We start from the raw sequence: 576,716 nt of genomic DNA, 5'->3' as shown, positions 1-576,716 counted from the left end.
CTTTCTGGCTTCCCATTCAGCTTTCCTACCCTTTTCTTCCATTTCGTCTGTTCTATTGGACAAAAAATGCCAAAATTGCCTACCTCTCGCAAAACGGCTGATTAGCATATCAAAATATGTTATTTTGGATTCCACTCAATCTGTTCTTGAAAGCCTGGAAATTGGCATATCCAGTCAATTAAACCATTTGTTCCTAGCTCTTACAAGGAAAACACCACAGGCTTCTTTGTACAATATTTTATTGGCATCTTCTGAAAAAAAAACAAATGTTCTCCTTTTTGGTTATTTTCTCTCACCCCCCTACAGCAAACTAGGATTCCTGCGTGGCGTTACGGCCGCCTACATGTGGGAAAAAAGGGGCCAACTTTGTCCGAGATATCTCATGTAACAAAGAAGTTACAAGGGATTGAATGGCGACATACCGAAATCACCAAAAAAGGCCTTGGCACTGGGGGGAAATACTCATGGCAGTTAAGGGGTTAAGACGGTAAAGCCCCAGAGGAGATATCATTTGTAAAATAGCTCAGTTAGTTAATTCTCCAAACGCAGATTGTGCACAGGAATATGTAACACCTGTGTTCAGCACCTGCCTTAATCTTCTGGTGGGATAATAGGCAGAGTGAATGCATTCAGCTTCCGGAGCAACACAGCATTTTCCAGGTCAATTGGTTCAGAAAAAGTGGTGGAAAACACTATTACTGTTGCTTTTTCTAATTGGCCAGATTTTCATGCATTTTCTGGGTGGAGTTCGCGAGCCGAGTGGACACACCAGGGCCCCCTGTATTTCCCGCTCCACCAGACAAATGCGGCCTTACTGCCAGCATGGATTCTCATGCTGGAAATAAGGAAAGGGATTCCTCTGGGATCTGCTTGGAAATGAAACCTGGTAATAGGGGGCGGAGTCCAGAGGAAGCCATTGTCAATTCCACCAGCAATCGCTAATTGCGTGAGGTTTTTACACTCTTCCAAAGTATAAAAGCAATGTGATTTCACCTGCCTTTTACGCTAAAATCTTCCATTTTGTGGCGGAAAAGTAAAATTGTGCACCAATGGAAGTGGTCCACTCCATGAAGTTTACTTTGCGCCTTGATGCTTGGGGGTTTTGCGTGATGCTACACATGTAATAAATAAATAAATAAATACATTTAACATGACCCCAGATAAATGCCAATTCGTGATCAGAATGAGTGAGTATGGCATGTCGCTGGGGGTGTCCTGTGCTTCTTGAGTGCATTGGCAAATTCCCTTAATTGCCATCTCGCGTTAAGCAGGTGCTGAAACCCATCAGTGTGGATTGCGCAATAATAAGTCGACAGAGGTATTTCAAATGGCCAATTTCGCTCTTTGGGTGACATTGTCAAAGTGGGACAATGTTGCCCAGCATGTGCCACTTTCTCTGCAGAGTAAATTGTGGCCACCCCGAGGAAGAAGTGTGAAAAACCCACAAGGGCACTATGCCCTGCTCTTTCTGTGTGTGTCTTCCCCACAGGGCGTCAGATGCCGACTCAGACATGGGTACGTCTCAGGTGGCAAGCCTGTACCCTAGTTAATGTGGCAAAGGATTCCAGACTTCTGAGGCTGATAACATTAGTAGCATTGAGTTACATGCTACCTGACAGTTATGCGTGATAAAGTTGCAAAGCAGAGCTGTTAGTGGGCTAAAGCAGGAGGCAATGTCTGCCCACCCTCAAATGGTACGTACAACCAAAAGTAATAGGCCCCTCCCCCCATCATGGCTGTAGGGGCCAGGCTCCAAAACAGGGCAAGAATGCCCTCCAATCATCCATGCCCACGAGTAGGGTACACCTCGTGCTCCAGGAACCCTGTTGAGCAACCTCTGTGCTTTCCAGGTGATACTAACGTTATTTAAAGCCAGAAGTCTAAAAGGTAATCGCTTAATTGCAGCTGGAAATTAGCTCCTGGCGTGATCAAAATGTCTTAACCAAGTGTGACATGATCCCCTTCCTTTAGAAGCAATATGTGTGCTCTCGCGTTTCTTCATCCACTGAATTACTGTTAGAAACAAAGGCAAGAGTTGTGTCTCTTGTGTAGGCATTAGGAAGGCAGTTGCTAGCCTCTGGCATAATATGCCCATGTTCTTCCAATATTGGCTAGCTGTTGCCCTCTTATGGCCAGGTAGAACCATCATGGCAGTGACTGGCAAATGCCTTTCCCCTGCAGACAGAAAAGCAGAAATAAGAGGCCAATTCAAGACACGGAACAAATAGAAGTTAAAACAGACTGCAGGTGCCTTTGCTGTGTTAGGGAGAATATGTTGGGTGTTCAAGCAAGGAGGTATGTATTAAGCAAGCAAGCAGTGAGACAAGGGAAAGGCAAAGAAAGGCCAGAGGGTCACTTTGAATAATGTAACAGGGCAGGGGACCCATGCTCTGCCGTCCTAGTAACATATGAGAGAATCAAATAGATCAGGCTTTGCAGCAAATCTTAAACGAGAAAGGAACAGTCTAGCTCTGCATTCAGAATAACAAAGGCAAAGGAAGGCTAGGCTCTGAAGCCAGCAAGAGATGGAACAAGAGGGACCAGACTCATCGTGAGAGGCTGGCCCGGCCCTCGCAGGGGTAGTAGAGGGGCAGCCCACATAGCGGGCTGCCCCTCTGGCCACCCCCTGGGTCCATATACACCCCACCTACTAGGCATCCCCCAGGTCCGACACATCTGGCCGCGGACCTGCGAGTGCGTATAAGGGGGTGGGCTTGCGATCGCTCATCCTCCTTGTTTGGAGTACCACCCGCCCCCGGAGGACAGTCAAAGCAGCAACATCACACACTTGGTCCCTCTACTCCCATAACAGGGCTTACACAGAGGAAAAAACAAGATTTCCTCTTTCTTTGAAACCCCCATCTTTCCATTCCAAGAGACACACACGTCTCCTTGCCCCACACAAAAAAGTAGCAACTTGCAGTTGGTAGAAAAGGCTTCAACTCCTTTATTTGGCAGGAGTCCACTTACAGGTGATCTGCTTCTTAACGAGCTGGCATCCTAGCTGTGGCCCGCTGGAAGTAATTGTTATTTCCTCTCTCTTACCATGAGCTCATAGTTAGATGAAACATCCAGAAATGCAACATACAAAGACATGTTCTTTGCTGCTGCATCCTTGAATTTTCTTCTGTTTTCTTTTCTTCTTTTCTCGTGTTTTATACAGTGATATTTGTAATTTAATACGTACTACTATTTTAATTCTAATTTTGTGAAAAGTCGAGTGAGTTCTTTGACTAAAACACAATAAATAAATAAATAAATAAATAAAGCAAAGTCCCTGAGATGTCCCCTGTCCCCCCCAGATTTGATGTGTCTCCTACGCCCCTGGGGATGTGTCAGACAATCAAATACCGACCAGGAAGATCAAGGGAAGGTGTGGCTGATAAAATATCTCGCCATTGCCGGCGTATGTCCTATCATAGCAATGAGTACATTATTAGCCTTGCGTCCACCCACCAATGGTTACATATTCTTGCTCGAGGATGGAGCACTCCTGACTCTGTTCCAGTTTCGTCGAGTCTTACAAATTGCATTGGAAAAGGGCAACTTAGCACAGAGCAAATACACCACCCATTCATTTCGCATAGGGGCAGCGGCAACGCATAGGGGCAGCCCCACCGGCGCTATCCAGCGGCTGGGCAGATGGTCTTTGGATAGGTTCAGGCTTTATGTTTGCACTGGTGTATGAGTTTTCAGTCTACATTAGCTAGCTGGGGGATGGCTGAACAGGGTCTGCTTTAGCCTGTACAACGGCAGATCCTATCACAAGGGTCTATAGGGTGTGGGGGGGCCAACAACACGGGGCCATTTCTAGCGCAGTGTACTCGTCATCCCATACAAACGGCAGGTCTTGCCATGGGGGTCTGGGGTAGTGGAGGGGCGCAAACCTAGGGGAGGGCATATTTATTTACAAAACTAAGTCAATGAAGTACGCCGGAATGTGCGCTTTTTTGGGCAACGTCCTGGCTCCGATGGGGACGAAGATCCTCCTCCAAATAATGAGTGGAACGCTGATCCATTTGGACAGTGTCATAATGGAGGTCGAAATAACTTGGTCAGAGTTTATTCCACACAGTTCTGGAAGGAGGCCGGGCAATAGAAATATCAAGGAGACGGGTCAACTCGGAATTGGGAAGGTTCTTCGGAGGTGTGGGCATGAGATGGATTCCCCACCCTCTTGATAATCTGGCTACTTTGCCAATGACCGTGTCCACCTGTCCGATGTTGGCACCTTGTTTCCATTCATGGGTATCCATGACATGTTGGAATATGTTGATTGTTGATGACATCTTTACATTAATGCCTGCATCTGCATTATTTTGGGCCTGAATTGGTGGTGTATGTAAGGGCAGGCTGCAGGTGGCGGGAGACTCTTCGATGTCAGCATCAACCTACGAGTCGTGGCGGAGCTCTGGAGTGCATCCATGAAAAGTGTGCTGGTTGAGACCACAAGGGTTCAGCGCAGCCAAGAGTTAGAGCATGGCACCCCGGGGGAATAAGACCTCAGTCATGGCCACAGGGCAATGCAATGTTTAGGGGGCACATATGGAGGGGAATTAGGAACTGCAACAAGTGGGGCTAAGCTGGCAGACAATAGGTAGGTATGCACTCTGAAATGGGCGAGGGCCAAAAAAGAAAAGGGGAAGAAGGGCAGGAAGGGAGGGAGTTTTGAGTCCGAGATTTTAGCAAGGGAGCTCCGTACTCAAGCAGCTGATCTTAGGGCCGTTTGCCCGGGTGACCCGATGAGGAGGCAAAGTGTTTCTTCACTGGCACAGCCAGGATGCCAGTGCAGAGCAGTATCCTGTCACTGTAATGTCATGTACTTGGAGCTCCTGTAAGTTACCGCTTGCCAAATAAGGCAAACCGCAAGCTTATCTCTCCCACACACCAATTGTGTCTAGAGTTTATGTCTGGATAAAGTGTTAGGGTTTGGGGAGGGGGTGTCTGGTGGGGTGTTGCGGGTTTAGGGAGGGAGCTGCGGTTACGTCACCTGAAGCAGGATATGGGTTGCATATTTCCTAAACCTTCTTGAGGAGGGAAACTTGGGTTGGTGTGGGTTATCCCCCGGTGCTCAAACACCATCTGGGGACTGGATGGGACCCCAGTGCCTAAACACTTGCTGGGGGGATGGAAATGCCCCTCCACTCTTCCCGGGCTGTCAGGACCCTGGCCCTCCATACACTGCCCCCAATGTTCAGCCCTGCGGACCTCCTACAGGTTTGCAGCCTCAGTCCAGAACCCTGGAGGGCCCATCTCCACGCGATCTTCCATGCCGGCGCTTGCCTCCCCACTCCATGCTATGTGAGTCCTGCGCCCGGTGGATGTGCAGGTATTCACTAATCCAGAGTGGCTGACTCTGATTTGAAAATTCTGCATATTGCGCAACTGCTTCGGAGGACTGTACTTTCCCTTTAAAACAAAAGAAGTGCAGCTGCTTGCTAGCACTGCCTCCTACTGAGCAATTTGAGTACTACTTACCTATTGAAAGTACGACCTTGCTGAGAAGTACTGGTACTCACCCCTTCAAACAAAAGAAGTAGATGAGCTGACTCAGAGTCCTGCCTCCTACTGTATAGTTCTGGCATCACTTGCCTAATGAAAGTGTTGCACCACTGCGAAGAAGCAGTGGTACTATGACGTATGCTGTATAAAAGACAAATAACATACTGCGCAAATAACATAACATACTTCGCATGTGCTGATCTACCTCTGATCAACCGGGACTGCAACTCACTTCTCCAAGAACTCAACACCACCTTCACAACTAACATCAACCGCCAGGCCCCTGTGAAAGAATGCACGCTTAAGTCTAAACCTTCCACATCTTGGTACACTCAAGAACTCAACTACAACAAACAAACCATCAGAAAAAAAGACAAGACTTGGCAAAAATCCTCTAGCACATCCAGCCTCGCCCTGCTCATGGAACTCAATGCTACTCGCAGACTACTGACCACCACGGCCAAGGCCACCTACTACCAAAACGCCATGGCCAACAATGAAAGCAGAGCTCTCTCAAAAGCCATCAAGCACTGCATCAACCCTCTGTCCACCCCAATCGTACTGCTCCCATAAGAAAATCCACTGCCATCAACAAGATTAGCATGATCTGCCAACACAGACACCAACGGTTCAACTGACAGCACACTACACATCCCACCTCGCACAACCACAACTATCTAGACAATTTTCAAGACACTCACTCTAGATGACCTCACTGCTATTATTGCATCCCTCATGGCCACATTGCATGCGCCTGACATCCTCCCTGCCTCTGTACTCAAAACCCTTCCAACTGAAGCATTCCTCCCTTAGCGGACAATCATTAACAGCTCCCTAACTCAAGGCACTGTCCCCTCGACCGTCATGACCGGACGAAACCTCCAGCTTCTCAAGAAACCCACACTTGACCCGGACTACCCCAGCAACTACCAGCCATCCCCCATCTTTCCTTCCTAGGTAAGATACTGAGAAAACAGTAGTCATGCAACTTTTCAAACACATCGAAGCCAACAACCTCTTTCAGCCCTACCAATCTGGCTTGAGACCGAGATGCAGCACAGAAACAGCTATCATCAAGGCGATCGACAACACCCTAAAATCCTTGATAATGGCCACCTTTGCCTCCTGGTTCTCCTTGACCTCTTGGGCAGTATTTGACCCAGTAGATCACCAGACACTCACTGACAATCTACATCGCTGCATGAGGATCAGCGAGATCGTCCTCGGCTGGTTCAAATCATACCTTGCTAATCGTCACCAGTTTGTACAAATGGATTGCTTCAGATCACCAACTCTACCCATCACCTGTGGAGTCCTGCAAGGATCCATCCTCTCACCGTGAAATTCAATCTTTACAAGGGACAGCTTGGAACTCTCCAAGCCCCACACAACAGCCACATCCACCAATATGCAGATGGCACGCAGCTCTACCTCAAGCTATACTCCATCGCAAACGACCCCAGGCTTAAGGCCTGCCTCTCAGTTATCCAGTCGTGGATGTCCAGTGCTTATCTGAAGCTCCGGTTGCTGACCAACAACACCAAACATCCGGACATCCAGACCTGGCTTTCTGCTATGAACCACAAGGGCTTCACACCTTTCATTGGTCCAGTCTCTAGGAATCATATTACTGGGCACTTTTTCAAAAGGAGGGGCAATCACTGTTTAAAATGCTCTCAGCCTTTACTCTATGCCTGGTCCTACATATTTACCGTGAGTTCTGCCGAGTCTTAGTAAAACTTGGCCATTTATTGGTTCTGTCTACCTCTGCTCATGATTATCCAGTCTCTATAATCCTGGCTGTTTTTGCTATTATTACTGGCATTCTTGCCTAAAGCCACTACCCTGCATCTGCTCGTCCTGCTGACAGAATCCCTGGTGTCCAATTTACAGAGAACTCACCGACGTGAGTCTTCAGCCCTCCATTGTTACTGGCAGCTGTAAAGCAAATGAAGGCAAGCTGTTATTGTTCCTAGTGGATAGGTGGTGTAATGGATTTTTTATATTAATGCAATGTTTACAGTTTGTTTAGTTTATGGGGTGATAGACTGGGAATGCAGAATGTGAGCTTGAAGTCAGAAACATGAAAAATAAATGTTGATAATCCTAATTTGCCGACCCCGTTCTGGCTTTCCATACTGAGCATACACATATAAGTTGGTATGGATGGATGGGTAAATAAGTGAACGTGAGAAAAAAGGGAACAAATAGATGTGCTCAAAAGGGAGGTGGGAATGAAAGGGGGGCAGGTGGAGAGGTACTGGCAGAGGGGGATGTTAAAGGGATGAACCACATTTAATTAAAAAAATGAAGAAGATTGTGGAAAAAAGAAAATTGAAACAGGTTGCCCAATTTTTAGGGAGGCTGGAAAATTGGCTATTTTCTGACATACAACCGGCATTTGTACGCTTGAATCTGCCTCCCATAAATACAACCTTAAATCAACAAAGACAGAGTGGTTGTCTTTAGGCTGTAATTTACTAATTGTGACTAATGACACACTCATACCTCGAACTTCCTAAATCCTGCTCCATACTGCAGATGAGATGGGTGGATCCCCACCACACTACGCTCCATTGTTCCAAGTGTGCATTTGCTGCCCCTATTTAATGGCTCTCACTTTTATATCTTTCACTCATTCCAAACTCCCTCCCATCCCCATTACAGCCCCGGGAGAATGGCAACATTTCATATAAGTCACAGGAGTAGCAGAAGTGGCATCACAAAATCTTTGCATCAATATCAATAAAGGATATTACATAACATGGACTTTCAGCACCCCCCTCCCTCCCAACACCTCTGCCCATGTGACCCATTGACAGGGCATTGTTATGTTATGTTATTTGCCATTTATATAGCATTCTATATATCATTGGTATGACCTCAAAGCGCTGGTAGGTTGAACGCCCTCTGGGACCGTAGTCCTGGTCAGTAGAGAGAGTAGGGTGTCATAGGGTGCTTGGGTGCACCGGTTATGTGTGCAGCTGTTGTATTTGCATCCTAGCATTTAGGTGTGGTGTTATTGATGTCGGTTGAATGTGTACAGTCTTGAGGGTGGACACCAGGACTGGGTTCTTGCTGCATTAGGCCTGTAGGACGCTTATATATGCAACTAGGCTGGTTTCGAATGGGGTATAGCTGCGTTTTATTAGAGACATGAGGTGTTCATGGGGTGATGTACGTATGTGAGCAGCTAGGCGAAATTGATCGAGGGGTATAGCTGCATTTTAATTGTGTGATGGTGTAGAGGAGAGAGTAAGCATAGTGATATGGGATGGGAGTGACTGCCTGGGATTATGAACAGATGTTTGGAAACGGGAGCAGAGCCTGTTTCACAAGTGTGGGACAAGCAGAAACACAGTAATATCTCAGGGGTACTTTTTAGATGTAAAACAGGCTAGTAGGAGCAATTTCAAAGTTTGAGGTACAGGCAGAATAAATCAAAGTAATATATTGGGGGTAATTCTAGATGCAAAACAGGCTAACAGTAGCAATAAGTGTGGGTCGAGCAGAAACACAGAAATATCATTGGTGAAACATTCAATATATTCACACTTTCTACAGATCCATCATCTGAATCACGGGAGTTACAAAGCAGACAACAGCGACTACATGCAACAACATGGAGGTAGTGGTCGCTATTCCTAGCTACCTTTTAAAATTATCTTTGTTCTGGGGGCTGAGTTCATACTCTTTGATCGCCTGGTTTGTTAAATGCCTTAGATTCTTCCTGTAACCCCTAACCTGGTTAGATTGTTTTGATATCCCCTTAGAAACACAAATGGAGTTAAACACTTAAGGCCCGATTCTCAAAGGTATTTTTCTGAGTTGCGCAAGAAACTAGAATGTTTTGCACAAGAAAATATAATGTGCACTATCCACAAAAGTGAAAAACTCAGCGATACACACGGGAAGAGAAAGGGAGAAAAAAAAGAACGCAAAAGGTGCACAGAGTAAACTGGGAGAAGGCAGACCCACGCAAAGCAGCAGAATTAGTCATGCATGAACGAAGCCATGTAATGGAAGAAACACTAGCCAGAACATTGAAGTAAATGAAAAAAGGTGTGAGCAACTAATTTTCACCAAAAAAGTGCGCACAGCAAGGGGTAATTAGCACACAGTTTTGGCATTGCAGCCCCACCCTGGTTCTTGTGGACTGACAGATCAGGCCCTGGCAGAGGTGTTGCTGGGGGGGGCTCAGGGGTCTACAGCCTCGCGTCTTTTGGTTGTATCCCATATAGAAGCTCAGGTGCTACAACCAAAATGCTACCTAGCCCCCAGTCCCGCCAGTCCTGACATTAGCTTAGCCCCTGATCTTTTCCAGACCTAGCAACACCCCTAGGCCCTGGATAGGGAGGAGTTACTGCCCTGCCCGGTTGCCCTGACATGACATTGGCAAAAGCATCCAGGAAGTGCTTCAGTTACTTATTTTGGGAGAGGAAGTCATAAAACTCCAAGCCAAAAGCTTCAGAAGACATTCAGTCTTTTTGGGAGTCGAAATATCTTCATGTTTAACATTTTGGGTGTAAAGGCTTCCATGCCAATTGTTAGGTAAAAAAAAAAGGCAAGAAGAAGAATTCCTACGAATTCTTCCTTTCAAGTCTGAGAACAAAAGGGACGACAGACTATGAAATACATTTGTAAATGTCCCAATGTGGCCACAAGAAGTTCTGAGAAGGACTACAGGAGATGTTCAAAGGAAAATATAATCGGGGGCGCTCGAGAGCCCGTGCAAGATGGGCGCAGGGTTATCGAGCTCCGGTGAATATAGATTTCTACAAAGCAATGTCCAATCGCCTGGCGCTACTGCTTGAGGCGGTATCTGCCGAAGCCCATACTGATGGTCATTTGCCACGATCGTGCTTGCCGGCAACATCGTCATCTTTCATAAGAAGGGTCGTGATCCGGAAGATTGCAGGTCGTATCGCCCGATCTCCCTGATCAACGCAGACGCCAAGATTCTGGCCAAATGCCTAGCGCAAAGGATAGAAAAGATCCTTCTGCAGCTTATCCACAGGGACCAAACCAGGTTTATTCATGGCCGACATTCAACAGATAATGTAAGATGGCTGCTACACATCATAGCCGGATAAGGAGATCCGGGTGAAGTAATCCTAACAATCGATGCTGAAAAAGCATTCAATAAAGTTAGATGGGACTTTATGTTCTGAGTACTGGCGATATAGGGTTTCCCATTGACGTTCCTGGAACTAGTCAGGCTGTTATATACAATCCCCACTGGGATCAAAGTAATAGACCTATACAATGGAGAATCCCCCATCGGCTTTCAAGAAGCCAGCCAGCTACTCCAATTACAAGAGATGGGCTGGCTGCGATATTGCACTTTACTCACAGTGATGCGCTTGACCACAACAGTACAAATGCTGCAAGCCAATCCGACAGCCGGGGAACTTGAGATGGAACAGAAAGTAACTTCTTTCACACGCCTGCGTGTGTTTTACACTATCTATATTCCTAACAATATCAAGCGTAGCCAAACACTTGCGTTGTAATGGTCCAAAAACATGGGAACCCCATTCGACTTAGGGGATATTTACAACTACTTTGACGCCATGTCTGCAACATCATACAACATCCGCATTAGAGAGATTCAATTCAAACTGATCCAAAGATTATATTTTACACCTAGCAAACTCCACAGGATGGGCCTTATACAGACACCCGAATGCTGGCAACACTGCGGGGGTCTGGGTACAATGGGACACATCCTATGGGCCTGTCTGAAGCACAAGCCATACAGCGCAATGGTTCACAAGCACCTCACTCGGTCTCGCAGAGTCACTACAGACCTAGCCCCCGACGCAATCTTATTTGATACTGGACGCGAGGACTGGCATAATGACCGTATGGCTAGGAAACCTTTACACATACTACTTTTTTCAGCTCACAAACTCTTGATCCCTCACTGGAAGGTGGACACAGCCCCTACTAAATAGGCCTGGCTAACCCTTCTGACCAAGATGTGCTCGCTAGAGTGCTCAGTTCTCAAATGTCGGACCAACCCTGCACAGGCAATCCACTTCATGGCACTGGTGGATGCCTATGTTTAAAGTACGTATGGGATATCGCCAAGCGAGAAGGGGTGGTCTTTACTACACTTGGGCTGGGCCATGGGGAAGCAAATTCAAAGTAGGTACACTATAGGCAGGCATGATAGCCGGGAGAAAGAGAAGACAATACAGGGGACTACTCTGCTTTGCCTCAATGTATCATCCCTTATCGCCCATTATTATTCTACTTTGTCTCACTGCACCTCACCCTGTCCAAGCTAACTCTGCTCGGTCAACGTCAATGGCCTCTACCATAACAGGAGTTACTTCTACTTCTGCACATGCTTTCAGCCCAAGACTATCTCATCACAAGAACCTGAGATCACCATGATTGGCTAAGAGGGAGCACCGGACTATCAAACCACAAATCACTCTAGCTCTTTTCTGAACCAATGGAAGGCTCAATACAACTATGAATATCCTCTTAATACGGACTAAAGAGACTCCTATATAATGTTACCTACAAATTGATGCCTATTGATCTATATGAACGATTGATGCACCGCAAAATTACAAACATGTGCAAGGTTGTGGGGGAAGTCAAGTTGTTTGTTGGGGATGGATGAGGGGATGGGGGCTGCAGGGGGATGGGATGTCGAGAATGCTCGTTACTTGTATCTTCCTTTCAACCAGGCCCAACACAAGGTCGTATTATCTGTTATTTATGGTTTGAAAACACTTAATAAAAAAGATGTTTTAAAAAAATGAAATATAATCAGCATGTTTAAGAATTCTTTGGGGACACTGGAACCCATATTTTAAATGATGTGCAGTCTTTGACTCTCAGGTCTCTGGTTCTGGACGTTTTTAGACTTTTACTAGACTTAAAAATGTCCATGAGGGGTTGCTGCCCACTGCAATTCTGTCCGTCTGATGGTTCATTTGGTGGAGCATTTGGCATCCAGCAAGTCATATTTGTACAGATCGCGTGCAGCTAATCTCCTTTAAATGCACCATGTAGTCTTTCCCATCGAGAAGCACTGATTTGGTGATGGAAGTTCAAATGGGCATTTGGTGGTGGCTCATCTGCTCCAGTTTCTACACTGTAGTCCAACCCTTGGCACTGGATATTCATGTACATATGCTCGTGCTGTGGCTTCCCGAACAGGCTGAGCAGTTCCTGGAGTCTGGTTATCATCCTTCGTTGTCTGGAATGGTGGTTTCAGTTCTCTGGGTAAGTCCTCTCATGCAGCAGTGTCAGTTTGGATGACCTCTCTATCCTCTTCTTCCCCCTCGAGGGCTAGATGGCATATTGCTTGTTATGTTATGTTAATTTAATTTATTTAGCACACGTACACCTATAGGCATCATGGCGCTGATCGCGTGCAAGGTGAGTAATATGTCCAGGCTTTAGCGGCCACCACCGAGGAATCACGCCCACCCGTCCGCAACCGTCTGAACCAGGGGACCACTACAGGAAGAGCTGACTGGGAGCGGAGAGAGCGAGAAGGCACATAATGCAAGAATTTCTACTCTGCCCCCAGGCCACAAAAGGCACAGTGGACAATACACATGGATTTAAAAGCAATCCGGTTTTCAATGGGGGGCCAATGAAAGTGCCTCACCAGCGGAGACATGTGGGCTACAAAAGAGGGGTGAAGGATGGCTCTGGCCGCAGCGTTCTGAAGTAGCTGTAGCCTCTTTTACGCCAGATAAAGTGAGTTACAATAATCCACCCCACTGAGCACCAATGCTGCTACAACCGCAGTCTGATACTGTACAGGAATAAAAGGGAGAACCTTCTGCAGAATACGGAGCTTAAAATGGCCAGTTTTACAAACCGCCGCCACCTGTTCGTCCATGGCAAGAGAGGCGGAAATCCTGACACCTAAATTCCTAACAGACGACACAGGCGTGGGTAGAGGGCCAAAAGATGTAGTCCAGTAATCCGCAGTTCAGAACAGAAGAGGAGAGGTAGTACCAACCACGAGCACCTCGGTTTTACTGCCGTTTAGCTTTAACCAATTTCTCTACATCCAACCCCCCAGTTCCTTAAGGCACTTCCTATACCGGATAGCTGAGTGAGATTGCGTGAGGTCCAGATGGACCAGGATTTGAGTATCGTCAGCATATGACTAATAACGAAACCCATGAGACATGATAAGAAGCAGGAGAGGCCTGATATAGACATTGAACATAATAGGGGACAGTGCCGAACCCTGAGGGACACCACAACAAAGAGAAACAGGGCTGGAACGAAATGGAAGGAGATAAACTGACTGGGAACGATCGGCCAGAAAGGCTACAAACCAGTCAAGGACCTGGCCTGACAAACCAGTGGGCGAGAGACGGGAGATCAGGGTGGAATGATCGACCGTGTCAAAAGCAGCTAAGAGATCTAATAACACAACTGCTCTGACACCACCCTGATCCACCAACCGCACTAGGTCGTCCAGCACCAAGTTCAAAACTGATTCAGTGCCTCTCCTAGGCCGAAACCCAGACTGAAATGAATCAAAGTAACAAGAAGATTCCAAAAAAGTGGACAACAGAGGGGAGACCAATGCTTCCAAAACCTTCATCAGGAAAGGCAAAAGCAAAATGGGTTGATAATTTGCCACATTTCTGGGTCCAAAGACGGCTTCTTTAGCAAAGGGATCACCAGAGCATGCTTAAGTGAGGGCGGAATCACCCCACTCATAAATGAAGTATTAACTGCAGCAGTAATATGAGCGATAAGATCACTGGAAGCATCCTTCAGAAGAGCCAGGGGAATGGCATCCGTAGGGAGGCTGATTTGACGTGCTGAATAGCCTCCAATACATTGGAGTCAGAAAAAACTGGAAACGAGGACCACAACCCATTTGCAGGAAGGAGTCCTACACTGGCCGTATCAAAAGATGACTGTGGCCTCCCACCATTTATGTTATCATGAATAGTCGAGATTTTTGTCAGAAACAAAGAGGAAAGAGAGTAGCACAATTCCTGTGAGGGCGGTACCTGGGCACACACTTTCTCAGGAGTAGATAGGGATTGAACAAGGTCAAAGAGAGCCTTCTGTTTGTTAAGGGCTCCTTCTACCTTGCAACTAAAAAACACTTTTTTTGCTTTAACAACTGCTTTGTGATAGGCAGTAAGAGAGTGGCGAAAGATAGCCTTAGCTTCACATGAATAGCTAGCCCGCCATGTTCTCTCTGCCTGTCTACATTGCAGCTTTCCCATTCCAAGTTCCTCCGAAAACCAGGGCTCCGAAGAGCCGCTCCTCTGTTTACATAATCTGAGAGGAGTCAGCAGATCAGCAGTAGCTAAAAATGAAGCATCCAGTGTGGCCAGGGTGCAATTAGCAGCCTGACCACAGGGTGTTTGTAAAGAAATGCATAGTGCGGAGTTGGACACCCTAAACCAGCTGTGCTTAAGTATAGCAGGTTTCACAAGAGGAGGAGGTAGAACCTTTAGGTCAGGGGTGCACAACTAATTTTGACAGAGGGCCGAAAGTACCTTACACGAGGGCTATAGTGGGCCGAAAAGTAAATGTGGGCGGGGCGGTAGGCGGGGCGTGGCAGGAGGCTTTTTCAACCCCCAATTTATATTAAACACATGGAAAAAGAATATGTTTTTGAGGGGTAACGATTTTTATTGCATCTCAAACTTACATTTTGTACTACACATTTTCCATTGTTATAGCCCCACAACGCAGGCCTTTGGTCGCCCCAGCCACCCTCACTAGAAATAAAAAGAACATTACGACAGAAAAACTACTCCCCCTTATCCTTCCCACACTAAATAACGCTCCTGACACTTGCTCAGACCCCACCAACCTAGCCGACATGTATAACCAGTCACTACTTGCAGCCATCAACTCTATCGCCCCGCTCAAACTGAGGAAACCCAAACAACGAGCACACCTTAACTCGTGGTTTACTCCCCAGTTTAGAGTGTTACGCAAAGAGAAACACACAGCAGAGTCACACTGGAGAAGTCACCACTCCGACGCCCACAAGGACAGTCTTCTGATAGCCGCCCTTAACTATAAAGAAGCTGTACATCAGGCAAAAAAAGATTCTTATAATAACCGCATTATGTCAGCCCAGTCCAATACTAAGGAACTCTTTAATATCCTTAAGGAACTCGAGACACCTGCAGCCCCCCCTGACTCTTGCTCCAAAGACAACACTTGGTGCACCAATATTCAGTCAGCACTCATGGGTAAAATTGCTACCCTCCAATCTAAAATCATGGACAAACAGAAATCCCTACAGCTTGACCAACCACTGACCACACCTACACTTAATACACATTTAACATATCCGCATAAACCTTTCTCCTTCTCCCCACTCACTACTCTCGAAGTAGAAAACATCATAAACAATTTAAAACCTTCCAATTGCCAAGGCGACCCCTGTCCAGCACCTATTATCAAGGAAGCATCTCATGAGCTAGCCCCGTTCATTACAGCATTCATAAATGCTTCTTTCAAGACGGGTATTGTCCCCGACAACCTAAAGGATGCATGGGTTATCCCACTCCTCAAAAAAACCTCCCTTGACCCTAGTATCTCAACTAACTTCAGACCTATCATTACAGTCCCATTCCTGCTCAAGATCCTGGACCGCGCAGCCTACCTGCAGATTCAGGATTACCTCGAACTAAACAATCTCCTGGGCTTAAGACAATCAGGGTTCCGCCCTAAACATGGCACGGAGTCAGCTCTGATCGACTTGAAAACTCAGATGGAGTCACTGAAGGACAATGGGAAGCTAGCTCTTCTCCTTCTCCTCGATCTCTCCGCGGCTTTTGATCTGGTCAACCACCAAATACTCTGCCAGCATCTCAAATCCGCAGCCCACTTCTCTGACTCTGCCAATGCCTGGATCCACTCATTCCTGAGCAATAGATCCACGAGGGTCTTCTCACCACTGGCATCAGCGGATCCCTCCCCTATTCACTGTGGCATTCTTTCAAGGCTCGTGTGTATCCCCTACGTTGTATAACGTATTCACCAAGCCCCTCTTTGATGTGCTTGACTATCTGGGTGTCTCCTACACTTACTACGCGGACGACACCCAGATACTCATGCCTATCACAGGAGACTACACAGCTGACACCAAAGCCCTTAACGATGTTTACTCAGTCATCCAGACCTGGATGGCACAGCACGAACTTTGCCTTAACGATGATAAGACTGAGCTCTTACTTTTAGGATCAAATCATCGGCTCAATAAACTAGACCAAACCTACAAGTCCTTCATTATTGACGGCTATAAAGTCTCCAAAGATACTAAGACGCTAGGGGTCTATCTTGACTCCTCACTTTCTCTGAACAGACAAATAAATGCAGTTAGGTCAGCTTCGGCCTATACCTGCAAACTTATCACTGCCTGTAGACCCTTCCTAAACTCCACCAACTGTATCACACTCGCCAGAACTCTTGTTGTGGCCAAAATCGACTACTGTAGTGCTCTCTACCTAGGGATCAGTCAGTCTAACCTTAATAAATTGCAAACTGTACAAAATAATGCCTTAAGGGCAGCCTTAAACATCCCAAGACGCTCTCATATCTCCTCCGTCAGATCAGACTTACGCTGGCTCCCGGTAAAACAGAGAATTGCCCTGAAAACCCTAGCTTTGACTCATAAATGTCTGATCAACAACGCCCCACCTTACCTGTCCGCTCGCTTCTCACGCCACACCTCCACTCGACCTACCAGAGCAGCCCAAACTCACAGCCTCATCGTGCCTAGATGCAAACTCCAAAAAGCTGGTGGGGTGAGCTTCCCCGTCCTGGCCTCTAACTCTGGAACACCTTGCCCACACCTATCAGAATTGAACCATCATTCCACTCCTTCAAGAACAATGCTAAAACATGGCTGCTCTCCCAAGACTCATGAGACCTTGACACAGTCCAGACTCCATGTGGGGTACAGGACTGAATATACATTTTCTCTCTGCTCTGTCCCTGTATTATACGCTGTTAATGGTACCCTTCGGTACATGTATATATGCTGTATATTTTTGTAACTTCTGTAACTACTGCTTTTTGTAACATGTTTAAGAGTATGCGCCCGGTTGCCCCTGGGCCTGTTTTTTTGTGCTTTATGAATAAAATAAAATCAAATCAAATCAAATAATTTATTTCGATTTAATTATTGTATATCGTCTGTTTAATTAAATTATATATATTTTATTAACCCTTGATTGGACATTCCGTTATTTTGGACTGCTATAGTTTGCTGTTTGGGTTGCCCAAGAGGAGTTTGGCCTTCGTTGAGTCAGGTTTCCTCAAAAAAGCAAAGGATGTACATCTCCTAACTGTGCCTGTTTTAGCTTTATTATTGGGTTTACTCTTGGAGTGCAACACTATGCCCCAGGTCCCCCACCCCCAACCAAACACTATGCCCCCTGGCCCCCTCACCCACCAACCATACACTATGCCCCATGGCTCCCAGCCCCAACCAAACACTATGCCCCCTGGCACCCTCACCCACCAACCATACACTATGCCCCATGGCTCCCACCCCCAACCAAACACTATCCCCCATGGCTCCAACCCCCAATTAAACACTATGCTCCATGGCCCCCTCACCCCCAACCAAACACTATGCCCCATGGCCCCCTCACCCACAACCAAACACTATGCCCCATGCCCATGTCCCCTACCCCCAACCAAACCCTGTATCCCATGGCCCCCTCATCCCTAACCAAACAATATGCCCCATGCCCCCCTCACCCCCAACCAAACACTATGCCCCATGTCCATGTCCCCCACCCCCAACCAAACACTATGCCCCATGACCCTCTCACTCCCAACCAAACACTATGCCCCATGTCCCTCACCCCCAACCAAACACTATGCCCCATGTCCCTCACCCCTAACCAAATGCTATGCCCCATGGCTCCCACCCCCAACCAAACACTATGCCCCATGGCCCCCTCACCCCCAACCAAACACTATGACCCATGGCCCCCTCACCCCAAACCAAACACTATGCCCCATGGCTCCAACACCCCTAACCAAACACTATGCCCCATGGCTCCCACACCCCCAACCAAACACTATGCCCCATGGCACCCACACCCCCAACCAAACACTATGCCCCATGGCCCCCTCACCCCCAACCAAACACTATGCCCCATGGCCCCCTCACCCCAACCAAACACTATGCCCCATGGCCCCCTCACCCCCAACCAAACACTATGCCCCATGTCCCTCACCCCCAACCAAACACTATGCCCCATGGCTCCCACCCCCAACCAAACACTATGCCTCATGGCCGCCTCACCCCCAACCAAACACTATGCTCCATGGCCCCCTCACCCCCAACCAAACACTATGCCCCATGTCCCCCTCGCCCCCAACCAAACACTATGCCCCAAACACACTCTCAAGCATGCACCCATACAGACCCGAACCCCCCACCCCCAACTCAGCACACACACTCTCAAGCATCAAGCATGCACCCATACAAACCCGAACCTCCACCCCCAACTCAACACACAAACTCTCAAGCATGCACCCATACAGACCCGAACCCCCACCCCCCAACTCAGCACACACACTCTCAAGCATGCACCCATACAGACCCGAACCCCTCCCACCCTCAACTCAGCACATACACTCTCAAGCATGCACCCATACAGACCCAATCCCCCCACCCCCAACTCAGCACACACACTCTCAAGCATCAAGCATGCACCCATACAAACCCGAACCCCCACCCCCAACTCAGCACACACACTCTCAAGCATGCACCCATACAGACCCAAACCCCCCACCCCCGAACTCAGCACACACACTCTTAAGCATGCAACCATACAGACCCAAACCCCCCACCCCCCAACTCAGCACACACATTCTCAAGCATGCACCCATACAGACCAAACCCCCCACCCCCAGCTCAGCACACACACTCTCAAGCATGTACCCAAACAGACCCAAACCCCCCACCCCCCAACTCAGCACACACTCTCAAGCATGCACCCATACAAACCTGAAGCCCCAACTCAGCACACACACTCTCAAGCATGCACCTATACAGACCCCCACCCCCCAACTCAGCACACACACTCTCAAGCATGCACCCATATAGACCCAACCCCCACCCCCCAACTCAGCACACACACTCTCAAGCATTCACCCATACAGACCCAAAGCCCCCACCCCCCCAACTCAGCACACACTCTCAAGCATGCACCCATACAGACCCAAACCCCCACCCCCCCAACTCAGCACACACATTCTCAAGCATGCACCCATACAGACCCAAACCCCCCACCCCCATCTCAACATACACAACACAAACACTAAAACAAACATTCATACACATCCGACACCCCCCCACCCCCTCCTCTCAACATACACAACACAAACACTCAAAAACAACATTCATACACATCCGACACCCGCCACCCCATCTCAACTTACACAACACAACACAAACACTCAAAAACAAACATTCATACACATCCGACACCCCCCCACCCCCCAACTCAACATACACAACACACTCAAAAACAACAAACATTCATACACATCTGACACCCTCCCACCCCCCCATCGCAACATACACAACACAAACATTCAAAAACAAACATTCATGCACATCCGACACCCCCCCAACCTCCCATCTCAACATACACAACACAAACACTCAAAAACAAACATTCATACACATCCGACACCCCCCACCCCCCCCCCATCACAACATACACAACACAAACATTCAAAAACAAACATTCATGCACATCCGACGGCCCCCCCAGCCCCCCATCTCAACATACACAACACAAACACTCAGAAACAAACATTCATACACATCCGACACCCCCCCCCATCTCAACATACACAACACAAACATACAGCAGAACAGACCCGACACACAAACACAAACAAACAGACCACTTACGTGCTGGAAGGCAGGTAAGCTGGAACGCTGACGAGGTAAGTGGAGTGGTACTACGGCTGGCGTGGCCAGCAAGGCTGAAATGCCTTCCGGCATCAAGCCTTATTGGCCACGCCAGCCGTAGTGCTGGCCCTCCATTGGTGCAGCACACACGCACTACGTGGCTCGTAGGAGCGATGTGGTGTGTGTGTGCTGAGCCAATGACGGCCAGTGTTTTGTCTTGCCCGGAAGACAACAAAGACTTTCCTAATGGAGGGCGGCCGATGTTGCTTGCGGGCCGCCCTCCATTAGGAAAGTGTTTGTGCCTCGCGGGCCAGACAAAACAGCATGGCGGGCCGCAACTGGCCCGCGGGCCGTATGTTGTGCACCCATGCTTTAGAGGGATGGAAAAAGGTACTAGGAAATGGTCAGACCACATTACGGGACTTGGAGAAGCTATAGTAATCCAACCTCCGGGGTAAAAACCAGATCAAGAATATTGCCCCATTGATGTGTAGGCTCAGCAACCCACTGAGGGAGTCCTAAATCTAACATCAGGGTTATAAAATTAGCTTCCTGTCCCGCCGTGGCAGGGTTTACCGGGAGATTAAAATCACCCACAATAATCAGTTGGTGCAGTTCGTCAGTTGGTATTGTTGAACTTATCTACCTGTGTTTGAGTTTGGTTTACTTACGTTACAAGTGTTTGTATAATGCAATAGGGGCCTGCGTTCTGTTATTTGTTTGTTTTGAACAAAATATGAAATGGGAGGGAAGAGTGTGGTGTATCCCTTTAAGAGACTGTGTCCAGCAGTCACGTGTGTTGGAGGGGGAGACCCGGTCAGGTAACAGCTACCATGTCCGTGTCCTCATTACTCGCTCCAGGCCTAACCTGGACCAGGCATCACATTAAACACATGTCCCCTACTTTCGCTCACACAGTTCTAGGAATATGTTATGGTCAGTGATAAAAATTACTAGGTAAAATAGACATCTGTTTTAAGAGTTAAAATATATATTTTAATTGCCTAAAACGGGAAGGCCTTTTTTACTCTCTAAAATAGTTTAACTCCCAAATTAATACAATAGGGAGTAAAATACTCCCAATCTAAAATCTTAGCTGGCGCCCTATATGAGCAGAGCGTCCCGGCACGACATGAGAATATTGAATGACGGCATGAGGCAAGAATTAATGTGGAGGAAATGCGGTGGCATGTTCCATGCTCCCCGCAGGGTGAGGATTTCCTGGGAACGGTTAGAACACTGCGGCTGCTGCTCATAAAACAGGAATGACGGAAATGACTCAATCTAGGCTGGCATCAAAGGGAAAAAGGTGCACTGCGCCCATTGCCACTGTGACGGGGAGGAAGTTGCACTACTGGACGCAGGCCCGGTGCCAGGATTACTTCCGGGTGTGTGTCCCTTCCGCAGCCGTATCCCCTGGGACCCTAGGCTTGTGCCAAGGCCTATCCCCAGTGGGTGTCCGCAGATCCATTGCAGATAATTCTCCTCAGTTCGCAGGGCCTGGCCGGGCGCCAGCGCCGATGCTATTATCAGAACTGTAATCATTAACTTTCATTTGATTAATACCATGGTTTCTGGTCACGTGGTGCGTAGCAGAACATCAGAGAGCTGGAGAGGAACAGCGCAGTGGCGTTCGGCGATCTCCACCCTCCACAAGCGTCATAGCTGCCCTGGACTCGCCAGTTCCCTCCAGGGGCGTGCGTCTTCCCTCGCCTACTCCCTGCTGCCCTCACTGCCTGTTTTCCTTTTGATCGTTTGTTATCCATTCAGAATATTCTCCATTCAACTGTCGCTTTCACATTGTTCCCCATAGCTTATTCGACAGTTACCGTCTTCCCTCTCCCTCCCTGTCCACTCTGTTCTCTTTTTCTCGGCCCTGTCAGCTCCCTAAACCACTTGCTGCCATTATCTGCAGCAAAGTCTGGCACCTGCACAGACCTACTCGTCACATTTTCTACATGAAGGGCTACCACCCACAGTGCCACTTATGAAGCCGAAACGACTGAACTAGGAGTACAGATAATCGGGAGATTGGATGTGAATGGGTTTCCCATCCATTCAGAGTTCATGGCCATGCTTTTCACTACCTGCCCCTCCCTAAGTGAACCACACCCTCCTTGGATCTCTTTGAGCTAGCTCTGTTGTGCATTAGCAGCAACGTTTTGGGCTTTTGTGGGAGCTGCCATTTTTATTTTCAAGCAGTCATCTAAAAGGCGTGGCTTAATTGCAGCTGTAAAGCAGCTCCTTTTTTAATAAAAAAAAAACACTAACCAAATATGCCTTCAGCCACTTCATGCCTAAGCAATGTGTGTCTTCACATCTGGTTCTTTCACTGTATTTCAGTTAAAACTAGCTTTGACAAAGCCAATGGTTTTGACTCTTTTAGGCATTAGCTATGCATTTACAAGGCACTGCCATCATATGTTCATTTACAAGCTGGTGCCATTCTATAACAAGACTGGAGGCGAGCATTATGCTTCATCTTCATTTATTTCTACTCTTCAGCAGTTCAACAAAACATATATAAAACCATGAAAAGTGTAGAACAGAACTTTTCTCTTTTCAAAACTACAATATCCATGAGTCTCTGTAGTCCATGCCCTTTCCACCAGTCACAACCCACTTCCTGTGCTTGGGCTCCTCCTCTTCTTTTACTGCTCTTCAAGGAACTAGTAGCGGACGTTCCCAGAGTCCTCCCCGAAGGAGAGTGACTGCTCACAGACCCAGTTGGGTCGTGTCATCCTCTGAGAGTGAGAGGGACACTCCCGCTAGTCGTGTGCAAGATATCAGGAGCCGCTGGGCATGCCAGGAATTTCGGCGCAGGCTGTTCAGTTTATCGCGGAGTCCTGGGCTCCATCCACTAGGAGGAGCTACGACGCAGCTTGGGCAAAGTGGACAAGCCTGGTACAAGAACAGAAGTGTTCATCCCGTTTCAGCACCTGTAGTGGAAATACTGAATTTCCTGGCGCACTTATTGCAGAACGGGAAAGCTTTCCGGACAATAGGAGTATACAGATCAGCCATATCAGCAGGGCATATGCCAATAGAAGGGGTACCGGCAGGGGAGCATCCCGCATTAGTGAGGCTCATTAGAGGAGCGAGATTCAGAGTGCCGCCAGGGCCCAAATATAGTACAACATGGGACATGACGACGGTATTGCGATTATTATCAGACTGGCCATCAGATAAATACCTTTCTCTTAAACAGCTATCAGGTAAACTAGCTATGTTATTATGTCTGATTTCATGCAAATGAGTGTCAGACGTTAGAGCGCTAGAAATTAACAGACGGTCCTTCGGTCCGGAAGGAGTCACATTCTCCATAGCCAGGAGGACCAAGACAGGCACCTCCACAGTGCATTATCCTTATTTTCCAAACAATTCGAAATGGTGCGTTGCACGGTGTATTAAAGAATACGAGAATAGAACAGCAGAGAATAGAGCAGTGAATTCTACTCAGTTATTAATAGCGCGCAGGAAGCCTTACCACGCAGTGGCATCAGCTACCATAGCTAGATGGGTCAAAGAGGTCATGCAGGCAGCAGGTGTGGATGTGGACACGTATGGAGCTCATTCAGTGAGAGGAGCAATGGCATCGTCAGCCGCAAGAGCGGGAGTGCCTTTGAGTGAAATAATGCTAGCAGCAGACTGGTCAAGCGATCGTACTTTTAAAGAGTTTTACTTTAAGCCAGCAGAGGGTTTGGCTGGTGCTGTGCTGGGGAAGTTTTGAACAAGCATAATGCTCGCCTCCAGTCTTGTCATAGAATGAAGATTACCCCTGCTAGCTGCGCAGGGAGTATTCATTCTATTAAAGACTAAGGAGGCGAGCATTAAATTCCCACCCGAGTACTGTAATGTATATAAATGTTGATGCATTATATGAGTGAGGACATTACATACACACCACCCTAAGATCCCTTATTATGTTTTCATAGGGGAAGATCAGAAGAACAGCTGAAGGCAGTGTCGTAGCTGAAGGTATCAAGAGTCCGGGAGAGCACCGGCAGTTGAGTTTAAAGTGCAGAAGACCCTCCGCACCGTTGGCGAGGATCAGTTAAAGAACATGAGTGACTGTCAGAGCGAGTAAAAGCAGAGGAGGAAGCCCAAGCACAGGAAGTGGGTTGTGACTGGTGGAAAGGGCATGGTCTACAGAGACTCATGGATATTGTAGTTTTGAAAAGAGAAAAGTTCTATTCTACACTTTTCATGGTTTTATATATGTTTTGAACTGCTGAAGAGTAGAAATAAATGAAGATGAAGCATAATGCTTGCCTCCTTAGTCTTTAATAGAATTAATACTCCCTGCGCAGCTAGCAGGGGTAATCTTCATTGTACGGCCAGGTTATACCATTATGGCAGGGACTGGCAAATGCGTATCCCATGCCTATCGCCTAAGAGTTTCGGGTCCTATGGAATATTTGTGATAGTACATTAAAAGGACTGCATGGGTTAAATAACCAAGTTTTACCACATGCTGTACTTTCTATGTATCCCCATGCAATACATATCCCATCCAATATCAACTTGTAATTAAGTAGTACTTTCAAAAAAGGAGATATTCAAATTAAGAATTCCAGAATTCTAAAATGGCCAGTCTGTTCTATAACTTTTTCCCCTTATATGTGGCATGCAAATAAGTTGTCATATGCCACAATATGGTTTTCAACAGCGAACCCTCTTAAGGCCATGGCGTGAGTGTCTTATTAGTCGTGCCTCAGACCCACTCCGAATGATATTTACTTATCTTTGTTGTGTATCTCGGCAATGTCCTACACAGATGTAAAAGAGGAGTGTCCCCCATAATGACGAGTACATTTTGACCCTCAATACTTACCCGTTCTTTTATTCAGTTCTTAATTTTTGTATCAAATATACCACACCGATCAATTGGCACAGGCACCATCAATCACTGTTTATAATCCCAAAAAGAAATATTTTAACTGCTTACTATTTTATTTAAAAATCTATGCAATGATATTCTGTTTGCTCCTTCGTTTACACTTTCAATCAAGTTTCGTTATCTTTCTCTTTTACTATTAGTATTTTAAGAGTCTCTTCTGCATTCATATATTAATCTCCTTACATTTTTACCCTCCTGATTGATGTAAATCTCATGGTCCAAATGTTCACCAATCTCCTTTTATTTTTTTACTATCGTTTTATATTTATCAGTCTAAACACAACAACAGCTTTACATTGACATTCTTATAACCCCACACATGTGCACTTTTTAAAATTTTACTGCATACGCTTGCTTTACTTTTTTAGTAAATGTACTCCTTCTCTGTTTCATTGCATTTTGGAGTTTGAGACTCACTCTTCTGTGGGCCCCGCCTCAGGAATCCTTAACACCCCTATTTGCAGTCTTTACTTTAGTGCGTACCCTTCTGCCCCCTTGGATTCAGGAATCGAGGTATCTACTTCTTCTCTTTACAATCTCCCCAAAAAATCCTGATATTTTTTATGCATATTATTTACAACACAATCCATCCCCCTATTTTTGCCACCTTGGTTGTTCTACTTACCTCTGTGACTCAGCTTGAGTACCTCACCATTGACTCTCCCTCAACCGACCAGTTCGCCTTCCATCCACGGGCCACCTCTATGGACCATACAGGAATTTCATCAAAGGGGCACTTGCCAACCAAATCTTCTTGCACATGACTCTGCACGCCAATCTCCACAGGAAGATCTGCAGTCTTCTGGGTAATGGTGTGAGCAGCCAAGTGTCCGGGGGTCTGGATCTGGCCTAGGTCAGAAGACCGTAACCATCCGCACTGCTACATAATTGTGCTCCAGCACCTTGAAGTGTCTTTTGTGCTAGATGGAATTACAAATGATAATATCAGACCAAATAATTGGACAGACTCAAGGAATATGGCAAAGTACTACTTTATTCTCATTCAATAAAGCAGGGAGAACTGACCGGCATCAGACTGATGCATGCACACTCACACAGTAGCTTGATTACATAGAGGTCTTATTCTCCAATATGTGTCATTTATGACATCATTCTGCGTGACAAATTATAAAACTTATTGAGGGAACATATCTACATATAGAACATCTATGAATTAATACTTAATTGGCTGCCCCTTGTTTGTAGGACATGCCTTGAACTACCTCTAAATACGTATAGTACTGATTATAGCAGACAAAATGGCAGTGGATTGGTCTATGCAACCTTGTTTATTAGATTACCCCTTAAACCCCCTGATTGGTTGCGTGCTATCCCAACCTTGGGATTTCAGTTCCTTAGTAGCATGTATGTGAAACAAAATTTAGGTGTTTGAATTCCATCAGACTACTCCCCGTTTTCCCAATTAGTCCATCATCTCTCATCGGTCGGCCATAAGTGAAAGGCTTCCGTCTGTAGTTGACCTTGCAGCCTGCTGAATGTCCAGGAACATTCAAGGGAGTGTAAGCACACAATTATCTTCATCTGAGGCTCTAATGAATAGCCCTTGTCTTTGACTTCTGAGTCACATGTGAAGAGACCACAAATTCACCCATTTCAGCCTCTTAGTGTTATTTGATTCAATTATGCAGGGTGATGTTGCTCCTCTTGGCCTCTCGAGAATTGCTCACTCTACCTTACATAGACTTCATACACTTTTAATTGTCCAACACTTTGGCCGTTGCAGATGTTTTATTCTTCTTTAATCTAAGAGAAATGTGTCCTTTGTTCATAGCTCATCCTGGTTTACTCCCTTTGTGCCTTAAAAAAGCATCCTTAATCCTAGGCCAACATAGCCTTCGTGTTGTTCTGCACGCACACCAAGCTTTCCACCCTCTCCTGATTCTGCACCCTTGGTCTGTCTCTGAGGTAGCTTGGTTGAATTCAACATGAGCCAGTGTCCATTTTCCTATCATGGGCATCCTTACCACGCTATATATTCCTCTATAGCAAGCCTCTATATGTTTCCTTTCTACCTTGCGTTACTGCGTATTTACAATTATTGACCCGTAAGTTACTGAATCTTCTTTGGATCCACGATTACTTTAGCCTTAGGTACATATATTCCATGGTGCTTCAGTTACATTGTTACTTCTTAAGTATTTTCATATTGTTTCAACATAGGTTTATTTATCTTCTTCATGACATCACTCTGCCTTCGTCAGATTTCACTTTAACGTCCCATGATATCCATAGGTACGTGCTGACATCCTTCCATGCGACATCCTTCCACACTTTCAGTGTGAGGGTACATTCTGTATGGCTGTCTGAGTGCATAACGTCTCTCATACACTTGATGCGGTATAGGAACAATACAGGGGATCCCATTTACTGCTTGTCTTGTAATATTCCAATATGACGGTGTTGAGGGGGCAGGAACAAGTGAAAAAGCATCCAACTGCTCCTCTACACCTATAACATTGATGGGTAAGTATAAAAGGTGTGCACCTTTAAAGTCTAATAATATGTAACAAAACATGTCCTGCATAGCAGAATGTCAAGGTAAGATGTGAGATAGAAGCCCAAAGAATTAAAGTATGTAGGTTGCAAAGAAGGCAAAAGGAAGATGAATTGAGGGAGATGAGAAGAGAAGAAGAAATGAACAGGAGTAGCAGATTAAAAGATGGTGAGATAGAATATTTATGCCATAGGAGCATAGTGCTGATTGATGCACAAGAATGATTGGAGGAAGAGAGAGGGTCAAAACAGCCCCGTAGGGTGGTGAAAGGAATGCTGAGATCAGCATGGGCTGATGGGCAGGACTAAGAAGATATGGCGCAAAGACTTGGGAATTTGTACAGGCAAATAAAGGATAAAGACGGGCATAAAACCCAAGAGAACAGAGAGGGATCTCTATTAAGGGGAACTGAAGGTAGGAGAGATGACGTCATGACAGACGAGTATGGAGCGTTGTATTTAAACAGGTTAGATCTCGATGATGCGGCGAGGGATTACAGCCATACGAGTTGGGTCATGATGATGTTAGACGAAGAAAGAGAGGAGGATGAGAGGGCCCGAAGAAAGGGCGCATGCAGATTTTTAAGAGAATCAAGTGTATACAAAGGGGTAAAATGGTCAGACCTAGAGGGCCATAAAGAAAAAACACCAGAACTGACACTATATACTGAGCGACCGCAAGCATGATCGTGCAGTACAGGGGATATATCCCTCCATATGTAAACAGATTAAGATTACTACCAGGAAGTAGACAAACAGCAAATCTAACCCCGCCTGGAATGTAGGCAAATATGATTATGGACCGGAATTTTCACAATTTCCATTATTGGAGAAGGGGGGAGGACGACCACAATGTATACCATGGTGACAGATGGATAAAGACAAATTAAGATGTAAATTGCAGAGTTTGACTCCTGGTGTGGGAAAATTGATTTTTGAGTTCGAGAGAACGACATCTGGAATGGCGCTAGCTATAGGTTACGTAAAAGGCTTGCTAACAGCTATCATAAGGGAGAGAGCTGGCAACATTTGGAAATGAGCAGGATACGCAGGTGTGACTGGGCAAAACACGACACATGATGGAGCGCCATTTACTAATTGCAGAGCAGACATCCGGGTTCTCAGAGTGCAATACTCTGATACACCAGACATGGGGGTGCGATTATGACTAGGAAAATCGGGAGGATGAAGACCCTGTTGCTTATATTCAAGACAGATTACGTCAGGAGATTTGTGAACCTTGGGCTAAAACGGTAGCATTATTTTACCACATTTTGTGTCAAGGGCTGCCCGAACTAGTGCCACAGCAATTGAAGAAACAGGTGGAAATGGAAGCAAAACCATGGCCGGAAATACAATTGACAATTATGCATCACCGTCGATTAATAAAGGAGAAGAATAAAAAGAAAGCTTAGAATAGAAAGCAGGAGGAAGCAAAGTTAGTCCAGAAGAAGTTGTCAAAAATAGCCATAGAGGGAGCGGTATTGACGAGTAATGAAGGAGGGGTGACACAATAGATGCAGTCAGGGTGGCAAAATAACACAGGGTATCCCACACATCAGAGTGGGTACAACTTTTGGCCAAGGGGAAGAGGGAATGGGCCTGGAGGAGTCGGACAAGGTGGATTTCAAAACCCTCAGGGAAGAGGAGGATTTAATGGCAGACATCTGCAACAATGCTGAAATTGCGGAAGAATAGGACACCTAGCTAGGATAAGCAGAAGCAAAGGAGCAATGCAATAGAATTGGCAAGCTCCAAGAGGTGGGATGGGTTATGCTCCACAATATAATACAGAACAACAGGAATATTATGCCCAAGATCATACACAGGCTCAGACCTATGTGTTGCAAACCCAACAAATGCAGAAGCAGAGGAGCCATGCAACAGAATTGGCAAACTCCCAAGAGGGGGGATGGGTTATGCTCCACAATATAATACAGAACAACAGGAATATTATTCCCAAGATCACACACAGGCTCAGACCTATTGTCATGATGCCTACCCCCGGAGCATCAGGCCAGGCCCAGCACCCCCGGAAGCAGGCATCATGCCCTCGGGTAAAAGCCCAGCGGCCCCTTATAGGGACTCTTTGGACTCAGTCCTGGCGCCTTTGGCGCCAGGCTCATGTTGGACATCAGTCCTGGCGCCATAGGCGCCAGGCTCATAAAGGGAGGTGTTTTGTGCACTTACCTGATGCAGACCATGCTGCACGTTTCAGGCCTCCCTGAGACCTGAAAGGGACTATTTTTTCATAGGGACTATTTTTTCACTCGGGCGTGGCCAGGGAAGGATACGTACCTAGTTGGGGAAGGATACATACCTGGGACTTCTTTGGAGGCTATTTAAGCCACGCCCAGACAGCAGCTCATGCTTCGCATTGTTCTGCTTCCTGCAGCTTAACGCTCACCGTGTCTGCTCCTGCTCCTGCACTACAGCCACGCCCGTCTTGAACCTGGAAGACCTGCAAGGAAGGAAGAGAAGAGAAAGGTGAAAACCAAGGATTATTTCAAGCTTCTTACCTGCATCCGGAATCTTCTCGCCAGCATCCCTGAAGGAAGACTTCAATTTAAAAGCATCGCGTTGCTCGCTGCAGTGCCACGCTTCACTCACCTGTCCTTTCCTCGAGACATCTCCCGGCTCCATCGCGGCTGTCAGCATTGGACGCCACATCTCTGCACCTAGGGGAGAGAGGAAGAAACAAAAGGTGAGCAGAAGGACACACAGAAGGAAAGCCTGATTAACAGCCATAATACTTACCGGCTTTTCTTCCACATTTCGGGTCGGCGCCGCCCCGTTGGCAGGTACTGTACCCCGGCCCCTATGGGGAAAGGACTAGAGACATTTCAGAGGAATGATAAGGACATCTAGAGGGATCGCCCTCATTACTACTCACCTCGGCAGGTTAACCCCTCGACGCATCGCCTTCATTCTGCACCTGAAATAAAGGACAGATCACAGGTGAGAAAGACAGTATAAAGGGGGCCTCACTTGAACTTTGAACTTTCATACTTACGGCGCATCGCTCAGGAAAGTCAAGTGGATTTTGCCAGCGCCATTCTGAAAACCAGTGAAGTAACTGGACGAACGCGCGCCCCTGCACCAGAAGCAGGATGGAGAGTTCAACCTTCCAAACCATAAGGTGAGCTTAAACCGGGTTTGGAGGAATAGAGAGGAACAGAGGGGGGAAAGGGGGAGCTAGCACACCATTCTGCAGACTGTTAATCCCCTTTCTCATCTGCAGAAGGATATTCCTACGGGACAAGGAAGCACGATTTGGAGGTCCTGTCCAATCGGTGTTCCGGGTCCTGCGCATCACGCTAGAAGAGGCCGCAGTAATCCAGACTAGATCAGCCCCCCCATGGGAACCAGGTGGGCGTTACAGAACGCGAAGCCTCCCTACAAATTCCCACCCAGGCGCTATGGAAACTTCTGAGACTGACCAACTGGCCCAACTACTGGGGGAATTACGGGCCGAGGTACACGCCGCTCGTCAAGAGACTAATGCCCTCAGAAGAGAAGTGATTGTAACAAGGGAAAGGACTGATGACCTGGCTAGACAGCTTTTGCAAGGTCAAGCTGGACAAACTCCTTTACCCGGTTCCGGGGGGAACCCCACTCCTGTGCTTTCCAGTAACCCTGTGCTGATTAATCTACCTGCAAACATGCCGCTGGCCCCACCCGAACTCTTTGCTGGGGACCCCAAATGATTCGCCGTATTCATGAATCAGTGTCGTTTGCACTTCCTATGCAGACCCGGGGCCTTCCCTAATGATCAGACCAAGGTAGCCTTTGTGTTGTCATATCTCAGCGGCTGTGCTGCCGATTGGTCAGTCCCACTGGTAACTCAAGATGACCCGATTCTTCGTGATTTTCAAGGATTTCAAACAAGCATGGAAAGGTTATTTGCTCGACATTCCCAGGGACAGGCTCTGGATGACAAACTTCTATCTCTGCGACAGGGCAATCAAGACCTTCTATCCTACATTGCAACCTTCAATAGACTAATTGTGGAAACTGGTTGGCCAGAGGATAAAAGAATCACGTTATTCTATCGAGGTCTACGCGGAGAACTTAAAGATGTCCTGGCACAAGTTGTAAATCCGCCCTAAGAATGCACTGAATATATAGACTTAGTGGTCCAGTTGGATCACAGCTGCAAAACAGAAAAGCAGATCGGTCCAAGTTTGAAACCCGGGTGTGGGCCAAAACCCACGCTAACCCCAAGGGGGCTGATGCCTCGGAGCCTATGCAAATCGGAGGAGTTAAATGACCCCTAACTCAAAAAGAACGGGAAAGAAGACGACAGATGCAATTCTGCCTTTATTGTGGGTCCTCAGGACACTTTCTACGAGATTGCCCGGTTAAGCCGCCCAAGAAGGTGGTAGGAGCCGCTGATAAAATCCATGGAAACTCTGTATCGGGAAACGACCACGCCTGGCAAGCGTAGGGGTCCGCTTGCCGAGCTTGAAAACTAACTCTCAGACCTCGCATTTCATTGTGCCAATGGTCCTCATAGATCCGGAACAGCCAAAACGGTTGCATGCTATAAAGGCATACATCGATAGCGGGGCTATAGGAAACTATGTGGATCGAGAATTGGTCTCTAGGATAAACCTCCCTCTGCGTCCTAAAACCAGCAAAGATGTCATCACCACTGTAGATGGAACCGAAATTGCCTCTGGACCGGTAACACATTCCACAGCTGAGGTGACACTTGTAGGTCCGGATGGCCATCGGGAGGCAGTTGTGTTTGATGTGATCAAGGCTCCACAGTTTCAGCTTATTCTCTGAGTCCCTTCGTTAGAGACACATAATCCTCGAATTGATTGGCGAGCGAAGAGAATAACCTTCCCGGATTGTGCACAAACCTGCTACCCAGAAAATCCAAAGATTAATCTAGCATCAGTAACCTCTGTCCCCGTGCAACTACCTCCAGAGTACCAAGACTTTCAGGACGTCTTCCAAAAGGAACAGGCCAACACGTTACCTCCCCACAGATCGTACGATTGCCAAATCGATCTGGTGCCCGGTGCACAACCCCCTTGTAGCAGGATTTATGCCCTTACTGAACCTGAGAATCTGCATTTGAGACAATATTTAGATCAATACCTCGCCAATGGTTTCATTCGCCCGTCAAAGTCCCCGGCATCTTCAGCTTTGTTCTTCATGCCTAAAAAAGAGGGCGACCTTAGGACTTGTATCGATTACCGTGCATTGAACCAGATAACTGTTAAAAATCATTACCCTCTGCCTCTGATCCCTGAACTCCTTGACCAGGTGAAGGACGCTTGCGTATACACCAAGTTAGATCTCCGGGGGGCTTATCATTTGGTACGAGTAAAAGAAGGCGACGAATGGAAAACGGCCTTCCGTACAAAATATGGACTATTCAAATACCAGGTGATGCCTTTCGGGTTGTGCAACGCGCCTGCTGCCTTCCAATTCTTCATGAATGATGTCCTTCGGGAACTCGTCGATGTCTGTGTTATCGTGTATATCGATGACATTCTTGTGTACTCCTCTTCGGAATCTGATCACAGAAAACATGTCAGGGCCGTCCTAGAGAAACTGCGCCAGCACAAACTGTTTGCCAAGCTGGAAAAATGTGTTTTCCATACCACCGAGGTTGAGTTTCTCGGATTCATCCTGACACCTAAAGGGGTCCGAATGGATTCACGGAAAGTTGATGCCATCCTCAAATGGCCATCACCTAGTTCAGTGAAAGGTGTCCAAAGCATGCTTGGTTTTGCCAACTTTTATCGCAGGTTTATCCCGGAGTTTTCACGTGTGGTGCAACCCATCACTGCACTCTTGCGAAAAAATAAACATTTTAAATGGACCGAGGAAGCCAAACAGGCCTTTCAGGAGTTGAAAGCTAAGTTCACGTCCGCACCTATTTTGAAGCACCCGCGTCCTGATCTCCCATATATAGTCAAAACCGACGCGTCCAGCTTAGCCATGGGAGCTGTCCTGTCTCAGAGAGACCCTGAAACCAACCAACTGCACCCCGTAGCATTTTGGTCCAGAAAGTTCTCACCGCCGGAGATAAATTATGCGATTACCGATAAGGAACTATTAGCCATTAAGTCCGCCTTTAAGGCTTGGCGGCATTATCTCCTCGGCGCCCGGCATACCATCACCGTGATCACTCATCACCGAAATTTACAATATTTAAAAACTGCCAAGGCCCAATCGTCTCGACAGCTCCGATGGGCTTTGTTCTTTGCTGAGTTCGATTTTGTAATCACCTACCGCCCCGGTTCTAAGAATGGTAAGGCGGACGCTCTATCCCGAATTGGAATGGAAGAAAGAGACACAAACTCAGAACCTGTGCCGATAATTCCCGAACAAAGAAATTTGGGAATAACCACTTTACAAACCCTTGAAGACATTCAAGCACGAGTAAAACAAGTCCTGGACTCTTCAGCCTTGCAGGATTGGATCAAAAAGGGGTCTAACTTTTAGGTCAAGGATGGCTTACCTTACTTCCAAGGACGCTTATTTTTGCCAGAAAAGGAATTGCAAGAACTGGTTATTTCCCATCATCATGACACCCTGATGGAAGGACATCCTGGCATTGCCAAAACGGAGGAAAAGGTTAGACGACAATTCTGGTGGCCTTCCTGGCGAAAGGATATTAAATCTTTCGTGATGTCCTGTGGAGTTTGTGCCCAAAACAAAGGTCAAAAGACAAGACCCGCCGGTCTTCTTCAGCCCTTAGACATTCCACCAGCACCTTGGCACACCCTGTCACTAGATTTTATCACGGACCTGCCCTCTTGTAATGGTTACAATACTATTCTGGTCGTGGTGGATTTATTTTCCAAAATGGCCCACTTTATTCCGTTAAAAGGATTACCTTCAGCCTTTGTTCTTGCCAAGGAATTCCTCGAGAATATCATCCGTTTGCATGGATTCCCGTCCATACTAGTCTCCGATCGGGGAAGCCAGTTTATTTCTCATTTTTGGAAAAAGTGTTGTCAGCTGGCACAAATCGACGTAAGACTCTCGACCAGCCACCACCCACAGACCGATGGTCAGACGGAGAGAACGAACCAGACCCTTGAACAATTTCTACGATGTATGTTGCACCAATCGGAGGGTAATTGGAAGGATATTCTGTGGGTGGCTGAATATGCTTATAATAACTCAATACACTCTGGAACGGGTCAAAGCCCCTTTTTTACCCTATATGGACATCACCCTCGTACTTCAGACTTGGACTCACCTTCGAGCCTTGAAATGCCAGCAGTGGATCATTTGCATTCTACGATAACTCAAGCCTTCAAGGATGCAACTTCACATTTGCAACATGCGAAAGAGAAATACAAAAAGAATGTGGATCTACATCGAAAGGAGGCGCCTCCGTACCAAATTGGGGACCAAGTATGGTTGGCTACCAAACACTTATCGCTCAAGGGACCTCGAACTTTTAATCCAAGGTATTTAGGCCCTTACTCAATCAAAGCTATAATTAACCCAGTAGCAGTCAAGCTCGATCTACCAGCCAACATGCGGATTCACCCCATTTTTCATGTGTCACTTTTGAAACCAGTACAACCAGGAACCAGATTAATAAAGCCACCAGACCCAATCCTGATAGATGGAGAGCCAGAATCCGAAGTAAAGAACATTTTGGATTCCAAAATCTTAAAATCAAAGCTTTTCTATCTAATTGATTGGAAAGGGTACGGGCCTCAGGAAAGGTCTTGGGAACCCAGTGATCATGTACATGCACCTCGGCTGGTAAAAAGGTTCCATCGGAATTTCCCAAACAAACCGAAACCTCCAGAAGGAACGACCTTGGCCTACCCCCGGAGTATCAGGCCAGGCCCAGCACCCCCGGAAGCAGGCATCATGCCCTCGGGTAAAAGCCCAGCGGCCCCTTATTGGGACTCTTTGGACTCAGTCCTGGCGCCTTTGGCGCCAGGCTCATGTTGGACATCAGTCCTGGCGCCATAGGCGCCAGGCTCATAAAGGGAGGTGTTTTGTGCACTTACCTGATGCAGACCATGCTGCACGTTTCAGGCCTCCCTGAGACCTGAAAGGGACTATTTTTTCATAGGGACTATTTTTTCACTCGGGCGTGGCCAGGGAAGGATACATACCTAGTTGGGGAAGGATACATACCTGGGACTTCTTTGGAGGCTATTTAAGCCACGCCCAGACAGCAGCTCATGCTTCGCGTTGTTCTGCTTCCTGCAGCTTAACGCTCACCGTGTCTGCTCCTGCTCCTGCACTACAGCCACGCCCGTCTTGAACCTGGAAGACCTGCAAGGAAGGAAGAAAAGAGAAAGGTGAAAACCAAGGATTATTTCAAGCTTCTTACCTGCATCCGGAATCTTCTCGCCAGCATCCCTGAAGGAAGACTTCAATTTAAAAGCATTGCGTTGCTCGCTGCAGCGCCACGTTTCACTCACCTGCCCTGTCCTCGAGACATCTCCCGGCTCCATCGCGGCTGTCAGCATTGGACGCCACATCTCTGCACCTAGGGGAGAGAGGAAGAAACAAAAGGTGAGCAGAAGGACACACAGAAGGAAAGCCTGATTAACAGCCATAATACTTACCGGCTTTTCTTCCACATTTCGGGTCGGCGCCGCCCTGTTGGCAGGTACCGTACCCCGGCCCCTATGGGGAAAGGACTAGAGACATTTCAGAGGAATGATAAGGACATCTAGAGGGATCGCCCTCATTACTACTCACCTCGGCAGGTTAACCCCTCGACGCATCGCCTTCATTCTGCACCTGAAATAAAGGACAGATCACAGGTGAGAAAGACAGTATAAAGGGGGCCTCACTTGAACTTTGAACTTTCATACTTACGGCGCATCGCTCAGGAAAGTCAAGTGGATTTTGCCAGCGCCATTCTGAAAACCAGTGAAGTAACTGGACGAACGCGCCCCTGCACCAGAAGCAGGATGGAGAGTTCAACCTTCCAAACCATAAGGTGAGCTTAAACCGGGTTTGGAGGAATAGAGAGGAACGGAGGGGGGGAAGGGGGAGCTAGCACACCATTCTGCAGACTGTTAATCCCCTTTCTCATCTGCAGAAGGATATTCCTACGGGCCAAGGAAGCATGATTTGGAGGTCCTGTCCAATCGGTGTTCCGGGTCCTGCGCATCACGCTAGAAGAGGCCGCAGTAATACAGACTAGATCAGCGCCCCCGTGGGAACCAGGTAGGCGTTACACCTATGCATTGCAAACCCAACAAATGTAGCTACTGCCGCTGCAAATGCAAGTACCACAAGGGCAACCACAGCAAGTACCCATGCAAGTACAACAGGTACAAACGCAGCAAGCATAGACACAGCAGGCTATGGCACCAGAATGGAACATGACCCCAGAAGCTAAACAAGCCCCGCACCCAAATTAGGGAGTCTGATTGTGATAGGAGGAAATCCTTTCACACGTACAGGGTATGAATTTATGTCCACAATAGGATAGCCCACAGAGTGACCTGATGTGTTCAGTACTATCTGTGACACCAGATCACCAAGAGGAACCAAGTGTCAGGGTATCGATAGGAGGCAAGACATTTTCATTTCTCATAGTCACTGGAGCCACTTGTTCCTGTATCCGTGAGGGAAAACACCCAATGTCAAGTACTGCCATGAATGCTCAGGGATTCTCTGTGACGATATCTTTTATTGATGAAGGAATCGTGTCTACTCCAGGGATACATTATATGATTGTGGGAGAGTCTATATTAGCCTTTACAGGCCAGAAGACATTACACAGAGTTCCTTTAGATCCAGAGATATTTTTCTATGGAGTGACTATCTTATTATCATGGTTACCCAGATTGGTAGATAACATATTCAAAATACCTGATGAATTCTTGTTTAGACCAGAGATTCCCATGGACGATGAGGAAGGGCAGATTATCCCCTTAGAGTTAGGAGTAGCAGTGGTCAGAAAAGAAGGGGTGATGCTTCATGGGACAGATGATGAAGGAAGAGGATGGAGAACAGTGATAGCCCTCAGTGAAGGATATATGCTGACAGATTTGCAGATGAGGAACTGTTCAGAGATGACTACTCTGACGATGAATTTGTGTTTTGTATGTGTTTTTTATAAATCTCACTGATTGGATTAAAGTAGAGAAAATAGAAATACTGCAGAGAATGGCGTTAGTAAAAAGAAGACCGTCATTCTTCCAGGAAGACCCCATATGATGTGGGTCTATTAAAAGGGATAGGGATAGGTGCAGTTAAAATTAAACTAAAACCAGGAGCCCTTTTGCCACGAGCAAAGCAATATCCCATGTCCAGAGAGGTGGATTAAGGTATATTTTAGAGCATTTGCGCTTTAATGAATCAAGGCATATTAGTGCCATCGGCTTCATCATGTAACACAGCTGTGTACCCCGTGAGGAAATCAAAGGGGGGGTCGTGGGGATTTAGAAAGGATTTTAACCCCCTAAACAATATAGTTGAAGTTGAGTTTCCTTTAGTTCCAAATCCTGCAACAATACTGTGCAACATCCCAGCTAAAGCTAAATACTTCACAGTTATAGATTTTAAAAAAGCATTCTTTGCGATTCCTCTTCATGAAGACTCACAAGATTTGACTTCCTTTTCCTATAAAACGATCCACCTGAAACATACCCGTTTGCCCCAGGGGTACTGTGAGTCCCCTTCAATCTTTAACAGAGTACTCCAGATGGACCTGGGTAATGTCCAACTTGAAAGTGCAATAATCCAGTACATGGATGACATTTTGGTGTGCAGTACGACAGAAGAAATATGTAGAGAAGAGTCGGTTAAACTCATGACTATACTCTCAGAGAAAGGATACAAGATAAATAAAGAGAATTTACAATACTCTCAGGAAGAAGTCTTGTACATATGACAGTTGATCCCTCATGAAGGGAGAAAAGTGGCACCCGAAAGAGCAGAAGCATTCATGAAAACCGTAGCGCCTAATACAGTGAGGGAAATGTAACAATTTCTAAGCTCATGTAACTACTGCAGGGTCTGGGATTTCGATTACAGTACATATATTTGACCACTTTTAAAAGGACTTAAAGACGCACTGGTGGACAAAAGCCCAATAACATGGACAGATGAGATGACTGAAGGAATTGAACAATTAAAAAAGGCAATTAGTACAGCCCCTGTGTTGGGGATCCCAGATTATAATGAAGAATTGTATTATTTTCTCATTCAAATATAGAAGTTATGACTGCAGTCCTCACACAGAAAACGACATTAGGACATGGACACAAACCATTGTCTTATTATAGTGGGATGTCAGATCCAGTTATGAAGGGACACTATGTCTGCGAGCAATCTTTAGCTGCTGCTGCATTCGCAATTGAAAAGGCTTCAAGCATAACAATGGGGTGTCCAATAACCTTATTCTTAGAGCATGCATTATTCGCAATTTTAGAGAAACCCAAAAGTACATTGACCACTTCAAGAGTGTCTGAGTATGAGGTGATTATTGCCAACCCTGCGATCAAAATTGTTAGATGTGAGAAAGTAAATCCTGGAGCGTTTATAGCACAACTAGTAGGAGAAAATGATTATGTACATAATTGAACATATACTGAATGTTATAATGATATTCCCCAGGCTAGAGAAAATTCCCTCTGGAGGGGGGGGGAGTTGTTTTTTATTGATGTTCTTCAAGAATTAACCAGACAACTTGGGAAAGGCATACTGGATCAGCAGTAATAAAGCTGAATCAAGAAGTTGAATTTGAGGTAGTTACGAGTATGAGACTGTCTTCGAATTAGTCAGCACAGGATGCAGAATTCGTGGCACTCACTGAAGTGCTGCAGAGATTTGAGGATGAGATAGTGATGCTGTACTCTGTCTCTGCCTATGTGACGTTAACTCTACGCGCAGGTTTGTCACTATGAAACAGGAGGGGCTTCCTCGACGTGGACGGCACTCCAGTGCAACATGCAGCCCAATTGGATAGGGTTATGGGTGTGGACAGGTGTGGGGTGTGTGAGGTTTTGGGGTCTGAAAATAGACCATTTTGTAAATGAGCTGTTTGAACTGATAGTTCTCCTATTAGGTGTTACACATACCTTTTCTTCTGCTTATCACCCACAGGCAAATGGCATCTGTGAGAGATTAAACAGATTATTAAAGGAAAGAATAGTGAACTTCAAAATAACCTTAAAAAAGGGGTGGCTACATTGCCTGCCCCTTTGCGTATATGCCCTGAGAAATCAGCCTGGCTCAGATTATCATCTAACTCCTTTTGAGTTGGTGACTGGATGATGTATGAGAACTCCACTTGCTCCTCCAACTAGGGCAGGAACTAATGCCCACAGTGTAGCGAATGCATTAAGTGATGAGATGCATGATTACCTAACAACAATGACTGCAATGTATTTCTTTCATATCTCAAGAGATCAAGAAGAGAAGGTAGGGCTAAAAAAGAAGCGATAAGGACAATCAACCACTTGAAATAGAAGAATTGCTATAGCCCCCAGGATTGTATCCAGGTGACCAGGTGCTGGTGCGCAAATTCGTATGCACCTTGAGTACGCCTTGCTTTGAGGGACCACTTGAAGTGGAAGAAGTTAGCTCCACTACCATGAAATTAAGGGTACGGAGAGCGTGGCTGCATCTACACGACATAAAACCATATAAAGGCAAAACACTGACCCCTCCTGCAACTGACTACAGTGAAGCAATAGAAGTAGCTCCACGCATGCTGACTCGTTCGATGGCCAGAAGCAAGAAGGATAAAGAGAATATTGAGCATATCAGTCCTTTAGATTAGGGATTGACATTTTTCAAAAATCGATAAGGAGAAAACAGACTTTACAGCTATCCCGGAAACCTTTTTAGATAAGATAAAAGAAACAATGAGAGAAGAATACAGAGTTTGAAGAGAAAAAAAGAGTATCGTTCATCGTGTATGCTACATATCACAGTGATAATATACACACTCCTGTATGCTATTTTTCCTGCATATTACATTTTTATCCAGTCCTGATCTGAAGAGGAGTAAACATTATTACATTTTTCGGAGATCCCAAGAATAATTGTAGTGTTTGGAGAGTCATGCTTGTAATTATATTACAATTTCTGATATAAAAGTGATTGAAAAAGGTATAACAAATTTGCATGTTAAAGTAAACACCATGGGAGGTTTTCAGAAATTCACTACAATCCAGGGGTTTTCATGGAATATTGATGGTGATATAATTTGGTATTATGATTTGTGTTTTTCTCCTTCTTATTATGGTATTCAGAAATGTCATAAATGGTAAAGCAGATATGGAGGGTGTCAATGAGACATCTATTACTGTACCAGATAGAGCTGTAGATAGCCTGTTTTACAATATAACTAGCAGTCTATTTCAATTTAAAAGGGATGTTGAGGAGAACCATGAAGATATAAATACGTATCTTGACAATTCGGTCCATTTAAAGAATAACCTATGATATCAGCACATGAAAGAGGTGGGAGAAAGAACGTCAGACGAAAGCTGTTATGTTTGTTCCCTAATACTGTATGCCATGAATGCAGCAAGAACATTTATTGCAAGAGAAATGTCTACACATGATGCAAAATGCCTCAGTCATCCAGCAGCATGCACAACCACAGGACAATTTGAGAGGAAATGGGCTATGTTACGATGGCGATCAAAATTAGCATTCCCATATGAATATACCTATGTGAAAACAAGAAAGATGGTAAATGGATGTATCCATCCCAGATTGGAGCACAAATAAAGGTTGTCCAGGTGAGGAAGCATAATTGCTCGGACACAACTGAAAAACCAGGAGAACCAAGATGCGGAGAGAGACATCAGCTAGTGATATATGGACGTGTTTTCACAAGTACCGGATGGGAAGAAGGACTATTGGCGTGCCCTGCACCCTTATTGAAGAAAGACTCGGCAAGCAGAGTGCAGATAGTAAGTGACAAATGCCTGGAATCATGGGCTAAGTACTTGAAGGTACTGACATGGGTCGACAACGAAGCAGGACCAGTATTCATAATACCACTAAGGAATGCAACAACATGTTTCAAGTATGATGGCCTGATTCTGGTTGGAAAACACAAAGGATGTGGACAAATAATTGAAGTCCCAGGAAAGAATGAAGGAACTGCAGTGTTAATGCATCGATATTGGGCCTGTGGATACAGAGTTCACATGCAGTTATCTAAGAATTGAATTATATGTTCTATAGTAATGATGCATGTTCCTGCATTGGTGATTCCCCAAAGTGATCTCCATATTGATGAATTTATAAAAATGAATGAACACTAGAGGGAAAACAGACTGCCCAAACTCCTCCGGCTGAAGAGAGAGAATTATTTCTTAGCAAAATCACTTGAGGCCTATGAAAATATTCCAGATGAGCATAAACTGTTCAGCAAGACGGCAATGATAATGACAGCTATATTTTTGCCAGGACTTCAAGCTGCAGCAAACGCCAAGTGGCTGCAGATTACAACATGGGAGCTACAGCAAACAATCAATGCAACAATAAAAGGATTTAATGCTATCAATTGAGTGCCATCAGGCTGATGGCCCTCCAGAACAGATATGTCCTAGACCTGATTACAGCAATGGAAGGAGGCGTGTGCACCAGGATTGGGCCTTCTTGCTGTATATTCACACCATCTCATGATGGAGAAAATTGAACCCTGACAGAGGCAATAACTATGCTGACGACCCTGCATATGAAAATGGAGGATAAAGCTGATGAGACAGCAGGAGATGATTGTTTTTCATCTTTATTGTTGTGGATTCCATCGTGGCTGGTAAATGCTTTTAAGATACTTCGAGCAATACTAGTGTTGGTGTTGCTAGGATTCTGTCTCATAATGGTCATCTTGGGACAAGGCCAGAAGACAACCAAAAACGCTATCAGGATGAGGATCATAATTGATATGGACTCTGGAACTGGTAAGCAGATGCAAAATGAGGGAAGTACCCAGAGAATATAAAGAAAAGTTCCCTTGCACCTCCGGGAACCAGGTTCTGCTACCCGAAGGATCATAAAAAATATGTAGGATGTTGTATATTCTGTCCACCATCTGGAGAGTGCTGCCACATGACCTGAAGTGTGGATGAACATATAAAGAATGCAGGTCACCTGAGGGGGTGACAAAGATTTGGATTCCCAAGAAAGGATCATATGAAGAAATGATAAAGGAGAATGAAAAAGAGAATGAAGAGAAGATGACGACAAATGATGAAGAGAAGATGAAGACAATAGAAGAAGAGAATATGGTTGAAAATTCGACCAGAGGGGGGTGTAGAGGAGCAGGTGGATGCTTTCTCACTGTTTCCCACCCCTCACTGCCGTCTTATTGGAATCGTAGAAGAAGAGCAGTCAGTGGGATCCCCTGTATTGTTCCTATCCCACATCAAGTGTATGAGAGATGTTATTCACTTAGACAGCCATACAGAATGTACCTACACACTAAAAGTGTGCAAGGATGTTGCATGGAAGGATGTCAGCACATATTTATGGTCATCATGGAACGTTAAAGTGAAATCTGACGAGGGCAAAGTGATGTCATGAAGAAGATCTATAAACCTATGTAAAAACGATATAAAAATACTTAAGAAGTAACAATATAACTGAAGCGCCAAGAGAAATATGTACCTACGACTAAAATAATCGTGGATACAAAGAAGATTAAGTAACTTACTTGTCAATAATTGTAAATACGCAGTAATGCAAGGTAGGAAGGAAACAAATAAAGGCTTGCTATAGAGGAATATATAACATAGCAAGGATGGCCATGGTAGGAACATGGATGCTGGCTCTTGTCGAATTCAACCAAGCTACCTCAGAGAGAAACCAAGATGGCAGAATCAGGAGAGGCTGGAAAGCTCAGTGGGCAGAACAACAGAAAGCTATGTTGGCCTAGGATCAAGGATGCTATTTTAAGGAATAATTGCAATGAACAAAGGGAGTTAACCAGGATAAGCTAAGAATTAAGGGCACATTTCTCTTAAATTAAAGAAGAAGAAAACACCTGAAACGGCTAAAGTGTTTGACAATTAAAAGTGTGTGAGGTCTAGGGGTAGAGTGAGCAAGTCTCCAGAGACCAAGAGGAGCAACAGAACCCTGCACAATTGAATCAAATAACACTAAATAAGAGGCTGAAATTGACAAATGTGTGGTCTCTTCAGATGAGACTCAGAAGTCGAAGACCAGGGCTATTCATTAGAGCCTCAGATGAAGGTAGTGGTGGGATCACACTCCCTTGAATGTTCTAGGACAGTGAGCAGGCTGCAAGGTCAACTACAGATGGAAGAATTTGGCTTATGGTCGACCGATGAGAGATGATGGACTAATTGGGAAAACGGGGAGTAGTGGGACGGGATTCAAACACCTAAGTTTCTTTTCACGTACATGCTTCTAAAGAGCCGAAAGTCCAAGGTTGTGATAGCATGCAAACCAATCAGTGGGTCGAAGGGGCAACCTAACATACAATGTTGCATAGACCAATCCACTGCCATTTTGTCCGCTATAATCAGTACTATACTTATTTAGAGGTAGTTCAAGGCGTGTCCTACAGACAAGAGGCAGCCAATAATGTATTAACTTGTATATGTTCTATATGTAGATATGTTCCCTTAACCAATCCCTTTCCTCAATAGGTTTATAATTTGCCACATAGAATGACATCATAGATGACGCATATTGAGGTATAAGACCTCTATGTAATCAAGCTACTGTGTGAGTGTGCATTCATCAGTCCAATGTCTGTCATTTCTCCCTGCTTTATTAAATGAGAATTAAGTAGTACTTTGCCATATTTATTGAGTCTGTCCGATTATTTGGTTCTGAGATCATTATTTGTAATTCCATCTTGCACAAAAGACTCTTCAAGGTGCTAGAGCACATAGGACAATCTATTCTCTTGATAAATCCTTATTTGTCATGTGCACTTTCTTTAATTAGGAGAGACAAGTTGAATACAATTTGTATATTTCACTGTAGGATATGTTCACTTCTTGTGACATTACCTCCCATTACATATATCAGAAGCCCCCCACTTTTTATTTAAAGACCGAAGCCCTTTGGTATGAGCGGACTGGCTGGCTGTGGCAGTACCCAGAAATTCCAGCTGTTGGATTAGCATAACATATATGCTGGTGGCTTAAGCATGACCAACAAGGGGACTGGACTTTGAAAGTCACAGGCCCCCAGTAACCCAGTGCAAGAGGTGGCTAGCGTTGGTGGGTAACAAAGCACTTTCCCATGGGAGTGTGTTATATGACTGTCATGCACTTACCCAATGCCCCGTCCCAGTCCCGCTTTCACTCTACTGTGGTCCCCGGAGGGCTCTGCCGACCCAGTTTACTGCGGTGCTGTTGGCGGTTACCATGGCGACTAGCCGCCACAGCCCGGCGACGACAACCAACTTGCCCACAACGCAGGAATAGACCAATCACATGATCACGGGCTAGTCACGTGACACTGGTACCCTGCAGCCTGGGAACTGTTATGGTGTGTGGCTTATTCCTTGTTCATGTTTCCTGCATCGCATCCTTGAATTCTGGTCTTTTTGAACCCCGGACTACCTTATTATATTCCCTTACAGATTATCCTTGGATTTGGTGAACTTGGTTTTTGCTTTTTCTAATTTTGGTCTTCTTGAACTCTGGGTTGCCCACTCGCGTTGCCTTACAGATTGCCCTTGGATTTGTTGAACTTGGCTTTTTTAGTTTTTAGTATTTTGGACTACTGGATCTCAGACTGTTTTTCCCTGGAACTCTTGTGGATTATCCTGCTGTTTTTTGGTATTTCTGACCTACTTGGGAACATTGCTCTTTAGCCTGGATTTGACCATTCCTGCCTCCGTTGAGAATTGGATTGAAACTTTCTCGACTCCCCATCTTCCAAGCATATCTCATTTGCCTACTGGTGTGTTCCCGTGCCACCTTAAGAAAATGGTTAAAGATAACTATAAGAGAGCAGCCAATACCAACCGAGATGTATGTCTTATCACACAGGCCAAACCCAAAAACAAAAGACTGATATGTGTCACCACGTTCAGTCCAATAAGTAATGCCATCAAGAAAATAGTTCATAAAAACTAGCACCTGGTCAAACAGCAGGGGTCACTAGCACAAAAACCCATGCTCGCATTTAAGAGAAATAGCAGTCTGCGACAGAAACTGGCACATACATACACAGACAAACCAAGTGACCAAACTGTTCTAAATCAATGGGGGCTTCCCCCATTACAGGCCACTATAAATGTGGCAAGTGTGTAGCATGCAGATTTACAGAGACCACACATTGTTTTGAGCATGGACACATCAAGTGGGAGCTGAGGCACCACACAAATTGTCAAACTAAAAATGCCATCTGTATCATCAAGTGTCCATAAAATCTGATCTATATGGGCAAACCCATCTGCCCCGTCAAACAGTGCAGATCCGAACATAGGTCATGTATCAGAAATAAGGTTAGTGATAAACCTTTGGTGCAACACTATTCTAGGATGGGCCACACAGACCAAGATTTCCAGTAGTTCATTCTACAAACAATAAAACCACAGTCACGAAGTAGCAATCTGGCAGCTCAGCTGTAACTGAACAGAAATTGATCTATCGTCTAAATACAGTCAACCAAGGACTAAATATTTCTGTAGAATGGAATAACCTCATCTGCACATGAAGGGGTCATTTATCTGGATCCCAGGGCTGTCCTCTGCAGACATCATAACCTGATGGATCTTATCTCACTTGACCCCCCCAGAGGGCTACCTCCCTGGGTCTGTTAGAGTATACGTATATGACTGGCCAGGGTGGCACATTTCCTTCAATTCAACATTCAGCGATAAGGCAGTTGTTTTGTGCCCTTCACAATTTTAAGCGCAGTTGCCAGTTTAGGCCAACATCACTAGGGTCGTCCTTGTAGGCACCCGGAGTAGACACATAACTTGTACAGATTTAACAGATTTCTTACATTCACTGACCCTTTAGTGCAGGCAGAACAGCCCAGAGAGTGTCTTTTACAGCAGCAAACAAGGCCCGCGCCTCCCCGCGGGAGCAGGCACATAGCCCTGTTTCTATGTTTACACATTCTCCACAGCTGGCATTTAATCGCGCTGTCATGGGTGTTCTGTTTAGACGCCCAGAGAAAATGCCACGCGTTGCGGTGCAGGGAGCATCTATACACAGGTAAGAGCTGCACAAGTAGCACTTAGTGCCTGTGTGTCCGGTTTTTTCCATAAACATCAGATACAGTCAATCGTGACTGGTGAACACTACTCCATGCCCACAGGGGTTTTGACCATTAGTAAAGTAGCGCTCATGGGAGTGTTATAGGCTGCTACCAACATCTATAGATATATGCAGCCGACGGAGGGATGTTTTAGCCGACACAGTTCCCTCCGCCATTCCTAGCACTTACAAGCAGGAGACCTAATAAACAAGAGCGCTCAGAATACAGATGTTGCATGTTTAATGATAGGTTTACATGGTTCAGATTAGGGTAAGCGCCCTGTGAGGTGTTCTTACTTTTTAAATAGGAAAGAGAACAGGCTTAAAGCAGTCCGTTTTCTCCTCCAACAAATTAAAAGAACCTGGCATACATGGAAGCCTAAACCAATGCAGAACAAATAACAAGAGACTGCATTGTGTCCTACATAGGCAGGACAACTAAGACAGCTACCGTTAGTGGTTAGCAGAATTATTTTACACAGTTCTCATTGTATCACATTAACGAGATATATATTATCGGACCCTAACAATCACGGGTCTCTCCTTTACAGGCTTCTGTTGGTTACCAGGGGTGGGCCATCTTGAACTTTACAAGGATGACAGAGACTTTCCAAAAAGCACATAGTAAGTACAATGCAATTAGACCATCTGCAGTTTAATTGCAGATAGTCTCACTAGATACACCTAGTGTACAGAACATTAATTGCCACCTGTTCTGCACCTTGTTGCCCACAGATAGGCACGTTTTGAAGTGATTCAGTCACCTGAATATTCTGGAGAAATCCCAAAGTCCTGAGCTTGAATGCAGAATCGATCCCTAGAGGTAAATCCGGGATGTGTACACATTTATTGATTATAAGCATGAGTAAATATGCTCTAGCATATAATTACCAAGTGGGGACATGTCATGATCTCTGCTTCCAAAAGATCAGGACTTGCCCGACTCCCTTGGAAGCAGACCCATAACCCCGGTTCCGAGTGCCAGCCAGTCCCAAATGGGACCTTTTGGACCCTGTCCTGGCGCCAGTGGCACCAGGCTCATAAAGATGCCCAGTCCCAGCGCTGGAAGCGCCGGGCTCATAATGCTTGGGTGGACTTACCTGCAGCAGACCATGCTGCTTACTTACCTGCCAGTTGAACCCCTGATCCTCTTCTGTTTGGGACTACTTTTCCTGTTGGGTGGGGCAGGAGCCACTCCCTAGGTTCAGAACACTGGAACTCTTCTGGAAAGCAGGAACTCTTTTCTTACCTAGGCGTGGCTGTGGAAGGAGACACCTAAGCACTACAGGAGGCTATTTAAACCACACCCGATGGATGAATCTTGCTTTGCGTTATTCTGCATTCTCTGCAGCAAAACGCTCATCGTGTCTTCTGCTTCTGATCCTGGGCCTAAGGGAACAAAGGCTTACCATCCTGGAATCCAGTCTTCAGCAGCACCTGTAAAGACAAAGAAAGAACAGGTTAGCACTACGGTCTTCAGTGGCAGGGCATCTCTTACCTGGTCCATCGGCTGTCACCAACGCCTCGCGCTGCATTCCGGCATCTGAAAGACAAAGGCTTACCTACTCTTCGCATGCTCCGGAGGTCTTCGCACTGCATTCCGGCATCTGAAAGACAAAAGCTTACCAGCTCTTCACACGCTCCGGAGGCCTTCGGCGCTGCATCCCGCTTCTGAAAGACAAAAGAAGGTGCGTTTAAAGACATTGGGCAACTTTATTACTCACGTGCAATTACTCCTTCCCACGCCGAATCCAGTGGGTATTCCAGCACCCTTCAGCTTCTCTAAAGCTCCGAACTTGTACCTGCAAGATAAAAGGGACAGTTAGTGCGCATCGTGAAGCAGGCTACAAGCGCTTACTTACGTGCTTCCAGGCGCTTCTATTCCTCACGCGGGTTCGATCCTCAACTCTCATCAGCCCGCCATCCGCCATCGCCGGAACCCTGCAAAACAAGAGATATCATTAGAAAAGACTTTTAAGACATTTGAAGTGCCCAGAACTTACCGTTCGTGCAGTTAACGACGGACAGCAGTCCTCTGAGGTCAAGAGGCCTGCACCCTTATCCAGTGAAGAAACTGGTTACGGCACCCTGCCCCGAGGCAGATGGAGAGCTCGGCGTTCACTTACCTAAGGTGAGGGTGTTAACCTTTGGGGTTCTACAGGAGAAGAGAAAGGGAAGAGGAGAGAGGCACCCAATAACCCCAGTTCATTAATCCCATATTTTCTATCTGCAGACATCTTACTCTTCGAGTCAGACATACAGTGCACAGAGGTCCAGCCCAAAGAGCCAATCGCGTGTTACACATCACCTTTGAAGATACGGCATTCACCCAGTCAAGACCGGCGCCTCTGCGGGAATCAGGTGAGCGTTACAGAACGCAAAGCCCATCGCAAAACTCCCACCCAGGCGCTATGGAAACCTCGGATACCGACCAGCTAGCCCAGTTACTTGGGGAACTAAGAGCAGAAGTGCATGCAGCCCGTCAGGAAACGAATGCTCTAAGAAGGGAACTGATTATTTCCAAGGAGCGAACAGACGATCTCGCTAGACAATTGCTACAGTCACAAGCCGGACAAACTCTGTTACCCGCATCAGGGGCAAATCTTCCTTCAACATCCTCTACGAACCCAGTGCAGATCAACCTACCTGGGAATGTACCTCTGGCTCCGCCCGAACGATTTTCTGGTGACCCAAAGAGGTTTGCAGTATTTATTAATCAGTGCCGGTTGCACTTCTTATGCCGGCCAGCAGCCTTTCCAACTGATCAAGCTAAGGTAGCTTTCGTGCTTTCGTACCTTAGTGGCAATGCGGCAGACTGGTCGATCCCTCTAGTTAATCAAGATGATCCGGTTCTCCATGATTTTCAAGCTTTTCAGCTCAGTATGGAAAAACTGTTTGCAAGACATTCACAGGGGCAGGCCTTGGACAATGAGCTCCTTTCATTGCGACATGGTAATCAAGACCTTTTGGCTTATATTGCGTCTTTCAACAGACTGATAGTGGAAACTCGATGGCCTGAGGACAAAAGGATTACGCTGTTTTATAGAGATCTACGTGGAGAGCTCAAAGATGTGTTAGCCCAAGTAGTGAATCCCCCGCAAGACTGTTCGGACTATATTGACTTAGTCGTTCAAATTGACCACAGACTGCAGAACAGGAAGGCCGATCGTTCCAAGTTTGATGCTCGAGTATTTTCCAAACCACCAACTCCTACCAAAGGAGTAGACTCCGGGGAACCCATGCAAATAGGGGGCCTGAAAGGACCACTAACACAAAAGGAGCGGGAAAGGAGAAAACAGCTGCAATTATGCCTCTATTGCGGAAACTCGGGGCACTTTCTTCGAGACTGTCCGGTGAAACCAGCCAAGAAGGCAGTAGGAGCTGCAGTTACCAGGGTCACAAACTCTGAGCAGGGAAACGCCCTCGCCCGACAAGAATAGAGGTCCTCTTGCCGAGCGTTAAAACCAGTTCCGTGACCTCGCATTTCATGATACCTATGGTCCTCATTAGCCCTGAACATCCGGATCGATTACATGTGATTGAAGCTTACGTCGACAGCAGTGCCATCGGCAATTATGTGGATCATGAAATGGTTTTGAGGATGAATCTGACTCTTTGTCGAAAGGCTGTAAAGGACGTCATTACTACGGTGGATGGTACGGAGATAGCCTCCGGACCAGTAACGCATACCACCCAAGAAGTGACGCTAGTAAGTCAAGATGGACACCATGAGAAGATCGTGTTCGATGTGATCAAGGCCCCTCAGTTCCAGATTATTCTAGGAATTCCTTGGTTAGAGAAGCACAATCCTCAGATCGATTGGCGAGCAAGAACGGTTCAGTTTCCAGAATGTGTCTCTACTTGTCACCCTCGACCTGGTGTTGCACTGGCAGCAATTTCCTCAGAGGCTCCCCAGTTACCTCCTGAATACCTAGAATTCCAAGATGTTTTCCGGAAGGATCAGGCTAACTCTCTACCTCCTCATAGGTCTTATGACTGCCAGATAGACCTGATACCTGGATCTACTCCTCCTTGTAGTAGAATTTATGCCCTCACCGAGCCTGAGAATCTTCACCTCTGACAATACCTGGATCAATACCTAGCGAATGGGTTTATCCGTCCTTCCAAGTCCCCTGCTTCCTCAGCTTTGTTCTTCGTTCCAAAAAAAGAAGGGGACCTTAGAACTTGTATAGATTATCGCGCCCTGAACCAGATCACCGTTAAGAATAGATATCCGTTACCTTTGATCCCTGAACTCCTGGACCAAGTCAGAAAAGCATGCATATATACAAAGCTGGATCTGAGAGGAGCCTACCACTTGGTACGAGTAAAAGAGGGCGATGAATGGAAGACGGCCTTCCGCACCAAGTATGGGCTATTTGAATATCAGGTCATGCCCTTCGGACTTTGCAATGCCCCGGCCGCCTTTCAATATTTTATGAACGATGTCCTCAGAGAGCTCATAGATGTGTGTGTTGTTGTTTACATTGACGACATCCTCGTTTATTCTTCATCGGAAACTGAACATCGGAAACACGTGAAAATGGTCCTCGAGAGATTGCGTCAACACAAACTTTTCGCTAAGTTGGAAAAATGTGTTTTCAACGTGACTGAAGTTGAATTCTTGGGATTCATATTATCACCTAGCGGAGTGCGTATGGATTCAAAGAAGGTCGATGCAATTCTCAAATGGCCATCGCCATCCTCCGTAAAAGGTGTTCAAAGCATGTTAGGCTTCACTAACTTTTACCGCAGGTTTATCCCCGAATTCTCTCGAATAGTCCAGCCCATCACCGCCTTGTTAAAGAAAAACAAACGTTTTGAATGGTCTACCGAGGCGGAACAAGCTTTCCAGAATTTGACGACTAGATTTATCGCTGCACCGATCTTAAAACATCCTCGCCCAGAACTCCCCTACATCGTTGAAACTGATGCTTCGAGCCTTGCCATGGGGGGCAGTTCTATCACAAAAGGATCCAGTAACCAATCAGTTGCATCCCTTGGCATTTTGGTCCCGCAAATTCTCTCCTCCTGAAATCAATTACACTATTACTGATAAGGAACTTCTAGCTATCAAGTCCGCCTTTAAGGCTTGGCGGCATTATCTTCTGGGGGCCCGACACACCGTTACTGTGATTACAGATCACGGAAACCTGCAATATTTGAAAACCGCAAAAGCTCAATCCTCTAGGCAACTCCGTTGGGCACTATTCTTTGCCGAGTTTGACTTCATAATTACCTATCGACCTGGTACAAAAAACGGTAAAGCTGATGCCCTTTCTCGGATGGGAGTGGAAGAACATTTGATCAATCCTAAACCTGTACCTATCATTCCCGAACAAAGAATTCTAGGTGTAATCGCCACACAATCCATAGAGGAAGTTAAGGATAAAGCCAGGCTACTAGTAACTCCAGCAGACATACAGAATTGGCATCTGCAGGGAAAGGACTTTACGGTGAAGGACAACCTATTATATTTCCAAGAACGGTTATACCTGCCCAGCACAGATTTACAGAAAAAGGTAATCTCCTGTTATCACGATTCTTTAATGGAAGGACATCCCGGTATGACCAAGACCTCGGAAAAGATCAAGCGCTACTTCTGGTGGCCGTCTTGGAAGAAAGATATCACTTTATAATGTCCTGTGGAGTATGCGCCCAAAACAAGAGTCAAAAGGAAAAACCAGCCGGCCTCTTACGCCCTATTGACATCCCGCCTCGCCCTTGGCATACGCTTTCTATGGACTTCATCACCGATCTACCTCCATGCTCCGGATACAATACGATCCTAGTAATCGTGGACCTATTCTCCAAGATGGCGCATTTCATTCCACTCAAAGGCTTACCAACAGCAGCAACTCTGGCCCGAGAATTTCTCGAAAACATCGTCCGACTGCACGATTTTCCTTCAGTTCTAATTTCGGATCGAGGTAGTCAATTTATTTCTCATTTTTGGCAAAGTTGCTGTCGGTCGGCTCAAATTGATGTGAGACTTTCGACCAGCCACCACCCTCAAACCGACGGACAAACCGAGAGGACCAATCAAACTCTGGAACAGTATTTGCGCTGCATGCTACAACAAACTGAAAAAACTTGGAAAGATATCCTTTGGATAGCCGAATATGCCTACAATAACTCTGTCCACTCGGGAACTGGGAAGACCCCGTTTTTTCTTTTATACGGTAGTCACCCTCGAACCTCGGAGTTGGATCCACTCCAAGATCTTGGAACACCAGCAGTAGACCACCTGCATTCTACAATCACCCAAGCCTTTAAGGAAGCCGTTTCTCACCTTCAAAGGGCTAAAGAACAATACAAGAAAGGAGCAGACCAACATCGGAAGGAAGCCCCCCAATATCAAGTAGGAGATCAAGTCTGGTTATCCACCAAATATCTACCTCTGAAAGGACCACGCACATTCAACCCAAGATACCTTGGTCCCTATTCCATCACTACCATAGTAAATCCAGTAGCGGTCAAGTTGGACTTGCCCCCTCACATGAAGATACATCCGGTCTTCCACGTCTCTCTATTAAAACCCGTGCAACCTCAAACCCGACTAACTACATCTCCAAAACCTATTCTAGTTGATGGAGAACTCGAGTTTGAAGTCAAAAGCATCCTGGATTCCAAGATCTCCAAATCTAAACTATTTTACCTGATTGACTGGAAAGGCTACGGTCCCCAAGAAAGATCCTGGGAACCTGCAGAATATGTCCACGCGCCTCGTCTAATCAAAAGATTTCATCGAACATTTCCTAACAAGCCCAAATCCCCGGAGAAGCCCGGTTTGGGAGGGGCCTTGAGGGGGGGTGCTGTCATGATCTCTGCTTCCAAAAGATCAGGACTTGCCCGACTCCCTTGGAAGCAGACCCATAACCCCGGTTCCGAGTGCCAGCCAGTCCCAATTGGGACCTTTTGGACCCTGTCCTGGCGCCAGTGGCACCAGGCTCATAAAGATGCCCAGTCCCAGCGCTGGAAGCGCCGGGCTCATAATGCTTGGGTGGACTTACCTGCAGCAGACCATGCTGCTTACTTACCTGCCAGTTGAACCCCTGATCCTCTTCTGTTTGGGACTACTTTTCCTGTTGGGTGGGGCAGGAGCCACTCCCTAGGTTCAGAACACTGGAACTCTTCTGGAAAGCAGGAACTCTTTTCTTACCTAGGCGTGGCTGTGGAAGGAGAAACCTAAGCACTACAGGAGGCTATTTAAACCACACCCGATGGATGAATCTTGCTTTGCGTTATTCTGCATTCTCTGCAGCAGAACGCTCATCGTGTCTTCTGCTTCTGATCCTGGGCCTAAGGGAACAAAGGCTTACCATCCTGGAATCCAGTCTTCAGCAGCACCTGTAAAGACAAAGAAAGAACAGGTTAGCACTACGGTCTTCAGTGGCAGCGCATCTCTTACCTGGTCCATCGGCTGTCACCAACGCCTCGCGCTGCATTCCGGCATCTGAAAGACAAAGGCTTACCTACTCTTCGCATGCTCCGGAGGTCTTCGCACTGCATTCTGGCATCTGAAACACAAAAGCTTACCAGCTCTTCGCACGCTCCGGAGGCCTTCGGCGCTGCATCCCGCATCTGAAAGACAAAAGAAGGTGCATTTAAAGACATTGGGCAACTTTATTACTCACGTGCCATTACTCCTTCCCACGCCGAATCCAGTGGGTATTCCAGCACCCTTCAGCTTCTCTAAAGCTCCGAACTTGTACCTGCAAGATAAAAGGGACAGTTAGTGCGCATCGTGAAGCAGGCTACAAGCGCTTACTTACGTGCTTCCAGGCGCTTCTATTCCTCACGCGGGTTCGATCATCAACTCTCATCAGCCCGCCATCCGCCATCGCCGGAACCCTGCAAAACAAGAGATATCATTAAATAAAGACTTTTAAGACATTTGAAGTGCCCAGAACTTACCGTTCGTGCAGTTAACGACGGACAGCAGTCCTCTGAGGTCAAGAGGCCTGCACCCTTATCCAGTGAAGAAACTGGTTACGGCACCCTGCCCCGAGGCAGATGGAGAGCTCGGCGTTCACTTACCTAAGGTGAGGGTGTTAACCTTTGGGGTTCTACAGGAGAAGAGAAAGGGAAGAGGAGAGAGGCACCCAATAACCCCAGTTCATTAATCCCATATTTTCTATCTGCAGACATCTTACTCTTCGAGTCAGACATACAGTGCACAGAGGTCCAGCCTAAAGAGCCAACCGTGTGTTACACATCACCTTTGAAGATACGGCATTCACCCAGTCAAGACCGGCGCCTCTGCGGGAATCAGGTGAGCGTTACAATACAGAACCATGGTGGTAATAGGACTGTTTTATTTTTGTAGATGAGGCACCAACACAAAAAGGTGTAGAAGTGGGGCACAGCGAGGCACCCGTTTTGTCCTGAAGAAGGATGGAGACATCAAAGGGCCACAGTACAAAGGCCTTCACATTACAGCTGAAACATGTGTCAACAGCACTTTTGTAACAAAAAGACACATCTGTAGACATATGGGTATATGAGAATTGGCAAATTACTGTCACTAAGCCTTTGATTTATATAATCCAGCATAGAAGAGTTGCATTGAATGAGAAGTGTGAATGAGGTTGCGAATGAGTACGCCTAATCAAATAGGTTGAATGGAGTTGGGGCAACTATTTTTACTATGTGTTTGGTATGAAGATATTTGCTTAATTTTGATATTACCACATTTTTCATGAATTTTGTATAAATGTTTATTTTGTAACAAACCCTGGTTATAAGTATCTATAATCAGTTCTGTCCACCACTTTTGGTCTTGGTCAATTGTTTTGTTTAAACTCTTGTGGATTATCCTGCTGTTTTTGGTATTTCCGGACCTACTTGGGAACATTGCTCTTTGGCCCACATTTGACTATACCTGCCTCCCTTGAGAACTGGATTGAAACTTTCTCGACTCTCCATCCTTCAGGCATATCTCATTTGCCTTCTGGTGTGTCACTGTGCGAACAGGCTGTACTGTCCTCGCCTCTTCCTCGTGGCATCTACGTAGTCCCATTGCAGGTACTCTGCTTGTCTTAGTGGGGTAACTGAGGGGCGGGGGGGGAATGAGGTGGGACAGACTGTGTCATTGCCTTGAACTCTGTTCTATTTACTGTTTCCTTTACAGCTGCCGAGGACCTAACCAAGCCGATCCTGTTCTACCTTTAGTCTCATTGACGGGTTAGGAGGTGTATTCACTCTTCCTGGCTGGCACATGGGGAGAAAGGCCATGATTCAACTGGGACATTAAGTCGTGCCAACGACCTTTCTGAGTCAGCAGGTCTGACCCAAAAAGCTTATAATGGCCCTGTGCCGGGCTATCACTAATGTTCTGGCACACTCTAAGCTGACCAGACCCCAAAAGTAGTCCAGCAAAGAAGCAAACATTTGGATGAAAGAGGTGTTGTTAGGGGGGTCTGGGGAGGCTATAGCCCCAGGTCTTTTGGTTGTGGTCCCGGATAGCAGCTCAGAGGCTACACCCAAAAGACTAGCTACCCCCAAATCCTGAAAGTCCCAGCATTAGTGTAGCCCCAGATCTCTTCCAGACCTAGAAACACCCCTGAAGACTCCTACATTTTCAGGGCTCTTCCATATCAAACTCTCTCCCACTCCTCCTCGAGCCTGACCATCTGATGTTCATGGAGGTCTGAATACACACGTGTTTGGATCAATCGACAGCTGCTTATGGATCCCTCAGTACACGTCCTCAAGCATTTTACCTTTCTACAACCCACCTGAAAACCCCTTGTGCTTTGAAACCCCCACTCGCAGCTTTCCAACCCCCAGGTGGCAAACAGCATATTTCAAAGAAAGTTATAAATTGAAGGGCATGTGCTATTTGGGTGATCAGGTAGTGGTCTAACAAGCACCAATACAATGGCACAGGCAGAGCACTGAGCTATCCATTACCAGGACCTGCAGTGTTCTAGAGAAGGTCTAACTGCTCACTTCCTGTACCCAGTAATGCAGTTTTCTGAAGGGTTTCCTTCCAGTAGTTGGGGGTCTTTGGATGAATCCTCAACACTGCATCTCGGGAGTGATCAAAGGGCACCATCCTGTAAGCCTTGGTGCTTTCTGTTAAAAGAAACTCGACTATGGCAAATCCCTGGGGTCATGGGCTATTAACTCCAGCTTAGTGAGACCTCTCCCAGTGATGTTTCAGAGGTAAACCTTAGGATGTCACGGTACACATTTAGTTTGCCAAACAACTGCCACCTGATCTTTCCGTAGCAATGCAACAATATTTCAAACTATCACAAACTCCATTTCGTCCTTAGCCCTGCTTTAGATGTGACTAATCTATAATGTTTAAAATCTGCTTCCCCTTTAGCCCTCATCTCGACTAAGTCCCTTTTCTATTTTATTATTTAAAGCACAGACCTAGAGCAGCAGAGCACTGTACAAGGTTTGGGTAGCCAGCAGTAAGATTGGAATCTTTTAATAGTAGCACAGTACTGTGAGTTGCGTTCTGTGTGTCCATTGGGAGTAGTCCATGGTCAGGTGGTGTTAAAAAAGCCACATTTTGAGAGATTTACCAAATTGGAGAAATGTGGGGGCATTCTGAGTCAATACTGGGATTGAGTTCCAAAGGGCCGGTGCGTGACACGAGAAGGATTGTTTGTAGTTCGTCTCTTTGCTGACTAATTGTGATTCAAGCCAGTTGGTTGATTTGCTGAGCAAGGAGGGTGTGCAGGCCTTGCCCATTTTTAAAGGTGACTGCTGACAACATATTTACCAGTGCTTTTTGTAAAATGTTGCATGTCGCGATAAGCACACATCATATTTGGTGCAATGCTGCCAAGCAGGCAAAGTATGTTTGCAATAAATGGAAAATAAGATTCTAACATCCCCATACTAGCCAGCAAGGTCTACTATCATGCAAATGGTACTCGCCCTTCATAAAAACTACTGGCCAATGCTAGTGGGCTAGTAGATTTTGCAAGCCCTGGTGTGCCACCAGATTTGTGGAATTTAGCTGCAAGGTACGCTGGTGTGCTACTCTTTATAGATTCATTGATTCATTCATTTTGTCATTTGTATAGCACCTTTCACCATAATTATGGTCCCAATGCGCTGTTGGTTGAATGACCACGGAAGGACCAGAGTCCAAATTTGGGAGAATCGGGAGGTGCTATTATGCGTGTGTGCATTTCAGCCATTAATGTTATGTGAGGGTGGCCAAGACTTTGCTAGTCACCCATGTCTGAATGGCGTGTGGATGGACACAGCGCAGGTAAACTATGAACAAAACAGGGGTGGGTTGAGTTTATGGAGACAAAGAATTATGTGAGAAGCTACGGTTCGAATTTTTGTCATTAAAGGTATCTTCATTCTCATTGTAGAGGTGTTGTGCAATAGTGTTTGTGTTGTATGTGAGTGCAGGGTGTGTGGAATGAGCCTCTGCCTTCCGCTACGTTACGAAGGTGCAGTGTACGAGGGGAGAAAATGGGTTATCTGTACAAACAACAATGCTTACATCCTGGGTTCCGTCTATGTACAAAGAGCAGTGCTACATATCACAGGCGAAATAAGTGCTAAATTAATACATAATACCCTCTGAGAGGATCTTAGAGGGAAAAAGTGCCATCCCTAGTTCTTTCTATTGCGAACAAGACCCCCCCTTTCATGTTTACTTACAGCGGCATGGCCCACCCTCATGTGCTTTAGAGTAACATGCAGTGCCTACTATGAAAGAGGGATCCGATGTACCCTATTGTCCTCCTCCTGGAAGATATGAGTGTTTTCATAAGGTGCAATTTAAGTGTGATGCATTGCCCACCCTCCGAGCCCATAGGAGTTCAATATCCAGCCCACTGTCAGAATTCTTATCATGTGCCAGTTACTGCAATACCTTTTTGAGTCCTCCGTATGGGGTTGGGGGCGACCAAATTGGGGATGATACATGCAGTCTTGAACCGTATTCCTGGCTTTGGAATATAGCCAATGTAGTTTTCGTAGGTCAGGGGTGATTCTGTCCCTTTTTCACTGCTCTTCAGACTAAAGTCTGGAGACCCATAGCGGGCCGCAATGTACCGACTCTTAGACAAACCTCAGGGATGAAAGACCACAATAGTGGTGATTGGCACAGTATACAAGCTGAGGACTATAACATAACAAACACGGTCACTTAAAGACCATAACAGTCCTGGACCTCCTTCCTTTATTACGACTTGTCATTAAGGTCATAGGTAAATGTAATAACAATTAGACACCATGTATACGTCAACCTCCACCCCTGACGTGACATTCTCAGGGCTGAAAAATTGATGGAGGCAAAGTCTGCAAGACAGTCTATAGGCGAGGCCAACACCAATGGCCTCCCAGGATGGATCAGACCCCAGGCACAAGAAAACAAATAAGCCGACCCAAGAGCTATCCACTATAAGCTCAAAATCCAATGGTGGATGTGACTTCTCCGTACAATCTGAGTTCCAGTCTTGAGACAGGCTGAAGCTCACAGTGTGCCCTGGTCGCCTTTCGTGGCCTGATTTCGACATTTTGCCACAAAAGCTTTCCAATGCCTCAAGTGCAGATTTCATTTTACAGCTCATGTTAACGAAGTATTTTAGAAGTTATTTAAATGGATGGCCTTTCAAAATGTTGAGTTCGATGCTGAATATACGAGGCCACTGATAGATACATTTACAATAAACTAATTTGCACGTTTCTGATACGTTATCATATTAACCACAAAGAGCGAGTAAACGCCTCCGCTCTTTCTTGTGACGTGTGTAGGTGATATATTTTTATTTGAGGGTTGCCTCTTGTTGGGTAAATGGCTCATGTCAATCAACTTCTGTGTTATTAACATTACCACTAGAGTCACAATGAGGCATTTCATCCCACGGAAGCGGGATGTAACCGCTGTTATCCACACCCAAGGTATGGGCCTGCAGTGAATCTGACGGGCCATAAGGAGCGTAAGGGACGATAACACCAGTTACACTCCTCACCCTCCAGGGCTGAAATCCCAATATTATATGAAAAAATCACAATAACACAAAGAAAAACAAAGGAAAACAGTTGGAGACCTTAAAAGTGAACATGGCCCAGATGGAATGAAGGCTGAGGAAAAGACTGAGCATTCAAGATGAATGTTTGAAGTGAAACATCTGACTTTGAAACAGTTTTTAAATCACTCTGCTGACCCAATTTTTACAATGGCCCAACAACATTCCAATGTTATAATTATGCTTCATAGAGATGGTCCCAGTGACGTATTGCGCCTAATGGACCCTGAACGCCGAGCTAAAGGCCCAAGTGCAGCAAGGGTGTTCAATTATCAGTGTCCCTCCCCAAGAGTAAATGTAGTGTCCCCTAATCAATTTGGTACACAAAGGATTTACGACCCATATCTGGTAGATCAAATAGAAGGGCCATCATTCTGGGAGGCGCTAGCGTCTTAAATCTTGGTTCATGTTTTGGAACTCTAGGACCTCCGCCTCCCTTACCAAGAATGACCTTTGTGCTAGGCCGCAGCCCCTCGCCTAATCAGCCAGAAACATATTTCCTGCCTAATTGTTCAAAGGCCTAGCTGATGTGGGTGTACGTGTGTGTTTCCCGCCGCGCGAGGGCATCAAAATGTAATGGTCAGAGAGAGGATGAGGCCTTGTTGTTCTGTGTTTTCAACATGGCCTGTGAGAATTATATATATATATATATATATATATATATATATATATATATATATATATATATATATACACAGACACTAGCAAAAAATGTTGTTAAAGGAAAGAAATGGTTAATTTGCACTAGCAGAAACCTATGCAATTCAATGGACAAACGTTGTTACAGGGTTAAACCGAAACTCCCCCCGAAATTTGCAAGTTAAGGTAAGCTAAGCAACCATAACTCGCGCCACCAGTGGCACTGCAAGGACTAACACCCATGACATCAAAGATGCCATCACAAATCTCATTCAAATCTACGGCCTTCGGCCATGCACCCAACACTCTAGGTCTTGGCCACACCCACCACAACTTAACCGAGCCATTCAGGCCACCATGTACGCATGTGCCAGAAATAAGAAAGGCAACATAACCTCTAGCACTTCCACCCAACTGCCGCACCACAATGCAGGGATACAAGTACACATGTTCCACTTACTGTAACGTACAAACATATTGCTGTATTTTGCACCGCAAACCACTTGCTATCACAATGCGTTGTAAGTATGGAACCCTAGGAGCACATTCCGCACAACATTGGGCCTGCTCTCCAACCCTGTACTACGTGCATACAAGCAATGCTGAGTTGCAAACTGCAGCACTTACTAATCTTTCGCAATGCACACTACGGAACCACGTATAAAAAGCAGTAGCACCATACTGTCATCCATATGTACAATGCAGTATGACCTCCATATGACCTGCAGGACTGGTCACTGGAACATCTCCACCCACTCACCTACAACTGTAGGTTGTTCTGCGAATCACCACACCCATACACCCACTCGTAAAACAACAATGTGCCACCTACTTTAAACGTGTGGACATAACTTTTCAGGCAGTGGACATACCTCTCCTAGGGAGGCATCCATGCATCGAGGGGACTACAGACTTACCTCTCACAGCACACCATAGTGCACGCTATGGTCAAATGGTATTGTCTTGTGCAATGCACTCCCCCTTTCCAAATGTGCCTGCCGCCACTAATCACATCAACCCATCGCACCTGCAGCTGCCACGCCATACCTAAGGCTCCCTGCAATCACCACACAAGTTTGTTGTTTCTTCAGATAACCGCACATTGCCATACTGTGCGCCCATACCGCTGGCACACCACCCTCTTCCTCTCATAACATTTCCAACATGAAGCGCCTCTCACTAGGGCCCCCTTTCCATACCTTCTTCCCACCACCTGCTGCTGTGCACTATGTTCTTCAGGCCCTTTCGCCGCCGCATTGTCCTCCCATACAACATGCCGCCTCCATAGCAAAGTTTTCTGACACATCCCGTCACCGCCCACTGCAGTACATTCAAAATTTTGCCCACGCAGTGACCAGCAAAAATGGGACGCTGGAGCAGAGCCATATATTACCACTTTTAGTGGGCACAATGCTACATACAAGAGGCCCAGCCACGCATTCTATCTCTTCCAACCTTGCCGCATATGCCACAACACTATCCTCGATACATCATGGCGGCGTTTCCCTAAAACTTTGACACACAGCACGCTTCCCTTCAGCCAACCACCAGCTGCGTCCACTCTTCGCCGACATCATGCTGTACCGTGCACCAATCACTCTTCGGTCTGCGGAGCGAACAGGAAACTGGGTCCTCTCTGCCGCCCCAGATATCACTAATTTTTAGAGACGTACTTTTAAGTTCCTTGCTACAAAACTACTGCTCACATTTCCACCAAACCCACAAAAGCACGCTTTCTGACCAAAGCCCCCACTGCTGCTGCAAATGTGGTGAAAATCCATCCAGCCGTTCGGGCTATAGCCGCGCGCAAAGTTTTTCCCCATTCAGTCTATGGGGAAAAAAATGTTGGGACCCCCCCATAACTTTGCCCCCCCTGCACGAAACCTCACCCAACATCGCGAAAACATTTTTGGTGAGGATTCCTCCAGGGGGGAGTGAAGTTATAAGCTGCCGAAAAAGTGCTCTTCCTATGAGTTTAGCAAGTTAACCATAACTACACAGCTGCTACTGTGGGTCGTGTAATATGTTATGCATCTTACGTCATTCTATTGCAAAACCTACTGGTTTGTTCCCCCCCTATGTGAGTCTCTGCTCCCACCAGTTAGTGCTGCCAGTAAAGCACACTTATCTCCCCCACACCGCCCTGCACCTATTCTCCATGGTTTCATATATTTTTTGCAATCATCTAGGAGAGGCGACAATCTGCATATGCATCCCAACAAATTCAATTGAGGCAATGCTAGACGGCAATAACTGATTTGTTTGTATGTATATTACTAAGATTTCAAATGTAGGCGCAATGTACACAGCAATCTAATTTCCTTGCAGCTTGCCAATTCTCTGTCTCCTGGAGCAACAACACCTCTCAACTCAGTCCACTAACTATTGGTGTTCCACAAGGCTCTGACTTATATCCGCTCCTCTTTACACTCTACACTCTACAGTTATGCTCTTGAGGCACTAATCTCCTCATTTGGGTACTCGTACCAACTCTTCGCGGACAACACCCAAATCTTCTTCTCTTTTCCTGAACTCTCCTCTGATCTCTCTATCAAAATGTCCAACTGTCTTTCTGCCATTAAATATTGGATGGATTTGCACTCTCTGATGTTAAACTCTATCAAAACAGAGGTACTCTTCTTCCCTGCCAAAAGATCTCTCATCTTTTCCTCTGCCTAGCCAGTTCCCACCAGACACTCTCCCCAACTCTTTCAGCTAGAACTCTCATTGTCATCTATGACCCTTCTCACACCTTCTCTACTTTCACCTCTAAAACTGGAACAGCTTCTCGCTTCGACCTCCTAAATGTTATGAAATTCCGGCACCTCCTTCCTTTAAACACTGCCAAGCGCCTCTTAACCACTCTTGTCTTCTCTAAACTGGACTATTGTGCAAGTATCCTATTTGGTCTCCCCAACTATGCTTTCTGTCCTCTCGACAAGATCATTAACTTTGCTACCAGGACTCTCTTTAAACTCCCTCACTTCACACCTACTTCCTCATACTCACCAGGCTAGGTGGCTGATGATGCAAAACAAGGCCAGATTTAAAATCTTCTAGTTCACAAATCTATCCACTGTAAGGCACCACTGTATCTATCCTCCTCTATCCAGCACTACAAGCCTTCTCGTAATCTCTGCTCTGCCTTCTCGGCTACCCTTGTGGCTCCCCCGCCTACCCTGTGCTTCCTCTCGCTTCCGCTCTTTCTCTCTTGTTACTCCACATGCATGGAATTCTCTTCCCGTGAACATCCGAGAAACAGTCCACATGGATTTGTTCAAAACCAGACTAAAAGCCTACCTCCTTGCCTCCGATTTACCCTCTTAACCTGCCTCTCATCTGCCTGCTAACTAACATTTATCTCTTGCATCGAACTTGCCTCTGTCTCTCACTTCATCTGCCTCTATTTTAGCACTTCACCCATCATGGTCAATGGTCATGTCCCTAGCACAGCTGGCCGTACCGCCTACCTGCACTTAAAAATGTCCACTGTTGGTTGTCCTTAATCTATGTATGTCCACTTATGTATTGTCCCCGGTGACTGTTCCATTTACTCCCCCCACAATCTGGTCAGTATGCCCCTCAAACTCACCCCATTGTAAGAAGCTCATTGCTTCCTGTCAAATCTGACTTCTTATTTATTGTACGTTCTTTTGTGATCAAAAGAGCATGGGTCCTCCTGTATATAAATAAATAAATAAATCTTCGCTGGTTTCAACAATTAATACGAATCCTCAATAGACACCTTGCAGAATGTTCGACCATCTGGGGTCCCAAGAAGAGGTTTGTAGAGGAGCAGATGGATATGTTATCCCTAGCTCCCGCCCCCTCACCTCCGTCATACTGGAACAGTAGGAGAAGAGCCCTATGTGGAACACCAGGTATCATCCCAATACTGCATCAAGGGTTTGAGAGGCGATATGCACTCAGACAACCGTATCAAATGTACCCTTGCACTGAGTGGGTGGAAGGATGTATGCACACACATTAGACATGATAGAGCTATAAGTGAAATCTGACAAGAGCAGAGTGATGTCATAGAGGAAAGATACTGAGACTCACTGAAACGATATACAAATACTCAAAGAGTAAAGATGTAACTGAAGTAACAAGAGAAACATGTAATCGATTATGAAGAAACTGTATATGCAAAGACGATAAAGTAACCTGCTGATTAATAAATGTATATAGGCAGAAATGCAAGGTAGATGAGACATACAGAAGCTTGCTGCAGAGGAAAGCATAACATGGCTAGAGCAGCCATGATGGAAAGATGGACGTCGGACTTGTATTAAAAAATTCAAGCTACCTCAGAGACAGAGCAGGGCTGCAGAGTCAGGAGATGCTGGAAAAACAGCTTTGTGTGAGGAACAAAGAGGAGTCCATTGGCTTGGGATCAAGGATGCTATTTCAAGGAATAATTGCAAGGCACAAGGAGAGTCAAAAGGATAATCCATGTACGTAAGGCATATTTCTCTTAGAGTAGGCAAAGGAGAAAACATCTGCACGAGCCAAGTATAGACAATCAAAGATGCGGAAAACGTATGTAAGATGGAGCGAGCAAGTCTCCAGAGGCCAAGAAGTGTAATGACACCCAGTACAATTGAATAAAATAGCAGTAAATAATAGGTTGAATTGGACACATTTGTGGTCTCCTCAGACGTGATTCAGAAGCTGAAAACAAGGGCTATTCATTAAGCCCAAAACAAAGATAAAAGTGTGCATACACTCCCTTGAATGTCCCAGAACAGAGAGCAGGCTTCGAAGTCAACTACAAAGGAGAAGCTGTGGCTTGGGGCCTGACTGATGAGAGATGATGGACTAATTGGGAAAGTGGGGAGCAGTCTGATGTTGCTTGCGGCACCTGAATTTCGTTTTGCTTACTTGCTGCTAACGAGCCGAAAGTCCAAGGTTGGGAAAGCATGCCAGCCAATCAGAGAGTCTATGGTGCAACATGCTATACAATGTTGCAAAGACCAACCCGCTGCCATTCTTTCCTATATAATCAGTATTATACGTATTTAGAGGTAGTTGGAGGCGTGCCCACCAGATAAGGGGCAACCAATGAAGTCATCAACGCCTATGTATACTATAGGTACATATGTTCCCCTAACCAATCCCTACCCTCAATAGGTTTTTAGTTTGCCACGCAAGATGACGTCATAAATTACACACATCAAGGTATGAAACCTTTGTATCATCACAATCGGTTGCCAGCCTGTGGATTTCTGCCCGTTATTCGCCAGCTTGCCCTACTTCATGTTATGTTAAGAATAAAGTAGTACTTTGCCATATTCTTTCAGTCTGTCCTGTTATTTGGGTCTGAGATCCTTATGGGTAATTCCATCTAGCACATGAGGTGCTTCAAGGTGCAAGTGCACAGGTTCCCATTTGGCTGATGTCTTCTTTATACCATCCCCCACCGTGTCCATTATTGAAGACCTGTGTTTTGCCTTCGATTTTTGAATCAATCTTTGTTTCTAATGCATATTGCTCAGTATATTTGCTGTTGGTTAACTTTGAAAAAGCATGTAATCTAAATGTACTCGAAATAATGAAAATGAAGCACGTATACCTATGCCTGTCATCCAAATATTTGAAGGCTTCTCTGTCAAATCGAAAACCAACGGCCCACAACTGCAGAACCCACGCATCCTGAGAAATCTATGTATTGCGTGCAAGAATTGTGTTCATTAGAAATTTGAAAGGAACTGGATATTCAGTGTCTTTTTATGTCATACTATTATCTGGAAAGAGCAAACATTCTTTTTATTTGTGTTTTTTTTTTAATTGTCCGGAGCAACTGTATAGTTATAAAGCATTTATTAATCCTTTATGAGTCAATGGTTTGTCATACTAGAGCACAATTTGTAAATCGTATATTTCGGTCGTGGAGTTAAGAGGTTCTGGGTCCTCATAAGTTAGATCACTTGCAAATAATCACAAATGCTGGGGAGACCCCCCCACTGCACTTTCAAACTGATCATCTTAGTTTTTTTTCAGATTGTTGATAAATACAATCTAGAATTGACATTGGGCCTTATAGAAAATATCTTTTTTTTTTTTGTAAATTTGGTTTTATTAGTTTTACAAATACAAGTTATGCAGGAAAAGTATACAATAGGTACACAATTAAGAATTTCACTATAATAAAGCAAACCCTCCGAATCCCTTGTGTTTTGCGTCCATCACATGTAAGCTTTCTGCGTGCATAATGTTTGCGCAACATCATAACTTTTTCCCCCTTCCCAATCCCCACACTCCTCCTCCATGGTCAGAGCCTTTATCACAGATCATGCAGCATTCATCGTACAACAATCGGAATCAGAGTTTATTGTCGGGTTCACGTTATTCGTAAGAGTGTCTGTCGAAGAGTTCAACTTCAACGTCATTTAGTTTGTTCCTTGCTCCTCCGCCATCAGAGTAAGGGCTGTGTTACGGGACAGACCGTCTGGTAGATTTATGCTTTTGTATTCCATCCACAAGGTCTCAGTCTGTGAGAGTTTACCATGCAGCGATGCTGTTATGTGTTCCATTATACAAATGTTGGTGGATACATGGATCCATTCATTTTTCTTGGGGCTTGTGGGAGCCTTCCACCTCATAACCAGTGTTGCCCTAGCAGCCAGGAGCAGTTGCGGGGCTATGTCTTTGATCTTGACCCAGTCGTCTTCAGCTTTCTCGAAGCCGAACAGTATGAGGTAGGGCGTGGATGTTCTGGCAATGCCATCAACCTCTTTGATCCAGCCTAGAACTTCTGACCAAAATACCTGTATCCGGGGACATCCCCACCACATGTGCCAGTAGTCTGCCCTCTGTCCGCATCCACGCCAGCAGTCCGGACTTGCGGTCTGAAACATTTTGGATAATCTGACGGGGTCATACTGCCATCTGTGTAATAATTTGATTGCATGTAGTTTGTACTGATTTGAAATGGATATCCGTGTTGGCATACGGTGTCCCAAAGTTCGGGTGTGAACTGTTCAGCGAAATCTTTTTCCCATCTGTTTTTTAGTGCGTCAGTGTTCACACCTTCTCCTTCTATCAATACCCTGTACATATCTGATATTAGCCCCTTCATTACAGTTCTTGAGTCCAGTATTTTCTCAAAGGGGGTGAGTTCTCTCATCAGTTTGGGTCTCCACATGGTTCTTGTCAAAACCCCTTTGAGTTGTAGATATTGAAATGTGGATAATGAGCCTATTCCCAGGGCCTCGGTCAGCTCAGGGAGTGAAATAAAGGCGTCTTTCCTTTGTAGTTGGCCTACTCTCTCTAAGCCCGCCTCGTACCAGCTTTGGTACCTTCCTACATCCGGAATGTGGTCGTTGATTCCTGGGGACCATAAATGGCTCAAGGGGCTCGGCCAGGTGGTAATGCCCTGCATATTCGTGCCATGCGTCCAGATGTCCCAGATGGTCATAAGTATCGGGTGATCTTTGAGTTTTCGACATATCCGTTTCTTGGGTGTCCAGAGCCATTCAGATACTGTGGCCAGCGAAAAGTAATGGTTATCCATATTGACCCACTGGATGTTTGTCTGGTCGCGCAGGTGTGGGATCAATACTCTTGAGTTGTGAGGCTTCATAGTATTTTTGGAGGTTGGGCAGACCAACCCCTCCCTTGTCTTTGGGAAGTATTAAAGTCTTATATGGGATTCTCGCTTTCTTCCCCTGCCATAGAAAGTGGAGCATGGCCTTTTTGATTTCAGTAAAGAAGCTTTTCGGAATCCTAACGGGTAATCTCTGGAAGGGGTATAAGAAGCGGGGAAGTGATACCATCTTTATTGCGTTTAGCCGACCTAGCCAGGAGATTGTGAGTTTATCCCACCTCGTTAAATCTAGTTTGAATTGTTTCAGTAGGGGGGGAAAGTTAACTTCAAATAGGTCCTCTAAATTTCTCGTTATTTGTATCCCCAGATATTGCAGTTTTGAATGCTCAATATGTAGGCCGAGTGAGGAAAATTTGATGGTGTTGTCATCCTCTTGGCCCTGTAGAGGAAAGAGTGTCGACTTTGTTCTGTTTACTTTAAACCCAGAGAGTTTGCCGTATTCCTCTATTAAGGATAGAGCTCGGGGGACGGAAGAGGAGGGGTTTGTGATATGAAGGAGGATGTCGTCAGCATAGAGGGCAATTTTATATTCCGTTGTCCCCAGTCGGATACTCTCGAGCGTGGGGTCCGCTCTCATCGTTATTGCCAGGGGCTCAAGAGAGAGGGCAAAGAGAATCGCCGAGAGGGGGCACCACTGTCGGGTCCCACGTTGGAGATTAAACCACTGTGAGTATTCACCATTCACAAATATAGATGCTTTGGGGTCGGTATACACCGCATGTATTGCTTGTCTGAATTTATCACCCAATCCCACCTTTCGTAGTACCGCCTTTAGGAACCCCCACTCCACCCTGTCGAAAGCCTTTTCTGCATCAACAGAGATTAAGATCGGGTCATTCTCCATATGCTGGGACGCGTGGATTAGGTGGAGGGTTTTCCGGATTGTGTCTGCCCCCTGTCTTACTAATATGAACCCAACTTGATCAGAGTGTATGAGTTGTGGGACAAGGGATTCGAGTCTCGCCGCCAAAACTCTAGTATAAATCTTTGCATCGAGGTTGAGTAGCGAGATGGGGCGATATGAGGTGGAATTCGTGGGGTCCCTCCCAGCCTCGGGGATGACAGTAATCAGTGCCCTGGTGAAAGAGTCCAGGGGTTTCCCTGTTTCCATTATGTCATTGAAGAGGAGTGTCAGAAAGGGAGTTAATATGGGCATGAAAGTTTTATAAAAGCCAGCTGTATAGCCGTCTTCGCCCGGGGACTTGCCCAAAGTCAGCCTCTTTATAGCAGCCTGGACCTCCAGTTCCGTGGTTGGCGATTCTAGGGATTCGGCATCTGTGCCAGGAATGCAGGGTACATCTATTGAGGACAGGTATGACTCAATCTCTGATGGCCCTATGTCCACGTCGGAGGAGTATAATGTTTCATAAAAAATGGCAAAGCATTCTGGAATAGTGGTGTGGGCGTATGGTGTAGGGGAGGAATCGTCTTTAATCACTATTACTTTACGGTCAGCTCTTTGTTCACGCAGCCTGGCAGCAAGAATTGCATCAGCCTTATCGCCTTTTTCGTAAAATTTCTGTTTTAACATTCTTAGTTTGCGCACAACCTGTTCATACTCCAGGAGTTTCAATTTGCTTCTTTTTTCTTTGGCCCTATTCATTTTCTGCGGGTCTAATTCTTCATCCACTTTGGATTTGCTTTCTAACTGGCAGATTTCGGCTCATAGCCTTTGTTCAATGAGGGCACGTTCCCTCTTTTTCGATGCGCCTTCCCTTATCAGAATCCCTCTCCAGGTAGCCTTCCCAGCCTCCCACACCGTTTGTCTGGACACTTCACCATTGTCGTTCGCTTTGAAAAATTTGGAGATCTCTGTCTCCATTTTTGTTCTGAAGACAACATCTCTCCAGAGGCTCTCATTATAACGCCATTTTCCATTGTTTTTTGGCAAATCAGCCCACTGGATGTCCGTGAGGACCATGTCATGGTCAGACCAGGCGATCGGTATTATCTGTGCTTGTGATATCACCTCGGAGAGCTCCCTGGAGAGATATATATAATCAATACGGGTGAACGTATTGTGGGGAGCTGAATAGAAGGTGTAGCCCAGTTCTTCCGGATTGGCGGACCCTCCATGCATCTATCATATTGTACAGTTCCATCATTTGAGCCAGCTCGGAGAGTTCGGGCCTGTCTTGGTGCACCATATCGGGGTTTCCAGGTTTGCGATCTTTCGCCGGATTCGCCCATTGGTTGAAATCCCCTCCCAAGATAATGTGCCCTGTGGCTTCAAGTAGTATTTTAGGGATTGTTCTGGAAAGAAATCTAGATTGGGCTGTGTTTGGGGAATAAAGAGTAGCAATGGTGACACTCAGCTTACCCAACTGACCGTTCACCAGCATTGCACGTCCTTCTACATCCGACCATGTCTTGGTTAGTGTGAAGCCTGTACCTTTCTTGATGAGGATTCCCACCCCTCCCCTCCTGAACGGGCCCGACCCCCAAAACTCGAACCCAACACGTTTCCCCAGTCTTTCTTGAGCTCTTGTGATGCTGTTTGTTCTGTTTAATGTCTTTATTAGTTGCTCCTATTTATGCCCGCAATAATGTCTCTCTTCTGTTTTCTTCCCTTAGATGAGAATGCGGCCTCAATGCAGCTGTGAGACGCGAGACGCTGCTGGATGGAAGATGGATGCTACCGCAATCTTCGACAGCAGGTAAGTGATGGTTTAAGGAAAAGCGCAAAGTATGGCGAAGTTTTACCTTAAACTGATTGTTTTTTCGATGTCTAACCTTGTCTTATGTTTTTCCTTGCAGGCGGTGCTGTCGACGATGGAGCGTGTCGTACTGCGGTGCCTAAAATTAATATTTCGGCATTCCAGAAAGTGTAAAAATGAATACTTGGTTCACCGAAGAGATGTACAGGTAAGAACAGCTTCCCCCAGTTGGTAAGTATGCAGGCAGGAAGCAGGATGTCCAGGAAGCAGGATCTTCAAAGGTAAGTCGGACCTCAGGCGACGGTGAGCGTTACGCTGCTTGCAAGTGCAGAATAACGCGAAGCGTCTTTCTTAAGGATCAGGGCATCTTATATAGCTGAGATTGTGGGCACGCCCATTAGGGCCGGCTTACCAGCCACACCCTGCCACTCCTAGAGAGTGAGCACGTGAGAAGGCAATCCATTAGCAGCAACACCCAAGAATACACTTGGGGCTGCTTAATGGATGGAATGTTCAAGGTTAATGCATCCTGCTTAATGGATGGAATGTTCACGATTAATGCATCTGAAGTGCTATGGACATAATAAAAGCTTTTTGCGCAGTGTGTTTTGGTGAGCCTTTGTCTGCCCGGGCACTTTCCTTTGCTGCTGCAGCTTTTGGAATCTGCTGAAGTCTGTCCTCTCTTGCCACTACTTCCAGGAGGAAGTAGTACAAAATACCCAGCCTACGCGGAGCGCGCATGTGTTTTGGTGTTTCGGTTTGAGGGGGTGAGGGGCCCTGGAAATGGAAAATACGGAAAGAACACTTCCTAAACACGGCCTGAAACCAGGCATTGGCTGTGACCACCCTCCCCCTCCCCACACTAGGCTGCAAATGCATCACTGGAATTATGCATTTGCTGCTAAATCTCTAGACCTAACGACTCCATTGGCTGTAAGTACAAGACTAAACACAAACATAAAACATTGGAAATGTAAGCGACACTGCAGATACTCACGCCGAGCATGACAAAATAAGTACATATGCCACCACTGAGACGTGTTCTGAGAAATGCGCGAAGTGAAGCGACGCCACACACCCCCCAATTTCAACACCATTACATCAGCCTTTGTTAGCCCATCTTTCACCTTCCAGAATGCCCCTATCACATTCAATACTTCTCACCCCCCCCAACTGCCGCAACCCACTGCAGGCATTCCTACCATTGCTTCAGGCGGGCCCATGCGGTCTGCGGCGTTGCCTCGGTCGGGGCTGGCGGCGCGGGGGTGCTGTTACTGTGGAGGCGGTCTTCTATCTGGTGAGGGGGATGCGGGGTCGGCTCCGGGTCCCGGGCGCCGTGGGCTGGTTGGGGGGGCTGGCCTGGGTGGTTTGCTGGGGGACCTGGGGGCTTGTGGCTGCATGTGCGGGACTGCGGCTGTGGATGTCTGCTGTGAGCGCCCAGTTCTGCCGCCTCAGAACGCTGCTTCTGCCGCCTCTGAGTTTGGGTCTGATTCACCGAAGAACGAAGGGAAAGAGGCAAGATGTGGAACGGAGTCCAGAATGGAGTCCGGTGATCTCTCACCTCCGATTTCCACTGTCTCTTCTGTCGAGATTCTTGCTGTACAGGATTTAGAATATGGAGCTGTGTCTGCGCATTGCCTGAGCCATGCTAGTCTATCAACTTCATCAGATAAAACCTCTACTGACTTTCGGACTGCTGTCGTACCAAAACTGAAGGTACTAGCATGGCGCGCACACACGACGAGAGGGTCAAATTGAGATGCCAGACCGGACTTAAAATTAAGTGAAACATCAATGGCAGGAAGGAGCATCCTTGTTTGCCCACCTACCGTAACAACAAATAGTGCCCAATCTGTTTCTGTGTCTGGCACCGGCAAAAGCCATATTACAATGGAAGATGATGTCTTTTGCCCCTCTGACACATCACCCCACGTATCAAAAAGAGGGTGTCCCTCACTCCCAAATAACAACAACAGAAGAGACTTGCTAGAAGTCGTGAACAAAATCTTGAATGGCATTGCTCAAATTAACAAAACATGTAATTTTTCTCCTAAACGAGCCATTACAGCCCCCGACCAGGAAATAAACTGGATGCCTCCTGTGTGCAATATTGAAAGTCAAGCTGGTGCAGGTTACAACTTTATTTGATACCTCAACTCAGAGTCAGAAAAATGCACCGATCGACTCAAGCCAGACTGTCTCTCTTGCCTCACCGCCTTTAACTTGTTCCCAAGCCCGAGGATCCCATCGGCTGGACAAGCCCCAACTGTCGCAAAAAAATCCTAGAGGAGCTAATCAAGTGCTTTCTTGCAACGGAGCCGACAGTGACACCTATGACTGCAGCCTTACCTCCTCTGGGACTTGCTTATCTGTCTCCTCAATTATAGAGCGAGAATTTCCAAAAGTCAGAAGATCAAAAGTGACACTGCATAAAAAAGATCATAGATCAGATTACAAGGGTAACGAGCAACCTAGTAAAGATCTTCAATCGGTTCTGATGTCATCTACGGCAATCACGATGGCCCCCTTCTTAAAGCTCTATGAGCAAATGAATGACAATGTGAAGGATTTGACAACTTTAGTGGCGCTAATGAACTCAAAGTTAATCAACATGGAAAAAGACTACAATACAGCGCAAAAGGAGAATGGGGTCTTAAAAACAAAAATGGACCTTTCATTGCAAATACTTACAGACCAAAAAGAGATCAAAAGACTAGACAAAAAATTACTGGCAGAGATTGCTAGGGAAGCCCTAAACCTGCTAAAACATTGATCAGCGCTGACTCAGGAGACCCACGATTGTGTTGGGAAAGAGACTCGGGGCTCGCATAAAAGGATCAACTCGTGACCGCTAAATGAAGCTTCTGTTTCTACATCTGCTAGTAGCTACTACAATGAAAACTGGGCCTCGGACCCTCATCCCTCCACAGGGCCCATTGGGACGGCTAAGAAGCCCTTAGTTTCACCAGCTGACCAACAAATTTTATCGGCAAGCTTTGACCGTTCAGAACATAGGCCAACGAATGGACCTAAGAGTAATTTTGTTGTCCTAGGACAAGACGACTCAAACGATCAAGGTTTAAACTGGGCCAAACCAACGGCCCAGCAGGCTAAATCAGGTTCTTGTCCGGATAACGGCACTGAAGAGTCAACTAAAAGTCTGAACTCTGCCAGTGTCCTGGAAAGCAGCAAAGGCGACAGTAATCTAGCGGTGTTGGACCCGCAAAATCCTTCTACATTGGCTCTGATAATAGATGTGGGCTCTTGACGTGCGCCTCTGGGGATCCTAAAATCAAAGACAGCTTAGCCTCAAACCCAAATATTTGACATATTTAAAGGAAACACTTCTCGGAAATCAGCACTAAATGGAACCAAATCAAGGCAAATGAAAAAAATGAAAAATCAGAGAGCAAAAAAATGCAGCAATACCTCAAGGACATTTCTTCGCAATCGCAAAACTGTTAATGTCACTGTCAACAATAACAACATAGAGGAAATATGTCCAGTAAAGGCAAAAGACCCCTCGTCCGCCCCTTCAACTAACCGGACAGTAGAGCCCGCAGGTCCACTGGCTCTCGCTGATGGGTCCTCCTGTAATCTTATGGATCTCTCTGTATACGAAGAGCTAGAGGCTAATGAGGAAGCCTCCGAGAGGGAAGAAGGGGATAAGGTTGCCGCTAACCTACCCCAACAGCTACAAACAAAGCAAATGATGTGGCGCCCACCTAAATACCAGCCGGTGTTTCCAGAATTTGTACCCTAACTGAAAAAATGGCTAAGAAAGATGAACTCTTGGTCGTGCCCTTAAGTCCCATCTTCTAAACGCTGGATGATAGGCGCAAAGTCCTTGCTGAAGCACGGATATTGCCTAATTCACTGACGGAATAAAAGCCAGACCCAAAGGTTGATATGCGGCCAAACTACACTCTTAACGAAAAAATCCTTGATGGCATCGAAAACAACAAGGTGCTCAAAAATTTGCCCGGAACGGATAACAATCACGCATCAAGCTCATTTTCCAGCACTGATCAAAAGGGATGGCAACCAGTAAGTAAGATCGAAAGAAGCTCCAGACACAGACTCCAGATGTCTCACAGAGTGCGGCTTGAACGCATCGAAACCTGCGATAAACGTATTCTTAACCGCACCAATGTACTATGCTTATTTCAACATGTGCCCACGCTCAGAACGATTCGATCTGACGATATCAAGATTGTTGAATTCATAAAAGAAGATCAAAAAGACAAAATGATTCTACACTTCAGATCTAGAATCGTTCTGAACATTGTTCTAGATGCCGCCTATGCACTCATGTCCATGGGCTTTGACACTGCGGAAGTGTTAGAGAAACCTGACACAGACTCCAAAAAACTAACCACGATAACCATTCGTGGAAACTGCTACAGACTAAAAGAATCTCAGGAGTAGAGCTAAATCAGAGCACTGACAAGACTAGAGACCGCCAACCTCAACACTGCCTTGGCATGGAGATTATGATGAATGGCAGCTGTACCAGAGGTGACACCTTGGGGCAATCATCTAAAGATGACAACATCAAAATCACAATTAAAGGAGCCTGTCCACCGAGAACAACGTGTCCCGATTTGACGACGACAAAAAATCAAAGCAGAGACCCAAAGGATTGGTGCTGGCTGGCTGAAGCCCTCTGCAGACAAACCCGACAGTAACGCCAGGTAATTATGGAGCCCCCGGCGCTGAAGATTGGATCCTGGAACACCAGGGGCTTCTCACACTTATTTAAAGAACCCTGGTTGGTTGAGCTTGACGTGATCTGTCTCCAGGAAACCTCGATGTCCACTAGCCCAACTTCTGATATCTACGAAATGGCATTTTATCCGGCTCTTAAAAAATCCAGAAGAAGTCCTATGGCAGGCCTTTTAACATTGTCGCATTGTTAACTCAACGAATCCATCAGCCTTCATACAGGTGACAACGATCGCCACAGCCAGGACCCTAACCGCCAACGTGAGCCACTTTCATATCTTCAACATATATTGGAACCATCTCCAAGCGGGGACTTCTAGCTTTATAGACCAAGTCGCGTCTCTAATTGACGAATCTGAAGGCGCGCCTCAACCTGCGCTGATGGCGAACATGGTATCAGAAGCAGGGTGGACCACCCACTTTACGAACCTGTACAGCAAAAAAGGAAAATGTTGTACCATACAACATCATCTTTAACTAAATGGAATCTTGCATTCCCTAAGGATGACATACTGCAGATCATCAAGAATGTCAATGCCTCAAGGGCACCTGGACCAGATGGTCTAACCAATTTCACCCCTAAAGCAAAACCCCGAACTATGGGCAAAGTTATGTAAAGAGCTCTTCACTAGAATCTGCAGCAGGTGTGCCACACCAAATTCATGGAAGAAAGCAATCATTGTCCCCATTTTAAAAAAAAGGAGATCGCCTGGAGCCAAAGAATTACCACCCGATAGAGCTCCTGGATGTGCTGGGGAAAGTATACGCCACGATGCTGCAACAGAAACTATGACAATGGATTCTTGATAGTGATCACATAGATGTAAAACAGACGGGTTTTGTAAAAGGGGTCGGATGTGGCTTAAACCTTCTGTTGTTAATCCTGTTAAAAATAGAGGCTATAAGATCAGGGAGAAAGGTTTACCTAGCCCTGATAGACTTCTCTCAGGCCTTTGACTCCATTGATCGTGAGCTACTCTGGACTAAAATGATGAACTGGGGCAGTCCCGAGAGCCTATTAGCCGCCATCAAAGAAATCCACTCTGCCACTAACGGAGGAAATAAACACCTTCTGTGGTGTAAAACAAGGGTGTCCACTTGCAGCGATAATTTTCAATCTGTTTTTATCAGACATTGGCATTGCAAACAACGAGACCCAATCTTTTTCTCCAAAAATAAATGGCTCGGAGTTCAGTTGGATGCTGTATGCGGATGATTTGATTCTGTTGGACACCACGCCAATCGGCCTTAAGCACAAAATGAACGCCGTAAAATGCTACGTGGAAGCCGATGGCCTGCTCATTAACAACACAAAGAGCGAAATCCTGATGCTACAAAATCTTCAATCAGGCTGCCAACGAAAGTCCAACAAATTCAGATGGCATTTGGGAAGTGTGAAACTAGGTACAGTGGAGTCCACTAGATATCTCGGTATGCAGATCAGCGCAAACATCAATGATGGCCCTTGGATGGAGACAACAAAAATAAAATGCCGACAGTTTGCATGCCAAGCTACGATCCTTAACAAAAAATATGGGAAGTTCTCACCAAAACCGGTGCAAACCTTCCATCAACAAAAGGTGGTCCCAGCTCTTATGTACAGAGGTGAAAATGCCTTGGGATGCCCAGAAGAATTCTGGTGAATTCTAGAACACATATTTTGGATACAAATACTCCATTTACCCAACAGCATCTCAACAGCCTGCTTGCGATATGAGCTGGGTCTCATCTCTATCAAAGCCCGAATCACCTGGAACACCCTGGCCCTGTTTAGGAAAACTATCCTGACTGGGGTTGCACCGCAATTCAGAATTTTAAATAAACCTGGTAGCGCTAATCCCGATTGCTTACTATCCTTATGGACCAAAAAATGTGAAGAGTTGTTAATCATGTACGTAACCAATATAAAAACGCTTCAGGAGAATCCCGAACTGGTGAAAAAAAAGATCTGGGAACAGACTGGATCCTGACTAGCGAAGCACGCAGAGTGGATAAAACAATGAAAGACGCTCCGAGTGAAGCTAGAGCCTTCAACAGTCTACAAAACTACGTAGAACTATTTCCTGACAACATGAAGAGGACTACTTACATGCGATTCCGCCTAAACTTAATAAGAACTAAGGATCGGACAAAGAACTGGGCGGGAATGGATAAGTCAAACATAGTATGCGGATTCTGCGACGCCTGTGACGAAACAACTAAGCATCTTCTTCTATTCTGCCCCTTTTTTGAACTCCAAAGAAAAAATTGCTTTGGACACATGCTGGAAGGTCATGCAACGAGGAATGTGGAAGAATGGTGGCAGGCGATGTTCTTGGGTGCCAGCACAAAACTGAGCATTGGCTAACCCTGTTTTTGGATGAGATGGAAGAACGTCTTGAGGCAACAGTTACCGAGGCCTAAAGTTGACAGTTTGGTGTGCAGTCATACATTTGGCCTCACCTTGTAAAAGCCACCTTCCCTCGCCAAAGCTACTTTGGATACGCAGAATACACTCCTGTGAAACATATGGATTACTTTTCATTGCTTTATGTAACTAGCGTGGCAATAACAGATTTGGTTATGTTGTATTTTAAAGGCTTATATAAGCCAATAAAATTTTTAAAAAAATGTTTAAAAGCTTTTTGGTGTTAAATGGATGTTCTTGTTTACTTTAGTTCATGAGCCTGGCGCCAAATGCGCCAGGACAGTGTCCACCCAGGTCTCCTGTGGATGCTACCCCTGCATGTCTGTGCCCCTGCCTTCATTACCATGACAATATGCCAGTGTACCACATAATCACACTTATGTTTGGTTTTACCATAAAAAGTCCATGACACACAAAGAATGTATGGCCAAACTGGAGCCACCAATTTAAACCAGTCTAGCCACATAATAGCATCATGTTTACCCTTGATGCAAAGTAAACAATGTCTTGCCACATTAAGATAGTATATGCAGTCTGGATATACTGTCTTAAAGGCATGGTCTAGTAAAAAATGTTATTGTCCCTACGGGTCGGCCATGTTTTTTTAAGCCTAAGTGGCTCGATTTTAGAAAACTTTCCTATGGACCTTACCCGAGTTTTCGTCCATTAAACGCACGCGAAAACAAGCACCAGGGAGCTGCCATTTTCTGATAATCCTATCATTTCCCCCATCGCCCTGGCTGACCTGCTTTTGCGGCACTAAATCAAATCCCCTGCCCTTGAGCCTGTCATCAGCAGACTCGTAGCGCCCATTTCCCAACGCCAAAGCACGTCTTGTGTCAACATTCGCTGCGCTTCAGCTAATGACGTGTCGCCATGGAAATGGCAGGACGCCTCTTTCCTCAATAAGTATAAACAGACCGTTTCAAAACACACAGCAGCAGATTTTCGATTCCATTCCTCTCTCTGTGTTACTTTGAGTATTCTGTGACTCGTTTCAGTGCTCTGGTCAGCTACCTTCGCCGCTTGTAGCCCGTGTGAACAGATACCAGTACCACCGCTATAAATTATTTTAGTTTGTTTAACACACAATGGCTACAATAATGCCCTACATGTACGAGCCCGAGTATACCGAGGAGGAACTACTGGAAAGGGAAGCATGCGAAAACGATGGGGATTCGGACGGCAGTTGGCAGGACGAATCAACAGATGAAGAGCCTGGGCCTAGTCGCATGGACAGCGTCTCCACCTGGTGCACATGCAATCGGTGCGAGCTAATGCCAACTGAGGACGAGAACTGCTGCTGCCGAGAAAACTCGGGATGCCTGGCCTACATTTCGGAAGGCGAGCCACGACCGCAATGCATCACCGAGCTGCCAGACTTCAGGGCAGCCTGCCTCACATGGGCCGTGTTGAGAATAATGATGGTGCTTATGCACGAACTTCGCGCAACTGTTCGTCCTCGTAATCCGAGTAACGAGTAAGTATACTCTGCTTGTCATGCCACTCCTATTTCATGTTCTTCTACTATATCCAAAATGACACCTACATATCATTGTAACGCATTTAAGTCGTTCAATAGTGTGCATTGTTTAGATAGCATTTGTCCGTGCAGAATGCCATTAGTTACAAGAATTGTCATTGACAACAAAAGTTTATTAAACTTATCTTGGTCATTTAAAAACAGTTTGTTTCATTCCTTTTCACAGGTGGTACAGGCTGGTGGCTTATCGTTCCTTTACATGGTGGCTCCACGGGAGGCTTGGACACCGCGTTCGAAGAGTGATACCCGCCTGTGCCGTTCGTGCCATTAGAGAAACGTTCCCGAGTGACAGCGGTCAGTACAGGGGATTTTCTCTCGCTGTGCTGCAACCTGACCTGTATAATCTTTAAAGTCTTGTATTTTTGTGTCATGAAAATAAGATACAAAATAAAACACCACATATATTTTAACAACGGTTGTTTCGATTTTTTAAATGAATCAAGTGTGTCTCCATTCAAGGATGGACGTCAGACGTCTGTGCTCCGAATGGGTGAAGGTCTGGTCGCTCTGAAGCAGGGTGGTCACTATCTATCTAAGCTAACATAACATATTCTCGATAATGCATGCACTAAATAACACTTGTTCAAAGTCTTTATAAAAGTCACACATATATCTATACTAACAATTACCATTGGATTATACAGGCCTTAGGGTCTTGACCACTATAATACACCGGTTGAAGTGTGGGTCTGTGCTCACAAGAATCTCCGGTATGTGGCATTTGTTATTGATAAGCAACGATATACTATCATTGATATAAAGGTGATATACTATATATTGATGTAAAGGTGGTTCGCGCCAGTGGATGAGCGCTGGCATGGGGGGCTGTCAGGGGCGCGAAAGGCCAAGGTGCCAAACTACATGTACACTTCAAAAGGTATCCCACGCCAAGGGGCCATCGGTCACATGGCCTCCTCAGACCCTTTGTCTCCAGCCAGGCCTCTCCTTGAAGCAGGCCGCCCCCCTGCAATCCACATAAGTGCGTCTCCATTCAGCAGTCTTCCTATGCCTTATCTGCACGCCCCAGGCCCATCCATCCCATCCACCCTCTATCAAAGGCGGTTCGCGCCAGTGGATGCGCGCTGTCAGGGGCGCGAAAGGCCAAGGTGCCAAACTACAGGTACACTTCAAAAGGTATCCCACGCCAAGGGGCCATCGGTCACATGGCCTCCTCAGACCCCGTGTCTCAAGCCAGGCCTCCCCTTGAAGCAGGCCGCCCCCCTGCAATCCACATAAGTGTGTCTCCATTCAGCAGTCTTCCTGTGCCTTACCTGCACGCCCCAGGCCCATCCATCCCACCCCCCTCTATCAAAGGCGGTTTGCGCCAGTGGATGAGCGCTGGCATGGGGGGCTGTCAGGAGCGCGAAAGGCCAAGGTGCCAAAGTACATGTACACTTCAAAAGGTATCCCACGCCAAGGGGCCATCGGTCACATGGCCTCCTCAGACCCCGTGTTTCCAGGCAGGCCTCCAATTGAAGCAGGCCGTCCCCCTGCAATCCACATAAGTGTGTCTCCATTCAGCAGTCTTCCTGTGCCTTATCTGCACGCCCCAGGCCCATCCATCCCACCCCCCTCTATCAAAGGCGGTTCGCGCCAGTGGATGAGCGCTGGCATGGGGGGCTGACAGGAGCGCGAAAGGCCAAGGTGCCAAAGTACATGTACACTTCAAAAGGTATCCCACGCCAAGGGGCCACCGGTCACATGGCCTCCTCAGACCCTGTGTCTCCAGCCAGGCCTCCCCTTGAAGCAGGCCGCCCCCCTAAAACCACGACATACATACGTCATTCATTCACAAACACACCCCTGTTTCTAATACTTTATAAACCACTTGATATGTCTCATGAGAACATCTTTGTGCTTTGCAAGTCAACTCCTGAACGTGTTACCTGGCAACCACTGAGATCTACGCTAATCTGCTCGTCGTCGTGCTATCCGTGAACTTCTGTGACCGCTTAGAGCAAACCCATCAGTGCGCTACCTGTGGCCACCCACCTATTCTCCTGCAACATACTGCTCTGCTTGCTGAATCCAACTGTTTGTTGGTCAAGGTAAGGCCATGTATCCTAGTCATATTTTGCAGATTTTTAAATTTCTATCTATTTGCGAGTTGAGTACACAATAGTGCTATGTTCATTGGTCTCATTGCTATTGACTTGAGTTTCCATTGCTATGCTATCAATAAATCTATTTATTTTCATCTGTGTCTATTGTCATCGAATTGCATCCTTCGGGGGTCCAGTCTATAATGTAAGCATGTTTCCTTCTCGTGCAAGACAGAACATCCAAGGGACGAGTCACATGTTCAGATTTTAGTCACATCATTTATACATTTCTGCAACTTATGCAAATACTAAGCCACACATAATGAACTGGTATAGTTCCTGCGACCAAAACAAACCTTGCATTGATCATTGTATGATTGATTTACTTTTGTATCAAATCTTTATTCTTGAAGATTGTATAATAATGTTGATATTTACTTTTCAGATTTATAAACAATGCCTGCCTGTTCGATTAGCGGTTGCCCTTCGAAGACCCATGCGAAATCTGAAGGCACTAAAATCCATGTATTCCCGAAAACTGTTGATCGAATAAGAGAATGGGTCAGACATTGCGTATATCCACTGGATGAGCTGGAAAGTAGAGTCCAACAAGTCTTACAGGACAAGAGGGCTGATCGATACCGCATCTGCAGCCGGCACTTTTCCTTGGACATGTACACAACATCTTGGGTAACAAAGAAGAATAAACGGCGAACGACACGGAAATTGCTCGAAAATGCTATTCCCACTCTATTCGTCCACATTCCGCCACCGGTGAGTCAAGTGTCCGGATTTAGCTTTAGGCCTTGCGGTAGTGTGTAGGTATCCGAACGGATTAATTGATATTGTAGGTGTTCTAATAATTTCGATATTGATATGAGTGTATAGTTTTTTGAATAATGACATTTATCAATATATTCTTTTTCGATTTCATAACCCACAAACGCAATGTATATATATGGGAACAGGGAACTGTGCTGTATTGAGCATTTTTCAAGTATTCTGTCGCCTTAAATGGCTATTATTAATATTGGCATTTCATTATCAATCATTAATTTACCTTTACAACTTCTTGACTATCCCTTGAATCTGAAGCATGAACATTCTACATCCTTGACGTGGTTGCAGTTATCAACCACTTCTAGCGCGTATCAGGTAATCTTACTAGGCTAATCCGCTACAGACTTGTTTTATGCATGTCAAGTAATAGTTTTATTTTATCGTGTAATTATTTTACATAATGTTTGGTTAGTGCTTTCCAATTGATATACACCTTAGTTATCGTCCACTGGTGTTTGTTTTCAGTTATAATTAGTGTTATCCATACTAATGCAAGTACTGTCTTTCAGGGAGATGCTGAAGCGTCCGCCACATCTACAACATTTCTAGATGTTCTTCACCAGCAGGAGGTATGGATACTGACAGCTCCATCGAGCGTCATCATCAGAGCTGGAATTCTTGTCGTTTGATTGTTCTACACAATGTTTCATTCGTGGTTAGCCGTTGATATGTACCTGTGCTGTCGACCCCAGGTGTGTGTTATGTTTTCACTATTGTAATCCTCACTAATGCAAGTACTATGTTTCAGGCAGTTGATGGAGCGTCAACCCCTGCACTTGATGCAGAGCCTGACATTCAAGTATTTCCAGGGGAAGTGGAAGCGGGACCATGCGTATATGAATCGGCGCAACAGCTTTTGGAAGTGCGCACTACATTTGCAACATCCATAGATATTCTCCAGCAGCACGAGGTATGGATAATGACAGCTCCATCATGCGTGATCATATAACGTGATTCCATTTGCTATACTTTCTTCCCTATTAACTCAAGTGCTGTGTTTCAGGGAGACGACAAAGCTTCCACTACAATCACAACATCCAATTTAGATGATGCAGATGTAAATAAATCGGAGAAATAAGTCGATGAAATGGGATCATATTTAGATTTTCCTTGATTCTTTTGGACAATGCATCATTTGCGGTTATCTCTTTATATGTACCTGTGCGTTCGACCCCAAGTGTGTGTTATGTTTCTAATATTGAAAACCATACTAATCCAAGTACTGTGTTTCAGGGAGACGACGGAGCTTCCACCACAATCACAACATCTCATTTAGATGATGCAGATGTAAAGGAATCGGAGAAATAAGTCGATGAAATGTGATCATATTTAGATTTTCCTTGATTCTTTTGGACAATGCATCATTTGTGGTTATCTCTTTATATGTACCTGTGCATTCGACCCCAAGTGTGTGTTATGTTTCCAATATTGAAAACCATACTAATCCAAGTACTGTGTTTCAGGGAGACGACGGAGCTTCCACCACAATCACAACATCTCATTTAGATGATGCAGATGTAAAGGAATCGGAGAAATAAGTCGAGGAAATGTGATCATATTTAGATTTTCCTTGATTCTTTTGGACAATGCATCATTTGTGGTTATCTCTTTATATGTACCTGTGCCGTCGACCCCAAGTGTGTGTTGTGTTTCCAATATTGAAAAGCATACTAATGCAAGTACTGTGTTTCAGGGATATGCGGATGCCTCCTCTCCAATACAACCATTCATGGCAGTCCATGCAGAGCCAGAGGTATGGATACTGACAGCTCCATCGAAATAGATCATCACTGGTCGAATACTTGTCGTTTGATTGTTGCACACAATGTTTAAATCGTGTTTGGCTATTGAGATGTACCCGTGTGTTCGTCCTCACGTGTGTTTTATGCTAACAATATTTTGATACATAATAATGAAAGTACTATGTTTCAGGGAGACGATGGAGCCTCATTCCGTGCTGTCTATGCGGATACAGAAAATATAGTTGTTGCAGCGCAAGAGGAAGGGAGGACATGCAGAAACGAATCGGAGCTACAGCATGCAGATGTTGAAGGTCGAGTCAAAAAAGTTGCAAAGAAAAAAAAACAAAAAAAGGTTAGTTACAAACAGTTCATAACTTTAAAAAAATGTTTGTGCTGGGGACTATTTTATGTTTTTTTCCAGTCAATTGTACTACACTTTATCTTGTGTTTAAACTGAACATCCCTTTTCCAATCTCTCCTCCAGTTACCCGTGGGTGTCAGAACTATACATACACAGACAGTGAAGCGAATGAGAGATGTGGCTTGCCAGACCGTGTACACTATGGAGGAACTATTAATTGAGGCGAGGCGTGTTCAGGCTCGAGATGCTCATGTCCAATGGCCAGAACATGAATTAATTGTGTTTGGAGACTACAGCAAAGTTGCATTGGACCATAGCTACAGTGCGACCGCACCACCACAAGAAGATGTTATTGAATGTATTGAAGATAGCTCTGAAGTAGTTGCAGATCAATTCACACAATCTACACCCGCCAAAAATTTGCCACCAAAAAACCTGTCGACATTGTTGTGTTATCCCATCAATGTTGAAGTAATAGATGTCGAAATGACAGAGAATGAACCAGCCGCAGCATCCATAGACGCATCAGAACTTGATATCAGCGATATTACTTTCCAATGTGTTGAAATCTCCACAACGTCACAGGCCGAAGCAACGTTGACGCAGGATGACAGTCTAATGAAAGAGAGCAAATACATTGTATTCGACAGTTGTTTGATGGAAATTATAAGTATGCTGAAATGTGTGCATTCCATTAGAGGGAAAGTATGTGGGAAGCCATTGATTAATGTGACTCGTCAAATAAAAGGCAGTAACGTCAAAATAAATGCCGCCTGTAGATTAAATCATAGGTTCTCATGGTCTGCACAACCGATGCTGGGGAAACTGCTAGCAGGCAATCTACTGTGTGCAGCTGCATCACTTTTTAGTGGCTCCAGTTTTAGAAAGTTAGAGGCTTTCTTTCAGTTTGTGGGACTCCATTTCATTTCTCAAGCGCTGTACTACATATACCAACGTGATTATCTGTTTCCGGCCATTAGTGATGCTTGGAAAATTGAACAATTGTCTCCAGCAAGTACATTCGAAGGCAAACGATTCAGGCTAGCCGGCGATGGACAGTGCGACAGCCCTGGATTTTCTGCCAAGTACTGCACCTACCACTTTCAGGACATGGATAGTAAGAAAATTGTGAGTTTGGTGGTCGTGCAGGTAACACAATGTACATCGTCAGTGGCCATGGAGAAACTAGGATTTATAAAATCAGTGGAATATCTACAATCAAGGGGAATGCACATCGACCTTAAAGCCACGGATAGACACGTTTCAATTGCCAAGACAATGAGAGAGCTGTTCCCACATATTAAACATCAATTTGACGTATGGCATCTTGCTAAATCAATCAATAAGAAAATCTCGGCAGCAGGGAAAAAAAAAGATTTTGAAAGTATTTTGCAGTGGTCCCATTCTATCACCAACCATCTTTGGTGGAGCTCGAAAACTTGTGAAGGGTCAGTGGAAATACTACTTGAAAAATGGCGGTCACTGATGCACCACTGCACCAACGTTCACCGCTGGACAGCAAATCAACATTTCCACCAATGTGAACATGGCCCTTTGTCCCCAGAGGAGGCACGGAAGAAGAAGTGGTTGATTCCATCTTCACCAACACACAAAGCCATTGAGAAGATTGTTTTCGACAAAACTCTATCAAGAGATTTGGGAGGACTGACAGAATTCTGTCACACAGGAGATTTGGAGGTGTTCCACAATATGTGCCTAAAGTACAAGCCAAAGCGCTTGCATTTTAGCTTTCGGGGCATGAAACATCGCACTCTACTAGCGGTCTTGGCCCATAACAGCAATGTCGGACGTGAACAATCTAGGACTAGGGGTAAAGTAAGGATGCCTCGCTACACTAAGGTGTTTTCAAAACGAAGTAAGCAATGGGTGATCAAACCAGTCTATGATGAAATGCAGTTCGACTTTGTGAAAGGCCTTATTGTTGCTGTGTTAGAGAAGCACAGATATGGAATTTTGGACGTTTCTGTGCAGAGCAGTGATCCATTGCCACCAAACATTGCGACTGTGCACCCGAAGCACAGCTGATTGTGAAATACAAATCCCGGTTTAAATAATTGCAATACGATTGTCTTTTTGTAAATAAATGTTATTGTACAGTGTACCTGTAACCCTAATCCCTACCTTCACCATCATGGGTGGCGAACAAGCTGGGTGTCATCTTTGAATTCTCTCTATTCACCTCATATATGTGTATGTATATATTTTTCTCGTGTCTCATCTCATGTAAATGTAAATGCTGCGCACTGTTAACGGAGGGGAGGCTTGCGTATTGCAAATAATAAAACAAACAAACAAACAATAAATCTCACTTTTAACTCAACTCCTGTGGTACTTTATACTTTCCCTGACCTTCCGCCAAAAATTAAATGTCTCAATTTGGGCTGCAAAGCTCGCAGACAACGGGGACAAAATTGGGGCACTTAGAACGCGCCAGCCAAGCGGGCCGTGGCATTTGGGAGAGAAGCCAGTTCGCATTTGCACATTGAGGCGCACTACATAGACGGATTCTAAACTTCAAGTTCTCACAGATGCCTATACTACGTGATGTTGCAAATAAAGAATGCGAAGGACAGCGGCTTTGATTTTCAGCTCGCGCCCAGATGAGGCCCACAAGTCGCACTGGAAGTATAAGGGTCTATTGTTTTTTGACCTTGAGACAGGGACCATGCCGAAAGAACTACATTTGAAGGGGTTGCGCAATAACGTAAGAGACGATAAGGCAGAAAATTCAGAAACTAGACCGAGTTTCATTTTAGTTCAGTATACGAAAAATCGTTGTCAAGAGCACGGTCCATTTTACAGACTGCATTACGAAGAGACACAATGGAAATTTCAAATATAATGTAAGTAAATCTTTACACGCTTTTATACCGGAATGAAGATTTAATGAATGATGCATGAATAAATGAATGAATGAAGAGGAGGAAAAGCAAGGAAAACGTGTTCGTAGTGTGCACATGGGCATGCAGGTCCACTGGTCTCACCGATCTCGGTCCTTGGCCCAGCCACTTTTCCCTGCACTGCCTACCTGCACTACGGGACTGTCTCTGTATCCTTCAGCCCCTTCTCCCGGCATTTACCTTGCACTTGCCACCAGCTGGCCCTATTATTTAATTTGTATTCAACTAACCATGTACAGCACTTTTCCCCCCCACCCCCCCCTTCCCCATGCGTGATCAGAAAGACACCTGGCCTAGTAGGATCGTTGTCTGTCTGCCCTTGTTCCCCACCTGCCTCGTCGCGCCTAGAAACACTTGAGTATAGGCGCATTACAAATGCCATATCATATATCATATCATTCCTCACGCATGTAGACTAACTGTCGTTTTTCATTGTGTGTTGGCCTCGATTTATTACGTTACTTTTCGCATTGATTTTACAGCCGAACATACTCCATTGAACTATCCTTGCAAGCAAATAGTTTCTGATCGGCTGTAATAAATAAAATAAGTAATATTAATGAAGATCGGCTGGCGAGACTAATTATAATTTTTTTGTTTTCATAACATGTATTTGCCCCCCTTCTGCTACTGCCATCGGTTTGAGACACCAGCAGATGGCTTTTACAGTAGACACCTGCAGCTTCGTGTGAACAACTGGAGCACACTGACAATTTTATGGGACGATCGCCAAGGGCCCACATGCCCTTACGCTGTACTAGTGGCTAGAAGCAACATATCAACCTTTACGATGGACTAGTGCCTAGTTAATGGAACAGCCTTGCGGTTCACCGTGCTTCCAAAGTGCTTCTTTTAACGAAAAGCAAAACCCTGTGTACCATGGCGGATACAGATAAAAGAAAATAAATGGCTTTCGGAGTTCATATGGCAATTGCTGAATATTCTCTAAACATTTAATGTAAAATAAATGTACTTTACCAAATGTACCGTGTTGCTGTTTGATTTTAAAGTACAGTTTCATATTCCGAATTGTGGCACGCTGTGTTGTGAGATGGTCTGTGTTGGTTTCCGGGTTCTGTGTGGAGTCGCGTAGAAGACGACTGGGCGCGTTTGCCTACGCAGCACAGTAACGTCACAGAGAGAGGCGGGGAATATGAATGTTTGGATAATGTCAGGCTCAGGGGCGGGGGAATTGATTTAGTGCCGCAAAAGCAGGTCAGCCAGGGCTATGGGGGAAATGATAGGATTATCAGAAAATGGCGGCTCCCTGGTGCTTGTTTTCGCGTGCGTTTAATGGACGAAAACTCGGGTAAGGTCCATATGAAAGTTTTCTAAAATCGAGCCACTTAAGCTTAAAAAAACATGGCCGACCCGTAGGGACAATAAACATGTTTACTAGACCATGCCTTTAATGTGGCATGGTAATTTTTTACTTGGCATCAAGGGTAAAGCAAACATGATAAGTGTTATTATGGGCTACACTGGCCTACATCCGTTTTTTGGTGAAATGAAGGAGAGAAAGTGCATTGGCTACAGTTCCTGTCTTTTTCTGGCTTCCAGGTTTGTCTGTGTCTGCCTGTATTTACCCGTTTGGATCTGCAGTGTGGGATCACTCACTCTCTATCTGGCCCTCATGTCTCTGTGCCTATTTTTTTTTAACTTTTAGTAGATAAATGTGAGGTTGTAGTCTTGCTTCAGTAGTCTGTAACATTTTATAGTGTTCTGTGTCTCTAGCTGGGTTTGCCAGTAGATTATATTATGTTCCTTAGTCTTGGGATGGGTAAGTTTGTTTTCTGACTTTCTGCCTGTTCTGCTATGTTGGTGCTTGCTTCGTGGTTTGCTTTAAAATGATAGGGAAGGCTTCCCACTGCTCACAGAGCAGAAATCTCCCTACTGGCTTTCTGCAAAAACCTAAAAACTTCTCTCTTTAACTAACACCCCCCTCTGCCTCACAACTGTTGCTTATGACTGTATGTTGTGTTATGTGCCACTGTAAATATTACCTTTTTGTATGATCTGTAACTATGTGCTCTCCTGTAAAAAAACATCACTTTGCCTCCGCCGTCTCACTGTTCTGCGAATCACTGCCATGTATGTACTTGTCACTGTAAATAAGCTTTTGTACGATCTGTAACTAAGTCCTTTCCAGTAACAAGTGCCACAATGCCTTCGGGCTGTTGCGCGCTATACAAAAACAAATAAATAAATAAATAGGACCGAACATGGCTTTCTTTAAGACGTGTACAGAACATCATGGATGTATGTTTTATTGCCTATTAGTGGAGGGTACCACTACGTGTTTCTTAAGTATCTTCAGCAGTAGAGCCAGTCCATTCTTCTGTTGGAGTATTGTATCTCTTGACAGGGTATTCTTTGTTCTGAGCTGGTCCCCATATAAGAGCATTGGCTTAATTATGGAGTCAAATACTGGTACGCGAGATTTACGGACGGATAGAGTCTAGGCAGATGGATTTTATGGCACAATCCGTTTTTATAGCACACCAACGTACCTGGCAGCTAAGCTCCATGTAATTGATGGCACGTGCTTGGTGCGCACCAAATTGACCAACCAGCGCAAATCACAACTATTCTGCAAAGAGAGAACCCACGAAAACGTCTTCTGTTTTGGCTTAATGCACAAAAACCCAGACTCGTTTAAAAGTGGAAAAGGTTGCTTTAATGTGACAGGCCAAAGCTTACAATCAAACGCTTAACTGGCTCCATGGCCTAACAAACTAAAGGAATATTTTAACCACCACTTAAATAAATTAAACATTTTCATTTTCCCCCAACAATTAAATAATTAAATAAGCCAATTCCTCCCTAATGATCCTTTGGATCCTACCGTCTCCTTGCCCCTTTTCCAGGCGTCCCGCTTTCTCCCAGGGGCCATGCCCCTCCAGGCTCAATACCTGTTCCCCCGGGGTGACCTGCTTGTGCAAACAGCGCCAACCCATCCTTTCCCGTGTCATTCCCCCATTGTGCTTCCCTCCCCCCACATCAAAAGGGGCCATGCCCCCGGCGCCCGACCCACTTCAACACCCTTCAAACTTCCCTCTACACCAAACTCCCCCTTCCTATGACCTGCAGCCAGCCTGACCTGCCACATCAGCAACATATATTACACACACTTTCACAATGCCCTGACCTGTCACACAAAACTACCAACCCTACCTTCCTAACAGACCCCAAAACTCATGAACCCGCCATGTCATCTAAAAAAAACCCTGCATAATCCCATGAACAATGCCCCCCCCCATATTACATAACCAGACACTACCCTAACGAAATTGAAAGGGGTGGGAGGGCGGGACAATCATCAAGTCCTAACCATCGCCTGCCACCCGAACCTTCCCTGAGCCCTTAAATACCCCCCCAGGAGGCGCTCTGCCCCCACGGCCACTCGCTGGCCATGTGCATCGCCAAAAACTCCCCGGGGGGAAACGCTTCGCGTTCCCCCCATGGCCCCTCTTTTGGCTTAATGCACAAAAACCCAGACTCGTTTAAAAGTGGAAAAGGTCGCTTTAATGTGACAGGCCAAAGCTTACAATCAAACGCTTAACTGGCTCCATGGCCTAACAAACTAAAGGAATATTTTAACCACCACTTAAATAAATTAAACATTTTCATTTTCCCCCAACAATTAAATAATTAAATAACCCAATTCCTCCCTAATGATCCCTTGGATCCTACCGTCTCCTTGCAACTTTTCCAGGCGTCCCGCTTTCTCCCAGGGGCCATGCCCCTCCAGGCTCAATACCTGTTCCCCCGGGGTGACCTGCTTGTGCAAACAGCGCCACCCCATCCTTTCCCGTGTCATTCCCCCATTGTGCTTCCCTCCCCCCACATCAAAAGGGGCCATGCCCCCCCGGCACCAGAAAAACCCTCCCCCGAGGAGTTCTTTCTGCCCCACCCCCCCCAAACTTTTCTACCTCAAACTTTTTACCCAGTCTCCCAGCCCAGAAACTAAGAAGACCCACCCGTATCCCTTCACCAGATCATTTTCCCCAGTAAAACGAATCCCCCCCCATCTGTAGGCCCATAGCTTTCCCTCACCCCAGCCAACATAGGAAGCAACTAATCCCAGCCCAGCCCCCCAAACCCGGACATCTTACCACAACATCTTTATAGTTGCACCCCGGTTGCCTGCCAACAACCCTTTTCTAAGCTTCTTTCCCCGCCCACTTAACCCTAGAATGTCCCAAAAACCAGATTTTTGACATCTGACCGGACCTCTTAGCAGCATCTGAAAAAGAAATTACAAAATCAATTACAAATCAACAACATCCTAATAAATGCAACACCTTGCTACCTACTGAAAGAATTCTATAAAGACCTTCCGTTTGCCCCGGTCCCCGACATACCCTTTGTATCTCCCTTACTCCCAGCGTCCCAACCTTTTCACCTACTCCTCTTAATAGCCCAGCCTGCTACTTTCAGATGCTGCACCCCTCCTGAATCAATGAGTTCCAACCTCCTAACCTTTCCCACACCACTAGTAACACCTCCTCAGTACCCTATCCTCTCTGGCCATCTCCTAACCTTCTCCGCACACACCTCAGGTCTTCTCATACCGTCCCCCAATATTTCGCCCCTTTCCCTAACCTTTATACCATACACCTAAACCCACTTAGACCCCCTCTTTCCTCTAAACTATTACCCCCTTGCTCCCCCTTTGCCCCCCCACCTTCCTACACCTTATTAGTATTGGCCCTGCGTTGCCCCCCCCCTGCACCAGGGGCCCACGTGCACCCCGTCCATGCAGGCCCTTTGCTTTATTGCTCCTCCCGCCCCTGCACCAGGGGCCAAACCTGCACCCCCGTCCATGCAGTCCCTTCCTTATCACTCATTTCCAAGATCCTCGCGTCCATTACCACCTGTTTCCCCCTGCACCAGGGGCCCTAGTGCACCCCCGTCCATGCAGGCCCCCTTTTCTTCCTTACTCCTCTCCACCGCTGCACCAGGGGCCAAACCTGTGCCCCCGTCCATACAGTCCATTCCACATAAATTCCTCTTCCAGCATCCTGCTTCATTGCTCCACGTCTTTCCCCCAGCTGCACCAGGGGCCCTAGTGCACCCCCGTCCATGCAGACCCAGCTCATCACTTCCCCTAGCTGCACCAGAGGTGCTCCCGCACCTCCGTCCATGCAACCTGAAGCTTACTCACCTTGTCGTGCGGCAAGCGTGAGAGCTTCGCCACCGTTGTCCATGCCCTCTAAACGACGGCCACCGCCCCTTAACAATTTCCACAGTTACATCCCCCCTGCGGCCCTCCCCTACCTACGCTTCTTCCTCCTCACCCATCTCCTACCCCCTTTAAGTCACCCCCAAAAACCTTTCAACAAACCTTGTGCCCCCCTCCTTTTACGTTAAACTGAGCCCGAACCACCAGCCCGCCCCAATTTACCTGGCCTGCGGTCCTTCCCCCCCACCTCCTTGCCCCGCTCCTCGCCCTGCCCCACTGTCCCCTGCCTGAAAACAATCTGTAACTGGATGCCGACCCGCACACTTGCTGCACTCGTGTTTAAATTTGCACATCCACCTCGTGCAGCCTTCTTTATTGAACGCCCAACATGCTGTCGAAGGCTGTCCTCCGCCCCCTCCCCCCGCCACCTCATGGGCGGGGCGACCAAGAAAGGGCCGGTAAGGCACAGGCAGCCCACTTGCTGTGTGCAATGTCGGGGCAGGCCTCGTTGGGGCCATCCATTGCAGCCAAAGATCCATATCTATCTCCCCCCAGACCGCCTGACTGTCCTCTGCCATTCTCGCTCTTAATTCCTCATCATACCTTCCCCAGGCAAAGCCCCCAAAACTCGTAAAAGCCTTCCTTATTACATCCATATATTTAAGCAGGGCCACGCAACGCTCCGGGAATTTTTCGCAATACACACTGGCATAAATGATAAACGCCGACGTCCAATTCTCAATGGTCACCGGGACCCTCGGGCGAGAAGCCAGTTCCCTCTCTTCCTCCCTAGACCCTTCCTTCGCTCTCACCTCCCTATGCAGCAATTTGAAAACCTCCACAAATTCCCCTGCCTGGATCTTCTCCCTGGTCGCCGCCATTAAATGCGCCCCCAATGGTTTTGTTATCCCCATGTATGGCAATTTCTTCTCCTTTCCCTTTACTTCCACCTCTTTATCTTTTCCCACCTGCACCTCAAGCCCCAATGGCTCCACCGCTTTGTCCGTTTGAACCTCCACTGAGCAAATGTTCTTTTCAACCCCTTCGGCTCCAATGGCCTGCCTCCCCACCTCCTTCATCACACCTTGAAAACCACCCCGTTCATTCCCCAACCTCCTATTTGTAACCCCTCTCTGCCATGCAGCTGACCAATCCCTTTCCCGCTCACCTCTTTCAACGCCTGCCACCTGCGGCCTGGCATCCACACCGTTGCTACTCCTCTCCATTCTTAGAGGGCTCCTGCTGCGGGGACAAAACATGTCAGCACAATCACCCAGCCAATAGTTCCCTTGACTCCTTTCACCCCGACCGCCCTGCACTTCCCTTTCCCTATCCCACCTTGCACTCCTTCTCTCATCCACCCTTTCCCTTTCCGCCCTGTAATCTTCAAATTCCCATTGCCCCCAGTATTCCTCCCCACCAACTTCATCACCCCTTAAATACCATTGAGGATGCGAGCTCCTGCTCGAGATGATTTGCTGTTTTTCTCGCGAGTCCGGGGCGTACGCCCCGCCACTCCCCTGACGTCTTCCCGGCGGGGTTGTGGGAACCTCTGCCTGGTCCTCTTCTCTTGGGCGAGGCGTTCCGACCTCCACCCTGAAATCCTCGTTGCTAGGGGCCGTGCTGCACCCTCCAGGCTCTCTTTGTGTTGACCGAGGAGGGGCCGTACCCAAACTCTCACCCTCCATCTGTACAGCGGGGGCTGCGCAGCGCCCTCCGCCCCCACTCCTATCCGGGGGGGCCGTTCCGCGCCCCGCCCTACCCTCCTCACTTGACGGGGACCTCTCCCTCCTTCTCCCCCCTGCGCTCTTCTGCAGGTATTTGCCCCCTCTTCCCCGACCCTCCCGCCTGCACCCCACCCCTGCCCCCACTGGTGGTCCCTAACTTCCCGCGCGTTCCCCTCTTCCCTAGCGCTATCATACCCTTCCTCCCTCCCTGGCCGCCCCCCCCGACCTGCTCAAACCCCCATCCGCCCTCTTGTCTATTTCCCTCCTCATCTTCCTGCCCCTGGATTCCCAACTCTCCCCTCTCCCTGCCGTAGGGGTGCAAGCCACCACCGCCGCCAGGGCACCGTCCGCCGCCGCTCTACGTTGCGGCCGGCCCCCACCACACTCCTCCTCGCCCGTAACTTCCCCCACCGCCCCTTCCAATTGGGCTTTAGTCGCCCTGCTAATTATTTCCAGGGCCTTCTTCAAGGCCCCCGCATCCACCCGCCCCTTCTTGCTTGCCCTCCGGCCTGCCATTGTGCACACTAATCCGCGTGTGCCCAGAAATATACCCCCTAAAATTGCACTAATTACTCTATGCCCCCGAGCCGGCACCTACCCGTGGACTAGCCCCCCTTTGCCCTGAGAACCCTCACAAACCTTAACACTAAATTAACCGCCCCCCAGAACCACAAAACACACCTTGTGTGATACCCTGTAAAATAACCTCCCTAATACTGCCAATTAATAAAAGGAAAAAAAATTTCCCAACTAACCTTCCCAAATAGTTTTTTTTTTTTTTTTTTACACTATCTGCTTCCTTTCTGCTAAAATGCAAAATATAAAATTCGTATATTTTTTTTTTTATTATTTTTCAAACCTAAAGAACTAAAATTTCCTCTTCAAACCCCCCCCCCCCCCTCTCTACCCTGGTCAAAAAAACCCAAGAGGGAGCCCTCCCAAACACTATAACCAAGCACTACTAGAGCTTGCTACACGGCAGAGAACACTGCCACCTGGCGGTGCCACAACAACACCGCACTCCCCACACACACGAGGGACACGGCCCCTTTAAATGCGCTGCCCAGCCCCCTTTTGTACGTGCGCTGATACGCGCCAACCGTACCCAGCTCCAGCGCCCGTCAAGAAGCGTGGAAAATTCCCCCCGAGGAGCCGCGGAAAAGCCGCTGAAGCTCCGCTCCCCCCCAGGCCCTAACGTCCACACGCACAGCGGGCCGGTGAAGGGATGACCACTTCCCTCCCAATCCCCGCCGAAAACCACGGAGCCCCCTCGCCCCCCGCTCACGGGATACCCTCGGTGTGAAACAGAAGCCCGAAGACACGGTAAGAAGTGAGGGGTGTCTTATGTACGGCACCCCTCCTACACACGCTAAAAACACAGAAAACGAAATTATTCTCTTTTTTTTTTTTATATAAGACCTACCCGCCCTCCTCCTATACGATTCCCCTACCTTACCTACGCTATCCTGACAACGAAGTCCCAGCTAACTCAGGGAAGGCTCGGGAGCAGGCGACAGGACCGAACGACAATCATCAAGTCCTAACCGTCGCCTGCCTCCCGAACCTTCCCTGAGCCCTTAAATACCCCCCCAGGAGGCGCTCTGCCCCCACGGCCACTCGCTGGCCATGTGCATCGCCAAAAACTCCCCGGGGGGAAACGCTTCGCGTTCCTCCCGGGGCCCCCTTGTCATGCACCCACCCTCTACAACTCCATCCCAGTATCAACTTAAAAACGCCCCCACAGTTCTCCCGTTTCGAAAATCCCTCAGAACGTGGCTTTTTCAACAGCACTTGACCATGGACTAATCCCAATGAACGCACAGAACGCAACTCTCCGTACTGCACTACTGTTAAAAGCTGTCAGCCCAAACGCAGGCTACCCAAACCTTGTACAGCGCTCCACTGCTCTCGTGCTATGTCCTCGCTTTAAACAATAAAATAAAAAATGCATGCAAGACATTTCCTGAGACTTTTAAAAAGATTCCGAGGTATGCATACGCCATTGCATGCTCTCCGGTTGCCTTATTACAGTAGCAATGTTGTTGTTTGCAGTCGATTCAAGCTTTTTTTTGGAAGGTCATTAATTACATTTTAGGGACTCTTGGTTGCGGGGGCGTCGGCAGGCGGCTCGTGGACAGGTGTTTCAGGGAAGGGCCGGCGCTGCAGTGGGGATCTCGACGCGCGCTGAGGGTGTCCTCCCTCCCTCCCTCCCTGCCTGCCACCCTCCTTCCCTGCCACTTGTTACATTTCCAGCAGCAGTCGAAGCTGGCAGCGTCTGCAGAGCAGGAAGAGCCCGGGCATGGCTGTCAGGGGCTGGCCTTAGAAAGCCTCTCCCCGGGGCTGCAGGAGGGTCAGGTGCGTCAGGGGGCTGCCGGGCCCCTTTAAGGCACGGGGACCAGTCCCGGCTTGCCCAGCTTCCTGCAAGGCTAGAGTCTCAGGAGCGGCTGCAAGTGTGGCTCTGGGGCTGGGCTGAGCCGCGCTCCTGAGAGCAGGTGGGGGCTGGGCGGAGAGGGGGCACCGTGAATTGAGAGGGAAAAAGGCAGAAGGGGAGGAGAGCTCAGGAGAAAAGGGCTGGGCACAGGACAGGAGGAGAGGGCGAAGGATTGAGCGAAGACCTGAGCTCAGGGAGGGCGAGGGACGAGCCTGCGGGGAAGGAATGTGCAGGAGGGACGGGGGAAGGAGCCAGAGGTGACCCGCGGAGAGGAGGGAAGGGAGGAAGCAGGGCACGAGAGAGTGGCACGTTGGAACAGGGGGAAAGTGGGGATAGCACAGGAAGAGAGAGAGAGCAGTGGCAGGGAAGAGGTCCTAAGTAAGAGTCAACAAGAGGAAAGGTAACCTGCCTAAAGGAGGGAGCGGAGTGAGAAAGAAAAAGGTTGGAGCCACAGGCAGCGAAAGGGACCCGCGGGGGAAAGCGAGAAGCAGGGAGAGCGTCCAGTGGTAGGGAGGGAGACAGACCCACCACCAGCCCAAGGTAGCGAGGCCATGTCCTCCCGCAGCCGCCGGTCTCCGGGGTCCCCCTCGGCCCTCCTGCTGCTGCTGCCTTTGCTCTCCGGCTGCTGCGCCTCCAACCTGGACTGGAGGTTCCCGGTGGTGAAGGAGGGCCCGACCCCCGGCAGCTTCTTTGGCTTCTCGGTGGCCCTGCACCAGCAGACTGTAGGGAAGAGCCGATACCTGTAAGTACCAAGGGGGTATTGGGGTAACTCGCAGAGTACGGGGGTGGGGGAGACTCCTGTAAGTAAGCACAAGTAATACGTACGTATATTGAGTACACCAGTGGACGGGGATACTGTAATGTTTGACCTTGTTTATATGTGACTGCATTGAGCGCCGAGTACACCGGGTATTGGGGACTATGTACCCCTAAGGCTGCTTAGGGGTACATAGTCAGGATTGCAAGCGGCTGGGTTCCTGTGTCGGGTGATATGGTCATATGATGTGTTTTCTTTCTTCACCGAGTATAACAGGGGTGGGGATACCGGTGCGTACTGGGACTTGGGAGTGTCCAGGGTACTATGGACCTGGGTACCTGCGAGTAATCAAGGGCTACACGGATACTCGCGAGTGTCTAATATTAGGCGCGTGATAGCATGCCATTGATTGTGGGGGTGTCTGTGAGATGCAGTTCTGGCAGTGGTGGGGTGTAAGCCTGTGTGTGAGTACCGAGCATACCCTCGCCTGTAGAGTAGGTCATTGCCCAGTGAACTGCCTCAGACTATAGCGCACACCTTTGATAGGCAGGTAACTGAGTTCTGAGGATTGGTGTTGCCAATGCTGTGAGTACTGAGTTTACCACTGACCAGGACTGGAGCCTTGGGAACCCTGTGAGTATCGAGTAAACCCTTTGGGGGAGTGACAGCTGTGAGCACTGCGTACACAAAGGGTGGAGGCAGATAAGTTAAGTTGGTGCTTGGGCTCTTGACTTGAAGAACGTTAAGAGTTTTTTTTCTTCACCTGGGTGGGAGTGAGCCTGGAAAGTGACACCAGGGGCCGCCTTGCCCCCCCCCACCCCCAGTACGCTTGCTCTACATGCACAGTACTTGACACGTCAGTTTTTCCCGCCGGGAGCCAACAGCGAGCTTTTGCGGCCTGCGGCACATGATTACATTTTCTGAGGCCTACAACGTATTTAAGTTCCAGTGTGGGCCTAAACCGAAGTCTGCTGTGAGGACCTCCAAGGATGGGAAGTGATAATGGCAAGTATACCCTTCTGCATCAGAGGTATACAGCGGGCGATTGTATTGCCTTCACAAGTCAGGACAGCACTGCCGATAAAGTTCACAGCTGAAGTACACACAGCCCTAGATTGAAGACAAAGATGGCTCTCCCTGGTTAGGGGGCCAGGATGGAATCGGTACTGTGAGTATGCAGAGTGTAGGGGTCTAAGCAATATGGAGTACTGGGACACTGCAGCATTGAGTAGCAAGGTCTAGAGGGGAACCAGGAAATCCAGCAGCGGAAGGCCTGGACTGGAATGTACCAGTGTGGGCAGATCAGATACTCTCTGTGTACCAGAAACGCAGGGGTGTGGGTATTAGCAAGTACAACACATGAAGGGAGCAAGCCCAGTCAATCCTGCTATGACTTCACTTCTGATGCATTCTACATTCAAGGGAACACTGGGCATGATGTGGGTGTGGACGGTTTAGTTTGCGGTAAGAGTTATGATAACCGCACTTCTGCACTGCTGGAAGATTAACAGTGAGTTGTGGGGATAGAGGAGATCCACCAGAAACTAACACAAGATTGGGATAACACACTCAACAAACTTGCGAGTACCAACACTGATGATACCCGTGGGAACACACATGAAACAATACAGTAGACAACTGAGGCGACTTGAAACTTGAGAGTTTCTGTGGCAGGAACTGTGCATGTGTCACCCCGGGCTAAATACTGCAAGTACCGAGAAGAGTGTTAATTATACTCGTGAATACCAACACGGGAGGTTGAAATATATTGCTAGAGGCATGGAATTCAAGGCTAGGTACATACTGTGGCAAAGCTTATTCTGCAAGCTCTAATACAAGCACTGTTTCCTTCAAGAGTATCTGCTGTTTTTGATTGGAGGAGATTGACAGGGAAGTACTGATAGCAAATTGAAAGTGGGGCAGGTTTGCCTACAATGACATACACATGTTCAGTGTGGAAAGTAACTACCCATGTGAATAGTGGTGGTTGCCACAATATTTCTTTTAGTGAAAACAAAAGATTTGTGTCCTGAAGAAGTCTCAAGAAATGATAATAGAGCGAAACAACTTGATTCACTAGCACCAGTGATCATTATGATTGTAATGTAATGATCCATTAGTGTTGTAGCTGGTGTAAAAAGAGTAGCCGTGCCCCGTATATAATGTGCTATAAAACAAATGTAATGAAATGCAATTATTTACCCTCACTCCTGTGACTTAAGTGTGTGATAAGGTATTGTAAGCAATGCTTTCGCTTATGCAGATGAAGGTTTTTGAAGTGCTGATTTCACATTGGACTTGTTTTTCAGGGTTTCCTTGACACATACTTTTGGGGGATTTCCATAAATGCACCCATTCTTGCACTTTCACGTGCTGTGCTCACTAAGTATGTGATGCAGGTGAAGTCAATTTGCGTATCACATGTTGATCCCCGCCTCGGAGCGCTTTACAAACGCGCTTTCCTTCCTTGGTGGAGGATCAGACTTTTGACATAAAATGCTCTACGAGGTACCCTCTTTATGTGCGCCTTTTTTTCAAATGGCTTTTTTACTAATGTTTTTTTTGCTCTTTTTTTCCCCGGGAAAATGAGGCTCAGTGGGGGTGCAATGAGCACCTTTGCACTTTTTTGTTATTCCGCACTGAAGTCGATTGATGGTGAAATCCCACTGTACAGCTGGAGAGGATGCATATACTGTACACAGAGTAACCTAGCATGCTTGCCACAAACTGCTGATTGCGGGATGCTAGGCCTCAAGGCACCTGGGATTCTAAGTTTGGGAAATGTGGAATATTGGGGGCCCTGGGGGCTAAGTGCTCCATGGCAATGTGAGAGCTCTACTCACGGCCCTAGTTACCTCAGCCACTAGCCATGTGCCTTAAGCTCCTTACACTGTCTACCCATGTAACCCAGGTGTTTCACGCTTTCTATCAGCGTAGTCCACTTTACAGCATGCTTATTAGCAATGCAACCCAAGTTACTTCATCCTGCCCGTCCAAGTATCCCAATTTACCCCCACACTATCAGTATAACCCATGTTATCACATACCGTGTAACCCAAGTTACCCCGCACTCTATATTGGTATCACCCAAGTTACTTCCTACAGCATATATCGCAAATTACTTAATTCTTCCTGTCCATGTCTCAAAACTTACCAGACAGTGGGCCTAGGGTTATCCAACTCCAGGCCTCGAGGGCCGGATCCATGTCAGATTTTCAGAATCCCCCTCATTAATATTCATGAGACAAATTTGCATACAGTGATTTTAAATGTATGCAACTATTTCCTCATGAATATTAATGGAGGATATCCTGAAAACCCATCAGGTTTCCGGCCCTCGAGGACTGGAGTTAGACAAGTGTAAACCAGGCTACTTCATACTGCCTGTCCATGAAACCCACGTTTTCACATCCTTTCTATCAGTGTAACCCTGGTCACCACACACTCTCCTTCGGTGTCACGCAAGTTACCTCATAGTGCCTATCCATGCCTCCCAATTTCCTGCACACTCTCCGTCAGTGTAAACCTGGTTACCGCACACAGCCTATCCTTGTAACCCAGGTAACCTCATGGGGACAGGCAATGTAACCGCGATACTGCCCATGTGCCCCATGCCCCTCACAATGCCTCTCTACCCATATACCTCTAGCGACCTCATGGTCTTCCTATGCGTCCCAGGCATTTTACACATTCCGTCCGCATGCCTCCCGCTACAGCACTTCTTCTTCTTCTTCTTCTTCTTCTTCTTCTTCTTCTTCTTCTTCTTCTTCTTCTTCTTCTTCTTCTTCTTCTTCTTCTTCTTCTTCTTCTTCTTCTTCTTCTTCTTCTTCTTCTTCTTCTTCTTCTTCTTCTTCTTCTTCTTCTTCTTCTTCTTCTTCTTCTTCTTCTTCTTCTTCTTCTTCTTCTTCTTCTTCTTCTTCTTCTTCTTCTTCCCAATCTTTAAATTCGAATTCGATTGAAAACGATTTATACACTGCTAAACACGTGCATATAACTCTTGTGGACTCTGCGCTGCGGCATGTGGGAGGCGTGGAACTGTGCTTCAATCCTTTCATTGAAAAAATGGGGATTCCATCTATGTGGAAAATGAAACGGGGAACACCTGGGGTAAGTGGTGAATTAATGTTCTAGTATAATGTTTTATATAGAGCAGCTGTTAAAATGTTCTGCGCTTCGTAGTAGGGTTAGTGGCCTCTGGCTGAGGCAGGTTTTTGCAGTATGTTAAGCTTCATAGGGGTTGGTTGACCTCATGGCACAAGGCGGTTAGCCTTTGGGTCTTCCACGACTCTTGGTTGTCAATGTTAAGGTGACTTTGTCCGTTTGTGCATATATGGCAGGGGTTTCAATTGAGCAGGCTGGGTGTCGGCGATGATGCAAATATTTCCATTTTGTACATATTTTGGGAGAGCACAGGGTCGCCAGGCTTAGAGTCTTCTGTGATTCCTGGGTGTCAGTGTTCATGGGAGTTTGACATATACATTATCTGGGAGTGGTTTCGATGGCAGAGGATGGTCAGGCTTTGAACCACCAGTGTTCATGGGAGTTTGTGCCTTATCTGGGGTGGTTTCAATGGCAGAGGATGGTCGGGCTTAGATTCTTCTGTGACTCCTGGGTGTCAGTGTCGATGGGAGTTTGTGCCTATCTGGGGGTGGTTTCAATGGCAGAGGATGGTCAGGCTTAGAGTCTTCTGTGACTCCTGGGTGTCAGTGTTAATGGGAGTTTGCCTGTTCCTACATTACCTGGGAGTGGTGTTGGTGGCATACGGTGGTCAGCCTTTGTTGAGACTTCTGAAACTCCTATATGCCAATGTTGATGGAGGCGGCGCGTTTCATTGCCACCATCCCAGATCGCATTCATAAAATCTGAGCTTTTCATTTTGGAATTAATTGGACCTTAGACTGATGGATTGGCTCAGTGCACCTGTGTTTGCAGCCCACGCATGTCCAAGGCGGCCGTTTTGGCGTCTGTGGTGCAATTCTGCCTGGTGCACCATATCCGCCTTTGAGCTGGCGCCGGTGGATTGGATCAGCCAAGCGCCAGCGCGCGGGCGGGAGCCCTGCCAGTTCTTGGCAGTCCAGGTGAGCGCAGGCAGGCTCGTGCTCTTGTTAGCCACGTGCAGGGACATAACACGTGCCAGAGCAGATGCGAGAGTGCTCGCTAGGGTGATTTCCATAGCACTACCTGGGCTGGCCGGCAGGGAGAAGCAAGTCGATATCATTCGTCTAGCTAGTCACTAGGCTCTGGGAATCTGGGAACTCTGTGTGAAAGAGCTCCTTTGTCTGGGGAGGGTAAGAGAGGTATTATGGGGTTGTGGGTGAGGTGGTATAGCCTAGGAGACACTCTCTCCTCTTAACTTCTGCCGACTCCTTTTCATCTACAAACTAAGGCCCGGTACAGTGGCAATTTTGAGCAGTGCGAAAGCCTTGTAACATAACATACCATAACACGAGATAACATAACATACCATACATGGCATGAGATAGCGACATAACACAGCATGAGATAACATAAGATGAGGTAATATAACACACGGTGAGATGTTGTTGGGATCCGTGGGACTTGGAGAGGGAGTGTTGTTTATACGTGGAGTTCTCGGGGAATTTCTCTCCATAGGTTTGTGTACTGGCGGGCAGTGGACATGTGGTCTCTGGGGTCTGGAGACCGCCACTTTCAGATCCTGGCTCCTCCTCGCCAATGTTCTTCCACTCCATTGCCTTGGGGGGCTCTGATCTAGGAAGCATTCCTGCCATTCCTGGCTGAATAGAGTTCCAGCGCAACCTGCCCCTCCGTGCCCCCGCCCCCTCCCTCCTTTGCACAGCCTGCCACCCCTCCCTTCTCTTGCGTGGCGTTGCAAAGCTGCAAGAGCTGGCAGAGCTGTCTTGCTCCCCCACTAGCCAATGTTTTTCTTTCTCCATAAATTCATCATGTACATACAAAGAAAATGGGGTCCTACTGCATCACCTGCCCCCAGGTGTTCTGTGCAGTGCCTTTAGTGGCACGACAAAGCGAGCCGGGGCTCATCAAGGGGGTGTGGCCTAACAGTGGGGGGTCACCTGTTGGCTCATTAGGCCACGGCCCCTTGACGAGCCCCGGCTTAAACGGCTAGAAACACTTGTGTATAGGCGCCTTATAAATGCCATATCATACAGGCACGCCCACCAGGCAGCCCTTTGTAGAGAGCTGATCTCTGCATCTATTACCTAAAAGGGTGCCTGGCGGGGAACAGCAGTCTCACCATTTCAGCCGCCCCTCACCCGGTATTTGACGAGGGGTTGAAGCACCATTAAGGCTGAAAGGGTAGTTTCAGGCTTAGGAAATAAAGGCCTCTGCTTCCAGCGGCCTCTCCTTTTCTTCTACAATGGTGGCACTGGCCAACAAGCATCTCCTTGATTAAAGGGATGCCTTGCAGGTGCCAGCGCCACCATTATAGAGAAAAGGCATTTTTGTTCTGATATTGATATTTTATTTGTAACGCGCTCATACACATGTGTTTCAGAGCACTTGAGCGATAGCTTCAGGCTTTAGAACAAAAGCCTTGTCCTGTAGCGGCCGGGGCTCCCAGGGTACTTTAGGGGGCCTCAGCAGGGCCTCAACTCAGACTCAGATTTCTGAGCTTGTCGGGGGTCAGCTCTGGCTAGCACTGGCCCACTTCCCTGGTTCTTTGGGTCCTTCCGCCACCTCATTTTCTCCCAGCAGGACTGGCATCTTTTGTAAACCTGTTAGTTCTAGCCAGCTGTGACTGGTAAAGGCACCGTCTCAGAAGCAGCACCTTTTTGTGTAAGTTGGGTGAGGGGAGCAAAATCAGAAAAATCATTTAGCAGAACACGTTATACGTGCACGCGCTTTGTGAACAATTTGTGGGGCATGGTATCATTCCCTCCCAAGTAAGTTCCCGGTAAAATGGAGCTGCAAATGGCACGTTTCCATGTACATTGGGTGGAGGTGTTACATTTTGTAGTGGTTTCAATGCATCAGTAAACTTTGACACCCTCGCTTTCTCAGAGCGAGAAATGGTCTGCCCGCTGGCAATCCAGGGTAACCGGAAGTTGGCATATGAACCCCTGCACAGGTGCTGGTCTCAATGTGAAGGAGGGTGGGTTGCAAATCATGGAGCAGAAATTGGGGAGCAGAAATTACAGGAGGTAGATATTTTCTCGTTTACTATATGTAATGGCATCAATGCACCCACCCCACCTCCATCCTTCCTGTCCTCCTATTTCCAATGCATGGGTGCCAAATTTAAATTTTTGCTATGGGGCAGAAATCTCCACACTGAGTGAAGTGAGGGAGCCGAAACCCCTTCCAGGCCCAACACTTGACAGCATTTAAAAAAACAACAACTTTATTTTAGGTCTTTTAAACAAAGTAACAAACAGGCCTTACATAGGCCCTAGCGAAAACCCTCTCCAACCCCTTTCCCACCCCCTCCCCTTCACCTCAATATAGCCCGGAACACAGTCATGTGGACATCATCATCTTCATGCATTGTTGACAATGTCTACTTGACCTGGATTGCTTTGAGACTCAGCGGTCGGGGATGAGGTCTGAGATGTGGTTATGTCTGCAGTGGAGATCAGATATGCAATAAATGGGCTCCAGATGTCTGGGGGACGAGCGTGCAAAGGTAGGGACTTTATAAAGTTTGTTTGTACGTCTTGGCAGTAAGTCACGTCGACCAGCCATCTTTGCAGATTTGGAGGTGGTCCGTGCCCCAAGTTGATAGTGATCCTTCTTCGGGCCAGGACCAGTTGTAAACTTGCTAGCTTATGTCCGCAGGTGGGTAAGTGTCTGGTTAGGCCCAAAAGTGCGAGAGTGGGATCCAGGTATAATTGGACATCTATGATTGCTGAGATTTTCTCGAGTACCAGGCTCCAGAATTGGGAGATGTACGAGCAGGACCAAGCTAGATGCAAAAAGTCCGCATTTGGGGCACCAAATCGTTTGCAAGTTGCCGAGATTGGCGAGCGTTGTGAGTGGAATTTCGCCGGAGTGTAATACACCTGGTGCAGGTAATTGAAGTGCATTTGTTTGCATCTTGTGTTGAGGGATACCTTCTGGGTTTGCCGCAGAATGTAGGCCCAATCCTCGCCAGCAATCGTGGACCCAAGGGCTTTCTTCCATCTTCTTCTGGGGTTTGAAAGTGAGGGTGCTGTGTCGGCTAGGAGTGATTTGTATCCAGAGGTCAAAGTGGGCGGGAGCGGTAGGGAGCAGTGCTCCTATACTTTTAATTTTTAAGTTTCACTGTTCCTATACTTTTCTTTTAAAAATAAACTATTCTGGAATGGTTTAGTTTTAAAATAAAAGTATAGGAAGAAGTTGAAGCTTGCACTTCAGTGCACTGCACTGAACATTCCCATGAAGAGCACGTGTGTTTGTTTGGGGGTTTGGATTGTGTGTTGGAGGGGGTGTGGCGATGGGGTTTGTGAGAAGCGGGGGCAGGCCAGTGGGGAACATAGTTCCACTACTTCTTTTCGTACACTTCGACCACTGTTTGTATATCCCCGATACCAGTCATCCCTCGCCTTGAGATTGTATTACCCCATGTTAAAGTGACGAGATTGGTTTGAAGAGCGTGACGTAGCCTGAAGTATATGAACGTCTCTAGGGCATTATTGTTCCCTCTATCTCGGGCTTGTTGCCGGGTTAGGAACATGCCTTCAACGAAGAGGTTGCTTAGTGTCTTTATTTGTAGATTGTCAATCCATTGTCGATATATCTGCTCAGCGGTTAGGGGCATTCCTGGTATGAATTTCACCTCGTTGAGGGGGGGAGAACCTGGATTGAATGCCACTTTTCTGTGCGATCTTCTTCCAGATGGCGTATGTGGTAAGGACAATGTTTACTGTGGAATGTGGCACTTGAAGCTGGCCAAAAATGATGGCTCTAAAGAGATGAGGAGTTGCCAGAGCCCTTTCGACCTGGACATGGGGCCTGATGAAGTGTGTAGCGTACCAGTGAGTTAGGAATTGCGCTTGTGCTGCCCAATAGTAGCGTTCCACGTCAGGGAGTGCGAGGCTGCCTTTTGCCATGGATTGTATGAGCGTAGTGTGAGTAGCCACCTTGCCAGCCCACATTAGATCGAGTATCAGACTTTTGATGTGATGGAGAAATTGTTACGGTAGTAGCAGTGGGATGTTCGAGAATAAGTATAATAACTTGGGATGAATGACCATCTTAACCAGGGAGACATGTCCCCACTGTGTGAGCGGAAAGAGTTTCCATCTGTTTACTTTACTTTGTATTGTTTCCACAGTTTATTCGTTATTATCGTGCATAATATCGTGGTGGGATCTGGACAGAAGGATACCTAAGTATCTGATTTTCAATTGTTGCCACTGAAACCCGTAGTCATCCGTGAATTCCTTGGTATTGTCAGTCATGGGAAAAATGACCGACTTTGCATGGTTAATTTTTAAACCCGAGAAGTTGCCGAATTTGATTACCTAGCGCATGACTGGGTTCAGATTTTCTGTATGGTCACGTAGGAAGAGGGCTACATCATCTGCATACAGGGATATTATTAGTTTGTGGGGTCCCAGAGAGAGGCCTCTGTCTAGGTGACAGGACCGAAGATCAGGTGCAAGAGGTTCCATTACTAGAGCGAACGGTGTTGCTGATACTTGTCTAGTTCCCCTCCATAGTTTTATGTCTGCTGATTGTGTATTTCCCAGGATGATATTGGATCAAGGGTGTTTGTAATGAGCTCAAGCAGTCAGTCTTCTGGAAGAAGTTCGGATGCAAACCCAATCCTCTGAGCTCTGGAAGGATATTTCAAGGAAGAATCAATGGAATCTGAGAACCAAGGGCGGATATTTGTTCAAGGATAATGCTCTAGTCATCCCTACACAGAAATTACAACAAAGGATAATAAACCTCTGCCATGATACCCTTCACTCCGGACATCGTGGCATCACCAACACCCTCCGTCTTATACAAAGACAATTTTGGTGGCCTAGAATGAAGACTGACGCACAACTGTACATCCGAGCCTGTTCTATCTGTAGTTAAAACAAACACGATAACAAGAGACCGGCGGGTCTCCTACTGCAACCTACACTACCAACAAGGCCATGGGAATTCATCGCTACAGACTTCATTGTGGAATTGCCACCTTCCAGGGGATACACGACTATCGTGGTCAACATTGACTTGTTCACTGATATGGCTCATTTTACACCCCTGTATAAACTAGCATCCTCATCAGAACTCGCTGGAATCTTCCTGGAATACATTTTCCGCCTTCCATGGACTTCTTTCCAAGATCATATCAGACCGAGGACCCCAATACGTCTCACAATTCTGGAAACATCTCTGTCGCATTCTAGGAATTCAACGCGCTCTCTCATCAGGTTATCATCCACAAACCAACGGAGCTACGGAACGTGTAAACCAGACCCTGGAACAATACCTTTGTTGTTTCGCCACCAAGGTGCAGGATGACTAGTCGCTCCCAATACCTGTGGCTGAATTTGCCTACAACAATTCCAATCACTCAGCAGTTAAGACCAGCCCCTTTTATTGCAGTCAAGGATTCCATCCATCAGTTTTACCCTCTGTTCTTCCACATCCCACACCAGTGCCTACCGTCGACTCCTGGATTGAAACACTCCTCAACATACACAAGGAAGCCAAAGAACACTTGGAGAAGGCCAGAATACATACTAAGCGATATGCAGATACCAAAAGAAGACCAGGGCCTTCTTATGCAGTTGGTGATCAAGTCTGGTTGTCCTCGAAACTACTACCCCGACATTTACAGCCAAACAAATTGGCCCCCCGGTACTATGGTCCATTTTCCATCAAGGAAATCATAAATCCAGTCTCATACCGGCTCAAGCTACCTGACTCCTGGAAGAAAATTCACCCAGTTTTTCACATTTCTTTATTAAAACCCTACATCCGATCCTCCCGGAAATCCTGCAGACCCACTCCTGTGGTGGTGGACGACCAACTGGAATATGAAGTGTCCCGAATATGCGACTCCAAGTATAAACGGGTTCAGCTTCAATACTTGGTTGAATGGAAAGGATATCCTCCTAGTGAAAGAACCTTGGAACCAATTTCTAATCTGAATACCCCTCGATTGCTCAGAAGATGCCATCTCATACACCCAGGCAATCCTGGTGGAACAGGTTTTCTGCTGTCATGACCCACAGAATGCGCCCCTTTTGGACTTTATGGTCCTTATCACAACGGGGCTTGAACTCCTTGGTACTTCCAACATGGCCGTCTAATGTGAAACGCCTTCCTCGGTCTTCACGTCGGACGTAGCGTAATCTACAAATAGACCACGCCCCCGCGGCCCCGCGCCTCTCAAGTAGCAAGTAGCGACTAGACATGTGCTCCGTAGTTCACTGAACTGTTATCCTGGTTCCTGGACCTTCTAATTCTATTCCCTTACCCCTCTTCCTTCTTCCTGGACCCGTGTGCCGTGCTTGTGCACCTTCTTCGTTTCCTGGATCCCCAGAGTATCTGAATCCCGGAACTTTGAACGCACGCTGGAGCCAGAAGAGGCTCGCGCGGGCATATACAAGACCAGGTCCGTGCGTAAGAAGACACCATCCCAAGAAATCCTGCAAGGATCGCTTTCAGGTGAGAAAGGGGCAATTCTGTGACATAGTGTCTATTATTAGGGCCTAAGGAGAACGGCGTGCCTGAGCATAGCGGGGTGTCAGGCCGGGTTCCTCCTCGCTCATTCTCTCCTGGGTGGTCTCGGATTGATATCTGCAGGCCTGCAGCCGACTCGATCCAGGAAGGAGTTGACATCTATTGGTGAGGTAAAGAATTGTGCTTTCCCGTCGTGTTGAATGTGCAGTTTGGCCACAAACATCATGGAGTAGAGTAGTTGGTTCACTTGCAACCTGCGTCTCACTCCTGCGAATGATCTTCTTTGGGCTTGAACTGCAGGTGAAAAGTCTGGGTACATCTGAATATTGTCGCCGTTGTAGTGGAGCTCACCTCTATCTCTGGCCAGACATAAGATGGTGTCTCGATCTTTTTAATTAAGAAGCCTGACGACGATCGGTCTCGGTGGGGTGCCGGGGATGGGCCGAGTAGCGGGAATCCTGTGGGCTCTTTCAACCACAAACAGTTGTGAGAATGAGGATGCTCCGAACAGTTCTTTGCAAATGTCTTCCACCAGGTTGTCCATCTTTTTTGGGTTGTGTTGCTCCCTGACCCCGACCAGCCTGATGTTATTGCGTCAAGAGCCTCCCTCGAAATCTTTGTTTTTGGCGGTTACTGCTTTAATTTGCCCCTCTAGTGTAGAGACTCTCACTTTGAGTGACATGGAATTCTCATCGAGGTCTGAGACCTGTTGTTCCACCGTGTCGAGCCTTTCCTCGTGTTTATCGAGGCAGTGTTGCAATTGGTCAGCTTTGGAGGACAGGGTGTCCAATTTGTTGTCAAGATTGCTGATACCTACTTTCAGGTCAAGTAGGATCTCTTTTATATCAGTGTTTAGGGATGGTTCTTCTTCATCTGCTACGCTGCTGGGGGACTCTGGTCGGTCGTTGGGTTTGGGGGTTTTGGCCGTTGTCACCGCCTCAAAGTTAAGTTTCCGCTGGGATTTGTCGGTCTTCCCCCATGTTGAGCGGTTTGCATTCACTGTGGGAGCGTCGGCGATGATATGGTGTGCCACTGGCGGTTAGCTTATATGACAGTCTCTGAAAGTGTTGATTTTGGGGTATAGTATTGGTTCCAGGAGTCGTGTATAGGGTTACGCCTGAGCTAGGGTGTGTTGCCGTGACTGTGTCCGTGGGGCGGCTCAGAAACCTTTGTTTGTTGGCAGGGTAGCCAGGAGGAGTCCAGACAATGTTGGTATGGCGTGGACCACTGGGTGCAGTGGGTCTGCTGGAGGAGGGTGCAGGAGCGGCTGGGGAAGGAGAGTCTGCCTGATGATGTTGAACGTAGTCTCTGGGTGGGATCTCCGTCGGTTGGGATTGCAGCAGTCAAGATTGGGAGGGGGTTGTTGCAGGCAGGTGTCTAGTGAGGCAGGAGAGGGAGACTGGGGCGCTTTTCCCCACAGTCTGAGCTGCTTATATGTTTCTTGGGGAGCTGGTCGCTGCATATCTCTGGTGGGCGCCAAGTGTTGTCTAATCGGGCTATCACTCCGCGACGTGTTCTCGCCTCGCTGTCCTGAACCCCAAACGACTTGTGGTCTGTGGGCTCTGGGCTCTGCATGGCACAGCTGTCGAACATCCCTTAATTGCTAGGGACCCCCGTTGGGTTTTTGCCCACCTGGAAGTTGGGAGGGCTGGCTTGTGTTCAAAGGTTCCTAGTTTGCTGGGGTTGGTGCACCATCTGGGGCAGAGTTTGTGGGCCCGGACCCTAAGATGGCATTGGGTCGCCGAGTTCTGCATGACTGCACTAGATGGGGCTTGCAGGGCGTTGCTCGGCTGATCTGCGTGTGCCACCGTGCTGGATGAGCAGCTGCACCCTCCCCACGGGGGTCAGTAGCCTGCGACGACCGTGCATCTGGTGTTGAGATGGGAAGGAAGGAAGGTGTGTAGTCGTGGGGGCAGCTTGCCTCACCTGATTCTCATTATGTGTCTGGGTGCGCCAGAGGTGGCAGGTCCCATGGGCCGTGTCGCTGTCGGCTCATGGTCTTCTCTGCTCTGCCTGCGTTTACTGCTGTGTGTGTGCCGCCCAGGATTCGAGTAGTCTGCTACTCTTCTGTGGGTCCCGCGTGGGGCGTGGGCCAGTCCCAGGCAGACTGGATAGGCCTGACACCGGCTTTGTCAGCGCGGGCTTCACTGCAGCGATTAACTGGTCCACCTGTGTCTGGCTACCCGTATTCGGGGAGTTTGCGGTCCGAGTCAGCTCCGTCTCATTGGAGCCCGCTGGTGGTGTCAGGTCCCTGGGGTACTGGTCGAGGGCTCGGGCCGCCTCGGCCGCTCTCCAGGTCTATGTCAGGGCTATCGCTCTGGAGCTGTGAGTCGCTGTATCACTCCGCCTTCAGTCTGAAGCAGCCCGCGGCCGGCTATGCCTGCTTTGAGCCCCTTGGGTCTGGGCTTCTGGAGGGGTTCCCGCTTATCTCGTTTTTGCCGTTCGTTCTCCTACAGCTTAGCTACAGTCGTTCACAGGAATAGGTGGGTTCACACACTGTAAAGGACCAAGAACAGGATTTATACGGGGAGCCTCGCCAGAGCTCACAGTGGAGCCGCATCTTGGATGGCCCTCTAGCACCCTCCCTTTTAACAGCATATTAAGCAGGAAGAACTGGAATAAAGACTATGGGCCTCATTACGAGGAGGGCAGAAAGGGTTTAACCGGCGCCAGTAAAGGTGTCGGAGCTGTTAACCCCGTACCGCCCTATTACGAGGTCCCCTCACGGGACCCGCTCTGGTCGTCTGGTTTTACCAGACGTCCTTTGCGGGTCCCGCGAGGGGGGGAAAAGAAATGCTATCAACGGGCCTGTCATTAACGGGCCCGTTGTTAGCATGCTCCCCATTCCCATTGAGCCCTATGGGGCTCAGATGGGAATGGGGATTAAGTTTTACCGGGTCCAAGAAAAGGGCAATTACCGGGTCTGCCTAGGTCGGCATGACCCGGTAATTGCCCATTTCATGGACCCGATAAAAATTATTTTCCGGTGGCAGTTACCGCCAGGGTCCTAATGAGGCCCAATGGGTCTGATTCTTGGAATATATGTCTCAAGAACTAATGGCAATGAGAAAAACGCAGACGATGCAATTTGTTTTCTTCATTTACGTAGTTTTAGAATTGCACAGCTCGCCTTATTCTCAAAGGTGAAACCACGCGTTCCTTGGGGCTGGTGTCATCGCAAGAAAAGATAGACTGGCCAGCCCCACTCCATACCAACACTATTGTATGACAGGTACGTGTGATGTCTTAGGCCTTAAAACCTAAACCCATGTTTTGGGGATGGAAATGCCAGTGTGACCGCCGCGGTTTAAGCTCACCTCAAGAAAAATGTGAGACAGAGTCACAAATGACTATGCCATGATTTGCGCATCCCACGGCACCTGTTCCCAACAGGCATAGGGGAATGGGACACATTTTGGCACATTTGAAAACCCCTCCTGTTTGTGAATTCGGGATGCACTTATAAATGTGCCGAAATTTGCTGACTTGTGCAAAGCAGTCAAAAAGGGCATCTGAATGAGCGCGTCTAATGTTTGTAGTTTTACATGCACTTTGTGAAACTCTTACTTGAAAGTCTAGTGCCCAGAACTCGAATATTGCTCATTTTAGCAGTCCCAAGCAAGCAATCAGTCGCATTCGTCTTTTCTCCAGACACTCCCTCTGCATGTTCCAAAGGTCTGGTGCTAGCCTCCACCCCGCCCCGGAAAACGTTATCTCCACGTGTGTAACCAACCAGTCCTAGCAGGCTAGCTGCAGGTTTGCAGCTCAGGCAAGCTTTGGCATAGAATGTAGCATTTCAAAAGCATGAGCTTTAATGTAGTCTAAAGCAGTGCTTCTGGGGCACATGTCGAGGGACCACGCGGTTAAATGGCCAGTGGTGAAGGCAGCTTTTGGTGCCGGGGAGGATAGCTCCTAAAGGGGCACCAAGAATCTAAACGATTCATGGGTGAGCCTTCATGGGGTGGGGAATGTTGTCAGTGGGGTGGCCTACATTTTTCCTTAAATTCATGCAAGCGACTGAACGTAGCACGGGGGCCCAAAAGAGTTAAGGGGTGGTCAGTTGGGGTTTTCCCCCTCGAGATGTTTTTTTTTTTAATAATGTGCTGAAATGATGCATTTTGCAGCACAATTTTTAAGAAAATGGGATGAAAAGCCATACAGTTTATAATTGTTTCTCTATGGAAACATGAAAACTATCCAGTAAATTTCATGATTCATGGGCAGCCATGCCGGGTGAATATTTTGAAAGGCGAGGTCTAAATATTTACTCAAATTAGCTGGAGCGACTGCGCGTGGAGAGTCAGCCCTGAATAAATAAGGGGGGGGACATTTTTTTAAATATTCTACTACTACAATGGTGTAATTTGTGGCACAATTTTTCTAAAAATCGGGTAAAAGGCCACACAATGTACAGTTGGTTCTCAAAAGTAACTAACACATGAACATATCCAGTAAATGCCATGTCACCAACAGCACACTACATAGGAGCACTCTATACATTTCCACGAGACTGCAGTGCAACCTCTCTATGCCAGTAATGGTCACTTTAAGTCGCATGCATGAAGCTGCTGCCACAACCTATCTATGCCAGTAATGGTCACTTTAAGTCGCATGCATGAAGCTGCAGCCACAACCTATCTATGCCAGTAATGGTCACTTTAAATCCTATGCATGATATGAATGGCAGCAGTACCACATTTTCTGTGAAACCGAAAGCGGGTTACCGCACCTGCGCACTGCTTCTCATCCATCCCATCAAAGAAGCACTATCGGGGTAAACGGAGGGATGGTGTGTACTTTTCTATTTTCTTCTTCTGGCAGAGAAACTGTCATTATTTCCAAGAAAAGGAATCATCTGGCAGCTGTCACCTTGCAATGGAGTGGCGCAGAGCCCAGCCCCGCCCTGCCAGGATCTTTCTTATGGCCAGGGTCGAACTGGGCAATAAAGTTGGCTCGGGCACCAATGAAAAAGTGGCCGACCGTTGCAAATTTCAATGTGTTCCTTTCGTAACAGACCGTTTGGTAAAATGTGTGGCAAGGAGAGCAGGCTACAGAATATTTGTTCAGTAGCACTGTTCTAAACGACAAGCTGCACAGTATAGTCACTTATCAGACTGGCCCACTTTGCCCAAAAACACTGGCCCACACTAGCAGGTTAGGCCAGCACTTCGGCACTGCCATATTACCCCGAGCCGGTTTATGGCTATGTCTGGCAAGAGCTCCAGTTCTTCTGCAGGATGTGGGACTGCCATTCCTGCAAAATGCAGGATGGTTGACCACCCTTTGAATGTTACTTTGTGCTGGGTCCAGGAGGTGGGGGTTTAATTAGTGATTACAGAAGTTGGGATATTGAACCTAAATTACACTGAAGACTGCACAGAATGAATGGTAGAAAAATGCCTTTGACCGAGTCGATCAGTGAAAGGGGTGCTGCAATTCTTCATTGTACTGTTGCAAAATGAAATCCGGGCATTTGCACATCATATGTAACGTGGCCGCTGGTTTTTCTATGGCTTCCAGAGCTGTCTGGCTTTCGTGGCTCTAGGGTTGTCCAACTCCAGGCTTCAGGGGCCGGAAACTTGATGGGTTTCCAGGATATCCCTCATTAATATTCATGAGCAAAAAATGTGCATACATTTAGAATCATTGTATGTAAATTTATCTCATGAATATTAATGAGTCTAGCACAAGTTGAAATATTGTCTGTTGGTAAGATACCCCAGTGAGTTAAGCGCTCGCCGGATGCATCTGTGTCCATCCTGCAAGATGCAGGTTCAGATATAGCAAGGCTTACTCATAAATGGAATGCCATTAAATGGGCCTGTTACAATGCACAGAAGCGGGTGACATCTGGCATGAAGGCCTACATTGAAAGGTGATATTATTATTATGATGCTCGGTCATTGCTTATGAATAGTGTTTCTAGCCCTCTTCGCAACCCTGTACGCTTCAACTTCTTTTGTGCCCCTTATTTCTTTTTGCTTGTGGTTTTTCTTTTCTCCTGCACAGAGACCTCTGCTTTAAAGCGCCTTACTTTAAAATCAGTCTTGCCCAAGTAAGCATGCAATTTCATGCATTAATCTTCTACATTCAACAGAAAGCAGCAACTACACAGTTCTGCTCTGCATGAATTACTGGGCGCATCCGGGTGCATTACCAAGGACCCGGAGCAACCCTTCACAGAATAATAGGTATGTCCTTTATGTCAGGGTCATGTCCAAGTTGATAAGGTATTACTCCTGAAAAAGGGCTTCACGCATCACTACTGTAGAGAAATGGTGCGATTACGAATCACGTACTGTTAGGCCATTTTGTACTATTTCAACTTTATGGCATAATATGTCCATTGCCACTTTTCCTGGAGGGTGTTTATGGCCTTGGTAAGAACGCCCCGATTCGCTTAAAGTGATTCACACGTAGACAGCATGCTGGGGCTGGGACCTCATCCTTTAAATGCACATTTGTATTTGTATGTATTTGAAGAACATGGATGTCAATTTCGATCAGAAACGATTTACAATAACACATTCACAGGGGGCGGAGGCATTACTCGGGTGACTGGACAATAGCACAAAGATGAGAAGAAGCTGCGAGCCAGTTTATGAGGGTGTAAAAAAGTGGGTCATATGCCAGGGACAAAACTAAATCAACAGAAAAAATATTTAAGAATCAGTTGACTTACAAAGGTAACATTAACCTAGTGGGGGTAAATGCTAAGAGGAGGAATACTGTGTAAATATATAAGATAATTACTTTATCACGCAGAACTGGGGGGAAGTGGTGGGGTCAGGTGGGGAGGATGGGGTGCGTCTCCTTTGGCAAATAAGTACATTTTCAGCTTTGTCTAGAGGGTGGAGGAGTATAGAGGGCAAGGAGTAGGTATGAGCAGTACTCGAGTTTGTTGAGCATGAAGGTGGAGAGGATGTAAATATGTATTTAATGCTGAGAAGGTTAATACAACCAGCTGAGCTAGTGATAGTGATCAATTGTTGCAGTTTGAGGTCTCTATCAAAGAGGACCCTGAGGTTGGAGACTGGGGCAAGGGAGCAAGACAGTCAGGCAGGAACGAGATAGAGGGGAGGGGAGGAAAGGCATTGGAAGATGGGAGAAGGAGGACCTCTGTTTGTATGCAGTTGAGCATTCGGCAGCAGAGAGCCATCCAGTGACGAACTGCTAAACCGTTCAGAGAAAGCGGGCGTTAAGGAGGCAAAAGAGAAAAGATTTATGTCATCAGCAAAGAGGTCAGAGTGAAAGCCAAAGGACAAAATAAGCCAGTGCAGAGCAGGGGTATTGAGGGTGAAGAGCCGAGGTCTGAGGACTGATCCTTACGGGACGCCAACAGGGGGAAGGATAGGGGATCAGAGGTTTGCGAGTTCCAGTAGATTTTTAAGGTGTAACTTTCCAGGTAGGAGATGATCCAGACAAGAGCAGATTTGCAAAACCCACAGTCCTGGAATGTGAGGAGGGGAGAAGGGTGGCTGACTGTTTTAAAAGCGACAGAGAGATCCAAAAGGATGGGTATAGAAGAGAGTTTAGGGTGCTGAGCATCAGAGAGTTGCATGAGCTAAAGGCTCAGTGGCCTGATTACCACAGAAACCAGATTGAAGAGCAATTCAAAGGCCATTTTGGTCAAGGTACTTAGTGATCTGGTTGAAGACCACCGACTTCAGGAATTTTGACTATGTGGAAGGAGGGAAACTGGGTGATATTTCACAGGGATGTTTGGGTCAGCAGAGGGTTGCTTCAAAACGGATAGGACAGTTGCAGATTTGAAGGAGGCAGGGGAGGCAGGGGAGGCAGGGGAGGCAGAGAAGGGAGAGAGAGAGAGAGAGAGAGAGAGAGAGAGAGAGAGAGAGAGAGAGAGAGAGAGAGAGAGAGAGACTGACTACGCTTTTACCTTTTGAGGAGTAAATGGGTCATTGGGAGAGCAAGATGGATTGGTGCTTATTCAATAAGTAGCGTGTCAGGGGGAGAGCTGTAGGAGCATCACAAATTGAAGACATTTATAGAGGAATCGTAGTGAGCAAAATCACTACCAGAAGGGGAGTAGGCGATAGAAATTGGCTTGGGAGTTGAGAGCAAAGCTTGGAAGGTAGGTGAACGTCTGCTTTGGTGATAGCAAAGGAAGGGGATTGGGATGGTGAAGTAGTAGGATTTGTCAGTCCAGCACAGAGATGACGGCTTCAAGGGCATTTTTGTAGGCTAAGAGTAGGGTTGGGTCCCATTATTTGTGTCGTAGGTCACAGAGCATATTTGTCTTAAGGGTCAGGATCTCTGATGCGATCCCTGGGTGAGGATGGGCACGGGAAGGTGCGACTGTGCGTGCAGATAATGCTGGTCAAAGTCAGTCATACATGCCAAATGAATGTCGGAGAAGTCATGATCCATGCAAGGGCCACACATTCCAGTTGCAAGCTACTAGCCAGTCAAAATAAATCACTCGCCACCTCAATTCTATACATGCACAGAGCACACCTTTTCCTACTCGACAAGAGTGAAATATCACTAGCCAAAGGCTAGTGGTGAGTGGACATTTTGCACCCTGGTCAATTGAAGGGGCAGGCAGAAGTGAGAGGGACCAGAGAGACGTTGTCACATCATCAAGGTAAAGGGCTAGAGAGTCCTGCTTGACCATGCTCTCGGTCATTGAAGAGCAGAGAAGAGAAGGGGAGGAGAGAGTTCAGGGGCCAATATGCCAAAGTGAACGATGGAGTGATCAGATAAGCTTGATGTCAAGTCTTATTTTTTCTACAACATGGTTTGTTTTTCCATTTGCAGGGCCCATTCGCTGCAATACATGAAAGCTGTGCACGTTGATCTTTTCATCCCACAGAGGGCTTCCCCAAGGCGAGGCCGGTCTCTCCTGACCAGCACCCCCTGTTTCACTCTCTTCCCCTCTGTGAATGAGTCTGCTGTCCTGTTGTTTTCTTTGGCCGTAGGGTTGCTTTGCAAGTGCATTTCCTTAATTACCGCACATTTCCTCCTCGCCCTGCCACTTTAATGAACGTTTCGTGGCAGCGCTGTGCGCCAGACACAGTCAAAAGCTTTTTGGAAGTCCACCATGCAAGCAAATGCATTTCCTTTGTGGTTTCTGGGAGCACACTTGTCTATTAGTATATAAGACCTGCTGTCCTGAGGTTAGGAAGACCCTATTTGGCCCCTATGAAAAATGATTCTCTTCTGTTCGGATTAATGTCGTTTAGCTATCGTGCATAATATGCCATGTAAAGCACCATGTGTCAATGCCTTATTGTAAGTAATGTTTTGCATGTAACTTGTATGCACGTACCATGTAACTAAGTTGTCGTCTTCCAACAACGCTTCGATGCCCTCGGGCTGTTTGCGTGCTTTATGCATTTAAATAAATAAATAATTGTCTTCTCCCAGAAGCCCTTTCGTATCGTGCAACATTTACATCTTGTTATTTCACCCAAGACTCTTACAGTGTTCGGGCACCAGCAGCTTGCGACATAGGAGCTACTATTTTCTTCATTTTGTCTCACGGAGGAGGACGTCCCTAAACGAGCGTGATGAGGCTTTTCCTTGGGCCTGATCACAGAACTCTGCCATCAAATGGTGCGTAGTGATATGCACAAATCCAGCATCTTGCTGAGGTTTGCTAACATTTTCATGACCTGCTGACACAACCTGTAACTCGATGGGCATGGGGGCCACAAGAAAAGAGGTGGGATAGGCAAAGAAAATCCCTGGATGCAGAATAGTAGAAGAAGGAAAATGTATGGAGAGAACAAGCAGGTCATGGTTGGGAGCAAATATTTGACCAGGGACCTCAATCCAGCCCTCAGAAGCCCAAACTACACTGTGTTTTAGATAAAACACTCACTACGTAAAATACACGTATTCACATTGAGTATTCAAATGTATTTTGTGTGACTATCCGGAAAACATGGAGTGGATTTGGTCCTTGAGGACTGGATTTGGAGACAACTGGATTAGCCATTGCAGAATTATGCAGTAATCCACAACTGCCCATTATGTACATTGTTGCCTCTGACCCTGTCCCAGAACTTTGTACCATGGACTGCTAGGCAACGAAGTGGGCTACAGGAAGAAATGTTCCTTGTTCTGTGAGTCAGGGACTACAAATAGGGAGTATATTTGAATCTGCAAACTAACCACGTGTTGGTACTCTAAAGAGTGATATGTAATATAGTCTTCTGCAAAGAAGAAAAGCACTGGATTCTGCAAACCATCATTGCAGTGCTATTTGCAGATCGCCAATGCCTTGGAATCTCCAGACAGGAACTGGCCTTAGATTCTGCATATTGTTAATGTACTGGGATCTATAAAATGGGATTGGACTTGGATCTGCAAGCTACAAATGTAGCGGTATGTGCAAACTCCAAAAGTACTGGTATTTTTATAAAATGCACTGTATTGCGATCTGAAGCCTAGAAGCATTCGTATTGTATGAATGGAGTGTACTGGGATTGTATATATGGAGTGTACTGGGATTTTGTAAATGGGAGGTGTATTTGCAAAATGAGCCCCGTGGGAGGATACTGGGACTCTGTAAATTGGGGTATACTGCGACTGTTCTCACTGTGGTCACAGTGAGGCTTCACAAACTGGAGGCACACTGGCATACCGGGACTGTGGAAACTAGCAGAGCATTAAACTCTGTGAACTGGGACATGGGGTTTGAGAGATTACTGAGATTGTGAGGATTATATGGTCTCCACAGGCAAACAGTCAAGTTGCAATCTACTAGCAAGCCATAAAAAAGTCACTTGCCATCTCTATTCTATGCATAAAAACAGCACACCATTTCTTACTCACCAAGAGTCCGATATCACTAGCCATTAGCTAGTGGCGAGTGCACATTTTTCACCCTGGATTTTCTTTATGTGGCCATTAGCACCCTGGTTACCAAAGTGGTAACCCGAGGTGTTAAAAAAGAAGGCATCTTCATTCATTCAAGGGGACGCAGCGCGTGTCCCGTTCAATGAATGAAAATACTGTCCCAAAATGGCTGCCATGGATATGGAAGGCGGATCTCCATACGGCGTGCCTCTTCCATTTCCATGGTAGCCACGGATCGGGAAGAGAAGCATGACAGCAAGGGCAGAAGGGCCGTTGACGCCGAAGAAAACAGGTAAGTGGGGCGGAGGGTGGAGGCAACATTAATAAATGTAACATAGAGGAGGGTATGGTGCTGCGGGCAGGGGCAAAACAACCTCCAGGTTCAATGGATCACGGGCTGAGATAAGCGTTATCAGCCCGCGATCCAAGGAACCTGATTGGCTGCTCCCCCCCACCCCAGTTGCTAATCTGTACTAATCTTGATGAATGTTCATTAAAAAACTGGCAGTGTTTTATGTGGATTCAATTTAATGAAATTCATAAACATTTGCAGCATTTTAATTGTTTTTCGCGAGCTAAAAAGTTAATACTGTTTCTGGGTGTTTCTTTTGGTGCACAAATACCCTTTAATTGGTAAACAGTTGAATTACTTCCTGCAGGAAAATCACTCCTTGTTTGGGACAAGTTCGATGTTTATGTTTTCCAAGGCAATTAAAATGCATTAATGGTGATCGGTACATATTTCTGACAGAGAATTTTATTTTAAAGCATTGAACGATACATCCATGTTAGAATCTAATCATAACAGCCATGATAGTCCACTTAATCATAAGAGAAATATTGAAGCAGTAGTATAACCACACTGCATGGTCACACCTGATGCCACCGCCTCCTTTAGATTGATGCATTCAATTAGACACCATAGAAAGAAGACAGCACAAGACTAAACGAGAAGTGGTGAACGACACACCGGGCTAATGGGAGGGCAGGACCGTGAGCAGCAGCAAGGTGCGCAGACTAAGAGAGAACACCTCGTTTTCTTTGCAGTAAAATGGGGATGTGTTTATGGCCCATAGAAGGAAGATAGCTTCTGATTGGCGGGCGTGAAGGCCATGGGAAAAGGTGCATTCAGAATGGCTTTGTCTGGGCTGGGGTCGGGCATGTCTGTGGTCCGAGCCGAGGGTCAGCTCTGCTGTCAGAGACCAGAGCCTGCGTGATCGGTGTGAAGCGAGGGGATACCGGGGGGCTTTTCTATTTTAATTAGTAGAGAAATATATACGTTCCCTGTTTCTAAATTTGTTTTGCTGTGATGCAAATCTAGCACATTTCTTTTCCAAAGACATTTCTGAAACATTATTCCATTGAAAGGAAAACTGTTTTGGCAAACTGTGTTGGGAATATAGCATGAATAAAAAGACAAGATTTGTTTAAAAAGCAACAAAATATGCGCACTTGGTCAATGGCGGGATAGCTACAGGAGTAAACCATTGATGTGAGGGCCGCCTGCACTTCGCAAGTTCCAGCCTCGCGTCAAGATCAACTCAGCCTTTCACCCACCCAGAGTAGATAAATCAAGTACCAAATGATAGTGGGATAATAATAACACCTGCAATTACAGTGCATAAAAGCTACGGGAGAGTAGCATGATGCGTTATTTGAGAACACATTATTATTATTAAAACATGAGTTAAATGTTTTGTGTACAATAAAGATGAATTCAAGTGTATTTAAATGTAATGAAAATAGAGGCAAAAAAACTTTTTGGAATGAAAAGATGATCAACTATGGTAGTTGGGCATGATTGTTTTAAAGAGTAAAATTGTAGATCAAGAAAACTGGAAACCATATTGTGGTGATTTATCAAAAGTTAAATAGTTGTGTTCAGAGCCACCGCGGGAACCGAAGAACAATAAAGGGAAGTAACAAACATGTTTCCTGGCACTTTCATGAGACGCTGTCAAATACACTATAGCAGGACACAAAATGTGCCCTCTTCCCTAGCCCCTGGCTATGGAGATTTGATTCTTGGCGAATAAGAAATGCTGTGTTCTTTTTATGCATAGAATTGAGATGGCAAGTGACTGTTTATGGATAGCAAATAGCTTGCCACTTGAATTTTTGCCCCTGCTCTGTAGCAGATTGGCTGAGGAGTAGCCAATGGGTACCAATGGATACCAACTCTGCACTTATACATGTTTAGAAAAAAATCAAAATAGTTTTGTGCCATAGAGTAGTTCTTAAAGTCAACCTATGGGGAAGTGCCCACCAGGCAAATTCAGAATAAATAGTTATCAGGACCTCTTGTATATCGCTGTATCGTATCAAGACCATTTTTTAATTAAAGTTATCGCCTGCTTTAGAATGTTCAGTTAGATAGCTCATTTATTAAGCATGCCAGCGCCTCCAGATAGTTTACTCTGCGCGTGCCTATTAAATGCTCTTACTTACGGCTCATGGGAGCACTCGCATTTCACAATTTCGAATCCGCGCAGTGCCAACTCAGCTCTTCATCTTTCTGAGGTTACCAAATTGAGTACCATAAAATTGGGTAACTATACCAACCATTACAGTGTTTAGAAGCTTGGGGAATCTGGCATGAAGTGCTATATAAAAACTTGATATAATAATAATATTGCTATCGCTAGTGGTTATGGTTGATGGTTCATAATAACATGTATGTAAATCGGGTCTGTAGTGAGATTTTGTTTGTCGTCTCCTTGAAGAGGACATGGAGTATTAACACACCGGCCACATTCAATTGTTTTTGTTAATTGTAAAGTTATTCAAGTGTACCAGGGGACCTCCACCAAAAAGTAATTCCAGGGTTTAAAAGTAGCCCAGAATAGGCGCGTACACCAAGCAAGAAGTAATGCTAATTTATTGGACCCAAACAGCTGGGAAGCACGGTTCAGACAGCCCAGCGGAACTGAACTGAATGAAGGGAGCTGTTGACGCTGCCCATTGCGGCTGAACATTTTATACATAGTTTGCCAAATTACCGTACAACATTTTAGTTATATATTTAAGGCAGGTTACAAGAGCAGATTGGTAGGACTACGTCAATCTCCTGTATCCAGATGTAAGTTGAATGCTCCTAATTGGGCGGTACACCTTTTGGCCACAGTTGAATTAACACCCCTCGGGAAGTCACATACCTTCTCACATCCCCCTTCAATTACGTGATTAGGCTGATCTGTCAAACACACTTGTTTGTCACTGGTTGGCAATGTCCAATGTACAAAATAGCTTGAGATGGCAAGGAGCGAGATATTCACACCGAGTTGGAGCAATGGTGTGCCCTGCGGAAATCAGGAAGGACACTGTAAAATGTTGCACCCTAGGAACACCGAAACCCATCACCACTGATTGGCTCCTCGTCCTATGCCCCATAGCCCCCCACCCCAACGATCTGGCCCCCGGGCTCCTTTCTCACACCTTGCTGCAGAAACTATACCACACCATGGCTGGAGTTTAATTAACAGCATTTAATTTCTATTTCTCTGCCAATTCGCCTCGTGCACCCAGGTGCCTAGTTCATTGGCCTTGAATGTATCTCTCACAGTGACATCTCTGTGGCTGCGTTCTCCTGGGAACCTTCAGCCGTGCAACATTCCAACACACTTTTGCTGCTGAATGTTCAAGAAATACATACTGCTTGCCACACAAGGGACCTGCAGCTCTTTGCTTATGAGCTGTCTGCGAGAAATGCTTTCCTAACGTGGGCCTACAGACAAAATGGCTTCTCTAGTGTTCACACATTACTAGAAAGCCCCCCTACAACATCTTGCTCCCCCACCAGGTACCCATTATATACAACTACCCCGTACTACGCCCAAAGCACGCACCGCTCATTGCGTTCCACCATGGGACTTCTCGTGCTGCGCCTGCTTCTTTGTCACATCATGCAAGCAGTGCTGCGTTCAGTGACATCCCCACACCCCACATCACTCTTGACGTCACCACGTTACTTGCGCAACTGGTATGTGTGTCCCCCTTGGCAGCATTAAATCTGGACCTTTACAACGTTAGCAACCCCAGGTTTTGAATGCCTCCTAGCAGAAAAACGCTGCTATAGAGAAGAGAAAGGGTTTTAAGAAGCAGAATAGCGGGTTGGCTTGGCAACGGACAATGCTATAGTCAAGCAGTGGTTGCATCAGGTGTCCGGTCAAAGGTTCAACACCAAAAGGATCGACTGACCAAAGGGTCGAGGTAATAGGACCGAAAACCAAAGGGTTGAATTATTTGTTTTTAATATATTTTTTATTTGGTTTTCGTATAGTAAAGAAAAGTGTTTTTTGCACCAAAAACAGGGGTTTGTGGGGGGACCCCCCCCCCCAAAAAATAAAATAAAAATAAAAATTCGACCCTTTGGTTTTCGGTCCTTTTGATTCGACCCTTTGGTCATTCGATCCTTTGTATTTGAACATTTGACCTAGAACCGTTGCATCACAGATTTATTTTCTTTTTTTGTGTCCTGCCTCTCATCGTGCTTTCTGCTGCCATCTTCTCACATGCAAAACACATCAGAAGACGCACCTCGTTCTAGTTTCTCAACAAAATAAGTCTCTTACTCTAGTCCTTGTCCTAGTCCCATGCTCTAGTCCAATTTCCAGATCCCAGGCCTTAGTCCCTCATCCTAGTTCTGTGTCCTAGTCCTTATCTCTTCTCCCTAGTTTTTCACCCTAATCTCTCATCCCTGGCCCTCCTAACATTTTATCCTAACCTCTCTGCTTTGTCTCCCATCCTAGACCCAGTCTTTTGTCCTAGTCCCATTCTATCATCCTAATCTCTTTTTCTTTCCTAGTCTCAACCTAGTTCTAGTGCTAGTCCCCCAATCTAGTCTGTCATCCTCATCCTAATCGCTCACCCTAGTTCCTCATTTTAGTCCCTAGTCCTTGTCCTAGCACCTCTTCCTCATTTTAGTACTAGTCCCATGTCATAATCCTAGTCTTTCATTATTGGAGTCCTTGTCCCTCATGCAAATCTCTCACGCCTGCATCCTATTTCCTTGTCCAAACCTTAGTTCCTCAACCTAGCCATAATCTATCATCCTAGTCCATCGACCCAGTATCTCATCCTAATCCCTCAGCATAGTCCCCATCATAGTCCGAGCCCATTATTGTCTTGTCAGATCCCTCATTGTCCTCCTAGTCTCTCGGCCGCTGTTTAGTCAAATGGTCGACCGACAAAGGGTCGACAGTCAAAAGGTCGACACAATTTGGTCGACAGGTCAAATGATCGAATTTTTTTTAGTTATATATATTTTTTTTAGGTTTTCGTTTAGGGAAAAAAAGTTGTTTTTAACAAAAAAAAGGGGGGTTGGGGAGGGGACCACGCCAAAAAAAAAAAATGTGAAAAAACAAAAAAATAGAATTCGATCATTTCACCTGTCGACCTTTTGGTGTCGATCATTTGACCTGTCGACCCTTTAGATTCGATCATTTGACCTACAACCCTCTCGGACTAGGATGAGGAGTAGGCCATGTTTACATTCTTGTCCTTCTTCCTCCTTCTTGTCCTTCATCCTCCTCACTGGCCCCAGCCCCTCATCCTAGTCACCCACTACGCTCTTATCCTTGTACTTCTCTCTAGTCACTCACTCTCTTCATAGTCTCTCGTACCTAGCCTCTCATTTGAATCTCTCCTAGTCCCTCAACCAATGGCCATCATCCATGGCCCTCATTCTAGTTCCTCAACCGAGTGCTACTCTCTCATCCCTAGCCTAGTTTCTAGTCCCTCAACATAGTCCTAATCTTTAATCCTTGCCGCTTGTCTTAATCCCAATGTTTCATCCTAGTCTGAGTCCAAGTGTCCCTCTTAGTTCTAGTCAGACTCTCAGTCGCAGTCTCTCAGGCACAGTCACTGCCCCCCTCTTTCCATCTCTCTCTCTCGTCTCCCATCTGTATTGCTTAATGTAGCTTTTGCTTTTTTCCGCCCTTTTTGTCTTAATCTCTTCTATTTGTGCTCTCTTTCCTGCCATTTCACTGGGGAGTGTGTTGCCACCAGGGTTGGAAATGGCGCTAGAGAATGCAAATGTTACATCTATACACTGCTCATGTATGATAAGAGTGACGTGTGGTCTTGTGTTGTCAGGCCCGTTGGTAGCAGAGATGCTGTGAGAAGGACTGTCCCTCACTGATTCCTATGAGCCCTGCAGTAACAAGGGCGACAAAGGGAACAGAAAGGGCCAAGCCCCAGATAGGGAAAAACCCCAAATGAAGGCGAAAAAACCCTAGGAAAGGTGTTTCCAATAAGGCCGGATGAAATCTTGAATCTCTGATGTTGGTTCTGAATATATAACAGTTAGAGTAAGGATCCGTAGCTAATGGCCGTAGCTAGTGTTCCCTCCTCAGTACGTACAGCGGCCGCAGTGTCAGAGTACCACTGCATAGAAATTAAGTCACACAATGCTGGATTTAAGATGCGGCAGCCGCGGGTGGCATTAGGCAGCTGCGGGAGAATGGTGTCAACTCGCTGGTAATACAGTCCGGCAGCTGCGGGTGGCAGAAGGCAGCCACGGGAGAAAAGTGTCCAAAAGCGCTGGAAAGAAGGTGCGGCATCTGGGGGTGGTAGAAGGCAGCCACAGGAAATTAATTTGAGGTCCAGAATGAGGCAGAGTTGCTTGCTGCAGGTAGCCAGGGTTAGGGGGAGTGAACCCCCGGATAGGACAAAAAGTAGTAGGAAAGAAAGTGAAGAAGGAAGAGAGAAGAAAAGAGGAGAGTGCTAATAAGCACGGAGGGTTTGTGCACGGGGTCACAAATGGAATACTGGAAGCAAGGAATGACTTGGCAGCACGGGTGTAGCGAATTCAGCATAAGCTCTAGGAAGTAAGAAGCAGTGTTGCCAACTCCTCAGTAAGAAAAGTAGCTATTGGCCGTCCAAAAAGTAGCTATAAGTAGCTGTGACGTCATTACCTAATTTGCATAATTCACCAGGTGCATGATGGGTGATTGCCGAGGGCATGGTTGTTATAGCCTCCCATTGAGCCCCCCCCCTTTTTTGTAATAAAAGTCCGAAAGCACAGATGCAAACTCATTACATCCATATTCATACATGGACATGCAAATGCAGTAGTATTTTGGTTGTTAGTTCTGTTGTAGCTTCTTAAACGTGTACTGCCATTTTTAATATGCTAGTATTTTATAATCCAGCTATTCTACATATGTAAACACATTGTCACAATATTGCATTAGTTTGACAAGTCTAGAGAAATATATTTATTATTAAACAAAGAAAAACTTAGCAGACAAATCTATGAATGCAGAGTAAGTTCTCCTATTGGTCAGAGCGGGAAAGCCTTCAAGATAAGCCGAAGCAATCACAAGCAGCCATTGCACACATGCACGGCCATATAACCAGTGTTGCCAGCAAGACGACTTTCTCTGTATTTAGCGAGAAAGCACAGCCCCACTTTTTTCTATTGGTTTGGAAACTTGTGTAAATGACACAAGTCTCCAAACCAATAGAAAAAAGTAGCTAGATTTCTCGCTAGCCGCTTTTTCCAAAAAAAAGTCGCCAGGGGGCTGTGCTTTCTCGCTAAATATAGCAAGAAAGTCTCCAAGTTGGCAACACTGGTAAAAAGCAACGCGTTATAGAAATGCAAAGGATGCTTCCGACTCTTGGGCGCCATCTTGGAATAAACTAGAGAGTTATCTGAGGAAACACACAACGTACCAACTCAGCGTCATCTTGGATATCCTAACATGCCATAAGGATGTCTTTTCCTCCACTTGTGCCATACGGACCAGGTATTCGAGGTGGTCCGAACCGCAAAAAATATTAAAGGTTACATGGAGTGGACACCAAAAGAATAAAATGGGATGTAAACTACACGTATTTCACTTTCTCTTCCTGAAACAACCTCCCCCCAAGCCTGCACGTGGAGCAGTTGATGATAGTTCTATATTTGCAGTTGGGGGGGCGGGGCTTCACTTGGTTGGAGGGTTCGAAGTATGCATGGAACCAATGCTCCGTCAGTAAACTTGAAACGTGCAGGCAAGTATTGCAGAGAGCAGCGTCAGTTGTCCAGAGGTAAATGGTAAGGCATGGATGCTGCTGAATTGCTCTCAGCCAGAAATGGGCATTGGACCATCACGCCATAGGATATTCAACACAACAGTTCTAACTGGCATGTTTATGTGCATTTTAAGGCCCTCTTAGCTTGGGCGTGGCTGGTTAACTGGTGCTGGGACTTGGCAGAGCATAATACTGTGATCTTGTTGTAATCGTTAGTTGTCAAGCATTAGATTAGATGCCCTGTTCTGTTGGCCATAGGTTATGGTCCTTGGAGATATGTTTTACCATCATTTATGATCCCATGCTGGATGGTACAAAGATCAAAGGCATTTTATTGAGCCTCTGTAGTGAGCTGTGTGAGCTGCAGGCTTCTTTCCTCAGTTGCCAATGTAAGTTATTAACAGTATTTATTCAGCTAGCAGATGCCAACCACTCAGGTTGTACTGCTGGTTGATGACCGGCCTTACAGCTTTCGTGTTGTTTGAGCTGAGCCTGTTTTTATGGAACCATCACAAAGTCAGGCCTAAAATGATAAATGCAATGCACAACTGCAAAAGTGAACTATTGACTTTGCCAATGCTTGTTTGTTTTTGCAAGGGTCTTTAAACTCTCATTGAGGCCCTCTATTTTCCCAGTATTCTCTGTGTTTAGGATTTACAAGAACCCTCAAATTATTGTAAAACGATTTACATTCTGAAACCAAGCCAATAGTTCAGGGACTTTTCGGTGCTTTTTCTCAGGTGTGTTCTTCATTTCTTTTGCTCTCTATCGTCTCCATCCCCTGCCTTTACTAAGCTCTTTACCACTACTGTGACGAAGCAACTTCCGGGGCACCAGTGGTCCAGGGATGAATATTGGTTTCTAAAACCATCAATCAGCCCCACACCTCTAGTACACCAGAAGGGATCCAAACAGATTGGAAACACAAGCAAATTATAAACCTCCTTTTCCAATTTTGTTAACGTGAACGGAATGGCAGGTTTATCTCTGCAAGGTCGTGGATCGTTGGTTAGTTGCAACACAACGAAAATACAATTATTAACCAATGATAAAAGGGACTGTACAGTCATGGTTGTATAAAAATATACTCGTTATTATTATCACAACAGGCAGTTCTAGGACACCACAAAATACAACCCACCCTGTAAAGGAATGAAGAGGACAGACAGTTTCAAAGAAGGAAAAGTGTTGCACTCTGGATACTGACAGGAGCGGAGTCGGTAAAGTAATTATTCACAATAGTTCAAGGATACTTGGTTTCAGCACAGACGGAGCAATGGGTTGTAAAATGTCACTAGGGGCCTACAAAGATGGACTGGGGGACAGAACCATAATGTTCCTTGTGCTTGTAGAAGTTCTTGGTGCTCGACAGTGTAGAGTCGGTATCGGGGCGCTTTGCAGCTTCTGTGACAGAGTTCAAGACGGGAAGCCAGCTGCGGGTATCAGGCGGCAGGTAGTTAGGCGAGTGAGGCTGGACAGATGGCTGGAGACTGGCCTACAAAGCAGCTCAGGGTCAGAAATCATTGTCTTAGTTCTGGTCGGCGGGTCTGAACCACTGGTCGGGCGTCCCGGACGGCATGAGCGATTGCGGCGCAACAGTCAGCGGTGCAGTCAGTTGCCGCTTGAGGGGCTCGACTGGCTTGAAAATGTCCTTTAAGGCAGATGCTGGTTGATTCTGGTTGATGCACTCCTCCTAGCTTCTTCACTGGGCTTGTGTCGTCCTTTAAGGCAGACAGCCCAAAGCTGAGGAGAGTGTTGCAGGCTACGTCCTGGTCCTTGGTTTGGTTCAGAGACTCTATGGCACTTCCCACCTAGGAAGCTTGCTTGCAGAGCCTTTCAGGGCACGCTGTGTGCTGGCTGGGTACTGGTTCTGGAGTTGCTGGAGGGTCCTCTGGATTCAGTATCTCCCTCTGTTCCCTGGGAGATGTTTAGAGGAGGGATCCTGCTTCCCTCTTTGGAAATCTTGGACTTCCTTGACTGGTGGAAGCTGTAAGGCACACTGTACCTTCAGCCAGGGACCATTGCTGAGTTCTTGTTACTCCTTGCAAAGTCTTCAGATGATCTCCCCAAAAGAGGGGCTGGACTCTCTTTTAAAGCCAACTGGCCCCCATTGATTGGTGTAAGCCAAGCCTACCTTAATGAACCAATCCTGGGTCTCCGCCACCAATCTCCTGTATGCATGAGGTCATAAGCAGAGTGCTTTGAAACATAAAAGGTAAAGGAGTGAAAACATGTAATACTAAGTCCCACCCATCTTCCTGTCTGTTGTGGATCAAAGGGTATCTCTAGTTAATTGAGCTCTCTGTGGTTCCTGATCAAAGCAGCAGGCCTCCTTTGAAGCTGCGGCGGGATCAGACTTTTTGGTCTCCGCCAAACCACATGCTCGTACCTTCTGAATGGGGTGCCCCTGTGGGGATGACTACTGTAAATACATAGTCCCAGACATGACTCATCACTGCCCTTGATACTGGGAGGCAGGAGGGAGCTGGCTTCAGGTTGACACAGTGCATATAAAAGGTTGTTGGGGTTTTCCTGTCCTTTGTTAGTCCTGCAACCAGGCCTCCTGTGGGCTTGTTTGAATTAACTCTGATTAGTATCCGAGGCTGCCACCACCAGCTAACAAAGGAAAGGGCGCATCCATGGAGCCTTTGTTAGTTAATTATGCTGGCAATGGCGGGAGAAAAGGTTTTGCCCTCCCCTTCCGAGATGCCTTGATGGACACTTGGTTGTCATATTCCAACTAAATTGAACAGGGGTGACGTTGCCTGTAGGCTGTGTCCACCCATAGTACACAGGTCTATGTGTATGTTGTGCGGTGAGCATATGAAAATGTGTGCGGATTAGCCCCACACATTTACCTGAGGCTGCTCTACCATCATTCAATTCCATTTAAAATTAAAAATAATCCCAGTTAAGCGCCGGATGGTCGAATTCCTCACATGCCCCCCAGCCTCAACAGGTGAACCACCACCCTATTGAGGGTCTGGTTCATCATCAAGGCGAAAGTACCAGCTGAGGCCATCTGCATTTCCATTCTGGGAGCCTGGCTTTGGCTGGATGTCCATATCTAATCCCTGTAACAATATGGCCCAACGCAAAAGCGTAGGGTTCTCCCCTTGCATGGCCATTAACCATCGAAGAGGCCAGTGGTGTGCCTGGATCGTAAAATGCGACTTGAAGATGTAGGGTTTCAGCTTCTTTAAGGTCCACACGACCGTGTAAGCCTCTTTTTCAATGACAGTCCAGTTCCTTTCCCTTTTTTTCAATCGCCTGCTTATGTAGGCGACAGGTTATAGTTCAGCTGAGCCAGCAGTGCTCCAATCCCAAAATCACAGGCGTCTTTCTGGATAATGAACTCCTGACCATAGTCTGTCACTTTCAGGACTGGGCCCCTGCACAATCCATCCTTTAAATCCTGAAAGAAGGTTTGACAGACGGGGTCTTAAGTTACCTTCTTCGGCATCTTCTTGGAAGTTCCATCATTCAGGGGCATTGCAATGGTCCATACTCCTTGATGAACGACCAGTAGTACCCGGTGAGACCGAGAAAGGCTCTCACTTGCGTCTGTGTGGTGGGGATGTCCCAATCCTTCACAGCCTGTACCTTTGCTTTGAGAGGTTGTTTCTTACCACCACCGACCAGGTGAACTAGGTAAGTCACTGTGCCCTGCGCTATCTGGCACTTCGTGGCCTTGATAGTCAGACCTGTATTCTGCAGCGCCAGAAGCACTTGTTTCAGGTGGGATAAGTGATCCTCCCAGTTGTGGCTGAACACAGCAATGTAGTCTAAATAGGTGACGCTGAAGTTTTCCAGACCAGACAAAATCTGCAGAACCATCTGCTGAAAAGTGCCAGGGACATTCTTCAATCCAAGGGCATCACAGTGAACGGATAATGTCCTTCTGGGGTTGTGAATGCTGACTTCTCCCTCACTCCATCTGTCAAGCTGACCTGCCAGTACCCTGCCGTGAGGTCAAAGGCATGCACTTGGCAGCACCAAACTTGTCAATGAGCTCATCTGCCCGAGGAATAGGGTGAGCATCTTTCTTTGTGACCGAATTGAGCCCCTGTAGTCCACACAAGCGAACTTGAGTCTTTTTTTTTCTTTCAACATTTATATTGTATTTGTTTTTTAACAGGAAAATAATCGACATCAGCATTAGCAAATCATAATACAGCACAGTTCACTCTTTGCATAGCATAGCGCTCTGACTATTCGGGGATTAGGGGAGCGGGGGCGTCCCTCCTGGGGGCGGTGCGATCCCTGTGTGACGACAGTTCTTTGTCTCAAGCCAACGGGTGATGTGATTGGGGGCCTATGTGTAAGTCCGGGGAAGCTTTCTGCATAGTCCATGAAGGGGGCCCATATGTTCATTTTCCCCAGTTGGCCATGTATCTTTCCTTTACTTCTGGGTTTGATTTTTCCAGGAGTTTGTAGAGGGTGGAGGTTTTTACCTTCGGAGGCGATGTTGTTTATGTGATCTCTAGGTGAATTTGAGTCTTTACACCACTGGTCTTTTTAGGGACCAATATCACTGGGCTAGCCCACGGCTGTGGTGGGATGGCTATCACTCCTAGGCACAGCATCTTGGACACGCCCTCCTTGATGGAGTCCCTGACCTTATCGGACATCCAGTTACTCCTACTCTTCACCGGCTTACTGTCTCCAGTGTCCACATCATGGGTGCACCAATCTACGCAACCTCTAGTCCGAGAAAACGGACCGGCAAACAATTCCAATAAACAGCAATAGTCTGTCAGTTGCTGTTCTGACAGGTCAGTTGAAAGATTGACACCTTCAAAGGACCAATCTGTGACTTCAGTGTGCAGGAGGTCTGGGAGGAGATCAGTCTCCTCCTCAGTCTCTCCATCCGTCAATATTGCCATGACCAACTCATCATGGCTATAATGGGGTTTTAGTCGGTTGGCGTGAAAGACCCAGCACATCTGTTTTGGTCCTTTCACGTCAATTAGATAATTCACCTCACTGACTTTTTCCAGCACAGAGTAAGGCCCAGTCCACTTGTCCTGAAGGGTACTGGGTTTGACAGGCTCCATAATCCACACCCACTGGTCTGGAGAATAGACCGTCACTGTGGCCTTCTGGTCGTGCCAGTGCTTCATCGGCTCCTGACTGGCCTTATTTCTCGTTGACTTGTACTTTCCTATTCTAGACCGAAGGCCGAGTACATAGTCAAACATATCTTGTGTAGGGGATGAGGGGTTGCTCTCCCACCCCTCTTTCACTAGATTGAGGGGACCTCGTACAGGTGTCCAAACAGAAGCTCAAAGGGGCTAAACCCTACTCCGTTCTGTGGCACCTCCTGTTAGGCGAACAGAAGTCATGGCAGGAGAATATCCCATTTTCTCCTCAAGTGCTCTTCCAAGCCACCTATCATGCCTTTCAGGATCTTCTTGAACCATTCAACAAGCCCATTTGTTTGTGGATGGAAGGATGTAGAGAACCCGTAGATGACTCCACACTCTTGCCACATAGACTTTATATATGCTGATGTGAAGTTTGATCCCCTGTCAGAAACAACTTCCTTGGGGAATCCGACATGGGAGAATATCCCAATCAGAGCCTTTGCAACCACAGGGTCTTTGATGCTCCTCAGAGGGACAGCCTCGGGGTACCTTGTGACGTGGTCTACCACCACTAAGATGTATCTAATCCTTGAGCTGGTTTGAGGATCCAAAGGACCCACAATATTAATGCCTGTTCTCTCGAAAGGCTGCCCCACCATGGGTAATGGAATTAAGGTGGCCTTTGTGGCACCATCTGACTTGCCAGAAGCTTGACAAGTCGGTTAGGACTGGACAAATTCCTTAACCTTTATGCCGAACTGCGGCCAGTAAAAGTGTGCAGGCAACCAGTCTGCTGTCTTAGTCACTCCCAGGTAACCTGCTAAAGGAATTTGGTGAGCGAAATCCAAAAGGAATTTTCTGTGGCACTGGGGAATCACCAACATTCTGGTGCCCTCCCCCTCAGGGTCTTTTGGCTCACTGTACAGGAGTCCATCCCCCCCACTAAACTCTGAACAGTCCAGGGGCCTCACCATTAGCCTGCTCCTCTGCCTGCTTCCGCAGACCTGTCAGAGTGGGACACTGTTTCTGGGCTGTGAAGAAGTCAGTCTGATCTGGGCCCCTGGCTGATGCAAACTCATCCAGCTTGGGCATGCCCTTCAGATCTGCGCCCAACTGGTCCTTCACTTCAGGTTCCTGCACTGCACCAGGCAGCCCTGAAGTCACTGAATCCCCTGCTACCAAGGTAGAGTCCTCAGTGCCTACTAGCCCCTATCCCACGGGAGTAGGCGACTCAGCAGTCTGTGGATCTGGACTAGGGGCTACCGGCCACGCCGTTCTTTTCAACAAGCCGTCTGGAAGCACTCCAAGCCCTAAGGCTCTGACGGTGTTCAGTATGGCGGTCTCTTTGGACCTCAATCGTGTGGCTGCTTCAACCATCTTGGGATTAGGAAAACCATTACTCAACAGACATACGACAGGGATGGAGTCTTTCACTGCTACACAGGGCTGGGTCGTCTGACCTTGCCATCTGAACTCTAATATTGCCAAAGGGCACTTTCTCTTTCCGTCAAACCCACTGACGCTACAATCAGGCCCATCAATATGGCCTGGATGTACCCACTGCCGGGTGACAGCAGTGACGCTAGCCGTGGTGTCTCGGACCGCAGGAGTTTTGTGTCCATTAATATAGACATGTTCTAAATAGAGTTGAGCATTATTGGGAACTGGGATATTCTCCTCTGGAGACTCGGTACCGTTCGCACTGAGTGTAACCAATCCACATTCGGCCGCTCCTTGGCGTAGTGGGAAGTCCTGGTCTAGGATGCCCACACTAATGATGGCCTCTTCCATGAGTCCAATATTCACTATGGCTTGCTTGCGTCAGCCCTTGCAAGCAGGATCCCCTTTCCTATACCCAGCTCCTTACACGCGAAACAACCTTTGGGTGGTGAGAACACAAGTGTTCCAGTGTTAGGGGTGCCTGCCCTCTTCTTTTCAGTGTGTACAGCTGAACTAAAGTTTTCGGATTTCCCTTCATTCTTTTGGGGACCAGACTTCGAACAGGAGTGGGTTGGACCTTTGTCCTTCCCATCCTTGTTTACTTTTCTGCTTGAAGATTTCTTTTCCAGTTTGGGTGTGCTCGCCTGAGCCTTTTCCTGGACTCGAGTACCCACAAACCTGTCGGCAGCCTTTGCAAGCTCCATAGGGTCTGTAATAGTCTTGTCCACAAGATGCTGTTGTAGGTCAACCTCACATTTCTTTAATACATGCTCACAGACAATCAACTTGTGCATCCTTTTAAATGTGTCAACTTTGTTACCAGCCACCCCCTGCTCAGAAATTTCAACAAGTATTTGCATGCTTCAAATGTCTGCCCACTTTTCTTTCCGAGCTCTCTGAAGCTCTTGAGATACTGTTCTGGGGTTTTACAGACCATCCTTAAGCGAGCACCTCCATGCTTTCATAAATGGGTCTTTCCTCAGGAGTTAACTGAAGAATTGCATCAGTTCCTGGTGTCGGTAAGCGACCCATCGGGGCTGCACCCCACAGTACCTCGTCCATCTCCTGTAGCTGTAAAGCAAACTCAAGAGTTTAAAACCAGTCAAAAATATCCTTCCCCACCTCATAAGCCTGCACTAAGACTTTGGAGATGTGCCGCTGTGGCTTATCCCGGGCACTCTGGTTTGAGCCACCACTGCGGCTTTCACTAGAGGTAGCTCTGTTGGCCTTCTTCTCTTCAAGTGCCAGCTTGCGCAGCTCTATGGCGACCCTGTACCTTTCTTTGGTGACCTTGTCCTGCTGTTTCTGTTCCTCTAGCACTAGTCGCCTATCCTCGAGCAGGAGCTTTCCAGCCACTACCTCATTAACAGCTGGAGCAATTACTAGGCCAGTTAGAGACTGTGCTCAGGCCTGGGACCTGCGGGATGCCGCACTAGCCCCTGACCTCCTTGACACTTTAGAGTGTTGAGAAACCATGCTTGCCCCTGTGAGGGATGGTTGGCGAGAAACACTACTCATGCTGTCTTCCTCGTCATCTTCTACTTCCCCCTCCGGAAGACCTTTTTTCGTTCGGGTACACAGGGCCTAGCCCGCCCCCAGGGATCTTCTCCTCAATTGCCCTTGCTTCTACCCAAGCTTGGAGGCTGGTCGACAACTCAGGTTTATTAACCCAAGTGCTGTGAGGAAGTCCCCTCTCTTGACATAGGACGCGCAGGACACCCTTGTTCATGTCTTTCACAGTCTTTATGTCAAGATCCATGATTATTACAAATACCTAGCAGTGTCTTACCGTTGCCTGCAACAGTACATTTATCAATGGGTGACTAAGCTGTGCGCAAGGCTCCAACTAGATCCGACCGCGGTAGCAGTTCCAGAATCGAACACAATCCGAGTCAATCCTAGAGCTAAAAATATCGAGGGGCTGCCCAAATAGTGATCTTATTTGAAAACCTCAACATTTATACCGCATTAACTTGAAGAAAACCGTAAAAATATTAAGGTTCGCACAGAACGGATTTTTGTGAACAACACAAGATCTTTTCTAAAAAATTGAGACCACACCTCCTGATGAGCCACTATACTATTAAGTGGTGAAACACGTGTAGAGGTTTGTAAATGAAGTGAGGAAATCATAATAATTGGAGCGCCATTCTAGGTGTTTTGGAATTTCTTTTTCTTCTTAGATCCGACCGCCTGCCACCAATCTGATTAATCAATTTCCGGGCACCAGTGGTCATTCATTAAATTGCACTTAATCTCCCCAGTACGTTGATACGTTTTATGAATGAAGGGTTTGCTAAAGAGGGTCCATAAAGCAGCACTGCACTTGCCATGCATAACACGTTGCAGTAGTTCCTTAGAGCAGCACTGCACTTGCCATGCATAACACGTTGCTGTAGTTCCTTAGAGCAGCACTGCACTTGCCATGCATAACACGTTGCAGTAGTTCCTTAGAGCAGCACTGCACTTGCCATGCATAACACGTTGCTGTAGTTCCTTAGAGCAGCACTGCACTTGCCATGCATAACACGTTACAGTAGTTCCTTAGAGCAGCACTGCACTTGCCATGCATAACACGTTGCTGTAGTTCCTTAGAGCAGCACTGCACTTGCCATGCATAACACGTTGCAGTAGTTCCTTAGAGCAGCACTGCACTTGCCATGCATAACACGTTGCAGTAGTTCCTTAGAGCAGCACTGCACTTGCCATGCATAACACGTTGCTGTAGTTCCTTAGAGCAGCACTGCACTTGCCATGCATAACACGTTGCAGTAGTTCCTTAGAGCAGCACTGCACTTGCCATGCATAACACGTTGCAGTAGTTCCTTAGAGCAGCACTGCACTTGCCATGCATAACACGTTGCTGTAGTTCCTTAGAGCAGCACTGCACTTGCCATGCATAACACGTTGCAGTAGTTCCTTAGAGCAGCACTGCACTTGCCATGCATAACACTTTGCTGTAGTTCCTTAGAGCAGCACTGCACTTGCCATGCATAACACTTTGCTGTAGATGCACACACCAGTACTGTTCTTGCCATGCCATTTTTTTCCAGTGAATTGGTTTATTCATTTAAACCTTGCACAATACTTTTAATACACATTGTAAAATACACACAAATACATTAATTAGTTGCTCCCATAATTATTATTATTATTATGGTATTTGTTGAGCACGGACCGAGAAGCAACGGAGCGCTTTACAGAGGAAAACACCAATAAAGATACATAACGGAGCACTTTATAGAGGTGTACAAATTACAGATGCATAAAGGAGCACCTATCGGTGGTAACAGCTGAATAGATATACAGCGGGGGTAAGATAAAGAGGGGCACAGAGGAGGGGTACAGCTGTACCGGGTGGCGGGGAGGAGAGGGGTGACGTGCTGGCCTAGTTGTTGAGGAGGAGAGACTCCTTGAAGGGGTGGGTCTTGAGTTCTTTTCTGAATTGTAGGAGTGTGGGGGTGAGTCTAATGCTGATGGGGCGGAGGTTCCGTAGTCTTGGGGCATAGGCAGAGAAGGCTTGTTTTCGGGTCCTTTCCTTTTTGCATTTAAAACATATAAATACTGTGTATTAACCATCTTATCCTCATTATTCTTCTATAGTCAACTATCTCCTGCCATTCTAAAGTGCCTGTGCTTTCGTCAAACCTGTGTGACCAAAAGACACGCTTATGGGAGAAAGTTCAGGGGTAACGTGCTCGCTTTGGAAGCAAGAAAAAACTGAGCAACACAAGTTCGATCCCCGGTCCGCGCTTAGAAACCTCTGGGTATTAAGCGCTCTATAAATAACCTGTCATATCGTACACATCTCACACACACATTTAAGGCGGGATCTTCTGCATTCACAGGTCTGGAGTAAGGTCAAAAGAACATTTTTGCAAAGCCCTTGACATTCATGGAACACACTTGAAGAGGGGACATTATAATTCCCATATTCGCCAGTAAAGCTACTGAAACAATCTTAAATCCCCCTGGGGGCACGCGCCTGCTTCCACAGTGCGCCACCAAAGGAAAGGAAAGTTGCCTACGTTCCTTGGTATCCATTGCAAATATTCCTGGGAAAATGACTCCAACAATAATGTTGCCATGGCGATCATATCCTCCGAGGAATAGATCCACACTACAGATGTTGAGTATGACAACTGTCTTCTCCTCCACCCCCCACCCCATTGCCCCTCCGAGTATGTTGGGCCCAGAGTTCGAATGGTACATTTGGATGTGATTTACAAGGCGATAATGACACCTAAAAGCTGTATGGTTGGGATATTGTTCCAATTGCGATATTACGGGAGTCTGCATTATTGCTGGCAATATTTTCGTAGGGGGTCTGATTTTCCTTGAAACTGTACATGTACTCCTTTCTTTGATGTTCTTTGTGGATTGGTAAATGCCGCGCGCTAGATAAGTATTTTCAGTGAAATGGAAGAAAGGAGCATGCTCCCAAAAGGAGTCATGGTCATAGAAATGAGACGGTCTAAAAAGTCATGAAATGCTGACAGTTTAGGTGCCATTAGACTTGTTATTATCACACATGAAATGCAATTGCCAAAGTAACTTGATGTTGTGAAAAACTGATGTTAAATTGCTCCTTTAGCAGGAATTAAGAGTTCAGCCCCAGCTCGCAGGAAAGAGGAAAGTTCGTACGTGGCAATTACAAGATATAATAACATTCTAGATCCGATGAGCATCTTTAGGGAATCCGTGGATGTGTACCGTGCAGGCTCAGATCCATCAAGACTTTGACAAGTCTTCTCCCTGGGCCTTCAGAGCTTGCTTTGAGTTTTCCGTTGAATATTGGGGCATTTATCGATTGGGCCCTGTCAAATTGTTCAATTAAAATGGGCCCCCACACCTTTGCCCCCTCTCCCCTCTGATGAAGAAAGCTGAATAGCTTTTTATAAGTAGGAGGAGGGGTTGAGGGGTTCAGCTCCCACACTGGGTGTCTTTCTTTGTCCTTCTATGCATGACATGTCATGACATGAAGGGTTATTTATAAGACGCTTAATACCCAGAGGTTTCTAAGCGCGGACCCGGGGATCGAACCTGTGGTGCTCCATGTCGTCTTGTTTTCAAGGCGAACCCGTTGCCCTGAGCTATCCTCCCAAAACGAGCAGAGCCTAATAAATCTTTCTCAGGATAATCTGCAGCAGCTCGCCCCCTCCTTGCATTGCTTTAGCTGGGATGTTGCCACAGAATGAAGGTGCAAGGTGGGGATTAATGTATGCACATGTTCCCTAAAGAAGCATCAGTCTTAAAGAACTGACGGCTGTGTAATCTTAAATGTATACTTGCCGGTCCAACACAGACCTCCTTTAAAAGGTATTTAATTATCACAGACCTGCTTTGCCGATCTTTCAGCTCTTTGGTGTGGGGCAGCAGGGTTCGACGTTGAGATTCAATGAGCAGGAGCTGAACCAGCTCTTGGGTGTCAGGCCTCAGCCTGTATGCAGGAGCTACCGCAGGGGAACCAGGAGCTACCAGTGATGCTCCTTTAACTCTTTGTTTGGTAGGCACTGGATGGCCCTAGGAGCCAAAAGTAGGCCCTGGGAGCGGTTGGTTTCAAGCTAACCAGGCACTACTATGCAAGAAGCAGGAGCTAGATACCTCCCAGCTCCCCTCTTTCGAACCCTGGGCAGTGAAAATAACTGGAGATTAATGAAACTCCAGGTTGGTGCCATGTTATCCACCCTCAATGGGAAGAATCAGGAGTTTGCATTTGGAAACATCTCCATCACACTCTGTGCGTAGAGATGAGCTCCAAAAATTATAAAGAAAAAAAAAGAAAAAAATACTTACATCAAAATCATCGTAAAATGGTTTCGTTGTAAAAGTGTCATAAAGTACAGTTATGCAAAGTCTTCGTTATCCAGAACCCTTGGAGAATCAAAGGTGCTGGAAATCCAACTATGCCGGATAATAGAATGCCAGACTTCCAGGTGGGAAAGTGTCTGGAAACAGAACAATTCTGGTTAACAAAGCATCCTGGTCATCTGCTTTATTTACCGGCATGCTACTATCTGGAATACTCTGTCATCCAGACTATTTCCTCTTAGCTTTCTGGCACTTTGTCCTCCAGAATTGCTATACTAATGGCGTTGAGAGGCAGTGGAGTAACTGTTGAAAATGTTCAGGGAAGGGACACGGTATCTAAATGAAAGGGGTTCCTGCCTAATGAGTGGGACAAAATGGTCCCCTCACCCGCACCCGCCCAAATTAAACACATTTTGATAGGCCCAATTTAATAGAGTGCCGGATAACAAAACGTTTTCTATAGTTCTACAAAATCCAGGTTTTGATACCTTTTACTGAATGACTGGTAACATCAAGCAGAGATGGAACAATGCATTAGGTTTTGAAGTTCCATAGATTTCTTCATCAGAGGGTGCAGAGTGAAATGATTGGCAAAGCAACACCCACACCTGCTGGTCAGTTCATTGTCAAAGAAAAAGAAAGGTGCATTTTCAGTTTCACCTCCAGTGGCTGGAGGGACAGTATTCATGGAGTGCAGGCCTGGAATGTCAGCCTTATCTAAAGCACCCCCAAAACTACTTGAGGCAGGGAATAATACAAGCATTTTCACTGAAAACATTCCACATTTCTAGCTCATAGGTGCATTTTATGAAAACAAACCTTATTCATGTGGGTCCAGTTAATTTCCTACAATTAATGATGTTCTTTTAGAAACATATTGAAGTGAAAATTAAAAAGACCCATTTGGAAAGCTTTAAAAAGACAGAATTCGAAAGCAGGGCATGTTTTGCATTTTCTCTGCAGAGTCTTAAAGTGTGTGTTTTTACAGCCTCTTTGCAGTGTCAGGACTGCATAGTGATTTCCAATGCAGCTGATAAAGGTTACTGGCTGGTGTACAATGTGAAACTCCAAAATGTGCTCCCAAGCTTCAACTGGTGCAGTCTCCAGCGTTACCCCGGTATGCCCCAAGCTTCACAATGGCAAATAGATCATGGTGCAATGCTCACTGTTATGGCAGTATGCCTTGTGGTTGACAATGTGTGCCAACCATTTAAACGTATACATTCGTTGGCGATGCCCTTTGCCGCACCCATGATGGGTTCTGGATTGTAGCGACCAGCAGAGGTTAGCAGGAGGTGGTGCTAGAGGGATGTTTCTGTGTTTTTGATGTGATTTCCTTGCTAGTCCTGGGCTCAAAATGGCCGTCATAAAACCTAGATCTGTGACAGACCCCTAAAAAGCTCTTTGTGTGTTTAATGCACAGGTGTTGTTCACAACATATTTCGTGCAATAGGAAGCTCCTGGCATCCCTGTTGCGGAGGACGAAGCATGTGCAGCCCCTGGCAGGTTGAAAGAGGATGATGGCCAATGCTGCCTGCTGCATGAGCCTGGCATCTCACAGGTGCCCTGCAGTGAATGTTTGCAGGTTGCGCTGCAGGGCCCCCTGCAGTTCTGCAGGCACCCCGCACCAGACCCACCCAGTTTACTAGATTGAGGCCCACCCAGACAGGTTCCATGTAAATGTCTCCTGACAAAAATGTCGCTGTTTTTTGCGGAGCAGTTATTGCATTGAGCATGCGGGGGACACCCCTGCAACCCCCAATTTTTTCATTTTTTACAAGGGGAGCAGGGGACAGCCCCGCAACCCGTCCCCATAAATAATGTCATCATATATAATTTTGCCAATTGCTTTTCCCAGCGACTTTATGTATGGGGACACTATGTACGGGGACATTATTACCTGATGCCCCCAGACATAACACATTGATCTAAGTCAGGGGTGAGCGGCTCATCCAATCCTGGTAATTGCTTTTCATTTGAATGGCTATAGGGCTTGATCCATAATGGAGAACGCAGAGCTGCAGGTACCACAATGAAGCAGACAGAAGAGCTGTTTGAGCTGCTCCCATCTGCTGTGCTGTGGGCCTAGTGAAGAGACAGCGCCTCTCTGGAGACAGTGCCTGTGCATTCCATGTTAACATTACGTGACAGTAATTAATTTATCCAGTGTAGAATCTTCCCACCTAAACCGCACTCTGTGTTCAGCAACACCCCTGGGGCTCAGGGTTTGTCAGTAGGAGTTGGCAGGTTCGTGGTGGGTGTGCTGGTGGTAGAACCGTGCTGCACGCTTCTGGCACGATGCATGTTGCTGCCTCCCTGTGTGCCCCAGGCTCTCTGACGCCCCCTGCCTCTGCCAGGCCGTTGCCTTACTATTTGCCCGAGTCTCAATACGGACCCCTGCATCCCTCAATGCAGGGGTCCGTATTGAGGGATGCGCTACCCCACCATATTGAGGGTCGCGCTACCCCACCTTGGCCAGCTGGTTTATCGTCGGGCGCCCCCGCCATGGCTCTCTGCTTCTTTGCCTGCCTCAACTCACCCCACTCCCGACCTCTCATCTCCAGACTCAGTCATTGGCTGCAAGTCCACTCTCACCCCTTGCCAGAGGCGCACTATGGTCCAGTATTCATGGCTCCATTGGAGTTAACAGAGTCTCACACCTGGGAATCAACGTATTCCATTCAAAATGACCTTTTGATCAAAACCGTCCAATCATCAATTGTGACCTCGAACTATAGGGCCGATACTTTGAATAATCTACTACGGGTGTGCACAGCATAAGGTCTGCGGGCCAAATGGCCCTTCAGGAAATCATGTACGGCCCTCCAAGTCACCTGAGTTTAATGAAGTGTGCCTGGCCTAAAGTCACTTTATCTTTGCATCCCGATACCTGCAGTTTCACTTCTATTTAAAACATGGTTTCAGTCCCACAATGAAAATAAATCAAATTATTAATACCATTATAAGGCACTTTATCACACAGGATACAATCAAAAATAGAGCAGTACATTAAAATGGACACCTCAAAACCCCATGCTTTATTGATTTTCTTTACCTCAAATTCATGCACCGACGCCCTACCACCCGCTCATCAACATAGACAGTCCGGCCCACTGTATGCTACTTGTGTACATTCAGCCCTCTGGCTAAATCACTTGTGCTCCCCTGCTCTACTAGATCTGTGGTCCTTGCCCCATAACATCTGCGTGAGGTTCTCACTGTGAAAACCTCCCTCGTCGAGCCTGCAACCTGAGGCTCTAATAGAAATGCTGGACTATGTCTCCCGGGATCACTCACTGTTGCCTCTGCTGGTCTGATGGGAGTTGTAATCCAAAATATCTGAAGAGCCAAAGGTTATATACATCCCTTAGCTTAGCACTTTATTGATAGCCCCTTCATATTAATTAGTGTATACTGCTTATGAAATACAGATGGATCTGAATTAGATCCAACAGTGTCTGATAGGTTGCTTTTAGATATATATTTTCTAGATTTTTTCTATGTTGATATACATTTATATGTATTTTATGATGTTACTGTGTGAATGACATTTTTTTTTAAATTCTATTATGATGTTTTTGATATACAATAAAATATGATGTTATATTTGTTCATCTGACTGAGCCTCTTTTCCCTCCGCACCCATCTCCATCAATTAGCAAATAAATAATTGTTGTAGTTACCCATGTGACCCCATGCCTTGTTGTTCTATATACATCCCGGCCCTAGTAGCATTTTACTTTGTTGTACTTAGTATTTCGTTTCTTTCAACGTCGCAGAACCAGGTGTAGTCCTTATTGGTTTGTTGTGGTTCGTTGTTTCCTCGCAGGTTGCTGCTGCCACTGATTTGTGGACATTTTAGTCTCCCCGGGGTCTTTCGTCTCTTTTTGTCGCATGTGTAGTGCTTTGAATTGGAAGGATTCCTCGCGGCTTGCTTTCTCGGAGGTGTATATTGAATTTTTAAAGCATGCGTTTCCGCGTCAAGCTGGCGCAGGTGTGCTTCTGGTTGTGCGTGGTATGGTTGTGGGCGGCGTTCAGCTTGACGTCAGCATTGTGTTTTCAGAACAGGTGGTTCTAGTACCCGTGAGTGGGTTCCCAGATATCACTGCGTGGAGGAAGAGCATTCTTTGGACTACACAGTACACTGTTCGCATCCAGAGCCGGACAGCCGGCCCTTGAGGGTAAATGGCGACGTCGGGCTTGATTTTATGTCCATGTGCCCTCGGTTACCGTAGTTCTGCAGTTTCTTCAGCTCTGTGGCAGTCCACCTCTTTTGGAGCACAACATGACTAGAACATCGTTCATGTTTGTATCCTTTAGCAGGGATCCTGGGTAGGAGTGTGAGCCTTGAGGGGTAGAGATGTGGCCCAGCAAACCTTGTTTTGCTAGAGTGGCGTTTCGTGGATGCACGTCGCCCATACCCCCCAAGTTGGGGAAGCCGTTTGCCCGTGTCTGCAATTCGTCCCAGTGCACTGATTAAACGAGCAGTGGGAGTTACAAGAAGCGTTGAGACGTCGTCCTTGGCTCAGCAGGGCAGCCCGAGCCATGAAAGGGCCCACAGCGGTACATATGATGGTACTGTACAATGGTGTTACTCAGTGCTTTAAGTGGGCCGGGGCCGGGCCCCGGCAGTCTCCAAAAAGTGAGGCTGAGCCGGGGCCCTGCCGGGCCCCCCAGCCCCACCACGCCATGGCAGGACGCATTATCCCGACGCGGCCGCAGCCGCAACGAGAGATGCGCCCGCCAGTTAAACGTCAGGCAAGCTGACAGAAGTGCCAGCCAGCCACAGCGTCGCTGTGACTGGCTGGCACTTCCGTCAGTCTCTGTAACTTTCTCTGATGACCCCTCATCTGAGGGGCCATCAGAGGAAGCTACAGTCCCTTAGTTCCCCTCCCCAGGTCACTGACCCTCAGCGAACCCGCGGGCTCCATGATCTAATATGTAGATTAGATCACGGAGCCCGCGGGTTCGCAGAGAGTGAAAGACGCCTCGGGGTCAGTGCTCTGAGCAGAGATCACTGAGCCCGAGGCGCCTTTCTCCTTTGGCAAGGCTTTATAAAAGATGCCTTCAACTGTGTACGTTTAAGCCATCTTTTATACACGTAGAAATATTTCTATGTTTATAACAGATGGCTTGAATCGTACACAATTCAAAGCAACTTTTATAAAGCTTTGTCGACGGACAAAGCCACCTTGGGTTTTGTCCGTCCTCAACGCTTTATAAAAGATGCCTACGTTTCAAGACGTCTTTTATAAACATAGACATATGTTACAAATGTCTATGTCTATAAAAGGCAGCTTGAATAGTACACAAACCATAGTAAGGTAAGCACACAAGTGTGTGTAACTTACTATGGTGTGTGCACTTTCAAGCCACCTTTTATAAACATAGAAATATGAAACATTGCTATGAATATAAAAGAAGGCTTGAAAAATGCACAAACCACAGTAGTACGCAAACAAATATATAAATGCTCAAATACATTTATATATTTGTTTGCGCACCTTACTATGATTTGTGCACTTTTAGGCCACGCCCACAATGGAGGCCACGCCTCCAAACGAGGGCCCCCCCTCAATTTCTTACCCCACTTAAAGCACTGGTGTTACTATTAGGGTGAGTATTGTGAAGTGTGAAATGAGCACCACGCCCGGCCTGCATTACATGCTCAGATAGATTGCATGAAAGAATGACTGTGTCAGACATTTTTTTCCTCAAATTGGTGGGCATTCTTAATGTTTCCAAAATTCACTTTGATTATATGCAAAGAAGACACCATACGACGTTCAGGGGCAACCTGTCCAGTTGGCGGCCTCCCTTTGGCCTTACTTTGTCCCTGTGAGTCATTGCTAGGTGGCTGCTGAGCGTTGCCTGCCCCCTTTCTTCCGTAACTGGGCGCCCAGCAGTCTGCTGCCCCTTTTGTTCTTTTCCCGAAACCCACTGCATGGGTGTTGGTGGCAAGGGGAAATGGGCCACATGTCAGCCCCTTCCTATTATTATGTAGGCTGCCTCCCTTCCTGCCTGCCTAAACACAGGCTTATGTACCTGGGCCTGTTACCTCGCAGGCCTGGTCCCTCTCGGGTCCCAGGGCATAAGCCTGGAATTTGCATAAAGCGAGGGTAGATATCACCCCTCCCACTGCACACAGCGTGTTATGGCCAAATAATGCCAGGACGAAGGATCAGTGGCAAAGAATTGTCTGTAGGATTTATTATTCCAGACGTAAGAGACCATAGCAAAACACTGGGGAAATCAGTCATGATGTGCTTTTGGGGCATCAGGTGAGCAGGGGACCAGATGCTGCTAACTCCAGAGATGGGCCAACTCGAGGCTGATCCATGCCGCCACACCTGAGGGGTATACGGCCACTGATGTTCCTCCCCAAAAGGACATTATAAGCATCCCTTTTCTGCCAGTGTCCAATAAATGTTTCTTGTGAATATGTCCATGCCCTCCATTGATAGGTGGACCCCATCCTGATGGAACAAATCCCGGTTGCTTAGGGCTATTGCCCTATGCTTGATAAATGTGAGCCCTGAGACCCTCTTGGGTGTCCTCCAACCGTCTGCTTTCTCTTGCCACAAAAGAGTGGCCCACAATCCAAGCTGACATGAAAGAGGTCTGTGGGGAGAAAGGCCAGTGTTAAATTAATTCTTACCTGGTGTATTTCTTATAAGCCCCAGACTTCCAGCCCCCAATTCCTTTGATTGCTTTCTCTTCCATTCCTCCCATCCAATCTGAGGTTGCTGCCCCAGTTCGAAAAGAATGAGAGCCAAACTCAGCGGGGCCCTAGCCTACTACCCTGATTTTCTTTTAAGGACAGTTTCCAATTGGAAGGTGCTGAGAGCCTTGCCATGTTTGTGCCTTAACAGTTGCCCGCTTGGTTGTGGCTGTAAGCGGAGGAATGCTCTGGTAGTGCAAATGGGGCGGTATCTCTTGTTGTCTACGCAGTACAAATTAATTATTCTCCGTTACCTAGCTGATCTGTTTTGGGTCTACTTAGCCTAATGGCCGTGCATTCTTTGCCCAAATGAATGTCGGGTAGTGCTAAACCTTCCTCATATAGAGTGTTTTTCGCCACCATTTTGTTGATCCTAAATGCCCCGAAGTAATTTAATGTGTAGGCTGCCCTGAATGGAGCTGTCTCATATGTGTAATCACATACTTTGTGCAAGATGTCAATTCGATTTTTTTTAGCTTCTCAAAGTTTAAAGGGATGCCTTGTGTTTTTCTTAACTCCCTCCAATTTGGCCCAGCCTTTTAAGTCATACCGTGTCAGAGAACTGTGTGTGGGGTCAACCCCCCCACTAATTTACTATAATAATAAACCGCTGCCACATGAGATGATACCCAAGCTTTTCCTTATTTTGTTTGAATGACCGTTCAAGAAATATACCTGTGGGTGCACCCGTGCCTTGGGTGCAATTAAATGCAATTTTTGGGCCTTGTTCCACTCTTCCCTTTGTCTGGTGTGTAGGTTCTCACTTGTCCTCTACCAATATGGACGGTCAGCAACTCAGGTTTAACCTTAGTGCTGTGGGGAAGGTCCCCTCTCTTGAGGTAAGACGTGCAGGACATCCTTGGTCATGCCTTTTATAGTCTCCATTTCAAGCTCCATGACTATTACTATTACCTAGCAGTGACTAAATGTTGCCTGCAACAGTACTTTTATTGTTGTGTGACTAAGCTGTGCGCAAGGCTCCAACTGATTCAACCGCTTGCCACCAATGTGATGAATTAACTTCCGGGGCACCAGTGGTCCAGGGATGCATATCGGTTTCTATACCATCAATCAACCCCACACCTCTAGTACACCAGAAGCGATCCATACAGTTTGGAATACAAGTGAATTATAAGACAGCCTTGTCAAATTTTTGGTAACATGGACGGAATGGCAGGTTTATCTCCGCAAGGTCGTGGATCGTTGGTTAGTTGCAACACAGCAAAAATAGAATTATTGCCCAGTGATTAAAGGGACTACCCAGTCAAGGTTGTATACAAATATCTACTTTATTATTACTACTTCAGGAAGGAAAGGGATGCACTCTAGATACTGACAGGAGGGTAGTTGATAAAGTAATCAGTCTTACTGTTCAAGATTATTTGATTTCAGCACCAAGGGCGAAAAGGGTTGTAACTGTCTCTAGGGGCCTTCAGAGAAGGACCAGGGGGGCAGAACCACAATGTACCTGGTGCTGAAGAAGTTCTTGGTGCTCGACAGCGTTGAGGCGGTTCCAGGGCGCTTTGCAGCCCTCGAGACAGAGTTAGTGTCAGGAGATAGCTGCGGGTACCAGGCATTAGTCAGTTCGGCAAGCGAGGCTGGACAGACATCTGCAGGCTATCCGGTGTGGTGGCTCGAAGCCAAGAAGAATCGTTGTCTCTGTGCTGGTTGGCAGATCTGGAATGTTGATCGAGGCGTCTCGGATGGCTCCGTTGACTGCAGCGTGACAACAATAAGCAGTGCAGCCGGATGCGGTTCGAGGACTTGACTGTCTCGAAAATGTCCGTCAAAGATGGACACTGGTTGATGCTTGTGTGGCACTCCTCCACGCTTCTTCGAAGGGTTCGTGTCCTTTCAAGGCAGACAGCCCAAAGCTCAGGAGACAGTTTGCAGACAACGGCCTTGTCCTTAGTTCAGATAATCTCTGGCACTTCCCACCAAGGAAGCTTGCTGGCAGAACCTAGCAGGGCACGCTGTGTGCTGGCTGGGTACCGGTTCTGGAGCTGCTTAATGGGTCCTCTAAGTCCGGTATCTCGCTGTGTTCTCTGGGAGATGTTTAGGGAGGGATCTTGCTTCCCTCTTGGAACTCCCGCTGGCCTTCCTTCACTGGCGGAAGATGTAAGGTAGACTTTCCCTTCAGCTCGGGTCCAAATGAGTCCTTCTTACGCCTTTTGAAGTCTTCAGATCTGCTAGGTGAGGAGTTCAGCACTCTTTTAAAGACGAATGGGCCCCAGTGATTGGTGCAGGCTAAGCCATCTTTAATGAACCAATCCTGGGTCCCCATCAACAATCTTCCGTTATGCATGAGGTCAGGATCAGAGTGCTCTGCAACAGAACAGACAAGGGGCGGACTTAAGTCCCACCCACCTCCCTGTCTGGTGTAGATCAAAGTGCCTCTCTGGTTAACTGAGCACTCTGTGACTCTTGATTAAAGCGTAGGATTCCCTTGAAGTGTGTGCTGGGAGCAGACTTCCTTTCTCCCCCAAACCACATACTTCTCCCCTCTGAAAGGGTTCAGCTATGCAGGAGTTTGCCTATGGTAAATAGTGGACCCAGACATGCATTTCACTGCCTTTAATACTGAGGGGTGTGACACATTGCATACATATCTCGTCCAGTGCCGCACATTTCACTCACAGCCCACCGCACACACGCAGTTCCTTTTCTTTTTTCTTCAAACTCGCATTTCCCTGTCCTTGAATAGAGATTGCTCCAGGCCACGAGGGACACCCTACTCCACTTCCGGGGTTTGAGTTTGCCTTAGTTTTACTTCAGACAATTGTATTCGCGTGAAGTGGCCCAACACCACAACTCCCGGTTCGTGGTGTGGTTCCGGACATGGGGGTCATCCCTCCTGAGAAACACCTCACCAGGCCTCTCTACACCTCCCTCTTTCCTCGGCCCCCTCCTTCCTCGCATTTCACAGTGTCTCGCCACACTCTGCTCGCGGACAGCTGTTAACGGCGGCTCCTCCCCCAGGAGTTTGGCATTCCAGGGATGTGCGCGTGAGATCCTCCAAGATGCCTGGAACGAGGCAGCCCCTGGGCAGTGATGAGGGACGGCGGTGGGAGCTCACACTGGCCTTATACCCATTCCACAGTGTACTTACTTTGGCAATATTTGTGTAACTTCGCATGGCAACAAAGTACCATCTACTGTATTTCCCTGCGAATACATCTCTGGGAGGGGGAGGGAAGCCAGTGGACTTATTGCAGTACTGGCCTTGAATTCTAAAGAGGGCCAGTGGGGTGCAGGACCCTCCGTGATGCACTGGGAACCAAAAACAAAGTGCGGAAAGCAGCCCCCATTACACTCGGTGCAGTGAGCGAGCCCCACTACCTAAACTGGTGATCTGGAGGGGTTCTCCTTCCTACATACAGTGAATACAAAGCCATTTAGATCACAGTTCAGGATCCCAGAATGCACCTGGATCTCCCGTGATCACGTTTCAAATCGTTTTAGTAGAGTCTGGTCAGGCCTTTCATGCGCACGCGTGGGTGTCTGGGTTCTGCACTGGGGATAGATAGCCAGTGGCATCCAACGCTCGGAATATAGCAATTCCACTTGATGTCAGATATGTTTAGGATCTGGTCCTTCCCAGTGGCGCTGCCCGGCGCTCTATGAAGGACTCACGCCCTCAAAAAGAAATGGCGGGTTGGGGCGGCGCAGGGAAGGGGGGATTGATAGCGGAGCAGAAGCACATGGAAGAAGAACTGGAATTGGAAAAACCGAAGGAAGAGTGCCCAGAACAAAGATGTATACGGCAACGAGGAGCTCTGGATACAGGGACAGGGAGGAGAAATGAAGAAGCTCAGAAAAGGAGGTGGACAAAGGGAAATGGGTAGCTCAGGGATGGAGATGGAGAAAGGGGAATGGGTAGTTCAGGGATGGAAATGAAGAAAGGGGGATGGGTAGTTCAGGGATGGAGAAAGAGAAGTGGGTAGCTCGAGGAAGGAGATAAAGAAAGAGAATGGGTAGCTTGGTGATGGAGAAAGTGAAATAGGTAGCTCAGGGATGGAAATGAAGAAAGGGGAATGGGTAGTTCAGGGATGGAGAAAGAGAAGTGGGTAGCTCGAGGAAGGAGATAAAGAAAGAGAATGGGTAGCTTGGTGATGGAGAAAGTAAAATGGGTAACTCGGGGATGGAGACAGGGGAGTGGGTAGCTCAGGGATGGAGATGGAGAAAGGGAAGTCGGTAGCTCAGGGATGGAGATGGAGACAGAGGTGGGTAGCTCAGGGTTGGAGATGGAGAAAGTGAAATGGGTAGCTCAGGGATCGAAATGAAGAAAGGGAAATGGGTAGCTCAGGGATGGAAATGAAGAAAGGGAAATGGGTAGTTCAGGGGTGGAGAAAGAGAAGTGGGTAGCTCAGGGATGAAGGAATAGTGGTGGGTAGCTCTGGAATGGAGAGCGTGAAAAGGAGAATAAGCTCAGAAAAGGAGGCAGAGAAGGAGAAGTGGGTAGCTCAGGGATGGAGATGGAGACAGGTGGGTAGCTCAGGGATGGAGATGGAGAAAGTGAAATGGGTAGCTCAGGGATCGAAATGAAGAAAGGGAAATGGGTAGCTCAGGGATGGAAATTAAGAAAGGGAAATGGGTAGTTCAGGGGTGGAGAAAGAGAAGTGGGTAGCTCAGGGATGAAGGAATAGTGGTGGGTAGCTCTGGAATGGAGAGCGTGAAAAGGAGAATACGCTCAGAAAAGGAGGCAGAGAAGGAGAAGTGGGTAGCTCAGGGATGGAGATGGTGAAAGAGGGTAGCCCTGGACTGGAGTGGGAGAAAGGCTGTTCAGGCAAGGAGAGGGCAGCTCCTCATCAATAGCAGATTAGATTCTTTTTGGAGACCCATGACCGGTGGGTGCAGCCATCACCGCTGTCTCCCACAGGTGCCCTGCACAGGGTGGCTATGTTTTAAAGTGAGAGGCAGGGTTTAGGTATTAGTTTTATGGCAACTCCACCACCTGCAGCCTGAACAGCCCATTTTAGCTGCCAAACCCAGCGGCCTACTGATGATCCCACGCATGCGCCAGCACCTGCAGGCGTCCTTGACTGGGAGGCCCTGGTTATCTTCAGTGCCTGGATTGTGCGCCTAGATTGCTGCACAGTAAGACTATGAACAAACAATCTAAAGATGTAGCCACAATCGGCACAACATTTACTGCCAGGGCCACCTCCTGGCCCCTATTGCAACAATGAAGCTTCCAGTGCTCCAGATAAGATTTTGAAGTGGGAGTATTTTACTCCCTCTTTTTGAAAGTTGGGAGTAAAATTATTTCTTAGGGTGTAAAAGCATGAGTCTCTTTCCCAATGGGAGAAATTTTTTTTTATAAACGAGTACAAATATGTTCAATTGCAAAAACAGAAATATTTTTGTGAGTAATACTTCTTTGCACCAAGTTTTTCATGTGCACTAAAATGTATCTTTTTGACCTCCATAGTTCTAGTGATTTCTTCCTGTGCTACTACACGAACTACTGGTGCAAACACGTCCATGGATCTGTCTGGGTGAAGGCAGGGGCACAAGCTTCTCTATGTCCATTTGCCATTTTTTTTATTGGGAGTACTTTTACACCCTATTTACATTTTTTGGGAGTATTTGCCTATTTTAGGGAGTAACAATGGCCGATACACCCCTTATCTGTAGGGCTGGTAGCTCCACCTTCCCCACCCTCCCAAACTGTAAAAATATTCATGTTCAAAAGTTTTTTTTGGGGGTGGGGCAAATGCTGCAAGCACAGATCTCTCTACCCACACACCTCCCAGTCTAAAAGAGAAAATCCCTCCCTGCATCCTATATAGGCAGCCCACCACTGACCGTACTCACTGCTGCTGTAGTCTTGGCAGTACTGAACGCAGCTTTTAAGTGTACTGGGGTTATAATCACTGGGAGCTGTTTAGCTCTTGGTTGCTGCTGAGGAGAGCATGGTTTAATTGCCATCAACAGCTTGGAGAACCTACTTGTGTTTCTCTAGGCCAGCTGGTGCGGTGCGATATTGTTTTGCATAAGTAAAATACTTCGTGATCCTTTACTTCGACAAAAGTAGTTTGTGGAGAGGTGAATGTGAGGGGCTGGGTTGGGAGGGGGTAGAGGAGCCTGTGGGGGGTCACCCCCATTTAACATAAAAAAGGAAAAACGAAAAAACATTAGCAAAGTCGGTTTGTCTAAGTTGCACAAAAATGTTACTTGAGCAAAACAACGCAGAACCGCTGCTGCCATATAAACATGCCTACGTGACATTAAGTCTGTGTGTTTTTTAATTTGCATGAATGTGCGCTAGGAAACTTAGCAAGACATTTTAGGCATTATGGACCATGTGCAGGGCTTTAAGAGGGCAGGGGCTAGCTGAGGCAGAGCCCGAGCAGGTTAAGAAATATAGTTCTGAGACAGGGCCCTGCTGGGGCTCCCTCTTGTCCCTTGGCAGTGCCGCCCGCTAGAGCCCAGGGCTTTTTTACTAAAGCCTGAAGCTCTCACTCATGTGGGAGAGTTTCAGGCATTGGGGGGGGGGGGCGATCGAGAAGCCTTTTTTCCAAAATGGGGGAGACATCACCAGAGTTGCCCGTGTGCTGGCATCACCTTATGAAGAAAAGGTGAGTCCGCTACAAACGGAGCCTTTTTTTCCGAAAGCCTTGGTTTCCAGCGGCCTCACCTTTTCAGCTTTAATGGTCATAGCTAAATAAATGCCTGGCGCGGGACAGCACCACCATTAAGGCTGAAAAGGCGTGGCGCTGTCCCCTGCTAAGCATCCCTTTTGTAAAAAGATGCAGAAATGAGCACTCAGGAGGGTGCTGATCTCTGCAAAGGGCTGCTATGTGGGCTGTCTATAACCCATTGAGCCAGAGCTCGTTAAGGGGTGTGACCTAACGGGGCAGGTGACACCCCTTTAGGACACGCCCCTTAATGAGCCCCGGCTTGTTTTCTTTTGCCGCTTAAGACACTGGTCGTGTGTAATAGGCAGATAATCTGCTTTATATGTAACGTAGACGTGCAGGTGCAGCGCGCTATGGCCTAGCGCCTTCTTGATCTCCATAAGTAGCACCTACTTGCTGAGTGGTTTATGTTTTATGTATTAAGTTGTTCACTTGTACAGCGCTTTGGTGTAAAGCGATTTATAAATCAATAAATACAAATACAAATATACTGGAGCTGCTTTTGTCTCTTGCTCATCAAATCTTTATTTTGATCCCAGGTGTTGGTGACGAGGGGGGGCAGTGATTGAACATGTATTACCCCTCTTTGGTACATCAATGAAGTGGGTTGGGGGCAAGCACCTTACTCGTTGCTTCACTGACCGCCAGGCAGAACTGCAGAGAAGCTGTAGTTCGCCTTTCAGATTGGGTGGGGCTCCCACATTTTACAATGCAGGAAGCTACTTTTAGCTCCTGCTCACCCTCCGAGGGTCTGCAGCCTCTGGGTCTCCGGATGCTTTGGACCAAAACTCCCATTAAACCCATGATATGATATGTCATTTTTAACGCGCCTGTGGTTCTAGGCGCGAACCCATCATCATTGCTTATCTTGGCTGGTGAAGGTGGGAGTTGTAGTCCAAAACATCTGGCGAGCCAAAGGTCGCAAAACCCCAGAGGGTTCGAAATTAAGATTTCATGAGCAGGAGCTAAAACTAGCTTCTGGGTATCAGGCATCCCCTAATAGGCAGGAGCAACACCTAAAGAACCAGGAGCAGGCACATAACATGCTGAAAATCCAACTTTTACGTGATAGGATTATGAAATGATAGGTTATTTATATTATATACACATTATACAATATATATATGTTCGCCCAATCTCCATCACTCCCTTCCTGGGCAAGCTCCTGGAGAAACTGGCCTTCTCCCATCTTAATCTCCACAACAAATCTGTTGGTTGTCTTCATGACCATCAGTCTAGCTTCAGGGCTGCCAGAAGCACGGAAACTGCTCTCCTGAACATCCGCGAAGACCTCTCCAACCTTGACTCAAACACCCCATGTGTCCTCATCCTGCTTGATCTCTCTTCTGCCTTTGACACGGTCAACCATGCCATCCTTCTCAAGCGTCTCCGTGATAAACTGAGTATCACTGGACAGGCTCTGGCGTGGCTGACTTCTTTCCTCTCCCATCGACCCTCCCAGGTCCAACTTGGGTCCTTCCTCTTCAATGTCTTTTTCTCTACCTGTGGTGTCCCCCAGGGGTCTAACCTCTCTCCCTGGCTTTTAAACCAATACCTGGCACTCCTTGCCCACTGCATCGCCGCTCTGTGCCCCAACTTTCAGTGTTATGTGGATGATACCAAGCTCATTTTCAGGCTACCCTCGGCCGCCTCCTCTCCTTCCCTCATCTCTGACTGTCTGTCTGCTATCCAGGAGTGGTATGCCGCCAATGACCTCTGCCTTAATGCCAGTAAGACTGAGATTCTACTCATCGGCGCACCCACTCCCTCCTTCCCTGCAGCTCTCTGGCTGGCCTCTCTTGGCCCTCTTCCTGCCCCCACCTGCAGGGCTAAAAACCTCGGGGTCGTCTTCGACTCCACACTCTCCGTCTCTCCTCACATCTCTGACGTCTCTTAAGAAGTCACACTGCCAGCTGCACCTCCTCGGAGGTATTCTTCCTTTCCTCTCCTTCCCCCCAGAAGCTCACCGTTTCCAGAGCCCTGGTTCTTTCTAGGCTGGACTATTGCAACAGTGTCTATCTTAATCTGCCTGCCTCTACTCTCCGCCCTCTGCAATTTATCCAAAACAGGACTGCGAGACTTGTTCTTGGCCTCAAGGTCAGGGATCGTATCTCTCCAGGACTGAAATCTCTGCACTGGCTCCCAGTGGCTGCAAGGATTAAGTTCAAAACCCTCTGCATTGTCCACGAGGCCTTCTGGGACCTGGGGCCGCAATACCTTCAACTCTCTCTTCCCAGATACCTTCCTTCTTGGGCTCTTCTCTCATCTGCCTCCAACTCCCTCAGGGTCAGTCGCTTCTCCAAGCAACGAGTTGGTGGTCGATCCCTCTCTTCAGCAGGGGCCTCCCTCTGAAACAGCCTTCCTGCCTCCCTGAAACTTGAGGAGAACCATCTCCGGTTCTGGAAACACCTCAAAACCTTCCTCTTTGCTTCTGCTTTCTCTGCCTCTCTTCCCTGCTGAAATTCCTGGCTAAAACTTCACTGGTTACCTGGCCACCCTTTCTGATCCTGGGGCCAGGACTGGCTTTTTCACACCTGCCCTGCCCTCCTGGCACTCCTCGCACCTGGGGACTGTTTTCTGTATCCCTACAGTCCCCCTACCAGCACTTATTTCTGCTCTTACTGTGCACTTGCCACCATATGGCCGCTTTATTTATTTTATCTTATTTATTCTTCTTTCCCATGTACTGCTTTTTCCCCTCTCCCTTCCCCCAGGCACTTCCCCTTTCCCCCTACCCCATGCAGTTGCAGGATCTGAATGACACCTGGCCTAGTATGATCGTTGTCTGTCTTCCCACTGTTTTCCCCCCCTTCCCTCGTCGCGCCTTGAAACACTTGTGTATAGGCGCGTTATAAATGCCATATCATATCATAACGCGCTTAATACCTAGAGGTTTCTAAGCACGGTCCTGGGGATCGAACCTGTGGTTCTCCATGTCGTCTCGCTTCCGAGGCGAGCACGTTGCCCCTGAGCTATCCTCCCGAGACTGTATCTCGAGAAGTTTGCATCTCTGTATCCCAAGATGCAAACTTAAACATTTGTCCATTATATACAACTGATTATTCTTTAAATGTCTTCTAGATGTCTCTAATGGTTAGTTATACACATGCCCACACACAAAGTTAATACCACATAGGTATGATTGCATGGCACCCATTTGCCTCATGAGCCAAGATGTGCTCCTGGTAGCTGTTGGTGCCAAGCTAATCAGGCTCTCCCGGGCTAGTGGCAGGAGCTACATAGCTCCCAGCTCCTGGCAATTTCAAACACTTCCCCCAGTAGAGGCAATACGTTTATTGGGGCGACCATTTATATTTAACATTCAATTTCTGTAGCTAACTCGCACTGTGTCTCCCGCTTCTGAGAAGTGAGTGGGAGGGACTAAGCACGTGATGGGTTTATCTGTAAATTGCAAAATGTATCTCCTTTTGGGAGTGGAATTGGTGGGGATGTAAAAGTGGGAGAGAGGATTCACTGGGCCCTAAAGCTTCCTGCCCACTCATGGATCTGAAACTCACTCAGGAGGGCAAGCAGGGGTTCACATCCTACGGCCATCCCATCTATGGGCTAGCTGCAGAGAATTCTCACTGCGCTACTAACTTGGTGCTAACTGTAATGGTGGCATAACTTTGGAGTGGAGAGGTGGGGATGGGGTACTCCAGGAAGACTGGGGATACTCCAGTCTTGCTCAGTTCCGTTCACTCATCAGTGTGGGCAGGCAAATTGAACTGACAGGGATGGGTAGCGCCAGTGGGCACAAGAAACAAGAACCAGGACTGTTTCTACACCCCAAGATTTAGAATTAGGAGGGGCAACGTGAGGCCGTCTTGAGAGGAGTAGGGTCGATCCTTCCTGCACAGTAGACAAATCTGAAAGCTGTGCCCAGAAACTGAACGATGCATGCCACAGCCTCCTGGCAGTCCGGGCCAGCTGAAGATGTGTCGGGGCTCCCCGGGGCCCATTTCAACATGATGCTTGGGGTTCCCCTGGCCTACAGCTTCAGGAAAAAAAAACAGAAGCACCCATGTGATGATGAGACTATAATGGAGACATAACAGACTGCAGCAAGGGGGTTAATAGCTGCACATTATCACGGGACAGGCAGCCAGCAATGGGCAGGGATGGGGAGGTTAATCGCCTTTTGTCAGCGAGGTGCTAATGCAGTTGAAACCAGAGTAAAAAGGCAACAAAGTGACAAGGACGCTGCTAGATTCTGGAAAGCCTGACTGAGGTGACTGCCTGAGGACACAATACAATAATCACGTTTAATGCCTGGAAGACGTATTTTGCTTTGTCCTAAGAATGCCAATATGGGGGGTGCTCCCTGTGAGCCCGAGACTCAGGGCCATTTCAATTAAACATTTTGAAAGGCCGCAACACCGTCCCTGCCGACACTGGCCCTCGCCTAGTGAGCCAGCAACTTCACTCTTAACAGGCGCTGGCGACCAGAGTCTGAATTCTGAGAAGTTGCTGTGGAGATTTGTCTGCGTTGGAGTGAGGATGGACCAACCAATGGCCTTCCGAGGACTCCCCGTCTGACGTGTCCGCCATCTCTGCAGAAACATGAATCAATTTATGGTCCGCATAATTACTGTAATGTCGGCCACACGCTGCCAAGTTCCCAGAAGACGAGCCGTTTTCTCCAGGGAGTCAGAACGGGGGGAGGAGGCGGGGTTGGACCTCTCTCGTGATTGTATCAGCAATTCCGTCTGTAGTGCACCAACAGCCACTTGCTCTTGATAGGCCTGGCTCTCGGGGCCTGCTGCGTGAAATAATAAGTTAACATTATGCGCCATACTTCGATGAAAGGTGCTCTTAGTTCATAACTGAATGGAATGGGCGCCGAGAACGCGGCTGCTTCCCACCACCCCCCCCCTTCCACACCCAGGAACAGCCAATTGTGTGAAAGTCCCCATATGTTACAATGGGATTTTTTTTTTCTTTTTCATGCAGGAGCTGGAGCAGGTTGGGGCGGTGCGTAAAGTCCGCAAACAGATCCCCCAGCCGCTCTGTGCAGAAAAGGCATGTGCGTCTCCAGCCGCACTAAATGTTAATGCATGTTATGCCTGTACAGGGGCACGTCGGCGGACACGCAGTTACTGGGAAGCCCCCAGTCTACCCTGCACTGCCTCAGGGCTGACCGCGCATTTAGGGGCTGTAAATATAACCCCTACAGTCCCCTGCCTCCTTGCACTTACCCAGAGCCGCGTTGCCCTGGCTGCACTTTCTCAGAGCAAATGCTGCTCTGATTGCACTTCCCCTTTCCTCTCCCTGACCCCCCCCCACCCTGCACTTTGCACTTGCATGATCTGAATGACAAGGCCTAGTAAGATCGTTTGTCTGTAGCATCTGTACTTCTATGAAAGATACAGCTGCTTGTCTATGCTGTCAACATTCTGTGCCCTGGAGTGTGTCATGGACACTTACTACAACACGGAGAATCCGAACGCTGATTGAAATAACAGCAGTGAGCCGCGGCGGCTCGACTTACTCCCTCCTTCCCATATTTCATATATGTAAATATACTGAATTAGCAATAAAGATAGTATAGTCCCCAATTGGCCTGTGTCCTCATCCTTCCCATTCGCAGACAGAACATTGTCTTGTCCTCCCTACCTTATCTTGTAGCGCCTTGAAACACTTGTGTATAGGCGTGTTATAAATGATATATCTTATCATAGAACATAATTTGCCTAAAAACATGTATGCAACTCGAGGAATTTTTTCTAGAAAAAGTATTTTCTTTGAGAGAGGAGAATAATATTTTATTGCTTCTGTTTGTTTGGCCTCTAAAAATGAAATGTATCTCAGAAAGTTTGAATTGTAGAGGGCAATTTTTTGAGACGGGGGGGCAAGAGAAAATTGGTTGAAGATCCAGAGTGGAAATTTTCACAGACACTTGTTCGACTACGACAGGCTCTAATTTCCAGCCTACAGACTTCTTGAGCAGAAAAATGCCGAAAGGAACTCCCAGAAAATCACAAGTAACCTTTCTCTGGCTAGATGCAGGGATGTGGCGAGGGGCTGGCCTCTCTGATTTTTCGACGTGGTAATTGGACCGACAATAGAAGTCTATAAGGCCCAGGGTATTTCAACCTCGACAAATGGGCCCAAAATCTGGGGGTGTGGCAATATAGGCTCTCACGAAATCATTGGGAACGAGTCTATTAAAAAGCTTTTGTGTCTTACATCAATGCCCCCACCTGGATCTGGGCTTCATGAGTAGTTTTTATTGCATTACGATAAAGAGCCTCCTCAATTGGAACACGATATGGACAATGTATAGGAGATCCCCCGATTGGCAGATTGCCCTGATGGAATCTTGTTAAGAGGATGCTTAGAGATATGGGAATGTTAATCTGTAACAGGGTTCTGTGGCTCTGTGTGTGTGTTTTGACTGATTCCCACGATCCCTTGTCGTGGAGTATGCTGGCTAGACTGATGGGCTTTGGCAGTCCAAAACATCTACAGAGCCAATAGTTGCAGACTTCTGTTTCAGAGGATAGGCCAACCTAGATCCGCTTAGTTTTTGGAGAACTGGATGGTGTCTTGCAAGCTGATTGGCCTATTGGAACCGAATCCTGAGATTAAAGATTCCATTCATTTTGAAACTTATATGGAAATGGTTATTCCACAATTCTCCAGTACCCTGCATGTACAATTACAGCTGGGCATCCTGCTGCTTGCTGCCTTTACATCTCATTAGAGCAAGGAGGATGAAGCTGATAGCTCTTACAACATCAAAGTAGATGAAGGACATGTTTTGGTCCTGTGTCCCTTCTATAGAAAACCAAAAAAGCTTTGGTTGCTTCCTACCTTAATAGAAAATAAGACCCGGCTATCTGGACACCATGGTTTGCCCTGCTTATATGCAACCTAACAGCTGTTTCATACGCGATGGTAGGGGTTGCCAAATATCAGGGTTGGGCATGGGACATGAGACTAAGCCAAAAGGACTCTAGCGCCTCTGCAGTTGCGTATGGGTAGCCAAATATCAGGGTTGGGCATGGGACATGAGACTATGCTAAAAGGACTCTAGCGCCTCTGCAGTTGCGTCGGGGTAGCCAAATATCAGGGTTGGACATGAGACTATGCTAAAAGGACTCTAGCGCCCCCGCAGTTGCGTCGGGGTAGCCAAATATCAGGGTTGGGCATGGGACATGAGACTATGCTAAAAGGACTCTAGCGCCTCTGTAGTTGCGTATGGGTAGCCAAATATCAGGGTTGGGCATGGGACATGAGACTATGCTAAAAGGACTCTAGCGCCTCCGCAGTTGCGTCGGGGTAGCCAAATATCGGGGTTGGGCATGGGACATGAGACTATGCTAAAAGGACTCTAGCGCCCCCGCAGTTGCGTAGGGGTAGCCAAATATCAGGGTTGGGCATGGGACATGAGACTAAGCCAAAAGGACTCTAGCGCCTCTGCAGTTGCGTATGGGTAGCCAAATATCAGGGTTGGGCATGGGACATGAGACTAAGCCAAAAGGACTCTAGCGCCTCCGCAGTTGCGTATGGGTAGCCAAATATCGGGTTTGGGCATGGGACATGAGACTATGCTAAAAGGACTCTAGCGCCCCCGCAGTTGCGTAGGGATAGCCAAATATCAGGGCTGGGCATGGGACATGAGACTAAGCCAAAAGGACTCTAGCGCCTCCGCGGTTGCGTCGGGGTAGCCAAATATCAGGGTTGGGCATGGGACATGAGACTATGCTAAAAGGACTCTAGTGCCCCCGCAGTTGCGTAGGGGTAGCCAAATATCAGGGTTGGGCATGGGACATGAGACTATGCTAAAAGGACTCTAGCGCCCCCGCAGTTGCGTAGGGGTAGCCAAATATCAGGGTTGGGCATGGGACATGAGACTATGCTAAAAGGACTCTAGCGCCCCCGCAGTTGCGTAGGGGTAGCCAAATATCAGGGTTGGGCATGGGACATGAGACTATGCTAAAAGGACTCTAGCGCCTCTGCAGTTGCATAGGGGCAGCCAAATATCAGGGTTGGGCATGGGACATGAGACTAAGCCAAAAGGACTCTAGCGCCTCTGCAGTTGCGTATGGGTAGCCAAATATCAGGGTTGGGCATGGGACATGAGACTAAGCCAAAAGGACTCTAGCGCCTCCGCAGTTGCGTATGGGTAGCCAAATATCAGGGTTGGGCATGGGACATAAGACTATGCTAAAAGGACTCTAGCGCCTTTGCAGTTGCGTCGGGGTAGCCAAATATCAGGGTTGGGCATGAGACTATGCTAAAAGGACTCTAGCGCCCCCGCAGTTGCGTATGGGTAGCCAAATATCAGGGTTGGGCATGGGACATGAGACTATGCTAAAAGGACTCTAGCGCCTCCGCAGTTGCGTCGGGGTAGCCAAATATCGGGGTTGGGCATGGGACATGAGACTATGCTAAAAGGACTCTAGCGCCTCTGTAGTTGCGTATGGGTAGCCAAATATCAGGGTTGGGCATGGGACATGAGACTATGCTAAAAGGACTCTAGCGCCTCCGCAGTTGCGTCGGGGTAGCCAAATATCGGGGTTGGGCATGGGACATGAGACTATGCTAAAAGGACTCTAGCGCCCCCGCAGTTGCGTAGGGGTAGCCAAATATCAGGGTTGGGCATGGGACATGAGACTATGCTAAAAGGACTCTAGCGCCTCCGCAGTTGCGTCGGGGTAGCCAAATATCGGGGTTGGGCATGGGACATGAGACTATGCTAAAAGGACTCTAGCGCCCCCGCAGTTGCGTAGGGGTAGCCAAATATCAGGGTTGGGCATGGGACATGAGACTAAGCCAAAAGGACTCTAGCGCCTCTGCAGTTGCGTATGGGTAGCCAAATATCAGGGTTGGGCATGGGACATGAGACTAAGCCAAAAGGACTCTAGCGCCTCCGCAGTTGCGTATGGGTAGCCAAATATCGGGTTTGGGCATGGGACATGAGACTATGCTAAAAGGACTCTAGCGCCCCCGCAGTTGCGTAGGGATAGCCAAATATCAGGGCTGGGCATGGGACATGAGACTAAGCCAAAAGGACTCTAGCGCCTCCGCGGTTGCGTCGGGGTAGCCAAATATCAGGGTTGGGCATGGGACATGAGACTATGCTAAAAGGACTCTAGTGCCCCCGCAGTTGCGTAGGGGTAGCCAAATATCAGGGTTGGGCATGGGACATGAGACTATGCTAAAAGGACTCTAGCGCCCCCGCAGTTGCGTAGGGGTAGCCAAATATCAGGGTTGGGCATGGGACATGAGACTATGCTAAAAGGACTCTAGCGCCCCCGCAGTTGCGTAGGGGTAGCCAAATATCAGGGTTGGGCATGGGACATGAGACTATGCTAAAAGGACTCTAGCGCCTCTGCAGTTGCATAGGGGCAGCCAAATATCAGGGTTGGGCATGGGACATGAGACTAAGCCAAAAGGACTCTAGCGCCTCCGCAGTTGCGTATGGGTAGCCAAATGTCAGGGTTGGGCATGGGACATAAGACTATGCTAAAAGGACTCTAGCGCCTTTGCAGTTGCGTCGGGGTAGCCAAATATCAGGGTTGGGCATGGGACATGAGACTATGCTAAAAGGACTCTAGCGCCCCCGCAGTTGCGTATGGGTAGCCAAATATCAGGGTTGGGCATGGGACATAAGACTATGATAAAAGGACTCTAGCGCCTCTGCAGTTGCGTAGGGGTAGCCAAATATCAGGGTTGGACATGAGACTATGATAAAAGGACTCTAGCGCCTCTGCGGTTGTTTGTGGATCTCTGACTGTGTTCAAATTCTCATTTTCAACATTTCTAATGTATTGTGATGTATGATTTTTCACTTCTTTTATGTACGTAGGGACGATGTTAGTGGCTTGTTATGGGAAGTGTTTGATTTTTGTAGAGTTGCATATTTGTAAAGGAGTCAGGAATGACATAGCTGGAGGGCATGTGCAGGATTAAGGCCTGTGTTCACTTGCCAGTGGGCAGCACATTGTTTAAAGCACCAAGCATTGTATTACTAGCACATTAAATTATTCTCCTGTTTTTATATAGTAACATTATTTGAATGAAGTGCTTGGAACACTTGGATCCTTTTTTTAGTGGCTTTATATAATTTATGTAGGATGGCTTTGTTGACTGTTCGGGATGATATGTTGGATGTATATTTAATTGTAATATTTTGTATTTAATCAGCTGTGTTATTGTATGTAATTGTTTGATGGATGTATAAGCCCTCCACACCTGATCCTTGATGTTGAGGCCCTATAAGGGGGAATGTCCACCTCTTGTGTAAGGCCTGAAAGAAAAGATGTGGACCACCTTCATTTAACTCCATCAATAATAATGGTGTCTTTTAAACAGCATAGTAGGATTGTATAGGCGACAGTGTCAAGGCCGGTGTAGGAACGATGGGAATGATGGGCCGCCCTCTCTGGCCAGGAGAGGTTCTGCTCCGGAAGAGGGCTCTTAAAACCACATTGATCGCACGTAGTCCAGGTTAGAGACATTTTGTTGGTAGATCCTTTTGGCAATAAGGAGGATACTAGAAAGGGATATTACCCCACTTAGCAATGTAAGATGCTTTCTTCAGAATTTTCTATAAATACAGGAAACCCATTATGCGTGAATAGTATCCCTCTGCCAAATAAAAGGCACCTTTAACTGCCCCATGTCTTGATTTGAAACTAGTCAGAAGATCCTCTTAACAGTTTATAGGAAATCCAGAATATTTGTTAGCGTATGTATCATGTGGTGTCTTAAACGGATATTCTTGCTGCAAATGTATAAGTTATTGTAAAAAATTACTTCTGTAAATTTTATGTAGAAAGTATTTGAAACCAGCTCTTTTCAGAGGCTTGTGACATCACTGGCTTGTGAAAGAGTTACCAGTTAAATCTATTGTATTGGGGACCATATCCGGTCATATTTTCGAATGACCATTATGTTGAAAACATTTTACTGAAAAAATCTTTTTAGCATTTTTTTTAAATGTTTTTTTTTGGGTTTCATTAGTAAAATAAAAGTGTAAATAACAGAACAGGGGCTTGGGGGGAACCCCCCATTTTAAAAATAAAATTAAAAAACCATTCGAAAAAAATGTATCGACAAATTTGGTGCCGAGAAAATGGCATTCAAAAATATGGGTTTCGGAAATATCACTATAAATCATTGGGGACATCCTTCATCTCTGTTAGGTTCTGTTGGCTAATTGCGTAAAAGGCAACAGAAAAATCGGAGATTTACAGAAAGAGTTGAGAAAAACTGCATTTTTGCTCTATGGATCTGGCGATGGCTGCGGACCTACTACTTCATGGACAACAGTCCTTTTTAAATCTTATGTCCTGAAGAAGTGTCACGCGCAAAACATGTGTAGACATTGATTCCTATGGAGAAATACAGCTTTATCAGAAAATACATTGTTCTTCTAAAACAAAAAGTATGCAAATAAATAGAAGACTGAAAAATAATTCCACAGCGTTCTGGTTGGTTTTCAATATTCTACAAGTCAAAGATGTGTAGACTTTTGATTTTATGTGCCTAGTGATTTTAGAGATAACATGTGCTCTTTAAAATGACAAGCTTTATTTATTTTCTTTTAAATCGGAATGCAATGACTTTTCTCTCGTTCAGCGAGTGACCTTTATTGTTGCACATGTCAGCTACAGCCAGAACCTTCTATTTTGCCCTAGTACCTTGTTGTGAGTTTTGTTGTGTAATTGACAACCCCAATTTGTATTTTATTTTGACTGCATTGCCCCTGTATCTTTTTTTTTTAAGTATGGTGTAAAATTTGAGGTCAGTTACCCTCTTTTATTTATCTTGTGTCGCAGTACTAAACGTAGTTCTCTTTCTGAGATTGTCTGATTTTGGGAAACAGACAATTATTTTTTATTTATTCCAAATTTGGTTATTTTGTCAAACGGCTTTCATGAGTACATCCACAATTGATTTGCTACAGGTGCAAGTAAAACATTTTAGCTTCCGAGTAAATGGTGAAAACATGTTACTAAATTAAATTTGGTTTCATTTTGTTGTACTTAAATAAGAAGGCTCGCTTTGTGAAGTGGGTATGTTAATGTAGGCCTGGTTGAACTCGGTTCTAACATGAGTATGCATTGGGTGTAGTGTAAATCAAACGGTTTCTCTATACGAAAGCAAAATAATTTTTCCATGTTTTAGCTTTCACTTTGGAGCGTTTAGGTGGATGTTGGTTGTTATGTTGAAGGTGCATTGGAAAAAGATACTATCGGAGAGGGAGTGTTGAAAGATATCTTGCTGGGATATTGCATTGTTTATCTTGAATGCAAAGAAATCCTGTCTGCTGTGTCATTGAGATCATGCAAGTGCAACAGCGCAAAGTGCAGGGGGGAAGCTAGAGGGGGAAGTGGGAAGTGCAATTAGGTCAGCATTTGCTCTGAGAAAGTGCGGCTTTGGGTAAGTGCAAGGAGGCAGGGGACTGTAGTGGTTACGGTTACAGCTCCTAAGTGCATGGTAGGCTCTTTCCTGTCTCTTGGGAAATAAGAATAATGGAAATGCAGTCAATAACAGTAGATATTGCCCGACACCCAGTAGCTGCTTTTAGCTTCCTCTCTTTTAATCATTCTTTTGATTTCAGCTAAAATATGCTGCATTTGGTAGTTAGCATGTTCCGTGACAGGGTGGGGAAACTAATGCGCAGTCCTGCCTTCTCATCTGTCTCTGTGCTGCATGAATCTGGCTGAGACTAGTCCTCCATTTAAGCATCACCATTCAGAAAACCAAAGGATGCACTTGGAGACACAATACTGTTGCTAGCACCAGTGGAGCTGGTCAGAGCACAAGTGCACGTGGCATGTCCCCCAACAACAACAGGCAAACCAACAAAAATTAAATGGGCGGGGGATTTCTAACCGACTCGAAAAGAGAGGCTAATCATGCTGGGAGATTTGGGGTGCAGGGGTGGAAAAAGCTTGAAAACTAAAAGGGAGACTGGGACCATGCAGGAAGATTTGGGTAGTAAATAATCGGAAACACTCAAGGTTGATGAGGGTGAACCATGGGAGATGCCAACATCCAGTGCTAAAACCAAACCAACAGGTGATGGCTGGAAGGTTTAGAATGAATTTTAACCATGGGGACGGCTCTGGGAAACTCTCCAGACCATTGTTTTTCAGCCTGTCAACCCATTACAGAAGGGGAAAGATCATATGCAAATCAGGGCTGGTTGCACCCCAAAAGGGGCATTCCAGCCCGAACTGCTTGGTTACATCCCTTCTGCACGAGGCCACAAGCATCCCCAGACATGTCTTGGTCTCATTGGGCGTCATCAGTGAGGAGTAGCTTGGGTCAGTAGGCACAGCATGTTCTGGACCCACGTCTGGGCATACCCATCCCACTTGGGGTGACCACACCCAAACCAAAAGATGATGACTGGAAGGTTTAGAATGAATGTTCACCATGGGCACAGCCCTGGGCAACCCTCCAGCCCATCGTTTTTCAGTCTGCCACGCGACTACAGATTGGGAAAGTCCAGTGCAAGGCATTTCTAGCATTGATGAGATGACCGGGCAGAGTCATAGCAACCTCCAGAACTAGGAGCTAAACACAAAATCAGAAGCACCTCCAATGCTTTGAGCAGCACGGGCCAAAAATGGGCAGAACACTGGCACCTCCTAAGGAGTCTGGTGGTAGTGGTAAAAGGGTTACTTGGAAAACCCTGCATGTTTTACCGCCCCACCTGTATTCGGATTTGGGAACCAAGTACATTTCCTGCTTGCATGCAGAGGTAAAAAAGGCAGCAATTGGTAATGTTTGGTGGTATTACCTGCCATTCCCCCATGGAATCCAATGGGACTCCAGACAAGGAAGAAATCCTAACTCTAAACCAGGCGGTAATTGGTATTTACCACCTGCAGTAACAGTAATTGAGTTTGGCGGGATTAACGGAGGTAATACCGCCAAACTCATAATGAGGCCCCAAATGTTAGGCTACTTTCCGGAACCAGCTATCTTCCCGACAGATAAGTTGTGCAAAGGGAGTGGAGCTGTCGCGTGTACTATGCACACTAAAGTACACACATTTCTGGGGTAGCTTTGGAAAGACAACGGGCATGGCATGACAGCATCCATTTCTGGCTGCTTGGCTTGAACCCTCCCGCCATTAGAACCGTGTATGAATTCTTACATTGGATACACAAATACCGCAGCTGCAGAGATCTTTGTTTTTTTTAAAGCAAATACCATTAACCCATTTTACCTCTTGTTGCCAACAGCAACGTACCCAGCCAGTGTTTGTTGATCTCTGGTTGCACGATAGCGAATGTTGGTTTGGAGTATCTGATGGTGCCTGGTAGTGTTTGGGTGTCTCAAAAAGTGCATTGTTTTTGGGCAGCTAATTGGGTCCACTGCACACTGTGTGTACATGATGTTTGGCCGAGTATCTTGATCTTTGATAGTGTCTCTGATTTTAGCATTGCTTAGTCCCGCTCAGTCCCTGGTGTTTGATTGCGGCCATCGTCCTTTGCTGTCGAATAATATTTATTGATCCTTTTTTTGTTGCTATGGTTTGCTGCTCCCTAGAAGCGGTTGGTGGCCTTTGCTTAAATGACATTGGGTCTCATTAGGACTCCGGCGCTAAACCATGGTGCTATTAGCACCATGGTCCATGCCGGAGTCCGCCATGGCGGAATGGGGAATTACCACCCCATTCCGAGGTTGGCAGGGCGGTAATTCCCCCTTCCTCCATGGCCCTTCCCCATTCCCAGTTTTACCCCATAGGGCTCAATGGGAATGGGGGAAGGCCCTAATAACGGTACCGCAAATTGTGGCACCGTAATTAGCACCAAGGTCCCTTTGCGGGTCGCTACTTTAACGGCTGGTAAAACTAGCCATTAAGGTCGGGTCCTGCAAAGGGACCTCGTAATTAGGCGCTAGGTGTTTAACGGCGCCGCAGCCTTTTACGGTGCCGTTAAACACTTAGCGCCTGGGTCATAATGAGGCCCAATCTCTTTTGGTCTGTGTGTGCTTGATTGTTTCTTTTGGTCTGTGCATGTTTGTTTGTACGTTATATGTGTTGTTAAATGTGTGGTTTTTAGGCTTCAGGTAGTGCAGAATGAGGATAGCTTATGCTGTCTACGCATGTTTGTTTTTAAGGTTATGTTTGTTCTTTCAGTGGTTTTCAGGCTTCAGTGAGTGCACAACGAGTTTATGTTGGTCTGTGCATGTTTGTTTGTATGTTATATTTGTTCTAGTCTATGCATGTTTGTTTCTAGGGTGTCTTTGTTCTTTCATGGTTTTTAGGCTTCAGTGAGTGCACAACGAGGATAGCTTATGTTGGTCTGTGCATGTTTGTTTCTATGTTATGTTTGTTCTTTCAGTGTTTTTAGGCTTCAATGAATGCAGAATGAGGCTGTCCACTAACTAGCTCGTGAAGCTGAATCTGAATTACCGCCCATTTCTTCCATTACTCTCACTTTTTTGGTTGTCAGTAACCAGGCAAGTAAAGTTCCAGACTTTGTGTTTCACGCAATGTGCTTCTCATGCTCTTCAGCCCATCCTTTATAGTTTTGTCATCCAACTTTTGAAACTCTTAATCAGAGGTGCGCACAGAAGGCAATCACTGTATCTGCATTAAGGCCACCAAGCCCTGGCTGTTTCTATTACATCCGTCCCTTTTCTTCTGTCAGTACACCTCCCCCCACGCCCATAATGCCAAGACATTGCTTTTTAGGGCAAATGTAATAAAATGCTTTAAGTATACTACAACCATTACATTAGGTCTTTAAGTATCTGATAGTGTGTTGAGTTCAGGGTTTGGCCACAAATGACTGACACTCCAGTGAACTGTTAACTTATTTACTTAAGTTTAGGTACACCAAATACAGTTCTTAGAGTCAGGTAAGTAAAAGGGGACATAGGACACTCACCGGCATCCTCTCTCAGGGCTTACATCCTTGCAACTAACAAACCTGGAACTCACTCATAGATAAACATTCTAAGCCCTGCATTCCATCTCAAGATTCTAGTCACTTGCACCAGATGAATGCAAAGTTAATCACAACACATCTTTCCCCTATAGGGACAACAACAAGAACAGTAAAGTATCGGTGGCAAGATCAATATTTCATCAAAAGATTTGTCCAGTAAAGTCCCACCTGAAAAACAAAAGATTATTCAAAGCATTTCATATATAACCACAACCAACTCCAAAAGGTTTAGACCCTGTCACCACTTCAAAATCTATTAACATTAACATCAATGTCCATCTGTGGATTAAAATTAAAAGTCCACCTGTGGAGAGAACATATTAACCTGCCTACATAGAACAGCTAATGATGAACACTGTTATCAACTTAATAACTCTAATGAAGATTTAATAAACACTCAAAACCTTAATATCTTATCTCACTCACACATCACCGCACACATGTCTACCAACATATGCCAAAACAATGGCACCAAATCCTAGGAACAACATTTCCCTTGTAAACTGTTATCTCAACACCTTTGGCACCACACCCTAGGAACCATCCGTTCCCTTACAAACTGTGCCCACACTATTCATGCAACATATAAACACTATAACGTTGACCTTATACCTGAATCAACAACCACACCATTCCCCACACACATACCATATAGGACAACTGAGCATTGAACATGGTAACCAAGTAAAAGAAATGCCCCATCAATGTCCAAAATTCAAGCCTGCAGGGCCCATACTGATAATGTGTCTGTGGGAAAATGTATGGTTAAAGAACCATTTCCCAAAAACACTTGCTTTGACACTCATCCAAACATCACACGTGTGTCAAAGCAAAAACTAAACAGTGCGCACCAACTTTTAAGCCTTAATATCCACATGTTGAAAGAATTTTTTTTTTAAACATTCTTGTTAGACATTCTATATCCTTAACACTATAGTAGTTTTCACTACTCATTCACTTCACTAAAGTGCCTTATCCAACAGAGGCCTGACATTCAGCCATGGTAAGCTGTGTAGCAGTTCAGTGCACATTAAAACTAAATGCAGGATTGCTTTCTAACATTGTTTGCAAAAATCTATTAACATCAAAAGTCCATCCATGCATAAAAATGTCAAAAGTCCTCCTGTGGAGGGAAATATGTTAAACTACATAACTCAATTAAAGAGAGAGACGTGTACCTACAACATCACTCTAATAAACTAATATATATCAGCTCTAGTATCTCAACTCTAATCGCCAGCACCTCTGCATTCTCTCCTACTTCACCATTGCATAGAGAGTAACGGAGGAACACAGAGCTCCCATCCCCATCAAACTTCATAACTGAGTCAGGCCTCCCGCTGCAGCACTCATGCCGAACTCCAGGACTCCACTCAAGCCAACCGCAGCAACCTTCGGTTCCAGTCAAAGGTAAGCGCTGACATCGGATAACTTTGTCAGTGATCTCAGCTGCCTTCACTATGACCAATAGCTTGTAGCCTTGGCGCAACAGATGTTTGCACAGTCCATGGGCCCCAGGCCCCTCCTAGATCCATTAACAACTTCCAACTCTTCTGAATGTTTGTACAGTCTCAATTCTCTTAAATGCTTTATGAGAGACTGCCACCTTGAACTTCCCCATGCCAATGAATGAATGAACCTTGCTGCTCCAATGAACTTCACAGCTCCTTCTAATAACCATAAGTCTCACAGAGCCCACTGCACTTTACAGCAGACCGTTGTACCTTTCAACACTAGAACTTCTTGTCCCCACTGCCCTTTGCAGCACACCCTTGTCACTGAAGTGCCTCTTCACTCCCTATGCAGTGCCTCTTCACTGCCCCGTGCAGCACTTCACTGCCCTCGCAGCGCCTCACCTCTTCATTGCACCATGCAGCACTTCACAGCCTCTGCAGCGACCACTCACTGCCTCTTGCAGTGCCTCATGACTGCCTCATGCAGCACCTCTTCACTGCCTCACGCAGCACCTCTTCACTGCTTAACGCAGCACCTCACTGCCCCTGCAGCGCGTCTTCACTGCCTGTTGCAGCACCTCACTGCCCTTGCAGCACTTCTTCATGCAGCGCCTCACTGCCTCTGTAGCATCTCACTGCCCCTAGCAGCGCTTCACTGTCTCTGCAGTGCCTCTTCACTGCCTGTTGCAGCGCCTAACTGCCCTCGCAGCACCTCTTCATGCAGCGCCTCACTGCCTCTGCAACATCTCATTGCCCATTGTAGCGCCTCACTGCCCTGGCAGAACCTCTCCACTGCCTCATGCAGCACCTTTACATCCATAGCTGCTCTGTTATTCCAGTGCCTTCGTAGCGCCTCTGTCTGGGCCTTTCTTGCCCCCTCTGCCTCTGTAGCACCTCCGTCTGGACCTCAATTGCCCTCACTGCACTTGCAGTGCCTCACAACCATCCAGCGCTCTTACCTGAGAGAGGATCACTTCTCAGAGGGGGGGGGGGGGGCGGTGGGTGTCTCCCTTTGGTGCTGTCCCCCCAGCACAGCCAGATCCCATCCTCGTCGCCAGTGTTGAGTTCAGGGTTTGGCCACAAATGACTGACACTCCAGTGAACTGTTAACTTATTTACTTAAGTTTAGGTACACCAAATACAGTTCTTAGAGTCAGGTAAGTAAAAGGGGACATAGGACACCCACCGGCATCCTCTCTCAGGGCTTACATCCTTGCAACTAACAAACCTGGAACTCACTCATAGATAAACATTCTAAGCCCTGCATTCCATCTCAAGATTCTAGTCACTTGCACCAGATGAATGCAAAGTTAATCACAACATAGTGTTGTTTGGGTTTATGTCTGCTCGTGTCTGTTGTACTTTGGGTGTCTGTTAGCATCCAATGGGCTGTGTGTCTTATATTGTTTGTTGGTAATGGTTTTTCTAATAATATCATCACACACACACTCCATTGGCCTTTGTGTTTGTTAGATTCCATTAGGCCCTAGTGAAGGTTGGTCTCTGGAGACCCGATGCGACCTAGGATTTCCCAGTGTGACGAATCAAGGGGCTGAGTCACTTTCCCTAAGGGGGAGCACCATCCTGTGAGGCTAGGGAGGCAAGCCCGCTATGTAACTTTCCCCATAGGGGTGGTGGTAAGTGGGACCACACAGGATTAGCCTTCCCTCTTGGGGATAAAGACTCCCTTTTCGATTGAGGAACTCCATTCTCATCATCCTCAAACACTCAATACAACCCTATCAGTTTACAGACGAGACTCCTCTTATATGTGCTATTGTGATGTAATAACAGAAGGAAAGTATCAGCCTGGTACTGTGAACAGTAAGAACATAGCAGTGATGAAGAATGCCTGTCTGTCAATCCATTAGACAAAGAAACCTAATAGAGTTATGAAGAACACAACTCCAACACAAAGGAAGGACTATTCTGAGAAACTGGGGAAGCCCCAGTGTTGTGGGATAAAATGGGAGGAACAAGTGAACCAGGGAGAGAGACCTGGGAGTTCAAACTAGCTGGCAGAGGGAAGCTGGTAACTCGGGCGGGAAAACGCTGGTTTGTGAGTCGGCAAACTGAAGGAGAGAAGCAGTGCCTGGCCAGAACAGCATACCGAGAGATTGTTCAGAAAATGGTAGTCCCGGTAGGGTGACAGAGAGCCCCAACCTTGATGTGTCTAGAGTGCAGCACTCAGAGAACGGACCACAACGGGTCTGCCAAACTGGAGACAATCCCAGGAGGGAACAGAGCTTGAAAGGTGTTGGCAGGAAAGGGGAGAGACTGGAGAACCCTGATATTGCCAATACCACACAAAGACACCGTAGTGTGTCACTGGAGAGAATGAAAGAAGGCAGAAAATCTGTCCTGACCAACAACGAAACAATAGAAAGAAAGAAAGAATGCTGACCCGGTGATGCAGCCCCGTTATACCCAAGGTGAAGAGGAGAGCGGGAGACCTGGGGAACGGCATGCGAAAGTTAAATGGGACATCCATATCAGGGAATGCTGGAAAAGCGACTATAAAGATTGGAGCAATCGTCCTAGTGAATGGCAAAGTTATAAGAGTGAGAATCATTCAGGGATGCCTCATGCTCGTCCCAGTGAATGGAAAAAGTATAAGAAGAGTGAGAACCAGAACAGATGTGTTTGGTCTACAGAGGAGAGAAGGGTTGTGAGGTACAGCAGATACTCAGAGACGCAATTAAGAATTAGTGAAAGCCCAGAAAGAACTCTGGAATGTCAGGAAAGCCAATAGACAAGGGCCTGGAAAAGCCCCTTGGGAGAACTTGAGGACATGTTACAAGAGATAGCCAAGGACTATCTGAAAATCCCATATTGTGGAGAACTGTGCTGAAAAGTAACCCAGGAGAAGGGAGTCACACCTCTGGCCTTTCTGTTGTTTAGTAATAGTGGTAGAGTCTGCCTAGGTTAGTTTTGTGACAGAGGACCGACCTTTGATTACAGACTTCGCTATTGATGACGAGCAGCCTAGTTTAGTTGAGTTAGGTAGGAAAACCTTTAGGATAGGGAAAGTTAGGCCGCTTCTTTATTATTTTATAATCAACCTTGTTGAATATGGTGCCCATTTGTCTGCCTCCTCCTTCTGACATACCACACCAGGCATTGGTGTCCTGGTATTGGTGTCATTGGGCTTAATAGTGTCTTTCGGTCTTTGTCTCTGTTGGTCTTTTTGTTTATGGCAGATTTAATTCGTCCTTAGTGAAGGTGGAGTTCTGTGGACCTGATGTGACCTTTGATTCCCTAGGTAGTAGCCTCCAGGTATTGGTGATAGTGTGCCTAATAGTGTCTGTTGGTCATATTGAGTCTTAAATTGTATGTCTTTGCTAGTGATTGGTTAGCCGCTAGTTTCCTCTGCACTTTAGGATGTGTGTTGCGACTCACAACACACAACCTAAAGTGCAGAAGATCGTGTGACTGTGTCTCTACATTTATTTAATGTACTTTAATGTGTGTGTCTGGTAGGTAACAGGGGTCTTTAGTGAAGGTTTGCTCGCTAGCCTTACAGATCCTTTTATTCCCAGAGTATTCGTTTCCTGCCATTGGTCTCGGTGTGCCTCATAGTCTGTTGGTCGCAAGGCCCAGACTGGACTACTGTAATGCTTTGTATGTAGGCACCAATAAATACATCACTGACAAAATCCAAAGGTTGCAAAACAACGTCCAAAGAGCAGCCTTAAATATCCCCAAGAGAGAGTGCATCTCCAAATTCAGAAGAGATGTCCATTGGTTAAAAATAAACGACAGGATCCTTCTTAAAACAGCTTCACTTACATCCAAGTGCCTGAACAACATAGCACCACCATATCTCTCAGAAAGCAAATTAACAGGAGAACCTCAACACGCCCAATCAGATCTGCCAATGCCCACCTCCTAGAGATTCCTAGATTCAAACAAACCACAGCTGGTGGCTCCAGCTTCCCGGTCAAAGCAGCCTTTCCTGGAATGCACTCCCTGCAGAACTGAACAACCTTACCCTAAATTCAGACGTAACATGCTAAACTGGTTACGTAAAAACGACCGCTAACACCCCCCCACCTCACTAGGACTGTACCCTATACTGGCTACCCTCTCTCTGCTCCACTTCTATCTTGCCTCATGGTAGTTTTGACCCACTGTACCTGTTACCCTCTGTACTACCTGACGGCACTATGCAATATTCGACCCAAAGCACATCGCCTTCATTGCAACCTGTAAGTGGTAGCAAGCTATATCTCTGCATGTCGACCACATTCACTGTAGCTGTTACCAACTGTACTACTTCACTACATTATGTAACATGTGACCTTTAGTTCCACGCCTTCACTGTAACCTTTAAGTGGTAGCAAGCTATATCTCTGTATGTCTGTACCCATTGCATATGCTGTAACTAAGCTTTAAGTATACTTGTTCTGTTGCGCCCAGATACCTAAGGGTTCGGTGCGCATTACCAAATAAATAAACAAACAAGGTGTCCGATAGTATTCGTCACTCATTGGGTGTCTGAAAGTGTATTTTGGTCCGTGATGGCTGTTTCTGCCACTCTTCCTCCCCTCTGTAAGTGCGTAATATTCGCCCTGTTTTTTACATTGAGCGGGGAGCCTTGCAGAGATTTGCCCACAGCAGGCCCTCCGGTTTCCTCGCGTGTGGGAAGTGTATGTACCGTACAGCAGGCCCTCCGGTTTCCTCACGTGTGCAAGTGTATGTACCATACAGCTGCATCACAGTGCTTCTAGATCTTTCTTGCTCCACTGCCGCTCTCGCGCTGCTGCCCATTGTATTCTCTAGCCTGAGATCAGTTGCCACGCGCCTGCCCATAATTCTCTTTGTCTCGGGATCCCTGGCTCTGCCTCTGCCTGTGTTCGTCTACAGACTGTGGTCACTAACCGCATACATCTCTGGCCGTGCCTGGAGTCCAGGTCTGTCTGTGCATGTTGCAGTCTCCAGCCTGTGGTCTTTATTCTGACTGGGCCATTATTGGACTGGGTCTTGGCATTTTCTGCTGTGTCTGGGACATTTTGCATTGCTTTGTGTTTTCAGTTGGCTGTCCAGGTGGGTTGTACACCTTTTTGCTCAGCGTTTCACAAGTTATTCCAAAATTATGTTCTCGTTTGCTGCCGTGCACTGTGGGTTCCAGCCGGTTGTTTGTGAGTTCCAGTCTCTGGTGTGTGGGTCTCACTCCAAGATCTCTGGGTCTCTGTCTCTGCTGTTTTGGTCGGGAAGCTCTCATCTTCTGATGCATGTCCTCTTTGACCATCTCTGGCACCTAGCGCATTCTCTGGCGGTACGATGTCCTTTCATCGTGGGATGAAATGATGTGTCTTTCTCCGTGGATAGTTGTACGAGAAAACCCATCACATTTATTAGGGGGGGGGGGTTAGAAATATATATATATATATATATATATATATATATATATATGGTGTGGGTGTTCGGGAATAGATACAAAATTAAAGGTGATGGAGGGTTGGAGGGGGGAACCCCCCTGCAAAATAATTTTAAAAAAGTCGATGGGCCTCACTACAAATCAGGCGGTCCGGAAATAACGGTGGCGGTAAACCCGCCGCCACCGTTGTTTCCGGACCGCCTGATCCCGACACCTGCAGGCGGGAGGTGATGTTCCCGCCAGGTTTGACCTGGTGGGTTTAACACCGCCCGCCTGCAGGCGGACGAGGAAACACCGGCAGCATTATGAGATGCTGCCGGTGTTCCCATGATCCCCATTCCCATCGAGTCCCATAGGACTCAATGGGAATGGGGATTAACACCATTCCGCCTCCGTGATTCCCGGAAAACCGGGGTTGTAATGCCCCGGTAATTCCGGGAATCACGGAGGCGGAATGGTAATACGAGTCCGGCGGTAACCAGGCGGTTTTACCGCCTCGGTTACCGCCGGACTCGTAATGAGGCCCGATGAGTTTTCTCGTAGAAATATCCGCTGAGAAAAACCCAGCAACATCGCATCCTGTGATGACCTGCATGCCACTCGGCACCTGGCATGTGGTTCTCAGGATCTGATATGAAGGGACATTTAGTGATCAGAGGGCGTTCAACCTAAAGCACCTTGGGACCATACCAATAAGGCGCTATACAAATGATGATCATGGACACGTTCATGGTAAGGTTCAGCTTTTAGGAGCCACTGAAAGCGCTGTCTGTAAGCCAAAGCCATGTGGTCATGGGAAGTGTAGATGGGATGCGACGAGGGGCAAATAGCCAGTGGATGCTGTTTGGTTGTTTACCCACCCATTGACTGCCCATGCCAGGCTAACCCCTGGGACCATTCCCATCCAGTACCTGCCCCTCCCTGCCCAAAACATATTCACCTGGGATCTTTTTGAGCTAGCCGCTTGCTCTATGAGCAGGCTTTTGAAAGAGAATAGCTCAATTTCAGCTATGAACCAGCTCCTGGTGTAATAAAAAGGGCATAACCAAGTGTGCCATCAGTTATTTGATTTAAAAGCAGTAGGTCTGTCCTTGCATCTGTTCCTTGCACCAAATTAGTGTTAAAAACAATCTATAGGCATTATCTGAGTATGTGCTTGGCACATCAATAATATGCCAACGTACGAATACCATTTGCCAGCTGTTGCCATTTTATGGGCAGCTAGTAAATGCCATTTTGGCAAAACCTGGCCAGCTCGAACACATGCCTACACAAAAAGCTAAAGCTGTCAACTTTGCCAATGCTGGTTTAGAATTGTCTGTACTAAAGATTAGAAAGCAGCAGGTGGTGGCGCATAGTTCTGCCCGCTGGGGGTACTTTTGTTTAATGTATGTGAACGGTCGGTACTTTCAGAAGGGACGATGCATGTTTTCAGGCCGTGTCAGGGGTGTCAGCGTTCCAGTGCAGTCATGGCCCTTGAGCCATGCTTCCATGGGGGTCCATGTCTTTATGTCTGTGCTGCACTTCCAAAAGCAGTGCTCGGAATGATGCTCAGCGTAGCCATGGCAGTCCTTCAAGTGTTTCTGAGATGCTGAGGGCCTGATTCACAGACGCGTTTTATAATTGGTTAATCCCATTGAAAAACGCTATGTGAATCGGGCCCTGAATGTGGTTCTTGGTTTTTCTTTCCTGGCATGATCAATAATCTCCTCGTGACCTTGACATAGGTACTCCCTGCTTCTTAATCTTTTATTTTCCAGCCGTGAGACGCCATTTTTGTTGTTGATGTGCAGGTCCTATAATCAGTTTATGTAGACATTATGATGTATCCTGAGTCAGGTAAAGGACAAGGAGCAGGAACCAGACTGACCCAGGTAAGTTGCAAATGAAACATGGATGCTTTATTCTTCTTAGTTACAGGTTGCAGCATAGAGGTGGGAAAGAAGGTACATTGCATCTACTCTGGTCCCTTCCATAAGGCTGAGTCCCCAACTGACATCCTTGGAACCCCCAGGCCCCCAGCACTCCACATTCCACACATTCTCAGAGGCCTCACCGTGCACACAGTCAGACTCGTACATTCAAGATACAACACATTGTCCCCTCATTCATTTACTCATCTCCCTAGGCATGACTTGCTCACTCCATCCCCCTCCTGCATTCTCTCTGCCTACATGCACCCCTTTTCCCATCAAACTCTCATGCCCTATGTCCCTCGTTGCCTGTATCGCCCTAACCTCCCCCACCCCCACACCACCTCTTCATCTCTCTCACTCTATACCTAATGAGACTCCAAGGCATGTGAAATCTGTTTTTGGCAGGCGAAAGCCCATTAAAGTCTATGGAGGAGCTTGCCATAAATAGGAATTGAGCCCAGGGCAGGCGAGTTGGAAGGTGTGTCACTCTGTCCGTGGTTGGTTCGCTTTCTGTTATTAAGTAGGTTACACTTTTTTTTTTTTTTTGTAACGAAAGCACATCAGAAGTGTGTTCCTCCCATTCCATTTACATTTTGCAAAGCAGTGGCTTTGACCCAAAGTCTCCCAGATTTTGGACACTGCGATGTGCAGTCCTCAGGCCCTCTTTGCAGAGCTGGAGGACATCATCCTTTTCGCAGAACTTCCTGTGCCGGAGATATATTTTGGTCCCACCGGCATGCTTTTTTATTTATTTATTTTTTAACCCAACAGCTCCTGTTCCTTCTCTTTTTGGATTGCACCCCAGAAATTGCCCTGTCACTCCAATGCCCTAGGTGCCACTTTGGGACAGCAGGACCTTAGTCCACTGGCAGAAGTGTGCCAAAAAAAGTAGTGGCACTATAACTCCCCCTGGGCACGGGCGGGAGCAAGCAAGGTGCAACACATGATTCAAGGAGTTGCGCAGGTTGACGGGCACCAGAGGGTGGAACAGGTAAAATTAAGTCCTCGGTTTAGTTTTCATCAATTTCCCCTCAGTCGGCGAGTCAGTTGGAACCTTTATACATGGCCTTGTGAAATCAGTCGTCTCTAGTCGCTGATCTTAACTCTGCTGGAACCCGTGCTTCATACCTACCTGAACAGCAGATGCTTCAACAGCGGCCTGCCACTAGAGACACGTTTGATGTCCTGCATAACATTTGGTCATTGATTACAAAGCTTGTAACCCAAGACAAAAAATCTTTCATCTCTCCTGGCCTAACAGAGTCTGAGGGATGACTAGACTGTGGTCCTGAAATATCCCCCAGGAGTGCATAACATTAGTGTAAGTGATGATTAGCTATGGCTCCTACTATAACTACACACTAGTCCAGTGGCGTGCAGGGGCAAATCCCATATAGCCACCTAAAGTTAAAATTCAACTCTCTGGAAATGGCCTGAATCTTTATCAACTGTAACATGTAGGTTTAGGTCTACTTGATCGAAAATATTTGACCTTTTCCTTTTTGACCGAAATAATTGGGAATTTTTCTAAAATCCGGAGGGAGACGCCCCCGCAGTCCTCCTGCCCACCTTTACATATTCCCTTACCGCACACTGTATTTTTTTAATTTAATTTGACTGAATTTCCCCTAAAAAACAATTTAAAAAAGAAATTTAAAAAATAATTGAATAAATTTAAAAAATAAAATCGGCAAAATTGAAAAAGGTCAAACCTGAGATTAAAACTGGACATGCTTTCCAAAAAACAGGGCGAAATGGGGTGTTGCAATAGATAATTTCTTAGTTTTAGTAGAACCTCTTCCAGCTTCCGATAGTTAAGATGGATGGCGAGACAGAGAGTTCATCCAGGCTGAGATGTCATTCAGGCTTTGTGAAGGTGCAGCGGCACAGATTTCAGTTTAGCTGCAACTGCTGTAGGGTGGTAGAACGAAGAGGAATATTTTAACTTCAAAAACAAGCGTTACGAAATGGTAAAAATGTTTGCAAAAAGTGGTAGATTTAGTGAACCTCGAGGGAGCGCCCCTTAATTTATGCACAGGGATTAAATGAAAGGGGACAAGAAACTCAGTTAAAAATAAAAAGTTTAATGATCCTTGTGTGAACAGCCTGCCACCTTTTTAACACTGTGTCTTGGAAACAGATATACCCTAAGACATTAAGTGGTGATTATTACATTAACTATTTTTATTTTATTAGTTTAAATACATTTTAAAATCAATACCTAGACCAATAAAGTGCAATAGTGCATTCACAAACAAATGCATATTACTATACAGTCACATGTCACTAAATGAAAAGAAAACATACAGGTTATTGTTTTCACTGTAGCACCAATCTTCGAGGAGCAATAGTAACATGTATGCAAAGAAACAAGTAAATATACTCTTCTGTATTATATAACACTATAGACTCTTGTTCAGCTATGTACTAGTTGTCCATCTCGACCCAAAAAGTCGTAGATCTGTTAACAATAAAAATAAAAGTAATGGTACTCCGTTCCCGATAGCTCCTGCTCACTTCAACCACTGCCTAAGACTGTTTAGGATGAAATGACCGGAAAATAGAATGATGTATGGTGTAAAAAAATAAAGATATGCAAAGTCTTAGGGCTCCTTCCAAACACTTCATTTCCTTTGTCACTTGACCCAGACATGCAGTGTAGATAATGTATTTGTGCTGTGACTTGCATGGGAAGGGGTCGCAGGACTATGCAAAACGGCTACAGATTTGTTGTGTGTTTCTGTCGGACTCCTGACGTTCCCAAGATCCCTGCCAAGGGCACTCCTGGATAGCGTTCTACTCTCATCCCAAAACAGTTACTATGGTTCTTGAAGGAAACCAAAGTCATCGTAATTAATCAACTCCGGCCTCAACACTTGTCTACATAAACAATGTTTTGTAAAGTGTACAGCTCTCATTGGTAGGACTGCACAGTGCCCTGTACCAGTCTCTGCACAGCGCAGGTACTCTCAACAGGCAGGAGTTTGGTGCCTCTATGGTGCTTTGGATTAGGCCTGGGCGATGATCGATAGATCAATATAGTTTCAAAATCGATATAAAGGGAGACAATATCATTACCATCGTGATACATACAAATATATTTCTCAACTAGGAAGAGGAAACCTGTATTTGCACTTTATTTTGATCAATGTCGTATAAATAAAGGTGTTTGTAACATCTCACGTGTAGTTGACGGCTTACAACTGAGCATGTAACCCACATAGATCACATCGAGATATGGATCATATATTGGCATTCAGCCCAAAAATGTCAAGATATGAGTTCTGGTCCATATCAGCCAGCCCTACTTTGGATGCATATTCTGTTGGAGTGGTGACTCTCAGGTTTAAGGCGATCTCAGAGGGGTGCGTGGAGATGGTCCTGCAACCTTGTCACTGCAGCTAGATTGTGCTCAGGGAGGCTTTGAGGCGAGTTGCGTATCTGGTGACCGGCTCGGTGTGTGCCATGGCTCTGGCATTGGGTTCCTCACATCTCACATGTTTGTCAGGCAATTTCTGTCTATCGCCGTTCAACCAGAGTATGGGCATGAGAGCGTGTTGCTTAGATTTAGGTATAACTGTGGGTTGTGCGTGGGAGACTGGTGCCCGACATGCTGTCTGCAATGAGGGTGTGTAATATCGCTGTGCATTTGGAGACATACATGCTTTCTTAATATTGCATGCCCATCTGTCCTCTTAGCGCTGGCTGTTCTAGTAATTTGGGCCTGCTACACTGCTTTTGCATTGGCTTACCCTGGATAGGTGGTTACAGCTGCACAGGTTTGGTGCACTGAAAGTGTTTCCGTGCACAGGTGCCCAAGATGTTAACAGTTTCACGGTTAGATAAGGAATGACCGACCTCCTTAATTAAGTTTGTCAATTTTTTAATATACTTTTACAAAATCTCTGTAGAGACATACAGGGTGCAAAATGTCAAATGTACTTGTACTCCAAGATATGCCACCCAGATCTCATGTGATCCTGCACTCTTTCCAAAACATGCCACCCAGATGTCATGTGATCCTGCACTCTTTCCAAAACATGCCATCCAGATCTCATGTGATCCTGCACTCTTTCCAAGACATGCTTCCCAGATCTCCTGTGATCCTGCACTCTTTCCAAGACATGCTTCCCAGATCTCCTGTGATCCTGCACTCTTTCCAAGACATGCTTCCCAGATCTCCTGTGATCCTGCACTCTTTCCAAAACATGCTTCCCAGATCTCATGTGATCCTGCACTCTTTCCAAAACATGCCACCCAGATGTCATGTGATCCTGCACTCTTTCCAAAACATGCCATCCAGATCTCATGTGATCCTGCACTCTTTCCAAGACATGCTTCCCAGATCTCCTGTGATCCTGCACTCTTTCCAAGACATGCTTCCCAGATCTCCTGTGATACTGCACTCTTTCCAAGACAAGAATCCCAGATCTCTGGTAATTCTGTACTCTTTCCAAGACATGCTTCCCAGATCTCCTGTGATCCTGCACTCTTTCCAAGACATGCTTCCCAGATCTCCTGTGATACTGCACTCTTTCCAAGACAAGACTCCCAGATCTCCGGTAATTCTGCACTCTTTCCAAGACATGCTTCCCAGATCTCCTGTGATCCTGCACTCTTTCCAAGACATGCTTCCCAGATCTCATGTGATCCTGCACTCTTTCCAAGACATGCTTCCCAGATCTCCTGTGAGCCTGCACTCTTTTCAAGACATGCCCCCCAGACCTCCTGTGGTTGAGTGTGTTAGGCAGACTCATATGCAGTACCCTTTGGGAACACCACACACAATTAAGACTACAAGTGACAGTACACATTCACCTTTGGTACAAGCCTGTACTACACAGAATCTATCGGGTGCGGTGTAGTGTATTAAGATTGGGATTCTTCAATGCTTGATAATAATGAAATGTTTTATAACGGATGTGTAAGTAAATGTATATTCTTTTACTCAGAAACCTTGAGTCAGTGCTTGTTTGAACCATATTAATTGCTGTCCTTTGTGTAACTATTGGTACTGCTCACTTTACTCTTGAGAGAAGTCTGGCTGCTTAGCCATGCCTCCTAGATCTCCTGATTCAGCAATCCTCCTCAGCCATGGCATCCAGACCTCCTGAGACACTGCACCCTCTCCTGAATGAGTGTCACTTTTGAGAGTCATGGGTCCTCGCAAGTCCCCCACTAGCCCTAGGCGGTAACAAAGCCAACCTGAAGTCTCCCGTGCACGCACTGCACTTGGGGCAACAGCTTAAACAAACGTTGTGGCTGTGTTATTTGTTGACATGGAAGGGACAAAAGGGGAGGTGATCACGTGCCGCAGCTTGTTGAAAGGTTGCCTTGCCACATTAAAGGCGCAGAAGGAGAGGCAGTGCACACAAAGAATGCTAGCTAATGCAGCCCTCCTCCACTGCGGAGCTGCCCAAATGGCCTTGAATGAATCGAGATTGTGGGCTGGTTGGAGAAGCCATGCTACACCCTGACCAGAAAGCAATTGCAAAATACTAAAAAAGAAACGCCCTGGTTGATGAAAAGTGTTGATAGTAGAACTCCTTCGATCTTGAAAGGGCGCTGCGTGGGTAGTCCCCGTTAAAGAAAGTTTGTACATGGCTGGATTTATTCTGCTGTCCATTTAAAAGGCGATGTGCTTTAAAATAATCTATTCTCCCACCAGAAGACGTTTGCTCACAGAAAGGAAAATCTATGAAAGAGAGCGCGACTCTGCGTTTCCAGGGCATTTGTACTGCTGCTGGGAGGCCGCTCCGTGAAATACGGAAACAAGTGCGGTTCCTGCTGTGGGTCACTTGCTGAAGCCACCGCAGGGCCACGCTCAGCAGCGCCCGACCAATTGCAGTGCAATTGAATCATTTCGTGCACTTGCACTGGAAGAAATGCCTTTCAGGCCTAGTGCGCTAGTTTTTTGTTAGATCATCCGGAAACTGCAAGGCCTAAGAATGACACCTGTATTCCCTTGCTCCCTTCCCGCCTTGAAGCGCTTTGAAGCACTCCACTTGTGTATAAGCGCCGATAAACAATGGCATGCCTGGTAAGTGAGAATCACAGCGGGTGGGAAGTAAGCAATGTGTAGATGAGAGCTCATTTCCAGATCTATTAAATAAATACAATCTTTCTGAATGAAACCGGCCTTTCGGTACAAGTGCTGTCACTTCAGAACACAAAAGTAACATTTAAAGTGCCCCCACCCCCCTTTTCGTTTGTGGTGGCATCTCCCGTGCAATACCAAAAATGGGTCACTGCAGTCATTCTGAGTGCGAGACATTAGAAATGACTCTTATTCCCTGGTCACGTCATATCCCTCCTTCAGTCCACGCCAAGCTCTCTGTAGACCATGACCACCCCTTTTTAGGCCACGCCCCTTGTTACAGCTGCCCCTCCCCCCCACATTGATTTCTGACCCCACTTACATCACTGCTATTCTGGTTCACACACAGCTATACCAGAGCTAGCAAGTTTCCCTGGCCAATGCTTGAGAAGAGCAGGCCAGTTTTCCTGAATTTCAAATGGGAAAGAATATAGCAACTCCCAGATCTAAAAGGAAAAAAAAACAGGATTGGGTTGCCTTCTCACACACGGCCTCAGGAAACTTGATAGCTCTGCTATGTAGGCAGAGATCACGCATACTTGTAATCGGCAGGCAGGTTAGTGTACAGGTGGGCGAGGCCTGGGCCGGCCCGGGCTCCAACGGGGGCTCCAGGATGAACCTCCTTACGGGCCGGTACTCCGGATGCCACGGGCCCCCATGGCTGCCCAGTGCAAAAAAAAAGAAATTGCCACGTCCTTCCATTGTGCTTGCACCATTTTTCATATTTGACCATTTCTTTCCAGTTTGCCTGCACCGCGCTGGCAAAAGGGAAAGAAGTGCCCATATATAAAAAAAAAAATAATAATAAATGCACCCCTTATGGTGGATCGGCAGCGCCGCGTTTAATGTTTTTCCTTTTTCTGGGGAAGCCAGGAATTTCATGGGCTCGACCCATGGTGGGCTCCTAGAGCCAGGCCTAAACCCCAGGCTCGGCCCTGGTTCGGCCCTACCCCATGAAATCCCTGGGTCCCCCAGCTCTAGGTTAGTACAGACAGCCCTACACACGCAGGGTATTAACAGAAGTTGAACTACACCATAGTTGCCAACATTGTCTATTCCAATCTGTAGGTGCTGGTCCAGTCCCGTTGTATTTCTCTGCATTTTGGGACTTGTAGTTCTGATTGTGACACTTTAAAGCTCACACTACAAGTCCCAGAATGGAGCTTAACTACGGCTGTATAAGCATGTACAGTGGTGGAAATAGAAAAAAGTTGGAGGGGGATCAGCCGGGGTGGGGGTGGAGTTTGGCGAAAGGGAGGCACTGTCGAGGAGGCGGGGCTTAAAGGAGGCAGAGCTGGCTGTTGACCTCCGATCAAAGGGAATGTCCAAAATAATAGTTTAAAACAGCAATATCAAACATTCTGACACAAGTCATGAATAGCCATGTGCAACTGTGGGCCACTTTTGCATTGGAGCAGAGACATTTTGTGCCCCAGTCCGACCCTGGCGCCAGTATGCAGTCGCATAACATTTGCCCACAGCATCACTCACAAAGCACACTTTTACTCCGTGCACGAACATAAACAAGACAAATTACACAGGGTCACCAGAGTCAGCACATATTAAAATCCGGCCTCTAAAAATGCATCGCATCACATAATATATAACGTATCTGTTGTGCTGCCTTTTTAGAGGTCAGATTTTAATGTGTGCTGGCTCAGTGTGTCTCTCTGGTGTTTGTTTTCAGTTGGTTATACAGATAAGTATAACCAACTAAGAATAAACAACAGAGAGACAAAGGAAACGGGTGCACAATGAAAATGAAAGCACCCGAGGGGAGAGTCCAAAATAACAGTGTGCACAGTCTGCTTGCACCGTGGGGCAGATTAGACTCCGAGCCCACCAAGGTGGGAGCTCAGACATCTAATCTGCCCTGTGCGAGCACTGTGCACAGAGTACAGTGCAGATTGGATCAGGGCTCGGCAAGGAGCTGTTCTGACCCCCCCTAGCCGCCCACCCCCACCGTCGCGTGCACTCGCTCTTCTTTTTTGTTAAGTAACCCAGCGCAGAGCATGGGTTTGGGGGCTGAATCTGGCCGGATCCCGAGATCCGGCTACACATCTGGTTCCGGATCTCGGATCCGGCCCAATGACCAGCGCAGATTGGAATGGATCATGCTGGCGACTATGAGTCACGCCGTGGTGCAAGCCTCACACCTGCTGCACGGGCAGGGTGCACCCAGATCTACACATATAGACCAACCCTCCTACTGCATTGAAAGCCAACAGAGGGGACGCATTTTTGCTGGAGGACGCAGAAGGCATTTTAGGAAGGAGGGTTCCACTTGAAATCTGTGGAGGTATGCGGCTTGGTGGGGGAGGCGAGGGTGATGACACACAGGCTGAGGCTACAGCTGCGCTCAGGTTGCAGGAGGCCTGTGAATGTGTGCTCCCGGGGCATGCAGGCTCACGCGGCCGCGCCCAGCAGCCGCCGCCGCCGCACTTCCCTTCCCTGCAGTAGCCTGCGGAAGCCGCGCCCGCAGGCGCAGGTGAGGCCCTGCTGGCAGCCTCCGCCTATCCCGACTCTCAATGTACGTCCACGGCGCACTACTAGGAAACAATTTGGTGCGTTCGCTCCTTTACTCCCCTTTCCAATACTCCCTTCCTTTCAACCCTTCTCGAACCACTCTCTCTCTCCCCAGAGTCCTGGTCCTTCAGCACAGGACGGCGTTCGTTGCCCCCTGGTTCCACTTTTCCGTGCATGCATGCCAATATTATCAATTCCATTCAGGAGACCATAGGCCAATCCTGGTTTTAACTTTGCATTCTGGACCTCGTAGTCCTGAGTTTGAAATGGGGCAATGCATGACTCCAGGCCCCGTTATACAACCTTTAAACCAGGACTGCATTCGAGTCTGTGGAATGGAGCAGACCAATGTTGCCATGTATTCTGTACAGCTGTCTTCCTGAATGGTCTATTCCACAGTAACATTCCCAGTCCTGTCTCTCCAATCTCACTCGGTTTCATCACAACACGTCTTCAACGTCTCAGTTCCTCCTGCAACATGTATACCAACATGCCCCATTTCAGTCAAGAATTGAAGCTCTAGTCCTGGTTTTAACTTTGCATTCTGGGACGTGAAGTCCTAGTTTTCCCTCTTATAAACCTAGTCCACACGTCTCAGAATGCAAAGTTAAAATAGGGCTGGACTATAATTTCCTGAATGGAAAGGGCCATCTGTGCCAAGGGTCGAACTGGGGGAAAAAATGCCTAGCCAACTATAAAAAAAATTAGCAACACCAACACATTGCAATTCAGGATCGTTCAAAGGATTTGAGTAGTTTTGGAAATAAATAACCGGGATAGGCCAGAAACATAAAAGTAGGACTAGAACCCCAAACCCATTGAAACCCTCCTCTCTCCCCCACCTCCCTATGAGATCAAACATTAAAATAAAGATCTCCAGCCCTTCTCATATATAAAAGCTGCAGGGTTGCAGAATTATATAACACTAGCGCAAAACAGGGACGTCTGGTCACCCTACCACAGTGCTCCCTCCAACTAGCCCACACTCGTACATGCCAATAATATCCATTCCCTCTCAGTGAGTCCAGTCCTGGTTTTCACTTGAGACTTGTAGTTCTGGGTTTATTACAAATGCGAAATCCAAGACTTAACAGTCCCAGAATGCAAAGTTGAAACCAGCACTTGACTTGCATCTCCCGAATGGAATAGATAATGTTGGCAGGTATGAGCACGCTCTTTTTGGCCTGGCTCGTTAGCCATTTAGGCCAGTCCGATCCTCGGAATCGCCCAAAAAGACAGATTAAATAAGACGGAATGGGAGATTTGGCTGAATTTCGGACATTCAAAAATACAGAGCGGCCATAAAGTTTGTCCAAATCCCCCATTCGGTGTCGGGGGCTGCAGGGCTATCCCCCGCACTCTTGCTCACTATATTGTGAGTCTGTATTGCGGGGGAGTCCCCTGCAGCTGGACCCGAAAAAAGTAAAACAAAAGTAAAAAAAGGAAAGGACCCTGCAGCGCCTGTTCCCAATCACAGACAGGCGTTGCAGGGACACAGCGAGTCAGCAGCACACCACAAAGTGTGCCACCACAGGGAAAGTATGGGGGTGCGGGGTCGAGTGGGGTCGGGGGCCATTTCGCACAGATTTCAGGGGAGAAAAAAACCAAAGGTCATTTCAGAAAAATAATCTTCGGTCTTTTCTCCCTCAAACATTTCCATCACTGACTTTCAACTCCGATCCCGATCCGTGGCATCTACCCCAGCATCAACTTGCTTCCTCCTCAGTCCCCTATATATCATACTTAACATGACCCATTCTAATCTGTAGGTGCTTATCCAGTCCGAGTTTTATAATGGGAAAAGTGGAACTACAAATCCCAGAATGCAAAGAAAAAAAACCCAGGACTGGATAAGCACCTACAGATTTGAATGGGTCATGTTGGCAAGTATGCATATATTATCAGCTTCTTTCTCTCGTTCTGTCTCCCATCCTACTTCCCCGTCTTCCTCCAGTCCAGCGCTGATCTCTCCCATCTCCCTCGTTATATCCTGGATCTTCCCCTTCCCTCGCAAACCCTTTACCCCTCTGCTTCTACAGACGCCCCTCTCTCCCATCCCTGCCACCCTCCTCGACCGACCGTGCTCTTCATCTTTCCCTCTCCCTCTTTGATCTGCTAAATTCTCACCCCGTCTCTCTCCTCTCAAGCTCTCTGTCACCCGGTCCTACCTTATTCTTTTATATATTTTACTCAGCAGCTGAAATTGTTTTTCACCCCCCTCCCCATCCAAACGCACTCGGATGTTCTTATCTGCCCCACTGCACTGGTTTCTGCAGGTTCTGGCAGAACCTGCTTCAGGTGTGCAGTTACAGGGAATAGACCCCGCACCCACCAACATCCCTTCTGCAGCCTGAAAGCCTACACCAGAGAGACAACGAAAACACTTGAATTCTCAGCTCTCTCCATGCGTACACTGCATTCCAGAGCCACAAGAATGGCATTTTGTATATAGCGCTTCATGCCATATCCCTCCTGCTTCTAAGCACTGTAATAATAAAACACTCAACTCATTGATGCTGCATTTTTTTGTCCAGGCATAATGAAGGGCTCAGTCGGATCGGAGCTTTGAAGCCAGTGCCTAAGTGTTGAGCTCTTTCACTGGCCCGCGCACGCGCAGAGCTCCAAAGCTACTTAGGCTGACAAACCAGTCTGGATCCTCTTCAGTGTGGACCCTTTCATGTGTGTACAGAGTTCCAGAGCTTCTGATCTGTGCAAGGCCTCTTTGTCCACAGAAGGCCGGGTCCTTTGGTCTATCCACAGAATCGCAGTGTGTTCAATAATTTAACCAAATCCTAGACTTATGCGTCTTTACACAGACTACCATCTGATCCCTGCACAAAATCCCCGCTCTTCCGGCATGCACGCAGAATGCCTGATCTTCCACTCGGTACATAGAATCACAGCGGATACAGAACAGAATCCCAGCGCTTCCGACATGCACACAGAATGCTTGATTTTCCACTTGGTACACAGAATCACAGCGGATACAGAACAGAATCCCAGCGCTTCCGACATGCACACAGAATGCTTGATCTTCCACTCGGTACACAGAATCACAGCGGATACAGAACAGAATCCCGGCGCTTCCGACATGCACACAGAACACCAAACCTTTGAATCTGTACCCAGAATACCGCCCAATCCCTGCGCAGGATCCCAGATTTTCCGGCATGTACTCGGTCTCAAAACTTCGCTCTGAAAGATTGAGGGCCCTGAGCGATATAGAAGGGCTCCTGCTTTACCCGCAGCCAGCCTCCGCACTGTCAGATGTTGAGGGCAGCAGGTAGGTAGGCACAGCAATACCAGTCGGCAGTTCCAGTGTGAGCCAACAGAGGAGTGAACCCACCACCCTCTGCTGAGATTGAAAAACCAAACTAGTTCCCGTGTGTACCGATCCCCACATAGCTCAGAGGGACAGGGATTTGCAGTCCATCATCTGCCCCCATATTTGGAGGTAGGCAACGTATTCTGGGATGCAATCAAATTCAGCTGTGCTTGTTGGGATTTCATTGCACTTTCCATTGCTAACAGTATCTGAATTGTTCCTCCACATACGGCTCGTACGACTATTCAAGAATCAAAATTAAAGGGATGTTCCGAGACTTTTTTTTTATTGTTCCTACGGTTCGGCCATGTGTTTTTAAGCATAAATCGGTAGATCGTAGAAAACTTTCCTATGGACCTTACCCGACTTTTCGTCCATTAACGCACTCAAAATCAGCCGCCATTTTGTGATAATCCTATCACTTGCCGCATCGCCCTGGCTGACCTGCTTCTGCGGCACTAAATCAAATCCCCCGCCCCTGAGCCTGTCATCAGCAGACTCGTACCGCCCATTTCCCAACGCCAAAGCACGTCTCGTGTCAACAATCGCTGCGCCTCAGCTAATGAAGTGTCGCCATTGAAATGGCAGGACGCCTCTTTCCTCAATAAGTATAAACAGACCGTTTCACAACACACAGCAGCAGATTTTCGATTATATTCCTCTCTCTGTGTTACTTTGAGTATTCTGTGACTCGTTTCTGTGCTCTGGTCCGCTACCTTCGCCGCTTCTAGGCCTTGTGAACACCTGTACCATCTCTGTAAATTATTTTACTTTCTTTACCACACAATGGCTACAATAATGCCGTATATGTACGAGCCCGAGTACACCGAGGAGGAACTACTGGAAAGGCAAGCACGCGAAAACGATGGGGATTCGGACGGCAGTTGGGAGGACCAGTCAACGGATGAAGAGCCTGGACCATGTCGCATGGACGGCGTCGCCACCTGGTGCACGTGCAATCGGTGCGAGCTAATGCCAACTGAGGAGGAGAACTGCTGCTGCCGTGAAAATTCCGGGTGCTTGGCCTACATTTCGGAAGGCGAGCCAAGTCCGCAATGCATCACCGAGCTGCCAGAGTTCAGGGAAGCCTGCCTCTCACAGACCGTGTTGAGGATGATGATGGTGCTTATGCACGAACTTCGCGGCACTGTTCGTCCGCGTAATCCGAGTAACGAGTAAGTATACTCTGGTTGTGATGTCAGTGATGCCACTTGGTTCCATATTGTGCATTTTCTAGATAGAATTTTTTTCAAAGCAGAATTACATTTTTTACCTGAATCGACATTGATAAGAAAGTTTTGTCATTTTAATACAGTTTGCATCTTTCTTTTTCACAGGTGGTACAGGCTGGTGGCCTATCCTTGCTTCACTTGGTGGCTTCACGGGAGGCTCGGACACCGCGTTCGGAGAGTAATACCTGCCTGTGCGGTACTTGCCATTAGACAACATTTCCCCAGCGACAGTGGACAATACCGCGGATTTTCCCTGGATGTGCTGCAACCGGAACTTTGCAATGTGTAATGTTTATTATTTATGTTCAATTGAAATTAAGATCTAAAATAAAACCCAACATATATTTTAACAATGGTTGTTACCACACCACTTTGTTCAAGCGTTGGCAATAAAAGGCCGTTTGATTTTATTGATACAAAACATGGTTATAGGTAAATAATCAATATGGTTGATCATAATAAATCATCCTTTTGGGCACCGGGTACAGAGATGACCCCCTCTGGCCCGTGCCGCCTTGCCACCACAGGCCAGCCTGCTGCTGACTAACTGCCTAGGCATCCAGGGTCTCCAGGGTGAACTGCACCCATATATTCTCCTGGGAGGGTGAGGTATTTATAAACTCACCCCCCTGCCTTCCATGTACTAGATCCTGCAGCCTGCCTCTTACATGCAGTTAGATGGCCTGTGTTGTGAGCTGATCTGTGTTGGTTTCTGGGTTCTGTGTGGAGTCGCGTAGAAGACGCCTGGGCGCGTTTGCCTACGCAGCACAGTCAAGTCACGGATAGAGGCGGGGAATATGAATGTTTTGATAAAGTCTGTTTCAGGGGCGGGGGATATGATTTAGTGCCGCAAACGCAGGTGAGCCAGGTCGATGGGGGGGGAAATGATAGGATTATCACAAAATGGCGGCTGATTTCGAGTTTGTTAATGGACGAAAAGTCGGGTAAGGTCCATAGGAAAGTTTTCTACGATCTACCGATTTATGCTTAAAAACACATGGCCGAACCGTAGGAACAATAAAAAAAAAGTCCCGGAACATCCCTTTAAGCTTTGATAAGATTAACTGCCAAGGAGACCCATGCCCGGCCCAAAATATTAAAGATGCTGCTAGAGATCTATCACTCTTCATCTCGAAGATAATTAACACATCCTTTTCCACCGGTACTATCCTTAGCAACCTCAAGGAGTCCTGAGTACTCCCACTCCTCAAAAAACAATCCCTGGACTCCATACCCACAAACTATAGACCCATCACCACAGTTCCTTTCCTGCTCAAAATCTTAGACAGGATAGCATACCTCCAAATACAGCAGTATCTAGAACAAAACCATCTCTTAGGAGTCCGTCAGTCTGGCTTCAGGCCCCAACACAGGACAGAGACAGCGCTGATAGACCTCAAGGCCCAAATCGCTGCACTCAGGAACAATAGGAAAACCGCCCTGTTACTATTACTTGACATCTCGGCGGCGTTCGATTTGGTAGACCACAAAGTCTGCTGTAACCACTTGGATTCAGCTGTGCACTTCTCACAAGAAGCAATTGGCTGGATACAATCCTTCCAAAATAATAGGACCATGCATGTCTTTTCTCCTTCAGCATCTGCTGACCTCATCCCCATTACCTGTGGGGTGCCACAGGGCTCATGCGTCTCCCCTACCATGTACAATATATTCACTAAGCCCCTTTTCGATGATCTCAATGGTCTTGGTATCACCTACACTAACTAGGCAGATGATGCCCAAATCCTCATACCGCTGACGGGAGATTATGAAAAGGATTTGGCCTTGGTGAATAGAGTGTACCTCATGATCCAGGCATGGATGGCCACCCATGGTCTGTCTGAATGTGACAAAACCGAGATCATAATCCTCGGCACCACCTTCAACCTTAATAAACTCGGTCATAAATACACCAGCTTTAACATCGATGGCAGCATCATCAAAGTTGCCAAAGAAGTTAAAACATAAGGTCTCTACTTAGACTCCACCCTAGCATTCACCAAACAGGTCATTTCCATGGCCTCCGCCACTGCTTACACCTGTAAACTAATTAGAGCTACCAAGCCTTTCCTTTCCACGCACAGTTGCATCACCTTGGCCAGAGGCCTAATTCTATCGAAACTGGACTATTGCAACACCCTATATCTGGGAGCCAAGAAGTATACCATCAATAAAATCCAGATTCTCCAAAACAATTACCTGAGAGCAGCGCTGGGTATAGCAAAGAAAATATCATATTTCTGAGACAAGGAGAATGAATAACTGGCTCACCACCGAGGACAAAATTCTACTAAAAACGGCCTCACTTGCACATAAGTGTCTAAACAATGCCGCCCCACGCTATCTTATAGAAATATTTAAGTCAATCATCCAACAAGAATTACCAACTCTAATACTCTGATGGTACCTAGGCTTAAACTTTCTAAACCTGGAGGATGTAGCTTCCCAGTTAAAGCAGCTCCGCTGTGGAATTCCCTACCCCCTGTCATAAGGTCAGACCAAACATAACCACACTTCAGACACAACATCAATTGGATTAAAGAAAATGACTGCTAAAATACTGGGCGCCCCCGTCGACTCCATTCTACTACAATGTCGCTTCTTCGCAACATGCTGCCTGATAGCTCATCCTTATCTCCCCTGTACATATTTCCTAAAATCTGCTACCTGTGTCGGCATCTGTCTTTATATAATATCTAAATGTTCTCTTTCTCTTTGACCTGCTGACTTTTCTGGAATTGTGGACTTTATCCTTATTGTATATACTTGTACAGCACTGTAACCTAAGCAGAATATTTTCTTGTCTCTTTCTGCGCCCTGATACCCTTGGGTCTGGGGTACATTATAAATAATAAAACAAACAAACATTGGCAAGATGCTAAAAGCAGCTCCTGCATATCTAGCATTGACCATTGCCCAGGAGCTACCACACAGCGTTCCGCAAATCTAACTTCCACATAAGATGCAGACTTCACATTTGCTTATTTCCCATTTCCCCTTATGGTTGAAATGACATATAGATGTGTCATAATGCTTATTTAAATGCAAAGTGTAACGGTTTATTGAGAAGCCACCCTCAACACAGGAAGTTCCTTCCCTCCTCAATCAAGGTGTCAAACAATGAACGGTTTAATGCTAGTTCTTTAGTCAGCACGATCTCAGCCATATATTATGACCCTTGTATCCCTCCCCCTGAGCTACCAATGAGCCAGGAACTAGGCCAGTGTACAGGAAATGTGTGTGTGTGTGTGTGTATATATATATATATATATATATTTCTATTTTTTATTTTATTATCATAGTTAATAGAAATCACACTAAACTACTCACACCACCTTCTTTTGGCCACAATTAACTTCTTGTTATGTAAATAAATCATAACAATGGGTTGGGAAAATTCAAATCACAATGATTTACTTTATATAAATTTCAGTTCAAGGAATACTGTGCACTGGTCAATCGACAAAATCAGTTACAGATGCAATGCTGTGCAATTTCGATTTTCCTGCGCGCTTCAAAGGCTAGCAGTTTTGTGTATAAATTTGGACAAATGCATATGGCAATTATGATTTCACCCACACTTTTTCTTTAAAATAAACGCAGAGTGATTTAGTAGTGTTTTTCAGAACCCCCTTACTTTGGTCTGTGTCGGGGAAGTCTGACAGAAAAATTGGTATGATTTAAGAATTTGGGATTTCAGACCAGCCTCCACTTAAATGCCTGTGTTGGGAAGACAGACAGCAACAAATGCGGATAGGTTGAGAATTTTGTTTTTCAGACCCTCTCCACTAAAAGGCCTGTGTTAGGGAAGCTGTCAGTTTAGAGATGTTATTAGTTTAGGGACAAAGACGCCCCTCTTCCTAAAAAAATCGGGGTCAACAGGAAAATTAGGATCACCCAATGAAATTACAGTCTATAGTTTTCAGCGCACATCGGGAAGGAGCTTTGTTAATTTCGAATTTTAACAAAAATCACACCATGGTGTTTTACCAAGGGAATTAATTAAATTAATATTTTTTAAGTTAAATAGGCTAAGGATCTCCACTACTCTGCTCACCTCTGCCTGCTAAAAAGGGAAAGGATTTAAGGACAGCAGATACCCCCCCCCCACGCCCACACCTTTTGGTTGCAAAGGGTTCAATTCTACGTACGTAGAAAACCTCTGTTTAAAGTACAGTAAAGCCAGCTGTATGTCAGGAACCTCTGGAAGGACAAGGCAGGGGACTGGTCACTCCACTCTCAAGGATATTCCCCAGCTCTTCACCATAGAGTCCAGTCAGCTTGCTTAGTCCTCCCTAGCAATAGACAACTCCACCAGATGCAATCTCCATTGGTTAGTCCTTGCACTGTCAGATAGTAAGTTTCAGCAGCTCTGTCCCTCCTCATAGTGCATCCATCGGATAGAGCCGCAATCACACCATCAAGTTTACAATCATGGGGAGTGCCCTGCAAGAATTCTCACAAATTGGATTGGACAGTTACCCTTCTTTCTCTTCCCAAATCCCTCACTAAGGATTGCTTTAGGAGTCTGGAGAAGACATATGGCAGCTTCCATTTGCAATCCCCATTTGGTCTCATGTCAAAACTTTGGCAAAAACTAGTTATGTGTCAAAAACTTTGATTTACTTATAACTGCCATAATATTTATATTTTCTGATTCAATTAATCAGAGGGAATTCAACAAAACAGCCGGTTCCACACCATGTTGCATGGCTGTTTGGCAATTTCCCACCATTTTTACAAAAAGCATAATTGTTAGGACCATGCAATTTATTCCCCACATATCTAATTCGGGACATTTTCAGATCAGCCAGAAACCCATTTTAGATGGCCATTATAGTGCCCTGAGTCGCATGTGGATGAATTTTATATCACCAAAATCATTAGAAATTATCAAAAAAATGTTTAACATGTAATCAGTGCGACCTGTGGTTGCTGAGAAAAAAAGGTAGAAGCTATAATAGTCCTTTTAAAATTAATAGCAAATCGTTGGGATATGCAAATAGGAGGCCTCCTGCCTCCAGCATCATTTGCCTCTCTAGGCCAGTGTTTGCATTAGTCTTTGTTGTTTGAGGTGTAGTGTGCGGATCGTAAATGGGGGATGCATTTGCTACACAGAAATCCCTCATTGCAGACATCTGGCATCCTGTCTTCTTATCTGAAGGGGACCACCTGTTGATCTGAAAAGCTTCTATTTTCCTGTATACTTTTCTTTCCAGAGTTCAGCCTTGATTATAGCCCTCGTGTTCACACCTCCTCCCTACATTCTGGACATACACCAGCCAGAGCATATGACCTGATCAGAGCTGCCCTTAGAGAAAGCAGGTCTAGGGAAACTTGATTTAGCAGGACACACTTTATTGCAGTTGTAAATAACTGGGGGGGATGTAAAAGCCAGGCTTGCAGTGGGGAAATTCTTTCTGAAGTTTCCCCACCATCAAGCCAAAAGGGACTGCTTTGGGCCTAAATGAAATCTTCATGTGACCCATGTTTTTTCCCTTGTTGCCTGTATTTTTCATGTGAAGCATAGTATGCATTATATCTTGTTTACACGCACCATATTTTTTCACTGACATCTTTGTTGGCAGGGGATCATTTTTCTCATGTCTTGCTTTAACTTGCAAACACACACATGCAAAGCTGTTTTGTTGTCGGTGTTTAAAAATCCTGTTTTTCATGTGAAAGGCACATTTCAATATCTTCTGCCTTTGTGAATTGAAACACAGAGTTTCCTTTGTGAATGACAGGTAGGCCTTTTTCACATGGCTCTTCAGTTCCGTTGGTTTGGGGGCCTTTGATTACACCCCACAACAGCGTTAAATTCACATAGGTATGTCTGGGCTTGGGCGCCAAAAGTAGCTCCTTGTAGCTGTTGGTGCCAAGCTTACCAGGATCTTCTAGATTACAAGCAGGAGCTAAACGGATCCCCTCAATTTTGAACCCTGCTATTTCTGCGCAACTGTATTTAGAAAAATAATAGTGAGACTTTTTCAGTAATCAATCTGATTCGATGTCCCCTCAAGTAAATGAACGGGGAATATGGTTTGTGTGTTTAGCTGGAGTTTATACTGTATCACTAGTTTATGTAATCTTGTGCTGGTTAATCAATCATCAATCATTCAGATTAGCATTATTAGCTTCCTGAGCTAAGCTTGCATTTTTGTTTTGCTGAACGTTTCATTCAATTGCACTGGAGGCACCAAAGTGTATATCTCCACGAGGGTCAAAGAGATGGGCTTTATGTTGTCCCCAACGACATGGAGTCCACTGGTAACCTTAGTCAAAAGGCTGTGAGGCAAGTTCAAATCCTGCACGTTTTTGGTGGTGATGCCCTTCGTTGCACCAACAAAATCAGTATGTAATGGCATGCATCCATTTGTACAGCTCCTTACAAGAAAGGGTGGCCAAGCATTTGGGGATGAGACCGGAGTGGCTGGGCCACAGGTGAGGAGATTTCTAATATATTGCGGTTTGATGACACTTAGGGCCTGATTCACAGAAGCATTTTATAATGGTGCAATCCCATAGAATTCACAACAAGAAAGTTACCAGAAGTAACTTATTCCTTCTGGTGACATCTTTGTGAACCAAATGGTCTTGCTCGAGGAGTGAGTCAACACTAAATTGGAGTTACTGCTTGTAGCCACATTGTGATTAAGCCTCCTGGTGTATTGACTTTCCATTGGACCAGCAGCTCTGATTTCGCGTTGGTGTGGGCGGGCTCCACATTTTTGAACCATGACCTGCAAACGGCCAAAAGCCCTGTAAAATGATTTAGCTTATGAAATGTGCAACCGTCAATACATTATTTGGGTTTGTACATTATAACTAATCCCATTATGCTAAGTGCCTCTGAAGTTGCATTGCAATCTATAAATCCTCATTATCCACCCTGGATTTCTCAATGCCGTCCGACGATACCGCCAGGCCTAATGCCTTTTCCTTGTTCTGGGAAAGCAAGATCTTTTATGTCAGAGGTGCACTGTCAAGACCATGATATTCTCAACTTCGTCAAGACGTCCTCAGTTTATACAACTGTCTTATGAGAGGCTTCCATTTTGAGGCTAAGGCCATGGCCATGTGCCTATTACTCAGGGGAGTTGCTAGGTCTGGAAAAGACCCGGGACTATGCTGATGTCGGAACTGTTGGGACTGGGGGCTAGCTAGCCTTTTGGCTGTAGCTCCTGAGATTCTATCCGGGGCTACAACCAAAAGATCAGGGGCTATAGCCCCCTTAGCCCCCTCTAGCAACGCCCCTGCATAAGAAGCGGTGCTTCCAGCAAAGAAGAAAAGGATTGAATGGTCAAGCCACTGTGGGGGGATCGGGAGGGGGAAAGAGAACGAGGGACCAGTAAGGAGAGAAAGAGGATGCAGAGCAGAGCATGGCAGCCGAGTTTTCCAGTTCCATGCGTGACACCTTGAGCCAGTTCTGGAAACCTGGCAGCAATGGCAGAGGGAAGAAGGCAACATGTTACGCTCTGTTTGCTGTTGTTGCTTATGCCATAAAGTCTTCTACCAATCACTGCACGGGAATAGAAAAGGAAGGTGGGTGAAGGGGACTCCAGGGCATGCACCTGACAATGATGTGTTAATGGGGGCTGCGCTGCACAGTATGCATGTTATGTTATTTAATGTATAACACACACCAGTGGCCCGAAGGCATAAGGGTGTACACAGAACATACAACCAAACAGCACAACAATATAGGCCTCAAAAATGGCTCCAAGACCGTGATCATAAAGCAATGCTTGATATCAAACACTATCCTGGCTGCCAAGTTCTCACTTGCATGGGCTGACACCCCGAGCCAGTTCTGACTTTTACTATTACACGTTGAGGCTTGTAGTTTCATTTGTCCCATTGTAAGTAGGAGCCTGCAAGTTCCAGCAAGCAATGGGAAACACCAGGACTCGTTCCAGGTAACACGCATGGAACTGGGAAACTTGGCAGCTAGAATCATGTTTGCTTCTCCGGGGTGCCCATTTCTTTGTGATTTGGGCCCCTATAGTTAGGCCGAAGCATGGATCTTTATTTGCACAAGCTGCCAGCCAAGTTACTAGTCTGGTACTAGGGGCAAGAGTGTGCATTGGTTGTGCCACCTGAATGCTGTTGCAAGTCCACGAGGCCAATCTTATGCAATATTTCCAGCAGCTAAAAGTTCCATCCTGCAATTCCGGAACAAGACTCCTTATGTTTGGCTTTCGCTGGCCTAGCTTCTCAGACTTTTCCCTGATGAGCTATCATGTAAGGCCCCATTGTTGAGGTAAGTACCGAATGCGCTCCGTGGAAAGTATTGAGTCCTGCAGGGTTACTGTTCATGAAGGCAGCCTCTTTTCCATTGCATTGTCTCCACTGATACTTGGCTTTCTGAGTTCCACTGGTTGGCGCTACACCAAGTGATTGCAGTAGTTTACAGCCTACTGTTCCATGGGATGTCCCTACATGGAAGGACATTGTTCCCTTGAGAGAGTGGGATATGGATGTTCGCATATATGGTCATGGCTAATGCCTGCCTTTGAGAGTGAGAATTGCTAGAATCTGGTATGGCCTGTTTGTGAATGGCATATGGAATTCAAGCCTGGAACACACTTGGGAAAAGCCTGGGAAAGTTGAATGTGGCTGCCCCCTGTGATTAGGCCGCTGTCCAATGTTTGAATGAATTAATCTCCGTAATTAGGAGTTGTTACCCACTCAGTCACCAATTTCCTACAAAACGTGAGGATCTGCATCCTTTGTTGAACATGCGGACGAGACCTGAAGAAGGCAGCTGCCTAATGAACAGCAACAAGGACACTCGGCTCTTCCCTACCTTCTCCAAAGATCTGTTCAGTATCGTTGCACACCGGTCTTCTGCTGTCCAGGGGAAAACCAGTGCTCCCTTCCCTTGGCTTACTGGTCACTGGCAAGTCACAAGCTCTCAAGGATACCCTTCTCCCAGGAAAACCTTATTTCCCTGACCTTACATGGACATGACCGTTGATGTACTTCCAAGTAAATGATCCAAAGGGCAGTGGTTGCTACTCAGAGCTAAGCATATGCGGCAACCCAAAGAAACCCAACGGTTATGCCAAGAGTACATCTGCTACCCGAGATGCCTCGGCTGGAAACCCAACGTGATGAATCAACCTCCGGACACCAGTGGTCCATGGATGAATATTGCTTTCTAAACCATCAATCAGCCCCACACCTCTGGTACACCAGAAGGGATCCAAACAGATTGGAAACACAAGCAAATGATACACCTCCTTGTCCACTTTTGATAACGTGGACGGAAAGGCAGGTTTATCTCTGCAAGGTTGTGGATCGTTGGTTAGTTGCAACACAGCAAAAATACAATTACCCAATGATAAAAAGGGACTATCCAGTCATGGTTGTACGAAAATATATACTTTTGTTCTAGCACTACAAAATTCAACCCACCCTGTAAAGGAATACAGAGGACAGACAGTTTCAATAAGGAAAGGGGATGCACTCTGGATACTGACAGGAGGGTAGCCAGTAAAGTAATGGATCACAATAGTTCAAGGATACTTGGTTTCAGCACAAAGGGAGCACTGTGTCGTAAAAGATGTAAATAGGGGCGTTCGGAGAAGGACCAGTGGGACAGAATCACAATGTACCTTGTGCTTGTAGAAATTCCTGGTGCTCGACAGTGTAGAGTCGGTTTCAGGGCACTTTGTAGCTTCTGCAACAGAGTTCAAGACGGGAGACAGCTGCGGCTATCAGGCGGCAGGTAGTTCGGTGAGCAAGGCTGTACGGACGCTGCGGGCTGGCCTACACGGCTGTTCAGGGTCAGGAATTGTTGTCTCAGTGCTGGTTGGTCGGTCTGAAACACTGGTTGAGGCGTCTCGGACGGTGTGAGCGACTCCGGCGTAACAACAGTCAGCAGGGGCTCGACTGGCTCGAAATTGTCCTTTAAGGTGACTGGGTGTCAGTGGATGCTTGTTGATGCACTCCTCCTAGCTTCTTCACTGGGCTTGTGTCATCCTTTAAGGCGGATGGCCCAAAAAGGAGGAGAGTGTTGCAGGCAACTGCCTTGTCCTTGGTTTGCTTCAGAGACTTTCTGGCACTTTCCACCTAGGAAGCTTTCTGCAGAGCCTAGCAGAGCACGTTGTGTGCTGGCTGAGTACCGGTTCTGGAGCTGCTGGAGGGTCCTCTGGATTCAGTAACTCTCTCTGTTCCCTGGGAGACGTTTAGGGCAGGGATCTTGCTTCCCTCTTTGTAAATCCTGGCCTTCCTTCACTGGCAGAAGCTGCAAGGCAGACTGTACCTTGAGCCAGGGTCCAAATTAGTTCTTCTTGTTACCCCTTGCAAAGTCTTCAGATGATCTGCCCAAAAGAGGGGCTCATCCCTCTTTTAAAGCCAAATAGGCCACAGTGATTGGTGTAGGCTATGTCTACCTTAATGAACCAATCCTGCGTCTCCACCAACAATCTCCTGTATGCATGAGGTCATAACCAGAGTGCTTTGCAATAGAAAAGGTAAAGGGGTGAAAACATTTAATACTAAGTATCTTCCTGTCTGTTGTGGATTAAAGTGTCTCTCTGGTTAATTGAGATAGCTGTGGTTCCTGATTTAAAGCAGCAGGTTTCCCTTGAAGCTGTGGCAATACCAGACATTTGGTCGCCCCCAAACCATATACCTGTACCTTCTAAATGGGGTTCCCTTGCGGGGATGACTACTGTAAATACATAGTCCCAGACATGACCGGTCAATGCCCTTGATACTGAGAGGTGGGAGCTAGCTTCCGGTTGACACAGTGCGTATCTAAGGTTGTTGGGTTTTCCTGTCTCTTTTGTTAAACTCTGCAGCCAGGCTCCATGTGGACATGTTTGAAGTATACTCTATTAGTATGTAAATTATGTGATTTGCAGCCACCATCTGCGGTGCTTACACAAAAGGACAGAGTTGGTCCATGGAGTCTTTGATAGTTAATTAGGCTGACCATGTCAGGAGTAAGGTTTTGCCTTCCCCCTTCCGTGATGCCTTGGTGTACACTTGGCTGTCATATTCCAACTAAATATGACCAGCGGGATGGCGCCTGTAGGCTGTGTCCACCCAGAGTAAACAGGCCTATGTGTATGAGGTGCGGTGAGCATAGGAACATGTGTGTGGATTAGCCCCAAACATTTTCCGGAGGTTGATCTACTATCTTTCAGTTTCATTTAAAATTTCCCAAAAGCCCAGGCGAGCACACACCCACCGTGTGGTGGGTGGTCGAATTCTTCACAACCACCATGGGGCAGTAGCCCCTGAACAGGACAGCTGCCCCTTCTACCATCTCCACGATTTTTTATTTTTGGAACGGCGATCCACAGTAGTGTCATGTATTTTTACTTAAAATCATGTTAAAGGGCAGTGAGTGAACTGCTCACATGCTATGTAATTGCCATGCTTACTGCTATGAAATTGTTTATACACACCCCCACACGGCCTGCTTTAGCCGTGCGGCTCCTTTTTAAAAAGTGGCATCCATTTGCACACTTGAATGTGTGAGCTATGTAATGCCCTGGCCCAGTTTATTTAAAAAGTATATTTCATGAAATGCTCCATTTTATTTCACTTTAGAAGTCTGCAATGTCATGGTGAGCAGCTGGTAATGTTTTTGAATGATCGAGGATCGGGCACTCTCCGTATCTAGGAACTCAGCGGAAGTAAGTCGTGTAGCTTTTTCACAATGAAAGTAAAGGCTACCATTACAAGCCTATTAGGCAGGAAGATCTGGTCAATGATTGTTTACTGTTGGTCCCTTTTAATGCATATTAGCTGAAAAAGATATCCGCTCGTGGAGACTAATAGACCATAGACATTAATAAGACTGAACATTATATGGACTGCTTTCTAAAAACCCACATTGAAACTAATTGGACAGTTGAAACATATCAGCTGCTTTTAACCCCTCCCCCAAACTAACTAATGGGCATAGAGGTAAATGGAAGTGCAGCTTGTTCCTACTCCAGACATTTAAACTAATGGGGGCCTTACAGATTAACAAAGGTGAATATTTTTCCTGGTGGGAGGAGACTTCAGAAAAGAGAGTCAGTATTGGCTGGTAGATGTAATGTGATGTCATGAGGCTTCCCAAAATCCTGTAATAAAGAGCGGATTTGGGAGGAGAGAAGCTGATGGTCCGAGACACTAAGCACTCGGGACTATATCTGGGGCTGAGCTGAAATGGAAGGGTCTAGAAAACAGATCACCAGCTGCCCAACTGCACCTTTTCTTCACACAGCTTTGTATTTCTGGGATTTGCTCATGTTTTTAATTCTGCAATAGTTTTGAAGCTTGAATTGGACTTTGAAGGCCATACATTTTAGTGTGTAAATTGTTCCATGCCCTTGGGTAGGGAGTGACTGACTTTTGCCAGCTATCCTCGTAACTATTCACTGGCGTTTGCGATGCAGCGAGGCAATTTGTGGCACAGGTTTGGGCCTTTGCTGCTGCGGTACTGCTTCTCTTATATGTACATTTGGTGGATCGGAGAGGGGGATCCAGTAGGTTGGTGGATCGGAGAGGGGGATCCAGTAGGTGGGTGGATCACCGTGAAATGATTGAAAAAATATGAACTACTGAGAAATTACCAATTTTTGTGATCGCATTCCTTTTTAATAATGCGGGGGGAGATCCCTGCACTCTCCCTCACTTCCCCCTACCTTAACCTAGCCCCTATCAAACCCCCATCTATTTTTAATAAAAATGAACACAAATCCCTAACGAATTCGACCAAATAAAATTGTAATTTCTCATTAGTTATTTTTGTATACGATCATTTCTGCAGGTGGATTACTGCAATTTGTAACCTGTCATTTCTTTTTTTTACCATGGCCAAATTATTTTTTTTACATTTATTTTTATTTTATAAGCCATTTGGTTTTGATCTGTTTGCACTTGCTTGAATAGCTCAACATGACTCGGCCTTCCAAACTAACGTGGCTACATTTGCTAGTTTTCCCATGGCATGCTTTAGATGGCCATGCACATTGCTATTGGCTGTGGCTGTGAAGGCATTTATTTGTGGTTCCTATTTTATGACTATACAAGGCAAGTATAAATGCCTGTTCTAGTGAGAAAGCTGCATAGAGGATTCATGAAATGTAATGCTGATCATTTAAACAAGGGTCATAAGAACTGTACCTTGGGAGTTAAGCTGGTAAGCTCATGACCAGTTTGCTGACTAGTAGTAAGGCTCTCGAGTGCACAAGAGCAGGGGGTTCTCTTGCCATACGTGCAGGTGGGACTTTTAAATGGCCCATAGAGTGGTGATTAGGCTCTGACAAGTGGGTTATGATGAAAATCATGTCAGCAGTCCTCTGCTTGAAGATTCTTTCTTTCCACACTGGACCAATTGCTGGACATCCAGAGCACAGGAACCACTGCCCTTGACCTCTTACCTTGAGAGGACCTAAGTATGCACTGCCAGCCATTGGAAATTGCCAAAGATACATGAACTGTGTGGGTCCAAATACGTGGATAGCCTTTGAAAAGGCACCCAAATGTTTTCCAATACAAAACCCTGGGGACTGTAATTCACTGAAAGAAAAGAAAATCCACACTTTGGTGTGCTTGCTTACAAAAACATAGATCTTTATTTTAATATCAATGAAAGGTGTTTCTCTAATGTGGGCGGCATCCGGACCAGTATCCCGTGCAGCCATTCGGAAGCCGATCCGTCTCCCATTAACTCAAATGAAAGACTGATCCAGTAGATCTCCTCCTGTACACTCAAGGTCAGCTTTTAACCCAATGGTACGGGTTGCCTTTTTAATATTGTGGTAGACCCCAACAAGAAGTGGCAAGTCTTAAGAATTCTCCTCAGAACTTTCTGAACCTGAATTACTGTATCAACACATTTACCTACCTTTAACAGGAGATAATGTATATTTTCATAATAGCTCTGTGTGGACATTCCTTTCTGTAGTATTACCCTGTATTCTTATCTACTCATCTGCCTAAAAGCCATCCTTGATTCTTTGATCACAGCTACCAGTAGTCATTGTTGTGGTGTTTTTGTTTTGCCTCTGGTTTATGTCCTACTTTGTTCACAACCTCCCTTTCAGTGAGTAGGGTGTGCAGTCCTCAGCGCAGGCCTGGCGGCCTAAGTCTTTTGTTCATAGTTTAGTTTGAGCATCACGTGTGGAGACGCCTCTGGAGGGTTTGCACCCCACAATAAGATTACAACACTGGTGGGCATTCTACAGTTTATGACCAGTTCACTGTCAGACCATACTCTATGGCAGTGGGAATTTGGATGTCTTTACACCGTGTGAGAAACCTGAGGGCAGTCTCACCAGTAGTCCCTGTAGGTCCGTTGTACAGGTGGTCAGGGAAGGGCCATCACTCTTGGATCCCAGCCATGGGGCCGAACAAGCGAGGGGCGGGAGGGTCAACTGGGCAGGGTTCCTTGGGGATGGCGGGGAGAGCGCCCGAGGGCGAGATATAGTATCCTCCCCTTTTCCTTCATGGGATATTGCCACCCAAGTCCCATCCTACCCCAGCACATTCCCTTAAGAAAGGGAAAAAGAAAACATCACGGGAGACAAACCCTTTCACAATAACTGATACAAACCTTGTCTCTCTTTCTTGTAAGCCCAGAGGATATGCTATGAGCTCACCTTTTTCCATCCAGTCATCCCTCTCTTATAAGGTCCCAAAACTAAGGGATTTAGCATCAGCCTCCCGGTGTCATCACCATAACCTGAACAAACGAAGTCGGAACACACCACCCATTTCCCTTATTAGACCCCACAATATTAATTCTTCAAAATATCAAGTGCTGAGACGAAGAAGAGGGAGCCAAGAGCAACCCTGCACTCTCAGTGCACATCCAGACGCGAATGCCGGTGAGTTTCAAGGGCTGAATGAAACCCGGCATGCGTCTATTCTAAAGATACACTGCGAGGGCATAGTCGCATGCGGCAGGCTGCTAAATTGTACAAGTGTGAAACTGAAGGAGAGCGCCTGGCCGGTAATGGAAAGCAACATAATCTTGTAATAGGGCCGAATCTCCCAAAACCGCTGAGCGAAAAAGCTGCCGAGGGAAGCTAGCGAAGTGGGAGCAAAAGCCGGCGAAAAATATACGAACGCTGTGGAAGTCGGAAATGGGCAGAGAAGCCTAGCAAAGTGTGGGTCTGACGAGAGGGGTCCGAAGATGGAATAAAGAGAGCGATAAAAACTGTAGAAAGACTGAAGAGCCTGAATCATTAATAGGGCCAGAGAAGTGTGCATGATTATACAAGATCAAGTTGTCAAAGTGAAAGAAGAAGCTGAGGGCAGCACTCGGGTGACTGGTTGCGTGAACTGTAATGGGGGGACCGTGTGGTCTAAAACTGCGCCTAGACCAGGAAGCCCTAATATATCAGGAAAAACCCTAAGCCCAACGTGATGCCAAGGATAAAAGAGCCACTGGTTACGCAACCTGTTATGGGTAGACTGTGCAGTCTAAAACTGTGCCATGACCAGTAGGGGGCTCCACCGGAAGAGTTGTAGGGTGAGAACTTTGTTCTGTGAGCAAGAACTGTATTGAGCGTGGGGAAGGGAACCCTGAGCCTTGAATGAATACAACAAGACTGTTTCTTTTGTACTTTGGATAACTGCATACCTCATGAATTCGTACCTGAAGTTTAAGGATGGGAGCCTGAACGTCTTATGAACCTTTTTTTGGAAATGAACTTTTGCCAGTAAACCGTGTGTGTATTATAACCAGAAACTATACCCCAGAGGGTACGAACGTTGCAAGATCCTATTATTTGAACAGTATCCTGACTTGGGAAAGGGAGCTAGCCAGTGCTCCGAACTTCGTTTTTCACTTCTTTAGTTGCACCATCCCTTAACTATAGTTTTCTCTTAGTTGGGAGGGCAAGCATAGGGCTGGACACAGACTTTTTTGATTTGGACACACTGACTTTGACGATCCTTCTTTTATTTAGGCTGGGCAATCCTGCCATAGTGATATGACTAGATAGGCATTTCACCCACCCCGATTCATTGAATAAAGGTTTTGAAACTGTGTCACCTGTGTCTGTGTCTCTCGATACCATGACTATCTCACGACCATCGCACACTGGCGGGCATACTGCAGTTCATGACCAGGTCCCTGTCAGACCCTACTCTATGGCAGTGGGTGTTTGGGTGTATTTACATGTCACACACTGGTGAGCTTTCTGTAGTTTATGACCAATTCACTGTGAGACCCTGCTTTGTCAGTGGGTGTTTGGGTGACCTTACACTGTCCCACTGCAGGGGCGTCTGCAGCTTTTTCTGCCATCTCACAGTTTCTCCCAGTAAGATTTTAGTCTTTTGTTCATTATTTCGATTTTCCAAAGGCTCTGAAGCAATGATTGTGGAAGAAAATGGTGTGGCACTGTGGTTACAGCTTCATGGCCTTATCTGTGTCTCCGGTCTACCTGTCTGTCCGCAGTGGCTGGGAGCTATTGGGTCATTGATTGTTTGTGTATAGAGCAGTGGTATCCAAACATTATGTTGAGCACCTCCCAGCATCCTCCTCCCAGGTAAAAATATGATTGCAGGGCCAACCCAAATGCAGGAGGTGTTTCTATTTTCCATTAAAACGCAGTCACTGTACTTCTCTTTTAAAGAGCCTCACCTCCCCCGGGGACATTCCTTGGTCCTCTCTGGAGGGTTCAGGTAGGGTCCTTCTGGGGACTGTAACTATCAGGAGCTATTATGCAAGAGTTTAGCCCTTATCATATTGTGCTATGCTTTGCTTCAGACTCCCAGTGAGTTGTATCTTTATATTGTTGCTCTGATTGTCAGAACACTCTGGTCCTAGGCGCAGGAGCGACGCAGTACCAACCACCCCCACTATGGTCGTGGAGCCTGCAAGTCGAAGCTTACGCAGGCTACCCGGACCAGAGCAGGGAAGGAGGGTTAGGGTCTCGTTGATTGGATAGGTTGGGGGATTTTAGGGAAACCGGATTGAGGCTTGGGTAGAGGTTGTGGATAGGACGGGGAATGGAAGGGTTGATTGTTGCACACTTTGGATTGTACTTGGTACCAAGTAGTTATTTTGCACACCACCTCCACATAGTCAGACTTAGGCCCCCTCACAGCTCAATAACGTACAAGTCTAAACCATGCACCTAACTCTGTCCACAACTAATTAGCATTTCTTGGCATGCAAACTTAGCTCTGGGTTTCAGTGTCCTGTCCGTGATGAAGCCGTCAAGTCTTGTGGCAGGTCCGTAGCGTTCAGTGCTGGTCCAAGAAGCTAAAAGAAATAACACAAGTTAGGGTGTTGCCTCTGCATTCCCATAACCTTCTCATTCATTCCTCACACGCACAAACACACAACATTCTAATTGCCACCCGGGCTCAAATCGCGGGCTTTAGAGTGTGCCAAAGTTTGCCACTCTTTGGGGCTTTTCCACTTGTTCCAGATGTGGAAAGAACGCCAATGTTACTTCCCACAGGGGTCTTCCTTCAGACCGCCGCGGTAACTTTTGCCCATGTGTTTTCGCCTCCCGTGTGCCGAGTTTTCCCAGGTTCCAGGAGGCGGGAACACACGGTGCGGTTCGGTTCCCCACTACGAATGCTAGCGCGGGTAGAGACGCGCCTAGGACACGCCCACTTATCTTTGCTGTAGGCGCAGGGGCTAGGAGTTTTGCGGGCTAAAGCCCCCTGCGCTTCTCCCCCGATCCCTCTGATTCCCCAAGATGGGTTAAAGACTTATCTTGCAGGAGCGAGGGGCCGAACTGCTTTTCCGGCGGGGCGGGGCCCCTCGCGACTGATTCTGGAGGAGCTGGGCTTTGCACGTCCTCTCCTTCCGAAGTCTCAAGCGCAAGCCCCGTGCCTCGGGGCTTGCGCATGCGCGTTGATGTGCCACACCCTGCTGGACTCCTGATTGGCTCGTGGCGCCCCCGAGCATGCTGGGAGTTGTAGGCAGGAGACTGCTTCTGCTGGGAGCTGTAGTTTTTGAAGGCTGCTTTTCTGCAAAAGGGGCACAGCAGCCTTTTAAATGGGTACAGCTTTCTGGATCCAACTTGTACGTGCATCACAGCCCCCACCATGCCCCTCTGCACCCTTTGTCTTGGTTTGGTCTTGGCTTTGGCCCTGACAGCACTCCCCCTCCCACGGAAGGTAGGCCCTCCGGGTTTATCTGGATAATTCTTGTGGAAAGTGCGCAACAATCTTGGAGCATGAACGTGATGTGAGGGCTCCCACGAGCGCTCTTCAGGTCCATACCCCACCCAGTCCACTAAATAATACAATTGGCCGTTCGTGCTCTTTTTGGAGTTCAAAATTGCACGTACCTCATATTCAGGTTCCCCGTGAACAATTATCGGGGTTTTTTTTTTAACGGGAGTTCCATGCGGGGCAGGTTTTAGTAGGGACGTGTGGAATGTGGGATGAATTTTCATTTGGGAGGGTAATTCCAATCGAATTGCAACTGGATTCACGATCTGTACAATCGGGAATGGGCCTAAGTAGCGGGGCTGTAATTTCCGGGGACCATCCAATCGAATATTGCGGGTGGAAAGCCACACCTTGTCACCCACACGATAGGGAGGACTGGCACGGCGGTTTTTGTCTGCATAATACTTATAAGAGTTTTTTGCTCTAACGAGATTACCTTGTACCTCCTTCCAAACTTGCTCAATTTCTATCCGTTGTCCCGCTAGTGTGGGCAATTCCACTTCTAAGGATGGGACAGCTACGGGAAGAATACGTGGATGTCGTCCATAAAGACAGTAAAAGGGAGTCTTTTTGGTGGACGTGTGTAAGGCATTATTGTAGGCTAGTTCAGCTAACCAAGTATGCTGGACCCAAGTGTTTTCCCTGCTTGTAGCAAAGCAACGCAAGTATTGCTCGAGCCCTTGATTTACACGCTCGGTTTGGCCGTCAGTCTCGGGATGATACCCGGATGACAAATGGACTTCCATCCCAACGATCCTACAGAACTCACGCCAAAATCGTGAAATGAATTGTGGGCCTCTGTCGGTGATAACATGGTGTGGAAGCCCGTGTAGGCGAATGACGTTTTGCAGGAAGAGTTCTGCAATTGCACTAGCGGTTGGGACTCCCTTGCAAGGAACAAAATGGGCCATTTTTGAAAAGGTATCTACTACAACCAATATTGACGTGTAACCCTGTATCGGCGGGAGATCCACAATGAGGTCCATGGTTACAGTATGCCATGGTACGTCTGGAGTTGGTAAAGGACGCAGAAGGCCTGCAGGTCTTTGGTGACTGGCCTTATTGCGGGCACAGGTGTCACACTTCAATATGTGTTGCTGAACATCTTGTCGCCACTTCGGCCACCAGAAGTATCTAGCCACCAGCTCTTGTGTTTTTGACCTTCCCGGATGACCTACAAGGGATGAATCATGACACCATAACATGGCCTTTTCCCGGAGTGCCGCAGTAGGCAAATACAGAGCATGAGCGTGGTAGGGAAGCCCTGCAAGAACTACATTCCGAGGGTCCTGTTTGCACCAATGGTGTAGTTCTTGCATAGAGAATTCTTTCTGAATTCCTTCAAAGAAATCAGAGGTCGCCCCAATAATATGAGCGGGAGGAATTATTGATTGGGGCGTGGGGTTCGCCTCTCGAACTGTCGGCTCGGGATAGCGTGACAAGATGTCAGCTTTCTGGTTGCTGTTTCCGGGCCTATATGTGATGATAAAGTCGAACTCCGCGAAATACATGGCCCAACGCAGCTGACGTGGACTCCGGGTCTTGGCGGTTTTGATAAATTGTAGGTTTCGATGGTCCGTGATTACTGTTATCGTATGACGTGCACCCATCAGATAATGCCGCCATTCGCTAAATGCTGCTTTTATTGCCAGCAGTTCTCGATCTGCGATGATATAATTCACCTCGGCTGGCAGCAGCTTTCTAGAATAATAGGCCACCGGATGTAACAAACCCGTCATTGGATCCCTTTGGGACAGAACGGCCCCCAAAGCATAACTGGAGGCGTCCGTTTCAACCACAAATGGTCTGGACAAGTTTGGGTGTTTTAGTACCGGAGCGTCAGTGAAGGCCTTTTTGAGCCGATTAAAACCCTGTTCGGCTGAGGCATCCCAAACAAACGGGCAACCCTTACGAAGAAGCTTCGTGATTGGAGTAACCAATGCTGAAAAGTTCTTAACAAAGCGTCTGTAAAAATTCGCAAATCCTAGAAAGGATTGTATATCCTTCACATTAGCAGGGGATGCCCAATCTAAAATTGCCTGCACCTTTTTGGTATCCATTTGAACGCCGGTTGGAGTTAGGAAATAACCTAAGAACTCCACAGTGGTACAGTGAAACTCGCACTTTTCTAGCTTTGCGTAAAGATGATGTTCTCGCAATCTTTGCAACACCGCACGTACATGTCGGACATGTTCCTGGAGACTACTGGAATAGATGAGGATGTCGTCAATGTACACAACAGCACATACATCTAAATATTCCCGAAGTACCTCATCCAGGAAATGTTGAAAGGCGGCGGGGGCGTTACAGAGGCCGAATGGCATGACCTGATATTCATACAATCCGAACTTGGTTCGGAAGGCGGTCTTCCACTCGTCTCCTTCACGTACCCGTACCAAGTGGTATGCGCCTCGAAGGTCCAACTTGGTATAGATGACCGCATCTCTGACTTGGTCTAGAAGTACTGGGATTAGAGGGAGCGGATAACGGTTTTTAATGGTTATCCGGTTCACTCCGCGGTAATCAATACAAGTCCGGAGCTCCCCAGACTTCTTCGGTACGAAGAACAGAGGTGACGAAACCGGAGAATTAGAGTGCCGAATAAAACCACTCTTGAGGTTTGATGCTATGTATTCCCGGAGGTGGTCATTCTCAGCCTCGGTCAAAGCGTAGATGCGGCTGCATGGCAATACCGCTCCTGGCTCCAGGTCTATCCGGCAATCGAAGGGCCGGTGTGGAGGTAAAGACTCAGCGGCCTGTTTATTAAACACATCCGCAAAGTCGGCATACTCTTGGGGCAGATCTTCAGGACGTACCTCTGGTTGACTGTTAGCAATGCAGACGGAGCGTATGTCCGGCAAAGCCTTTTTTAAGCAATGTTCTTTGCAATATGGAGAATTCAGGTCTATCGATCCTGAGGTCCATTGAATGTGAGGGTCATGCTTCTTTAACCATGGCAAACCTAGGATAAGCCCAAATTGCGGGGCGGCAATAATGTCAAAGGCAATCTTTTCTGTATGCCCATCTCCACACCGAAGGATTATAACACAGGTACTATGGGTAACAGGACCTGAACTAAGGGGGGTACCGTCAACTGCATGTACCAGTTCTGAAGCAGGTTTACATTGCACCGGAATTCCTAAAGTACCCACAAACTGGGCATCGATGAAATTACCAGTTGCACCCGAGTCGATTAGTAGTGTAACCTGTTTCCTCTTAGTCAAGAACTCTAAGCAACCCTTCTGAGTGATATAGGGGCCATGATTCGAATAGCCTGCAACTGGGGCCCTGCTGACTAGGCTCGGCCGGGTGACCCCCACTACCGACGAGCCAAGGCGTTTCCCTGGGTTTTTGGTTTGGCGGGGCATTCGCGAACGAAATGCCCAGCCTTACCGCAATACATACAGACCCCGTCTTTTCTTCTCTGCTCTTTCTCTTCTTTTGTTAGGGGGCCCCGGATGGAGCCGATTTGCATCGGCTCATCCCCCTCAGATTTGTCCACCGTCCCACGAGATCCTTTAAACTGGTCTAACCGTGGTACAGGACGAGATTCTCCTCTTCTCTTGTCGCCTCGCCTTTCCGCCAAGCGGTGGTCAAGACGCAAGGCTAAGTTGATCATATCCGAACACTCTCTTGGCTGTGGATCAACCTGAGCTATAAGATCTTTTAACTCGTCTTTTAACCCCTGATAAAATAGGGACATCCTCTTTTCTCTGGGCCATTCGGCTTCTGCTACTAGCCGGTTGAACTGCGTGACATAAGTCACCAGTTCCCTATTGCCTTGCCTTAAACTCAGCAGTTCCCGATCCTTGCAGAGGGTGGCTGCCTGTCGGTTAAAGATCTTCTCAAATTCCCCTAGAAACTCATCCCAGTCATACAGGACAGCATCGTCCTTTTGAACCAAAGGATTCGCCCAAGAGGCGGCGTCCCCTGTAAGGTACGATATCACGAAGGCTGTACGTGCTTGAGCAGACCGAAAGGCTGATGCCTTGGTGAGAAAGTGGAGACGACATTGGGTCAAAAACGTAGAGAATCTTTGCGGGTCCCCTGCATATCTCTCTGGAGGTGCAAGGGGAACTATGGCTTCCGGGGTTACATGTACCTGTACCGGGGTAGACGGTTGACCAGGTAAGGGCGATGCTTGGGCAGCTAGATTCCGCACCTGCGCGGACAAAGTTGCATATTCTTGCCTGGATGCGGCTAACTCCCCTTGCAAATCCTGCAAGGCTTTAGCAATCTCTTCCATGACTTGTTGTGAGGGTTGGCTGTGTCGCTCAGGCGCCTGGAAAATACGTGGGCTTGCGCTTCTGTCAGAACACTCTGGTCCTAGGCGCAGGAGCGACGCAGTACCAACCACCCCCACTATGGTCGTGGAGCCTGCAAGTCGAAGCTTACGCAGGCTACCCGGACCAGAGCAGGGAAGGAGGGTTAGGGTCTCGTTGATTGGATAGGTTGGGGGATTTTAGGGAAACCGGATTGAGGCTTGGGTAGAGGTTGTGGATAGGACGGGGAATGGAAGGGTTGATTGTTGCACACTTTGGATTGTACTTGGTACCAAGTAGTTATTTTGCACACCACCTCCACATAGTCAGACTTAGGCCCCCTCACAGCTCAATAACGTACAAGTCTAAACCATGCACCTAACTCTGTCCACAACTAATTAGCATTTCTTGGCATGCAAACTTAGCTCTGGGTTTCAGTGTCCTGTCCGTGATGAAGCCGTCAAGTCTTGTGGCAGGTCCGTAGCGTTCAGTGCTGGTCCAAGAAGCTAAAAGAAATAACACAAGTTAGGGTGTTGCCTCTGCATTCCCATAACCTTCTCATTCATTCCTCACACGCACAAACACACAACATTCTAATTGCCACCCGGGCTCAAATCGCGGGCTTTAGAGTGTGCCAAAGTTTGCCACTCTTTGGGGCTTTTCCACTTGTTCCAGATGTGGAAAGAACGCCAATGTTACTTCCCACAGGGGTCTTCCTTCAGACCGCCGCGGTAACTTTTGCCCATGTGTTTTCGCCTCCCGTGTGCCGAGTTTTCCCAGGTTCCAGGAGGCGGGAACACACGGTGCGGTTCGGTTCCCCACTACGAATGCTAGCGCGGGTAGAGACGCGCCTAGGACACGCCCACTTATCTTTGCTGTAGGCGCAGGGGCTAGGAGTTTTGCGGGCTAAAGCCCCCTGCGCTTCTCCCCCGATCCCTCTGATTCCCCAAGATGGGTTAAAGACTTATCTTGCAGGAGCGAGGGGCCGAACTGCTTTTCCGGCGGGGCGGGGCCCCTCGCGACTGATTCTGGAGGAGCTGGGCTTTGCACGTCCTCTCCTTCCGAAGTCTCAAGCGCAAGCCCCGTGCCTCGGGGCTTGCGCATGCGCGTTGATGTGCCACACCCTGCTGGACTCCTGATTGGCTCGTGGCGCCCCCGAGCATGCTGGGAGTTGTAGGCAGGAGACTGCTTCTGCTGGGAGCTGTAGTTTTTGAAGGCTGCTTTTCTGCAAAAGGGGCACAGCAGCCTTTTAAATGGGTACAGCTTTCTGGATCCAACTTGTACGTGCATCACAGCCCCCACCATGCCCCTCTGCACCCTTTGTCTTGGTTTGGTCTTGGCTTTGGCCCTGACACTGATAACGTTTCTCTTATTTATAGTTTGCTTTTTGTTCATCATCTCTTGGGTGGGTGTTGAGCTTTTTTAACTGATTGGATTTAATGTCCATGTATATTAGTGTGTAGAATTTACTGTCTCAAGTTTCTTTATGGCTATACAGCAAGCATGCTGGAACCTGTATTTTGCCCTAATAATTTTGACATGTTGCTACGTTATATTATGTTAGTAGGCGTTGATACTTCACCACATCACTAATGTAATAGTTTCAGAGCACTGAGGCTTGTCCTTGGATTGGAGTACTGGCCACTGTAAGGGCGTGGAAGAAGTAAGCGGACACAAAAGGTGGCATGGTTATTGCTATGCACAATTAGTTGTAAAATGAAACGCTCCCTATCCCTATATTCTAAGAGGGGTTTCCCTGCCTCAAACTACTGCTGAAGGATCTGTCAGAATGTCTGTCGAAATCAAACTCCACCACCCTGTAACACAACCTACTTCTATCCTTTAGACTACAACTAAAGATGAATCCAACAAAAAGTTCTTTCTGCAAGAGAATTAGTCCCTTTTTCTGGTATTCGGTTAATGTCCCAAAATGTTCTTTTACCAAAAGGATGCCAGGGGCAATGACTCCCTTCCCCCGGCTTATTGTTCCAACAAAACCTTTGTACAACTCAGCCTTTGGGACCAGGAGAAGGATTACCATCTCTCCTGGTATTGGTCTGCACGCTCCAATGTAGTTAACAACAAAGCCAGAGGGAATGACACCCTTCCCCTGGTGTCTCTTGAGTATAATCAAAAGGCTTCAGTTTCCTCACCAGGAGAATGACTCCTGTCTTTTGGTGTTTGAGAGTTCTTTTGCGTATCTTTCAACTGGATGTTTATTTTGCCACTCTGTCGCAGTATTAGCAAAGTCCCAAATGCTTCTCAGGGATTTATTGGACTTTTCCCTGCCACTGTGAAGAGTATGCTTTCCTCGTATGCTCAGTTCGCTTATGTTGGGGTCCCAGACCCTTCTCTGGTGGTCAGTGGGCTTATTGCTGCTACTGCGACAAGGAAGTTCTCAGATGCTCTATCTACCCTTCCCATAAGTTTGATCGTTACTACTGGACCAGCGGAGAGCCGCTCAAGCCTGCCTCTCTTTCACCCGTGTGTCCACTTTGGGTCTCTTGTACCTCCCGTTACTTTCTTTGGGACTTCGGTACACCACTTGGACTTCCTGGGGTTGGGGGTCGTCACTCCGGCTCTTCAGGCTTCTCTCCTCTGCTTATGCAGCAGCCTGGGGGCTCTGCTTTCTGCTGTACTGCTCGGTCCTCTCTTCCTGCTTCGTGTTCATGTACGCTCTAGCTTAACTGACAGAAAACTCCCTCAGTGACTCGCTGGCGTCCTCCGCTCTTTGGGATCCCTGGTCTGCCAACAGGATTTGAAACTCCCGCTCTGAATGGTTTCCACAACTATTGACTCTTCTGGCTTGTCTCGGCCAGTTCTTTAGTCCATCGTCTCTTCTCATAAATTGTTGCTAGTCCCGCCCTGGCAAATTGTCAGAGCCCTTTGTTTCTTTTGACACTTTGATCTTCTTACCTCTTCGGGGTCACCTCATACCAGTACTTGCAGAGTCAGTGTTCTTCATGTTTTCTGTGCTCTTTTTCATCCTAGTACTTTCTGTATCCCAAGAGCTACAATAATACATTGGTCTACTCTCAAGGAAGTAGCTTGGAAGGGAGGGGGAAGGTTAGGGAAGATTGGGGTGTGATGCTGTTCAACGGGCTATACCCTAGATGGCCATCCTTGTCCCCAGAAAGGGAGTCCCTCCGCATGAGGTGCTCTCGCATTAAACCACCCCCAGGGGGGACTATTGGGTAGCAGCCCCACCTCCCTAGCCTCACGGAAAATGGCTCCCCCTTGGGAAGAAGTGACGATACGTGGCGAATCGTCACAGCATGGCGATGGGCAAATCAGGAAATCTATGCTACAAACAAGTCGAGGGAGGGATGCAGTCGGGGAGAATGTTTTGTGATGGCATGGGTGTGTGCCAGTCCTGTTCATGCTTCCAAAAGGGAGGTGACAGATATGTCCTAAAGTGTTGTGAAAAATTGGTTGTTTCCAGGGCAGACTTTGCGATTTGGTACACAATGCAATGTTGGGTGCATGAGGGGCCTGAGCAATGCACGGGCAGACATGGACATTCACTGCACTAGCATTATTTTATATGGTGTATTTGTATGTATTATTTCATGGTCTAGTTTGCATTCCTATGCCATTCCTTTGCATGATAAAAAGGTTAATAAAGTAATACATACATTAGTTCATACATAGGCAGGGATCAAAATTAAGATCGAACAATCAGGAGCTAAAAGCAGCTCCTGGGTATCCAGCATTATCCATCGACCAGGAGCTACCACTGGTGAACAAGGAGCTAGAACATAGCGTTCCACAAATCTAACTTCCACATAAGATTCAAACACATCATTGTGTCCCTTATTTATGACTCCTAATGCTTCAATTGTCATATAGATGATTCCTAATGTTTATTTATAGATTGTCCCAAACACACAGTTAAATACACATAGGTGTTCTGCATCAGATGGCCTGGGGAGCAAAGCGTAGCTTGTGTTGTCGAGCTAACCAGGCTCTTCTAGGCTACAACCAAAAAAGTGATGGGTGGAAGGTTTTGAATAAATCTGAACCACTGTCATTGCTCTAGGCAACCTTCCACACCACTGTTTTTTAGTTCCTTACCACCATTGAAAAATGGGTACAGCCATAGGAAAATCAGCTAGGTACTGCCACAAATGGTAGTAGCCCATCACGAACTTCTAGGCCAGGTCCCCTCTCTGCAGAGAAACACAAGCAACCTCAGACATTTTTCGGCCTTGTTGGTCCTCCTCAGTGAGGTGCACCTTGGTTTCCTATGGTGCAGCGAGCAAGGGACCCACCTTTTCTAGGCTACAAACAGGAGCTAAATAGCTCCCAAGCTCCCTACAATTTTGATCCCTGGAATAGGTATTAGTAAAGCGTGTTTCTTTAGTTCTGCTCTGCATGCATTATTTGGTGCATTTCTGTGGCTATTATTGGCCTGTTTATCGAATAAAAGGTGCATATTTTCTGTTTCGTTTGTACCACACACAATCTCGATTATGAGAAGGTCCCACAACTACAATAGGGGAACTGGTTCATGGTGCAGCAAGATACCAGTGAAAAGTTCAAGTGACACAGTGCTGTTTCTTGGAGGGCTTTCAAGGCTAGTGTGAACATTACAGGCAGATGTGCGTAGTGACTACTAGTTACCTGTAGTCTATCTCTATATCGGTCCCATAGAGGTGGGCCTCAAGCCTGGGCGAGTTACGGAGCTCCCTGGAGGGATGAGCATCAACCCTTTGCTCAGGGGAATACTTGTCCCTGCCAACACATTGAGCCGTGATGATGTCATACAGCGCGGTCCTGTGGCGGCATAATTGCGCCAGCTGTCTTTCCCTTTGGAATGCCTTTTGCAAGATGCCAGGCCTTTTGGCCAGTGGGTGCTAGTGAAGATTCACCTACTCTCATCACTTCTCCCCAGATGGGAGACCCTTTCCATGAGGTTAGGGAGGTGAGGCCGCTACCCAATATTTCCCCTAGGGGTGGTTCAGTGTCGGATAACCTCACGGAGAGGGACTCCTCTCCTCGGGACAAGGACGGCCACCTGGGGTATGGCCCGGTAAACACCATTGCACCAACACATACTCTAGCTCCTCTTTCCTCTGCTACCCTCTTTCTAGACAGTAGACCCATGTACTATTATAATACAGAAGACCATCGTGTGACCACAAGTACCATGACGAAGAAGAACAGGGGAAGCATGAAGATCACTAATTATAGAAGCACTGGTGTGCAGTGTTCCGGCATAGGCATGAGTATTTGGGACTTATACAATGGGTGGAATTCGAACTTGCTACATTATATAAAAACGGAAAATGGACTAGCTAATGTGAGTGTGTAGCTCGTCCGGAATGGGAGTTTCAAACACGTTTGACAAACTCAAGGAAGGAGAGTACAGAGGACACTAGCAGTTGGCCGCGTGAGCTCCTGGGCCGGACCGGGCCTGTGAATCCGGCCAGAGGAGGAAAATCTCCACAAATCTCCACCTGCCAGTAGAAGGCAGCCTGAAGATCCTGCAGAAGCAAGGTGGAAGACCGCTGTCCCTGGAAGCCCGAGCAACGCACCAACACCCAAATCAAGTTAACGGGTGGTGCAGTTGACCGAGAGGGGACGCGGCGGCGCAAGTAAAGCAGACTAAGGCTAACTCCCCACAACCCCTTGGTAACCACAGTGCCCAGGGGACACAGAAAGGCACCGCATGTGGCGCACCTCCTCTTCCTTGTCCCAGTGGCCTTGCCAATTAACCCACTGATCACCAGAGAAGGGTCGAGGATCCCCCCTTCCATCAAGAATATTCCATCTGAGGAATTCTTCCTCGTCCCAGTGCCATACCAATAAGCCCACTGATCACCAGGGAAGGGTGGAGGACCCCTATAATCAAGACTACTGCAACTGAGGAATTCTTCCTCGTCCCACTGAGCACGTCAATAAGCCAACTGACCCTCAGGGAAGGTTTGAGGAACCCAACCAAGTCCAGATAAGCAACAGAGGAGACAGTCTTCATCATAGTACCAGGGATAACTCCTCGATTTATAAGAGAAGGGTCAAGGGCTCCAATGTTAAACAAAATTAACATCTGAGGAAATCTGTCTCGTGCCAGTGACAACCCCAAAACCACTCACCATCAGATAAGGATCGAGGACCCCAAAAGTAAGGAACTGAGTCAAGGAGGAAATCTTCCTCAATCTAGTGGGGAGGCGAAGCCGGCTAAACGCAATAGAAAGGTCTGGGACCCTGGTGAAGGAAGTGTGAGAAGGGTCTTGAACCCAGACAAAGAAAGCACCCAGAAGAATGACTGTGTAACATACCAGGTGAACCAGAGGGCTTCTGAGGAATAGAGCCATTCCCCCCTGCTCCCATAAAGGGATGTGGAAGTCCATACCCAATCCGATATATTTACTTTGTGTGAGGAACTTTCGGATATCAAGATATCCCATCAGGGGAAGAGTCATTCCCCCTGGTCTTTGGAACTTTTGTGGAATAAAGCTATCAACATCAGTGGAAGGGAGTCATTCCTCCTGGCTTGAGAGCTTTTGGGCTATTTTTCAAGGAGAACTCTCGGCATCGACCAGGAGAAGGGAGTCATTCCCCGGCGGGAGAACCTTTGTGTAATTAAATATCCTTAGCTGTAGAGGGCAAGGCCTACAGATTTTGACACAGGACGGTGACTATTTGTTTGACCGGCGTTCTGACACCCTTCAGTTTTGGTTGAGGCAGGGAAACCCCTCATAGTGAAAGGTTTAGACAGGTTTTTCTTTAACAGCTCCATAAATATTTGTGAAAACATGCCACCCCCATGTCAGCCTCTCTCTCCTGCACCCTTACAGTGCTGCACGCACAGTTTTTACAATCCACTTCTCTTAAAACAAGTGATGACTCTGTGGTGAGAAAACAGTTGCCATATCTAAATGAGGGGTAGACAGTACCATTTGGTGCACCCAAGGCTCCTGCCTCAGTGGCTTAGCTCTCTTTTGGCTGCCCACTACGGGGCTCCTTTTCGAGTCCCAGTGTAATTCACGGCAGTGACATGGCACTTCCACGGCCGCCTTCCTCCCCCGCCGATGAATTTAGGCCATTTGCACGGCAGAGTGCAAAAGTGCAGGGCAAAGGCGGCATACTACATGGTCCTGTGCCCTGCACTTTTGCATTCTGCCATGTAAATGAAGTAAACGTGTTTATAATGGATCCCTATGGAATCCGTCCTTAAGCTGGCAGAATCTATAGGTGTCCCCAACGTTTGCGCCCGCGTGAAAATGCATATGGGGTGGAAATCCTGGAGTATTTTTATGGGGAGAGGAAGGGAGCGTCAGAAACGTAAGTTGTCTTCCGCCTCTCCTCTCCGTCATACAAATGCAGGAAACTGGAGTATAGCATAAGCAAAATGTGCAGAAAGCCTTTGCGCAAGGCGTTTTACTCATTTTACTTGCGCTACTCCCCATTGAAAATTAGCCCCAATGGGTCAATGCAGAGCACTGTGGAATTCAATAAATTCACCATTGGCAAGTCCGCGTGTGGCGGCATGGAATCGGCGAGGCAGATGATGATGATGGCTTTGCCTTGACCCCCGTGAATATTCGCCTAGTCCTATCTCAGGATTCAGTCCTCTCTCATGGTGTGCCGCCATCTTGTTGACAGCTGAAAACACAGGTTTTCAGTCGGGGATTTTCTCCTGAAGACTTGCCCCCTGATTATACAATGGGGGATGAATAGTGGCTTTATAACCCCGCGTGTGCATTTGCTAATTGTCCACGTTTCTCTGTGTACAGATGGAATTTGGGGTGGGAGGCGGTGCGGACTGTCCTGTCAAGGGGCTTCCCGGGTTCTCTGCACAATACTTGCTACAACAACAAAGCCTCGCCTTCACCAGGCAAGGACAAGAAGCCCTTGGGTAACAGAGATTAGACTCGAACACGGGGCCTTGGGCTAAAGACAATGTCTAGGCACAGACGGGATTTAAGCAATTCGAGGCAGCTGACCAAGGCGTGGCAATAAAACCCTAAGGACGCGAACTAAGCAGAGAGAAGGCACCAGAGTGGCACTTTATCGGTAGCACTTTACCGTAAATCTTTGCTCCAGTCCTGACAGGTGAGGTCATCTCTAATACCTGGAGGTGCATGCACTAAAGAGGAATTGCGACAAAAGGAAGAGCTGGTAACTGCAGAGAGGGGCACACCTGGGTAGAAGTGGCCACTGCTGCATAGATATGATATGAGAGTTCAGTTCTCACTAAAGCAATCTCAAGGTATCCAGCTCCTGTGGCAGGGGTCTGCAACCCTTTGCTCTCCGGATGATTTGTACTACGACTCCCATGGTCCCTTCTCATTGACTAAGTGGCTAAGTCTGTTGGGAGTTGTGGACCAAAACATCCGGAGAGACAACATTGTAGATCCCTGTCCCATACGCTTTGTTGGACGCACACACATGGGGAAGTTATACTCGACCAAGCCCAATGGCGCCATGTGGAACACTACGATTCTCTCCCTTTCTCGTGTCTAGGGTCGGTGCCATTAGGCCGTCTCGGACTTAATATTTAGTTTTTTTTCCCGGATGTGTGGTCCAAGTGTCTTCCCCTGTGTGCTTGTCTAGTCTCTGCCCCGATGCCTCTAATGGAGGCCCTGCCTCTGTGCCCCAGTGCGCTCTCTGTGCCCCAGTGCGCTCTCTGTGCCCCAGGGGCCTGTCTCTGCCCCAGGGGCCTGCGCGCTCACTGCTGACCGAGGCAGTGCATTCTCTAGTACCAGCTGCTTCTGCTGCCCAGGCTTGCTGCGTCTTATCAACACATTCCTCGCTGTGAGCTGGAGGAGAACATGGGAGAAGGCGGGGCGCCCTGCATTCCAAGCTTCTGTCTCTCCCACAGCATGAAAATAAACACCCCCGTCAAACAGCATGGACGGGCCCGCCCCCACACAACGTTCTGGGGAAGGTTTTAAATGGTGGTGTGCGATGTTAATATATATTTTCCACCGAATGGTGCCAATGAGTGTACCCAGGACGATTGGGTAAGATGTTTCCCCAAAAGTTTTAAACAAGCATTGGCAATGCCAGTAGTTTGGGTTTTTGTATGGGCATGGGAAAGGCATTTGCCAGGTACAGCTGTAGTGGTATTAACTGGCCACTGATGGTGGCAGGTGCAAAATCGTGCGAGTACCAGGCCATCTAATAGCAGTGCCTGGAAAATGCCTAATACTTGAGTAAGTAGAGGGGCTTTGCATGCTGTGCCTTTTTGGGCATGGAGTTTTACATGCCTTGGCTCACCAGGACACTGTGGGACACTCAAAGTCTGCCATAAGCACTTTGCGCACAAGCCTAGAGTTTTGGTAACCATAACATGATATGATGTGGCATTTATAAGGCGCCTGTACACAAGTGTTTGAGGAAACCAAAAAATTGGGAGTTTTTTGGGGGGGTTGCATTTCAGGGAGCTTTTTGAAAACTTAGCAACCCATCTCAAATGTTGCGGGGGGCCTAGGGAAGTAAGCGTAAGGGCTTTGCCGCATGTGTTTTCTTGGGCATGGTGTAAACCTGCCCAGGCTCACCATGCAGTGAGTCATTTCCAGACATATCCCCCTTGCGCAGAGAACACCTCCCCTCCAGCTATCTCTCCTCTTGGCGCTGCATTCCATAGAATATCGTTGGGTACTAAGATACATTCGGTCCAACTGCACTAATAGCCCCTCTACCTTTTCTCTCTCATGCCTTCCTGTGCATCTTATCCATCCCTCGCCCTCATCCCAACTATCCACCCAACTTTGCTTCTTGCTACTACTACTGAATGTCCCATCATACTCCTTGTTTGCCTCTATGACGGGCAAAGTGCTTTAAAGCCATAAACTATGGTAGGAGGTGCTATACAAATGCAAGATAGAATTGCTGTGCCGCCAACCCCCTTGTCTCCTTTCTTCTTCCCGCCTGCCAGCCGCCGCCGCACGGATTGCTACTCCATCCACTGCCGTATTGCTGCGACTTACTCATCAATGTCGCTTAGGTTTCAGCAAACTTTGTGCTGCATCGTCCGAATGCCGCATTGGGACGTGTGCACCGTCTACTTGACTTTATTCTTGCCTCAGCATCTTGCAGACTCTGCATACTTCGTCTTGCTACCTGCCTCTTCCCCTCCCCTCCCTCCCTTTCTTTGCTGTCCTCCATGCATTACCCAGGTTGTGTTCCTCGTACTTGTGTATTTTTCTGTGCACTGATTTACGGTCCCTGCTAACTTACTCCTGCCTCTTTGGTGCTTCTGGATTACCTATTGTTTTTGCATTGCTGCAGCCCGTGCTCCATGATGTAGGCCTTCCTCCACCCCTCCCCTACATTCGGGTTAGCACCTGCACGCTCTGAATTGTGTATGGCCTTGTATGAGCGTTTTTCCTTCCCCTCACCTCTACCGGCACCCCCCTTTTTTCCCTACATTCATGTTTTAGCACTTGCACATTCCAAATCTTCTCACCACCTAGTCAGAATGTTTTGTTTCTCCCCGCCTACTCCCACTCCTGCACTTCACCCCCTCTCCCTTCCCCTCACGCTATGGAACTTGGACGTTCTGTAAACTCAAGACCTTTTTAAGATCGTTTTTGTTTTTGCCCTCTCCCTCTTCCCCACCCCCCTTGCCTTGATGTGCCTTGAAACTCAATTCTACTGTATAGTGTGCATTACAAATAACCAATAAATAAAAATAACATAACTTCTACACAAGCCAAAACTGTTGGCATTGCTAATGCTTGTTTTTAACAGGACTTCAGTTAAGGACGCGCATAGTGCTTATAAATCGAGTGGTTAAAGGCAGACCTGGTTAAGACATTTGTATTACACCCGTAGTATGTTTACAGCTCTAACTAAGTCATTAAGGGGCCGATTCATGGAACAAACGTGCGCCGAAAATCTACGCGCAAGTAGGCGCAAGCAGGCGCAAGCAGGCGCAAGCGGAAAAAAACAGGCGCACGCGCACGCGCGCGATTCATGGAAGTCCCTGCGCGTGTTCACCGCGCGATGTGCGCCAAACCCGTGCATGGCGCACAAGTCACTGCAACATCGCGAAAGGCGTGCGCGACGGTGCGCGACGCGCACAGTGAAAGCGCACAACCTCAGCGCACACAGCAGAAAGTGGGCGGGACATGGGGCGTAACGCGCGGAATGGGGAACAACACGCGAAAATAAGGGCGTAACTGGGGATGCACTGCACGGAAGCAGAGGTAACGCCCACACGCACACGAACCACACGTATTCATGGAATGGAATAGGGCAAACCCACGCACAGCCAAAGCCGCGCACAAGCTGAAACACGTCCGCCACACGAAGGCAAGCGGTAGAGTCCCAGCGCATCAAAAAAGTGGCGCCGCGGGAAGTAAAATACGCGATTGAGCGGGGTACGTGTATTCCGGGGGTGCGCGGGAAGTTACACACGCGAATGAGCGGGCTACGTGTATTCCGGGGGTGCGCGGGAAGTGACACACGCGATTGAGCGGGGTACGTGTATTTCGGGGGTGTGCGGGAAGTTCCACACGCGATTTGGCCGGGTACGTGGATATCAGGGGTGCGCGGGAAGTTCCACACGCGATTTGGCCGGGTACGTGGATTTCGGGGGTGCGCGGGAAGTTCCACACGCGATTTGGCCGGGTACGTGTATTTCGGGGGTGCGCGGGAAGTTCCACACGCGATTTGGCCGGGTACGTGGATATCAGGGGTGCGCGGGAAGTTCCACACGCGATTTGGCCGGGTACGTGGATTTCATGGGTGCGCAGGAAGTTCCACACGCGATTGAGCGGGGTACGTGTATTTCGGGGGTGCGCGGGAAGTTCCACACGCGATTTGGCCGGGTACGTGGATTTCAGGGGTGCGCGGGAAGTTCCACACGCGATTTGGCCGGGTACGTGGATATCAGGGGTGCGCGGGAAGTTCCACACGCGATTTGGCCGGGTACGTGGATTTCAGGGGTGCGCGGGAAGTTCCACACGCGATTGAGCGGGGTACGTGTATTTCGGGGGTGCGCGGGAAGTTCCACACGCGATTTGGCCGGGTACGTGGATATCAGGGGTGCGCGGGAAGTTCCACACGCGATTGAGCGGGGTACGTGTATTTCGGGGGTGCGCGGGAAGTGACACACGCGATTTGGCCGGGTACGTGGATTTCAGGGGTGCGCGGGAAGTTCCACACGCGATTGAGCGGGGTACGTGTATTTCGGGGGTGCGCGGGAAGTTCCACACGCGATTTGGCCGGGTACGTGGATTTCAGGGGTGCGCGGGAAGTTCCACACGCGATTGAGCGGGGTACGTGTATTTCGGGGGTGCGCGGGAAGTGACACACGCGATTTGGCCGGGTACGTGGATTTCAGGGGTGCGCGGGAAGTTCCACACGCGATTGAGCGGGGTACGTGTATTTCGGGGGTGCGCGGGAAGTTCCACACGCGATTCGGCCTGGTACGTGGATATCAGGGGTGCGCGGGAAGTTCCACACGCGATTTGGCCGGGTACGTGGATATCAGGGGTGCGCGGGAAGTTCCACACGCGATTTGGCCGGGTACGTGGATTTCAGGGGTGCGCGGGAAGTTCCACACGCGATTGAGCGGGGTACGTGTATTTCGGGGGTGCGCGGGAAGTTCCACACGCGATTTGGCCGGGTACGTGGATATCAGGGGTGCGCGGGAAGTTCCACACGCGATTGAGCGGGGTACGTGTATTTCGGGGGTGCGCGGGAAGTTCCACACGCGATTTGGCCGGGTACGTGGATATCAGGGTGCGCGGGAAGTTCCACACGCGATTTGGCCGGGTACGTGGATTTCAGGGGTGCGCGGGAAGTTCCACACGCGATTGAGCGGGGTACGTGTATTTCGGGGGTGCGCGGGAAGTTCCACACGCGATTTGGCCGGGTACGTGGATTTCAGGGGTGCGCGGGAAGTTCCACACGCGATTGAGCGGGGTACGTGTATTTCGGGGGTGCGCGGGAAGTGACACACGCGATTTGGCCGGGTACGTGGATTTCAGGGGTGCGCGGGAAGTTCCACACGCGATTGAGCGGGGTACGTGTATTTCGGGGGTGCGCGGGAAGTTCCACACGCGATTTGGCCGGGTACGTGGATTTCAGGGGTGCGCGGGAAGTTCCACACGCGATTGAGCGGGGTACGTGTATTTCGGGGGTGCGCGGGAAGTTCCACACGCGATTTGGCCGGGTACGTGGATTTCAGGGGTGCGCGGGAAGTTCCACACGCGATTGAGCGGGGTACGTGTATTTCGGGGGTGCGCGGGAAGTGACACACGCGATTTGGCCGGGTACGTGGATTTCAGGGGTGCGCGGGAAGTTCCACACGCGATTGAGCGGGGTACGTGTATTTCGGGGGTGCGCGGGAAGTTCCACACGCGATTCGGCCTGGTACGTGGATATCAGGGGTGCGCGGGAAGTTCCACACGCGATTTGGCCGGGTACGTGGATTTCAGGGGTGCGCGGGAAGTTCCACACGCGATTTGGCCGGGTACGTGGATTTCAGGGGTGCGCGGGAAGTTCCACACGCGATTGAGCGGGGTACGTGTATTTCGGGGGTGCGCGGGAAGTGACACACGCGATTTGGCCGGGTACGTGGATATCAGGGGTGCGCGGGAAGTTCCACACGCGATTGAGCGGGGTACGTGTATTTCGGGGGTGCGCGGGGAGCAGCACACCCTCTACAGTGTACCCTCTACACCCTCCACGGCCCCTGCAGGTGGCTCACACCACAGGGGCCTACCCAGCACATGTCCTGCAGGCACCCCATCCACCATGGCCATGCCCACCAGCCAACCCACATATCAACTAGCACTACTGCCCACCAACGCATGTCCCCCTGCACCCCCAGCCACCAGGGGCAGCCTCCAGCAGGCCCCCACCCATGTCTCCCCCCACCCCCCAGCAGTGCAGGGGCAGCCTCAAACAGGCCCCCACTCATGTCCCCCTGCACCCCCACCCCCTAGCATCCAGGGGCACCCTCCACCAGGCCCCCACTCATGTCTCCCACCCCCCAGCACTGTGGGGCACCTGCCAGCAGGCCCCCACCCATGTCTCCCACCACCCCCACCCCCCCAGCATCCAGGGGCACCCTCCACCAGGCCCCCACTCATGTCTCCCCCCACCCCCACCCCCCAGCAGTGCAGGGGCAGCCTCAAACAGGCCCCCACTCATGTCTCCCACCACCCCCACCCCCCCAGCATCCAGGGGCACCCTCCACCAGGCCCCCACACATGTCTCCCAGCACACCCACCCCCCCAGCATCCAGGGGCACCCTCCACCAGGCCCCCACACATGTCTCCCAGCACACCCACCCCCCAGCATCCAGGGGCACCCTCCACCAGGCCCCCACACATGTCTCCCACCACCCCCACCCCCCCAGCATCCAGGGGCACCCTCCACCAGGCCCCCACTCATGTCTCCCACCACCCCCACCCCCCCAGCATCCAGGGGCACCCTCCACCAGGCCCCCACACATGTCTCCCAGCACCCCCACCCCCTAGCATCCAGGGGCACCCTCCACCAGGCCCCCACTCATGTCTCCCACCACCCCCACCCCCCAGCCACCAGGGGCACCCTCCACCAGGCCCCCACTCATGTCTCCCCCCACCCCCACCCCCCAGCAGTGCAGGGGCAGCCTCAAACAGGCCCCCACTCATGTCCCCCTGCACCCCCACCCCCTAGCATCCAGGGGCACCCTCCACCAGGCCCCCACTCATGTCTCCCACCCCCCAGCACTGTGGGGCACCTGCCAGCAGGCCCCCACCCATGTCTCCCACCACCCCCACCCCCCCAGCATCCAGGGGCACCCTCCACCTGGCACCCACTCATGTCTCCCATCACCCCCACTCCCCAGCAGTGCAGGGCACCCTCCACCAGGCCCCCACTCATGTCTCCCACCACCCCCACCCCCCAGCCACCAGGGGCACCCTCCACCAGGCCCCCACTCATGTCTCCCCCCACCCCCACCCCCCAGCAGTGCAGGGGCAGCCTCAAACAGGCCCCCACTCATGTCCCCCTGCACCCCCACCCCCTAGCATCCAGGGGCACCCTCCACCAGGCCCCCACTCATGTCTCCCACCCCCCAGCACTGTGGGGCACCTGCCAGCAGGCCCCCACCCATGTCCAACTCATGTTCCCCACCCAACATGTCATCACAGTCCAGATCCCTGGTCTCTATGGTCAGCCCCCAAATGCAAAACACCCACCCGAGTATTGCATCCACCCACTCATATTCTGCAATTACATCACAGAACACCAATTGCAAGTTCCAAAACAAACACATGTCCCTCACATACACCCAATGGGTGTCAGTGAATCTCAAAACACATAACATGAAATGCATGAAAACAATGAGACACCACACATTGAAGTGCAACAAATAAATAATGTATTAAAGGAAAGATGAATAGAAACAAAAATGAAGAAACTGAAATGTGAATGGAAAAAAATGAAAAGAAGCATGTCCGTCCAAAAAAAAGAAAAAATCAAAGAATATAGAAATCCAAAGTAATGTACTACAAAGTCAATGTCCACCAAACAAAATCCAATGTGAAAAAAAAACATAAGCCATTGATCCATGGATAATTCAAAAAAAAAAATATGTCCAAGTCCACAACTATGTACAAAGCAAGAAGCCAGGGTCCATCATCCCAACAAAATAAAGGAAACCTAACTAACTACACTAACTAATAAAAAAAACTATATACAAAAATGTGGCCAATGTCCAAAAGGTCCAAATGAAATAAAAACAAAAATGAAACTTAACACTACCTACATAACTATGTACAAGGGCAGCGGGCTAGTTCCACGGCTCACTTCTGGATGTGCCGGGCCAGGGCATCATCGAACTCCTCCTCTATGTCCCGGAGGCGGTCCACCTCCATGGCCCCGAGGGTCCGCAGGGCCGTCGACGTGTCCACCTCCAAAGCCCTGCGGATTGCCTCGAGGCACTCGACCCGCCTCAGGGCCCTCTGCATGGAGTTCTCCGCCCTGACCATTGAGAGCCGTGCCTCTTCCGCCCGCTGCCGCTCCGCATCTATGGCGTGGCCCAACCGCTGCCACACGGAAGACACTTTTTGTCCTGGGTCCTCCTGCCCTCCGGCCGATGCCTGCCCCTCCGATGTCGAAGGCCCCGAGCCTTCATGGCTCCCACCATGGAGCTGCTGCTGCTGTGCCTCTGCCCCTGCACTGCCTCCTGCTGCCTGCACATCCTCCGCCGGCTGGGGTGCAGTCGTTGACGTGGCCACCCCTGCTGGACGTCCGACTCCCGACTGTGGCAGGGATGCCTCCTCCACCAGCCTGGCCGCACCGTCAGAGGCAGCTCCACAGGGCACCCAGGTGACTGATGGGTGGGAAGATGGCACAGAGGACGACTGGCGCGTAGGGGGTCCAGCTGAGGAGGGGGTCGTGGCAAGCCCCATCAGACGGAGGAATCCGGCCTGGGTGACCTGTCCCAGCAGGCTGACGTGGTCAACGAGCCATTCGAGATGACCTGCAGTCTCTTCATGAAAAGACTGCAGGTCGCCTCGCATGGCCCGTTGACGCAACGCCACTCCAGCCAGGACAGGCTCAACCCGGGCCTGGATAGCCACGTCCGCAGGCAGGGGAAGGCCAGTTGACGTCAGCTCATCCCCTGCCTGAAAACTGGTCTGGACATGGGCATCCCTGCTGGTGCAAGATGATGCAGGGACAGGATCAGAGACAGGATTGCACACAGGCACCTCCGCGGCGGCCTGTGCTGCCTCCTGTCCCTGGTCCTGCACTGCACCACTAGCACCAGTGGGATCCCCACCCCCAGACCCCGTCTCCGGTGCTTGCACGGCCTCCTCCTCCACCAAACCCCCCACCAACCTGGATGACTCTGTGCCATCTTCCCCCGTTGGGCCCTGTGGGGTCCCAGCTGCCCCTTCTGCTGCCGAGGAGTCCAACTGCAACCTCCGCCTCTTGGACCTCCCCCCGGCAGCTGCGGCCTGGGACGCGGCACCGGACTCCTCACTCCCCGACGAGATGACAACCTGGGAGGGGAGCCGGGCCTTGCGTCTCCGGCTGGCGGTCGGATCCCCGCCGCTGTGCTCCACAGCACCTTCTCCGCCCTCTTCATCAGTTGACGCTGCAGACAGGGAGAAACAAAACACAGGCATCAGGGCACTGTACAATGTACACATACACACATGACAGTTGTACATGAGTGGCATTGGCAAACCTCTGACATGTCATCACAATCCCCAACACACATGTCATTACAACTTGCACACACGAGCCATACCACAGCCATGTTGCAACTGCCAACACCATCCATACACATACAACAGCATCAGCAGGCAAAGGTGAGCCAGACATCACATGCAACACAGGAAGTGCACCACACATGTACACACACCACCACACTTGCATGCATGTGTACACCTCTGCTAAGTGTCGCAGTGTTCAGACGGGCATCCATGTCACATCTGCCAATCAGGCTTCCACATACCGCTGTCACATGCATCCATGTTGCATCACTGTTGCACCCTTGTCAAATACACACACATGCACATGTACACAGCGCTGATACAATCAGCTGAAAACAACATACATGCGTGACATCACGGACATGTCTACTCACATACACATTCATACAGACTTGTGTGCCCACACAACTGCATTTGGCATGCAAGCCCACACACACAGGCACCATCCATGTCTCACACATTACAGCCCTCGCATGTGTCAGCCCCACGGCCCTGTACACCCGCACCCATATTCGACCCCATACAAACAGATGTGCAACCTGCACACTACTGAACAATCACCACACGCACTGCTCACAATCAGGATGCATGTACACTCACCGCTCGACTCCAGACGGGTCTGCCTCTCAAGGACCTGGACGTGGAGCGCTGGGGATATGTGTTCCAGGACCCTCATCTGTTCTTCCGACAAGTGGCCCCGGCGCCCCTTGGCATCCGCTGCCTTCAAGAGGCGCCGGGCCTTGGTCAGGGTCCTGGACCTGAAGTCCTCCCAGCGCTTCTTGACATGTTGGAAGTCGCGGACTGCCACCCCCTCCGCGTTGATGGCAGTCACGATGTCAGTCCAGATCCGAGTCCGTCCTTCCTTGTCGGCGCGGCAACTTCCGAAGAGGGCATCATACTGGCCCAGGACTTGCTCCACCAGGACACCAACTTCGGTGGCACTGAAGCTGGTGCCCCTCTGCCTCTCTGGCCGGGGGTTGTCAGTGGTCACAGATGGAGTTGGCCCCGACATGACAACCCCAGAGGCAGGAGTGGGTGGGCAACTGGGTCCTGGGGCTGGGCTGTGGAGCGATGGAATCCCAGTCGGGAGTCTTTGGTTCCAGCAGGGGTGGTCACACCAACAGCACCCCTGGCTGATGTGCAGGCAGCAAATGGCAGGGCACGTGGGCAGCAGGCAGTCAGGCAGCAGCAGATGGCAGGTGGGAGCGTGCTCGGGGCTCTGGGGGGCAGTAGTTCGGCCTTCTGGGCAGGAGCGTGGTCTTCCGTGTGCTTACGCGTGGCCAGCTTGATACGGAGTGATTAGGCACGTGAAAATTCTGCACGTCAGCGTGTAATTCGAGGAAAGGCCCTTAGCGCGTAAGCGCGTCTGCACGCATACGCATTTTCATTGGACCAAAGGCCCTCAGCGCGTGAGCGCGTCTGTGACGTGACGTGCGAGGGAGTATCCCTCATTGCACGTGATGACAGTACACACGTGGATCCCAACCAATCGCGTGTGAAAGTTCACGGGACCCCGAAACACACGTACCCCGGCAAATCGCGTGTGGAACTTCCCGCGCACCCCGAAACACGTACCCCGGCCAATCGCGTGTGGAACTTCCCGCGCACCCCGAAACACGTACCCCGGCCAATCGCGTGTGGAACTTCCCGCGCACCCCGAAACACGTACCCCGGCCAATCGCGTGTGGAACTTCCCGCGCACCCCGAAACACACGTACCCAGGCCAATCGCGTGTGGAACTTCCCGCGCACCCCGAAACACACGTACCCAGGCCAATCGCGTGTGGAACTTCCCGCGCACCCCGAAACACACGTACCTAGGCCAATCGCGTGTGGAACTACCCGCGCACCCCGAAACACACGTACCCAGGCCAATCGCGTGTACGCCCGCTCCCCTCCGATCACACGCGATGACACCAGAATACGGGAAACCAACGATTCCGCCCACACGGAGGCGTCCCGCGCACAGCATGAAAGTGCGCGCAAACAACAAACGCGTAAATACAGCGACGATGAATGCCCCATTTGTTGCTGCAGTGATTGTGGGACACCGCAGGAGGAGGAGAATAGCCAGGCCACGCATTTTTGCACCACGGACAGGCCTTTTTGGGATGCCTGACGACCAGGTCTACGGCAGGTATAGGTTTCCACCCCATATCATCCTAGACCTGGTCAGGGAGTGGGAAGATGACCTCACATCCCCCACCCTTTGCTCCCAAGCATTGAGCCCCTTGGAGAAGCTGCTCAATGTCTTGCATTTCTTGGCCACTGGGTCGTTTCAGCGGACCACTGCCATAGTGGGGGGGGTCTCACAGGCCACGCAGTCACGCTGCCTACACCAGGTACTGGCAATCATGACAGCGCGCCCCTCAGTCCGCAGGCACATATACATGCCCAGAACACCCGCAGAAAGGCAGGCCGTTGTCCTGGATTTTTTCAGGGTGGCACACTTCCCCAAAGTGCTCGGTGCCATAGATTGCACCCATGTGGCCCTACGTCCACCTAGGGCCACTGAGCACATATACCGAAACCGCAAGCACTGGCATTCCATCAATGTACAGGTGGTATGCGATGCAAAGGGAATCATCACCTCTGTGTATGCAAACTACCCTGGCTCCACCCATGACAGTTTCATATACAGAATGTCCGCCCTGAGCCGGGCCCTGGAAGCTGGGCAGCATGGCGACACATGGCTCCTAGGTGGGTACAAATGCCCTTGCACATGCATGCAAGTCACACACAGACAAATATACCAACCCCAATAATCTGAACAATTATCACCTCCCCAGGGGACAGTGCCTACCCTCTGAGCAACCACATGATGACGCCAATCCGGAACCCCACCACACCACCCCAGGTAAGATACAACGCTGCCCATATTGCAACCAGGGGCATAGTGGAGCGCACATTCGGAGTGCTCAAGTCACGTTTCCGCTCCCTTGACCGCTCTGGTGGGCAACTACTCTATGCACCAGCAGTTGTGTGCAGGATCATTGTGGCAGCATGTGTCCTGCACAATGTTGCAACACGGCAGGGCGTCCCGGTGGACATGGTGGTGCCCCCACATCCCCAACCACAGGCACAGGCGCTGGCCATGGGAGGGGACAGGGCACGTGGCGAGGTAGCCCGGACCCAGCTTGTGGCCACATTTTTCACCTAAACTCCCACCCCTGCGGAGTGCACACAGGCCTGGCACATACCAGGTGACAATCGATGATGACAAAGTGACAGTCAACTGTCACAACCCTACCACCCTGAGATAGTTGCCATGGAAGTGCCACATCGTCTGCATCCCTAGCTACTTAAACACAAGCTATCCTGTGCAACCAAAATGCACACATATGACATGTGACATGACATGAGCCATACACAAGTATTACAAGGCACAATGAGGCAGGGGGGGGGGGGAACAAGGGAACACAGAGAATGGTACTACTAGGCCAGGTGTCATTGTGATTGTGCAAGTGCAGGGGTAGGGGGAAGGGAAAAGTGCAAGGGTGGGGGGGAGTCCAGTACAGGGGAAGTAGGCCAAACAATTATACATAGGTCGCCTGGTGGCAACTGCTAAGGTAAGTGCAGACGAGTGCTGGGAAGGGAGGGCTGTAGGGATAGAGAGACAGTACTGCAGTGCAGGGGTTGCCAGGGTGGCAGTGCAAGTGGACAGTGGCTGGCCCAGGGACCGAGGTTGGTGAGAGTGGCCCAGTTGCAGCTCATGTGCAGTTCCAGTGAATAATTCTGCAAGGGAGAGGCAGAGAGTAAGCAGAAGCAAAGAGGAAGGTCTTGAGGTGCTTCCTGAACTGGAGATGGTTCCCCTCAAGTTCAAGTCAGGAAGTCTGTTTGAGGGGGAGGGCCCTGCTGCGGAGAGAAACCTACCCCCAGCTAGTTGCTCTGAGAAGCGGATGACCTGGACATGCAAGGTGTGCATCACACACACCTGCAAAACAGGCCATGGCCATCACTGTCATGACAGTCAAACCCTCCCAAACATCAACATGACATGGCAAGCAATACCCATACACCCACCCAGTAACGATAAGGTACACATTTCCATGTCCTAAATGTACAGTGGCATCGGACAATGATGCCTGACCCGGAATCCGATGAAATGACAGACCAACAAAATGTCCCACCAAAAATTAGTCGATTCCAAATGCATTACAACAGTCGTAGACGTAACATCACAATGAATGCCTGGCTATATGCACATGATGCATTGCAAAATGAACACCGCAGCTCATGTGTGCAATGTCCTACTCCTGCATCACACTGCTCAGCGCACAGCACAGTGAACAGCCATTGTGTGTGATGCACACCCTGAGCATCACATCTAAGTGACAGACTACATCAAACATCAAATTAGGCATGTACTCGAACCATAATCGGTCACAGAACATGTGCTGGCGGGACACAGTGGCCACCAGAAGGCAAACAGTGTACACGTGGATATGCAAGGGTGGGAGTACATGGAGTGCATCCGAGTGCAAGTGTGTGGTTCTGCAAGGACATGCACTCCACATATGCATGTGCACTCAAGTGACCATCAGTGTTCCCTACACATCACATGTGAACATCCACCATGTGTACACCCCAGCATGTCAAACCACTACTATCCCCTCGCACCTGAAAGGAAAACACAACACATGAACAGGCATTGATCAGCAGAACACAACATGTACATAGGACAACAACATTACAATGTCAGAGTTCCCATCACACTGCAGGGCAACGCAACTATCAACAACAACCCCCCCCCCTCGCAAATGACCATGACCCACTGAACAACTGCACCTGGGTCATGGAGCCTCCAACCCTCATTCCCACCTGGCCACAGGATCACCTTTACCCTTCGTGTCCATCTCCCACCTTGTGTGTAAAGAGATGCCTGAACCCTCAGAATCCACACTCATTTCCAAATTCACATAATCCAAGGCATGAAAAGGAACCCAAACACCCTCCAGTAGATGACTTGACATAGCAGTACGTCTCAAAGGCCAAGTACTACCACAATGATGCAACAACCAAGGTAGCACAGCAAAACAATGTCACGACTGGATGTGAGACATGTGTGGTACATGACATAGGATGATGCACCATGAATGGATGTGTACTGTCACAGATCCCCTGTACAGGCGCTGGAGTCTCATGAAACAACCACCCACACCATGTCCCGGGTGCCTGCAAGGTCAAACTCACACAGGCCCCTGAGATCCTGGTGGGGAAAGAGGTTCAGGGATATGCAGTCTGGACAGGTGTAGACACACTGGATGACTGGAATGCGTGGCAGGTGAGGGGAGCAGGAATGACACATGAAACCAGGGAATGCACGAAAATGTACAACCTGCATGAACACATGCACAATACAAACAAACTTGGACATCATTGTCATGGCCTTCTGTAGTCCAGGCTCAGGAGTGGTACGAACCAACCACCCCCTCTAGGGTTTTGGCGCCTGCAAGTTCGGGGCTTACACAGGCATCCGCAACCCCAGTGGGGAAAGAGGGTCAGGGAACATTGCTTGGATAGGCATGGGAAGCAGGAACACCGGGTAGAGGGTACAGGTTTCGAAATTGCATAGGATCAAGGGTGATTAGGGTAAAAAACATACCAAATAGGACCACACATACATCCATGCATCAGTACACTCCCCAGCAAGCCTATGCAGGGCAGTTTGTAAGAAAATACAACAAGACACTTAGCTCTGGTTTTGAGTGCTGGCCTCCTGCCTGCGCACTCTCAGGTCCAGTTACAGGAGCACTGCAATGCTGCAAAGAGAGACACAGTCAGCAACCAGTACATGCCAATTGCACAAAAACACAACACAAAACATGCCCCATAACAACATACACCTCTACAAACAGAAAATCTGTGCTCCATGCTTCGTACCCATATATAATATCAACCCTGTGACGGGTCATTCACAGTCAATGCAGTAAGTCAGCCGCTGGTGGGTGCGTGGCAAATGGAACACCAATGTGTCACAATGCACACAACATGCAATGTTCCCTGGGTAAGCAGACAGACCCATATGGCAAGCCATGACTACAGATCAAGTTGCGTACCACCATGACCAAAAGAAAGTTGCCAGTGCATTTATCATGAAGTACGTGGAATAGACATGCACTGCACCCGAGTATGTCCCTTGCTGTATGTCCCTGTGAGCTGCCCCTTTCCATGTCTTGGAAGGCTACATGGTTGATACAAGTGCCTCAATGAACCCTGGTGTACTGCAGGGTATGTGCCACTGCCCCCGCATGTGTCCCAGACAACCCTACTATCAACAGCCATCAGTCCACAAACACATCTGAGCTGCATTCTGTGCTTCAACACCAATATTTGTCTAAGCTCACCCTCAGTGCTGTGACTAAGCCTGCACGTGCAACTCGCCTGGTGCAAGCTTTGCTGTCTCGTGGCCCCCCTGTGATGCTCACCTTGCCTGGAGTTGCTTGGAACATGTCAGCAGTTCTAGGATGTGGGTCTGCAATCACTGTGGCTCTGCTTGTGCACACATGTGCATGTGGGCACCAACAAACGGGTCAGGAATTAGGTCGTCCAATGGGCCATGTCTGCTGGCAAAGGTGCTCTGATGCCTCATCCCCCTGCAGAAAGTGCATGAAACACATGATTAATGCATCAAAGTGATCTGTGTGTGTCTCATCAGGCATCTCATTACTTGACCATGTCAGAGAGTCACATCACAAATCACACCATCAGTCCGTCTTTCACCTCCAAAGTGTGGAACACTAACTACAGCATGATTTGCAACAAGCACGTGTACAGGAAAGATATGAAACATAATACACAATGCATAGCAATCAATGTCCACATTAATCATGACACGCCCCATCTAGCAAAAGCTGAACAGTGGACAATTACACCTAAATCATCCCCACTAGGGGTGTCAACACAAGTCAAAAAGCACCAGACATGCCACAGATATGACAGTCCAAAGCCCTTGTGTAAAATTCTGTTACACCGAACCATCCTTGCGAGCCCATGGATAAGGGAGGCAGGAGTGGCATATGTGAGTCAAGGAACCCAAGCAGCAAACACATACACAAGACAACCATGAAGGGCCCAGCTGGAACAGACAGTGGATGCCTTCAAAAACCACAAGGCACCGCACTGTCACATGTAAGCACAATAGACTACAAATTTTAAACTAACTCAACTATTAACTAATTACACTAACTAAGGAAAACCTACATTACCTATTTAAACTAACTATCAAACAGAAACTTAACTAACTAAACTAAATGAAAAATCAAAAATGGCCACATACGACCCGGGGGGGAGGGGAGGCACCCAGGAGGGGGGAGGTACAGGGTGCTGCTCAACATCCACATGCGATGATGCTGAGCCAAAAAAAAATACCTCCATGGGCTCAACGCCTTCACAGCACGACCTATGTGGGAGATAGATGGTCGTCCGAGTCTGGCTCATCCTGGAAAGGAGGACATGGCACAGTAGCCTGGCCACGCCTAGCCGCAGCTTGCCCCTCGTCGGCAGCAAGTCTGCCGGACAGGTGAGCCTGGTTCTGTGTGGCGATGTTACATAGGTCTGCATGCAGGACCTCACGTGATACACGTGCTTCCTCTTGCAAGGTAGCACGTGTAACACGGAGTTCCTCCTGCAAGGCCTGGCTGGACAACCGCTGCACCTCCCGGCAAGCCTGTAGCTCAGCCGAGATGGTGCGCTCAAGCTGTGCAAACCTCTCCTCTGCCCGCTGCCTCTGGGACATCATAAGGACACCCAGAGTGGATCTGAGGGAGGCATACTCCTCCCTCAGGGCATCCATGTGCGCCTCTGCGTGAGCAGCAATTGCTTGACGCAGAGACGACATTTCAGCCTGGCGTGCCCTGTCTGAGGCCGCCATGCCCAGCCTGAGCGAGCGGGCCGTGGACCGTGCCGCCTGCTGCTGGAGTAGCACCTGCCGAGCAGGGGGGAGCACAGATCGGGCCACACGCTCCATGCTGTCAGCGATGTTCTCCATTGCTGCCCCCTGACGTTCTGAATTGGCAGTCATGTCTTGCTTCCACTCAGTATACAGCGGTTGCGCGCGGCGACCGCGTTGCCGGGCTTGACCCCTGCGGGACCCAAGGACCGGGGGTCCTCGCTGTGTTGGCACCGCCTGCGGCTGCACGACTACATGCCCCCGTCGACGTGATGTCCCAGGCACATCAGTGACTGGTGTGGAGGGTGACCCTGCGTCCCGATCCACCACGGGCGGAGGAACCAAGACTGTCTGATCCCTCAGTGCAGGGGTCGCAGACAGAGGAGTGTCCACATCAGAATCACTCACCCCTGACACATGGACTTGATGGTCATCCAACTCAACATGGACGTCAGAGTCGTCATCAAGGCTGGACTCATAGACAGCCAGAGACAGGATGGACTGCAGCACTTGGGGGTTTTCGTGGCCTACCACCCCACGACCCCCACTAGTGCCGGGTTGATGTGGTCTTACCAACCCTGTGTCTGGCATGACAACACCATCCTCTGCATCCATTGCGTCATCACCTGAAAAATAGAGAGGAAAGGGTCAGTACACATGTCAGAAGCACACAACACACACACACACACCGACAGCAAAGGCATCTGGCAGACATGTGACACACAACATATGACCATGCATGCATGCTGGGTCTACTTAGAATAGCTTCTGTGATCAGACCTGTTGAAAGGTGGCAGTTTGCATGGAAGTGGGTCTATGCAGTGCAGAAAATGTGTACGCCACTCACTACCTACATGTACAAGCACTCCATGGTGTGTGCCAGGAAATGTGAAGGCAGTGCAATGTCAAAATCAGACATCACGTGCATTGTGTATTCAATGTGTACCATGTCTAGAAGGCAAGCACCCCTCCACCCCAGTACCAAAGCAGGGATGCCTAGCATGGTATCAAAAGGCTGAGCATACACCTGTGTATTGACAAGCAGTGTTGACTGGCATCAACAGCTTAATGTGATTTCAATTACAACACTGCAAATGATGCTGGGACAGTGGGCAGGACACATGATGGAAGATCCGGAGGCCGGCCACGTGTGTAGAAGACACGACAGGAGTTGGACAGAGTCATTGGCCATTGAACAGGCTGAGGCCTGTGAGCCACACAGATTGTCAGAGCCTAAACATGTGTGCAACGCAGGACTGAGCCACAGTTGACATGGGGAGGCCGATAATATGGCAGGCAATGTATGTAACCAAGGACTCATATTACAGTGATCATCCAGTCAAGGACACATAGGGGCATGTGTGCAATGCACATGGAGCATTAATGGGCACTCATGTCCCTGCGGGACATCTGAGCCATGCACAGTACAAGTGGGATGCCCTGCATCGAGTACTAAGGCTGTACCACACGGCATATGTCTGGCAGTTTCTAAGCTGGAAGTTAGCATCTACACAGGACACATGAACATGAAACTACACATTGGCAAGAATGTAGCAGACCAGTGCAAAGGTGGAACTGGGGTGCAGAGTGGCGGTGGAGGGGCAAGGGGGCATGGCCACATGGAGTCCCGCATGCAGGCAGAGGAGACATGCATGACGGTGGCATTGCATTACTTACACATCAGAACCATGTACAGGTCACATGTAGCAGCAATCATGCACAACACATCCCACATGTGAAACACACACGTCCTCAACAACTACGCATCAACACTCACTGGACTGGGCATCAAAGTCCAGCATCTCTCCCACACCTTCGACCAATTCTGGTGGTATGAACTCCGCAACGAGAGCCTCATGCGGAGTGAGTTCTTCCTCCTCTGGTGCAGGCCCACCGCCAGTCACCAGAGTCAAGTTGTAATTTGAGGCACGCTTGGCCTTAGTGCTGCGCTTGATGTCATTCCAGCGCTTTTTGCACTCCTGCGCCGTGCGCACCTCATGGCCGAATGAACTGACATGTTCCGCCACATGCTTCCAGTGGGTGTCACGTTGGGCAGCCGTAGTCTGACTATTGGCACCCACTAGCATGTCACGGCTGTGTCCCCGCACGTAGTCCACGAGGAAGTCCAGTTCCTGCTTACAGAAAGGCTTCTTCCTCGACGTGCAGGAGGTCGTGGCTGTGTGTGGGGTCCCAGCCTGTGCTGCAGATGCAACCTTCCTCCTCTTGGACTGTGGCGCAGACCCTGGCTGGCTAATGCCGCCCTGACCAGTATGGCCAGTGGGTTGGGTGGATTGAGCCGAGGGAGTGGCAGGTGGAGGGATGACCAAAGGCCTGACTTGTGTCAGTGGCAGCTGGGTGCCCACTAATGGACCCTGCCCAGCAACATCAGCTGTGGCAGGGTCATTGACCGCAACGGTCCTGGTTGGCAGACTCACAACCGGGGTGCTGTTGGGTGCATCTGCCCCTGCACTTGCCAACACCCGGCTGTTCGGGGCAGCAGATGACATGACTGCCCCAGGGACACGTGTCTTGGTCTGAGCAGCCCGGCCTGCCCCAATGGTTTCCCCCCTGGCCTGTTGGAGATCTACCAAGGGCTCTTCAAGTGCCAACGCAGCCTGCGCTGGCAGACCCTGAGCCTGGGTGGCGGTGTCCACAACTGCACCTGCAGCTACCGCTACCCTTGGGCCCGTGGCAGTCGATGTAACGGACTGCCGGGTCATACGGGTGCCAGTGCCAGATGCAGGAGCTGCATCCCCCTGAACCACAGGGGGTGGTGGCATGGCTGCACCGACACATGGCACAACATTGTGCTCAAGTGGCGCACCCCTGCCTCTTCCCCCTCTGTGGCTGCCCTGGACACCCTGGAGTCCCCCTACTCCCTGGTCACCACGGCCACGTCCCCGACCACGCCCGCCACGAGGAGGACGCCCAGCTGAGGCGCCCCTCACCTTTGGTAGCCTCCCTACCATGGCACAGATGTTATAGTGCTGGCACAGATGGAGTGGTGCCAATGGGAGGTGTACAGCACAATTGACCTGGGCAATTGGGGTGAAGGGGGTGGGAAGCAAGATGTTAACAGCCCCCCTGCACCTGCAAGGCTGTATGTGACCCCGGTGATGTGTTGACGGGTCACGCAACGCTCAGGCACCCCAAAACTGCAGTAAAACCGTGCACGCAACCCTGCAGCCTACGTGCGTGGATTAAACCTCCCGCAGTACGCGGTGGCACCCAGTAACACGTATAACGCGTACGCGTGGGACACGCAGGCTACGATGACATCGAAAATGGGTGCGATACACAGGGGCACCCGCAGTGGGAAAAGGAGCGTTTGCGACTCACCGTCTGACTAGCGCGATGCAGAAAAACACGCGTAGCCAATACCCCCGCCAAAAGAAGAGATACGTCCTTGAGAGCTGTGAAGTAGATGGCGCGCGAAACAACTGGAAGCAGCAACACACGTCGGTCTCCACGATAGGCACGTACAGCGAACTGCTGGGCCCGCTCACCTTTAACCCGTGCTGAGGGAAAACGCACGCGCGCGTCAAGTCACATGCGGACGTGCACTTTTTCACGTTTGATTACGCGCATTACACGCGGACGTGCAGTTTTTCACGCGCGCACGCTTATGCATGGGCCCTTTCCTCCTATTACACGCGGACGTGCAGTTTTTCACGCGCGCTTACGCGCATTACACGCAGCGTGCAGATTTTTCACGTGCCTACTCACTCCGTATGAAGCTGGCCACGCGAAAACGCACGGAAGACCACGCTCCTGCCCAGAAGGACACTTCACTGGCCCCCAGTGCCCCAAGCAGCCTCCCACATGCCATCTGCTGCTGCCTGCCTGCCTGCCTGCTGCCACCGTGCCCTGCCATTTGGTGCCTGCACATCAGCCATCTGCAGGGGTCCAGTTGCTGTGTCCACCCCTGCTGGTACAGAAGAGTCCCGACTCAAATGACATCGCTCCACAGCCCAGCCCCAGGACCCAGTTGGTCACCCACTCCTGCCCCTGGGGTTGCCATGTGGAGCACAACCACATCTGACACCAGTTGCAACCCCCGGCCAGAGGGGCAGAGGGGCAGAGGGGCACCAGCTTCACTGCCACCGAAGTTGGTGTCCTGGTGGAGCAAGTCCTGGGGCAGTATGATGCCCTCTTCGGATCGTCCCGCGCCAAGAGGGAAGGATGGGAGAGGACGCGGAGGGGGTGGCAACCCGCACCATCCAGAAGGTCAAGAAGCGCTGGGAGGACTTGAGGTCAAGGACCCTCATGAAGGCCCGGCGCCTTGTGGAGGGGGGCCGGGGCCGCATGAGTTCCATCCAGTTGAGGGTCCTGGAACGCATACACCCAGCGCTCCACGCCCAGGTCCTTGAGAGGGAGACCCGTCTGGAGTTGAGCGGTAAGTGGCCAAGCATTGCTGTGTGAGACAGGGCATGTTGCAGTGTGCTGGTTGTCTGATACCTGCCTGTATGTGTGACATAGGCCATGTACGCATGTATGTGTGCAGGGACATCATGGTAATGCATGTGCGACCTGTAATGTGTGAACCGCATGGTTGTTGCATGTGTTTGAATGTGACATGGGGAGCCCTGTGCAGATTGCACACATGACAGCATGGAAGTCTCTGTTCCTGGACATGGGTGGGGGCCTGGTGGAGGCTGCCCCTGGTGGCTGGGGGGGGGTGGTGCTGGGAGACATGGGTGGGGGCCTGGTGGAGGGTGCCCCTGGTGGCTGGGGGGTGGGGGTGCTGGGAGACATGGGTGGGGGCCTGGTGGAGGATGCCCCTGGTGGCTGGGGGGTGGGGGTGCTGGGAGACATGGGTGGGGGCCTGGTGGAGGCTGCCCCTGGTGGCTGGGGGGTGGGGGTGCTGGGAGACATGGGTGGGGGCCTGGTGGAGGCTGCCCCTGGTGGCTGGGGGGTGGGGGTGCTGGGAGACATGGGTGGGGGCCTGGCGGAGGCTGCCCCTGGTGGCTGGGGGGTGGTGGTGCTGGGAGACATGGGTGGGGGCCTGGTGGAGGATGCCCCTGGTGGCTGGGGGGGGGTGGTGCTGGGAGACATGGGTGGGGGCCTGGTGGAGGGTGCCCCTGGTGGCTGGGGGGTGGGGGTGCTGGGAGACATGGGTGGGGGCCTGGTGGAGGATGCCCCTGGTGGCTGGGGGGTGGGGGTGCTGGGAGACATGGGTGGGGGCCTGGTGGAGGCTGCCCCTGGTGGCTGGGGGGTGGGGGTGCTGGGAGACATGGGTGGGGGCCTGGTGGAGGCTGCCCCTGGTGGCTGGGGGGGTGGGGGTGCTGGGAGACATGAGTCGGACATGGGTGGGGGCCTGGTGGAGGCTGCCCCTGGTGGCTGGGGGGTGGGTGTGCTGGGAGACATGGGTGGGGGCCTGGTGGAGGCTGCCCCTGGTGGCTGGGGGGTGGGGGTGCTGGGAGACATGGGTGGGTGCCAGGTGGAGGGTGCCCCTGGTGGCTGGGGGGGTGGGGGTGCTGGGAGACATGAGTCGGACATGGGTGGGGGCCTGGTGGAGGCTGCCCCTGGTGGCTGGGGGGTGGGGGTGCTGGGAGACATGGGTGGGGGCCTGGTGGAGGCTGCCCCTGGTGGCTGGGGGGTGGGTGTGCTGGGAGACATGGGTGGGGGCCTGGTGGAGGCTGCCCCTGGTGGCTGGGGGGTGGGGGTGCTGGGAGACATGGGTGGGGGCCTGGTGGAGGCTGCCCCTGGTGGCTGGGGGGTGGGGGTGCTGGGAGACATGGGTGGGGGCCTGGTGGAGGCTGCCCCTGGTGGCTGGGGGGTGGTGGTGCTGGGAGACATGGGTGGGGGCCTGGTGGAGGATGCCCCTGGTGGCTGGGGGGGGGTGGTGCTGGGAGACATGGGTGGGGGCCTGGTGGAGGGTGCCCCTGGTGGCTGGGGGGTGGGGGTGCTGGGAGACATGGGTGGGGGCCTGGTGGAGGATGCCCCTGGTGGCTGGGGGGTGGGGGTGCTGGGAGACATGGGTGGGGGCCTGGTGGAGGCTGCCCCTGGTGGCTGGGGGGTGGGGGTGCTGGGAGACATGGGTGGGGGCCTGGTGGAGGCTGCCCCTGGTGGCTGGGGGGGTGGGGGTGCTGGGAGACATGAGTCGGACATGGGTGGGGGCCTGGTGGAGGCTGCCCCTGGTGGCTGGGGGGTGGGTGTGCTGGGAGACATGGGGGGGGGCCTGGTGGAGGCTGCCCCTGGTGGCTGGGGGGTGGGGGTGCTGGGAGACATGGGTGGGTGCCAGGTGGAGGGTGCCCCTGGTGGCTGGGGGGGTGGGGGTGCTGGGAGACATGAGTCGGACATGGGTGGGGGCCTGGTGGAGGCTGCCCCTGGTGGCTGGGGGGTGGTGGTGCTGGGAGACATGGGTGGGGGCCTGGTGGAGGCTGCCCCTGGTGGCTGGGGGGTGGGGGTGCTGGGAGACATGAGTCGGACATGGGTGGGGGCCTGGTGGAGGCTGCCCCTGGTGGCTGGGGGGTGGGTGTGCTGGGAGACATGGGTGGGGGCCTGGTGGAGGGTGCCCCTGGTGGCTGGGGGGGTGGGGGTGGTGGGAGACATGAGTCGGACATGGGTGGGGGCCTGGTGGAGGCTGCCCCTGGTGGCTGGGGGGTGGGTGTGCTGGGAGACATGGGTGGGGGCCTGGTGGAGGGTGCCCCTGGATGCTAGGGGGTGGGGGTGCAGGGGGACATGGGTGGGGGCCTGGTGGAGGCTGCCCCTGGTGGCTGGGGGGTGGGGGTGCTGGGAGACATGGGTGGGGGCCTGGTGGAGGCTGCCCCTGGTGGCTGGGGGGTGGGGGTGCTGGGAGACATGGGTGGGTGCCAGGTGGAGGGTGCCCCTGGATGCTAGGGGGTGGGGGTGCAGGGGGACATATGTGTGGGGGCCTGGTGGAGGCTGCCCCTGGTGGCTGGGGGGTGGGGGTGGTGGGAGACATGTGTGGGGGCCTGGTGGAGGCTGCCCCTGGTGGCTGGGGGGTGGTGGTGCTGGGAGACATGGGTGGGGGCCTGGTGGAGGATGCCCCTGGTGGCTGGGGGGTGGTGGTGCTGGGAGACATGGGTGGGGGCCTGGTGGAGGCTGCCCCTGGTGGCTGGGGGGTGGTGGTGCTGGGAGACATGGGTGGGGGCCTGGTGGAGGCTGCCCCTGGTGGCTGGGGGGTGGGGGTGCTGGGAGACATGGGTGGGGGCCTGGTGGAGGCTGCCCCTGGTGGCTGGGGGGGTGGGGGTGCTGGGAGACATGAGTGGGGGCCTGCTGGGGGGTGGGGGTGCAAGGGGACATGTGGCTTGGCTGGGGGGCATGCCCATGGTGGATGGGCTGCCTGCGGGACATGACCAGGGGTGCAGGGTAGTCCCCTGTGGTGTGGGCTGCCTGCAGAGGTCGTGGAGGGGGTAGAGGGGAGACCTGGGAGGACCCACACTGGCAATTCACCTCTTCAACTTCCCGCACACCTACGTAATACACTGCCCCACTCGCACAGGCCCAATCGCGTGTAGAATTTCTCGCGCACCCCTGAAATCCACGTACCCAGGCCAATCGCGTGTAGATTTTCTCGCGCACCCCTGTAATACACGTACCCAGGCTAATCGCGTGTAGAATTTCTCGCGCACCCCTGAAATCCACGTACCCAGGCCAATCGCGTGTAGATTTTCTCGCGCACCCCTGAAATCCACGTACCCAGGCCAATCGCGTGTAGAATTTCTCGCGCACCCCTGAAATCCACGTACCCAGGCCAATCGCGTGTAGAATTTCTCGCGCACCCCTGAAATCCACGTACCCAGGCCAATCGCGTGTAGATTTTCTCGCGCACCCCTGAAATCCACGTACCCAGGCCAATCGCGTGTAGAATTTCTCGCGCACCCCTGAAATCCACGTAGCCAGGCCAATCGCGTGTAGAATTTCTCGCGCACCCCTGAAATCCACGTACCCAGGCCAATCGCGTGTAGAATTTCTCGCGCACCCCTGAAATCCACGTACCCAGGCCAATCGCGTGTAGATTTTCTCGCGCACCCCTGTAATACACGTACCCAGGCCAATCGCGTGTAGAATTTCTCGCGCACCCCTGAAATCCACGTACCCAGGCCAATCGCGTGTAGATTTTCTCGCGCACCCCTGAAATCCACGTACCCAGGCCAATCGCGTGTAGATTTTCTCGCGCACCCCTGTAATACACGTACCCAGGCTAATCGCGTGTAGAATTTCTCGCGCACCCCTGAAATCCACGTACCCAGGCCAATCGCGTGTAGATTTTCTCGCGCACCCCTGTAATACACGTACCCAGGCCTATCGCGTGTGGGGACTCCCGCACACCCCTGAAATACACGCTCCCCGCACTGCGTTTGCTGCTGCCCTTTGCGCTGGATTGGGGATTTTGATGGCTTTTTCCTGCGCAAGGGGCGTTCTTGGGGGCGTAACTGACGCTGCTGCAGGGTCGCTGCGCCACTCTGCGCCACGGCTGGTTGTGGATGTTGGAATCCATGAATACGCTGTGCGCCTGAATGTGTTTCGGCGCACGCGGCTGGCGCAGCCTACCGCACGCGCACACTGTGCGCCAGCCGCGTGCGCCACTTGTGCGCCGAATTCTATGAATTGGCCCCTAAGTCTCAGGAGACTGCTTTGAAAAAACACTGGCAGGCACTTTGGTAAGCCTTGATTAAACCAAGCTCAAAGAGTTCCCCTGAGTAGGTGTTTTGGGCAGGGAGGGACAGGAATTGGGTGCGAATGACCATAGGGATTAGTGTTGCCATGGGCAGTCAATGGGTGGGCCAATAGCTGAACACCACCTGCAAGCTGCGTGTCCCTCCTCGTATGCCATTTCTGCCTATCTGTGCTCTAATGCCAGAGTTTCGGCTTATCACCACCTAAGTAAAAAGAAAATTAGTCAAACCTGCACATTTTAAAGAGGAGAAATTTCAGAGAAATAGAATATAAACTAGTGTTGTAAAATGAATAGCGCTGACAGCCCACACATGCTCCTGGGCTAATATGAATCCTTTCTGGCATTTCACTTGACAGCCCCCTTTCCTCCAAGGCCTTCCAGAACCATTCCCCTTAAAATGGGGAGATAAGATCTCAGCGTGGGGAGTTCAAATGTCCTTGGCATGCTTTACTTAGTAGGAGTTAACTTACAAGTGCTACATATCATGCCCCGGTCTCAGGATTCTGCAGCCTTGGGCCTGGCATCCTAACTCCCCCACGCCTCACCCCGCTAGGACACGAGATGGGGGGGGGGAGAGGCAGGGGCTCTACACGTCTAAACTCCTACTCGTCCCTCTCTACCCACCAACCTTTTTCATCACAACTTCTACAGTTTTCTTAGTCTATTAGTTGGCAGAGACACCTGTAGGGCAAAACTATTGCATTAGAATAAAGATGGAGAGAAATGGCATAGGAGGGGGGGCACAAAACTTGAAGGTGTCTGACCATGGCCAAGCTAATCCCTATGGCCATTCCCACCCAGTTCCTGCATCTCCCCACCCAAAACACCTCCTCATAGGAACTCTTTCAGCTTGCTTTCATCAAGCTTTACCATCAAATTTTGCACTGGAAGTGCCTGCCAGTGTTTTCTCAAAGCAGTCTGCTGGGAGCAAATTACTTAATTGGAGCTATAACCCAGCCACTGGTGTCATAAAAATGCCTAAAGCAGGTCTGCCATCAGCCACTCAATTTATAAGCACTCTGCGTGTCCATCTGTGGCACCCTGTTAACACGCATTCGCAATGCCAACAGTTTTGTCTTGTGTAAAAGTATTAGGCGTTTGCCAGGCACTGCTGTTAGATGCACAGGTACTTGCACCATTTTTCGCCTGCTGCCATCAATGGCCAGTTAATGCCACTACAGCAGTGCCCGGCAAGTGCCTTTCCCATGCCTACACAAAAACCGAAACTGTTGGCGTTGCCAATGCTTGTTCTACACTCTTTCCCTCCCATTGTGTATCATTTGTTTCTATTAAACAGTAGGCAATTGCTAAGAACTTTAGTTTTCTTTAGGTAAAGGACTTGGGGGCTGTTGCTTGCAATATGGAAAAGAGAGAGAGAGAGAGAGAGAGAGAGAGAGAGAGAGAGAGAGAGAGAGAGAGAGAGAGAGATTCTCCGTCAACTCTTTGGGGTCCTAAGTAACGGCACCAGCTGCTTAGAATTCCACGCCTTATGCTATCCATAAAAGAAAAGGGGTGCACGTGGGACCGGATTGAGAAGAGGCCACAGAAGACCTCCCCATTGCAATGCATCTGTACATGAGCAAGGTGCTTCCAAGCAGGGGTGGACTGGGAACCAAAAGGTGCCCTGGAAATCATGTTCAACGTGGCCCCATATTACACATTTACAGCGAGCCTCACCCCTTTACTATGAGCAAGTGTGGAAATCAAATGGGTTACTACACACAAGAGGCCCAGCAGGAAATCTCCAGAGTTCCCTAGAGGCCAGTCCACCCCTGGCGCAGGCTGTTCATATTTTACTCATTAGTTCCTCTGTCCCGTGCAACAACAGTCCATTTGTTTAAATGCCCTACTTTTGGACTGAGCCCTTTTTGAGTTCTGGGTTGGCATTCCCAGGATTATTATTCTGGGATGTGACCTGGGCTAGAATAGAAATGCCCAGGCAATTAAGCCTACAAATCTTACAGGATGGCCAAAGCTCGCTTTCGTGCCCCTAATACACCCAGCATCGCACCCTTTTTTATCGTGTAATACTCCAAACCCGCCTAACGCCGCCTTCTTTACGTTCCTTACATATTTTGGACTACCCTGCATGCATTCTAAAACTAAGCCCCCGCCCCCTGCTGCATGCCCTCACCCTGCCTGCAGCTCCCCTGCCTGCTTTTCCCATCCTCTTGCCGACCCTCGTTCATGCTCTTTCTTCCAGCAGACTAAGGGCTGATGGTTCCAGCGAGGGGCACAAGGCTAAGCTTCATGGACAGGAATACACGCTTTGAAAGTGTTGATACGATGGTGATAATACAAACGCGCAGTAACTAAATGTCACCTGGCCTGCGAGAGCCCTGCTGTTAGCTAGATTTGGGGTCGGCTCTGAGTGTTTCCTACCGGAGATGTTTCGGGATAGGTTGAACTCAGGGCGCGTTCAGGCACTTACAAGAAATAGCAGTGGTACAGGTACTGGAAAGCTGCAATCTAGTGTTCTAATAGGCTTTTGCAGGCATGAGGCCTACCAGGGGGGGATTTTCTTTTCTGCCTCTTACTACCCGTTTGGTTCAGTTGCTTTTGTGCTGTCAGCACTAGGGTTGAGAATTAACAAGGGGGGTCCTGGGAGTCCCTCTGCCAGACAATAGTCTTGGTTGCGATAGACTTACCCAGAGTCTTTAGCTCACTATCCCCCTTGTTAATTTGCATATTTAAGTAACTTTGGGTCTCACCCTAAGTTACTAGGGGAATCCAGACGTGGACCCCTTGCTCACTATTCTTAAAGAGGCATAGATCCACCCTACTGATGAGGTCCAACCAGACCGAAACATGTGTCTGGGGTTTCTGTTGGTACTCTTGTTCAGAGAAGAATTGCCTAGCATTTCGGTGCTGGACTCCCCCAGGGCAGGACAAAGACTGATATGTTCGGGATATTTCTTCTCTGTGAAGAGCTAAAGACTCTGGGTAAGTCTCTCGTAACCAGGACTAATGTCTGGCAGAGGGACTCCCAGGACCCCCCTTGTTAATTGGCACTAGGGTTGAGGACATATAACACTCAACAGTGGTGTGGGTGGGTCTAATGGGTCTGCTTGGCCATTGTGCCTCACTCCTTTTCTCACAATTGTCTTTGCCTTTTGTCTTCTATTGCTCTTTTATTCTGAGATTAATTGAATATGAGATTCCTACAGGCCAGACAGAGCCGGTCCCCCACCCCCTCGCCTAGAGCATGCATTTCAAACATCTCCTGCTCACCCACAGAATTGGCTGCACTTTTCTCTCCTCCCAGAGCCTGGTCTGCAAGCTGACCTCATAAAACATGGGCTTTTGACACCCTCCGCCCCTTCTAACAAACATGCATGCTCTGTAATTTCCCCCCTTTCTCGGATCATTGACTGTAAACCTCGCCTCCTCTCCAACCGAATGGTGCGTACTTTACTCTTCTCCTACATCATGGTGCACAAGCCTGTGAGACTCCCTAAACCTAGCACCTCTCATTGAATATGGGCCTTGACTCCGCCCCTTCTAACAAACATGCATGGTCTGTAATTCCCCTCCTTCAGGGGTGATGCTAGTTCTGGAAAAGATCTGGGGCTACGCTAATGTCAAGACTGTCGGGACGCGGGGCTAGCTAGCCTTTCGGTTGTAGCCCCTGTACTTCTATCCGGGTGTACAACTAAAAGACCTCGGGCAATGCCGCCTCAGGCCACCCCCTAGCAACGCCTCTGCCCCGCCTTCTCAGAGTATTGACTGTAAACCTTGCATCCTCTCCCACCGAATGGTCTGTAGATCTTTCTGGAAGCCTTGCCTGTATCGCTCTCTTCCCACCAGGGACATTGAGTATAGAGTTCTCTCGCTCTCCCAGTTCGTGGCCCACAACTACATAGTGCTACATGCAGCACTGCATCTACAATAGTGACATTCTAGGGGGCTCCCTAGAGCACCCCCAGAAGGATATCTGCAGGGGACACCGAGCGGCCTAGTCCTGGCCAAATACATGTAAACTCTGGCCCCATTGCAAGAGCAGGGTGCCAAAATGGCACTTGGCTGAAAGCCCAGTCATTGCTTTGGTCTTGCCGGCCTGTGCAGTGTATAGGATATAGACCATCGGTAGCATTCGAGTTTGCTATTTTGCCCGAGATGGAGAGAGCTGAACCTCGTTATCTCTCTCCGATTAGAAGCCGTCCTTACTTAGGGCAGTGGTATTGAAACCTTTTTATGCTGAGATCATTTTTAAGAGCCTCAACCCGCCCATCACCCCCCACCCCCTCTCAACCCCCAAAAACCTTTCGTACTCCCCTAGGAGGGCCAGTTTGAAGACCACTGATTAAGGGAAAGGGGGATGTGTGTGCCTGGCAGTTCCTCTGCTGCCAACTCCTCACGCCTGTGCACGGAGCTCTGCAGGTAAATGTGTAGACCAGTGGTATTCAAACTTTTTCATACCGAGCCCCCACCTTGAGTAAAACTATTGTTTACTAGGGGGCTTAAACGATGTCCAGGGAGGACCCTAGGCTCTTCAAAATATAAGCACATGGCCTACGGCTTATATTCCTCTATTAAAAACAGTAATCTTAATCCCTTTTTAAAGAGCATCCCCCCCTTAGACATCCTTCGGGCCACCCTAAGGTGGGCCATTTCCCCCTGCCCTGTTTATCTCTGCATTCTTTGGGGAAAGTGCGTAGACTCAACATCTTACCTGGAACCTTTCAGTCACGCTCGCTGCTGAACCTTAAACTCGCTGTCAGGCACCTATCAGCCTCACTGCGCCCCCACACAAAATGTCTCTCCCCCACCTCCCCACCCCACCGTCTACGCTGAGGGTTCTTTTGAGAGACGATGCAGTTTATAGTGTGCACAGTTCATAGTGAGTGCGCACAAGCAAAGCAACTTGCATGACATCTTGTTGCCTCCTTCCACACCATGCCCCCTCTTTCCGACTTTTGTGGCACAACTCGTTGAAGTATCATTTTACTTTCATAAGCACTATACACGCATCCTATCAAATCTATCATTTGGTGCCTCCTTCCCCCACCTTCCCTTTGCTCCTTCCCTGCCTCTGATCTTCTGGCATAAGGGTTATATAAGCAACCCACAAAGCATCATGTCGCCTCCTTTACTCTCTTCCCCGCTCCACCTCACCTCACCTTCCCCCACAGCACTTTGAAGCAGATCTTACATGGCATATTGCCAGCGCGATAGGGTGATGTTTGTTATTTTGGATTGACTCATTGATAATCCATACAACCAATTGCCAAACTTGATTGACTATCGGCAGAGGTCTGCAACCTGTGGCTCTACAGATGTTTTGGACTGCAACTCCCATGAACCTTCACCATTGACTACAGTAGGGAAGGGGGTGTGGGGGTGTGTGGGGATGTGTGTGTGTGTGTGTGTGTGTGTCTACAGTTCACAAACAATGTATAAGCACACATATTCTAGGATGGTATTATTTATTACCGATAGTACTTGGTTCTGTGATTGATGGTCATAGACTGGTCATCGGGCTCAGACTGGCCTACAGGGCGATGCCCGAAGTGCAGGCCATGCATGCTAATATGGGCCATTTGTATTGGTCAAATTGGCATTGTTTTTTCACCAAAGTACTCCAGTCTGTTTAGTTATTTCACTATGTGCCTGGTGGTTCCGATCACTGTTACTGAACACATATTCTTTAAATTGTATCGCTTGCAGCACATTTTACAGATAACTAGTGCCCTCAACAGCCTGTCGTGAAATAAACAAATTGGCATTGCCATTGGCTACTGCAGGACACTTTTTCATAGGTGCCCCAGTCTGTCCCCATTCAGTTAACAACCATCCATGTTGGCGTGCCCTCTTTTTGATGCCCATGCCCTCCTGTTTTTTTCTTTCTGTTTCTGCCCTTGTCTTTATTTCTATATATGTGCTAATATTGACGGCAACAACACTTATCTATGGCTGTCATCCTCCCGGCAAGACACAAGGTCCAACATGTCACACATTGGTTTTCTTCATAATGTGAGATCTCCTAGCAGTGGCACAATACGCCAACTTCTAGAAAAGCAGGGACACTGAGACCACGAAGGTTGTGATTTGGCACAGTATAATTGATTTTTATTATAACATAGCCTGCCTTCGTTTAATCATTACATGTTGACTGACACATGTGAGTTTTGCCACTTGGAATCTTGCTACTGTGAAATTTTGCCACACTTGCATTTTGCCACCTTGAGTTTTCCCAATGTGCGTTTTTTTTTCACACTTTCTGCCACTTTTTTTTTAACCGCTTAGAATTCTACCACTCGTACATTTTCCCACTCTGAGATTTGCCACTGTGAGGTTTTGCCACTTAGAAACATTGGCACTTTGGCATTTTGCCACTTTTCATTCTGCCAATGTGAACCACGTGAGATTCTGTTACTTTAAACTTAGTCGCTGTGGGCTTCCTAACCGTGATTTTTTTAACCACTGTGAGGCACTATCCTTCTGAATTTGTCACTGTGAGACTCTGCACTTTTGGTAACTAGCTGTTGTTGGTCTCTAACTCCGAATCCTGCCACTGTGGGACTTTCTTAATTTTGATTCGGACCACTCTGCAACTCAATCACTCTGAATTATTACCACTGTGAGTTTCTGCCACTTCGAACTTCTTAGCTGATGAGTTTTTACCTTGACATTTTTCCATCAAGAACTCTCTGATTTGGGCCCTGCAGTCTCTGAAGAGAGCCCTCAGGGGCAGCCCTGGGCTCAATCCCATCCTCCAGAGATTCTGATTAGCAAATCACACCCATCCAGGGGTGGACTGGCCTGTAGGGAACTCTATGGATTTCCCAGTAAGTCGCTGCACCCTGGGCTTCCTTTGTGTGGCAATCTATTTTATTTCCACCTTTTTTCATAGGGAAAGGGTTGGGCTTGCCGGAAATGTGTATTTTGGGGTCACTACTTTGAACATTATTTCCAAGGCTCTTTGGTTCCTAGTCCACTTATGCACCCATCCCACTAGGCTAGTACCTACCATTCATACAGCCCCAATAGCCAACCGCTCCAAAATAAGAGGTTTCAATTGGCGCACCAGAAACTTCTTGATTCGCCCGGTTGGCAACACCATCTTTACTCCCGCTTGCCCAACTCCCACCCAAGCATTCAAGAGAACAACTAGAAACACCCTAAATCTTTCGCTTATCTATCACCCCTACCCTCACCAATAGATGTACTCCCTCCCCCTCACGTTATCCAGCAACTCAGACAGGACCACCGTACAGAATCTCTGAGCCCTACGCACCCTTCCCTGATAATCACTCAACCTCCTCCTTCTCACACCCAATCAATCCACAATGCACACCCGACAAGCAATCCTCTTTCAGCAAACCTACTCTCACCCGCTTCCGGAATGCAAGCTCCCTCGATGATCATTCACCTCCACCACATTGCACCTCTTTCCCACCATTGATATTCACACAACTTGAGCACAAATCTTACACCCCCCCCTTATAACCTCTTGACTACGCCTCAACTCCCTTGCCCCGGCCAACTTCTCACAATACCATCCTCCCTATGGGCATTCACTGTGCTCCCAGGGCAACCCCGCCTCCTACCGAATCCCCCCTCTTCCTTAAGCTTCACTCCCTCTCCACCTCCTACCCTAACCCATTCTCCTCCCCTTGCCCCACCTGCCCAAAACCCTATCACCTTCACCCCTCACAACACCATCTACAACTTCCAATCAGAACATGCCACCTCTTCTAACAGCATACTCCACCTCCCATTCAAGAAGGATCTCCTCCACACATCTCGTACTACCTCCCTAGAATCCTCACAAGCACCACAGGCTGTCACGTCTCAGTTAATTCCTGAGTCATTCCATGCACCCTTAACTCCTAGCTCCTTTGCAGAATCCACCTGTCCCCACTTGATCCCAACCTCCCCAGATGACCCCCCTCCCAGCACTTCACTGATCAGCATCCACCCCTTGAAGGCTGTCAATCTAGCTCACTCCCACTCGCCAGGACCACCCCACCAGAAATCACATTCCCACTCACTCCTACTAACATTACCCTCCCATCTGCACCATGGCCACCCTAATTAGACCCTCGCAGTGCATCACTGAGCACCTTGCAATCAATTCTTGCCTCCACTCCCCTCTCAGCCGACCCACCAACTCTTACTCAAACCCCCTAGCTCCATCAATGAACCAGAAGGAATAGACACCTTGCTTCCCGTTCCATACCTATCGAGCAAAACTTCCCCCTCCTAGACATAGTAAACACGCACACACACGTACACTCTCCCCCACACCTCCACACCCAATGAAATACATACTCATCCTGCTGAATAGCCCCGTTTGCCTGCATTACAAGCAATTGAACCCCTGCACCAGCAGTAGAAAGACCACAACCCCCCCACTAACATTACAGACTCTCCCTCTTCAGGCATACGGTGTTGCACTGCGTCACTCCCTCTCTCACCTATATCTTCATCCCCCCAAGCCACAGTACCAATGAACCTCCTGCCCTCTCCAACTACCCTACCGTTGCCCACACAACCACCAATACTGCGTTGGGCATCTACCTCCTCTCACTCCGCATCAAGACTAGTGCCTCCGTTTGTGGACAACCTATCTCCACATCAAACTCCCACCCATCACCTAATCCCCCCAACTCGCCATGCCACATCACCAATCAGCCTCCCGACCTAGGCTCCCACCCTGTCATTCCATTCACAACCCAACACCACATCAACCATCTCCTTCCTCTGCATCTAGCCAACCCCCTCCCTCCAGAGACACCCTCGGACATCACCAAGGTCCCCCTTCCAAAATCTATCCCCATGCCTCAAACAAACGATTAAAAAGACTCCTGAATTGCATTCTCATCAATGCCAGAACTTTCACAAAAAATCATTATAATATATATGACCTAACCTCAGCAGAGTGCCCCAACACCCTTTTCATCACTGAAACCTGTCTCTCCCAAGATTTCCTCCCGATTCTACATGAAGCCTTCCCACTGGGCTACAAACTAATTTTCCAAAACCGGGCCAGTAGGGCAGGCGGCATTGCCAACTTCCACAAAGCCACTCTTTCCGCCTTGTACATTGACAACATGCCCCGTAACCCAGACTGTAAATCCCTCTTGGTCAAATGCCTTCAACATTTGGTTTGACATGCCCCTGAACTGATTCAATACTGGGCAACCTGGAAACATTGCAGCTAAGACAACTAGTCTCTCTGCTGGTCACACCTGTAAGGAGTCAGACATGCGAGACGGACACATAGGTGGAGTTTTCTCACAATTCGCCATTTATTAAACAATAAAGGGTGAGACAAAAGCCTAATTTTCCCTAACCTAACAAGAATTTCCCTACCTAACAAACTAAGACTAAAGGAAAATGACCTAGGGCCTCTTTTCGAGGTTGGCGGTAACCCGCTGGTGCTGCCAACCCCATAACACTGAATCTGGCGCCTGACTTCCCGTTGCCACCGGGACATTACAAGTCCCGGCGGCACGGGAAGTCAGGCGCCGGATTTTGTAAGTCCCCATTCTCATAGAGTCCCATAGGACTCCATGGGAGTGGGGAGACGGAAGCACCGGTACCGTTGCTAACGTGCTTCCGTGACGACTCTGCCTACCGGGGGCGATGGGCTCGGCATGGTCAGACCTGTTGGGCGCAGCGGCCCTGGCAGGCAGACTCGTAGTTTGGTGGTCCGGAAACAAGGGTGCCGGTAATCATTTTCCTTGTTTTAATATCCTTCTTTGGGAAAATGATATCCCCTTTGTTATATATTTGTCCCTCGTTGGATTTGGTAATACTGGTTATAATGTTTTCTTATTGGGTCTTTCCTTTCATGTAAATCATAGTTACTTTGTTTTGTTATTGCCTCCTTTTGGCTTGGGTATTATGTGTTAAAATATTCTTCTGCTCGATCTCTCCCTTCATGGAAATTGCCTTCATTTTGCTTTGCTTTAAAGGTTCGGTATTCAAAAAGTGCATTTCTGCCCAGCAGTCTACATCAGAGCGCCCCGGGGCTACCTATATTAGGCCAACTTTTTGGTATTTCCTGGTGTCGCCTCCAGACCCACTGCTTATGTCTCTTTGCTCATCGGGACTTCCCTCTCGTGTGACCGCTTCAGTCAGCTTCCTGTTGCTCGCGCTGTCTAGGAATGGAGCGCACACTGCTCCACATGCGCTTCGGTGTAATCTTCACACAAGTGAGATGCAGGCCACGGACAGCGTGTCTCTCACGGCGTCCACTGTTGGCAAAGCAGCGCCAACCTCTGCTTTCTCCCACTGCTTCTGCTGCTTCCTCCTCATGGCCTGACCTTTATATGTTTTAAGGTCCTGCTCAGATGTTAGTCACTACAACCACTAGACCTCACACCTCAGTCTGGTAACACTGGACCCCTCTTCCTTGTCTCAGGACTAAGAGGGACTTTAAGTTGTTTCAGTATCTTTTAATTCACTTGCTATATGAGATTTATGTGATGTATATTTAGGGTAAGATTTTAAGGGAATTTTGGGTTTTCTCTTGGATTTATAATCTGAACACCTGGGAGGATCATTATTACAAAAATAGTAATATTAAGTCCTTGACACTTGCATACATCAATTCCATGTTTACAAAGAGGATTCTTATATTTAGGACCTTGGGAAAGTTTGAAAGGGGATGCACTACTGTGACATCACGCCATTAAATATTTAGGCATTAGCAAAATCTCATCCACAGAAAAGGATGAATACAGTGTTTCCCCTGACAGAGTCTCCACATTCCCCTGACAGTCTTCTCCTCCCATGGGACCCCCCCCCCCCGCTCCCACCCCCAGGGTTAGGATAAGGTAGCGTCTGCCTTTCCCTGGGCAAATGGGAGGAGACTTTAGGCTGTGATTCTGTGATGGGTCCACAGGATTCATCATACATCCTAGATGCAATCTTCGGATCACCCAACCACCTCACCACACTACCACCACGTCCGCTTATATTCCACCATCTTTTTTGCCCTACCAACTGTGGGCTCTCCCACCCCTCTGACCACTAACACAGTCCCTCCTATGGAAGGAAATTAAAGTGACTCCTGACCTGGCAGAGATGCTACTTGCCTCACAGATCACTCTCTTCCTCTGTCTGGGTCAGGTCACCATCCCTAACTTCGATCTCTGACTTTCCGAAGCCCCTTACTCCATTTCGCCCATCAGATCCTTCTCAAACAGAAAATGCCATTCCTCCAGATGATTCACTCCAGCCCACGAAAAACATTGAACCATATCCTGGAGTGGCGATGGCATGCAAACCCATTCTCATCCAACAGACTTGCCTATGCCTCCAAGCTCAAACTTTACTGCACAGACGTGTGCGTAGCCAAGAAAATCCTGTTACTGGAACAGACTCTCTAAAGCCCCACACTCTACTAGGTAACTCTTTAAGATCATTTCTGAATTCAACGCCTCTGCATGCTCCACCAACTCACCCCGCCACACCCAATCCTTTTGTGACTCTCTCAGATCACTTCCACAACAAAGCCCTAGAGAGGCACACTTCTATCCTCTGTACAATCTTGCCCCCCGACTTCCTCGTCCCCCAAAACAGAACCACCTTCTACTATCCCAGTTTTTTCCTCCATCTCCCTCCTCCCCCCGAGGATTTCTCAAACTACCTTCATTTAGCTGGCCATCTGGCTCCCCAGGAGACCGCTGCTACCCCCCTCTGCTATAAGAAATCTTGAGGTCTACCTGTGCTGGCAATCAAGCACAATGCATCATCCACTCATTACTCTCTTCCGGTATCTTCCCTGCAAAATGTAAGACCTTGTTCATCAAGCCCCTCCTCGACAATACCGCACTCAACCCTCTTGACACGACCAACTACAGAACCATCTAGAATAACTGCTATACAGCCAAATTAGCTGAGTGGCTTACTCGCAACTATGCCTCTTCTCAGAATCCAACAAGATGCTAGACACTCAAGACTGCTCAATCAGGCTTCGGATGACGATGAAAAGAATCCTGCCTAGTCTCCCTGTGGGACAATCTTAAGAGACACCGACTCAGATGGTTGCACTGACCTTAACCTGATCGACCTCTTGGCAGTGTTTGACACCATATACTACGCCATCCTCACCAAGAGACTACACACTCTAAGCATCAGGGATATAGTTTTAAAATGAATATCCTCCTTACTCTCCAACAGCTCTCAAATCATACACTTGCCTCTGTTCTCCTCGGCCTCTCTCTGTCCGCTACAGAGTGCTGCAACTTGCCTCTCTCTCCCCTCTCCTCTTTAACCTCTACCTGAGCCCGCTGCCCATCCTCATTCGATCTCAGGGTGTATCATGCTACAACTACACTGACGACACCCAACTCATCTTCAAAATCTCAACTAGCCCTTCCTCTACATTTGCCAATCTCATAACCTGCCTCTCTGAGATTGAATGCTGGATGGCGGCCAATCACCTCAAAACCGAGATCATGCTATGTGGGAAAACCACCCTCTTCATTCAACCCGCCCCTTAGCCCCCCCCTCCCAAAGCCCACTGTACTCCACCTAAATCACAGAAAAACACCTTAGTTGCAGTATGGACTCGGATTTCACTCTGTCATGTCACATCAACTCTGTGACTATGCCAACGCACTATTTCTAGGTGCTCCCGCCTCACAGCTAAGAAAACTTGGAGTGCAAAACGCTGCCTCAAGACTTCTCCTAGCTTTAGGTCCCTGAGAGCACAGCTCACCTGCCCTCCAAGTTCTCCACTGGCTTCCGGTCAGTTGGCGAGCTTCCTTCATTGCGATGTGTAGTATATCACCCATCAAGCCTTTTAGAACAAAAGACCTGTGATGAATCGTGAGAACTTGTTACTTTTTCCTATGAGGGAGCCCCCCCTATGAGGCTAGGAATGGTGACACCCTCCATAGGGGTTGAGGCAGGTGGGACTCGCCCTTTGGGAACAAGCACTCCCGTTCGCATGAAGAACTCTCTGAGGCTTTCCACATGATGACGTATATGGACTTGTATGATACACCAGAGCGTTATCAGTTTCATGAAGATAAAGTGAACCAATATCATCACCAAAAAGAAACTGAGGATATCTCTTTAAATCAGACTCTCCAATGGACTGTGCCGAGGGGGCTAATAAGGGATGATATGCCAGAGAACAAATGAGAGAGGGCGAAGAGCCGAGAGAGAGATGAATGCCGAAAGAACCAGGGAAAGCCCCCTGTACGTAAGAAAACTGAAGGCGGCAGTTCTTTCGTAGAATGTGGAGCCCGAGTAAGCCAAAGCAGCTCCCACACACAGAGCGAGAAACACTGGAAGACAGGCATGTCAGAGCGAATGAAATCGAAATCTGGTGGGAGAAAGGGCTCTGTGGTGGCGTGACCACAAAGCAGTTGTTGTGGGCAGTCGTCCTGTACAACAACGCTGACACCACCAGTGGGAAGAAATAACTCTAGATCCCAGTCATGACTCCAGTGACATTTAGAAGACGATAGCGAGGCACAGAAGAAGGAGACGCAGTGGAAAGTATGCCACAAAGCTACAAACGCAAATGAAATAAAATCCGATGTCCACCAGGTACCGGCACTGTTGCCACTGAACAACCCATATCCCGATGGTAAAAAGGAGAATATAAGAGGAAAAAACACTTTCAAAATACAGTCTTCTGACAGCAAGAAGATAAACCTCAAACAAGAAGCAACACTTTGGGAAAGGGTGAATTATAACTGGAAATTGAGTATTCAGAGTATGCGAGAGGAGAACAATATACTAGGGGACCCGTAACTCTACAAGAGGGAGAAGAAACTTGAATCGGACTGAGATAATTAGAAAGAGAAATAGAAAAAGGAATCTACCAGTCCCTTAAGGGAGCTAACAAAAGACTATTTGCATTTGGTCTGAGTGGAACAGAAGGATCAAAAGGGGGTCCCTGTGAAGAACACAGTAACCAGGAGAAAGGAGTCTTTCTCCTGGTCTTAGTTATATTAGTTGTAGGGTCAGATAGGTTAGATTTGGACAGTGGATGGATTTGTTTTGGACATTCACACTGACTGTCGAGCCCCTTAGTTAGTAAAATAGGTACGGGATACCCCACACTCATATGTAAAGATAGGCCTTATTTTACTTTAAATAGACCTCACAGTAAAAATGTATTTGCCGCGTCTGCCTCCTTCTGATCCACCAGACCCGAATACCTGCGGCAAAAATGTGCTTGCTACAGGCCACATGGAAACCCTAGATCTAGCTCAGCACTCAAACGTGTCATTCCAGTGAACAAATCAATTCATATGGGGGTCTCCGTCTTCTCAATACAATCACCCACAATTTGGAAGTCTCTCCCAGTCTCTCTTCGATACACTGCATCGAAATACACCTTGCATTCAGGAAAGCACTCAAAACCTGGTTCCTCCTTTCTGCACCCTTGCATACGGAATCCATTTGCATGTGTGCTCAGACTGCGGCATCCCGAAGGGTGTTCATCCACCACAGCACTTCGAGACCATACCGATGGCAGCAGGCCATACAAATATCAGATAACATCTCTCTAGCAAGTTGTTTCATTCACATTTGGCGGAGATTCTGCCGAGGCTCTCTGGTCCATTAGAACCATGAAGGTCCTTCTAGCTAGGATTCTAGACCCATCCATGGTAAGCAACGGTAGCCAAGCCAAGACCAGTTACCCGAGCTGCTTCATACATGTTACTGTGTTCAGAAGTTGTAAGCAAGCTTCTGTGTTTGTTCGACATACGCAAGCATTGTGAGATTCAACACGTTTGCGAGCTTGGTCCTAGCTGAAAAACACACATGATTTAAAATGTGTCCACACCACTGTCTGAAGTGCAACTAAGTGGTAACTAAGTCTGCCATCGTGCTGCTTGAAAGCAGGTGTTTGCAGTGCATTGTGAGTTGTGCAAAATGTGAAAAGGGCATTTTAACAGGTTTGAGCTATGATGAAAAGCACATTTGAATAATAAGTTTCACCGTAGTGTTTTTTTCATGTTATAGTCTCCCACATTACAATTGTGACTTTTGCTGTATTTTCAAATTGTGTGGCAAAGAATGCAGGCACATTACTAGATGAATCATGCCGCACAAATGACATGAAAAGGGCCATAGGCTTCTTTGCCACCAGTAGTGGTTTGACGAACAAGTGTTATATACCTCTCACACCATGAAGATTCTTGCCCACGCCCGATGCCGGCCAGCACTGGGTACTGTAGCTCCTGGAGACGCAGGGCAACTGGTTCACTTGTCCATGCGCCCCAATCAATGAATTATTGATCTGCCGCGCCCTATGTTGATATGAGTACAGGGGCCGTGGGCATCTCTGGCACAGAAGACCTGCCCACGGAAGTTTTACGCTAGAAAGCTGCAGATTAAGGTAATTCGTGGGCATAGTTTACATTGTGTAAACACAATTGGATGAATCAATGAGAAATGACCGAGGGGGGTGGTTCATGCTGTAAACATATCAACGGAACTTGAGAGCAGAAAAATGCCTGCCGGCGGCAGTGTTTAGTGGGTGTAGGAGGTTTCCAACACCCGTACCAGACACTGAGGCATTTTTTTTTCTTACTTTTTTTTTGCAGGCTCATGGAATTCCTGCCTCCACTTCGGTTTGGCAATAGCCGAAAGAAAGGAGGTGACGCGGTCAACTCGGGGTGGTCTCTGCATACCGGCGGTTGCTATCACTCTGATGGCCTCTGTGGGCGGAGATAGCCTAGTCTCACTCAATGAGTGAAAGTCTCACACATGGGCCCTCAGTCTCACCTTCTGGCTGCGGAGCTGGTCTTTTTGACGGTTTTGAAATGTAATGGCAAATGCACTGGCCGCAGCAATCCCATTAAGGCCCTCATATGGGGGCGGATAACGTTATGGGGGTATTAAATAAGTGAGTGCGAGGGGGAGGTCTAAGGGGAGTGGACGGTTTTCCACTGGATGAATAAGCAATCATTGTCAATGCCAACAGTTTGGGCTTTTGTAGGGCATGGGAAAGGCATTTGCTAGGCGCCGCCGTAGTGATATTCGCTGGCCTTCGATGGTGGCAGGTGCAAGATGGTGCAGGGACCTGGGCATACACGATCACTGCAAGACAACATTCCCAAACAGACGCAGAGTAAGCCCATTACCGACATCGCTCCTAAAAAGTCCCTTCTTTCGCACGCCGAGGAACAGACGCCAAAACCTAAAATCTAGATGCAAAGTTCCGACACGTCGGAAATGCAACAACTGAAGTTAAAACCCATCCCCAAAACGCTTCTTACAACTAAACCGTCAAAATCTTTAGGTATTTCGAGAACCTTAATAAGCCACGTCACAGGAGAAACATTACAGATCCTCCAAGACCACTTCAAATGAGGCTTTGTATCATGGGAAACATGCCTATTACCCAGAACCGTCTCCCTCGGGGTCACTCCCATTTCCAAAATCCCCTGAGTGGACAATTGAAAAAAATTGAAAAAGTCATGAACGAATTTCATGTTTTGTGGATTTCATGGATAGACACCTAGAATAATTCTTACACCCCCAGGGTGGTGGAGAACCACAAGAAGTGGAGAACAACCTGGAAAAGTACAAAGGTTAGACACCTCAAAACCATGTACTTCCTTCCTCAAGTCAACCTACACTTAGTCAGAGTCAAGACACTTCAGAAGACCCAGACATGAACCCCACACATCAAGGTGATCAGTACTTACACGACGACCAATACACCCAAGACCAATTTTATGACAATGATGACCCAGATATATACATATTGCCATCTTCAGAGGACCAAGACCAGCCAACTGCTGATTTCCCAATAGATAATCAGATGCAGTATAATGAACTGCTAATTAAAGCAGCCCAACACTTTAAATTGATACACAAGAAGCCTTCCAAGATACAGACTTCGTGGATGACATTTTGGGAGATAAGAAAGTAGTAACAGTTTATTCCCTTACTCCAATCCGTGCTAAAACAAATCCAACGGTCTCTACTTACACCTGCATTAACCAGGGAAGTTAATCCTCAAATTGAAAATGTTTTGAAACCTGCTCCGTCAGGTAACCGTGCGCAAGGCAATGCGCCTGCTTGGGATGATGGCTTCCAGTATTCATCTTGTTCCACATGCACAGCTGTGCATGCGTCTGATGCAAGAGTGGCTAGCGAAACAATGGTCTCACCAAGCGGTCAGTGGGATGTTCTAGTGGTCGTTTCGCAAACCTTAGTACAAGCTGTATGCTGGTGAACACAAGAGAACATGTTAAAAGGGAATCCTTTTTGCAAACCCACCAGCGCGGGCAAAGCTCACAGCAGGCGCGCCTCTCTCAGGATGGTTAGTTCATTACCTTCATCACGCTGCACACGATGTGTGGGCACAGACACCAAGAAACCACATCAACCTACTAGAACTACTAGCAGTCTTCAAAGCCCCACAAGCATTCCATCAACACTTATCCAGCGGTAGCGAGTCATTTTATTGCACACATTACAGCGTGGTACATAACAGTGCGTACAATGAAAAACAGACAAGATTAAATAAATATATAAAGGGAAGTGTGGTGAGGGGTTAAAATGGGTCGGGATGAGGTTGGGGTGGTGTTATAAGGGTAGACAATCTAGGGGGTTGGGGGAAAGGGAGTGCCCAAATATATTTTTTTCTTTTAAATGGTGTTTTTCAGTGTTTTGCCCGCAATTAAATGTACCACTCTGTAATTGTGGTCGGTAATCACATATAACCCACTTCCACTTAGTAGGGCAGACAGTTCTAATACTCACAGACAGTACCACTGCCATGTTCTATCTCAACAAACAGGGCAGGACACAGGCTCTAAGTCTGTCTAGGTTATCCCAAAAGATTTGGGAGTGGGCTCTGAAATGCAACATTAACCTAGTCACAACATATTCCAGGGAACACAATTCACTAGCAGACACTCAGAGCAAAAGTCCACAGCTACCCCCAGAACGCGAGGGGGAAATTCACATGGATATTTTAAACAATATCTTCACCCAATGGGGGCACCCACCTCTAGATCTATTTGCCACAAAGTAAAATGCATAATGGCCAGATTTCACATCCAACCAAGATCCAAGGGGAACGCCCTGTGGATGTTGGTCAGGGAAATTTGCTTAGGCTTTTCTACCAACACCACTCATCAACAAAATAGTGCACACGATGACCCAGGAACACATCACTCTAATAGTAATAGCTCCCATATGGGCTGGACAACCATGGTTTCCACACATACTCAAACTAGCCTTGTGCAAACCAATCAAGCTTTCATGCCCATACAACATGCTGTCCCGACACAAGGGGACGACATTCCATCCATACCCTCAGACTCCGAACTTGGCAGCTGGGCTCCTGAAGTGATAGAGTTTGGACATTTAAACCTTCCACAAAGGTGTATGGACATTCCAAAGAAGCACGGAAGCCTAACGCACAACACTGTCATTTTAACTAACAAGTGGAAAAGGTCTGACATTTGGTGCAAATCATGCAATATCAATCCAATTGACTGTTCTCCTTCGCAAATAGTTCACCATATGCTTTATCTTCTTGACCAAGGTCTAGTCTTTAATTCTCTCAAAGTACATTTAGCGGCACTGTCTGCTTACACTACATCTCAAAACAAAGTATCGTGGTGGAAGGTACCAGTAATCGCAGCAATCATGGAAGGGGTTAAAAGACGATATCCTCCCATTTCAAATCCACAGCCTGGTTGGGACCTCAATGTTGTATTCACAAAACTCATGGTTCCGCCTTTTGAACCTACAAATTCAGCAGAAAAAAGTTCCCATACTCTAAATGTAAGGAGGGTTGTCCTTTGTTTCCATAGCAATTGGCAGAGATGGCGATCATGCCCTAAGAAAGATATCACAAGGTGGATTGTCAAATGCATCCAGCTTTGCTACTCACTGTCAAAAAAGACTTACCTTTTACACCAAAGGCCCCATCGAGGCACAGGGGCTACTTTAGCATTCAATACAAATGCTCCTTTAGATGCAATTTGAAAAGCTGCTACTTGGAGTTCCATTCATACCTTCATTACTGCTTAGACACACACTCTAAAGTATGTTCACAGGTGGGACAAGCAGTATTAACACATCTATTTACTGCTGGACCTTCACATAACCCACCTCCATCTCAAGGTACTGCCCTCTAATCTATGCATAGCATGTGATTCTAAGCAGTTCCACAAGCCACAGAAGGCATACATTACTCACGTAATCGTATTTCTGATGCTTATATCTGCTTAGATTCATATGTGCCCCCCCTTCCTCCCCTCCTGTAGTTCTATGCGCATCAATGTTTTTCTTTCTCTTTCTACTTTATCTTTCTTGTACTCACGCAAACACTTCATGTACCCTCTTGTCAGAAACAAAACAATCTGAGGGACTTTGATGTGTGAAGGTCTATGGGTACAATAGACATCACACAAGGGATAGTATTACAAACACACCCAGTCGACGCCCCTTTTTTCGAATTTTAAAAACAAGTCATGCAATACTCTGCCACTCCCACTAGATTTTGGTCTATGCATATCATGTGAATCTAAGCAGATACAAGCTTCAGAAATATGATTATGGTTAGTAATGTAATATATATATATATATATAATAGTGTACAAGGCCAAGTGAAAGTTTTGATTAACACTGTGGGACCACTATATATCCTACACCTACAGCTCCCTCTAGCGGTGACAACAGGCGAAGCTACTGCATCGGACAAACCTACAGGGACAAACATACATCTGGCTTTTTATAATATTGTTAGAAATTATACTGAAAAAACTTTAGTTAAGCTGATCAGATTTAATGCAACGAAACCCTTGAAATTCAGCAGAGGTGGGAAGTGATGATCATCTTAACTTGGTGACTCGAGCGTTTTACATACAACACATATACAGACAATATCACCCAACCAGAGTTGGTACTGATTTATCGACCTCAGAAAGATGAAAGGCTGAGTTGGCCTGGTCGGCTGTGGCCACTGTACATGCTCCACCTATAGGTTTCCTTGGGGCCCACTAGTCATGGCCTTTGCAAGGCATAAATTAGTTTTCAAAAATTGATTAGCAGAATGTGCTAATTAAAATATTTTTGATTAGCAAATAAACATATTGGATTAGCAATTTTGTACTCCTATTTTAAATGTCACCCAAAGTTAGTTTTACCCCAAGACAAACAATTAGCAAGAATACAGCATTTCTATTTACCTCTCAAGTAATACTTTAGTGCAATGAGTGTCTGTAAAATGTAAAGGTTCACTGCATGAATGGACCACATAAATAGATCTGATTTAAAAAAAAGCTCTGGTTTTTTTCAGTTCAAGGCTCTATGCAGCTGGGTCATGCAGCAGTCAGTGGTGCATAGTGCAGTGTCCATCAAATTGTCAACAAGACTTTAATAAAGATGCAATTGTGAGTGAGTCATTTTTATTTTATTATCAAGTTTCATTTAGCCAGTGTTCTGGCATTTAACAGTCACAAGCAACTTCCCAAGATGAAGACAGCAGCTACAAGGAGTTTGTGACAAATTGGGGGCATTAGTTATCTTATTCTGCAGAACCAAATGTCCAGATGCCAGTCTCTTGGTCTGCCCAGGTCAGTGAGGCCCTGTTGCAGCACCTACCAGTTACTAGTGCCGTAAAGTCGCATGCATCTGCGAGACAAATGGGCCCAGCAAGTTAACATACCCATCGATTTTTGGTCTGGCCTATTGCAAGTCAACAAAAAGTGAGATGATTTAAAAGATCAAAATAAATAATCTAAAGAGGGAGTGCCATCAGACATCTAAAAGCCAATAGAAAAATCATTAGGGTGCCCGAGAGGTCGGAAATCTCTTCTCTAAACCTATGGCACACAGGCACCACATTTTGTGACTCTGTGGCATTGTGGGAAGTATTGAGTGGCAAGTTAGCAGCAAATTGTGCAATTTAATGCCCATCAGGGCACCAACATTGCCGAAGGATAAATAATGCACATTTCTATTCTTGCCAGCACACTGGTGTGGCTGGGTTGGGTCAAATGATTTGCCCAGGATCACACAGTTTGGTTAAGCAGTGAAGCCAGAATTTGCCAGCAATTTAAGCAACTTGCCACATACCTTCCAAGCTCTAATTAGTACACATTTGTTTTGGTTCAAGAACTACAAATGGTTGTTTATTTACAAAGAACACAAATCACTCGAAGCAACCACCTTTGGGGGAGTATTTGCAATACCCTGAAAACAGCGCGGCCACCTGCACCAATAACACATCCTGCTTGCAGAAGGCCTTTGAATAGTCTACAATTAAAAAGATATTTCTAGAACAAAAGGTTGGGCTAGGCTTTGCTTACCTCTCAGGCACGTTGTTATCAAGTCACAGTGGGATGGTCCTCTCTGCCTAATCTTCCTCTACACTCAGACCAATTCCTACAAAAGAGGCAAAAAGCAACTCATTACCCACAACAATGCACACTCACTCTGGGGGGGGGGGCTCGAGAATCAACAGGGCCCCTCAGCACCCGCTACGGAGTGAAAATAATATTTCTCCCACCCGAACAGGTCGGAGAAATAAATGCTAGCGGAGCCACTTGCTAACACCTAGCCCAGCAATTAGGGACAGCGTTGGGGCCTTTCGCCTTTACAAAGAAAAGAGGACTCGAGCCTCTGTGGGGAGGGAGTCCAGCAACTTCCCCCATGTTTCCAGTCCGCAAAACACAGCAAAAAAAGTCACAATTTTTGTTCTGGGGCTTTTAATATGCGCTTTGCAATGCTCACATTAAAGTTATGGCCAGTGTAAAGCTTCCTACTGGCTCTGGCTGCCTGCCTCGTGATAAATTCGGCCGCTAACCTCCATGCACCATTGCAGGCTCGGACTGACCTATAGGGCAATAGGCCCATGGCTTAACCAAAAACGCAAAATGCTTGTGTGGGCCCACTTTTTGGGTCAAAGTGGGCCACCTTTTTTGCCAATGTGGGCCAGTTTGATGCGTTACTGGACTATATTGTGACTAATAGTTTTGACCAGTGTTGTTGAATAAATATTCTCTAAAACGTACAATTTGCATCACATTTGATCAGAAACCTCCCCCTTGGGATATTCAAACAGCGTCACAAAAGGAATGAATTCCCATTTGCAACTGTGGAGCACTTTTTCGTTGGTGCCCGAGTCAATTATTGTATGCCCCAGTCTGACCCTGTACCACTTTTCACCCTCAGCAGTGGCGGGCCGGGTGGCACACATCTTCAGCTGGGCCTGTTGCTCGGTGTTAGAGAGTGGCTGGCAATAATATTTGTCCTGCCCGAATGGGCAGGAGAAATATCATTGCCTGCCACTCTCTAACACCCAGCACTCGCAGTTATAACGCAGCCTGCTCGCAGAAGACTTTTGAAAAGGTCTTCTGTGAGCAGGCTGCGTTATTACTGCGGGTGCTGGTTTTAGCAAGTGGTTGACAATAATATTTCTCCTGCCCGAACGGGCGTGAGAAATATTATTGTCATCCACTTGCTAAAACCAGCACCCGCAGTAATAATGCAGCCTGCTCATAGAAGGCTTTAAATAAAATGTAAAGCCTTCTACGAGCATGCTGTAGAGGGGCTGGGTAATAGCAAGTATGGCTGGAATTAATATTTCTCCCACCCGAACGGGCGGGAGAAATATTTCTTGCCAGGATACCCACTTGTAAAACGGGCCCGGGTCCCCCACCCAAACCTCCCCTAAGCACTCCTTACCTGAAACGCCAGGGCCGAGTGTGAGAGGGGGACTGAGATCCTCCTCTCACGCGATGACGTTGCATCTGGGCTGGGCTGGGCTCATAACATTGGTACAATGTTATGAGCCCAGCCCCCGGTTCTTCTGCCTCGCCTGCAGTGCACGCTGTGCGCAGAGTTAAGGCACAATCCTTTGCTGTATATTTAATGAATCATATCGCAGTTGGTGCGACATGATTCATTAAATATACAGCAAAACAGCAGTATTGTATCGCAAATTGCGATGTGATACCTCTTATTTTATGCCTTTCCTTTGGCCCTGGCCAGTGAGCATGGCCTTTGACCACACCCATTGTATAGTTTAAAACACTAGATTTCTTTCAAACCCACTAGTCATGGCCTTTGGCTGTGTCCACTGTACATACTGGCCTTTGGCTGTGTCCACTGTACATACTGCACCAATAGGTTTCTTTGGGGCCCACTTGCCATGACCTTTGGCCACGGCCACTGTACATGTTGCACCAAAAGGTTTCTTAGGGGCTCACTAGCAATGGCCTTCGGCAGTGACCACTGTACTTGTTGCGCTAATAGGTCCCTTTGGGCCCACTAGGTACAACATTCATTTTTTCTCCACTCTTCTGATTTCTGTGGAATTCCCCTGATCATGGCAATGCACAACAGACACAGGAGCAATGAACTACTCATGCCCACGATATTCCCCTGTGATAAGGCGAAAACGCTCAAATAAAATTAACTCTTCCCTGCCCTCACAGGCAGTCACCTAGTTCCCTACTTCTTTCCTTGCACCCCCTACTCTCATCAGCTGCTTTTTCGCTCCCTGACCCTCTTCCATTACCCCTTTTCACTGTGCTTCGTGTGATGCATTTTCTTTTCCAAGCGTGTCTTGCATTATTACCGTGGCAATCTCGCCGGATTCCGCTAGTATTCTCCCGAAAATCTGAAAACGTTTGAACGGTAACTGGCTTCCCAGACCACCCCTAACTGTCCAATTTCACATGGTATCCTCCCCCCCCCACCTCTATCCTTTTGCAAGGTTATCATTTTTCTTCCTCCAAATAGATTTTTTGGCACTTTTTGTTTTCATATTCCCCCGGTAGCACCATGACAGATCTAGCTATATTCTTGGGAGAATATTCTAAAACCTACTGGACGGAATAACCCCAAACCTGTTCCAGAAATTAAGTCAACGCTTCGTGCCCAAGTTGTTTCTTGTTTAGTCCCATTCCTTCCAGCAGTTTTTGCGCTTCAACTTGATAACATTTTTACTTTTTCTCTATGGGAAAATGAATGGGAGTAGGCTGGACACAGCAGATGTTTTTGCTATCTCGATACCTTTCCCTTTCTTTCTTAATGCATCTTTCCCATAATTTCCAGTCTAGGGAGGTCATGACAAACATTTTGTTTGGAAAATGTCATACAAATCCGCCCACCAAGTCGAAAGCTATTGGCAATAAAATGTTTAGATTTCCTACAGCTTATGTCACTCACCTTAACTATAGGGCAGCTATCATTGTCCTATAATGCGTATATATTGTAGGAGGTATTTATGTGGCAACCATTGATGCAGGGAATTATTTTCCTCTCCAATCAAAAGCGCCACACCAATATTCCTTTCTGGTTTACTCTAGTCCTGTCTGTGATTCATATATTACCACGTAGGCCCCTCACCCATGTGCCAAGAAGCAGGTCGGTGTACAGAAAGAATAGAGATTTATTACAGAATAGGAAAATTAATATTTGTTCAAAATCACAGATCACGCCACCTCATTCCATGGCCCAAATGCTTTTCTTTCCTAATAATTATATTTTTCACAAATTGATAACACTAGTTGGTTCAGGATAAAACAGATTACAAACTCTTTAGCCCCACAACATGTACAGTCAAAACACTTTGCCTGGGGTTCACTTTTAATAGCATGTAGCACCTTGAAACATGACAAGATCATAAGCTTGACACACTACTTTATGTGAAGTTTAATTTAAATAATTTGAAACACTTTTCTATTGGCAAAACAAAGTTCACATATACAGCACTCTTTTTAATCTCCCTGTGCGCTTGGAAATGCTAGCAGTTTTGTTTAACGTCATCACATGTGAAAATAATTTTGACTGGCGCTGCGCTCTTAGCAATGCTGTCAGTCTTATGGCACAGCAAACCTTTCAGAACAAACACCTTTTATTCATATTTGAAACCCTTTTTCTTTCACCACTATGCAAGGCTTAGTGTCCCTTCTCTCAGGAGCCCCTTTCTTACTTTCTGTAAATGGTGTGCTTTAAAATCAGTGACACCACTCTGTTTAACTCTGTTCACCTTTGGGAAGACACTGTTCTGTCCCAACACACAAACCCAGGTATTCAGTTGATCATTTAGAATCCCTCTGCAGTAAGGCAGGGTTCAGGGGAATGGGAAGCAGTAGGGAATTTTGTTTTTATTGCAACCCTCCCTTTAGGGAATTTTGGGGCTGGCAAAAATAAATATGAGTAGCCAATTACTTGACTATATATGTATCCACACTGGAAGCAATGTTTTTAATTTCGAATTTCAACAAATTCACCCCGTGTAATTTGGCTCTGTGGGAATTGTTTGGTAAAAATACTAAGGATCTACCTTGTGTGCCCACCCAATCAATAATGGGAAAACTATTCAATCACACAGATCCCCACCAGAGTTGGTTTGGTTGGACAAGTTTACTTACATAAATATCTCTGGGATTGCGCTCAGGAAACAGGACATCAAGGCTGAGGTCATCTTTCAGGCAGGTACAGGACAGGCACCGTCATAATCCAACATCGGTCAATGGATTTTCTCCAGGCTCAATCCCTCTATTTTGCCTCTCCTTGGTCATAGGTCCTAGCCTCTGTCCTCTCTCCTGGTTTCCTCCAGCAATTTTATCAGCAGTTCCAACCCAGGTAACTTCTGGCTGTCTCACCAATTGTCATTCTGTGTCTCCTTATAACACCTAAACTAGAACTAGACCCCAAACATGTCTAAATTATGAGATGCTAGCTTATTGGCTCTTGTTAGGGATTGGACAACTTTTTTCCATCCCCTTACCCAAGGCCGAACTTCTTTTCTTTCATTGACCCGTTGAGTTGCCAAAGCCAAATTTTGGGAGGGATAAGACCACCCACTTGAATGTACATTTTTACACATTTCAATTTTGCACTTAAAAACTCTAACGTGGCAAATATTTTTAATTTACAGTTAAGCATATGCCTGAAACTGTCTGCCCAGATCTCATCTTGGCACGATGTAGCAGGTTTGAATGCAGGTTTTTTGTGAATTCCACAAAAATGCTAAGTCAGTTTAAGAAAGTTTTACACACAGTTCTTTACTTCCATAAGCTACTATATTGCAAAATGTCTGCTTTGTGGCATTTTCTGGAAACCGGCCATCACATTTCAAATTTTAACTTTAATTCCTAAGGTAGAATTTGTAGAGGAGTAGTCTCAGCAGATCAAGCTATGCATAAGCTTTTCCCTGATATTTGGATCATTTTTCTGTGACATACTGATCTCAAGAAAAGTGACAATATATGTTCCTCAATGTAAATCTATGGCAAAATAATTACTTGCATATGATTATTACAATCAAATAGCACATTTCTCTTCTCATGACCTGTATGCAGGTCTGGCCTTGTTGACCCAAGCTTGCAACAAAGTCCATCCATCAACATTCTTGCACAGCTAAATGCTGAGCGAATGGATGATCTCTTTGCTTATCTTGAAAAGCAGAGAAGATTGCCTCACCTCCATGCTCAAGGAAAATCTCCCGGGAACAGGCCTGTGATCAGTATCTCCGAATTGACCACAAATTTTGATTTTATTGTCGAGCTTTATTCAGCGTCAACCCATTAAAGGCTGGGCTCACTGATGACTCAGTTATTTACTCCGCCCCAATAACTCCTCTGTCATCCATGAATGCGGCCTCCTCTCTGTCCCTGAAACTTCAAAGAGATTGTCTTTCAGATTGAGAGCCAAAGCCACCTTACCACAATGGATGCCCTGCCTCTTCTCTGCTCTGTGTTAGTCTGCTCTTATGAACAGAAATCTGTACTTTAAATGTCACCATTTTTTTCTTTAGATAGGAGTACTGCATAGATATTTGACCGCATCCCATAAGTAGTTTTCTCCTGCAATGTGGCATCAATGTTCATCTTTACATCCTGGTATATATATTTTGCATAATTCTGGCAGTTGAGGTTTGTTTTCCCATGTGTTTATTGCTCTAATCTGCTCAATGCACACCTTTATCCATGGCATCTGTCTTTTGGGAAAGTGCCCTTTGGGGCCTCAGTCACCTGTATTCAAAAGTAGGCCTTTAGTTTTGGGTTTTGTCAATCGCATGCAGGGTACATTTAATTTGATTTCACTGTAAACATACAGCATTTTGATATGGCAGTTCAGAATGAAATGCTGCTTTTTCAGTTTGACAGTCATCTCTTGTGTGTTTTCAATGCACTGCATGTTTAGGTCCAACGTAACCAAATGCTACTTCCTTTTTGTCTACTCAAGGGCATCATGGGACGTTACATTTCAAGACGTTGCCAGGAATAAGCCAATATACAAACCTGTGATTTGCAATACATCTAAAGTCACTGTGATTATTATATTTGGAGCCACACAGTGGTTTATTTGACCATGATTTAATTTTTTTTAGTATTGTGCACTATGGATATTATTAACTTTTAGTGTTTGCCTTCTTGGCAGATAATGCCTAGTTAGATTGCATAAGTTGCTCCGGATACCAGATGCTTTGGATAAATATTGAAACCAGGGTTTAAACCCGATCTGCGATTTTGCCATTCGGCCACATATCTTCTGTTATCGTTTATAGTTGGTACATATATGCATTAATATTTGGCTTTCAAGTAATAAAAATACTGTCTTTAGTTGACTTGAAAAGTACACAAATCACATACTAAACCAAACAAACAAATGTAAAATTAATTTAAGAAGCAGTTAAATAAGGAGTATAATTGTAGTTGTGTTTTCTGGTCAAAATGGGGAAGGTAATGTGAGCCTTGCACATTTCCCAGGTTTAACAACTGTGGTTCCAAGACTTAAGAAAGCCATTCAAACCAAGTAGTTAGTGTGATATGATTATCTACTTGTAGTTACTCTTTGGTACTGACATACCTATTGATGCTACGCAAATTTCAAGTTCTATTAAAAATACATTTTCATGGTTGCCAACAAGCATGAATAATTGATGTAATATCGGTGGTTTAAAAAGTGAGTACAGTTTATGACCACTCCGTTTTAACTATTTTAGGAAAGGGCACACATTTGGGCAGGTAACAGGAGGTCTGTGAGCTTTCCACAGTACATGATGCATAATATTATTCTCCATGAAGATCAATAAGGAATTCGTCCTAATCATGGTACAGAGAAAGCTCTGCTTACAGAATGAGAGATCATACCTGCTTCCCCCGATGAAGATCACCTGACCCTGTTGATCATGTTGGACCCATCGGTAGCCTCCGGCACAGTCGATTTTGTCGAGACTTACTCTTCTAATTGGTGTCTTGGAAAATGCTATTAGACGTTGCCTCTCTTTTTTAACATCTAGGTTCCAGCTTGTGAAGTCGGGCCCTTTTCATTCTTCGAAAGGTTACATTTAATTGCGGTGTTCCACCGGGCTCATCGCTTTCCCCACTGCTTTTTCCGATCTGCATCAGCCCTTTATTCAATTCCTTGACGAAGTTCCATTCTTACGCTGATTAAACTCAATTGTACCTCACAGTTGACTGTCTCTCAACTATGATAATTCTAATCTGTGGAGCTGCCTCTATGAGGTGGAACGGCCTCTGAGGTGGAACGTTGGATGATGGAGGACATCTTCCTGGGACCAAAAACGAAAGTAATTCTGGCTATGGCCAACATCCTCCTCCCCCACCCCCTCTATTCACTCTGCCATCAAATTCTGTATCTATAATAAACATCTCCGTTTTTTCTAAATAATCTGAATTAAATATTAAGACTCACGTCAGTGAGACGTTAAAGTCGACTTTCTACAAGCTGCGTTTGCTATAGCTTCTGCCCTGTATGGACAAGAATTACTATCCTAGTCTGGTGGGCCCGTTTATAAATTCCAAGTTGGATTACTGTAACTCACTGTATCTTGGAGTTCCTGAATTTGAGCTTGCTCAATAGCAGAAGATTTAATGTGCGGCAGTAAGATTGATTTTAATCTCTCTCCCTTAGAACCATTTAACATTTCCCCGCCATGCCCCTTAGTTGGTTACCAATTTGCTGCAGATTTCTTTTTACGGTTCTTTGACTTGTTTCTAAATGTTTACATGGCTCTGCACCCATTTATTTGGAAAGTATGTTTCTGGGGTATGCTGCAGTTAACATGGGGCAAATCACCAGTTGCATGGGGAGTAAAGATTTGTGGCGGCCGGCCCCGGCCTTAGAACTCACTTGCCTGTTCTTTGCTTCTGGAGAATGATTATTTGGTAAATTTGTCAAAACGTGGCTATCCTGCAAATTTCTGTGGCTAGTCATTGTTGCGTGCGCCTTGATGCATTTAAAGTCTGCCTACGGCACTGTATACATGCTTTTAGACATTCACATTCAAATGGGGACACAGCTGTACGTATCACCCTTACTGGGGGAATAATTGACTCCTCTGCCCATCTTCCCTACAAGCGACTTCTGCATCAAGTCCTTTGCTTTTAGATGGGCATTTAAATGTAGGTCCAAGGCCTCAGCAAGGAGTCTGGGGGCAGGGGGGAATGAATAGCATGGTGGGAAGCAACACCCTGGTCCACTGTGCAGACAACCCATGCTAAGGGCCGGCACTATGTCGGGTGCAGAAACATTCCTTTGTATACACTGGGCAAGGAGTCTCTCACGCTGGAGCACAGTTCTACTCAGTGGCCGCCAATCTTGCACCTCCCTAGGCTTATTTCTGGTCAGTGATGTCTCGATGAGGCCTGTGCACTCCTGCGCCTTGAAATCTCTTGGGAGAGAGTCTCTAACCAACTGGCAAACGGGTCTAGGTTTTCCACATCCTCCAGCGCGTGGGCCCCACCTTTGCCTTCCTCAGACATGGAACTGTTGGGCTTCAACGTCACCATAATATGAGCCCGATCTGGGACACCGTCCAAAGAGTGGAGAAGGTGGCACTCTGTGTGCATCAGATAGTCTGTGCCAGGACCTGGTATTCAAACGGTGACCGATAGTGGATAAGGCGGCAGCCTGTCTCCACCACAGGGTTAGCCATTGCCAAAACAATCTAACTTTGACCCATTCTGTGTCTATAGGGTACAGAACTTGACAGCCAATGGTCACCAGGGTGTCGGCCATTAGTAAGTGTTGGGCCTTTGTACCCAATCTAGAACCGGACAGCGTACAAGATGGCGGCCTAGAAGCACCAGAGTAACAGCCATTGCCAGAACGGTGCAGCCAGGCTGTGTCCAGATAGTGCAGAACGTGGCAGCCACTGTTCACCAGGGTGTTAGCTGTGAGCTGCTGCTAGCACATTGCTTCCCTTTCACTCCCAGCTCAAATTTAATTTCCTCTGTCTCTTCTTCAAATCCCTATAAGGCCTTGTTCCACCTTACCTTTCCACTCTCCTCACTTTCTACTCCCCTTCTCGCCCACTCTGCTCAGCCAAACTTTTCCTGCTCACTCTTCTTCCCCATCCCGCTTCTGTTCCTTCCAACTTCTTGCTCCTTTCCATTGGAACTGTCTCCCTCTCCCTATCCGCTCTGTCTCCTCCTACCCTTCCTTCCGCACTTCTTTGAAATCCCATCTCCTCCTATCCCTACCCTGACCTCTTCTGCTACCTCTCTTTCTTGATCCTACCTCCCATCCTAACTCCTTCCTATCGCCTCTCTCACTACAGTCTCACACCACTCATGTTACTCCACTGCATTCAAGTAAACTGTTGTTAATTGTTGCATGTATTGCTCTCTGTTGCTTGATTCACATGCTGTTTCTCAATGCTTATTGTATTCTCTTTTGTAAAGCGCTTTGGCGTAAAGCGCTATATAAAAATGTAATAAATACAAAATACCCATTGCCCAATGTCCACTCTGCATTGGCCACCAGTGAGGGTTGGCTTCGAGGTCTCGATGGGCTACACACCACAGCATAGAATAGGCACTAGTCAAGGTCAAGGCCCAGGACTGTATCCTCCCCCATGACATGGTGCCAGGACCCCATCACTGTCATTGAAGCAGAGAATAACCCAAGACCACCCCCAGACACGGGAGGCACCGGTTTGCTTACGTGTGCTTTAGGCTACAGAATCCCCGTGTCCTGCCAGGCGCACGCTCGTTTCTGGTTTAAGTTCTGTCTCGGACCCAATGCAACAACAAATATTGCTGTGGATAATGGCAGATGTTCAAGGTGTACAAACGCACATCCATCTTAGTGATGCCAATGCTTGTTTACACTGCTCTGACAATATGGAAATCTTGGTTCCATGTGTTTTACCCCCGATATGTTCATCCCCAAAGAAAGGTTTCATTGTTGAAATGTCACCGTTTTAAATTCATAGCAGCCGCAAAATGCAGGGGGAACCCGACCATCCTCCCAACAACCCCCAACCACACCCCACCCCTAAAAACGGACCCCTTTCTCAAACTATCTGTACCTTTTTTTACATTAATTTATTTTCAATGAATATTCTGCACTGAAAAATGCGTGTGGTGACTATTCTGCAACATAAACACTAGGCGCCAAATTCGCTATTCGCTTCTCGGGTGTGGCCTGGACATGCCCAATAGTATGTGTTTTCGTTGGTCCCATCTCCCCCACACTCTTCCAGCCATTCGCCGTCTGTTCCTTTTATGAATTTTCTAAAGGGTGAGAAGGTTCTCCCCCACACTCTCAATTTGTGCGAATAGGGGGAGTGAGGCATAGGGAGAAAACATGATTTGCCCAGGATCACACACAATATGGTGAAGCGGGGAAGCAAAGATTAAGCGCTTTCCCTGCTTCCATGGTTGACAACTTAATCCCGTCTCCTTTTAAAGCCCCCTCTACTCCAAAGGGGAACACCTACCCACTTTTACAACAATGCATTTGATTTGAAAGAGCAGTATACGTCAGAAAGATATACTTGGAAACAGGATAACAAAATGGGGTTCAGGGGTTCTTTAGGCGAGGCAGTATAGGATGGGCAGAAGGTGGGCAGAGGAGAGAGGCTCGGGGATCCCCCCTCCCCTCATTTTGCGGTAACAATAAATCATTTCAAAAATAGAAGTAAAAACCCAGCAGTAAAAATCTGTCGGTAAAAACACGTAGAACCGGGAGGACAGTTTGACTTGTTTTCTGCCACGCACTCCAGTTTGAGGATGTGAAAATTAGAGGAGAGGTTTGTTGGGTCTAGAGAAAAATATGACATTAGAGAAAGCTTTATAAAAGTGAAGGTTACATGGGTTTACCTGGGAGACAGGTCAGACGTTGCGAATCATTACCATTTCTTTTGATCTCTTTCACCAGTGGTCTTCAAAACTTTTTGGTCAGGGCCCCCCACTGAGCAAAATGTGGGCAGGCTGGCCCCCCATGAAAATGCCAAATGGACAGGAATTCCACATGGCTATAAACTATTGTGCGCCATCATTGCTCCCTACTCCCAGTATAGGCCCTGGGCTCCCCCACCTGCTCCCATCACAGTCTCTGGACTCCCTCATCCCACACCTGCCTAGTCCCTGGGCTCTCCCCACCCCATCACAGACCCTGGGCTCTCCCCACCCTGCTCCGACCACTATCCCAAGGCTCCTGCCACCAACCTGCTCCCAGCACAGTCCCTGAGCTCCCTCTACCCTGCTCCCAGCACAGTCCCCGAGTTCCCCCTACCCTGCTCCCAGCACAGTCCCTGAGCTCCCCCTACCCTGCTCCCAGCACAGTCCCTGAGCTCCCCCTACCCTGCTCCCAGCACAGTCCCTGAGCTTCCCCTACCCTTCTCCCAGCACAGTCTCAGGGCCAGTGGTGACTGGGGAATTTTTTTAAGTGGAGGGGCCCCAGATCTGCCATAGCGACTGAGCGTAGCGAGGGAGCCCCAACCAATCATGAAGGTTTCGGAGGGGGGTTCTCCCACCAGGAATATTTGTAAAATAATTGGTTCAAATGTTGCATTTTAGAGCATACTTTTTTTGTTTATTGGGTAAAAAGCTAGTTTGCAATTGGCGCTGGGGGGCTCAGGGGACAGGCACGGCATTTCTTTATGGGACATCTATGATAGATATCCAGTAAAAAAGATACCATCCCTGTCCCCTGGGCCCAACAGCGGATGTACCTTAAAAGAACGTATCCCAAAAGATCGAATTACAAAATTACAGAGCACACTTGCCTGCATTTTGTAATTCGATCTTTTGGGGATTTAAACCGTTTGTCCCCCGCCCTGCCTTTAATGTATGCAGGGGACACCACTGCAGCCCATAATACCGAACTGGAGGAGTGGGGGACACCCCACAGACCCCCTCCCCTGTTCGGTATTATGGGCTTCGATCTAATCTACTATGCTGAATGCACACAAAACGTGCATTTGGTATTTCAGATTCAATCTTTTCATCCATTTCCCCCAACAGCACCTAACATGCACACAAAGTGATTATGTGTGTATGCAAGGCTGCTGGTTGGCCCAGGTGGTAAAGCAGGGTGCTTTTTACTGGACATCTATGATAGATTGGCAGTAAACAAATACCATTCCTGTCCCCTGGGCTCCACAGCGCCTCAGAAGGAGAGCTGATTTTGGCAGGTGGGTAGGGGGATTGTGCAACAAAGGCATATTTAAAATGCCTTTGTTGTCCAACCGGCCCCCCCACCCTCACGCACCAAAATCCGCTCCACAGACCAACACAAACACACACATTCACCCGAGCAACCATCATCATACACTCACTCACTCATAACACAAGCATACATGCATCCATACACATATTGAAATAAAAAATGAATGACCATAAGCACACTTTCTGCCCTGGTCCTCCGGTTTCCTCCCCAGCGCTCCAGCATCTGCATCATGAACAGGAATCTGGAAGCAAGAGCTTCCTGGTTCCTGCCTGAGCGTGGGTGTTGACATGCCTCACTCCAGACTACTCTGTATGTGCGAGGAGGCGCAGGAGCGCGCCCTTGCAGTTACCCAGCCAGCTTTTCCAATGAGCTATGCAAGGCTTGCAAAGCAAAACGCCCCCAGTCTTGCATGGCTCATCGAGTATGTGCGGCTGGGGAACTAAACTGTGAAAGGGAAACAGTGTTTCCCTTTGACAGTCCAGTCAGCCCAGGAGCGCCCCCTCGGTTGGAAAAAGCAGTTGAGGGAACGCTCGGTGTTTCACTGGACTGGCTCCTCCGTAATGGGTGAGGGGTCTGCTGGTTCGACGCCACCTCGCCCCTTATGTACAAGCCGCCCCTTCCCCGCTCCTCCCTACCCTAGTGCCTGCATAGTCCCTGGGCTCCCCCTAACCCACACCCTGCATAGACGCAGGGCTCCCCCTACCATCTCCAATAACAACCCAAGAGCTCCCACACCCGCTCCAAAAACTATTTTACAGGGTGGCAGAAGGGAAAGCCCTGTTTCTATCTAGCGCGGTTGGCTTGAGAAGTCTGGCCAACTGATGAATAACTGCAATGCGGTCCATCCTGGCCGAGCAGTGGGGCGAACATCCTGTTGCTCTGATTGGCCGAAACGTTTTGATGCAGATATCAGATACAGATCCCAATGGGGGCACAGAGGCATTATAAATGTGAAATTAACTCACATATACCCCTGTTTCATACATGCATTTATGAACAAGGGTGCACCGCTGCTCCTATGCACTAGTGCTATGCCAGGTACAGTCGGGAGAGGGGGCTTACCCTGGGTGCTGGCAGCCAATTGCTTCACATTAAACATTGCTGAATAATCATAAATATAGGCATTCGGGGACTCTTTCATGCGCTTTATTATTTATTTATTAAAACATTATTTCTTATTGATTTTAAAGTTGTAAACGTAACACCACAACACTTTATTATTTTATCTCAGAAAATGATTTGATTTAAAAGAAGAAAACAAAAAAATGATAGATAAAATATGCATAATGCCTGTGATAATGTCCCCCTTACTGTACATAACAAGGATTTTGCAGGTCACAGAGGAGTTCTGGGGCCAAATAGAGGAACGGGGCCGAGGTTCTCTATAAGGTCATAGAACTGCAGAGACAGCTGGAATTCTGCTCGGCGCCGGCTCAAGCAGCACTCGGGTGACCTCTGAACTGAAGCATAATAACAGATCATGTCGCTTTCTGAGTGCAGGTCAGCTGTGAGATTAATAAGGGCATCAGCTCCAGGGCTTTCTACAGATATTGCAAGCTGCCATGTAGCATATTTCCACTATTCCTCCAGTGGGAAATATCCCGCCCTTACATTACTACGGTCCTGCTTGGGGTGGACTGGCCCGTAGGGAACTCTGGAGATTGCCCAGTGGGCCTCTGCATTCTGGGCCTCTGTTGTGTGGTAACCCATTATTCCTGAAGCTTCGGAATCTGCTTAGAATCACATGCTTTGCATAGTCCGACATCTAGTGGTAATCTGGGAGTATTGCAGGGTTTGGCTTGCTGAAAATGTGCCACCTGGTGCCACTTTAAAAAATATTTCCAGGGCCTCGCTTGGTTCCCAGTGCACCCCTGCGAATACCCACACATACAGTTTTGGTTAGGAACTGAGCACGCTCATACACATGTTTCTTAAGCGCTTTGGATTAAGGCGCTATATAAATAACACATTATTATCATTACTACTTAAATGAAGGATGCAAACACTGTTGCCAGGCGCTCCAAACATAGATTTATTTAGTAGTAACTTATCTTCACAGCTTAGTTGCATTTCTTTCTCAACTTCTTAAGGTTTACATCAATGCCCTGAACACGTGTTTCAACACTTTACATTAGTGGTTCATCAGGAAGGAAAGTAAATTTGTACAGTCGTGTTTTAGTGATTGTCCTCTTGTTATGGAAGTAGTTATATTGTCATATTTGTCTTGAATTGAATTAGTTCATTTGGTTTCCATTATAATTCTTAAATTTATCCTTCTAAGGGAAAGCATCCTGTGAGCTTCTTATAGTGGTAGACAGTTCCTGGATTTCTCCTTTTTGCTTCCAGTTTGCCTGGATTCCTCTGGATAATGCTGCTTTCGCGGTGCTGGAATCTTGCAGAATCCTTCAATGTACCCCATTGCTAAGCTACATCATTACTTTTTTTCCAGTACTAGAATCTCGCAGAGCTCTTCCAATGCACCTCATTCCTGACACCCATCATTGCTTGTTATCACAGTACTGGAATCTTGCAGAGCTCCTCAAATGCACCTTATTCCTGACCTGTATCATTGCTTGTTATTCCATTGCTGGAATCTCACAGAGCTCTTCCAATGCACCTCATTCCTGACCTCCATCATTGCTTTTTATTCCAGTACTAGAATCGCACAGATCTCTTCCAATTCACCTAATTCCCGACATGCAGCATTGCTTGTTATTCCAGTACTGGAATCTTGCATGGCTCTTTCAATGCACCTCATTCCTGACATGCAGCATTGCTTGTTATTCCAGTACTGGAATCTCGCATGGCTCTTCCGATGCACCTCTACCCTGACATGCATCATTGCTTTTTATTCCAGTACTAGAATCTCGCAGAGCTCTTCCAATGCACCTCATTCCTGACGTGCATCATTGCTTGTTATCCCAGTACTGGATTCTCGCACAACTCTTACAATGCATCCCATTCCTGACCTCCATCATTTCTTTTTATTCCAGTACTAGAATCTTGCAGAAGCCTTCCAATGCACCCCATTACTAACCTACATCATTGCTTTTTATTCCAGTACTAGAATCGCACAGATCTCTTCCAATTCACCTAATTCCTGACATGCAGCATTGCTTGTTATTCCAGTACTGGAATCTTGCATGGCTCTTTCAATGCACCTCATTCCTGACATATAGCATTGCTTGTTATCCCAGTACTGGATGCACCTCATTCCTGACATGCAGCATTGCTTGTTATTCCAGTACTGGAATCTCACATGGCTCTTCCAATGCACCTCATCCCTGACATGCATCATTGCTTTTTGTTCCAGTGCTCTACAAATGTAACCTGCAGTATCTCCTCTGATGTTATGTTGTGTTACTGGGATTTATGCCACACACTACTTTCATTTGCATGGTCGTGAGGCGCTCTGGCAAGGGCGGAGAGGGGAGATTTCAGAGTGAACCTTCGATGGTGCTTGATTTCAGTACTGCAATCTCTGACAGCTCGCCCAGTGCACCCACATCCTGACCTGCTGAAGCGCCTTTTATTTCATCGCTGGAATTTCATAAAGCTCTTCCAGTGCACGTTAATCTTTTCTTCGAACATGCTCTGTTTTTGGTTGGGGCTATTAGGTGTGCTTGCATCACCAATAGGCTGAAACTATTGCATTAGAGTACAGATGGGGAGAAATTGGATATGTGGAGGGACACAAAGCTGATGAGTGTTCTTTGGTTATTTGCCCACCCATTGACTAGCCATGGCCATGCTCATCCTATGGCCATTCCCACCCAGTTCCTGCCCCTCACTGCCCAAAATACCTCCTCATAACAAATAACTCTTCAAGCTTGCTTTATTCAAGCCTTACGATCAAACTTTGCACTTGAAGTGCCTGCCATTGTTTTTTCAAAGCAGTCTTGTGAGAGTTAACAACTTAATTGGAGCTTATAGCGTGCTACTGCAGCTGTAAACCCACTACTGGTATAATAAAATATCGTAACCAGGTCTGCCTTCAGCCACTTGATTTGGAAGCACTACGTCCTTCACTGAAGTCCTGTTAAAAAACAGCACTGGCAACGTTATAGTATTAGTTATCTATGTGTATTAGGCACGTGGCAGGCGCTGCTATTGGATGCCCAGATACTCGCACCATTTTGCAATGGCTACCATCAATGGGCAGTTAAAAGCATAGGGCAGTGCCTTTCCCATGCCTACGCAAAATCCCAAAGTGTTGGCGTTGCCAATGCTTGTTTAATTACTGTAATCTCACAGAGCACCCCCAGTCTTGACCTGCAGCGCTGCCTGTTACTTCAGCATCACCTTTATGCAAGCACAGGAGACTTGCACTACTGTGGGTTCCCGCTGCCTTACTCCTCACACTCCGTGCCGTCTGGTACTGCTGTGGGGGTTTATATAGCTCCTCGTGCCAGATTCCTCCAGTTCCAAGCACTGGCTCAATCAGTGTCACTTTTATTACCCACGCTCTGTCGGATCTATGAACTTAAGTGCCGCTTCGGGAAAGAGGATAGCAGAAATGCCACCCTCTAGCCACTGCTCCTTTATCACCCCAATAGCTCCCACCCCCATTTATTGAGAGAGTGAGGAGATGTGCATGGCGGTGCACAGGCGTGTGTGGGAGTGGGGGCAGGGTGAGGGTGGCGCGGGCTATGACGGAGGAGAGCAGCAGTGTTAATGTTGGGGGGTGAATGAACCGAGGGAGGCATGGCAGGTACAGTTAGCGGACCTGCCCGCGTGGGCTGCAGGTTGGCGCTTGCCCTCCCCGGCGCGTGGTGCTGCTGCTCCTGAGTCACACCCACTGCGGTCACGTTCGCACAGAGAGAAAGGAAATGAGTCTGCAGCAAACTATGTAATGTTCCGCTTTCCAAATCAAGCACCTGAGTCACAGTGAGCACCTGCAGCCCTCTGGGCGCGTTTACCGCATGCATCCAGTCAGCCCCTTATCTGTGCCCATTAAAATGAGGGTGCAGCTTCAACTTTCTTTTTAAAGTATCTGGAATGGAGGACACCGCTGGGGCGTGGCAGTAAATGGTGCATATCTGGGGCATTCCGTGCTCTCGGCACAGGCCCCTCTTAGTGCTTTGAAGACATGCCCATCAGTGATCTAGAGCACACCCGCCATCGCTGCTTTGATTGTATTTCGCCTGTCACTGCTTTCACCGCATGTGCCGCATGCCCTCTGCCATGTCATTCTCTGCATCCCTCTGTCAGATCTTTCCCTGCATGTGCACTGTCATATTCACTGCATTCCCCTGTCAGATCTTTCCCTGCATGTCCACTGTCATATTCACTGCATTCTTCTGTCATATCTTACACTGCCTGCCCATTGTCATATCATTCACTGCATTCTCCTGTCAGATCTTTCACTGTGTGCCCACTGTCAAATTACTTACTGCATTCCCCGGACAGATCTTTCACTGCATGCCCCCTGTCATATCATTCACTGCATTCCCTTGAACGATCTTTCACTGTGTGCCCACTGTCATGTCATTCACTGCACCGTGTCAATGTTTCACTGCATGTACACTGTCATATTCACGGCATTCTCCTGTCCGATCTTTCACTGCATGCCCACTCTCATATCATTCACTGCATTCCTATGTCAGATATTTCACTGCATGCCCACTGTCATATCCTTCACTGCATTCCCATCAGATCTTTCGCTGCATGCCTACTGTTGTGTCATTCACTGTATTCTCCTGTCAGATCTTTCACTGCGTGCCCACTCTCCTATCATTCACTGCATTCCTCTGCCCGATCTTTCATTGCATTCCCCTGTTAGATCTTTCACTGCATGTGCACTGTCATATTCACTGCATTCCCCCGTCAGATCTTTCACTGCATGTCCACTGCCGTATTCACTGCATTCTTCTGTCATATCTTACACTGCATGCCCATTGTCATATCATTCACTGCATTCTCCTGTCAGGTCTTTCACTGTGTGCCCACTGTCAAATTACTTACTGCATTCCCCGGACAGATCTTTCACTGCATGCCCCCTGTCATATCATTCACTGCATTCCCTTGAACGATCTTTCACTGCATGCGCACTGTCAGGTCATTCACTGCATTCCACCCTCTGATCTTTCACTGTGTGCCCACTGTCATGTCATTCACTGCACCGTGTCAATGTTTCACTGCATGTACACTGTCATATTCACTGCATTCTCCTGTCCGATCTTTCACTGCATGCCCACTCTCATATCATTCACTGCATTCCTATGTCAGATATTTCACTGCATGCCCACTGTCATATCATTCACTGCATTCCCCTGTCAGATCTTTCACTACATGCCCACTCTCATAATCACGGTATTTTCCTGTCCAATCTTTCACTGCGTGCCCACTGTCATATCCTTCACTGTATTCTCCTGTCAGATCTTTCACTGCGTGCCCACTCTCCTATCATTCACTGCATTCCTCTGCCCGATCTTTCACTGCATTCCCCTGTTAGATCTTTCACTGCATGTCCACTGTCATATTCACTGCATTCTCCTGTCAGATCTTTCACTGCATGCGCACTCTCATTCACTGCATTCCCATGTCAGATCTTACACAGCAGGCCCACTGTCCTATCATTCACTGCATAACTGTCAAATCTTTCACTGCAGGCCCACTGTCATGTCATTCACTGCATTCCTCTGTCAGATCTTTCACTGCGTGCACACTGTCATGTCATTCACTGCATTCCTTTGTCAGATCTTCACTGCGTGCCCACTGTCATGGCTTACAGCACATGCTCCCTCTCCTGTAATCCCCTGCAGGTCTCTTGTCAGCGCTTTCCCTGCAGGCCCCAGGTCAGCGCTCTCCCTGCAGGTCCCTTGTCAGCGCTTTCCCTGCAGGCCTGAGGTCTGCTCTTTCACTGGTCGTCCCTGTCAGTTCCTTTACTGCATGTCCCCTTTCAGTTCTTTCCCTGCACGCACCCCCGTCAGGTCTCTCGCTGCAGGCCCTTGGTCAGGTAATGCTGCACGCATGTCGGGGGTTTCATGGTCTTCACCGCTAATGGCCTGTAGCACAAAGCCCGGCACACAGACCCCCAAATATTGCCGTTGTTTAGAAATCCTTGTTGATAAATGGTCACAGGAGGGAGAACAAGGAGGAATGGAATGAAGGTGAATCAGTGCACACCGAGAAGGGAAATAGGAGATAGAAATGAAGCAGAGATCGCTTAGCGATAGAAATGGATGGTTGGTTGGGCAGGCAGAACAGGGGAACAGGAACGTACAAAGGAAGAGTTGGTACAGAAAGGGGACGGGAGCACAGAGCAGAGTAGAAACGTGTACTGTGAAGAAGGACACAGAAAAAGTGCCTGGGGAAAAATGTTCAGAAATGTAAACAAGAAATGGCCATGGGTAGAGAGAAACCGGTAGGGAGGGCCGGGCTCAACCGGAAGCCACATCCGGCGTAGAAGAACCCGCGGTGTGGTGGATAAACTGATCGCCTGTAAGATAACTCCTTGACGTTATGCAAATATGCAAATAAAGCTTGCTGTGGCATTGTGATTTCCATCTTGAAAACTTGTCTGGTCTCTTTTTCTGGGAAATTCATCCTGGGGGAGGGGCCTGGTATGGGGGGGTGTATGATATGACAAACGAAATGGGGTGTTTGGCGGGGGAGGCGCAGCAATGTGATGCCCCCGCTAAGACATGCACCCCTCCTCATGGGCCTCGCCTTCCACTCTGCCTAGGGCCACAAACTCCTTCAGGTCCACAACGAATTCTCATCCCCTCGCTTCTCTCGTGGACTGCCTGCCCCTCCAGCAGAGGCGTTGCTAGGGGGTGGCTAAGGGGGCTATAGCCCCTCATCTTTTGGTTATAGCCCCGGATAGAATCTCGGGAGCTACAACCAAAAGGCTAGCTAGCCCCCAGTCCCAACAGTTCCGACATCAGCGTAGCCCCAGGTCTTTTCCAGACTTAGCAACAGGGACGTCATTTCACCAAAGCGACAGGGTGCCCTCCGTAGAAACGCCTGGATGTGTGTGAACGACGGTTCAGACGCTGGCGCCTTGTTGTGGACTGAGGGGCTCCCTCCCGCCTGGCCGCCACTCCCTTATAGCAGTGGGCACGCTGGCCTGGGCCTCTGCAGGCAAGCTTGGCAGTGCATACCTCGCCCTGAACTCGCCCATTACCCTGAGAGAAAAGGCAGCTGCCAAGCAGAACGCACACCCCGCCCAGTCACGTGTAAGGTAATGGCATGGATGGGACTGGGGCTTGTACAGCAGACGCCATGTTCTGCCATTTGGGCAGCCTTCGGGTGCATGGCGTTTTTCACTTTCTGAACCATGCTCGTTTTATTGACTAAGGGCGTCTTTGTTCGGAGCAGCAGGGGGGTAAACATACCCTCACAGAGACATAGGAAATCATTAATCCAAAGACAATGAGAGACAAACACAGCAAAGATTCCTGGATAAATATTGAACCAGATCTTGAAAGATCTATTAAGAACACACACCAACAATGCAAACTTCCCATTCCTGGGTTGTCCCGAACCGTTAGTGACACTTTGTGTGCAAACCAATCACACATCTGTGAGCGTGAAAATAAGAAAAATCGCAAATAACAGTCTATGTATATATGTATGCATGCTTTGGATTCTAAATAACAATACACTGATCTTCAACCAATCATGTTTAAACATTCCATCACATAGATCATTGAGGGCTCAAAGGGGCTCGCTCCGCCCTGCAGGCACCCTCCAACAGCATGCTGGTAGTTGTAGTCAAGCAGCATCGAGTAAATACAACACAGCCTTCCACAACACAGCAAACATATTCCATAAAACACACCGTCCTAGTACATACAAACACGTGAAGAGGTGTAAACAAGCACATCGCAAGTCTATTTAAAGAAAACATCATGAAACAGAGATTCAAGGTAAACGCTAAAAGCTTTTTATTGGAAGTCTCGGGAGGATAACTCAGGGGCAACGTGCTTGCCTTGGAAGCAGGACAACGCAGAGCAACTCAGTTTCGCTCCCTGGGCCCGCTCTTAGAAACCTCTGGGTATTAAGCGCATTATAAATAACCAGTTACAGTTGCAGTGCTCTTCTCGAGTAGGGTAACAAAGCCGAGTCAGCTACCAAAGGATTAGCCCTCAATTGAAAGGAGAGTGCAGAGGGACATGGGGGGAAAAACCGGCACCCATGAGAATTAGAAGCAAAGCATTCGATCTAATGTGCAAGGAAACTGGGCCAAAACAGTGGAACCGATGCCTACGGGTCGTTGTGCGCTATACAAATAAAAAATAAATAAACCCGCCTCCAGTGCCTGGCCCTAGAGCGCAAGTCACTTTCATTCTGAATATATACCTATTTTCAGCAGAAGAAAAAAGCACACGAGGTCATTCATACAAGTAGTAGCCTAAGACGCATAACAGACCATCTAAACATGTACATACAATCCAGAGATTCATAGGGTGCAATGAGTACAGCTCATGCAAATTCTCTCTCTTAATTTCAACAACAATTCACATATTTATGTCTAAAACAAAAAACCAGGAGGAGTATTATAAAATCTGCCCTAGCACTCGCCTGAGCTAAGATGCCAGGGCCTTCATAAGTGGTTATAATACTCGAGTATAAGCAGGACACAGTAATACAAACTGCACTTCTGATTCGAGTGCAGCCGCACAGCACGGGCAATTGGGACTATGGGCCCGTAGTCCACTTACATGTACGCCAGGCCAGCGCCAACAGATTGCATCTAGCGTTTGTCATTGGTGGCTGGTCCAATGCAAGCCATGTTCAAAAGCACTATCATCCTTCAGCAAAATATAGCTGTTGATGAAAAATGATCCCGGGAGCAAACCTTGTGAGCTTTATTGATATTGCATAGGTCACTCCGGGACGGCTCAGCATCCATGGGCCCGAAGGTGCTCGTACCCCACTCTGACGAGAATGCACAGACTGTGCTTCGGCCAGTCTCGCATATTCCGTTCCTCGTTTATTATCATGTTGAATGTTAAATCTGTACTGCGCATTATCCCTACCGGAGTGGTCCCCTGGCGCTGTGGCATATCTTAAAGGTAAGAGTGTTGGGGGAGGGTTAGTAGGGCGCAGCGGGAAGAGGTAGAGCGAGAGTTGCGATGTCCCGTTGACAGCTTCAGTTCGGTTTTCGCCGTTTGCTGAGCTTGGGCGTGATTTACGGCTCAGTAGACTCCCATGTGCTGTTGTGCAGGACAATGTGTGGTTGGATTGTTACAGTGTGGTGAAGTGCTGTGCGGATTGCTGTGCAGAGAGGAGGTTGCGTATGTTTTATGTTTGAAAGGTGTATGTAGAGCTTGAAGTTTTAGGGTTGGGTTAGTGGGGCCTTTTCTTACCTCGTTGCTTTGGACTTCTGTGGTCAGCGTCTCTGCTCGTGCTGTCTGCTGGGCGTTTTGTAGCAGTTCATTCGCCGGGTACTGTGCACAGTGGTGGCTTTCCTTTGTAATTATCTAGTGGTTTGTTGGGCATGTGGTTGTGACGGCCTCTCCCCACCCCTCGATGGAGAAGGCTAGGTTGAGGGTTTGCTCTTAGTTTGTCATGGATGTGCCTACCATTGCTTGGGTGGGGTCTCCACCCTCTGCAGACCAGGAGCTCTAAAGCCTCATGGGGTGGCAGTTATTGCATACTGCTCCCTCATCTGCAGCTAGGGTTCCTGTGCCTTGGGTGATGTCTAGAGTGGGGTCATGTAGGGAGTGGGTCTTTCCTGGGCTCCCTCCCTTGCTTGATCGTTCCCTAGGGTGATGCTTAGAGTGGGGGTATTGTTTGTAGCGACTCTTTCCTGGGCTCCCTCCCTAGCTTCTTCCTTCCATGTTTGCTTGTTGATGTGTGCTCTGTTTCTGATGGAGTCTTTGGGCCTCATTACGAGTCCGGCGGTAACTGAGGCGGTAAAACCGCCTGGTTACCGCCGGACTCGTATTACCATTCCGCCTCCGTGACTCCCGGAATTACCAGGGCATTACAGCCCCGGTGTCCCAGGAGTCACGGAGGCGGAATGGTGTTAATCCCCATTCCCATTGAGTCCTATAGGACTCAATGGGAATGGGGAAGTGGAAACACTGGCACCATCTCGTGATGGTGCTGGTGTTTCCACGCCCGCCTGCAGGCGGGAGGTGTTCAACCAGCCAGGTCAGACCTGTCAGGAACGCCACCTCCCGCCTGCAGGACTCGAGATCAGGCAGTCCGGAATTAACAGTGGTGGCGGGTTTACCGCCACTGTTAATTCCGGACCCGTAATGAGGCCCTTTGTTTTTTTGTAGTTGTTCCCATCTGATTCTGGGGGAAGAGCAATGTTTTAGTAGTTTTCTGAATTTGAGGTGAATTTGATCCCAGATGATATTCTTGAATAACTTAAGTTCACTCATTCCTTGGATATGAAACCAAAACATGACTGGTCTAAGTTGGGCTTCATAATGTAATGGGCAAATAAACTGGTATGGCTGGTCTATTTTTCAGCAAAAATAGACATCTTTTTTAAAAAAAAACTCTTTCTGTGGAATCTGTGCTCTAAACGTTTCCAGTACAGACGAAATCACTCTAGTTTTAAATCTAGTGGGTCTTCTGAAGTGCCCACTGCCCTTTGGTGTACAAGACTCTGCAAGAAAAGAGGAGGGGGTTGTTAGTGGCAGAGAGAGAGAGAGAGGCAGATGCAAAACCTATGGTGTTTAAATTATAATTGGTTATTTATAACACGCTTAATACCCAGAGATTTTTAAGCTTGCCCGGGGATCGAACCAGTGTTGCTCCACGTTGTCTTGCTTCCATGACGAGCCCTTTGCCCCCGAGCTAGCTCCAGTCGATGGGGGCAGGCTGGAAGTACCCGGCCCCTGTATGCCAGTGTGCTTTCTAAGATCGTAGTGTCCTCATTAGGGTGTTTGTTATCTGGAAAGGAGCTTCCAAAGACTGAAAGTGTAGAGAATGGGTTAGGGGAGTGATGCCGGCTATATGGGGGCCTAAGCTAGAGCTGAAAAGAGGAGTGTCATTCATAGTTTGGTGATCTTCCTTTGGTGTTGGTTCGGCCTATGTCAGAAGTGGGGTGTCATCTGGTGTGGGGGAAGGTGGAATGGATAATAAGAGTGAGGTTGGTTAGTTAGGGGTTGATATATGTGCTAAGGGCTTTTGAGGTGGATGTATGGGAGAAAGAGTGCTGCGAGAGGAGGTGAAGTAGTAAACCTGCAGGTGCGGTAGTAGTATTGATGAAAATAGGCACCTTTGGGTGGAGTAGGTTGGCTGTCGGTTGCCTGTTTCTTGGTGTAGTTGTTAGTTTACCTTTTACCGGTTACCGGTTGGTTGTAGGTGCGCTGCTGTGGGTTGTACGGTGGAGTGAGTGAGAGCTCCCGTTTGTCTTTGTAGTTCTAAAATTGAAATTTGTGAGTGGAGGATGAGGCTATTGCAGGGTTTAATGGGTGGGCTGTTCCGGCAGGTGGTCTCGTGGGCTGACTAGTTGAAGAGCCATATTTGTTGCTGCTTTCTAGAGCAAACCTAGCAGATATGATCTGATATGGCATTTATAACACGCCTGTACACAAGTGTTTCAAGGCGCGAAAACACTTCAGAGAAGCAGACAAGCAGCCGAGCACTATAAAAGGGGATGGACCAAAGTAGAAGTTGAAGGTAGGGCTTGGGAGTGACCAGAGTTCGCTGGGATGGGTAGGGGCAGCATGGCAGAGGAGAGTTCCGGAGAGGGAGAAGTAGAATCTGAGTGAAACAATCAGCAATTTGTGAGGTTTTCTTCAAAGAATATGGTCTTCGGGTCCATCTTGAAGCGTGTGACGGAGGGGAGTTGGCTTGTCTGTGTTGATAACATTGATAACATGTTCCGGGGACAGGGTGCACAGCAGGAAAAGGCCTCTTTTCTACTTTGTCTCGCACTTGCAGTTGTGTTTCTAGTCTGGCAATTTGAAGTTGGCCTCCCAAGATGGTGGGATCCTCTGCCATGTAAATGGGTGCTTTGGCTTTGACTTCTTTACAGATGATGTAGATGGTCGTCAACATGATGCGTGCGTGAAGCGGGAGCCAGCCAGTGCAGCTTCCTTAAAGGTTGGCGTGAGGCTGTAAAATGTTCATAATCCTATAATGAGGCAATGCACTGGAACACTTTCAGCGGACCAAGGTGGCATGTGGTTCTCCTGCAACATTGTTAAAATCATTGATAATGGCCAGACCTCTTTACTTTTGTTGCTCGACCGGTCAGCTGCGTTCGACTCGGCCAACCACTCTTTAACGATTGAAAGACTTAGCAGGGTAGGAAGGTGTGCCAAGGCCAATGGTTTAAGTCTTTCCTGGGTCCTCAGAAAGCGACAGTTGTTAGGAATGATTGTCGCTTACCGACGGTGTCCCACAGGGATCCTGTCGCTCTCCTCTGCTATTTATTATCTATATATTAGGTCCTTATGTGACATTCTGGGTGGCCTTGGTGTGCAGTTTGCAAATTATGCAGATGATCCGCAGATTCTCCTTGAGCTCTCTCAGAATAATTCTCAGGATGCGGGCAAGGTGCATTGGCCTTTAATGACCAAAAAAAAGTAATCGATCATTATTGGAACAGGAGCTAGGTTGAAGAAGCGCGACCCCCAATACAAGCTTTTCATGATTGCCGGTGAAACTATCCCTGTTGCTCAACACGTTAAGACGCTGGGTGTCTACTGGGATTCGCGACAAACTTGTAAGAAACAAGTGGCGCATCTTAGTTTGTCCTGTTCTTATCTGATCAGATTGCTATGGCAAATCTGTCCCTACATTGAGGTGAGGAACAGGGCATTGGTGGCATGCGCCACCATTAATTCTAAACTCGACTACTGTGACAGCCTTTTAGTGGGTGCATCCAAGTCGAATATAAGTAATCCAGAATGAGGCTGTACAAGCAGTTTGTGGTCTTGGAAAGAGAGCTCATGTCTCAGAAGTGCGCTGTAAACTGCACTGGCTCCTGGTGGAGCCTAGAGTGCAATAGAACGCCCTTACGCTTACACGCAAATCCCTATGTGACAATGCCCCGCGCTATCTTACTGCACGGATCAAGAAGGTACCTATCCGGTAAACTTCGCTCTAATAAAGATGTTCTATTGAACTGTCTCGGTTCTCACTAAAAAGGCTAGGAGGCTCCAGCTTTGAAGCTTGGGCCTCTACCCTTTGGAATGCACTGCCATCTGCTCCGAATACAACCCCCAACCTTAAATCAGTTCAAAAAGTGTATCAAGACCTACCTTTTTGATAAGGGTGAAGATGAATTCATTTTATGATGCTGCTTCTCTTTCTTGTTGTTTTCTGTTTGTGGGTTTTGCGAGAGCTCTGAGGCCTCCGGGTTTGCGGCGCTATATACATAACAAATATGAATAGGTCATTGCCACGAGCCAGGTGGGAGATGACCTGGGCTCGGACAACTGGAGTATACCAAGATTGAGTTGCCCTGGTATTTTCAGACAAAGCTCAACCCATTTTCCATTGTTTAAATGTGGACGATTCTCCTAGAAGGTGAGAGACGGGACTAAAGATCCCCACAAAGATTGAAAAAAGAATAAACACAAGAAAATGACTGCAGGCATAAACTGTACCAAACTCACAGTGGTACCAGAAGTGATCTTTCCTGGAGTGGCGTCACGTGACATTTCTCACCAAAGGAAGTTAGGGGAACACTGGCATCCTGCAGTCTTTGAACTCGATGCAATCTCAAGAAACAATTATATAAACAGGCACCAAGTGAAAGGTTTTATCAACTACATGAAAGGGTTCATGCATTAGACATGTTGATACATCCCACATGTGCACCTTAAAGGCAATGGATACAAGCTTGAGTCGTAGCTTCTGACTGGAACTTAACATTTAAGAAAGTCGGGAATACCTAAGGGCACACCTGTCAATTTAAGCAGCAGCGCTAAATCATTCCAGATACTGGAAGTCTCCGATTTTTGAATGGCTGCTTTTAAAATACAAATTCACTGCGCCATGGTCCATGTAAAATAATTGCCATGTATGTTCATTAATGGAAGCTTGTAAACAATACACACATGATTTTAGCACTGTGGGGACTGGAAAAGATGTGTTTTTTTTTGGTGGGTCACGGGTTTGGATTAGTAGGTGGATATTTTGTGTCATCTGTGTTTGTATTTTGTTATCCGAATTAAACTAAACCAAACTAAAGCCTACCTCCTCGTCTCTGAGTTACCCTCAAAGCCTACCTCTCATCTGCCTGCTAGCTAACATTATCCCCACACCTCTAACCTGCCTCTGTCCCTCACTTCCTCTGCCTCCACTCTAGCACCTCACACATCATGGCCTCATCCCGAGCATAGCTGGCCATACATATGCCGTTAGTCCATTTATGTCCCCGGTGACTGTTCCATTTACTCCCCTCACCTACTTGGTCACAATGTCCATCCAACTTACCCCATTGTAAGAAGCTCACTGCTTCCCATCAAAAATGATTTCTTATCTATTGTACGTTTTTTTTGTGAGTAAAAGAGCATTGTTCTTTCTGTACATAAATATCATTAAAAAAATATACAAAGTGTCATTGGGTCGATTGAAGATCCAAGAGACTAGGGGGACTGTATGTAATGAAGACGTTTGGCTATATTTATTTATTTAGATTTGTAGAGCGCACTGCAGCCCAAAGGCATTGAGGCTCTAAACGAGGAACTTAAGAAGGCTTGATTCGAGGTTACATGAATGCCGCCCAAAGAAGAATTCTTAAAACAGGGTACACAGTTGCAATACAGAGGTAAAAACAGGTTTCTTGGTTACAGCGGCCGAAGTAAATGCAGGATAAATACATACATTATCAGACAAAGAGCCTGGTTTTGATAGCCTTGCGAAAGGCCGCATGAGAGCCGATTAGCCTGATGTGTGGAGGGAGGGCGTTGCAGTAGTAGGCTTCTAGAGTTGGGAAACTGCTGCCGCCAGCACGAGTTTTGCATGTTTTGGGAATGGTAATCATGTTAGTGTAAGGTGTTCTGGCTGGTCTGGAAGCAGGGGGTTTGGAGAACCTTTGGACCAAGTAAGGGGGTGGGGGCAAGGTCGTGGAGACACTTGTGAGTCAAGGCAAGAGTTTTGAAAATGATCCTTTCCCTGACCGGGAGCCAGTGGACCTGCCTCCTAAGCCCTGAGATATGGTCTCTGCGTGAGAGACCTGTGGCGGCCCTAAGGGTGTACATCAAAGAGAATTTAGCTCATTTCTACCTCTATACTAAACAATTAGGCCAAAACAGCGAAATGTGCTTTATAGACATCAAAGAGATCTGGCCTCATAAGTAAACTACTGGGGTTAATGATGGGTGTGTGGAAATGTGGCAGGTCTAGGGAATGGCGATGGGTGTGGACAATGGGGTGTCAATGGTGCACAATTTGAAACAAGTGAATAATTTTGTCTTTTGAAAGATCGTTTTCATCCTCTACATATTATCCAGACTCATATAGTCCAAATGAATGTGCTAATGGAACATTTGAACAATTGCACAACTTCCACTTTATTGCATATTTATCTGTCTGATTCAGCAGCAGACATTTCTGAAGAAACCACAAAGCATTTACCAGTCCTGTGTAATACATTCTTATATTCATTCACAAATGCACCCCAAAACCACTTAAATCATGCCTTATCCATCTTGAGTAGTCTGGATAAGTTGTCTCCTAAACCTGTGTGTTTCTGGACAACAATGCTGTGATGATGAATAACATATTGAATTATATCATAGGGTGTGTCGCATGGATGTGCTCTGGAAATGAAAAATGATATGTTAGTACCCAATGACCATAACCGTGGTCCTTGCCTGGTAGTTAATTTTGACCTAGGCAATAGACTGTGCCTATTTTCCTCCAGGACTATACCATGGCTGTGCAAGAGGGGAAAACGGGCAAAAAAAGAGAGCGTGTTAATAAAGCCTGGCACTTGTAACTGGTGAGCAGCATGGCATAGTATGTACGTTTGTGTAGTGTCATGTTTTTTTCTTCAGATTAGTGAACCTTTACTGTGTTCTGAGGTTACTCTGGAGTCTAGGGGCCTGATTCATGGAAGTGTTTTATAATGGCGCAATCCCATAGGAAAATGTTCCATGAATCAGGCCCTAGAAAAGAAATGCCTATTATCACAGTACTTAGAAGCGTGAAGAATCCCGCATGAAGTGCTGCATAAAAGCATTATAAAATTATAATACCTGGCATCCTACAATATTCCTACAAAAACCTGTAAATATTTTCATTATTACACTCCAGCAGGGAAAACTGTACTGACCAGTGATAAGAAAATCTGAGGGACCCACATGCGTGAGGGATCATGGGTACAGGGGACGTCACAATAGGGATAGTATTACTGGGACGCCCTATTTCGACGCCCATTTTCGAGTTTCGAAAAACTGTAATACTCTGCAGCTTTCACTAGATGTCGGCCTATGCATAGCATGTGAATCTAAGCCGATACAAGCACCAGAAATACGATTATGGTGAGTAATGTATTCCATATTTGACTTGTGATGTCGCATGCTTGAGCCAGCACAGAGCAAAATTCTAGTTGCCACTAAAACACATAATTGAAGCGGGACTAGCATTTGAGATTCCGTTCTTCTTAGATACATTTATGTGGCTCTTTACAACTATTATTAAGAAACTATTTAATGCAGTGTGCGTCACGACTGTGCCACTGGAACACCAATTTGCACCCATTGTGGACTATTTGGGACTCATTCCTCACCATAATCCTCCCGGGACAATACCTATTCATAGTTTGTCTCTACTTTCGTTTACAAGACTTTGGTAATTCCTTGTTTAATTTCAAAAACTACATATCCCATAATCCGTCAGTGGCAGTTCTCATTACCTTGCTATTCCTATACAGCAGTCTTAGAACTCCGATCCCCAGAAACCTTCAAGGTCAGCGTTTAGACTTTTCCCAGGACCAGAGAGTGAGGAGGCAGATTACCTTCAGGTGTGGTGCTCCGGGTGCTGCCAATGAGCTTGCTTCAGAACAGGGCAGGTCAGTAAGAAGAGGCCTCCAGGAGCACAGGACTCATGCATTGAGTTTGCTGTCAGCCCCTTGGATTTATGCTGTGTCCTGCTGCTGTTTCCAGAACCTGCTCCTGCTACAGTGCCCTTTGCTTCCTGCCTTGCAACCCTGCTCCCCTGCTTGCAGTCCAATGTTCCATGTCTGCAGCCTTGCTCTATACCACCAATTCTCTTGTTCCCTGCCTGCATTTCCTTGTTCTGTCCCCATAGTCCGTGTTACCTGGCCTTAGCTTCCAAGATTGAGTTTCCTTGTTATCTGTCTGCAGTCCTGGCCTTGTTATTCCAGTCTAGATTTGCAGTTCCTTGTATTCCGTATTACCAGGCTGCATTTCAGTCCTTGTTATCCTAGTCACAAGTTTCCGTTCTGAGTTTTCTTGTTCCTGCTCTATAGTTCAGTCCGCTGTTCCTGGATTCCGGTCCTTAGTTTCCCGTCTATAGGTCCAGTCTCCTGTACCCTTGTGCTTAGATTCGTGTCTTCTTGCATATGTTCTTTCTTTCTGTTTTCTCTCTTGGACCATGCTCACTTTGACTTCCTGTTCTTCCCCTGGATATTTCTGTTACGTTTCTTGTCCTCACCTTTGATTGTGTAATCCCTTTGTACAGAGTTTCCCAGCAGCCAATCACTGCCGCTTTTCTTTGTCATGTTTCAATATTGTACCTGGTGCCATATTGTTCAGTGTGCTGGTTCCCAGCAGTCAATCTCTGCCCTGTTTCTTTGTCATGTTTCAATATTGTATCTCGTGCCATATCATTAAGTGTGCTGGTTCTTGTTTCAGAAGGCAGTCACTTTTCAGTTCCTAATGGACCCATACAGGCTTCAGTCTTGGGAGTTCTGTTTCCCCGTCGGTGCCTTAGGGCCCAGATGCAGACTCCCACTCCTGCTGCGCCTTTCCATGGGCATTCAGAGTGGGGCCTGTGATAGAAACAAGGTCGGCAAGCTAGAGTTTTGCCATGCCATCTGGGAAACTCTTCCCCCATTCTGCGTACACCCCAAGTCGGTACCTAACGTGTTTGTATTACTTGTACTCCCTGCCCCTTTCTGTTCACTGCCTCTGTTGCCCGTCTATAATTATTGCCTATCCTTTCTTGTCTGCAGGATGCCTTACACTCCTGTTTCTTGTGTAGTTTTCTCCCCCTCAGCTTTCTGGGCACGTCTCTGCTCTCAAGCCCCTGCCAATGTGTTTATTTTGTGCACTGTTGGAATTGAAGATATATGAGCAAGAATCTATGTTGTTGTCACTTATTTGAAAACCAAAAAACCGTGTTCAATGCATTGTACGAAACTGCTTAAAATAGTTTTGCAAAACATTACAAGCTGCATATTTCTGTGTTTTTTCATCTGATCAGATTCTACACTGATCATGTGTATGTATCAATAACTGTAAAATCACTTCCACTAGATGAAGCACAAGTCAAAGTCAAAATATTAAAGGGGATGACAGTGTGACCATGCAGTATAAGAAATAGAACACCCTCTAAGTTACATAAAAACATATCACAAGGCGCCTTGGAGTGCAGCGACTTTATAAGGGAACTCTACATTTGGCATCATGTCTCTGGTCACGGAACTCCTCCCGGTTCCTTCCCATGCCTTCCTGTGCAATTTGTCTATCTCTCGCCCTCATCCTAACTATTTGGGATTTTCTTCTCCCCACCCCTAATGAATGTTCGGTCATTCTCCTCCTTTGCCTCTCTGACAGGCAAAGCACTTCAACGCCATAAACTATGGCAGGAGGCACTATAAACTTGCAAGATAACATATAACGTACACATAAAGAAGGGGTTGGTGAGAAATGCAAGGTGATACCGGTCTTTCAATTGCCGGATGAACAGTCCTCTAAGAGCATACTGGTGTATTTGTAATTATGTTAAAAGTTGTAATTTGTTAAGTGAATAAGGATAAAAAGCCAGATGTATGTTTGTCTGAAGCCGCCCTGCCCGCTTCACCTGTTATCACTGCCAGAGGGAGCTGTTGCCGTACACATACAACAATAAGATTTCAAGTTCATCTACCTGGTGAACAAAATTTGTATTTGAACAATGATAACATACAATTAGCTGCAGAAAAGGCACACTAAGAAAATATATACATTTAACAAAAAATATATAAACAAATTAATTTGATTAAGCACTTTATCTAACAAAATGTATTCCTTTTTTTCAATATACTTGTGTATTATGTCATTATTCATTGTAATATTTCTTGGTATGTTTTATGTCAATAATATTCTTCATGTACGTTTTAAACTTTATTTGACTTGATATGTATTTACACTCTGAAAATGTGTTCCTTTACGTACATTAACCTGCATACACAGGCTTTTCCACTAGTAAATCTTATTTTTAAAGTACACATAAGTTACTGCTGTTATTCCAGTCATTATGCATGCTCTGGAGTTGTGTTGGGTTTTGGACGAAATTATTAGTTAATACTGTATGACATTTACACTGTTAGCCTGTGCTGGGGCCAGTTTGAAGGGTAGGAGAGTAATTGCGTGACTACAATTTAGGAGTATGATTAGCATGTACATCAGGGTAGTATGGGTTAAGGAAGCAGCCAGTGTAGACTGCCCAGGGCCCAGAAACCATTAGGTTTTTCCATTGGTCAGTGTGGAGGCACGAGGTGTCGTAGTATGTGGGCAAGAGAGAGAGGCGAAAATTGTCTATTATGCAAGCACGTTCAATGAGGCCCTGCTTCATTATGGTGAGGCAGGTTGGACATGCAGTGAATGTGTTTGATGATTCTCATACCACTTTGGTTCTGTTCCGCAGGCTCCTTACGGGTGCACCGCAGGAGGTGGCACCACCTGATACTGTTGCAAATCGGACTGGCGCACTCTACTACTGCCCGATAACTACTGCGACAGATGACTGCCAGAGAGTGGACTTGGATGAGAAAAGTGAGTGAAATATGGGGTGGTTTGGTTTGCAGTGGGCCCAAATAGTGGGAAGGTCGTAAGGGTGTTGCTGAGATTTGGTTGTCACTTGGATTGAGTTGTAAGAGAAGGGGATGGTGGTTTTCAAAATCCATAGAACCCCCCCCTTCTAAAATATTTGTGAGTGTGAGCATATCGGGAGAAAGATGGTGGTTGGACCTTCCCAGTTCACATAGAGCAGGACTGTGGTTCAGGGTTGGGCTATACCATCTCGCATTTAGTTGGACTGTGGTTCATGGTTGGACCATACCAACTGACATGTGTCAAGAGTGTTGATCAGGATTCATCCATCCCACCTCTCATGGAGCAGGTTTATTCATGGTTAGGGCGTTCCCTCTAGCGTGGGCCAAGACTTTAGTTCAGGATTGGGCCGTGGCATCTTTCATTTATCAGGCCTAAGTTTTCAGGGTTGGCCAATACTACCTCACACATGTCAAGGCTGTTCATCAGGGTTCAGCCACAGCATCTCACATGGAGATGGGTTGTTTAATGTGTTGCGCTGCCATAATTCACATGGTGAAAAATAAATGTTTAGGGTTGGTCAGTATTACCTCATGGAGTAGGACCTTTATTCAGGGATTGTTCAGCGCTGTGTATTATGTTATGATTTATACCGTGCACCGCTGCCATTTGCTTGGTCTCCAGGCGCTCACATGGCTCTGTATAAAAGTGGGTGGGGTAGATTAGTGAGGGAAGAGGGATACGATCGAGGTTGTGCTCTTCTGTTGGTGCTTGGAGAACCAGGAGAAACTGACGTCTGTGCATGTTTTGGCTTTCTGCGTGTGCTTCGATTGAGTGCACTTGGGTTATTGTGTCCAGAGGAGGAACATCCAGTGTCAGGGTTGTTTGTGATTTGTGGCAGTTTGTTCTTATTGCTTGTTTGTTTAATAATGCTAGCCCATATGGGCGTATGTCGTGCGTGGGAGTGTGAAGAATTCGATCATCCACACAGTGGGTGTGCACTCACCTGGGCTTTTTGAAATTTTATATGAAATGTAGTGATGGTAGATCAGTCTCTGGAAAATGTGTGGGGCTAATCTGCACACTTTTCCTATGCACACCACACAACATGCACATAGACCTGTGTACTCTGGGTGGATACAGCCTACAGGTGCAGTCCTCCCTGTCAAATTTAGTTGGGATCTGACAGGTGGAGTACACAATGCATTTCAGAAGGGGGAGGACCAAAACCTTCCTCCTACCATGGCCAGCCTAATTAACCATGAAAGGCACCATGGATCTGCCCTGTCCATTTGTTGACCCTTTGCAGATGGTGGTGGCAATTAGCATAATTAATAGAGTATACTTCAAACAAGCCCACATGGGGCTTGGCTGCACAGGCTAAAACAAAGGCGAGAGGAAACACCAACACCCCTTTCATATGTACTGTGTTAATCTGAAGCTAGCTCCGGCCTTAAAGTATCGATGACTGTGAGCTTGTCATGTCTGGTACATGTGTTTACAGTAGGAAACCCCCACAGCGGGACCCCATTCAGAGGGCAGGAGTATGTGATTTGATGGAGACAGGAAGTCTGTTCCCGCCACAGCTTCAAGGGAGACCTGCTGCATTAATTAGGAACCACAGAGAGCTCAATTAACCAGAGAGACCCAATGATCCACAACAGACAGGAAGATGGGTGGGACTTAATATTGCATGTCTTCGCCTCTTTAACTTTTCTGTTGCAAAACACTCTGGTTATGACCCCATGCATAGAGGAGATTGTTGGTTGGGGACCCAGCATTGGTTCATTAAGGTAGGCTTAGCATACATCAATCACTGTGGCCCGTTTGGTTTAAAAGAGGGCTGAGCCCCTCTTTTGGGCAGATCATCTGAAGACCTTGCAAGTAGTAACAAGAAGAACTCATTTGGACACTGGCTGAAGGTACAGTCTGTCTTACTGCTTCCCCCAGTGCAGGAAGGCCAGGATTTCCAAAGAGGGAAGCAATATCCCTCCCCTAAACATATCCTTGAGAACAGAGGAAGATACTGAACCCAGAGGACCATCCAGCAGCTCCAGAACCGGTACCCAGCCAGCACACAGCGCGCCCTGCTAGGCTCTGCAAGCAAGATTCCTAGTTGGTAAGCGCCAGAGAGTCTCTGAACCAAACCCAGGACAAGGCCGGTGCCTGCAACACTCTCCTCAGCTTTGGGCCGTCCACCTTAAAGGACGACACAAGCCCAGTGAAGAAGCAAGGAGTGAATCGACAAGCATCTACCGACATCCATTTAAAGGGACATTTACGAGCCAATCGAGCCCCTCAAGCTGCATCCGACTGCATAGCTGTTGTCACGCCGCAGTCGTTAACGTCGTCCGAGACACCTCGACCAGTGCTTCAGACCTACCAACCAGCACTGAGACAATGATTCCTGACCCCGAGCTGCTGTGTAGCCAGCCTGCAGCCGTCCGTCCAGCCTCGCTCGCCGAACTGCCTGCCGCCTGATAGCCGCAGCTGTCTCTCGTCTTGAACTCTGTTGCAGAAGTTGCAAAATGCCCTGAAACTGATCTACACTATCGAGCACCAAGAACTCCTACAAGCACAAGGTACATTGTGTTTCTGACCCCCTGGTCGTTCTCTGAAGACCCCTAGTGACATTTTACGACCCATTGCTCCATTTGTGCTGAAACCAAGTATCCTTGAACTATTGCGATTAATTACTTTACCGACTACCCTCCTGTCAGTATCCAGAGTGCATCCCTTTTCCTTCTTTGAAACTGCCTGTCCTCTGCATTCCTTTACAGGGTGGATTGTATTGTGTAATGTGCTAGAACTGTCTGTTGTGATAATAATAAAGTAAATATTTTTATACAACCTTGACTGGATATTGGGTAATAATGGCCATTTCACTGTGTTGCCACTAACCAACAATCCTTGATCTTGTAGAGATAAGCCTGCCATTCCGCCCACATTACCAAAATTGGAGTTTTATAATTTGCTTGCGTTTCCAATGTGTTTGGATCCCTTCTGGTCTAGAGGTGCAGGGCTGATGGTTTAGAACCCGATTTTTGTCCTTGGATCACTGGTGCCCCGAAAGTTGATTTGTCACAGGGAGGTAAGCGGCAGAGGAGAGAGGGGAGAGGTGGTTAGTAGTTAGTAGGGCAGCAAGATTCAACCCAGTGGTGTCCTTTAAAGGACAGCAAGTTTTAAATGGTGGTGAAATTCAAAAGGCAGCAGGATTCAAAACAGTGGTACATTTTCACAGGGTAGCTAAATTCAACAGAATGGCAGGCTTAACATGGTATCTAGGTTCAACACTGTGGTAAAGTTCACAGGGCATCTAGATACAACACAGGAGTACATGTTAGAGTATGGCAGGATTTAAAGCAGTGGCAAACCTCAAAGGGGGGCTAGATTTAACAGTAGCAAGCTTTGGAGGGAAGCAGGGTTCAAAATAATGGCAACGTTCAAAAGGCAGCAGACTTCAAAACAGTAGCGAACTTCACAGGGTGGCTGGATTCAAACACAATGGCAAGTAGATTTGGCGCAGTGGCAACCATCAGGATGCAGCAGGTTTTAAAACACTGGCAACTTCTCAGGACAGCCAGATTCAACATTGTGTCAAACGCCTGAGCGCAGCAGCATTTAAAGTAGTGGGAAACCTCACAGGGCAGCTAGATCCAACACACTGGCAAACCTCACAAAGCAGCTAGATTCAACACAGTGGTAGACTTCAGAGTGCAGCAGGATTTAAAGTAGTGGTAAACTTCATTGGGCAGCTAGATGCACAACACAATGGCAAACCTCGGAGTGCAGCAGGATTTAAAGCAGTGGCAAACTTCACAGAACTGCTAGATTCAGCCCAATGGCAAACCTCAGAGAGCAGCAGGCTTTGAAGCCGTGGCAAACTTCACAGGGCATCTATATTTAACAAAATGGCATACTTCAGAGCGCAGCAGGATTTAAAGCAGTGGCAGCATTCGTAGGCAGTGGGATTCAACACAATGGTAAAATCAAATGGTAGTAATAAAGTAGTGGCAAGGTTTCAGGGGTACAGCACTGGCTCTGCTCCCAATTCTTAAAACCTTCCATGATTGTGGCTGTAGACAGCTTTGCAGGGCGCACAGGCAAAGAGGCGACGGAGTTACCCAGGGAAGTGCTCTTTGCCTCATGGCCCTTAGACGGCTACCCGGGCATGGCTGCCTTGGGGCTCTGGGCTAAGCGTGCTTCCTGGTGGATTGACCAATCAGGGAGGGAGTGGGCCTGTGTGGGCTGGAGAAGGGGGCTGGCGGAGGAAGAGAAGGACGACAAAAAATAAACGCTGTGTAGGAAAGAAGGATTCACTGAGGGCGCAGGGTTTGTACCAGGGGCAGGGGCTCGGAGCCCTCTGCCAAGCATGGAGAAATGCTGTAGCTATGCCCGCAGGATAATACTCACTGTTCCCCATGTTTTATTTTCAGTTGACCCCCAGGAGAGCTTCATTGAGAACATGTGGCTGGGTGTGACCATCGCTAGCCAGAACCCCGCAGGAAGAGTGTTGGTGAGTAAAGTATGCTGGGATTGCAAGGTACTGAGTGACAAAGAGCAGGGAAAACAGAAGGTTGATCAATTAATACTCGTGTGTCATAAGGCCGGATCACATTTCTTTGAATAGCTCCCAACATGCTTCCATATTTATCAAGAGTATAAGGTGTGTTTTCTGGGATATCTGCTAGGCGGTTGCACGGCTGTGCTTAAATGTACATTGTGTGATCTACCTCTGAGGTCTGTGTACATGGGAGTGCAGTCTCTGTTTCTGATGTCGCAAGTCTGTGGACACTGGTGTGATTCTATTATCTGCAGGTTTGTACAGTCAGGTGCGCATTGTGGTCTGCTTCTGTGCTGTCCACAGGTCTGTGCAGATGTGTATGGGAGCGGTTTCTTGTGGTCCCAGGTCTGTGCATATAGGTATTGTGGTAGGTCAGGATCCGGAGATGGACAAGGAGGCATGTTGTCTCAACACTTCTTTATTCCTTTACTAAAACATAAAGCCTGAACTGTCCCTAAGCCTACGGTTCTATGCCCTACTCTACAAAGAAATGCGTAAAAGGGTGCTCATCAACCTAATCTAACCTGAATTATTTCCCTACCACTACAAAAAAATACAAAGGTTACCAAAACCATACTTTGGGCCATTGCCTGAATAAAGGGATGGTGGCTGGTTTCTGACCCCACCCTGGTGTCTCTTGGCTATAGGCCACTAAAGGGGCTGTTTCCTCTTTTCTTTGCTCCCTCAGGATCCTCTAGATTATATCCCAAATGTGGGGCTTGTCTTGCTGTCGTGCCTCACTCTGGGGCTTTCTGTGGTTTACCCCACTCTTGGGGGTTCTCCCTGAAGTCCGCAGCTTGGGGACTCTCTATTCGCAACACGCCTTGGGCCTTCTTCTGATTCTCCCCACTCTTGGGCTGTCCTGGAATCTTCTCCAGCATTGGATCTTTCATGGATTCACATGCTTAGAATATTCCCCGTCGTCAGGCTGGGAATCCTCGGTAAGTTATATAGACATTTTTATTGACTCACCCCACCTTAGAGTTTCTGTTGGATCACCCCGCCTTAGTACTTCTCGGATGCCTCCATGCCTTAGGCTCTCTGGGTTCACCCTGCTTTGGGGTCTCTGCCGGCTCTCCCCACACTCGGCACTCTCCTTGCTTTGCTCTCGCCGCCTTCGTCTCGGTTCCCTGGAGCCACTGCGTCCCTGGGACTTCTCGGTAGTGCTCCCCGGGCAGGTTGGTGAGTCTGTTTGACACAGAGCTGCTTATGCAACATGTCAACCGGGTTCTGTGTCGCATTCGATGCTTCTTGCCAGCTTCTGGCTGGGCTCCGGCAGCAGCTTTCCTGCATGCCGTTCTCACACTCTCCTCTGTTCCTTGAGGCCGGTACCTTCTGGCACCTCGCAAGGCATGCGCTGCAGCCTCCCCGTGGAACTGTCTGCCCATCGGAACGCCACCCTTGAAATGCGCTCGTGCGGCCTAGCCACACATCCCCATGAGGAGTGTCCTGGATTCCTTGATCTCTGCAATCTTCACTCCCTATTGCTGTTTCTTATTGGCGCTTTATTTGGCGCACTCCCACAGGGCTGGGCCATCCCCTTTTCTGTTCTCCTCGGCGAAGACTGTAGATATTTGGGGTCAGAAACCAAACCAGCCAATGTACCAGGAATTCTTAAGTCATCTGTTTCAACTCGCAGCAGGGTAACTATTATCCCTTTCCTGTCCCCTAAGAGGGGATCACCCCCAGTGCTATCCCACTTGCCCTGTCCCCTAGGGGTGTTGGGCGTAGAGGGCTCGCCTCTATAGTCCCAAAGGGGGTGCCCCCCGCCCTCCTTGGGGAGAGGGGACAAACTCTTGGATTCGTCACAGAAGGCAGCATGATCTCTGATTTCGGTCTATCCAGGTCTGTGCAAACAGATGTGGTGTGATTTCCTGTTTTGCTCTTGCACACTATCGCAAATCAAGCAAACGAGGATCAATCAGCTGGTCAGGCAACATCATGTACGGTAAATGTAATTTGAGGCAAAATAATTTAAGAAAGAGGTGAAAGACATATAAATGAAATTGTCTGGATAGCTACTCCAAAGGATCCCCTTCCTGGGCGACTGATTGTGTAAATGTCTCTCGGCAAATAAAAGTCCTGTCACATGCAAATGTCAGGGTCCTGGTTACTTCCCGGTGGCTTGGCACAACAAAAAGCCCCCTATAGTTTCTGGGTTGAAGTGTCCACGCACTTTGATCGTAAAGCTTTTTTGGACTTGCCTTTCTCAGAGTGGATGAGAGACTCTCCTCATTGATTTTAGCGGCACTTTAGCAGAGCGGACTACGGGTTTGCTGACTACGGGTTTGCCGCCAGATGCCCCATCGGCAAAAAAAGCCCTCAAAATTGGTAATTACGGCAAATCCCCTTGTGGAGTCCTATGTGACCGCGTGAATGGGGATTTACACTGTTACTCCGGCACTCGGAATCTGGCGCAAAGGCCGCTGGACTGAGTGCCGGATACGGTATCTACATTTGCCGGTAGCCTTCCCGCCATGATACTGGCAAAGTTAGAATGAGGCCCAGCATCCCTCAAAAGTACAGTGTGCTATGAGGGCTCTTGTGGCGAGCACCTTTTTCCCATCCATGGCAAGGTAGGCATAACCAGGGGATCCTCCCTGTGTTGCCTCTGGGTCCAGCATCACGCAGCAGGTGGTGGCACCCAGCGCCATGGTTACCCCACCATTAAAAACAAAGGTAATGCAGGGGACCTTGTCACATAGCTTACCCGTGTCCTGTGGACCCCTCCTAGATTATTACTTGGGCTATAAACTGAGGATCCTAAACCCAGGAAGTCGGGTGGCCACTCTCCACATCTTTCGCGTCTATCATCCCAAACATCATTCTTCAAACACCAATGGTCATCCTTGCTGCTTTGGTTTGGATTGACCATACAAAACCTTCACTTGGCTTTGATTGAACAGTTCATCAAACTCTTTTAGGTCTGTGCCCAGAATAACTTTTTTTCTGGAAGGCCAGGCCTCACTGCCTCTCCTGCTTGGAACAGTTAGTCATTGATGGTGATCTGTAAATCAGCCGTATGATGGACCTCGCAGTCCTCATGCACACATTTTACCGGAACCAACCGATGTGGTAGGAAATGGTCTGGGAAGATGAAGCTGAAGTCTCTTGAGTGGCTATCTTTCAGCTTTGGACGTCCAAGAGACCAATAGGTATTGACTTCTTCTTACAGACCAGCCTTAACTAATCATCTTCTTTGGTTTGCCTCACTCGGGGAAAGGCCTGGAACTCCGGGTCCTGCAACCAGTTCTCATGCACTGGATCAGTTTACCATGGGGGACAGTAGCTTGCATCCATAAGCCCTGGCACTGAGGCATTGAGACAAGTGCTTGCAATATGGTCTGGCTTCTCACAGGGGTAGCATTTAGGTGGCTTTTTGCCAATGTGGGGGTTTTGTATCCTTGGATACCACAGCACCGCAGAGCAACGGGCTGGGATGAACTCCTCCTTTGGTTGGGGCCCGCAAGATTACATTGTGTTCTGGATTTCACTATTGCTTCCTACCATGGGGGTGTCATTAGTGTCTTTTGGGTTATTGTCTTTGCCACCACTGGTCTCCATTGTTGGGTACACTGGACACCTGTGGCAGTTTGGATTGCTGCCTCTAGGGCCAGCTAGGTGGTGGTTGTGCATATTTATGTGGTGCAAAATAGGTTGAATTGGAATTCAGGGATTGCTCCATAAGAAGCTAATATTTTCCCTCCTCCAAAGTCGGGCTGGCCGGCCGGCCGGCCACGTTCACATTTGGAATTCCATCTGTTGCGGAGTAACTTGGCAAGATAGTCGTATCACCCTTTGTTGTTGGCAGTGCTACTCCTTAGCATAACCTGTCGTTCTGGGTCTGACCAACAACGTTTAGGACCTGCTAGGCCTCTTGTAAACCACCTGTAAAGGGAGGTGTAATATACTGGGGCTAGGATGTCTTGTCCCTATGGGCCACTCGGCTGCCTAAGCAATCCTCTCTGAATTCCGGAAGACAGCTTTGAAGTCATCACCCGATGCAAATCGAAGCAGGGGCACTCAAGTCAATGGTGTACAAGTAAGTAGGGTGTTTTAAGTGGCCTAACTGCTAACTGCCCACTAACGAGCGTTTCCTGGGTTCTCTCCAACATATACAGGGTATGGTCACAGGACGCTGGAAAAGCCATTTGGTACATGACTGATTCTGAAGTCTGAGTAAATTTCAGGGTCAGGAAAAAAAATCCTCTCTGTGAACTGCCGGCTCCATTCGTTTCTGTGGATTAACCGGGATGTTAGTAGTGCTAGCATTTCGGTCTCTCAAGTTAATTTCTACTCAGTAAGATCAAATTAGTTGGGGTTTATTCAGAACTTTGTCTTGTGTTTTGGCTAGCCACCTGTACGACGAAGTTCCCAATCTTTATTAGCAGATCTCTCCGGAAGGTCTTCCAAGCCACTTCTGCTTTTCCATTCTCCAGTCTTGGTTTTGGGTCTTGTTGTATTCATGCTGGTTCCCAAGCAATCACCACTCTCTTCTTTCGAATATCGAAGGAGAATTATGGACCGTCTTCAACCTCCTTGCGACTGACGTCGACAGTGTCTCGTCACTTCCAGTGCTGGAGTCACTCGTTGAAGTCTCGTCTTCTGCACTTGATGTGCAGGCTGGTGGATTGGTTTGGAATGCAACAGTTTTAGAACTAGGGGGAACACTGAGCCGTAAAACAATAGAGCTCTATCTCCCTGTCTTCCCCAAGCTGAAACGTAGGGGTTGGATCCACCACACCAGTATGGGTGGGATCCAGTGTTGGGTTGGCCTACCGTGTCTATATCGGTTTATCCTACTTCTGACACTACATGTCACAAAGTGAACAAGGATCAATCAATCAACCGGCCAGACAACATGTACGGTTCAAATTCTCTTTTTTAGAGGCCCATTACATTTTGGGACAAAATAATTTAAAAAAATGGGTGCAAGTTGTCTAAACTAAATGGTCAGGATAGCTTCTCCAAAGGGTTAGTATTCTGCCCGGCCCCCACTCAGGAGACTGATGGGGCAAATATCTCCAGGAAAACAAATGTTCTACATCACCTGCCAAGCTGGGGGTCCTGGTTTCTTCCCGGTCGCTTGACACAACAAAGTCAATCATAGTGTCTGATACAAAGTGCCTGCACACTTCTTTCTGGACCTTTCTGCATTTGTGTACTTCCTTTTCTTGGGTGGACCAGAGACCTTCCTTGTGGGATCTCCAAAACCCTTGATGCAGCAACATCCTTGGTCCAAATAAGGAGTAAGTCCTCGGGCAACCGGCAATGCCAACACCAAAGCTTACAGCGAGTGAGGACAGCCTAGCAGTGGAAGAGGGGGACTTCCCCATTATAAATACCAACCTGTTTTAGGGACATAGCTCTGACAAGCCACAGCCCAGCTTCATTCACCTCGTGGTTGCCGCGCCACATCCAAGCTCCAGAGGATTCCTCCCTCGACTCGCCCTTCTCTGCTTACTCTTCTCTCAGTTCACCTGCACCTCCTCAGCGCGTCTTCGCCACATGCTCGTTCCTATGGCCCTCCCTGACTATCATCTTCCGATACAGGGTTCACATTTCTCTCCTTAATACCCTTAGTTTATTCAGGGCCTCACGATTCCTCATTCTCCAACCACCATCCCTCTGTCACTCTCCCTTCTTCCACCTGGTGCTCTCTCATGTATCTTCCTGATAGTCCTCCTCCTTCCCCCGCTCTCCATTTAATATCATCCTCCTCAAAAGTGTCCTTCCCCACCACATTCCACCTGGAATAACCTGCAACCTCTTCCTTCCGTCTCTCCTCCTGCCCCGACGTTGTATGTTTCCTCTCCTCCTCCCCACTCCTTTCAACATCCTCCACATTGGTATTCCTCTTCTCTTCCAACCCTCCTCCTTCTCTCTTCATCTCCTTCCAGCCTCATACCTCCTGCTCTCCTCCTCTCTTTTTTCAGCCCACCTCCAAGTGCGCTCCCGCTCCCTCTCCAAGCCCCCACACCACGACGTCTGTTCCTCGCCTTTCAGGTCCCGGCCCGAGCGCGGGGATTGTGGCGTTAGTTCCAGAACAGGATTCAGCCACGCAGCTAATGGCATGGAGCGTGTGTAATGGCTGGCCTGCAATAGAACTCGTGTGCATTTAATTGTGCGGGCCTCCATGTCTCGGGAGGATAGCCCAGGGGCAACGTGCTCGGCTTGGAACCAAGACGACACGCCGCAGCACAGGTTGGAACCCCTGGGTATTAAGCGCGTTAATAATAACCTATTATCATATCATGCTGTGGTGTTGCAGACCCACGTGTTAAATGGACGGTGACCCCTCTTGCATGTTGCAACTGCTGACCACCTTCTACAGCGAGAGCAGACTGCTCCTGCGAAGGTCTCGAGTGTTCTGCCTCTCTTCTGGGGAGGTCGCAGACTGCTCCGCGGTTGCAGAATGTGCCTGCCAGGCATCGCCCCCTGCTGGACATTGATTCCACCCACACCCTGAGTCTACTTGCATATTTCTGATTGGCAGCCGTTTAGCTTTGTTCCGTGTGGGTGTAACAGGCACACAACCACTACATGTCTTTAGGGGCATTTCAGCCCATGAAGGTGTCCGAGTGTTGTAATAGGACATTAAACCGGGATCCCTGATAGTGACAGTTCTCCAGCATGGGGTCTGGCATGGATTCACATGCTCATGAATATTCCCCGTCGTCAGGCTGGGAATCCTCGGTAAAGAAAAATCAGTATCAGTTTCGTTTCTGATCTGTCTTTCGTAGTAGTAACCAATCACTGATCTCTGCGTCATACTGACCACAGCCAATGACTGCCATCTCCCTAAGCCCCGCCTCTGGCAGCCATCTTCAGATTTTTACCGCACGTTCAAGTGTTGGGATCCTCGTGCTATTGCTCTCGAGCTTTAGTGCTTTTTTCGTGCTTTTTCTTAGGAAAATTCTCTTTTTCGGTCAAAAGAGCCTCAAGCTCCACCGTTTCTTTATCTGATCAACGGGGACCCGTATCGGATTCTTCTACGCCCCTCAAGAGTGAAGATTTCGTCGAGCCACGCTTTTGGAGGACTCCAGAGGTTTCTCAGGCCCATCTCGATCATGGCCCAGGAGAAGGGAAGCTCGACGCCCGGAAAGCTGTTCAGGGTCTGCCCTGGATGCCAGCTTCAGAATGTCTTTAAGGAGGATGAACACTCCCTCTGCCTCTACTGCCTGCATGAGGACAAGACGCACGTGGAGAAGGACTGTGCGTTTTGCGGCAATATGTCAGAGCGGACCATGAAGGACCGCCATCTGCGTCTCGCCAACTGGCTGGAAGGGAAGAGCCTGTCAGGAGAGAAGAAGAAGAAGTCCGAGCGGTCTTCTAAGACCTTTGAGGGCGCCCCGGCGACGGGGGTCCAACAGAAGGCCAAGCACCGCGAGTCCATTGGCACCGGGAGCGCCGAACGGTCGGGCTCTACGGGCGCCAGGCAGGGCGCATCCTCCACGGCGCCATCAACCACGAGCCAACGCTCTGGCTCGGGTAAGAGGAAGGCCGAGCACCCGGCGAAGCTCCTGGAGAGACCCCGGTCGAGCTCGAAGGCCCCATCGGAGGGGGAGCGAGGCGGTGACCCTCCCCCCAAGGAGAAGGCGGTGAGCGCACCTAAGGTGGTGAAAGCCTTAATCCATCCGGCCAAGGCCTCTATCGAGACAGTCGCGGCGGCCCTGCCTCAGCCTGTGGAGGCTACACCAGTGGTGGCGACCTCGGGGCCCAGAGTCTCCCTGCCACCGCGGAGGGAGTCCTCTTTCATGCCCATCGACAGGACCCCCGTGAAACCTCTGACGGAGAAGAAAAAGCAGGAGGTTGTTGTGGATTCGGCCTCAACCTCTGAGGAGGAGCTGATCGAAGTCTTAAGCCACGGCGTTGGCGTGGAAGAGGACCAGCCCGTCGGGAGGGACCCCGACGTAGGAGACGACGAGAACGTCGAGGGTGCCGACGGGGCTCCTGACCGCCCGTCGGACTCCCCTCAACTAGTGCCGCAAGACAACTCGGCCGCCATTTTGTTGGCTATACAGTCCTTATACTCGGAGATAAGGACGAGATTGCCGTTACCACCAACGGAGGAACCTCTCCCGACGGGGGACCCGGAGCCAGGCCGTTCTGGGAGCCCTCCTCCTTAGAGAAGAAGGATTCATCCTCCACCTCCTTTTCAACCATCGCGCCCTGCTCAGCCCTCCTCCCCATCCACGACCCATGGGGATGATACGGGGACTGACACGGCCGCGACAGGCACAGACGACGAGGATCTCCCGTCGTCACCTCCTCCCCAGGCTTCCCTGCCCAACGAGATTGGATCGTTTCATGCCATGATCGCCAGGGCATCCGAGCTTTTCCAGCTCTGTCCGGAAGAGAAGAAGGAGGAAGGTTTCCTTTATCAACGGCGCAAGACCAAGAGGAAGACGGTCCTTGCTGTACCTCTACTGGACGATATCTGGGATGAGGGTCTCGCCCTCCGCAAGAACCCGTCCACAACACCTGCGAGAAGGGACCGGTACGAGAAGAGGTACCGGGTCCCAGACGTGGCCCCCTTGTGCCTTCGGGCACAGCCGACCCCGGACTCGGTCGTCTCTGCGGCGGCCAGGAAGAAAGCGGGGGGGGCCTCGGCCTCTACGTCAACCTCCCCGCCGGACGGCGAGGGAAAGAAATTGGACACGATGGGACGCAGAGTCATCTCATCGGCAGCGACTACGATCAAGGCTGCCAACGCCTTGGCTATCGTAGCCCGCTACGACAGGGAGTTGTGGTACAAAATCACCCCCCTGCTGGACTTCTTACCAGACGACAAGAGGGCGGAGGCCCTAGAGATCTTGCAAGAAGGAGAAGTGGCGTCGGACCACGCCATTACGATAGCGACGGACATCGCTGACACTGGATTTCGCCAGTTGGGCAACGGCGTGTGCCTTAGACGGCGTGGATGGCTCAAGGCAACTCACTTCCGTCAGGACGTGCAGACCAGAGGTCTTGGACATGCCGTTCGACGGGAACAACCTGTTTGGGAAAACAGTGGACGATTCCCTACAAGCCAACAAGACGGACATGGAGACGGCCCGGGCTCTTGGTGTTCTCCAGCAACGACGGCCGCCCTTTCGGAGCGGCGGAGGCAAGCAGGGTGCCTCCAAAGGTTCCGGCGGCGGATTTTCCACCTATCGTCAAGCGGCCTGTTTGTCGCAAGAAGCCTACAGGGGACGAGGCAAGTCGGGCGGACCCCGCCGTCGTCGCCAAGGAGGGCAAGGCGGCAAAGCCTCGTCGGAGCAGGACTGAAACGGCCGTGGGGTCGGGCCCCCACCGAAGCACCCCGGTGGGAGGCCGGCTGGCGAACTTCGTCAGCGTGTGGGAGTCCATCTCCACCGACCGTTGGGTGCTTGACGCCCTGGCCCAGGGTCACGCGCTCGAGTTTCTAAAGAAGTGCCCGCGCGTCCCACCCGTGGCCAGGAAGGAACATCACGTCCCTCAACTTCTCTTGGGAGGTAAAGGCGATGCTCAAGAAAGGCGCCATTGAGCTCGTCCCAAAGAGGCTTCGGGGCTCCGGAGTTTACTCAAGATACTTCCTCGTGAAGAAGAAGACGGGAGGATGGCGTCCCATCCTGGACCTACGACGACTGAACAAATTCATCAAGGCACAGAAGTTCCGGATGGTCACCCTCCAGCACGTCCTGGGTCAACTGGAGGAGGGCGATTTCCTGTCGTCGTTGGATTTGGAGGATGCCTACTTCCATATCCCCATCCTAAAGGGACACCAAAAGTTTCTCAGATTCGTGGTCCAAGGGCGTCACTACCAGTTCAGAGCCATTCCCTTCGGATTGAGGTCGGCACCCAGGGTGTTCACCAACTGCCTCGCACCAGTGGCGGCGCGGCTGCGCCTGGAGGGGATCCACGTCTACCCCTACCTGGACGACTGGCTCATCAGAGCAAAGACAAAGGAGCTTGCCGCGGAGCACGAGGCGAGGACCGTCCAACTACTCACGGACCTGGGATTCTCCATAAACTACGCCAAGTCCCAACTGGAAGACGCACTGTTTCTGGGAGAGAAACTCGACACAGTGGCGCGTCTGGCCTCTTCGTCGGAGGAAAGGACGAGGGCCATCTTGGGCAAGGTGCAGCGGATGCTGGTTGCCGACGCGGCCAGGGTGAGGTCCATCAAATCCTTCCTCGGAGTGATGTCTTCTTGCATTTATCCCATCCGCCTGTTGCAGGAGTTCCTGGACGCTCGCTGGATCCAGACGACGGGGAGCTTCGAGGACACTCGACGAGAGCTTCCGACGAGCGATCCGGTGGTGGGGCACCCGCGCGCATCTGACGGCGGGCATGCACTTCCAGACCCCGGGCCACCAGAAGACAGTGACCACGGATGCCTCCCTGGAAGGGTGGGGAGCGCACACCGAAAATCTGCACGCGAGGCCTTTGGCTGCCGACGGAGAAGTCCCTCCATATCAACGTCCTGGAACTCCGGGCAGTGTTTTGGGCCCTCAGGTCCTTTCTTCCGTCCCTCAAGGACAAGGTGGTGAGGATCTTCACTGAAAACACCACCACCATGTTCTACATCAGGAAGCAGGGCGGTACCAGATCCCCAGCCCTGTCCAAGGAGGCTCAGGATCTGTGGCATTGGGCCGTCGCCTAAGGGATGTTTCTGGTGCCGTTTCATCTGGCAGGGATAAAGAACACCATCGCCGACTCGCTCAGCAGAGAGCTGTGCTCGTGCCACGAGTGGGAACTATGACAGGATCTAGTGGACCGCCTCTTCTGACGGTGGGGCACACCCCAGATCGATCTGTTCGCGACGGCGACGAACTCCAAGTGCCGGAGGTTCGCCAGCAGGTTTCCCCAGCCGAGGAGCATGGGCGATGCTTTCTCGTTCTCCTGGGAGGGCCTGTTCCTATATGCGTTCCCTCCATTGCCGCTGCTGATCCGGCTCATCAACCAGCTCAAGAGGTCACGGTGCAGGATAATCCTCGTCGCACTTGCGTGGCCGAGGCAGATATGGTTCCCGGACCTTCTGGACTTGTCAGCGTCCCCTTCAATCAAGCTGCCAGTGGACGCAGATCTTCTCTCCAGGGAAGGAGGCGCCATCCTCCATCACGACCCGAAGTCGCTGAACTTGCAGGCCTGGCTCCTGCAGCGTTAGAGTTTGTAGGTTACGACATACCGGCCGACTGCAGAGAGGTTCTTGCAAAGGCCATGGCATCCTCAACTCTTAAATGCTACGGACACAAATGGAAGAGGTTCTCTGTCTGGTGCCACGCAAAGAAGATTAACCCTCTACGGATTACGGCTCCTCAAGTACTGCCGTACCTGCTGACGCTGGCCAAGGCTGGACTGGCGCACGCTTCCATCAAGATTCATCCTGCTGCGATCTCCCGATACACCAAGATGGACGTCTTTGTGGTCTCATCTTCTGGTGAAATAATTCTTGAAGGGACTGTTCAGAACGTTCCCTCCGGTGAAGGCCCCGGCCCCGGCGTGGGAGCTCAAGGTGGTGCTGACCAAGCTCATGGGACCTCCGTTCGAGCCTCTGCACTCAGCTCCGTTGAAGTTCTTGTCGTGGAAAACTGCGTTTCTTGTGGCCATCACCTCCGCACGACGGGTGGGAGAGATCCAGGCCCTCTCCTGCAAGCCCCCGTACTTGACTTTTCACGACACGAGGGTAGTGCTCAGGACGCACCCCTCCTTCATGCCCAAGGTGCCGTCGGACTTCCACCTCAACGAACCCTTGGTGTTGCCTGTTTTCTTCCCGTCGCCTTCATCGCCGGCTGAAAGGACTTTGCACTCGCTGGATGTGGCTAGAGCGCTGAAGTTCTACGTGGACCGCACGAAGAGTTTTCGGAAGACTTCACAACTTTTTGTGAACTTTGGACCTGCCAATCAGGGGAAGGCTCTCTTGAAGGCTTCCATTTCCAGATGGCTCTCCGGCTGTATCATGTACTGTCATCGGTTGGCAAACCGACCGCTGCCTGGCCGTCCGAGAGCCCATTCCACCAGAGCGATCGCAGCTACCACGGCGTTCCTATCTGGTGTGCCCTTGCTGGACATCTGCAGGGCTGCTACGTGGAGGTTGACGCACACCTTCACGAAATTCTACTGTGTCGATCGGGATTCCAGGGAGGAGTCCAGGGTCGGCCAAGCAGTGCTGCGCAACCTGTTCGCCTAAGGTGAGCCTGGTGAGGAGGTAAGAATTGCTTAATGTTGAGTTTTGGATGTAATGCTTAATGTTGAGCCTTGGCCTCCTCCCGTGGTTGCGCATGTGTGTACTGCTATGTATTCTTTTATTCATGAGCATGTGAATCCATGCCAGACCCCATGCTGGAGAAGGAACAAGTTACTTACCTGTAACTGTTGTTCTCCAGCATGGGTCTGGCATGGATTCACATGCGAACCCTCCCGCCTACCCCTCTGCGGCTCTTCATTTGGTCATACTGCCACTTCACGTGCTACCAAATCTGAAGATGGCTGCCAGAGGCGGGGCTTAGGGAGATGGCAGTCATTGGCTGTGGTCAGTATGACGCAGAGATCAGTGATTGATTACTACACGAAAGACAGATCAGAAACGAAACTGATACTGATTTTTCTTTACCGAGGATTCCCAGCCTGACGACGGGGAATATTCATGAGCATGTGAATCCATGCCAGACCCATGCTGGAGAACAACAGTTACAGGTAAGTAACTTGTTCCTTCAACACGACTGTCCCTTGCGGGTGGCGAGCCACTTCCTCCCCTCTATGGAAAGGTGGGAGGGGCCATGGGACCCTCCCCATGGCAGCCCCAGGCCCAGCATCACACAGCGGGTGATGGTCCCCTTGCCTACGCACCATCGTCAACCAAGGTCAACCAGTGGACTTGGTTAAAACACAGGTGCGTGGTGTGATTTCTATTTCTGGTATTCGCAGGTCTCTGCACCGAGTATTTTTCTGTTTGCAAGTCTGTGCACACCTGTGCGTGTTGTGACCTCTGTGGTGTGTTTTTAGGCCAGTGTGTGGTGGGATCACTGCGTCTTGTGCTTTCAGATCTATGCACACAATTATGTGGTGTGATGTCTGTTTCTGATGTTTGCTGATCCATGCATGCATGCAGGTGTGGGCTGTCATTTCTGTGCTGGTATTTGCAGGTCTGCGCACACAGTTATGTGGTGTGATGTCTGTTTTTGATGTTTGCTGATCCATGCATGCAGGTGTGGGCTGTAATTTCTGTGTCTGGTATCTGCAGGTCTGTGCACACAGTTATGTGGTGTGGTGTCTTTCTGATGTTTGGTGATCCGTGAATGCATGCATGTGATTGCTGTAATGTCTGTGTCTGGTATTTGCAGGTCTGTGCACACAGTTATGTGGTTTGATGTCTGTTTCTGATGGTTGCTGATCTATGCATGCATGCATGCATGTGCGTTCTATCCTTTCTGTGCTGTTATTTGCAGGTCTGCGCACACACTTATGTGGTGTGATCTGATGTTTTCTGTTCCATCCATACATGCGCGTGCTTTCATTTCTGTGCTGGTATTTGCAGGTCTGCGCACAGTTCTGTGGTGTGATGTCTGTTTCTGATGTTTGCATGTTTGCATGCGTGTGCTGGTATTTCTCTGTGGTATTTGCACGTCTGTGCACAGTCATGTGGCGTGATGTCTGTTTCTGATGTTTGCTAATCCATGCATGCATGCAGGTGTGTGCTGTAATTTCTATGTCTGGTATTTGCAGGTCTGCACGTACAGTTATGCGCAGTGGTGTATGTTTCTGATGTTTGCTGATCCATGCATGCATGCTCGTGCTGTAATGTCTGTCTCTGTTATTTGCAGGTCTGTGCACACAGATACACTAAGCTCATAAAGTCGGACGAGCCTCGCAGGATGATTGGCAAGTGCTATGTGCGCGGAAATGACCTGACGTTTGATACCAATGACGAGTGGCAGACTGACTACTACGAGCTCTGCAACCAGAACACATACTATGAACTAACTGGAATGTGTCAGCTCGGCATGAGCGGCGGCTTCAGCAAGGACATGGTGTACTTTGGTGCACCCGGCGCTTATCATTGGCAAGGTATGTGGACGAGATGGCATATTCTGGCCTGTGGGTACCTGTGGCTGATGCGCCCAGGAATCGCCTTAAGCAGTGGTGAGCCTAACAGGGTGTTGGGATGTATGGGGCAGGAAGGAGTGTGGAGGTTGTTCGCACCTGGCATTAGCGTGAGAAGGCAAGGAAGCAGGGAAGGGTGAGTGTGGGAGCAGAGACACTGTGAGGCTGCAGGGAGAGGCTGAGTGTGGGAGCAGAGACACTGAGGAAGCAGGGAGAGGCTGAGTGTGGGAGCAGAGACTGAGGAAGCAGGGAGAGGCTGAGTGTGGGAGCAGAGACACTGTGAGGAAGCAGGGAGAGGCTGAGTGTGGGAGCAGAGACACTGAGGAAGCAGGGAGAGGCTGAGTGTGGGAGCAGAGACACTGAGGAAGCAGGGAAGGGTGAGTGGGAGCAGAGACACTGTGAGGAAGCAGGGAAGGGTGAGTGTGGGAGCAGAGACACTGTGAGGAAGCAGGGAGAGGCTGAGTGTGGGAGCAGAGACATTGTGAGGAAGCAGGGAGAGGCTGAGTGTGGGAGCAGAGACATTGTGAGGAAGCAGGGAAGGGTGAGTGTGGGAGCAGAGACACTGTGAGGAAGCAGGGAAGGGTGAGTGTGGGAGCAGAGACACTGTGAGGAAGCAGGGAAGGGTGAGTGTGGGAGCAGAGACACTGAGGAAGCAGGGAGAGGCCGAGTGTGGGAGCAGAGACACTGTGAGGAAGCAGGGAGAGGCGGAGTGTGGGAGCAGAGACACTGGGGAAGCGGGGAGAGGCGGAGTGTGGGAGCAGAGACACTGTGAGGAAGCAGGGAGATGCGGAGTGTGGGAGCAGAGACACTGTGAGGAAGCAGGGAAGGGTGAGTGTGGGGAAGCAGATATGTGAGAGGGAGAATGAGGCAGTATATTGTGGTGGGTAATCAGTGCCAAAGTGTTTTTGGAGGTGTAGTCGCGGCCCTGCCTTTGCCATTAAACCATTGTGACGATCAAAGCCCACGTGTTTGGTGAGTGACACATGGGAGGGGTAGTGGGAGCCCAGGGGGCTACTGAATGTGGGGTTAGATGGGAGGCTGCTTAGAATCCTGGGCCTGGAAAAGAGAAGATTCCGTGGTTGTGGTGGGCTTCCGCGTAGCAGCTTCAGTGTCTGAAGGAAGCTTTGTAGCTGAAGTGTACGTTAAAGGAGAGTTCCGGGACTTTTTTTTTATTGTCCCTACGGGTCGGCCATGTGTTTGTAAGCATAAATCGGTAGATCGTAGGAAACTTTCCTATGGACCTTACCCGACTTTTCGCCCCTTATCGCACTCGAAATCAGCCTCCATTTTGTGATAATCCTATCATTCCGCCGCATCGACCTGGCTCACCTGCCTTTGCGGCACTAAATCAAATCCCCCGCCCCTGAAACAGACTTTATCAAAACATTCATATTCCCCGCCTCTATCCGTGACGTGACTGTGCTGCGTAGGCAAACGCGCCCAGGCGTCTTCTACGCGACTCCACACAGACCCCGGAAATCAACACAGATCAGCTCACAATACAGCGCACCACAATTCGGAATATGAAACTGTACTTTGAAATCAAACCGCAAGATTGTAAATGTGGTAAAGTACATTTATTTGACATCAAATGTTTAGAGAATATTCAGCGATTTGCATTTTTATTTGCTCATGTTCCAAAAAGTTCGTATTGAGGAACGCGATGGTCCTTTGCTGTACACAGGGTCTTAGAGCATCTCACAATACAGCACCACAATTCGGAATGTGAAACCGTGGTTTAAAAGCAAACGGCAAGATTGTACATTTGGCAAAGTACGTTTATTGGACATCAAATGTTTAGAGAATATTCAGCGATTTGCATTTTTCTTTGCTCTCGATCCAAATTAGTTCGTCTTGAGGGAAGCGATGTTCGTGTGCAGTACACAGGGTGTTGGTTTACGATAAAAATAAGCTCTTCTGTCGCACTGATAATCGCATGGCTGTTCCAACAACGAGGCGCTAGGCCACCACAATGGTAGGTATGTTGCATCTAACCGTTAGTACCGCGTAAGGGCATACTTGTACTTGGCGATCGTCCCATAAAATGGTCAGGGTGGTAACGTTGTTCACGCGGAGAAGCAACTGGCGGCTGTAGAAGCCGTCCGCCGGTGTCTGGTACTCGTGACACAGACAGTAGTGAATGATGTACCTAAAAACATAAAAAATGAAATTAGTCTCACCATCAGATCCTTATTAAAATTATTCATTTCATAGCGAGGACAGCGCTACTGGGTGTACACAAGTGTTTAAAGGCGTGGCGAGGCATGGAGGGGGGGGGGAGTGCAGGTGGAGAGTGGAAGGGCCCAGGACTGAGGTCGCAGACAGTGGACCAGTTGTAGCAGGGGAGAGGGAGAGAGAAAGCAGAAGCAAAGAGGAAGGTTTTGAGGTGCTTCAGTAAAAGCAGATGTTTCTCCTCAAGATAGTGCGCGGTAGAAAACAATATGCCACATAGAACGAACAAGTACAACTGAACCCGTCTTTAAAGCCACTGTATAGTAATGAAATTGCGGTATAAACTCATCAAAAGTTACTTACATTATATTTGCATTTTCCATTGTGTCTCTGTGTAGGGCAGACCCGAAACACCACTCCTTCTTTGCCGACGTTACTTCTTCTAATGAACGTGGCTCATCGTTTCGTTTCTGAAATTTTATTCATTATCTTTTCTTAGTCTTTCAGGATGGTCCCGGCCTGTCAAGGTCAAATCACAATAGAACCTTATATTGGGTCGTGGGCCGTTCCGCCACCCGAGCAAAACATCAAAGCAGCTGACCTTCACTTTGAGCGAGCACACATTTCTAGTTAGCTGCAGTTAGTTTTAGGGACATCTTGTCTGCGTGCCTTTTTTTTTATTGTCCCTATGGGTCGGCCATGTTTTTGCAATACGGAAACATTCTATAATTTTTGTAAAAATGATTTATATTACTGTTTGGTTTAATTGCAATGGGCCTGCAACATGAGGAGACTCGAGAGAACAGACAATCAAATTACAATCATTTAAACCGTGATGTGTATTTCTCAATGAGCTCTGCTTTAGGTGGACATGGAACAGAGGCAATGTTGGGTGGCAATGCAGTTGTCCCCTGCATAGGTTCGTTCACCACTCCATGTATGTGCCTATCGAGGACATCTACGATAAGTCTCTCAATAAACTCATATTGCATATCCTCAAACACTGGTTTGATCACCCATTGTTTACTTCTTTTAGTGAAGGCCTTATTGTAGCGAAGCGTCCCTAAAGTTCCGGTCGTCCTACTTTGTTGACGGCCAACATTATGGTTATGTGCCAAGACCGCTAAAAGAGTCCGATTTATCATGCCTTCCATGCCAAAATGCAATCTTTTGGGCCTGTACTTGAGGCACATATTGTGGAACACCTCCAAATCTCCTGTGTGGCAGAATTCCGTGAGTCCCCTCAAAGCTTTTGTTATAGTTTTATCAAATACAATCTTTTCAATGGCTTTGTGAGTGGGTGATGAAGGAATCAACCACTTCTTCTTCCGTGCCTCCTCTGTGGACAAATGGCCATGTTCACATTTGTGGAAATGCTCATTTGTCGACCATCGATGTACGTTGCTACAGTGCAACATTACTGACCGCCATTTTTCCAGTAGAATTTCCAACGACCCTTCACATGTTTTTGAGCTCCACCAAAGATGGTTGCTGATTGACTTGGACCACTGTGAAATACCTTGCAATTCTTTTTTTTTACCTGCAGCAGACAATTTTTTATTGATTGATTTTGCAAGATGCCAAACGTCAAATTGGTGATTTATATTTTTGTACTGTTCTCTCATTGTCTTGGCAATTGAAACGTGTCTGTCCGTGGCTATCAGGTCGATCACCATTCCCCGCGATTGTAGTTCTTGCAATGATGCTACAAAGCCAACTTTCTCCATGGCCACTGAGGATGTACTTTGTGACACCTGCACGACCACCGAACTCACAATTTTCTTACTTTCCATGTCCTGAAAGTGGTAGGTGCAGTACTTGGCTGAAAATCCTGGGCTGTCGCACTGTCCATCACCGGCTAGCCTGAAGCGTTTGCCCGCGAATGTACTTTCCATTGACATTTTTTCCATTCTCCAAGCTTCGCTGATGGCTGGAAATAGATAATCGGTTTGGTATTTGTAGAACTGACTTTTCGCAATGAAATGGATTCCCACAAACTGAAAGAAATACTGTAACTTTTTAAAACTTGAACCACTAAAAAGTGCGGCCGCTGCACAAAGTAGATTGCCTGCTGGCAGTTGCCCCAGCATGGGTTGTGCAGACCATGCGAACGGATGATATTGTGTACAGGTGGCATGTATTTTAAGGTTAGTGCCTCGAATTGCACGAGTCACATTAATCAATGGCTCCCCACATACTTCCCCACCAACCGAATGCCCACATTTCATCATCATAATAATATCCATCAAACAGCTATCGAATACAATGAATTTGGCCTCTTTCCTTATACTTTCACTCTGCATCCCAGCTGGTTCGGCCTGTAACGTTGAGGACATGTCACTCGCATGAAAGGTACAATCTCTGATATCGTCTTCCGCTATGCTGAGTGATATTGATGGTGTTTCATTGTCGTCCACGTCATTCTCTTCCATTGCAACATCTGTTCCTTGTCCGGAGATGGGAGAAAAAAACAATGTCTTCAACTTTCGCGCGCTCTTATTTTTTGCGGGTGTGGATTCTGTGAATTGATCTCCGACTGCATCCAAACTACCAGGAGGACATTCACTATCAATGGCTGGTGGTGGTATAGCTCCGTTGTCAATCACTTCATATTCTTCCCATTGGCACGATGCATCTCCAGTCTCAAGTCCCTGCCAAAAGGTTTGACAAGCAACATCTCTCGTTCGCTTCACTGTCTGTGTAGATTTAGTTCTTACACCCACTCGCAACTAGAGGACAGATTAGAAAAGGGATGTTCAGTTTAAACACAACTTACAGTATTGAACTATTGACAGTGAAAGACAACATAATATAGTGAACAGGACACTAACCTTCTTTTGCTTTCTTTTCTTTGAAACTTTCTTGCCTCGAACTTCAACATCTGGACGCTGTTGCTCCGACTCGTGTGTGCATGTCTCCACTTCCTCTCGCGCTGCAACGACTATATTTTCATGATAAGCACATCCATCACTCACTGAGGCTCCATCGACTCCCTGAAACATAGAACTTTCATTAGTATGTATAATAATATTGAAAACACAAAATGTACTTGGGGACCAATACCCATACGTACATCTCAATAGCAAAACACGAATGAACGCATTGTGTAGAACATTCAAACGACAATAGTTCACGCATTGTTGATCTAGTTAGATTGAACTGTCAAGATCCATACCTCGGGCTCCGCATAGACTTCCATTGATGATATTATTGAAGATGACGCTTCAGCAACTCCCTGAAACACAGTAATTGCATTAGTATGCTTTTCTATTTTGTTAAAAAGAACATAAACTTTGAGCAGGCGTCAACGGCTCATCTAAATAGACCTGCACAAATGATCAGTTGTCTAAAATAAATAATGGATATGTAAATATGATTCGATTTGCTCGATCGTTGGAAGTGTCACCACCCAGAGATCTGCATCAACTACTAGGGGTGATGTTCTTGTAGAAGAAGCTCCGTCATCTCCCTGAAACATAGTACTTGCGTTAATAAAGAAGGAAGTATAGCGGATGTAATCACGTCATATGATTTCGCTTGATCGAACTGTCAGTATCCATACCTCGAAATGCATAAGAACATCAAGGGACGATGTAACTGCGGTGCACACTTCTGCAAGCTGTTGCGCCGACCCGTAACTGCATGCTCCCCCTTCTACTTGGACTAATGCTCCATCGACTCCCTGAAACATAGGACTTTCATTAGTAATGAACACAATATTGAAAAAAGAAGACAAATAGGAGGGCGACGACAGAAGGACATATCAATGGCTAAAAACGAAAGAAACGTACCTCGAGCATCTGAGTGACATCTACGGTTGTCGTCAATGCGTTGGACTCCTCAGCATCTCCCTGAAAGACAGTACTTGCATTATTTTGGATAACAATAATTATAACTGAAAACAAAGACTAGAGGACGAGTACAAGGGTGTACCATTAGGTAAAATAATTACACGATCAATTAAAACTATTGATTTACATGCCTAAAACAAGTCAGTGTCAGAATAGCTAAGTAAGATTACCCGATAGGCGCTTGAAGTGGCTGATGACTGCAATAACGACACGGATGGAGAATCTTCCGCCTTCATATTGAGTGGATACATAAATGGGGAAATTATTGTTAGCTACTGCTACACACTACCGCAAGGCCGAGAACTAGATCCGTAAACTTGACTCACCAGTGGAGGCATGTGGACGAATAGAGTGGGAATAGCGGTTGAGAGCAATTTTCGCCTCGCTCGCGGTGTTTTCTTCTTTATTAGCAATGATGTGGAGTACATGTCTGGGCTAAAGTGCCTGCTGCAGATGCGGTATCGATCACCCCTCTTGTCCGCAAAGACTTCTAGGACTCTACTTTCTAGCTCAGAGGCTGGATATCCGCAATATCGGACCCATCCTCTTATCTGATCTATTGTCTTAGGGAAAACATGCATTATAGTACCTTCAGATTTGTTATGGGTCTTCGAAGGGCAACCGCCAATGGAACAGGCAGGCATTATGGAAAGTTCTGAAAAGTAAAGATCAACAATTCTCTATGAATACCAATGTGTTAAAACAGTAAATGACACATAAAAGGTTCAATGCAAGGTCCGTTTTGGTTCTTGGAACTATACACGTTATTCACATGCGGATAAGTATTTCAATAACTTTCAAAAAATAGAAAAAGTAATTTGACTAAACTCAGAACATGTGACTAGTTCCTTGCATGTACTGTCGTGAACGAAAAGAAAACATGGATGCAATTTGATGACTACTAGCAAATAGATATAAATTAAAAAATTGGACGCAAAATGATTATGGTACATGGACTTACCTTGACGAACAAACAGTTAGATGCAGGGATCAGAGTAGTTTCTTGTCGTAGAACAGGGAGCAGTTCACAGGTTGCAAACTGACGAGTTTGCTCAAAGTGGTCACGGAAGTTCACAGAGACGAAGAGCAGATAACCAGCACCTTCACGGGTTGACTAGCAAAGCGCAAAGAAGTTCTCATTAGAAATATGAGGTGGGTTATAAAGAATTCGAACCAGGGGTGTGTTTGTGAATGAATGACGTGTATATGTCGTGGCATTATGTGGATTGCAGGGGGCCGTCCAGCGTGAGGGGGATGCTTGGCAGGAGACACGGGGTCTGGAGGTAGACATGGGAACAACAAACCCATGCTCTATAGACCACTTTGAAGTGTACATGGTCTTTGGCACCTCTTGGCCTTTATCGCTCCCTGACAGCTCCACTTGCCAGCAGCTCAAGTACCCCGGTGCGAACTGCCTTTGATAGGGCGGGGGGTGGATCGGGGCGGTGGTCGTGCAGACAAGACACAGGAAGACTCGTGAATGGAGACACACTTATGTGGATTGCAGGGGGCCGTCCAGCGTGAGGGGGATGCTTGGCAGGAGACACGGGGTCTGGAGGTAGACATGGGAACAACAAACCCATGCTCTATAGACCACTTTGAAGTGTACATGGTCTTTGGCACCTCTTGGCCTTTATCGCTCCCTGACAGCTCCACTTGCCAGCAGCTCAAGTACCCCGGTGCGAACTGCCTTTGATAGGGCGGGGGGTGGATCGGGGCGGTGGTCGTGCAGACAAGACACAGGAAGACTCGTGAATGGAGACACACTTATGTGGATTGCAGGGGGCCGTCCAGCGTGAGGGGGATGCTTGGCAGGAGACACGGGGTCTGGAGGTAGACATGGGAACAACAAACCCATGCTCTATAGACCACTTTGAAGTGTACATGGTCTTTGGCACCTCTTGGCCTTTATCGCTCCCTGACAGCTCCACTTGCCAGCAGCTCAAGTACCCCGGTGCGAACTGCCTTTGATAGGGCGGGGGGTGGATCGGGGCGGTGGTCGTGCAGACAAGACACAGGAAGACTCGTGAATGGAGACACACTTATGTGGATTGCAGGGGGCCGTCCAGCGTGAGGGGGATGCTTGGCAGGAGACACGGGGTCTGGAGGTAGACATGGGAACAACAAACCCATGCTCTATAGACCACTTTGAAGTGTACATGGTCTTTGGCACCTCTTGGCCTTTATCGCTCCCTGACAGCTCCACTTGCCAGCAGCTCAAGTACCCCGGTGCGAACTGCCTTTGATAGGGCGGGGGGTGGATCGGGGCGGTGGTCGTGCAGACAAGACACAGGAAGACTCGTGAATGGAGACACACTTATGTGGATTGCAGGGGGCCGTCCAGCGTGAGGGGGATGCTTGGCAGGAGACACGGGGTCTGGAGGTAGACATGGGAACAACAAACCCATGCTCTATAGACCACTTTGAAGTGTACATGGTCTTTGGCACCTCTTGGCCTTTATCGCTCCCTGACAGCTCCACTTGCCAGCAGCTCAAGTACCCCGGTGCGAACTGCCTTTGATAGGGCGGGGGGTGGATCGGGGCGGTGGTCGTGCAGACAAGACACAGGAAGACTCGTGAATGGAGACACACTTATGTGGATTGCAGGGGGCCGTCCAGCGTGAGGGGGATGCTTGGCAGGAGACACGGGGTCTGGAGGTAGACATGGGAACAACAAACCCATGCTCTATAGACCACTTTGAAGTGTACATGGTCTTTGGCACCTCTTGGCCTTTATCGCTCCCTGACAGCTCCACTTGCCAGCAGCTCAAGTACCCCGGTGCGAACTGCCTTTGATAGGGCGGGGGGTGGATCGGGGCGGTGGTCGTGCAGACAAGACACAGGAAGACTCGTGAATGGAGACACACTTATGTGGATTGCAGGGGGCCGTCCAGCGTGAGGGGGATGCTTGGCAGGAGACACGGGGTCTGGAGGTAGACATGGGAACAACAAACCCATGCTCTATAGACCACTTTGAAGTGTACATGGTCTTTGGCACCTCTTGGCCTTTATCGCTCCCTGACAGCTCCACTTGCCAGCAGCTCAAGTACCCCGGTGCGAACTGCCTTTGATAGGGCGGGGGGTGGATCGGGGCGGTGGTCGTGCAGACAAGACACAGGAAGACTCGTGAATGGAGACACACTTATGTGGATTGCAGGGGGCCGTCCAGCGTGAGGGGGATGCTTGGCAGGAGACACGGGGTCTGGAGGTAGACATGGGAACAACAAACCCATGCTCTATAGACCACTTTGAAGTGTACATGGTCTTTGGCACCTCTTGGCCTTTATCGCTCCCTGACAGCTCCACTTGCCAGCAGCTCAAGTACCCCGGTGCGAACTGCCTTTGATAGGGCGGGGGGTGGATCGGGGCGGTGGTCGTGCAGACAAGACACAGGAAGACTCGTGAATGGAGACACACTTATGTGGATTGCAGGGGGCCGTCCAGCGTGAGGGGGATGCTTGGCAGGAGACACGGGGTCTGGAGGTAGACATGGGAACAACAAACCCATGCTCTATAGACCACTTTGAAGTGTACATGGTCTTTGGCACCTCTTGGCCTTTATCGCTCCCTGACAGCTCCACTTGCCAGCAGCTCAAGTACCCCGGTGCGAACTGCCTTTGATAGGGCGGGGGGTGGATCGGGGCGGTGGTCGTGCAGACAAGACCCGTTTGCCGCAGGGCCTCACCAAGGAGAGGCCATCTAACTGAATGTAAGAGGATGGCTGCAGGATCTACTACATGGAAGGCAGGGGGGTGAGTTTATAAATACCTCACCCTCCCAGGAGAATATACACTAGATTCATTTAAAAAATCAAAACAACCATTGTTAAAATATATGTTGGGCTTTATTTTAGATTTTAATTAAACATAAATAATAAACATTACACATTGTAAAGTTGAGGTTGCAGCACATCGAGGGAAAATCCGCGGTATTGTCCACTGTCACTGGGGAAATGTTGTCTAATGGCAAGTACCGCACAGGCAGGTATTACTCTCCGAACGCGGTGTCCGAGCCTCCCGTGAAGCCACCAAGTGAAGCAACGATAGGCCACCAGCCTGTACCACCTGTGAAAAAAAAAGATGCAAACTGTATTAAACTGACCAAACTTTCTTATCAATGTCGATTCAGGTAACACATGTCATTTTTCTTAGAAAAAAATTATATCTAGAAAATGCACTATATGGAACCAATTTACATGCGTTCCAATGATATGTAAATGTAATTTTATATGTGGGAGACGACCATGAAATAGTGGTGGCATCACTGACATCACAAACAGAGTATACTTACTCGTTACTCGGATTACGCGGACGAACAGTGCCACGAAGTTCGTGCATAAGCACCATCATCATCCTCAACACTGTCCGTGAGAGGCAGGCTTCCCTGAACTCTGGCAGCTCGGTGATGCATTGCGGACTTTGCTCGCCTTCCTGCTGACTTTGCTCGCTTTCCGAAATGTAGGCCAAGCACCCGGAATTTTCACGGCAGCAGCAGTTCTCCTCCTCAGTTGGCATTAGCTCGCACCGATTGCACGTGCACCAGGTGGAGACGCCGTCCATGCGACATGGTCCAGGCTCTTCATCCGTTGACTGGTCCTCCCAACTGCCGTCCGAATCCCCATCGTTTTCGCGTGCTTGCCTTTCCAGTAGTTCTTCCTCGGTGTACTCGGGCTCGTACATATACGGCATTATTGTGGCCATTGTGCGGTAAAGATAGTAAAATAATTTATAGCGGTGGTACTGGTATCTGTTCACACGGGCTACAAGCGGCGAAGGTAGCTGACCAGAGCACTGAAACGAGTCACAGAATACTCAAAGTAACACAGAGAGAGGAATGGAATCGAAAATCTGCTGCTGTATGTTGTGAAACGGTCTGTTTATACTTATTGGGGAAAGAGGCGTCCTGCCATTTCCATGGCAACACGTCAATAGCTGAGGCGCAGCGATTGTTGACACGAGACGTGCTTGAAATGGGCAGTACGCGTCTGCTGATGTCAGGCTCAGGGGCGGGGGATTTGATTTAGTGCCGCAAAGGCAGGTGAGCCAGGTCGATGCGGCGGAATGATAGGATTATCACAAAATGGAGGCTGATTTCGAGTGCGATAAGGGGCGAAAAGTCGGGTAAGGTCCATAGGAAAGTTTCCTACGATCTACCGATTTATGCTTACAAACACATGGCCGACCCGTAGGGACAATAAAAAAAAAGTCCCGGAACTCTCCTTTAATAGATTTTCAAGGTCCAGACAGTATCCACACTTTACTTTGCCTAGACCACTTCCACTGAACTTACCTTCACTTCGCCAGAGATTTGCTTTGTCACACATTTACTTCTTCATGCCTTTACTTCCTCTGCATCTTCACATTGTGGGGGTGCCAAGGAATGTTGTTAAGGTTAGCTAAAGGTTAGCGGTCAAAGGGTGGCAAAGGAGTAGAATATAGGGCTAAAAAGAAGGGCGTATAGGCGCTCCTCCTCTGTAATGATGACATTAATGGTAGGGGAAGGGCAAGGCAGGGGAAGTAAAGGTATAGAGCAGTAAATGTGACTTAATTAATGTATGGCAAAGTAAACGCAGGGAAATTAAAGCCATGCATCCTCTGTGATGATCCTTTTCAGATCAGATTCAGTGTCTTTGTTGAGCCTACTTAGGTCCGGTTCAAAGTTTGTTGGCAGGCATGATCAGTTTCAGTGTCTGCAGTCTTCCTTAGATCCGTTTTTAAGTATCGCAGGGCTTCCTTAGGTCAGTTTGGTGTCTGCAGGCTTCCTCAGGTCAATGTCAGTGTCTGCTGGTGCCCTCGGGTCAGTTTCAGCATCTGTGCTTTCTCTGGTCAGTTTCAATGCCTACAGGCTTTCTCGGGTCAGTTTCAGTGCCTGCAAACTTCAGTTTCCGGGTAGGTAGGCTGGCTTTCTTGGATCAGTTTCAGCATATGCAGGCTTCCTCAGGTCAGCTTCAGTGCCTTGGACTTCTTCAGGACAGTTCCAGTGTCCACAAGCTTCCTCAGATTAGAGGGGGCGCCTCCTGATGTTTTGCTCAAGGAGAGCTTCCTCTGATCATGGCCAGTGTCTGAAGGGCGTCCCCTGATCATGATTAGTGTCTTTGATGGGTTTTCTATTGTCCGGTTCAGTGTCTGCAACTGACTTCCTAGGGTCGGAGCCAGTGCCTCTGGTGGGCTCCATGGAGTCAGGTTCAGGGTCTGTGGTGGACTTCACAAGGGTCTGGTTTAGTGTCTGGTGGGCTTCAAGGGGCCATGTTTAATTTCTATAGTGGTCCACCACAGCTCAGTTTCAGTGTCACTAGATGGCTTTTGCAGACCGATTTCTAAGCTCCCCCTCAGACCCCTCCTATGTCCCCCGCCAATCCGGTTCAGTGTTTCTGGAGAGCTTCCACATGTCCAGTTTCCCACCTCTAGAAGACCACCCAAGATCAGTTTTAGTGTAAAGGCTTCCATAGATTAGATCCATTGTCTCTGGAGGGTTTCCCATGTTCCACCGCAGTGTCTGCAGTGGGCATCCAAAGATCAGCCCCAGTGTCTCCATTGAGGGATTTCACAAGTGTAGAGTCTATGGATTGTTTGAGTGCCACTATCTGTGATCAGGCTTCCTCAGGCCAGGATCCGTGTCTGAAGTTCATCCTCCAATCGGGATTAGTATCTAGCAAGTTCTTCCTCTGATCAGGATCAGTATCTGGCAAGTTCTTCCTCTGATGAGGATCAGTATCTGGCAAATTTATTCTCAGATAAGAGTCAGCGCCTACCAAGTGCTTGCTAAGATCAGTATCTGGCAAGTTCTTCCTCATATAAAGAATCAGTGTCTGGCAAGTTCTTCCTCACATCAGGATTCAGGATCTGCCGCAGGCTTCCAGGGCTCATTGCTCGTAGAGGGCCTCCTCATTTCAGTCTGGAGCAGACACCTGGTGGAGTACAGCAAGAGAGCACTGTAAATTCAGGGACAGCCCTTCCTCTTTGTCTATCCACAGCACAGCATTTGCCTCGATTCCTTTATGTTACTCTTGATTGGCCCTTCCTCTATCACTGCTTTGTTGCTGGTTTTTTACATGTACATTCCATAAACACATACTAATGCTCACTTAGGGTGCCATGTCACTATGGAAGGAGCAGTAGGAAGATTGCACACCCACTTCCCTGAAATTCCTACTGATCACTTACAGAGGGTGTTTCCTAATCAGGACATAGGTAGGCTTTTAGGTACATGTTCAATCTTTTTATGATCAAAATCTTTTATCCTGTATAGGAAAGACGTACGTAGTCCAGAGAGCAGAAACTAGCGACTTGGGGAAGGAAGACTACTACTACCCAAACAAGGAACAGCACAACTATTACACAGGTAAGGACTGCTTCCATGCACACTCACTACTACACGGGTAAATCCTGCTTGCTTTCCCAATCACTACTCCCTGCTGCAGCGACAGCTAATCCTTCCATTCTTGATCACTACTAGTACATGGGTAACTAAAGCTTCCATGCACACACACAGCTAAACATGTCTGCCATTCTCACACACATACACACACAACTACTGTTCCCATTCACACTACTATGACTTCCATGTACCCTCACTTCCTCACGGGAAACGTATGCTTCCATTCAGAACTCACTACGACAAGGGTAGGCATTGCTTCCATTTGCATTCATTACTACAGTGGTAACTACTACTGCATCCATTCACACTGTCTGCTACACAAGCCTCCTGTACTTCCATTAATGCACACTGCTAGACCCCTAACTGAGGCTTCCACTCGCAGTACACGTGTAACACTGCTTAAATTCACACACAATACTACACGGGTAACTATGACTTCCATGTACACTCACTTCGGCGTGGGAAACGAGTACTTCCAATGAACTCATGAGTACAATGGTAAGGACTGCTTCACGTGTGCACTCATTACTGCACAAGTCACTACTGCTTTCATTCACCATCCCTTCTGCACGGGGAACTGCTCCTTTCATTCACACGTTCTACTACACAAGTCACTACTACTTTCCTGAATGCATACTGATGGGCAGGTAAGGAGGCCTGGCATTCATACATTGGGAATAATGGCGCCAGCCATACTCATTAGCACTGGGAAACAGCTGCTTCAGTTTGCATTAAGTATCGCACTGCTCATGACCGCCTCTATTCGGGCTCGCTACTACACTCCGCCAGGCAGTGTATTGTTGCTCCCACTCACCCGTACCCGCACATAGGTGAGTTCCGCATTTATCCAGCATTGTACTTCAAAGGTGCTCAACTTGTCAAAATAAAAGTTCCAATGTTTTAGGAGGTTGCTGTCTGCACCGCCCACTACGCATGACGTCGACGCCCACCTCTAACGCATTCGGCGTCAGCGCTGCGTGCGGAAGGGTTGAGGGATGCACTGGAAGAGCTGGGCTTTAATGTTTGTCTTGAAAGCTTGTGCGTAGTTTAGGACACGCGAAACCTTTACATAATATATACGGAGACCTACAATCGCATATTCTTGTTCTGTAATTTCAGAAAGACCATTTGCACTTCAAGGAAAATGGTAAACTGAAAAAAGGCTTGGTCCTTCAAAGCAATTTTCAGAAAGAAATGAATACCAATAAATGCATGTCAAGGTACATTTTCCCTTTAAAGGAAAGCATTTTAGAGAAACATGTGTGAAGGGCGGTAAGGGTCCCTAGAACGCTTTGGCCCGAGCTAGCAGTCTGCACGCTGCCGCACTCGCGCACATCGCATTATTTGTCAGGTGAGACTAATTTGGATTGTTTTAATCTCATTGCACCCACACTACGAATCCGTCATGTGACCCCGAACAATGGACCTCGGCCCCTCCAGGGCAAGGCAGTGGCGAGCTCAAGGCTGGTCAATGGTCCAATATCCGACGACCCTTCAATACAACGGGCAGGTTCTCGGGTGCAAGTAAATGCATTGTGCAATTCAATACAGCAAACCCATTATGTGCAGTGGAGTAACTTTGCTGAAAATGTTGGCGGAACGTGCCATCTAAAGAAGAGGGTCCCTGCCAAATGAGGGGGACAAAATTGTTTGCCATCAAAGTTGGGGAGGAGGTGGGGGGACAAACACCCTTGTTCCACCCCCCTCCCCCCTAAAATTGGGCTCATGTTTCTGTGGTTGGGATCTTGGCGTGATACTTTACCACAAGAAATACTGCACTTGAGCTCAGTCCTTCAGATAAGAAGTGGGGTGGGGCCTGGATGATGCAAGCACGTGGCCTTCAGGGTGTTAAAAAGTCTCAGCAGAGAATGTGAACAATCAGGGACTTAAATTCGTGCTTGACCGACCAAAAGCTACTTAGCGTGGTAGTAAGAAAACTTTGCACCTGTACCAGTTCAGTTAGCAATGTGGCAAATTTGCACTAGTGCAAAAAAAGTATATTCTTTAAAAGCTTTTTTGCACAAGAGCAGAGGACTGACGTGAACGTGAACCTTCGCCTGGTGCAAAAACACAATTTGAGATTGTTTTTTGCACTCGAGTGTCTGTAATGCTGGCCTTAATTGCGAGGCCCCTCGATTGTGAGGCTCAAGCACACACAACGCGTGACATCTCCCTAGGCTATGAGTGGGGACTACAAGTTGGATTTATCAGTTTAAATCGCTAGAGCAGGTGCTCTGCTAACTGTGGCTCTCCTGATGATTTGCACTACAACTACCATCAGCCCTAGCGAGCATGCAATGGAGAGGGTCCATAGGAGTCCTACTCCAAAACATCAGGGGAGCCAGTGGTTCTAGACCCCTGCCTTGGAAGGCCACATCCCGTGGAAACTTCCATTTTTTATATTTAAAATTCCGACACGAGTTTTCAATACTTCCACACAGGTTTGCCTCCTGGCAATTCTGACATTTAATTACGTAACACACGCTGGGACGGAGATCTTTACTCTTTTATCCAATGACTACGAACGAGTACTGCGTCCCGTTTCGACGAAACATTGACGACCATAAACGGAGAGTGAAAGGATTGTAAAATAAGTGTATTTATTTTTACATTTGTAGGAGCGCACTTAACCCTACGGCAGTGGTCTTCAAATTGCTAAATTTGGGCAGGCTGGGCCCCACCCAAAAATACCAAATGGACAGTATGTACAATGGCTATGAACTATTGCGTGCAGTCACTGCACCCTACTCCCAGTATAGTCCCTGGGATCCCCTCCTGCTCCCATTACAGTCGCTGGGCTCCCTCATCCCACTCCTAGCCCAGTCCCTGTGCTCTCCCCATCCCACCGCCGAACCTGGACTCGCTAAACCCTGCTTCCACCACTATCCCATGGCTCCGGCCTATCCTGTTCCCACCACAGTCCCTGGGCTCCCCCTTCCCCATTCCAAACACAGACTGAGTGCCAATGGCTGGTGGTGAATTTTTTAAGTGGGGGGCATAAATATATCCCCCAAAAATGTCATAGCAATCGAGCGCAGTGAAGGAGCCCGAACCAATCAGGGGGGGGGGGATTTTACCCATGATTTTTTTTTTAAATAATGGGTTAATATGTTGCATTGCAGAGCATACTTTAAAAAAAAGACTAAAAAGCCAGTTTGCAATTGGTGCTAGGGGACCCAGGGAGCAGGCATGACATTTTTTACTGGACATCTATCATAGATGTCTAGTAAAAATATACTATCCCTGTCCCCTGGGCCTAACACAATCAACATGATTATGTGTGTATGCAAGGCACTTGGGTGCCAAGTGGGAAAGCATGATATTTTTGATTGGACATCTATGATAGATATCATTAAAAAGAAAAACCATCCCTGTCCCCTGGGCTCCACAGCGCCTCAGAAGGAGAGCTGATTTTGGCAGGTGGGTAGGGGGATTGTGCAACAAAGGCATTTTAAAAATGCCTTTGTTGTACAACCCTCCTTCCCCCCTCTACCCCACACTCGCCAAAATCAGCTCAACAAACCAAAACACACACATCCATTCACACAGCAATCGCTCTATCGTTCACACCAGCACCCATCACCCTACACTCACTCATAACACAAGCCTACACGCATCCATACACAAAGCATGCGCGCATCCATGAATAAAACAAAATTCACATAAAAGTACCTTCTTCAGGGGCCTGTGGTGGCTGCTGAAATACCCTGTTCCAGGCTGCTCTGTCTGTATGTTGGAGGAGGCGCAGGAGCTCCCCCTCGCACATACAGACATGCAGTGCCCCAGCCAGCATTTCCAATGAGCTATGCAAGGCTGGTGAAGCAAAACACCCCCAGCCTTGCATGGCTCAGTGAGCATATGCAGCTGGGGAACTGAACTGAACTGTCAAAGGGAAACCGTGTTTCTCTTTGACAGTGCAGCCATCCCAGGAGCACTCCCTCAGCTGGAAAAAGCCGCCGAGGGAGTACTCAGTGTTTAACTGGACTGGCTCCTTGGCTCCCCCATAATGGGTGAGGGGGCCATTGGGTGGGCGCCCCCTCACCCATTATGGATGAGCCACCAGGCTCGGACTGGCATATATGGCAATTGGGCAATGCCCGCACCAAAAATGGGCCACTCAAAATGGGCCACCTTTTAGGCCAGTGTGCGCCAGTTTGAGTTACTTCACTATACAGCTAGTGATCTTGACCATTGTTGCTGAATAAATATTCTTTAAATATCACAATTTGCTTACATTTTAACAAAAAACTCCCCCATGGGTACTATTCAAACAGTCTGTGACTAAAGGAATGAATATCCATTTGCAACTGCAGGCCACTTTTTTATTGGTTTGGTGCCTGAGACGGTTTCATGCTCCAGTCCGACCATGTGAGAAGCCCCTGCCCATTTCTTCCAAATAAAACAAACAAAAAAAAAACGTTTTTTTTACATTTCATGCTGTGCTCTCGCACCCCACAGTTTGAAGACCTCTGCCCTAGGGCATCTAGGCGCAAGTTAACGTCAGGGCGTAAGAAAACATGCAGTTGGCCGGCGGCACAGACCATGTTGAACAGGTAAGTCTTTAGTTATTTCCGGAACAAGGTATAGAATGGTTCTGCCCTTAGTACAAGGAAACAAAAGAAAAAAACATGGTAAAAAAGGGAAAAAGTAATGTAATGTCCAGTGGTCGGGAGTGGGGGGAGCAGGTGGCAGCAAACGTTAAATCACCATTTCATAAAGTGCAAAAAGTGAAACTCGTGAAAACAAATTACATTTTTTTTTGTGAGGTGGTCAGGATGTCACTCACCAGGATCAGAAGGAACCAGGCAGCCATATATAAAAAAGGAAAAGAGCAACTTTTGAACATTTTAGGCCAGATCCTCGATAACTTTTTTGGCACAAGTCAAATCGTCTCTTGCGCCAAAGAAACATCCACCCAATTCGCAAAGGGCGAGTTTTCCATTTCTCGCCACCTTTGCACTCCTGCCATTAACGCATACAAGTGGGCTGTCCAGCACAGTGTCCTTTGAGCATGAGGTGAGCTGCCGTTTCCTCAAGTGCTGCAAGCAACACAAGTACGTTTTCAGTGCAGACATCATGGGAGAGTTATACTGCCGATTTACTCCCATTCTGCGTATACAGACATCATGGGAGAGTTATACTGCCGATTTACTCCCATTCTGCGTATACAGACATCATGGGAGAGTTATACTGCCGATTTACTCCCATTCTGCGTATACAGACATCAGGGGAGAGTTATACTGCCGATTTGCTGCCATTCTGCGTATACAGACATCAGGGGATAGTTGCATTGTCGATTTACTCCCATTCTGCGTATACAGACATCAGGGGAGAGTTATACTGCCGATTAGCTGCCATTCTGCGTATACAGACATCAGGGGATAGTTGCATTGCCGATTCGCTGCCATTCTGCGTATACAGACATCAGGGGATAGTTGCATTGCCGATTCGCTGCCATTCTGCGTATACAGACATCAGGGGATAGTTGCATTGCCGATTCGCTGCCATTCTGCGTATACAGACATCAGGGGATAGTTGCATTGCTGATTCAATCCCATTCTGCGTATACATACATCAGGGGAGAGTTGCATTGCCGATTCACTTCCATTCTGCATAGTCATTGACAGAAATCGGGGGAGTTGCACTGACGATTCACTCCCATCCTGCGTAGACGGACATTAAGGGAGATTTTCTTTGGCGATTTACTCCCATTCTGCGCTCTTGTAAATAATTATTTAAATCAAATCTGTTTTCATGCTATGATTAACAAACAGAGGACGGGGCTTTGTTTTGCTCTTGAAGCTCTATTGCCAGAACGCGCCAGAGCTTTTGGAAGGCACAAGACCTGCTGCAAATGAGACTGTTAGGGAGAATACTCGAAAATGTGCTAATTCCCTTCACCTTAGAGACCCCCAGCAACTTCGCTGGATTTTGAGGACTTGATTTTTTTTTACCTGGAGAGAGTGTGACCCTTTTCCCACTCTCTCGTGTGTTTTACTCTTGTGTTTTCTTTGGTTATGAAGTTTTAGACAACTCCATAGGCATCATCTTTTCATTTGTTTCACACAGCACCCTCCGTGCAGTGGCATAGGGAAACCCTTCAGGCTTTCCCAAGGTTAAATACCTTCTATGGGATAAACTACTGTTTCCCAGAGTAAGTAAAGTGAAATTGACGGACGTTACTAGTCAATTTCACTTTACTTACTTAAATGTAATTCCCAAATTATAATCCTAGGAGATTTTAACCTAGACCTTGATGACCCAAAAGATGCCAAAGCATCTACCCTTAAGGATACAATTTCTGAGCTTGGGTTTACACATCGTATAACGAGCCCAAAACACAATAAAGGTCGCACCCTCGATTGGCTAGCAGACCTTAACTGTACCGTTAATGTACTGACCAACACACCATGTGCCTGGACTGACCACCACTTAATTACATTCACCATTGACAAGGCCGGACCTCTCACCATTCCCACTAAAGCCCCGGCCTTAATGAGGAGAAGCAAACAAAACCTCACCTTAGAAAAGTTGCTGCCTTTACTACGTCCAGTAACACATCCCGATACCACCCTTACGGACCCATCGGATCTAGTTAATCTTTATAAGGAGACTATCCTTAAAGCTATCAACACGATAGCCGCTCTCAAACGACAGAAATCTAAACCGCGCGCCTATATTAATAAATGGTACACGCCACACTTAAAGACTATTAGAAAAGCTAAACGTACAGCAGAAACCATCTGGAAAAACTCCCCATCCTTACAAAATAAAGACATGTTCACTGCGCCTTCATTTAACTATAAATCAGCCATTGTTCAGGCTAAAAAAGATAATTTCAATGACCGTGTAGCCAAAGCCAACTCAAGCACCAAGGAATTGTTCAATATTCTAAAAGAACTTGAATCACCTGCCCATATACCTGACTCCTGTATAAAGGACATCCAATGGTGTACCAACAGACAAAATGCGCTACAAGACGAAATTACTTTGCTACTCAACAAAATAAATATGAAAATAAATCTCATCAACATTGCTTTACCTCAGAATCTTCCATCTACCTCTATTCCAAAGTTGCCACAATTCAATTTCAAACCATTATCTATTAAAGAAGTAGAGCTGATTATACTTAAACTTAAACCATCCAACTGCAAGGGCGATGTCTGCCCGGCCACGCTCATTAAAGAAGCTGCAACTGCACTCGCTCCTTTTATCACCACATTCATTAATGCTTCATTTGACTCTAGTACTGTGCTGACCAACTTAAAAGATGCATGGGTACTCCCAGTTCTAAATAAAAACCTACCCCGGACCCCAATAACCCATCTAACTACAGTCCTATCACTACCGTCCCTTTCCTGCAGAATATATTGGATCGATCAGCTTATCTTCAGATTCAGCAATATCTGGAAACAAATAAATTGTTGGTTCTAAGACAGTCGGGCTTTAGACCCAGACATGGGACTGAGACGGCACTCATTGACCTAAAGACCCAAATCCAGACACTAAAAGATAAAGGCAAATCTGCCCTTCTCTTACTACTTGACCTATCCGCGGCATTTGTCCTAGTGAACCATGATATTCTATGCAAGCACTTGTCATCTGCTGCACATTTCTCTGACCAAGCTAACTCCTGGATTAAATCGTTCCTCAATAATAGATCCATGAGGGTCTTTGCATCATCTGCCTCAGCCCTACCTACGCCAGTCTCCTGTGGGGTCCAACAAGGTTCCTGTGTGTCCCCTACGCTCTACAACGTTTTCACCAAGCCACTATTTGATATACTCGACTATCTGGGTTCACGTATACGAACTATGCAGATGACACCCAGATACTCGTCCCCATCACTGGTGATTAGGCTGCAGACAACAAAACATTGAATGAAATCTATAGTATTATACAAATATGGATGGCTAAGCATGGTTTATGTCTAAATGACGATAAAACCAAACTACTCCTACTTCGGCACCCCATCCAAATTGAATAAACTAGAAGCATCCTTCAAAACCATTATTATCGATGGTAATATGATCAATGTAGCTAACGATGTGAAAACATTAGGTATCTATATTGACTCTGCACTATCGCTCACGAGCCAACCAACGCCTTACCATCAGCCACAGCATACACATGCAAGCTCATCACAGCTTGCCGTCCCTACCTTTCTACAACTAACTGCGTATCAGTAGAAAGAGCTCTAGTGTTATCACAGCTTGACTATTGCAATGCGCTATACTTGGGAACGTTCCAACAGAATGTAAATAAAATGCAAGTCATGCAAAATAATGCAGTTAGATCAGCATGTAACATCCCAAGGAAACACCATATTTCTATAGTTAGACAGAATCTAAAATGGCTGAATATCAAGCAAAGAATTGAACTTAAATCACACTCACTAACACAAGTGCCTATAAAACCAGGCACCTATATACCTTTCTGACACGTTTTCACGCCACACATAATCACGACCCAGTAGAACAGCACAAACACACTGTGTGGTCATACCCTGATTTAACCTACAACGGGCCGGTGGAGTCAGCTTAACAGTCCTCGGTGCCAAAAAAATGGAATGTGCTTCCCACCACAATTAGAGCCGAGCCCTCCTTCATGATATTCCGGTACAAGGTTAAAGCATGGCTCCTGGAACAGGACCATAACTGAACCTCTGCCATAATATATGCCCTACATCAGCAATGGCACTATTATATATACGTATTGTAAATTGTATATTCACCGCCTTTGTAAATGTACTTTCTTTGTCAACTACCGGTAATGTGAAATGTAAAATGTGAAACACTTATACACATCTGCTTGTAAATTGTAAAACTATATACGATGTAAGTGAAGTGCTCAGTTGCCTCAGGGTTTTGATGCGCTATACAAATAAATAAATCCAAAAAAAATACAAATACTAGTCTTTTTAAATTCCTAGACCATCACACCGTATCTTACAATAGAGTGCTGGAGGGGTTACTTAGTATCCCCTATGTCTAAATACTCATGTAGCAGTCAAATGCTACCCTTTTCTCCTGCAATAGCTGGTGGCAGTGGTTTTACAACGAACTACCATGGTTTTTCCTGACCGTGAACACCGGTAGCGTTAAATCACAAGAGCCATGTTTTTCAAGATGACGTCTGAGCCCCCTCTTTAAAAATAGGTCCCGGTCTTCTTTTTTCGCCATTTCTTTGAAGAAAGGTCCTTCTAGAGTTTTGCTCTGTGCGCCAAACCAGGTTTGGTTCCTTTGTTCATTCGCCTTTGGCGGGCTTCAGGAGTGAAGATTGCCTCTGGCGCCTGAGTGTCTGGGGTGGGCAGGAAGCGAGGTAGGCGCCCGAAACTCCCTGTGCTTAGTCGCCTAGGAGACCCAAATGCACTCTTTGGTGATTGGCTGGCTGACTGTCCGGCAAGGACAGCCACCCTGCTGGGTGAGTGACGGCTAGGCTGGAATGAATGGGAGAGAACTGAATAAAAGGCGAGCCTCTTGGATTGGAAGGCAGAGTCGACCACTGGAACGAAAGAACCGAAGACGAGCTTGAAGAGAACGGCTGCTGCAACTCCTGGACCGTTGGTTTGTCTGGTGAAGCCCTGCTGCAGGTCTAAATCGCTAAGTTCATCTCGAAAGAGAAGCCCTGCAAGGACGACTTCTCTCTTTGAGTTGGTGGGACCAATCAACTCGACACTAACCCACCTGGATACCATTCTCGGAACTAGTTGAATTTTCCTCAGATTGCTGGAGGAAGCTGAATAACCAGGGAGAGGGACACCAGCTTGTGTGCTTGACTACAGCTACCGGAATTGAAGATTTGACATTTGCCAGCTTTTTGACCAGTCCCAGTGCAGTGCAAGAGTCCCCCGACGTTCTCCCTCTTGTCCTCACGACTGAGGCCCAGGAACAGTGAGATCTGCAGGAACAGAAGTCACCAGCTGCATCTTTTTCTTCATTCGTAAAGGTACCGTAAAACTAGACTCAGAGTACTTGCCTCTCGCAGTGAAAGTGCTTGAAATTTTCCCAACTCGCAGGCCTAATCAGCTTGTGACCCAACATATGTTTCTTCTTGTTACAAACTATTCCTGAGAACTTTGGCAGAGACTTTTCCGTTCATCCACCAGACTGCTTTATCCTATCCAAGACTTTAGCCCATTGACTTTGGCCTAGCCTATTGAATTGAGTTGACTCTTCTGGTGAACTCAAAATATCTGCACTGCCTAAGAAATAATTGTATTCTTTCTATGTTCTGATAACCAATGCCTTTTTGCTCCTTCTTCAAAGTATTCTGAATGCCTCAGAGACTCAGAGTGTACAGTACTGAAGTATGTTTGTGTGTGATTATATTACCTTCTAATGAATGTTTTATAACTGACAGTTAAATACATTAATAAGTATTTAACAAAGAAACCTTGAGCTTAAGAGTTCATTTGAACACCTGTGATTGTAGACCTCTGTGTAACATCATTACAGCTCACATTCCCTCTTGAGATAAGCCTGGCTGCTCAAAAACTGTGTAGTACAGACTTATACCAAAGGTTGGTTTTGCTTACACCTGTAGTCATAGTTATGTGTAGTGGTCCCAACGGGTACTGCATATAAACTCTGCCTAACACAGAGACAGACTTCAGCAATGTCAATCAGCATACCACCCTTCCGCACTCTTTCAGCCTTGTGTAGAGTCACTTCAAATTGACGGGAAAGAGTTTCCTGTAGAAAATGCATATTTCTTATGAGCACAGACTTTCAAAATTCTCTGCAGATCCTAGAAATCACTTGCAAATGTTGGCCTTTTTTAGACAGTTCCAGCACATTTTCACTCTGCAACTATGACATTTCCAAAATCTTTCTCCAGATTTTCACAAATTTTTGCGTGGATTTGGACTGCCTCAGGCTCCATGAGACCCCAATACAATTGTGCAGTCCGTGTGCTAGTCTCAGCAAAACATTTAGGGCCCAATTTGTGGAATTTTTAGCACGGTGCAAAGTGATTTTGTACTGCAAAAATACATTTTACACCTCTCTGTGAATCAGGGTGTTTGTTGTCAGTGCAAAGTCAGTCTTCACTGTGCTAAAAATTCCACGCATTAGGCCCTTAATCTGCAACACCAGTAAAGGTGACTGTGGTCCAGTACGGTAGGTACCCAGTAATTTTACCGAAAATAAATAAAACAGTGTTAAGTTTTACCGAAACCCAAAATACCGAAAAAATACCAAAAATGTTAATTAAATATATGTATAGTAAGGGGAAGAAAATGGGTGGAGATGGGGTTAGGGTGGGGTTAAAAGGATAAACAGGTATTTTTGGGGGACCCCCGCCCCCAAATAAAAAAAAAACAAAGCAGTATTTTCTCGGTATTTTGACTTCAGTGACATTTACCACTCTGATTTTGCCTTTGGTAAAATCACATATAACCGTCCAGTACTTTTCCCTGGTGCCACTTGGACTGACCTAGTGATGCACTGCACTACCTTGGATTGACTGGCCCTGGCTGTGGCAGAGCTGCATTTGCCAAACATTTGCTCACATGTGGCGTGGTCAGATTCTTCGCATACCTCCTTGCAGCCTGCATGCAGCACCATTAGCCCTACCTGCATTATTGCATGCGTTCAGCTGCACTTTTCTCCTGCAGTGCAGCCTGAGCAGTCAGAGGCCCCTCTGATAAGCACTTCGTTCAAAGGTGTGAGAACATGCTGGCAGGTGGGAGGGTATCTTACATGCTCGCAATACGGATCACTGATGGCTGTAAGCAAGAAAGCCATTATTTAATCTGCAAGTGGACGCCGATTTAAAAAGAAAGCAGTATTTTTCTGTATTTTGACTTCAGTGAAATGTACCACTCTGATTTTCCTTTGGTAAATTCATGCACAGCGTCCGCGCCAGATGAGTGCCGGTGTTCAGAAGTAAGTCCTGGGGCTGGGTCCCGTCAGGCACCTGAACAAATGAAGCTCTGCAAGTAACTTATGCTCTCTTGCACACTTGACACTACTATTCATGCACACTACTATACAGATAACCACTGTTTCCACTCACTTAAACAGGTAACAAACTCATCCACACCCCCTTCTACGCGGGTACCAACTGCATTCATTCACGCTCACTAGCGCATGGTTAGCAGCTGCTTCTAGTCCCATGACAGAGTGTATTATTGCTTTCGTTGACACCCACTATCTTCCATCCACACTCACTTCTACAGCGGGAATCACTCCTTCAGTTTGCCCTCAGTGCTTCGCCGGGAATGACTGTCTCCGTCCACGCTCTCTACAGCACGGGTAACCGCTGCTTCCTCTCGTGCTCACTTTCGACACAATTCCTCTCACACGCCCCCTCACAAATTAAACTGCTGGTTCCGCGTACACACACTGACTGGTGTTTCCGTTCATGCCTAATCTATTGTGACTACGCAGCTAACACAACTATCACGCACCTTATACTGCACGCTGTATGCTCGAGTCCCAGGTCATTACCTTCTACACTTCGTTTTGTAATCCTCCCATCAACGGAGTGTCGGTTGCGATGCAGGCACCAGAGAATACAGTGCTTAATTTGTATGAAAATAAGTGGCAGGTCCCAAATATTTTATAGCATGCTTGCGACACTGTGGGAGGGCAGTTCCCTACCATTGCTGCCACCACCCACAGCTGTTCTGCACAGTGTCGGTCGACACATTTGGGGTTGAACTACAGCTTGCACCAGCTCATTGGGGTTGATGGATGCTCTGGCTATCATTACTTCATAATCAGTCTGATTCTGAGAAAATAAGTGCTGGGGTTCCTGAGTAAGTGCAAGGGCGGAGCCCTGGCAAACACCCCCATAAATTATTCACTGCTGAAATATCATGCAAAATACTTTGAAAAGTGTGAATGTACATTTCAGATTGTTTGCAAGTACATCAGGGTCCAGACTATCAAAGGGCAGCACGTTTTGAATTTTGTTTATTTGAGCGCCAGCAGTAGCCCCAGATTTCAGCTATGCCAGGATTTTGCTGAGGGAATCGCAGTGTGTTGTGCTACATATGGTAGCGTCACAGAGGGTGTTTCACAGTGTAAGGTTTATGCCCACCTTACTCCTACGTCCTGTCCCCTTTCCTCCATACTGTATGGGTGTCCCTTGCTAGGGACGGGAAACGTAACCCTTTCCACCAGAAAAAATTGTCTTCTCCTTTAAATTTAGATGCGCGCAGGGTTGCGGCCCTGGGAGCATGCACTCCCCTGACAAGTAGCAAGTAAACACCTTCTCTGGGAAGCGTCCAAGCGGGAGGGGCCTTCCAGGTCCTAAGACCAGCAAAGGGACAGAGGCTTGAGAAGCAACTGGCTGAGGGGTCAACGGGCCCTCTCGGTCCCAATGCTGAGGGGCCGCAAGGCTCTTATACCGGGGAACACCCTGAGCAGGTCTGTTCTGATACCAGCCTTCTCACGAGGGGGTGCCTATACGCAATACCAGCACTCCAACCTGTCCGAGGGCGCGCCACCTGTCAGGTACCTACCTGAGGTGCAGGGAAGGTCTGAGCCTTCGCAATCCAGCGTGCATGCGGGGGCTGATTGAAGTATATCAGTTGTCATGGAGCAGGCAAATGGCACAGTACAGGATAAAATGGACGCCCGGCCAGACAAAATGGCTATGCTTCCAGGGCCTTCGCATTCCATCACGCAGGCATCAGAGCGCATGTCAAGGTGGGAATGGTCAACACCAGTTACCTGGTCCACCTCTTACCCAACGGCATCCGCACAGGGGCGATTCACAGACCCTAGCTACGCCAGGCAGGGTGCGTTCAGAGCACAGCAACAGGTACAGGTACAGGTTCAAGGACCCTCTCATACGCCTGTATGTGAGGACAGGTTCTTCGAAATGTTCCTTACCCTCATGAGATCGCCACAAATGGGCACCATACTCAGGTGGGTCATTCGAGACCTGCTTCCTCCTGTACCGCCTCAACCTCCTGTCATGCCCCCAGTACCGGTGCAGGCCCAGGTTCACCCACCGCCCCAGGTTGATGTCATCATGGCGTCTCCGCCCCCGGCATAGCCCCCGCCGCAAATACCGGCACTGACTGTCAGCGCCATACAGCTGCCTGCAGCACCCCCCAGGACCCCTCCGGCAGCACCTGACCTGCAGGACACAGCAGGGGACACAGATGACGAAGAGGACCAGGACACTTCCTCCTCAGCTAGGGCCGTCCATGAGAGGCTGTCAGGCGTTGCAGAGCATCTGGATACCCCACAGCTGCAGGTTGAACGACCGGAGTCGGGAGTATTGGCAGAAGTGCTAACCATCCGCTCAACCACAAGAACCGACATACCTTTGTAGAAGGATGTCGAAACTTTAGCCAAGCAAGGCTTGGTGAAGCCACACTTCACACAGCCTACCAATAAGCGCATGGACACCAAGTATAGGCTGGCAGCGGGGGATGCTCTAGTACTGTGAGTGCACCCGCAGCCGCATTGAAACGCATGAAAATTCAAAAACGTCAGGCGGAGACCAAATAACCCTTCAGTAGACAACAAAGCCCAGTGGACTTATCTTAGGCAAAGACTACAGCTATTAACAAAGCTAAAAAACAAATTCTATAACAAACAAATAGAGGAATCAAACAACAGTTCTAAAAAACATTTTGAGATTTGTGAAGTCTTTAGAGAAACCCAGTACTCTGTCCTTCGCCATAGCTCCCACGGACAAAGTCTGTGCTGATATACAGACTGCCTCAAAGCCAAGGTGGACAAGACGCAGAACAAAATTGGAGCTAAACTTTCGGCTGATAAACATCTACCTTTCTGTCCTCCTCATGTTTCTCTGATCAATAAATCAGAGCATATGTTTAGCTTTGCTGCTGTCTCTCTTGCCGACATGATGGCCACCCTCTCGACTATGCTCCCCTCCCAGTGTCCATAGAACACAATTCCCCCTAATTTTTACTTGGAATACAAGGATATCTTTGCACCCTTTTTGATAAGATTTGTCAACTCCTCTTTTGCCAGTAATCAAGTCCCCGATTCCATAAAAAAAGCCACCATCACCCCTCTGGTTAAAAAAACAGGACTGCACCGAAGTGGCCCTGGTAACCTGTGCCCCATCTCCAAATATCATTTTCTCCTCAGGGTGCTTGGTAAATGTGCTACTAACCAAATACAAGCCTTTGTGGAGAAGAATAACATCCTGCAACCTAGACAGTCTGGTTTTAGACCCCTCTACGGTAGTGAGACTGCTCTGTTCGATCTGCAGGTGGACATGTTGAGAATTTCTAATGGAGGTCGCTCTGGCATGCTGGTTCTGCTGGGTCTATCAGTGGCTTTTGATCTTCTTGACCATGACCAACTTCTGCTCGCCTTAGAGAAACATGGTCCCTGCACTCCTGACTCAATTCTATGGGTGAGATAATTTCTCCAGAATCGTTCCTCTCGAGTATGTTGGGATGAGACCACTTCTTCCTCTTCCCCCATTTCCTGTGGGGTCCCTCAGGGAGCATGTATGCCGCTCTCTCTCCCCCCACTTTTCAACCTTCATATTCATCCTTTTTGTTACCTGTTGGATGAGCTTGGATTGTACTTCTCGGACTATGCTGATGACAACCAGGTAGTTCTTGAGTTATCAGGGGATTATGCTAAGGATGCCGTCCTTTAGACCATCGATCTTCACGTTGAGACCTGGATGAGCAACAACTGATTGTGTCTGAATGGGGATAAAACCGAGCTGTTGGGTTTTGGCACCAAGCATGCTTGAGCACAGTTAGACCCCAGCTACCGATCATTCTCCATTCACAGTTGTCCAATTCCAGTCTCACAGAGTGTTAAAGTCTCTGGGCTTCTATCTTGATCCTTTGCTTCTTGCAGACGCCCATATCAGCCAGAACGTTAAAAATGGTTCCTACTACCTTAGGCTGCTGAGAAACCTGTGTACCTTTCTTTCAGCATCTAGTTGTTCCTCAGTGGCCAGTGCGGTTGTGATGTTCAGATTGGACTATGGCAATGCATTATTACTTGGGGCCATCAAGAAAGACATCCATGCCCTCCAGACTCTTCAGAATGATGCAGTCCGCATTATCACTAAGAAAGCTAGAAGAGATCATATTTCTGATAGCCAACGAGATCTCCATTGGCTCCCTGTGGCCTCCCGCCTGGAATTTAAGGCTGCCTCTCTAGTGCATAGTTTTTTTTATGGTACTGCCCCAGTCTATATTAAAGAACTGGTGTCCTTCTTTGAGCCACCAAGGAAGCTGCACTCCTCTGCCTTGGCGCTTGTCAACATCCCTAAATTCGCTCTATCCAGTTGTTTAGGCAGATCCTTCCCCTTCAAGGCAGCAACATTCTGGAATGCCTTGTCTTTGGAGCTCAGGCTGGTAAAAGGATACAATCCCTTTCGCCGGAGATTGAAAACTTGTCCATTTCAACTAACGCTCCCTACAGCCTTGCCTCTCTGAAATGGAACACGCTCCGCTTCTGGCTCTCTTGCCCACGTTGGTCACCTGTCCCGTCTTTTTTGTTCATGTTTCCTTTGTGTGTGCGCGCCTTGATGCCTGCGGGCTTCGGCACCCTATAAATAAATAAATAAATTCCTCAGTTATTGCGGCCGCCTCTATGTATTCTAAGCCTCAGGCCTCCACATCTGCGCCTACATTAGCCCTCCTAGGAAAGGGGGAAAACTCCTGGAGGCATATGTAAAGAAGATCTATTCCAATGCTACACTCCACCTCCGACAGGCCAATGCGGACACCATGCTTGCCACAGTTAATCAAAACCTTTCGCGGGAGATTGCGGATTTCCTCCCGGAGCTTCCGGCACACAATCAGGCCATATTCAAGGTGGGTCTGGCAGAGGCGAAGATAGTGGCCCAGGATATCATGGAGTTGACGGTGGCAAACATAGACACCACCGGCAGGGCTATTTGTGTCACCACCTACATGGGAACAGCTTGGCTTAAAGCGACTAAGTTTAACCCTGATGTGTAGGAACACATCTTCGACCTGCCCTTTGAGGGGTGGGGGGTTTGTTTCATTCAACAACGGGGACGAGGAGCTGAACAAAAAGAAAAACAGCTCTCAAACAGCTAATTTCCGGTCGATTGTAACCAAGTCTGCCACCAAGACCTATAGCCAGAGTCACCCACGCTCTGACAGAGGTCATACCTTTGGCAGCTTCAGGGGCTTTCAGGAACGCCGCACCAGGCAGCCGGAAAGGTCACCCAGCCAGCATTGGCGCAAGCAGCAAAAATCATCGAACAAGAGGTTCTTCCAGTCCCCCTGCCCGGCACCAGCCTCAGAAGGAACGAAACAGTGACAGGGCCATACAGATCCACAATTCTCCAGTGGGGGGCAGGCTTGCCCTTCACATTCACTCCTGGCGGGCAAGGTTCGCCGAGCCATAGATCCTCAGTGGTTTGGTGGGGCTACCGCCTGCTGATGGCGCCATTTCCTCTTTACTCCCCCGCCCTCTAACACAGATTGGGATGGCAACTCTTCTGGCAGAGATCAGCTCGCTCATGGTGAGTCATGCGGTGGAGGAGGTTGCAGCCTCACAGCGAGACATAGGCTTCTATTCCTTTATCTTCACCATACAGAAAAAAAAAACAGGCTGGCCCTTGCCGACATACAGTGCTTCCGAACACAAAATCTGCCATAGCAAGCAAGCAAGCCAGAGCAGGTGCGAACAGCTTGGGTGTTGTGGGAGTAATAACGCCTGCTATTGCCGCGCTCCAAAACAAGCGGTATCCATTATAAAACGCTGTTTTAGACCAAGTGTCTTATATATGTAAACGCGTTGCTAGGTGACACAACTACTCCAGAGTGCACCTATTTGGCTGATAAACCTTAGTGAATAGGAGCATGCACCTTACACTTCATTAAAGAAAGCAATGTTTAATGTTGACACACCCCTCTTTATTTGTAATGTACATGTAAAATACAGTGGGCCTCTACAAGAGGGTGGTGTTGCGTAAACAAAATGGCAGTAAAATAGCTTTAACATACTTACTGGCATTTTACCGCTAGTTTTCCGCACTATGGCATTTCAGCCTTGTAGGTGAAGTGAAAAATGTGCCTCTAGCATATAGGTGGATGTAAATGCTCCACTTTATCTCCAGAAATCATAGGATTTAGTGTGTCAGAAAGAACTACCACTGGTGGTAAATCTGATGAAATTGAAAGATGGGTACTAGCACCGCCTTACCCCACTTGTAATCTTGCAGTAAATCCGCGGAACCGAGTGACGGTAATGGCAAACAAATTACCGCCAATTTCTAACTGAGATCCAACATCCTGTGTTTCTGGGAAATGGATCCATTTGTTTTGGAGTCCACTTCTGCACACCTCTGGGGAACAGTCTGTACATGCTAACATCTATCACACAAGCAGTAGGTGGTTTGCATAAGTAATAACTTCCGGTTCACACTTGCTAGTGCACTGTCTTTGCCGTTTTGTGCAGCTGAAAACACATGTCACTAATTTCCAATTCAACGTAATTCGATTACTAAACATGTGATTAATGAAAGGCTGAGTCGCCATGCCAGGATCCCAACAGGTGAGCACACCATATAGCTCGGCTGCAATATGCGATTTAAACAGGGGTGCATGCTGTAAAGTACTGCGGTAATGAGCAGGGAAACCTATTGCCTGTTGAGCTGACCCCCCCTCTGCAAGGCCCGGATCCAGGTGTGGCGTGACGTGGATAAAAAGGCAACATGTTTACCAATTATCAAACAGAAACTGAGCGCCACTTTCAAAACTGCACCTCTGCGGTCACACTGTGCTTCAAAACAGAGCAATGTTAGATAATCGGGGGAAAAAAGGGACCATTTGAAAATCTATGCTAAATAACACTGCCGCTGAGTGCAAGGTGCATAACCTTTGATACTCTGGGCCTATAACTTCAATGATTGCCTGAGTATATAGAGAGATCCTCATGCATCCAAATGTTACATGTCTTCCGTGGCGGTGACCAGTTACTAGTAGACTTACACGTAGGCGGCTCCACGCCGCCAAACTCATCATTTGCACAGCGCAGTGCAAAAGGTGAGGGGAAAGGTGGCGTACAAGCGTGATGCCGCCTTTTGCCCTCATCCGTGCAAATGAAGTAAAGGAATTCTGCAATCAGGGATTCCGAGGAGCTCATTTGAATGGAGCCTGTAATTTGACAGCAGGGAGCTGTTACGTTAGCACTGCAAAGTAAATGGCTCCACACCACCAAGTTTCCATCATTTGCATAGCAGAGTGCAAAAGTGCATGGCAAAAGGCGGCGTACACACATGGCAGGCTGCGTTTACAGTGGATCCGCATGGAGTCTGCCCGCTGTTTGTTGGTGCAAAAAGCCAACGGGCTCCATAACGATCCCTAGCAGTTGCGCCCCCCATAAAAATGCACGGGCGCGCAAACGCTGGAGTATTTGTATGGCAGAGAGGAAGGGAGCGGCAGAAACGCAGATTGCAGTATCCCCTCCTCCGACCAAAAAGTATCCATGGTGTTAATGAAAGCATTCCATTAACGTTACAGCACAGAGTGCAAGACTCTGCATCTGAATTGAGGATTCCATAGCGACCGGAAAACATTGCGCGCTGGGACTTACAGTTGAAGTTCCTAACAGACCCGCAGAAGGGATTTTACACATTGGAGCTCGGTGTGGGAGGTCCTAGGGAGTATCGATAAATCCACAGGGCTACAACACTCTGCACTGGTTCCAGGAGTCAGACCCCTCGAGTATCTGAGAACGGGGCCCCTTAGCGGTTCATGGTTTGCTGCATACAGGAAACCAGGCTGCTCAACTCAAGAGAAAGGACCCAGTAAGGGGTACAACACATGCTGGTTATAGGAGGCATGGCTCGTCAATCCTGTGAGAAAGAGACATTTGAGGACTTCCGCCCGTGTTGGTTACAGGAGTCTGAACTCCTACAGCACTAAGAAAGTGAAGACTCGACCCTGCCAACAAAAGCCAACCCTAACAAAATTTGTAAAAAAAACATTTTTATTCTACTTTACATCAGTGTCTGTTATAAGTTAAGTTACTGGGATCTAAACGGTGCACCACTGCCATTTTCGTGGTGTCTGGGCACTTATGATGAGTTTGCCTCTCCCAGCAGGTGTCTGCATCCAGTCCGACTCACTGCTGGGGGAGGTAATCTCGGCATCCATTCTCACTCACTGCTGATGGGGACCACTACTCCTTCCATCCGCACACACTCCTGGTGAAGTTAAACTCGGCTTCTGGTCACATTCACTGATGCTGGAATTAACTTCTGCTTCCACTCACACTCACTGCTGGTAGAGGGAACTACTGTTTCCATTCCCATGCATTGATGGCCATGCATTCATGGTAGAGGTGTAAGCACTGCTTCCATTCCAGTCACACTCGCTACTGATGGAGGGAGCTAGTGATGGAGGGAGCTACTGTTTCCATTCCCATGCATTGATGGTAGAGGTGTAAGCACTGCGTCCACTCACACTCGCTGCTGGTAGAGGGAGCTACTGTTTCCATTCCCATGCATTGATGGTAGAGGTGTAAGCACTGCTTCCACTCACACTCGCTGCAGATGGAGGGAGCTACTGTTCTCCAGCATGGGGTCTGGCATGGATTCACATGCTCATGAATATTCCCCGTCGTCAGGCTGGGAATCCTCGGTAAAGAAAAATCAATATCAGTTTCGTTTCTGATCTGTCTTTCGTAGTAGTAACCAATCACTGATCTCTGCGTCTTACTGACCACAGCCAATGACTGCCATCTCCCTAAGCCCTGCCTCTGGCAGCCATCTTCAGATTTTTATCGCACGTTCAAGTGTTGGGAGTCCTCGTGCTTAGCTCTCGAGCTTTTGCTGCGTTTTCGTGCTTTTTCAGGTGATTTTTCATTTTTTTAGTTAATTTAGCCTCAAGCTCCACCGTTTCTACTCCCGTTAACGGGGTACCCGTTGCAGGATTTTCCTACGCCCCTCAAGGGTGAAGATTTCGTTGAATCAACCTTTTGGAGGATTCCAGAAGATTTGCGGCCTACTTCGAGATGGCCCAGGACGCAAGTTCGTCACCCGGACCCAAGCTGTTTCGCAGCTGCCCCGGATGCGGGCTGCAGAATGTGTTTAGGGAGGATGAACATTCGCGATGCCTCTACTGGCTTCATGGGGACAAGACTCATGTAGAGAAGGACTGCCAGTTCTGCAAGAACTTGTCGGAGCGGACCATGAGGGACTGTCGATCCCGTCTCGCCAGCTGGTTGGATAAGGGCTCAACGGGTGAGAAGAAGAAAAAAGGGTCTGAGCGGGCTTCTAAGTCCTGTGCGGGCGCCCCGGCGACGGGGGCCCAACACCAGGCCAAGCGCCGCGAGTCCGCGGGCTCCGGGAGCGCCGAAAGGTCAGACTCTTCGGTCGCCAGGCAGGGCGCACCTTCCCCGGCACCGTCAACCACGAGCCAGCGCTCCAGTTCGGGGAAGAGGAAGTCCAAGACCCCGGGTAATGCTTCTGGAGAAGCCCCGTTCGAACTCGGGAGAGGGGGAGCGAGGCGGCGCCCCTCCCCCTAAGGAGAAGGCCCGGGACGCACCTAAGGTGGTGAAGGCCCCTACCCAGCAGGCAAAGGCCTCTATCGAGGCGATCGCGGCGACTCTGGCCAAGCCGGCAGAGACCCCGCCAGCGGAGACTGCCTCCGGGACTAGAGTTTCCCTGCCGCCAAGGAGGGAATCCTCTTTTCAGCCCATCGTCATGGCCACCATGATGGAAGAAGCGAGGGGGGGGCACGGTAGCCTCCTCAAGCTCGGAGTCAGCCTCGGAGGAGGAACTGACCGAGGCCGTGAGGAATCTCGAAGTCCAATTCGAGAAGGTTAAATCCCGTAAGGAAGATCCTCGGGACATAACCGAGGAAGACGACGATGGCGAGGAAGAGCAGCCTTCCCTTCCGGCACAGCCGGAACCTAGGCCTCCGGATAGCTCGCTGGCCATTTTGTCTGCCATCCAGTCCTTATGCTCTGAGAGAAGGACGAGATTACCACTGCCCAGGCCGGAGGACCCGCAACCTGGCCCGTTGGGAAGCCCTCAGAACAAACGACGGAGGACCCAACCCTCTCCTCCACTTGCCCCCGTAAGGCCTACCGTTCCCTCCTCATCCTCCCACGAGTCGGGAGATGACGGTGCGGTGGGCTCTACGATGGGTTCTGAGGGCAACGGCGACAGAACGGGTCTCCCGTCGCACGGGCCTCTCCGCCCGACGAGATTGGCTCATTCCACGCCATGATCGCCAGGGCGTTCGAATTGTTACAGCTCTGCCCGGAGGAGCAGAAAAAGGAAGGTTTCCTCTATCAGCGCCGGGAGGCTAAGAGGAAGACTGTCATCGCGGTGCCTCTAATCGATGACATCTGGGAGGAGGGCCTGTCGGTACTCAAGAACCCCACCACGGCACCAGCCAAACGGGACCGGTACGAGAAGAAGTACCGGGCCCTGAGACCGCTCCCCTGTGCCTCAGGGCCCAGCCAACGCCAGACTCGGTCGTCTCGGCGGCGGCAAAGAAGAAAGCAGCGGGGTCAGGAGCCTCAACGTCGAATTCCCCTCCGGACGGCGAGGGTAGGAAGTTGGACGCCATGGGGCGACGGGTCATCTCGTCGGCGGCGACGACGATCAAAGCGGCCAACGCCCTGGCGATCGTGGCCCGTTACGACAGGGAGCTCTGGTTTAAGCTGGCCCCCATATTGGACTTCCTACCGGACGACAAGAGGTCCGAGGCCCTGGAAATACTTCAAGAAGGCGAGGTGGCGTCGGACCACTCCATAACGGTGGCAACCGATATTGCCGATACCGGGTTCCGCCAGCTGGGCAACGGAGTTTGCCTACGAAGACGGGTTTGGCTCCGGGCGACCGACTTCCGTCAGGACGTCCAGACCAGGGTGTTGGACATGCCCTTCGACGGCAACAACTTGTTCGGGAAGGCGGTGGACGAATCCCTCCAAGCCATAAAGACGGACACGGAGGAGCCCTTCAGCAACGACGGCCCTTTCAGAGCTCCAGAGGCACACAGGGGGCCTCCAAGGGATCCAGCGGTGGCTCGTCCTACCGCCAGGCGGCACGCTCCTCGTCGCAGGAGGCCTACAGGGGTCGAGCAGCAGGGAGCACCTTGCCGCCGTTGGCAAGGTGGCCAGGGCGGCAAGGCCACCACCTCCAAGCAGGACTGAACCGGCCGTGGCCTCGGGCCCCCACCGAAGCACCCCGGTGGGAGGCCGGTTGACGAATTTCGTCAGAGTGTAGAAGTCCATCTCCACCGACCGTTGGGTGCTGGATACCCTGGCAAGAGGACACTCTATTGAATTCCTGAAGAAGTGCCCTCACGTTCCACCTGTGGCCAGGAAGGAAAATCACGTCCCGCAACTGCTGTTGGAAGTACGGGTGATGCTCAGGAAAGGCGCCATCGAGCTCGTCCCGAAGAGTCTCTGGGGCTCCGGAGTGTACTCAAGGTACTTCCTCGTCAGAAAGAAGACGGGCGGCTGGCGTCCCATCCTGGACCTTTGTCATTTAAACAAATACATCAGGTCACAAAAGTTCAGGATGGTCACCCTCCAGCACGTGCTGGGACAGCTGGAGGAAGGCGACTTTCTATCGTCGTTGGACCTGGAGGATGCATACTTCCACGTTCCCATCCTCAGAAGTCACCGAGTTCCTCAGGTTCGTCGTCCAGGGACACCACTACTAATTCAGAGCACTGCCGTTCGGATTGAAGTCGGCCCCCAGGGTCTTTACCAAGTGCCTAGCACCTGTGGCGGCGCGGCTGCGCCTGCAGGGGATTCACGTCTACCCCTACCTGCACGACTGGCTCATCCGCTCAAGGACGAGGGAGCTCGCTGTCGAACACACTGCGAGGACCGTCCAGCTACTCACAGACCTAGGATTCGCTATAAATTACCCAAAGTCCCACCTGGTGCCGTCGCAGGTGGCCCTGTTTCTGGGAGCGAAGCTCGATACAGTGAGGCGCCTGGCGGCACCGTCGGAAGAACGGACGAAGACCATTCTGGGAAAAGTGCAGCGCCTGCTAGCCACGGAAGTGGCCAGGGTGAGGTCCATTAAGTCCCTCCTGGGGATGATGTCCTCTTGCATCTACCTGGTGCGCCTCTGCAGACTACAGATGCGCCCTCTTCAAGAATTTCTCGACGCCCGTTGGATGCAGGCGACGGGCACCTTCGAAGACAGGGTCCCCCTCAACGAGGCGTTCCGGCGGGCGATTCAGTGGTGGGGCGTTCGAGCGCACCTCACGGCGGGCAAGGACTTTCAGACGCCGGCGTACCAGGAGACGGTGACGACGGACGCCTCCCTGGAAGGTTGGGGCGCCCACACCGGAGATCTCCACGCAAGAGGCCTCTGGCTCCCGGAGGAGAGGCTCCTGCACATCAACATCCTGGAACTCCGAGCCGTGTTCTGGGCTCTCAAATCGTTCCTCCTGTCGCTCAAGGGCAAGGTGGTGCGGATCTTCACGGACAACACCACGACAATGTTTTACATACGGAAGCAGGGAGGCACCAGATCCCCAGCCCTATCCAAGGAGGCTCAGGATCTGTGGCACTGGGCGGTCGCCCAGGGGATGTTCCTGGTTCCCTTCCACCTGGCAGGAGAAAGAAACACCATCGCCGACTCGCTCAGCAGGGAGCTGCGCGCGTGTCACGAGTGGGAACTGCGCCAGGATCAGGTGGATCAACTCTTCCGACGATGGGGCAAACCCCAAATCGACCTGTTCGCAACAGCGACAAACTCGAAGTGCCAGAGGTTCGCCAGCAGGTTTCCCCAGCCGAGAAGCATGGGCGATGCGTTCTCGTTCCCCTGGGACGGCCTATACCTGTATGCGTTCCCTCCGTTGCCGTTGCTGCTTCGACTCATCAACCAGCTCAAGAGGTCCCGGTGCAGGATGATCCTCGTCGCACCGGCGTGGCCGAGGCAGATCTGGTTCCCAGACCTTCTGGACTTGTCAACGTCCCCTCCCTTCAAGCTGTCGGCGGACGCGGATCTTCTCTCCAGAGAAGGAGGCGTTATCTTCCACCACGACCCGGCGTCGCTGAACCTGCAGGCTTGGCTCCTGCAGCGCTAGAGTTTGGAGGGTACGATATACCGGCCGACTGCAGAGAGGTTCTTGCAAAGGCCAGGGCGTCTTCGAATCTCAAATGCTACGGTCACAAGTGGAAGAGGTTCTCTGTCTGGTGCTGAGCACAGAAGATCAACGCCCTATGGATTACGGCCCCTCAAGTGCTGCCGTACCTGCTATTGCTGGCAAAGGCTGGGCTAGCCCATGCCTCCATTAAGATTCATCTGGCGGCGATCTCCAGATATACCAGAACCACAGGACAGACGTCCCTGTGGTCCCATCGACTGGTAAAAGAGTTTATGAAAGGACTGTTCCGGTCGTTCCCGCCGGTGAAGGCCCCGGCCCCGGCGTGGGAACTTAACGTGGTGCTGACCAGGCTCATGGGGCCCCCATTCGAGCCGATGCACTCCGCACCGATGAAGTTTGTGTTGTGGAAGACTGCATTCCTGGTGGCCATTACCTCCGCACGACGAGTGGGAGACATCCAGGCCCTATCCTGCAAAGCACCGTACTTGACTTTCCATGCCTCGAGGGTGGTGCTTAGGACGCACCCCTCCTTTATGCCCAAGGTGCCGTCGGACTTCCATCTTAACGAGCCCCTGGTGTTACCTGTTTTCTTCCCGTCTCCTTCGTCGCCGGCCGAGAGGACTTTGCACTCGCTGGATGTGCTAGAGCGCTGAAGTTCTACGTGGACCGCACGAAGAGTTTTCGGAGGACATCACAGCTATTCGTGAACTTTGGACCTGTGAATCAAGGGAAGGCTCTCTCAAAGTCTTCTATTTCCAGATGGCTCTCCGGCTGCATCATGCGCTGCCACCGGTTGGCTAACCGACCGCTGCCAGGCCGTCCGAGAGCCCATTCGACCAGAGCGATCGCTGCTACTACGGCGTTCCTATCTGGTGTGCCCCTGCTGGACATCTGCAGGGCTGCTATGTGGAGGTCGACGCACACCTTCACGAGATTCTACTGCGTCAATCGGGATTCCAGGGAGGAGTCCAGGGTCGGCCAAGCAGTGCTGCGCAACCTGTTCGCTTAAGGTGAGCCTGGTGAGAAGGTAAGAGATGCTTAATGTTGAGATTTTTGTATTGCTTAATGTTGAGCCTTTTGCCACCCCCCGTGGTTGTGCATGTGTGTACTGCTATGTATTCTTATATTCATGAGCATGTGAATCCATGCCAGACCCCATGCTGGAGAAGGAACAAGTTACTTACCTGTAACTGTTGTTCTCCAGCGTGGGTTTGGCATGTATTCGCATGCGAACCCTCCCGCCTACCCCTCTGCGGCTCTTCACTTGGTCATACTGCCTTCACGTGCTACCAAATCTGAAGATGGCTGCCAGAGGCGGGGCTTAGGGAGATGGCAGTCATTGGCTGTGGTCAGTATGACGCAGAGATCAGTGATTGGTTACTACTACGAAAGACAGATCAGAAACGAAACTGATACTGATTTTTCTTTACCGAGGATTCCCAGCCTGACGACGGGGAATATTCATGAGCATGTGAATCCATGCCAGACCCATGCTGGAGAACAGCAGTTACAGGTAAGTAACTTTTTCCTTTCCATTCCCATGCATTGATGGTAGAGGTGTAAGCACTGCTTCCACTCACACTTGCTGCTAGTAGAGGGAGCTACTGTTTCCATTCCCATGCATTGATGGTAGAGGTGTAAGCACTGCTTCCACTCACACTCGCTGCAGATGGAGGGAGCTACTGTTTCCATTCCCATGCATTGATGGTAGAGGTGTAAGCACTGCTTCCACTCACACTCGCTGCCGGTAGAGGGAGCTACTGTTTCCATTCCCATGCATTGATGGTAGAGGTGTAAGCACTGCTTCCACTCACACTCGCTGCCGGTAGAGGGAGCTACTGTTTCCATTCCCATGCATTGATGGTAGAGGTGTAAGCACTGCTTCCACTCACACTCGCTGCTGATGGAGGCAACTACTGCATCCATTCTCACTACTGCTGGAGGAGGCGTTTTCTTCCCCTCACTATTGTGAAGGAAACCTCTGCTCCCATTCCCACTCATTGCTTGTGGAGGTAGCCACTGCTTCCACTCAGACTCACTAGAGGTGGAACTAACTTTTGCTTAACCTCACATTCTCTCTGGGGGGGTGGTAACCTCTGCTTTCATTCACGCTCACTGCTGGCGGTGGAAACCTCTCCTTCCGCACACTACTGCTTCCACTCACACTTTGCTGGGGAGGGAACTCAGGCTTCCATTCACGCTCACTGCTGGCGGAGGCCACTACTGCTTCCATTGCTGGTGGAAGTAGGTACTGCTTCCACTCACTCACTTTAGGTGGATTTAACTTCTACTTTCACTCACACTAACTGCTGGTGGTGGTAATCTCTGCTTCAATTCTCCCTCATTGTTGTTGGAAGTATCCTCTGTGTCTCTTGACACTGCTGGTTGGGGTGACTCCTTGCTTCCATTCCCTACCGGACACTGAACCAGGTACTACTCTTTACACTTCGCACATACAATGAATAACTTTGCTTGGACCCTAACATCCCTACAAACTACCGACCCATAACCACTGTACCTGTCCTCCTTAAAATACTGGCTAGAGCAACTTATCTGCAGTTCCAAAATTACCTGGAAATCAACCTCCTAGGCCTACACCAATCAGGCTTCCGGCCAGGTCACAGCACTGAATCAGCCCTCCTGGACCTTAAAATACAAATGGACGAGATCAAAGATAACCGCAATCTAGCACTTCTACTCCTGCTAGACCTGTTGGCTGCCTTCGATTTACTCAACCACAACATACTATGCAATCCCCTCTCCTTAGCGGCCCACTTCTCAACTAAAGCCGTTCACTGGTTACAGTGCTTCCTAACTAACCATGAGGGTCTTTTCAACACCCTTAGCAGCATTGCTAGCCCCTGTAGCATGCAGAGTCCCACAAGGCTCCCACCTCTCCCCTAGACTCGACAATATCTTCACTAAACCGCTTTTGACCGGCTCGATGATCTGGGTGTCACCTATACCAGCTATGCAGACGACACCCAAATCCTCATACCCATCACTGGCTCTTATGACACAGATACTAAATCATTAAATGAAATCTACCAAACCATCCAGGCGTGGATGGCCCTACATGGACTGTGCCTAAACCATGAAAAAACGGAACTACTCCTTATAGGCTCACAAAACCACCTCAACAAACTAGGCGACTCCTTTCAGTCCTTCACTATCGACGGCATCAGCATCAACGTCTCCAAGGAAGTAAAAACCTTGGCAAAATACCTTGACTCATTTCTAACCCTGACCAGACAACTCCGTGCAATACATGCATGAAGTATTCATTGTCCGTTTCCACGTATATACGTACTTTTCTATACTGTTAAGAACCAGCGCCGACATGCCTCAGGGCTGGCAGCCAGCGAATGACAAAGGCAAAGGGTGGCACCTTTTTGCCATGGTGCCCAGCCCATTTTAATACTGCCCACTGGTCCCGAAGACCAAGCTCAAGGCAGGTAAGGGTTGACGGTAACCCACAGTGTTGTTGTTCTGGAATCTACAACCTCAAGTGTTATATGACGAATCCTGCAGTGTTGTCTCTTCTCCCCAGGGGGGAGACCCTCCTCATGAGGCCAGGGAGATGAGGCTGCTACCCGATAGTCCCCCTGGGGGTGGTATTCAGCAGGAGGATCTAATGGGAGGGATTACCTTTCTGGGATACAGGGAGAACACAGCGGGAGCCACAGTATTTTGACCCTCTCCCAAACCCTAATATCCTACTGCAGACTCCATTTCCTTTTCACGTACCCCTATGTATGTTTGTCAGTTTACTCCTCTCATTACTACTGAGACAATGGAGAATAAAGACTACTCTTATAGACCATCATGGGTAAGGACTGCGACGAGGCACTGAACAATGATGATCACCAACAAGGACATGATGAAGTATCTAGCTTTTTGTGGGCTTCACCAATAAAACCAAAGAGGGACTTATCAACTTGTCTTGCCGTGACTGGAGGAGCTGCGCGAGTGAACACGGTAGGGTGAAGGAAGAGGAAGCGGACCGGGACACAGGAGAGGGAGTCAAGAGGTCTGAAGCTGCTCCTAAAATGACAGCACGGCAGCCTGGCAGACAAATGCTTCAGGGATTTATGAAGCCTGGGAGTTGCCAGGAAAGAGAAACGCACAACTGCGGAGAAATCATAGGCTGCGAAGCTGCCACCACATAGAAGAGGTCCATGGAAGCCACAGGGGCCTACAGCTGTTAGCAGATGCCCACGAGAAACCGGAACCCTCCTGCACCACACACAAATGTACACAGGTTGCATGGAAGGCGTTGGGGATCCAAGAGGGCTGTGGCAAGTACGGAGAAGCTGCACAGAGCCGCCAACCTCCGCCTGGGACCGGTGGGAGAACCCAGGAAGTAGAGAGTACCAGAAAGGTTCGACTGAGAGACCCTACCTGAATTGAGAGAAAACCAAGGGAAAGGTGATGGGCATCTTCCTCATTACAGTCTTATTGGAAAAGACTGAAGAAAGCTGACCATACTAGTCAGGTTAGTTAACCAAGTTGGTCGAGACCAGGGGAAGGGAGTCATTCCCCCTGGTATTGTGAACTGTGTTGAAATTGTAAAGATTTGAAGAGGCCAGGGGAAGGGAGTCACTTTCCTGGCATTCTGAAACCACAGAGAGCAAGATACCTGGAGATGGGCGGGGGGCATTCTCCAGACACCCAATTAAAGTAAGCCTCAGAAAGACCAGGGGAAGAGTCACTCCCCCTGACATTGCGAAATGCATTGTGAAACGCGAGAAAGGCCAGGGGAAGGGAGTCATTCCCCCTTGTGCTGCAAAGCCCCCTGAGAAACCTGAAGAAGGTTAGGGGGTCATCCCCCTAACATTGTGAACAGGGAAGCAAACCTGATCGACTTTCTTTTCTGTGTGCACTTGTGGAATACCAAGCCAGGAAAGCATTTGAACTTTTGGTTTGGATCTGTGTAAAGAACTCTTTGTTTTGTCTGTGTGAGCTTTTACAGATTGTTAACGTCGCTGCGGTGGGCCCAACTACATAAGCTTCAGGCCCCATGTGTTAGGCAATCCTGGCTGCGCCTCTGATTGGTTGAGGTAGGGAAACCCCTCTTAGTAATAGGGAAAGGTAGGTCTTCTCTTTGATTTTCGTTCAAATAAAAGTCTTTAGCAGCAACCATGCCACCTTATAGTTGCCAAGTGTTTTATACTCCCCGGTTGTACTACATTATTTATTGCCCTAGATTAATTGTTGCCAAGTTTTCTTAATGTCACCCCAACATACTTTGCCCTCTGGCAGAACTACCATAATTTTTGCCCACTGTATTACACCCTAGGAGTCAATGGGCCTCCATACCGGGTTCCAGCTCTGGATTCTGTGAATGAATAATTACCGGGTCATTTCAACCTTGGAGGACCCGGTAATTCCTCATTCACAAAACCAATCCCCATTCCCATTGAGCCCCCATAGGGCTCAATGGGAATGGGGATGGAGCTAATAACGGGCCCGTTAATAACTGGCCCGTTATTAGCTCCTTGGTCCCCTTGCGGGACCCGCTAAGGACGTCTGGTCTGACCAGACGTTCTGTGCGAGCCCCGCTAGGGGACCTCGTAATAAGGCATCCCGTAATGAACAGTGCCTGTCCCCTACCGGCACCCTTCATTACGGGAGCGCCAGGGTCGTAATGAGGCCCAATGTTTTCCAACTGTTTAAATTGTTGTCCCACTGTATTTTGCTCCCTGGTCTTAATATAATAATTATCATCTACTTGTATCTGCTCCCTCCTCCCTGGTTATTTGAGATTACTCGTTGCCTCTCTATATTTTGCACCCAGGTTGTGCCAGATTCATTTTTTGTCAACCGCGTTAATTGTTGCCCCCACTGTATTTTACTTGCAGTTAGGTTTGCGGGAATTGTTACCAACTGCTGTATTTGCTGCCCCCATGGTCTTTTGCCCCCAGGTACTTCCAGATCAAGAGATGCCAACTTTTCTAACTGTCACCTGGCTGCATTTTGCCCCCTGCTTGTGTAGTTGTTATCTCTCTGGATTTCGCACTGTATATATTGTTGTCCCTTTGTACTTGCACCTTTTTTGCACCAGATTCATTGTTGGCAACTGTTGTAATTGTCTTTCGTGTGTATTTGGCCCCCTTGTTGTCCTGCAGTAACTGTTGCCCTGCTGTATTTTGCTGCCTGGTACTTCTAAATCAATTATTTCAAACTGCTTTAATTATTGCTCTGCTGTATTTTCTCTTTTGTTTCCCCAGATTAATTGTTGCCAACAGTTTTAATTGTCACCCAACTCTATTTTGCCCTCGGTTGTCCTCTACGATTGTTGCTTCTCTGCATTTTGTCCTACATTAATGTTTGCCCCACTCTATTTTGTCCTATGTTAATCGTTGCCCTGAGGTATTGCTCATTAGTTTCTCCAGATAAACTGTTGCCAACTGTCCCGCCCCAGTATTTTGCCACCCAATTGTCCTACTTCTGTTTTTGCCCCAAGTGTTGCCAATTGCATTGTCAGCCTGCATTATTTTGCTCTTTGCTTGTCCTATAACAGTTGTTGCCCGACTGTGCTTGCTGCCGGGTCCTCATAGTTAAGTGTTGGCCTACTTTATTGACTCACTGCTCCCTGGTTTTTCCTAGATTTAGTTCTTACTAAACTGTGTTTAGTCCCCTGATCATCCTAGAATAACTATTGCGAACTGTATTAATTGCAAGTGAACTGCATTTTGCTCCCTGCCCCCGGTTGTCAGAGGTTAACTGTTGCCAGACATTTCTACTTTCTGATTATAAACGCTGCAGCCGTGCGTCAAGGTTTTGGGGGTTGTTGTGTCATGTTTAGTGCTTACAGCATACAAGCGCTGCTGCTTTGGGTTCAGGATTGTAAGGAGCTTTTTGGTGGTTTATAGCCCATTTAAAATACCCTGGTTGATGTGTTCTTACGTGAAAGGTTGGTTTGTACCTGGCCCGTGACCATTGCAAAGTTTGATTTAATGTTTTGGGTTGCGCAGGGGAATGTACAATGGGGTAATTTAATATGGGGCCCAGGACAATAGACACCCTTGACGGTCCTAGGGCGGCAGACGACCCCGGTTTCAACATGGGACGATAGAGGAAAGGGGTCAGCACGGGGATGAGGATATTATGCGTAGTGGTCAGAAGTGGTCAGCACGGGAATGAGGATGTTATGCGTAGTGGTCAGAAGTGGTCAGCACGGGAATGAGGATGTTATGCGTAATGGTCAGAAGTGGTCAGCACGGGAATGAGGATGTTATGCGTACTGGTCAGAAGTGGTCAGCACGGGAATGAGGATGTTATGCGTAATGGTCAGAAGTGGTCAGCACAGGAATGAGGATGTTATGGTGTAGTGGCCCCACGGCTCAGGGTTGGGGGTGTGTAGTTTTAGACTAGCAGCACGGATCTGGAGGGGTGCAGAGGCACGTGGGAATCTGGGTAAGGGAACCTCTCAAGATACCCCAGTGGCCCTGGGCAGGATCATTGGGCAGGGGTCTCTACAAATGTCAAAAGGCAATTTTGTCGGGAAATAAGTTGCGAGGCTACTCTACACTGGCTGTGCGTAATTTATTGGTGATTACTGGCCATTCATAACTTACTGATCTGCGTGCTCGGTGGCCGGCCGAGTGTAACAATACAATGCCAGGGGTATAAAACAAAAGGCAGGGTATGTTTGGGGCTCGATGGGGAGTTGAGTTTCGAGCAACATAACAGGAGTTGAAACTATCAAGAGTTATATCAGGCTTCGGAGGTTAGGTAGATCGCCTTCACTGGGTTAAGAGGGGTATGCAGAGTACAGGGCTCTAACTATAGGCAAACAGGAATCGTTAACACTGCGTCGGACCCGGGGAATATAAAGATTTTGGTCTTGGGCATTAACACCACATTAAAATTAGTTGCTGGATTGGGTGGCGCAGAGCTCATTGGGACCATAGATTCATTAACTATGAACATCGGGGCATCCATCTTTAAAGAAAGGTACTGAGGCATTGGGGTACATAGGTAGCAGCATGAGCTGGGTTTTCAGAGTAACATCTCCATCTTACGTGACAGGAAAAGATGGAGGTGGTTACGAAAAGGACGAGCACATTTTGGGCTTAGAAGATTATAAGTGATAGTGAGCTTGTCAACAATCGGGGAGGGGTTTCGTCTCTCCCGTGGTGAGCCTCCCTCTGAAGCCCAGTGGCCTTTAATACAGGAATGAAAGTCAAGCTTCCCCCGTCAGAAACGGCGCTCCTCCAACACGGGATCGCCTGCACGGGCAGGCAGACTGAGGATTCATGTGGTGGAGAGTTTAGCCTAAGAACATATGGAGAGGACTGTGGGAAGGGGGAAGGAAGACAAATTTGGTTTTAAACATTTTATCAAAAGAATAAAGCACAGCTTCCCCCGTCAGGTACGGTGCTCCCCCAGCATTGTAACTCCTTCAAGGGCAGGCAGAGGAATGGCAAATTTAGGTTGGGGGAGCTTTGGCTCAAGAAAGTATGGAGACAAGCAATTTGAGGGGGAAGTAGGACAAGCGTGATTCAGGTGGCTGGTTGCCGCCAAAAGATAAATGCTTTATCACAATAGTGGTTTGGAACCAAGGAGTAATAAGGTAACCAAAATGTGAGTTGGTTATTGGTTTTATTGCGAAGAGGTTGATCGGAGCTAGGGATTATTAATATAACTAAGGAGTGATTTGCAGTGAAGTCAGTCATGAATTTCCTAACTGCTGGAATTGTAAGATCGGAAAGTGGGGAGGCACGGTGGCCGTTGCAGTGTTTGGGCGACCATTGGCACTATACAGTCTACTAACGAGCCATGGAAAAGCGGATGGGTTGTTCCTCTTCTCGCGAGCAGCGCTCCCTTTGAGGCCTAAGCGGCAAGGGCGCTGGAGGTTTCGATGAGGGCTTGGCTTCCCCCGACAAAACGGCATTTGTCCAGCCCAGCAACACCTGCAAGGGCAAGTGGGGTTCCGCAAGAATGGTTGGAGGAGTTGGGCCTACAGTGCACATGGTTGAGAAAGGGGGAAGTAAAGTTTGGACACGGAACAGACGGCTGGTAGCCGCACCTTCAGAACTATTTTCACAAAGTTTGGTGTGCAGTGTTTTGATTTGGTAGTTATAAGCAATGTTGTGAAAATAATCTACAGCCTTTTATGCCAACAAAGGAAAAAATGCCTCATTCTGCATCTTTTATCCATAACGGGGTAACAAGGTGGGCGATTGGAATGAGTCAGTATGTTGGTCTAAAACATGGACAAATGCCCAGGTTATGGAAGTGACGTCGTAGCTGCTGCTTTGGGTTCAGGATTGTAAGGAGCTTTTTGGTGGTTTATAGCCCATTTAAAATACCCTGGTTGATGTGTTCTTACGTGAAAGGTTGGTTTGTACCTGGCCCATGACCATTGCAAAGTTTGATTTAATGTTTTGGGTTTATTTATTTATTTATTTATTTGCATTTATAAAGCGCACAGAACTGCCCAGGGGAATGTACAATGGGGTAATTTAATATGGGGCCCAGGACAATAGACACCCTTGACGGTCCTAGGGCGGCAGACGACCCCGGTTTCAACATGGGACGATAGAGGAAAGGGGTCAGCAAGGGGATGAGGATATTATGCGTAGTGGTCAGAAGTGGTCAGCACGGGAATGAGGATGTTATGCGTACTGGTCAGAAGTGGTCAGCACGGGAATGAGGATGTTATGCGTAATGGTCAGAAGTGGTCAGCACAGGAATGAGGATGTTATGGTGTAGTGGCCCCACGGCTCAGGGTTGGGGGGGTGTAGTTTTAGACTAGCAGCACCGATCTGGAGGGGTGCAGAGGCACGTGGGAATCTGGGTAAGGGAACCTCTCAAGATACCCCAGTGGCCCTGGGCAGGATCATTGGGCAGGGGTCTCTACAAATGTCAAAAGGCAATTTAGTCGGGAAATAATTTGCGAGGCTACTGTACACTGGCTGTGCGTAATTTATTGGTACTGATTACTGGCCATTCATAACTTACTGATCTGCGTGCTTGGTGGCCGGCCGAGTGTAACAATACAATGCCAGGGGTATAAAACAAAAGGCAGGGTATGTTTGGGGCTCGATGGGGAGTTGAGTTTCGAGCAACATAACAGGAGTTGAAACCATCAAGAGTTATATCAGGCTTCAGAGGTTAGGTAGATCGCCTTCACTGGGTTAAGAGGGGCATGCAGAGTACAGGGTTCTAACTATAGGCAAACAGGAATCGTTAACACTGCGTCGGACCCGGGGAATATAAAGATTTTGGTCTTGGGCATTAACACCACATTAAAATTAGTTGCTGGAGTGGGTGGCGCAGAGCTCATTGGGACCATAGATTCATTAACTATGAACATCGGGGCATCCATCTTTAAAGAAAGGTACTGAGGCATTGGGGTACATAGGTAGCAGCATGAGCTGGGTTTTCAGAGTAACATCTCCATCTTACGTGACAGGAAAAGATGGAGGTGGTTACGAAAAGGACGAGCGCATTTTGGGTTTAGAAGATTATAAGTGATAGTGAGCTTGTCAACAATCGGGGAGGGGTTTCGTCTCTCCCGTGGTGAGCCTCCCTCTGAAGCCCAGTGGCCTTTAATACAGGAATGAAAGTCAAGCTTCCCCCGTCAGAAACGGCGCTCCTCCAACACGGGATCGCCTGCACGGGCAGGCAGACTGAGGATTCATGTGGTGGAGAGTTTAGCCTAAGAACATATGGAGAGGACTGTGGGAAGGGGGAAGGAAGACAAATTTGGTTTTAAACATTGTATCAAAAGAATAAAGCACAGCTTCCCCCGTCAGGTACGGTGCTCCCCCAGCATTGTAACTCCTTCAAGGGCAGGCAGAGGAATGGCAAATTTAGGTTGGGGGAGCTTTGGCTCAATAAAGTATGGAGACAAGCAATTTGAGGGGGAAGTAGGACAAGCGTGATTCAGGTGGCTGGTTGCCGCCAAAAGATAAATGCTTTATCACAATAGTGGTTTGGAACCAAGGAGTAATAAGGTAACCAAAATGTGAGTTGGTTATTGGTTTTATTGCGAAGAGGTTGATCGGAGCTAGGGATTATTAATATAACTAAGGAGTGATTTGCAGTGAAGTCAGTCATGAATTTCCTAACTGCTGGAATTGTAAGATCGGAAAGTGGGGAGGCACGGTGGCCGTTGACCCTCCTCTGGCGTGGCAGTGTTTGGGCGACCATTGGCACTATACAGTCTACTAACGAGCCATGGAAAAGCGGATGGGTTGTTGCTCTTCTCGCAAGCAGCGCTCCCTCTGAGGCCTAAGCGGCAAGGCCGCTGGAGGTTTCGATGAGGGCTTGGCTTCCCCCGATAAAACGGCATTTGTCCAGCCCAGCAACACCTGCAAGGGCAGGTGGGGTTCCGCAAGAATGGTTGGAGGAGTTGGGCCTACAGTGCACATGGTTGAGAAAGGGGGAAGTAAAGTTTGGACACGGAACAGACGGCTGGTAGCCGCACCTTCAGAACTATTTTCACAAAGTTTGGTGTGCAGTGTTTTGATTTGGTAGTTATAAGCAATGTTGCGAAAATAATCTACAGCCTTTTATGCCAACAAAGGAAAAAATGCCTCATTCTGCATCTTTTATCCATAACGGGGTAACAAGGTGGGCGATTGGAATGAGCCAGTATGTTGGTCTAAAACATGGACAAATGCCCAGGTTATGGAGGTGACGTCGTAGCAGAGCTGGAGGAGGCGCCCGAATAACAGGGCAGCGTCCTCATCCCCTCCCCCCCGGGTAAGGGGGAGGAGTTGGGCCAAGCCCTGGAAAAACAAGAGGGACTGGAAACCCGCCAAATGGGCAGAAAGGCCCACAAAAGCAGACAATGGGAAGGGGTGTGCCTGGGGGCTTATAAGCCACCAGGTAGATGACTGCCAGAACATTGCAGTCCAGTGACGTCGAACGACGATGGAAGGAGGCAGCAGTTTTGTTTTCCTTCCACCCACCCAGCATAACGAAGGCGGATTTGCAAGGCTTTGCCATGGCTGTCGCTGCTCGCCGAGGCGGTGTTTGGGCAACCATTGGCACTATACACACTACTAACGAGCTGTGGAAAAGCGGCAAGGGCGCTGGAGGTATCGATGTGGGCTCGGCTTCCCCGACAAATCGGCACTCCTCCAGTCCAGGAACACCTGCATGGGCAAGTGGGGTTCCGCAAGAATGGTTGGCGGAGTTGGTCCTACAGTGGACTTGGTTGAGAAAGGGGGAAGCAAAGTTTGGACACAAAACAGACGGCTGGTCGCCGCACCTTCAGAACTATTTTCACAAAGTTTGGTGTGCAGTGTTTTGATTTGGTAGTTATAAGCAATGTTGTGAAAATAAATAATCTGCGGCCTTTCATGCCAACAAAGGAAAAAATGCCTCATTCTGTACCTTTTTTCCATAACGTGGTAACAAGGTGGGCGATTGGAATGATCAAGTATGTCTAAAACATGGACATTTCCTGTGCAGGGCGGCATAGGGAATGCAAGATGAAGCCCCCGTGAAGGGTTAAGGTTCTGTAATGTCATCTATTAACAAGTTGGTGATGATAATCTTGAAAGGCCATGGTTGACCGTCTGTAATGTTATCATGAAGGGCCTTGCTGGGTAATCTCTGACATCTTTTGAAGGTCTTGTAGAATGGTTTGTGATGTAATTTTCAAAACTGCTACTGACGAGTGTTGGTTGTTGCATCCCTGCAGGTTACGCTGTACAGATGGGCAGTGCTGTCCTTCACAAGGTAGACAGCACAGTGCTGGCGGGCGCGCCACGCTGGGAGCATAAGGGCGCGGTGAACCTGATGAGTTTCAGCAGTGGCAAGGAACTGCAGAGCAGCCTGGTGCTGGTCGGCAAGCAGGTTGGCTCCTACTTTGGGAGTGCCCTCGCTTTGGCAGATCTGAATAATGATGGGTGAGTACTGTTTTGTGGCTTTTAAAATTACGAAGACGTTTGGCAAGTTCTGGATCGCCATTTGTGACTAGTATAGTTTATCACAAGGGACGGTGGGGGCAAGAAGCTGCATTAACAATGTCTGATGCTGTGGAGTAAAGGGAAGAGCAATGTGGGTAGAGCCTCCATGCAATGGTTATGGCCCCGGAGCATTTGTTTCTTTCGGAGTGTTCTCGCTTGCATAGCACCGACTGAGACAGGATGGTAAGTGGTCAATATTCTAAAACTGGCGCCGCTGTGCGCGAAAAAGTGTGGATGGACCCCTAGCATAATGACCCTGAAATGTATCCCTAATTAATTCTTCAGATCCCCTGAGGAAATTGCCTGTGCTGGTGTGGTTCTTTGGAAGCCACTGAGATGTGAACTCTGTGGACATTAGGAGATTCCCATGTAGGTTGTGTAATCATGAGCTGGAGAGTGCTTTGATGAATTGGGGTTCCCATTGGATCCTTGGGTGGTAGAGGGCACGGAGATAGGAGGTCTGTGGACAGGAGGCGATCGTCTTGTCAGTGGAGTTATCATGAGCTTGAGAAGTTCTCGATGATGTGGCAGAGTCATTGGCGGCTTGGGGGCAATTGAGATGTGAGGTCTTTGAACATTAGGCGATTCTCTTGTAAGTGTTGTAATCATGAGCTGGAGAGTGCCTTGAGTTGGGGTTCTCATTGGTTCCTTGGGGGGATGGAGAAATGAGCCAGAGAGTGCCCTGATGGACAAGTTAAGTCTGTGTACAATAGGAGATCTCAGTGGGAGTATTGTAAGCTGGTGAAGTTCTTAACGATGTGGTCGTGTCATCAATTGCCTGGGGGCAACGAAGATGTGACGTCTCCTTGTAAGCGGCGTAATGATCGACGGGTGAGTGTGTTAATCAATTAGTACTTGTATTGGTGCTTTGGGGGGCATTTAGATGTGAATTCTCTGGGCATCTCCATGTAAGTGGCATAATCATGAGCCGTCGAGTGGCTTGATGGCGTGGCAGTCTCATTGGTTGCAGGGGCAATTGAGATGTGAGATCTGTGGACAGCCGAAGATCTCCCTGCCAGTGGCGTTATCATGAGCTGGAAAAGTCCATGATGACTCTGTTATTTGTTGCTCGGAGACGGCAAAGCTTTTGTTGTAGATGGCAGGAGCTCGAGTGAGGCCAGCGAGAGCTCAGAAGTTGTTCTGATTCTGTTTTACAGACTCTGGGTCTTCTCAAACAAGTTATGGCGTTGAGGCCTCTGAGCTATGTTGGTGTTTGTTGAGGTAATGACATTGTCATGAAATGTTTGTTTCTCTACATCTGGTTTGTGCGTGGCGAGATTTGAACTCTGAGTGATACCGTGGAAATGATCTCTATCAGAAACTATAGATAAGATGGATGTGATTTTGCCAGCCTATCTATGTGGCGTTGGACAGAAATTTGCCATGTATCCAGACATAACGTAGCAGTCATCTCTGGGCCTGAACACAATGCTCTGCATGATTTTTGTAATGTTTAATCTAGTCAACACTGCTAGTCATTGAATATCCACCTAATTCTAATTTACTATTCGTATGCCATGTAATGCTCATGTTTGCTCAAACTGCGGTATTCCGAAGGGCCTTCCAACCCACAACACTTTGCAGCCATAGCGATGGTTAGGTGCTATACAAATATCATTGCATAACAGTGCAGGCAGCAAACAAATATATATGTATGCTGGTTTTTTACTTGCAGTACATTTTTTTTGGGAGTATGTGTCTAATTTTAGGGAGTAAAACAGCCTGGTGAGCCAAGGATGTAGAGGGATGTGTCAGGGAAGGCATCCCTTTTCAGGTTCCCTGCTCAGTTCAGTGCCAGGAGTAGGCTCTCCCGAACAGCTCCTGTGCCTTGGCAGCAGCAGTTGAGGAGCCTGATGAGTTGTGGAGGTAGGAACCCTTGCTGAGCCACTACTGGGCTCCTCTGGGAGTCCTTTGCTTATCTCTCTATTTATAACCTCCCTTTCTGAGCTGCAGTTGTCTCCTCGTGCTTTTTACATGGGACTATTTGGGAGGAGCCCCATTTCAGAGGAACTGGGCCTCATTACGAGTTTAGCGGCGCAGTGAAAAGGTTGAGATAGTTTTGTTACCGTCCTTTTTTTTTGGTGGTAAGAGAATTACTGCCACTTTTACTGCACCAATGATTTACGAGTTTGGAGCTAACTTGGAGGATTCACCTCCAGCAAAATGCAGGTGGTAATTCTCCACTTTACCTCCTAACAATTCAAGGATTTACCACACAGAATTAATGCCACAGGACAGAGTGGTTGTAACGTCCAATTATTTTGGTGGAAAATCAGGAGTTGTACCACCAATTTACTGCCAAACTTGAAATGAGGCCCATTATCTGGTACACATTTGAGCACCCAGATCCTCGGTGGGGCTGAGTATCACTGAAGTGAGCGGTAGGGCATGCAACAACGGTACGGTACTATAAAGTTCTGTGTGCCGCTGACCACCTTCCCCAGGGGTTCTGGGTACTTCTAAGCAACAAGGGGACTGAATTCAGACTTGTAGCACTCCACAGTCAATGGGGGAGGTGGGATGCGGGGGCTGCAAGCTGGGAGATTTCCTCTGGGTAGATTAGGTGGCTTCAGAAATAAAAAAAGAAAAACACTGAGGCCTTTGCACCCCCTTATCCCCTTATCCAATACACGCAGTACCAGTGCCTCATGGCCAACCATGACAAAAGTGGTCAAAAGATTCACAAGGATAGGCAAATATGCATTCTATTGGTGGTGAATACCTCTTTGTCACTGTAGGCATTTGATCTGGTGTGACCTTGTTGAATAATTGTGTTTTGGGGCTATGTTTTTTCATGATGGCTGTACCCTGATAATATTTTAGTTAAGCCCAATGGCAAGAGATGCAATGTGCAAGGGGTTTTGGGGGGGGGGGTCTCTGTCAGTCCTCCAGATAAGATTTTGAAGTGGGAGTATTTTAGTCCACATTTTTTTAAAGTTGGGAGTTAAATGTTTTTTAGGGAGTATGAGAGTATTTTAGAAGTGAATAAAAAAACTGGAAAACAGAAATGTAATAATTATTTATTTGCACCTAGTTACTCAGGAATATTAAAAGATACATGTTTGCTTCTTCCGATCAGGCAGTTATAATAGTAGTTTCTTCCTGTGGAACTACATGCACTACTGGCCCAACCATATCCATTTAGCTGTGTGAGTGAAAGCGAAGGAACAAGGGATTGCTGTTGGGAGTATTTTTACACCATTTTTGTTGTTGTTGAGTATTTGCCTATTTCTAGGGAGTACAATAGGCTGATACACCCCTTATCTGTCGGGCTGGCCTCAGTGCTTTGGGGCCATGGGTTCTTCATGGGATCTGTCTTCTCTCCTGTCGGTGGGTCACGTTATTGGTCTTGGAGTGTGTAACGTGATGCCCACTTCCTCCGAGGGGTGGCTGGGCGGTGGGAGGCTGATCTTCAGTCTGCTTCTGTGTTACTACAGGATCTTGTTTTTAGCCCCAAGGGCGCTAGGTCTGTCCTGAATTCCCATAAGAAATCATTGTAGGCTCTGCCCACTCCCGCAGTTAAGTGGATCTCTGGACATTTTTGGATGTCCGATTAGATTTATGATGTATGTTCTCTGTGTCTCCTGGAGATGTTATGGTGTCTGATTAAGTATGTGATGTCCGTTTTACAGTTGTACTGTAGGAGATTTAGGATGTCTGTCAAGGGCATCACTTAGGGGTGGCCAGGGGATAGCCGCTGCTACCCTGGCTTCCCCTTTGGCACCCCGAGCATTGCACCTGCGACCAGTGGGAGTGCAGGGACAGAAGACAGAAAGGGCTCACATATATTAAGGGATTGCCTTTTAAGCTTGGGGGTGTGTAAGGAAACAGTCCCCCGGGGCAGCTCTCGCCCCTGCCCCCAATGGCTCAGGCACTAAACATCATTGCAGGGCTTGCACTCTTCGGAATTGTAAGGGCTAAACCTTTCAAGTTTCAAGCTACTAGCCAGACATAAAATGTCACTCACCCCCTCAATTCTCCAGGTACAGACAGCACGCCGTGTCTTACTCGCAAGAGTCCATTATCACTAACCAATGGAGACTGCTGAGTGCACATTTGCCATGCACTAGATCTTGTCTGTTGACTTTACCAAGCTTGCTTTTAGTGCTGGTCAGACCTCATCCTTATCAGGTCTGGCCCGCACAGCTGGAAACATTGCAGGATGATTGCCTTTTCTTCTCATCATTGTGTCAGATAAAGATCACTGTTGAACTGCTGCATTTCATTTGTGTCAACAGCATGCAACAAATAGCATGCAAGGCATGACCTTTAAATTGGAGTATGCATTCTCTCATGATGATGATGATGTGGCGTCTGCGACTTTATTAGTAGGTGGCATTTGAGACTGCACCTGGCACACGATGGAAGCACCTGTGAATGTGAGCTTGAATGGCATTGGGAGAATATGGGGCTGCACTTAACATGTGATTGTATCGAGTCCACATGAGTGGCTGTGCTTTACATATGATGACATTAACTTACATTAGATGGCATTTCTGAGGTATTTTAGACTTTGGTTGGCATATGATAACAACGCATGCACATATGTGTCTGTCCCTTTCCTATGATGAGTTTACTAGGCATATGAAATATTAACTGACATTAATTGGTACTCCTGGAGCATTTGAGGCTGCACTTAAAATGCAAAGTCCTCACATGTATCTTTACCATATGAGAGGCATTAACAGACAGATGACATTTTGGAGTAAACTAGGCATCTGAGTACAGCCTCTGTACATGTTAGGCTTCACCTTACATACGGTAACCATACCAGGAATCTGACACATTGGGCCTCATCATAGCCTTGGCGGTATCCCAGTGGTAATTGTGCCGGGATACCACCAATGCTATTAGTGTTACCGCTACTCTGTCCGGTGCTATTGGCGCCGGATCCTGAGTAGAGGTAAGGCAGTAATTCCCCATTTTCGAGAGTCCATAGGACTCTATGGGGATTTTCGGGCATTGTTACCGCCGGTCGTAATAGCGCCAGCGGTAATAGTGTCGAAAACGGGCGGAAACCTGGAGATTTACTTCCAGCTCAGAGCTGGAGACAAATCTCCAGCTTTCCGCCCAAACTCGGGATTGGGCGGAGCAGTAATGTGGCAGTAATAGCGTTTTCGACTCATTTATGCCGCTCCACCCAAACCCTGATGAGGCCCATTAAGTGGTCTTTCTACAGAATTGGAGGCTGCACTTGGCATATGATGAGGACACCTGGACATGTCATGCTGCACCTTACAAATCATGGCATACCTGACGGGTGAGGCTGTAACAGGCATACCCTGGCAGAATATGCATATAGTAGGCTACACTTGGCATATTATGGCAGCACCCGGGAATGTGGGGCTGCAGTAAGCATATATTTACTACATCTGCCATGTGAGGCGATGTAACTAGCAGAAGATGGCAGTCGCTGGCCATTTGTGGCTGTATTGGCTCTTGAAGGCAGTGTCCCTTGCCTATGTTGATTCTGGCAGGTTGATTCCACCCGTGGCTTATCAACGCAGCACCCTAGTTAAATATGACTGGGAAGTAAAACAGTCTGCTTTAGGACCGGTTTATTATTTTATTAATTGTAAGCTTATTTGCGGTGTTTTTACATCTGCAACATCACTTCCAAGGGTGTGAGCAAAGGCCACGTATCATTACTCCCTGTTATATCACATGGGCTAAAGGTAATTGTCACAACTTCCTGTGATGTCATCCGGTGTATGTTGTCACGTCCGCTAGACTGGCATTTTGGTGAATCAGCATGCCTGATGTCTGATTTTGGCAAAGTATGTCTGTGCTCCTGCAGAATCTCTTGTTCAAGTTCTCAGGGGTGTGTGATTGTTGGCATCTAATGTGGTGTGTGTGAGGGTGCATCGGTGGCAAGATATTCTATTCATATTCTAGAGAAATATTTTGTCTGCCTCCATTTGATATCATGTAACGAGTTATCACATGGAGGATCTCTTGGTTATGAACCACTGGAAGATTCAGAAGTTGTGATGATCCTGCACGATCTTCCGATCAGAGTCTGGAGAGGCCTTTTGGAGTGTCTGCTTCTTCAGGGGAAGTCTGTGCCCCAGTAGAATGTTCTGTCCAGAGGCTTTTGGGTGTCACATTATTCATGTGTATGTATGTACCTCTCACAAATTAGACCTACTAGCCATATCCGAAACCTGGCTCCATGAGGCATCCAACCCATCTATCCACCTTGCCCTCCTCCAAGGTTACACCATTCTTAGACAGGACCGCAAAACCGCCAAAGCTGGTGGCATCGCCCTCATTTTCAAAAACACCCTCACTATCACAATGGGACAACAATGCTGATCTTTTGATTGCCAAACTAGCCCTCTCCCCAAACTGCACAATAAACATCATAATCACCCACAGACCTCCAGGATCACTTCCAGACTACCAAAAGCAACTCTTCCAAATCATAGGTAACAACCTTAAAGGCTCTACTAAAACCATCAGCCTAGGTGACATTAACCTTGGATTATCTGACCCTAAGGACAAAGCAGCCGCACACCTAGCCAAAGAACTCTCACACATGGGGTTTGAACACAAAATTACATCATCTACTCATTGCAAAGGCCGGTCCATTGACTGGATTGCTGATCACAACTGCTCATCTGCCATCCCCTCCATCTCAGCCCTCCCTTGGACAGACCGCTACTACATACAATTCTCCATTCCCAGCACTCCTACCTACAAAACCCTAACTCATGCCCCCCCGCTAAAGTAAGAAGCTCAAACTCACTGCTACCAACCTCACTCCTCTTCTCGATATTCCTGAACTCAAACCTCCATTTATCCAATGCTCTCACCCAAGCCATTGAAATAATTGCCACTCTAGAAGACAAAAAAGAAAAACATCTATGCATTCCAACTCCTGGTTCACAGAAGAACTAGCTGCCCTTTGCAGCAAAAAACGAAAAGCCCTATCCAGTTGCAATCAGTGCCTAACCAATCTTCTCTCAACGAATTCAAAGAGATCTCATTGACCTACAAAAAAGCCATATTCCAGGCTAAATCCCAATCCTATAACCAGAGAATCACTAAAGCCAGGTCCAAACCCAGAGAATTACTCTCCATATTCAAAGAACTTACCACACCCGCTTCCAGCCCGGATTAGATCATCAAGGATGAAGCTTGGTGCACAGGCATCCAGACTGCCCTCTTCAATAAAGTTAAAACACTCCAAGACAAAATAGCTTCCCAACGTAAAGCTCTCCATACCCCCATCAGTCCCCCCTCACCTCCCACTCACAATCCTCACTCGTAAACACCCCTCTTCGCCTTCAGAGAATTACAGAGACGGAAGTCTCTGACATTCTCAAAAACATCAAAACATCCACCTGCAAAGGGGATATCTCCATCATGAAAGAGTGCACTGAATGACTCACCCCTATCATCACAGCATTCATCAATGCCTCATTCTCCACTGGAACCGTACCACAATGCCTAAAACAAGCCTGGGTACGCCCACTCCTAAAAAAAACCTTCCCTTGATCCCTCCTCCCCCAATAACTATCGCCCCAACACCACCGTCCCCTTCCTCCTCAAAATCTTAGACAAAGCCGCCCATAACCAAATCCAACACTACCTGGAAACCCATGCCAGTTTAGGCAGAAGACAATCGGGTTTTCGTAAAGGCCATGGGACTGAAACTGCCCTCTTAGTTTTAAAGAACCAAATCATCAAAATTATAGACACAGGCAAACCCGCTCTCCTTCTACTGCTCTATCTTTCCGCAGCATTTGATCTAGTGGACCACAGCATCCTCACCTCTGACCTATTTAACGCAGCACACTTCTCTCACAAAGCTACCATTTGGATCACCTCCTTCCTAGAAGGTAGGGCCATGAAAGTATACTCAGACCAGGCCAATGCTCCCCCCCCCCACCACCATCAGTTGTGGAGTCCCACAAGGGTCATGCACCACCCTGAACCTCTACAACCTCTTCACCAAACCCCTCTTTGACTTACTGGACACTATCGGCATAGCTTACACAAACTTGGACTACTGCAACGCCCTTCTAGCTGGCACATCTACCAAAAACTTAAACAAGCTCCAAATAGTGCAAAATAACGCTCTCCGCGCTGCACTACACATCCCGAAATTCGACCATGTGTCACAGGCCAGAAGAAACGTACACTGGCTCCCAGTCAAGGAAAGAATCAATTTTAAAATACTCACCCTCACTCACAAATGCATCAATCACACAGCACCCCCTATTTATCAGAAACCATAACTAAGAATACTTCCATCCGCCCCAAAAGAAGCTACCATGCTAACCAACTCCAAGTTCCCACTATAAGAAGAGCCAAAGCCAGCGGCTTTGGCTTCCCTCACATAGCACCTGAGCTCTGGAATGCCCTCCCCAACTCACTCAGAACAGAACCTTCACTGTACTCCTTTCGTAAATCCCTTAAAACCACACTGTTCAATTAAAAGTCACCACTGCTTCTACCTCACCCTTACCCTCTACCATACTGTACGATATATGCCTGTAATACCAATATATGTATCCATTATGCTCCTGTAATGCAAATTAACTTGTAACCACTGCCTTCCTCTGTAACCAGCTTGATGTCTTTATCTGTAACAGCACCACGATGCCCCGGGCTGTTGTGCGTTTTAAAGCAATGCGAATAAATAAATAAATATGTGCTCTGGCAGGTGGCAGGACCTACTGGTCGGGGCTCCATTTTACTTTGAGCGGAAGGAAGAGATTGGTGGGGCCGTCTACGTGTACATCAACGAAGCTGGAAGTTTCCAAAATGTGGCTACTCCGTTCCTCGTGGGGCCCAGTGGCTCTGGCTTCGGATTTGCTGTTGCCAATATTGGAGATATCAACCAGGATGGATTCCAAGGTAATGTGAGTGGTGATATTACAGGGGTTCCTGTAAGTCATGAGTTGATTGGATGGGAGCAGCACAATGCTGTGTTGGGCAATATGTCTCTAGTGCCTGTATGCAGTAACCCCATATCTTTCCCACGCACAGATATTGCTGTTGGCGCCCCCTTTGAGGATTCTGGAAAGGTGTACATCTATCACAGCAGCTCCGAGGGTCTCATGAAGACCCCAAGCCAGGTGAGACAGCTTTACGTTACTCATTAAGGCCCAGTAGCACTGACTGGAAAACAGCATTGGCAGAGAAGTGTTATTTCATTGGTCAGTCAACAACATTGCTGGCAAACGCACAAGCTCACAGACAAAAAGATAGCCCTACAAGTTAAGCACTTCTTTCAGAGATGTGTCAAACTGCAGTATTATGTTTAGGGTTTCCTGTTTTCTATGTTTGTTTTTCCAATTCTGGTGGTGTTTTTCCAAGTTTTTCATAATTTTTCAAAATCTGTGTTTATCTTTGCTTACTGTGAGGGGTCAGAAAATTGCATTTTTCTCAATATTTGGCATTTTTATTAAGATGAAATGTGGGTGAGATAAACTCCTATCTATCCCTATCCAAAAGAGAATGTTCCTACCTAGCAAACTCAAACTAAAGAAAGATGACTTTCTTTCCAAATGTATCTGACCCTCACACTAACATATACAACCCAAGTGCATGAGGTGAATGTATTTGCTTTCAATTCAACAAAAATGTACTAAAGTTAAAACTTGTAATTCCCACAAAGCAATCCTTACATTCAGGTTTTGACTCCCTTCCCCTGAATCAGAAGACATTTGAAAGAGTTTTGTTCAACAGTGTTCTGTTCAGTTCAAAGGAAAATGTCTTTTCATCCAGCACGTCTTTTGAATTGGTAAAGTAAATGTCTCTTTCACAAAACACTTAAAAAAAACAAAGCAACTATTTCTTCTACAAAGTATTCTTCCCTAGCTGTAAAGTGATTATTTAGAAGAAAATAACAACCATTCTTTCCGTAGAATACTTTTGTTAGGACAGCACAGCAAATCTGTTTTGTCTCTTTCCACAACACTTTTTACCACAACTACGTTTCTTCAAAGGAACTATTCCTTTCCTGTTCTACTCGCCTGCCAAGAATAACCTCTACTTTCATACAACTTGTTCCTTTCCTGGTGTACTTGCCTATGCAAGGAAGGCATGGTATTAACAGTAAGACAGACACAAGTGATCACAGTTCAAGGGTGTTTATTGAACATCAAAAAGGGTTTGAAAAACGCCTATCTAATCCTAAATCTGCAGATGTGAGCAAGCTACGACCATCAAATAATAACACACTCCTAGTGGAGTCTTGTCAAAATGAAAGGGCCTATACTAATAAACCTATTGCCAATTCTTACCTCGAAATTCAACTAGTGTAGGAAACAATGTTATGGAAAAGAAAGTGTTCAAGAAATGATATGTCAGGATGTTAGGCCGTTGGCCTCTCTTCCCCACGTTTTCAGCATGGGACAAGGCAGTACACTCAAGCTTAACACAGCCTCTGGCTTCTCTAGCATGAGGGTGCAGTTCAAACATTAGCATTAGGGCCTTCTGTGCCCAAGTCCCTTTGCCTTTCAAAGTCTCTTCTTTCAGAGGCCCTGATGCAACAAACAAACAATAATTTATTTTCCTCTTAGGATTTCACATGTACTCAATTTCTCAGGTGATTCACTAATCACCTCAGACCCCCCTCATCCGGGCTCAGATCCCCTTTCGACACAATGTTCAAATTTTCGGGTGTATTCCTGTGCACCCCAGGTCCCCCTCTGCCGGACTCAGATCCACTTCAATTCAATGTTCTCAATTTCTTGGGTGACTTTCTGTTCACCCCGGATCCCCCTCTGCCGTGCTCAGATCCCCTTTAACACAATGTTCAATCAGTCTCCCTCCGCCGGCCTCTGACCAACTTTAATTCACTTGAACACAGACTTGCTTTATCCCAAAAGCTTTCAATTGATCTCTCCTTCGAGCTCGGATCAACTTTATCTATGTTGTCATCAACTTGCTTGATAGTATCAACATCTAAGATTTTCGATTGTGCACAGGATTTTGCTAGACACGTCGCAGGATCACTTTGATGTACAGTTCTTTTTCCAATGTTTCATCTTTCTTAACTCTCAGTTGGATACCATACAGAGACGTTCGAATGTGCACCCACACGGAGCCACACCACTCTGTCAAGGACATCATCTGTGGGTTTCAAAGTTCAATCACTCATCTGTTGTTCACTTTTACTTGCGTTGGTTATCACATGCGTTTCATACACTGTTTGCTTCAGCGTTCACCATACAATGTTGCTGCTTGCAACCTTGGCTTCAACACAGACCAGTCTGGTATCAGTCTTCCTGATTCACCGGCTGTGCTGACTTCACTGGCGCTGCTTTGTTGTAGGAGCCAAGGACAACACCACGGCGGCAAGCGATTCTCCCCGCCTTGACTATCAAAATGGGAGGGCCCCGGGTACCTCAGACACACAATGCAGGATTCTTCAGTTTTTCTTCCTGGTCTTACGGTTTCTATTCTTGAAGATTAATGAAAGTAACAGTTCCTCATCGAAAAGGTCAAAGGCACTTCCCTCCTAGCGATCCCCTTCTGTTTTGCCGTCTTTCGCCTCGTATTAAACTGCCATCTTGGAACTGCTGCTTCCTTGTGTGTTTTTCCTTGCTCAGAGTGTGCTCTTGTGCTCCACCTTTTACCCGTGTGGGGAAGTGATATGATATGATTGTTTATTTATATCGCGCCCATACACAAGTGTTTCAGGGCGCGACGAGGCAAGGGAGGGGGGCAAGGGAGGAAAAGCAATAGAAATACAACAATATTACTAAGCCCAGTGACCTTGAGAATGCTTAAGTGTAGGGAAGAGGGAGCGGGGAAAGTGCAAGGGGCAAGGGAGGAATGGAAAGTGCTGAAACAGGAGATAGAAATAACAACTATAGGTAGGGCGGTCGGCAGGTGGCAAGTGCAGAGTTTAAGCGCAGACAACGAGTGTCGGATAAGTGCAGGTAAGGGGACTGTAGGGTTGCAGATAGAGACCCAAGTGCTAGGGTTGCCAAGAGGCAGTGCGGGTAAGAAGATGGGTGGGCAGGGATCTGGGCCCAAAACAGAGGGTAACCAGGAGCCCATGCAGAAACAGACAGATCAGCAGGGGAGAGGAAGAGAGAAGGCAGAAGCAAAGAGGAAGGTCTTAAGGTGCTTCCGAAACCGAAGGTGGTTCTCCTCAAGTTTCAGAGAGGCAGGGAGGCTATTCCAGAGGGAGGCCCCAGCCGCAGACAGAGATCTACCACCAGCTCGTTTCTTGGAGAAGCATCTGACCCTGAGGGAGTTGGAGGTAGAGGAGCGAAGAGCTCGAGTAGGAAGGTATTTCAGGAGGGAGAGTTGAAGGAATTTGGGACCCAGGCCCCAGAAGGCCTTGGGGACAATGCAGAGGGTCTTGAATTTAATCCTTGCAGCCACTGGGAGCAAATGAAGAGATTTCAGGGCAGGAGAGATACGATCCCTGGGCTTAAGGCCAAGGACAAGTCTCGCAGTCCTGTTTTGGATGAGCTGGAAAGGGCGGAGAGTGGAGGCAGGTAGATTTAGAAAGAGGCTGTTGCAGTAGTCCAGCCTGGAGAGAACCAAAGCTTTAGAGACGGTGAGCTTCTGGGGGAAGGAGAGGGAAGGAAGAATAGCCCTGAGGAGGTTCAGTTGGTAGTTTGACTTCTTGGAGACATCAGAGATGTGTGGGGAAAAGGAGAGCATGGAGTTGAAGATGACCCTGAGGTTCTTAGCCTCACAGGTGGGAGCAGGAAGGGGGCCAAGGGAGGCCGGCCAGAGAGTGACAGGAAAGGAAGGCGCAGGAGTGCCAATGAGGAGGATCTTAGTCTTACTGGCTTTAAGGCAGAGGTCATTGGCGGCACACCACTCCTGGAATGCAGACAGACAAACAAGGCAATCAGAGATGAGGGATGGAGGGGAGGTGGCTGAGGGGAGCCTGAAATCAAGCTGAGTGTTATCAGCATAGCAGTGAACGTTGGAGCAGAGAGCAGCAATGAGGTGGGCAAGGGGTGCAAGGTATTGGTTCAAGTGCCAGGGAAAGAGGGTAGACCCTGGGGAACACCAGGTCAGGTGTGTGTAATGGTCAGTAATTGCCTGACACTGCCTGATCATTGTATTGGGACATGTCCAGTATACGGCTCGGGTGTTAATCCATCTTCTCTCATAGCGAGTTGTCCGCGAGAAAGTGTTTGTGTTGTGAGGGGATGGTTGGGGGGGGTTTGAGTTCCTAAATATCCTACCTGGTAGGATGGAGTAAAGGTGTTGCAGGGAAGGGGATACCGCGTCTCGCCATCTGGTGTCCCACTCCCCGAAAGCCCCTCACCCAGATGATCCTCCCGCACTGGTCCACCCCCAGGAACTGGATCCAAAAACGATGGCCATGAGCTGACCACCTGGATGACATATCCCTGGGGAATAGCGAGTGTGACACTTTCTCCAGCATGGGGTCTGGCATGGATTCACATGCTCATGAATATTCCCCGTCGTCAGGCTGGGAATCCTCGGTAAAGAAAAAACCAGTATCAGTTTCGTTTCTGATCTGTCTTTCGTAGTAATAACCAATCACTGGTCTCTGCGTCATACTGACCACAGCCAATGACTGCCCTCTACCTAAGCACCGCCTCTGGCAGCCATCTTCAGATTTTTACCGCACGTTCATGTGTTGGGATCCTCGTGCTATTGCTCTCGAGCGTTAGTGCTTTTTTTCGCGCTTTTTTCACAAAAAAAACTTCGATTCTTTCGGTCAAAGAGCCTCAAGCTCCACCGATCCTACATCCGATCAACGGGGACCCGTGTCGGATTCATCTGTGCCCCTCAAGGGTGAAGATTTCGTCGAGCTATACTTCGGAGGAATCCAGAAGCTTCTCAGGCCCGGTCTCGGAGATGGCCCAGGAGAAGGGAAGCTCGACGCCCGGAAAGCTGTTCAGGGTCTGCCCTGGATGCCAGCTGCAGAACGTCTTCAATGCCTTCATGAGGACAAGACGCACGTGGAGAAGGACTGTGCGTTTTGCGGCAACATGTCGGAACGGACCATGAAGGACCGCCATCAACGTCTCGCCAACTGGCTGGAGGGTAAGAGCACGTCTGGCGAGAAGAAGAAGAAATCCGAGCGGTCTTCTAAGACCTTTGAGGGCGCCCCGGCGACGGGGGCCCAACATAAGGCCAAGCACCGCGAGTCCGCTGGCACCGGGAGCGCCGAACGGTCGGGCTCTACGGGCGCCAGGCAGGGCGCACCCTCCCCGGCACCATCAACCACGAGCCAACGCTCTGGGTTGGGTAAGAGGAAGGCCGAGCACCCGGCGAAGCTCCTGGAGAGGCCCCGGTCGAGCTCTAAGGCAGAGGAGGAGCGTGGCAGTGCCCCCTCCCTCAAGGATAAGGCGGTGAGCGCACCTAAGGTGGTGAAGGCCGTGATCCATCCGACCAAGCCCTCTATCGAAACGGTCGCGGCGGCCCTGGCTCAGCCTGTGGTGGCTGCACCAGTGGTGGCGACCTCAGGGCCCAGAATCTCCCTGCCTCCTCGGAGGGAGTCTTCCTTTGTGCCCATCGATAGGACCCCCGTGAAACCCTCCGTGGGGAAGAAGGGGGGGCAGGGCGTCGTCGGAGATTCGGCCTCAACCTCAGAAGAGGAGCTGATCGAGGTCTTAAGCCACGGCCTAGGCGTGGAAGAAGGCCAGCCCGTCGGAATGGACCCCGACGCAGGTGACGACGACGACATCGTCGAGGATACCGACGGGGCCCCTGCTCGCCCGTCGGATTCCCCTCTGCCAGCGCCGCAAGACAACTCGGCGGCCATTTTGTTGGCCATACAGTCCTTATGCTCCGAGATAAGGACGAGGCTACCGTTACCGACGGAGGAACCCTTCCCGTCGGGGGATCCAGAACCGGGACCTTCTGGTGTTCCCCCTACCAAGAAAAGAAGGATCCATCCACCACCTCCTTTTCAACCGTCGCGCCCCTTCCAGCCCTCCTCCCCGTCCACCCGAGGGGATGATACGGGGACTGACACGGCAGCGACGGGTACGGACAACGAGGCATACGACGAGGATTTTCCGTCGTCGCCTCCCACCAGGGCTTCTCCGCCCGACGAGATCGGATCTTTCCACTCCATGATCTCCAGGGCTTCCGAGCTTTTCCAACTCTGCCCTGAGGAGAAGAAAAAGGAAGGCTTCCTTTATCAGCGGCGCGAGGCCAAGAGGAAGACCGTCCTCTCAGTGCCTCTGTTGGACGACATTTGGGATGAGGGCCTTTCCCTCCTCAAGAACCCTTCCACGACGCCAGCTAGAAGAGACCGGTACGAGAAAAAGTACCGGGTCCCGGACATGGCCCCCCTGTGCCTCCGGGCGCAGCCTACCCCGGACTCCGTCGTCTCCGCGGCAGCCAGGAAGAAAGCGGGGGGGGGGTGCGGCCTCCACATCGACTTCCCCGCCGGACGGCGAGGGAAAGAAATTGGATGCTATGGGACGTAGAGTCATCTCGTCGGCAGCGACGACGATTAAAGCGGCCAACGCCTTGGCTATCGTGGCCCGCTATGACAGGGAGCTCTGGTACAAGATAGCTCCCCTGCTGGATTTTCTGCCGGACGACAAGAGGGCGGAGGCCCTTGAGATCCTGCAGGAAGGTGAGGTGGCCTCGGACCACGCCATCACCGTGGCGACGGACATCGCCGACACCGGGTTCCGCCAGCTGGGCAACGGCGTTTGCCTTCGACGTCGTGGATGGCTCAAAGCTACGGATTTCCGGCAGGACGTCCAGACCAGAGTCCTGGACATGCCCTTCGACGGGAACAACCTGTTTGGGAAGACAGTGGACGATTCCCTTCAGGCCATCAAGGCGGATACTGAGACGGCCCGGGCCCTTGGAGTCCTGCAACGACGGACGCCCTTTCGGAGCGGCGGAGGCAAGGGCGCCTCCAAAGGTTCCGGCGGCGGTTTCGCTTCCTACCGTCAAGCGGCCCGCTCGTCGTCGCAAGAGGCCTACAGAGGACGAGGCAAGTCTAGCGGACCCCGCCGTCGTCGCCAAGGAGGTCAAGGCGGCAAGGCCGCGCCCAAGCAGGATTGAACCGGCCGTGGGGTCGGGCCCCCACCGAAGCACCCCGGTGGGAGGCCGGCTGGCGGGCTTCGTCAGCGTGTGGGAGTCCATCTCCACCGACCGTTGGGTGCTGGACGCCCTGGCCCGGGGCCACGCGCTCGAGTTTCAAAGAAGGTGCCCGCGCGTCCCCCCCGTGGCCAGGAAAGAACTTCACTCGGCCCCGTTGAAGTTTCTATCGTGGAAAACAGCTTTTCTTGTGGCCATCACCTCCGCACAACGAGTGGGAGAGATCCAGGCCCTTTCCTGCAAGGCCCCGTACTTGACTTTCCACGACACGAGGGTAGTGCTCAGGACGCACCCCTCCTTCATGCCCAAGGTACCATCGGACTTCCATCTCAACGAACCCTTGGTGTTACCTGTGTTCTTCCCGTCGCCTTCGTCGCCGGCTGAGAGGACTTTGCACTCGCTGGATGTAGCTAGAGCGCTGAAGTTCTACGTGGACCGCACGAAGGGTTTTCGGAAGACGTCACAACTCTTTGTGAACTTTGGACCTGTCAATCAGGGGAAGGCTCTCTCGAAGGCTTCCATTTCCAGATGGCTCTCCGGCTGTATCATGTACTGTCATCGGTTGGCAAACCGACCGCTGCCTGGCCGTCCGAGAGCCCATTCCACCAGAGCGATCGCAGCTACCACAGCGTTCCTTTCTGGTGTGCCCCTGCTGGACATATGCAGGGCTGCTACGTGGAGGTCGACGCACACCTTCACAAAGTTCTACTGCGTCGATCGGGATTCCAGGGAGGAGTCCAGGGTCGGCCAAGCAGTGCTGCGCAACCTGTTCGCCTGAGGTGAGCCTGGTGAGGAGGTAAGATGCTTAATGTTGAGTTTGATGTAATGCTTAATGTTGAGCCTTTGCCACCTCCCGTGGTTGTGCATGTGTGTACTGCTATGTATTCTTTATTCATGAGCATGTGAATCCATGCCAGACCCCATGCTGGAGAAGGAACAAGTTACTTACCTGTAACTGTTGTTCTCTAGCATGGGTCTGGCATGGATTCACATGCGAACCCTCCCGCCTACCCCTCTGCGGCTCTTCACTTGGTCATACTGCCACTTCACGTGCTTCCAAATCTGAAGATGGCTGCCAGAGGCGGTGCTTAGGTAGAGGGCAGTCATTGGCTGTGGTCAGTATGACGCAGAGACCAGTGATTGGTTATTACTACGAAAGACAGATCAGAAACGAAACTGATACTGGTTTTTTCTTTACCGAGGATTCTCAGCCTGACGACGGGGAATATTCATGAGCATGTGAATCCATGCCAGACCCATGCTGGAGAACAACAGTTACAGGTAAGTAACTTGTTCCTTCTGGTTTCTCACACCTGCCAGGAATAACTTGTACTTTCATACAACTGAAACAGGTTTCTTCTGCTGTTGGCAATATTTGTTCCAAGTTTCTCCACATCAATATCTCGTATGAGGAGATTTATACAATGTTTGCCAGGTTTTTTGGTCTGGTGGCAATGTGGGTTACAGAATTCCCGAAATTGATATCTCATGTAAGGAAAATTGCCCCCTGATGTCTTTTGACTTGAGCTGTTTGTTTGGGAGCGCCCTGGGTTTACCTTTTCCATTAGGCCAACTCACCGGCTCCTCTGCGTCTTGGTGCTGTGGCACCTCATTGATGTGCGCATGTCTTCGGTACACTGTCAAATCATCCGGTGTCCGGCAACTCCGTTTACAGCTATCTCATGGCTGTCGTTGCCTGCACGGCACTTCCTGGGAGCTCACTAGGCTCCGTCAGGTCTCTGGGTACTCCGGCACATCGGAGCGACTCTCTGCAGCTCGGGAGCACCTCTCCCTTCCAGCTGGGCTTCTCTCCCAGCTGCCGTCCTTTGAGACTTTGCTTCCTGCTGCGCGTTCTCAGCAACAGCGTGCAACTTCTCCTTCAGCTTCGGCTGTCGCTTCTGTTTCTGCTTCATCTGCTGCTCCAACTTCTGTGGCTTTCCTGACTTCTTTGGTTTCCATGCTTTCTTCCTTTTCTTCTTCCCCCACCTACAGGTGATCACCAAGTTTAAATGTCCTTCGTGCTGGCTTGGAATTGCAACAACTAGACCGGACGGTGTCCTTGGCAGCCTTATTGATCATCATTAGTTCTTTGCTCCGCTTCCTCTTCCCAGTACCATAAGCTTTATGGATCTTGAAATCCATAATGGTTTTAGAGTTCCCAAGGCTATTTTATTTCAACAGTTAGTTGCACTGTAGGATATTAGAAACAGGAGAGGTATGTTAATGGTATGTGCATTGATATTGGGGTTAGGACTTTTACCTAAAGCAGAACCATTAAAGTCAGGGGACATCCTAGGGGACCCATAGATTACTAAGGTGGGAAACGTATTCTGTTTAGGTAACTTCTCATATACTGTTGTTTGGGTTTTAACCTGGGAGGGATTTACACAGTGACAGCATGCCATTAGATATTTGGGAATTATAGAATCTTCATCCTCATAAGAAGAAGAATACTGCGTCCCTCCCAATGGAGACATCACTTCCCCCCGATAGCCATCTCCTCCCATGTGATCCTCCCTTCTAATATCACCCCCAGGGTTAAGATCAGGTAGGGCTGCCTTCCCCTGGCCATATGGGAGGAGACTTTAGGCTGGGAATCAGTGATGACTCTGTAGAATTCATAACATTACCCATTGTTTCTCTAATGTAAAACGCTGACCACTGTGTTTTACTAGTGTAGAAAAATGCATGTTTCATTGATGCAACTAGATTATGAGTAAACGTTTGGCAGCAAACAAAATAATGAAAGAGTTTGCTAATGCAGAGATCGAAATAAACTTCGGATAACCAGGAACTAAAGGCAGCTCAACTCGTGGTTCCAGCATAAACCAGTGATCAGTAGCGGCTACTGGGGAACGAGGAGCTAGTGCATAACGTTACGCAAATCTAACTTCCAAATAAGGTGCACATTTATAATTGTGTCCATTATGTATACCCTCTTAAGCTTTAAATGTCCTAAAGGTGCGTTGTAATGTTTATAGATTGCCCCAAACACAGAGTTAAATTCACATAGGTGTGTGTGTTTGGCCTCAGTTGGCCTGGGGAGCCAAATGCAGCTCCTGGTAGTTGTTGGTGTGAAGCTAACCAGGCTCTTGTAGGCTACAAGCAGGAGCTAAATAGCTCCCAGCTCCCCACAATGTTTAACTCTGCTATCTCTTTGCATTCTTGGACATGTCCTGAATGTATAATGTACAGGTGAGGAAGGGGGTGGCGCATGGGGGGCAGAGGCAGATGTATCTGTATAATCATTTTTAAAGCTACATCCAAGACAAAGAATTGAGCAACCCTTTTTTTAAAAGAGAAATCCCATGTGAAGAACTAGGCTTTCTTCACAAAGATTACAATGAAGTCCTTGGTAAAAAAAATACAACATTGCATGTTTATAAAGGGTAATGGTTACATTGAATCTGGATTCATAGAAATCTGGATATAAATAAATCGATAAATAAATAAAAAGCTGGGTATTTAATTTGATAGGAATTCGAGATTCCAAAAAAGCTGGGTATTTAATTTGATAGGAATTCGAGATTCCAAATCACAGACAAAACTCTGCTATTCTTTAACTAAACTGTACCATCATATTTTGTTAAATACTTTGAATTATGGGAATGGAAGTGGCCTCTGCTTGATCAATTTCCCCAATAGAACTTGAACAGGCTACTGTCTGATGATGATCCTTAGAGTACAAGGTACATTTTGACTAAGTCCATTCGGATCTTCTCTGACAATTGGCTAACTGAAGTTTTTCTACACAGTAGCTTCAGGAAACCAATAATGAACTCCAAACGGCTACTTTTTAACACATTTGGTCCATACAATACATTATTTTTGAAAGGAGCACATCATATTGCTTATTTTAGTTTGGTTCATACTCGAGTATGAAAATATCAATGTATCCATGTGTAGCAAGGCTAGCTCTGCCACCCAGTGGACATGTTCAGACATTTTCAGATAAACCCATAGAAGTGAACATTATATCCAAGGGACAGAAATCTGATTATATTGGATTTTACTGAAATCCAAAAAGCCTACTTATGTTTAAATCACAGTGGGGCCTACTCTGCACTTCACTCTTCCAGGGAGGTTGTCTTGAGTAGCATGTGTGCATGTACAGTACCTTTGTTTTCCTTCTAGGTTTGAGCTTTATAAATACCATACAGGCATACATAGGGCCTGATCACAAGTCTGCTGGTATCCCGGCGGTAATACCACCAGTGCAAATAGCGCTATCACTACTCGGTCTGGCGCAATTAGCGCCGGATCACGAGTAGCAGTTGGGCGCTTAAGGTTTTCATGGCGCTATTTGCCCAGCACAATTAGCGCCACATAGCGTCCAAAACAATCGGAAAGCAGGATTAGTACGTCCAGCAAAAAGCTGGAGGTAAAACTCCAAACTTTCCGCCGAACCCATAATAGGGCCAGCCCTTAAATGTGGTGGTAATAGCGTTACCGCTGCATTTAAGGGCTACTGCCCAACTAGTGGTCAGGCCCATAGAATTAAAATTGGTAATAAAACTATCCCATTCACATGCTTTGCATGGGTCGCCATCTTGTGGTTGGCTTGGAGTCTCACAGCTTGTTTTTTATTAATTCAAAAAAGGTTGTGTCAATAGGGGCATTTGCAGGATTAGGGCCATTACTTGCCAAGCGTACCCCAGAAAGCAGGGCTTGATGCTATTCACACCCAGCCCATTGCGCCCAGTGCTAAAAGTGTTTTAAAAAGGATGTTTAATTTTGTTGATGGGTGTGCAGAGTGCAGCACCCATCCGTCAAACGAAAGATCACCCCAACCTAAAATGATTGCTGTGGCGATGCGAGAGGGGCTCAGGAGCGAGTCCTTCCTCACTCTCCATGGTGGCTTCATGAGGGATGGGGAGGAAGAATGCTGAACCGCGCAGCTGGTAAATAGGGTTGGGGTGCAGGAAGAGATTGTTTCTGGGCTGGCTGGGAGAGATAGGAGCAGTAAGCCTCGCACACAGGAAGCAGGGATCACTTGTCATGGAAAGTAGGCTAATACTGTGGCAAAAGACCCGAGGCGGCGGGCCAATACCGCCCCAGGTAATGCCCCCGGGGGCATTACCGTAAGGGAAAACGTAGTCCGTTTTCCCTTTCCATGGCGGCCATCGGGAGCGGACGCGCTGGGAACACAATTGTTCCCAGCGCGTTCGCTCCCAAGACTAGAAGAAAAAAGAAGGTAAGTGGTGTTGGGAGGGCGGAAGGGAGGGGGACGGGGAAGGAAAAAAAAAAAAAGAAAAAAGTATTGCGGTCTCCGGCGGGGGACGATGGAAGCCTCTGGCCGTGTGGAGGCTTGGAGTGGGGATGGCCTCACTCTGAGTCTCCACACGGCTGGAGGTTTCCATCGTCCCCCGCCGGAGATCGCAGGATAGAAGCTAAGTCGGGTGGGGTGGGAGGTGGGAGAAGGGAGGGAAAAAAAAGCATTCTTACCTGAGTCCTCGGTGGGGGACGAAGGAAGCCTCCAGCCATGGGGAGGCTCGGAGCGGGGATTGCCCCGTTTCGAGCCTCCTCATTGGCTGAGGGGCTGCCACGCCCCTCGCCGGGAACAGAGTAGCCGGCACGCACGGCGTATAAGGGAATACCGTGTGGTATGGCTCGCAAATGAGCCAATCACCACGCAGTATTCCCGTTGCGCCGCGCGTGCCGGGTGCTAATGACGGGTATGGCCTGGACTTCTAGAGTGCTGACTGGCTGGCACCTTTTGCTCTGGATGCTGACAGTAGTTAAGATTAGTATTATGATCAAGTGGATTTGCGTGAAATCTGGTCTACAGAAATCCTTCCTTACATTCAAGTGACAAAGATAATTCAGGTTTACCTATTAGATAGTGGATCTGTTCCGCACCTTACATTTGATGTTGCCCTTTACAGCAGAGTTTTTAAATATCCTGCACTTGGTAATGCACGACTTGTATAAATTATTGGTCTGGATGGCAGAGATTTCTATTATCTTGCATTTGACAATGATGGTGCACCAACATCCAAAATGCCATGCTAGCCAAAATTGACACCCTGCACAAAACAATTGACAATAAGCAATCTCTGATTCAACCCCTGCAAGCTCCTCAACCTACCTTACCCCCGACCCCCTGCCAGCAGCCCCCCAGATCTCCCCATGTTCCACTTCACCAATGTCTCTGAAGACAAAGTCAAAACCATCCTTAAAGGCCTCAAACCCTCCCAATGCAAAGGAGATACCTGCCCAGCGAGCATAATGAAAGAATGCTCTGACATCCTAGCACCTCTCATCACCGCCTTTATCAACGCCTCCTTCTCCATTGGCACAGTCCCTAGTAGCCTCGAGGAAGCTTGGGTACTCCCCCTCATCAAAAAGCCATCATCCCCACCAACTACCGCCCTATCCCTACTGTCCCATTCTTGCAAAACATTCTGGATAGAGCAGCTTACCTGCGAAAACAACGATACCTGGAAGCCAATCATATCCTGAGTATTTGGCAGTCAGGGTTCCGCCCGGGCCATGCGACGGAGTCTGCATTACTCGACCGTAAGATCCAGATTGACGAAATCAGGGAGGAAGGCAAGCCTGCGCTGCTTCTTCTCCTAGACCTATCAGCTGCATTCGATCTAGTGGACCCCAAAATCCTGGGTCGGCACCTCTCCTCCTCAGCCAACTTCTCTCCCGAGGCCACCTCTTGGAAAGCCTCCTTCCTAGGAGATCGTTCCTTTAGAATATTTGCAGAGAATGCTAGCACCCCCCACCCCCTGCACAGTTGTGGAGTGCCTCAAGGATCCTGCGTGTTTCCTACTTTGTATAACATATTCATGATTCCTCTATTTGCCCTCCTGGACTCTATCGGTATATCTTATACAACTATGCTGATGACATGCACATTCTACTCCCCCTCTCCGGCAACCACCACAAAGATTCTAATACCCTCAACTTAGTCTACATGACCATCCAGGCCTGGATGGCCACACACCGTCTATGCCTGAATGATGAGAAGACAGAGTTACTTCTGGTGGACCCCGTTCGGTGATCAAGAAGCTTGATCCCCAATATTCTGCCTTTAACATTGACAGTATCCCGATCTCTGTCTCTCCTTTTGTGAAAACCTTGGGAGTATACCTTGACACCACCCTATCTCTCTCTCACGTCAAGTCAATGCCATCACCTCCTCTGCCGCTTACGCAACCAAGCCCATCAACGCCTCCAGACCTTTCCTATCCCCGGACAGCTGCCTTACCGTAGCCCGACCTACTGTAGGCTCGAGGCTTGACTATTGGAACGCCCTATTCGCAGATGCCTCCGACAAGAAAATTCGTAAAATGCAGGTTATCCAGAACAATGCACCGAGAGCAGCTTTAAATCTGAACATATCACTGCAGCAAGAAAAAAAGCTCATTGGCTCCCGGTTCGTGAACAGATTCTCTTCATAACTTTGTCCCTCACACACAGATGCTTGTCCAATGATGCCCCACCATACTTATCTCAAATGTTCACTAAAGCATCTGCCTCCAGACCCACCAGGACAGCTTATGCCCACCGCATCTCCCAGCCCAAATTTAAATGGCCCAAAGCGGGAGGCTCTAGCTTCGCGGCCATTGCAGCCAAACAGTGGAACCTTCTCCCACCCACTCTGAGAGCAGAACATTCGTATTGGACTTTCCAGAGAGCACTAAAAACTTTGATGTTCACCTAATTTCACCTTCCACCTGAAATGCACTTTGAAACTAATCTATCCGGGTCCAGAACCCACAATGCATGTAATATATTACTTGTACTATCCTGAAAGTAACTGGTCATCTCACAGCGCCTTGATGCCTCTGGGCCTACCGCGCTTTATAACTGTAAAAATAAATAAATGTATACAGAAACACTATCCTTCAGGTTACATATGATAATTTTTTGCGGTAGAGTCATCTAGCAGCTTGCATATGGCAATCTGCAACTGTTCCTTTGACAGTAGAGCTACCCATCAGCTTGCACATGAAAAAGCCTAAGAGAGCATATTTCTCTTAAATCGCATGACCAAATATATTAGACAGCAGAACTATCTTTTCAGCTGCTGAACAAGCATGCACTCCATCATACGAGAGAAGAGGTGGATGGTGATTTTTTTTAATTGGAGGGGCATAAACATTTCCCATGAATATGCATGAGTGACCGAGTGTAGCGAGGGAACTTGAGCCAACCAATGGGGATTAGGGTGGGTTCGCCCACTGAGAAATTTTTTTAAATAATGGTTTAAAATAGTGCATCGTACTGCACACTTTCTTTGAAAAACTGGGTAAATGGCAACACAGTTTACAACTGGTTTTGTAGAGTAACATATGAAAAAATCCAATAGATGCAAAGTCACCAAGATTACAAAGGAGGTTTTTTCCAGAGCATTGTCCAACGCATTTTCATGGTGCCTTTGCCCAGAAAATATGCCAGTATTCTGCCAATGTAAAAAAAAAAAAAAAACATTTTCATGCTGGCTGTGCCCATACATGTATCCTTGCTGGCTGCACCAATATACACCAGTATTCCCACATAGGAACATACTCATGCTTACTTTACCCATAATGCCAGTACAAAATGGCATGCCACTGTATGAAAGCATGTCTACACGGCTGCACTAATGTAGGCCACACATCATGCGGGTTTTGCCTATACCAGTGAAATTTCTATGCGCACAGTAGGGAAACATATGCACACTGCCTGCACCAATGACCCCCCACCACCGATAAGAACATTTATCATCATGTTGGCTTTCCCAACCCCCACATAAGAACACTTATCATCAAGTTGGCTTTGCCCATATACTAGTAAAAATGTGAGACCGGCTGTAAGAAAACATGTGCACACTGTCTGCTGAAACATAATACCACTCATCATCATGTTTGTTTGCTGCATAATGCCAGTAAACATCCAATGCCCGTTGTAATAAGAAATGTACATTCCTCCTGTACCAATGCTCCCCCACACAACACTAATCATGTTGGCTTCCATAACACCAGTAAAAAAATGCCATTGCACTGTCAAAATAAATGTCTGTAATGACTGTAGGCCAGTGTGGCCTGTGAGAATATACTCCTGTTGTCTTTGCTTATAATGCCAGTATAAAAAGCCATGCCACTGTCAGAAAATAATGTCCATACTGGCTGCAACAATGTAGGCCAATATGGCCAAGTATGAATACTCATCATGTTGTACATATACTGACAGGAAAAAAGGTCTATGCCACTGTCAGAAAATCAGTACATGCTGCCTGCATCAATGAGCCCCCACCCTCTGTGCCCATCAAAGTCCCACTACAGGCCATTCCACACACGCACGCCCACACATTCATACATACACCCATACATACTATCTCATTCCCACATGCATTTATACAACATACACACTAGCCCACTCACACCCACGTCTGTAAAACATACACTGCATTTACACACACACAAACACCCTAACAGACATACTCATGAATGCATAAACACATACATACATACATACATACATAAATAGACATTTTCCTTTTTTTTTTTGCATACCCAGTCCAAACTCCAGACACCACCTCAATCTCACGCTGCCTTCCACTATAGTCATCTTCCTCTGCACAGCATGCAAACAGGAACATGGAAGCAGGGAGAGCTTCTTGGTTCCTTTACATGTGCGGTGGAGCAGAGTACGACCATCTCACCGCCCCAGACCTAATACTGTACGGGGAGGCGCAGGATCATCCCCATGGCACATTTGGCGTGGCAGTTCCCCCAACCTGGATCCACAATGAGCCATGGAAAGATAGGGGAGCAAAACACCTTGCACAGGAAACTGTATTTGTAAAAGGGAAACCATGTTTGCAGACACACAAAGGCAGCTCGGGCGCACATCCTTGGCTGCAGCTGAGGATGTGATGCCGAGCTGGCTTTGCTCCTTCGTAATCTGTGGTAGGTAGGCACCCCATCGTCCATTATGGGCGAGCTGCCCTTGCAGAGTTGTCCCTGATCTTAAAATTATATTACAGTTAGACAGAGCTATCCCTTGGGCCCATCTGATCCTATAGACTAAAGGCCATAGAAAGCAAAGCTGCTTCCCCGAATATTGAGACAACCACAGATGGGCTCTGAAACAACCCCACTTTTGACCCATTGTTTTTTTCTGTCCCTTTGCATGTCCAGGTGATTGACGGGAAGGATGTGGGGCCCAAGGGAATACCGACCTTTGGCTATTCTCTCAATGGTGGGCTCGACGTGGATGACAATGCGTACCCAGACCTGCTCGTGGGGAGCTTGGCTGACCGGATTGCTTTGCTGAGGTAAGGATTGTGTGGATAAATGAATGAGGAGGTGATTGAAACACTCTGCTCAGGGGTAGCAGAGGCACATTTGCAAGGGGAGTAGGGTTTTGGGGAACTCCGACGAGCAATGGAGCTTGCATTCCTACCTGGTTGGAATCTGGGGGGTTAGTTCCCTCCATGCATTGCATTCTCTGGGTTGGATCATCCCGGCGCTCAGGCCTTGGCTTGGGATCACTCTCTCAATAGATTCCTGTTGTTTGGATCACTCCCTACTTATGTTGTGTCCTGGGGTTCAGATCCCTCTATTCATTGAGACTTGACATTTTGGATCTCTCCCTGCATTGTATTCTGGAGGTTAGATCCTTTCTAGCACTGTTTCCTTGGGTTGGGATCACTCGCTAACATGATCTCGGTTGATTCTTGCCTAACTCCATATATTGCATTGAAGCAGCTGTGAGGTCGTACTGACAGATTTCCTTGCGGTTGGATGGGCTAGGGTTGTCCAAGTCCCCGCCTTTCTTTTAGCTGGGTTTGAGAGCTTTCCATGCATGCTGTTGGGTTGGTTATGAAGATGCTCCAGAGTAGTAGAGGCTTTCCACAATTAGGATTGGTCTTTCCAGGACTGATCTGGGAGATTCTTTTCTGTTCATCTGCGTCCTCTAACCTCCTCTCTCATTTTTTGTTCAGATCTCGTCCTGTAATAAACATCTCCAAGACCTTCACTGTGACCCCTTCGGTTATAGACCCGAACAAGTGCACTTCGACGTCATGGTAAGGCTGCCTCGGGTGTAAGCATGTCGCGTTTTTATTTTATTTAAGGACACTTTTGAGGACTTTCCTATCCCAGAGGGTGGCAGAGCAGTGGGGTGCCTCACTTCCCGCCAAGAGCTGCTAGGCTTTCTGGGAGTGGTCTCATTCTGGCAACCACACTTTGAAGAAAGTCTAGCCTGGAAGGAACATTTCAGAGGCATGGGTCAGTCTGGTGGAGGTGCCTGCCTTGCTCCCATTTGCCTTCCAGGCTGGGCCATGACACAGACCCTGAGAGGTTGTTATCGACAAATATTCAGGAAAAGTGGGCACAGAGTTAAAATACAGATCTCTAGCTTTTCACGGATTCCCTTGTGGCTAGGCGTTGTATTGAGTTTTGGAGATATATCGATATATTTTCAAAAGTGATATAGGATTAGACAATATCATTAACGTATATATATATATATATATATATATATATATATATATATATATATATATATACATATATACATACATACACATATTACACACACATATATATATATATATATACACATATATCTGTCACCCATTAAATTAATATGATGACAAATCAATATGACAAAATGTCACTTAATGCCTGCTTCAGTGCATATAGGGACGTGCATCCCACTTGCATTGTTTTGTTAGTATTGCCATTATTCTTGAGATGATGGCCTTTTTAATGAATTGCAATTTTAGGATGAGGTTAACTGACAATGTTAGATTTTGTTTCGCATTTACTGTTCATTATTAGTACTGTTGGCATCTCACATGCAGTTGGCTTAGCATTCAACCCATGTAAACGATATTGAGATATAAATCGTAGAACGCCATTCAAACCAAAAAATATCAAGATATGACTTTTGGTCCATATCGTACAGCCCTAGATTCCCCATTGAAATACATTTGCCAAGTATGTGCCAGCTGAGGCCCAGCAACACATCATAAAGCCTAGGTTGCACAAAGCGCAGTGAGAATTGGAGGATCCAGGGTTAATATGGAGACTAAATAGGATCTACAAGTGTCTTAAGTGTGAACATGGGCAGATCACAGGCTTGGCCATACATTTTGTTTTCTGTTTTCACATGGAATGAATCCTCGTAAATATGGAGTGTATTTGATGATGTTTGAAATTGGCAAAACTAGGAATGTTGGTTCTCACCAGAGGTGTGAGCAGACGGCCTGCCACGATGATGAATTCCACAGAACTAGACACAATTCAGAGCTTTGTCTGTTACTAGTCGACTGAGAAGTAAAGGAAGTAATGGATAAATGTACATTGAGGGGTGGGTGGAGGAAGAGGACTATTGCAAGGGAAGGCAGGGTGATCACGGGAAGGGGGCTGTGTACTTTAGGTCTCATAGTATACGCAGGCCGTGCTCTGCCTTCAGGACAACAGGGCAGCGTGAAGGGGGCCTTTATTCCTTTTGTTTTGGTGGTAGTGCTACGGGGTCGACCTTAGCCTGTGACAGGGCACCTGGAGCTGCTCCTACTTTCTCCCTGCTGTCTCCCATTTGTTTATTGAATCCCTTCAATGCCCGGAGGTCCTTGGGCTGGGCCCTCTTGCCGGGCCATTCTTACCTCATAAACATCAGACTGGGGGCACAATTAATTGAAGTAAAGCTGTAGGTGCCAACGGCTGTCTGCATCCATATAATCCAGGACCAAGCTTTTGTATGAGTGCTTTCCTTCCACTTTTCTTTTTAAAGCTTTCTTTATTGCATTTTCTTATATCGAGCAACATAACATACAACTTTGCGTCACCAGGGTGACCTGAACCTTCACCATGGCCCCCCCCCCCGCACCATCCCCCACAAGTTCCCTTTATGTGTTTATAGGCACAAAGGTAATATATACTGACAGATACTTTTGGTGGCAGCATGCTCCACAGCGTAGCACTACCCTACAGACAGTCCGGCACAGTTTGTGCCCACTCATAGACTACGCAGTTCCTTTGAATATAATGCCTCACGGTTTCCCCGGCCCAACTCTTGTGGAAACTATCCCGTCGCGTTCCCCTGTGGGGGCCAGCTCATCTGACCGCTCATTCCGTTTCCAGTCCAGATAGTATTGTCGGAAAGGTGGCTAATAGTCTATGGGTCTGCCATTAGGAGACAGAGTTTGTGAGTACCTAGATTCCCGTTGCTCGCACAGATTCATGTACTCCATCCATCTCATGGACGTAGGTGCGGCGTGTTTCCCCCACATACTGACTGTGAGGTCTCTTGCTGTCAAAGGCCATACCAAGGAGTTTTTTTTTCACTCCGTGTGCTATCGCCCATCAGGGACAGGAGCCAAAGGGTTGGTATGTACTCCCATGAAGTACCCAGCATTCCCGACATAGCCTCTGTTATCCCCTCCCAGAGCCAGCTGCCTCCATATTGCATCTTTTACAGTTGGAAGGCATCTGTGGGTAGGTTCTGTGTAGTTTGGCACGAGAATAATACACTTGGTGTAAGAATTTGTAATGTGTCAGCCTGAAACGATTGTTCAAGGACAGATTACGGGTTTGGTGCCCAATACGCTTCCATTGTTCTTTCATTGTTTCCCCAAAGTTGGCTTCCCATTTGGTTCTGTAGCCCTCCCTCCCCTGACCATTTTGTATAATGTTGACACCAGTTTTTGGGATGACAGTGGGTTTAGCTGGGGCACTGGGGAAGTCTGGCCACCTTGCCTGTAACACCTCTCTGATCCTGTAGTACATAAGCAGAGTTACTGCTGTACATTCACCCTTAGTTTGCAGAGTGTCCCACGTGATAAAGTGCCCTTCTTCTACCAGGTCCCCCAGTGTCTGGATGCCCAGTCCCTGAAACAGGGTTTGAAAGGATCTTTCATGTGTTAGTGGTATCCAATGAATGTTGTATAATGGGAGATTTGGTGAGTATGTGGGAGTGGCGCCAATCAGGTGTTGAATACGACCCAGGCCTTACATGTCACAGCTGTGGGTTGTACTTCTCTCCTCGGGCTCCGGGGTTGCGTGCCCCACAGCTTCCCCCTGATATTGTGTGGGTGTGCAGCTTCTCTGGCTATCTTAGAATCACGGTAGTCTGGGGTGGATTGTTCCCATCCCGCTATGTATTGTATTTGGACCATTAGGTAGTACACGCATAGATCGGGGTATTCTAGTCCCCCCTGATCGTTCGGCCGGGTGAGGGTATCGTAGGGTATTCTTGCATGCTTGCCCGCCCATGCTAGTCTGATCATCCGGCTCCTGACCCATGTCCAGAAGCTGCTCGTGGGCCATACAGGGACATTATTAAATACTTATAACAGCTTGAGTAACAGGACCATTTTCGCCAATGCAATTCGGGCTCCCTGGAGCATGGGCAGGTGTATCCAGGAGTCTACATTAAGTTCCAGGGCCTCTAGAGTTCTCACATAGTTTTAGGTGTATAGGTCACTCACATTAGTTGTCACCATCACCCCTAGGTAGCACATTCCCGAGGGGCACCAGCGGAATTCTACGCCAAATGTCCATCCGGTTCACCGCCGGGGTCAGGGGCAGTATTTTGGACTTGGTCCAATTGATTTTGAGGCCTGAAAGTTTACCAAACCCGGTGACTTCCCGATTCAAGGGGGGGAGGTTTTCTTTAGCGTGTTTGACATGTAGTAAGATGTCATCTGCATATAAAGATATGATGTTAAGGTGAGCATTCCACTTTTCAAATGTCGCAGTTACCATCACTTTGTCCTGGAGCATTACCACGAGGTTACGAGTGCTGGTACGGTGGTGTAAATCCCCATAGGACTCCATCTGGATAGACAATGGATTTACAGCGAGCAGTAATACCGGATGGGTATTCCACTGAACATTGGGAGTAAAGTAGAGGATGAACCTGAGCAAGAAGCTGGAGGCATATCTCCAACTCCAAACCTGTAGTACGGTGGTGTAGTAATGCACCGCTGTACTCGCAATGAGGTCCATTGTCTGGATACAATTGGGAGGAACCAGCAGGAAGCTGTTTTAATTCAGTCTTTGCACATTCTGCCACCTAGTGGACTGATTTGAAATCGCTTTAAAGTTTGATATACAGTCTGTGTGCCCTTCAACATGACCCAACATTTTTTTTTTTAAACAACTCATCACTAATTCGAAGAGACAACGTCATTACAATGGCTTGTTGTTAATAAGCCCAAAGATTTTGTCCAGCGCTGCTGCAGCACCTCAGGCTCTACAAAACTGTAGGATGTGTACATTTTATTTATTGAACATTTGTATGGCGCCTATACAGCAGAAACTGTTTCCAGGCGCCACAAGACAAGTGGGGCGGGGAGAGGGAATAGGAGAAAACAGCATTAATGTTCCTACTATCCCTTGTGACATTCGGATTGTGCAAGTGCAGTATCAAGAAGTGTGTTGTAATATGTGTTGTGCTTAAAGGGTGGAATTCTGTGTAGAATTCCACACTTGCCTTTACTCCTATTGTTTACTTCTGTTTAGGTTCCACGTTCCATGTGGAGCCAGTTGATCAGTTGGAGTCGTGAGGTGAAGGCTGAGTCCTGCTGGGCTCAAGCTGGTTACAATAAAGGGAGTTCACCTACCTCTCGTGTGTGGCTTCCGTTATTACAAAGTGCAGGGGGAGGGGGGTGGTCAAAGGATGGGATGGGGAAGGGAGAAGGAGAGAAGCGCTAGAGGGAGGGGGCCCAGAGTGCTGGGCAAGTGCTAAGGGGTGCCCGCCCACTTACTAAGTACTTGGAGTCAGTGGTCGAAGTGTGCGAAAAGAAGTAGTGGAACTATGTTCCCTGCTGGCCTGCACCCACTCCCCACAAACCCCATCATCACGTCCCCTCCCACACACACAATACACACACCCAGACACTTGCACCTGCTGTTTAAGGGAATGTTCAGTGCAGTGCACTGAAAGTGCAAGCTGCAATGTCTTCCTACACTTTTATTTTAAAACGAAACCATTCCGGAACGGTTTCTTTTTAAAATAAAAGTATAGGAGCTGTAAAAGGTAATTTAAAAAAGTAGAGGAGCACCGCTCCCGCTCACTTCGACCACTGCTTGTAGTACATGTATACATACTCCTATAAATGAATTAAAAAAATGTCCTTCCAAGCAGGCAGGCACAGTGGGCACAGCGGATATGGCACTGGGGGTATCCAGTCATAATTTCGAATACAATATATTCGAAAGTAAAAATGTCGAAAATATTTAGTCGAAAAACAAAAATGTCGAAAAACAAAAATGTCGACTTTTTTTTGACTTTTTTCGATTTTATGTGTTAATAATAAATATTTTATTAAACTTTTTTTAAAAAATAATTAAAGGTATTTCCATGGGGGGTGGGGGTGATGGGGAGGATGGGGGGGGTTGGGGATAGGGGTTTGGGATGGTTTTTTAAATAATTAATTAATTATTTAATATTATATTAAAGATTTTTTTAAAATAATTAAAGGTATATCTATGGGGGGTGGGGGGGATGGGGAGGAGGGGGGGTTGGGGTTGGGGTAGGGGTTTGGGATGGGGGGTTGGGGGGGACCCCCCCCATAATAAATGTTACTATCTGGGTAAAAAAAAAAAAAGTGTTTTGGGTTTTCAATTTTTTTTTCCACATTTTTTTTTCGAAATTATGACTTTTCCTATTATATGTATGTGTTTTCGACTTTTTTACATTCGACATTTTTTTTCCGACATTTTTGCTATTCGACATTATGTTTTCGACTTTTTGACTATAAACCGGCACTGGGTAATACAAAGGCAAATGCTTATGTAGGCAGGACATTCAAAGGCAAGCGAAAACAGCTTTGCAGATGAGCTCAGTTGCAATTTGAAACACTGCTGCATATGGGGACTATGCCATGCAATAGAGCATAACACACGCCAATCCATATACAAGAGTAAACGAGAAACTGACAAAAACTTTGAGGTAAGTGGGCAGCCTTAATCTTGAATGTCATTAATTGTGGATATTTTGCTTCCACTCTTCAGAGTTTTGCAATTCTGAGAACAATTATTGGCAGTTACAAACATGGTCACGAGATGGCGGAAGGTGTGTAGCATTGAAATCTAGAACAACAATCTAACCTGTAATGCCCTCTTATGTCGCGGCCGTTATGACGCAGCAACTTGGACGCAGGTTCGTTTTAGGCACGCCCTCTATCTTCATGATCAGTACATTGAGCTGCCCCGTGAGAGACCGCTTCATTGAAAAAATGCCCATTTGTACATGGACCGTAAGTGTTTTCCTTCAATAAAGTGTTACCCGAAGCACTGCATTTATTAGTCTGTCCGAAGCACTGCATTTATTAGTCTGTCCGAAGCACTGCATTTATTAGTCTGTCGGGTAACAATATATTTAAGGGGCACATATATTCATGTACGTGTAGGTCCCTGTGCCCTGCTGGCTGCGGCCAACCGGGCTTGCCAAAAAGGGACCTGCGTCCAATGTGCTGCGCCGAAACGGCGGCGACTGAATGTCCTGCTTCACAACCAAGCTGCACAACTATGGGCATATGTTACACATAGCTAACGTTTTTTCCATTTAGGCTCCTGCGAACTGCGCTGCTTTCTAATGCTTTTTTGTGTTTTTGTGTGATTCATCCAATAAATGTGTGTATGCGTTGCCATGACTTCTTTAAATAAAACCATCAATCCAGATGAACAATAATAATCTGTGTTTTTAAATAGTACTTTCTAGGTTCCTCCCATTTCAAAGCGCTTAAATGTTTTAATATTACCCAATTTAATGTTGCTCAATTTATCGAAATCGGAGTCTGGTGTGCCAGGGGATTCAAACTTGGAAATGTTAGCTGGCCCCATTCCTGAAGCAAGCAGTGTACGTGTGAGCTACCCACCCTCACATGACGTGGCAATATACAAGGCTTGTTTCCTGATATTAAAAACGATATTAAAAACCTGGATTTAATAAATAAATAACTACTAAATATGGGCCACATATTACGTACAGCTGGCCTATCAGGCTTGCAACGAGACAAATCAGAACATTCCAAAACTTTTCCTACAGGTGCCCATCAACTTTATTGTTCAGAAACACTCTTTTGATTGACAGTTCCATTGCATACACTTATGTTTTTCCTCCTCTACATTCCTCCACGGTTTGTGCATCAAAATAAAAGATTGCAAGGTGATTATAAACTTCATTGCTCCAAAATGTGTGAGACAGCCGTCGATCTTCAAACCCTAGCAGGTGTCGATGTGACCTTGCGATGTGACCTTGCCTAAAGAGGTCTTTATTAAGACACTTGTGGCCTGATTTACAAAACCGTTTTTCAATGGGAAACCCTTACTGAAAAAACGCTTTGTAAATCACACTCTTGGTGTTCACTAATGCTTCACCACAGTTGCAAGATAGAGCGCTTGGCAGGAGGACTGCTGAATTCATGGGTTTCGACCTATGACTCGACCAAGGAGCCTGTGGGCTTTCTCGTGAAGTTTGAAGACCCTGAACTTTAACCATTTGGTGTCCGGCCCCACATATCATCATGGACACAGCCTTGATCTTGCGCTCACTCAAGAGACCGCTCCAGCCCACATTCCTCTCTGAGCTTGAAGCAACTGGTTGGCCTGACCACTTTGTTATCCCCTTTGTGCCTAGTCTGATTAAAACGCAAGTCGCACCCTTGAAAACCGTATGTGATGTCTGACTGCCAACAGGAAAACGTAGATCTTGCCAGCACATTCGCCTTGCCACAAAAGGGCCCTCCATCGTACCCTACCTCACAAGCATGCTGGAGCCTATATAGTGTTCCTCTCTGGCTTATAGCAGGTATTGATCAATGTCTGCCCACAATTAAAAGGTCCAATCTTTAGAAAGACAATAGTTAACCAATAGTTTACCAGCATCTGAGGCTAAGAAAACAAAATATATGTGGCAGGCGCTATGGAGTAAGAAATACGAAGCAAAAGCAAAGGCAACCTACCTTGTGTACCTGAAGACATACAAGTCTTATACTCTATGCCAAGGAAGCATACTAGGGTGTGTTGTGTTGTATTGTGTTGTTATGTGTTGCCATTTGTGTAGCATACGTATGCTGAAAAGTACTCTTGGCGCTGTAGTAACAGTCCATTGCTATTTTTGAAAAAGATGTGTAGTCTTTTAATTTGAGAAAAAAATAATTTTCCTACAATTGAAAGGGAGGTTGTTGCAGCAGTGAGTAGGTACGCAGTTGAAGGATCTACCTCCCTTTCAGATTTTACACATGTAGTTTCTATTACAAACCTATTTCTGAAGCCACATCTCAAAAAGATTTCCCGCCTGGACCCATGCCTCTGTTATCCTCTCACACACATGTTGGGACTGCATTATGTCCTTCGTTATTCAGAAATTGAGCAATTTCTTTCTTGACATTGATGACAAGATAACAACTCTGTCACAGCTACCAGAAGACCATTTGTGGGCACGTTCACTTATTCAAACTAGTAAATGTTAGAGGTCCCCCATAGAACTTTATGCCTCAGCAGCCTTTAAGCAGCTAGTTGACACTCCCACAGTGAGAACTCATCTGGAACTGGTGTCAAACACTTCTCTTACACAAGGAATAATCCCCTCGGCTTTTAAAAGAATTGTCTTCTCCCGTATACTACAGAAAAGTCAATAAACTCCCACAGAAATAGCCAATTTTAATGCAATTCCGAACTTCCCCAATCTGGCCAAGCTGCTAGAGTGGCCCTTTCCCACGCCACTAGAGCAGAAAATTGAAGAACATTACATACTCCGCCCAGGACAGGCAAGTTTCCGACCACTTGATGGTACAGAATCGGTGGTAATCGCCGTCATCAATGACTTGGGACAAGAGGTTGGATATGGTTGTATTAGTGCCTTAATTCTAAATGATCGCTTCGTGGCATTCGACATGTTTGATCATGACCATCTAGTTAACGCGGCCTTTCTTTTCACTGGATAGGATCATTCCAGAAAGGCTGAGAACATGTCCTAGCAATTCCCCCTTTTAGATCCAGGTTCAGATCAGTCACATGTGGTGTGACTCGAGGGGTCTGCCCTATCGCCCCTAGCCTTTAATATTCTCCTTTTGCCACGGTTTCAACTTTTTCAGTCCTTCAACATTCATTTGTCCACACCATTTTATTTCATCATATGTGGACGATCGCACTAAATGAAACCAGCGCAAATAAAATGCAGATGAAATAGCGGGAGGAAGAAGATCACAAAAGAAAGAGGTTCGGAGTCTCAGCAAAAGTGTTGGGTGTCAATGCAGTGAACTGGAAATGACCCCTGTTGCAACTCAGAAAACCTGCTCAACCTTTGAATGAGCCTTAGAATGGAAGGCCCTAGGAATCCAGGAGCAGGAATAGCCCGCTTCATATCATTTGTATGCTTTGGAAGGCGAAGTCTCTGGCATAATCAGCATCTGTCACACCAAAGAACTATGGGCAGGAAATGATTAGAACTGGAAACCCGTCTTTACTGCTGGCCATTCAAATATGTAGAAATGTGAACTTGGGTACATGTATTGGGTATAGTCCAAGCTCTTTTTAAAAAATATCTTGTACATTTTAGCAATTATTGATCAGTAAATGTGTTTGGATTTTTTTTTAAATCAATTTGGATATAATTTCTTTTGGCTGCGGGACAACATTCAATAGTTAGTCATATCTAACTACAGTAAATAAAAAAAGAATACTGTTTTAATATTCATCTTTATATTTTCCCAAATTTTGTCACCAATGCGAACATAAATCCTGATCATTCACTCTCAAAAATATGTTTGCCTATTTTGTGCATGACATTGTAAGGTAACAGGGTATACAATATTTCTTTATAACACAATTGACATAATTTGTCACTAATTTATTTTACAATGACCTTTTAGTCGTTCTCTCCTCGTTAGTCTTCCTCGAACACGGTCCATGCCCTGTAAGGAAGGGCTGTGATGAGGAAGACCATGACAGGGAATAATGGCGATTAGCGGTAGCTATTCGAGGCGCGGCCGCCTCATCAGTCTTCCTCAGCGCAGTCCTTCCTTAAAGTGCTGTGATTGGGACGGATAAGACCGTAGCTCGGAGTAATGAAGATCAGCTGTAAGTTGTCAGGACACTTTCAATTGGAGCATGCTGCCATTTCCAAAATCATACCCGGTTGAAATATTTCCCTTGAAAACCCCTCCCCCTTTCAATCGTAGTTCTTTTCGTTTGTTTTGAAGATATCTGAGTAGCGATGTAAGATATGCTATACGCTATCTCACTGGGATGTATTACTAAAACTCCTCTCTTTACCTCTCTTCTACTCATCAGTAAATCAAGCTAGGATCCTTTTCTCCACTACCTCCCTGACTGCAGCTCAATGTACTCTCCCTCTCATGCTCCTCACCCATCGTCACTCCACAACCTATCAGTATATCCCCCCATTCCCACCCTCCCTGTTCCTCCTCCCACGTTTGTTACTTTTCCCTTCGTGCCCCGCTCCACTAGAATGGACTGCCCTCGGCCATCGAAACACAGTGCAAACTCCACCTGCTAGCGATGGAAGGAGACCCCCACCCCTTGCACCCTCCTATTCAAGCTAACTGCCTCACCCTCCTCTCCCGCATTCTGGCCTCTGGGCTAGTTCATGTAATTTTGTCTGTTTGTGTTAAACATGTCGCTATGTCCTTCTGCCCACGGCTTATGTTCCCACTCTTCCCACTTCACCACGCAGTACACGTCACTCAATCAAACACAAATGCACCTTGGCCTAGGACTGCCTTCACTCTGTTGTTGCCACCGAGTAAGTGATTTATGTTCAAAATGGCACCCTGTTCTTCAATAAATACAAATTATACTCTTCCTGCTCTAAAACATGAACGTGTTTTTAAAAAACACTTTTTTTGGGGAAGCCTGTGAATCGAATGTCTGCTTAACCACTCATGCGACCTATTTATGAATATTTAGTAAAGGTTTCTGCACTCTTCTAAGTCGTTCTCTTCCCTGGGTGGCTTCAGCACACCCCCTGCTCTTTTGCATGGCATTTCCAAATGTTGTGTTTTTGGTTGATGCCGAAGCGCTCTAATTTTACATTGACATTGTTGAATTACCCCTATCTTCTGGTATTGACCTGTATGAAGTTCTTCACCCCATACATCATGTTATTGCAGTGGTACTGCCTTTGGTTTTCTTTGTTTGTTTCAATTAGTGTTATAACCCTTCCTTCCTGCCTACATCCTCTTTCCACCCTTCCCAATCAGGCGCGTCTTCTTCTCACCTCCCTTCTTCTCCTTACCCCTCCCTCATTCTTTCTCTGCTCTCTTCTGCTTGATCTTGTTCTAGTTCTTTCCCTGCTCCATTCTATATTCTCCCCAACTCTTCTTATCCTCTCGCTTACTCCTTTTCTATCTACCCTTTACATTGTTTTGCTTATGTTCTCTGCCTTTCCTCTGTGTACCACCTCATCAAGATCTTCTGCTTTCCTCCTCGTATCCCTTCTCTCCCATCAGTATCCTTCTCTTGGACTCCCATCTCTCAAGCTCTTTCTACCTTCTCCATATTTTCTCCTTACCACCCCCCAAGTTTGTGTTCTCATCTTTTAACACCACCATCTTCTCTCTTCCATACTCATGTTCTCATTCCCCCCTCTCTCTACCAGCCTCTTTCTTTGGTCCTATCACCCTTAAGCCCTTGCTTCTACTTGCTATAGAATGGCCACCGTCCCTCTAGATTCGCTATTTTCCTTTGTCCTCCACTCTCTCCGATGGTTACCTGCGTTCATGCTTACGTTGCTTGCTTACTCATCCTTATTCTCTCTTAATTTCTTCATCCCTTACTCTCGCCAATCGCTTACAGCTTTCATGTCTGTGTTTATTGCTTCTCCAGCATGGGGTCTGGCATGGATTCACATGCTCATGAATATTCCCCGTCGTCAGGCTGGGAATCCTCGGTAAAGAAAAAACCAGTATCAGTTTCGTTTCTGATCTGTCTTTCGTAGTAGTAACCAATCACTGATCTCTGTGTCATACTGACCACATCCAATGACTGCCCTCTACCTAAGCCCCGCCTCTGGCAGCCATCTTCAGATTTTTACCGCACGTTCAAGTGTTGGGATCCTCGTGCTATTGCTCTCGAGCGTTAGTGCTATTTTTTCACGTTTTTTTCTCAAAAACTTCGATTTTTCGGTCAAAAGAGCCTCAAGCTCCACCGTTTCTTCATCCGATCAACGGGGACCCGTGTCGGATTCGTCTACGCCCCTCAAGGGTGAAGATTTCGTCGAGCCACGCTTTTGGAGGACTCCAGAAGTTTCTCAGGCCCATCTCGGACATGGCCCAGTAGAAGGGAAGCTCGACGCCGAAAAGCTGTTCAGGGTCTGCCCTGGATGCCAGCTTCAGAATGTCTTTAAGGAGGACGAACACTCCTTTTGTCTGTACTGCCTACATGAGGACAAGACGCACGGGGAGAAGGACTGTGCGTTTTGCGGCAATATGTCGGAGCGGACCATGAAGGACCGCCATCAACGTCTCGCCAACTGGCTGGAAGGGAAGAGCCCGTCAGGCGAGAAGAAGAAGAAGAAATCCAAGCGGTCTTCTAAGACCTTTGAGGACGCCCCGGCGATGGGGGTCCAACACAAGGCCAAGCACCGCGAGTCCGCTGGCACCGGGAGCGCCGAACGGTCGGGCTCCACGGGCGCCAGGCAGGGCGCATACTCCCCGGCACCATCAACCACGAGCCAACGCTCTGGTTCGGGTAAGAGGAAGGCCGAGCACCCGGCGAAGCTCCTGGAGAGGCCCCGGTCGAGCTCGAAGGCCCCATCGGAGGGAGAGCGAGGCAGTGACCCTCCCCCCAAGGAGAAGGCGGTGAGCGCACCTAAGGTGGTGAAAGCCTTAATCCATCCGGCCAAGGCCTCTATCGAGACAGCCGTGCCGGCCCTGGCTCAGCCTGTAGAGGCTACACCAGTGGTGGCGACCTCGGGGCTCAGAGTCTCCCTGCCACCGCGGAGGGAGTCCTCTTTTATGCCCATCGACAGGACCCCCGTGAAACCTCCGACGGAGAAGAAAAAGGGGGGGCAGGAGGTCGTCGTGGATTCGGCCTCAACCTCTGAGGAAGAGCTGATCGAAGTCTTAAGCCACGGCGTTGGCGTGGAAGAAGACCAGCCCGTCGGGAGGGACCCCGACATAGGAGACGACAATAACATCGAGGGTGCCAACGGGGCCCCTGACCGCCCGTCGGAATCCCCTCAACCAGTGCCGCAAGACAACTCGGCGGCCATTTTGTTGGCTATACAGTCCTTATGCTCGGAGATAAGGACGAGACTGCCGTTACCACCAGCGGAGGAACCGCTCCCGACGGGGGACCCAGAGCCAGGCCCTTCTGGGAGCCCTCCCCCTAAGAGAAGAAGGATTCATCCTCCACCTCCTTTTCAGCCATCGCGCCCTGTTCAGCCCTCCTCCCCGTCCACGACTCGTGTGGATGATACGGGGACTGACACGGCTGCGACGGGTACGGACGACGAGGTTTACGACGAGGATCTGCCGTCGTCACCTCCCACCCGGGCTTCCCCGCCCGACGAGATTGGATCGTTTCACTCCATGATCGCCAGGGCATCCGAGCTTTTCCAGCTCTGCCCGGAAGAGAAGAAGAAGGAAGGTTTCCTTCATCAATGGCGCGAGGCCAAGAGGAAGACGGTCCTCTCCGTACCTCTACTGGACGATATTTGGGATGAGGGCCTCACCCTCCTCAAGAACCCATCCACGACGCCGGCTAGAAGAGATCGGTACGAGAAGAAGTACTGGGTCCCGGACGCGGCCCCCTTGTGCCTTCGGGCACAGCCGACCCCGGACTCGGTCGTCTCCGCGGCGGCCAGGAAGAAAGCGGGGGGGGCACGGCCTCTACGTCGACCTCCCCGCCGGACGGCGAGGGAAAGAAATTGGATACGATGGGACGCAGGGTCATCTCGTCTGCAGCGACGACGATTAAGGCGTTGTGGTACAAACTGGCCCCCCTGCTGGACTTCCTACCGGACGACAAGAGGGCGGATGCTCTAGAGATCTTGCAGGAAGGAGAGGTGGCGTCGGACCATGCCATTACGATTGAGACGGTCATCGCTGACACTGGATTTCGCTAGTTGGGCAACGGCGTGTGCCTTAGGCGGCGTGGATGGCTCAAGGCTACTGACTTCCGTCAGGACGTGCAGACCAGAGTCTTGGACATGCCGTTCGACGGAAACAACCTGTTTGGGAAAACAGTGGACGATTCCCTTCAAGCCATCAAGGCAGACACAGAGACGCCCGGGCTCTTGGGGTTCTCCAGCAACGGCGGCCGCCCTTTCGGAGCAGCGGAGGCAAACAGGGTGCCTCCAAAGGTTCCGGCGGTGGATTTTCCACCTACCGTCAAGCGGCCCGTTCGTCGTCGCAGGAATCTTACAGGGGACGAGGCAAGTCGGGCGGACCCCGCCGTCGTCGCCAAGGAGGTCAGGGCGGCAAAGCCTCGTCGAAGCAGGACTGAACCGGCCGTGGGGTCGGGCCCCCACCGAAGCACCCCAGTGGGAGGCCGGCTGGCGAGCTTCGTCAGCGTGTGGGAGTCCATCTCCACCGACCGTTGGGTGCTGGACGCCCTAACCCAGGGTCACGCGCTCGAGTTTCTAAAGAGGAGCCCGCGCGTCCCCCCTGTGGCCGGGAAAGAACATCACGTCCCTCAACTTCTCTTGGAGGTAAAGGCGATGCTCAAGAGGGGCGCCATCGAGCTCGTCCCAAAGAGGCTTCGGGGCTCCGGAGTTTACTCAAGATACTTCCTCGTGAAGAAGAAGACGGGAGGATGGCGTCCCATCCTGGGCCTACGACGACTGAACAAATTCATCAAGGCACAGAAGTTCCGGATGGTCACCCTCCAACACGTCCTGGGTCAGCTGGAGGAGGGCGATTTCCTGTCGTCGTTGGATTTGGAGGATGCCTACTTCCATATTCCCATCCTAAAGGGACACCGAAAGTTTCTCAGGTTCGTGGTCCAAGGGCGTCACTATCAGTTCAGAGCCCTTCCCTTCGGACTGAGGTCGGCACCCAGGGTGTTCACCAAGTGCCTCGCTCCGGTGGCGGCGCAGCTGTGCCGAGAGGGGATCCACGTCTACCCCTACCTGGACGACTGGCTCATCCGAGCGAAGACGAAGGAGCTCACCGTGGATCACACGGCAAGGACCGTCCAACTTCTCACGGACCTGGGATTCTCCATAAACTATGCCAAGTCCCACCTGGTGCCCGCGCAAGACGCACTGTTTCTGGGAGCGAAGCTCGACACAGTGTCGCTTCTGGCCTATCCGTCGGAGGAAAGGACGAGGGCCATTTTGGGCAAGGTGCAGCGGATGCTGGTTGCGGACGCGGCCAGAGTGAGGTCCATCAAGTCCCTCCTCGGAATGATGTCTTCTTGCATTTACCTCATCCCCTTGTGCAGGCTCCGGATGCGCCCGTTGCAGGAGTTCCTGGACGCGCGCTGGATCCAGACGACAGGTAGCTTCGAGGAGAGGATCACACTCGACGAGAGTTTCCGACGAGCGATCCGGTGGTGGGGCACCCGCGCACATCTGACGGCGGGCTTGGACTTCAAGACCCCCGGCCACCAGGAGACAGTAACCACGGATGCCGATCCCGGAAGGTTGGGGAGCGCACACCGAAAATCTGCACGCGAGAGGCCTTTTTGCTCCCGACGGAGAAGTCCCTCCATATCAACGTCCTGGAGCTCCGTGCAGTGTTTTGGGCCCTCGGGTCCTTCCTTCCGTCCCTCAAGGGCAAGGTGGTGAGGATCTTCACCGACAACACCACCACCATGTTCTACATCAGGAAACAGGGCGGAGCCAGGTCCCCAGCCCTGTCCAGGGAGACGCAGGATCTGTGGCATTGGGTCGTCGCCCAAGTGATGTTTCTGGTGCCGTTTCATCTGGCAGGGATAAAAAACACCATCGCCGACTCACTCAGCAGGGAGCTGCGCTCGTGCCACGAGTGGGAACTACGACAGGATCTAGTGGACCGCCTCTTCCGATGGTGGGGCACACCCCAGATCGATCTGTTCGCGACGGCGACGAACTCCAAGTGCCGGAGGTTCTCCAGCAGGTTTCCCCAGCCGTGGAGCATGGGCGATGCTTTCTCGTTCACCTGGGAGGGCCTGTTTCTATACGCGTTCCCTCCATTGCCATTGCTGATCCGGCTCATCAACCAGCTCAAGAGGTCACGGTGCAGGATGATCCTCGTCGCACCTGCGTGGCCGAGGCAGATATGGTTCCCGGACCTTCTGGACTTGTCAGCGTCCCCGTCAATCAAGCTGCCAGTGGACGCAGATCTTCTCTCCAGGGAAGGAGGCGCCATCCTCCATCCCGACCCGAAGTCGCTGAACTTGCAGGCCTGGCTCCTGCAGCGTTAGAGTTTGGAGGATACGACATACCGGCCGACTGCAGAGAGGTTCTTGCAAAGGCCAGGGCGTCCTCAACTCTTAAATGCTACGGACACAAATGGAAGAGGTTCTCTGTCTGGTGCCACGCACAGAAGATTAACCCTCTACGGATTACGGCTCCCCAAGTACTGCCGTACCTACTGACGCTGGCCAAGGCTGGACTGGCGCACGCGTCCATCAAGATTCATCTTGTTGCGATCTCCCGATACACTAGAACCACGGGGCGGACGTCTTTGTGGTCTCATCGTCTGGTGAAGGGACTGTTCAGATCGTTCCCGCCGGTGAAGGCTCCGGCCCCGGCGTGGGAGCTCAACGTGGTGCTGACCAAGCTCCTGGGACCTCCGTTCGAGCCTCTGCACTCGGCTCCGTTGAAGTTCTTGTCGTGGAAAACAGCGTTTCTTGTGGCCATCACCTCCGCACGACGGGTGGGAGAGATCCAGGCCCTTTCCTGCAAGGCCCCGTACTTGACTTTTCACGACACGAGGGTAGTGCTCAGGACACACCCCTCCTTCATGCCCAAGGTGCCGTCGGACTTCCACCTCAACGAACCCTTGGTGTTGCCTGTTTTCTTCCCGTCGCCGGCTGAAAGGACTTTGCACTCGCTGGATGTGGCTAGAGCGCTGAAGTTCTACGGGGACCGCATAAAGTGTTTTCGGAAGACGTCACAACTCTTTGTGAACTTTGGACCTGTCAATCAGGGGAAGGCTCTCTCGAAGGCTTCCATTTCCAGATGGCTCTCCGGCTGTATCATGTACTGTCACCGGTTGGCAAACCGACCGCTGCCTGGCCGTCCGAGAGCCCATTCCACCAGAGCGATCGCAGCTACCACGGCGTTCCTATCTGGTGTGCCCTTGCTGGACATCTGCAGGGCTGCTACGTGGAGGTCGACGCACACCTTCACGAGATTCTACTGCGTCAATCGGGATTCCAGTGACGAGTCCAGGGTCGGCCAAGCAGTGCTGCGCAACCTGTTCGCCTAAGGTGAGCCTGGTGAGGAGGTAAGATTTGCTTAATGTTGAGTTTGATGTAATGCTTAATGTTGAGCCTTTGCCACCTCCCGTGGTTGTGCATGTGTGTACTGCTATGTATTCTTTATTCATGAGCATGTGAATCCATGCCAGACCCCATGCTGGAGAAGGAACAAGTTACTTACCTGTAACTGTTGTTCTCCAGCATGGGTCTGGCATGGATTCACATGCGAACCCTCCCGCCTACCCCTCTGAGGCTCTTCACTTGGTCATACTGCCACTTCACGTGCTACCAAATCTGAAGATGGCTGCCAGAGGCGGGGCTTAGGTAGAGGGCAGTCATTGGTTGTGGTCCGTATGACGCAGAGATCAGTGATTGGTTACTACTACGAAAGACAGATCAGAAACGAAACTGATACTGGTTTTTTCTTTACCGAGGATTCCCAGCCTGACGACGGGGAATATTCATGAGCATGTGAATCCATGCCAGACCCATGCTGGAGGATAACAGTTACAGGTAAGTAACTTGTTCCTTACTCGCCCTTATTCTCTCTTGAGTTCTTCGTCCCTTACTCTCTCCAGTCTTTCACAGCTTTCTTGCGTACATTGCTTGTTTACTCACCCTTATTCTCTCTCTTCCCTTCTTCCTTCACTCGCTCTAGTCTTTCACCGCTTTCATGCTTACATTGCTTGTTTACTCGTCCTTTTCTCTCTTCATCCATTAATCTCTCCAGTCGTTAACTGCTTTCATGCTTAACATTACTTGTTTCTCACCTTTCTTCCCTCTTTCTATACTTCCCTTACTTTCTACTTCCATCTCTGTCAGTCATTTCTCATTGTCTTCCCTTTCCCTCTTCTCTCTCTCCTGAATACCCTCGGCAGTCCATTATCTCATGTGTGTGACTCCACATTCGCTCTCACTCTTCTCTCAATATGTTCCATCACATTGTCTGGCATCTCAGTCCCTTGCTTCTTCCTTTATTTCTCTGCTCTCTCCCTTTCACAGTCACTTGCCCTACTTTGCCACCAGCTGTATCTGACAAATCTGCAATTCTTGGGTTACAGACCGTCCCTGGCTAGCGCAGAAATCCACTAGTGTAAATACTGCTTAATCTTGGAAGTTACATTCACTGCTCATAAATGGATTACTTTCAATATCTTTTAATTTTGTTATGGTCATGTAAGAACAAGTACATCGAGTGCACAATCTACCAACCCTGCAATTATTCGTTATTAGTTGGTCCTTTGTTCTACTGAAATGCAGTCAATCAATAGTATTTTCTAACCAGTTATCCCTAACGCAACATGTTTCGTGTATGTTGCCCTTCATCAGGTGCACCATAGTAAAAGAAAATGAGAATAGCAACATTTTACTGAATTGCTTATTTTGTGAACACAGCTTTGGCAAGATGTAATACCACGTTCAGATTTCTCTGTGCACCAAATACTCAACCATACATTGAGCATCACGTGTTTCCGGCCTTCATGTTTCTAAGTGCAGCATATGGAGAATTTATGAGTTTCCTTCTGCTTCTTTAAAACAAAAGGCGGACTTTCAGATGGTAACATTACTCTTCCGTGACTAGTGCTGATAGCACCATACACCCAGTAGCGCGGTAACTCATTATTTAAAAATAATTCTGCGGTCCTGAAGTTGAGTGCGCCACCAGCAAACAAACCTTTTCAGTGGCCGTGCCCTGCCCCCTTCTGATGGCCCAGCGAGCCAGGACACAGACGTGGGTTAGCTGGGGATCCCCAGGATGTAGGGGAGTGGGGCAGATTGTTTATAGCTCCAACCCGCCCCCCAAAAATTAGGACGTATATGTATAGGCCTTATGCGAAAAACTAGACCATTTCTTTGGGGCCTGTGTATACACCCTAAAGGGCACTCACTGGGCCTTATTACAAGTTAGCCGGTTCGGATTTAACGGTGCGATAAAACCGTACCAGCACCGTTTCTGGACTGGCGAACTACGAGTTCTGTGGCCGGTGGTGTTACACCCGCCAGGTCTGACCTGGAGGGCGTAACGCCACCGGCCGCAGACGGACGTGGAAACAGTGGCCCCATTACCGCATGGTGCCGGTGTTTCCAGTGCCCCCATTCCCATGGAGTCCTATTGGACTCCACGGGATTGGGGAGTAACGGAATGCCGGCTCTGGAATTACCGGACCGCCGGGACTGTAATGCCCTAGTAATTCCGGCAACTCCAGAGCCAGTAATTAATTCCAAGACCAGCGGCAACCTGCCGGTTTTTATGGCTCGGTTACCGCCAGACTTGGAATGAGGCCCAGTGTGTTCAATGGGAATGAGGCCCAGTGTGTTCAATGGGAATGAGGCCCAGTGTGTTCAATGGGAATGAGGCCCAGTGTGTTCAATGGGAATGAGGCCCAGTGTGTTCAATGGGAATGAGGCCCAGTGTGTTCAATGGGAATGAGGCCCAGTGTGTTCAATGGGAATGAGGCCCAGTGTGTTCAATGCCACTGGCTGGATGGACCACTAAGTAATGGTCTAATTTGCCTCTTGTCTCCCTCATTTATTTATTTATTTTATTTTTTAATTTATATTTTTCAAAGCACTTCATTTTTAACAGTATGTTTTCTCTTTTCTTCCCCCTTCTGCAGCATCGAAATCGAGTTGTGTTTTTCTTATCTCTTAAGCACTGGAAATGCCAACTACAGGAAGAATATCAGTACGTGAAGTTGGGGAATGGGTGTGTGATGTGGGGATGGTATAATTGGTCGTGCAGTCTGTATGGGTGCACTGGTTTTATAGAAAGAGATGGATGACTGTGTGTCTGATGCCATTGTGGGGTGGTTGTGGTGCCTTTAGAGGGATGTGTGTGTTTTACTTGAAAGGTAACAGTGGTGTGGCAGTGGTGTGCGTATAGCAATAATTGTATGAGTATATATTGGTGACGTGGAGAGTGTGTTCAGGTCATTTGGGTTGTTTTGTGGTGTTTGTGTGTATGTTTATGGGGGTTCATATGTTGGGATGATGTGCTTAATTGAGGGGTAATAGTGGGGTTGTAGTTGTGGGATGCAGTGAGGATGCAGCAATGGGACTGTGATGGTGTGTGTGTCTGTGTTGTCGGGGCTCTATATAAGATTTTATCATGGGTGTATTTTAATCACAATTTTTCAGACTGGGAGTAAAATGATTTCTTGAGTAAGAAAGTAATTCCCACTCAAGGTATCATTAGGGGACGTAAACATATACTTTATCTCTAAAACCGTCTTTTTGTAATTCGTTCTTCTTTCCACCTGAGTAATTCAGGCCCATTGAAAGATGCATTCTTATTTTGGAGTTCCTCGTCTGATCATGCATTAATGCTAGTCTGGCTCCTTCCTGTGGCGCCATTCTGCTGGTATCACTGATCCGAACATACCTGTGGAGCAGTGGAGCTATGAGCTAGAGGCAGGCACCTATGGCTGTTTCCTATTTTCGCTGAGAGGATTTCTACTCTCCATTTTTTCTTCTCGGGAATAGTCTCCTGTTTTTAGGAAGTAAAAGTAGCAGACACGCCGGTTACTATAGGGCTGTGTGTAGTAGTAGCAGAAAGGTGTTGCTGTGAGTAGTGGGTGTGCCTAGTGGCGGTTGCAGTAGGTTGGGGATTCTGTGCGATTAGCAAAGCCATGTAGTAGTGGTGTGTTGGGGACACACATGGTGTCACACTGTAGTCATGGATATAGTAGTGAAGATCTGGTGGTGGGCATAGTGGTGTGTGTTGCTGGGAATGTTGTTGTGGGTGCTAGAGAAATGTGTATGTGTCGCTGTTGTGCACTGTTGAATCGAAAGAATCTATGTGATCACTGCGCCACCCATAATGTCGACAGTTAAATTGGCGAGTCTCATTACGGCGTGGTAATCACATAGATCACTATGCCCTGCATCCCCATAACTGCCTTCCCCCTACCCACTTATCTTTTGAGCAGCACACCACGAAGTGTGTCGCTGTATCTCCTCCGACCCTGCGGCGTCAGTTCTCGCCCACTAACGTGGGTCTGAACTGGCATCGCAGGGTCCTTTTTTCTTTGTCCCCCGCTACCATCTAATCTAATGGAAGTGTGGGACCCCCGAACCGCAATACACCAACACAGGGGAGCGGGGGACTCCCCTGTAACCCCCGCTCCCATTAGTTGGTGTAGAGAGGGTCAGCATTTTATTACAGCGCAAATGCGCAGTAATGAAGAGGTCGCAATTTTCGAGGCAACATTTTGGTATTATTCCGAGTCGAGGTAAAATGGTTGTAGTGGATATTTCCATGACCAGCAAGCATCACGTGCATTGTATGTATATTAATGTGGTGGTGATGTTGGACATGTGATAGAGCCGTAAGGTGGTAATGGGGGTGGCTTAGAAGAGAGAGTGGTGGATTGGTGATCAGTCTGTCTGGGTGCTGGTATGTGTAGCCTTGGCCAATGGCTATGAGTTGATATTGACGTACATCGCGAATCAGGTGTATCATTGAAGTGAGTTCAGGTGTATCATTGAAGTGAGTTTCCGTACATACCGGGAGGTATATAGTTAGGGGTGGTATGGAGGAGCTGTATTTATGCAAGGACCCTGTGTACACTGCAGGGGGCATATAGCTAGGGGTGCTACAGAGGATCTGTATTTATGCAAGGACCCTGTGTACACTGCGGGAGGCATATAGCTAGGGGTGGTACAGAGGATCTGTATTTATGCAAGGAACCTGTGTATACTGCGGGAGGCATATAGTTAGGGGTGGTATAGAGGAGCTGTATTTATGCAAGGGATCCTGTGTACATTGCAGGAGGCATATAATTTGGGGTGGTACAGAGGATCTGTATTTATGCAAGGACCCTGTGTACACTGTGGGAGGCATATAGCTAGGGGTGGTACAGAGGATCTGTATTTATGCAAGGACCCTGTGTACACTGTGGGAGGCATATAGCTAGGGGTGGTACAGAGGATCTGTATTTATGCAAGGATCCTGTGTACACTGCGGGAGGCATATAGCTAGGGGTGGTACAGAGGATCTGTATTTATGCAAGGATCCTGTGTACACTGCGGGAGGCATATAGCTAGGGGTGGTAGAGAGGATCTGTATTTATGCAAGGGATCCTGTGTACATTGCGGGAGGCATATAGTTTGGGGTGGTGTAGAGGAGCTGCATTTATGCAAGGGATCCTGTGCACATTGCGGCAGGGTAGTTTGGTGTCGAATGAGAAGCTGTATTTATGCAAGGACCCTGTGTACACTGCGGGAGGCATATAGCTAGGGGTGGTACAGAGGATCTGCATTTATGCAAGGACCCTGTGTACACTGTGGGAGGCATATAGCTAGGGGTGGTACAGAGGATCTGTATTTATGCAAGGATCCTGTGTACACTGCGGGAGGCATATAGCTAGGGGTGGTAGAGAGGATCTGTATTTATGCAAGGGATCCTGTGTACATTGCGGGAGGCATATAGTTAGGGGTGGTATAGAGGAGCTGTATTTATGCAAGGGATCCTGTGTACATTGTGGGGGGCATATAGTTAGGGGTGGTATGGAGGAGCTGTATTTACGCAAGGGATCCTGTGTACATGTAGTCTTACTGCTGGTGCCTGCTTCCGTGTATAGGGCATTCTTGTTTTTATTGTGAGACAGATGCTGCCTGGAAATCTTGCATGTGGAGGGTGGGCCTTTACATCTGATACGTGTCTACAACCTTTCTCCTTTTTTGCCACAGCTCTGACATACACTCTAGAAGCGGACAAGGACAGGCGGCCGGCCAGGGTGCGCTTCCCTGAGTCCAACTCAGCCGTGTACCGCGGGTTCTTCAACATGCCCGAGACTCAGTGCCAGAAGCAGACATTGCTCCTTATGGTGAGTGCTGAGAGCTTTTCCATGCAGGGTTTAATTAGCATGGGGAACCCTGTGCCAATCCCTTGGGGGCCAGCTGTAGAGATCTAGGGCAATGGAGAGAGAAAGGGGTTCTGCTTTGTACCTTCTGATCCGTTGCTAGTGGGTAATATTAGCACAATATGAAACATAGCTTTCTACATACATGTTCTCAATAAACACACATAATATTGGTTTTATGTGAAAATGTGCCCTGGGAAAAAGTTGCCAGATAGGCGATTTTTCTTTTCTCCCTGCACCCTTAAAAGCCTCCCCCACATATTCTACGACAGGTATTATTTACTATTCTAACTCCAGTCCTAGAATATTTGGGAAAAGTGCAGGACTTTCTTGGGAGTGCAAATCTGGAGAAATGTCGCCCCCTGGCGACCTTTTTCCAGGTCACTTTATCACTGCATATGCTCAGCTGATGGTTCAGGAACACTTTAGAGTTGTTGTGCTGGGCATAGCCGGATGGGCTGTGTGCGTCAGGTAAATTATTGTGACGTCAAGCAGAAACTTCACCAACAGCAAATACAGAGATTTCACAACCGGTGATAAGTGATCCAATGACTTCAGCCAGAAGATGAAACAAGCTGCACAGTTCTGTTTTCGCAGCAATTTGTAGGATGTTCTTGCCAGTAGCCTAGTGGGTACCCAGTCATTTTACCGAAAACAAAACGGAGTGGTACATTTGACCAAGGTACATAACACCAAAAAACACCAAAAATATTAATTTCATATATATGGGGTAGTGTGTAAAGGGGTTAAAATGTGTTGGGATTGGGTTGGGGTGGCATTATAAGAGTGGAAAAACAGGGGGCTTCAGGGGGGACCCCACAAATTAATAAAGTAAACAGTGTTTTTTGGTATTATGGCTGCAATGAAATGTAGCACTCTGTAATTGAGGTCGATAAAATCGCATATAACCAGCCTAGTGTGCATCCTGTAGCAGTAGTGCACACAGGACATGATGGCTGCTAGGACCCCACTCTGGAGCCCAAGGAAGACAAATGCAGACCTTGGACCACCTTGAGTTGTGTTACTAAGTATATGTATAGGTGGGTGCAGACTCATTGTAGAAGGCTAAACAAGGCAATCGGAAGAGGTCCACAGGGCCACCCAACACCATCAGTGTCTCTGTTTTCAGGTAAGGCCTGATGTCTTTCATCAGAGCCTGGGTTTTGGAAGGAGGACCTCAGCAATTGCTTGGGCAGCCACACTCCATTCTTCTAGTTTGCTATGGAAAAGATGTGCCTCCCTTTGGCCCCATGCACCTGTTATTACTGTGGTTAAAAGTGGGAGGAATTTGGCATAAACCCCTATAAAAGAACGCAAATTAATATTATTTATGTTTTATATGGATGCCCAGTTTAGTGGATGTTTGAAAGAGAAGGCAGAACCGATATTTGAGCCTTGCTCATATGTATGAGCTTTAGGTGGTAGAAAATGGCAATTGGAGAATCGGGTATTTTTGGCTGCTTTGCCCATCCATGGTTAGTTTAAGGGAATTTGCAGATTACGGTGTAGCATATTTGGTTGAAGGAGAATTTGTTGCAGTTTTTGGGATGAATTTTGCCATATATATGCATATGTGGAGGGTGGGGTTAGGGAAATAATTAATGTATGGTGGGGTTGGGCTGCGGGGGGGCCTCTCCCGCATCTACATCCAGCAAAATCAACCTGTCAGAAAATATATTTTTCCATGAATTTTCCTTTGACCAAATGTATTTCATCAAATTACCCTAAACCCAGCTTGAGGGATGGTTCTGGAAGGATCTGTCTGAGTATTTTACTAGCACCTGGGATGGGCACGGCATGCAGTCAAAGAGTGTGTAATAAGCCTACAGGAAAGTTGCTGCCTGCTGACACCCGCCTCCTCCTCCACCATGCCACCCACTTCCAATGACCCCGTCCATTCAACTCTTACCTTGCTACTCCCAAATCATGTCATGTATTCGCTTACCTGCTCTGTGGCCACATCTCTCCTAGCATGCCCCTTGCTCCTCACCACTGCCACCCTGGAAATGGAAGAGGGGCTCCTTGTGGAGGTATCTTTAATGTAGGTTATTTTCCTTTTTTGTTTGAGGAGACGGGCCACGCACTCACCCTCACCTGTGTTTGCAACCTATAATGTATCCCTTACCCCACATGTCATGCCAAGCGGATATCGGCTATATAAAGATGGCGGGCTGTACCAGGTTCTAAGGACCTGAGATGCTTTTTAAATCCCTTTGCTGCACTCAGACATATTATCTTGGGTGACTGCCCATTAGCACCTTTTATGGTCCCCCAAACTCATCGTTATAGCTTAAGGGTTCTATGTTCATTGATCGACAAGTCTTTTTTTCAATGGATTGTTTTCCGAAATCTTTTTTTTTTTTTTAAACGAATTGAAATCTTTTTTTGGGGGGGATCCCCCTGAATCCCCCTGCCCTATTAATTTGACACCATTCCCTATCCTCCATCCCTTTTGTACCCTTGCCCACAACCCCAAATATTTTCAGAGGAGTTTTTTTCTGAAAATAAATCGGGGAAAGACCCATCGTAAAAAATGACTGTCGATGAATAAACTTTATGCCAGCTTAAGTACATGCAATTAGGAGATGGTGCGTGGAAATGGGAGAAAGTGGCCATCCCTTTCAACGTTACCCATGCATAGTAGCTTTAGACGATGGGCCAGGGAGAGGGAAGCACATGACCCAATTATGAGGCATGTGGATCCGTGCCAGCTCAAGGTGATGGCTGTGGAGGCAACCTGTCCTGTTTCATGAGTGCTGGGCCTAGACATATGCCCCTCCAAACAACTGTTTAAGGGACAATAGAGAACCAAACTCTGTGCCATGCCCGTGCTCTAGGCAGTCTGCTCTGGGAATAATGGAGGGCGATGGTGATGAGATAAGCAAAGCTCCAAACACACAGGTGTCACCAGAGCAGGCCTGGCTTTTTTTGGCGGAACAAAACACACGCCCATGACATTTCCAAGCGCACCTAAGCCTCGTTCATTGATGGGAGGCTATATCTGGGCATTCCCACTTTGGCCCAAGTTTGAACCCTGGGATTTTGCAGGGTATGGATATAGGAATGCCATTGGAAAGATTGTATGTTTTAAATATTTGTGCGGTTCAATTTCTCCATTATGAGCAAGGATCTACTTGATTCGGTATATAGAAAGAAAATAGTCATAAGCCGTCATATTCAAGGATTGGACAAAGTAACGTTATTCAGACGAGACTCACTCTTATATAAGTGTAAACTTGCATGTGGTTCACAAAAAAAGGCGCTTCCTCAAGGCTTGCTATATATTTTATACAGACACAAATAGTCAACATATCACCAGTTTGATGGTTCCTGGCATAACATCTATTAGCATCCTGGGGGGCACATGGGAGCCATCCAATCAGGAGGCTAGGAAAGCGGGCTGATAACTGCCGATCTAGACCACGTTCCAAGCCGCCTGATGGCCAGTTGGCCTGCCCGCCATCTCCCCACCCTCCCCACCCCCTGTTCCCTTTTGTTTTCAATCCCCCGTCCCTACTTGCCTCATTGAGGTAGCGGCTACAGCCACTGCCACTCCTTCTGCTCTTCCTCGTTTGGCCGCCATGGAAATGGAAGAGGGGCTGCATACAGAGCCCTGCCTTCTTTTCCATGGTGGCCATGGTTGTATAATAGGACGTCCCGTTCACAGAAAGAAAATACTTTAAATTAGCCTCATCATGGCCCATGGGACATGTACTAATACCGTTAACCACCCATTCCAAGGGCTGGAATGGGTGGTAATGTCCCAGGGCCCTAGTTAAGCGCTCTCCCTACGCTCGGGCCTGTAACTCGAGCCCTGGGCCGCTACCACGCGTTCCTCCCGGCGGAACGGATGGTTAACGCTGAATTACAGATATTTGATGCCTTCCATAATGGATGAATTGCATGGCACAAGTGAGTAAAACTTCAACCTGTCTAGTTTATTTAAACACAATAGCAATCATGTATTACACAACTGCACAAAGTGGCTGCAAATTATATTCGAAAACTCTGTGCCGCAGGATGAGTTTTATCTGCCACTGTTGACTTAACAACGCTATGGAGGTATGATAGTTATGCAAAGGAGGATGAACTGAACACATATAAGCTAGAAGTTTAAATTGAAAACCTTTTAGTACGGGGATTCGACTACAAATAATACGGGGCACCCAGATAAATGATGTCAGGGTGTGTAATAAAAAAAAGGTGCATCAAGAGACTAGCTATAGCAATAATGATCTTCCTCAGGGTTCCCTAAAGACACTTATGAGGCACATTCTCGGTCATAAAGCACCCTGCTTGCTTCTTGGTAGTTTCAGTCCTGGAGATAAAGCACCCCGCTTGCTTCTTGGTAGTTTCAGTCCTGGAGATAAAGCAACACGCTTGCTTCTTGGTAGTTTCAGTCCTGGAGATAAAGCACCCTGCTTGCTTCTTGGTAGTTTCAGTCCTGGAGATAAAGCACCACGCTTGCTTCTTGGTAGTTTCAGTGCTGGAGACAAAGCACCCTGCTTGCTTCGTGGTAGTTTCAGTCCTGGAGACAAAGCACCCTGCTTGCTTCTTGGTAGTTTCAGTCCTGGAGATAAAGCACCATGCTTGCTTCTTGGTAGTTTCAGTCCTGGAGATAAAGCACCCTGCTTGCTTCTTGGTAGTTTCAGTCCTGGAGATAAAGCACCCTGCTTGCTTCTTGGTAGTTTCAGTCCTGGAGATAAAGCACCCTGCTTGCTTCTTGGTAGTTTCAGTCCTGGAGATAAAGCACCACGCTTGCTTCTTGGTAGTTTCAGTGCTGGAGACAAAGCACCCTGCTTGCTTCGTGGTAGTTTCAGTCCTGGAGATAAAGCACCCCGCTTGCTTCTTGGTAGTTTCAGTCCTGGAGATAAAGCACCCTGCTTGCTTCTCGGTAGTTTCAGTCCTGGACATAAAGCACCACACTTGCTTATTGGCAGTGCCAGAGATATAGCACCTTGCTTGCCTCCTGACACTCCTACATGCAAGTATTATTTCCCCTGCCTGCTTAGGGTGGCTGTCAGGCCTTTATATTCTCACCCGCGCCTGGGCCATTATCAATACCTTTTGCCACACTCCTACCAATAAGTATGTCTTCCCCCTGTCTTCAGGTCTTTTGTTAAGCTTTGATGTTACTACCCTACAACTAGGGGTCACCCTCCCTGGACCATGGAATTGCATTGGCCAGATATTTCATTCTCTGACAAAGTTATTCTGCAGGGCGGGTTGATTCTTTCAAATTCAAAATGGTAGAAATGAGAATAGCCAGATATTCCTACCATCTGGCCAGGTCCCCCTTCTGGGCTTATTACCCCAGTTCTTCTCAAATTTGATCTATCATAAAATATATTACCTTTAGATTGCTAACATTGTTCAATTTGCCGTCAGATTCTCTCTTCTCTTGGATTGGAATTGGTTATTCCCACTCCTGCCATTGGCCCTTACAGGTGTTTTTCCTCTCTTATCAAGGTTATAGCTGATCGTTGTTGCTCTGTTCGCCAATTAATCTAGTTGCTGCTGTTGTGGTGACTGTCGAGGGTTGAAATGGTCCCTCTATCATTTTGAAGATGAGTGGATGGAAAATTTCAACCCCAGCTGTTCTGCCATGAGACGCCATATTTCTCCCCGGACCATATGGGGGACCGCGATGGCTCAGGAGCCAGGTAAGGGTGCTGTTTCCTGATCGTGAGTCAGCATGAAAAGCCGTGCTGTAGTCACAAGCAGCACTGCTGAAATATGCACGTGCAGCCGATGTTCGCGACTTAGCCCGCCCTCCGCTAAGGATTGCGTGAACAAGAAGTTACTACATTACCAGACAACATAACCGCTGGGTAAAGGGCTCACCCGCCTTAGACAGCAGACGTTTACAACAGAGGTTTGGCCCAGTTGCTTTTTTTGGTGGCAACTAAAAGGGACTCGCAGAGGGGTAGGAACTCTGGAGAATCCCACCCATGTCCTCCTCCTGATAGCACTTTGCATGGTAGGCGGATTGAAGTAATGAGGTCCTCAGGCTCACGAGTCAGGAGGTATGTTACAGGTACATTTATTCCTGACTGTGAGCAAAGGTAAGTCAGATGATAGAAATACTGGGACATCCACCCCAGCCAGCACAGCAACTCAACTGTCACTGTAGGAACCCCAAGAACCCTGTCCCACCAACATTCCAGGTTCCATGTGAACTCACCATCCTGCATCCACACCAAGATGCCATTACAACACGGATGTCCCTGGTTCCCAGCGCCTGCAATGCATAACACGAGGAGCGTGTAATCACTGTAATGGGACTTTGTCACAGGTATCGCAAGGATTTCAATAAACTTCCAGTTGTTTGATATATTGTACTTGGACTGTATTGTATTGTTTCATGTTTTATGCACTTTGTCACCTGCCTCGCGCTCTCTCATTTCCAGCTAGTGGTAATCACCACCACCTGTTGTAAACAACTTCTCAAACGGGTCTCATGCTGTTTTCTGCTTGGCTGTTTTTGATTTATTTAGAAGAATGTACTCTGTGTTTCTCCTTTCTGCATTGCATATACCCTGTAGATAGTTTATACTTCTACCAAGTGCCTTAAGTAGCCTACAGACACAAGCTGTGGTTCTTAGGGGGGGGGGGCGTGGCCTGACAGGGGGTGCCTCAATTACGAGGCAACACTTCCATCACCTGAATGCTACCTGTTAGCGGGCAATAGAGTGGTGGGGGGTCCGCACCCACATCGCCCAGGGCACAGGTTTTCAGAACCCCCATACCAGAAGACGGTCACCAGACACCTCGCTGGAAGGCTGGGGGACGCACACCGGACGTCTGCATGCCAGAGACCTGTGGCTGCCGGAGGAGAAGGATCTGCACACCAACATTCTGGAGCTATGGGCAGTATTCTGGGACCTCAAGTCGTTCCTACCGTCTCTAAACTGCAAGGTGGTGAGGATCTTCAAGGACAACACCACACCATGATCTACATCAGGAAGCGGGGGGCACTCGATCACCAGCGCTCTCCAAGGAAGCTAAGGACTTATGGCACTGGGCCGTCGGACAGGGGATGTTCCTCGTCCCTCTCCACCTGCCAGAGTCCAGAACACCATCGCAGACTCCCCCAGCAGGGAATTGCATTCCTCCTATGAGTGGGAACTTCGTCAGGATCAGGTGCACCACCAGTTTGTTGAGTGGGGCAGACTCTAGATTGGTCTGTTTGCCACAGCGGCGAACTCCAAATGCCAGACGTTTGCCAGCATATTCCACCAGCCGAGGAGCCTGGGGAAAATGTTCTCCTTCCTGTGGGAAGGGCTGTTTCTGTACACGTTCCCGCTCCTGCTACGTGTCATCAACACAATGCAAGATGATACTCAATCGCTCCGGCGTGGCCGAGGCAAATTTGGTACCCAGATCTTCTGTCAGCGTCGCCTCCAGTCAAGTTGCCAGTGTTTCCGGATCTGCTCACCAGAGAGGGAGGCACAATCCTTTATCATGACCCAGGATCGCTGAACCTGAAGGCTTGGTTCCTGCAGATTTAGTTTGGAGGTTATGAGCTGTCAGCGGACTGCAAAGAGGTCCTCGCCCAAGCCAGGGCGTCATCAACTTTGAAGTGCTACGACCCATAAGTGGAAGCAATTTGCTACGTGGTAACGGTTGCAGAAGATTACCCCTCTGAGAGTCACGGCACCACAGATTCTTCCATACTTGCTGTCGTAGGTACATGTGGAGGCCATGCTGGTATAGCAGCGGCGCTCTGTTGAAATGAACTCCCCGCTCCAGCACTGGAGCAGGACGCTCTCTATTTCGATAATGCCATGCTGCTACACCAGCATGGGTCATCAAGGCTGCCCCATGCTGGTGTGGCACAGCAACCCCAAATGTTGCACCCCACTGCCAAATGTATCTTGGCCACGGGTGCTGCCAGGGCTAAGGCCTGCCCTGCATGAAAGGGGAGGTTTGCAACTGTGCACGTACCCATGCACAGCAGCATTAATGTGCCTGTGAGCACATAGAACTATGTGCAGCCCCCATGTGTGCTTAGAAAGGGCAAGTGCAAACGGGGACCCCAGCACAACCTCATGTACATGCCACATTGCCAGCACAAGAGGCAAAGAGCACATGCCCAACAGCAGACACTACCCCCACCTTGCACTCGCCATATGCATTGGCCTGCAATCGACTATAACCATCAGACCACATGTGTATGATGTCCCTCCACCATGTAGCATGTTTGACAAGCAAGACCATGTACAATTATGCATGATGACTAACAGCATTTGCTTGTTCACCCAGCAGCTTCACAGGTGACTCGGGAGGAGGAAGATGCAGACCCATATACATCCCATGGCCTGGCCTCCAGAGCTACGCCAACAGCCGCCACCCTTGCACCGCCCCACAATGGGAAGGGAATGAGAAAGGGCAGTAGTGGGACACTAGGGCCCAGCAACGCCACACATGCCAGCTCCGGCACAGCACCCGATGGCAGTGATGTCGACACAGCTGCAGGCACTGCACCTCCTGCATCTGCAACCGCCACCCAACAGCCGGCCAGAGTGGTTGTTATAGGGGAACCATATGCTGGCAGGCGAACACAAAGAGCTGCGCCCGCACCGACCCAACTGGCCCATGACACCCCCTTGTCACCTGAGCGGGACGACCAGCCGCATAGTTAGCATGGCCTGGAGTTGGAGAGTAAGACGGGTGGCATTGTGGGTGGCAGGTCTTGCGGCTTGCCCTGCTTCAGCTCCAGCCTTCGCCATAGCCCACAACCAATGGTACAATCCTCACAGGATGCGATATGAGGAGGCTGGACACCATTGAGCAGCCTCAGGTGCGCATGGATACCCTGGCGGACACACAAGTCCAACAACTGCAGACAATTTAAGACTGTGTTCAGGGTGCCTCACAGAGAATAGCGAGGGCCATGGACTGGGACCGACTGGAATACACTGTTACATCTGATGCCCTGACTGTCATGGTACAGAGGGTGAGGGAGATGACCGAGAGCATCTTGGCTTTTGCTGAGGCAATGCAGGACCAATCCATCTCCATCACCCCCACTTAGGGATCTTTGCCCAGCACCCCAAGGTGCCACTCCGCACACCATCTGGCTCCAACAGTGCCGGAGCAGGCTTATAATGGCAAGATGACACTCTGTACATAGGCACAAGGGAGATGGGGGGCATGGGTGTTTTGGGGATGGCGTTGTGGGGAGTGTGAGGGTGTGTTGGGGGTGGCATTGTGGGGAGAGTGAGGGTGTGTTGGGTATTGTGTTGTGGGAAGGGTGAGGGTGTATTAGGGATAGCGTGGGGAGGAGGGAGAGCGTGTTGGGGATATCATTGTGGGGAGGGGACTGTGGAGGGTGTGTTGTGCATGGCGTTGTGGGGAGGTGGGTAGGGAGGGTGTGATCACATTTATTAATTAAATAATAGTACACTTGAAACAATGATCAGACATTCCTCATTGTGTACATGTTTAATTCATAACGTTACTATTTTTACAGAGGTGCATAGCATGTCGATATCACTGCTCCAAAATAAATTGTTGTTCTGTACTTGCCGAACAAGACGTCTATCCCTACGCTCTTCACGCTTAATGCATGGCAGGGCAGCACCCACAGGCAGCGAGTACTCCCCTTCTGGGGGTGGCATGTCCTCATCAGGGGGCAGAGGGATGTTCCGTCCTGAGGCGAATGTTGTGCAGCATGGCATAGACATGAACAATTTGTCCGACATTCTCTGGCCTGTACATTAAGGCTTTTCCATGCCTGTGTAGGCACCAGTAAGGAGGCTTCAACAGGCCAAAGGTCAGCTTGATGCAGAGCCAGATGGCGTACGGAGCCGCACCTTGCGATGCTGGGCAAAGATCCGGCTGTGGGGGTTTCGATGCTGCGCCTGGTCCATATGTGTGCCTCGTTGTAGGACCCCTCCTGTGGTATCTGTGGATTCTGCACGGGTGTCATCAGCCATGGCAACTGGGGGTATCCAGAGTCATCAGCACAGGCAAAGGTCATATGTGTCAGTCACTGAGCATTGTGAACGTGTGGCCTTTCACAACGGCATGTTGATGGACACTCTGTGCATGCATTTCAAGAGTATTGTCGCCCAACATGGTTTACCATCACACTACTTGCATGTGGAGTCATTCACTATGGGAGTTAATTTACTTTGTCATGTAAAACCATGCACACAGCTCACAGCCAGCACTCGTCGCTTTCAGGGTCTGTGATTGTCATGGCAGGATGCCATGGTGCTTGTGTTGGGCCTGTGTGTTGCTTTCATTCATGTGCCCTGACGGGTGATTAGTTGTGCTTCTTGTTGTAGCTGAAGATGACTAGAATGTGGAATGTTCAGTGGGTAGAGCCTGGGAAGGAATGGAATGAAGAGGATGGGCAGTTATGTTGGAGGAATAAAGGAGTTCAGACATACAGGCAGTCTCCTGTCATTATTTGATGAATATATAATGGTTAAGAGAATGTCCAAGAGGCATACAACAATTGGCGACGAGGAGATGACCGATCCACGCATATAATGGAGAAAAAAAAATGTATGGCACCGTGAGCTTGGAAAGAACACTAATGGGCCTGTAGAGGTGGCCGGAGAAGAGGGAAAGAAAAGGTTGCTCAAGGAAGGGGCCAAAGAAAGATTGTAAAAGAGACATACAACATGAAGGAGAAACAGCCTGAGGAGGTGGCTGAATGAAATTTGGAAAAGGACAAGTGGAGTGAGTAGTCTGAGGAAGAAAGGAAGAATTTACATGAAAAATATAAGAGCAAACACAGCAAAGATAACGTGGGGAAAACGAAATTGACATTATTTCAAAAAGGAACTGCAGCAAGTATGAAGACGGTAAAAAGTGCTGCGCTTTTAAAACTACAAAGTAAACAAACTCAAAGGACAGGATGAACAAACGTTATATTATGCTGTATTGCAGTGCATGCGTTTACGAATAATGCTAGGGCGCTGTGCCACCGTCGGATATGATCATTTGAATCTGCTATTAGTGGGTATATAGCACAAGTGAGCTGCTACATCAGGAAAGCATTTTTTTTTTAAAGAAAATTAAGTGTAAACGAACCTCACTAAGCGTGAGGCGCAGAATTCCATGAGCGGTGAAGGTTGCCGTCGTGTAACATTAAAAGATCAGAGTAAGAGACCTTAGTGCGTAAATGAGCGTGACGCCATACTTGTCTGGGTGAAAGGAGAAATAACAAGTGTTGTCATAGCAATGCCAACGAGTAAACAGAGAAGCGTTTGAAAATGAAAGTGGTTTCAATGTTGTGGCATACGCAGCTCAGCGTTATGAAGCAGTGTTGTGAAATATGCAAAGCAAAGATGATGAATGAATAGAATGTCTAGGGCATGATAATACTGCCTGTAAAGTAAAGAAGTGATGAAGGAATGTCATGTCGGATTACAGATGTTGTCATGACAACGTGCACTGATTGAAACGAAATACAATACAGAACAAAATGAAAGTGTATCTAATGAAATAAATGCAATGCCATATGAAACAAAGTAAAAATGATTCTAATTAAACAAAGTGAAGGTGAATCTAATGAAAGAAATGCAAAGTGAAGACTGGAAGTGCAGAATATGAACGCACAGACATGCAAACATACTAATGTGGAAGGATAACGAGGCAATACTGATGCAGTACAAAATATATAGTCAAACTTCACAGTCACTAGAAACTCAAATTCATAAATAAAGAGTTCAAGAACCAAAGGCGCAAATAAAGAGAGAAATAGCAATGTAATATAACAGATGGCTTGCCATGGTCTAGGTCACTTTAGTCGACACAGGCTGAGTAGGGACTGCAATACGAGAAGTGACAGTACTGAGAAGTTGAGCCCTTTCATGCCGGCTGCGTGCAAAGAACTCTTCTGCTAAAATCCTGCACAAACACAATCGAGAGCCACATTTGTGTCCAAAAAAAAAAAGAAAACACTCGAAAGCAACTAGCGGTTCACAGAGCATTCACTTGGGGGAGAGGAGACAAGTCTGAATCATACTTTCCCTTCACCGTGTCAACTTCCTTATCACATGACTACTACTCTCCATTGTGGTTAGCTGTTGGAAGTTAAGGTGAAGTGGTGTGGACATATTGAATAATAAAATTACTATTCACAGAGTCAATAAGACATCATAACCTTGAAGCAAAGAAGCAATGTTGGAATGTGACAACATAAAACATGCGTCACTCTCACTTCACAATGTTTTTTATGTTGTCATTTGCACAGAAAATGTCAAATGACGAATTATTTAATGAGTAAATAGTTCACCCATAAATGCCACAAAGGCCATGCACAGGGAGGAAATATTAGAAGTTTAGGTGTGCCACGTTTAAACCAGCGAACTGTACATAGGACAAGAAAGGAAAGAGATAAGCAAACATGCTTTCTGACAATACAAATCGAGATATTACATCACCAACTCAAGATGGATTTGAGACAATGCCTACAAACATGGTTAATTACCTGCACTGTCCAGATCCGTTCAGGCTTGACCCATATGATGACCTAGGGCAGCGCCGGGAGGAGTGGATGGAGGAGTTTAAAGGATTTTTGAGGGCAGTGGGAAACCAGAATGCCCTGAATAAAATGGACATATTTAAAAATTTGGTAGGGAAAGAGATAAAGAATATTACAGCTATTCTGTCTCAGGAAAGAACGACATACCGACAATTGACATTGGCTATTAGGGAATGATTGGTGGTCCCTCCCAATTGGGATTATGAATGTTATGCCTTTAAACAGTGCACACAAGAGTCATGTGAAACAATAGCACAATTTGTGTTGCGATTACAAAGAAGGGCAGTGAACTGTGAATTCGCAAACTTTAGTGATGAGGAGGCGATTAGGCTAAGGATAATTAAAGGGTGCACATCATCACAGCTTCGGAAGAACACCTCTCCCGCTGAAAGATATCCTGGAGTTGGCAAGAGTATATGAAAGGATTGAAGCGCAAGCAGCCAGTATGCAAAATAAAAGGGAACTGGGCACTGTAGCTGGCATCAAATATAACAGGCTGTCCCGACGCTCGAACATGATGACCTGCCAAAGCGCATTGAATGATACCATCAGAAGTGAACTGGGAAGACAGTGTTATAGATGTGGATTTGAATTTCCACACAAAGGTCGATGTCCAGCCCTTGGTCGAATGTGTAGGCGATGTAGGCAAGGAAACCACTTTCAGACCATGTGCAGAGAGGGAGCCCTGTTATTACCAACATGCAGACCCAGTGTAATATCGAATAAGAAAGACGACACATTGAGATCTCCAGTTGTGAGGTCGGGGAGAGGGAGTACATGGACAAGAGGGACGCGCAAAGACTGGTCACAGCAGAAAGTGAATTGTCCACAAGTCAAGAGCAGGCCAATGTACAAATGCGAAGAAGTTATCAAAATGTCTCTCATGAAGTGACTGAGTGTGTTCCCACTGAACCGGTGAGTCAATATCAGCTCAGAACCCACATTCCCTGTGGAAAAGGTGAAGAAGGTGGAGCAACGGAAAGTAAGAAAATACAGCAAGACAAAGATTGGAGAACTCGCAAAAGGAGGGTTGAAGAGCATCAGGTGCCAGTGGGTGAAAGTGAGAATATACGGGTTCGGCAGAAGCAGCGAAGAAAGATGGAATCCAGTCACGAGCCAGAGTTACTAATAGTCACGGCGGCCGTCAAAATGCACATGGCAAGTGCTATAAAGGATGATGGTGAGATAACTGAGGATACTTTGTTCTTTCATGAAATGTTTCAGGATGATTTGGAAGGAGAAAAACATGGGAACGGGGAGATGAGGAACCTGTTGGTCTCATGTCACTGGATGGAGAAAGGAGAGATGAAGAACCTTTTGGCCTCATGTCACTTAAGGCTTGTGGACATTCACCACTTTGTTTGCATGCCCATGAGGCTCGATGGGACACTGGTCGCCCTCAAAGGACAAGACGCAAGCCCTCGTGTCTCTCATTGAACAAATGTAGAGGTGATCCTGTCAGACTGATGGAGATGGTGAACTTCTATGATAAGCAAGGGGGAGGTGTTGTAGCTGACTAGAATGTGGGATGTTTAGTGGGTAGAACCTGAGAAGGAATGGAATGGAGAGGAGGGGCAGTTATGCAGTTATGTTGGAGGAATAAAGGAGTTCAGACATACAGGCTGTCTCCTGTCATTATTTAATGAATATATAATGGTTAAGAGAATGTCTAAGAGGCATACAACACTTCTGCAGGGGGGGTGTGTGTGGGTGTGTGAGATAAGCATTGGAGACTTACTACATATAGCATTGTCATTTATGTCCAAGTCCTGTGGGTTGCCCCTCACGTTCACCAGGGCCTTGACAAGACATGCATTCTTCAGTTGTGGTGATGCCCCCCTCACATGGCATTTCACTAGTGCTGCAAGATTAGTTTGTGTGATAGCACTTGTACTCATCCAATATCCATGTCAGTTGCCCTCTGTGCCTCTACATGTATCTAGGCAGTGTGCTGTTCCGCAGGGCCATGACATTGTGGGTGGAACCCGGGAAACGGGCACACCGGCAGTGTGTTATGAGGAGGTCTGGATAGCAGTTGACCTGGATATTGAGGGAGTGATTCTGCTTCTGGTTGCGGTATGCCTCTTCAGATTCCTGGGGGGGAGGGAGGGGGGCACCAATGCCACATGGGTGCAGTTCAGAGGAGAAATCACGTTGGGCATGTGGGCTGCTGGCACCTGCATGAGCACTTTGGGAAATGTGGGCTGGGACATGCCATGCAGCATTCCCACGGTGTGCTGAAAGGTGCTAGTTGCCAAGGAATGTACCACTGACACAAGCCTCAGCACCGGGGATGAGGCTGTACTGATGTTGATCCTGCTCTCTCTCTTCCTGGATCAGGGTGAGCAACTCCGCTATGGTTTCCCTGCTTAGTGGGTACAGGGTGATTAGCTGGTTGTAAGTCTTATTCTCAAAGAACCTTTGTGTTGGAATCATTCCTTATTTTGTGAACACTTTTCAAAACCTCCCAAAGGTTAGACATTTCCCATTTCACCTTAGAGCATAGTTTTAGTATGAGGGTCAGAATAGAACTTTGGACACAAGACAGTATTTTTTTGGACATTCTGACACCAACAAATCCTTTGTTTTTGGTTTAGATAGGGAAATTCCTCTTAGAGCCGGGCATTTTCCCAACCCCTTTTTCTTTTAAATAAAAGTCTTTAACCAAAGAAATGGCAAACTTGTGTCTGAGTTTCATTCCTGACTCCTCACACAGCCATCAATACATTTGTCAGATTAGGCACAAAGGATGAGCCTGTGACTGTCCCCTTAGATTGGGCACAGTGTTGATGTTTGAACACCAAACCTTTCCTTTTTAAGGCAAATTCTGCCCAACATATGATGAGGTTTGTGGGTACAGTATATGGATTAAAATTGCTGGCAGCTATTTACCCACTGTTTCTACCCTAGGAGAGCCTGGTTAGCTTAAACAAACACTTTGGCTCCCCAGGCTTACTGGCACCTTACATATATGTATATGTGATATTAACTTTGACTTTTGAGAATGTAAGTGTGTGTGTAGAAATAGGAGACCGAGACACAGGTGGCATGCTTTTGGCTACAGACTTTTATTAGCGAGCAAATAATACAGAAAACCCTGACTCACCCTAGTTCTAAGAGGGGTTTCCCTGCCTCAGCTAATACTAAGGAAATTGTCAGGAGGTCAGTCTAATGCAAATAGTCCACCGTCCTGTGTCGAACGCTTAATTCCATCCCTTACACTATAAACTTAACTAAGAAAGAAGGGTGGTCTTCCTGGTCCATAAGAATAGCTCACTTCTTCTGGACAACAATACAAAGTTCAGTTCTGGGTGAAGCAAACTAAATTGTTCTTCTCCAGGAATGTAAATCAAAAATCTCAAAAAGGTTCTTTGAGTGTATTCCATCAAAACGCACAAAACAAATGTGTTGTATCTTCCCAGCATTAGGGGGGTGCCCCCCCTGACCTGGCTTTGGTTTCTCAATGGTTCTTACAATGCCAGGCCAAGTGTCGTTCTTCTCCTGGCTTTTAACAGTTGTTTCACAAAGCCAGGAGGGCACTTCATAAGCCAAGGGTTATGGCTCCCTTCCCATGGCCTTTCTTGAGCTCTTCAGGATGCCAAGAGAATAATTTCCTTCTCTTGACTAGTTCACCAATGTTCATAAGATCAACAGGTATGTCTCCCATGCCTATGTCTCCTTGCCTTTCTCAAAGTGCTCTTCAGGATCTCCAGTATTTAGTCTACTTGGTTCACCACCCTGCCAGGTACTGTGACTACGATGATGATCACAGAGGCAATTCGTCATTGGATGTGTGTCCGAGACCTAGTTCCTCTCTTCCTCAGGAGTGACACCCGGTTGGGTGGCATTCCCCCTTGTTGGGTGCCAGACCCTCCTTATTAGTTTATTTCTCTGTATCCGGTCCCAGACCCCTTTTTGTTGTGGTTTCTTTCTCCTTTGGGCCCCAGACCCTTTTGGCATAGGCTTCTCTCTCTCTTAGAGCCCGGACCATTTTTGTATTTGTCCCTTTGGATCCCGGACCCTTTAGGCATAGGTCTCTCTCTTTTGGGGACCCCCACACCACCCTCTTCTGGGTGCTTACTGGTGTCTTGCGGTTGCATAGAGGCTTTGATTCCTCTCTCTGGCGTCCTGGATGCTTCCAAGGACTGCAGCGGCTCCCTGTGGCCTCCGGGCCTCATCTGATCATTCCAGGGACTGTGGTAGCTTTGCAGCGGCTCCCTGCTGCTAAGCTGCCTGGCCCAGGCAGTTCCTTTACTCCAGCCTTCTCTTTCGGTTGGGTGCTCAGACTCCTGTCTCCCACTCCAGCTGTTCCACAACGAACCATCTGGCGACGTAACTGCAGGCGGGTATCTTTCTCGTCCTCTGTGGTTCCTTCCTTCGTACAGGGTTCGAATCTCCCGGTTCCTCCAGGGAGGGCCTCTCTGATTTGGAATTCCTTCTTCTGTTTTAATGTTAGCTCAGCCAATCGGACTCCTATAACAACTAGAACGTTCAGTAGAGGTGCTCTTTATGCTTCTGCACTCTTACTCGTCCCAGTACTGTTGTGGAGGATTCTCAGTAAGTCAGTTGGTATCTTCCTCTTCTCAGTACATAAGGGATCACTTGAGGAGTCCACACTCTTCCTCGTCTCAGTACTTCATACCTGGCTGGTATGGCAAAGGCACATGTGTACACTCTGGAAGGTACTGGTAGGAGGGGGTAGGAAAGCGTACTAAGGTCAGCTAAGTGGTGAGGATACTGTGTTCTCTCCAGGTCATCATTAATCCCGCAGGGGTTTTCCCTCCCCATGATGTTCACCTTCTGAGAACCACCCCAAGGGAGACTGCTGGGTAGTGGCATCACCTCCCAGGCCCCATGGACAGGGGCTCCCCCATAGGGGAGAAGTGACGATATCTGACAATTTGTCACAGGAAATAAAGACGAATTGGGACACACATAGGGCACATTTAAATATAATGTATCATGCATAATTGCCAAAATGTTATTGTGCATCTCATGTGGAAGATAGATTTGCAGTGTGCTGTGCACTCGCTCATTGGTCCCCAGCAGTAACTCCTCCCTACTTGGGTGATGCCTGACACCAATGAGCTGGTTTTTGCTCCTGCTCGTCGAATCTTCATTTTGAACCCTTCATTGGGGTCTACACTCCCTAATCACTGTTTGTGCTTTTTCTTGAGCTATGTTAGTGTAAAGCAACTCAATGTGTAATGAAACCAAAAGCTGTCTCTGTGGATCGCGGACAGCCTTCTACCAATTGAGTACATTCTCTGGTATCTTTAAGCTATGCCTGTGTTTTCATCAAGGTTTAATGACATAGTCGACGTATTTCGCTAATGGTTCCAAAATCAACCATAAACTTGAGCAGGTAGGTCTTGATGGAGAATTCTTTTTATTGTGCATTTTAAGCAAGCTACAATAGGCTGGTGTCCAGCTTTGCTTTCATTAAATAACTCAATTTCTAAGAGCAAATACATGAGATATTTAGTGTACATTTTTACTGCATTAGATGACTTGCCAGTTTTTCATAATTTCCCAGAATCAATAGCAACCATAATGCTTCATTGTCATACATTTTGCAGGCCAAAATCGAACTTCGCCCCTTATCTGCAGCCTTAATCCTAACATGCTTATCTTTCTCAGTACATCAATTGCTTTAAATACATTGAGTGTCACATTCGGTATTCCTCAATGTTTAGATGGCAATGGGCCTCATTACACGGTAGGCGGTAAGGGTTTACCGGTACCGGTAAGGGCACCGGTACCGGTAAACCCTTACCGCCTTACTACGAGGTCCTTTTGCGGGACCCGACCTTAACGGCTGGTTTTATCAGCCGTTAAGGAACGGGCCCGCTAAGGGACCTTGGTGCTAATTACGGTACCGCAATTTGCGGTACCGTAATTAGCTCCTTCCCCATTCCCATTGAGCCCTATGGGGGCAAAAATGGGAATGGGGAAGTGCCTTGGTGAATGGGGAATTACCGCCCCTGCTCACCTTGGAGTAGGGCGGTAATTCCGCCATCCACCAAGGCGGACACGTTAAAATACCGGCGGCAACCATGGCGCTAATAGCGCCATGGTTATCGCTTACCGTGTAATGAGGCCCAATATCTTTTCTACTCCTGTCATTATTGCTTTCTGAATGGTAACCACTTCACTCTGCATATCTGATAGGGAATTTGTGAGACAAGTGGGACAAACAGAAGTTGAAGGAAAGTTTGGAAGAACAGAGGGAGAGGTCTAAGGAAAATTGAGAAGACCAAACAGGGAGTCTGAGGTGGAGGAAAAAGTGCTGAGACTGGTGTTTGGGGGGTACGGTGATGTAACAAGAGTTTGTGAGATTTGAGACAAAGTCAGGGACAGAGGCCAAGTTCATAAAACCAGAAAAGGAGATAGAGTTGGACGGAGAGTTTGTGAGATCAGAGGTGGTAACAGAGGGTGTGGAGAAGGTAGGAACTAGCTAGAAAGAGGAAGTTGGTGGTAGTAGAGAGAGCCAGTAGGAGGAGGGTGGGAATAGAGACATGAGGGGAGGTGCAGCATATGCAGAGGAGGATGTTGTGTAGAGAGAGGAGATTGATGGCGGTGAACATCAAGAGGAGGGGAGTGTTTTGATTTCTGGAGGAAAATCCATGGTTTAGAGATAATTTGCATACCCTCAGTGCATTGCTCAGTGACTCTGAACTGGGGGCGGGAGAGACTTCTAGGGATTCTGGTTTTGGGGCATTTGTGCTTGTTAGCAGAACTGGCCTATTTTATTCTTTCCATTTTTATTATATTCTGCTGCAGATTTGTGTTTTGATTTCGTGACATTTCACATGTCTAACATTCTGTGATCAGATTGATGTTGGAGTGCTCTTGCGGTGGCTCTCTTCATAAACAGACACCCGCCAATACGACAAAAAGCCATGTTTAGCAATCCATTCATAAGCTAGGAAGAAACCAACCAGTGCAGTGAGGTGTTGTGAAAGAAAGACAGTGTTGCATGTACAAATCACAGTTGGCCACCTTACATGGCCTCATTACGGGTCGGGCGGTCCGGAATTAACAGTGGCGGTAAACCCCGCCACCACTGTTAATTCCGGACTGTCCGAGTCCTGCAGGCGGGAGGTGATCTTCCCGCCAGGTCTGACCTGGCGGGTTGAACACCTCCCGCCTGCAGGCGGACGTGGAAACACCAGCACCATCGCGAGATGGTGCCGGTGTTTCCACTTCCCCATTCCCATTGAGTCCTACAGGACTCAATGGGAATGGGGATTAACACCATTCCGCCTCTGTGACTCCCGGGACACCGGGGCTGTAATGCCCTGGTAATTCCGGGAGTCACGGAGGCGGAATGGTAATACGAGTCCGGCGGTAACCAGGCGGTTTTACCGCCGCGGTTACCGCCGGACTCGTAATGAAGCACAGCGAATCGAAGAAGACACAGTGCCACACTTGAAGGACAATCAATATCCCCATCACCAATATCAACCCATATTTTAATGCCCAAACACTCTTTAGGCCACACATAATTTTCAGATTTTCAGGTGTATTTATTTCTAGCGCACTGACTGAACATCTTAAATTCTTCTTTATCTTTTGAAGAATTCCAGAGGCAATTCCTCTTGCGTGCCTTGTTAGAAAATATGGCTCTTCAGTTTTGCTCTGAAAGACCTTAAATTGAGGAGTCACTGTGTGTTTTCTGGGAGGTTTTTCCAAGGACAGTGAGAAACGGAAGCAAATCATCTGCCCCCTCTGGTCTTGTATGCTGTTTTTGGTATCAGCTGTTGGTTTTCCAGCGCTGACTGTCTATGTCCCTTCCCCCATGCCCGACTCAGGTGGATGCTCATACAGGCAAGTTGGCTCCAGGGGAAAAGAAACCTAAGAAACTCTGCACACAATCCATAGTAAACCTGTTACCCCAACAACACAACATCTAAACAGACTCTAGTTGCCTCATCAAATTAATTGACTGGTAGCCTCATGAGGTTTTTTAATGCTGTGTGCAGGTTTTAGTAGAATATAGATCTGCCATAGGAGGCAAGACTCCTTGAAATGTGCGATGTTCTGTTTATCAAAGTGGATTGGTCAATATGGAAACATAGCATACTGTCAAAAAACCTCCCCTTTCTCCTTTGTCGGTATATGTACATTGTGCTGTGCGCAAGTTCTCAGTGCCTCTTGACTCTGATCATGAATTTTTTATCATTGCTTGCAGGACAATATCCGGGATAAGCTTCACCCTATCAAACTGTCGCTGAATTACTCCATCTACGAGAAGGAGATCAAGGCTCGGCAAATGGTGCGCTCCCTGGACAACTTCCCTGTCCTCAACGAGTATCAAAACACAACTGATCAGACTGAGGTGAGATAGTGTCCATGGGGGCTGACGGGACAAAGCAGGGTCTATGGCCGCTCATTGCTGGCTGGCTCATTGCATCCTCACTGCACAGCCATCTCTCCAGACACCATTTAACAGCATTTTATCAATTGCCTAATTTTTACACTTGACAGGGCTTTTCCCCAGCTGGGCTTTCGACTGTGTGCCGTTGAGGGGAATTTCAAATCGTCCAACCTTCACTCTGCTTTCAACGTATGATATGATATGATATGGCATTTATAACGCGCCTATACCCAAGTGTTTCAAGGCGCGATGAGGCAAGGGAGCGGGAACAAAGGGAAGACAGACAAGGATCTTACTAGGCCAGGTGTCATTCAGATCGTGCAAGTGCATGGGAAGGGGGAAAGGGAAAAGTGCGGGGGGGAGGGAGAGGGGAAAGTGCAGTACATGGGATAGTAGAATAAATAAGTTAAATAAAAACGGCCAGCTGGTGGCAATTGCAAGGTAAGTTCAGACATAAGCGCTGGTAGGGGAACTGTAGGGATACAGAACACAGTCCCCAGGTGCATGGGTTGCCAGGGAGGCAGTGCAGGTGTGCAACTGACGTGGCCTGGGCCAGAGATAAGGAAGGGTGGCCAGATAACCAGTGCAGTTTTAGCCAGGAATTCAGCAGGGGAGAAGGGGAGAGAAAGCAGAAGCAACAAGGAAGGTTTTGAGGTGCTTCCGGAACCGGAGATGGTTCTCCTCAAGTTTCAGGGAGGCTGTCCCAGAAGGAGGCCCCTGCCGAAGAGAGATCTACCACCAACTGGTTGCTTGGAGAAGCGACTAACCCTGAGGGAGTTGGAGGCGGATGACCGAAGAGCTCGAGAAGGAAGATATTTAAGAAGAGAGAGTTGAAGGTATTGCGGCCCCAGATGGCCTTGTGGACAATGCAGAGGGTTTTTAACTTAATCCTCACAGCCACTGGGAGCCAGTGCAGAGATTTCAGTCCTGGAGAGACACGATCCCAGGGCTTGAGGCCAAGGACAAGTCTCGCAGTCCTGTTCTGGATAAGTTGCAGAGGGCAGAGAGTAGAGGCAGGCAGATTTAGATAGAGGCTGTTACAATAGTCCAGCCTAGAAAGAACCAGGGCTCTGGAGACAGTGAGCTTCTGGGGGAAGGAGAGGAAAGGAAGAATACCTCTGAGGAGGTGCAGCTGGTAGTGTGACTTCTTAGAGACGTCAGAGATGTGAGGAGAGAAGGAGAGTGTGGAGTTGAAGATGACCCCGAGATTTGTAGCCTTGCAGGTGGGAGCAGGAAGAGGGCCAAGAGAGGTCGGCCAGAGAGCTGCAGGGAAGGAGGGAGTGGGTGTGCCGATGAGGAGAATCTCAGTCTTACTGGCATTAAGGCAGGGGTCATTGGCGGCACACCACTCCTGGACAGCAGACAGTCAGAGATGAGGGAAGGAGAGGAGGAGGCCGAGGGTAGCCTGAAAATGAGCTGGGTATCATCCGCATAGCACTGAAAATTGGGGCAGAGAGCGGCGATGCGGTGGCCAAGGAGTGCCAGGTATTGGTTGAACAGCCAGGGAGAGAGGTAGGAAGGACCCAAGTTGGATCTGGGAGGGCACTCAATGTCCTCGAAGCCTCTGAAGAACAGACTAGCCAGGTGGACGTATCTCTGGGCCATTGCTTTCTATAGGGATCCAGGCTCCCATACTCGCCCCCCTCACCCCACTACACTTAGATTGTAACCTTTCTTTTGCCTACCATATTTCTCTCACATCTCGTTCCTGTCCCTTTCACCTTTACAATATTCGCAGAGTCCGTCCCTTCCTCACCTTTCATGCTACGAAACTTCTCATCTCTTCACTATTTTTTTCTCTATTATTCTATTGTTGTGTCACGCTCTTTGGCCTTCCTTGTTCACATCTCGCTCTTCTTAAATCAATCTATTTGTTTACTTTGTCTTCTTTCCTATCGGGACTCGATCTCTCCTTCTCTTGATTCTCTTGGTTGGCTGCCCTTCCATTCTCAACTTAAATTTCACTTTCTTTCTTTAGTTTTTAAATCTCTCTACGGGCTCGCTCCTGGCTATCTTGCTTCTCTTCTCTCTTTCTATACTCCTTCTCGCGCTCTCTGTTCTTCTGGTCTTTTCAGGCTGAATGTTCCCCAACCCCCCAATGTGCTCAATCCCGCTTTCGTTCTTTTCAGCTCATTGCTCCTATCCATTGGAAGTTGCTCCCCCTGTCTCTCCATTCCATTACTTCTTACTTCTCTGTTCCGTTCTTCCCTGAAAACTCACCTGCTTCATTGTCCTTGATTGCCTGTTACCGGAAGTATATGAACGTAGACATGCACTTTGATTTTTATGTACCGTTGTTTTTCTCTATGTAAAGCTCTTTGGACAAAGGCACTATATAAAGTACAATTAAAATACAAAATACAAATGCTGAGGAAGGGTCAGATAGGAGACTCCATCCTCTCACTGATCCTTTTTGACGTTTACATGGAGCCTCTGGGCACACTCCTCAAAGATCCTGATGTAGCCATCCACCAATATGTGCACGATACTCAGTTGTACATGAGAGCAAAAAGCCCACAGACATCAATTGTCTCTGCGATTACCTAGCCATATTTTAGAAGGATTTGAACTGCAACAGTCAGATTTAGCACAATCCTTAGGCTGCATCATTGATAGCAGCATGTCCTTCCAGAAACACTTAGCCAAGAAGGCTCCAAGTGTCCACCATTTGCAAAATCAAACCCTTCATCCTGCCGCTGGACTTCCAGGCCTAGTGCAGGTCTTTGTGGTCTTGCGCATCAATGGGGGAAAAGCACTCCTGACAGGGCTCACAGCCTCTCACTTACCTCCCCTAAGAACAGTCCACCACGCTGCAGCATGTCCTACCATGAGTGTATGGAAATTTGACTGAATCACCCCCAACCTACACAAACCACACTGGCTTCCCCTCAGGGCCAGGATACTGCTCAAGACCATATATCATTGTTAGGTAAGATGTTCATATTAATGATAAATCTTTTTGACCTGTCAACCCCAGAACATGTTGCTTGGACTTGGTGATTTTCCTTGTCCTTAGGTGAGTGGGAATCTTTGTCTTTTACTCTTTTTATGTCTCCATAGTGTGTGATTGGAGTTAATAGTTTGCTATAACTTTTGGGCTTTGGCTGGGCTGCCCCTTTGGGCTCCCCTTTTTAATTATGTTATTATTTCTTGGGTGAACTACTGTTCCCAAGAAGTGGGATTCACATCCCCTTTACATTTATTTTATTGAGCCAGCACACCCTATTTTATGTGGGGTGCTGGGGAGATACAATGTATTTATTTATTTATTGGATATTTGTAAGGCGCCAATACAACAAATGGTGTATCAAGGCGCCACAAGGCAAAAAGGGGGGGGGGGGACATGCGGGAAAGATAACAATAACTGTCTCACTGGACCTTCTGACATTCGGATCGAGCAAATGCAGTAACAAGAAGTGTGAGGGGGAGGGGGATGATCCCCTCTCTTACTTACCTGGTAACCTTTTTGTTACAATTACAAGTCACTTGAATGGCTGGTGGCAGTTGTTTTACCTTAATGGCTGTCAGTATTACTCGCAGGCTATCCAATCAGTGGCGGTAATGCACAGGAGGGTCACCATTCTACTATTCAAACATACTGTTTGAATAGTATTCAAAATGAGTGTGGGAGCCCCTCTACTGGAAACAAACATGGGTCAAATACCCTGTTCTATTGAATTTCTTCCACTCAGGAGGGTCTACAAACACCGTGGAAGAAAGAAATTCCATAGAACAGGGTATTTGACCCATGTTCTTTCTCAGTAGAGGGGATCTCACCTTCCTTTGTAAGACTGTTTGAATAGTACCCAAGGGGTATTTTTTGGATAAAATGAAATACAAATTGTGAAATGTAAAAAATAATTATTCAGGAACAATGGTCAAAACGACTAGCAACATCTTGAAGTAACTCACCACACCCACTTTGACCCAACAAACTGGCCCACACTAGCATTTTGCATTTTTGTTTCAGGCATTGCCCTATTGCACCATAGGCCAGTCCAAGCCTGCTCCAGAGGCGTTATGAGCATTTCCCAGCACTGCGCCACACCAAGCCCATGATCATCCGTTATTGGCCTCCCAATCTCCATGCTATGCCTGTCTTCGCTTCTGCATAGTTTTCAGCGTTAGTAAAGAACTTTCTCCATCCAGGGCGGGTCCTCGGATTTTCGATGCCCTGTGCAGCAAAAGATGTGCAGGCACCCTAATTTGCCTAGTGAGTTATAGGCCTATTACGTTTGAAATCACAGAATATGATATTGATCTTTTATACTAAAGGACATCATGGGAAGTTGCACTACAGGATGTTGCCAGGAGTAAGCCAAGAGACAAATACCTCTGTGATGTGCATTATATGACTAGTCACAGTGATTATTATATATACATCCATGCCGCGATACAATAAACCATAATTGATTTTTAATAGTGTGCACTATGGACATTATTAACTTTTAGGCCCTCCATATTTTGGCAGAAAAGGCAAAGTGAGATAAAAGTAGTTGCCCAGGATCACACACTTTCGTTAAATAGCAAAACTAGGATTTCAACCATGTCTTCGATTTTGGAACTCAAACATATCTTCTCAGTTGTGGTTAGTACACAAATGCATTAAAGTTTGACTTACAAGTGCTAAACAATACTGTTTTACAGAATTGACTTTGAAAGTACACAAATCTCATATTAAACCAAACAGAAAAGTACACAAATCCTCATAGATGCACTTAAACAAACAGTATGATCATAGTAATCTTTTTCCAGTCGGGATGGGGATAATAATGTGAGCCTTAAAAACATTGGTAATTTTACAATGTTGCTTCTAAAACAGACAGCCCTCTGAATAAGCAGTGTACTAAGAATGCCTTATTGTAGCCACTGTGAAGTAATGGGCTTCTCAGGCTCACACACCACGCTGGAGTCGGGAGGTAAGTTGTTGGGTATGTTTGTTCCCTGATTGTGACCACAGGTAATATAGTTGGACAGAGCACTGAGCATCCATCCCAGCCTGCACAGAAACTCTGTCACTGTAAGAACCCATAGAACCCAGTTAGACCAACACTCCAGACTCCATGTGACATCACACCTTTCTGCACCCACACACAGATGCCCATTACAACACGTCTCCCTCTCTAATATTCAACAAAAGGGGAATAATCCACAACACTTCCAATCAATTATCACACAATCCATGTGTGTCCAGCACGCAGACCAATTAAGACCACCAACACAATTCTCTGACATATGCATGCTAAGCAACAGAAAAACAGTGGAGCCATACCAGAGAGTCCCACAACATTACCAACATACTGTAAAGTCACACCCCTTGATGACCCCATGAAAACCATTTTGTGCTGTGACCGCCTTAACGTGCACAAGTTCCAGCAATGGAAAAACTGGAACATGCCTTGATGACAACTACAAAACCTGTTAACTAGAATGACAAAGCAAACTTGAAAACGAAAACGCACAAGCTCCAGAGAAAATGGAAACACTGGAACTGGTACACCTAGATGTGAAAACACCAACTCCAAATGGAAAATTCCAAAAGCAAATGAAACCCAAACTCGGCTCCAACCACCAACTGGAAACATGTCCCCAAACAATAACAAACCTATTGGAATTCCAACAACAGTTGGAACTAAACACCAACTCCTCTCCCTCCTTACACCGCAAAACCTAGTTGAAACTACATGCAGCGAATACCAGAACACGTACTCTACCAAAGGTAGGTCAACACACACTGTAACCAACAGTGGCACCAACAACTGTAAACAACAACCATCACGATCTACAACAACCACCAAAACCCACAGAACCCGACCAACGTCCTGTAACACACGGAGCAATGTAACAAATAGTGACTAACCAAAACACAGAACCCACCCGGCATTCTATAAAACACCACACACAATCACCATTTACAGAATCCACCCGGCCATTCTGCGAACTCAGCCACAACCGCGGTACCAACGGCTGGCAAAAATCACCACACACTATTACCAACGGTGTCACCAACACCACTGTATATGACACACCCCGGCATCCGGCAATATCACGCACTGTAACCAACAGTGTCACAAACTCACTAACACCATCGCCATGCACTGTAACTGAAAGTATCACAAAAACTCACCACACACCGTACTGGACCACCCGGGATCCTGTAATACCAGGACTAGAGCTGTAACCAACAGCTGACACCAACCTACAGAACCCACACCCGGCATTCTGTAATACACCATAAACCTTTACACATGCCAACACGTAGACAAACACACAGCAAAGGACAAAACAAACAAATGGCAAAAACCAAATGCACAAAATAGATTGAAAGGTACATTGTGTAATGAATGAAGCTAACTATAATTGATTTCCCAATGTGGGAAATATGTATTTCTATGTTTAGAAAAGATGGCTTGCAAAGAACACAAACCATAGTAAGGTACGCACACAGGTATATAACATGCATATATATGTGTGTGTGCATACCTTACGGTTTGCCTACTTTTCAGGCCATTTTTTTTAAAAAACATTTCGGTTTTATAAAAGATGGCTTTGAAAGTACACAATTCAAGCCATCTTTTATAAAGCTTTGACTACGGACAAAATTGTCCGTCGGCAAAGCTTTATAAAAGATGGCTTGAATTGTGTACTTTTCAAGCCATCTTACATAAACCTCGAAAAATATCAAGGAATCCCCAGGTCCGCCGAGGGTTAAAGACGCTGTTAGCGGTCTTCGATGGGCCGCCTCCGTGAGCCCCCCACCCCCTGTGGTAATGAGATACAGAGACGGAGATGTTGTCGGTGTGGGCTCCCCGGTGAACTGACGTCACCAGGAGCCGCCCCGTTTATTTAAACTGGCACGCGACGGAGTTGACGTCACTCCGTCGCGTGCGTACCCTTAAAGGGGCAACGCCACACTCCTCCTTTTCCATAACAACAAATTGGAAATAGGAGTACTTAACTAGCACACATCTATGACACATATCACTCTATAAGTTTCAACAAAAACCCCCATTTATTGACAGCCACCCCGGATCCCCCGTGTGTACCTGTCATGGCCTGACCATTAGTCCCCGGTCAGCCTCCCAGCTCAGTCCGTAACATAGTCACTGAGACGGGCAGGTTTCCCACGCCCTGATCTCAGGGGGTACCTCCTGCCACCGTCCCTGGCTGGTGTTCCTGGACTGGGTCCGCCTCGAGCCGGCGATTCCACTACGGCGCGTTCTCCCCCACCTTCAACCAGAGCGCCTTCACTTTCTCGGTTGTCCGGGTTGTCCACTCTGGGGTCACCAATCTTCCTGAAGAACGACGCATTCCTGGTAACCGATGAAGTTCCATCCGATGCAGTCACCATTGACCCCTTAACAGCTACCACGTCCAGGGGGGCGGGTTCATACGTGAGAGACAGTTTTCCATGAGGGCGACGATTTCTTACCAGCACCTCATCCCCCAGCGCGATGTGTGGGGGTCTGAGCCCCCTCTGGATGTTCTCCATCTGTGTCCTGACCTGTCTGTCCTCTTCCACCTGCTCATTGTCGATGACGGCGGGGTCTCTGTCCCCCACCTCCGGTATGACATCTCTCGGGCACCGCTGGAATAGTGCTTCTGCCGGAGCCACCCCCGTAGACGAATGAGGGGTGGTGCGGTACCCTCGTAGGAATACGTACAGAGCCCTCTGCAAACACTCCCCTTTTCCATGGGCAATGCGGAACACCTTGTTGAGGGTGCGCATCATTCGCTCGGCCTCCCCGTTGGCGCGGGGCCACAGCGGGGTGACCCGCCGGTGTTGAATTCCATACTCTTTCATGAGCTCTGCGAAACTCTCCCCCTGGAATGGGGCTCCGTTGTCCGAGCACAGCACAGAGGGGAGGCCATGAGTGGCAAAGATCTTCTCCAGCGCCACCACCACGTTCTCAAACGCCACTGAGTCTATAAACTCAACTTCCGGGTACCTCGACCACTCGTCTACCACCACTAGAAAATGCGTGCCTCTGGATGTAGACCCAGAGTCGGCGTGCACCACTTCCCATGGTCGAGTCCCGCGGGGCATTGCTTCAATGGACGGTTCCTTCTGGGCCGGGGCCGCCGCCTGACACCACACACAAGAGGCCACGAACGCCTCCACCTTCCGCTCCAACTCAGGAAACCACACCTTCTGACGGAGGCGAGCTTTGGTTTTGGGGGCCCCTTGATGACCTTGGTGCGCCAGCGCGATGACCTGTGCCACTTTGGCCTGGGGCACTACGATCCTTTCCCCTCTTAGCAGTAGCCCCGACTCGGAGAATGTTAGTTCCTCTCTCACTCTCCACAACTGCTCGAGAGTGACCCTGGCCTCACATGTTCTTCGCTCCACCGCCTCCAGCACTGTCTTCCAGGCACCCTTCTGCATGGCCTCCTTCAGGATGGAGAAACACTCGTCGCCTTTCGAAGCCGCCTCAAGTTCCTCCACCTGCATGGAGTTGGGTGTCGCAGTCTCTATGACCAGGCAGACGTGTTCGTCGGCTTCCTCCGCCGACGCCGACACCTGCGAGTCGTTCCTGGGGTGTCGAGATAGGTAGTCCGCCGCATTGTTGGCACCGGGACGATAGGTCAATGACACCCCATACTCCAGCAGGGCGAGCATCCAACGCTCAATCCTCACTGGCGGGCGAGATGACGAGCCCGCCATGATCGGCAACAGCGGCTTGTGGTCAGTGACCACGGTCACGGGACGCCCCAGAATGTAGAGGCGGAAGTGCCGACAGCCCCACAGCACCGCCAGGGCCTCCCTCTCGATTTGAGAGTAACGTTGCTCAGTGTCAGACAGGGCCTTGCTGGCGTATGCTATTGGCCGGACCTCCTGGTCTTTTCCCACTTGCGTGAGCACTGCCCCTAGCCCATATGGGCTGGCGTCCACCACGATCTCCGTCTGCAGGCTCGGGTCAAAGAATGCCATGGTGTCATGCGCCGCTAACGCCCCTCGAATATCGTCAAATGCCGCCTGTTCCAGAGGGCCCCACTGCCAGGTGGTGTCCTTCTTGGTGAGCGACCTCAGGGGCTCAGAGCGGGATGCGAGATTTCTGATGAAACGGCCGCAGTAAGTAACCATCCCCAGAAAACTCCTCACCTCCGTGACATTTTCGGGCGGGCGCGCCTCCTTGATGTCTCTCACTTTGCGGGGATCTGGTGACACCCCATCCGCCTTGAATACGAACCCAAAGAATTCGATCTCCGTCTTCAGAAATTCGCACTTGTCCTTGTGTAAAGTGAGGCCCAGCAGACGTAGCCGTTCAAAAGTCTTGGACAGGCGTGACAGATGCTCCGTTTCCGATTTGGCGTACACTAGGATATCATCGCTGATATTAAGGACGCCCTCCAGATCCGCCAGTGCACCTCTTATTATGTTTTGAAAGACCTCCGCTGCCGAGGACACCCCAAAGCTTAGTCTTTTATATCGATAGAGACCCCGATGTGTGGTAAAGGTAGTAATGTACCTGGACTCGGGGTGCAAGACCACCTGATGATAGCCCGATCTCAGGTCGAGCTTAGAGAAAAACCTTGCACCCTGCAGCTCCGCAATAATGTCATCGATGGTGGGGGTGAGGTGTCGCTCCCTCTTTATGGCCTTATTAGGCAGCCGCATGTCCACACAAATTCTCACAGCATCGGGTTGCTTGGGCTTGCGGGCGATGACAATGGGGGACAACCAGGGGGTGGGTCCTTCAACCTTTTCGATTATGTCCAACCCCACGAGGTTGTCAAGTTCACGATCCACCAGATCCCTGAGATGGAAAGGGACCCGTCGGTGCTTCAGCGCCACTGGTTGTATGGATTCATCGATATGGAGCCGGACCGGCTCACCCACCAGCTGTCCAATGCCCTCAAACAGGGATCCATGTTTGGCCAGGAGGACCTGGATGTCCTCTAAGTATACTGCGTATGCGAACGTGACAATACCCAGTGCCTCCGCCGCGGCACAGCAGAGCAGGGTGTTGTCGCTCACCGGTGTAACGTAGAATCAAGCCCGTATGTGTGAGTCCCCATACTGCACACGGGCCACGAATACACCGTCTAGAGGCAAAGGCCGGTCCCCGCCGAAGGTGAATATGCGTGCCCTCGGCGCAGCCAGCGCAGGCGGGGCCAGCATGGTCTTGTAATGCTGGCGGGCCATTACATTTACAGATGCGCCAGTGTCCACTAGCATCGGCACAGAGTCTCCATTAACCAACACGTTACACCTGGGTTGTCTTTTGGAGCGGGACTTGAGTACGCTCACACTGGACACGAAAAACACGTTCTCCTCGTCCTCCTCCTCCTCCTCCTCCTGAGGGGCTCCTTCGTCACCTTGGTCCACCTGGGCAACGTTGGAGGCCCTCTGGGGCCGGAAGAAGCCGGCTCGAACTGGTCCCCTCGGCACAATTTTGGGGGCGGCAGACTTACACATTCTGGCGAAATGGTCAGGGCCTCCGCATCTGCCACACTTGACTCCCGTTGCCTGACACTCCGCGGGGTGCGGGAGATCATAGCCACACTTCGGGCAGGAGACATTCGACCCATGCGCGCGCTGGCTCTGATTGTTCATGGGGCGCCTTAACCCGCGGCCTCTTCCGACCGCACAGATCTCTTCCACCTTGGCTGGGCGAATACCCGCTTCCATCCTGGTTGCCCGCAGTTCAGAGACCTCGTGGCACCTCCCCAGTTCTAGGATGCGAGGGAGGGTGATGCCCGGCTCTCGCAGGATCTGGCGTCTCAGTTTCCCAGAGCTGCACCCCTGAATGAGTTGGTTCCTAATCATGACCTCGGGGTCATTCCAGGCACACGGTGCTGCCAGACGCTGCAGCCGCCCAAAGAATACATTCAGAGTCTCATCATCTTTTTGGCGAGCCGTTCCCATAAGAAAACGTTCATAGTCCGCATTGGCCATTGGCAGAAAATGATTATGGAGTGCCTCCTTTGCCGCAGCAAACGATCCGTCCACCGGCTGCAGGGACATAAATACCTCATGCACCGCCGGACCAGCAGAGTACAGGAGGGTGGCCAGCTTGCCGTCGTCCGTTGTTTCCATTGTGGCCCTGAAGTACATCTCCAGCCTATCCATCCACATCTTCCACCTCTGTCCCAGGCCCGATGGAGCACCCGAGATATCAAACTCAGGCATTGGCTGTAGGGACCCCGGTGGTTTAGGCGGAGGGGCAGGTGGAAGCACAGGCGGTGCCGGACCCACAACAGCAGGAGCAGCAGCAGCAGCAGCAGCATCCTGGTTCATGGTGGAAAGCGCACAGGCACCCCACAAGATTGGCAAGAAAGGGGCCGCAACTCACCACCAGCCGTGATCTTCGTGAAGATGTCACTCCAGCCAGCATGCAGACAATGATGTGTCCAAAAATTGAGTAGAGGAAGAGACAGACTCCTATTGCAACAGCAGGCTCCCCATGGAGTCTCCCTGCCTCTGCTCGACAATAATCGTGAAAATTGTCAAAATTTCCTCACGAAATTGACATGTGCTGTGTTCAGCGACCATCCGCCGCTGAAGTTTCCAAAAATTAAGCCCGGATGGCTCACCGACGCTTCGTTATGAAGCCGTGAGTCTCCGAGGCCTGTTCATCAAAATGGCCGCCGGCCGCGTGCGTCGCTTCCTTCTCTGCGGTCGGAGTTCGTCGTGCGCTCACATACGATCATCTGCGCTGCGGCGGAACTCCCCCGCGTGTCCCAGGAAGCGATCCCGGTCTCGTCGCCACTGTTAGCGGTCTTCGATGGGCCGCCTCCGTGAGCCCCCCACCCCCTGTGGTAATGAGACACAGAGACGGAGATGTTGTCGGTCTTTCATGAGCTCTGCGAAACTCTCCCCCTGGAATGGGGCTCCGTTGTCCGAGCACAGCACAGAGGGGAGGCCATGAGTGGCAAAGATCTTCTCCAGCGCCACCACCACGTTCTCAAACGCCACTGAGTCTATAAACTCAACTTCCGGGTACCTCGACCACTCGTCTACCACCACTAGAAAATGCGTGCCTCTGGATGTAGACCCAGAGTCGGCGTGCACCACTTCCCATGGTCGAGTCCCGCGGGGCATTGCTTCAATGGACGGTTCCTTCTGGGCCGGGGCCGCCGCCTGACACCACACACAAGAGGCCACGAACGCCTCCACCTTCCGCTCCAACTCAGGAAACCACACCTTCTGACGGAGGCGAGCTTTGGTTTTGGGGGCCCCTTGATGACCTTGGTGCGCCAGCACGATGACCTGTGCCACTTTGGCCTGGGGCACTACGATCCTTTCCCCTCTTAGCAGTAGCCCCGACTCGGAGAATGTTAGTTCCTCTCTCACTCTCCACAACTGCTCGAGAGTGACCCTGGCCTCACATGTTCTTCGCTCCACCGCCTCCAGCACTGTCTTCCAGGCACCCTTCTGCATGGCCTCCTTCAGGATGGAGAAACACTCGTCGCCTTTCGAAGCCGCCTCAAGTTCCTCCACCTGCATGGAGTTGGGTGTCGCAGTCTCTATGACCAGGCAGACGTGTTCGTCGGCTTCCTCCGCCGACGCCGACACCTGCGAGTCGTTCCTGGGGTGTCGAGATAGGTAGTGCGCCGCATTGTTGGCACCGGGACGATAGGTCAATGACACCCCATACTCCAGCAGGGCGAGCATCCAACGCTCAATCCTCACTGGCGGGCGAGATGACGAGCCCGCCATGATCGGCAACAGCGGCTTGTGGTCAGTGACCACGGTCACGGGACGCCCCAGAATGTAGAGGCGGAAGTGCCGACAGCCCCACAGCACCGCCAGGGCCTCCCTCTCGATTTGAGAGTAACGTTGCTCAGTGTCAGACAGGGCCTTGCTGGCGTATGCTATTGGCCGGACCTCCTGGTCTTTTCCCACTTGCGTGAGCACTGCCCCTAGCCCATATGGGCTGGCGTCCACCACGATCTCCGTCTGCAGGCTCGGGTCAAAGAATGCCATGGTGTCATGCGCCGCTAACGCCCCTCGAATATCGTCAAATGCCGCCTGTTCCAGAGGGCCCCACTGCCAGGTGGTGTCCTTCTTGGTGAGCGACCTCAGGGGCTCAGAGCGGGATGCGAGATTTCTGATGAAACGGCCGCAGTAAGTAACCATCCCCAGAAAACTCCTCACCTCCGCGACATTTTCGGGCGGGCGCGCCTCCTTGATGTCTCTCACTTTGCGGGGATCTGGTGACACCCCATCCGCCTTGAATACGAACCCAAAGAATTCGATCTCCGTCTTCAGAAATTCGCACTTGTCCTTGTGTAAAGTGAGGCCCAGCAGACGCAGCCGTTCAAAAGTCTTGGACAGGCGTGACAGATGCTCCGTTTCCGATTTGGCGTACACTAGGATATCATCGCTGATATTAAGGACGCCCTCCAGATCCGCCAGTGCACCTCTTATTATGTTTTGAAAGACCTCCGCTGCCGAGGACACCCCAAAGCTTAGTCTTTTATATCGATAGAGACCCCGATGTGTGGTAAAGGTAGTAATGTACCTGGACTCGGGGTGCAAGACCACCTGATGATAGCCCGATCTCAGGTCGAGCTTAGAGAAAAACCTTGCACCCTGCAGCTCCGCAATAATGTCATCGATGGTGGGGGTGAGGTGTCGCTCCCTCTTTATGGCCTTATTAGGCAGCCGCATGTCCACACAAATTCTCACAGCATCGGGTTGCTTGGGCTTGCGGGCGATGACAATGGGGGACACCCAGGGGGTGGGTCCTTCAACCTTTTCGATTATGTCCAACCCCACGAGGTTGTCAAGTTCACGATCCACCAGATCCCTGAGATGGAAAGGGACCCGTCGGTGCTTCAGCGCCACTGGTTGTATGGATTCATCGATATGGAGCCGGACCGGCTCACCCACCAGCTGTCCAATGCCCTCAAACAGGGATCCATGTTTGGCCAGGAGGACCTGGATGTCCTCTAAGTATACTGCGTATGCGAACGTGACAATACCCAGTGCCTCCGCCGCGGCACAGCAGAGCAGGGTGTTGTCGCTCACCGGTGTAACGTAGAATCGAGCCCGTATGTGTGAGTCCCCATACTGCACACGGGCCACGAATACACCGTCTAGAGGCAAAGGCCGGTCCCCGCCGAAGGTGAATATGCGTGCCCTCGGCGCAGCCAGCGCAGGCGGGGCCAGCATGGTCCTGTAATGCTGGCGGGCCATTACATTTACAGATGCGCCAGTGTCCACTAGCATCGGCACAGAGTCTCCATTAACCAACACGTTACACCTGGGTTGTCTTTTGGAGCGGGACTTGAGTACGCTCACACTGGACACGAAAAACACGTTCTCCTCATCCTCGTCCTCCTCCTCCTCCTCCTGAGGGGCTCCTTCGTCACCTTGGTCCACCTGGGCAACGTTGGAGGCCCTCTGGGGCCGGAAGAAGCCGGCTCGAACTGGTCCCCTCGGCACAATTTTGGGGGCGGCAGACTTACACATTCTGGCGAAATGGTCAGGGCCTCCGCATCTGCCACACTTGACTCCCGTTGCCTGACACTCCGCGGGGTGCGGGAGATCATAGCCACACTTCGGGCAGGAGACATTCGACCCCTGCGCGCGCTGGCTCTGATTGTTCATGGGGCGCCTTAACCCGCGGCCTCTTCCGACCGCACAGATCTCTTCCACCTTGGCTGGGCGAATACCCGCTTCCATCCTGGTTGCCCGCAGTTCAGAGACCTCGTGGCACCTCCCCAGTTCTAGGATGCGAGGGAGGGTGATGCCCGGCTCTCGCAGGATCTGGCGTCTCAGTTTCCCAGAGCTGCACCCCTGAATGAGTTGGTTCCTAATCATGACCTCGGGGTCATTCCAGGCACACGGTGCTGCCAGACGCCGCAGCCGCCCAAAGAATACATCCAGAGTCTCATCATCTTTTTGGCGAGCCGTTCCCATAAGAAAACGTTCATAGTCCGCATTGGCCATTGGCAGAAAATGATTATGGAGTGCCTCCTTTGCCGCAGCAAACGATCCGTCCACCGGCTGCAGGGACATAAATACCTCATGCACCGCCGGACCAGCAGAGTACAGGAGGGTGGCCAGCTTGCCGTCGTCCGTTGTTTCCATTGTGGCCCTGAAGTACATCTCCAGCCTATCCATCCACATCTTCCACCTCTGTCCCAGGCCCGATGGAGCACCCGAGATATCAAACTCAGGCATTGGCTGTAGGGACCCCGGTGGTTTCGGCGGAGGGGCAGGTGGAAGCACAGGCGGTGCCGGACCCACAACAGCAGGAGCAGCAGCAGCAGCAGCAGCATCCTGGTTCATGGTGGAAAGCGCACAGGCACCCCACAAGATTGGCAAGAAAGGGGCCGCAACTCACCACCAGCCGTGATCTTCGTGAAGGTGTCACTCCAGCCAGCATGCAGACAATGATGTGTCCAAAAATTGAGTAGAGGAAGAGACAGACTCCTATTGCAACAGCAGGCTCCCCATGGAGTCTCCCTGCCTCTGCTCGACAATAATCGTGAAAATTGTCAAAATTTCCTCACGAAATTGACATGTGCTGTGTTCAGCGACCATCCGCCGCTGAAGTTTCCAAAAATTAAGCCCGGATGGCTCACCGACGCTTCGTTATGAAGCCGTGAGTCTCCGAGGCCTGTTCATCAAAATGGCCGCCGGCCGCGTGCGTCGCTTCCTTCTCTGCGGTCGGAGTTCGTCGCGCGCTCACATACGATCATCTGCGCTGCGGCGGAACTCCCCCGCGTGTCCCAGGAAGCGATCCCGGTCTCGTCGCCACTGTTAGCGGTCTTCGATGGGCCGCCTCCGTGAGCCCCCCACCCCCTGTGGTAATGAGACACAGAGACGGAGATGTTGTCGGTGTGGGCTCCCCGGTGAACTGACGTCACCAGGAGCCGCCCCGTTTATTTAAACTGGCACGCGACGGAGTTGACGTCACTCCGTCGCGTGCGTACCCTTAAAGGGGCAACGCCACAGACGCCTCGGCGACCTGGGGAAACAAAGGGACAGTAACTGCCTCTGGTGACCCCTCGCGCGAGAGGTCACCAGAGGCAGTTACTATGATTTACAGAAGTGGCAGCCAGGCACAGCATTGCTGTGGCTGGCTGCCACTTCTGTCAGATCGCCTGACTTCATGGCAGGCGCATATTCCGTCGCGGCGGCAGCCGCGACGGGATAATGCATCCCGCCAATGTTACGTGTGGTGGGACGGGGGCCCCGGCAGGGCCCCGGCTCAGTCCCACTTTTTGGAGACGCCCCGGCAGGCCCCGGCCCACTTAAAGCCCTGTCGTTTAGTTTACAAGTGTTGCAGTGACTATCGGGTATTTGCATCGGTGCCAAGGTTTCATCTTGCCGGTAGAACTTAACGAGAGCGTTACATTGTTCATGTACCTACATTGCAGCCAAGTCTAAGATGGCGACACGTTTGACAAAAGAGGTATAAAGCAGTATGTCTTCCTTTTCTAAATACATTGCGCAGCGGCCATGATGGATTGGATAACTTTATTATTATTTTTTTTTTTTTTTTAAAGCACCTTTACACGCAGCCCCTCCCCCCCTGTGTTGAATGATGCCGTAGCGCGTAGGAAGTCACGTGAAGAAGAGTAGGCGTGCGGTTGCTATGGTCCGTTTCTCGGATAGGAGTACCTTGTGCCTGCTGTCAGTTTCGCTTTCTGCGATGGCGCTCTCTGCACTGCTGCTAGTGTTAGGTGCTATGAGCGCCCGGGGTACTGCAGAGGAAGCGCTGCCTGTCTCCTGGCAGCTCGCAGAGGAGACGGCCTGCAAGGAGGACGTGCGTCGCTTCTGCCCCACTTATTTCCGGCACAACAACCTGGCCGTGCTGCAGTGGCTGCAGGACGCGCAGTGGGTCGGCGGCGGCCTCTCTCCCGACTGTAACCACATCCTGTGGAACTACAAGCTGAACCGGACCACTGATCCGTACTATGAATCCGTGGCGCGGGAGGTCTGCCGGCTCGCCACCCGCCGCTTCCCGGAGTGTGCGAATGAACCTGTCGGGAAAGGTTACCTGGTGCCCTGCTTGCTGGAGCAGCGCCCGCGCTTCCCGGAGTACCACTGCACTAGGTACATCACTAAGATGGCCGCCGTCGTGTACCCCGACTACCGCCAGGTCGCCGGCTTCATTGACCACTGCCGGGAGGACATTGGGCGCCTGCGGTGCGGCAGGGTGGGCGGGGGCGCGCAGCAGACGCACTCGCAGAGCGAGGTGGTGGCCTGCCTGGGGAAGCGCCTCGGCGGGGACGCCGCGCAGCTCTCCCGCGGGTGCAGGGAAGGCATCCTGCGCGTGTCCGAGCTCTCCTCCGACGATGACTTCCACACGGACCGCCCCCTGTACTCGGCTTGCCGCGACGACCGGGAGCACTTCTGCGAGGCCGTTCGGGCAGGGGACGGCAGGGTGTACGCGTGCCTCTCCGGCCACCGTTTCGATGAGTCTATGAGCGAGGAGTGCCGCGGGGCTCTGGCTGCCCGACAGCAGCTGGTCCCACGGTATTTCGGGATCAGCTACTCGCTAGCTAAGGCCTGCAACAGCGAGCTGAGGCAGCCCAACTGCAGTACGAGTAACTTCAGCCTGTCCGCGGAGGGCAGGCTTGCCGACGCTCTGCTCTGCCTGGGCTCTGGTGGGCCGGCGAGCCGCGACTGCCTCCTGGAGATGACCCAGCACCGCATAATGCTGCAGGAAGAAGTCTCCCTGACGCCTGAGATCGTCGTGGGCTGTCGGGGCGAGATCGAGCGCCGGTGTTCCGGGCTGCAGAGGAAGGGCCACACGCTGTACTGCCTGATGAGAGTCGTGCATGGCGAGCAGGGTGGCGGTGAAAGCGACTGCAAGCGTGCCATCCAAACCCTCATTCAAGCCAATGACCCTGGTGTCGTCTACCGCATGCAGCGAGCCCTGGACCGAGCCTGCGCCCCAATCGCCTCGGCTGCCTGCAAGCACATGCTCCCCAGTGATCCTAGGGTGGTGTCCTGTCTGATCACACACTTGTACACAGAGGAAATGGCCGGGGAGTGTGCTACTGCGCTGCTGGACGTGCAGTATACATTCTCGCGGGATTGGAAACTGGCCCCAGAAGTGTACAGCGCTTGTGCTGGGGATGCGGTGAGCCTATGCTACGCCGGGCATACCTGGAATAAGACCGGTGAGCGTGTGCCCCCTGGAGCCGTGTTCGCATGCTTATTCGGGCGCGTCTACGGCACAGAGGAGCTAACCAGAATGCTATCGACAGGTTGTCGGCGAGAGGTCCAGAGAATATTGAACGTGACCCTGGAGCCCGATGTTCGGGACTGGTGCATGATTGAGCTGGGGAAGTGGTGCGGTGCCCAGACTGAGTCCGGAAAAGTGCAGGCGTGTATGGAAGGCCATCTCTATGACCTCCCACCAGCTTGCTGGATTCCTGTGGAGAATACGGACGATTTGGAATCTGAAGATATTCGCGTGGATACCTTGATCAAAGCATGCGAGCACGCGATCGAACTATTCTGCCACAATGTGTCCGATGCAGGTCTGGACTCTGAGGGGCTGATGGACTGTCTAATACAGAGCAAGCCCCAGAAGGAGATGCCCGAGGAGTGCGCCCTTGAAGTCACTCGCTTCCAGCAACACCAAATGCTGCGGGATTTCCGAGATTCTTCCGTGTTGAAGGAGGCCTGCCAAGCGGATGCGCTGAAGCGGTGCCGCGCCCTCAGCAGGAAGGTGGATGTTGTGATCTGCCTGAGTAACGCGGTGTGGAGGGAGCAGGGCATTTCCCTGAAGTGCCTCGGGCAGGTGCGTGCCGCGGAGATGGCGATGTCCGAAGATCTCCGGCTGCAGCCAGCGCTGTACGAGGCCTGCAAGAGCGACGCCCACCAGCTCTGCCCGAACGTGTCCCATGGTGATGCCGCTAGTATCGAGTGCTTGAAGGACAATAAGAAGCGTCTGACCTGGCACTGCCACCAGAGAGTCTTTAAGCTGCAGGAGAGGGAGATGTCGGACTCGCGTCTCGACTACACACTCCTGAGAGCTTGTAAGCAGGCGCAGGCCAAGTACTGCAGCCCGCCAGATTCCAAGTACGTCTTCCTATGTCTGAAGCAGAACATGGAGTTTATTGATCCAATGTGCAAAATGGTGATCATAAAACGCCAGATTACCCAGCATGCAGATTATCGTTTGAACCCCATGCTGAGAAAGGCTTGCACGGAAAACCTGGCCGGATTTTTCCAGCTCGACCAGGACTATCGAGATGACGACTTGGAGCTCGAAGGTCGAGTAACTGCGTACCTTAAACTTCAGTTTGCGAGTCAGCGCCTTTCTCCGGATTGTGAGGACCAGATCCGAGTGATCATCCGGGAATCTGCCCTCGATTTTCGGCTTGACCCTCAGTTAAAGATTCACTGTTCTGACGAGATCGCAAAACTTTGCTCAGAGGAGCAGACTGCGCAGGTGTGGGAGTGTCTTAAAGTCAACCTACCGAGGATAAAAACGACCATGTGTAAGAATCAAGTGCTAAACATGGTGAGGGATGGCAGGGCTGATATTTTTGTGGACCCAGTGCTCTGGACTACCTGTGCCGCGGCCATCCATCAGCATTGCAGTGCTATACCCCCAGGCAAGGGGCGCCAGGCATCTTGTTTAATGGAAGCCTTAGAGGACCCACACATCCAGTTGCAGCCGGAGTGTACGCAACTACTGACTGATAGGAGGAGGGATTTGTGGAGTTTTGCTGCACAAATGGTTCCCACTGAAGGATCTGCTACGGTTGCTATGCAAGTGGAAATATCTCCATGCAAGAACTGTATACCCTATGTGATCAGTGGGGCTGTCTGCACTCTTTTCTTGCTGGGCCTGTTACATTACTTGTATACCAAGCAAACTAAAGGGGGAAACAAGGACCCATTTGGTGAGAAACTGTTAATGTGAAGATAAATGCTGTGGGTAATTATGATGCCTCTCTATAGCCACCCATGACTCGCTGTCTCATACATTGCCACGTTGCGTGTTATCGCCAGTGTATGCTTTCAACCTGCCTCATTGGCGCCCCCACCAGGCATCTCGCACCGGCAAAATGGCCAAATAAGGACTACATCAACATTTCCAACCTGGGGAAGAAAACCGGCTCTTTGGGGTATCTTTTTGCATGGATCAGAAATCAACAGGAGCCTGGTTAATCTGGCATCACTCAGTATGCAGCAGTGGTTTCATGTCCTTGCATCTGCATTTTGGGTCCAGCCATTGCCTTGTATTCACTGTAGTTTTATTTATCATATTCCCCTCCCAGAATTTTTTTAATCTGTTTTGTAAACTGAAAAATTAGCAAAACCAATGTAAATGTTTCTCTAAAATCAAGTCACTGCAGCAACTACCTTTTGGGGAAACAAGCTAGTACATATGCCCCAAGGCAAACCTCCAAATGAGATGCAAACACTACCATTGTAGACGATCTGTTATGCTTGAAATGTCTCCTAGAATTGTATGGCACCAGTTGTTGGCCTAGGGGACCTAAAAGTAGCCCCTGGACAGAGGCTTTGCCTGGGGGATGGGGCTATAGCCCCATGTCTTTTGATTGTAGCCCCAGATAGCTCAGGGGATACAACTCAAAGGCTAGCTAATATCGACAGTCCCAACATTAGTGTAGCCCTGGATCTTTTCCAGACATAGCAGAGCAACGCCCCTGCGCGTATGATATCAAGCTAAGCAGCCTCTCATAGGTTGCAATTTCTTTGTCTACGCAAAGCTGTCTGTGCTAGGGTGATCCACTTTATGCCAAATATTCATCCTAATGTGTCAGATCGAATTAGGAGGAATACTGTCAATTAGACGGGCTTTCATTCTTCAAGGGTCAACCATATATATGACTAGCGGGTAAACTTGACACACATTAGCTTCTGTGTGCGTTATGTAGTCTGGTATTGAAATTTTTACAAATACACCTCGTATCCAATGTTTTTAAGTTGGTTCCACTTAATTGCAATTTATGACATTGCTAGCTAGAAGGCAGATCCCTTTGGACTATATTCAGTAGGTAAGCTACAATCTTTGTAGACCATCTTTTTTGGCTGTTGTTCCTTTAACATAATTTACTTCGACAGGTTGCCGTTTTTTTTAATTTAAAGGTAAAAAGCTCTGACTGCTGTTTTAATTGAATGTGTTGTGTCTAAATGTTGATTAAGGTTTGGTGCAGTAAGACACAAACTGTGGTCTTTGCTAGCTTCAGTAAAACCCATATGGTGGGAAATGAGTTGAAGTTTGGTGTTGTAATATTTGCAAGCACCTTTACTCTTAAGGTTGGAAGGAAACCAGTGCACGTGTACACATGAATCAAGCCGAGTGTACATAGCATTACTCTTCCACCTTTGCCCGAAGTTGGAGACCATTTGCTGCGTGATATTTCTATCATAGATTGGCCAAGATAATTTCATTCCTATTTTATACAGTTCCTCTGTTGTATTGGAAGATGGGGGCAACACGTGCTCGGTTTCGTGTAGAAATACATCAGTTGTGAGTTTTTCTCTCAAGTGGTGACTTATATTTTGTACATGTACACAGCACTCATCCTAAGTCAGTGGTATATTGCATGTTGGTGGATGCCAATTGCAGTTTACATGCCGCTGAGTCCAAATCTAAAATGCAAACTATGGGTGCCATTGTTAGATTTCAGATTAGAGGATGCACTTAACTTGTAGGTTTCTAAAGCACTTAGCAACATGGACAGTTCTGGTCATGTCTCCACCAGCAAACCATTGATGCCTGCAGCTTCCACCTTCAGTCAAGTTGGATCAAAGTGTAGTTCCTTGCTCAATTATTTCAGGAATTGACATATGGGCGTAGCTAGAATCTGGTTGGCTTAGTGCCCAACTGCTGGCAGGTGCTAATTTTGACACCCCGTCCCCAGTGCCATATCAACCTACCCATGAGCCATTCCATATGGGTAATTTTCTTGAGTGGTCATTGCACAGTCAGGGCAACCAACTTACACTTTGGTACCAAGTGTGCAATTTTAATGCTTTGCACTACAAAAGTGCAAAAAATGTACATGAAGCCTGGGGAGAGGGAGAGAAACAGGTTGGCACACATTGTTTGCCTTTCGTGTTTTAACCACTACCCAGATTGCAGAGCATATATTAAATAGAATCTGACTGCTTTGTGCAGGCGCTAAAACAGGTGGATTCCATGGGAGTCATTTATGAACCACAGCATGTTTGCTGCTGTTAATGCATGTGTTTTGGCAGGCGGAAATTGTGTTCTGTGCCCCTGCTCCACTTGTCCATGTGTAAGAACATGTGTAAAACTAGGCATTAACCTTCTATGCTAGGTTGTTATAATTTTTTACACACTGGGTTCTTGCCAAATGAGCACCTGTGTAACGTTTCAAGTTGCAAGCTACAAGCCAGCCATATAAGTCACTCACAACTTCCATTGTTTACATATATATGGATCAGCGCACCATTTCTTACTCACCAAGAGTCCAATATCACTAGCCAGTTGGGAGTGCAAATTTGTCTCCCTTGTTTTCGGCATATGCATACAAAGGCGCATTAGAACACATTTATAAGACACAGTATAATTGGTCCTACGTAATTAACAAAAGGCTTTAGCTTCCATCTTTTGTAGACGTTACATTTGGGGCACAATATGTACCAGTTTGATCCACAGATGCAGCTCCCATTTGCTTAGTGATGCCTGCTTTTAGCCCCGCCCTTCAAATCTTTCTTTTGATACGTTATCTTTTACAGCAACCTCAAGTTATGGACAAGTCCCACGAAATTGGGCACCGATGGACCTCACAGGCCCATGGGAATCGGGAGGGCAAGGCAACAGATCCAAAATACAAGGGTGTGTCAGGCAGCCCTTGCATAAAGAAGAGAGGCTGCCTGGTGCCGCTTCCACTATCCGATTTCCCCCTCCCAAACCATAGGATGGGGATCACAACAAAGGGCACCTGGCAGGTACACACTGTATGTCAGGAAAGTTGGATACAGGCCACGCCTTGGTGTGAATGGCCGGCCAGAGGGGCAGGAAGCAGACATGAATGACCGCAATTCCAACGTAGCAGGTTTTATATTTGTTGGCATCGACAAAATATAGAATACAATTCTCAGTGGAAATGTAAAGTTCAGGCCTCACGCTTTGCACTACTACTCTCCCCCCGCGCCCCTTCTCTTTGAAGAGTGGTAAGTGGTGTGCTGTCTAAATGCACAAGTGGAATTGATGCCAAGGGCGTGTTCATTTTATGCCTTGCTATTAGCTTGCAGCCTGACGATGGTCTCCCTGGCTCCTTATGGTCTTAATATAGACAAATAATTATGCATTTTCTTAACCTCATCCCACGACCCCCACCCCACCCATCACAACTTGAAATAGTATTGTTTCTAGGTGGTTGTCTTTCTGGGATTTAATGCTTGATAAGGGGCAATTGTATGTGGTGTGCCTTTTTCTCTCCTGGAGAGAAATGTGAGATGTAGGGATACGAAATCTGCAAAGGTCGGGTGATATGTAGAGTTTTCCACTAGTTAATGCATCATTAGAGCAGGCCTCCAAATGTGCATTAGACGTCAGCGAATAAAACATTTTGTCTTGTGTGTGGTGAACTGGCAGTATTGCACAGGGCAGTATTAGCTTGCATTTTTGAATTTTTTAATACTTGGTGTGGTAATTTTGTAATTTATATTTTTGATAATGCATTTATACTAAAAAGACTTAGATCATAGCACAGCACTTTAAGTTGTCAAAGTTAATAGACGTGTTTTTGTGGGTATTTGTTTCCTCTTTCTACCCCTCCCTAATCCCCAAAACTACTGTTTGGGTTCTCGTCTCAGATGGTTGCTTGACCAGCCCATGTGAAAAAGGATAAAGTCCTCACCAGGACTATAAAGCCACTTCCTGGATTATATCACTTGCCGACATGGCACTTTTGAAATGCTGTTCTTAAAATTAGCTTTATGCCTGATTAGGGGCTTAGTGCACAACATGTTTGCAATTGAAATGAACTGAGCACTATGAACCACCCAATGACTATTTACTTCAGCAATGCACTGCAAATACAATAAATTGTATCCTGTGATGGAGACTGTGTGTTCTGGTGTGCCCATTTTTTTTGTGTGTGTACATTAGCGTGATACACCAATATTAGGGTGGGTTTATTTAACGTATGAAAACATCATCCCACGTCCTGAAATGTGAGTCGAATTTCAGCTTAACCACACAGGCTAGAGCGCAGCCAAGTAACCATCCATGGGACTGCATGGGTATGCAAATGCATGCTTTCTATTCCTGAAATTCTTCCTTTTGCAGGATGTGTACATATCAACCAAAAACGGACCGCTCTCAAGGATGCAGATAACCGCATATGGGTTTCACCCTAATTGGAGGGTCTTCGGTGTTGTATTCAAGTGTTGCGCGGAATAGGTTGTTTCTCCCACGTTTCACGTGCCACTGGAGGTGAACTTTCAGGGATGGCTACAGGGTTAGTCTGTGGCTTATCTTAAATGATCTATTCTACACACTGCACGTTTCTTCAGTAGGGGAAACATTGTTTTTGGGGGTGAGGTCACCCCCTTTCTCTGGCTGAAAAAGGAGTGGATTTGCTTCTCGAACATGTTTCCTCTGCAGCATGCTGACTGCCTCTCCCACTTTTATGTATGAAAGTGGGACTGGTCCCTCCTTCCAGTATTGCAACTGCCTTCTGCCTGCCTGCCCCTACAACCATGTGTGCATAAGCATGAGGTAGGTGGCTGCCAGGTATTCCACTTGAATAGATCTAAGAGTATGCCACAACCCCACCCACTAGAATGTGGTTAGAGGAAGGAGCCAACCACCCCACCCAAACAATACATCCTCTGTGCCAGTGGTGGGTGTCCGCATCTACACCAACAATCGGGAACAGAAGATCTTTGAGTATGCCTTGGTCCCCATCCGCACGTGATCAGATGCAGGGGAACACCATGTATACCTACTGCCTTCACCCGAATATCCTTTTGTGGTGCAGGGACCCTCGGCCATCACCTTTTTTCATCTGGTAACTGACAGATGGCAGAGGTGGGTAGAGAAAGGGGGTAGGTCTGGTTGATAAGGAAATAGAGTAGTGGGGGACAAGTGGAAAGTGAAACGCAACAAAGGGGGCAGATAGGTGCAAGTTAAAGGAGATTAGTAAAGAGATGGGTATATGGTGGTCAGACTAGGAAACCAAAGGAAGAGACGGACCACAAAACGGAAACTGGGCCAAAGGAAGATGGAAGTGAATAATTGGATATTTATTTTGGGTATTTGTATTGCTGCAGAACAGCAAAATGCAGCAGAAAACATCGCACTGGGAGCGAGTTTGACATGTGAAGTTGCTGCACATATGACGGAATCGTGTTCATGTTCTAGGCACAGAAAAGGGTGCATTAAGACAGAGGGGATGGCAGATGGGGGTACAGGCTAGGGAAAGGTGCACAGGAGAGGAGACCTCTTCAAGAAGAGGGTCGTAAGAAATAGGCCAGAAAAGAGGAATGCACTGCAGAGAAACACTGAAAGGAGGGGGAAGTTCTAGTGAGAAAGGAAGATAAAAGGCAGGCAGTGGGGAAGCGCCATAGAAGCAAGAGATGGGCAAAACGGGACGGTAAGAGAAAGTAGAGGAACATAGAATTAGATAAACAGGAGAGACTTATCTGAGATATTTAGAACAAGGCTGACAATCCTGAGAAAAGAGCAGGATGGGAGGAGGCTGGAACCACAAGAAGAAGTGGCAGAGAATGTTTTTTGATTGTGATTGCCGTATATAGCACTATTTTCTAAGCATGACCGACAATGAAAAAGAGAGCGTGGTCACCAGTCAACGATTTTCCCTTAAGCAGCAAAGAAAAACCACAACAACTCATTGAGGAGAGCAGCTTCAATGCAGGTAATGACTGATTCAGGGATGGCGTTGGTAGTCTTTTATTTCCGTTGGATCTATGAAAAATGCATTTATCATTATGAATATAGCGTTGTTGCAGGTAAAAAGTGAAGTATGTGATGGCATTCTTGAAAAGTTGAATCGAGTCTGTGGTGAAAAAAAAGACAAAGTAAATGTGTGGTTAGTTTCTGTCCCTCTGTTAATCTATGAACATGCACATTTTAGATCCTACTTTCCATGTTATGAACAATGCAGATCAAAGCAAAACAGAACATGTTATCGTACATCAGTGGAGATCATTCTTCCCTGCAAATTAACCTATTTTTCTATGAAAGGCTCTCGTTTTTGGTTCTCTTTTGGAAAATAGGCAATGGCTGTCCCAGAGTTGCTCCATGTTGTGTCTTTGAAACAAGATTTCTGTTGTGTTTGATATGGCTTAATCCCAGATATCACATTTGAGGGCATTGAAGAATTTTGGAATCTTAACTTAATGGTTTGGCAGCATAATCTCAGGCCAAAGACCTTATGCTACCACATTGAACTCTGTAAGAAGTTAAAAAGAATGTTGGATGATCTCTCAAACTTTTCATTTCTGCACCATCACACCATCATTTTGCAGACTTTCATATTGTGAAAACTAGTTCATGTCGGTTTTGTTATTTTGGCATTTCTAAAGCGCAACATTGACCCGTGAAAGAGTGGCTGGAGCACTGAATAACAAAGACTGTTTGGCTTTCACTAGGACTTGAAAAGACTCTCACAAAGAGGGATATTGAAGTCATCCAATGTTAATTGGCCTACATTGCCACTGTTTGGTCACCATAATCTACAATGAACGACCCGTAGCTTCCAGGTGGAACTACCAGGACATCCCATTATCATTACTATTGTTGAATTCAGATTTTCAACACATTCATTTAAGAAAGTCATAATTCTATTAAATACATGGAGGCTCAGAGTATGCTTCTTTTATCTTTACTCAACTCGAGGAGCATTACAATAACAAGATCAGCCGAACAATAAAGTGAGAAAACTACATGTTCCGGATAAAACAATCTTTAGTATTTCTCTTGTTATTGATCTTCAAAATAAACGTGTTCTTATTCCTCCAATAGTCTCTAAATGCCTCCATAAATCTGTCCACCATCTTAATATCCTCCTTTTCTTTCGCTGATCATCAATTTTTTGGCGTCCCATCTGGTAAATGCAGACCTTTTATCTAATCTCGTCCTGACTCTCCGGTTCCTGTCTGCTTGCTGTCTCCCATGGAAGCTGCAATTAAAGAAAATTGTACGTTCCTGGTCATCTGGGGTGGGTAATTGTGTTGCATGACAAATACATCACATAATTACATCATCATGGCATTCCATTATCAATTTTCACATTTAGAAGGGTGGGAAAATCCTTTGCATATGTGTCTTTAATAGAATTATGACTTTCTTAAACAAATGTGTTGAAAATCTGAATTCTATGTCAAGAACCAGAGGCTCGAATTGTGCTTGTTTAAAGCTGATTTACCACCAACGTTGTTACCTCGACTAGTTTGAAATAGAAAGTTTTGATTGTGCACTCATTTGTCCAATCTGCTGCCTTCAATATATCCTCCAGTCGTGCTCCTACACGAAAAGCTTTGGATGCCATAGCACCTCTAGCTAAGTGTGCGCCACAGTGTGAAATGTGAATGCCCGCTTGGCTCATCACCCATCTCATCTATCTTGCCAAAGTTGCTGGCTCTACTGCCCTAAAAGATCCCAGTGCAATGAGCAACTGGGATACCGCTGTGGGAATAATCTCCTTTGTTTCATTTATATACTGCTGTAATTTAGGTTGTTCAGTGAAAGATGCATGTTCTATAGTGTTCAGATTCATTTTAGTTCGTCTAAATATATAGAATGTCACTCGTGGGAGTAAATGTCTTCCTATCAACCTCTAACGCTCTTACGTCAGATACCCTTTTGCATGATAATAAACATAATAGCATTTTCACCTTTGCTGATAATTATTTCCTGGATAGTTCATAGTTATCTGGCCATGTTGTGAACGACTTTAATACTCTGTCTACGTCCCATAATTGGTCGTATTTTACACAGGGGGGGGTCTCATCGGTCTGATACCTTTCAGTAATCTGCATATCAAGGGATGTTCCCCTACTATTCGTCCTTCTAATTGCTTGTGTTCCGCTGATATCGCAGATCTAGTGGTATTGATGGTCCTGTATGCTTTGCCTTGTGTTGCCATTTGCGCAACACATTTGCTACATGCACTACATCTGTTCTAGTTGAATTAACACTCCTCTCCATACACCAGCTATGCCACTTTGACCATCCAGACCTGTATGCCTTTCTGGTCCCTGGTGCCCAGGATTCCTCAATTATGTGCTCAGTTTTGTGCTACAGTCCTGGCCTGGCCCAGGCACCCCGGGTATTGCTGCCAATGAGGTTGAGGCTGCCTGATTCCACTAGAGGATGGTTGTTCCCTGTCTGGCCTCGAATCATCGATCCAATCGTTGGTAATGTGATTGGGTTGTCGTATGTCATTTCCAGCAAATCTGGGAACCATGCTTGTCCCCTCCATGCCAGTGTCACTAATATTAACGATACTTGTTGTTTCCTCACCCGTGCCAGAGTTTTTGCTATCACTGGGAACGGCTGGAAGGCATGTTCTATTTCTGGGCCCCATACTTGCAGAAAAGCGTCGCCTCTGCTTCAGGGTCTGGTCTCCAGGTGAAAATTGAGGAATCTATCTGTTCAGCCTCAATGCAAATAGGTCCCTCTGAAATGGTCCCATCTTGTCCACAGTTTTTGGAACACTGTTTCGTCCAGCTTCAGTTGCTGGCATCCTTTAGGAACCTGGAGTTCCTATCTACTACTTCGTTCAGACTGTCCGGCAGGTACTCGGCTGTCACTGAAATCCTCCTTTTGTAGGCATAAATGCCAGAACTCCTTCGCTAGATCCACTAGCATCTTGTTTCTCGTTCCTCCTAACCTTTTTATATATCTTACCATGGACACATTTTCCATCTTGTACTTTCTCCTGTGTCCAGCATTTCACTGCGAACAAGCCTGCTAGAAGCTCCAAACAGTTGATATGCATATCCAGTTCTTTCCTAAACCATCTCCCTCCCGTCATCAGATTTCCACACCGGGCTCCTCAGCCCCATCTGCTGGCATCTGACTATTATTAGGTCCAGGGATGAGCCAAGTATTGCTCTCCCGTTCCATGCCTCCAGATGTTGTAGCCACCACTGCATTTCTTCCTTGAGAGAGAGCAATTCTCTGTTCATAAAATGGCCCCTCCAGAGATGTATCTTTAATCTCTGGAAGGCTCTGTAATGGAGTGGGCCTGGGAACATCGCTTGTATTGATGCTAATTGTCCCACTGGTCTGGCTATTTTCCCGAATCGACCTTGTTTGAGCACTCTTGATCTTTTTATGTCATTTACATTGTGAACCGGTAGACCCAGAATACCCCGAGGGGTGTTTAAACATCTCAATGGACTGATTCGGTGTCAGAACTAACTTCTCCCAGTTGACCAGAAAACCCAGACGCTCTGGTGGGTCCAGGGTGTTGGTCACCTATTGCTTGATCATCTCTGTCTTGGCACATTTTACAGATGTCTTCTAAATACACAATCATATGTATCCATTGTTCCCTTAGATATGTCACTACAGGTTTCATCAACTTTGTGAAACGCCATTGGGCTGATGCTAGTCTGAAGGAGTAGACATGTGAATTCCCACATATGTCCCTTCCATGTGAATCTTGGGTATGTCCTCTGATCTGTAGTTATTGGAACTGTCAGGTAAGAATCCTTGAGATCTATATTTACCAACCAATTGTCCTTTTGTAATATGCCCCCAGGGGGTGAATACCCTCCATCTTGAAGTGTCTGTACAATATGAAGCTGTTCAGTTCCTTTATATTTATAACTGGTCTCGGCTTGTGTTTTCCCTTGACCAAAAACATATTGCTCCCATAGATGTCTGACTGCTCTGAAACCTTATGGCTTCTTTCTTTACTACGGCTTCTATTTCTTTGTCTAGCAGTTCTTTGTCCGCTGCACTAACACGTTTGTGCCTGAAATGGGTTGAAATGGAAACTACCTGAAACCCTTCAACTGTATTCGTGATCCAGATATTTGATGATAAAGTGTGCCAGTGTTCTACGTATTGCGCCAGTCTCTCGCCTACTGCGGGTACTCTCTATTGTATAGGTTTTCTGTATCATTGGTCTCACCTGCGTTCGGCTGTTGCTGGGGTTCTGGTTGCCTCCAGCCTCTTCCCCTCCCACTCCCCCTGGATAGGGAAGAACGGGTTGGATCTTTGGTCATCCTGCCTCCAGTGACTTCTGTTGTTGAAGGGCCTGTGATGAATGTACGGGCTGGCTGAGCGACCCCTTCCTCTGCTAGCCTGTGCCTCCCAAACACCCTTTTTAGGGATGCTTGTGCCTTGTCAATAGCCACTTAGGCTTTAGCGAATTTTGGAAGCTCCTTTTATGAAGGAATCACCAAAGGGCTTCCCTTTAGCTGCTGCTTCTGAAATTGCAAGTTCACTTAGTTTGGGGGCAATTTTTACCAGAACTGACTTGCGTCTCTGTTGGGAGTGCAAAGTTTACGTTCCCTAAAAGACATACTGCTCTCTGTGCCCAACCTGACAGTATCGCAGTGTCTATGGGTTCATTTTTCTCTTTGGTATCTGCTGCCTTTTGTACTATTTTGGTGAGCGGTCACACCACATCTAAAATCTTGTCCTGGCATGACCGCCAGGCTCCATCTAGCAACTATTTTGTCCTTAGCATATTTGCTCATAAAGGTCACCATTTTATTTTTTCCATCTAAGGTGTTTCGGTAATACCCAGGTGTGGTCTTGGGCATTCTGCCCTAAGTTTGTTTCTAGCCTCTTTCGATAAAGGTGTCCTTGGTCTCTTCTTCAAATATGCGATAATCTTTGCCAGTGGTTCCCACTCTGCTGAGCGCGGGTGCTTTGGTGTATCTGGGTTAAAATTGTCCCCGGCCTCATCCTCTTTTTCGGTTGTTTAGTTCCTTCTTCCTCAGATGAAGATATCACTTCCGCTTCCTCTGAGGATTGTTATTGCCAATTGTCCTGTTCTGCGCTGTCCGAGGATGTCCTGCCATTTTTGCACTCACCTCTTAGACTTCTGCATTTTTTGTTTTATTCTGTGACATGCCTGAGGGGCGGGTCTTCGTATGGTTAACCTTACAGGCTCTCTTTCTTCCCCCGTTCTCTATTCCATGTCCTTTTGCTCCCTGAGCTCTTGCATGCCTTGTGAGAATTTTAGCCAATCCTCCAAAATGGCCATCTGGTGGGGATGCCCAATACTGGCCCCTAGAGCCTTCTGTATAACTTGCCCCATATCGGCATAGTTCCTTTTTTGACTTACTTTGCTGTAGCTGGGCATTGTGAATGAAGACCGTATTTGCCACAGGTAAGCTATATAATCAGTATATTTCTTCACAGGATCCTTTGGCCTGTATTGCCCTCACAACTACACTTGCAGTGTGAGCAGTGATCTCAATTCAAGGCTTTGCCACCTTTCAGGTTTGACTTGGGTCTGTGCCTGTTAATGTTTGTTCCTTTTCTGCAGCTTTATATATTTATCCACCAGGTGGTGCTGTTACACTCCGTTGTGTGGCCTTCTCACAGAGGTTCGCCGCCTCTGATGGTGTGCCCGTGTAGCGCAGAACCTTCTGTTTATACAGAGTGTAGTATCAGTTATCTCTCGTCCCGTGAGAAATATTCTTCCATTTTTTCGGGCACTCAATGAAGACGCGGCTAAACGGAGCGGGGCCGCAGCGGAATACCCTGACACGCCTCCTCTCCGGCGCTGTCTACTCTGCCTCCTAATGTCAGACTAGACTCCTGTCACAGAGTTTTTTACTGGGAAACTTATGATTTACCCTAATCTGAGGAAATGCTCTGCCCGAGGTTTGAATACGTTGTGCTCGTGCTCTGATTCCCCATGCTGCTTACAAAAAAATATTTAAATCAGTCAAGTTAATCTATAAAAAATAATCAATTGGTACTTAACTGGCTGCCCGAGCAGCAAAGAAAAAGGAGGATATTAAAACAGTGGACAGATTTATGGAGGTTTTGAGAGACTATTGGAGGAATAAGATCACATGTTTATTTTGAAGACCAATAACATGAAAACTACTAAAGGCTCTGTTTTACATGGAACATGTAGTTTATTGGTCTACTGATCTTGTTATTGTAATGCTGTTCAAGTTGAGTAAAGATTAAAGAAGCATAATCCGAGCCTCAGCGTCTTGACATAGAATTTTTTAGTAGTGTGCGAACGAGGCTCGAGAGCGTGTTGAGCTGTAGATAGTTTTCTAGAAGCAATACAAACCTATGTATAATAAGAGCAGGCTGGTTCAAATCTATACTGGTACTGATACATCATACAAGCCATCAAAACGAAATTCACAGCCAGGATTTATTTTATTTTTTTGAGCATTTGTTAGGCACCTATACAACCAAATAGTGTACTCCAAAATCGGGACGCAGAACAAGAGACCTGTCTGCTGCATAAGGATCCCCCCACCACACCAAGTATTCAGGATAAACCCAGACCATGTGTGCAACTCCCATTTGAAGTATTCTGTATTCAAACTGATTTTGCGCAGCTGGCTTGGATGCTTGGAATGAGTGCAGCTCTAAAGAAGCAGCACGGAGACCAATCTTTTAAATGAGAAGAGATCACACACTGCTCTTATGCTTACAGTTCACACATTTTAAGTAGATTTTGTTTGTACCAAACTCAGAACTTTAAACTCTTTCTGCTTGGCCACAGTTAACCCATGTGAAGTTTTCTTTCCTACTGTTTCGATTAAAACTGTCGTGATTCCACATTTTCCGATTGTAATGCATGAGTAGGCTCCTTTAAAATTACATACTCTTGGAGAAATAAAGTCTTTGAACAAGTGTTCTATTTTTTTCCTGCTGGTTTTGAAAAATGTAAAACTAAAAACCATTTGGACAGAGTGAAATATGCTCGACTAGCTTTAATAAAATCAGCACCTTAAGCAACAGTCACTGAAAGATTGTATAGCTTCCCACCCCATGGGGTGTCACCTATGTACAGACCACACTACAAATTAGTAACTCCTACAGTATCATTAAATATTGACAGGTAGTGTGCACTGTACCTCTGGCTTAAGGGCTTTTCCCAAACTGGAACTAAGTTGTACTACAAAACTCCATTATGAATCATGACACTTTTTTCTTGCAATTTGCCATTATTGCTTTCTGCCAGCAAAACCCTCTGGGTCGCCTGGCGACCTGCCCCGCCTCTGTCCTGAAAGGAATATTATCTACCTGCGCAGGAGAACATGCAAGAGTCATACTAAATGACTCCCTCACATCTGTCATCTAAAAAAGGCATCCCTTGACCCCAAGAATTAAAGACCGATCTCCAACACCAGATTTCTTGCGAAACTCATTGACCGAACAGCATACTCCCAACTCCTTTTTAGAATCCAACTATCTTCTTGACGCCACATAATCGGGTTTTAGACCGCAACATGGAACAGAAACCACTCTGATCTTGATCTGGGATGATATCAAGATCTCTGCAGACTCCGAGGGCTGCGCAGCAGTGATTCGACTTGATCTCTCTGCAGCCTTTGACACGGTTAACCACTCAATCCTCCTTGACCGCCTTCACTCCTTAAGAATCTGTGACACTGATCTCAAATGGATCGGCACTTTCCTCAGCAACAGGAAGCAACCCTCCTCTCCGCTTTTGTCTCAACTGCTCACTCAGTGAACACTGGAGTACCCCAAGGCGCATGCCTATCTGCTCTCCTGTTCAACCGCTATATGACCACTCTATACCCAAATTATCCTTAGAATTCCCAAGTCAGGCACCAACCCCCATCCTGACCTTGAAACCTGTCTCTGCGATATTGACCGATGGATGACAATAAACCATCTTTTGAACCCTGATGAAACTGAATTTATGATGTGCAGCAATACTGCCCTTCTACCACATCTGCTCCCATGGCCCCCCTTTGATATAGTGAAAAACCTAGGCTGCACTATGGACTCAGACCTAACCCTCTCCCGTCAGATCAACAACGTGTCAAAATGCTGTCATTACCACCTCAAACTTCCCAGATGCATTTTTACCTAACTCTCCTACCAGAACAGACTTGCTGCAGTTATGTCTATTGTAATGTCGAGACTGGACTATGCCAACTCCCTATAGCTCGGATCTCCGGCATACCAACTCAACAAACTCGAAAGAGCCCAAAGCGCTTCTGCAAAAATGCTCCTTGCCCTGGGTCAAAGAGACCACATCTCACCAGCTCCGAACCCTCCACTGGCTCCCAGTCGGACGAAGGGCCACCTTCAAGACCCTATGCATCACTCGCCGAGCAGCGCACAAGACCTGTACCAACAAGAAAGGATAAAACCATACCTCCCATCTTGCACCCTCGGATCAAGCACTGCCCTCCTAGTGATTCCAACCTCTAACTCTGTCAGGATCGGAGGATCTGCCTTAACCATTGCCCCATCTCTGTGGAACTCGCTCCCCCCACATATTCGACACACCCAAGACGTTATGATGTTCCGCAAAGCTCTAAAATCGTGGCTCTTTTCCGTAATGCCGACCATGACCATCTGAAGTGATTGAACCATTGCAACCCGATGACTAATGGCTCAATGAGATCCCGAGCAATGACGCCACCGAATACGCTTATTAAGTCACTATTAAGCAAATGCACGCTTGAAATCCGGAATGGCAAACTCCTTAGATCATAACTCCACCCAAACACTCACCTCCCATTTCACTGTGCTTACTCTACACCATCACACAATTAGAGTGCAGCTACACCCCTTGATCAGTCTCGGCCTAGCTGCTCACATACAAACATTACCCCATGAACACCTCATCATGCTAATAAAATGCAGCTACATCCCATGACAAACCGGCCTAGCTGCACACATAAGCGTCCCACATAGGCCTAACGCAGCCAGAACCCAGTCTTAGTGTCCACCCTCCAGACTGCGCACATTCAACTGATATCAATACCACCACGCCTAGTGCTAGGATGCAGCTACCATCAGGCATTTGCATCAGCTGCACACATAACTGGTGCACCCTATGACACCTTACTCTCTCAGCTGACCTGGACTACGGTCCCCTAGGGCGTTCAACCTGCCAGGGCTTTGAGGTCATACCAATGATATATGGAGCACTATATAAATGGCAAATAACATAACATTATTGCAAAAGTATTTAACCAAGCTAATTCTTCAGATTTCAAGAGTTGCACAAAAGGCCATTTTTAATTTTCAGCTTTCAATTTAAAACAAGTAGATACTGTTTCAATGGTAACTTTGCGTGCTGATACAATTTACTCCATCCCGACCATGGAAAAAGCCATTTTCTTTTTATTTACCCATATTGGGATCAGCTCGTTTTGTTGAAAGATTGCTTTCGGAAGTGTACATAATGCCTGATATTAGGATTTCAAGTCATGTTAGCCTCTTTTGTGTTAATATGGGACAATAACTTCCATGAGGCTCCTGAGTTTCCGATTCCATGCATACTTAAACTGCCCAGAGGGTGCACTTACTTCGATATATCGCTCCTAGAAGTCTGTCTGTTATGTAGTTCTAGTTGCACCCAGGTGAACTCCCGACACAGTATGAAACCTCGCCTGCCAGTTCTGTGACCACAGTATTGGCATTGGTTACGCCTTCTGCTGCTGCTTTCTGTTTAATAGTGCAACCATTGATCTTGGCATTACCCATCTGCTGAAAAATGCACTCTTGGTGAAATCTGGCAATGTGACACACGTCTCCCCTCGTTATCCAGAGGTTATCGTTGACAACAGAGCCTTGGTGGTCTCGGCTGTTATCCAGTTTCTGAATCTTCACCCTAGCAAGCCCTATCGTGGAGTGCTTGCTGCTCTCGCAGTAGCTTATCAGAAGCCTGGATGCATTCCCACGTGCCCCAGCCACACAAGAGGCTTCAGAGGGCTCACTACTGTCCCTCTGCTTACTTCCCCATGTCTATATAAAATGGATGGTCTTTGCTTGGGTGTGCAGTGCTATTAGGGTAATGCACTCTTTCTCTTTCATGCGAGATCTCATCACTGTCCGCTCTGCCGAGGATCGATACCAGGTTAATATAGAATAGCTTTTTTTTTTTTTTTTTTTTTAATACCTTTGCGCGGCTGTTGCCTACTATGATTGACTTGCGGACTATTTGATTTTCCGGCATTGGATATGGTTGAATAATTTCCTGTCTTCTGGCCGTGACTCCTCAGTATGCATCATTGTCATAGAAGTGACACAGAAGGTCGCACCCTATTTATCTAATTTTGGTCATTTAACATCGGACCTGGTGGACCATGCATGTTACGGGTGACTAGAGTGGCTTGGATCTTTTAGGTCTTGGTGGTTCACAGAACACTCTGTCTGCAAGTAATCGGCATCCTCTTCGAGACTCGCATACCTGCTCCAAAAATGTTCCGCTTGAGATTGTTGTGCTCTAACTGGTATTATAGTGACTGGAGTGACGGTCAGTCTTACATTGTGTTATCAGAGCAGCTTCTACTATAAGGTACTTGCAAAATGTTTAAAAATGTGTTTATGTGATTTATAAAATGCAACCCTAGCTGGGAAGCAACAGAGCGCTGTAGATGGGGCGTGCCAATAGGGTTATCGTTAAGATGCAGGGGTTGCTAGAATTGTAGGCAGACCAGAGGTGGGGGGAGAGAGATTGGGTTGAGTGGAGTGATCAGCCATTGTTGAGATGTTGTATAAAGAGGAGGGTCTTCAGGTCTTTCCCGAAGTGACAGTTGTAGGGTACAAGTCTGATCTGTTCCCAGAAAGAGGCTGTGTAGCAGGAAAATGGCTATTTTCTCATGCCACTACCCCGCTCTTGCCTCAATTTGTTTCCAGTCTGGCGATGTGGCTTCTGGTGCGGCATGAGCATCGGGAAATGGTGGACTTCACAGCCAGGTTGAGTGGTGTTTTGGTTGTGACTGGTGTGTGCTTGAAGGGATGGCCAATGCATTGCTTTGTGCATAGTTGTATTGTAGTCCAATGTTCTTAGTTCTGTGATGACGTCTGCTGCCACATGCTAGGAGGCTTTCAGATGGCCAAAGGCAGCATCTCTGACTTTTAGAGTAAGGTATTGCCACTGTCCGGACAGGAGATGACCGAGCTTGGACGGCTTCTGGAACTCTATGCACGGATGGCTATTTTAATTCTTTTTTTGTATTTCGAGGCATTAGGAAGTCCTGCTGTTATTGAGAAAATACGTGTCTATCCGATTCAGGAGTTCTAGCAATATTGGCACTTAAAGTTTGAGCTTTCGTTCTGAATTCCTTTTCATATTTCCAAGAGTGCCTTTTCATGTTGTGCTGTGGCTTTTCCGTCTGATAAGTTTGCCTACACGACTTTCTTTTATATTCAATATTTTTTATCCCGTTTCATGTATCCTCTTTGGATAGGGAGTTTCACCTGTTCTGGAATAAATAATTTATCCAAGCTTTGTTGTTTTTGACACATCCTATATATAATTCGCTTAGCGTTTTTGTGCAAAATGTGCTGTGTATGCACACGGCCCCATAGGCACTGACACCCCAACCCTGAACATTCTAGAAGCAGGACAGCCCTCGGACCCCAATGGAGCGTTTTATGATGCCACACATTAATTCACTGGTATTTGATCTCTTTGGAACTTGTGATCATCCCAGCAATAGGCAAAGCATACAAAGCAAACTGAAGTGGGCTTTACGAACACATTTGTCTTTTGCCTCAAGGTTATTAACGCCCTGTGTCTGATAGTTGTTAATTACTTGTTTGACCAGTACTCCACATGTTATCTTCCATCAATTCTGTTCTTGTAAGTAATTTCCATATGGAAGGACCATGTCACAATTACTATCTCATTTCTCCAGCATGGGGTCTGGCATGGATTCACATGCTCATGAATATTCCCCGTCGTCAGGCTGGGAATCCTCAGTAAATAAAAAATCAGTTGCAGTTTCGTTTCTGAAATGTCTTTCTTAGTAGTAACCAATCACTGGTCTCTGGGTCATACTGCCCCCAGCCAATGACTGCCCTCTCCCTAAGAACCTCCCCTGGCAGCCACGTTCAAGTGTTGGGAGTCCTCGTGCTATAGCTCTCGAGCTTTTACTGCGTTTTGCGATTTGAGTTTAAACTCATTTTTTCGGTCAATCGAGCCTCAAGCTCCACCGTTTCTACTTCCGATCAACGGGGACCCGTTTCGGAATTTTCTATGCCCCTCAAGGGCTAAGTTCTTGTCGAGTTACGCTTTTGGAGGATTCCAGAAGACCTTGAGGCCTACCCCGTGGACATGGCCCAGGACAAAGGAAACTCGATGCCCGGATCCAAGCTGTTCAGGAACTGCCCTGGATGCGGATTGCAGAATGTCTTCAAGGAGGACGAGCATTCTACTGCCGCACGTGGAGAAGGACTGTGCGTTTTGCAAGAACTTGTCGGAATGGACCATGAAGGATCGGCGTATCCGCCTCACCAACTGGCTGGAAGGAGGTGAGAAGAAGAAGAGGTCCGAGCAGTCTTCTATGTCCTTTTGAGGGCACTCCGGTGACGGGGGCCCAACAAAAGGCTAAGCACCGCGAGTCTGCGGGCACCGGGAGCACCGAACAGGGCTCCTCGGCTGCCAGGCAGGGCGCACTTTCACTGATGCCATCAACCACGAGCCTCCTGGCGATGCCTGTGGAGGCTACCCCAGTGGAGGCGACCTCGGGGCCCAAAAAGTACATCAAGGCCCAGAAGTTCCGGATGGTTACCCTCCAGCACGTGCTGGGGCAGCTGGAGGAGGGCGACTTCCTATCGTCGCTGGACTTGGAGGATGCCTACTTTCACATCCCCATTCTAAAAGGACATCAAAGTTTCTCAGATTCGTAGTCCAGGGACGGCACTACCAGTTCAAGGCCCTTCCATTCGGATTGAAGTCGGCACCCAGGGTTTTCACCAAGTGCCAAGCGCTGGTGGCAGCGCAGCTGTGCCTACAGGGGATCTACGTCTACCCCTACCTAGACGATTGGCTCATCCGAGCAAAGACAAGAGAACTCGCCGTCGGGCACACAGGGAAGACCATCAAACTGCTCACGGACCTGGGCTTCTCCATCAACTTCACCAAATCCCATCTGGTTCCGTCGCAGGTCGCACTGTTTCTGGGATCCAAGCTCGACACAGTGGCGCGACTGGCCTCCCCGTCGGAGGAAAGGACGAAGGCCATCATGGGCAAGGTGCAGCGGCTGTTGGCCATGGATGTCGCCAGGGTGCGGTCCATCAAGTCCCTTCTCGGCATGATGTCCTCGTGCATCTACCTAGTGCGCTTGTGCAGACTGCGGATGCGACCCCTGCAAGAGTTCCTCGACGCCCAGTGGATGCAAGCAGCGGGCAGCTTCGAAAACAGGATCCCGCTCAACGAGGCCTTCCGCCAGGCGATCCGGTGGTGGGGCGCCCGCGAGCATCTGATGGTGGTTGCAGACTTCCAGACAACAGCGCATCAGGAGACCGTGACAACGGATGCCTCCATGGAGGGGTGGGGAGTGCACACCGGAGATCTCCACGCAAGAGGCCTTTGGCTCCCGGAGGAGAGGTCACTGCATATCAACATCCTGGAACTCCGAGCCGTGTTCTCACTCAGCAGGGAGCTGCGCTCGTGCCACAAGTGGGAACTGCATCAGGATCAAGTAGGTCTACTCTTCCAACGATGGGGCAATCCCCAGATCGACCTATACGCAACGGCGACAAACTCCAAGTGCCGGAGGTTCGCCAGCAGGTTTCCCCAGCCGGGGAGCATGGGGCGATGCCTTCTCATTCCCCTGGGACGACCTGTTCCTGTATGCGTTCCCGCCGTTGCTGCTGCGACTCATCAACCAACCCAAGAGGTCCCGGTGCAGGATGATCCTCGTTGCAACGGCGTGGCTGAGAGAGATCTGGTTCCCGGACCTTCTGGACTTGTCAGCGTCCCCCCCCCCCCCCCCCAGTCAAGCTGTCGACCGCTGCGGATCTCCTCGCCAGAGAAGGAGGCTCCATCACGACCTAGGGTCGCTGAACTTGCAGGCCTGGCTCCTGCAGTACTAGAGTTTGGAGGGTACGATATCCCGGCGGACTGCAAGGAGGTGCTTGCCAAGGCCAGGGCGTCCTCAACTCAAGTGCTATGGACATAAGTGGAAGAGGTTCTCTGTCTGGTGCGGCGCACAAAAGATCAACCCTCTGCGGATAACGGCCCCTCAAGAGCTGCCGTACTTATTGTCGTCGGCCAAGGCGGGGCTGGCCCATGCCTTCATCAAAATCCATCTGGTGGCTATCTCCCGCTACACCAGAACTCTGGGGCGCTCATCTCTGTGGTCCCATCGCCTGGTGAAGGAGTTCATGAAGGGACTGTTCCGATCGTTCCCGCCGGTGAAGGCTCCTGCCCCGGTGTGGGAGCTCAACGTGGTGCTGACCAGGCTCATGGGCCGCCATTCGAGCCTCTGCATTCTGCACCGTTTAAGTTCCTGTTGTGGAAAACAGCGTTTCTTGTGGCCATCACCTGCGCACAACGAGTGGGAGAGATCCAGGCCCTCTCTTGTAAACCTCCATACCCGACTTTACACGAGACGAGGGTGGCGCTGAGGGCGCACCCCTCCTTCATGCCCAAGGTGCCGTCGGACTTCCATCTCAACGAGCCCTTGATGTTATCTTTTTCTTCCCGTCGCCGGCCGAGAGGACTTTGCACTCGCTGGATGTAGCTAGAGCGCTGAAGTTCTATGTGGACCTCATGAAGAGTTTTCGGGAGACATCACAGCTGTTTGTGAACTTTGGACCTGTGAACCAAGGGAAGGCCATCTCAAAGGCTTCCATTTCCAGATGGCTCTCCGGCTGCATTATGCACTGCCACCGGTTGGCAAACGGACCGCTGTCCGGCCGTCCGAGAGCCCATTCGACCAGAGCGATCGCTGCTACCACAGCGTTCCTATTTGGTGTGCCCCGGCTGGACATCTGCAGGGTTGCTACGTGGAGGTCGGCGCACACCTTCACGAGATTCTACTGCATCGACCAGGATTCCAGGGAGGAGTCCAGAGTCGGCCAAGCAGTGCTGCGCAACCTGTTCGCCTGAAGGTGGGCCTGGTGAGGAGGTAAGAGATGCTTAATGTTGAGCCTTGCCCACTCCCGTGGTTGTGCATGTGTGTACTGCTATGTATTCCTGTATTCATGAGCATGTGAATCCATGCCAGACCCCATGCTGGAGAAGGAACAAGTTACTTACCATGCTGGAGAACTGTTGTTCTCCAGCATGGGTCAGGCATGGATTCACATGTGAACCCTCCCTCCTACCCCTTTGCGGCTCTTCACTTGGTTATACTGCCACTTACGTGCTACCAAATCTGAAGATGGCTGCCAGGGGAGGGGCTTAAGGAGAGGGCAGTCATTGGCTGGGGGAAGTATGACCCAGAGACCAGTGATTGGTTACTACTAAGAAAGACAGTTCCGAAACTGCAACTGATTTTTTCTTTACCGAGGATTCCCACCCTGATGACTGGGAATATTCATGAGCATGTGAATCCATGGCAGACCCAGGCTGGAGAACAATAGTTACAGGTAAGTAACTTGTTCCTTCCTTGCTTGGTCAGCTCTGTGAAGGGCTATTGACAGTCAGTAGCATGATACGGTCTGTTCTTTTTGAATAAAAGCCTGCTGTTCTTTTTCTGCCAGATTAGGTTGTTTAGTGCTTAGTCTATCAGCTATTATCATTGCATATATTTTCCCTTCTTAATCCTAAAGGAGATTGGTCGGTGTGGTTCGCAGTCTGAAATCCCTCCCACCCCCCAATGTATATAATTATGCGCAAATTAGCCAAGCTCCATGATCTTGGCAGTTCCTTCTTTCCGAATCATATTAAATAAATGTGTGAAATTCTATAGTTTCTTTTTTTATAAATTAATTTTTTTAATGCCATCCGGCCAGTTCCTTATTTTGAGTCTATTACTTATTTGAGCGCAATTGTGATTTCAATAGCCGACACTTGCTGTGCTTGTTTTTTAGGAAGCAAGTTTCTAAAGCTTCCTCTATTAGTATCTCTGTGTTGGTGTTATCTGGTTCCTTAGTGCAGAGCTCCTCGCAATAGTGACTAGGGAATATTTTTTGTTGTATTTGAGTCCAAATGGTTCTGCACACTCGTGCTGGGTTTGTAATTGATTGATTTTCCTGTCTCCACGGGAACCTGTTGACATTCTAGGTTCTGTGCATGGCTTAAGGAGGGCTCTGCTGCTACGTGAGTGACTGTTAGTGGAGCTGTTGGATCAGGGGTTCCCCTTATTTTATATGAAATAAATACTTCCAAAACACCTTGTGTCAGGTGTGGTTGAAGACTTAACATATTAAGCAGCGTGGATCCTTTTGGCGTTGCTGTGTGGGGCGGAGTGGGAATCAAGCCTACATTATAAAGATCTATTCGACGTTCTATTGATCGGCCCCAGTGAAAGTACATTTACAAAACCATGATATTTACATACCCAACCACAAAATGCCGCAAATAGACAGATTGTATGGATCTATTACTGGTATGAACTTAAGTAAAGTTTTCATTTAGGAGTACCCGCATTTCTTTCTGATGGGGGTGAGTATATGTATGTAGCCTGTGTCCCTGACGGACATTAAGAAATATACACACACACACCCACCCACCAGGGCGTAGTAAAAATAGTTTATTTGATGTGTTATTTAATGTGTAGTGTTTGTGTTTTACCTCGGACCCTGAAGAGAAGTGTTCCCAGGCTGCATATGCCAATTTGCGGTCCAGTAGATGAAGATTGGGTGAAGGTGGCAGAGGTCTGCCACGACAGGAAGGGCAGTGGAGGAAAGTCCCAGGCACGCGTCCCAGGTCACCTGCATTCTGGCACCCCAGGTGAAGCAGAGGAAACGGGCACAATGGCCGGAACCCTGGCGAATGTGCAGCCCTCCCTGGTACCTCCGCAACACCGGCACAATGAAGACAGCAGGGCAGGCCACAGGAACACAGAGGCACTGTGGTTGTGGTGGTGATGACTATGGTGGCATCCTCATGACGATTGGGCCGCCTAAAGAATTAAGTGCATTGTGGCTGCAGTAGGGACAACAGGCAGCTCCCAGGGCATGGGGCCGTCCAGGAAGCTAAGAGGAGGTTTTGGGGGTGATGGCTGCCCCCCAGGGCACAGAGCCAACGTATAGCAGTCCCATGGTGCTGCAGGGCGTGGCAGTGAGCAGCGGCCCTGCATATTTGATGGTGTGTAATGTATATAAATCTATATGTGTACGGTTATAAGTAATCTGATGCTAGGGTGTCTTAAGTAGTGAATATTAATAGTCAAGTAGGCATATAAAATGTAGGGTAGTTTGGAGAATCAGGAGGGAATAACAGAAACAAGTGTTGTTGTCTACCTTGGCATGAGGCAGGTAAGGGAAGTGGTGGCCTGCCATAGGCCTCCTAGGAGGTGGGAGCACACGCCCCCCTCTAGAATGAGTGGTGCCAGGTAGAGGTTGAGGACCTGTTGTGTCAGGTCAAACCTGTCGGTCTCCATTTGACCCCTCGAATGGAGGGTGGTCTGGCGGAGCCGATCTCTGAGGGAACAAGGAAGAGTGGTGTCTAAGAGGAATTAAAAAAATTATATTTTTGGTTGTGTTTTAATAAAGAGCCAGGATCTCTATAAAAAATAAATAAAAAAGAATTCCACCTTGATGTCTGTGTCCCATCGCGATGTAGAAGGTAAGATCTCCCAGCATAACCATCTGCTGTTTCAACATTGCTTTTATTTGCAGGTTGTAGTGCGCTGCTTTCTGTCCAGCTGATCTCAGGGTTTGGGGGTGGTTTGTTTCAGTAAAAAATGTCTCTGCCTTGGGGTTAGGGAAGGTGCACTCTTTTGACACAGATTGAGCCAGAAATTAAGGTCTATATGTAATTTACCCCTATGAAATACCGCTTTCCTGTGTTCCCCACATGTGACCCACTTCAATTCCACACCAACAACCTTAAGCTCTTATGAGGTTTAAGTCTCCTTTGCTTTCCTGCCTCCATGCTTCTTTTGTCCCCATCCCATGCATAATTATGGCCCTAGCTTTCCCTTGCACCCTTCCCGCTCTGGGTTCTCCTGCACCCACATCTGGTGTGGCATCCCACTGAGCTGTGCCCTTAATACTAGTATTTGTTTGGGCACCGAAGTACAATACTTTCTAATGTTGCTGGTTTGCCTTTAGATTAACTTCCAGAAGGAGTGTGGCATGGACAATACGTGCATCAGCAACCTGCAGGTGACCTACCGGTATGTGAACGAGAAGATGGAGCCTCTGGAAAGGTGAGATGCCAGTATGTGTCCCCTGTACCATGCACAGGTTACCCGATGAGGGAGGTGTTTGGGTAGGAGGTAGCCTCACCCCAGTTATTGGCTGTAGGTCCAATCAGTCTCTCAGGTTTATGGCTTGTGCTTCCTACAGCAGATCGCACACCAGCGATCCAACCCATCACTTTGTGTAGCTGAGTCATCTTGCCCAGAATCACACAACCTTGCGGCTAAGAGATTGTGTCTAACATCTAGAATTCTCCCCATCCCCACCCAAACTCAGTGCTTTAATGAGCAGATCACATCCCTTTGGCTCAGATTGATGGGTGGGTGAGTGATATGCAAGATGAGTAAAAGGTTATTTGTTGGCTGTGCCTTTCTTATGGTGAGCAAAGTGTTGATGTTATTTGGAACCATGTGTGTGGCACTTGGAGGCAGCAGTGTGTAATTGTGACATTAAAGCCTCTATGCATTTCTCTTGTAGGCTGACCTGTGCCTAGATGACACAGTAAAAATGTGTGTGTATTGTGCTCCACGAGAGTACTTTGTGTCACAAGTATCCCATGTGTGTGTCTAAATGGCTTTGATGAGTGTAGGTTACAGAGTAGGATGATGTAGCTATAGCAGTGTGTCATAATAAGCTTTGTGTAGTTCTGCCGGTGTATAGCTGTCAAAGTAAACCTGTGTGAGCAGTGTGTAGATGTCCAACTAAACCCTGTGTCAAATCAAAAACGCCAATCTGCGATTTTGTTTTGCAGCAGGTGACCGTATCCCCGACAGGAGAAACAAACCCACATTCAAGCCGAATAGACCCCTTCTATAGTATCTTTCATAGCAAGCAAGTAGGTGGTTCTCGGGGTTCTAAGTGATTTTACCGAACCCAAAGCTTCGACTTCCCAAAAGTTCGACTTTTTTGTTTTTAATTTCCCACAAATATATATGTGAGGGGAAGACCCCCCAAAACCCCCCTACCATACCCCTATACATTTTTATATACTTTACCCCCCCCCCCACATATATATGCGGGAAATTGGGGGTCAAACTTTTGGGAGTCGAACTTTTGGGGTTAGGTAAAATTGTACTATACCGTTTTCGGGACCTAGAAGAAGCAACATTTTATAATCGTGATACCAAGTCATGCTATCCCGTGCTTGTACATCCCTGCCTCGCTAGGTCACATGTTGTAATTTCCCATTCACACATCCTTACTGAGTCTTTCTGTATTCCCATCTCAGCAGTTTGTTATGGTCCCTGCCACATACTCTGCAGTGCTTTCTGGTATTTTTTACTTCCCAGTACCAACACACATGGCTACCTATCTAACCCCTTATTGCACAGAAGTTCACTGTTCTCATTCTAACTTGTTTCGTGGTTGTTCATATGGCCCCTTTTCATCCATACCTTTGTGCATTTTTGAGTTTAGTTTAGGTGTCAGAGTAAACCCTGTGTATATCTCTTTGTGTGAACAGTCTATAGTTCTTTCTGCATTATCACTCTGTTTACATCTTGCCCATTGAGCAGTGTGTAGGTTAATTATAATTAATTATGACTCCTGTTGTAAAACCAAAATCCAGTAACTGCACTGCAAACAAGAGACCAGCAGACACGTGTATGAGTATAAACAATAAAGTTTATTCGCTTCAAGCCGACGCAGGTTCTACAAAGCAGTAACTGCAAAAGTGAGCAATGTACAGAAGGAAAATGACGTCCTTTTATGTGCTCCAGTTTACATGAGTTCTTCTTCGAGTGTGATGTCATAGATGGTTTACAGCTCCATGCTACATATAGGGTTTTCTGTGAAACATACATTTTTGTGAGTGGTTCCATGCTCCGTATGTGCTAACTTTCTGAACTTGAAAGGGAACTGACTGTTCGTACTGAAATGAAAACATTCCTACCAACATTATCTTTGTTTTTATAACCAAGGGTTATTTGTGTTGCATCATGTTCTTACAGATTTGTTCAGGGTAATCCTTTCCTGGTACAAACAGACCAGAATCTTTTGAGGTGTTCCTTCTGTGCCGCTCTGTATTGATGGCGCCTTCGTCTCCAACTCACTGAAGGAGCTCCTTTTCACCTTCCAGACCATCAAATCACTGTGACAACAGACTCCTCACTGGAGGGCTGGGAAGCTTGTATGGGCTGTTCTCATGCCAGATACCTCTGGTTGCGATGCTTCAATGGCCTGGAGCTACGGGCTGTGTTCTGGGCCCTGAAGTCCCCGGGTCTCAAATGCAGGGCCGGTTGGTTTGGGTCTTCACTGACAACACAAGCACCATGTTTATATCTGCAAACAGGGCGGCACCCGCTTTCCTGTTCTGTGAATGGAGGCCCAGGCTCTGTGGTCAAGGCTCTGACTCATGCAAGATGTTGTTATTTATCCCCTTTCACCTACCAGAAATCTGCAACATGTTGGCAGATTCCCTCTGCAGGGAATTCTGATCATGCCACAAGTGGGAATGTCTGCAAGACCCAACTTCTGTGCATCTTCTCCAGGTGGGAGTTTGCGGACGTCGATCTCTTTGTGACCAGTGCGAACAAGAAGTGCAAGGCCTTTTCGAGCAGGTTCCATCAGAAGGGGAGTCTGGGAGATATGTAGTCATTCCCATGGGAGCTAATGTTTGTCTATGCCTTTTCTCCGATTCTCTCCTCCCTTGGGCGCTCGGTGTGTTCAAACAGCATCACTGCAGAATGATCTTGATGGCCACAGCCAGGCCAAGGCAAATCTGTCACACTGATCTCCTTGATCTCTCGGTGGCCCCTTCCATCAGGCTGCCTCCACTCTTCAACCTTCTCTCCAGAGACATCGGCTCCGACCGACACCACAATCCAGCCTCCCTCAACTTGACAGACTGACTCCTGCATTCCTTGATTTTGGGAATGTTCCTATGTCTCCAAATTGCTGTGATGTCCTAGCTATGGCCCAAGCGTCCTCTACAGTGTCCTGCTTTAAGAGAAAGTGGAAGCGTTTCACCATCTGGTGTGCTAATGAACATCATGACCCCTTCTACGTACAGGCGCCTGTATGTTCTCCTGTACTCCTTGTCCAGTTCCAGGTTGGCACATTCTTCCATTAACATGTATCTGGTGGCCATTTCCCATTTTGCTCGTTCCCCAGGTATGCATTCCCTGTGGCCTCTTGGCCAGGTCAAGGAATTCCTCAAGGGACTTTTTTGCTCTTTTCCTCCTGTCTGAGCTCATGCTCCAGCCTGGGAGTTGGAACATGGTCCTCTCTGAGATCATGGGACCTCTGTTCGAGCCTGTGCACGAGGCCTCTGTGAGGTTTTGTCCTTGAAGACTGCCTTTCTGGTTGTCATCACCTCTGCCAGGTCGGTGGGGGAAATTTAGGCTCTTCCCTGTAAGCAATCAAGTAAGTTGCAGTGGGTCGTGCCTAAACGGGCGAATATAATGAGAATCAAGCTATCGGGCCAGATAAGAAACCGGGATAACACTTGAAGAAAACAAAATAGTGTGAATTGATATGTAACACAAAGCTGCACTGCTAACGATTGAAGGGACAAGCAGCGTGGAATTCTCGGAGCGAGGTATACTGATTAAAAGAGCCAAGATGTATCATGATGCCTACCCCCAGGCATCTGGACCAAGCCCATCAGCCCCGGGAGCAGGCATCTAGACATTTATTAAAACCTCAGCAGCCTGGCTAAAGGCTATCTGGGTTCAGTCCTGGCGCCTAAGGCGCCAGGCTCATAGTCATTACTTACCTCAGGCAGACCATGCTGCAAATGACTCCAATCCAACGTGAAGCCTGGAAGATACTATTTTACTACATGGACTATTTTCTACTCGGGTGTGGTTCTAGGGACTTCTTACCTGGGACTACTTTTGAGGCTATTTAAACCACGCCCGACCAGCAACACACGCTTCGCGTTATTCTGCCTCCAGCAGCGTAATGCTCACCGTGCCTGCAAGTCAGCATCCAGACCTCTGCCACGCCGTCCTGAATCCAGAGCTCCTAGAGAAGAAGGAAAGAGGCAAGGTTAGAAAACAAACTTACTCCAGTTTCTCACCTGATTCCGGAACCATCACGTCTCAGCACCTGGAAAGGACATTTTTTCTACATGCGTCGCATCGCCAGTTGCAGCGCCGCACCATACTCACCAGTCCTCCTAGCACCCTTTGATCCGGCGCTGCCTCCATCATTTCTTCGCCGGGCTCTGGCATCTGGGGACAAAGAAATAACTAGGTGAGCCGAAAGAGCCAACAAATACAATCTCTTACCACCGTAGATTTACCTGATTTACCACCGGAGGCATTATTCTTTAACTCTCCACATCTTCAATCGACGCATCTGAAAACGGAGAGAAAACAACACGTTAAGTACATGCATCATTTACCGAACAGCATCGGGTAATGCAGACTCTTACCTGAACGCCATCTACCGCCACAAGACCATCTTTTCTCGAACTCCACTGCAAAATAAGAAAGGAATGGGACAAGAGTGAACATCGGACATATTGAACTCTATACTTACTGGTCTTCGCCAGGAACCTCAGAGTCAACTCTCGTCCGGAACTCCCCAATGCCTTCTAACCAGTGAATCAACTGGTATCTACTCGCCCCTGCAATCCACGCAGGATGGAGAGCTCATCTTTCAAGAATATAAGGTGAGAGTGCTGGAAGGGAATTTCGGAGGTGATTAGTGGGGAGTGCAGGGAGGTGCCATCATTAGAATCCATGGGTGGCTAAATTCCTCTCTCCACTTGCAGCAGAATCCTTCTACGGGTCAAGCAGACGAGATTAGGAAGGCCAGTCCAGTCTGTCATCTCTGCACTACGCATCACGTTGGTGGAGGCCGCAGCAGTCCGGGTCCGACCGACGCCCCTGTGGGAGCCAGGTGAGCGTAACAAGATGAGAGTTCTATGTTTTTATGGGAAGCGAAGGAGGATCGAACATCAACACCTGTTTCAAATACATAACTATGTCTTCTGTAATATTGAGGTGACCAAGTGAAGTAAAAAGAGACATCTGCATATTGAATGCTCATTAGAATTGTAGCAAACAATATTTGTGTTGTGGATTGTATGGTGGTGGGTGCATCACATGGTGCTGGGTGACGCGAGGGAGATGCCCTTGGTTTTTTAAGCAATAAAAGTGCATGGATGTGCTAGTTCATTTTTGAATCCTGATGAAGCTTCTGTATTGACACCGTAAACTAACCAAAACATGTTGAGAGCATTTTAACAGCAGACAATATGAATATCTGAATGAGGGAATTAACTTCAGTGGGTAATTTGAAAATTGCCAATTTTTGAAATCATTCACCCTATTTTGAAGACTAAGATGTAGCACACGCCTGAAGGCACCCACTTTTATACTATTTGTAAAAACATTTTGAATTTTTTTTTTACATTGTTTTGTGAATTAAAAAGAAAAAGATTTTTATGCTTTTGTAATAAAATATATGTGTATATATAAATGTAAGTAATAAAGGTGTGTTCATTTAAAGTGTTCACCCAGCTTGTAGAGTATCAGCAAAACAACTAAAAAAGAGATGGAACATCCCTGATATGATGGAATGCAGTAGACCCGAGACCATGTTCCACGGACTCTCGAGGTCCTCCCCCTTTGTAGTTTATCTTTCTTGTAAGCCTCTTTACTTAATGTTTCATCAATCCAAGGTGGTCCTTGGCACAAACCTTTCTTTCATGCCTAAGGTCCCATCTTTGTTCCACCTTAATGAGCCACTGGTTTTGCCTGTGTTCTCTTGGATCGCCTTCATCTCCTGCAGAACGCTCCCTGCATTCCCTGGCTGTGGTTCAGATCCTACAGTTATATGTGGCTTGCACTAGGGACTTCTGCAAGGCATCCCAGTGGTTTGTGGCTTTTGTTCCTTTCCGCCCTTTCAAAATCTTCTATCACAAGATGGCTCTCGGCGTGCATTACTGTCATTGGCTGGTTAATAGGCCCCTTCCTGGTAGACCTAGGGCACACTCAATGGGGCTGTTGATACTTTTACCAAGCTTTGCTCTCTGGGGTTCCCCTGAGGGATATTTGCAGGGCAGCTACTTGAAGTTCTGTGCATATCTTCACGAGGTTCTACTGCGTCGATGGGGATTACAGGGAGGAGTTCCAGGTCGGCCAGGCAGTGCTACTTAACCTGTTTGGATGAGGTGAGTGTTTGCTGAGGTGCTTCCTTTGGTAGAGCTATGCCCTCCCACTTGTGGTTTTTATGTATTCACTGCTTCATAATATTATTCAAACAGCATGTGAATCTATGAAAGATCCAATGCGGGAGAAGGAATATGTTACTTACATATAACTCCTGTTCTCCAGCATTGGTATCTGTCATAGATTCACATGCGACCCTCCCGCCTCGCCTGCTTGGCTCTTCTTGGCTCATATTGCCACTGTACGTGCACTGCCAAATCTGAAGATGGCCACTAGGGGTGGAGCTAAGGGAGGCCCTTCTATTGGCTGTAGGGCAATATGACCCAAAATGACTCTAATAGAGCACCAAAGTGACCATCAGTTTAAAAATGTAAAGGTTAACTACTTTAATGTTACCGAAGATTCCCAGCCTGACGACTGGGAATATTCAAACAGCATGTGAATCTGAGAAAGATACCAATGCTGCACAACATGAGTTACATGTAAGTAAGAGTCAATTATCACTAGCCATTGACAAGCTTAAATTTTGAGTCTTCATATCTCTATTGTCCCTCGTTGCCCCCATAAATGCTTATTTTGGGGTTTGCAGCCGAGGGTGCCGATGGCCCTCCTGAGGTGTAGACGGCTGCACCACCTTTTGCATTCAATTACGTTGTCTTCCAGTGGTTCATTTCTTCTGAGTGTAGAGATGGTGATTTAAGACCTGCCTTCCTAATTTGCTTCCATGGCTATTCATGGTTTTCTCAGCTTTTAAAATATTTTCACAGTAAAAGCCAATCATGAAAGACCCCCCCCCCATTGGCGCTCTGCACCTTCTTATACACTCAGGCAATCCATTGAGGTTTAGGTTGAAACATTCAAACGTCACAAGCCATTTATCCTACATGACTTCGGTTTCTGGGACTTGGCAACCTTCTTGGCGCTAGGCTACCTGGTAGCTATGTGCGATTCATGGGGTCTCGTACCCATTTGAAATGGGCATAGCATGCTTTGTTTTCTACCAAACGCTGCAAGATATCTGTTTTTTATATATCTGGAGACTGTCCCTTGGTGGTGGTGGTGCGTGGTATAAATCAACAAAACCTCTCACATTGAAGGAATAAAGTCTTCTAAGAACCATTGCGAAAGTGTACAGGTTTTAGTGAAAAATACACCTTAAAGTTTCTACGGGGGAAGAAAAACTTGGGCTAACAAAAGATGATGAAATCTGAGAATGGGAAAACAACTGGAACATGGTGGGGGGAAAAATGTCTTGTAAAGTTCTCATGGCCATTTTAGGAGTGCACATTTCGGACAGCCACCTGGCCTTCATACGCTGTTATGTTATTTGGCTTCATACTAAGGAGTGCTGCATCCGCCATGGTCTCAAAAAAGGCCAATTATCAACGGAAGCTCTGCGCTGGCAGGGCCTAACCTCTAAAGGTGGCTTTGTGCTGTACACATTCTGTAGGGGATGGCCCCAACGCAATTGGTGGGAGGCTGGTGTAGGTGGGCACCGCAGTACACTGTTTTTTTACATTTGAATACTCCCGCCGTTTACCTGCCACCAGCAACCCCCGCTTACCTGAGCTCTGGATCACCCTGGGTGCATCTCTGCAGGAAATGGACGTGGGTAGAAAGGCAACTACACGCAAGGAACGGCAGACCAAGAAAGGCTGGTGTACATGGGGTTCCTTTTCGTTATCATTTATGATGCATAGATACTTCCTTTCACCCCAATACACCTTTAAAATAAAAAAATATATAGAAAGCGGGAATCGGGAGAGACTATATGCAAACTCTACAAATATCCCAAAGCAGCCGCACTAACTAAAAAAGTGTTCCTTAACACTAAAGAGTCATTTTAAAATATTAAGCCGGGTCCTTCTAAGAGCTCTTCTAAAGGGATCTTTTACAACTATATACAGAAAGGTTTACTTGGGAGGCCTCCTGGTCAAGGCTCTCTGAAGGTCTTTTCTGCTACAGGGCTGTGGTTCTGATGCTCGTGGGGGGGCAGAGAGGGCCACAGCAGCAGTTTGTGGGGGAGGACCAACGTTCTAGTATAGTGGGCTGTGTATGTTGGGGGCAGCCCAGCACGTTAGCAGCAGTGTAGGGGAGTTCCCGTAGTAATTACTGGCCAGGTGTGTGTGTCCCAGGAGCTGGTCGGGGGTTATAAATAGCTTTGAAATGCACACACTGTTCAAGGAAACGCATAGTAAAGTTACTGCAGGAGATCGATCTGGGGCTTGCCAATTTGTCCAGAGTCAAATGCTGCGCATATTCTGCCATCTAGCTTTTCGTTGAGAGTATTGCAGGTTGTTTTCCTTGAGACATGAGGAAGTAGCCTTCGATAGCGGTGTGCCCGTTAGACTACCCTTTTCTACATGTGTCTGCCATTTTGGGGAATCGGGCACACACCCATAAAAGAAAACATGGCACCAAACGAACAATGCCACTGATCCGCAGCAAGGAACAACTACGGTGGCCGTCCTGCTTTTCGCGGGATTGTCCCGCATTTAGGGACTCTGTCCCGCCATTTGCAGAGTGGCTGTGCGGGACGCAGGTTGTCCCGACTTTGTCAGGACAACCTGCATCCATCCCAGCCACCCTGCGAATTGAAGTGGGCATTTACACAGCACGGCGCTGCTGCTTTCTTTCCCCGGCGGCTTTGCAGCCCCAGCTCCTTTAGAGCCTGCAAGTCGAGCTGTAACGTTCGACACCTGGCTTTATTCAAATGCTAATGCTTTGTTCCTGGGTCATGATGGTCATATTTGCAGTTAAAAAACGTGACCATCACCTCCCAAGGACAAACCATTTGCATTTCAATTAAGCCTGGCGTCAGCGTTACAGCTCGACCTGCAGGCTCTAAAGGAGCCATTAAAAAAATGCAAATTAAAAAGGGGCGGGCCAAACGTGAATGATGTTGTGACGTCATCGCCGCCTTGTGGGCAAGTGTCCCGCAAAATACTATCAAAGAGTTGGCCACCCTAGGAACAACATTGAATACCAATACTACAAACGGAATACCCCGCACTTAATCTTAAGTCTGCAGGAAGGCGCTGTCATGAGCCGGATGTTTTCCACTTAATAGACTACATATAGATGGGGTTGCCACCTTTGTTAGACGCAAATCCTGGACTTTAAGCCCTGCTCATATCTTGTAAGCCACGCCCCTTTTATAGACCTAGAATTTCAAATCTAGTTCAATAGCAAGAGAATAGAAGAACATCCTGTTTTCAGTTATTGTTTTAGTGTACTTATTGTATTTTTTTAACAGAATTTTAATTAGATTTTCCAGTGTATAAAACCAAGAAACCAGCAGTAATAAACAGTCCAGTAAGGCACCTCATAAATTCATTAAACAGTAATCGGCCCTCCCCCAGTATCAATTAATAAACCCAGTTCATTATCCACCTTAAAATCACGTAAGCATCATATAAGGGTACATTCAAAAAGTAATTTGCCAGCAACCATGAATTCTAACATAGATTTCCACATTGCCGATTATTCGTGGTTCAATGCATTCCCCAAATCTACAGCAATCCCCTTACAGAGTCATTGAACCCATAGCAGCGTCTCTAGAGAGAGGGAGTATTAAGAAGACGCCAGAAAAAGAATGACAAGACAGAAAAAAAGACACACATCGTCAGTTACGGGAAGTGGATGAGGGCTACGATATGCTCGTCAAGGCTTTAGAAAATGCTTCAATAACATTGGCTGAAAAAACATTTGCTCTTTGTCCCGCACAAAGTCCAGAAATTGTCGCCAGATGTGCGTAAATCTCAGCATTTTCCCATCTAACATAGCCAAAGCTTTTCTAAGCCTAATAGTACCCACACTTTCACCCACCAATAGGCGATATGGGGCCCCTCTATGGACTTCCAGAATTGGGCTCTTGTGATCCGAGCCGCTATGAGGAGAGTAGAAAGCAGGGCCGCTCTGTTACCAGACATCGGGAAGGAACCGTCATCCGGGGAGTCCACTAGCACCAATACCAACGGGTCCATAGATAGCAAAACCCCAGTAATCTCTTTAATTTTAGAGCGCACCTCTAGCCAGAAGGATTGTATAACAGAACATTGCCACCACATATGCGCCAGATCACCTTTCTCTCCACAGCCGTGCCAACATGTGTCCGGATAGTCCGGGTTCATTGCATGCAATCTACATGGGGGCAGATGCCATCAATAAAATAATTTGATGGCATTCTCCTTCACAATCGTGCATCAGGAGTTGGTTTGGGCTCCAAGACATATCCTTTGCCAGGATTCTCAACTCCCGCCTTTAGGGGAGCTTCTCCCCAGGAGGAATCATCTCTAAAAGGTTATAACAGGCTGGGCCTCTATGAGCCCGCTGGCCTTCTAGTATTTTTAATTCCAATCCAGTCGGGTCTCTGTCCGCAGCTTGGCGTGTGACCCTACTAGTTATCCAGTGGCGCAACTGAATGTATCGAAAGCCTTCAGCTTCAGATAGATTAAATTTCTCCTTACATTCAGCAAAGGTCAACGGTTCCTGATCTCTATACAAGTCCCTCAGGTGTACTGGTTCAACGGGCTCCCAGTTGCGGAACGCGCCACTCATCAGGCCCGGTGCAAAGGCTGGGTTCCAAGAGACAGGGGAGAGGGGCCCAAGGCCCGATTTGATCTCACTTTGAGCACATGCCTTATCCCAACACTGTAGCATGGAGTTGGTGGTGGCCAAAAGCACACGCTTGGAGGTCCGGGCTTCTCTAGGGAGGAACGGCAGCTGCATCAATGGAAATGGGGACACTGCCTGCTCGATATCTAGCCATTTGGGGGCCTCCAAAGGGTTCGCTCGGCTCAGCATGGCAGCAACCTTTGCTGCCCTGTTGTAAAGCTCACCTGATTCCCACAGAGGCGATGGTCCCGGCTGAACTGTTAGTCTCTTCAATTGGGAAGCGTAGAGCTCGGATGACTCTCTGGACTTGGCTTCCTCTTATTGACTGTCTGGCTTGCAGGGTAAGGTTTCTGCAGGCGGAAGAAAAAAGGGTTAATGACCGTTTGACTGGACTTCCTCCTCACTAATCGCCAACTCTCCGAAAGTCCAATGTCCTGGTGAGCTCTCACCTTAAGCGTATAAATGCTGGGCTCTCCATCCTGCAACTTATGCAGGGCTGCGTGGGTTCCAGTTACGTCACTGGAGGTCCTCAAAGTCTTTTGTGGCCTTAGAAGTGGCACAGGTGCTGAGATGCCAAAAGGTGATGCCGCCGTTACTGCACGAGCGGATGCCAGTAGGTATAAAGAGTTTATAGTCTTGAAGAGATGGGCACCTTTAATGAAGTCTTTGCATTGTCTTTTTCAGGTGCCTGGATGCTGAGGGCGTGGTCACTGAGAGCACGACACGTGCGGTTGTACGTAGGTATGGGAATTTCAATGACACCTCAATAATGTCCCTTGTTTTCTGTTTTCAGGTCTTGAGATGTTGCGGGCGTTGTTCGTCCGTTGCCGTTGCACGTGCGAAGTACGTGAGTATAATGATCTGTGACCTTATTATAGCACCTCTAACAATGTTCTTTTCTTATTTGCAGGTGTCGGGACCTTGCGGGCGTTTTCCCAGTCGCGGATGCACGTGGGGAAACACGTAAGTGTTAGGCTTTCTTGCGGTCTTTAATGGCACTTAAATAATGTCTTTTCTTGTTTTCAGGTGCTGGGCTGCTGCGGTTGAAGAGATCGTAATCCGCGCACAAAAGCAGGTAAGAAAAGTAAATGCGGCCGTCTTCACCTGATTCCTACTTAACAATGTTCTTTGTCTTTACAGGTGCCGTTAGGCTGCTGAAGAGAAGGCCGCGAAGTATCCGTGAAAGCACAGATGGATCAGGTAAGCGAGCGCGGCTGCGAACGTGTTGCAACTTGCTAACCGTATGTTTCTTTTGCTTGCAGGTTCTGCCGGTGTCTGGATTCCTGGATGGTAAGTATAGTTCTCGTGTCTTTCTTCCACATATTGCTGAGCTGAAGCTGGAGATGTCACTGGAATGCTGGAGCTGACTCGGTGAGCGTCCTGCTGCAGATGCAGAATAACGCGAAGCACGTTTTCCCAATCGGGTGTGGTTTAAATAGTGTTGGAGTGATTCGGTGTCTTCTTCCTCAGCCTCGCCCAGGTAAAAGAGTTCCTGTGTTCCAGAGTTAAGGAGTGGCACCAGCCCCACCCAGGTAAGAAAGTAGTCCCAGTTCAGGGAATAGTTCCTCCCAGCAGAAGGCTGGGGACTTCATCCTGCATGCAGCATGGTCTGCTACAGGTAGGTCCACCCAAGCACCTTTGCAAGAATTATGAGCCCGGCGCCGGGACTGAGGTTCCTTATGAGCCTGGCGCCAGAGGCCCCAATAGGGGTTTGCTGGAGCCGGGGACGAGGGTTGTGAGCCTGCTTCCGGGGATGCTGGGCTTGACTTGGCTTCTCGGGAGCAGTGCTCATGACAGCACCCCCCCCCCACCCCCTTCTCAAGGCCCCCTCCCAAACTTGTCTTCCCAGGAGGTTTTGGCCTATTGGGAAAAGTTCGGTGGAATTTTCTGACTAGACGAGGAGCATGGACGTGGTCAATGGGTTCCCATGATCGTTCTTGAGGTCCGTAACCCTTCCAGTCGATCAGATAGTATAATTTTGATTTGATGATCTTGGAGTCCAGGATGTTTTTAACCTCAAATTCAGGTTCTCCATTTACTTGAATAGGCTCTGGAGGTTTATTCAGTCTGGTTCCAGGTTGCATAGGTTTTAGTAGAGATACGTGAAACACCGGATGTATTTTCATGTGGGATGGCAAACCCAATTTGACAGCCACTGGGTTTATTATGGCTGTAATTGGATATGGTCCCAGATATTTTGGGTTGAAGGTGTGAGGTCCTTTAAGTGATAAATGTTTGGTGGATAACCAAACTTGATCTCCAAACTGGTATTGAGGGGCGTCTCTTCGGTGTTGGTCAGCTCCCCTTTTGTACCGTTCTTTAGCCTGTTGTAGGTGGATTGTCGCTTCTTTGAAAGTTTGAGTGATAGCATTGTGAAGTTGATCCACGGCAGGCGTTCCAAGATCTTGGGGCGGGTCGAGATTGGAGGTTCGAGGATGAATCCCATATAAAATGTAAAAGGGACTTTTTCCGGTTCCTGAATGGATCGAGTTGTTGTAAGCATATTCGGCTATCCAAAGGATATCTTTCCAATTACTTTCCGATTGCTGTAGCATGCAACGTAAATATTGTTCCAGAGTTTGGTTTGTCCTCTCAGTTTGTCCGTCGGTCTGGGGATGATGGCTGGTTGAAAGTCTCACATCGATTTGAGCTAAACGACAGCAACTTCGCCAAAAGTGAGAGATAAACCGGCTCCCCCTATCTGAGATCAAAACCAAAGGGAAGCCGTGCAATCTTACAATATTTTCAAGGAATTCCCATGCTAGAACTGAAGCTGAAGGTAAGCCCTTTAGTGGAACGAAGTGGGCCATTTTAGAAAACAAATCTACAATTACTAGAATAGTGTTGTATCCGGAACAGGAGGGTAAATCGGTGATGAAGTCCATGGAGAGGGTATGCCAGGGATGTGGCGGGATGTCTAGCGGATGCAGGAGACCCGCTGGTCTTTCCTTCTGACCTTTGTTTTGGGCACACACACCACAGGACATCACAAACTCCTTTATGTCTTTTCTCCATGACGGCCACCAGAAGTGTCTCTTGACTTTTTCCGAGGTTTTGGCAATGCCTGGGTGCCCCTCCATCAAGGAATCATGGTAGCAAGAGATTACCTGTTTTTGTAAATCGGCATGTGGTAGATAGTCGTCCCTGAAAATAAGGCAGGTCTTTTTTTATGATGAAGTCCTTTCCCTTCAGTTGCCAGTTTTGTAAGTCCGAAGGGGTCACAAGTTGTTTAACTTTTGCTTCGATATCTTCGATGGATTGTGAAGAAATCAGGCCCAGGATTCTCTGTTCTGGAATTATTGGCACAGGTTCAGGATTGACAATATTATCTCCCATTCCAATCCGGGAAAGGGCATCCGCTTTGCCATTTTTGTTGCCGGGGCGATAAGTAATTACAAAGTCAAATTCGGCAAAGAAAAGTGCCCAGCGAAGCTGTCTGGAGGACTGTGCTTTGGTGGTTTTCAGGTATTGTAGGTTTCGATGATCGGTGATTACCGTGACAGTGTGTTTGGCAGCAAGGAGATAGTGCCGCCAGGCCTTGAAAGCGGACTTAATTGCTAAAAGCTCTTTATCTGTGATGGTGTAGTTAATTTCTGGCGCCGAGAACTTGCGAGACCAGAATGCCACGGGGTGCAATTGGTTAGTTTCCGGATCTCTCTGTGATAGAACCGCCCCCATTGCTAAGCTGGAGGCGTCGGTCTCAACGATGTAAGGGAGGTCTGGGCGTGGGTGTTTCAGTATGGGTGCTGAGGTGAACTTGGCTTTTTGCTCTTGAAAGGCCTGTTCTGCTTCTGTTGACCACTCGAAATGTTTGTTTTTTCTTAAGAGGGCGGTGATGGGCTGCACCACTCGTGAAAACTCTGGAATAAACCTGCGGTAAAAGTTGGCGAAACCTAACATGCTTTGGACACCTTTCATGGAAGTAGGTGATGGCCACTTGATGATAGCGTCCACCTTTCTCGAGTCCATGTGGACACCTTTGGTTGTCAGAATAAAGCCTAGAAATTCGACCTCCGTGACGTGAAAAACACATTTTTCGAGCTTAGCAAAAAGCTTATGTTGGCGGAGTTTTTCAAGGACGGCTCTAACATGTTTCCGATGATCTGCTTCTGAAGATGAGTACACAAGGATGTCATCTATGTAGACGACTACGCAAACATCTATGAGTTCTCTGAGGACATCATTCATAAAATACTGAAAAGCGGCTGGTGCATTGCATAGTCCGAAGGGCATCACTTGGTATTCAAATAGTCCATACTTGGTGCGAAATGCCGTCTTCCATTCGTCGCCTTCTTTAATCCGTACCAAGTGGTAGGCTCCCCAGAGATCTAGCTTTGTATAAATGCAGGCGTTCTTAACTTGGTCAAGGAGTTCCGGGATCAGAGGTAGGGGCTATCTGTTCTTTACCGTTATCTTTTTCAGGGCACGATAATCAATACAGGTTCTAAGGTCACCTTCTTTTTTAGGTACGAAGAACAGAGCTGAGGATGCAGGAGACTTTGATGGGCGGATAAATCCATTGGCCAGGTACTGGTCCAGATACTGTCGCAAATGAAGATTTTCAGGCTCGGTAAGGGCGTAAATTCTACTACAAGGGGGAGTGGCTCTGGGTTTCAGGTCTATTTGACAGTCTTAAGATCTGTGGGGAGGCAGGGTATTAGCCTGTTCCTTCTGAAAGACATCTTGGAATTCTTGATACTCTGGAGGCAATTGCGGTCCTTCGGATGTTGCTACCGCTAGGCCAATACTGGGTCGAGGATAACAAGTAGGTGCACACTCTGGGAACTGTATCGTCTTTGCTCGCCAATCAATTTGAGGATTTTGTTTCTCCAACAAAGGGATCCCCAGAATTATTTGGAACTGAGGGGCCTTGATCACATCGAACACGATTACCTCCGATGTCCATCTTGGCCTAATAACGTCACTTCTGTGGTGGTATGGGTTACCGGTCCGGAGGCTATTTCCGTACCATCCACTGTGGTAATGACGTCTTTAATTACCTTAGGACAAAAGGGTAGGTTCATCCTGGAAGCCATCTCGCGGTCTACATAATTTCCAATCGCTCCGCTATCAATGTATGCTTTAATGGCATGCAAACGATCCGGTCGTTCTGGATTTATGAGGACCATTGACATTATGAAGTGCGAGGTCAAAGAACTGGTTTTTACGCTCGGCAAGTGGACCTCTACACTTGTCGGGCGAGGTCGTTTCCCGGCTCGGGCTTTTCGGGATTCTTATCAGAAGCTCCCACTGTCTTCTTCGGAGGTTTCACCGGGCAATCTCGGAGGAAATGTCCTGAATTTCCACAATAGAGACATAGCTGCAATTGTCGTCTCCTGTCGCGTTCTTTCTGGGTTAGGGGACCCTTTACGACCCCTATTTGCATAGGTTCTACGGCTTCAACTCCTTTGGTGTGAGTTAGTGGCTTAGAGAATACTCGAGTTTCGAACCTGGAGCGGTCTGCCTTTCTGTTTTGCAGTCTGTGATCCAATTGGACCACTAAATCAATGTACTGTGAACAATCTTGAGGGGGATTCACGACCTGGGCTAGGACGTCTTTGAGTTCACCACGCAAACCCCTGTGGAAAAGCGTGATCCTCTTGTCCTCGGGCCATCTGGTTTCTACGATTAGTCTGTTAAATGACGCAATATAAGCCAGAAGATCCTGATTGCCCTGCCGTAGGGAAAGGGGTTCGTTGTCCAGGGCCTGCCCCTGTGAATGTCTTGCGAAAAGTCTTTCCATATTGGCCTGGAAGGCCTGGAAATTGCGAAGAATCGGGTCATCCTGTGTAACCAGAGCGATCGACCAATCAGCGGCGCTGCCACTAAGTTACAAAAGCACAAAGGCTACTTTAGTCTGATCAGTCGGAAAAGCAGCTGGTCTACAAAGAAAGTGCAATCGGCACTGTTTTATGAACACTGCAAACCTCTTAGGGTCACCAGAGAAGCGTTCGGGCGGAGCCAAAGGCACATTTCCGGGCAGATTGATTTGAACAGGATTGGCTGAAGCCGCCGGGGTATAGGTCCCTCCTGAATTAGGTAGAGGGGTTTGCCCCGCTTGTGTTTGTAATAACTGTCTGGCGAGGTCATCAGTTCGTCCTTTGGACATAATCAATTCCCTCCTCAGGGCATTCGTTTCCTGGCGGGCAGCATGTACTTCAGCTCTTAATTCCCCTAGTAACTGGGCCAGTTGATCAGTGTCGGAAGTTTCCATAGCGCCTGGGTAGGAGGTTATTGGAGGGCTTCGCGTTCTGTAACGCTCACCTGATTCCCACGGAGGCGCTGGTCCCGGCTGAACTGTTATAGTCTCTTCAATTGAGAAGCGTAGAGCTCGGATGACTCTCTGGACTGGGCTTCCTCTTATTGACCGTCTGGCTTGCAGGGTAAGGTTTCTGCAGGCGGAAGAAAAAAGGGTTAATGACCGTTTGACTGGACTTCCTCCTCACTAATCGCCAACTCTCCGAAAGTCCAATGTCCTGGTGAGCTCTCACCTTAGGCGTATAAATGCTGGGCTCTCCATCCTGCGACTTATGCAGGAGTGCGTGGGTTCCAGTTACGTCACTGGAGGTCCTCAGTCTTTTGTGGCCTTAGAAGTGGCACGGGTGCTGAGATGTCAAAAGGTGATGCCGCCGTTACTGCACGAGCGGATGCCAGTAGGTATAAAGAGTTTATAGTCTTGAAGAGATGGGCACCTTTAATGAAGTCTTTGCATTGTCTTTTTCAGGTGCCTGGATGCTGAGGGCGTGGTCACTGAGAGCACGACACGTGCGGTTGTACGTAGTTATGGGAATTTCAATGACACCTCAATAATGTCCCTTGTTTTCTGTTTTCAGGTCTTGAGATGTTGCGGGCGTTGTTCGTCTGTTGCCGTTGCACGTGCGAAGTACGTGAGTATAATGATCTGTGACCTTATTATAGCACCTCTAACAATGTTCTTTTCTTATTTGCAGGTGTCGGGACCTTGCGGGCGTTTTCCCAGTCGCGGATGCACGTGGGGAAACACGTAAGTGTTAGGCTTTCTTGCAGTCTTTAATGGCACTTAAATAATGTCTTTTCTTGTTTTCAGGTGCCGGGCTGCTGCGGTTGAAGAGATCGTAATCCGCGCACAAAAGCAGGTAAGAAAAGTAAATGCGGCCGCCTTCACCCGATTCCTACTTAACAATGTTCTTTGTCTTTACAGGTGCCGTAAGGCTGCTGAAGAGAAGGCCGCAAAGTATCCGTGAAAGCACAGATGGATCAGGTAAGCGAGCGCGGCTGCGAACGTGTTGCAACTTGCTAACCTTGTGTTTCTTTTGCTTGCAGGTTCTGCCGGTGTCTGGATTCCTGGATGGTAAGTATAGTTCTCGTGTCTTTCTTCCACAGGTTGCTGAGCTGAAGCTGGAGATGTCACTGGAATGCTGGAGCTGACTCGGTGAGCGTCCTGCTGCAGATGCAGAATAACGCGAAGCACGTTTTCCCAATCGGGTGTGGTTTAAATAGTGTTGGAGTGATTGGGTGTCTTCTTCCTCAGCCTCGCCCAGGTAAAAGAGTTCCTGTGTTCCAGAGCTAAGGAGTGGCACCAGCCCCACCCAGGTAAGAAAGTAGTCCCAGTTCAGGGAATAGTTCCTCCCAGCAGAAGGCTGGGGACTTCATCCTGCCAGCATTTGCAAAGGTGAGTATGCAGCATGGTCTGCTACAGGTAGGTCCACCCAAGCACCTTTGCAAGAATTATGAGCCCGGCGCCCCTGGCGCCGGGACTGAGGTTCCTTATGAGCCTGGCGCCAGGACATGGTCCAAAGGGCCCCAATAGGGGTTTGCTGGAGCCGGGGACGAGGGTTGTGAGCCTGCTTCCGGGGATGCTGGGCTTGACTTGGCTTCTCGGGAGCAGTGCTCATGACACCTGTAGTATCTCTGAGTTGAGGGCAATCCCAGGCCTCCCAGTGGTTTTCCCCGGGTGATGTGTTTAAGAGGTATTCTAGGCTTTCTCGCTTTCCAGACAAAACGACTCAGTGCTTTCTGCATCTCATTAAGGTCCACTCCGGGATCCGCACTGGAAGGGCTTGGAAGACACATAAGCATTTCGGGAGCAAAGTCATCTTGAGCGCTCTAATCCGACCCAACCAGGATATTTCTTGAGATTCATACTGTAAGAGCCAATCCTTCGCTTCCCTCAGTAAGGCAGGGATATTGGCCTTGAAGAGTCCCAAATAAAACAAAGTTCATTTTATACCCAGATAAGGGATTTCAGTCGTAGACCATGGAATGGGAAACTGTGTTTGAATGGTCGCCATCTCGCTGGGGATCTCTGTCAAAGCCAATCCAATAGATTTGGATGGGTTTACCTGAAATCCTGAGAGATCAGCAAAACAGGACAAGAGGTTCATTAACGGTGGAATAGACTTATTAATATCTTTTAGGAAGCAAAGCAAATCATCTGCATATAAAGCTAGTTTATGGCATTTCCCTACGTATTCGAAGCCCAATATCTCGGGGTGAAGTCTAATTTGCTGGGCTAAGGGTTCTAGAGCTAAAGCAAATACTAACGGGGACAGGGGACACCCTTGCCTCGTCCCCTTGCCGAAGGTAATCAGCGAGGTCCTTTGTGTGTTCACCCTAATTCTTGTTGAAGGGAATTGGAAATTTGATAGTATTAATTAGGACCAAACCCATATCCATCTCGACCCAGCCGCAGCTTGTCCCAAGACATGCTGTCAAAAGCCCTATGGGCATCAAAAGATAGAATGGCCCGCCGGATGTTATCTTGCGCTGAGTGATTACAGATAAATCCTGTCTGGTCTCTCTCAACCGGAGTCGGGAGTATCTCGCTCAGCCTTCCTGCTATAGTCCTACTTAATAGCTTTGCGTCCATATTTAATAACACAATCGGACGATAGGATATAAATTCCGACGGGTCTTTCCCTGGTTTCAATATCAAGATGGTTGCAGATTCTGCCATAGATTTAGATACCGAGCCCGCAGGCCAAATAGCATTAAATAGTTTAGTCAGGTAAGGTGCCAAAACAGTGCCAAAGGTTTTATAGAACCTGTTTGTGAGACCATCTGGGCATGGGGCCTTCCCAGACGGAAGGGAACGGATCGCAAGCTAAGTTTCCTTAAGTGTGATAGGTTCCTCTAAGCGGTCCAGTGCTTCCCGAGTCACCCGGGGCAGCTGCGCTTCCTGTACGAATTCCTGGGCTAATTTCAGGTCTGTCTGAAATGGAGCCGAGTGCTCCCTAAAAAAACTTTCTATAATTTGGAGTTTCCCTTCCTCTGAGTTGATCGATTTCCCATTGGCATCTTTCAGAGAGTCAATGTGATTTTGCCCTGCCTGCCTTTTCAACTTGGCTACTAACAGCCGATTGGCCTTATTCCCTTTTGAATAATAAATTGCTTGGTTCTCATAATGCCATATGCCGCCTGACTCGTGATGGGCTTCTAGGGCTTTGCGGGCCATTCGCACATCTCTAAGCAGACGCCGGAAGCATCTCCTTTTGTACAGCTCCTCCTTCTCTCGCAGTACCTCTTCCAAACGAACCTGCACCTGTCCCCTCATTTCCCGCCTGGCCACTGTTTGCGCTGTAAGATGACCCCTAATTACCGCCTTCCCAGCATCCCAAACCATGAGATAATCCACCTCCCCATTGTCATTTTCAGAAAAGTAACAAACTATGGGTTCAGAGATACTATCTCGGAACTGAGGGTCACTTAACAAAAGTTCATTCATTCGCCATGGTCTCGTAGAAGGCGGAGTTGCCTGAAAAGGCGCCATTGTCAAAAACTGGGGCATGATCAGACAGAGCTTGCGGGAGGATTTCTACATCTATTAACTGGGAACCAATTTGTCTGAAAAGAGGAACATATCCAGTCTAGAAAGGCCTCCATGTGCCGCAGAACAAAAAGTATAATCCTGCTCCTGATGAGAGAATCGCCACGCCTCAATAAGTGAGTGTTCGCGGAACAGAGAAGTGAGCGCTAGAAAGTTCTTCTTATCTGCAGCAGAGGGGGGCAGGGTCTTATCCACTAAAGGGTTAACCACAGTGTTAAAGTCCCCCGCTATCATGAGATCACCCTTGGCATGTTCGTATAAGTTTCGACACAGAGGCAAAAAACACCTCATGTTGGGAGTTAGGCGCATATAGCGAGACCAAAGTTACTTTCTGCCCCCGTACCTCAGCTACCAGCATAACATGTATCCCATCCCCGTCCCGCAGCACCTTTTGCACCTTCAGGGGGACATCCCTTTGCAATAGGATAGCCACTCCTCGTTTCTTTGAGCCAGCAGAAGCGCAATATCTAGTGGGATAAGACTTATCATTAAGCCGTAACTCATCTCTCTGCAGGAGGTGAGTTTCCTGAAGAAACAAGAGGTCAGGATTAAGAGTAGTTAATCTGTGAAATAGAGCTTTCCGCTTTAGGGGGGAATTTAAACCTTGTACATTCAAGGTGATGCAGCTAAAATTCAGTCCCATCTTTCAGTTCACACAGATTCCTCTGCTTATCCCTAAAAACAGTCGACCCCAAAGAGGCGCCACCCCCCTCGATCATCTCCCCTCATGCTTCCCTGCAAAGCAACCCATTCAAGTAGAGAACAATCTCTAGGTAGTAGAGCGACCCAGAGGATATACATGAGCCCTTCCTCTCTCCTCAAAAGCGCACTCCCACTGGCAATATGATACAAGCGACCAAAATAACATATCCAATAGAAGAGATAAAACCATTTTAACACAGAGTAAGCAAAATAAGTAGATATATCAAAAGGAGTGACAACAATAAACACAGAGCAAGAGGCCACATCTGCCTTCACAGAACACTGTAACATCGCACTCAGAGATAACGTGGACGCAATTCATGTCTGGGCGCCCAGTCAAGCACACTCGGGCACATCTTGAACACAACTCAACACCCAACGCTTAACATTTAACCATAGTAACCTAAAACTTGACTCTCTGTTCACAGCTCCCCAGGAGGCAGAGAATCTCAGGCATTTTGAGCACCCAATGTAGCCAGACTTGTTTTATGAACAACAAGAATACAAAAACCTTTCGCATCTGTCTAGCGATTAGGGCCAAGAAACTATAGACCTCAGGAGCCTTGTATTAGAGACATTTCATCATATCAGAAGGGGTCCACATTCCCAGTATCCTTCCCTGGGGAGCCTCCCCGCCCAGCCCCTGGGTTTCCTCTTCATGTCTTTTGGCATGGGGCTAACTGACAATTCCCTTGAAGCCCCATGACCCCGACCATCGCCACCAGCATCAGGGTCCGCCATCAGTTCCCTTGCTTCGTCTTCTGAGCCTATAGCATTGGATCGGTTGTGCATTTCGAAAAGGATCATGCAAGGGAATCCCCTACGGTAACTGACCTAAGCCTGCAGCCAGGCTGTAACTCTCTGGACGCGTTTACGATTCACTAGCGTGTATGGTGACAGGTCTTGGAAGAAAGTAATTATAGAACCCCTGAAATTGACTGGCTCTGCTTTTCTAGCTGCTGCCATTATTGCCTCTTTTTGACCGAAGAAATTAACCCTAGAGAGAACATCAGGGAGGAGATTCTGTCTCTGTTGGAGGGAAGAGTAGACCCGATGGGTCCTGTCCAGAGTCAAGTCCTCCGAGTCTCCAAGGGACAACAATGATTTGAAAAGAGCCTGTACATAGTCGGGAAGGTCTTGATCAGGAATTTGTCTTGGGATGCCACGTAGATGGATATTGTTCCTTCTTGAGCAGTTTTCTAAGTCAGCTTGTTTGGTTCCCAATTCCTTCAGCTGCTCCTCAATGATCCTGACTCTCCCTGCAAGCTCCTCGTTCTCATGCGTTTGCTCACATGCCAAATTCTCTAGATCATTGACTCTGGTCTCCAGCCCTGAGTCCATGTCGGCAATGGAGCGGGCTAGAGAATCTTTAGATGATTTTATTTCCAGCTTTATTTCCTGGGTGATATCCTGTTTGAGTTTTTAGCATTTCCTCAAAGCCCAGCATGGATAAAAAGGACTCCGGGGAGAAGTCCGCCCCCTGCGGGGCATGGACATCTGCTTTGGTGGTCTGCATATTTTGTGTGGCAGGCGAAGAAGGAGCCAAATACGCTGTAATTTCACTCCCCTTGTGTTTATGACCAGATATGGGCATTATCTGGGAGGACAAATGGGAAGTTATCTCACTCCGGCCTTCCAAAGCCTGCAGAGCGTAGTCTACTCAGTGGAGCGATCAATAATGCCCACCTAAATACAGAAATAGAATGTCTTTCCGAAGCCAGCAAGAAGCGCAAGACCAGGAATGGCAACCTCCAAGATTGGAACAGCACACAGGCGTGACCAGGAACACCTGTCGCCTTGTCCCTGCTATACCAGCCTCCAGTTGATTCAGATAAGTGATTCAGTGAGGCAAGGGAACATAGCCCATATAAGATTATCAGTCCCATTCACCTGTTCCCGCCAGCTTCTCACCCAGCCAACTAACGTGTGCCTCAATAGAGCACAGCAGCCCCCGCATCTCCTCTCCAAGACCAGCCGAATCGCCCCTGTAGACGCTCCACCTGCGCCGTTAGTTTCTTCCAAGCAGAGCGAGGCCTCAAACTCCGCTCCACAGAGGCCGCACTCATCCCACATGGCCTCTCACTGCTACCGCCTCAAGCACCGGGACATCGGGGTAAGTACACCCCAGGGGGTTAGGGGGGGTCCGGCACCTGCAAATCTTCCCAATTGCTTCCAGCCAGAGAGCCCCCTCCCCGCCCCCTGCCTCCAAATGCTTTTAATAGTGGAGCCATCCGCAAGGGCCCCTTTTTACGCAGGACCAGATATCTCTCCACTGCAGGCGCTCCGCCTGGCTGGGTGAGGCGATGAGCCCCACTCCAGTGCCCGTGAAGCCGCGCTCCTCCCATGGCCCCACACCGCCGACAAAGACGCTCCGGGGTGGGGGGTCCGGCGACTGCAAATGCTCCCAAACAATTCAGATCAGGGAGCCCATCCCCCTCCGCATCTTACCTCCGCCGATCGCTGCTCTCTCTGCCACCTCCAGGGGCCAGCCGCCACATCTCCTGCACACCGGTGTTCCCAGCATCAGAAGGGACTCCGGCGCCACCACGAGGTCTCCAATCCCTCCGCCTCCCCCGCTCCAACAAACTTTAGCCTCGGGTGTGTGTCCTAGCCTCGGGTGTGTGTTTAGAAATGTTGCAATCCTTTAAAAGACTGCAAAATCAGCAGTTTTGCAAAAAACATCCACAAAATCAGCCTTTTTTGAAAACACTGAAAACTTTAGTTTTTTACAAAAATGACAATTTTTAACCCAATAAAATCTGCATTTTAAAAAAGATTCAAAACTAGTCACCATATGAGGAGAGCAGATAGCCAGCGCGGGTGTGGTGGGCCAGAAAGGCAAGAACGAGCACTGTGCCAGAGGGGGAGTGATGGGCTAGAAAGCAGAGAGGGGGTGTAGGCCAGAAAGGGAAGGGTGGACAAAAGAGAGAAGCCAGAAGAAGGTGGCAAGCTGCAGAATGGGAGAAAGGATTGGGAAGAGCACGATAGACTGGGAGAAAAGCTGTGAGATTGAGAAGTACTGAGAAAGAATGAGACTGCAGTCTTTAGGAGGAACTGCAGAGCATAATGTGTGAGTTGAGAGCATGATTGGGAGTTTAGCTGGGACTAGGTATTGTGATTATGGCTTTGAAGGTGACGGAGCAAGTAAGTATGGGCATGATTGGCAAGATCGTGGAACTTATTCCAGAGGCATTAAAGTAGCAACTGGATGGAGGATGCTTTGTGGGGCCTAGACAAATGGGCTCCCTTTATACATGCAATGAATGCTCGGCCATCTTGTGTGTGGCAATCTGCAGGTTCTCTCCTCTTGCGTAATGAAGTCTTACAGTCCTCCGCACTGGCGAGATACCACCGCTGTCCGGTGGCATGTTATGTTGACTTATCCTGCGCACAGCTACCATCCAAAGGCAGTCTCCAGGCGCTGTATATCCAGCTGAATCTTTAAAAGGAATACCAGAAGGGTGGCCACACTGCAAGACCTCTAAAATAAACCGACCAATGCAATAAGCCGGGCATAGAAAGGCCTCACTAAGCAAGGGGCAATAACCTGCAGTGCAGGATTGATTTGTACAGTGCATTTGCACCGGAAGTGGAATGCTACCTTTGCTGCAGCCCTTTCACTGCCTGGGAATGCAACTAAGACGTGTTTTTATTTGTTTGCAATTACAGGACCAGTCACAACCCTCATTCGCCATAGCCATATCTAAAGTAGGCCTTGCCTCCATTAAGTATGCAGGAACAGCCAGAAAGTAGTGTCCCCTCCGTAGTTACTACTAAATCCCATCGCTTCGCTCTTCATCATGAAGTGCTGGGTCTTTTATTAATGCAATGTCGGTTGCAGAACCCCCACATGGTCCCAAAGTGGGCAATTGAAATATTCAAAAACTGTCTCGAGACGTTATTTATGGATACCATTTGGACTACCTTTCTACGAGTTCCTAACTGATTCTACCTTGTGAAAAAGGGATCTATTTTAGGAAAGCCGTATCCTGGCTCTGTTACCTCCTTCGTCAGAGCAGCGGAGAGGGGTAGGTTAATTTCTCAGAAAGACACCTGGATGACAGGAGGCATTACATTATACCTCGTGTAGCGAAAGTATATACAGTATGTCCCGGGAGGATATTGGAAGCAACACAAGTTCGATCCCCGGGTCGCACGCTTACAAACCTCTAGGTGTTTAAGCACGTTGTAAATACGCACCTAACACAAAAACAATTACGCAACTAAAAAACAAACAATTCTTGTAACAGCCCCTAGATGCCCACGGGCTGTGTGAGCGCTTTAAAAATGCTAAATAAATGCAGATTCATATTTCTCTTAATCGGTAAGCTCTGAGAAGCGCTGTGGGGATGTTACCTGGCTATTTCTATTGGGTTTTAAAGCATTATTGGCCACGTTTGGGAGCTGCCAGCCCTGCAGTCGGTGCCTATGTGGCTCCTCCCCCAGAAGCCTGCCTAATGACCCCTGGAAGGCCCAATGATGCAAGAAGAAGAAAACGATTGGGTGGATAATGTCCATCACGTGTCCAAATTTCCCCCAATCTCCATTCTTGATCCTTCGTTGTTGCTCTATGGAGGCTTGATGACGTCAGCACATTATTTGTCTATATTGATATCAACACATCTTCCTGAGATTTCAGAAAGAAAGTTACTGATTGCAGATACTCTAGGTCAGATGCTTTGTAAAATGACACCCTCCGCTTTCCTTGTAGCTCTCCAGCACCCTGTGAACTCTACATATCTGTGACGGACTACGTCTGGTACGCTGAACTCCGGGAATATTAAAGAGATTACTTCAGGCCAAACCTTGCCTGTCCACGGGGACATTTTGTGGGTCCCACTGGCCTGTACACGTGTGGGTACACTTTTACCAACACTTTTACTTTTTCTGGTCCCTAGGATTTTGTCTCATTTGACAGGTGGAGCTGGAGAGCAGGTCAGCTGTAATACAACCTTCTGCTCATCCGGGTTGGAAAAGTTGAAAATTACAGAGGGGACCTTCTGCACCAAAGTGTGAGCAGAACCGTTTCCTCTAGTGCTTATTACCTTTATTAATACAAATGTGTTTACAGGGAAACGGAAGTCCCTGACGGTCTCCTGTAGGTACTGGCAACTCACTGAACCCTCCCACCCCCTTTTGCCATGTCTCGTTGTGGAGAAAAAGGAAACACGGCAATGGCTTCCACAGCATCTTCTTCCCGGAGTGTGCTCTCGCCCACCCACAAATTCACTGTAGGCCTGGCCACACACCTGAGCCGGATCCCCACACCTCGATACCTGATCATTCTGCTGTCTGCAGACTCCCCAAGAACCTGTCGGATGTCCGCGCATGGCAAGTGTGTAACCAGATCTAGGGTCACATATAAGTGGAATGCCGCTTGTGAGGCCACGTTTAGCTGCACAGGTGGGATTTACTTGGAATAGTGGATGCAGCTGTCCAGGGTCTGGTCTTTACAGAAAAATCAAGGGTCCTCGCTCATGCAGCCACTGTGCATGGCAGAAAGACGACAGTGATTCTCTGCACTCATGTAGGGATGCTCAGGAAGAAGCCCTGTGTGCAATGAGTATTCGCTCTTTCAGAATCTTATGCACTGCCTTACAGATCAGGGGTGTATCAGGCCCATTTTACTCCCTAAAATAGGCAAATGCTCCCAAAAAATAAAAATGGGGAGTGAAAATACTCCGGCAATGGACACGCTTGTGCCCCTGCTTCCACCCAGACAGATCCATGCGTGTGTTTGGACCACTAGTTAATGTAGTACTACAGGAAGAAACTACTATAATTATGGAAGAGGGTACATTTATCTTTTAATGTGCATGAATAACTTGATGCAAAGAAGTATTTCTCACAAAAATATTTCTGTTTTACAGTTGAACATATTTTTACTTGTTTATAAAATACTCCCATTGGGGATGGGACTCATTACTCCCTAAAAATCATTTTACTCCCAACTTTCAAAAATTAGAAAGTAAAATGCTCCTATTTCAGTATCTTATATGGAGCACTGCGTATGCAGGATGTCCGTCGCGAGTAGCCATCTTGCAGAAGTGTGTCGCATGTTTGTAGTGAATTCCACCCTACAATGAGAAAAGGGGCCTTAGTGCCCTCCCAAGTGGCAAAAGAGACAAAGTTGTGAACCTATGGACGATACCCATGGGGAACTACGCACCCTGCTCCAGATGGCTCCACGCAAAGACACTGCAGTGTCCAAATAAGCAGGTCAAAATACGTCTCTCTGTATCCTCAGATGGTCTTGTAATCGCATGAAAACGGGAATTTTGTATGGCACCCGGGGCACAAGGACAACTCTGAACATCCTTAAACTAAGAGTGGGATCAACAAGTTATACCATTTGATAAATGGGCGTGGGGGTATTTCCAAATCCTCTGTCTGATGTCGTGGGTGGGGGTCGGGGGAATTCCTGAACTCATGTGAAATCAGTGTGGGAAACTGAAAGAAGAGGTGCTACCTGTGGGGGCCCTGTGCATGCCGCTCACATTGGGAGCAGTGTGTACATGTAACAGTGTAGCACCTTTGTGGTAATTTTGCACAGTGTGAGCAGCGTGTGGGTGTTAGTGTTTATCCATAACTTTGCTATTTTTAGTTAAATGTACGTGTCTGTGTGTAGCTCATCTGTGCATGTCTTGGGAAGTATGAGCAATGCATAGGTCGGGTACGGGAAGCAGTGTGTGGATGGCGCAGTGTCTCCATGTCTGACGGTGCAAGTAATGTTCAGGTGTCACAGTATGGAAACATTGTGTTGGAAATGTTAGAGCGCCACCATGTACCTCTTCCAGTTATGACTTCAGCAATTTGAGACGTGTAGGTGTGAAGACTAGTGTCACCCTATCTATGTCTCGGACAGGGAGAGAAGGTTAAGGTTTGTCCAACTCCATGCCTCAAGGTTAGATCCATGTCGGATTTTCAGGATATCCTTCATTAATATTAATTAGAAAAATGTGCATACAATGATTCTAAATGTATGCACATGTTTCCTCATAAATATTCATGTGGGATATCCTGAAACCCCATCAGGTTTCCAGCCCTCGAGGCCAACCCTGCATGGTGTGCACAGTGTGCATGTAGTTGAGACTGTGTAACCAGTGACCTGTGTCTGCCTCTCACAGGTTGAAATAATGTGCAGGCTGGGCACAATGTTACTATGTGGTCAAGGCCAAGCTCCAGGGTTCCCAGTCTAGCTAGCACATGGCTGTTCTATGACCTGATGAGCAGGTCTGGTGTCACTGCTTGGAACGGAACTGGACTGTCTCTAGCAGTTCCCCTGACGTAAAGATGATATTGACATCCAGTGTCTGGCTCTTGCAGGGTCAATGGCGTCCAGGTCCTACAGTATCAGCCTAATTCGAAAATCCAACTCAACATGATGGTCACGAATCTTCAGACCACGGCCACGAATGGCGAGGATGCCCACGAGGCGCTCCTGAACATCACGGTCCCTCCAATGCTGCTCTTCTCCTCTGTGCGTCCGGTAAGACTCTCCATTATACTCGCTGTACATCAAATCCTCTGGTGTGACATCAACGACGTGTACACCCTGTGACATCATGGACCTTGTGTGACACCACCTAGCACCCCACTAAGGCGTGAGGAATAGTTGTACACATTTCACACATTGGTGCCAATTCGCTGACCTTCAGGTGAGACTTTGCCCCACATTTTTAGCTGCCAACATTAAAGTTTAGTCTTGTCCTGTCCCTCTTTACTCAGGATCCCACTTTCTCCTTGTTTCCTTCCCTCCTTCTCTTCTCTCTCCTTTCTATTTATCTTGATTTCACTCTCTCTCTTTCCTTCCACCATGACCTGTGGCTTTATCTACATTTCATATTGTTAACCTCTGTAATTCCCGGCTCCTTTTTCTTTTCTTCATGTGTCCCAAGTTCCCTCTTTTTCACCTTTCTTTGTTTACTTGTTTTTCTTTCCTGCTCAGACCCTGGGTGGGATTCAGGGACCTTCCCCCTTAGAAACGCAGATGAAATGCGTGGACATCAATCTAGTCCAGGGACATGTAGGGCCGATCCCGTGGCCAGAAAGCCGAGCGGTGGCGATGGCACCCTGAATGTTTGGGGGGCCTTGTTAGGATGGAGGGGGACACCATGGTGCTTCTTGAGTTGCTGATGTCCTCATTGTGTCATTAAGCGATCAGAACAAGGGGCTCCTTACACCTGTTTTAGTGTGACGGTGACGGTGGCAGTGCATGTTAGCCCTTTAACGTGTCTTGTGGGATGATGTGGGGGCCTGCTTTCGCTGCCACTCTTTTCATAGGATGGAGCAGATAATTGATCTTTTTCCCCATTGTTTTGTGTTTCTTCAGAGTGGTTCTTGTGTCTATGACGGGACGGTGCTGTGTGAGCTGGGAAACCCGTTCAAGAGGAACCAGAAGGTTAGAGCTTTGTGTAGTGGTATCATGATTTCATTCACCCCCACAAGGGCTGAAGGGGTTAATATGGGATTCACCGGCGCATGATCAGTTGACATCTCCACGTGTGAACACTGAAAACTCTCGATTTCTGCACTCCACTGCCCACTGCTATCAAGATCTGTTTTGTGGTGAAGGGAAATACCAAGTCACGTGTGTGCAGGGGTGTTGCTAGGTCTGGGAAAGATCCGGGGCTACACTAATGTCTGGTCTCGTGGCTAGCTAGCCTTTTGGTTGTACAACCTGAGATTCTATCTGGGGCTACAACCAAAAGACCTGGGGTCATAATCCCCTAAACCCACCCCCCCAGCAACTCCTGTACATGTGTGCCTGTAGGTTTGGCACACAGATCACCTGTTCTCGTTTAGCAGCGCTCTCTGCCAGTGGTCGAAGTGCATGAAAAGAAGTAGTGGAAAGGTGTTCCCTGTTGGCCTGCTCCCGCTCCCCACAAACCCCGTCGCCACGCTGCCTCCCAAGCGCAGTACAACCCCGCCAAACAAAGGCGCCTGCTGTGTAAGGGGACGTTCTGTGCAGTGCACTGAAGTGCAAGTTTCAACTCCTTACTACACTTTTATTTGAAAACGAAACCATTCCTGAACGGTTTATAAAATTATAAAAACAATGAAATGTTATTAAAAAGAAGCAGAGGAGCACCGCTCCTGCCCACTGCACAGGCTCCTTAGATAAAAAAAAAATAGTAAAGGGCATATTTAAATCAATCCGGAGGGGGGACAGGGGGTAAAAAAAGGAGGGCAAATTCTCAAAGCTTTTTTTTTGCCACCCAGAAAAGTTGTGCTGTAGTCCAATAGTGTTTAAATGTGTGCTTCGTGCATGCGCTCATTGAAATGCCCCTTTTCACTGCCATTCCGCGCGAGCACAAATCAGGTGGCAATTATGCGCATTCTAATGGGCATCCTTTATAAAGATAAATGGGATGCGCTTTAAAATGTGCAGAAAACAGACATTCCCAGACACTTGGTTGGGGCAGGTGAGGGGGATATGCATTGTATCTATGAGTTCTACCTGGCCTTCTCATGCTATTTTTTTTTTTAATTTATTTATTTTTTTTAATAGAAGAGAAGTGGTATGAAACACTGATGTAACACTTACAATTCTATTCCTCAAACAGGCGCAGAATTTTTTGTGTTGGTCCTTGAAGGGTAACTTCACTGTAAAATGGGCTCCTGGCAGTCGCAGGAACAAGGACCAAAGCTAGATAGCTGTCGGTGAGGGCTGCACACCGTAAATACCAAACATGGTTAAATCATAGTGCCTCATTACGAGTCCGGCGGTAGCCGTGCTGGAAAAACCGTCAGGCTGCCGCCGGACCGGTAATATAATTCCGCCTCCGTGATTAATTCTGGAGGCGGAATTCTGTAAATCCTCATGGGGATGGGGACCATGGAAACACTGATTCCGTCTATGACAGAGCCGGTGTTTCCATTTCTGCCTGCAGACGGGTGATGTTACTCCCGCCAGGTCAGACCTGGCGGGAGTGACACCTCCCGCCTGCAGGACTCGGAATCAGCCCGTCTGGAATCAACGGTGGCGGCGTTGTTTCCAGACCGGTTGACTTGTAATGAGACCCATAGTGTAATTAGTTGTTCTTTGACACTCTCTGTGAATGCTATTCAAACACATTTAAAGAAAACGCTAAGTTGTGATCATTTTTAATAACTCCAAATAATAAGATGCCTTTTAGGTCTGGTGTACGGAAGGCATGGTAGCAATAGTAAGACACACAAGTGACCACAGTTCAAGGGTGTTTATTGAGCTTCAACAAGGGTGTGATAAATGCCCATCTAACCCTAAATCTACAGATGGGTGGAAGCTACGACCACATATAATAATGCAGGCCTAGTGGAGTCTCGTCAAAAGGAAAGGGCCTATGCTAAAAAACATATTGCCAATCCTTACCGTTAAATACAAATAGTGTGGGGCAGTGTTCATGAAAAAGAAAGAAGTGTTCACAAAATGATATGTCAGGATGTTCAAGCCATTGGCCTCTCTTCCCCACATTTTCAGCACGGGACAAGGCAGTTCACTCGGACAAAGCACAGACTCTGGCTTCTTCGGCTCGAGGATACAGTTCCATTACCAGCATCAGGGCCTTCTGTGCCAAAGTCCCTTTACTTATCAAAGTCTCTTGATTCAGAGGGCCTGATGTACCAAAACAAAATACAAAGTTCTTTTCCTCTTTGAATACTCAATTCAGTTGATTCACCCTGAATCCCCTCAGCTGGGCTCAGATCCCCTTTTTACAATGTTCAGAGAATATCCATGATCCCCCTCAACCATGCTCAGACCCTTCCTCTTACACAATTAGTCTCCCCCAGCCGGGCTCGGACCAATTTTTGTTCACATTAAACTATCGAAGACTTTCGAATGTGCGCAGGTTTTAGCTTGACCCGTTGCAGGACCACTTGGATCTCAAAATACCTTTTTACATTATGTCAAACAGCCTCCCCTTTCCTCCTTTTCATACCTGACCACTCTGACACTCTTGTATTGTGGGTCTTGATGGTTTTTCCAATCATGCCCCAGGTACGTAGCAGTCTTCTAGGGTATTATAATTTTAAAGGTATTCACAGTTCAATAGTTTCACCAAGTCTTTCCATATATATTGGCCTTGCTGCTTACTTGAAGTTCTAGGATGCAGTTCCCCTTTTCAATAAATATACTTACTTTCAACAAGTATCTGTGTCTTTAACTTATCTCAGGTTGCGATGGAATATGGCTGGGCTACTTTTAATTCCATAAGTAATGTTTCTGAGCGGTATAAAACACGTTAGTATTGGTTTCAGTCACATGCTGTGACTTTTCTTCCTTTAACAACTCACAATTAAAGACTTTGTCATTCTCTTGTTCTTACGGAGCTTTCCCTTCACATGTTTGCTCTTCACACGTCTATGCTCCGCTACAATGTATTTGCTGATTAAACGGTCAATAAACGTCAGCGGACCTTCTTACCTCGCGGTCAAAAGATTTGAAGGGCATTTCTTTTGTAGCTTTCACCAGCCTCCCTTTGATGTTTTCTGCCTACCGGGTCTCGCTGGAATAAATAGCTTCTGGCTTTTCTCTGCTCATGAGACCCCCTCTGTTTTTTCCCAACCACAGGGGAATGAGCATTCACAAAAGAAAAGGGGTGGGGGGTGTAGGCTTTTCACACAGCCTTCTCCTCGATCTTGGCCTATGTCCTCGGAGCTTTCACTCTCACGTCATGCACAGTACAATTTTCTCCCTTCACTGCTTCTTAGGGCCTCTGCGTTTCCTGGATTTCTCACGGCTCTTCTACAGCTCCCCTCAGCATCTCTCTCACGCTCCATGTTTCTTCTCGGGTCTTCTGCATGTTCAAAATGTGATCCTGGGCCATTCCTTTTATACCTTGTCCTGTGGTTAATGGATTTCAGGTGAAAATAATTGTGCCCGAGTGCCTGACTTTGCCTGTCCTTATTAAGGGGACAAAATGGAGAGTAGTCATAGGAGTCAATGGCCCATTCACTCCCATGGGTGATCCCCCCATGTTTCCTTTTTTTCTCTTCTTCGCTTCTTCGTCCCAGTGTTTGGGGGTGGGGCGTGGGTTTCTTCATTAGAGAGTTCCCAAGTGGAAGTGGAAGAGATGGAGGTGGCATTGATGGGACTTACGGGGAAGAACTGAGATGATGGGCTGTAATTGAAGGTACCGCATGTCACGTGATGGAGGGAAGTCTGATGGGTAATGCTTCAAAGGGAGGAATTGTGTCTCACCCTAAGGCACTCTCCAATCTACTCCATGCATCAAAGGGAGAATAGCCTCGGGTTTCTCACACTGGCCAATGCATTTTGGACCACCATTTCCTTCATCAGGGCAAAAATCTGCTGATTCAGACTAGCCCAAAAAATGATCACTATGTCATGTTCCTAGGGCTGTTCGAAATGTCTCTCTGATAATGGGTCGCACCAGTCATACATTAGAGTTGCCCGCACACTCCCGACACTTAAATATGCAAAGGGGTGAGACAGTGCATCGTACCGATGTCCAGCCCCCCTTAAAAGCAAAGGTGACCTTTGAGAATCTGGTGCTCTGCACATTTCTAAAAGTAGCGCAAATGAAGAATATCCTTGCCACCGTCTTTATTTCCCCTTGTTTGGAAAATGTGCCCAATTAAGGGGTCTGCAACCTTTGGCTCCCAGATGTGTTTGGACTACCATTCCCATCCGGCCTGTACAGCATAGTCACTGTCAGGAGATCATGGGAGTTGTAGTCCAAACACATCTGGGAGCCAAAGGTTGCAGACCTGAAGTACACTACATGTCTCATATATTTTGAGCACCTGCATGCTCGCTGCATGTAGTGCATGGACTACTCTCACGCAGTGTTTGGACAACATGCCAATTGCACACCAGGGTATGTGAATAACATACGCTCGAAAATAATAAAAAATGGCATGCATAATACACAAGTGTGTTGCTCGGATATGTTTTTGGAGTTCCCAAACAGCCTTAAAATAGAACAATTTGTGGCCATACATTACACATGTGAAAATGCTCTGAGAATCTATCCACACATTTGTACGGCCATCGCAACATTATTCAAATGGATTTTTGGAGTACATAACCTGTTTTACGTTTTTTAAATTCAAAAAGTATTAAACATAGTTCCAATTATACAGTAATGTGTGAGACCGGAGTGTGTTCTCACAAGTAGTCCCCGAGGATCCATTGCTCAGGTGGCCAGGGAGGGGCCATCTCTCTTGGATCCCAACCCTGGGGGCGGACCAACGAAGGAAGATCACCTGGCCATGGATTCTTCAGGGACTGCGGGGAGGGCGTCCGAAGGCGAGACATGATATCCCCCCTCATTCACCACGCTTGCTGTTCATGGGATATTGTTACCCTAGTCCCACCCTACCCCTCGACCTTCCTTCACGAAAAGAGAAGATACAATATCCTGGACGGATAGGGAGAACAAACCCTTTTACAACTCTTGACCCTAACAGTCTTTCCTTCTTCAAGACCCATTGTTCATGGTCCAAGTAAGAGGAGGAAAAGAGTTAAGTACATGAGGTCAGGTTAGAAGAAAGATCAAGCACAAGAGACCGGACCGTGATATTAATATCCATTCATCTGCTACACATCTAGACCACACAGAATACTGTCAAGACCCATGCTTGTATAATAAAACATCAGAGAGATGTAATAATCTGACACATGGGGAAGCTATCATATTAAATTAAAACAAGGCTAGAAGATGCTTCTATCTCCGTTGTCGATTTCCTAATAGTATTCTAGTAAATAGACTGAACTATCAATCTAATCTCCGATCCCATTTCACTTTACAGCCCTCTCCCTCAGCTACCATGGGGTATTTCCAAACCCATTCTATCTCCCCCTCCCCATTTCCAAAAAATACTGGGACGAGGAAGAAGCAACCATGAGTACTGAGGATTACCTGTGCGAAAGAGGAATTATTGCCACCAGCTACCATTAGGTTGTCCCATAAATAGTGTCAGGCATTTAACACTGACCGCTCATACCTGACTCCATTTGACTCTCTTTTCCAGGACTAAAGGACAGGCAAGTCGTTTTAATTGGAATATGGAAGGTCAGGCAAGCCCAACCATGACCACACACCTGCAGCCCATTGATACACTGCAAGTGTATAAAAGGAGGCTGCTGAGGGAGCAGAGGCAGCAGCAGATGGGAGAGCAGGAGGGAGGCTGCATGGCTGAGTCTAGCAGGGGATCCCTTCTCAGTCCCAGACTAATTCCTGCCAAGACCTTTGAGCAAGCTAAGAAGGCATACTGGACCAGAGAAGCCATGAAGCTGGGAGCTGCAGGAAGAAGGATCCGGAGGAGAGCAGCGTGCCGCAAAGCTGGCCTATTGTTTGAGAAGGGGTTCAGCGTGGCTGGGGAGCTGTCTCTCCTGAGAGCTGGAGCGAGGCAGTTGGGGCCCTGCTGGCAGTGTCCTTGCAATTGCTCGTTCCCTTGGGCTATGTGCCGGGCCCAAAAGTGTCTGAGGGGCAGGTGGTGAGGGCCTGACCTCGACCCAAAGCATCCTGGAAAGACCGCTCACCAGAGCTACCCTACCCGGTGAGGTTTGCATGAGCGAGAGAGAAACTCGTGAGTGTGCAGGTGGCTGCAGTGGGAAAGGGAGAAAAAGGCAAGATTTGTAAAGCGGCATGAAGCGGAAAGCAGGACAGTGTTAAGAAACAGAAAGTAAGAAAGAAGGAAAAAGTGCGCTAGTCGCAATGAAGGAAGGAAAGATATATTAGCGGCGCAGAAGTAAAAGTTCAGAGAAAAAGCAAAGGGTGCGAGCGACCTGGAAAGAAGGAAACGAGTGCAGAGGTGCATGGATGAGTAAAAGAAGCATGCAAGGGGCTCAACACAGTGAAACGAATGAAAGACAGTGCAAGTGTGAACGCCAAATAGAAAGGAATACATGAGTGGTGCAGGAAGCACCTCAAGATAAAAAGTGCAAAGAAAAGCAGCAGTAATAATCCAAGAGAGAGGCCTGAAAGGATATGCTGAGGAAAAGCAAAGAGCCTGGCATTTTTTCGAAAGCCTCTGATACTACTCCGTGGGAGGATTGATAAGGAAAAGGCACATCCTGGCCAGCTGAACTTGTGTTTGGAACTGGAGGGGCCTAAGCTATAATGTTGAAAGGATTGAAGCGTGGGGAAGGGAACCCTGAGAAGCTTCAAGAGGAACTGTTACATTTCTTTTGTGGTGTTTCAAACTTGAATATGTTGAAGCTTGGGGAAGGAACCCCAAAGAACTCCAAGACAATGAAGGTATTTGAAATAACTGTAAGGGCTCTGTCGAGAAGGTCTTACGAACAGCCCTTTCGATTGAACTCATTCTTATGACATTGACCAAATTGCACCTGGTGAGAAGACCACCTGAAACCAACTTTGGTTTCCCACTTTTTGTTGAACCACCATTTTTTCCTTTTTAAAAGCCTTCCTATTACGTTTTTGTAAAGAGTGAGGGCAAGTATAGGTTTAGACACACAGACTTTTGGACCATGAGACAACGACTGCCATTAGAAACATCAGTTATGGGAGCCGTCCCTTTAGAGTTAGGACCAGGTAGACATTAGACCAACCCAGGAACCTTTAGTAAATAAAGGTTTTAAAAACGAACATCTCACATCAGTCGTCTTGTTAATGACTTAATTGCAGTTGTAAACACTCTATTAGTGTATTAGAAATGTCTTAACGAGGTCTGCCTTCAGCCACTTGATTCATAAGCGCTATGTGTGTCCTTCACTTAAGTTCTATTAAAAGCAAGCATTGGCACATTTCTTTTGCCAACCTACACTTTTATCAACTTTTTTAAGTGCAAAATGGGGGTGCGCACTACCGCCGCCATCCCCTTACATTCCCACTGCCATATATGCATTACCCCAATTTACCAAGATAGTGCCCAAAAAATAATAATCTGTAAAGTGATTTGGTGAAAGTCTAGGTTGGCTAAAGCTGGCTACATCCTTGCTACTCAGACCATGTTAAACGTGCTACCATCGATGGCCAGTTAATAGTACTATGGAAGTGCCTAACAAATGCCTTTCCCATGCCTACACAGAAGCCCAAACGGTTGGCCTTGCCAATGCTTGTGTGACCTTCATCAGCAGGCTGATCATGTCATTGGAAAATATATTTTTTTAGTGGATTGTCCACTGTCTTGTGCAGTTTCCACCTCATCTTGAGCCTCAGGGTTAGGTGCGCTAAATAAATGTCTTAATAAATAAATGTTTTTTTTATGCCCCCTATGCACTCGTGCAATGGTTCTTCGTGACGTGTGGGGAGCATGACTTCACAAACATTGACTCCAAATTAACCCTCAATCAGTGTGCAGGCCCAATGCACTGTGGGTACTGAAGTGTGTTGTGGAAATAAGTGTTTGTTCCATTCCAGAAGTCTCAAATCCTCCCGAGGCGGTCCCCTTGCAGCAAGGGGCAATGCAATGGCAATGCAATGGCGTGATCCCTTTTTACTCCCCACTCACCCGACATGTTCCTTCTCCACAGGCTGAGCTGACGGTCACCTTCGAGACATCTTTATTCTCCCTGAAAACTAAAGAGGTTGTCACGCAGCTGCAACTCTCAACGTAAGTTCTGCCTGATCAGTAATCACCTCGAGTCTGTCACTGGTATTCCATCCTGAGCACGCTCCAAAAGCACCTCTGACCTGCACATCTCTGATTGCAATTCAATTCAAGAGCGCACCTGACACTACACTTGATTGAGCATGCTCCAAGATTGCCTCAGACCTTAACTTTAATGATCACAATGCAGGAGCAGCCCTACACTACACTCTAGTGCATACACTCCAAAAGCACCTCTGACCTGCACATCTCCGATTGCAATTCAATTCAAGAGCGCACCTGACACTACACTTGATTGAGCACGCTCCAAGATTGCCTCAGACCTTAACTTTAATGATCACAATGCAGGAGCAGCCCTACACCACACTCTAGTGCATACACTCCAAAAGCACCTCTGACCTGCACATCCCTGATTACAATTGAAGAGCGTGCCGACACTGCACTCTAATGAGCACACTGCAAGAGTGAATCGGACCAGCACTCAATGATCCCTACCCAAGAGTGCGCCTCACACTGCATTCTGATGAACACACTCCAGGCGTCTCCCCAACCTGCAGTCCAAAGATCCCTGTCCAAAAGTGTGCCTAAAACTACACTGAAACTGCAATAATGCCTCAGAGCAGCACTCTAATGCTCCCACTTCAAGAAAGCGCCTGACACTACAGTCCAATGAGCACACTCCAAAAGCTCCTTTGACCAGCACTCAAATGATCCTAATCCATGAGTGCGCCTCACACTGCATTCTGATCGCACACCTCAAGAGTGCCTGACTCTGCTCTATGATCAGCACACACCAAGTGCCACACTAACACCAAGCTCCGATTGGCTCATGCAAAGAGTGTCCCTTTCCACTTTTCTCTGGCTTGTAAACTCCTTTCGTATCCTTGACACTGCACTCCGATCTGCATTTATGAGGAGTGTCCGTACTCTGATAGCCACATGTCAGCAAGGCTGATAAGGGCTAGGGAGTAAGAGGGCGGTGGGGGCAGTATCCTGTGGTTGAGGGGTAGGTGGTAATCGCTGACAGCACCACTCTTCAGGAGACTCGCTCTTTGGTCAAATATAAGAACTCTGTTCTGTCGTACGTGAGTCATAAGTGATTATGTTCTCTCTCCTCCGTAGATTGAGTAAGCAGAGCGATCTGTCCCCGGTGTCGGCAAAGCTTCTGGTCGAGTACACAGTGCAAACGTTATTTACTGTGTAAGTAGCCCCTATTGCTGTTCCCCAATCTATGGTAGCTCGGCCTGCACTTTACACTACTTAGATACAGAGAGCTTTCACTTCAATGGCAGATGGTCTGTGCCCTCAAGATTCGTTGTGTGAATGTCTGCAGAAGTCTAGATGTATTGCTGGTAAGATAGCTCAGCAGGTTGAGTGCTTGCTGCTGAGGTCTATTGTGTGATCTGCAGGTCGCATGTTCGAATCCAGGCAAGGCCAACTCAGCCTTTCATCATTCTGAGGTCGATAAATGAGTATCAACTACAGGTGGGTGATAATTGTATGTAAATATGTTCTATGTACAATGCTTTGGCGAAAGCTCTATATAAATAACACGTATCATTATTGCCTTTGTGGCAGTGATGCAATGGCGTATGGATAGGAGCATTGGTGTATCTCAGTGTGTCTTCTTACACCATAGATCTGCCTTCTTGACTGGGTACATTAGTCGATCTGGGGCGTGGTAGAATGAATGGGGTGATATGCAGAGACATAGCCAGGATTGTCTAACAAGTGGTAACTGAAGCTAATGTAGTTGGGCCCACTGCAGTGACATTAATATATGTAAATGCCCACAGCGCTGCACAGAGGGCATTTACAGATTTTGGGCGGCCCTTGCCCGCTCGGGCCCTACCCTGTCTACACCTCTAGTGGGCTGACCCAGTCGGTAATGGCCCGCCACCCAAGTTAAGGGTCCAAGCAAAGCGAGGGCCCTATTAAAAGTTCAGCGGTGCCGTTATCGACGGGGTCGGCACCCTGCGAAGGGGCATATCGCCATTAGCATGTTGTCGTCATCAGCACTGAAAACGACTTGCGGAAATCACGGCGTGGTGTCTGCACTAAGGTAAGTTTTAACTACACGGGTGCTATGGGGTGAAGGGGGCAGGGAAGGAAATGGGGCGCTGGCCAACCGCATCCAGACTGCTCGGAATGCAGGCTTGTATCATACAATACAGCTGTGATCGGAGCATCCTGATTGGCCAGTTGCCCGCCCCCACCCGCATTTGCTAGTTTTCCCTATCCTAAGGATGAGCATGTTTTCATTAATCTATCCGTATCACATTGCATGTGCTTGCACTAAAAATCTGTCCATACTTGCTCTCTTTATATGACGCAAACCCCAGGCATTGATTTCTTGCCATGCATAGGTGTGCACGCACGTTTGCGTCTACTTGCCTTCACTGGTTAATCCTGGTGCTATAGAGTGAAAGGTGCTTGCTGGAATGAGTGTAAATCGTGGCGCTTGCTTGCAACTGCGGAACGACGCTAGTTGCTAGGAGTAGAAATCATGGTGACTGTATGCTGGTGGGTTAATTAGGCTTTCTTCATGTCATGTAGCTGTACGTGTGCTTGTGTGTCAATGATGCTTGCTGATCGGAATGTGGAACGTGCTGCTTGCTGCTAGGCGTGTGAGCCCCGGTGCTGGATTGCTGGGGTGTTCATTGCCCTTGCTGCTCGGAGAGGGACGCCTGCTGCTCTTGTCTTGCTGAGCTCGTTGCCCTTGTTGCTCTTCGCGCAAATGTCTGTGCTAGTCACTAATGGCTCTTCCTGCTGCGAGTTTGTAGATGCATATGTTGCTGCAGTCAGGGTGCTCCGTGCCATGCGCGTTAATGCACCGTCGGCGTGGAACTCTCTCCCGTTTCAGCTCTGGGAAATGGTGGACCATTTATGCTTTCGGAGAGCTTTGAAAGTGAAACCTACCCGTTCTGATCTGCGGCGGTTTGTTTCTGTTTACTTTTCATCTAGAGGGTTTCTTTTTCACTGGTTGTGTAGCGCCTCGATACCTTCTGGCCTTAGTTAACGCTTTATAAATGCTGCTGCATTACATCACCGCGCCTGTACCGGTGCATTCATGATGTTGTGTAATGCTTGTGTTGTGGTATTTGATGATGCTTGTTGCTCTGGAAAGTAAGGCCTGTGCCTGTGTGCTCATAAGTGTTCTGCTTTGGCGGTTGTTACACTACAAAATGGTTGGCCCGTGTAAGACACATTTCTTATTTTATTTTTTTAACAGAAATCCTGTGTACGTGCAGACCTATTTCAGTGGCACTGTGATGGGCGAGTCGGCCATGAAGAAGGTGACTGATGTTGGAAGCCCCGTGGAGTTACATTTCTTGGTAAGGTGTTGTGCATGTGTGTCTGTTATGACTGGTTTAGCAACTTTTTAAGTGAACCTCAAGGTGGGCATATAAGCATACCTGCCTACTTTTTTCAAAAAGGAAACCCGGAGATTTGCGTGTCACGTCGCCCCTCCCACATCCACTAAAGACTCTGTCCTCCTTCCCAACTGCTTTTGCCCACTTTTTAAAAAAAGTTCTTGATATGGCTGTTAATTGAGCAACCAGCATGCACACAGACATAACTTGCAGTCACTCCCGCCCACACTTCCATGTGATTGGCCACTAGCAGTCATTTTCTAGCCTATTACATGGAAGTGTGGGCAGAGTTGCTGCAACAGCTAGAAACCCGGAGACTCCATGCTCTTCCCGGAGACCCGGAGTAGAGCCTGGACACCCGGAGACTAGGCAGGTCTGCATATAAGTAACTCGAGAAGCTACTATGACCTCCTGTCGTGGTCAATTTGAATATACCCCTTCTTCATGTTGTTCAGTCAAGGCAATGGAAGGCATGTGACTTTCAAAGGCCTTTTTTTCAGAATTAAATGGTTACGGGAGATGGGATTCTCAGATGTCCGAAAGAGCAAGACTTCAATTTCCATGAAACATTAGTCGTGCAAGATGATGTATACAATTATTTTGCTAATTGTAAAGTTCTCTTCAGCACGTTTTTGGCTCATGGACGGGACACCCCTTACATTTTGTCTATCTTCTAATCACAACGTCTTGTGGCTGCACATATGGCGAGTATGCAACCAGTGCCTACCGCAGCATCATGATAGATAAATACACAGCCAAGACCTTATACCCAAGAAAGGGATAACTGTGGGCGACACCTGATATGCCGCTTGACTGTGCTCTTCAGGTAATATTGACGCTGAGTTGGAATCTGTCTGAGCAACCCAACATTGTGTACTAAGATCATGTTCTCCGGGACGCCTACAAAAGTGTTGGGCCCCTTGATCTACAGTGGGCCCAAGGTTACATGCAGAAGGGACCCGGGAAACTCGGAGGGCTTGGGAAAGCTGCCTGCTGCGCTGTGCGAGAGGGTGGTAAAGGGGGGGATCCCCTCAGCCTATGCCTACTACTTTACAGAGACCCAAAGACCCCAGAAATGGAAAAGAAAGTGTGGGTTACCTTGGCGTTCAATTTTCGGATCCGGGAGAGACCGCTATTTTTACCCGCTGTTTACAGGACTATGCGCAAAGCCTCTTCCTCGCCCTTCAGAGTCGGGAAGTAGGAAAAGCACCCGGGAGAGCTGGCTCCCAAACCACATGTTGCAACCACTGGGCGTGGAAAAAGCACCAGCACAGATGCACAACATGAATCAGTGGCGATGTTGTGTGGTAAAGCAGTAGGGTAGCACTCCCGGCCTCAAAATGGCCTCCTCGCCTTTTGTACATTTTGGATGCAAAGTTGCAGTCCCTTTAGAGCAAATGAATGATGCACAATACACACTGGGATAGAAGGGGAAAGACACAGGGATGATCGCAACAGCTCCCTTGATCAACCGCAGGTGATCGAAATGCTTCCATTAGAAATCCCTTTACCGCTCGCCGCCCAGCTAGCATTGTGGGAGTTTGGAAGGTATTAAGACGACATCAGTGCTGTGGATTTAAGGGTAGAGTGAGCGAGGAGAAGGAAAGTGGAGGCCTGAGAGGGATGCTGGAGGAGGAGCAGGAGAAGAGGAGTGGGGAGAGTTTGGCGTGGAGGAGGGAAAGGATGAGCTGATCTGCGAGAGAGAGGAAGGAGGGGGAGAGTAGAGATGTTCCTAGGTAGGATTCCTATGAAGGGGCTTAGCACCCCATCCCTTTAAAAATGAGCCCTGACCCAAAAAGTCCTGTTTTATGATATTAGGTGTGTTTCCCCTCCAAATGTACCCCTTTGACCCCCAAAAGTGAAAAATGCCCTGCCCTTTTAAAATCATGGCCAGATCATGGGAAAGAGTGACACAGAAACAAGAAGACAAGAGAGCGAGAGGCAGAGACTAGGGAGACTCGTCCGTTTTATGTGTTGGCATGTCAGGAGCCTTGTTTACGGCTTCCTGGGGGTTCTGGACAATATGAAAGACGAGAGGGAAAAGAGGAGCAAGCCTTGCAGGTGCTTCACACCCAGATCCAAGGTGGAAGAAGGCGTAGTACCCCTAAAACTCCTCTTGTCATTGACTGGGGCAGGCGGGAGTGGAAAATGGCTGAAGATTGCAAATCCACAAAGGACAGACTGGGAAGAAGTAGGCTGTCACTTTTTGCACCGCACGGCATCAGAGGTGGAGGACCCGACACCAGCCATTGTGCTACAAAGCTTGGCGGTGTCCATGAAAGGAGGGCGCTGGGGCCCATGTAACGTCTAGGAACTGTGACTCGCCCAGCGCGAGGCAACCCTGACCAGGGATTATAGAATTTGGACTCCGTACCATGACCCTACATTAGACTATGGTTTGAGAATCCTTCACTCTTGATTGTGTTCTCCTGAACAGCGGCACTGTTATATTGAGATGGGCTCCTGTTTTGATTAAATGTCTCCCCCTTAGACCGCTTGTGCCTTATGAGAACCCCTGTGGTTTTGTATAAATTGAGAGAGAATTGAACCACTTGGTTGGTTTGTCTCGAATTTTTCATGTCTACCACTGATTCCTCCGCCTGTGACAAGACCCACAGGAGTGCAGTCTCCCTTCTCATACGAACAGTGAAGAAAGCAAAGCAAACGATGAGGCAAGTGAATGAAGGGCTCAAAACAGATTGTCACAATGGGCCTCATTACGGGTTTGACATTAATTCAGAGGTAAATCCACCGAATTACGGGCAAACTCAATTACCGTTACCGCCACTTGGCCCTGTGGGTTTACCATAGGATTACAAGGGTGGTAGGGTGGTGTAATTCCCCAATTTTGGAGTACATAGGCTTCTATGGGGATTTCAGGTGCAAAATTACCACCACCAGTAACTCCACCATCGTAATTCCACTAATTTATTTTTGCGGGGGTTGAGGGTTGGGTTTTTTATGGCAGTAAGGTGGAAGATTTTCCTCCAGCTTTTTGTTGGCGGTAAATCTCCCACAAAACCCAAACTCGTATTATGGCGGTGTAGTAATGCAGCTGCAAAATGATGCTCACAGAATTACTGTCAGTTTAAAGCCACTTTTACCCACACTGCCATACTTGTAATGAGGCCCAATGAGCCTTAAAAGGTAAACGTGTCTTGTATCTTTCAGAGCAGAAAGAATACGACTGCACGTTTGAAACCGAGAAAGACTAATGGCGCTTCATCGTCAAAGTTGGCCGAATTCATATCTGTAGCCTCCGCACCGAAAGAATAGACATCCAAGGTCCCCACACCGAAACAGGTTCAGATGCTGAAAGAGCTACTGTACTTAAAATATGTTAACCAAAGAACTGAAAAGAACTCCTAGAAACCCGCTACAGCAAGATGTTGCCCTGTCAATCACTCAATTATAGCAAATCCAGCTGAAGAGATTTGCATCACCCACATCTCGCACTGAAGCAGCGCTTAGCAGAGAAAGCAAAACATAGCGTGCAGTGAGGCAAACCATTTCTGCCTGAGTGGCAATCAACATTCAAATTGCAAGGTATGACCAAAGGATATGAGCTGAGATACAGGAAATCATGGTGTGCAGTCATAATGTCGACAGTCAAAATGTCGACAGTCAAAATGTCGACAAATAAATGTCCAAAAACAATAATGTCGACAAACAAAAATGTCGACATTTTTCGATATTTTTTTGAAATTTTGTATTTATTGTAAGAATAAATAAATAAATATATAATTAGAATGTGTTGAGTATGAGGGGTGGGAGGGTGGTTGGGGAGGGTGTGGGGGGGTGGCAGGGGGGTGTTGGGTGAGGGGGGGTTGGGTGAGGGAGGGTTGGGGGGGACCCCCCCAATAGTAAATGATACTCTTTTTGGTTATTTATTTATTGAAAAAATAAATAAATATATAATTAGAATGTGTTGAGTATGAGGGGTGGGAGGGTGGTTGGGGAGGGTGTGGGGGGGTGGCAGGGGGGTGTTGGGTGAGGGGGAGTTGGGGGGGACCCCCCCCAATAGTAAATGATACTCTTTTTGGTTATTTATTTATTGAAAAAATAAATAAATATATAATTAGAATGTGTTGAGTATGAGGGGTGGGAGGGTGGTGGTGGTGGGTGTGGGGGGGTGGCAGGGGGTGTTGGGTGAGGTGTTGATAGTTTTAAGTGACATTTTTTTTGTCGACATTTTTTTTTCGAAAAAATGACTTTTTACATTATAAGTATAGGATGTCGACATTATTATTTTCGACATTTTTTTTCGACATTTTTGTTTGTCGACATTTTTTTTTCGACATTTTGACTATAAACCGGAAATCATATTAGCAACTGAGACAGGTGCATCAGCCAATCGGCTAGATCAGGACCTGGGTTGAAGTTACCAATCCAAGCCTGACTTCTGATCAAGCTGTGCAGGTTTTGCAATAGCCCTTCAGCCTTGTATGTCCAGCCTCGGTGCTTTCCAACACTGCACACCCCACTGCCCACGTACACGAGCTCCGTCTGCACACCTCTAGGCCCTTTCCTGTGCTGCAGCTCCAGTGCGCCGCATCCTGCCTTGCAAATGAAAGAGGGGCTCCACCCTCTGCCCCAGCCTCATCTTTGCTTTATTTATTTCTACGGAAAATCAGGTGACTAGCTCCATTATTATATACAACATAATTGCTCTTAGCACCCTGGTGTGCAGGTCAAGGAGGGCAAGTCATGCCTTGTCTAGGGCCGACCCATGAGTGTTCTCCCTATGACAAAGAGGTTGAGGTCCTTCGAGGATGCCCCTTCCCAGGGGATCCAAAAGAAAGCTAATCACCACGCTGCTGATCCCACGAACATCGCCGTGGCTGCGGGACCTAGTTTGGGAAGGACTTGTTTCCCGTCTACATCTCCATCCACAGTGAGCCTACCAGTTGGGGGGTTGCCTTCTGCGAGGATGTCCCTGACCCCTTCCAAAGCACAGATGCTCTTCCAAGGACATGTTGACGAAGGAGAGCGCCGCGGAAGGGCCTTTGAATGCCCTGTCAACTACCCCATCGTCACCCAAGACCACAACGTGGTTGACGACTACTTCGGCTTCCAGGACGCCTACCTGCCCTGTCAACGACCATGATCCTGTCGACTACCTCATCCGTGTCCACCTTGTCAGCCTCAATGACCTCCATTACTTCGTCGACGAGAGACCCGGCGACGACAGTAGTTTCTATGATCACGACGACGTTGACACCAAGAGTGGCTCTGCTGCTGCAGCTATTCCGACCACGATTGCAGCGGATGCGTGTCTCGGGGTGTAGGTTCCCATTATTGCCTAGTTTCTGAATTATTGGGGTAGGTTGAGGGAACTGCTGCCTCCAACGGACTTTGTTCCCAGGCCGGTGAAGATGTCCCTGGCGGTGCTGGTACACTAGCTCTTATGATGAGCAATTGCCCGAGGACTACTACTTGGATCATGAGGGAGGCCTCGGTCCTATGTCTCAGGAGGGATTTCGTGGGGAGCCGGATCCACCATCTGCCCCTCCGAGGTGTTTCACCCCAGATCTGTTGCCAGCTGCTCCATTCGCACCCCCGCGGTACCCAGAGTCCTGTCACTGGACATTCTCATCACCGTCCACACCTTGGTGTCAAAATTACAGTAAAGAATCACTGTTCTTAGAGAGGCACAGCTTCACCTCACTGATGATGCCCAACATGGCTGAAATATGTGTATGGGGTTGCTGTTGGTACTCCTGTTCAGAGGAGAATTGCCTAGTATTTCGGTGCTGGACTGCCCCTGGGCAGGACAAAGACTGATAAGCAGGGAAATTTCTTCTCTGTGAAAGGGACAGTGAGCTAAAGACTTGGTAGAGTCTCTCCCAGGGGTTATTCACCCAAGAACAGGTCATTGGGCTGTGTTTGTGCTGGTAGAGAGATTCCCAGACCCCCCCCCTGTTTTGAAGCATTGTCTATCTTTGCAGGGCGGCAGAGGCAGCCTAGCCCTTCAGAGCCGAAGCGTCAGCTGGCGCCGCACCAGAGGACTTTAACCCCAGTGGTGGAGGAACCACCTTGTACCGACACTGGTACCGACACTGGTACTGACACAGGCACTAAGGCTACTCATACAGACAAATATGATGACTATTTCCCAGCTGGCGGGAGCCGCTGGGTGCCGATGAGCCCACCAGGACTTCGGCCCACAGACGCTGTGATCTCTCGGGCGTCTGCACTATTCAGTTTGGTGCCGAAGGAGGAGAAGAAAGAGGGGTTTCTCTTTCAATGCTGTGCATCCTCGAGAAAGACCATCATGTTGATCCCTCTGTTGGACGCTGTCTAGGAGGAAGGTTTGGCCGTGATGAAGTCACCAAGTACTGCACCCTCCAAGAGAGACCGACTGGGGAAGTACAGTGTCTCATGCTCTGCCCCCAGGTGCTTGAGCGCAGCCTTCTCTAGACTCTGCAGTGTCTGCCACCACCAGGAAGCGCTTGTTGAATCCTTCGTCCTCATTAATGGTACTTCTGGATCAGGAGGGAAATAAGCTTGATGCTGTGGGCAAGCGCACCATTTACTCTGCGGCTTCCACTGTCAATGCCACTAATGCCGTAGCCATGCTGTCCTGCTACGACAGCGAACTTTGGTATAAACTCGGGCCAATTTTGGATTTCCTGCCGGACGATAAGAAGGCTGATGCCCTGGTCCTGTTCAAGGAGGGCGAGGTGACTTCGGACCATGCCATCACAGTGGTGCTGGACTTTGCAGACTCCAGATACCGCCTGATGGGCAATGGGGTGGCCATCCGACGCCAGGGTTGGCTGAAGGCCACGAACTTCAGGGCAGACATCCAGTCCAAGATAGTGGGCATGCCCTTTGATGGGGACAATGACACTTCAAGCAATTAAAACAGATACGTAGACTACACGCTCATTGGGGACACTACAGAGGAGGAGATTGTCGTCCTTTCAGTCCCCAAGAGGAAAGTCTGTCAGGTCCTCCAAGGGATATACTACTCCCTATCACCAGCCTTACCGCTCCACGACCCAGGAAGCCTACAAAGGCAGCTCGCAGGCTTATGGCAGCAGAGGCCGGCGTAGTCGACGTCAGCAGGCCGGGACGCAGATGCCCAAGCAGGCCTGAACCTGGGCCCCCACATTCACACCCCAGTGGGAGGCCAGCTAGCGAACTTTGCGACCAGTGGAAGACCATCACCATGGACAAATGGGTGCAGTACGTTTTTCATCAAGGTCACACCTTGGAGTTCCAACACAGGTGCCCTCGCATTCCTCCTGTGGCGTGTCAAGAACTGCACATGGCTCAACTGCTGCAGAAGGTTCAGTCCATGTTAAGAAAAGGGGCGATGGAGCTGGTCCCTCAGCGCCTCTGGGGCTCTGTCTACTGCAGATGTTTTCTTATATGGAAAATGTCAGGAGGGAGAAGGCCAATACTAGACTTGAGGCACTTCAAAAAGTACTTGAATTCCTAGAAGTTCAGGATGGTCCTGTTGCAGCACGTGCTCTGCAAGCTGGAGGAAGGGGACTTCCTTGTGACGTTGGACCTGGAGGACCCCAACTTTTACGTGCTCATTCACCGAAAACATCAGAAGTTCCTACAGGTTGTGGTCCAGGGGCAATATTAGTTCAAGGACTTGCCCTTCGACCTGAAATCAGTGCCAAGGGTGTTCACGAAGTGCTTGGCTCCAATGGCGGCGCATCCACACCTCAAGAGCGTTCATGTCTACCTTTATCTGGACGACTAGCTCATCGGCTCGCTCGCGCCGGCGAACCATCACACAGCGGAAACCATACGCCTTCTGACGGAGCTCAGATTCTCCATCAATAATCCAAAGTCCTGCGTAGAGCCATCGGAGAACGTTCTGTTTCTGGGTGCCCGTCTCAACACGGTTGCATGCCTGGCTACCCCTCGTACGAAAGGGTGATGGCCATCCTGGGGAAGGTGCAGCGCCTGTCGACGATGCAATCCATAACAGTAAAAGCCATCGAGTCTCTCTTGGGTATGATGTCCTCCTGCATCCACCTCGTTCCCCTATCGCAGGCTCCAGATGAGGCCCCTTCATGAGTTTCTGGACGTCACAGGCGCTTGGATGGACAAGATCACACTCACCCACGAGTTCCAGCAAGCTCTGATGGTAGGGAGTGCGGCCACATCTCACAAAAGGAGCTCCCTTTCAAACACCGCTGTACCAGGTCACGGTCACCACGGATGCCTCCCTGGAAGGGTGGGAGGGCACACTGGACAGTCCCACGCCAGAGGCCGCTGGCTCCCGGAGGAAAAGGACCTCGGCATCAACATTCTGGAGCTCCAGGCAGTCTTCTGGGCCCTCAAATCATTCCAACCTCAGGTGCGGGGGAAGGTGGTGAGGATCTTCACGGACAATACCACCACCATGTTCTAAATGCGGGAACAGTGCGGGGTGCACTCTCTCGTGCTCATACTGGAAGGTCCCTGTGACACTGGGCCCTTCTTCAGGCCATGTTCATCATCCCTGTTCACATGGCAGGCACCAAGAACACCATCTCAGACTCGCTCAGCAGGCAGCTGCGATCCTGTGATGAGTGGGAACTTCATCAGGTTCAAGTATGCCTTCTCTTCTGCAAGTGGGGTCAACCTCAGATCGGCCTCTTCTCGATGGCAGCCAACTCAAAGTGCCAGAGATTCGCCAACAGGTTTCCTCAGCCAAGGAGCGTGGGGGATGCCTTCTTGTTCCTGTGAGGCGAACTCTCCCTGTATGCCTTTCCTCCAATTCCGCTCCTCCTACGTGTGATCAACACACTCGGGCGTTGCCGTTGCAGGGTGATATTCATTGGTCAGACATGGCCTCGGCAGATCTGGTACCCGGACCTGCTTGGTCTGTCAGTGGCACCATCCACCTGGCTGTCTCCACTTCCCAAACTGCTCTCCAGAGCAGAGTGAATGATATTGCACCACAACCTCACAGCCTGGCTCCTGCAGCCCTAGAGTTTGGACATTATTCCCTTCCGCTTGAATGCAAAAAGATCCTGGCAACCGCAAGAGTTTCATCTACGCTGCCTTGTTATGGGCACAAGTGGAAACACTTCACGGTGTGGTGCAGTACTCTGAAGATTATGCCTCTGCAGATCACAGTTCCACAGCTCTTTCTGTACCTGCTTTCTCTGGCCAAGGCTGATCTGGATCACGCCTCTATCAGGGTGCACCTGGCTGCCATAACTCATTACACCAGGGCGCCTGGTAAGCCCCCCCCTGTTGTCGCACAGGCTCATCAAGGAGTTCCTCAAGGGCCCCTTCAGGACTTTTCCGCCAGTGAGGTCTCCTGCTCCAGCTTGGGAGCTCAACGTGATTTTGACTAAACCCATGGGGGTCCCCATTGAACCGATGCATCAAGCCCTTTTTGAAGTTTCTCTCGTGGGAGATGGTTTTCCTAGTGGCCATCAGCTTATCCAGGCGGGTTGGGGAGATGTAGGCCCTTTCTTGAAAGCAGCTGTACTTGTCTTTCCATGAAACGAGGGTGGTGCTGCGGACACACGTTACCTTTATGCAGAAGGTTCCTTCGGAATTCCCCCTCAACACGCCTTTTGGTTCTGCCAGTCTTCTTCCTGAGCCCTTCTACGCCGGCAGAAAGGATGCTGCATTTGCTCGACATTGCTTCTGCCTTTAAGTTTTATGTGGCACACACAAAGGATTCTCGGAAGACATCTCAACTCTCTGTGAACTTTGGCCCAGTGGGGCATGGGAAGGCCCTGTTAAGGCTTCTATTTCCAGGTAGCTCTCCGACTACAACATGCGCTGCAATTGTCTGGCCAACAGACCTCTTCCAGGGAGGCCAAGGGCCCATTCCACCAGAGCCATCGAAGCAACAACTGCGTTTCTCCATGGTGTTCCCCTGCTCGGCATCTGCAGGGCTGCTACACGGCAGTCCACCCACACCTTCACAAGGTTCTACTGCATCGACAGGAATTCCAGGGAGGAGTCCCGGATCGGCCAAGCAGTGCTGGGCAACCTGTTTGCTTGAGGTGAGGCTATTCTAGGGGTAAGTCATTGCTCCGGTTGAGCCTTGCCACCTCCTGTGGTTGTGTAAATGTACTTATGTGTAATCGTATTCATGAGCATGTGAATCCATGCCAGACCCTGTGTAGGAGAAGGAACAAGTTACTTACATGTAACTCCTGTTCTCGAGCATGGATTCTCATGGGAACCCTTCCTCCTTTCCCTCTATGGCTCTTCTTAGTTTATACTGCCACTTTACGTGCTCTAAGAAGATGGCCTCCATGGGTGGAGCTTAGGGAGGCAAGCCATTTGATGGAGGCAGTATGACCCAAAAGACAGTGATTGGTTATAGAGCAGTTTTCAGGCTAAAGCAAAGCTGCTTTTCTTTTTTTACTGAGGATTCCCAGCCTGATAACTGGGAATATTCATGAACATGTGAATACATTCCGGACCAATGCGGGAGAACAACAGTTACAAATAAGTAACTCGTTCCATACTATGGTTACAACAATGTGGCAGAAACGGCGGTTACACAAACATCAGCAGGGTTAGCTCAAAAGAGACGTTCCCGGTTACGGGATTTGGTATTCAAGGGCAAAACCCAGGCCCAAAAAATTGATATGGAAGGCAGTGTATGAGAACCTCATGAAACTAAAACAGGAGATCAAAAAGCTGTGGCAATCGGGAACCAGCATCACACCCTTTTCATATGAGCGGAATGTCAACACACATATGACAAAAGACCTCATCTTCACCATAAACTGACTATTCGGTATTGCATACCTAAAACGGGGGACATTGGAAAACACGCCAATTGTTTGTGCCGTAGTAGGGCCATCGGAGGTTTGGACAGGCTATTACTAAGGGGCCCCCTATCTAGAGTTATCACACAAGACCGAAAGCCTGGAGTCCTTTTTACAAGGGCATCTGGTGTGCCTGTTGCATATCGCTTGCACGCGCCATCATAAAATATATGCAAAGCGCCTACATGGAGCTAGACTCGCACTTCCACAGCAATATTGCATAGATAGACTACAGCGGAACCCTTGGCGGGGTTAGTGGTGTAAGAACGTATTTCAAACTGCGACAAGCGCACAAGATGATGCTGGTCGGAATTATACGCATTGCCTGCGACTTTAAACCGATCATGCTGCAAAAAAGAAATCTTGCTTATTTGTAAGAATATTTTTGCTTTGTTTTTAGATTCACATGTGACCCTCTCTTGGTTTACACGGGTAGTGTGGGTGCCCGCATATATCGTATACTAGGGATAGTAGGACTGGACAACCCAGTTGATGATTATCCTTTAATTTGGAAGTAAACAACTTGTAATATTCCGGCCCATCCACTAGATGGCAGGCTATGTGTATTAACTATATGTATGCATGTGCTTCTAAACAGATATTAGCACCAGATACACTATCACTGGTTAATTAACGCTTTTCTTGCATGTTGTATGTTTATATGTAAATTTGTTCACAATATATTTACGAGTTACATGTGCAGTGTCATTATTGTTCATTAGTTGTGCAGTGAAAATAATTTCATAGGGTGTATATTGAAAGGGAACTATGCACAAAATAAACCTAAACATAGTATCAAAATCAAGTTTGGAGATTGTGTCTTCTTAAAAGACCAAGGTCGGTGGACTATGAGTCATACTGACATCTACAACGTGCGTATATTTGGTAAACAAGTTGGAATATTCCAGACCAACCACTAGAGGCCAGTCTATGCAAGACATGCGAATGTAAAACCCAGACACGCTGCTGCACAAATAATGTTTCAGTTAAATGGCGTTTGCAACGTTCGCTGGTTGTTTGCATCGAGCGTACCTACCTACAAAAAAGTCTTAACTTTGGGAAGTGAATTTTAATGTTTTTTTAAAAACTCAGTCTACTTTATGTTGTCCATCACACTACAAATGAAACCTTAACACACGCACAATACCCCTACTTCACAAGAATCACCGTAGCCAGAAGTGAAGTAGTGATTTATAGTTGAGGCTTCAATATTTAGTGTGATGAGCTATTTAATGTAGACTGAGCATTTGTGGTATAACTACTGGCATTTCCAAGACTTTACATTTTATAAGTAACCTTCACTCATTGTTTAAAAAAAATGTTTACTGGATATTTCCGTCCTAGTTTAATATTCTGCGCATGCCCACAGTTTGTTTTGTCCCGGGCCACACCTCTTCAAAGCTGTCTGCCTTCCATACCCTTAAGTGTTGGTACTTCATATGTGTATATGTCCATACCCCTGTACCCCCATGTGACCGTGTTTCCATGTGTTATGTGCATGTCTGAAATACTCAATTTGGTAGCTGTGTGTCTAAGTGTGTGTTTACGCCCGCACTATCCATATGCATGAGCGCTTGGGGACCAACTCCGTTGGTGACGGTGTGGGATACAAATACATTTAACATACATGCGCATGTCTGAACAAACCCAGTTGTCGTTCACAGGTGCGTGTGTTTTGACAGTGACAACAAAAGAAAAAAGGAAAATGGAGGAGGCACCCCGATAACCCGGTCGGTGTCCTCTTCCTTCCTCCCCCCTGGACAAGGGGGAGGTACCGGCCAAAGCACGGCAGAAAACAAAAAAGCCCACGAAGGGCAACAAAGAAGGGGCGGGGTTACCCCCTTATAACGGGTGGGCTCCTTGCTGCAGGTAGCTGCAGAAGGATGCCCGCCTGCACCACGGAGAGGATTTTGTTTTTCCACCCACCCTACAAGCAGGGCAAGGCACGGGCAAGCCTGGTCGTCGACTTTGCAGGACGGCGAGGCGGTGTGGCGGTGTTTGGGCGATCAAGCTCAAGAGACAGACTCCGGATGAGCCAGGAGAAAGCCGGAAGTGTCTTCCCTCTTCTCAGACCAGCGCCTCTTGGGAGCCTAAACGGCAGGGGCGTCTGGGGGTAACAAGGGCTCAGCTTCCCCCAAGGAGACGGCGGTCTCCCCGCCCAGTAACACCTGCATGGGCAGGCGAGGCTCAGGCGCAAAGGGTTGGGAGAGTTGGGCCTACACTGGACGTTTGGAAGGAAAGGGGGAAGCAGGTTGTTGAACACGGAGCAGTTGCCGCATTTTCAGAGTTATTTCCACTAATATGTGCAGTGTGGTTTTTATGATGATGTGGAAAAGAAATCTGGCCTTTTTATGCCAAAAAACAATACAAGACTCATTCTACACATTTCTGGCGGGAAAAGAGGAATGAGCAATTACTATATGATGGGTCCAAATGGACGGATGCACAGGTTTTGCGCATGCGGTCGCCATGTCTGTGTACTAGCTGAAGTTTTCTGATTTGGTGCTGGTAAGCCAGAGTGTGCCCTTGCACATGCGTGATTACTATGCATGCATGTTTCTGTTTATTCATCTCTCCTGTACAAACCCGGATTTTAGAAACATTGTGAAAAGTGAAAATCTTCAGTTTGTCTTATCCAATTTTTGACAGGTTTGTGTCGTGCAACAGTTTGACGCAAGGGTACGCTCGTGCCAAACATCTCAGTGGTGAACTGCAACGCATTAGTCCCCAAAATATTTTTTGGGGTCTTACTAAAAACACAATGTACCCCCCTATTTTTATCCACCGCCATTTTCTTCCTTAAGACAATCACCATAGTTTCACCATAAGTAGCATGTTCATTTGGATGTGGCCAAATGCATTCTTGTATGGACAAGTTCAAAGGCAGAGGGACATGTTTTTACAGGTTCCTATGTAAAGTGTCCAGTAACAGTCACTACCCTGGTTCACGTATGTTTGTATATTTATTATGTGTGCGTTATTGGGGAAGATGAAGAGCTCTCCTTGACGTCGGTGTTCTGGAGCCATTCCTTAGACATGCGCAAGGGGCATAGGAGTTCCAGAAACATCTTTAATCTGTGTCCCTCTCCAATTTGGGAGACAAGCTTTCTCAAAGTGCTGCCATAATGCGATCCGCACCATTTAATACAGTTCTAAACTGCATTCAATTATGCATTTTGTTCAATGCATAATTTAAGCAATGAGAACAAATAGTTAAAGAACCTCTGCAGTGGTGCTCCTTTCATTGCATGAGAAGTACACTTTAATCTCTTTGTATGAATATTGTGCTCTATTGGTGGAAGGTTGAAAGAGCCTTAAGCTTGAAGCGCCGGTATTTTCTTTTTTTCTTTTTTGATCTTGTGTGAGCTGCCATTGTACCTGCTTGTGAAATCCTAGTGCAAGGTTTGGGCCCCTTTTGGTAATGGTGCAGCAGGGATAATAACGGGTATTTGTAGCGTGGGTGTGTGTGTGTGTGTGTGGCTCCAACGCTCTTAGATGTAGGCGGGCACAACAGTATACTTTTTATCACACTTTGTTAAACCAGCATCCTAGCGGTCTCCGGCAACCCCGCTCATCTGAGCTCTGGATCCCCTTTGTGCACCTCTGTGGGAAACTGATGTGGGATGAAAGTGCAAAGGTTAGGATCTGATTCCCCTAACCCCTCCCCCCAGGAAGAAAAACCAGGTTACAAGAACTATAAACCCACACATGGAAAGCAAAGGCAGATGATTAAATTCTGTTTTACGGGTTCTTTAGTTGGTATTTAGCTATTTAATTTCTTCCTGTAACCCAGCAATTTTTCAAGATTTAGCTATGAACGGGGAATCACAAGACACTATGTACACTATCACTAAGCAACTGCGTAACTAAAAAAAAGATTACAAATACTAAAGCTTCCCGGCTGAGCTGGGTGTTCCCAAACAGCCCTTTAAGATGAGTAGCGGTACCCTGGAGATGGATGGGGATGCAGATTTTATTCATACATCAATAATCAAGACGTCACAAATACCCTGGCAGGAAAGTATGTGAGAGGTCAAAAGAGGAAAGAGTGGAGAAATTGAACAGATGAGAACTATGTGCTTAAGAGCAATAAAAGGGAAGATTCATACCAATGAAGTCAAGTCGAATTGAGATAAAGTATAATGGGCAAAGGAACTGGAAGAGAAGATTCATTCCCCTGGTGCTAAGTGGAATGGGGTTAGTGTTGAGTGCTGAAAATGAACCTTGTGAAGGAAAATAAGTATTTTCTCTCAAACTGTGGAATTGTAAGAAGTGAATAACTACAAGAGAGAAGTGTCCCTCTCCGCCTCTGAACTCTGATGTCAAACATTGTGGAAAGGGCAATAAGCAGTGGAGGAACCATCCCCCCCCCCGTTCCCTAACCCCTCCATGTGTGTGGAACATTATTGACCTTCATCCAGAGGTGCTGGATAAACTTCTGAATGACCAGAGCAATCATAGGGGAAGGGAGGACCCCATTCTCTGTCAAAACATCTATGTATTTTATTCTGCACATTGAAAATGGATGTTGAGAACCTTTGAAACAAGCTGCAAGTATATAGATTACCAGATTACCAGAACATCCCTATACACATTATATTTTAGAGTGCAAGGATGAGATTAGGATTTTTGGACACACGACGGTGGGTGCTTTTGTTTAACATCCTGACACAGACGTTCCTTCGTTTTGTTGAGGTAGAGAAACCCTGCGTAGATTTCGTGCTGGATAGGATTTCCCCTAACCCTTGTTATTATTTTCTTATCAATAAAATGTCAAAATTGTATCCAAACTGACTACTGTGTCTGAGTCTGACTCTGGATCCTTTAGAGGAGACAGTAATATGCTTGTATGTCTCCATAGGTAAAGACTGTTGGCGACTTCCTGGAGGAAGGCACTGCTCTTGTTGCTGCTTTTGAATGGCCTTTTGAGATCGCGAATGGCAAGTGGCTGTTGTACCTGACGGAGGTCCTCGTGAACGGGTCAGTGATTGAGCACTGTACACCCCCAGGGGACGTGGTGAACCCTCTCAATTTAACAGTAAGTTGAACTCATTGCAGATGAATGTTGAATTTGCAACCGTAGGTGTTTCTTTACTCCTCTAAGCAGAGGCCTACTCGGCAGTAGGGACATGGGCAGAGCATGATAGGTTATTGACTCTGCTGCTGCTGCCTGACGCGCAGTTTGGCGGCATCAGCCTTCTGATGACATGACGGCATAGAGGGAGCTCCTTCTAGCTGATGCAACCTCACTCAACACCCGTGACGATCTGGTGTGCACTGCCCAATCTTCTCTTAATTCTACGAATTGCTCATGCTCTGGTCTTAGTTATGGGTTACTTCTTGGTTTAATACAAATGCAGAGCTAGTTAAAGTAGTTGAGACTCTTTGGAAAAGAGGAAAATATGGGCCCAGCATCGTGGTATGTTTCACCTTAGCATCACTGCAGGCCTTTCCCTATCCAAACGAATAGAGATTGGAACACCACTTACCCCATGAGGTAGCTGTAATAATAATAATATTGTTGTCATCAAGTCTTATATAGAGCTACAGATTACCCCCATTTCTAAGAGCGGTGATGAATGGCTTTGCCCGCAAGGAATATAGGCAAACTAGTTCATGATGAGCATATGACTCAATCTCACTGGGCCACCATGTTTGAGCCCCTGGCCTTCATTTCATACAGCAATGCATTGGAGTTGAACAATTGCTTTACTATCCGGCAAGTACCGATAGCCAATGGTTTGTGGAAAGAAAGTACAGTACTATTAAAATGGTGTTGCATTGCCATTTACCCTACCCTTTTGCAGCTTTATACTTGCACTTAAGTCAGTGGATGGTGTTGGAATACAGTGAGCAAATGGGTGCAGATGGGGTGAGGAACAAAGGGGGTAGACGTAGCCAAAAACCAAAGTAAACCATTGGAGGCACAGTGAGCTGATGGGTTCCAGCGTTTGCTCACCATGGAAAGCTCCGATCTGAAGCTCAAGGGGGACGCCAAGTCCCTTTTATGCCCCTTGACCTTTGTGATTATGCCATTGGCTCATCCACCTCTTGCTTCACAGCCTAATGCATTCCTGTTTGATTGGGGTCCTGTGTACATCATAGTGTAACAGTGTCTTTTTCATTTACTTTGCAGGTTTTGGGACAGAGTCCAACTCGGGGAAAACGAGAGCTAGAGCACGAAGAGGAGACGGGGTTCATCGATGTGCCACTGGCTCCCTCCAGCAAGGCAGCCAAGGCAGAGTATCTACTGGTGAGTGACATGTCTGAGAGGTCTTTGTATCCTCCTTTTGTTTGGTGTGATCCCATTAGCTAACCATAGCACCTGTCTGTGCCTCCCAGAGCTGCAATATAGGGACCGCCAACTGCATCCGGTTTGAGTGTCCGCTGCGTATGACGAATGCTGCGACCATCACCGTCCGTGGGCGGGTTTGGAACAGCACCTTCTTGGAGGTAAACCCTGAGTCATATTGAATTGGCATAGGATTCTGTGTGGCCACATCTCAACTACTAAAGGCACACATCGGCAATACAAACCATGCAGACACCAAACACACATTTTTGGGTTAATAACTGTGAACACAACAAAACCGCTGAACATCCATTGTACAGGCATCATAACCTAGACGGCCTAATCGCAAACCAGTGAAACACACAGCCACAACTCAATGCAAGCCAATGTGCAGAGCACACAACCCTAGCACAATGGCACAGCAAATGGGCTGAGCACACATCACCAATACAAATCCCACACTACCATGGGCGAATCAAATGCCACATTGTTGGCACACAAAGACATTACAGAGGCAGCAAAACCAAAACCCAACCCAATACAAATGTTTAGAACAACAGAAACAACACAACCTGATGGCCAGTGCAGATAGCACAACATAGTCCAAACAGTGATAACATAGCCACAGCACAGTCTAATGGCTAGTAGGGGGAACTCCTGACCACAAAAGAGCCCATTACAGAGACTGTGTAGCCATAATTTAGCCAAATGACAAACACATTGGCCATACAACAAAAACATAACTGTACAGACAATAAAGAGAGTACAGTCCACAACCCAACAAATGCCAAATGTCTGGAGCACAAAACCATCATGTAAATCTGAAGCTAATAATACACCAAGTACACAACTGCAAAGCACCACATAGATAACACAGGGATCGAAAACAAAACAATGATGTTTCTAATACAGGGTCCACCTAACCAAAACACAGCCCAAATGCAGAGGACACCTATGCCACATTCATAGCTACTTCAGGGGTAAATAACCCCAGCATGACCAAGTAGATAACAGAGCACACAACCAAAATACAACATGTTATCTTGTAGGGGTTTAACAGTCTCCTCACAATACCTAATAGCATTCCTAAATTCAGAACCATATTAAGACTGCTTAGCTGCTATACTGTTCAATAACCAATATAAGAAACAAACAAGCACAGGAAACCCACAAAAGCATTACAAGGGATGTTAATATGCAATAGCATATACAATAAGCAAAACAACAACACTACCCACAAGACCACATAATCTATGATGGCGTAGTCCTACAGCTAAATGTAAGGCTGTGTTAGTTTCAACACGTCTTTATTATTCGCAGAGAGCAAGTTAGTTGAATACCTACAGGGATCAGCAAACCTATATGATCAGTTAGTTGTCCTGTAAGAACAGTACATAGGAAGACAAATGTTCAGTGCGAAATGGAAGGGGCAATGTGACGCCCCTAGAATTCAGCTCTTATACATCTATGTCCCACCCTCAGGGGAAATTTCCCTCTGGGTTGCCCCACCCCTCAACGTTAGTCAAGAGATAAGCTGGGTAAATTCCTACAGGAGCTATTGCGTATCCACTTTAACAGGGACATTACTATCATCTAATGATGTTGGGATAGCGTGGTAACTAAATAAGGTCACAGGTCTTATCTGAGAGTACTCATCGGAGGGTCTCCACCTCCTGGCCGTCCCCCAAGTCGATCACAGTGGCAGGATGTTTACAGCACCCCAACATGCCTTTGGGTGCACCTGGCCCAGAGATTTTATCCCTCCAGCCATGTGGAATCCATGTCCCTGCGTGGCAAAAGTGTAGAAACTTCATATCTCCTACTGAGACCACTTGTTTGGAGATATCACCATTCCACTTCGATGCTTCCTTAGGGCATACACAATACGATAACCGCTCCCCTGATTGGCCTCCCTGGCTGGCTGGGTGCCACTACAGGTTCTCACAAGGTTCTTTCTCGCAGGCTTTGAGTACATCCCCCACATACATGTCTTAAACATACAGTCACTCTTCTGTTCAAATTCCTCTGGCTCCTGTAGCACCAGGTATGCTATTGGCAATGTCTCCCTCATGTACCAGCTTCAGGAGTCATATCACAAAGCACTTTGCTTCCAGCGGACCCATCGGCCTCCGGATTCCACATCTTTATTTCCCCACAAAGTGTTATGTCACAGTCCTTCTAACCCTTTCAATCATAAACTAATGGTCCCGAACAATCTAGAGCTCATGATGAGGCATGGCAATTCTAAAGCAATCTAACAGGTAATTTAAGAACCCACATGAATATACAGCGAAGGCTCGGAGAAACAGCTCTGAGATTAATCTTGCATCGCATCAACCGTAACACAATCTTGCAGCTTACAATGCAATCCAATATCCACAAAAAACAGGGATCATGCAAGCTTAACATAATACTGATGTTAATGCAAGGAACATCTAACCTCGCAGGTGATTTTAAATCCTATATTCCTTGGGCAACTTGCAGCAAATGCTGAACTCTACATCATGCGTGCAAACCTGCAACCTGCCCGCAACCCTAGCATGAACCCAAAGAATTCCACCTCTGCTGCAACTCGGCAGTCGATGGAGAAAGCACAGCTCACCTGAACTTCACAGGTGATACCAGAAACACATAAAGCCACAGCACAAAGGAAAATTGCATTTATTTTTCATCTCTCCCCACACAGGAGTATAACCACTTGGACCGTGTGAAGGTAGAGGGGGCAGCGATGCTGTACTTGAAATCAAACATCACCACCATCCGCATGCAAAACTACACGAGGACGGTGAGTCAAGCTCTTTTTTTGACAAGTCTGCATGAAGTATTGTAAATGACAGTTCCATTCTCAACACCCACCCCCCCTCAAGCCCTCCACGGACCACCCTCACTGGCTTTGGTTAGAATGGTTCTTTATTTTGAGACTTGTATTGTGTGTTCTCTGTGCCCGATAATGTATCCCTGGCCTCAGCAGGTCCTCCTTCCATTAGGCCTCACACCTACAACACCCAATTCTGTTTCACCTCTTCTTTGAATTGGCCCACTTGTTTCACTTCCCTCCCAAGTAGTGCCACGAGGAAGATGACTCTTTATTTTTTACCTTGCTCTCTACTGTTCAGGTCCTCGACTTTGTGGCCTTGGGGCTACCACCAACATGAGGATGATATCCTCAGATGCAAAGGTCACACTCTCTTTGGGGTATTTGACCCTTCTCTGGTGGTCTGTGGTTTTGGTGCTATCACTAGGAAGATTTCCACTAATCCAAAGTTCACTCATACTTTCAAGTTAGGGGATTTATGCCTGCCCCTGTTTCCCCATGTGTTGTTAATCGGTGGATAAGACCCTTTCGTGCCCCACTGGTCAGCCCGCTCATTCCTTCTGTGATCTACGCTTGGCTCCTGCCTCTCCTGGGTTACTTACCTTGTATTGGTCTTCGGTGGCTTCCGACAGCTTCTGGTTTTCTGCGGCCTTTGGCTCTCTCCAGTATCGGCACCCGTTACAGACTGCGCGATCCACCTCCTCTTGGAGGCCCTGCTACTGCTTTGCCAGCTTCTCGCAGGGTTTTGCGTCGGACCTGCTAGAGGAACGTCTTCTCTAACAGCGTCCTGGTCTACAGCCCTTTGAATCTCCCACGCCAAACTTTTTCCACAAAGGCAGTTACTCCGAGGACGGCTTGACATGTTGTCAAGTCCCTCTTCGGTTTTTAAGTCTATATAGGCATGTTTCTTTCTAGAAGGCTAAAATGCTTCCCTGAGTTCATAGGAGTGTTCTTCCTGCATCTGTGCATCTCCTTCCTGTGAGTACTTGCCTCCCACGTATTCGTCTTCGTCTCAGTTCTGGAGTCAGTCAATGGTATAATGTTATAGTAGCAAATGGAAGGATAACAAGTGGAGGTTGGTTATAAGGTGGTAATCGTTTGGGAAGGTGAGGTTGGGGATGTTGTGCAGGGGGTGCAGTGCCTCCACATAAGATCCTCCCACATTATACCCCCCCAGGGGTACTATCTGGTAGCGGTCTCACCTCCCTGGCCTCCTCGAAAGGGGCTCCCCCTCGCATTCCCCTCTCCTTTCGGAATTCGTTCTTGTGGATAATTTGTAATACTCTCATATCCTTTTCTACAAACTGAAATGTCGTTTTGCTCTCCGTACCAAAGTCTTTCTTATGTGGGTTGTGCTTTCTGCCAATGGGCCCCCTTTCTTGGGTTCACTTGCTTTGTGTCTTTTTTCTTTTAAGGGCTTCACTAGCTTTCACTTAATAGAATTCTCTTTCTCTCCCTATAGTACTCTTTCTCTCGTCTCTGTTCCACTCTTAGCTCCTAAGTGTATGGGGTGTTTTCTCCTTTCCCCAGGGTGTTTGAATCCCAGTTTTAATAATCTCTCTGTCAGATTCAACTTTGATTCTCTTTCTCCCAATATTATAGTTCCACTTCATAGGCTTTATATCAGTCAATTCCACTGGCACGAGTTTCCCTTGTTGAGTAAGGTATCCCCAGCGGCCCCTGAGTCCCCCGTTTTCCCTGTTACCTTGATAGTTGCAGGGGAACGTCTTCGGGCCAAAGTTCGCTTGGGTTCTCATGGTTCACTCTGTTTCTCTCGGTTTCTGCTTTCATTGATGTCCCGCTCTTCATCTGCTTCCACTCGGCTGTCAGGTATTCCTGCCTGCAACCATCCGGCTTGCTGCTTTGTTGTGGTTTCTGCGTCTTTGACTGGATACACTACCCACCACGAGGCTGTCCTTGTCATGCCACCACTGGGATTTGGGTTCCTGTCTCCTCCCTTTCTCCGTCCACATACACGCTGGACCTCCAGCGCCTTGCTCTTAGAGTCAGAGCAGTTCTGAATGTCGTGGGCTCAGCTGCACTCTTTGACACTGCCTCTCTCAGGTATTGCACTGTACAAGGCTTTCCCCTGCAAGCATACTCCTCTTTCTGCCTCAGCTTCTCATCCTCTTTCAGCTTCTTTGTCTCAGTTATACGGAAGTCTCTCTTTAAAGAGACAGATTTTCTTTCTTGTTGGTTACTATGTAGATTTCCTTCACCCATGTCTTTGACTTCTATATTGTTCTTGACCTCTCAGCTTCCCATGCATGCCATCATGGGAAATAAGTTAGTGAGTTCCTCTCAAGAACGTGAGTCCTTGTCCCCAAATGCGAGTCTCTCCCGGTGAGGTTCCACTTGCCTTGACCCCTAGGGAGGGTCTTGCGGGGCAGGCTCACCTCCCTAGCCTCACTTGGGGGGAGGGGGCCACAGGGGGATGCTCCCGCTTGGGGAAAAGGGACAAATTCCCTGGATTTGTCACAAGGTGTTGTGGCTGCTTTCTAGAACTATGTCTTTTTTAGACATGCCTGACAGCTGACCTCTTATATAATTAGTGATAGTTCCCCTTTGGTCCGCACTGTCGTTATATTATTTATATAATCCTGAACTTGTATATACTGGTGCAAAAGAAACTGTGCGTTTCCCCCAACCCCAAATACTGCTGTATTTAGCACGCATTGTTGTCTGGTCCTGCCTTTAATCTTCCGCTGGAGCTGCAGAACCCCACAGCCCCACAAGGGTGTCTCGCTCTCATCTAGAGGGAACAGCTGAGGCTGGTACCCCCCCTGAGGGAAAGGGGAGTGGGATAAAGTACAAACAAACTCTGATTCCGGTTCTTAAACTCTGGCGGGAATCTGCAGGGGCGAGAAAGAGGAACAAGATAAGAGTCAACCGTCTTGCTGTACCCCCACTACAGAGCCCCATTACCTGGGTGTCCTAACCCCGAAACCCTCAGCTGAGTGCCCAGAGGGGTGCTCAAGAGAATATGCTTGCTGGCATCTTTTCAGATCCAGGTTATCTTCTTTTTAGAACTGAAGACTTCTTGAAGTACTTAATCTTAACTCTCCACTCTCTTACATTTTCCACTTGCCTCTTATAAATAATGTTTAAAGAGAATGTTACTTTATTTACCTACAAACCTAGTTACTCCGACTACAGTGTCTCTTGAAAAACTAATGCTCAACTCTAACCAAAAGTCTTTTTCTTCCCTTAATACTCGCCTAAAAATAGGAACATACTTGAGAATTACTATTTACTTGTTAACTCATATTGCCTAAACCCAGCTGGAATTGCCCAGATTCCTACTTAGGTTTTAATTTAATTCCCCTGCTGTTAGCTCAGCTTTCCCTCTCCTAAACCACAGTCGCTGTGCACCATGAACAGTCTCTGGCAAGAGGGCTGTCCCTGCGCTCACTGCGCCTCTGAAAATGCTCTCTTAGGATTCTTTTTTCCTTCGCTCGCTCAAGCACCCCCCGAGTCGCTCTGTCCTAGCAGCTGCACATCGGTCACCACAGCTGGAAAATATATGCTCAGTTCCTCAGTTCAACATTCGATAGCACAGTGTGTTGAAGCACTCACCTCCCCGCGAGTTGTGTGAAGCTGCTGCTATCCCGGGAAAGGGTCTTCAAGTGAATTACACACTCGCGCACGAAGACGGGTACTTTTCTCTAGCTCTTGGCCACGCTCTTGCTACAATGCCAAATTAGTTCCTGATGCTTTTCTTCAGCCGCTGAACCCGCTTGCAACAGGCTTGAGTATCTACTAACGTTATTTTATTGTAATCTATAATCACTCTGAATAACTTTAAACTTTGCATGCAAAGTACTGAAACTTCACTTAGTTTAGCTTTAAAGCCGAGCCTTTTCTTGCTCTTCTTGGTTTTCTCGAGCTCATGAGATTAACTTCTTCTGGACTGCCGAAAAACTTAAATATTACCAAGTTTAAGCCTAAAAACTGTAGAGCTAAAAAGACAGAACCTACTAGCTGGACATCTTCTAATGAAAGACAGTTTAGAACGTTCAGCAACTGCCCTTTGTCCTTCCTTCTACCAATTAAGAATCAAGTTCCTTTCCTCCATCTTAACCAGCGATAACTCCTAGGCTCTGAATAGGACTAGTTAAGGCCAAAACCAAATAACATTTAAAAATAAAAAACAGTCATTTGCGTATCATTTTCATCTTTTGTGCATTGTCCTATGTGTCTTCCATGGAACCTGACAATTGTGAAGATTTCCACATTATCTTGAACACCAGCACATTGTCCTTTCACAGACTCCTTGGAGCTCATTTTGCTTCAATACATAATTTGACTGCAGGCCCCTGGTACGTTTGCACTCAGGCATAGCCAGGTACCCGCCACCACATTTTTGTCATTTGCATTACAGTGGAAATGTGCAGGGCACAAGACTGTGTACACCCTGCACTTTTGCACTCCACTGTGCAAAGTGAGTAAATGCTGCAGGCAGCCTTTACTTTTAGTTGTACATGCTGCCCGACATACTCTCATGTCGGGCTGCATTTAATTTAATTTTACTTGTGATTGCTGTTTGCCATAGAGCGTGTACAGTGGATCGCTACAGGGTCTGCCTGCTTTATGCTGGTGCATAAACCGGCGGACCACCGCCAGCATTTGCGAGAGCATGAAAATCCATGGTGGTGAAAATGCTGGAGCATTTGTATGGTTAAGAGGAAGGACGGTGGCAAGTTGCGTTCAGCCCCTCCTTTCTGCCATACAAATGATTGAAAATGGGGTGTGACGTTAATGGAAGCCGTAAAAGCCTTAATCAAGGCTTTTACATCTTTCCATGAACGTTACGCTCCCATTGAAAATGATCTCCCTTGTGGCTCCTACTCTGTCCCCATCATATAGTGTACCTCAAGCTATCCCTGGCCAAGACATATCATGCACCGTTCTTTGGCCTATCCCACTGAAGCCTTGCAATGAACTTGATCGCACCTCTCATAGAGCAAACTCTTGTCCGATGTTCTACCAAGCTGTGTGTGGATCCTAGTGGCTACCCTTTTTGGATCAGTCCCTTCCCCACACTCTATTCAATGCCTCATACTGTTCAGGATGAGACTCCTAGTGGAAAATGTTCCTTCCTCTACCCAGATACCCTGGGTTAGAGCAAAGTCTCGCTCTTGGCCATTTTTCGATGACGCCACCAGCTGCACTGGAGTCCCATACCGAGGAACCGTATTTTTGTTTGGGCTCCTGTACTTCGGGCTGTCTGCTCACTTACGGTGTTTACCCTATTACCCATCATCCTATATATTCATTTATTGCGGCTGTTTCTGCGTATGGCTGTGGGCAGCCTCAATTCTTCCAGTATGCCCTTGTCGCACAGTGCTTCTGCTGACTATCTAATGTAGTTATTGCAAATATTTCACTCCCTACCCTGTTTCTCCTGCACACAGGCCTCTGTATCCCCCAACCGTATCCCCCAACCCCTATCCTACCAAGTCTTCCCTTAATAGTGTTTCTTACTAGCTCTACCCCAATTATTAGACTCTATCGCTGTATCTGTCAAGGTTTGCCAAACATAAAAAAAAAACTGAGCATGCACCTGTTGGCGTTGCCTTGGCCCTGCTGCACTCACGCTTTCTATGTATTGTTATGGTTACGAGTGCTTTGTGAAAATTTGGCAATCCTCTGGACTCCCATTGTACATGCAGTGTTGTTTTTTGCAGTTCTCTTGTGAATATTGCGTGCCTGCTGTCACATTGCACCTCCACTCACTATGTAGCGGTGTCTCTTGGACGACTTGTGGATATTAGTAATCCCTCTACCTCGCTGTACTCTTGCTCAGGATGTTTGTATTTTGTAGTACTGTAGTTTATTGTTCTGTATGCCCCCCCCCTTCTCCCCGCGCTCTTTGTCACACATACTAGCAGATATGCCATGGCCTAGTATGCCAGTTATTGTTTGATCATTCGGAATTTTCAAGGCCTAAGAATGACCACTGTATTCCCTTGTTCCCCTCCCGCCTTGAAGCGCTTCGCTTGTGTATACGCGCCTTACTAATAAACAATTACTCTCAGTTCTATGTGAATATTGACTCCGAGCTGGTTGAAGAGGTGCCTGTGCAGCTGGAGTTGTGGGTGATCATCGTTTCAGCGCTGGCAGGGGTCTTTCTGCTGACCCTCATCGTTCTGCTGCTCTGGAAGGTAAGGAGACTAGTTTGTTCATTTTCTTTTCATGCCACAAGTTCCGGAGCTGGTGAACCCCTAATGATTCTACAAATGTAGTCTTCTAGTGGGAGTAGAGGTTGAGCAGTTGTGTAACCACTCATGGTCCTTGTGGAGTGCTTGAATTTGTTGGAATTGGAGAGAATAGCGTTGATGAGCAGAAGCTAAAGTCTGACTTGTACACAGGCTACCTTATAACTCCTCAATGCAGTGAGGCTTTTGCGTGACCCCCACAATGTGGTAATGCAGTGCAGCCTTCATTTGACTGTGCAGTGCTGTGCAGCCTTTAAATGATTACAAGTCGTCGAAGGGCCTATTTTACAGTACCTATTGGTACTTTCTCTGCACTGATTTAAACCATTGTGCTCAATATTGGCTATTTAATGGCCGTCTAGAACAGCTAATTGGGTGAGGGGTCATATTAATGTGGCATTCAGAGCCGGACTTAAGGGGATACGGGGGGGCGAGCCGGGCAATGCCATTAGCCCCCGCCACCTCGGGGGAGTCTTTCAAGGGCTCCCCCGAGCTGGCGTAGGGGCAGAAGGCGTGGCAGGCGCCCCATTGTTATTAAAAGCACCTGCGGCGGCGGAGCGCATATAATAATAGTGTGCTGATGCACCCTACTCATATCATTACCTCCTCGCCCGAGCAAGGTTAAAAAAAATAAAAATGGAACATCTTGGCCCCGCCCCCCTGTTGACCAGGGACGCGGGGGGGGGGGCACCAATTTGACCAGGGCGCTGCTGCCCCTAAGGCCGGCCCTGGTGGCATTTATGCGGTACAAGAAAAGATTCTTATAACCAAACCCACATCCTTATGAGGCCATCACCTATCATTCTCATACACTGAGTAGGTTCATCCCACTTGCGCCGAAATGTATTTCTAGACAGGCCACCTTTCCCTAACAGCGGTCTATCAGGAAACGGCACATGCGCTAATACCGCTTGCTTGTGAAGACACAAGAAGTAGCAGCGTTCGGACTAGAAAGGTGAGGAAGGGGTTGGGGATGATGTTGGGGGTGGGGGAATGGTTGGGGCTTGAAGGGGTTTGGAGGTCATCTGGTAGCAGACAAAAGGTGTCCCCCCCCCCCTCCCACAATATGAGGAAGATGTGCGGGGGAAGATGGGTTTTGCGAGGCAACTGAGAGAGTTGCAGGGCTGCCCCCCCATTAGAGTAGCGTGCAAGAGAGCACCACATTGGTGTTTCCGTGCAGCATCAAGGCCAGGCCTGGGAAATCAGACTTTGGCAAAACTTCCCAGTGGGAAAACCCTCATAGATTCAGCAAGCAGAGTGAAGGTTGCTTGCTCCCACTGATCCCGATGAGGCTCATCACACATGCAAATGCAGCGCCACCCTTAACTTGCCTTTTAAAGTTCATAAGGATGCATGGTTGTGGGACCAGCTCTGTAACTAGTTAACCCTATCAGAAAACAAGCTTTGGAACTTTCAAATCAGTGGCAACCAAGAGGTTTGGTGTTCATGGTGGCAGTATCGGGTTTAAAGCTGTCCATAGGCCATTGCTTGTCCATCTGCACATCCTACCCATCCTATGTTACACATTCCATGTGGCCTGTTGCTGCCAGTACCCAGGGGACACATTCACTACTCGGCCAAAATTATTCTGGCATTTAGTATTGGGGTGGGGGGGCAGTGAAAAGAGTAGTCTGGCTCGTGGAATCATTATTTCATTTCTTCTGACTGTAACAGCTCTATAGAAACAAGGAATCCTGCCCCAGGTACACACCACTGATCGCACCAGTGTGGCAATGCCCACCATGTCATCATCTGTTCTGCTGGACTCCTGGCCCTTTCAGACTGGCATCTTTTAGTTCACCCTTTCACTTAATGTAAGATGTGTATGTGCAACCTGGTTTCCATGGGAAAGTGTTAAAGAACCAGCCAAGGAAAGATGAAACCCGGCTTCCCCTGTATCTTTGCTTGACCCATATATTTAAGGACTGGCTCTTACTATTTTAGGATTATTCCTCTTTCATTTTGCTCATTTACTTCCCACCCTGACAGTCGTCTCAGTACAAGATCACATCTTCTGCACCAGCCCCCATCCTCGCTACTGCCACTGGTTTGATTCTCCTTAGGATGTCACTGCTGCCTATTGACTATCTTTCGTGACTCCTGTCACTTGCTTCCTTAGACCCTCTCTCCAGTACCACTCCTTCCCTGGACTCTCCATCCTGACTCCTGCTGCCTTGGACCCTCGCTCCACTGCCACTCCTTCCCTGGACTCTGCATGCTGACTCCTGCCACCTGATGCCTTGGACCCTCGCTCCAGTACCACTCCTTCCCTGGACTTTCCATCCTGACTCCTGTAACTTGCTTTGTAACACTATCTAATCACTTCCCACCCTCCCATTCTCTTCACCCTGGGTGCTGCCCATAACCTTCCTTGCATTCTTTTCCCCAACTTCCATCCATTGACTGTCTGGTCTGCTGGCTGTTACTGTCATCGTTAAATGGTCTCCTTTACTCCTACTTATCTGTGCCCACCACCAGGACTACTGTCACTTTCTTGCATAAATCCTTCTCCATCTTCTACTCATGGACTCCCCATCCTGACTGTAATCACGTGATTTTTCCAGTGGTTTCATAGCTCTACACATGGACCCTTGATCTTGACTATTATCACCTGCCTCCCTTGCGCGAGCCAATCTGTTCCCCATAGCAACTGCTGCTCCTCTCCCTCCCCACACACACATACTTTGAAAGGGTTCTGCTGTCCTTCCAAGCGTTTTGTGGTGGCATTTGCTGTTTTTATGGGTGTATTTTTAAGGGTGATCTCGGGATAAGGATAGCCCATGTAGCTGGCTTAACCTGCCAGGATATGACTACTTGTTAGCTTCCACGCTTCACCGAGCAGTCGTTATTCACCATTGATAAGAATTCAAAAGAGGGGGAAGGAGATAGCATGAAGGCAGTCTGGTGGGGAAAAGAGGATAGGCAGGTGCCCAGTTTAATATAGACCCATCTCCATGTTCCCTCCAGAGGTATAGGCCCCTCCTTTTCCTGTTGACTCAAACTCTGTACCCAACCCTGGACCCATATGTATCTCATAAAACCAATGACAAAGAGCAATTGGTCACAGAAGTGGCAAGAAGTCACAGAATGTTGAGCACTTGAGGCTGAGACGAGGAAAGATAAGTGAAGGTTAAACCCTAAAACCTCACCATGCGAGACTGTGTGGACCTCCTGCAATAGATCATTCGGAAAGGAAAGGGGATGCATGTGGATCAAGCACTTGCGCGTGCAGGCTGGAATATTCCTCTGGCGAGAATGATGATCTACTCAACACGCGGTCACACAGATTAGGTAGCTGTAGGTCATAATGAGAAATCACACTGAAAAACCCTGTTCACAAGGAAGGCTTATGCATGCTTGTCAGTGGTTCTGGCGTGCAACTTGCCAGTACCACCAAAAACTGTTAAAACAAATCAGGGGTGTTGCTAGGACTGGAAAAGATCAGGGGCTAAGCTAATGTTGGGACTGGCGGGACTCGGGGCTAGCTCGCATTTTGGTTGTAGTCCCTGAGCTTCTATCTGGGGCTACAACCAAAACACCCGGGGCTATAGCCCCCTCTAGCAACGCCTCTGAGACAAATCACACCTCACCTAAGCCCGCAAAATAGTTCCACCATCGACAGAGCCGTAATACTATCAAGGTTAGATTATGGGAATTCCCTCATGCTAGGGCCAGCAATAAATGTATAAAACAGTGCCAAATTGTCCAAAACATCACCACAAGGACTACCACTTGCAAATCTAAAAGAGAACATGTCACCAAGGAAAGAATAGCCCTCCACTGGCTGTCCATTGAAGATTGTTGTATTACATTCAAGGCAATGGGCCTCATTACGAGCATGGCGAGCAATAACCGGCCCATTACGAGATGTATGGGCTGGTAATTGCCCGTTCGCGAGTGGCGGTATTGCCGGGCTCCCGATCCGCATTCTGCCCCATAGGGCAAAATGGAGGTGGGGAGCATGGATGCGCCGGCACCGTTCATAACGGTGCCAGTGCAGTTACGAGTTATGCTCGCGGGTGCCGCACAGCCTGGCTGTCAGGAACCCGCAAGCAGAACTCGTAATGCGGCGGGACATTATGAACGGTACCGGTGCCTTTACCGGCACCGTTCATACTGTCACCGCCAGGGTCGTAATGAGGCCCAATGTCTGTAATCCATCACTGTCTATACGGAACTGCCCGGCAATACATCAAAAACCAAATCAGCCCTTATCTACCTAGTCGGGCGTTGAGGTCCGAAAACAAAGGGCTAGTTAAAGCTAGACACACAAAAAAAGCAAACGGACTGGGACGAGCGATCCCTTGTAGAGTTACTGCCAAATGGAACAAACTCCCACCCCACCTCAGACTCTAATCTAACTACCTTAAATTCAGAAAAAACCTGCAAACTGCACTGTTCAAATGAATTAAACATCCCCCAGACCCCTCCCGCTGATTGACCGCCTCTTTCGTGTCCTGTCCCCTCATGCTGTTGTCCTCGTCTCTTTGTCAGCGCCCTGATGCCTGCGGGCTGCAGCGCTCTACAAATACATACAAAAAATAATGGTTATGTCCATGATGTAAATGCTTAAGATTCGGCAAATGAAGTAATGCATTTAAAACACAGAAGTGGTTCTCAGAGTTCCAGTAGCTGTTATCCGCAGGAGTGTATACCTCTTACTAGAGTCCTGGTCTGTTCGTCTTGTCAACCTAGAACCTGACCAATCATTTAACGTTTAACTCTATTTGAGACAATTTGATTTGTTGACCATTGCCAGTGTGCACCACCGCCTCATTATGAATGCTCTGCTATTGGTGGACTACTTTGGTCTTGCAGGGTTTCTACCAGCAATCATTTGTTCTGGCAAAGGGGCGAAAAGAAATCGGAAACTCCTAAAATGGGCTACGTTCTACAAGGTCTGGCATAGCACTTCATGTAATAAAGTGAGAACACTTGATGACCTCCATCCTTGGGAACTAGTTGGGGTGGAGGGTGGGCTCTGTGTGCATACAGCTTATTATCACATGCAACACCTTATTGGCCTGCTCTGAGTCAATCACAATGCTCTGAAATACTGTCCATAACTGCTGTTATGGACTGTATTCTTGAACATTTTGATTTCAGGAGAAGACTGGGAAACGGTAGAAAGCATTTCTCTGTATTCAGGAAACGGCTGTTCAATTTACCAGCAAGCTTTCTCTGAACAGGACTTGCCCCCTCTGCAAGTGTCTGTTTTTTGTTTCACTGCACTTTCCACATGACAGACCACATCCAATGTAAGTCACCAAAGTGAAAGCTAAATTATGGAAAAAAGCTTTGATTTCATGTAGACAAGCGGTTAACTTTGAAGATTACGCCCAATGCATGTGTAACGGGGGTGATCGTCTAACGCACCTTATTGGGAGACAGGTGTAGGCGGGCACTCAATAGATAGCTTAAACCTTCACTTATAACTTGATCTGCCTCTTACGTGTCTCCAAACCTATCTTTCCTGGGTTCAAGTTCACCTGGTGTACCTCGCTATGATGGTGGTGAGGGTAGGGAAGATCAGGTAGTTAGGATAGGATCCTTAAATACCCCAAAGGGAAAAACACAAGGTTAGAGTAATTGTCACATGAAAGGAGAGGCGGACAAAGGAATGCTGGTGTACAGTCCTTTTTAGTAAAAGCTCACTTATATACTTTTTTCCGATACACCTGCAGGGTTTTGTGAGTTTTTGTATAAAGGGGGCAAACGCAAGGCACTATGTACAACTTGAATTACTCCTAGCAGCTGTGCATCTAAAAAGTAAAACTCAAAAATATAAAAAGTCCTTTTCAATATTAACAAATATAAACGTCTTAAAAAATATATATATATATACAAAGTCTAAAGAGTGCACTGTATTGAAAACTATCTATTTATAAAGATCTTACTTGCAAGACAACCTGGCCAGGGCTGTCTCAAGATCTCTGCTGCTCTCCTTCAATGTTTTTCTTTCTGCGCTATCTGGTGGTGGTTCTTGTGGCAGACACTAGCAGCAGGCAGCAGCACAAGTAGAGGCCCAAAGTCTTTGCATTGGCTGGGCTGCTTGACAAGATGCAGCCCAGCCCTCGGGGGGCAATGTGGGGAGCCCCACAGCACTTCTTACACCTGGGCGACGTCTGCCAGGTGTGGCCCAGGGCTCACTGGGCCACCTGTTAATGAGGGGGTGGACCTTTATTTAAATTCAGCCCCACGAGGACTAAAACACATTGGGCGCTCCCCAGCGATGCGGAAAACCAGTAATTAAAAGTGCCTTGAACCTGAGGGTTGGCGGTCCTTTCAGGCTCTCCACTGGTAGTCAGGGGAGTGCCGGCATGAAGGCCCGGGTCGCAGCGGTGACAGGCGCAGAATGTAGCACTTCCAACCCCCTTGAAGGTTTTTACCGTTAGCCACAGTGCTCCGCTTAGGCCAGCAACATTTTCTTGCCTTTTTTAGAGCAAAAGCGTGAGGGTCCCTTACTCTAACCTCTTCCCCTGCCACCTCTACCCCCGTCACTGGCGCGGCTCTCGTGCCGGGATTCAAATTCGGTTTCTTTTTTAAAACCTTTCTAGATCCCCGGCACGGCCTCACGCGCAGGGGATTTTTCTTTTTTTTTTTTTTTATCCCCCCACGTGCATTTACACATGGTCATGTTTAAACTGCTCCAGTTCAATCAAGCTTACAATCAAAATGCTTAGCGTATAAAGAAACCCTTCTTATTTGAATGCTACAAAATAAAAGCATATTTAATTTACTGGCACATTTTGTCCATTTACTTTCATTTCTATTAAACTTGTGTTTTTTAAAAAAAAGTTTTCATTTTTTTTACTATACTGCCACAATTCCAAAACCTATATTGCTATTGTCACTATGTGCCAATAGCTTTGCAGACCTCAGGAGGTTGACACCATCCCATGGTGATAACTCCTCTCTTGGTCCATATAGCTATAATGGATTGTCCCTCATTCTCCACTTTGGCCATATGTTTTTGGAGGGGAATGTGAAAGGGTCAGGACTCCCGGCCTAGAGGATGCAGGATGTTCAGATGGATCTGAAAAAGGCACGGTTCATGGAGCGTGCAATCCATGCTCCTGGATTTGCTTTCCGAGATAATGGCCATTGTGACTAGTTTGTACATTCCACTATTAAGACTGTTTTCAATCTGCTTAATCCCCTTAGGTGACAGGTCATAAGGGGAGATGGAAAGAAGCACAAGATAAACCTGGAGCAAAGCAAGAAGATAAGGGGGAGCCCTGATTGCTATAAGCAACAGAGCATGCTCCTTCCAGAGTTTAGATCCTCTTACTATCCAAGCTGCATCTCTGTCTTTGTGTATTCCCATCACGCGTTCATGAATGTCCAGAACAGAAAGGGTTAATGGTCACAAGAACATATGCCAAAAGGGCATTTGAAGCACACACTCAGAAGAAACTCAGTGCCACCCCCCTTGACAGCATGCCCTTACCCTGGTCTGAGTAGTGTGGGAATCGGCAGACCTTCCCAGCGGAAGCCACAATCCCTTGACCACAGCTGTGTAGCGCACTGATAGCCCATGCAGGCACTTGGAAACTGCTACGCTCATTTCTTTTAACTTTGTCATCTTGTGGGTGTCCCCAAAGCATCACACATGGCTTCCAGCCATTGACTCCCCATCCTGAATGTTGTTGCCTGCCTTCTGCGAATGTGTGCCCACCGCGCGTCCTCGTGACCTGTCGCTCGACTTCCTGTCCTGACTGCTGTCACCTGCTTCCTTATAGTGTGGATTCTTCCGGAGAGCGAACACACGAGCCATGTATGAGGCCAAGGGTCAAAAGGCAGAGATGAAGAGCCAGCCGTCTGAAACCGAACGGCTAACAGAGGACTACTAGCTGGGGGCAGCATCTGTCTGTCCCCTCCTCTGGGTAACGAAAGTAGAGTGCTGGGGGCGGGGCCTTGCACTTGCTCTGTTTAACCTTGTCTCCTACACTTTCTTCCGGGAGATTGATGCACTCTTGGCACTTTCAGGTGTTTCTTGGGTGCCACTCTAGAGCCACTATCTTCCGGACACTTGATGTGCTTTGATGACGTCTGTCCTATATTAACAACGTCTGTTCTTTCCACTATGACTCTCCTCTCTAACACCTAATCCACTACTGCTTTTACAGTCTCATTGTTACTCTCTCACCCCCTCCACAAGATCCATCTGCTTCCTTCATATCGAGTGCAATATAGGTGTCCCCCATCTTCTCTTTATCCCCTCCCTAACAGCTTCTTTCCTCCTGCTGCAATGTCCATCTTGCACCCCTCCCTTACTATATCCCCTCAGTCTCTCTAGGTTCTTATTTTGTCCCAGCCTTTTATCTGACCTCTGTCTCTCCTGTGCTCGGTCTCTGACCGCCTTCTCCCTCAGTAAACATCCCTCTGTGTCCCTTCTTCCATCTACCACGGCTTCTGTTCCTGTATGTCCCACTATTCACATGCTCTGTCCCCTTAAACCCTCTGGCATCACCGCTCTCCTCTCCCACCTCTTGTCCTAACATCTTTCTTCTCTATTCATCCATTGATATAACCCCTCACTTTCTCTACTTACTCTACATACTCATTTTTCACTTATCCCCTCGTTTAGCCTCATGTTCTGTCACTCGCCCACTGGTTACTCTCAATATCTCTCCTTCTCCATCTCTATTTCCTCTATCACTTGGTCTTGTTTCCTTGCTTCGGTTCTCAATCGCCTGAAGCACCTGTTTCTCTCGCCTGCCCTTCTTCTCTGAACTTATCACCTGTCCTTGTCTAACCCCATGAATTGCTCCTCCTTGCGTATCGCTCTACATACTACTTTCTTGCATTAATGTTCCCTTTTCGCTGTCCCTTCATTCCTCTCCTCTAGCTGTCCTCTTCTCTTGTTGTTGCTCCCTTCTCCCCTTCCTTCATTTGTCTCCCTTCATTATCTCTTAGGTTACACTCCCCATCTTCTCACTTCGCTCTCCTTTCCTCTACCAGCCTGTGAGTAGGAAATTAACGCATGTGCTTTTCTCCATTGCTCCCTCTTCTCCGCAGTGTGGGTTCTTCAAGCGAGCAAGTTATTACCGCATTATGCCAAAATACCACGCGGTCCGGATCCGGCAAGAGGAGCGATACAAACTCAAGGACGACTTCCCTCCGCCCAAGCCCCAGAAATACTGGGTGACGAACTGGCAAGAGACAGAGCGGTATTATTGAGGTGTCGGAGACTGGCCTCTGGACTCAGTGCCTTTGGTGTGTTCTGAACCTTGTCTGAATTCTGTGAGACCCCTCGGAACATACTCCATAATCAGAATCCTATTGGAGCACCTTAGCAGAGTTTCCTGCGTCACTAGCCCATCTGCAGTGCCTCGAATCCATTGGTGAAGGTCTCTCAGAGCTGAACTCACTTATTGCTTGAGAACCCACTGACCTTTCTTGTGGATTTGGTTTTCCTGGGAAAGCCCCGACCAGTTAACCCTTCGAATCCAGACACTCGCTGCCATTGAAAATCCTTTGCAATGTCATTTGAACCCAGACTTTGTTTAATGCGCCTTTAAAAAAATCTACTTTTTTCCGTTGCACTGCCTGTCCTGCTATGAGAGAGTAACGTGTTTTGGGGATGGACGAAGGTGGGGCATTCCCAGATGCCTCCGAAAGACACGCACAAGAGATTGGCACTGAGAACATGTCTGAATCAAGATGACGCTCCATGCGGAACTAGGTGCCTCCTGTTGCCCACTTAGTCTGGTACATTGACCCAGACTGAGGTCAGCCTAATGCATAGGGCACAACTGAATTTTGTCTAACTACGAAAAACTGTGGTGAACCTAAACAGCAATCGAGACAAGACTACACCCTGGATAAGATTGGAAAAATCACATCTGCTGGCCATGATTAGATACACCATGCATAGTAAACTAGACAGGATCATTGGTTAGTGTTCTATAATGAGGTATTCATGTTACTCTAGGGCACTCTGAGGTAAGTGTGATGAAATGGAGCAGGACTTGGCTTACACTATGTACACTGGGCCAGAGTAGGAATCGTTTTAGACACTGGGAAGGTAACGAGCGGTTCAGATGCACGCGCCAGCCTTCAATCAAAGAGATACACTACAATCTAGGGCACATCATGAACATTTCAGGGTTAGTTATTCTCAAACACTAAGGATGGTCAAAAGCCCTGGATGAGACCGAGTCAATGGCCCGCCCGGCAGGGCACAGCTTGGTCTGGTGTTGCTCCGGACTGAGGTTGGGTTCGAAAAGTGACATGGGCACAGGAAATGCATATTTCTAGTTTGAGCCAATGGACAGCACTGATGCCAGTCTTAATTACTGGACAATTCCAAAGTTAGTCATATACACTGAACAAGTCTACCTTGTGATCTAGAAAGATAAGAGGTCAATCTCATACACTGGATGGGACAGGGCCTGGTATCAAACAGTGGACAGGACTCAAGTTTGTCTTGTACATAGAACAAGGCGTGGGTCTACCTCATATACTGGAAAAATGACTGGTCATTCTCATTCATTGTACTGGACTGTTTGTCTTCAATGCTGAATAGGACTGAGGTCAGTTTGAGACATTGTAGATGATTGAGGTTAGTTGCATACACTGAGCAAGACTCACATTTGCCTCATGTGCTGGCAAATATAGTGGTCATTTTCATAGATTGAGTGGGACTGATATCTGTCTCCTACAATGAACACTACTGAGTAGAACACATAACTACTAAGTTATCCTGATACTCTGGAGAGGACTGAAGTTAGTTATATAATGAATAAGACTTGGGCCTGCTTCATATACTTGAAAGATCATACATAGGGTGGGAATGACATCACTGACTGGGACTGGGGTAGGTGGTTGAGGTTAGTCGCATACACTGAACAAGACTCAGGTCTGCCTCATGTACTGAAAATAATAGTGGTCATTCCATACAGTGGAGAGGACAGAGGTTAGTTCCATAATAAACATGACTCAGGTTTACCTCATACACTGGAAGTAATAGTGACCATTCCATACACTGGGCGAGACTGATCTGTACCCTACACTAAACAGCACTGAGACCAGTCTCGTACACTAGATAGGACTGCGGTTAGTTACATAATGAGCAAGACTCCAGCCCGTCTAATATACTGGAAAGAATAGTGACCATTTCACACACTGGATGGGAATAGGCTCAGTCCCATACACTGAATATGGATTGCGTCAGTTTCATACTCTGATCAAGACTCATGCCTGCCTCCATGTACTGGAAAGAATAGTGGTCATTCCATACACTGAGCTGGATGGATGTCCATCACATACACTGTAGAAGATGAGGTTTAGTCGCATAAACTGAACAAGGCTCCGGGCTGCCCATCTACTGGAAAGAATAGTGGTAATTTCACACACTGGATGGGAATGGCTCAGTCTCATACACTGAACGGGACTCCGATCGGACTCATACACAGGACAGAACTACTGTTGATTTACTAAACTGGGCAGGACTGCGGTTGGCCTGATGCACTGAGTCGTACTGATTAGTCTGACAAACTAGGAAGGACTGACGTCAGTCTGATTTGTCAGAGAGGGGTGAAGCAGTAGGTGTTGTGCATGGGGTGGCAGTTGGGTTAATGTTTGGAGAGCACTGGGAGCTAGGTTAATGCGAGGCGTGTTGTGTGGATGATGCAGGGTATGGGGTGGGAGTCAGGTGGGTGCAAGGTAGGATATGACTGGGCTCTGCTCTCCAATGGGGTTGCTTCATGGACAGGACTGTGTAACTGCACACCAGACAATGCTGCTCTTGCTGTATGTACATAATGCTTCTTCATTTCATGTTAATAAAAAACAACTCCTGTGTTTTTAAGATACTCTTTTATTTCCCTTACAACACATTTCTTTTTCTCCAGATTTAATGATCTGTAAAAAATGGTTCAACAGATTTTGAGTGAACAGTGCTCCATTGGGGCACACACATGTAATGGTGTTCTCCTTCACCCATCAGTTTTCAATTTGTTGTGCGTTTGTTCATGCTGTTCAGTGTCCTTAACCAAGTATGGCCAAGGCAGGGTGGGTGCTGCGTGGAATTAATGTGTATGGCCCAGTGTAGTCCCATATGAGGGACCAGTGTGTCTTGCTTGAGCTAGGATAGGGGTATCAGGTTATAATGCATCAGGTCCAAGTGGATAGAGCTAGACTTTGGGCCTGGTCTCCCATAGAAAAGGGGTGGTGGCAACCACCCTGGACCAGAGAGGAATGTATATAGAGTTCAGTTAGAGTGGGATATATGTTTGAACTTTTCCTGCCTTTATAGGTTAGTTGTTGACTATGTCCAGTGTTGCCATACTGTGTGCATGTGCATGATTCAACACAAGAGACACTCATGCAACAAGCCTTGAAGGTCACCAAGATCTAAAACACCCCACTCAAGGTGGGTCCCCCCCCTTCCTTTACAGTGGGGTCTGCTTTGTTGTTTTTAGGGCTGAAATGACACCCCCTGATGCCTCTCTACTAGTATTATTCTAAGGCAGCTTCCTAGAATTACTTTCTTGTCGAGCTGGCCCTCAGCACCACTGCAGGGAGTCCTTCTTGGCCAGCAGTGAGAGCTGCATAGTCACTCCATGGAACTGGCCTCCGTTTTCTGATGATTCCAGGTCTGTGAGCCCTATCCTTATAACCCCCTCTCTTTGATTCGTAAGATGGTCAGTTTCCCATTCCTCCTGAATGGGACAGGGCCACTTCTGTATTACCAAGGAGTGGGGTAAAAAGGCAGATTTCTTTTACCCAGCATCCCCCCATCCTGGGCAGAGCCTTTATCCTCTCCTTGGATATTTGGGCCCAGCCATCCCTCTTCTCAATCCCTTTATAGAGCAGGAATGTCCCAGGCTTATTTACAATCGGAGACCAAGACCCTTCCCTTTCCAAGTCCTGCTTTGCTATAGCTCCAAAATCGTGCTTCTCTTAAGGGGAAATCTCAGACACCAGGAGCACATCTGGGGAGCCTGTGCAACATCTGTCACTCTTTTCAGAGACATCCTGTGGGCCATGCAACAAGGAGAGAAAGGAGGGTGTCTTAAAGAAGACCGGTCGGGTTGACTGCTGGCCCGATTGTCCGCTCGGGAGAAGTGGTCGGTGAGAATAATATCAGTGATGGATGAGAAACACACTCACCATAAGACTGACACTGCTATCAGCTAGGTGTTTAGGAAATACTACCAAGGGTTATATTCAACAAAATTGAGCAAATGAGTAAGAGAAATTCAACATTACTGAGACTCTACTGAATTGAAGCAACTAGATTTACCGGTAGCGCAGGTCCTTGTCGCTCCCATTATTCGGGACGAAATAAAAGAAGACACCAATTCCCTCCCTCCTCCCCCCTAAAAGGTAAACCACCAGGAAAAGACGGATCTATCTAGATAAAATGTACCGTTTATCGAGCGAAACATAAAGCATTCCCGACACCAAGATCGTCTTGATCACTGTGCTCCTTAAAAAAATACATCCTCTAATCTTAGCTCAACATACAGGCCCCTACCCCCTGATAATACTGATAAGATTTTTGCCAAACCTCTGACTAATAAACCACCTCCAGACCTGATGCTACCTGATCAGGCACAAATTGTGCCTGGGAGATCCACTGCACAATCTTCACTGGGTGTTTGTCATACTACATAATGTAGTGAGGTTGACCACTTTGACCCCAAGAAGGCTTTCAACTCTGTAGAGTGGCCGTACATACTCAAGGTGTTGATGGCAGTGGGAATGGGACCCATTTTCTTACTATGTAAAACTGGAGTGATCCAAGCAGTAAGGCACTTCCAATTGAATAATGGAAGATAGCCTGCACACAAACATGGACGATTTCATTGAATTACAGATGCAAATTAACCCACTACAGATCTCGAACTATTGTACTATACACCTAAACAGATACATTGGTTTATTAAGGTGCTCCTGGATAATTGCTACAGATGTGGGATAGAAGCAGCAGTTCTCCAGCATGGGGTCTGGCATGGATTTACATGCTCATGAATATTCTCCGTGGTCAGGCTGGGAATCCTTGGTCCTTGGTAAAAGAAAAAACAGTTTCACTTTCATTTAACAACTGTATTTCTCTAAACCAATCACTGTCCTCTGGGTCATCATACTGCCCCCATCCAATGACGGTCCTCTCCCTAAGCCCCTCCTCTGGCAGCCATCTTCAGATTTTCAGATTTTTACCGCACGCTTCAGTATTGGGAGTCCTCTAGTTTGCTTTCTGAGCTATTTGTATGTTTTCCAATGGAAAAAGTTAAAATTTTGTTTCAAAGAAGCCTGTGTGCTCTTCATCTGTCGACAGCGGGGGACCCGTTGTCTTTAAAGTTCTGCTCCTCTCAAGTGCGAAGATTCTACAAGGCCATCTTGGGCCTACTTCGCGCCCTCCGAATATGACAGAGGTGAAGGAGGGAAGGTCCCTATTCATGCCCTGCACCAAATGCAGGATAAGAAATGTGTTTGTGGAGGACAAGCACGTGCACTGCCTCTACCACCTGCACCCGGACCACAAGGAAGTAGAGTGCGAGATATGCCTCGGTTTCTCCACAAAAATGACGAAGGACAGGCATAAAAGGCTGGCGACATGGCTTAACACAAACAAGACCTCTGACCCATGCTCCGAGCAGGGTCATGCCTCGTCCAGGACCGGCCAGACCGAGGAGTGGTCTTCTAAGTCCTTTGAGGGCGCATGATCCATGGGGGCCCAAGATTAGGCCAAGAGCTGGAAGTTCGAGTCCAACGGGTTTACCGCAGAAACAGGTCCCAAAGTGTATAGGGCGCAATCAGCATCACCTTCCGCCTCCGTTTCCAGCACACCTTCAAGCTCCTCTTCAAAGAGGAAATCATCTATCCCTAAACTATGGAAGAAATCCGAGAAGCTATGGACGGAGGAGAAGGCGGCCATGCAGCCCAAGCAGGGTCAACGGGCACAGACAAAGACCTGGTCGGCAACTACGTCGACTACTATTACCACGGCAGCTACTGGCGCTGATCATACGAGGTTAGCTCCCATGGCTCAGAAAGTGTCCCTGCCCCTAAGGGGCGAAACCGCTGCAGTGACTTAGGCAAAGACTGCAGGCATGCCAGAAGGGGTGAAGCCGGCCCAGGCCCCGGTTCAATACCCTCAGGGAGTGGGGGGGGGCGAGGAGGCCCTGAAACAGCCCTCCCTGGCCATCGCCCAAGCCATGGAGGTCTCATCCACGGACGACGAAGATCAGGAGTCCTTGCATACGGTCCACAAGGACGTTGAAGAGGAGGAGGAGGAGGACGACGACGGTGCAGGGCCTAGTTTTCCTGTTCTGCCTTCTCATCCAAGGGACATTTTTCTTGGATATTCTGTCGACTTTACACACCTTGGTGTTAGAAATCCAGATGAGAATGCCTCTGGTGCCGGTACCTGTGGTCTCCCAGGTCCCCGGCCAGCCTCCAGCGAAGAAGAGGAAGCGTCATCTCATGCCCCCATACCAACCTCTGCCACCACGTCGGGCCTCTTCTCCCCAAGCAGACCCAGACACGGGAATGGATAGGGCCACGATGACAAATGATGGCGAAGACATCGTCGCAGCAGACAGTGAATCGCCATATTTGAATGCTCCACATAGGGTGTCTCCCACCGGATGAGGTGGGGTTGTTCCAGTCCATGATCGCCAGGGCCTCTGATCTATTCCAGCTGGTGCCCGAGGAAACCAAGTATGAAGGCTTCTTGTATCAAAGACGCGAGGTCAAGTGGAAGACTATCATGGCAGTGCCTTTTCTGGACGATGCTTGGGAGGAGGGCCTGGCCCTCATGAAGAACCCTTGCACGGCTCCAGCCATGTGAGATAGGCTGGAGAAGAAATATAGGGTGCCTGATTCCGCACCCAAGTGCCTAATGTCGCAACCATCTCCGGATTCGGTGGTGTCGGCGGCCGCGAAGAAACGGTCGGCTAACCTGTCCTAGTCTTTGGTCCCTCCGGACAGCAAGGGGAAAAGGATAGACACCATGGGAAAGAAGGTGATTTACACCGCAGCGTCCACTATCAAGGTGGCCAATGCACTGGCGATCCTGGACAGGTACGACAGGGAATTGTGGTACAAGCTAGGACCGATCATGGAGTTCCTCCCCGCTGACAAGAAGATGGAAGCCTTCGCTCTCTTACAGGAAGGGCAAGTGGCGTTGGATCACACGATCAGTGGCATTGGACATCGCTGACATGGGGTTCCGGCAAATGGAGAAGGGTGTCTGCCTTTATCGATTGGGTTGGATGAAAGCCACAAATTTCCATCAGGAGGTTTCAAGTGAAGGTGCTGGACATGCCCTTCGATGGGGAAAATCTGTTTGGGAAAGCCGTCGACGAGTCTCTCCAGGCCATTAAGACGGATATGTAGACGGGCCGTTCCCCGAGAACTCTCCAGCAGCACTTTTTTGCTCCTCCAAGGAAAAGTCAAGCCGGTCTTCAAAAGGGTTCTTCACATTGTACAGGCTGCCTTGCAGATCCTCAAGGCAAGAAGCCTGCAGAGGCCATTTCCAGGCCTACGGTAACGGAGGACAGCGTCGCGTGTAGGGCAGGACGCCAGCGCTGAAGCAAGCCAGAACCGACTGCGACATCAGGTCCCCACTCGTGCACCCCTGGGGGGAGGCCGGCTGACAAGGTTCGTCAGCGAGTGGAGATAGATCGCCACCAACAGATGGGTGCTGGATGCTCTTGCCCAAAACACCCTGGAATTCCAACGCACATCCCTCCGCTTCTGGAAGAGGTACGAGACATTCTGCAAAAAGGGGCCATAGAGCTGGATCCTGAGTGGCTTTGCTATGCCTGAGTCTATACTTTCTAGTCAAAAAGAAGGCAGGGGGCTGCAGGCCCCTCATGGACCCATGCCGTCTGAACAAATACCTAAATCACAAAAGTTCGGGATGGTCACGTTGCAACACGTGCTCGGCCAACTGGAAAAGGGAGACTTCTTGACACCATTGGACCTGGAGGACGCCTATTTCCACGTCCCTGTTTACAAGAAACATCGGACGGAAGTTTCTGCATTTTGTGGTGTATGGCCAACACTACTTTTTGGCTTGAAGTTGGCCCCCAGAGTGTTCACGAAATGCCTGGCTCCAGTGGCAGCCCACCTGCGTCTACAGGGCATACACGTATGCCCGTACCCGGATGACTGGTTGATACATGCCCGCTTGCAGGAACTGGCCGACAGACATACGGAGACGACCGTCCGGTTATTGACGGATCTGGGATTCTCTGTCAACTTTCAGAAGTCCTGCTTAATGCCATTGCAGCACACAATGCTCCTAGGTGCCAGACTCAATACAGGGTCTTTCCTGGCGTCGCCCTCGGAGGAGAGGCTACCAACCATTCAAGGAAAGGTGTAACAGCTGTCGTCGACGAAGATGGGCACAGTGCGAGCCATCAACTCGTTAATGGGCATGATGTCATCCTGCATCTACCTTGTCTGTCTCTGCAGGTTGCCGCTGCAACCCCTACAGAAATTCCAGGATGCCCGCTGGATACAAGTGTCTGGAAATTTCACGGACAAGATCCCTCTCAGCGAAGAATTCTGATGGGTGATGGTGATGGGGCGTCCGCTTCAACATCACCCAAGGTATGGGATTTCAAAACGCCCCATACCAAGGGACGGTCACCACGGATGCCTCTCTGGAAGGGTGAGGAGCGCACACCGGCCATCTGCACGCCCGAGGCAGTGGCTGCCGGAGGAGAAGGATGTGCATATCAACATCCTGAAGCTACAGGCAGTGTTCTGGGCCCTCAAGTCGTTCCTACCATCTCTGAAAGGCAAGGTCCTGGGAGGATAGCTCAACGGCAATGTGTTCGCCTTGGAAGCAAGACAACGCGAAGCAACACAGGTTCGATCCCTGGGTCCACGCTTAGAAATCTCTGGGTATTTTAAATAAATACGCAACTAAGACAAAAAATAATTACGCAACAAAAAAATTATTCCTCTAACAGTGTCTCGATGCCCGCGGGCAGTGTGAGCGCTTTAAAAATGCTAATAAATAAATAAGGTGATGAAGATCTTCACAGACAACACTGCCACTATGTTCTACATCAGGAAGCATGGGGCCACTCGATCCATGGTGCTCTCCAAGCAAGGACAGGACTTGTGGCACTGGGCCGTCGGACAGGGGATGTTCCTCGTCCTTCTTCACCTGGCGGGAGTCGAGAACACCATTGCAGACTTCCTGAGCAGGGACCTGCGCACCTGCCATGAGTGGGAGCTTTGTCAGGATCAGGTGGACCGCCTCTTCATCAAATGGGGCAGATCCCAGATCGATCTGTTTGCGACAGCAGCAAACTCAAGTGCTAGAGGTTTGCCAGCAGCTTTCACCAGCCGAGGAGCCTGGGGGACGATTCCTCCTTCCAGTGGGAAGGGCTGTTTCTTTACGTGTTTCCTCCATTTCCTCTCCTGCTACGGGTCATCGACACACTCAGACAGTTCAATGCAAGGCGATACTCTATCGCCCCGGTGTAGCCTAGGCAGATTTGGAATCCGGACCTTCTCAGCATGTCAGCGTCGCCTCCAGTCAAGTTGCTGGTGGTTCCGGATCTTCTCACCAGAGAGGGAGGTGCAATGCTTCCTGGCCCGGAATTGCTGAACCTGAGGTCTTGGCTCCTACAGCCTTAGAGTTTAGAGGTTATGAATTGCCAGCGGACTGCAGGGAGGTCCTCGCCAGTCGTCAACCTGAAGTGCTACCGCCATGAGTGGAAGCGTTTTGGTACGTGGTGCCGGTCGCAGAAGATTACCCCTCTGTGGGTCATGGCTCCACAGATCCTTCCATACTTGCTATCCTTAGCAAAGGCTGGTCTGGCGCACGCCTCCATCAAGGTGCATCTGGTGGCTATCCTGCTTTACCAGATGCCCAAAAAGATCCTCGCTGTGGTCCCAGACACTAGTCAAGGAGTTTCTCAAAGGACTTTTCCGATCTTTCCCGCCCGTGAAGACTCCTGCCCCAGCGTGGGACCTCAACGTGGTTCTGACGAGGCTCATGGGATCCCCTTCAAGCCTAGGCATCAGGCCCCACTCAAGTTTGTCTCGTGGAAGGCGGAATTCCTTGTGGCCATCACCTCAGCCTCTGCATGGTGCTTAGTTGAGACTTACTTGCTGACCAGTAGCATTTTATTGGCTTCCATGTCTTTGCTGTTCACCTCATCGACATCAATATTTATATACTGGGATACGCATATAGTTATCAATCTTTAGGGGGAACAGGCTTATAGTGTCCCAGCCTGTGTCTCTTCTTTTCTCTTCTGTCCCCCAAAGTACACTTGTGCCGGTATTTCCTTTTTAGGTTTGTGAGACCTTTTGTGTCTTCTATTTTCTCTTGTTCTCAGGCAGAGTAGTCTAGCGATCGAATACTGTCTTGTGGACGGTCACCACTGGGCTTTGGAGCGTGTGCTGTCGGGAGGAACCTCTTCTTTGCCGGCTCCTCCCTGATAACACCTGTAAAAGAGGGTTGATCTTTTTCAGATCTGGTTTCCGGTTGCCTGTTAGGGAGAGTCATGGGCCTTTGCTAGTTAAATAACTTCCAATGTGCTTGGAAAGTCGGCTTCTGCCCTGACGCCCTTTTCGGCCTTTACTGCTGCTCCCAGCCACTGTTTGATCCTGAGCCACACTTCATCTCAATGTTCCTATTTAACAGAGACCCTACATATCTTGTCCTCAGCCTTCAGATCTCACCTAGGGCTCACAGAGACAGAGCCCCGAGTGTTGCCACTTCAGTTGATTTCGAGCTTAGTCCTGCTTATGGCCGGCCTCTTCACAGGTTGTCCCTCGGTCTTGAGCTTTGTTCCCTGAGAACGTGGCTGCCTCCTCTCCACCTGCTCAGCACCAAGAAGGGATGGGGAGCACATCAAATTTCCCTTTTTCAGGTGCTGTGCCTACCCAGGCCGCCGCGTATCGCGCCACCTCTTGGTAGCTCAAGCTGCTCCGACCCACCTCCCAAGCCTCCACGGTCCTCGAACCTGGCCTGCATTCAGCTGGGTATTTCCGCTTACTGTACCACAAAGGTGTAACAGCATAAATATGCCACCCATTAGTTTCAACATAAAACTACACCCCTGGACTGTGAGAATTTTGACTGGAAAACCCACTCGAGTAAAAACAGGCACAAGCTCCTTCAAAATGGTTTTGGTGGTGGTACCTCTCAAAGGTAATGCATCAGGATGTTGGGTTGCATAGTCAACGATCAACAGGATGTACTGGTTCCCTGATTTTGAGGGTTACAAGAGGCCGACTATGTCCATACTGATCCTGAGGAAAGGAACCTCTATTATTGCCAAAAGCTGTAGTGGTGCCCGGGGTACGCCATCTGGAGGGATTCTTTAGCAGAATGGACCGCAGGCACAGAACTGTTTAATCTCGGCATATACCCCAAACCAGTAGAATCAACTTAACATGGTCTTCTGTGTTTTGTGTAGCCTGAGATGTACCATCATCAGGTTAGAATGTACCAGTTCCAACACAGCCTTCCGGAATTGCTTTGGCACCAATAGTTAATCACAGTTAGGCCCTTTCCCTCTTGGAATAAAGTGTGGTGTTTTAAAATTTCCCCTCTTGGCTTCTGATAGCAACCCAATGCGAGCCTGCTCGAAAAAGCAGATCTTCCCTCTGGACTTCTGCACATTTGACTGAGCCAGGTTCCAGTAGCCTTTGGTACTGGGCTCTTTCTTCATGCACCTCTGTCATTTTGCTGAACCCTACTTCGGCTCTTTCAGTGAGTTCCAGTGTCTCCCCCTCCTCAATCTCTGAGACTGGGATTTTCTAACAAATGAGTTGAGCTATGGGTTGCCTGAGTCTCACAATATAGAAAGTGTTTCTCAGGCTCAACAGGATTACCTTCTCCTCTACTGGTAATCTCTGTCAATAGCTCCTGCTCAGACTTTACAGGAATACATATGGGCCAACCCAGACTATGGTGCCACTCCTCCATATGTCCCCCTTGGTCTCTACATTTGTAATCCGGTCCGGACCATGGCTTGACCTCTGGGCTGGATGGTGAATTCTTCATCCCCATATAATTCACACTCGCTGTCCTAAGTGTTACCCTCGTGGGGCCGTATTTATCAGTCTAACAACTGAGACGGGCATGGTATCAGGAGAGACACAGACTTAAAGATGTTGGTTTCAAAACCTTTATTTACTAAGGTTCCTGAGTTGGTGTAATGTGTAGCTGGCCCTAACTCTAAAGGGAGGATTTCCTTAACTATAGTTTATTTATTTTTTAAACACTTTATTTATACATTTGATAACAAAGGGCAACCTGCTCAAACGGTGAATACAACTATCAGTACAGCATTGTGAGTAAAATTATCCCAAGCAATAACCAAGACTATAATAACATATCTAAGGAATACTTTAAGATTCAAATACATAATATAAGGAACATTACACAACTCAATCTTATTCATAACACGTTCATCCCAAATATAGAATTAACACAAAACACCGGACAAGAAAGAGAAAAAGAGAAAAAATAATCTTTTGAAAAGGGGGGTGAGACATCACTCGCACAAACACCCGCGGATGATATGCAAATAAATGACCCAGTTGCTCAGTTTCTTTCACCAACCAAACCCACATGTGCCATACAACCTGTTAAAAGGTGTTCAGAGTTCTAACTAGTTTTCTTCTTGTTTCTGTTTTTTAGACATTTTTCTCAAAATTCCACAACACTTGCACATCATTCGTCCAGTTTTCTATCTGTGGCTTTTTCCTCATTTTTCATAACTTCAGGATCTGCTTTGTCGCTACTACCAGTACTCTGTCAATCCATTGACCATACTGCTTAGCAATTCTTCATCTTCCTCTGCTGCATAGCAAGAGTGTGAAGAGGCATTCTTGGTAAGCTTATTGATAATATTGTATCCATTCTATCTAACAAATTCCCCCAAAATTCCTTTGACCTAGAACAGTTCCATAACATCCATAACATGTGAGTAAGGGTGCCCCTCTCTCTACCACACCCCCCGCACATGTCATTGTCCATCACTTCCAAACCATTCATCCGCACTGGAGTCTAGAATAAACACCCCAAAAAATGTTTTTTTGATGCGTGAGTCTCAAGCTCAGATCCAGTTTACTCCTAAAACCCACTCGTAGCACCTGCATCCATTCTACATCCAAAATTTCACAACCCAAATCGGCTTCCCATGCCATCCTCAGTTTTCCCCATGATTCAGCAATGAAAGGATCCATAGGCATTAGGTTAAGCTATGTGGAAACCATGTGCGGCCATGAAGCAAATATAGTGCATCTTTTTGGCTCTCTCCCCAT

The 576,716-nt window shown here is 48.0% G+C and overlaps 1 protein-coding gene, 1 long non-coding RNA gene and 1 pseudogene across 4 annotated transcripts; 2 read left to right on the top strand and 1 right to left on the bottom strand.

The window, feature by feature from the left end:
- Positions 1–96,670: 96,670 nt before the first annotated feature.
- ITGA3 (integrin subunit alpha 3) lies at positions 96,671–566,268 on the top strand. 3 transcript variants are annotated; one of them, XM_069634364.1, is made up of 26 exons: positions 96,672–97,592; positions 301,869–301,996; positions 306,430–306,509; positions 320,345–320,588; positions 333,896–333,988; positions 371,716–371,923; positions 380,655–380,848; positions 380,981–381,069; positions 398,146–398,282; positions 398,952–399,035; positions 418,956–419,023; positions 422,029–422,165; positions 442,901–443,047; positions 487,144–487,241; positions 515,806–515,968; positions 516,812–516,880; positions 524,927–525,006; positions 526,126–526,203; positions 528,236–528,338; positions 543,990–544,166; positions 545,265–545,381; positions 545,471–545,581; positions 548,107–548,205; positions 554,274–554,399; positions 562,196–562,339; positions 563,475–563,611. In XM_069634364.1, the coding sequence occupies exons 1-25, from the start codon at positions 97,402–97,404 to the stop codon at positions 562,304–562,306; spliced, it is 3,132 nt and encodes a 1,043-aa protein (XP_069490465.1). In that variant the 5' UTR covers positions 96,672–97,401; the 3' UTR covers positions 562,307–562,339; positions 563,475–563,611. The 3 variants fall into 3 exon arrangements, with proteins under 3 accessions (XP_069490464.1, XP_069490466.1, XP_069490465.1); XM_069634363.1 differs by lacking the exon at positions 562,196–562,339 and having other exon boundaries at positions 96,671–97,592; positions 563,475–566,268; XM_069634365.1 differs by lacking the exons at positions 333,896–333,988; positions 562,196–562,339 and having other exon boundaries at positions 96,671–97,592; positions 563,475–566,268.
- Positions 431,634–433,415, bottom strand: LOC138520631 (uncharacterized). The gene is made up of 2 exons (XR_011282824.1): positions 433,251–433,415; positions 431,634–432,536 (listed from the first exon to the last, which is right to left on the bottom strand). It is a non-coding gene; the product is annotated as an uncharacterized lncRNA (long non-coding RNA).
- On the top strand, positions 459,610–467,080 carry LOC138521481 (Golgi apparatus protein 1 pseudogene; annotated as a pseudogene).
- Positions 566,269–576,716: the final 10,448 nt, after the last annotated feature.

Source organism: Ambystoma mexicanum, chromosome 13 (genome assembly GCF_040938575.1).
Source record: "Ambystoma mexicanum isolate Mex_15411 chromosome 13, UKY_AmexF1_1, whole genome shotgun sequence".
Lineage (NCBI taxonomy): Eukaryota > Metazoa > Chordata > Amphibia > Caudata > Ambystomatidae > Ambystoma > Ambystoma mexicanum.
This window is presented reverse-complemented; position numbering and strand designations above follow the sequence as displayed.

Bases quoted from the DNA above. Each gene is read 5' to 3' on its own strand.
- ITGA3 (XM_069634363.1), top strand. From the start codon at position 97,402: ATGTCCTCCCGCAGCCGCCGGTCTCCGGGGTCCCCCTCGGCCCTCCTG. The intron at 516,881-524,926 runs GTTAGAGCTTTG...CCTTCTCCACAG, and splicing joins CGTTCAAGAGGAACCAGAAG to GCTGAGCTGACGGTCACCTT. The intron at 554,400-563,474 runs GTAAGGAGACTA...TCTTCTCCGCAG, and splicing joins TCGTTCTGCTGCTCTGGAAG to TGTGGGTTCTTCAAGCGAGC.